This window comes from Homo sapiens, chromosome 14 (assembly GCF_000001405.40).
Source record: "Homo sapiens chromosome 14, GRCh38.p14 Primary Assembly".
In the NCBI taxonomy this organism is placed as follows: Eukaryota; Metazoa; Chordata; class Mammalia; order Primates; family Hominidae; genus Homo; species Homo sapiens.
In genome coordinates this window covers 62688015-63204043 of record NC_000014.9, presented here as the reverse complement: position 1 = coordinate 63204043, position 516029 = coordinate 62688015, and the positions used below count along the sequence as shown (strand labels likewise).

Below are 516029 nucleotides of genomic sequence, written 5' to 3'. Positions count from 1 at the left end.
TCTGCAAACTAAAAACGAGCAGTTCTTTACTTAAATGAGAAACTTTAAGCGATTCTTCCCAGAAATAAAGAAGAAAACCTTCCAGAGTCACATCATTTCAAAGAGAAAAAGTTTTGTAAGTTGTAGGTATAATATGTATGATCAGGTTTATAAACTGCCACATGTCTGGAATATGTATTCCAGACACAAACTTTTTTTATGATGGTAGCACATAAGAAATCAATCACATGTGGGATGTTTGCATTCTCTTATTAGTAGATAAACACACATGTGCTTGGCTCATACTTAACACCCTTGGACAGGAGAGGGTATAGGATGGCTTTTTGGTTTGTTTAAGGCCCTCGATGCTGTTTTTACTTGGATGTTTTGCTTTTTGATTTAGTCTTCTCCCCTTGGGTCAGACGGGTCCTCTTCAATTACAAAGGAGCCATGGGCAGCTAATTTATTTGTCTGTTTGGTCACTCAAAATGAAGTCCCTTTGAAGCTCTGTATTTGATTAATGTGCTTGGTCTTAGAAAAGAAGTGGAACTCTGCAAATGATTTTTGACAAATGGGTCAAAATGACGGAACTCTGTTTTTTTCACTTTCATTTTTTGAACATTGATTTTGAAGAGTTCAGATTATCCAAATGTTTGAGAATTTTTTTTTTTTGATGAGGGGTGAGATGGGAGAAAAGTCTGTAATAGATATACCCACATATCATCTATATGCTGCCATATAATAGGTATAGTCTCTAGTTTCTTCTGTTTTGGATTATAGTAACATTTATCACAGTGCTTAGTGTCCAAGCCTTTCTTTCCTATAAAGGGATGGTGTTTCAGTCAAGTTATGGTGTATCAGTCAGGTTCTGTTGCAGTAAGAAACAATCCCTGAAGCTAAATGAGTATATTTATTGCTCACATTGTATCTCTATTGTATATTGTTATCATCTTTATTCAGGGATCTAGGCCGATAGAGCAGTCATATTGAGAATATTGATGATCATCATGGTAGAGGAAGAAATGAATATGACGAAGAGGTACTACCCCCGTGCCAAATTGAATATTTATGGAGAAAAAATTTTGAGACATCCTATTGACTCTTAAGGCTTCCTCCTGGAAGTGACACTTGTGCTTATATTTGTTGGTCAAAGCAAATGACATGCTGGGTTCAACAGGGGGGTCAGAAGTATAATCCTACCATGTATCAGAAAGGAGAGGACCAAATATTGGTGAACAGCCTGTGTGGCAACCACAGATCATTTAGCTGAGGTTTTATTTGCAATATGGAAGTTGAATTGTTTATGTTTAGTGCCATTCTGAAGCATTTGAAGACACCTATGACTTCATGTGATTTATATAATTTTATTCTCATTTAGCCTACCTTGAACACCTAGAATATGTGATAACAAAATTACTATGTGAAAACTTATATTTTGCTTCTAGAAAAGAGGCTTGAGTATGAAGGTGGCAGCCAAACAAATCTGTGCAGATAAAAGAGTGATTGGCAGTGACAAGACTTCATCCTGAAGATGAGCACAATCACGCTGAGCCTAATGAGCACAGTGATGATATGTATTTGGCAGAATGTTGAGAAGGTTCTTCCTTTGACTTTGTCCCTGAGATTGGGCAGTGAATGTGGCATGGTACTCCATTCATGGAGTTATAAAACATGCCCGTCTACCCTGGTCAACTAAAAGCTTTTATCCCAACACTACAACATGCCCCAGCCCAGTGAGTACTTGGTCTAGGAAAAAATTGAGAAATTGGATTGAGGTGAAATTTTGCTATATCTACTTATAGCCTAAATCTTATGCCATCAGACACAGACATTTAAATCCATTCTGATTTCTATGTGAACTGTGAATTAAGACATCTGGGAGACTTGAAGTATCTAGTTATAGATCCTTTACCTCTAACTGAAAGGATTGGTACATCTGCCAGATTGGGTTATATGCAAAGATGGGTTATGACCATTGAGAATGTTGGCTATATTTCTCAAAACAAACATGGTTTATCACTATTTACTACACCCACACCAAAATGAATATTTATGGAGAAAAGATTTTGAGACATCCTATTAAAAGTGGCAAAAAAGTTAAAATTCTTAACATCTCAGCCTGGTGATTATGTGGATCATGTTGTCCATGTGAAACTAAATCTTTTTAAATATTAAAAATTGGATCTGAACCAGAATAACAGAATCTTGAAAAAAAATAAAGACAATTCATCATTGTTTTTATAGGTCCATGAGTCCACAGAATTCTGATTGCTTGCCCAGGTAGCATGGTCAATAATGTCCATCAATTCCAAAGGTTGACAGGTATGCATTTAGAAGTGGCATGAAGACCATTTGCTAAAATATTCTTTACCAGATGCCTGTGCTTTTGGATCTTGGGCCATGAAAATGATTGAGTGGTGGTTGTGTAGCCATTAATTATTTGGTTTACTTCAAGCACCAAGTTTACACAAACTTACCAGAATGTGGTGAAATCTTTTTGGGTGATATTTTCTGCTTTTTCCAAGAGACCTTAATTCCTTAGCTCTTTCTTGTCCTCTGAGATTTGGCTTCACACAAATTTCCCCAAATGCCAACAGGGCATTTTTGTGTAAAATTCTGACTGTTCTTATTTCTTTCAGTTTTATTATGACCTTAGTAAGAGAGCCAAGTCTTCACTCCCCTCTTTTTTTTTTTTTTTTTTTTTTGTGCTTGAAGCTAGAAGTTACATAGGGAAGTAATGCAATGAGATCAGATACTCTGATTCTGGATTAGCCTCTATGGAGGATATTGTTTTGACTTCAGTCTTAGGAACATGAGATGTGCTGTGATTCTGATAATTCCAGGATGCCCTGCCTCGTCATGAGTTTCCACTCCAGAGAAAGCCCTTTCTGGGACTAATGTGAGAGTCTGGCCTTTACTGGTGATGGTTATGAATCAGGAGGGGCTATGTAGTTCTAGGGGTTCTGACCTAAATCTCCCACTGACCTAAACCTCAAGATCAGTAGGGGCACTGCTAAAACTGGACAGGCCATCCTAGGACTAGTCTGGACTGGAACCACCCCTCCCCAAGGGGAGTGAGTCATTGCTGTCAGGGATGCTCATGTATCTGCATTTTTCTTCTGTGAGGCCACCTGCACCCAGCCTCTGGCTATTGTCCATGTCATATCATGCCATATATCACACATCATATCACATCACATCACATCATATCACATCAGTTACATTTTCTTGGACATGATCTTTTTATAATTCCAGAAATGGCTTTCTTTTTCTTACTTGGAAGACTTCTGTTTTTTTCCCCAAATCTCTTAATTCTGAGAGATGTAGGTGACTTGCAAGCCACAGGCAGATGGGACATCTTTTTCCTTCCTAGGAAAGAAGAGGCTGATTTGGCCACTAATAATAAAGGTGTGTGTGTGTTTTTTCTGCATTTCATTATTGCATCCCTTAACTCTGAATACAAAGCCCTGTCTCTGAGGAAGAGAGTCCTGTGGTTTATCTGACCTTTTTTGTCTCTTTCTATGGGAACCAGGAAATTAGAGACTTTTAAGTTCCGTTAATGCAGAAAATCTGAAGCGAGGTAACAGTTTAGAAAGAACTTTCCTATTGATTCCTGTTCTTCCGATTGGAGGGGTGTGCTTTAGAAGGGAGAAGAGTTTAGTGTTGAGGTAGTCTGGGTTGTTCCTCCACCAAGGCCACAGAGCAGGGAATAGCTTGCAGAAATAGCCATCTTATAGTCAGACAAAGATCTTTGGTGATGACTTCCTCTAGTTAGTGATATGGGTCCAAAAAGGCTAAAGTCATAGGGTTGGTCATCGTCTGGTTGGGCAAGCATCATGTCTGTGCTACAGGCTGAACTTCCGTGGATTGGGGCCAAGTCACAACCTCTTTTCCTTTTTTGTATGAAGGATCTCTTGGGAGAGTAAGACAGATTGGTGGAAATTTTCCACTTCTGCTAAGAAAACAACTAAAAATGTGCCTTCTACTTATGATGCTCTGGTAGCATCAATGTCATAAAAAATTAATATATAGATGGAGGACTTGAAGGCCCCTCAACAGTAGCTGGGGACATTGTGCTCTGTTGTATTCAAGGAGGCATTTTGGTTACTGGACTGGATTACACAAATACAAGTTTCCCTGAGAGCCTGCTGGTTGCTGACCAACCCCTTGTTGGTGAAGCACTAAATGTGGAAAGAAATGTAATTCTATTCTGTGGACTGAATATGTCTGCTCAGATTTCATTAACAGTTCATTTGCTAATTACTTTGTATCTAGAAATCATCTGTATCAGAAAAAAGAGAGTCATGAAAGCTACTAGGGCTTGAATGAGACCACAGCTCAAATCTCAGATTTGATAGAGGCTGGGAGGAAAGATTTAGGGACCAACCCTCAATGGGATAAGTGGAAGAAACAGTCTTTGGCTGGGGAGGAGGGGGGCGGTGAAAAACACCTTCAAACAAATCTATGAAAACCCCCAGGACAAAAGCAAAAAGGGAATTAAGTTCTTCCATGTTTATAACCCCAGTAGCCATGGACAGAAGGTGGATGGTGCCACACATGGCCTTCAGGTTAAGTGCCCCAGAAAAGACTCCTACCTTATTATTAACATGCAAAATTCTTGCAAAGTGTTTATTTTCCAGGCACACATTTTATGAAATCTCCTTTTATTGTTTTCCACTTCATGACTGTACTGATTTACAAAAAGCACTGTGGCACTTCAACAAGGTTAAATAGTGACTTTTAATTTGCTTCTATTGGTTTTGACCATATTATATATGGAGATTATTTTGTATCTTTCCTCACTTTTCAGAAAATTTGAAAAATTATAACTGATTTCATGAAATGTGTATCTCTTTTTTCTACTCTGGAAGTGGAAAGGTAACTTCTTTTCACTTTAATTTTATATGATAAAATATCATTTTTACTGACTTTAATGGGAAAATAGGCAATATGGTTAAAATGATTTGGCCTTTGTAAATTTCACATATGCCCTCTGATCCAGTCTTTAGGTCACCCTTCCATATCAAGGGGAAGATGATCCTTCCTTCAAAGCTATCCATATCCATAAAGCATTCATGGCTAATTCCAATGACAGCAAAGATCGAGTACTGCCGTTTGTTTGTTATCTTGAATGAGGAGCCGTCACAGTAATACCTGCCCACTCTGTACATACCCAAAGGCTTATTTCTGTTGTATTTTCTTTTTTTTTTTATTATGTCTCAAGATCTTTCTAAACCTTAATTTCATTGAATCTGGAGAGGACTTCTACAATTATCAAATCTAACTTCCCAAATAATAAAGAAAATTTTCTTAAAACATGGCTTACAGGCTGTGTCCTTCTCGTGAATACTATTGTTCACTGTGTAAAACAGCAACAACTATTATTTACCATTTTACTAATCAGGGTGTAGTTGGCTCTGTAGTGAACATAGTTGTTTGTGTCTATGATCTCTTTCCTTTTTTGGTGATAGCACTCCAATTTCCCTTTGAGGAACCCCTCTCTTCTACCTTTAGTCCAAATTGCTCAGCGGGGGCTGACCCCACTCTGTGATCCAGGGGTGGACATGTAATTCAGGTTTGGCAAATGCGAATTGTTGCCGGAGCTCTTCCTGAAGCTCTCTGGAAAGAGGTGCTCTTGCCCCCTGGAATTCCTCGCACTAAGGATCACATAAGCTGTTGTCGGGGCCATCTTTGCCACCAGGTAGAAAGAGATTGCCTGATGCTGATAATGATGATAATAAAAGAGTTTATATTTTTGAACTCATTTTATCCAAAACGTAGGTTGTAAACATTATTATTATTCTCATTTTTATAATTAAAAAAACTGAAAGCAAAGTGAAGTCAATTGATAAGGTTAGTGTAAAACAGCTAACAAGTTCTGGACCCAGGATTCGAAATCTGGCAGCCTACTGCTAGAGCTCATGCTTTTTACTGCTACACCACAGAAAAACAGCTGAAAGACAGAGAAAAAATATACCTGATCACACAATTTGAGCCCTGGGACTTGGATTTCCCTTTTGAATGAGGCAATTCATTCCTTTTTTGGTTTAAATTCATTTAGGTTAGATATTCATTACGTGCACTTGAAAGAGTCCTGACTGATATATGAAAGAAAAATGGAGAAGTCCTGGGAACTGTGTTTGGTCATGTGCTATTTGACACAATGCATATAGAGATGATTTGCTTAACAACTCGATGTTTGCTTATCAAAACTATGAAAGGCTGGAGGAATGTTCTGGGCACATGTGATTATAATTTGAATTGATTTTCTCTTCAAATCTACTATTTTATATTTACATGATTAAGACCTAGATCCAAGTCACTTAAGGCCTCACTTGTGTAGACTTTTGAGAGATCTGTATCAAATAATGACTTTTTGTCTTTTAAATTAAAAATATAATAATCCCACATCTCATAAAACATAGTTATGAATACATAATAGATTTAAGGAACAAAATGGGACCCCAACTAGCTTAAGCTAAAAGAGATTGATGTAGTACATTTGGGCTGCTATAACGAAATGCCTTAGATGGAGCGATTTACAAACAATAGAAATTTATTGCTCACCTGGATGCTGGGAAATCCAAGAACATGATGCCAGCAGATTCAGAGTGAGGTGAACTGGGAGACACTGGGAGGAAAGATCTGGGGACCAACCCTCAATGGGATAAGTGGAAGAAACAGTCGGGGCTGGGGGTGGGTATGAAAAACACCTTCAAACAAATCTATGAAAACCCCTAGGACAAAAGAAAGAAAGGAATTAAATTCTTCCGTGTTTATAACCCCAGTAGCCATGGACAGAAGTAGGTGAGGGCCTGTTTTTTTTTTTTTTTTTTTTTTTGAGATGGAGTCTTGCTCTGTCACCCAGGCTGGAGTGCAATGGCGCCACCTTGGCTCACTGCAACCTCTACCTCCTGGGTTCAAGTGATTCTTCGGCCTCAGCCTCCCTAGTAGCTGGGACTACAGGCATGTGCCACTACACCCAGCTAATTTTTGTATTTTTTTAGTAGAGATGGGGTTTCACCATCCTGACCAGGCTGGTCTCGAAATCCTGACCTCAGGTGATTCACCTGCCTTGGCCTCCCAAAGTGTTGGGATTACAGGTGTGAGCCACCATGCCTGGCTGAGTGCCTGTTTTTATTAGACAATGCCTTCACATGGCAGAAGGAATGAACAAGCTCCCTTAGACATCTTTATAAGGGCACTTAACCCATTCATAAGGATATGACTTCACGGGGATGCTCTCATGACTTAATCACCTTCAAATGTCCCCACCACTTAATACAGTTGCACTGGTGATAAGGTTACAACATATGAATTTTGTGGAGACATAACATTCAGACCATAGCAGTGATTTACAGTCCTGTAAATGAACATTCCAGGGAAGCTGGCTTTTGAGTTTGGCTTATCTAGGATTCAGTTTTGCCACTAGGATTTTTTCTTGGCTCTCACTTCTGGGTTGGCTCCATCCTCAAGCTCTACAAGTGGGCCTTTGGCATACCAGTCACTCCTCACACAATGGTGGTAAGCTTCCCATCTTCAGCAACCCAGCCCTGTAAGGAGGAGAATGAGCATCTCTGCATTTCCTGCACAAGTGCTAGGTTTCTCTCTGCCTTGTTTGGGTTAGGGGAGATGTGTTGATGGGTTTCAGTCAATCAGGCCCCACCTGTAGTGCCCACTGAACCACAGAAAGAGCACCCAAGGTGGGGCCTGATTGACTGAAACCCATCAGCATATCTCCCCTATGCTAAAAATGAGGGATGTGGGTGAGAGAGGAGACTCCAGATATTGACGTTAGGAGGAGAGTGAAAAATAATAATAGTAGTAGTAGTGATAATGATGATCATGATAATAATGGCCAACATTCTAGTACTACGTGTTAGCGTATATTAACATATTTAATCCTTACCAAAACTCTATGAGATAGGTATAATTAACGTGTCATTTTACAGATGAGGTAACCAAGACACAGAGATATTAAATTCATACAGCTAGGAAGTGGCAGAGCCAGGATTCACACAGGCCCTCTGGCTATAGAATCCATATTATTTACTTGGTGTATTGGTCCCTTCTCATGCTGTTAATAAATACATACCTGAAACTGGATCATTTATAGAGGAAAGAGATTTAATTGACTCACAGTTCAGCCTGGCTGGGGAGGCCTCAGGATACTTACAATCATGGTGGAAGGGGAAGCAAACACATCCTTCTTCACATGGCAGCAGAAAGGAAAATTGCTGACCAAAGGGGGAAAAGCCTCTTTAAAAACCATAAGTTCTTGTGAGAACTCACTATCATAAGAACAGCATGGGGGTAACCACCCCCATGATTTAATTACCTCCCACTGGGTCCTTCCCATGACACGTGGGGATTATGGGAACTACAATTCGAGATAAGATTTGGATGGGGACACAACCAAACCATATCATTCTGCCCCTGGCCCCTCCCAAATCTCATATCCTCACATTTCAAAACACAATCATGCCTTCCCAACAGTCCCCCAAAATCTTAACTCATTCCAGCATTAACCCAAAAGTCCAAGTCCAAAGTCTCATCTGAGACAAGGCAAGTCCCTTCCACCTATGAGCCTGTAAAATCAAAAGCAAGTCAGTTACTTCCTAGATACAATGGGGGTACAGGCATTGGGTAAATATACCCATTCCAAATGGGAGAAATTGGCCAAAACAGAGGGGCTACCAGCCCCATGCAAGTCTGAAATCCAGCAGGGCAGTCAAATCATAAAGCACGAAAATGATGTCCTTTGATTCCATGTCTCACATCCAGGTCACGCTGATGCAGGATGTGGGCTCCCACCAGCCTTGGGCAGCTCCATCCCTGTGACTTTGCAGGGTATAACCTCACTCCTGGCTGCTTTCATGGACTGGCATTGAGTGTCTGCGGCTTCTCTAAGCTCATGGTGCAAGCTGTCAGTGGGTCTACCATTCGGGGGTCTGAAGGACAGTGGGCCTCTTCTCAAAGCTCCACTAGGCAGTGCCCCAGTGGGGACTCTGTGTGGGCGCTCTGACCCCACATTTCCTGTCTGCACCGCCCTAGCAGAGGTTCTCCATAAGGGCTCTGCCCCTGCAGCAAACTTATGCCTGGACATCCAGGTATTACCATACATCTGCTGAAATCTAGGTGGAGGTTCCCAAACCTTAATTCTTGACTTCTGCACACATACAGGCCAACACCACATGGAAGCTGCCAAGGCTTGGGGCTTGCACCCTCTGAAGCAATGGCCTGAGCTGTACATTGGCCCCTTTTAGCCACAGCTAGAGTGGCTGTGATGCAGGGCACCAAGTCCTGAGGCTGCACACAGCAAGGGGTGCCCTGGGCCCAGGCCATGAAACCATTTTCCCTCCTAGGCCTTCAGGCCTGTATTGGGAAGGGCTGCCATGAAGGTCTCTGACATGCCCTGGAGATATTTTCCCTGTTGTCTTGGTGTCTTGGTGTCTTTGGCTCCTCGTTACTTATGCAAATTTCTGCAGCTGGCTTGAATTTCTCCCAGAAAATGGGTTTTTCTTTTCTACGGCATTGTCAGCCTGCAAATTTTCCAAACTTTTATGCTCTGTCACCTCTCGAATGCTTTGCTGCTTAGACATTTCTTTTACCAGATACCCTAAATCTTTCTCTCAAGTTTAAAGTTTCATGGATCTCTAGGGCAGGGGCAAAATGCTGACAGTTACTTTGCATAGCAAGAGTGACCTTTACTCCAGTTCCCAACAAGTTTCTCATCTCCATCCGAGACCACCTCAGCCTGGACTTCATTGTCCATATCACTATCAGCATTTTGGTCAAAGCCATTCAACAAATCTCTAGGAAGTTCCAAACTTTCCCACATTTTCCTGTCTTCTTCTGAGCCCTCCAAACTGTTCCAACCTCTGCCTGTTACCCAGTTCCAAAGTCACTTCCACATTTTCAGATATCTTTATAGCAGCACCCCACTACCTGGTACCAATTTACTGTATTAGTCCATTCTCATGCTGCTAATAAAGACATAGCCAAGACTGGGTAATTTATAAAGAGGTTTAATTGACTCACAGTTCAGCATGGCTGGGGAGGCTTCAGGAAACTTACAGTCATGGTGGAAAGGAAAGCAAATACATCTTTCTTCACATGGTGGCAGCAAGAAGTACCCTGAAAAAAGGGGGAAAGACCCTTATAAAACCATCAAATTTTGTGAGAGCTCACTTACTATCATGGGTATAGCATGACAGTAACCACCCCAATGATTCAACTACCTTCCACCTGGCCCCTCCCATGACATGTGGGGATTATGGGAACTATAATTCAGGATGAGACTTGGGTTGGGAGACAGCCAAACCATATCACTTGGCTATATTAAGAATAGATGGTGGGTCACAAGCAATGGGTGGTTCTGTGCTGAATTTTCACCCTCTGGTTTTAATCTTTGGCTGTTTATTTAGGAACCATAACATGTAGCGGTGTTTAGTGATATGTTCTACAATCCATGTCTCCTGCAGGTTTTTTGCTGTATCAGTTTCCACTTTGTACTTTAGGTTACTATTGACATGCCTTAGTTCTTACTGAAGGTGTTGACAACACAATGTACTTCTTACTGTGTCATCTCTGCAGCTGATTGCAACTATTTCTTAATCAAGGATGACTGCTTAATATCTTCTCCCCCATTTTCATGGCTACCTTTTGCGTAATCAAAACAGTATTGGGACTGTGAGTAAGTGTGAAACTTCATTGCTTGGATATAATGACTATATCTGTAGCTACAGATTTCTTGATTTAATATAGAACAGAAGCCAACTAATCTTTTGTTTTGTTTTTATTTATTGATTGATATATTTATTTTTTGGTAGGTAAATTTGGTGCAAATGGGAAATGTGTATTTCCTTCTACTTTGGGTACAAAAGCTTATTATTAGACAAGTTAACTGCCTTTGTTACAACTAAAAGAAAAGAACTAAGTATCATTTTCAGTCTCTTCCTTCCTCCGAAATATATTTTGGACATAATACATACTTAAAAAATTAAGCTATCACATTCTCTACACTATGAGGACATAAGAGATACAGTTACAGGCCCTAGTCCACTTGATGAATACTTAGGAGAGTAATTATAACCATTTCTAAAACTTTTTTCTTCAGTTAACATCTGTCTCATGCACTTATTCTTAGTATTTTTTACACCACTGGGATCAATACAATACTTAATCCTAAATTATTCTGGACTGAAGATCTTTTACAGAAATGTTGACATTTTCTTTATGTCACTGGGAGAAGCTTCCTTCTAGTAAATGTGGGTTTTCAAAATCCTGTTGAGGACATAGGATTTGTGAAGCCTGATTAGCTAAACCTCCATGGTCTTAAACCCAGGCCTGCATATACTGAAAGCAGCAGACTTCATAAAATGAAGTGACAGCTCAATTGGTTTGACAAGCCTTTGTAGAAATATAGATTTTCCACCGTCTTTCCTTAAACCTTCCTTAACCTGTGAAATAATTCTATAATTGATGCTTGTGTAACAGAGCTCCTCTCATGGTTATGCTTGAAAAATCAAATGAGTATTTTGAGGAGTAGAGGGTTCTTTTATGAGGCAGTTGGGTGAGTCTATAAATCCAGGATGGTAGATTCTGCTCGGGTGCTGTCATTCTCCCCTCCAATGCCAGGGTGGATATCATGGGGCTGATTTGCTGAATCTGGACATGGCTGCCAAATTCTTCTTCACCTAGTGTTCCAGGCAGTGAACACATACTGACTGACATGCAAAATAAAATCCTTTGCCAGCCCTGCTCAGCCTTTGTCAGACAGAGGAAGTAACTCTGACTGTAATCAAAAAGGAAAGAGAAAAGGGAAATGGAGCTTACTAACATTTAACGAATAACTAGTATGTGTTAGTCATTGTGCTGAGAAATTGTGCACACTTATCAAATTCAATTCTTTCAATAATTACAGAGGTAGGTGTCATGATTTCCATTGTTTTGAAATGGAAATGGAGGCTCAGGCTCAAAGTCACAAAGTGATTAAGTTAAGTGATGGAGCAGGAATTCAAGTCTAAGTCTGAATCTTTAAGACCATATCACACTTGATCTTCAATAAAAACCATTGTTACTAATCAATTTTTATACGATTTTAAAATCTATGGTACAGGTTTGGGAAAATGGCCAGAGTCATTTACCATAGATCTATTGATTTCTGTAACAGATATTCACTGAGCAGCTACTAGGTTCTGATGACATTGTGGTGAACAAGTCAGATAAAAAGCACAATGCCTTTGTGGAGCATACATTCCAGGGGAGGAGATAAGAAATAAACCATAAACATAATAAATACAAGTTTTTGCAATGAGGAAATAATTTAAACATATTTTCCTTTTTTTTTTTTTTTTTTGAGATGGAGTCTCACTCACTCTGTCACCCAGGCTGGAGTGCAGTGGCACAATCTTTGCTCACTGCAACCTCTGCCTCCTGGGTTCAAGTGATTCTCCTGCCTCAGCCTCCCGAATAGCTGGGATTACAGGTGCACACCACCATGCCTGGCTAATTTTTGTATTTTTAGTAGACATGGGGTTTTACCATGTTATCTAGGGTGGTCTTGAATTCCTGACTTCAAGTGATCCGCCTTTCTTGGCCTCCCAAAGTGCTGGGATTACAGGCATGAGCAACTGCGCCCTGCCAACATTTCTTCATGATGATCTGATAATGACAGTGTTATATCATTGAAATACATTTTTAAGTGGTTTGCTCAAGTGGTATATCTTAGTCATCTCAGAATCTCAAACAACCTGATTGATTGTTTGAAAGTTGGTGTATGGTGATTTTTAATGTTGAAGGTAAAATGACAGCATATCATTTTGCAAAGACTGCCCTACAATGAAAAGGGCTCTGTTGCTACGAGTTTTGTTTTCCTAGCACATGATGATGTGCTAGGTCCCAGACAAATTGATTGTCTATTATTGCGGGTTAGTCGAAAACCATATGTAAATGCTACCATAGAACCAGAAGAAATGCTGCCAGGATTGAATGTTATCAGACTGGATTGGGAATTGGTTCAAATCACTAACATTTCTGTTTTGTGTGATTTACTCCTTTCTTAGCATCTGACAGAGCTTTGAAAGTGATCTTCAGTGAGAAATCACCTATACTTTTTGGGTCCTCTGCTTAATTCAGTTATGAACTCTCTGACAGATTCACCCTAGATTGTCATTGCTGATGGCCCATAATTGTTATTTATGATTTTACAGTTTATTAGAAATAAATATAAGAAAATAAACCGTCTATGCATAGATGTAAACTAAACTAAGTTTATGTGGAGCTGGATGCCTTGGTGAAAATTATAAACAATATTCTTCTTACTTATATATAACCATTATCATTTTTACTTTTAAGTGACAGTTTATTACTTCATATTAGGATAAGCCTTTGGTTGTTTTTTTTTTTTTAACCTGAAATTAGTAGCACTGTGTCAACTGAATACCCATCATGTGGTCTTCAGCTGTCAAAAGTTGGAGAAACACTAGGCTAGGTCATGCAAGGACATATGGTATTTGAAAAAAAGTTTGGATTTTATTCAAGGATAAAGGGAAGCCACTGAAAGGCATTAAGCAGGGGAATTGCATGCTTCCAGCAGTGTTTTGTAAAGATCCTCTAGTTGTCATGTAGGTTAGAGAGGCACAAATGCAGAATTAGAGAGATCAATACAAGGCTGGTCTAGTTGAGAGATAATGGTTGGACTGGAGTGGTGGCAAAGGAGACAGTGATATTGAACACTTATTGAGTACTCACAATAAGAATCCTATAATATGGATACCATTAACGGGCCCAGTTTTACAGATGAAGACACTAATGCACAGCGAGGCATAGTAACTTGTTCAAGGTCACACAGTTAGGAGATTGCAGCTTGGATTTCAATTCAAGTAATCTGATTCCAGAATTCATATTTTTCACCACTAAGCTTACTTTCCTCTCTTAGATGGAAATGAGAAAAATAGATGGATTAAAGATATATTTATGGCTGGTCATGGTGGCTCGTGCCTGTAATCCCAGCAGCTTGGGAGGCCAAGGCAGGAGGATCATTTGCGGTCAGAGGTTTGAGACCAGCCTGGACAACAGAGTGAGACTCCATATCTACCACAAAAAAAAAAAAAAAAAAAAAAAAAGCCAAGTGTGGTGGTGCATGCCTGTAGTCCCAGCTACTCAGGAGGCTGAGAGGGGAGGATCACTTGAGCCCAGGAGGTTGAGGCTGCAATAAGCCATGATTTTGCCACTGCACTCCAGCCTGGGCGACAGAGCAAGACTCTGACTCAAAAACAAAAACAAAACAGAACAAAAAAAGGCCTGGTGTGGTGGCTCACGCCTGTAATCCCAGCACTTTGGGAAGCCAAGGTGGGCAGATCACCTGAGGTCAGGAGTTCTAGACCAGCCTGGCCAACATGGTGAAACCACGTCTCTACTAAAAATACAAAAATTAGCCGAGCGTGGTGGCAGACGCCTGTAATCCCAGCTACTTTGGAGGCTGAGGCAAGAGAATTGCTTGAACTCAGGAGGCAGAGGTTACAGTGTGCCGAGATTGTGCCACTGCACTCCAGCCTGGGCAACAGAGTGAGACTCCATCTCAAAAAAAAAAAAAATTGCTATATTTAGAGAGGATAGGATCAGTAGGACTTGAACTCATTGAATGTGAATAAGAGGAAGATGGAGGATGCAAAGGTGACCCCCATGTTTCTCCCTGCATCAACTAAAAAGATTCAATGTTTGTTGAAATAGAAGATGGAAGGATATGCAGATTTGAAGGGGAAGATGAGAGTTTAGTTTGGCAGGTACAGGTGAAGATGCCTGTGAGACATCTAAGTGAAGCTGCACAGTAGGCTGTGGCCCATGTGACTCTGCAGCTCTGGACAGAGGCCTGACCTAGAGACACCTGTCTGGGAACTGCTAGTTTACTGGAAATGATGGATGTGGTTTAAGACGGCCTGCAAATGACTTAGTTCCAGACACATAACAGGCGCCCAGTAATACAGAGGGAATGAATTTGTAGGGGAGCCATGGTTCTTTGGATTTAGAGTGCACCTTATAATAAACGTTTATGATATTCAAAGTTTAGCTTTCTGGATGTTAAGTGGTTGACAATGTCCACTGAAAACATTCTCACTCCTCAGATATTTCCAATGGAACTACTGTGAAAGAAAAGCACTCTGAAAAATGTCCATTTCAAACATGTGTAGGAATAGTTAAAACTAGCTGTTTAATGAATAGCTCTAATTATCTGTGTTATTAGGTTACCAAGAGATAAACATCATTTTTTTTAAGTTCTGGAACTCACCAACATTATTTACCAAGATAATGTGTGTTGAAAGCAATGATGACTTTTCTTATCTTTCAAGTTTTAATAACCTCATGTGTTTAGAGTTAAGTTTAAATGCTTTTAAATTTAACTTTAAATTTAAAGAAGACTGTAGTATTCCATAGTGTACATGTACCACATCTTCTTTATGCAATACACTATTGATGAGCACCTGTGTTGATTCTGTCTTTGCGATTGTGAATAATGCTGTGATGAACATATGTGTGCATGTGTCTTTTTGTCATGTCCGCTGCTGCAACACAGATGCAACTGGAGGCTGTTATCCTAAGCAAATTAATGCAAGAACAGAAAATGAAATACCACATGTTCCCACCTAGAAGTGGGAGGTAAACATTGGGTACTCATCACATAAAGACGGCAACAATAGACACTGGGGACTACTGTGGGGGAGGGTAGGAGGGGGCAAGAGTTGAAAAACTAACTATTGGGTACTATGCTTACTACCTAGATGATGGGTTCATTCTACCCAAACCTCCACACCCCACAATATACTCATGTAATAAACCTGCACATGTACCCCCTGAATCTAAAATAGAAGTTGAAATTATTAAACAGAAGAACAATTCTAATAAAATATTTACTGGAATTAAAATCTAAAAAAAAATTTAAAGAAGAGTTGGAAGAGTAGCATAAAGAACTCCTATAAATTCTTTATCCAGATTCACTAATTATTAATATTTTATCATATTTGCTGTATCATACTTTCCCTCTTTATATCTATGTAATATTTCCTGAACCTTTTGTGAATAGGTTGCAGTCATTGCGTTCCTTGGCTTAAGCCTGTATTTTACTTAAAGCATGTACTTCCTAAGTATGGAGACATTCTTTTATATAGTCATAGTGTAATTATCAAATTCAGGAAACATAACATTTTAATGATACCCTTTCATGAAATGCAATCCATATTTAAAGTTTTTCATAGCAATTTACTCCCTAGTAGAGTATCTAACCTGGGATCATGCATGGCGTTTAGTCCTAATGTCTCCTCAAACCTCCTTTAATTTGGATAGTTTCTCTACCCTTGTCTTTCAAGACATTGTCATTTTTGAGGAGTATAGACCAGTGTTTTGTAAAAAGTCCTTTATTTTATCTGATGTTCCCTCCTGATGCATAACACGATTAGATTCAGGCTATTAATTTTGGGTAGTCATACTAAAAAAAGTTAGGGTTCTATGTTTTCAGTATACAATGTCAAGAGGCAAATATGTCAGTTCGCCTATTGGTGATGTTAACTTTGGTCACTCATTTGAGGTAGTATTTGCCAGATTTCCTCACTGTAAAGTCATAATTAGTTCCTTTATAAATATTAAGTAATCTGAAAGAGTTAAAGTTGAAGATAAAACCTTTCCCTTAAAAGCAACATCTACAACTCAAAACCTGGTTTGCTAATTGCCAGACTTCTAGTAGAAATATGCATTAGGAATCTAGGTGCAAGCGAACTGAATTTGGTGGGGTGACTAGTGTTAATTTGTTTAACTTCTAGTATGTATTTGTTTACATATCTCAATCAAACCATAGGTCTAAATTGGAAGGGTGATGGTACCAGTTCATATTCCTGATGAGGTTCCAGCCCATTCTTGTAGACAGAAGAAAATATATTGTCTTTGTACCAGCCCTACTGTCCCTTGTAACCTCATTCTAAAGAGAGTTTGCCTGATTATTATTCAACGTATCTCCAAATTATTTTACATAAATTACCATTGACTTCTCCCCTCACAGGGATTCTAATATTCCTAATATCTTGGAATTGAGTATTGGCTTTTGTTCCTTGTCTTTTATTTCCCATACTGATTAATCTTAGACTGCTGAAACAGGCCTTAACACATCAAGAATCTACTCATATGTATAGATACATGAAGAAATGTACAACTAAGCTTGTTTTCATTTTATTCTTGAATTAAATGGTTATTCACTCAGGCACGTTAGCATCAATTTTAAAACAAATTCTGTAACAGCTATGAAAACATGAAAAAGCAATAAGGCTTTATGTATACTGTGTGTAAGGCTTTATGCATATTTTATCTATTTTTATTTTATAAACTTCTAATGAGTCATTCAATATGAATTTTGGCAGACTATTGTAAAATAGCACAGTTCTGTGAATTTTTCAGACTCTGGTAACATTGGGTCACATTTTGCTTTGTTTCACATCTGCTCAAAGCTTGCAACAAGTTTAGCAAAATTCCTGCTGTATAAGAACTACTCTAAATATGAGAGATTTCAGAGAGAATTCTTTTTTAAGCATGAATATTTAAATAAGGTATTTGTGCTTAATCCCTTCCCATAAAATTTGTCTACTTTTTCCTATGTTTCTAGTTGTCCAATACTCAAATGAGCACCATTGCTTTAAAAGCAGTAAGGAGAAATTTATTTCACTCAATCATGTTGTCTTCATGATTGACCATCAAGGTAAAGGAATAGACCACGAAATAGAAAGTAGGTCTTTATGCTCTTCAATAGTATATCAAATCTGGCAAAGAAAAAATCAATTTGCCTCATTTAATCTTAGGAAATTAGAAGTTGTGAAAAACCAAATTAAAACAAGGACTTCATCTCATTTGGTCAAGCATTGAGATTGGATACTTCAAAAATATACATTGCTAACATGAACAACTAATCTTAGCCCAATAGTGGGTTGAATACTTTGAGTACTGCTCTTAGAATACTTTTCTATTAAAGTCAAAATGAGAGAAACTTTTTAAAGCCTTGACTATATTGTGGTATATACTGAATTATAAGAAATTTTCTTGTACATTGGTAGACTATCTTATTGTATTCAATTATAAAAAGACATGTTTCCTGTATGGGAGTATTGACAGACTCTAATAACTTTATAATGCTCCTATTATTTCCACTTCATGAAGAGAACATCAACCAATTTCAAATTGACCTCAAGCATTATTTTAAAGTAAAGCATAGGGAGTATATTAGGATAAAAGGAAAGGTACTGTAACAAAGAAACAGAAAAATACTGTGGCTTAAAGAGTAGAGAAGCTTCTGGTAGTCTGGGGAGCCTACACTGTTGGGCAGCTCTACTCCATGTAGTCATAAAGAAACAATGTCTCTTACATCTTGTTTCTCCATCATTTTCTAGGACATTGTCTTTGTCTTTGCATGATTAAAAGTAGATTGTGAGCCTATCTATGTCTCAGTCTTTTAGAAAGGGAAGTGGGTATGAAGAAGCCCATGCCCAATATCTTAAAGTCCAGACTAAGAAATGGCACACATTGATTCAGCTCACATTCTTTAGTCATGTGGTTAATAAGTGTGAGAGAGGCTGGGAAATGTAATCTAGCTGGATAGTCACGTACCCAGTGAAAATCGTGGATGAGGAATAAGGGTTGGACATCTGACTCCGCAGAGAGGCTGAATACCTTGCCTATGGTCAAGTAGCTGGTAAGTGAAAGAGCTGACATTCAAAACCAGGCAATCTTGTTCCAGAGAACATGAGATTAAATACCTTTTTAGTTTTCATTGCTGCATAATAACCAATTCAAAATGCAGTAATTTGTTCTGATTCTGTGGATTGGGTAGGTGGTTCTCCTGTTGCCTAAGCATACTTGTGTGGCTACATTGAGCAGGCAGATTGGTTTAAAACAAATTCTACTCCTGGGTATTTACCCAAGAGAATGAAAATATATGTCACAAAAGACTTGTTTAAGAATGCTCATATCAGCTTTATTTGTAATAGCCCCAAAAGCCTGAGAATAAACCACATATACATCCACAGAAAAATAGAAAAATAATAGAAAAATATTTATACAAGGGAACACTACACAACAATGAGAATAAATAATTATGACTAAATGTAACAATATGGGTAAATCTTAGAAGTATAATGTTGAGGGAAAGTAGCCAGCCTCCCCGCCCGTAAAAGCATACCATTGTATTATTTCTTTTATATGAAGTTTAAGAGCAGGGAGAACTATTCTAGGTGCTAGAAATCAGAATAATTTTTGCCTCTGTGGAGAGGAATAGGAGGGGCAAAGTAAACTTTCTGGAGCAACTGAAATGCTCTGTATCTTGATTGGGATGTGGGTTAAGTGGGTTTGTAATTGTCAAAATTTATGAAACTATACATTTAAGATCTGTGCATTTAATGTAAGTCATAATTCAATTAAAAAAGAAAAAAGTACATGATAAGGAATTGAATGTTACAAAATATTTTTAAAAACCCTTTTATAATCAGTGTTCTATAATGCAACAGATAAAGTTTCTTCAGAGTTAACCTGTACTGATAATTATATAACAAAAATGTATTGAGTGCCTCCTGTATGTGAGACATGTTCTAGGAATTAAACAGGGCAAAAAATAGCCTTGCTTTCATGTGCTTTACATTTTAGGAGGGTAAAGGTGGTAGTGGTGATGGGTGGGTGGCGGGAGAAGCAAGGGATACATGAGCAAACAATGTAATAAATAGGATAATTTCAGATGTGCGTCATGAAGAAAACTGTGACTAGGAGAAGGGGTAGGAGAAACATTTTCGACCAGATGGTGAGGAAAGACTTCTTTGAGAAGATGACATTTGAGTTGAGTCTTATGTAATAAGAAGGAGCCAGCTCTGTGAAGATCTGTGGGAAGAGTTTTCCAGGCACAGGGAAGAGCCAATGTACCGGCCCTACATTGACAATAAGTGTGGCACATTGAAAAAGCTTCAGTCGGTCTCTGAGACAAGAGCATCGCAGGCAACGGGAGAAGGGTGATCTTGTTTCTGCTACTTAAGCTGTGTGGATTCTCACCGATTGTTTTGAGTATAAATATTCCTTGTTAGTGTCCAGATTACTTTATGGGGATGCAAAGTTTGCATGAGAATATGGTTTTCAAACTCCTAAGAACTAAATGCATTCTAGTTACTATTGCTATGATTAAAAAATTTTAAATATTCACGTGTTTTCATCAGTAAATCCTACTTTGCTTTTTTATGGCTTAGTAATGTAAATGACAGTGGGGTAATTAGAAAACCATAGCCAAAAGAAGAAGAAATAAAACTCCCTGTGGTTGTTTATAACTGGGTATAATCTTAGTAATATAACTGGGTGTAATATATATTAATCAACCATGTTGTATTGTTCTGAAAATTGAGGTCGCTACTCTATTTCATGTCACTTAATATGTACCATGATATCATTTTAAAGGCTATATAGTGGCCCTCTGCACAGGATATGTAATAATTCATGAATTGATTCTGTAATCTTGAACATTTAGGTTGTTCTCTACTCTTCATCATTAACATTTGTGCATCTTTGTGCCTATCCCTAATTACTTTTTTTAGGATAGATTTTGGAATTGAATGTGCTTTGGATATATACTTCCTAATTGACCTTCTCATTGTCTATATCAATATAATGAACTGTTTCAATGTAACTTTTTCCTTTATAAAAGTTACCTGGAAAAAATGATAGCCTCCTATTGTTTTGTAGGCACATTCTGAACCAGGAAACGTGATGTTTTGATTTTTAGAAAATCAGATCCAAGACAATAGCTTTGTTTGAAAAAACAAAACAAAAAGGAGTGGTTATGCTTCAGTGGAAAAGTCATGGCTCAGGGATTGACCCATTATGCTTCCTTCTTCCTGTTTGGCTGACGTGTTACTGGAACCATTATATGGTTTTATTATGAGGGGAAAGAATGAGAAGGACACAGTGGGTAATAGGATGAAGGGAATATATTGAGACAGAGCCTAGGAACAGGGCACGGGAGAAAGAAGGAACATACTGTGATAGGCAGAATAATGGCCCCAAAGATGGCCACATGCTAATCTTCTGGACCTGTGAATGTGTTACTATGCATGTCAAAAGTGACTTGGAAGCTGTGATTACATTAAGTATCTTGAGATAGAGAGTATTATTCTGGATTATCCAGGTGGAATCAATGTAATCAAAGGAGTCCTTATAAGCGAAAGAGAGAGGCTTGAGAATCAGAGTCACAGAAGGAGCTGTGATGACAGAAGTAGAGATCAAAGTAATGAAATTGCCAGTAGAAGGAGGCTACAAGCCAAAGAATGGGGGCAGCCTCTAGAAGCTGGAAAAGCCGAGGAAGCCTGTTCTCCCCTAGAGCCTCCAAAAGGAAACTAGCCCTGCTGATACCTTGATTTTAGCCCAGGAATGTCCGTTTGGACTTCTTATCTCCAGAATTGTGAGCTAATAAATTTGTTTTAAGCCACTAAACTTGTGGTAATTTGTTACAGCAGCAGTAGGAAACTAGTACAGATGCTGAATTTGATGGGAGGAGTTAGGGAATGATGTAATTTTGGAAGAATGTGAATATTTGCAAAATGAGTTTGAAATTTAGGTGAATAAACAATGACAGAAGAAGGTCAACTATGTGTGAAACTGCAGGGATGGGTAGAGAAGAGTGAGACTGACTTCAAGGCAAGGTTACCACCCCCTGCTGTCTTTTCTCAGCTATGTAGTTTTCCTTCACAGCACAGCTTGAAGTTAAATGTATATTTGTGCAATTATTTATTTAATCTTTGTATTTCCCTTTAGCAAATCGTATGAGGGTAGGGACTGTCTGCTTTGATCATCACAACCTCTTGAGCAGCCACATAATAACTAATAATGAACAAATAGGTATGATAAAGATTGAAATGAATGAATGAATTGGGAGAAGATACTCATAGGTAAACAAAAAATAGTAGTCCGATAGAGGGAAGCCTAACATATAGCCAATTTGTTGGAGATGTAAAACTCCTTACATTGTCCTATAGTGATTTTCAGCCATTAAGGATAACCCTAGCATACTGTTTTCTTTTGCAGTTTTGGTGTAGTGACTGTTTAAGAGCAGGTGAGGGCTTTGGAACTAGACTTCTTTGTTTCAAATTCATATAGCTATGCATACTGTCCCATACATACTTAAGTATATCCCTAACATACTTAAATGTATGCTTGTCAGTTTAGCTAGGCTAAAGTACAGCAAAGTGGCCCATTGTCCACCCACCCATTCATCCATCCATCCATCCATCCATCCATCCATCCATCCATCCATCATCCAGTTTACTTTGGTGGTTAGGAGTATAAACTGTGAAGACAGATACCCGGGGTTCAATCTCAGTTCTGCCAGTTAATATGGGACCTTGGGCAAGTTACTTGAAACTCAGTTTTTTGATCATAAAAAGGGATGCTAACATGGTTGTTGTAAGCATTAAATATAAAGCAATTAGAATCATTCCTGACACTTAGTTATTGATAAATATTATTTTGTATTATTATTACTAGAGGTTGAATAAAATAGATTTTGGTTTAATAGAACCAAAGACCAGATCTCCACTATTTAGCTGTGTGACTGCAGCCAGACTTTACATCTCTGGTTGGGGGAAGGGATTGTATTGAGCCAGTGATTCTTGATCTTTGTTGGGCATATCAACTATCTGAAGGCCCTTTTAAGATGCTGATGCTGATTCAGTAGGTCTGAGGTGGAGGATAAGATTCTGCACCTCTAACAAGCTCCCTGATGATGCTGATGTTGGTGGTTCATGGGCTACACTTTGAGTAGCCAGGAACTAGGCAACCTCTCAAGCTCTTTCTTGCTTCAATATTTCTGCTATTGATATCACCATCCTGCTAATCTCTGGGCTATATAAATAAACCTTGGAGTTTACTTTTTCTTTCTTCTTATTGCCTAAATCCAGGTTTTCTTCTTACTGATTTTGTTTGCTTCTTTAAAATGTCTCTTTAGTGTCTATTAAAACAGAATTATAATAGATCTAGAAAATTGCCATAACTGTTCAATTATGCCACCCTTAAAAGTTGTTACAAAGAACATTAATTACATGGCAAAACTTGTATAATTTAATATTGTACATATATAAACATATATCATGTATGATTAGGGGTAAGCTCAATTCCCCAGAATTCTATAAACAAGAATAAAAGGGAAAGAAGGCAATGCCCCAAATGGTCTGAGTTTGGGTGGAAGAAGTGTGATTCTCTCTAGGTACATATATTTTTCTTTCTCTTTCTATATTTTCTTTAATGAGGATGTATCACTTAGAAAATGAAAGCGTTGTTTTCAAAGAATTACCAGAACTGAAATCCTTCCAATTCACAGGTATTTCTGGATCCTTAGGGACGGTTGCTCTCCATTCTTTCATAAGTATCTTTATAGGCTCTTCTCTTCATTTTTAATCTTCAGGTCTCACTGACAGAAAAGGCCCCACTCTCCAAAAAGATTTTTCTTTTCATCTCCTTTGTGAATAGAAACTCATATTTTCCCCCAGGTCTTTCCTGACCAAAGAGTTTAATCTCTTCCTCAAACCATCAACATGGTGACAGAACACTGGTCCCTACAAGGTGTGGTTTTACTTCTAATGGCTACCAAGGGCCAGAGACCAGAGTGCTGACACCATCCCATGTTTTCCAGAGTTTTGCCTGGACTTCTTGGGGGTCTGCCTCAAGTAAAAGGGCAAGGGGTGCAGGGGGTTGTGGAAGGATGAAGTCAGATGTTGCACAGCTGCAGCTCATGCCAGAGGAACTTGGGACGTGGCCCCACAGCTGTGAAGCAAGCCAAGCAGCCTGCCACGTCCACAGCCGCTGAGTCTCCAAGGGGGAAAAAGCCATAGAGCCAGATGTTACTTCTAGAAAAAAAAACTGCTGTGTGGAACTTGGCCTCTGAATGGTGCATCTGTCCAACTTACCTTCAGCTTGGTCAGAGACAGCAAAAACTCTGCTAGGAAGGCCTGGAAAAAAACAAAGAAGGAACATAACTTGACTATGAAAAGAAAGTTGTGGAATACAAATGTTTTTGCCAAAGCATTTATTCTGGAGTTTCTCAGTTTTCTTAGCTTGAATTGATATTTAAATGCCCTTTCTAGGAGGGAAAAAAGTCTGTTGATTAGATACTGATGCAGGTTCCGCTTGATTCTCCTTTTTTATCACATAGGGTTTGAGTAGGAAGCTTGGTTATACATTAGAGGGGAGAAAGAAAACCCTTCCATTGCCCTCAATTCTAGGCCTTTCCAGTACAATCTTCTCTCTGTGAAGTCACTGTGCCTTCCAAGTCTGCTGGGTATTGTTTGACAGGTTGTTTACTGCCCAAGGGTACCTGCATTACTCAGTGTTCTCCAGAGATACAATCAGTAGGATAAACGGAAGGAGATTTATTAGGAGGAATTGGCTCACGGAGTCACAGAGACGAAGTCCCACAATAGGCCAAGTGCAGGCTGGAGAATCTTAGAAGCGATAGCATGGCTCCAAGCTGGTAGTGTGGCTCAGTTTCTGTCCAAAGCCTTAGAACCAGGGAAGCTGACAGTGCAGGCCTCAGGCCCAAGAGCCCCCTTGGGAGGCTGCTGGGGCAAGTCCCAGAGTCTGCAAGCTGAAGAACCTGGAGTCTGATGTCCAAAGGAAGGAGGAGAAAAAGGTCCTGCTCTGTAGGGGAGAGAGACAGTAGGGAAGGTAAATCCTCCTTTTCCTGCCAGTTTTGTCCCAAATGGGCCTGTAGCTTACTGGATGGTGCTGGCCGCGTTGAGGGCAGGTCTTCCTCTGTCAGCCCACTGACTCACATGGCAATCTCTTCCTGAAACACCCTTACAGACACACCCAGAAACAATGCTTCACCAGCCATCTAGGTGACTCAATCCAGTCAAGCTGACACCTAACATTACCATCGCAGTGCCTGACTGAGGAAGAAGGAGGAGGCCAGAATCTAGTCTGCTTCCCACACATCAGGCTGTGCCTGTGCAGGCCTAGGTCCAACTGGGAGAGGCATCTTACCAAATAACACAAAAATGTGGTGCACTTGCCAAGCACTGTGTCCACAGGTTTACCACAGTCTGCTTGGGATGCCTTTTCCTAGTTAGCATAAAGTGTTACATGGACCCTCCCTAACCCCATCTCGTACCTCCAACCTGGAGTCACTGCTCTTTCAGCTGCTGGGCCAGTTGTCTCCACATCTTAAGGATGGATCTACCCTGACTACAATCCAGTGAGTTTGCAGGACTCTGTCTAGGGGCCAGAGCACCAAGTCTAGCCTTGAACTTGTATCTCCATTATGATGAGGGAGGTTTTACCCTGGGATGTAGGCCTTGCACTTATACTCAGGAGATAGATTCTTGTCTTATTTCCTGAGTCAAATTAACATCTCTGCTACCTGCCTGGTATCTTGGTCCCTTTAGAGTCAGGGACCTGTGCTAGTCTGGCCCTCGGCATGCCAGAGATTCACGCAGTGCTCCTTCCCCCCAGCCTGGCTGCTGAGCCCTGTCTCCCCAGTGGTTCTTTTCTCTACGCATCTCTGAATGTGACTGCTTTAGGGTGAATCTCCTCCTTCTTGTTCCACCCACCTGCCAATTTGTGTTATGCTCCTGATGTTGACAGCTTGCCTGGACCACTTCCTTTCTCTATAGCCTTGAACCCTGCAGACACTGGATTCTGCCTCTTGGGCTGAACTTCTTCTTGAGGCCTCTCCATTGGGTGGCTCTGTCTTTCCTAGGCTTCCTCATCTTGATGCAAGGAAGAAGGTACACACTTGGCCATGCATGGTCTGAGATGTAACAATTAGTTTTAGGAAGTGCCTACTTCTGTGAGCAAATAATCAATTACCTGTCATAGCAGCCACTCTTTCCTGAAACTGCCTTCCAACCAGGTGTGCAGTTTCTGAAATTCTACCAATGGCTTTACTTCCTCCAGGTGTCTTCTGGAGGAGTAAGGAACCGTGACCAGACAGACACAAATACATATGGCCATTAGTAATATCATTACCAAGCTAACTACAGGAATCCAGGGCAGTATGCAGGCATAAGAGGTCCAGGAAGAGCAGAACAGAAGACAGTTGTGTGGAGAGCAAGTGAAGAGAGGCACTGAAGACAAACTCTCCCATCCTTCTGACTTTACCTGGTCCCAGTCCTGGGTGAGCAACTCACATAACCTTAGGCTTTGAGATGGTTTGGCCTATCATGGGCCCTGAGAGAATATTGGACAAAAATGTTGTTCTTTAGAGTTTATGGAGAAAGAAACAGAAACAGGATTTGGTTATTATTTTGAAGTGGGCAGAAAAACTGAGGAGCAACCTAACTGCACCATTCAATAGATTATAATGCAAACAAGGACCAGAAATGGCTACTGTCAGAAGTGAGTGAGAAACAAAGCCTGGGGAAAGGATGTAGGATCACAGGTAAGTCAAACAGCAGTTAGTCCTCATGCCACTGACATTCAGCTTTCAGTATAATGTAGACCCTCCCACAAATACCTCTCTAGGACAAGCTGTAGCATTTCATGTCCTCTATGTTATTAAGTTATGGGCAGTACCAGCTGAGGGGAAGAACTTAATATGTGATTGACAGGTCCTTAAGTGGGAGGTGAAGACCTCCTGATGATTTTCTTGAAGCATTAGGATTGCTTCGTAAAAATTTTAACCCACCTTGGGAGGTGATCCAGCATGGCTGGAATGTGGCTTTGGTGTCAGCCACTAGTGGGTTCTTTCTAGTCCTGGCTTAACTGCTTACTAATTGTATGTGCTTGAGCACTTAACCTAAGCCCCAGTTTCCTCATCTGTGAATTGGGTGTGATAATAGTTCCTAGGTCATAGGGTATTGTGAAGATTGCATAGAATCATGTATTATTTCATGGTATGGTATTACAAAGCTCCAAATAGAATGTCTAGCAGAGCAAAAGTATTTGTGAGTGGTGCCTCTGTTTTTATTAGATGAATTGCCTATTTTCCCACAAATGACCTGGTCGTACTTCTCTTAGCAGAGCTTCTCCAAAAAAGTCAGATCCCTTTCATTTCTAAGTCTTCTGGTATATGAAAAAGTGAAATACCAAAGCATCTATATAGTTTACGTAATTGCATTGAACAAATCAATGATGTTAACATAAGCGCTCACATGCGATGCATCATGTAACACAATTGTGTTATTCATAAGATCCTGGTGCCCTACAGGGTGGTCATCCAGGGTTGAAAGTTCCAGGGTTGAAAGTTGGGAGGGACCCAAGTTTCAAGTTATGTGGAGAATGTCCTTCAGTCCCATTTTTGTCTTTCTGTAACTAAATGTTTAATATCATTTGGAGTTTAAGGTGAAAAGTCTATGTTTGAAGCTTGAGCTAATGGCTCTGCTAGCCCCTCATGTAGGAAGACCAGACTGTCTGAGAAATCCAAGCTGTACAGACCACTAATCTGTTTATTTCTGGTGGTAGAAATCATAGAGCTTCTGCTGTTCTCCATCAGTGTAACAAGGACACTCAGTTGAGGCTGAACTCCTCTGTACATCAGGAAGATCTTAACTTGGGATCAGCACTGGATCAGGAATGAGGAGCACTGTTTCATGGGTGAAATTCATCACCCATCATTATGAGATATGGAGGAAGGTGCTTCTCAGTGCCAGGCTTTCATGTCCTGGCATTCAATGAGGGGACCGGGGTTAGATCCTGCCTGAGGTCTCCACTCTAAATTTTTGTGATTCTATATATGCATGGAGTTTGCACATGTGCATGGGGCATGGTTTCTTGAAGGTTGAAGTAATCTAGCTGAGTAAAAGGTTTGATCTCAAAATGTTTGTATCAACTAAGTTAATCATAGCAATTTCTCCATAAAATAATTAAAGTTAATGGTTACCTTTAGAACTACTGGCATCTTTACGAGATCCAAAACATCAGGGAAAGCAGCAGCTGGAGATGAAAGGAGAGTAAGGAATCAATTCTGAAAAGACCAATGGTTAGAAAGGAACGAGTCTGGGGTAAAAACCAATAAGGTCTTCAGATGCAGCCTTGAGACCTCATCAGATATTTTCCGTGTAGTCCTTACTTCATTCAATTCCACTGAGTTTCCTTTTTAGCTTTTATTATTCACCTCTCTGTGCATTCATTATTCCACTTTTTTCTTTTAATTTTTATAATGCAAGGTTTAAAAAGACAGATGCTGGAATATTCTTGGGCAAGAAGATAATGAAGTCTGTGAAACAATTATGTCTGTTCTTATTTTTCCTCTCTGCCGGCACTGATCAATTGGAAAGTAGGAAAATATTTTTCAGCAAATAACTCACATATTTAGACATGCCTAACTGTTTAAATAAGGGATGAGAAAATAATAAGTGTATAACTATTTGGAGAAATAGTTAAACGTCTATTTTTAAGGTCTTTTGTAAAAGTGATTAATGCATTAAAAATAGGAGAGATGTGTAATCAGAGGAAAAGATTAGAAAGAAAAAAAACAAGATTATGCTCTGATTTTAAAAGTTTGAGAAATAAAGCATGTAGAAAAAGTTTTATAAGCAATTAAATTCTTTAATTTGTTTGAACAAAAATGTCTTTTGGCTAGAGAGACAGACTTCTTTATAAAATATCATTCACATTAGTTATTCAAAGATAATGGGACATTTACTATAATTCTAGATCAAGGCAGGTCCTAGGATGGCTTATGAGTCTGCCAGTTGCGGTTCTAAAACTTAACCCTTAACAGTTTTATTCCTTTAGGTCCTGAAGACCTTTTGTCCTTCTGAAGTTTCCAGTAAAAATGTAATGATTTCTGGATGGTATGGTTTACGTGTTTTAAGGGCAAAGGTGGTATCTCAGGGTGGCACCATGGCTGGAGAGGGGATGGAGGAGAATAATTCTTTCTATTTCACACATGTAGCTAGTGCTGTGTTCCCTGGGGCTGTGCAGAGGCTCAAGGCTGAGAGACAGAACAATAAGACTCATTAATTCAAATTCTGAGGGTTATCTTGATCAGAAGGGCAGGGACTCATTCTTGGATAGTGAAAGCATAGATTCCAGGGAAAAGAGTAATGACCCCTAAGTGCCTGGAATACTTGCCATTACCATTCATAGAGATTTCTTTTGTTCGCAACTGAATTCAACCTACTGTCTAGAGAGTTACTAAGTGAATCCGGGGAGGTAAAAATCCAGTTCATGTCTTTGCCTAGGGGGTCACTGGGTATCTTTCTCCACCTAGTGGCCAATGCCTCCTCATAAAGCTAAAAGACAATTGGTTATTATGGCAATGAAACAAGTGAGGTTTCTTGTTTTCCAATACTAGGCTATCAAATCACAGAATGAAGACGACGTTTAAGCATATGTTTGGAAAAGCCAGTGGGTGTATTAATAATTAGGTTGGCTTGCATAGCTTCCTTTGTTGAGATGACATGCCTTGCATTCTAGTGGAGAAAAAGCAGTTAGGAATGCTTGCTGATCAAGTAATGCACACAAATAGAGTTAAAGCTTGCGGCCAATTCCATAATATGAAATTTTCATACCATAAAACCCACTTTTCAAGAAGAGAAACAGATGAGGAGGATTAAAGAATTTTCAATTATTAGTTTTGCATGATTTTTGGATAATCTGTGTCTACACTATAGGTGCTCAAAAAGCGTATCACATTGAATTGAATTTAATAGATTTTCCTGTGCTTCAGTTTCTATTCATTACTCTTATTGTTTCTACTTTTCCAAACTAAAATCATATTCCATTAAAAACAAATACATCCTAAAGAAAGCATGTAATTAAGTTTTTTAGTTGTTTTCATGTTAGTCTCTGCAGCATTTGACACTGCTTTACACACTCTCCTTCTGGAAACTTTCCTCTTTCTCTCTGCTCTGGTTTTCATGACACCACCCTCTCCTGCTTGCCTCCTACTTCCCTGGCAGGATTATTCTACCGAGTTTGCTTTCCAGCATCACTCTCCTTTCATGTTCCCTTAGATACCACTGTTGCCTGAGGCTCTGGTCTTAGCCCTCTTATTTTCTTCAATGAATTTTCCTTCTTCTAGGATCACACATCAATATTTGAACTTTAATGCAGATACTGATGGTTCCCAAGTCTCCACCTCCAGCTCTCACTCATTCTCCCTTGAGTTCCAGACAAAAATTCCCCTCTATTTGTTAGATCTCTCCACCACAATATCCTGTGGGCACCTAGAACCCTGTGGAATCCTAGTTGAGCTCATTATTTTATGCTCTTCTGTGACTTGCACTATTGCCTGAATCTTCTATCTGGGTATGTGTCAACATTATTTAGTCTTCAGGATCCAAAAGGTGAATGGTGTTTACCTTCCTTACATTTCAGCGTTGATTCTGATACTACTACTACTACTAATTAGAATTTTCAAGCAGATGCTATTTTTCATACCCTGTGCTTAGCATTTCATGCATCACACCAGATAATTTCTTTTTTTCTTTTCTTTTCTTTTTTTTTGTTTTTTTTTTTGAGACAGAGTCTCCCTCTTGTCGCCCAGGCTGGAGTGCAGTGGCATGATGTCAGCTCACTGCAACCTCCGCCTCCCGGGTTCAAGCGATTCTCCTGCCTCAGCCTCCTGAGTAGCTGGGATTACAGGTGGGCACCACCCTGCCCAGCTAATTTTTGTATTTTTAGTAGAGATGGGGTTTCACTATGTTGGTCAGGCTGGTCTCAAACTCCTCACCTTGTGATCCCCCCGCCTCGGCCTCCCAAAGTTCTGGGATTACAGGCTTGAGCCACCGCACCCATCCCCACACCAGATAATTTCTGAACCCCAAGCCGCAGTGCATAGATCAGCTTGGTTTTAGTGCGGCTGCAGTGGGAATCTCTGTGTTTGAGGCCATCATTCCCTCTCAAGTATATGCCTTAGCTTTCCTGCCTCACGGCTTCTTCTGAAGCTGGGGAAGGTTGCCCAGTCAGTGAACAAGCCAGCCAGTTTGTGCAGAGAAGTTAAAGCTCCCAGGAGTGAACCTCAACAAACGCAGATTGGAAGTTAGTGTATAAACGCATCAGCTTCTCATCCTTAAGAGAGACAGTTTTGAGGACCATTCTATAAGGTTCCTCAGAAATTCCCCTGGAGGATTGAGCTGCAAGTGCTCAGCATGATAACCAGCCCACCAGTTCATCCTTAGCTGGCATGGCATTTCTCCCTCCCTGACTCACTCTTCCAACTCCTCCCTCCACTCTTTCACCTCCCCAACAAGCTACCTGATCCTAAGACCCATCTCAGGGTCTTCTTTCAGGAGAACCCAAATTCAGACATACTATGTAATTCTTACAACTGACCTTCCTCTGAGATAATACTATCCTTTCCTGAGGGAACTGAGGCACAGAGGTTACTAAACTTGCCTAGGGTTATTAAACCTACTAGTTGAAGAGCTGGGATTTGAGCACAGGCAGTCTGACTCCAGAACCTGCTGTCTGCCAAAACAATGATCTGAAGAGTACATGAAAAATAGCTGTGCACTTCTAACTGATTGGCCTTGATACGTATGTATCATTGTCCCTTCTATATTGAGATATTTTATCTCAGCTTTTTCCAGTTTTGAGAATTCTCAGCAGATTTTTCATTTGATATCAAGTAGAATGGAAAGATTCACAGTGTAAAAAACCTGTACAACTGAAAAGAAAACAAAGTAGACATATTTAAAAATTTTAAATTATATGCTGTCAAATTATGGTTATATATGTTTATAGGGTACAAAGTGATGATTTATGAATACAATATGTAATGATTAAATCAAGCAAATTAATATATCCATCACCTCAAACATTTAATATTTTTTGTGATGAGAACATTTAAAATTTATTCTCTTAGTGATATTGAAATGTATGGTACTCAATTATTAGTTATATTCCTCGTGCTGTGCATTAGGTCCAAAAAAATCGAACGTATTCCTTTTATCTAACTCAGGCTTTGTACCCTTTGACTATTGTCTCCCCATTCCTCCTATGTCCTCCAGCCTCTCTGTTAACCACCATTCTACTCTCTGCTTCTATGAGCTCAGTTGTTTTAGGCTCCCCATATTAAGTGAGAACATGTCTATTTGTCTTTCTGGCTTATTTCTCGTATCATAATATTCTCCAATACCGTCCATGTTGTCGCAAATGATATAATTTCTTCTTTTTTCATTGTGTATATGTACCACATTTTCTTTCTTTGTCTGTTGATGGGTATTTAGGTTGATTGTTTAATTTGGCTATTGTGAATAGTGCTGCAGTGAACACGGAAGTTCAGACATTTCTTTGACACAATTAATTATTTCAAACCTTCAGCTAAATAATCTAGAAGTGGGATTGCTGGATCATATGGTGGATCTATTTTCAGTTCATTGAGAAAGCTCCATACCATTTTCCATAATGGTTGTATTAATTCACATTCCCACCAACAGTATAAAAGTGTTCTCTTTTCTCCACTTCTTTGCCAACACTTATTTTTTGTCTTTTTGATAATAGCCAATTCTAACAAGCATGAGATGCTATCTCATTGTGGTTTTAATTTGCATCTCCCTAATAATTAGTGATATTGAGCATTTTTTCATTAATTTGTTAGTCATTCATATGTTTTCTTTTGAGAAATGTTTATTCAGAACTCTTGCCCATTTCTTAATTGGATTACTATTATTTTCTTTCTATAGAGTTGTTTGAGTTCCTTATATATTTTTGAAATTAATCCTTTATCGGATGTATGGTTTGTAAATATTTTCTCTGAATCCACAGGTTGTCAAAATCATTGTTCAGACCAATGTCATGTAGTTTTCCCTGCTACGTTTTCTTCTAGTAATTTTAAAGTTTCTGGTCTTATGGTTAAGAGTTGAGTTGATTTTTGTATATATTGTGAAATAAGGGTCTCAGTTCATTCTTTTGCATATGGATATCCAGTTTTCTCAACACTATTGAAGAGGATGTCCTTTTCCCATTGTATATGTGTCCAAAATCAATTGATTGCAGATGTATGGGTTCATTTCTGGGCTCTCTCTTCTGTTCCATTGATCCATGTGTCTATTTTTATGCCAGCACCATGGTGTTTTAGTACTATTGCTGTGTAGTATAATTTGAAATAGGTAGCGTGATGCTTCTAGCTTTGTTCTTTTTGCTTGTTATTGACTTGACTATTCAATATTTTTGTGGTTCCATATAAATTTTAGGAGTATTTTTAATGTATTTATAAAAATTACATTGGAATTTTGATAGGGATTGCACTGACTGTATATTTCTTTGGGTAGTATGGACATTTTAACAATATTAAGTCTTCTTATCCAGAAACATGGGATATATTTCCATTTATTTGTGTCTTTTTCAATTTCCTTCATTAATGTTTTATAGTTTTCAGTGTACAGGTCTTTCACCTCCTTGGTTAAATTTATTTCTAAGTAATGTATTTTATTTTAATATCAATCATAAATGGGATTATTCTCTTGATTTCTTTTTTGGAAAGTTTGTTGTTAGTGTAGTGCAACACTACTGATTTTTGAATGTTGATTTTTTTAAAATCCTGCATCTTTACTGAATTTGTTTATCATTTTTAACAGTGTGTTGGTGGACTCTTTATGGTTTTCTATATATAAGATCATGTTGTCAGCATATAGTGACAGTTTCATTTCTTCCTCTCCTATTTGGATGTCTTTCGTTTCTTTTTCTTGCCTTATTGTTCTGGCAAGAACTTCCAATACTGTGTTGAATAGAAGTGTCAAGAATGGGCATCCTTGCCTTCTTTTGGATCTTGTAGGAAAGGGTTCCAATTTTTCACTGTTGAGTATAATGTTAGGTATGGGCTTATTATATATGGGCTTTATCATGTTGAAGTACATTTCTTTTATATCTAATGTATTGAATTTTTTTAATCATGAAAGGATGTTGAATTTGTCAATGCTTTTTCTGCATCTAATTAGGTGATCATATGACTTTTGTTCCTTACTCTGTTAACGTGATGTACATGTTTATTGATTTGCATATGTTGAAACCTCTTTGCATCCCAGGCATAAATTCAATTTCATCATGGTGGATGATCCTTTTAATGTGTTGTTGAGTTTGATTTGGTATTATTATGTTGAGGAGTTTTACATTTATGTTAATCAATGATATTGGCCTGTAGTTTCATTTTCTTGTGATGTCCTTGTCTGGCTTTGGTATAAGGGTAATGCTGGCCTTGCAGAATGCGTTTGAAAGGGTTCTCTCCTCTAATTTTTTGGAAGAGTTTGAGAAGGGTTGACATTAATTTGTCTTTAAATGTTTGGTAGAGTTAAGCAGTGAAACCATCAGATTTTGGGTTTTTCTTTGATGGGAAACTTTTTATTACTGATTCAATCTCCTTACTTGTTATTGGTCTGTTCAGATTTTCTATTTCTTTGTGATTCAGTCTTGGTAAGTTGTGTGTGTTTAGGAATTTATCCATTTCTTCTAGGTTATCCAATTTTTTGGCATATAGTTGTTCACATTAGTCTCTGATGATCCTTTGTTTTTCTATTTTGTTGGTTGTAATGTCTCTTCTTTCATTTCTGACTTTACTTGAGTGCTTTTTCTTGGTTATTCTACCTCATTTGTTGCTTTTGCTTATTTTTTCACAAACCAACTCTCAGTTTCATTGACCTTTTGTTTCATTGACCTTCATTGCTTTTCTAGTCTCTATTTTACTTATTTGTGCTCTAATTGTTAATATTTCTTTTCATATGCTGATGTTGGGCTTAGTTTTTTTAAATTTTCCTGAGGCATAACATTAAGTGGTTTATTTGTGGTCTTTCTGCTTTTTGATGTAGGAGTTTATTGCTATAAACTTCCCTCTTGGAACTGCTTTTGCTGCATCCTGTAAATTTTAGTGTGTTGTGTTTCCATTTTCATTTGTCTCAAGATATTTTTAAATTTCCCTTCAAATTTTTAAAATTGATTTATTGGTTGTTCAGGAGCATGTTGCTTAATATCCATATATTAATACAGTTTCCTAAATTCCTCCACTTATTGATTTCTAGTTTCATATCATTGTGCTTGGAAAGGTACTTGATATAATTTTAATCATCTTAAATTTGCCAAGACTTTTCTTGTGGGCTAATATATGATCTATCCTGGAGAATGTTCCATGTGCACTTGAGGAAAATGTGTATTTTATCCATGCTAGATGGAACTTTTGTGTATGCCTGTTAGGTCCATTTGGTCCAAAGTGTTCTTCAAGTCCAGTGGTTCCCTATTAATTTTCTGTTTGGGTGGTCTGCTCATTATTGAAAGTGGTGTATTAAAGTCTCCTACTATTATTGTATTGTAATCTATCTCTCCATTCAAATCTTTTAATATTTGCTTTAGATATGTAGGTGCTCCACTTTGGTTGCATATATATTTACCTCTGCTATATCCTCTTGATGAAGCAATTCTTTATAATGTCTTCCTTTTTCTCCTTTTACAGTTTTTGACTTAAGTCTGTTTTGTCTGATGTAAGTATTGTTATCCCTGCTTTCTTTTGGTTTCTATTTGGATGAAAAGTCTTTTTCCATCCCTTCACTTTTAGTTTATGTGTGTCCTTAAAAGCATACAAAAGGTGAGTTTATTGTAGGAAGCATATAGTTGGGTCTTGTTTTTTAAAATTCATTCATTCACTCTACAATTTTTTTTGGAGAATTTAATCTATTTACATTAAAGATAATTATTGCCAGGTAAAGACTTACTACTGCCATTTAAAAGATTGTTTTCTGGTTGTTTTTAGATCTTTGTTTCTTTTTTCCTCTGTTGTTGTCTTGCTTTGTGGTTCGATGGTTTTCTGTAGTAGTATTTTTTGTATCTTTGTGTGTGTGTGTGTGTGTGTGTGTGCGTGTGTGTGCTTTTTGGTTACCATGAGGCTTATGTAGAACATCTTACACTCATAACAGTCTATTTGAAGCTGATAACAATGAAACTTTGATTGCATACAACTCCATGCTTTGACTTTTTCCTATTTTATATTTTTGATGTCTGAATTTATATTTTTATGTAAATGTATATTATCATTTTGTAGTATGTATCCCTTTCCAATTCATTTTAGCTGTAGTTGTTATGAATAGTTTCATTCTTTAACCCTCCTACTAAGGATAAAATTACTTGACATACCACCATTACAGTCCTAGAGCATTCTGAATATTGCTCTGTATTATTTATATCATTGAGTTTTTTGCTTTTGTAAGTTTTATGTTATTAATTAGCAGTTTTTTGTTTAAAGTTTAAAGAACTTTTTTTTAATATCAATTCTTGTAATGCATGCCTAGTGGAGGATGAACCTCCTTAACTTTTGTTTATCTGGGAAAGTTTTTATTTATGCCTCATTTATGAAAAGCAGCTTTTCTGGATGAAGTATTCTTGGTTTGTGATTATTTTCCTTCAGCACATTCAGCACATTGACTCTATCATCCCACTCTTTCTTGGCCTGCAGGTTTTGTGCTGAGAAGTCCACAGATAGTCATATTGTGACTCCTTTGTACGTGATGTATTTCTTATCTCTTGAGGCTCTCAGAATTTTTTCTTTGTCTTTGATTTTTGGTAGTTTAATTATTATGTGTTTTGGTGAACTCCTCTTTGAGTTGAATTTGATCAGAGACCTTTTAACTTCTTGTACCTGGATGCTGGCTTCCTTCCTCAGATTAGGGAAGTTTTCATCCATTATTCCTTTTAATATATTTCCTGGCTCTTTTTCTCTTTCTTCTTCTTATATTACTATTACACATAAATAAGGTCTCTAAATGGTGTCCCACAATTCCTGCCGGCTTTCTTTATTTCTTTCTCTTTTTGCTCCTCTGATTGGGTAATTTCAAATGTTCTGTTTGGAAGCTCACTGATGTTTTCTTTAGCTTGATTGAGCTGGATGTTGAAGCTTTCTATTGAATTTTTAATTTCAGTTATTGTATTCTTCATCTCTAGGATTTCTCTTTGGTTTAAAAAAATGTTTATTTCTTTGTCGAACTCCTTGTTTTGTTTGTGTATTATTTTCCAAGTTTCATTTAATTTTTAATTTGTATATTCTTGAAATTCTTCTTCTTCTTCTTTTTCTTTTTTTAAAGAGGATCATTCTGAATTCTTTTTCTGACGTGTCATAGATCTCCTTTTCTTTAGGGTCTATTGTTGAAGATTTGTTAGTTTCTGTTGGAGGTATCATGATTTCCTGAGTCTTTGTAATTCTTGCATTCTTGCATTGGTGTCTGTGCATTTGCAGAGACAGCTACCTTTTCTGGCTTTTATAGGTGTCCCTTACCAGGAATAGACCTTCACTATTTTTTTTTGTTTATTTTTATTTTTTATTGATCATTCTTGGGTGTTTCTCACAGAGGGGGATTTGGCAGGGTCATAGGACAATAGTGGAGGGAAGGTCAGCAGATAAACAAGTGAACAAAGGTCTCTGGTTTTCCTAGGCAGAGGACCCTGCGGAAGGCCTTCCGCAGTGTTTGTGTCCCTGGGTACTTGAGATTAGGGAGTGGTGACAACTCTTAACGAGCATGCTGCCTTCAAGCATCTGTTTAACAAAGCACATCTTGCACCGCCCTTAATCCATTTAACCCTGAGTGGACACAGCACATGTTTCAGAGAGCACAGGGTTGGGGGTAAGGTCACAGATCAACAGGATCCCAAGGCAGAAGAATTTTTCTTAGTATAGAACAAAATGAAAAGTCTCCCATGTCTACTTCTTTCTACACAGACACGGCAACCATCCGATTTCTCAATCTTTTCCCCACCTTTCCCCCCTTTCTATTCCACAAAGCCGCGATTGTCATCCTGGCCCGTTCTCAATGAGCTGTTGGGCACACCTCCCAGACGGGGTGGTGGCCGGGCAGAGGGGCTCCTCACTTCCCAGTAGGGGCGGCCGGGCAGAGGCGCCCCTCACCTCCCGGAGACGGGGCGGCTGGCCGGGCGGGGGGCTGACCCCCCCACCTCCCTCCCGGACGGGGCGGCTGGCCGGGCGGGGGGCTGACCCCCCACCTCCCTCCCGGATGGGGCGGCTGGCCGGGTGGGGGCTGACCCCCCACCTCCCTCCCGGACGGGGCGGCTGGCTGGGCAGAGGGGCTCCTCACTTCCCAGTAGGGGCGGCTGGGCAGAGGCGCCCCTCACCTCCCGGATGGGGCGGCTGGCCGGGCGGGGGGCTGACCCCCCCCACCTCCCTCCCGGACGGGGCGGCTGGCCGGGCGGGGGGCTGACCCCCCACCTCCCTCCCGGACGGGGCAGCTGGCCGGGCAGAGGGGCTCCTCACTTCCCAGTAGGGGCCGCTGGGCAGAGGCGCCCCTCACCTCCCGGATGGGGCGGCTGGCCAGGCGGGGGGCTGACCCCCCCACCTCCCTCCCGGACGGGGTGGCTGGCCGGGCGGGGGGCTGACCCCCCACCTCCCTCCCGGATGGGGTGGCTGCCAGGCGGAGACGCTCCTCACTTCCCAGACGGGGTGGCCGCCGGGCGGAGAGGCTCCTCACTTCTCAGACGGGGCAGCTGCTGGGCGGAGGGGCTCCTCACTTCTCAGACGGGGCAGTTGCCAGGCAGAGGGTCTCCTCACTTCTCAGACGGGGTGGCCGGGCAGAGACGCTCCTCACCTCCCAGACGGGGTCGCGGCCGGGCAGAGATGCTCCTCACATCCCAGACGGGGCTGCGGGGCAGAGGCGCTCCCCACATCTCAGATGATGGGCGGCCGGGCAGAGACGCTCTTCACTTCCTAGATGGGATGGCGGCTGGAAAGAGGCGCTCCTCACTTCCTAGATGGGATGGTGGCCGGACGGAGACACTCCTCACTTCCCAGACTGGGCAGCCAGGCAGAGGGGCTCCTCACATCCCAGACGATGGGCGGCCAGGCAGAGACGCTCCTCACTTCCCAGACGGGGTGGCGGCCGGGCAGAGGATGCAATCTCGGCACTTTGGGAGGCCAAGGCAGGCGGCTGGGAGGTGGAGGTTGTAGCGAGCTGAGATCACGCCACTGCACTCCAGCCGGGGCACCATTGAGCACTGAGTGAACGAGACTCCGTCTGCAATCCCGGCACCTCGGGAGGCCGAGGCTGGCGGATCACTCGCGGTTAGGAGCTGGAGACCGGCCAGGCCAACACAACGAAACCCCGTCTCCACCAAAAAAAATACGAAAACCAGTCAGGCGTGGCAGCGCGCCCCTGCAATCGCAGGCACTCGGCAGGCTGAGGCAGGAGAATCAGGCAGGGAGGTTGCAGTGAGCCGAGATGGCAGCAGTACAGTCCAGCTTTGGCTCGGCATAAGAGGGAGACTGTGGAAACAGAGGGAGAGGGAGACCGTGGGGAGACGGGAGAGGGAGAGGGAGAGGGAGAGGGAGAGGGAGAGGGAGAGCTGGATTTCAAAGCTTCATCCATGCTGAGCTGCAAGGGGAATGGACAGAACTGGAAACTGGGGCAGACTGGAGTTGCCAGCCTAGGCTGGGCTGTGAGCTCCACGGAGCAGATGCCAGGCCATCCTGCCCCGGCTCTAAGCCCAGCCCCAGGCCAGGGCCGGCACCTGGTAGGCTCTTCATGAGTGCTTCCTGAATGAATGACTATTTAATCTAGCCCATGCTTCTAGGTGAGTCAGCTGGTAATGACCCTGGAAAGGCAGAGCTTGCTTTTAGGTTCTCTAGATGGCTGGGCTGCTGCTTTTGCTCTGAATTTGGGTGGGGCAGCTAGCTGGGCTCTGCTATCTGGCAAGACCACTGGCTGACCTCTGCAATCAGGCTGAGCTACTGGATAGGCATTTCAATTGCCTCTGATCAAGCTGGGCCACAGGGTGTATTCTGTGGCCAGAAGGTACTACTATTTCAGTTCAGCAGTTGGACAGGGTTGCAGGAGGGTTCCTGAGATTAAGTATATCAGGATGAATGGACCAACTGCTATACTCAGTAGAAAGGTACTGTTGAGATTTGTCTCCCTCCCTGGGAGGGATCTGGGGTTGTGTTCTGTGGCAGCAAGGAATGCTGATTAAACTCCTGGGTATGGCAGAACTAGTCCTTACTTTTTTTGTTGAAATTCACTGTCAGGGGGTCTTCTCCCTTCCTGGGTGAGGGGGGATACTCTGGCCAAGTCTGAGGCTGGGCCTGGCAGCTAGCTATCTACGGATTCAAAGCAGGTAGCATTTCCCACCTCTTCTGGGAGTGACCAGTCCAGCTTTGTGGGGGTGGGGGGTGGGGTGGGGAATCTGGTATCTCTGATCTAGCACCACTGCTGGGAGGTACACTGAACTTTCGCCAAAATTTGTGCACTGGTCTCTGTGGGCTTTGCAACTCTTGCTTTGTTTCTACCTGACCCCACGTAGTCTAGCTGTGCAGTTTTTCCCTACCGTTACTGTGAGGTGAGAAGAGAGTGGGCTTTCAGGGAAGCATCTCTGAATCCTAGGGAAGCTGGATGTCCACCACCCAGGTTGTCTTTTCCCACTGTAGGCCCTGGGGAATCCTCTCTGTATGGCACTGTGGTGACTTGGGGAAGGGAGATACACCATTTCTCCTACCCTTTCAATGTGGATTTTTACTCACTTCTATGGAACATGCAGGTGACTTAGGCTTATTTCTATGTTTCAGGATTTTCACCAAGGTGTTCTTATCTGTGCATAGTTGCTAGTTGATCTCTCAGTGGAGGCGTAGGGAAGTGGGGTGGTGGGTGAATCCTGAGAACTGCTATTCTGCTGATGCCACCCTTAGACTTGAATTTTTCTGAGAAACATTAAATCAGTATTTTACATAAAAATATTCATGATTTCAAAATCTTTTTGACACTTTGAACACTGAGGTTAATGCTTAGATGTTCTTGTGAATGTCTTTGCATTAGAAAACAGACATATCTAGAATGTTTCAATAAAATGAGTGCTTAGCTTCCTTGTTACAAGGCATTTTAAATGCAGATAGATGTGATCATGAATACTAATACGTGATAAGAATTTTATTTATTTATTTTTTTGAGACAGGATCTTGCTATGTCACCAAGGTTGGAGTGCAGTGGCATGATCTTGGCTCACTGCAACCTCCGCCCCCTCCCCAGCACACCTCACTTAAGCAATCCTCCTACTTCAGCCTCCCGAGTAGCTGAGACCACAGGTGTGCACCACCACAGCCGGCTATTTTTTTTGCATTTTTAGTAGAGATGGGGTCTCACCATGTTGCCCAGGCTGGTCTTGGATACACGAGCTAAAGCAATCTGCCCACCAGCCTCCCAAAGTGCTGGGATTACGGGTGTGAGCAAGAATTTTAGAATCATTACTGGTTCCTCATATGATTATATTGAATGCAGAAAAAAATAAGAAGTAAAAGATGGAAATTTGCCTTGCTTTAGAGTAACATGGGTTTTGAAACATATTTTTGAAATTGTAACTAGAATGAGGGAGAGGAACCATGTGTTGCCCTGAGCGCTTTACCTATGTGACCTCCTTTCACTTTCCAAAAACCATGCAAATATTCTTATTCTTTTTCTTATTTTACAAATGAGGAATTAAAGGATTTGACAAGCTCCCTTTAAATCAGAGTTTTTTTTTGTTTTTTTTTTTTGTGTGGTTTTTTTTTTTTGAGATGGAGTCTCGCTCTATCACCCAGGCTAGAGTGCAGTGGCATGATCTTGGCTTACTGCAACCTGTGTCTCCCAGGTTCAAGCAATTCCCTGCCTCAGCATTCTGAGTAGCTGGGATTACAGGCACCCACCACCATGACTGGCTAATTTTTTTTTTTTCTATTTTTAGTAGAGAGGGAGTTTCACCATCTTGGCGAGGGTGGTCTTGAACTCCTGACCTTGTGATCCACCCACCTCAGCCTCCCAAAGTGCTGGGAAATCACATAGTTATTGAGCAGGAAAGCTGAGATTTAACCCCTGTCTTAGTTTGTTTGGGCTGCTATAACAAAATACCAAAATCTGGGTAGCTTTTAAATAACAGAAATGTGTTTTCCAGTTCTAGAATCTGGGAAATTAAAGATCAAGGTGCAGGCAGATTTGGGGTCTGGCGATAAACTGCTTCCTGTTTCATAGATGGCACCTTCTTGCTGTGTCCTCACATTGGGGAAGGGGCAAGGCAGCTCTCTGGGCCCTTTTTTATAAGGGCACTAATCCCATTCATGAGGGCTCTGCCCTAAAGCTTAATCACCTCCCAAAGGCCCCACCTCGTAATACCATTACATTGGTGATTATGGTTCAACACATGAATTTTAGGGTGACACAAACATTCGGAGCATAGCAAACCTGGTTTGAGTGACTTTTCAAACTACACTCTTACTACATTGCCTGAGAAATAGAATACACGACCACGTGCAAGAATTCTTCAGATGCAAATTTGTAATAAACACTCAAAATGTATAAGCCATTCCAGGTTCCATGATAAGCCACTTGAAGGCAGATGATGTGGTATAGCATATGCACAAGTACCATTTTTGTGGATCTTGAATTGATGTAGATGATGATTTTCCTTAGAATAGCCACCTCCAAATATCTCCCAACAATGCTCCAAGAAGGAATCAAGAATTTTACTTGTAATATAATCTGAAATTTATTCTAATTTTGAAAAGCTACCAACCCTGGCTAATTTACTATAGTTAAATGAATTAACTTGAATTACTCTTCTACCAGAAAAACATCTAAATGTCCAATGTGGAGTGTTATCTTTATATGGGGGGCTGGCTCACAGGCCAAATCTGGCCTGCTGCCTGTTTTTACATAGCCCATGCACTAATGATTTCTACATGTTTAAATGGCAGAAACAAATCAAAAGAAGAATAATATTTTATGGCATGTTGCTGTGGTCTGAATATTTGTGTTCTTCTAAAATTCATATGTTAAATCTTCATCCCCAGTGTGATAATATTAAGAGGTGGAGTCGTTAGGAGGTGATTAGATCATAAGGGCACAGACCTCATGAATAGAATTTAGCACCATTATAAACGAAGCTTGAGAAAGCTTGCTTGACCCTTTTGCCATGCAAGGACATAGAAGGTGCCATCTGTGAGAATGGGCCCCCACCACACACTCAGTCTGCCAGCACCTTTATCTTGGACTTTCTAGCCTTCAGAACTGTGAGCAATACATTCCTGTTGTTTGTAAATTACCTTGTCTAAGGTATTTTGTTACAGCAGCCTGACCAGACTAAAACACATGTGAATACTATATAAAATCCAAAATTTAGTGTGTATACATAAAGTTTTATTGGAACTCAGCCATACTCATTCATTTGCATGTTGTTTATAGCTGTTTTTTGCACAACAGCTGAGTTGAGTAGTTGTGGCAGAGACCATATGGCTCACAGAACTGAAATATTCACTATTGGGCACTTTACAGAAAAAGTTTGCTGACCTTGTTCTATACTATTTGGTAGCTGAGGATGAGACTTAAAGCTTATGACTTTGTTTCCTAAAAATCTTTAAAATACCTAACACAAATGCAATGTACACTTAAATACTAATATAAATGTATATTTTATTTATGCACACTCTATTTTCTTCTCCACTTTCAAGATAATGTGACTTTTATCTTCCAGAGTCAGCTGTGGTGATAAAGAGATATGTGAGAACCAAATTCATTCAGGGACCGAATTATTCTTTGGAAAGTGGTTTATGTGATGGGAATCATATTAACAGAGATAATAGATAATACCCAGCACTTTTCAGTTTAGAAATCACTTTCACATACCATGTTACATTTAATATTGATATTTTACTCGGTAAGATCATATTATAATTGCTTTCTTTTTTGTTTACGTATGAGTAACTTGAGGCTTTGTAGGATTGACTTGTCCAAGGCCACAAGATCAGTAAGGGTCAGAGACCAGACTCAAACACAGTATTTTTTTTTTTCTTTTCTCGGGATGGGAGAATTTATTGTTAAACGGAAATATGTTTTTACATTTATAAGTAGTAAGAATGTTTTGTTATCAGAAGAATCATGGGAATTTACTTAAAATAACAGTTTTTAGAATTCTAATTTTAAGTTCGTAATTTTTGGAATTGCTTTACTACTTACAGTGTTCTCCAAGGCAATGTTCTTTTCATGCCATAATTGCCAGTATTAATTTTATACCAGCTAAATGTTCAGCATTGAAATAGATTTAGCGAGTAGTAACATATGTGAGTATATACTAAAATTATTTTTACTTATATGAGGAAATATGTTAATTTAGTTATTACAAAATTCACATTTCAGTATTTTTTCTGAATAAAAACCAGTATTATAAATAAATGAAATATATTAAAAAGAAAAAAACCAAGGTCTCAAGGCATATGAGTGAATTAGTGAAGTCCTAACAAATGGTTTATACAGATTTATAGTTTATTCTAAATCCTACGAATTATTTTGTTATATTTATTTATTACATATTTAAAGATGTTAAGTTCAAACAACATAGTTTCAAGCAGCGTGTTAGGTACTGGTGATAGGGAGGTGACCCTGTGCCTTTATTAAGTCCATGGCCTATGGAGAGATTAGCACATAAACAAAAATTATGATATAACTGAGGTGGAATGTGCTCTCATGGAAATAGATATAAAAATCCTATGGGTATTTACTAATTATGGCTGGAAGATAAGAAATTTGTCAAGGGGTTGGTTGAAAATATGATGAAGAGATGGTTCTGTATAAATAGAGAATATAAAAGAAAGGAAGTTTGGGTGATAAAGAGTGAATGAGTGGTCAAAGTTGGGGTGAAGAGAAGTTATGGAGTTTGGTTTGGACACGCTGAACCACCAAGAGTCTAGTAGGGGCTACATAAGAAAACATATGTTGCAACATTTTGTGAAAAGGGCTACTATTAACAGCATGAGGTGCCAAAGGTGGGCAGAAAACAGGTATAGCAGAAAACAGGCTTTGATTTGATCAAGAGGCCAGAAGAATGTCCTGAAGGAAGGGATCTCTAAGCAGAGACTTATAAGCAAAAGTTTTCTGGATAAGGCAGGGTGGTCCAGGACCATCGTGTATGACTGTGTACACACTACACAAGTTCAAGAAATTCTGGCCACATAGACTAAGATGTGAATAGAGTACGCTAAAGTTCTTCAGTGCATAGGCTGTACAACTATGTCCAAGTCGTTCTGCGTGAAAGTGATGATTAGGTGTTCCAGGTAGAGAGGAATGAAAGAGGCAGAAGCTTCCAGGCAGAGTAAGCCAGAAGAGAAGATAAGGGCTCTGAATCAAGAGCATGACATGGTTAAAGAGGCATGAACTGGATCTCAGTTTCTGTTGTGTAGTCAAAGGGTAGGGTTGATGGGTATGGGAAAAATGGCCAGAAATAAAGCTTGAGTGGTAAGTATGGCCTGACATTTGCAATACCAAATAGTTGGAATTGGTTAAGGTATGAGCACTAGAGGTGGAGAGAAAATGAGTATGTTAAATGAATATATTGAAGATAGATTTAGGAAATTAACTTGAGATGCTTACAGGAGATACTAAACAGCGATGCCGAACTTTAAAAAATTAGCAAATACATTGCGCTTATTATGTTTCAGGTCCTGTTCTAGGTACTTTATATACATTAACTCAATCTGAACAACAATTCTATGAAGTAGGTACTATTATTACTCTCCCCCTTCCATTTTACAGATGAGAAAACTGAGGCACAGAGAGAGCTTAGGTGACTTCCCTAAGGCCCCACGGCCCAGGCATTCTATCTCCAGAGTCCATGGTTTTAACTACCACATTCCTCTGTCTTTTAATAGGAGGTGGAACTGATGGGATTAATAAGAAACCAGGCATGAGAAGCCATGCAGATGTAAATTTGGAAATCAACATATTGATAGTTGGAGTCACTGGAGTAGGTAAGGGCCCAGGAAAATTGTGAGGTGAGAAGAAGCCAAAGATAAGTTCCTGGGGGATGCCACCATTCCAAGGGCAAGCAGATCAGGAGGAGCCAGCTTAAAAGGCTAAGAAGATGCTACTGGAGAGAAGGAGAACACTCAGAGAGAGTGGGCTTCACAAGCCGAGGGAGGAGTTTCACAAACAAGGACAGTGGACAGTGTCAAGGCTAGCAGAAGGTCTGCCGAAGAAGCCACAAGCCTTTACTGGCTTTAGTAATTAAAGGGTCATGAGTGAGCTCGGTAGAAGCAATTTAATTTAATTTAATTTAATTTTTTTTGAGATGAAGTCTCACTCTGTTGCCCAGGCTGGAGTGCAGTGGCACGATCTTGGCTCACTGTAACCTCTGCCTCCCAAGTTCAAGTGATTCTCCTGCCTCAGCCTCCCACGTAGGTGGGATTACAGGCACGTGCCACCACGTCCGGCTAATTTTTGTATTTTTAGTAGAGATGGGGTTTCACCAAGAAGCAATTTTGAAGAATGATGGTGCCAATGTCAGCATGATGGTGGTCTAGGACCTTTCTACTGTTGTCCCTCCACAGAAACATCTATTTTGACAGCTACCCACAGAGGGGAGTACCACTGGGGGAATCTGGGAGTCCAGTAGAGAAGTTCCAGCACATGACTGGAGCAAAAAATCTGAGAATAGATAGATGATTGAAGAGGATAAGAAGAACAGCTTCACTTTATCCACATCACTCCTTCCCCTTGGCCCTCGATTTCTCCAGTGGGAGAAAGTGAGAGTGCAGTGAGTGACCCCTGGCTCCCCCAGCTATGTGGGACCTTGCCCCCAAGAGACCTGCTTCCTTCTCACCCCACCCAGAATACTGGGGTGATTGGCATGGCTGAGTGGTTGGGAGAGGTTGGGAGGAGGAAGAGAGGCTGCAAACCTTGCTAACTGCCCTACAAACTCCCTCAGGAAGCCTGACTACAGCCACCCAGGAGGCCTTGCCTGTGTACCCCACCTCCAGCTGGCCCACAAGTCCCCCAAACACTCTGCATGCTTCTTCCCCCTACTCCAGTCCGGTTCTCTGAGCATACCCTCATGGAAAGCAAGTACATGTGTCCTGGCTGACAACTGGCTTGACCCTGCAGGACTGGAAGAAGGCACACAAACTCGAGCATTTCAGGGTATTGTCCTAGGGAAGAAAAATGGGAGGCTCTCAGGACCTGGCCTGGCTTTGTGGGTTTGAGGGAAGGCATATGATCTTTAAAATGCCCCTTGCTCCTCCTAAGAGGGAACAAGAGATGTGGAGTGGGGACATCCATACAGAAACAACCCATGTGTCTGTTGACCAAAGAATGGACAAAATGTTATATATACATTGTGTGTGTGTGTGTGTGTGTGTGTGTGTGTTTGTGTGTATGAATATTACTTAGTCTTAAAAAAGATGAAAATCTTGCCATTTGTGACAACATAGACGAACCTGAAGGATGTTCTGCTTAAGGTTGAAATAAACCAGGCATAGAAAGACAAATACTGCAAGATCTCACGTATACGTGGAATCTAAAGAAGTTGAGCTTGTAGAAACAGAGAGTAGAAGGGTAGTTACCTGTGTTCAGGGGGTGGGGAGAATAAGGAGATGTTGGTCAAGTGGTACAAACATGCAGTTATAAGATGAATGAGTTCTGGAGAACTATGGTATGGCAAGGTGACTATAGTTAATAATAATGTATTTTATACTTGAAATTTGCCAGACATCTAACACTTAGATTTTAATATACTCACCACACACACATATAAAAGGTAACTATGTGGGGTGATGGATATGTTAATTAGGTTGATTGTAGTAATCATCATTTCACAATGTATATGTACATCAAAACATCATGTTGTACACTCTAAGGTGCATACAAATATATGCGTTTTTAATTTGTCAATTATACCTCCATGTGGCTGGGGAAAAAAGAACGATGGGGGCAGAGGCTAGCACATACCAGGCTGAAAAATGAACAGAAATTAGAATCATGGAGACAGCTAAGATAGATGCTGGTGAAAGTGGAAAAGAGGGCATTAGTTAGAGGAAGAAGTTCAGTGCAGGGGGTGGAGAAACCTGTCTGTCTGTCTGTCTGTCTATCTATCTATCTATCTATCTATCTATCTATCTATCTATCTATCTATCTATCTGTCTATCCTATCTATCTATCTGTCTATCTATCTGTCATCTCTGGACCCTAAGGCAGCATGCCTCCAGAGACTCTGCATAAGTAGGTGGGTTACTTTTGACATCTGCCATATACTACTTCTCCAAAAGAATCAGAGTCCCTCTTCTGGAAGCACTGGATAGGAATGAAGGATCTTTCTGCTTTCACTGCTTTCAGCCCGCCCACCTCAGGCATGCTTGAGCACGAGGGTGGTGTCTAGAAAACCTCAGGAGTTGCTCAGTGTGTTCCTTCTTCCTTTCACTCCTGAAGATCCACCTAGAAGAGCAGCTCCTGTCTCAGTTCCTTCTGCAGGTGTCTCCTTTACCATTGAGTTCGATACAGACAGTTGATTCTGGAACCAACCTGGAAACCATGTAGGATACAGTGTTTCTGGGCCCTTGGCACTATCTGCCCTACACATGGTCCGCATGGTACTGCTGGTGAGGCTCACAGCCCTCCTCACACAGAAAGTGATGAGTCATTTTGAGTACATTTTTAGGGATGTTTAGAGACTGATGGGAAAAACCCAGTAGGAGGGAAATGTTTTGTCTTCATGATTATTGGGTTCATTTCCAGGGCTTCCTCAAATCCTTATATTTTTTCTCTTGCTCAAAAAATTTGTATAGCTGACTCACGATCTTTCAGACAATGGAAAAATAAAGCATGATTAGAAGAGTTATGACTTTTCTTAAACTCTATCCTTCTTATCTCTGTCTGCCTGCCTATCTTTCTCACATTAAATTATTGGGAACTATAAACTTATTTTTCCCACAAACAGTAGCTGATTTTCTGTTTTTAGACAAATGTTTATGTTCCACAGATTTTAACTGTTGACATGAGAAGAAAAGAGATTTATAAAATTAGAGCCTGTGATTTTGTCTAGGAAGTTTATATTTAAGTTTAAAGTTATCTCAGAAGTCTTTTATAGTGACAATCAAAAAGAGTTCCTTTCATGGCTGTGAAAGTGTTCAATTATATAGTATCAGTACATACTGATGTACTGTAGTATCAGTATCATAGATATTTGTAAAACATATCAAGTATGTAGTATCAGTATCATAGATATTTGTAAAACATATCAAGTATGTAGTATCAGTATCATAGATATTTGTAAAACATATCAAGTATGTAGTATCAGTATCATAGATATTTGTAAAACATATCAAGTATGTAGTATCAGTATCATAGATATTTGTAAAACATATCAAGTATGTAGTATCAGTATCATAGATATTTGTAAAACATATCAAGTATGTAGTACCAGTATCATAGATATTTGTAAAACATATCAAGTATGTAGTATCAGTATCATAGATATTTGTAAAACATATCAAGTATGTAGTATCAGTATCATAGATACTTGTAAAACATATCTATGAAGGGGAATTTAATTAGGAAAACTGTCTAAAGTAAGGAACTGTTTACCCTTTCATTTATTTATTTATGTATTAATTCTGTCTTGCATCTCTTTATTGCCAGGGCTTAGTACAGTGCTTGTATATAGTATCTCTTAATAAATATTATTATTGTTTTAGGTATTAGCTCTATTGATATTCTGTTCAAATTCATTCATTTCTGCCTTTGTCTTTCTTAATTCCTTTATTTACCTTATTTTTGACTTATTTTGTTATTCTTTTAAAAAATTTTGAGATGCATGTCTTAATTATTTTTATGTTTTAATGATATAAGTATTTTAAGAATTTTCTTCTGAGTATTGCTTTTGTTTTATTCTATAGGGTCTGATACTGTTTTCATTAATAGTGTTTTCTAGCAAATTTATAGGCTTTCTTTACATTTTCCATTTGACTTAAAAGATCAGGAGTTTTCATTTTTTGAATTTGTAATTAATTTCCAGTTTTAATTCATTATTATCAGAATAAGTTATCTGTATTACTTCTTTTTTTCTTTCTTTTTTTTTTTTTGAACTGGAGTCTTGCTCTTGTCACCCAGGCTGGAGTGCAATGGCACGATCTCGGCTCACTGCAACCTCCGCCTCCCAGGTTCAAGTGATTCTCCTGCCTCAGCCTCCTGAGTAGCTAGGATTACAGGCACCCACCATCTGGCTAATTTTTTATATTTTTAGTAGAGATGGGGTTTTGCCATGCTGGCCAGGCTGATCTTGAACTCCTGACCTCGTGATCCACCCGCTTCAGCCTCCCAAAGTGCTGAGATTACAGGCTTGAGCCACTGTGCCCGGCCTCTTTTAAGGAATTTATTAAGGTTTTCTTTGTGAACTAATATGTATTCAATTTTCATGAGTGTTCCATGTACACTTGAAGGTAAGTTGTATTCTCTATTTTCAGATAAAATCTTGGTATATGTCACTCAGCTCTGCATTGTAGATTATGTTCTTTAGGTAGTTTATGTCATTATTTTTAGTTCAAATTGATCTATCTTAGACCAAGAGAGGTAAGTCTATATCTCCTGTTATTAGTATCTCAACATATCCTTTTTCTGTAAGTTCTGGTTCATGAAAATTGCTACTCTGTTTTTTTTTTGTGTATAAATATTGAGAAAAAGGAGCAGCCCCCAATAGGTGTCAATTGGTACCTGGCATGACTCTTACAGCTAGCCCATGATGTTCTGCTGTTGAACTTACACAATTTTACAATATCAACATGAGACAGAGGTGCCCTGTGACAACAATGGAGTTGGACAAAACAAGACCACTCCATAATCATGTGTGAACAAAGACAAAAATAAGAACACTGTGCAAATCAGAAAAATGACCACGCATCCCCCTCTCCCAGCTAACATGAACAACTGTTGCTTTGTTACCAATGATAGCTTCAGCTGTTCTTGGTCTTCCTGATTTGTAGATAAATATCACTAAGATACCTGGTTATAGAATTGTTGCCACTTTCTGACATCACCTGATTAACAGCAAAACCACAGGTCCTTGAACCCTATAACAGACCCCAATCCTATAACAAGCCCTGCCTAACTTACTGAGACATTCTGTAGTTCCCTATGAAGTATGATCTCTCTTCTTACAAAAGTATCAATAAACTCTAAATATGGGCATCAAACATTTATAGCTGTTTTGTTTTCATTGTGAATCGTACCCTTAGCAATATAGTGCCATTTTTTGGTCTCTTGATGGTTGGCCTGAATTCTACCTTGTTTAATATTATGATCACAACTCCTATTATTTTACTTTGTGTTTTTCTTTTTTTAAAAATGTATTTAAGCTTTTAAAATTACGTAGTTTAGACATGTGTTTTGTATAAAGTATAGCATTGAATTCTGTTTTGTGACTTATCAGAAGATCTTTTCCTTTTAATAGATTACTTAAGCTTATATACATACATTGATAGAAATGTATGTTTGGTCTTAGTTCTGTCATTTTGTGTTATGTTTTCTGTGTTTCTATATACAAGTTTAAAAAATGTATACTATACAAAACTTTTTTTTTCTGACTTTTTCAATTGCAGTCATTTCCCTTTGATATTTAGGAAGTTTTAATTTTTAATCCAAAGATTACCTTTACCTTATACTCTCATTCCCCTCTTATTTAAAACAATAATTATTCTCACATGAGCAATGATAATATTACTTTCTGTTCTTTTCCCCAGCTCCTCAATTCACCGTCTAATTTTAATTGATCCAATTTATCTTTGGTTTGCTAGTTTGTACTCAAGAGGTTTCTTAATGAAACTTTCATGTGAACAGTATTTCCCAAACTCTTGAATTTTCAAAACTATAGTCAATCTCCATTGTTCGTGGATTCCAACATAAATGTTAGAATTTTCTGACTTGCTAAAATTCATTTGTTTTCCGTAAATCTGTACTTTTGGGATCACCTTAAGGATGTGCGCAGAGTGGTAAAAAATTTGAGTTTCCCAACCTGCTTAATGTGTACATTCTCAGCTGAGACCTGTCTTCTTTTTTCAGCTCTCATACTGTGGACAACTGTCCTCTGAATGGCCAATTTGTTGCTATGTTTTTTGCATTTTTGTGCTTTTGTTGGTGATTTCACTTTTAAGATGGCCCTCAAGATAGTGCTGAAGTGCTGTTGAGTATTCCTAGTGGCAAGAAGGCTATAATGTGCCTTCTGGAGAAAATAGATGTTTTAGATAAGCTTTGTTTAGGCATAAATTATAGTGCTGTTGATTGAGTTAAATGATAATGCATCAACAATATATATTAAATAAGGCATCTTTAAACAGAAGCCCACATAAAACAAGGCTATATTGATGAAAATGTTATGACCATTGGCTTGCAGGAACCTAACCCTAGATTTCCCCTAGGATCAATTATTCAGTATATGCTAATTCAGTATCTGCAAAGACTTTGTAGAATATAACTATCACAAATAATAACTGACTGTAGTTGTCTGTAGCCTTTAAACTTTAAGAGGAGTTGAGCTGGATATAAAATCCTTGTCTTATACCCTTTTCTCATGAGTATCTTGTAGGTGTTGCTGTCATGTTTTCTGTGGCCTTTGTTGAGTGTTGTTGTCAATAAACCTCAACTAACCTGATTTCTTTCTCCTATTAGTGACTTGTTATTTTTACCTGGTTGCCCAAAGAATTCTTTTTCTTATTTTGAAGTTCGAATAATTTTACTAGGATAGTCTCAGGGTTGGCCATTCTGGGTTGGTTTTCCCTGATATTCAATAAATCTATATTTTTTCTATATGCAGATTCAACTCAGTCTGCTTGCTTCATTCCCTCCTCTCTTCCCTCCATGCTCCTCTTTCTTTCCTTAGTTTCTTCTTTTCTGTCTTTATTTAATTTCAGGAAAGGTTTTTTTGTTGAAATAGCTTGAGTGCTTATTAAGTTCCATGAGTTGGTTTTTATCATCAGCAACTATTTATACTTGTGTATACAACCATATATGTGTGTGTGTGTACGTGTGTGTATGTATGTATATATATATATAAGGTTAAGAAAAAGTATAAGAATACATATACATATATAGAAGGAATATACATATATTCCTTTCAGTCCTTTTTTTCCTGTATAATTTTTAAATTATATATATGTATGGGCCTTTTCCTTCCTATTTCTATTTTATTTTGCATTTTGTTGGATTTTATTTCTGTTTTCTGTATCCTTACTGTGGTTTTCTATGGTATCTATTATTCTTAGTATTTCCTATAGTTTAGTCGTCATTTTGGACCTGGCTTTGTATTTTTCTTCTGTTTCTTTCATACGTTCCGTCAGTTCTTGTTTCATGCCCTCCTGTTATCTACTGTCATGTCTTCTTGTGTAGCCATCTCTTCTCTATGTTTTGATATTTATCCTTATAGTTTCAATTGATGCATAAAGGTTTAAAATTCTCAGTTGGAATATTAGGTTGCACTTTTTATCTGCCTTCTGTCAATGATTTTTCTGGTGTTTTCATTGTCTTTAAGAAGGCTATATTGTTCTTTTTCATTTTTAAAATTTTCTCTGTAGTATCTTTATGAGAATGTAGGGCACATTTCTTTTTTGTTACTCATATTTTAGTGATGTTTAACAAGAGATTACTATGGAGGGGTGAGGCCAGGATAGATTTGTAGGCTTCTTAGCTCAAGGGCTTCCTCTTCTGATGTTGTGGCAAAAGACTTGACATTTGGCCCTCCTGTGTGATCTCATTTTTATGTATTTCTCTTACTGGCCTTGGGTTCATTAAGACCATAACCAACAAGAGATAGAATCCTAACCTTCCAAAGCTACCCCAGCTTTTAAAAAATGTACTATATTTGCTGGCTGTTTCTGAGGTCATTTCCCATTAGGCCTTCTCTGTTCTCCCTGTTCCTCACTTCCCATTCCACTGCATCTTTGGTACCAATTATTTGCAATGTGAAGTTTTATGATTTCTTTCTCTTACTTTGTAGGTTTATTTTTTACTTTCTTTGCTGCTCTTTGTGATGAGAAGATTCAGAAATAAAATGCTGCTGTGTTTCTAGTTGAATCAGAACTCTTCAGAGTTGTTTATTCATCAAAATTAGAATCAATATAAATGTAGTACTTTTTAGTCACCAAACATGATTTCCGTTTCCCAGGTCTGCAAATTTATTCCAAGGTCACAAATGAGGTGGGGAATAACAATGTTAACATGTACAGGGAGTTAATGTGTACATGATTTTTGTTTGTTTGTTTGTTCTTTTCCTTTTATTGTGATCAAATTTAAGTTTATATCAGTTTTAAATAACTTGTTGTAACTACAGGATTTTTTTTGGTAAGCCTCAAGGTAAGTGCAAAGCAAAAACCTATGATAGATATAACAAGAATAAAAAGCAATGGATTCAAACATACTATGGGAGAAAAATCATGTAACCACAAAGGAAGACAGTAAGAAAAGAAGAAAGGAGTTACAAAACACATAGAAAACAAGTAACAAAATAGCAGTAATAAGTCCATACCTATCAATAATATTGAGTGTAAATAGATCACACCCTATAACTAAAAGATGTAGAATGGCTGAACAGATTAAAAAGCAAGACCCAACTATATTCTGCCTACAAGAAACAGATTTCACATGTAAGGACACACACAGACAGAAAATGAAGGGATGGAAAAAGATACTCCGTGCAAATGAAAATAAAAAAGAGCAGATAATTGCTATACTTATATCAGATAAAGTAGACTTTAAATCAAAAACTGTAAAAAGAGACATAGAGTTCATTATATAACAACAAATGGGTCAATTCAGCAAGAGAACATAACAATGGTGAATATATATACACACAACACCAGAACATCCAACTATATAAAGCAAATATTAATAGATCTAAAGGGAGGGATAGACTGCAAAACAATAATAGTAGGAGACTTCAACACTTCACTTTTGGCAATAGACAGATAATCCAGGCAGAAAATCAACAAATATTGGAGTTAAACTATACTCTAGTTCAAATGAACCTAATAGACATCTAAAAAGCATTTCATCCAACTGCTGCAGAATACACATTCTTCATATTAGAAAATGAAACATTCCACAGGCTAAACCATATCTTAGACCACAAAACAAGTTTCAACAAATTACAAAAGTAGAAATCATACTCAGTATCTTTTCTGATCACAGTGGAATAAAACTAGAAATCAATAACAAGAGGAACTTTGGAAACTGTACAGATACACAGAAATTAAACATGTTCCCAAATGACTAATGGGCCAACGAAGAAATTAAGAAGAAAATTAAAAAACTATCCTGAGACAAATGAAAATGGAAACACAACATATGAGAATCATGTGGAATACAACAAAAGCAGTACTAAGAGGGAAATTTATAGACATAAATTCCTCCATCAAAAAATAGAAAGACTTCAACCTTATGATGCACCTTAGGGAACTAGAAAAACAGAAATCAAACCCAAAATTAGTAGAAGGAAAAGAAATAAGATCAGAGCAGAAATAAATAGACAGTAAAAACAACATAAAAGATAAACAATGAAAAGTTGGTTTTTGAAAAAGATAATTGACAAACCTTTAGCTAGACTAAGAAAAAAGAGAAGATTCAAACAAATAAAATGAGAGATGAAAAAGGGAACATTACAATGGACACTGCAGAAGTAAAAAGGATCAGTAGAGACTCCTATGTACAACTGTACACCAATAAATTGGAAAACACAGAAGAAATGGATATGTTCCTTAGCACATACAACCTACTAAGATTGAGCCATGAAGAAATAGAAAACCCGAACAGACCAGTAAGGAGTAGTGATATCAAAGCAGTGATAAAAAAAGTCACTTATCAAAGAAAAACCCAGGATCTGATGTCTTCACTGTTGAATTCTACCGCTTACTAAAAGAACTGATATCAGTTCTACTCAAACTATTTCAAAAAATGGAAGAGGAGGGAAAACTTCTAAACTCGGCTTAGGAGGACACCCTTATACCAAAACTAGATAGGGAAACACACACACACACAAACAAACAAAAACCAAAAACAAACAAAAAAAGAAAACAACAGGCCAATATCCCTGACAAACATAGATACAAAAATCTTCAACAAAATACTAGCAGATCGGCTTCAGCAAACATTAAAATGTCAAGAAACAACAGATGCTGGCAAGTTTGCAGAGAAAAAGGAACACTTTTACACTGTTGGTGGAAAAGTAAATTAGTTCAACCATTGTGGAAGACAGTGTGGTGATTCCTCAAAGATCTAGAAACAGAAATATCATTTGACCCAGCAATACCATTACTGGGTATATACCCAAAGGAATATAAATCATTCTATTATGAAGATACATGCACATATATGTTCATTGTAACATTATTCACAATAGCAGAGACATGGAATCAACCCAAATGCCCATCAACAATACACTGGATAAAGTAAATGTACATATACACCATGGAATACTATGCAGCCATAAAAAGGAATGAGATCATGTCCTTTGCAGGAACATGTGTGGGAAGCCATTATCCTCAGCTAACTAACACAGGAACAGAAAACCAAATGCCATATGTTCTCACTTCTGTGGGAGCTGAATGATGAGAACACATGGACACAGTGGAAAGAACAATGCACACTGAGTCCTGTCAGGGTTGGGGAGGGAGAGCATCAGGAAGAGTAGCTAATGCATGCTGGGCTTAATACCTAGGTGATGGGTTGATATGTGTAGCAAACCACTGTGGCATACATTTACCTATGTAACAAAACTGCACATCCTTCACATGTACCTTGGAAATTAAAATAAAAGTTGAAGGAAAAAAAGATCATTCACCATAATCAGGTGGGATTCATCCCAGAGATGCAAGGATGGCTTAACATATGCAAATTAATAAATGTGATTCACCACATCAACATAATCAAGGACAAAAAACATATGATCATTTCAATAGATGCTTTAAAAGCATTTGATACAATTCAACATTTTTTTATGACAAAAACTCTCAACAAATTGGATAGAGAAGGAATATACCTCAGCACAATAAAGGCCATATATGACAGACCTACAGCTAACATCATACTGAATGGGGAAAAATGAAAAGCCTTTCCGCTAAGACCTGGAACAAGATAAGGATGCCCACTGGAAGTGCTAGCCAGCACAATTACGCAAGAGAAAGAAACAATGGGTTTCCAAATCAGGAAAGAGGAAGTCAAATAATCCTTGTTTGGACACAAAATGATCTTATATTTAGAAAAACCTAAAGAATCCATAAAAAAATCCTTAGAATGAATAAATAAATCCAGTAAATTTGTAGGATACAAAAATCAGTAGCATTTCAATATGCTAACAGTGATCAATTTGCAAAATAAATCAAGAAAACAATCTCATTTACAACAGCTGTAAAAATACTTAGAAATAAATTTAACCAAAGAAGTGAAAAATATCTGCAAGAAAAACTATGAGACACTAATAAAAGAAATTGAAGAGGACACATACAAAATAATGGAAAGATATTTCATGGTCATTGATTGGAAGAATTAATATTGTTGAAGTGTCTGAACTACCCACAGGGATCTACAAATTCTGTGCAATCACCACAGAAACACCAATGACATTCTTCACAGAAATAGAAAAACCAATCCTAAAATTTGTATGTAAACACAAAAGACCTCTAATAGCTAAAGCAATTTTGAACACAAAGAACAAAGCGGAGGCATCACGTTATCCTATTTCAAATTATATTATACTACAAAGCTATAGTAACAAAAATAGCATAGTACTGGCATAAAAACAGATACACAGGCCAATGGAACAGAATAGAGGACCCAGAAATAAATCCACACACTTCCAGCCAGCTCCTTTTCAATAAAGTTTCCAAGAACATACATTGAGGAAAGGTCAGTCTCTTTAATAAGCGGTGCTGGGAAAACTGGATATCTATATGCAAAAGAGTGAAACTAGATCCTTCTCTCACTATATAAAAAAACAACTCCCAATAGATTGAAGACTAAAATGTAAGACTTGAAACTATAAAACTACTAAAAGAAAACAATGGTAAAACACTACAGGACATTGGTCTGGGCAAAAATTTTTTTGTATAAGACCTCAAAAGCACAGGGAAAAAAAGTAAAAATAGACAAATGGGATTACATCAAGCTAAAAAGTTACTGCACAGCAAAAGAACCAATAAAGCAAAGAGACAACCCACAGAATGGGAGAAAATATTTGCAAACTCTCCATCCCATGGAAGATTAATAATCAGAAAATATAAGGAACTCAAACAACCCAACACCAAAAAACCAAATGTTTTGATTTTTAAAATGGGCTATAGACCCAAATAGACATTTCTCAAAAGAAGGCATACAAATGGCCAAAAGATATATAAAAAAACTGTTCAACACCACTAATCATCAGGGAAATCCCAATCAGAACCATACTGAGATATAATCTTACCCCAGGTAGAATGGCTATTATCAAATTACAAAAAATAAAAAATGCTTGTGAGGATGTGGAAAAAAGGAAACTCATACGCTATTGGTGGGAATGTAAATTAGTACAGCCATTATGGAGAACAATATGGAGGTTTCTCAAAAAACTGAAAATAGAACTGCCATATGAACCAGCAATCCCACTACTGGACATGTATACAAAGGAAAGAAAATCTGTATTTTGAGGAACTATCTGCACTCCCATGTTTATTGCTACACTATTTACAATAGCCAAGATGTGGAATAAGCCTAAAAGTCCATCAAGCGATGAATGAATAATGAAAATGTGGTATGTATACAGAATGGAATACTATTCAGCCATAAAAAAGAATGAAATCTGTCATTCACAGCAACATAGATCAGCTTGGAGGACATTATGTTAAGTGAAGTAAGCCAGACATAAAATGACAAATAGCACATGTTCTCACTCATGTGGTAGCTAAAAACATTGATCTCATAGAAGCAGAGAGTAGAATAGTGGTTACTAGATGCTGGGAAGGACATGAGGATTGAGGGATAGAAAGACCTTGGTTAATGGATACAAAATTCTAATTAGGAGGAATACATTCTAATGTTTTATAGCACTACAGGGTGACTATAGTTAATAATGATTTATTGTATATTTTCCAATTGCTAGAAGAAAAGAATTTGAATGTTCCCAACACAAAGAAATGATAAACGTTTGAGGTGTACTAATTACTCTAATTTGATCAGTATGCATTGTATATGTATATCAAAATATCACGGTCCATTAGAGGATGGCCAAATAGGAACAGCTCCAGTCTACAGCTCCCAGCATGAGTGACACAGAAGATGGGTGATTTCTGCATTTCCAAGTGAGGTACTGGGTTCATCTCACTGGGGCTCGTCAGACAGTGGAGGCAGGACAGTGGGTGCAGCCCACCAAGTGTGAGCCGAAGCAGGGCAAAGCATCGCTTCACCCAGGAAGTGCAAAGGGTCAGGGAATTCCCTTTCCTAGCCAAGAGAAGGGGTGACAGATGGCACCTGGAAAATCGTGTCACTCCCATCCTAATACTGCACTTTTCCAAAAGTCTTAGCAAATGGCACACCAGGAGATTATATCCCATGCCTGGCTTGGAGGGTCCCACGCCCACGGAGCCTCGTTTATTGCTAGCACAGCACTCTGAGATCGAACTGCAAGGCAGCAGCGAGGCTGGGGGAGGGGCGCCCGCCATTGCTGAGGCTTGAGTAGGTAAACAAAGTGGCCCAGAATCTCGACCTGGGTGGAGCCCACCGCAGCTCAAGGAAGCCTGCCTGCCTCTGTAGACTCCACCTCTGGGGGCAGGGCATAGCCAAACAAAGGGCAGCAGAAACCTCTGCAGACTTAAATGTCCCTGTCTGACAGCTTTGAAGAGAGTAGTGGTTCTCCCAGCATGGAGTTTGTGATCTGAGAATGGACAGACTGCCTCCTCAAGTGGGTCCCTGACCCCCGAGTAGCCTAACTGGGAGGCACCTCCCAGTAGGGGCAGACTGACACCTCACACGGCCGGGTACCCCTCTGAGATGAAGCTTCCAGAGGAATGATCAGGCAGCAACATTTGCTGTTCAGCAATATCTGCTATTCTGCAGCCTCCGCTGCTGATACCCAGGCAAACATGGTCTGGAGTGGACCTCCAGCAAACTCCAACAGACCTGCAGCTGAGGGTCCTGACTGTTAGAAGGAAAACTAACAAACAGAAAGGACATCCACACCAAAACCCCATCTGTACGTCACCATCATTAAAGGCCAAAGGTAGATAAAACCACAAAGATGGGGAAAAAACAGAGCAGAAAAGCTGAAAATTCTAAAAATCAGAGCTCCTTTCCCCCTCCAAAGGAACGCGGCTCCTCGCCAGCAATGGAACAAAGCTGGATGGAGAACGACTTTGACGAGTTGAGAGAAGAAGGCTTCAGACGATCAAACTTCTCCGAGCTAAAGGAGGAAGTTCGAACCCAATGCAAAGAAGCTAAAAACCTTGAAAAAAGATTAGATGAATGGTTAACTAGAATAACCAGTGTAGAGAAGTCCTTAAATGACCTGATGAGCTGAAAACCATGGCACGAGAACTATGTGATGAATGCACAAGCTTCAGTAGCTGATTCGATCAACTGGAAGAAAGGGTATCAGTGATTGAAGATCAAATGAGTGAAATGAAGCGAGAAGAGAAGTTTGGAGAAAAAAGAGTAAAAAGAAATGAACAAAGCCTCCAAGAAATATGGGACTGTGTGAAAAGACCAAATCTACGTCTGATTGGTGTACCTGAAAGTGATAGGGAGAATGGAACCAAGTTGGAAAACACTCGGCAGGATATTATCCAGGAGAACTTCCCCAATCTAGCAAGGCAGGCCAACATTCAAATTCAGGAAATACAGAGAACACCAAAAAGATACTCCTCGAGAAGAGCAACTCCAAGACACATAATTGTCAGATTCACCAAAGTTGAAATGAAGGAAAAAATATTAAGGGCAGCCAAAGAGAAAGGTCAGGTTACCCACAGAAGGAAGCCCATCAGACTAACAGCAGATCTCTGGGCAGAAACTCTACAAGCCAGAAGAGAGTGGGGGCCAACATTCAACATTCTTAAAGAAAAGAGTTTTCAACCCAGAATTTAATATTCAGCCAAACTAAGCTTCATAAGCGAAGGAGAAATAAAATCCTTTACAGACAAGCAAATGCTGAGAGATTTTGTCACCACTAAGCCTGCCCTACAAGAGCTCCTGAAGGAAGCACTAAACATGGAAAGAAACAACTGGTACCAGCCACTGCAAAAACATGCCAAATTGTAAAGACCGTCGATGGTAGAAAGAAACTGCATCAACTAATGAGCAAAGTAACCAGCTAACATCATAATGACAGGATCAAATTCACACATAACAATATTAACCTTAAATGTAAATGGGCTAAATGCTCCAATTAAAAGACACAGACTGGCAAATTGGATAAAGAGTCAAGACCCAACAGTGTGCTGTATTCAGGAGAGCCATCTCACGTGCAGACACACACATAGGATCAAACTAAAGGGATGGAGGAAGATCTGCCAAGCAAATGGAAAACAAAAAAAGGCAGGGGTTGCAATCCTAGTCTCTGATAAAACAGACTTTAAACCAACAAAGATCAAAAGATACAAAGAAGGCCACTACATAATGGTAAAGGAATCAATTCAACAAGAAGAGCTAACTATCTTAAATATATATGCACCCAATACAGGAGCACCCAGATTCATAAAGCAAGTCCTTAGAGATCTACAAAGAGACTTAGACTCCCACACAATAATAATGGGAGACTTTAACACCCCACTGTCAACATTAGACGGATCAACAAGACAGAAAGTTAACAAGGATATCCAGGAATTGAACTCAGCTCTGCACCAAGTGGACCTAATAGACATCCACAGAACTCTCCACCCCAAATCAACAGAATATACATTCTTCTCAGCACCACATCACACTTATTCCAAGATTGGCCACATAGTTGGAAGTAAAGCACTCCTCAGCAAATGTAAAAAAACAGAAATTATAACAAACTGTCTCTCAGACCACAGTGCAATCAAACTAGAACTTAGGATTAAGAAACTCACTCAAAACCGCTCAACTACGTGGAAACTGAACAACCTGCTCCTGAATGAATACTGTGTACATAACAAAATGAAGGCAGAAATAAAGATGTTCTTTGAAACCAATGAGAACAAAGACACAACATACTAGAATCTCTGGAACACATTTAAACGAGTGAGTAGACGGAAATTTATAGCACTAAATGCCCACAAGAGAAAGCAGGAAAGATCTAAAATTGACACCCTAATATCACAATTAAAAGAAGTAGAGAAGCAAGACAAACACATTCAAAAGCTAGCAGAAGTCAAGAAATAACTAAGATCAGAGAAGAACTGAACGAGATAGAGACACAAAAAACCCTTCAAAAAATCAATGAATCCAGGAGCTGGTTTTTTGAAAAGATCAACAAAATTGATAGACCACCAGCAAGACTAATAAAGAAGAAAAGAGAGAAGAATCAAATAGATGCAATAAAAAATGATAAAGGGGATATCACCATCAATCCCACAGAAATACAGACTACCATCAGAGAATACTGTAAACACCTCTACGCAAATAAACTAGAAAATCTCGAAGAAATGGATAAATTCCTGACACATACACCCTCCCAAGACTAAATCAGGGAGAAGTTGAATCCCTGAATAGACAAATAACAGGCTCTGAAATTGAGGCAATAATTAATAGCTTACCAACCAAAAAAAGTCCAGGACCAGATGGATTCACAGCCGAATTCTACCAGAGGTACAAGGAGGTGCTGGTACCATTCCTTCTGAACTATTGCAATCAATAGGAAAAGAGGGAATCCTCCCTAACTCATTTTATGAGGCCAGCATCATCCTGATACCAAAGCCTGGCAGAGACACAACAAAAAAAGAGAATTTTAGACCAATATCCCTGATGAACATTGATACAAAAATTCTGAATAAAATACTGGCAAACTGAATCCAGCAGCACATCAAAAAGCTTATCCACCATGATCAAGTGGGTTTCATCCCTGGGATGCAAGGTTGGTTCAACATATGCAAATCAATAAACGTAATCCAGCATATAAACAGAACCAAAGACAAAAACCACATGATTATCTCAATAGATGCAGAAAAGGCCTTTGACAAAATTCAACAACGCTTCATGCTAAAAACTCTCAATAAATTAGGTATTGATGGGACATTTCTCAAAATAATAAGAGCTATTTATGACAAACCCACAGCCAATATCATACTGAATGGGCAAAAACTGGAAGCATTCCCTTTGAAAACTGGCACAAGACAGGGATGCCCTCTCTCACCACTCCTATTCAACATAGTGTTAGAAGTTCTGGCCAGGGCAATCAGGCAGGAGAAAGAAATAAAGGGTATTCAATTAGGAAAAGAGGAAGTCAAATTGTCCCTGTTTGCAGATGACATGATTGTATATTTAGAAAACCCTATTGTCTCAGACCAAAATCTCCTTAAGCTGATAAGCAACTTCAGCAAAGTCTCAGGATACAAAATCAATGTGCAAAAATCACAAGCTTTCTTATACACCAATAACAGACAAATAGAGAGCCAAATCATGAGTGAACTCCCATTCACAATTTCTTCAAAGAGAATAAAATACCTAGGAATCCAACTTACAAGGGATGTGAAGGACCTCTTCAAGGAGAACTACAAACCACTGCTCAACGAAATAAAAGAGGATACAAACAAATGGAAGAACATTCCATGCTTATAGATAGGAAGAATCAATATCGTGAAAATGGCCATACTGCCCAAGGTAATTTATAGATTCAATGCCATCCCCATCAAGCTACGAATGATTTTTTTCACAGAATTGGAAAAAACTACTTTAAAGTTCATATGGAACCAAAAAAGAGCCCATACTTTAAAGACAATCCTAAGCCAAAAGAACAAAGCTGGAGGCATCCCACTACCTGACTTCAAACTATACTACAAGGCTACAGTAACCAAAACAGCATGGTACTGGTACCAAAACAGAGATATAGACCAACGGAACAGAACAGAGCCCTCAGAAATAATACCACACATCTACAACCATCAGATCTTTGACAGACCTGACAAAAACAAGCAATGGGGAAAGGATTCCCTATTTAATAAATGGTGCTGGGAAAACTGGCTAGCCATATGTAGAAAGCTGAAACTGGATCCCTTCCTTACACCTTATACAAAAATTAATTCAAGATGGATTACAGACTTAAATGTTAGACCTAAAACCATAAAAACCCTAGAAGAAAACCTAGGCAATACCATTCAGGACATAGGCATGGGCAAGGACTTCATGTCTAAAACACCAAAGGTAATGGCAACAAAAGCCAAAATTGACAAATGGGATCTAATTAAACTAAAGAGCTTCTGCACAGCAAAAGAAACTACCATCAGAGTGAACAGGCAACCTACTCATCTGACAAAGGGCTAATATCCAGAATCTACAAAGAACTCAAACAAATGTACAAGAAAGAAACAAACAACCCCATCAACAAGTGGGCGAAGGATATGAACAGACACTTCTCAAAAGAAGACATTTATGCAGCCAACAGACACATGAAAAAATGCTCATCATCACTGGCCATCAGAGAAATCCAAATCAAAACCACAGTGATATACCATCTACACCAGTTAGAATGGCAATCATTAAAAAGTCAGGAAACAACAGGTGCTGGAGAGGATGTGGAGAAATAGGAACACTTTTACACTGTTGGAGGGACTGTAAACTAGTTCTACCATTGTGGAAGACAGTGAGGCGATTCCTCAAGGATCTAGAACTAGAAATACCATTTGACCCAGCCATCCCATTACTGGGTATATACCCAAAGGATTATAAATCATGCTGCTATAAAGGCACATGCACACGTATGTTTACTGTGGCACTATTCACAATAGCAAAAACTTGGAACCAACCCAAATGTCCATAAATGATAGAGTGGATTAAGAAAGTGTGGCACATATACACCATGGAATACTATGCAGCCATAAAAAAGGATGAGTTCATGTCCTTTGTAGGGACATGGATGAAGCTGGAAACCATCATTCTCAGCAAACTATTGCAAGGATAAAAAACCAAACACCGCATGTTCTCACTCATAGGTGGGAATTGAACAATGAAAGCACTTGGACATGGGAAGCAGAACATCACACACCAGGGCCTGTTGTGGGGTGGGGGGAGGGGGGCAGGGGGAGGGAAAGCATGAGGAGATATACCTAATATAAATGATGAATTAATGGGTGCAGCACACCAACATGGCACATGAATACATATGTAACAAACCTGCACGTTGTGCACATGTACCCCAGAACTTAAAGTATAAAAAAAATCACATGGTACCTCATAAATGAATACAATTATGTCAATTAATAATAAAATGTACTACTTATAAAGAGGACTACACAATGAAAATGTATCATGCACTTCAGTTTTGATGGTATATAAATATTTTAGAAAGAAAATGAATAATGAATAATTTAAAAAATTGAAACCCTGAGATAAGGATGGACACTGAAACAGATATCTCAGGCTTTGGAAGTGCAGGGATGAATATTTTTTCTCTATAGAAACTAAAAGGTAGAGTCAATTCTATATCTGGTAGACATAGAATTGATTTTTTGGGGGATATACTTCACATAGGATTTTATTATAGTATATTTACAAAGTGTGCAATAATCACCACTGTCTTCTTTTTTCACACCCAGAAGAAACCCTGTACACATTAGCAGTCAGTCCTCATTCTCTCCTTCTTGAAGCTCCTGGCATCCACCAGTGTACTTTTTATCACTATGGATTTGCCTATTCTGCACAGTTTGTCTGGCTTCTGTCAATTAGCACAATGTTTTCAAGGTTCATCCATGTTGTAGCATGTTTATGGATGAAAAATATTCCATTGTGTGGATATATTACATTTTGTGTATCCATTCATCAGTTGATGAACATTGTGATTGTTTCTGCTCTTAGCTGTTAAGAATAATGCTGCTGTGAACATTCATGTACATGTAGTTGTGTGAATATATATTTTCAATTCTCTTGGGTATGTTACTAGTAGTGAAATTGCTGGGTCATATGGTAACTGTTTAATTTTTTGAATAACTGCCAAACTCTTACAAAGTGACTATGCAAAAGAGTTTTTTTTTTTCACTGTTTTTATGCCAGTACAGTGCTATTCAACATTCCCACCTTGACTATTGTTCTTTTTTAAAAAATTTGTTTTGTTTCCATATGTTTTTGGAGAACAGGTGGTGTTTGGTTACAGGAGTAAGTTCTTTAGTGGTGATTTGTGAGATTTTGGTATACTCATCACTGGAGCAGTATTTGCTCAAATACCGAACCTGATTTGTAGTTTTAAAAGTGGAACTACTGGCTGGGCATAGTGGCTCACGCCTGTAATCCCAGGATTTTGGGAGGCCGAGGTGGGTGGATTACTTGAGGTCAGGAGTTCAAGACCAGCCTGGCTAATATGGTGAAACCTCGTTTCTACTAAAAATACAAAAAATCAGCCTGGCTTGGTGGCGCACACCTGTAATCCCAGCTACTCGGGAGGCTGAGGCAGGAGAATTGCTTGAACCTGGGAGGCGGAGGCTGCAGTGAGCTGAGACCATGTCGTTTCACTCCAGCTTTGGCAAGAAGAGTGAAACTGCATCTCAAACAAACAAACAAAAAAATAGAACTACCATTTGATCCAGCAATTTCACTACTGGGTATCTATTCAGAGGAAAAGAAGTCATTATACGAAAAAGATGCTTGCACACACGTTCTTTTTTTGATTTGCATTTCTGTAGTAACTAATGATGTTGAACCCCTTTTCGTGTGTTTACTGGCCATTTGTGTTTCTTCTTCGAGGAAATGTTTTTTCAGATTTGGTATTTCTTAGTTGGGTTATATATTTTGGATACTGGTACATTAGCAGATACACTATTTCAAAATATTTTCTTCAGTTCTGTGAGTTGTGTTTCCACTTTCTTGATAATATCTTTTGAAGTACGAAAGTTTTTAATTCTGACGTAGTCCAGCTTACCTATTTTTTCTTTCATTGTTTTTGTTTTTGGTATTATATCTGAGATCACAAAGTCACAAAGATTTATGCTTATGTTTTCATGTATGAGTTTTATAGTTTTAACTCTAACATTTAGGTATTTGAGCCAGTTGAGTTAATTTTTGTATATGATGTGAAGTAGGGGTTTAAATTCACTCTTTTGCATGTGGATATTCAGTTGTTCCAGCACCATTTGTTGAAAACATTATTCTTTCCACTATTGAACTGTCTTGGACCCTTGTTGAAAATCAGTTGACCATAGGTACATGGCTTTATTGCTATACTCTAATTGCATTCTAGTGATCTGTGTCTATCCTTTGCCAGTACGACACTGTCTTGATTACTATTGCTTGTAGTATGTATTACAATTAGAAAGTGTGAGTCTAACTTTATTCAAGGTTATTTTGGTTATTTTGGATCTCTTGCATTTCCATGTGAATTTCAGCATCCGCTTGCCATTGTTTGCAAAAAACGACATTTGGGAATTCATAAGGGATTGTGTGAATCTATAGATTAGTTTGGGAATTATTGCCATTTAACAATATCTAGTTTTCCTATCCATAGACACATATGTTTTTCCATTTATTTAAATCATTTAAAACTTCTTTTAACGTGTTTTGTAGTTTTCAGAGTATACGTTTTGCACTTCTTTTGTTAAATGTAATTTATCCTTCTTGAAGCTATTGTAAATGAATTTTTTTTATTTTTTTTTTTTTTTTGAGTTGGAGTCTCACTCCATCACCCAGGCTGCAGTGCAGTGGCCTGATCTCAGCCCGCTGCAACCTCCCCCTCCTGGGTTCAAGCGATTCTCTTGCCTCAGCCTTCCAAGTAGCTGGAACTACAGGTATGTGCCACAATGCCCAGTTAACTTTTGTATTTTTTAGTAGAGATGGCGTTTTGCCATGTTGGCCAGGCTGGTCTCGAACTCCTGACCTCAGGTGATCCACCTGCCTTGGCCTTCGAAAGTGCTGGGATTACAGGCATGAGCCATTGTGCCCAGCCTGGAATTGTTTTTTAATTTTATTTTTGGATTGTTCATTTCAAGTATACAGAAACACTATCGAGTTTTGTATATTGATCTTGTGCCCTGCAACCTTGTGGAACTTATTTGTTCTAATAGTTTTTAAATTGAGTCCTTAGGATTTTCCTAAAAATGTATGTCATCTTTGAGTAAAGAAAGCTTACTTCTTCCTTTCCAATCTGGATGCCTTTTATTTAATTTTCTTGCCTATTGCCCTGACTAGAACCTCCAGTAGAATGTTGAATAGAAGTGGTGAGAACGGACATCTTTGTTTTCTTTATGATTATACTGGGAAAGCTTCCAGTCTTTCACCATTAAGTATGATGTACTTTATTCAGTTGAGGATAGAATTGATTTTTAATAAAGAGAAGTTATGACATTACTTCAACGTTCTCAGTTTATCTTGGTTTAAAAACTTTTAAAAAACCTTGGCAATCTCAATATTTTGAGATCCATTGTTAAAATCCAGACAATGGTGTGACATTCTGAAGTCTCTTCTCCTTCCCTTCTCCTTCCCCCCTCCTTTCCTTCTCTCCTTCCTTCCTCCCTCCCTCCCTCCCTCCTTTCCTTCCTTCCTTCTTTCCTTCTTTCCTTCCTTCCTTCCTTCCTTCTCTCCCTCCTTTATTTCCTACCTAATATAAGATTCATTTCAACAGCTGTTTCACTTTCCAGGAAATAAAAGATTTGCAGATTCTGTAAGCTTTCTAATAAGTTTCTATTCTAACAATTAACTTGAGTCTTTGACTCATAATTTAATCTTTAACATTCTGTGGTTAGGACAGTATTAACTTTTAAAACTTTTAAGTAGTTTAATAAAATGTAATAATAAAATAATCAATATGGCCCTTTTTAAAGAGAATTCAATATTAATAGTGGTGACATAAAAATTTGATCATCAGGAACTGGTTAACTGAATTGTCTATTTATCTCTTTATATTTTAAAGCGCTTTTACTTTATTTCATTTTTAAGAAATTTAATATGAAAATGTTCAAGCATGCATAAGTAGAGAGCATAAAATATTTTTACATACCAATCTCTTGGTTTGGCAATTATCATTTTCCAAAGAGTGTTTCATTTATCTCCTGTACTTTTTTGATTAAATATTTTAATGCTAATGCCAAACGTTGTATCATTTAACCTAAAATATGCAGTATGTGTTTTTAATAGATAAAGATTAGGAAAAAAACCAACCATGATACCACTAATATCTGAAATGAATATTTTCATTCTCCCTTGTCCTTCCCACTGCTCTGTTATCCCCAATTTAGTCACCAGGGGTACTCGTAGCTACTTGGTTTTCTTTATATCTAGACTTGGATTGGCCTTGAAAGTTCAGTACAGCAGTCTCTACCCACATGTGGCTACTGAACACTTGAAATGTGGCTAATCCAAATTAAAATGTTCTGTTAGTCTAAAAATATACATTTAATTTTGAAAACTTGGTATAAAAAGAATGTAAGATATCTCATTAACATTTAAAAATTGATTCCATGTTAGAATGATAAGATGTTGAATATTCTGGATTAAATAAAATATATTATTAAAATGAATTTTACCAGTTTCTTTTACCTTTTAAAAATGTAACTATTAGAACATCTATAATTATACCTGTTGCTTACATTACAATTTTATTGGATTTGATGTTTTAGACCTTTTTAGTGAATGGAACTAGGGAATATCTGTATTTTAGAAAGAACAAAATAAATAATGATTTCATGCTGATATCTCATTTACATTAAAGATGACAGGGTTTTAAAATTTAAAAGACAACTAATTTTGATTTTATATTTGTATCTGTTTTTCTCATGCTGAGAATATTACTTCCTACTGACATTTCTTATTTGCTCTATTTTCAAGGTAACAGTGTCAATATTTCTACTAGAAGTATTACAGCTGAATGCAGTTTTTAATTTCTTTTTTTTCTTATTGAGGCATAATTGACACATAAAGTCGTATGTATTTAGTGCTCAATGTGATGTTTTGATATATGTATACACTGTGAAATGAATACACAATCAAGCTAATTAATATATCCATCAATTTACATAGTTATCTTTTTTTTGGTGAAGTACATTTAAGATCTACACTCTCGGCAATTTCCAAATATACAATATGTAACTATTAACTATAATCACAATGTTGTACAATAAATTTCCAGAACTTAGTCATCCTGTCTAAACAAAACTTTGTACCCTTGACCAACATCTTCACATTTCCCAACTGCTCTCCCCAGCTCCTGGTAATTATCATTCTACTCTCTGCTTCTGTGAGTTTGATTTTTTAGATTTCACATGTAAGTGAGATCATGCACTATTTGTCTTTTTGCACCTGGTTTATTTCACTTAGCATCGTATCCTCCAGTTTCATCCATGTTTTCATAAATGACAAGATTTCCTTCTTTTTTAAGGCTGCATAATATTCCTGTGTGTGTGTGTGTGTGTGTGTGTGTGTGTGTGTATCACATATTCTTTATCTGTTCATCTGTTGATGGACAGAAGTTGATTCCACATCTTGGCTATTGTAAATAATGCTGCAGTGAACATGGGAGTGCATGGGAGTGCAGATATTTCTTCAACATACTGTGTTCATTTCCTTTGGATATATGCCCAGATGTGGAACTGATGGATCATATAGTCATTCAATTTTAATTTTTTGAGGAACTTCCATACTGTTTTCCAATTTACATTCCCAAAAACAGTATGAACGAATTCCTTTTCATCCATCTCCTTGCCAATGCTTGCTATCTTTTGTCTTTTTGATTATAGCCATTTTAACAGGCATGAGGTGATATCTCATTGTGGTTTTAATTGCATTTCTCTGATGATTAGTAATGTTAATCATTTTTTTCATATGTCTATTGGCCATTTCTATAGCTTCTTTTGGAGATATCTATTAAGGTCCCTTGCCCATTTTTAAAATTGGGTTATTTGTTTTCTTGCTATTGAGTCATTTGAGTTCTTTACGTATTTTGGATATTAACTGTTTAAATATTTATAAACCAGAGTGTGGTTTGAAAGTATTTTCTTCTATCCTGTAGGTTTTCTCTTCACTCTTTTGGTTGTTTCCTTTGCTATGTGTGAGATTTTTACCTTGACGCAATCACATTGGTCTATTTTTTCATGTTGCTTGTGCTTTTGGGGTCATATCCAAAAAATTATTGCCTAGCCTAATGACGAGAAGCTTTTTTTCCCTGTGTTTACTTCTAGTAGTTTTAAGTTTCTAGTATTACATTTAAATCTTTAATCCATTTGAGTTAATTTTTGTATATTATATGAGATAAGGCCCAGTTTCATTCTTTTGGCATGTAGATATCCACTTATCCCAGACCTATGTGTTAAAGAGACTGTCCTTTACTCATTGTATGTTCTTGACAGCTTTGTTAAAGAATAATTGACTGTAAATATGTGGCTTTATTTCTGGACTCTCTATTCTGTTTTATTGGTCTAAATGTTTTGATTATTATAGCTTTTTAGAATATTTTGAAATTAGGTAATGTGATGCCTTCAGCTTTGTTGGCTATTTGGGGTCTTTTGTGGTTCCACATAAATTTTAGAGTTTTTTTTTTCTATTTCTGGAAAAATGACATTAGATTTTGTTAGGGATTGCATTGACTCTGTAGATTGCTTTAGGTAGCACTTACATTGTAACAATATTAATTATTTCAATCTATGAGCATGGGATATCTTTCCATTTATTTGTGCCTTCTTCAATTTCATCAATTTTCAGTGTATAGATTTTTAATTTCTTATTTAAATGTATTCTTAAATATTTTATTCTTTTTGATGTTATTGGACATTGGATTTTCTTAATTTTTTATGTGTAGTTCATTGTCAGTATATAGAAATACTACTGGGGTTTTTGTATGTTGATTTTGTATCCTGCAACTTTACTGAATTTATTAGATTTAACAATTTTTTGGATGAAATCTTTAGGGTTTTCTCTATATAAGATCATGTCATCTGCAAATAGAGGCAATTTTACTTCTTCTTTTCCAACTTGGATGTCTTTCATTTATTTTTTTTACCCAATTACTCTGCCTAAAACCTCCAGTACTATGTTGAATAGAAGTCATGTGAATAGGCATCCTTGTCTTGTTCTTGATCTTACAGAAAAAGGTTTTTAGCTTTTCACTATTGACTATGACGTTAGCTGTGGGCTTGTCATATATGGACTTTATTAAGTTGAGGTACATTTATTCTTTCGATATCTGATTTGTTGAGAATTTTTATCATGAAATTTCATCAAGCACTATTTCTGCATTTATTGAGGTGATCATATGTTTTTTGTCCTTCATTCTCTTAATGTGATGTATCACATTTACTGATTTGTGTATATTATACCATCCTTATATCCCAGGAATACATTTTACTTGATTGCATATATGATTCTTTTAATGTCCTATTAAATTTCGCTTGCTAGTATTTTGTTTAGGACTTTTACATCTGTGCTCATTGGGGATATTGGCCTATAATTTTGTGTTCTTGTATTGTCTGGTTTGGTGTCAGGGTAATGTTGGTCTTGTAGAATGAGTTTGGAATGTTCCCTTATCTTCAATATTTTGGGAGAGTTTGAGAAGAATTGGTATTAATTCTTCTTAAAATATTTGGTAGGATTTACCAATGAAGCCATCAGATCCTGGGCTTTTCTTTGTTGAGAGGTTTTCTTTTATTACTGATTCAATCTGTCTACTTGTTATAGGTCTGTTCAATTTTCTTAAGATTCAATTGTGGTAGGTTGTATGTTTTTGGTAACTCACACAGCTCTACCTTTCTTCCTTTGTACATCAAAGCTCTTAACATCCTGCCTTCATTCATTCCCCTCCAAAGCTTACAAATAGTTATTTAAAATATTTTGTCCAGGTTTTATTATTTATTTATTTATTTATTTTTGAGACAGAGTCTCACTCTGTCGCCCAGGCTGGAGTGCAGTGATAACGATATCGGGTCTCTGCAACCTCTGCCTCCTGGGTTCAAGCAATTCTCTGCCTCAGCCTCCTGAATATCTGGGATTACAGGCGCACGCCACCATGCTGGGCTAATTTTTGAATTTTTAGTAGAGATGGGGTTTCACCATCTTGGCCAGGCTGGTCTTGAACTCCTGACCTCGTGATCCACCCGCCTCAACCTCCCAAAGTGCTGGGATTACAGGCATGAGCCACCGCACCCAGCCTTATAATTTATTTTTAAGTGGAATGATTCATTTAATACCAGCTTCTCCCTTATGGCTGCTGCCAAAAGCCTTTAAATGCACCTTTAAGTGAAATCAACAAGGTAAAATAAAAGAAGCTGAGATCAAGGATTTATTTATGTAAGTAACTTTCAGCCTTTTCCTTTCCTGTATGACTCAGGTTCAGGTATAACTATTTACAAGTATTTGGCAAAACCAACTAGGTGAGAAGTGGCTGCTCTGGGATTCATCACAGAAGATCTGTAGAATTGATATTACTCTTCCATAACGGTTAGAATTTCTGAAGTGGAACCCAAAGTATGAATATGAGCCCAAGATATCACAAGCAATTTAGGTTTTTCTGGAATCTCCTGAAAACATGAACGCTTAATGTCATTACCCTTATCTTTGCTCTAAGTGTCCAGTCTGGGTACTTTAAACTGACAACATCTTTCTCGTTCATTGCCACAGGCAATGATTAAAGAAGAATTAGTCAGAAGGATTTTACCAAAAAGTTGCTTATTCCTATCTCTATCTGAAATTCCTGTTGTCGTTTAAGATTTCTTCAGGCTTGAGATCCTTGCTATTTTCCCTACGCCGTACAATGGTTTTGTCAGTCTCATCTCCCTCCTAACCACGCTACTCTAAGTATGTAGCCATATGTGCTTAACGCTTTCTGGGTTGGTTCACACCTCTTTGGATAGAATCTCAGCATTTACATTCTATTTGCATTCTCAATTTGATTTCAGACTATTTCTTACCTTTTCTTACCAAATTACAGTGTTATCTGTCATGCGCTGGGCTCCATGTAGATGGAACATTTCTTCAAGAAAACGTCTGTCATCTATATATTTTGTACCTATCTCAGATTTTAACAGGGTCTGCTACATCACAGCTGTTCCATAAATGTGCTCACCAGCTAATTATAGCTTTATAAAACATCACCTGATGATACTGCTATTTTTATTAATGGTTGCTATATAAATAGTTTTCGAGGTTATTTTTTCCCCGAATGTTATTGGTGTTCAACATAAAATTAACTCCTTCAGTAAACAATTTGAAACACAAAAGCTGCTTCAAAAACACCATAAGCATTGTTGATACTAATTGCTATTCAGTGCTACAGAGCAGATTTTGCCAACATTTTCTCATGACCCTTATCTTCAGGGGTTTGTAATTGAAACAGTATGTATACATTTATAAATTGAATACAATTTATAAATTGAAACAGTATGCATGTTGAATTTTAGGATGCAAGAATTCACAACATTAAGCTTTTTGAAAACAGTATTAGTGGTCCAGTATGGGTGTTGCAATTTGTTGTAGAAGAGCTGGGTGCTAGGTCATGTTGTGTTATGCCAGGGTGGAGGGGGATGATCATTCTGCCATGCAGAGCAGCCGTCGTTTGTGATCCATTAATCTTTTGCCTTTGGCCTTCTTGTGAGTGGATGAATTGCAGTACAAAAATGTGAACATTTTATAATGAGACTCAGTTTGTTCTGAAAATGAAGACCATAAATGAGTGTTTTTCTTCTTTTGATGGGACTTCAAATTGAGACAAAAATAAATGCTAGGAATATCTAGAAATTGGTCCTAGAAATTGAATATGATCACTAGCTCTTTTAATTAACATTTCTGTTAACATTGGGACCTATTCCTTATTCTCTCCACACGGAGGCTTCTTCTTTTGTCAGAGATTAATGTTCCCTCCTTTTTCATGCAAAAGATTAAAGAGGTCATATAAATATAAAACATTTGCTTTTCATTAACCAGAGTTTTAATATATCTTCTTGATAGACATCAAAAGACATAAATTGCAGTGTCAGAATTAGAATTCTGTAATACAACTAAAATGAAGTGGGCAGCTTTATTTTAAAGATGTAACAGTATGTAACATATTTCTGTATTTTCATGTTAGATGAGGAGTTGTGTGATAGGTTATGATCCTTTCCCAACAGAATCATTCTGTTTCTTTTCAAAGGAACCTACCCTTTCCTTATTTTGGTGGGAACGACAAGAGTATTTGGTTGGAAGTCATAGCTATACAGAGGGGAAGAAGCTGTGTCCAGGCAAAGGAAAGTGTAGCTAACTTTCTGTGATGATACATTAGAATTGTAGTTCTGTAAAAGATATTAGAGGTGATCTGTACATAATCCTTCTGTTACAGGTAAAGAGAACAGATTTAGAGTGGGGTGGATTTGCACAAGGTCACGTCACCCAGTGGCTGAGCAGGAACATAAGAAAGGGACTCTTTATCACCCCATAGTGTTCACAACCCACACTCAGTACTCAGGCTGCTCTTCGGTAGTGGGGACTCCCACAGCCCCGCAGGGTATAAAGAAAGGACTCGTGGGAGGAATTCCTACTTATGATGTTCCATGACTGTATTAGGTCATTCTCACATTGTTACAAGAAATACCTGAAACTGAGTCATTTATTTAAAAACCTGGTTTAATTGGCTCATAGTTCTGCAGGCTGTTCAGGAAGCATAGCAGCTTCTGCTTCTGGGGAGCCTCAGGAAGCTTCCAGTCATGGCAGAAGGCAAGGGGGAAGCAGTCATCTTACATGGCAGGAGCTAGGATCAAGAGAAAGAGAGAGGGAGGAGGTGCCATACATTTTGAAACCACCAGATTTCCTGAGAACTCACTAACATGAGAACAGCACCAAAGGGATGGTGCCAAACCATCCATAAGAAACCATTCCTATGATCTAGTCACCTGCCATCAGGTCCTACCTTCAAACTGGGGATTACAATTTGACATGAGATTGGGTGGGGACACCAATCCAAACCATATCAATGACCAAGGGAAACGAGGGCATGTATCCTTAATTTTCAAAGATCTTTATGACTAGTTACAGTAAGGTCAAAAAAGCACTTATCAAGGAGCCTCGTTCTCTTGCAGGATGTCTGCCAGCTCCTCTCCAGCCACCCATTCTCATAGCGGGTGAGCCAGACCACATCTGCTAATCCAGGAGCACAGCTCAGGTGAGATTTCCCCAGAGGGAGAGGTGGAGCTACGTGCAATACTCATTCTAACATCACTGGATTTTGCTGACAAGTACCAAGTGGTCTTGGCATTGTATATAAAGGCAAAGTGGTTAAAAATTGAGATGTTTGCTATTTTAAAATCTGTGAAAATTACAAAAATAAGATGTGTTGGTTAAAAAATATTTAAATATCACTGAATAAATGTCTTCTTATTCCAATTTTATTTCCTTGCTCTCTGGTACCCACTGGCATCAGATTGGTGAGGTTCCAGGCTCTTTTGCTATGTGTATGCAACTGAAATAATTAGGATTTTATTTTGTTTTTACAAAAATGAGCTGTGTTCTGCATACTTGTCTTTTATCCCCCGATAATCTTTCCTGATTGCACTCCTTATATGTTCTCAGTTACACAATGTTCCATAGTAAGGATATTCCACTATGTATTGTTACATATCTGTGTTGAAGGACATATAAGTTGCCTCGGGTATTTTACAAGTAATACAGAAATGAATATCCTTCTACACATATCCATGTGAATATGTGTTAGCACTTTCTTTTGCTAAATCTATAGAGGTTGAATTTTTGGTCAATGCATTCAGGCATTTAAAATTTGTCTAGAGACAGTTGATTTGTTTTGAGGATTTGATGTAAAGGTGAAAACCAAGGCAGTGAGTTTAGATCTATACAAAAGTCTAAGTGTTCTAAGTACCAAAAATCTATGGTACAAAAATACTAAAATAATTGGATTCTTTACGCATTTCGACATTCATTCAAAGTGGCTTTCAGCCAGAGGTTCCCAGGGCCAACCTTCAGACTTGATGATTTTCTAGAAGGACTTTTGGGACACAGAAAAGCTGTTACGCTTACAGTTATTATTTATGACAGTGAAAAGATACAGATTAATCCCAGCAAAGGTAAAAGGTATTCACCTTTTACCAGTTTGACCAGATGGTTTATGTTAACAATGTGGCTTGTGGTGAATGCCTGTTTTCCTGTGCCTCAGGTTTTGGACCACGCTGGATCAGTTTAATCTCTTAGGGGTCAGACTCTAAGTAGTTAGTATCAGTCATATGGGTGCTGCATAACTATGAGCTGACCTCAAACATTATAAAGATAGAAATGGTGGGCACTGGCTGGGTGTGTTGCTCATGCCTGTAATCTCAGCACTTTGCGGGGTGGGGTGGGGTGGGGTGAGGTTGGCAGATCACCTGAGGTCAGGAGTTCGAGACCAGCCTGGCCAACATGACGAAGCCCTGTCTCAACTAAAGATAAAAAAAAAAAAAAAAAAAAAATTAGCCAGTTTTAGTGGTTTGTGCCTGTAGTCCCAGCTATTTGGAAGGCTGAGACAGGAAAATTGCTTGAACCCAGGAGGCAGAGGTTGCAGTGAGCCGAGATGGTGCCACTGCACTCCAGCCTGGGCAACAGAGAGAGACTGTCTCAAAAAACAAACAAACAAACAAACACCCAAGAAATGCTGGACACCAAGGCTCAGGTAAGCTCCCCTGGTTGACATCACTTCCATGTGTACTTCCCATAAAATCCGGAGATAAAGGAGAAATCAGGCACAAGATTCCAGGTGTCCTTTCCCAGTGGAGTCACAGGGATGCACTTAGTTCTCTCAGCAACAATGTGTGACAACACATGGAAAGCGATGTCAACCAGAGGAGCTTACCTGAGCCTTGGTGTCCAGCATTTTTAGCTTCACGGTGATTCAGGTGGGCTCACGGTTATGCAGCACCCATAGGACTGACATTAACTACTTAGCGTCCAGCTCCCAAGAGATCAAACAAATCCAGCATGGCCCAAGACCTCAGGCATAGGAAAATAGGCATTCACCACAAGTCACATTGTTAAAAACCATTTGGTCAAACTGATACAGCCTGGCCCAAGGTCTCAGAAGTATAAAAACACTCTTATTAGGCAGGATATTTCAGGGGTTCAGAGGTTGTCTCCTAGGAGCTTGTCAAGGAAGGGCCTCTATTTAGAATGTGTAGGACTTGATCAATCAGGCCTGAATTCAACCTTTACTGCACACTCTTCTTGTACTTTATTGGAGTGATTCTGTGATCTTAGAACATGATGTACTTGAAGAGGAATTATTAAGGTTACTTGGAGGATGTGTGATCATTTCTTTGTTTTAGAACTTAGCAATTTCTATTGCTTCATAAAATGGAACCATAATGAACATGAGGGACCAGTACCTAACCAGGACTGACAAGACTTGATATGAATCCCAGTCCTGAATTTGAGTCTGGAGAGACTTGTCATTCCAACAAAGGTCAGGGATTTGTACATGGGAGCAAAGTAAGACTTTCCAGAGAAAGATAGTCAATGATGTGAGTCTGAAGGAAGATGTCCTTTGGGTTATTGGTTCTTGGTCTGGTGAGGAAGAAGTGACATTAACAAATATTCAAGACCCAGTATCAATTACTGTCTATTCAAAAAACAACAACCATTTGTTGTATACCTTCTACGTGGAGGTGCCACAATATCCAAGTGGGGACAGGACCAACAATTGGTGGAATTTCAAGGGGACGGGTGTTTAATAGTATAAAGCTTTGGCAACTACATCAGTGAGCCAGTTCTAAGGAGAATGAAGTCCAAGGGCTAGAATACAATTTCTTGTCTAGATTGAGATAGCAGGCAGAGATTTAAAAAATTGTAATTTGCCACTGCACTCCATCCTGCGTGACAGAGAGAGACTCCGTCTCAAAAAAAAAAGAAAAAAAGCAAAAAAGAGAAGGAGTTACTTTTTTTCTTTTTTTTTTTTTTAGATGGAGTCTTGCACTGTTACCTTGGCTGGAGTGCAGTGGGCCATCTTGGCTCACTGCAACCTCTGCCTCCCAGGTTCAAGTGATTCTCCTGCTTCAGCCTCCCGAGTAGCTGGGATTACAAGTACCTGCCACCTCACTCAGCTAATTTTTGTATTTTTAGTAGAGATGGGGTTTCACAATGTTGGCCAGGCTTGTCTCATACTCCTGACCTCAGGTGATCCACCCCTGTCGGCCTCCCAGAGTGCTGGGATTACAGGTGTGAGCCACCATGCTCGGCCGTAACTCCTTCTCTTAAAGGGACAAACAAGAATCTAGTGATAAGGTGCTGGAACATCAATTAGGAACTTATTAAAGAATAAAAAGGATACAGGGTAGGGGTTCAGTCATAGGGAACCTGGGTCTCAAGGCAGGACGTTGATTGCTGACAAAATGAAGTTTTCTATCAGGGTGGCACCAGAAGTAATGGTTGAGGCTAGACCGATATTCCTTGTGTACGACAAAGATTGGTCTTAGAGTCTGGGAGGGACTTACTGGCTTCATTTATACAAATTGGGGCTATTGATGGGCTGGATGTGAAGGGGTTTATACCATTCTTGCACCCATGGGTGGTGACATTGCTTTGGTTTTGTTAGAAAGAAATGAATGTTTTGTGTATTAAGTGACTAGAAATTCAACAGAAGATAGAAAAATGTAGGTCTGGTTGAGTTATGTCAGGAGAGAGGTGGGTGGTGTGAGTAGAGGGGTGATAATTCAAAAAACATGCAGGAAAGAGTTTCCTCGAGTGTGGTGATTATAAGGGGCTGATTAAAGAGATAGAGACCTCACCCAGTGGGCAGCAGGCAATGCCAATTCTATTCTTGTCTATTCTCCAAAAGACCTATTCTTTCTGTTATGGGTCAGATTGTGTCTCCCTATAAATTCTGACCCAAGCCTCCCAAAAAGAGATGTTGGAATCCTAACATCTAGTACTGCAGAACATGACCTTATTTGGCGATAAGGTCTGTAATCAGTTTAAAATGAGGTCATGAGGGTGGGCCCTAATGCAATATGATTGGTGTCTTTATAAGATCTTAGGGGAAATTTGGACATGGAGAGAGAGACACATGCAGAAAGAAGGTGATATGAAGACACACGGGGCAAGACAGCCCTCCACAAGCCAAGGAGAGAGGCCGGGAACAGATCTTTCCTTATAGCTCAAGGAAAGAATGAACCCTGCCAACACCGTGGTTCTGGATTTTTGGCTTCCAGAACTGTGGGACAATAATATTTCTGTTGTTGAAGACACCTGTCTATGGTACTTTGTTATAGCAGTGCTCCAAATGAACACATGCCTCACACCTGCCTCCTTTGCTGTTTCTCATCCCTGCCCTCTCACTCCAGGGGCACAGGCCTTTCTTTTCTTTCTTTTTTTTTTTTTAATGGTATGAAATTAGTTTTTATTTTTAACTAAAAATGAATGCTTAACAACTTTCCAAAATCAAAACTAAAGATGAACACTTAGAAAAAAGGGTGGAAACATATTTTTCTTTCCCTGGGGAAACCAGTAAGGCAGACATTCTAATGGAGCTTGTTTTTTTTTTTTTTTTCCACAGGACTAGTCTATGCGGATGGAATCTCTCTCCAGCCTTTTCTCTATGTCAGTTTTATCTACCTGGCAAGAAAAAACAAAAACAACCCCAAAACAACCCCTCCCCACAAACACAACACAAAACAAGGGACTCGAAAAGTTGGAGAAAACCTTTTAATGTGTTTCTGTAAAATCCTTTCTTAGGAGGTTTAGTACAGGTACTACCCATCAGCAACTTAGCCGGCCAGGTGAGTTGGTGCAGAAGGGCTTCGGCTGAATTTATACCAGAGCCATCGGGAGTGACTTGGCCACCTCTCCCAATTACCACAAGGAAGTCTTAAAATTGAATTTCAGTTTCAGCAGATACTTCAGATTTACCTGAGCAATATCATAGACAATGTACTCATTATATAGTAGACAAGTGTCATTCACACCAGATGAAATCCCAGTCCCAAGAGGAACCTCTGCACCATCCAGAGTAATACTAGCTGAAGGGTCAGGGGTAGTTTTGCCCAAACCTTTGACACTGTGCTTGCCCTTGGGTAACTTGCTGATATGTGAAGCGTGCTTCAGTTCATACATTTTCCAAGGGCAACTTCTCCCAACAGGATTAAGCCTGTTGGGCCTCCCTGAGATGTATGGCAGTAGTTGGCACTCTTGGAGGCCATGTCAGCGAAATAGATCCCTTTACCAAACATGTAGCCCGTCATGGGCACTTCAGGCGGGGCTATCCAAAGACCCTGGGACAGGATCCCAGCAAAGCTGGTGGTTGTGGACCCGGGGCATGGGCCTTTCTATCTTTTGCTCTTGGTTTATATTTTCCTATCCACCAGTTCTTCTTTAAAATAAATGTATTTGAGTCAAAACAATAGATCAATAAAATATACTAAGTAAATAATTGTATAGATGTCAAGTAGAATGTAGCCTAGAGATCAGTGAAGGAAAAAATAAAGAATACAATAGGACAAAGACCTGATTGGGATAATAAAAAGAGGGAGAGAGAATTGATTTTAAAATCTTTCCTGGGAAAGTTTAAAATCTGTCCTTAGAGAGGAGGGAGCCAAGATGGCCGAATAGGAACAGCTCCGGTCTACAGCTCCCAGCGTGAGCGACGCAGAAGACGGGTGATTTCTGCATTTCCATCTGAGGTACCGGGTTCATCTCACTAGGGAGTGCCAGACAGTGGGCGCAGGCCAGTGTGTGTGCGCACCGTGCGCGAGCCGAAGCAGGGCGAGGCATTGCCTCACCTGGGAAGCGCAAGGGGTCAGGGAGTTCCCTTTCCGAGTCAAAGAAAGGGGTGACGGACGCACCTGGAAAATCGGGTCACTCCCACCCGAATATTGCGCTTTTCAGACCGGCTTAAGAAACGGCGCACCACGAGACTATATCCCACACCTGGCTCAGAGGGTCCTACGCCCACGGAATCTCGCTGATTGCTAGCACAGCAGTCTGAGATCAAACTGCAAGGCGGCAACGAGGCTGGGGGAGGGGCGCCCGCCATTGCCCAGGCTTGCTTAGGTAAACAAAGCAGCCGGGAAGCTCGAACTGGGTGGAGCCCACCACAGCTCAAGGAGGCCTGCCTGCCTCTGTAGGCTCCACCTCTGGGGGCAGGGCACAGACAAACAAAAAGACAGCAGTAACCTCTGCAGACTTAAGTGTCCCTGTCTGACAGCTTTGAAGAGAGCAGTGGTTCTCCCAGCACGCAGCTGGAGATCTGAGAACGGGCAGACTGCCTCAAGTGGGTCCCTGACCCCTGACCCCCGAGCAGCCTAACTGGGAGGCACCCCCCAGCAGGGGCACACTGACACCTCACACGGCAGGGTATTCCAACAGACCTGCAGCTGAGGTTCCTGTCTGTTAGAAGGAAAACTAACAACCAGAAAGGACATCTACACCGAAAACCCATCTGTACATCACCATCATCAAAGACCAAAAGTAGATAAAACCACAAAGATGGGGAAAAAACAGAACAGAAAAACTGGAAACTCTAAAACGCAGAGCGCCTCTCCTCCTCCAAAGGAACGCAGTTCCTCACCAGCAACAGAACAAAGCTGGATGGAGAATGATTTTGACGAGCTGAGAGAAGAAGGCTTCAGACGATCAAATTACTCTGAGCTACGGGAGGACATTCAAACCAAAGGCAAAGAAGTTGAAAACTTTGAAAAAAATTTAGAAGAATGTATAACTAGAATAACCAATACAGAGAAGTGCTTAAAGGAGCTGATGGAGCTGAAAACCAAGGCTCGAGAACTACGTGAAGAATGCAGAAGCCTCAGGAGCCGATGCGATCAACTGGAAGAAAGGGTATCAGCAATGGAAGATGAAATGAATGAAATGAAGCGAGAAGGGAAGTTTAGAGAAAAAAGAATAAAAAGAAATGAGCAAAGCCTCCAAGAAATATGGGACTATGTGAAAAGACCAAATCTACGTCTGATTGGTGTACCTGAAAGTGATGTGGAGAATGGAACCAAGTTGGAAAACACTCTGCAGGATATTATCCAGGAGAACTTCCCCAATCTAGCAAGGCAGGCCAACGTTCAGATTCAGGAAATACAGAGAACGCCACAAAGATACTCCTCGAGAAGAGCAACTCCAAGACACATAATTGTCAGATTCACCAAAGTTGAAATGAAGGAAAAAATGTTAAGGGCAGCCAGAGAGAAAGGTCGGGTTACCCTCAAAGGAAAGCCCATCAGACTAACAGCGGATCTCTCGGCAGAAACCCTACAAGCCAGAAGAGAGTGGGGGCCAATATTCAACATTCTTAAAGAAAAGAATTTTCAACCCAGAATTTCATATCCAGCCAAACTAAGCTTCATAAGTGAAGGAGAAATAAAATACTTTATAGACAAGCAAATGCTGAGAGATTTTGTCACCACCAGGCCTGCCCTAAAAGAGCTCCTGAAGGAAGCGCTAAACATGGAAAGGAACAACCGGTACCAGCCGCTGCAAAATCATGCCAAAATGTAAAGACCATCGAGACTAGGAAGAAACTGCATCAACTAATGAGCAAAATCACCAGCTAACATCATCATGACAGGATCAAATTCACACATAACAATATTAACTTTAAATATAAATGGACTAAATTCTGCAATTAAAAGACACAGACTGGCAAATTGGATAAAGAGTCAAGACCCATCAGTGTGCTGTATTCAGGAAACCCATCTCACGTGCAGAGACACACATAGGCTCAAAATAAAAGGATGGAGGAAGATCTACCAAGCCAATGGAAAACAAAAAAAGGCAGGGGTTGCAATCCTAGTCTCTGATAAAACAGACTTTAAACCAACAAAGATCAAAAGAGACAAAGAAGGCCATTACATAATGGTAAAGGGATCAATTCAACAAGAGGAGCTAACTATCCTAAATATTTATGCACCCAATACAGGAGCACCCAGATTCATAAAGCAAGTCCTCAGTGACCTACAAAGAGACTTAGACTCCCACACATTAATAATGGGAGACTTTAACACCCCACTGTCAACATTAGACAGATCAACGAGACAGAAAGTCAACAAGGATACCCAGGAATTGAACTCAGCTCTGCACCAAGCAGACCTAATAGACATCTACAGAACTCTCCACCCCAAATCAACAGAATATACATTTTTTTCAGCACCACACCACACCTATTCCAAAATTGACCACATAGTTGGAAGTAAAGCTCTCCTCAGCAAATGTAAAAGAACAGAAATTATAACAAACTATCTCTCAGACCACAGTGCAATCAAACTAGAACTCAGGATTAAAAATCTCACTCAAAGCCGCTCAACTACATGGAAACTGAACAACCTGCTCCTGAATGACTGCTGGGTACATAACGAAATGAAGGCAGAAATAAAGATGTTCTTTGAAACCAACGAGAACAAAGACACCACATACCAGAATCTCTGGGACGCATTCAAAGCAGTGTGTAGAGGGAAATTTATAGCACTAAATGCCTACAAGAGAAAGCAGGAAAGATCCAAAATTGACACCCTAACATCACAATTAAAAGAACTAGAAAAGCAAGAGCAAACACATTCAAAAGCTATCAGAAGGCAAGAAATAACTAAAATCAGAGCAGAACTGAAGGAAATAGAGACACAAAAAACCCTTCAAAAAATCAATGAATCCAGGAGCTGGTTTTTTGAAAGGATCAACAAAATTGATAGACCGCTAGCAAGACTAATAAAGAAAAAAAGAGAGAAGAATCAAATAGACACAATAAAAAATGATAAAGGGGATATCACCACTGATCCCTCAGAAATACAAACTACCATCAGAGAATACTACAAACACCTCTACGCAAATAAACTAGAAAATCTAGAAGAAATGGATACATTCCTCGACACATACACTCTCCCAAGACTAAACCAGGAAGAAGTTGAATCTCTGAATAGACCAATAACAGGCTCTGAAATTGTGGCAATAATCAATAGTTTACCAACCAAAAAGAGTCCAGGACCAGATGGATTCACAGCCGAATTCTACCAGAGGTACAAGGAGGAACTGGTACCATTCCTTCTGAAACTATTCCAATCAATAGAAAAAGAGGGAATCCTCCCTAACTCATTTTATGAGGCCAGCATCATTCTGATACCAAAGCCGGGCAGAGACACAACCAAAAAAGAGAATTTTAGACCAATATCCTTGATGAACATTGATGCAAAAATCCTCAATAAAATACTGGCAAACCGAATCCAGCAGCCCATCAAAAAGCTTATCCACCATGATCAAGTGGGCTTCATCCCTGGGATGCAAGGCTGGTTCAATATACGCAAATCAATAAATGTAATCCAGCATATAAACAGAGCCAAAGACAAAAACCACATGATTATCTCAATAGATGCAGAAAAAGCCTTTGACAAAATTCAACAACCCTTCATGCTAAAAACTCTCAATAAATTAGGTATTGATGGGACGTATTTCAAAATAATAAGAGCTATCTATGACAAACCCACAGCCAATATCATACTGAATGGGCAAAAACTGGAAGCATTCCCTTTGAAAACTGGCACAAGACAGGGATGCCCTCTCTCACCGCTCCTATTCAACATAGTGTTGGAAGTTCTGGCCAGGGCAATCAGGCAGGAGAAGGAAATAAAGGGTATTCAATTAGGAAAAGAGGAAGTCAAATTGTCCCTGTTTGCAGACGACATGATTGTTTATCTAGAAAACCCCATCGTCTCAGCCCAAAATCTCCTTAAGCTGATAAGCAACTTCCGCAAAGTCTCAGGATACAAAATCAATGTACAAAAATCACAAGCATTCTTATACACTAACAACAGACAAACAGAGAGCCAAATCATGGGTGAACTCCCATTCACAATTGCTTCAAAGAGAATAAAATACCTAGGAATCCAACTTACAAGGGATGTGAAGGACCTCTTCAAGGAGAACTACAAACCACTGCTGAAGGAAATAAAAGAGGACACAAACAAATGGAAGAACATTCCATGCTCATGGGTAGGAAGAATCAATATCATGAAAATGGCCATACTGCCCAAGGTAATTTACAGATTCAATGCCATCCCCATCAAGCTACCAATGACTTTCTTCACAGAATTGGAAAAAACTACTTTAAAGTTCATATGGAACCAAAAAAGAGCCCGCATTGCCAAGTCAATCCTAAGCCAAAAGAACAAAGCTGGAGGCATCACACTACCTGACTTCAAACTATACTACAAGGCTACAGTAACCAAAACAGCATGGTACTGGTACCAAAACAGAGATACAGATCAATGGAACAGAACAGAGCCCTCAGAAATAATGCCACATATCTACAACTATCTGATCTTTGACAAACCTGAGAAAAACAAGCAATGGGGAAAGGATTCCCTATTTAATAAATGGTGCTGGGAAAACTGGCTAGCCATATGTAGAAAGCTGAAACTGGATCCCTTCCTTACACCTTATACAAAAATCAATTCAAGATGGATTAAAGATTTAAACGTTAGACCTAAAACCATAAAAACCCTAGAAGAAAACCGAGGCATTACCATTCAGGACATAGGCGTGGGCAAGGACTTCATGTCCAAAACACCAAAAGCAATGGCAACAAAAGCCAAAATTGACAAATGGGATCTAATTAAACTAAAGAGCTTCTGCACAGCAAAAGAAACTACCATCAGAGTGAACAGGCAACCTACAACATGGGAGAAAATTTTCGCAACCTACTCATCTGACAAAGGGCTAATATCCAGAATCTACAATGAACTCAAACAAATTTACAAGAAAAAAACAAACAACCCCATCAAAAAGTGGGCGAAGGACATGAACAGACACTTCTCAAAAGAAGACATTTATGCAGCCAAAAAACACATGAAGAAATGCTCATCATCACTGGCCATCAGAGAAATGCAAATCAAAACCACTATGAGATATCATCTCACACCAGTTAGAATGGCAATCATTAAAAAGTCAGGAAACAACAGGTGCTGGAGAGGATGTGGAGAAATAGGAACACTTTTACACTGTTGGTGGGACTGTAAACTAGTTCAACCATTGTGGAAGTCAGTGTGGCGATTCCTCAGGGATCTAGAACTAGAAATACCATTTGACCCAGCCATCCCATTACTGGGTATATACCCAAAGGACTATAAATCATGCTGCTATAAAGACACATGCACACGTATGTTTATTGAGGCACTATTCACAATAGCAAAGACTTGGAACCAACCCAAATGTCCAACAATGATAGACTGGATTAAGAAAATGTGGCACATATACACCATGGAATACTATGCAGCCATAAAAAATGATGAGTTCATATCCTTTGTAGGGACATGGATGAAATTGGAAACCATCATTCTCAGTAAACTATCGCAAGAACAAAAAACCAAACACCGCATATTCTCACTCATAGGTGGGAATTGAACAATGAGATCACATGGACACAGGAAGGGGAATATCACACTCTGGGGACTGTGGTGGGGTCGGGGGAGGGGGGAGGGATAGCATTGGGAGATATACCTAATGCTAGATGACACATTAGTGGGTGCAGCGCACCAGCATGGCACATGTATACATATGTAACTAACCTGCACAATGTGCACATGTACCCTAAAACTTAGAGTATAATTAAAAAAAAAAAAAAAAAAATCTGTCCTTAATGGAGTAATTGACTAAAATAATACTCTATTATATGAATGTTATATTACTGATCAGTTTTGATGTGTAGTAATTTTATTTTTGTTTTTGTCAATCTAAAATAATCTAACTAGTTCTTCTTCTTGTTCATCATAGTTTTTGCTTTATATAGTTGGCTTATACAAATTTATGGTGCTTTGTTTTGTCAACACAGATTTCTGTCTTTTTGCTGCTTAAGTCTTTGCCTGTAATTGGTATGTGTCCCTGGCTTAATTTTTGTTTCTGTATACCTGACAAATATGTCACCATCCTCTTGTTTTTGGCATGAAGTACTCCCAATTTAATTCTACGGTCTGATGGGCATTCATGTGGTGTGGCACTGCCTTGTGGAGGTAGGATCGTATTGTACTTCTACTGCCTCTGACTCTGTAATTCATTGTGGTGCATGAAAAATTATAATCCACAGCATCTTCTTCATCCAGGACTCTTTCTTTTTTTACTTCCCTTCAAGGTTTTACACAAAGGATTGTGTATCTCAGGATGAAATACTGGCTCATGCTCCTTTTCCCGCCTTCCTATTTAGTTGTTTCTGTGAAGTGAAGTTGCAGTCACCTGGTATATGCAGAAAGTGATGTGGCACTACTTGAGCAGTGTGGGGAGTGATGTCTCAGAATGAATTACCATTATGGGAGAGGGACATGCTCAGTTTCCCATTAGTGCAAACTCAGAACTTCTGACCTGAGGGCAAATAGTAAGTATAATGGACATCATTTTGGCCATCCCATATGTATTCTCACTTTTTCTGGTAATAAATTCATTTTTTTTTCTTCAGAGAACTACCCCTTCTGTATTCTCCAGGGCTATATGGGGTGGGAACAGGGAAGCAACAATTTTATTAGAGCACATTTTCCCAAAGTGATGCCTTCTTAGAAAATCAGACCTATAAGAAGGTGGCCAAGGCGTAGTTTTTTACATCTTACTCTCCCTGATGGTAGAAATCTGGCAGTGAGTGATGCTGTTCCACACAGTTCCTATGGTTTCAAAGGGGCTTCTCTCTTGGCTCCAGAAAGAAGGCAGTGGCTCTGGCATGGCCAATCAGAGCATTGCATGTCCCTTCCCCGGATCACAGTGATTCATTCAAAGATGGGATGTGTCCCAGGCAGAGCCAATGAGACATAAAGGGCTACGGCATGGAGCCTGAGATCCATTCAGTTCAACCAACCCAAGAAAAGACAGTCAAAATATGAAGAGGAGCTATCTTAATAATACTGTTTAAACTCCTAGGTTAAGCTCTGCCTGAACTTTTATGCTCATTTTAATTAGATTTCTATCATCCAGCTACATTGTTGAATTGGAAACAAAGGAGCACTGGCTAAAAAAGAGGCAGAAGGATATATTATTTCTCTGCCTTCTTTTAGTCATCTTGTTACCTATGCTTCTGGTATCAAAGCATATATGGGCCGCCAGTTATTTTTCATTCCTACTTTAATAGCTTTACAGTTGAAATTCCTTGCACATTTTTATAATATAATAACAACCCACGTTTTCTCTTTCTGGTCCTTGTAAATGGTAGGAGGTTGAATGAGAGTTAATGAAGGATTCTTTATCAGATGCACTTTAAACTGGAATGGTGATACTGATGGTTGAGCTTTATTATATTCTCATTTGACAATCTTTCCCAGTCATTTCGTGTTGATTCCTTATTAATTATGCTTTTTAGTTCAGCTGCTTGTAGCAGCACATCCAGGTGAGAGTAGCTTAAACTAATTATGTGCTTTTGTTTTCTCATGTAGTGAGGAATTGAAAGTGGGCAGTGTAGCGTTGGCAGGATTGTTCTACGATGACACAGGGACCTGGCTTCATCTATCATACTGCTCAAATATCAAATATTCTTTCAAAGAACTTTCTTGGAAGCCCTATCCAGTGACTTCCACTTATTTCTCTTTGGCTCCAACTGTCACATGGCCGCCCCTAGCTGCAAAGGAGGCTGGAAAGTATAATTTCTTAGTTGTGTCTATGGTTGCTTCAAATAATAACAGTGTTCTTTCAGTAAGAAAGAAGGAGAGAATGAGTATTGGCTAGGTGGCTGACAGTCTCACCTATAAGGAGAATAGGTATTAGATAGAAAACTGCAAGTCTCATCCATGGACTTCCTTTTTTTTTTTCTTTTTTGAGATGGAGTCTCACTCTGTTGCCCAGGTTGGAGTACAGTGGTGTGATCTCGGCTCACTGCAACCTCTGCCTCCTGGATTCAAGCAATTCTTCTGCCTCAGCCTCCCCAGTAGCTGGTATTACAGGCTCCCGCCACCATGCCTGCCTAATTTTTATATTTTTAGTAGAGATGGGGTTTCACCATGTTAGCCGGGCTGGTCTCGAACTCCTGACCTCAAGTGATCCCCCGTCCTCCGCCTCCCAAAGTGCCGGGACTACCGGCGTGAGCCACTGCGTCCGGCCTCATCCATGAACTTCTTAATGCAAGCCCCTTTCTGACATGCTTAATGCTTTGTGTCTATTCCTGTATTTTGGGGGTTGTTATTAGTATTAGCCATAATTTTTTTAGGCATTGTGTCTCTTGCCTGCAGTGCTCTGTTCTCTAAGTTTAGTCTCTGAAGCTCACCCATACTGGTATATTAAAGGATACAAGTAGATTACATGTTACTTTTGTTCAGGATAATATTTTACATATTTAGGTTATGGCTGCAACAGTAGTATGCTGGAGCTAGCTCTGTTGGCCCCTGAGAGCTGGTTGTTAAATTCAGGAATTTTTTAAGCTGGCTGTTAAACATGCACATCATTAAAAAGTGAATTATGTAAACTTATAATGAAATAAATTATATTAAAAACAAAGGAAATAAACATTCAAAACTCATTACTTCTTAATTATTTTACTCTGTTATCTCTGCCTTTGAAGCTTTTTATGTTTATTTTGTCTATGTGATGAAAACTATATAATCGTGTGCTACTGCTCATCTCTTCCCAATTCTGCATTCAATGACAACATGTTGGTAGCTGGGAAGGGTCATAGTGGGAGTGTTTATACCATGGAATCAGCAAACGCTACAAATGAACACCTCATTTATTGTTGTGTTGATTGTCTATCTAGACCTAAGAAAGTGGTGGGGAAAATGTTAATAATGCAGATTAAACTTCAGTGTGTGGTGGTTTAGCTGTTTTGTTGTGAATTGCACAACAAATTGAGAAAATATTCTTTTAGTATTAGGAAACTCTTAAGTGGTTTGGCAAAGAAGCTGTTCACGTCCTTGATGAACTAGTGAAGCTTCAACATAGATTTTAATTATTTCACAGTTATCTTACTCATTAACATTAACCAAAACATCAATCAAAATTCAGGTCGGAACTACACCCAGAGAACCAACTGTTAAATATTTACCAGCATGCCATGGCTGAAACCCAAAGGGGAAGAAGTACTGTTCTTGACTTGTGGGCTAGAGTTGGGTCATATTGGAAAGCAACAGCAAAGGATTTGCTTTGCCTGGGATGCAAGGCCAGCATGGCACCTCTAGACCCTGCCTCTAGCTGCTATCTGCTTCTTAGGCTCAAGTTGGACCTGCCTTGCACCATGTTCACGGACTCGCTTTGATAATATTCCTTATGTTGTGTGTGGTTTTCCTAAATCAAATTATGCTTACTTAATACTTTAAACAATATATGGTTGGTAGGTTGTATTTGATCTCCCATGCCATGCGCTACAGGCTTTTTGGACAATCAGTAGTACCCACGCACTCAGTATCTCCTAACTTCTCCTTTTTCCCATTACTTACTGGGAGGCTGGCATTTACTGACATTTATAGCTAGCTACTTTGAAAATAAGAGAGGCAGCAGAATTCTTTAGAGCACTGAGTCCAGAAAATTGGACATGGTCTACCAGCTCAGTAAAAGAGTTTTGCAGAATCACTTTTTCTTGTCAGCTTGTGACATTGTTGGCTACTAAGCTGGTGGTGTTTTCAGATGAATAAAGTAAAATTTCATTAATTTAGACTCCATTAGTATAATTTTGAACAAAGTTTGGTTTGGAGTTTACAGGTATACCATTCATGAAGAACAAAGGTGTCAAATGAATAGTCAAACGAGAAGAAGGAAGCAAGTGCACAAAAACTTTCAGGTGCTTTAGCAGACTGCTTGCCAATGGTTTTGTTTGCCAGTGTTGCTAACTAGCTAACCATTAATGCAGATCTTGTGGGCCTCTACTTGGCAGAGGTCACTAGGTGTGTACAGCTTATTAAAAAGTAATGCAATTGCATATCTTTAAAAATCATCCATGATTCAGATTTTTCACAAATTCAGATTGGTATTTTTCTTCAAGTAGACTCAATTAGGTATTACTGTATATGGATTTACGGAGAATTCTCAAATATTAGATAATACATTGCATATAACCTCATTGGAATGTATTTCTCCTTGTTATGAAAATATTAGCATTTTTCATCCCTTAGTGTATTTAGGTAGTTGGAGTATGAGTGTGTGTATGTGTGTGTGCATGTGTGTGTTAGAGAAAGGAACAGCCTGGGGTCTCCTCCCCTTCTATTAATTTGACCATTCCTTTTCTGAGTCTTGTCTTGCTACTCACTACTCTTCACTCTGCCAATGGACATGAATTTATTTGCTAAGAGTTAAACCCAGTAACAAATGACCCACAGCTCCTTCAAGACAACATTGTCCATGTCTCAAGGGCCACTGTGGAGTGTTTGGTGGAGGAGGTAGTAGAGATAACAAACAATATAGCAGGGATCACTGTTTTTCTTCATGTTCTTCTTCACTTCCTTTCAAGAGTTTGCTGTGCTAAGTTGTACTAGAGGAAGACATTTAACACTTTCTTCAAAGCATTATCTTTCCCATGGCTCAACAGAAATGTACCCAAGAGGTTAAATCATTGTCAGATAGCCACTTTGTGGGCCATCATCATTCCCTGTAACATTTCCCAACCTTATTCCTGTATTCTGAGGCTTACCTTCTCTTCTAATTTCCTTTGGGTGAATCTCTGCCCATCTTTTGGAAATTCTCTCCACAGGGGCAAGTCTGGCCTCAACATCCATCTCTTTTACCCAATAGTAAATTTCTTTAAGTTTGAGTGATAGTTTGGAAATGTGCCTTAGGACATCTGGGTGGGGCAGTCTTAGATGGCCTTGGAAAGGAATCCAGCTCTGGGAGACAATCTAGGTGGGCTTGAGCTCTCAGACTTCTTCCCCTTCAAATCTCTCTATTAAATGAGCGGCAAATATGCCCTTTGTATTCTTTGTTAGTGATTAACTGTTTTTTTCTCTCTTTCTTTGTTGCTGTTGCCCTCTCTCTCTCAAACATACATGTGCGTGCGCACACACACACACACACACACACACACCCCACACTACCACACATACACTCTGAGGACAGTATAAATTCTCAGAGATAGTAAAGTATAAACCTACAAAATGGAAAAATATTCCCAATTGCATTACAAATTCTGAGGCTACTTCCCTCCAAATGAAATATTTCACATTATGATGCAGAGCATCATTCCCTCACCTTCATTCATTCCTCTACATTCCCTCCAAATTGTGCCTCTTTGGTAATACTGAGGATTGAAAAACAACCAAACAATATATATCTCTTGAAGAAAGCATTCAGTGACACCAAATCCGAGCTTGTAAGGGCTTCACTAATTTCCCAGATCAGTTGCCAACCACTTTTTCATACCCTATCAAAGCTGGAGGAAGCTTAGTTAGCACCATATTTCCCTATAATTTACTCATTCTTTGTGACCAAATATTTTAAGCTTTTCCCCAACTCCTAAAAACAATTGTTCACTCATTCCTCTGTGGCCCCATGTTACTTTATACATATCTTCTCTATGGTCCTGTTCACCTGACAGCTATTTCTTCATATATGGGTCTAGACTATCCTGTCTAATGAGGTAGTTACTAGCTACATGTGGCTATTTAGATTTAAATTAATTAGAATTAAATACAATTGAATATTCATTTCCTCAGCTTCACAACTCATATCTCAAATGCTTCATAGCCACAGCTGGTTAGTGGTTACCATATTGGTCAGAGTGATATGGTTTGGCTCTGTGTCCCCACCCAAACCTCACCTTGAGTTATAATAATCCCCACGTATCAAGGGTGGGGCCGGGTGGAGATAATTGAATCATATGAGTGGTTTCCGCTATACTGTTCTTGTGATAGTAAATAAGTCTCACGAGATCTGAGGGTTTCATGAATGTGAGTTCCCCTGCACAAGCTTTCTTGCCTGCCACAATGTAAGACATGACTTTGCTACTCATTCGCCATCAGCCATGATTGTGAGGCTTCCCCAGCCATGTGGAACTGTGAGTCAATTCAACCTCTTTCCTTTACAGATTACCCAGTCTCAGGTATTTCTTTATTAGCAGTGTGAGAAGAGACTAATACACAGAGCATTTGTATAATCACAGAAGGTTCTACTAGACAACACTAGTCTGGATTTTGATTTTGAATGCTTGTATTGATAATCTTTGTATTCTCTGCCCTTAGAGTAGTGCCTATAATAAGGTATTCAAAAATGCTTGTTAAATAAATAAATGAATAAATAAATAATGAAGAATTCCTTTATCATGTTAGATCTGCAATCTGAAAAATTTTTTTTCTATAAATTTTCAAGGTCTCTTTTTATTGAATGGAGAACACAGGCTTAAGAATTTGTTTTTCAAGTTTTAAGGGCCCAGTAGAAATGACTTTTGAACAGGGAGAAGGACTTTGTCTGGCAAACAAAATAAGGAAGGGGATCCAAGGAAGATGAACAGAGATAGGAACAAAACATCGGGTTTAGAGAAATTGGATGATTGTAAAGTTCATGGCAGTTAACTATTATTGAGCACTTACTATGTGCTAGGCACTCTTCCACATCCTTTACATATACTGCCTTACTTAACTTTCAGGGAATATTATTACATCCATGTTACCAGTGGGAAATCAGAGGCACAGAGAGGTCAAATGACTTTCTCAGGTAAGTCACTAAGTGACAGAGCCAAGATTCAAGCTCAGGCAGTCTGGCTTCAAAACCTGGAGTCTAAATCAATTTATTAGTAAGGCCACCTCTCCCCATGAGTGACAAAGGCTAAGAGATTAGGCTGGAGAAGAAGTGAGAGCAAATCATGATGGGGCTTGCAGGGTACCGGGAGGAGTTCAAACTTTATCCTGTAGCTCTGGAAAAAGAAAACTTTTAAGAAAGGAAAATAGCTTTGGATGTTTGTTTTAGAAATCGCACTGTGGCTGTAGGATGAAGGGTAGATCACAGGAGGCAGATGTACCACCACAGGGTTTACCAACTTCAAAAGCCAGCAGAAGACAAGAAATAACTAAGATCAGAGCAGAACTGAAGGAGATAGAGACACAAAAAACCCTTCAAAAAATCAATGAATCCAGGAGCTGTTATTTTGGAAAAGATCAACAAAAATAGATAGACCACTAGCCAGACTAATAAATAAGAAAAGAGAGAAGAATCAAATAGATGCAATAAAAATGATAAAGGTGATATCACTACTGATCCCACAGAAATAGAAACTACCATCAGAAAATACTATAAACACCTCTATGCAAATAAACTAGAAAATCTAGAAGAAATGGACAAATTCATAGACACATATGCCCTCCTAAGACTAAACCAAGAAGAAGTTGAATCCCTGATTAGACCAATAACAAGTTCTGAAACTGAGGCAGCAATTAATATCCTACCAACCAAAAAAAAAGCCCAGGACCAGAGAGATTCACAGCCAAATTCTACCAGAGGTACAAAGGTGAGCTGGTACCATTACTTCTGAAACTATTCCAAACAATAGAGAAAGAAGGAATCCTCCCTAACTCATTTTATGAGGCCAGCATCATCCTGATACCAAAACCTGGCAGAGACACAACAAAAAAAGAAAATTTCAGGCCAATATCCTTGATGAACTCGATGCAAAATCCTCAATAAAATACTGACAAACGGAATCCAGCAGCACATCAAAAAGCTTATCCACCATGATCAAGTTGGCTTCATCCCTGTGATACAAGGCGGTTCAACATACGCAAATCAATAAACGTAATCCATCACATAAACAGAACCAATGACAAAAACCGCATGATTGTCTCAATAGATGCAGAAAAGGCCTCTGACAAAATTCAACAGCCCTTCATGCTAAAAACTCTCAATAAACTTGGCATTGATGGAACGTATCTCAAAATTATAAGAGCTGTTTATGACAAACCCACAGCCAACATCATACTGAATGGGCGAAAACTGGAAGCATTCCTTTTGAAAACCAGCACAAGACAAGGATGCCCTCTCTCACCACTCCTATTCAACATACTACTGGAAGTTCTGGCCAGGGCAATCAGGCAAAAGAAAGAAATAAAGCGTATTCAAATAGGAAGAGAGGGAGTCAAATTGTCTCTGTTTGCAGATGACATGATTGTATATTCAGAAAACCCCATTGTCTCAGCCCAAAATCTGCTTAAGCTGATAAGCAACTTCAGCAAAGTCTCAGGATACAAAATCAATGTGCAAATATCACAAGCATTCCTATATACCAATAACAGACAGAGAGCCAAATCATGAGTGAAATCTCCCATTCACAATTGCTGCAAAAAGAATAAGATACCTAGGAGTACAACTTACAAGGGATGTGAAGGACCTCTTCAAGGAAAACTACAAACCACTGCTCAAGGAAATAAGAGAGGACACAAACAAATGGAAAAACATTCCATGCTCATGGATAGGAAAAATCAATATTGTGAAAATGACCATGCTGCCTAAAGTAATTTATAGATTCAATGCCATCCCCATCAAGCTACCAATGACTTTCTTCACAGAATTGGAAAAAACTACTATAAATTTCATATGGAACCAAAAAAGAGCCCACATAGGCAAGACAATCCTAAGTGAAAAGAACAAAGCTGGAGGCATCACGCTACCTGACTTCAAACTATACTACAAGGCTATAGTAACCAAAATAGCATGGTACTGGTACCAAAACAGATATATAGACCAATGGAACAGAACAGAGGCCTCAGAAATAATACCGCACATCTACAACCATCTAATCTTTGACAAACGTGACAAAAACAAGAAATGGGGAAAGGATTCCCTATTTAATAAACGGTGTTAGGAAAACTGGCTAGCCATATGCAGAAAGTTGAAACTGGATCCCTTCCTTAAACCTTATACAAAAATTAATTCAAGATGGAGTAAAGGCTTAAACTTAAGACCTAAAACCATAAAAACCCTAGAAGAAAACCTAGGCAATACCATTCAGGACATAGGCATGGGCAAGGACTTCATGTCTAAAACACCAAAGGTAATGGCAACAAAAGCCAAAATTGACGAATGGGATCTGATTAAACTAAAGAGCTTCTGCACAGCAAAAGAAACTATCACCAGAGTGAACAGGCAACCTACAGAATGGGAGAAAAATTTTGCAATCTATCCATTTGATAAAGGGCTAATATTCAGAATCTATAAAAAAATTAAAGAAATATACTAGAAAAAAAACAACCAACCTCATCAAAAAGTGGACAAAGGATATGAACAGTCAATTCTCAAAAGAAGACATTCATGCAGCCAACTGACATATTAAAAAAATCTCATCATCACTGGTCATTAGAGAAATGCAAATCAAAACCACAATGAGATACCATCTCACACCAGTTAGAATGGCGATCATTAAAAAGTCAGTAAACAACAGATGCTGGAGGTGATGTGGAGAAATAGGAACACTTATACACTGTTGGTGGGAGTGTAAATTAGTTCAACCATGGTGGAAGACAGTGTGGCAATTCCTGAATGATCTGGAACTAGAAATACCATTCGACCCAGCAATCCCATTACTGGATATATACCCAAAGATACATACCAAAAGACATGTACACATATGTTTATTACAGCACTGTTCACAATAGCAAAGACTTGGAACCAACCCAAATGCCCATCAATGATACCTTGGATAAAGAAAATGTGGCACATATACACCATGGAATACTATGCAGCCATGAAAAAGGATGAGTTCATGTTCTGCAGGGAAATGGATGATGCTGGAAACCATCATTCTCAGCAAACTAACACAAGAACAGAAAACCAAACACCGCATGTTCTCACTCATAAGTGGGAGTTGAACAATGAGAACACATGGACACAGGGAGGGGAACATCCACAATGGGGCCTGTCATGGGGTGGGGGGCTAGGGGAGAGATAGCATTAGGAGAAATACCTAATGTAGATGATGGGTTGATGGGTGCAGCAAGCCACCATGGCACGTGTATAACTATGTAACAAACCTGCACATTCTGCACACATACCCCAGAACTTAAAGTATAATAATTAAAAAAGTAGCTAATGCATGCGAGGCTTAATACCTAGGTGATGGGTTGATGGGTGCAGCAAACCACCATGGCACAAGTTTACCTATGTAGCAAACCTGTACATCCTGCACATGCATCCCAGAACATAAAATAAAATAAAATAATATTTTTTAAGAAGAAGAAAAAACTATACAAGAAATGATGAGAGTAGTGTGCAGGGGGTAGAGTGGAAAGGAGTTGGTGTGAGAGAAATTTGGATGTTAGAAGTGACAATATTGACAACTTTCTGATGTGTCAGTGAGGAAGAGAGAGGACTGGACAATGACTGGGCAGGTTTCTGCTCTGGGCGCGAAGTTGATGGGGAGACATTTTACTGATGTTGGGAACACCCAGGGAAGAACAAGTACAGATGGGGTGTGGGAAGGCAATAGGTGCTGGGTGTAATTTTTAGCTAGGTGAATTTGGGGGTGTTTGTGGGATGTTTAGTTGGAGATAACCATTGAATCTTTGCTAGTTCAAATCTGAGGCTCAGGAGAGGAGTGCTTAGAGGTTTGTATTTATTAGCAAAAAATTGGTAGTGGAAGCTGAAGAAAGAAAACACATGAGACAAAAAGTATGGAAAGAGTAGACTGTAGTACATCAGCATTGAAAGAACAGGTAGAAGAGGAGGCCGCAAACAGATGGAGAAGGGATGTTAAAGAGAGGAGGAGAACAGGGCGATTGCTGCCTTCTCTCAATGCTGGAGCATTTCTCTCTAATTAGCTGTTACCTTCACCTAGAATCCAGAACCCTTTTTTTCAAATGAAATATTTTTGTGAGTCTCAATATTTTAAACAGAAATAAGTATAGATGTTTTGGTTGAAGTGGGGTCAAGTGTAACCACATGTAACCACAATCTATGCCCTGAAATATTATGCTATCTCAACACATGTTTTTAGAATTAACTTTAGTTAATTTAAAGTCTTTATTTAAGTCTTTATTTAAATAATTTCAAGTCCTAATAATTCACTTAAATAGAGAAGTGTGTTTTGGCCAACACTATTTTTGAACTTTGATGATGATGATGATGATGATGATGACAATGATGTTCTTTTGTGGCTGACACTCTTGGTTGTCTAATAGTCTTTTTCTTGTCAATTGCATTTCTCATTTCTCCCTACTGTTCGACTTTTCATTGTTGGCAAAGTTCTGATTTGGTTTCCTTGTTTTCCTTTCACTGCTTAAGAAAAGCGAACTTCCCAGCTTCAAGGCATAACTGGTCTACATCAGTCGTGGTGGTTTCATTTCCTTTGTCAGTGATTTGCTTAGGAATGAATAGAACGTGTAACTCACTTTTGGTGTGTAGAACTGAGGGTAATTCTTCTGAGAAGTTTCTGGAAAGGCTTTTTTTTGTTTTCATTATTGAAAATAGCTGCATGGGGAAAACACACCTATTATTAGTTGGCTGTCATCATTGACTATGATATCTGAAATGTTCTAGCTTTCTTGTGACCATAAGGGGAGGCATTGCATACTGAGAATGGCACAGAAGAGAGAAGGGAAGAAGCTGGAGTCTTGAAGATGTTATTCAGTAGCTGAAATAACTGGCCCAAAGCTGCTCTATTCTTGGGCTTCTAGTTGTCTGATACAATAAAATTCTTTATTGTTCAGACCTCTGTTAGTTGAATCTTCCATTACTTGCAGCTGAAAGGATCATAATAGTTTCAACTCCTCTTCTGGCATAAAGGTTATGATCCTGAAAACCCATTCATTCTTTTATACATTTAATAAATATTAATTGAACATGTATATGCAAAGTGTTACCTAGGTGCTGAGAATACAGTAGAGAAGAGCACAGGTAAGGAGCTGTCATCAAGGAATGTAGTAAAAACAGAGAGAAACTTAGTGTGTCTGGAGCATAGTGAGTAAGGGGGAGAGAGTTATGAGGCTCAGTTAGAGAGAGGTGGAGGCAAAACTGTGCATGGTGTTGTAGGTAAGGTTGAGGATTTTGAACTTTATTCTAAAAACGGTGGAAAGAATTGAAGAATTCTAAATGAAGGAGATGTTACAGATTTGCATTTTTTAAATTGACTCTCTGGCTTCTGTGTAGAAAATGCACTGAAGAAAGTCTAGGATAGAGGCATAAAAGCAGTTATTTACGATTGTCCAGTGAGAGATGTCATTGGTTTGAACTAGGAGGTAGTCACAGAAATGGAGATAACTGTGTGACTTCAAGTTATAATTTGGTGGTAGAATTATTAGGATGTCACAACCAATTGGACCTGGGGAGTAAGGGAAGGATAATTGTTAAACTGATAATTGTTAAATTTCTGGCCCTGGGTAGAAGATGGTGCAATTTTTGAGATAAAGAACACTGGAGAAAAAGCAAACTGGGGTAGCATATGATACAAGAATTCCACATGCATGTTTATAGTGGCACAATTTGCAATTGCAAAAATGTAGAACCAGCCTAAATGCCTATCCATCAACAAGTGGATAAGCATGGAATACTACTCAGCCATAAAAAGGAACAAAATAAGGGCATTCGTAGCAACCTGGATGGAGTTAGAGACCATTATTCTAAGTGAAGTAACTCAGGAATGGAAAACCAAACATCCTGTGTTGTCACTTATAAGTGGGAGTTAAGCTATGAGGACACAAAGGCATAAGAATGATACAGTGGACTTTGGGAACTCGGGGTGGGGGGGGGAAGTGGGAGGGGGTGAGGGATGAAAGACTACACATTGGGTACAGTGTACACTGGTCAAGTGATGAGTGCACCAAAATGTCAGAAATCACCACTGAAGAACTTTTCTATGCAACCAAACACCACCTGTTCCCCTAAAACTATCCAAATAAAGATAAATAAATAGAAAAAAAGAGAAAAAAGATACAAGAATTTGGTTTTGAAAATGTTAAGTATGAGATAACTGTGAGACTTTCAAGTGAAAATTTTAAGAAGGAAAGTGGAGGTGCAAGCCTGGATCTTTTAAAAATAAGAAGCCTATCAGGAGATAAAGAATTTAAATTATCTAATACTGAATCAGTGTTAACAGATTTGTGATTTGTAGTCCAGCTTTCTGTGCCTGACAACTAAATACATGCGATTGCGAGATGTATGCTTATGAAGTCTTTCACCAGAGCTTTAGCCATAAAAAGGAGCAAAGTTAACAGAGAATTGAGCCTGTGCTCTAGGTCTCATGTTGGGCATTGAATAATGTGAACTAACCTGCATCTACATGTCACAGACACTCCTATTGACAAAACTCTCAAAGTACATCCCAAATTCTACTTATTTTGCTCATCTTCACAGCTACAGTCCTAATCCAGGCCACTATAATATTTTATCTGGACCAATGCCATAGACTTTTAGTGTCTCTTGGCAGAGATGCCAAATAAACAGTTGGATGTATGGTTTTGGGGTCAGGAGAGAATCTGGGGTTACAGTTCTAAATTTAGAGTCATTAGAATGAGAGGGGAGTTAGCAGGAATCAGGGCAGTATTCCAAGAAGGGGAGGAATGTACAAAAGCATAGAAGCATGAGATAGTGTTGGTCTGGAGAACTACAAGATGAAAAAAGAAACCAGTATTAGTTAAGTATAATTAGTCACTGAAATAAACACTTATAATAGAGAAGACAAGGAATCTGCCTAAGGTGACACGATTAGGTCTTTAAAAATAATACAGTAGATTGTTATTTAATCAACGTGGCTTAAAATATATATGGGTTGGGCTAGTAGTTGGGAGTGGATGAGAGAGATTAATACTTAGAAAAAAGGCTGATTCAGAGGCAACTATATGATCAGTCTTACATGCTACACAGAGTTTTTAGATTTTATGTTGTAACTTCATTTGCTTGCACAAATGTCAGAAGAAGCTTGAGTGATGATGAGAGAAACAAAATAATTCAAATCCAACAAATAACGATTAAGAACCTATTATGTACACTCTGGATGATACAAAGGGCTGTGGCCTTTGAGATGATTATCTGGTTGGGGAAATGAGACACTCCAACTAATAACTACAGTACAAGGTGGAATGTGAAGCCAGTGGAATTTAAAGTCAGGATACGTGGAAAGTTAAGATGTTCCAAAGAAGGGTGGGTGAAGAATGAAAGGCACAAAGAAAGCTTTTGTGAATATGTGAGTTTGTTTTCTGTGCAAAAGAAGGGGAAAGGACTGAAATTGTCAGGAGAGGGTGTGGTGGAATCAGAAAGAGATGAAGACTGAATTTTTTTTTTTTTTTGAGACGTAGTCTCGCTCTGTCCCCCAGGCTGGAGTGCAGTGGCGCGATCTCAGCTCACTGCAAGCTCCGCCTCCTGGGTTCACGCCATTCTCCTGCGTCAGCCTCCCGAGTGTCTGGGTCTACAGGCACCCACCACCACGTCACGCTATTTTTTTTTTTTTTTTTTTTTGTATTTTTAGTAGAGACGGAGTTTCACGTGTTAGCCAGGATGGTCTGGATCTTCTGACCTTGTGATCTGCCCGCCTCGGCCTCCCAAAGTGCTGGGATTACAGGCGTGAGCCACCGCGCCCGGCCGAAGACTGAATTTTTGAGCAAATGAAAGACACCAACAAAATCCAACACATAAAGATTCACACTTGAAACAGATTAATCAGGGTAAGGTTAACTATGTTACCAAATAATGGTTTCGTGAAAGAATTAACTATAGAGTAAGCAGTGTGCTCTTTCCAAGGACAAGAGAGAATTTTATCTAAGAGATTTTCTTTATACAACTCTAGCTCTCACAGGAAGCAAGGTAGGTCCTCGTTTCAACCCTCCGCCCCCACCCCACACACCATCGGCACTTTCTTTTCTTCTTTGGTGGACACGGCTTTACTGCTGCATCTCATTTCCTGCCCAAAAAACAAGGAGCACACACAAAGTAGATTAAAAATGTAGGTAATGAAAAGAGATTAATAGCCTGAGCAGGTAGTTGGGCGGCTGCTTTGGGGGAAGCTGATCACTTTCCGTTATAGGCTAAGGTCATTGTGATAATGTTGGTCAAAATCTGCCCAGAGGAAGCAAACTGCTTTTAACTGTACTGCTGTTGGTTAGCAAACCATCATACTGGTTTTGTGTTTGTTTATTAATTCTCCATTAAATCTGGATAATACTGTTAAGCATAAAGCAGTAAGCTTAAAAATCAGAAATATTTTGGAATTTTCTCTGAAACCATAACAACATATCTTAAAGGGCAACAGAAAGCAAAATTGGGTTTGTCAAAGCTAGACATTTCTGCTAGAAAAAATTGAGATTTATAAGATAAACCAAAAAAGTTATATCTTGCTAGTCTGAGATTCAGAACAAATGGGAAAAAGAGTCTAAAGATCTTAGTACTCATGTAATAACTTATTCGATGTATATTAAACAATTTTTGCAGTAGTAAGACTTGCATTCTGAAGTGGTGTGTTTTTGAGAATACAGGTTTCTGTCTCTCCCCTGGCCCACCCCTCCCTACCATGAGCTTCAGAGATTGGAGGTATACTGCATTGTATGTGTGCATGTCTGTGTGTAAAGCTTTTGCTAAATTGGATTTTTCATTGCAATCTTACCACAGGATTTGTGGAATCCTTTCCAGATATGATATTACATTATTGTAAAAGCTTTACTCCTCTTATCTTTGTGGGCAGAAGGGTCACAATGGACTGCATATGAGGATTAAAATGAGCCTGCCCTGGAGCAGAATAAACCAAATGGATTACACAAAACATTTTAACAAATGCTGGAGGTCCTGGCTTGCCTTGATCTTTTACCTCTGAGATTTCAGAAAATGTTCTGAGACTATCGTTTGGAGGAAAGCAGAAATCAGATATAAAAATTCCAGCAGCCACAAATGCTGAACTTATGTAAAACATTGATCTCAGTTTTAGGAACCACTTAAGTCCTTTCTTTAAAAAATGGTAGAAATGTTCTTAGCTTTTTCTGCGTTGCGGAAATAGTGCATTCCAAGGCTCTGCCCTATGCTCTTCTCTTCCCTCTCTCTGCTTCAAAGGAGCTCATTTTCCTTCCCTGGTTTTCTTTGTAACTTGCAAGTGAGGGTCTGGGCAGTTTCCAGCCACACCTCTGAGCTGGCCTCACAACCCAGGGCCCTCCTACTACCTGTGGTGGCTCTAGAATTGAAGTTCTGGAACTGCCACTCATCCAGTGTGGCTAAAACATAGACTAGCCTCTTCGTTACTAAATTGTTATTGCTAAAGCTTTTGTGGGAAAGTATTAACCTGAGAGTATATTAATAGCAGGGTCTAGGATGAATATGATACTTTTCCTCCAAAACATTATAACCTAAGCACTATACTGGCTTGCTAGCACCCCAGAGAATTAATTAGTAAGAGCATCTCTTGCTACCTCCATTCAAAGAGACTGATGTTTTCTGTGTAATTACCCTATTAGTAGGTTATCGGTGATTAAAGTATAAGTAATTAAGGTATTATTAGTAGTAAAAGTCTTTTTTTAAAAAAATAAAACAAACTATAATGAACAACATTAGACTTTTAAAGTACGTAGAACAATTTATATAGGTGAGAGAAATAAACCTCTAATGGGGGAGAAAAAAGGACAAAGAAGAAAGTGGGGCTCTCTCCTGCTCTTCTGGACAGCTACATCAGGGAACCTAGAGAAGCTGATCCATTGTTCAGCAAAGCACATTAATGAGCCCTAGAACAGCAGTGATACACTCAAGCCAAGCCATAGGTAGCATAGAGTTACAGTGTTCTGCAAATTAAATAGGGGAATTGAATTTCCAGAGGACAGCTTGAGAAGCAAAGCATGAAGTCTTTAGGGAATACCTACTGTTTATATTTTGTTTTTCACACAGTACACTACTCAACCTTCCTGCCTTGTGTTTTGTGTAGAAATCAAAGAAAAGGGGTCACGTTTATTCTGATACAGAATTGGAAGGGCAGAGTGAGTGTGACTAGAAAAGACAAAGGCAACCTCTTTTATGATCTGTCTTTCCCCATCCTACCTCAGATATGGAGAATCCCTGGGGAGTATGGGCAAGGTAACACTGAGTGGGAGATGGTGATCAAGAAGGTGACTTCCTAATCTCAAAGTGCATCTGAGTTACACTTGGCTGTCATACCTGCTTGTTAGCATTCCCAAAGGGAATTCTAGAAAAGGTAGTGAAGATCATATTTGGAGGATAATCTTTGGAGCCACCCTGACCTGGGTTTGAATATTGGATATGAAAATATAGAATCTGTGTGACTCTGAGCAGATTTTAAGACTTTAAAAAATGTTTGACTCCTCACCTGTGAATTAGGGACAATGATTCCTTAGGATTTTCTACACACATGATCATGTTTTCTGTAATTAAAAGACAGTTTTAAATTTTCCTTTCTAATCTGTATTTATTTTAAAACTTATTTCACTTGTTAGGTCCTCTAGTGCAATGTTGAGTAGAAGTGGTGAGAGCAGATATTCATTACTTACTTAAAATCTTAGAGGAAGAGATAAAAACATTCAGAATTTCACCATTAATTATGATTTTGCCTACATGCTTAACATATATGTTCTTTTTCAGGTTAAAGTTCTCTTCTCTATTAGTTTGCTGAGAGTTTTTATCACAAATTAATATTGAATTTTGTAAATTTGTTTTAGCACCTAATGAGTTGATCATATGGTTTTCCCTTTTTATTCTGTTAATACAAGTTAAGCATCCTTAATCCGAAAATCCCAAATCCCAAATGCTCCAAAATCTGCAACTTTTTTGAGTGCCAACAATGATGCCCTGCCCCAAGTGGAAAATTCCACACATAAGTACTTAACACAAACTTTATTTCTTGCCCAAACTATTAAAAATATTGTATAAATTTACCTTCAGCCTATGTGTATAAGGTGTTTTTGAAACGTAAATAAATTTTATGTTTAGACTTGGGTCCCATCCCCAAGATATCTCATTATGTACCTGTAAATATTTCAAAATTCAAAAAAAAAAAAAAGAAAAAAGTGAAATCCAAAACACTTCTGAACCCAAGCATTTTGGATAAGGGATACTCAGCCTGTACAGTGAATTGAAGTTATTGATTTTCAGACATTAAACCATCTTTGCATTTCTGTGAACAATGCTACATGGTCATGATGTCCTTTCCTTTTTCTATATTGTTGCAATCAACTAGTTAAAATTTTATGAGTTTTTTGCATTTATGCTAATGAGGAATATTAGTCTATAATTTCCATTTCTTGCATTGTTTGGTTTGATATCATGCTAATGTTGGCCTCATAGAATGACTTAGGAAGTGTTCCTTTTTCAGCTATTTTTCTGGAAGAATTTGTGATTATTTCTTCCATAAATATTTGGCACAGCCCACCAGTAAATTCCTTTGTGTCTGGAGTTTTCTTTACGGGGAAAATGTTGAAGTACAAATTCAGTAGATAATAAATATTAAGTTATTCAGATTATTCTTGGATGAACTTTGGAAGTGTGTGTCTTTCAAGTAATTCAACCATTTGATCTAAGTTTTCAGTTATTGGCATAAATTGTTTACAATATCCACATATTATCTTTTAAATGTGGGTAGGAACTGTGGTTATATTCCCTTTCTCAATCCTGATAGGGATAGTTTTCTCTCTTATGTTCTTGATCAGGCTGACTAGAAATACATTAATTTTATTGACTGACTTTTGGTTTCATTGATTTATCTTTATCTTTTTTTTTTTGAGATGGAGTCTTGCTCTGTCACCCAGGCTGGAGTGCAGTGGTGCGATCTTAGCTCACTGCAACCTCCGCCTCCTGGGTTCAAGCGATTCTCCTCCCTCAGCCTCCTGAGCTGGGATTACAGGCACCTGCCACCGTGCCCAGCTAATTTTTGTATTTTTAGTAGAGATGGGGTTTCACCATGTTGGTCAGGCTGGTATTGAACTCATGACCTCAAGTGATCTGCCCGTCTTCGCCTCCCAAAGTGCTGGGATTATAGGCATGAGCCACCACACCTGGCTCTTTTTTGTTTTTATTACGCTAATTTCTCCTCTTTATTATTTCTCTTCTGGTTACATTGAGAAGGGTATGCCTCAGGGTAGAGAAATTCTTCAGTACATTCTGATATTAACAATTCCGTTTGTTTTCCTCTGCCTGAAGCCATCCCAATTTATCCTGCCCCTCAGGGAACCTCCCTGTACCTTCGACTCAGGCGCTACTCTTTTCTAACAGATGCCTCCCACAGCTGTAATTAGGAGGCTATACAGTTTGGGGGAGTGGTGATGAGAGATTGGCCCATCCTGGAGTTATTGGCTTGCTAGTGCAGCTGGCTATTCCCAAGGTGGTCCTACTGATTGAACATCCAGAACATGTCTGGAGGGAAATAGGTTCTCACAGCCTTTTTCCTATCCATAGTGCCTGACTTTCTTGTGCTCTTGGCTGCCATTTCCTACCACTCCTGGGTCCCAGATTCTATCTTCCTAGAGATTTCTCCTGGTTTTTGCTTTTCTGTGTTTTGTTGGTTTCTTCCTGGCATGTGGGCATCTCTAAGGCTCAGTTCAAAGATGAGAAAACCAACACTTTGTGTCTTCCTTTCCCCCAGCTCCCTTTAGAAATGTTCTTTTCTTTGCATCTCCGCTTCTGCTCAGGTGTTACTCAGGCTGTATTAGAGAATTTAATTTTTCAAATGGGTCCTTTGAATCTGAAGAGTCTACTTAGTATTGCAGAATCTTGGTTACATTGTTTAGCAATGGAGGGTGACTTTAATTGTAGATAAGGAGAAATTCCACTAGGTGCATATTCTTTCTACTAGAGAGATGTTTTATCAGTTGTTAAATGAATAATTAGAAAAAAACCTTTCAGGTTGTTTTACAGTGTGATTTGAGAAAAGAACAAAGTGTCAAGTGTGCACTAAATTCTATAGGATGGTCATTATCAAAATAATAGAGCTAGAGATATTACATCTTTTTATTTTAAGATTTCAATGAAATAGTCTAGATTCAAGATAAGGCTCCGGAGAAAAAGAGCGAATAAGAGCCTTCACTGTAACATGCAAATAAGCTGTCTTGAGTGGTGGCAGAGGTGAAGAATGTTGGCAATTTGGCTGATTTTGTTTCTTTTCTGGAAGGGAGGATTTGGTCATGTGAAAACACCGTAAAAGAAAACAGTGTAACTACAAATCATGTCTTTATGAGAAACAATGAAAAACCTATTCAAATCCGCTTTCTTGCTACATCTTCTCTGTACTATGGAACTTCAAAGTGTAATTACTGGGCCAAACAAAAACAATGAATTAAAAAAAAATAAAAAGCCATATACCAAGACAAACATACTTCCCAGAGGTTCCTAGCTTATGTATAATCCGCACTGCTTCCACACAATAAACAATTCTTTGGGTTTTTTAAAGCTGTATTAATATTAGAATAAATTCAATATCCCCAGAGAATAATTATTTTCCCTTAACGAATAATAATAATTATTCTGTGGCCTTATATGGCCACTTTTCCCCCAAAGAACTGATGAGAGTGTTCTACTTCTATTACACTTTTGTGTGTATATTTGTGATTTTATTTCTATGCTATATTATTAAATGAAATTGTTTTATATATATATATATAAATAAAATCTATGTCATTCAGATATTTTTGTGAGGCTAGAAAACATCAAAGGTCTGCTGGGCTGTGTTGTCCTGGTCAAGTTTAATTCCTTGTGCTTCCATTTCCTCATCTGTAAAATGGGAATCATCATGCTTAACACATGGAGTTTTTGGAAAGCTTGAGGGAGATTATGAATGTTAAAGTAGGTTTTCAAATGGGGTGCAAAATACAGATATAAGTTGTTTTAATTATTCATATTAAATGATTATTAAAATAATAATTATTATTGGAGAAATATTTCTATCACTTTCTGAATACTCTGAATTTTTTTAGAACATCTCTACTTGGACTCAATGGAATCGTTGTATCAAAATTCACAATGTAAAAGCAATTTTTTTTTAAACATTTAGCTTCCACAGTTAGCTTCCTTTTTATTTCTCAGGGTTATATCTACCAATGAAGGGTGGAAAGAAAGAGAAACCTCGATGCTACATCACATACCCGGGACCAGTCTCTGGTGTGTCAGTCTTTTCAGTGTGTTCAGATCTTTGAAATGTCTTTCTTCATAATTGACTGTCATGCCAACAATTTGTTTACTTTTATGGAATTTATCTGATTTAAGTTGTTCTATCGTCAAGACTCCAGTTTAGACTTAAGATAGTGTTGCAGACTATCATCTTACCACTCCTTGGCTTCCATATTTGTAGTTTGTGTGATTCAGATGGTCCTCCAGGTAGCATATTTGTCCTTATCTGTGACCATTCTATAAAGCAGGGGTCCCTAATCCCCGGGCCATGGACCAGTACCAGTCTGTGGCCTGTTAGGAGCCAGGCTGCACGGCAGGAGGTGAGTGGCGAGCCAGCAGCATTACCACCTGAGCTCTGCCTCCATGCCATCAGTGGCAGTGTTTGATTCTCATAGGAGCACAACCCCATTGTGAACTGTGCCTGCGAGGAATCTAAGGTGTGTGCTCCTTATGAGACTCTAACTAATGCCTGATGATTGAAGTGGAACAGTTTCATTCCAAAACCAACCACCTCTCCTCCATAGGAAAATTGTCTTGCACGAAACGAAACCAGTCCCCGGTGCCAAAAAGGTCGGTGACCACTGCTATAAAGAAAGCACCCTGAAGACCAAAGCCAGTCATCTGTCTGGAAAGTTAAATGTGGTATAATCCTTGAATCTGTTTATAGGAAAAATGGCTTTTAAAATATGCCTATACCAGTACTGGCTTTATTTTGTTCAGTTGACTTCAACCTATTTCAGATGATTTTCAGGGAGCTTGTTCTGTGACTTTTGTTGCTATGAATTAAATTTGTGAACCTCTAGAAGTTGTAACAGCACTCTTTCAAAATGATAGAGGCCCCAGCTATTTGACATGGTTTCAGTCAGTTCAGGCCTGAGTGCAAAAAGATTCACAATAGCCTGGAGACACTGCCTGGCTTGATAATTACATGATCCCCTAAAGAATGTCATACTTAACTGGAAAATGAAACACTTAAAGGCACCATCATATTCTTTCTCAGTTTTCTTTTATTTTCAATATTGTGACTTTGTAGAATAGCTTCTTCCTTTGATCTATCTATAAGAATGTTTACAGATAAATTCCATGTGTTCCTGTTTGAATTTGAGAGGGGCTTATGCTGCATGTTTCAAGTTGATTAAATATAAACTCTTTAAATCCATGCCTTAAAGCAAATATTTCAGAGATAAATTCCTAAGAAAGATATATTTTCAACTGAAACTTATAATTCATCTTCATAGGAAGACAGCCAGAGGTTATTTCAATTTTGGATAATTTTATTCTGGGTTTCTAAATATTCTAGATGGTTTTCCAGGCACTTGCTGTATGTTTTTGTCTATATATTCTTCAGTACTTTTTCAAATACAAGTTGGTGGCCTACTTACCCTTGCAAAGCTCAACCTTTGTGAACTTAATAGTGCCTTCCATTCTCTTTAGATGAAGGGGCCTAACATTTATTGAGTAGCTGCTAGGTGCTGTGCTAGGTGTATTATCTAGATTATCTTGTTTAATCCATAGAGTAATATTATGAGGCAATACCATTACTGTCTTCATTTTACAAGTGAAAAAAAAATAACAAGGAGCAGAGAGGTTTATGAAGTTGTTCCAGCTCAAAAGTAAACAAAATAGTAGATGACAAAACTTAGATTTGAATTTAGAGGTGGGGCTAAAGGGATATATGATAAACCAAACCAAAATGTTTTTTCTTTCTTTAGTCTCTATTCTTACACAACCAACACAGAGCACGTCCGACACCAGCTGTCCCCATGCTAAGCAATTCTCTGGCAAATTCCCCAGGACACACTAGCAGGATGCCCTCAAATTCAGTTCAGTTCTGACACCATCTACCTGGATATAGTGTCACATCCCACAGATTGATGCCTCCATTTCACAGGACTGCCCCCCACTTCAGATGCCGACTGCAAGCACAGGTTATGACCTGTACTTCTGACTAGCTGGCTATATACATCAGTGTTCCCACAATTCCCTCCTTAGGTTTGATTAATTTGCTGGAGTGTCTCATAGAACTCAGGGGAACACATTTTCTTACTTATTATAGATGATATTACAAAAGATACAGATGAATAGCCAGACGGAAGAGATGCATACATAGGGTGAGGCATGTGGGCAGGGGTATGGAGCTTCCATGCCCTCCCTGGGTGTGATACCCTCCAAAACCCTCCATGTGTTCAGCTATCCAGAAGCTCTCAGAATGTAGTCCTTCTGGGTTTTAATGGGAGCTTCATTACATAGGTATGATTGATCAAATCATTGGCCATTGGTGATCAACTCAAACTTCAGCCGATCTCCTCTCTGTGGAGGGGGTGAAGGGGTGCAGCTGAAAGTCCCAAACCTCTAATCATGTCTTAGTCTTTCTGAAGTCATCCAGGGTCCCCCAGCCACCAGTTGGCTCATTAGTATACAAAAGACACCCTTATTACTTTGTAGATTCCAAAGATTTTAGGAGATGTATGTCAGGAAATGGGGACAAAGACCAAATATATATTTTACAGTATCATACTCTGAAGATTCTGAAATTTATGCTCTTTCTACTATGCCAGATGGCAGTAAGAATGTTTTAAAGAAATCATCAAGTTACAGTAAAGTGCCACAGTATGCGTAAATCTATTGTATGTGCACGTGTGTGTGTGTGTATTTAATTATAGCCTGCCAACTTGCAAGTGAAGGTTTGAGAAATCTCTGAATTCCAGTACATGTAGAGACTACAGTTGCTGAACCTAAACATGGACATGGTCTAGCATTTGACTGCACTGCTTAGTCAACATGAACATGATCCCTTTCATATGACTTGGGAAGCAGAGACGTCACATTTGGATGTTTCCCTCCACAGACATCTAGTGCAAAGGTATCATTGCTACAGAAAGCAAACTGGAATGTAGAAAACTCTGTTTAGGAAATTCAGTACCAAAGTTGTCCTGTTGGTTTGACTTTTAATCACTATGGGCCCTAAAGTACATGTAATCAGCATGAGATGAAGCCAATAGTGTAGCTACAGACAGTTTTAGAAATCAACAGTCAGGATAGAAGACTACAGGACCTGCACTTCTACCTCCCTTGACAGAAATAGAAATTGTAAGTGCAGAACAATGGCAGGATTAGGCCTTTTCATGGCTGACTCAGATGTTACAGTTTAACTCCCCAGATGAACTGAGACTTGGGAAATAAAGGCTTTTTTTTTAATTTTTTTTTTATTTTTTAATGGCTGTAAATCAGTAAGGTGGTAATAGATAAAATAACCTGGACAATATGTGGCTTTAGTGAACTCTACAAAATTCTTACAAGTCTGACTTTGCTTGAATGAGGAGGAAATTGATTACATAAAGTGTAGTAATTTCCTCTACAGTGGAAATTACATGCGTATAGATAGAGAGGTAGATTCATTGATCCTTCTATTCATCCATTCATGTATAACATAAGAAAAACTAACACTAGATAATGATTATTATCACTAGATAATAAGTTATTTTTCCACTGTGGTAAAATGGAATGTATGAATATTTAGAGGAGAAATCAAGGGTCTTGATATTTGCAGTGACTCCAATAAGACATGATCCTGGCTTTAGCCCTTAGCCTCTTTGTCCTCTCCTCTCCTCTCCTCCCCTCTCCTCTCCTCCCCTCTCCTCTCCTCTCCTCTCCTCCCCTCTCCTCTCCTCTCCCCTCCCCTCCCCTCCCCTCCGCTCCCCTCCGCTCCCCTCTCCTCTCTCTCTGCTGCTAGAAATCCTAGTGTGCTTATATTTTTTCACCAGCAGGGGAACAGTGTTACCTATATTACACTATAACTCCCAAAGAGTCGGAAATCATAGGTTCTGTTTTAACTCCTTTAAATTTCCCTGTATGTAAAACCAAAAGGTGATTTGGACAATCTCTGCGATCCCTGTAAATAGCACAGAATAAATGAAAATAGCACAAATTCAGAATCTGACCTACGTTTGAATCCTGGCTTCATCCCTTTATAGCTATATAACTCCTCTACAGCTTGGATTTTGTCTGTAAAGTGAGAATGTAATATTATTTAATGTGGTTGATAGGAATATTAAATTAGAATAACAATAATGGCTTAGCACATTGTAGCTAAGGGAGGTTTTTTTTTTTTGGTTCTCATTCTTTGTACAACTATAGGGACAAATTGAAACAGTAAAAGTTATCTTTTATTCCTACTTTTGATTTTAACAGTTCAGATAAAACTGTTATAATATCACGTAGGCCAATAGACAACTGCATTGCAATGAGCAATTTAAACTGTAAAAATCACGTTCAAGTGTTTTATTTCTTTCATTTCCACAGCAGCCCTGAGCTATTTCTCCAATATTTCTCAAATAGCTAACTGGGCTGCTGTGGAAATGAAAGAAATAAAACATGCTAAAGTGATTTGGTGATTCTTCTATTCAACATATATTTACGGAAGGGCCTATGTTCTGGCACCATGGGGGTTCTACACTGGTGTGTAAAACGAGATGAGTTGCCTGCCCTCAGGAATCTTATCATCTAGTGTGGGAAGATTATCATTATTCAAAGAAGCACACTGAAAAAGAAAAAAAAAAAACCCACATCCTTTAACCCCTTTTATTCGGAGTTATTTATTGGGGACCAATCTAAATTGGTCCCTAAGAGATACTGAATATGTAGCCTTCTGGTTACTGGGTGGTGAGTGAGGGGTCGTGCATGTGTCAATTTCTTTTGGTATAAGGAACTGAGGTTCTCTCAAGATTCTGCTCACGTCAGGTTTATATGAGGATGTCTGTGAACTGATAAAGGGAAGCGGTCAAGAACAGAGGTCACTTTAGAGACTTAAAGTGACTCTCTGCATCCTCATGGGCTGCCACGTGGTCTCTCAGCTCATGGTGTCTTGTTTCTCTCAGTGGGGTTTTTTTTTCAGTCTCATAATATTGGCTTTCCGTGACACAGCATGGCCCTGACAAGATTTCATGGCTTTGTTCCAGCCTCTGTTCACATTAGCATCCTCATTATATTAGGAATACCTAATTTAAATTTCCAAGAGAGACAACTTGGATCAACTCACCTTTTTGCTCCAGATCACACCAAAACATCTAACCAGCGTGTGGAATAATGCTCCTGAGGCTAGAGGTGCACATTCTTCATCCTATCAGATGTGGTCAGGACTGCTGGACTGGAGCAGCAAGAAGGGGGCTCTGGGGTGTCTAATGTGATTTTTCAGGCCTCAGTGTGAAGTGGATGAAATATTTCTCTGGATTATCTGCTCTGTATACTCACCAAATAGCCTTCTGTTGACTTACATGTCTTCTCAGGTACCTGACCTTGGGAACACAGGGCTATGAATAAGTAATGAATGGAATGGTTGCTGGCATGTATGGTCACTCCATTGAAAATTACTACACAAATATTTTGATCTATAAGTTCATCTCTTGTTGGTCAGTGACCACCAATCCGACGAGCTCTAGGTGTAATGACAAATTAAATGTGCAAAGTAGAAGACCACACACTGGGATAGTAACCTCTCCAAAAACACATTCTTTCTTAGAGTCTTACTCTTTAGCCTTGTATTATTTGAGTATGGTTGCATTATTTTAGTTCCAATTTGAGAATTAACTCATTAATGTATAATATTTGAAATCACTTCTTTATTACTCCAAAGCAGTACAGACAGGTGTGGTGATGCACACCTGTAATCCCAGCTACTTGAGAGTCTGAGGCAAGAAGATCACTTTGGGCCAAGAGTTTCAGACCAGCCTGAAGTGAGACCCTGTCTCAGAAAACACAAAAGACAAAATCCCAAAACACATACACACAAAACAAAAGCAATATTGAATAAATAGATAAAAAAATGTAGAAAATAAAAATAGCCATAATCCTGCCACTGAGCAGTAACTACTATTTAAATTTTCACATACATCTTTCCCAAGAGGGAAAGAATGTGTGCAAAACATATATACTGCTATATTTATCAAGATGAAACTTTTGTGTTCATACTTTTATAGTCTGTTCATCTCACAATATTTCTGAAATTTATTTCCATTTTTTCTAAATGGTCTTCTACCATGTCTTTAATGACTACTGACATCCTACTAGATGAATAAAACATGTACCTTACAAATTTTGATTCAATGAAATGTAGTTCTTGTTATTACAGACAATATTGTAATGAATTATATCTGCTAAATATTTTCCAGTCTTCATGAGTATTCCTTTGAGGTATCTTATAGGCTTGGGTGATGCCCTGCTCAGACCTCCTTTCTGAGACCAGTGCACTCATCCCCCAGCTGTTGTGTTTTGGCTGCAAGTGACTCACAGCTGCCCTTTTTCACCAGATAGATACCTGCTCTCAGATAATGGAACCTACTTGCCAAAAAAGGCTACAACTCCAGCTGCTACAGGCACCTGCAGCCAAAGACTGACTAACGTGGGTGTACATAAGACCAGCTGTCTTGATTCAAAGTGGAGACGATTCTGCAGGGGCAATTTAGGCTCCAGAGCTCTGATAAATCAAGCCAAAGCTAGATTTTGTCTTTGCTTGACCCTTTCCTCTTTCTTAACTATAGTCCTCACTCCCTTAAATGATTTCCTGAAGAGCACTCCCTCAATACATTATAATCTACTTGAATCCAAGACTATTTTTAGGGAACATGACTTAAGATAAAAACGACTACTTAGAAGGTCTATCTATCCATCTTCTCATATATATATAAGAGTATATATATATACTCTTATATCTATATGAGTGCATACATAAAGAGCCATTGATTTTCGAGATATTTTATAATACATATATACATATGTATATATGTGTGTATATATATATTTTACATATATACATATGTATATATGTGTATATATATATTTTACATATATACATATGTATATATGTGTATATATATTTTACATATATACATATGTATATATGTGTGTATATATGTGTGTGTATATATATATTTTACATATATATACATATGTATATATGTGTGTGTGTATATATATGTAATATATATATATGTTTTTTTTTTGAGATGGAGTCTCAGTCTGTCACCCAGGCTGGAGTGCAGTGGCACGTTCTCGGCTCACTGCAACCTCTGTCTCTGGGGCTCAATCAATTCTCCTGCCTCAGCCTCCCAAGTAGCTGGGATTACAGGCGTGTGCCACCACACCTGGCTAATTTTTGTATTTTTAGTAGAGACAGGGTTTCACCATGTTGGCCAGTCTGGTCTTGAACTCCTGACCTCAGGTTATCCGCCTGCCTCGGTCTCCCAAAGTGCTGGGATTACAGGCATGAGCCACCACGCCCATCCTATATATTTTGAAATTTTATATTTACTAAGATAAAATTCACATGCCATACTCTTCATCCATTTAGAGGGTGCAAATCAAGAATTTTAGACTATCTACAGATGTATGTGCAAGCATCACCACAGTCAATATTAGAACATTTTCATAATCACAAAAACAACCTTGTAGACTTTAGCTATCACCCTCTACCCATCTATCCTCTCTAGTCCTAAGTAAGCACTGATCTACTTTTGCTCTCTGTACATTTGCCTAATTTGGACATTTCATATAAATGGAATAATATAATATACGATCTTCTGTGACTGGCTTCTTCCACTTACTACAATGTTTTTAAGGTCCATCAGTGTTATAGCATGTATCAGTATATCATTCCTTTTTATGGCCAAATGTTTCATTGTATGAATAGATAACATGTTGTTTATCCATTGTCGAAATAACTTAATGGGATGCCATTAGGCTGAGATGATTCCAAGGCTATGGGTTCCTACATAAACAAAACTTAAGCTTGGCCAGTCATAAATGACCAACTGAGCATTAATTATACAATCAAGACTTTCCACCTGGATAATGCAAATAAGGCAATAGCTTAACTTTAATGAATCAAATAATTTTTTTGCTCTTCTGCATTCCCCCTATAAATGACTTCCCTTCAGATGCATCTAGTGGAGCCCCATACCACTTTCAGTTTTAAGTTTGGTGCTGATTCATGAATTGTTGTTTGCTCATATAAACTCCTAAAAATTATAATGTGCCTCCGTTTATTTTCTAACACTATTCACAATTTGATGATTATTTGGGTTGTTTCTTAATTTTTTGGCTATTATAAATAGTGATGCTATAAACATTTGTGTACAGGTTTTTGCGTGGACATATATTTTCATTTCCCTTGGGTATGTGTCAAAAAGTGGAATTGCTGGATCATATGATAACTCTATCTGTAATGTTTTGAGGGACTGCCGGACTGTTTTCCAAAGTGATTGCCCACTCTACATTGCTACCAACAGTGTATGAAGGTTCTGATTTCTCTATATCTTCATCAACACTTGTTATTATCTGATTTTTAAAATTATGCCACTCTGGTGGGTGCGAAGTGGTGTCTTGGGGTTTTAATTTGCATTTATGTAATCTAATGATGTTGAACATCTTTTTATGTGGTTATCAGTCATTTGTATACCTTCTTTGGAGAAATGCCTATTAAAACTCTTTGCCCATTTTAAAATAATATTATTATCTTTTTATAATTGTTTTAGAAGTTTTTATGTATTTTGGATACTAATCCCTTACTAGATACATCATTTGCAAATGTTTTCTCTAATTTTGTGTGATATATTTTTACTTTCTTGATACTATAGTCTTTTAAAGCAGAAATATTTTTTAATTTTGATGAAGTCCAGTTTGGCTATTTTTTCTTTTGTTGCCCGTGGTTTTGGTGTCATATCTAAGAATACATTGCTCATTCTGAAGTAATGAATATTACTGGTGAAGAAAACACCTGTTTTCTTCTGAGAGTTCTTTTTAACAGTCTTTTTCTCTGGCCACACCCAGCTGCTAAGTTTCCCTAATTACCTAGATGATTGCTCTATTGTTTTCAATAATTCTCCGTTGCATAAGTTGCTCCGCAAATGGATCCGGTCAAATTTGTGTTCTTTTGAACGGATAGCTCCTAAAGCCAGTGTTTTGAGATTTGTTCCTACCCCAAGATGTCTTCATCTGTCTCTTTCCTCATTTATCTCTGGAAAACTAGCCAGCCTGCGGTTTAGCTTATAGCTCTAGTGAATCTATCAGTTTCCTCTCAATTGGCTATCATCACAATCTCCGTTAATTTACAGTATGTCCTTAGGTTTGAACTTCTCCACATCTTGTTTCACATGAAGTCAGTTCTCTGGGGGAGAGGTTCAGACCTTTCTCTTCTAAGGCCTGATATTTCCCCTAGACAAAATCTTTGAGGCACTTGGCCGGGCGCGGTGGCTCATGCCTGTAATCCCAGCATTTTGGGAGGCCGAGGCGGGCAGATCACCAGGTCAGGAGATCGAGACCACCCTGGCTAACACGGTGAAACCCCATCTCTACTAAAAATACAAAAAAATTAGCTGGGCGTAGTGGCGGGCGCCTGTAGTCCAGCTATTAGGGAGGCTGAGGCAGAATGACATGAACCAGGGAGGCGGAGCTTGCAGTGAGCTGAGATCACGCCACTGCACTCCAGCCTGGGTGGACAGAGCGAGACTCCGTCTCAAAAAAAAAAAAAAACAAAAAAAAACTTTGAGTCACTTGTCTGGTACTGGGAGCAGGGACAATGGTGTGCTTCCCTTTGAGTGACACTCTCACTCTTAGGAGCTAAGTGCTTGGTATAGGGAAGTGCAGCACTCCTGGGTCTCCTGGTGTGGAATCCCCAAACTGTGAGCCACTTGGATCAGACTCCAGTACTGTCAGCAGTACCATGCTTAAGTTAGATCCTCTGTCTCCTAGTTTAGCGTTGGGTAGAAAAAGGGAGCACCCACTTCTTAGCTGCACCCAGCCAGTAGTTAGCCTCACCAACAGGTAGCTAGTGGCAGGATGAGAAATTTGATTTCTTGCTCACTGCAGAAAGACAGTCCCCTGACTGGGATCTGGAGTGAGAGGGAACCTCATATTCCTGGCTGTAGCAGCCAGGAGTGGAGATTTTGTCTTGCTAAGTTGGGGGCAAGAAGGGAGAAACTGAGTCTTGGCTCATATACCACACACTTTTATTCTTCTTACCAAATTTTAGTACATTTTCTTGAATAATTTTTTTTAATTTGCTGTATGCTCTTAGGGCCATTTCTAGAGACTTAAAATTTATTTGGCCAGGCGCAGTGGCTCACGCCTGTAATTCCAGCACTTTGGGAGGCCGAGGCGGGCGGATCACGAGGTCAGGAGATTGAGACCATCCTGGCTAACGCGGTGAAACCCCGTCTCTACTAAAAATACAAAAAGTTAGCCGGGCATGGTGGCGGGCACCTGTAGTCCCAGCTACTCGGGAGGCTGAGGCAGAAGAATGGCGTGAACCCGGGAGGTGGAGCTTGCAGTGAGCCGAGATCGTGCCACTGCACTCCAGCTTGGGTGGCAGAGCAAGACTCTGTCTGAAAAAAAAAATTATTTAAAAAATATTTTCGCCAGTTTTGCTAGAGAGCAGGTCAACAGAGAACCCCAAGCTGTCATGCCAGAAGTAGAACCTGGACCGTTGATTTTTTTTCCTTATTTTTTTGTGATAAAATATGTATAACATAAAATTTACCATCTGAACAATTTTTAAGTGTATACTTCAATGGTATTAAATATACTTATAATGTTGTACAACTATCACCATCATACTATTATGATTTATGTAGAATATCTTTTCCTATTCTTTTACTTGTAATGTATTTATGTCTTTGAATCTAAAGTGAGTCTCTTGTGGATAGCATGTAGTTGGATTATATTTTTAAAAATAGATTCACCAATCTCTGTCTTTTGATTGGAGAGTTTAATCCATTTATATTTAAAGTAATTATCAATAAAAAAGGACTTACTTTACTCATTTTGCTATTTTCTATATGCCTTATAGCTTTTTATCCCTCACTTCTGCATTAGTGTCTTTTGATTATTTCGTAAAAGAAATGCTTAAATTTCTTTCTCATTTCCTTTTTTATGTATTCTACAGTTTTTTTTTGTGGTTATCATGGGGGTTAAATTTAACATACTAGAGTCTTAACACTCTAATTTGAATTTATAGCAGTTTAACTTCAATAACATGCATGAACTCTGCTCCTCCCCTTTTGGCTATTAATTTCACAAGATTATGTCTTTATACATTGTGTATAAAGCTCTGTCTCCACACTTTTCGTTTGCTAATGTTAAAAGATTATGTGTATCTACATTGTGTGCCTAAAAGCATAAACTAACAATCCTTTAAAATGTGTTAGTGTCTTAAATTATGTAGAAAACAAAATGTGGAATTACAAACAGTTGTTATAATAATATTAGCTTTTATAATTGCCTATGCATTAACTTAATTGAAATTTTTAATTCTTCACATGGCTTCAAGTTACTGTCTAGCATCCTTTCATTTCACCCTGTGGGTTTCCCTTTTGTATTTCTTGTGGGGCAGATTTAGCAGTAACATACTGTCTCAGCTTTTATTTATCTGGGGATGTCTTACTTTCTTTTTCATGTGGGAAAGACAGTTTTGCTGAATATAGGATACTTGGTGATGGTTATTTTCTTTTGGCACTTTGAATATATCACCCCACTGCCTTCTGGCCTCCAGAGTTTCTGATGAGAAATCTGCGAATAATCTTCTTGAGAATAACTTGCATGTGATTAGTTGCTTTTCTCTCGGCGGTTTCAAGATTCTTTGTCTTTCAAAAGTTCAGTTATAATGTCTTGATGTGGATCTTTTTTGAATTTATCTTACTTGGAGTCCATCAATTATTTTAGATGTTTATATCCATGACTTTCATCAAATTTGGGAAGATTTCAGTCATAATTTCTTCAGATATTTTTTTTCTTTGACTATTTCTTCTCTCTTCTCCTGAGACTCCTACCATGCTTGTTTTGGTTCATTTAATGGCATCCCACAGGTCTCTTAGGCTCAGTTCATTTTTCTTCAATCTTTTCTCTTGTGCCCCAAATGATAATTTTTTTTATATTTCTTGTTTTTGTTTATTAATACATAATTTTTGTACATATTTATGGGGTACATGTGATATTTTGATACATGCATACAATGTGTAATAATCAAATCAGGGTATTTAGGATATCCATCACCTCACACATTTTATTTCTTTATGTTGGAATATTTCAAATCTCTTCCAATTATTTTGAAATATACAATATATTGTTTTTAACTATCATTCACTCTACTTTGCTATGAAGCACTAGAACTCACTCCTTCGATCTAACTGTATGTTTTTACCCATTAATCAACCTCTTTTTATTCCCCCTTGATTCTTTGCAGCCTCTGGTAACCTTCATTCTACTCTCTACCTCCATGAGATCAACTTTTTTAGCTGCCACATATGAGTGAGAATATGCAATGTTTGTCTTTTGTGCCGGGTTTATTTCACTTAACATGATTTCCAGTTCCATTCATGTTGCTGCCAACGACAGAATTTCATTCTTTTTTATAGTTGAACAGTATTCTATTATGCATATATACCAAATTTTCTTTATCTATTCATCCATTGATGGAGACTTAAATTGAGTCCATATATTGGCTATTGTGAAAAGTGCTGCAATAAACATGGGGTTGCAGGTATCACTTTGATATATTGACTTTTTTTTTCCTTTGGATAACTACTCAGTAATGAGATTGTTGGATTGTATGGTAGTTCTACTGTCAGTTTTTTTTTTTTAGAAACCTCCATACTATTGTTCATAATGGCTATACTAATTTATGTTCCCACCAACAGTGTATAAAGGTTCTGTTTTCTCCATATCCTCACCGACATTTCTTATTTTTTGTCTTTCTGGTAATAACCATTCTAACTAGGTTGAGGTGATATCCCATTGTCATTTTGATTTGCATTTCCCTGATGATTAGTGATTTTGAGAATTTCTTGTCATATAACTCCTAGCCATTTGTATGTCTTTTAAGAAATGTCTATTCAGATCCTTGGCCCTCTCTTAATGGGATTATTTATGTTTTTGCTGTTAAGATGTTTGAGTTCCTTGTATATTCTGGATATTAGTCCTTTGGTGGATGAATAGTTTGCTAATATGTCCTCCCATTCTACAGATTGTCTCTTCATTCTATTAATTGTTAAACTTGATAATTTCCATTGTCCTCTCTTCAAGTTAACTGATTTTTTCTTCTGTTTTCTCTAATCTGGATTTGAATCCCTCTAGTAAATTTTTCATTTAAGTTATTGACTTTTCAGCTCCAGAATTTCTTTTTGGTCTTTTACAAGATTTTCTATCTTTTTACTGATATTACCATTTTAAGTCACATATTATTTTCTTGATTCTTTCGACATCTCCTTTCAGTTCTTTCATTGTCTTTAAGATAGTTGTTTTAAAGTCTTTGTCTAGTATATCTGCCACAGGTCTTTTTCAAGAATAGTTTCTGTTGACTTATTTTTTTCCTTTAAGTGGATTATACGTTCTTGTTTTTTTGGTATGATTTGTGGTATTTTGTTGAAAACTGGACCTTTGAATCTAATAATGTGGTAATTGTGGAAATCAGATTCTTTCCCTTCCCCGGTGTTTGCTTCCCTCTTCCCCCACTCGTTTGATCCTGAATACTGTGTGAAGGTTGCTTCAGGAACACAAATACAGCTTCTTGACATGGAGCTATGGGTGGAGGATGAGTAGCTGCTACTGTACTAAGAGCTGAAATGGACCGAAATTAACCATAATTTATCATCCAAACCTGGAAGTGGGAATTTCAAGTCTTCAATAGACTCCTGAGTTCCAAAATAGTTACATTAGACAGAGTCTGCCAATGTAATTGGTGTCTAGATTGGTAGAGAGATATCTGGTGCTTCCTACTCTGCCATCTCCCCAGAGTCCTCTGGACCATTAATGTTTATGACATTTTAATTTGATATACAAGCTTACAATAAAGTTGCAATAGTATAAGGAACTCCCATATATACTTTATTCAGATTTGACAGCTTTTTATATTTAGATTTCATCCATTTGCGTTATCAGGCTCTCTCTCTATGTATATATATAGATGTGTGTGTGTGTGTGTGTGTGTGTGTGTGTTTGTGTATGTGTGTCTATGTATATTAGTTTTTTTCTGAATCACTTGAAAGTAAACTGGGGACAACCTGCCCTCACCCAAATATTTTGGAATGTATTTCCTAAGAAAAAGAACATTCTCTTACAAAATCCCAGTACAGATATCAAAATCAGAAACTTAATATTGATAAAATAGGATTCTTATCCACAGTTTGTATTACAATTTCAGTTGACTGATATTAGTCTTATAGCTATCTTCCCTTCATCCCTTCATTCTAGCATCCAGTCCAGAATCATCATCATGCAGTGTATTTATACATTTAAGGTTGCTATGATTTCTTGGAGAAGTGGCCGGCCTGCTTATCATTAGGTAACATCCTATATATGTATACACATTTATGTATGTTGTAACTTAATATATACATATAAAGATAATGAATTTAGAAGCTTATTATACATTCTGGATACAAATTCTTTGTCAGAAATATGTATTGTAAATATATTTTTCTGGTTTGTACTATGCCTATTCATTTTTTTCTTTCTTTTTTTCTTCTCCCCTTTCTCCATTTTTTTTTAAGAGACAAGATCTCACTCTTGCCCAGGCTGGAGTGTAGTGGCATGATAATAGCTCACTGCAGCTTTGAACTCCTGAGCTCAAGTGATCCTCCTGCCTCAGCCTCCCAAATAGCTGGGACTGCAAGCATCTACCACCATGCTCGGCTAATTAAAAAAAAAAAATTTAGAGATAGGGTCTCATTATGTTGCCCAGACTGGTCTCAAACTTCTGGCCTCAAGCAATCCTCCTACCTTGACCACCCAAAGCACTGGGATTGTACCCGGCCCCTATTTATTTTCTTGATAGTGTCATTTGATGAGAAGAAGTTTTAATTTTGATAAAGTCTAATTTAACATTATTTTTATTTCATGATTTGGCTTTCTATATCCTAAGAAACTTTTGCCTATCTTCATATCTCAAAGATATTCTCCCATTTTTTTTCTTTTAGCAGCTTTGTAGCTAAATCTTTTTAAGTGAAGTTTTTTAGCTTTTACCTTTAAGTCTACAATCCATCTCAAATTAATTTTGAGGCTTAATATTTTTATAAAGAAATATGTGTGTGGTGTGTGTGTGTATATATGTGTGTGTTATACATAAAGGTATACTCGAGACTTGGTGATTTATAAGGAAAAAGAAATTTAATGGACTCACAGTTCCACATGGCTGGGAAGGCCTCACAGTTATGACAGAAGGTGAAAGGCATGTGTTACATAGTGGCAGACGAGAGAATGAAAGCCAAGCTAAAGGGGAAACCCCTTATACAATCATCAGATCTCATGAGACGTATTCATTACCATGAGAACAGTATGGGGGGAACTGCCCCCATGATTCAATTATCTCCCACTGGGTCCCTTGCACAACATGGGGGAATTATGGGAGTACAATTCAAGATGAGATTTGGGTGGGGACACAGCCAAACCATAGCATAGATCTTAATTTCAGGTAGTTTGAGTCCTTCAACTTTTCTTCATTTCCAAAACAATTTAGGTATTCTAGGATCTTTGCTTTTTCATGTAGATTTTAGAGAGAGCTCACCAGTTTTTACAAAATGCCAGCTGAGAATATAATTGAATTTGTGTTGAATTGCTAGATTGGTTTGGAAATAACTGACACCTTAACAATATTATTTCTAAAATATGAACATGGTATATTGGTCCATTTATTTAGGTCTTCTTTAATAACAGCAGTACTTAATAGTTTTCTTTTTTTTGAGACGGAGTCTCACTCTGTCACCCAGGCTGGAGAGCAGTGCCGTGATCTCGGCTCACTGCAAGCTCCGCCTCCCGGGTTCACGCCATTCTCCTGCCTCAGCCTCCTGAGTAGCTGGGACTACAGGCGCCCGCCACTACGCCCGGCTAATTTTTTTGTATTTTTTTTTAGTAGAGACGGGGTTTCACCGTGTTAGCCAGGATGGTCTCGATCTCCTGACCTCATGATCTGTCCACCTCAGCCTCCCAAAGTGCTGGGATTACAGGCGTGAGCCACCGCGCCCAGCCTAGTTTTCGTTGTTTATATCTCATATGTCTTTGTTAATTCAGTACATTCCTAATTATTTACTATTTTTGATGTTATTGTAAATGACATCAAAAATCATTTTCCAATGGTTTACTACAGTATATTCACTTTATTTTTGTATATTGAGTTTCTATCCCCAGACCTTGCTAAATTCATTTAGAATCATTAGGATTTTCTACCAAAACTGTCATGTAATCTGTGAAGAGAAACTGTTTTACTTCTTTCTTCTTAATCTTTATCTTTTATATTTACTATTTATGCCAATTGCACTGGTTGAATAGAAATGGTGAGAGTGGACATGCTTGTTTTGTCCTTGATCTTAGAAAGAAAGCATTCACTATTTCACAATTATGCATGATGTTAACTGTAGGTCTTGCTTAGATGTAATTTATTAGGTTAAAAAAAGTCCCTTCTGTTTCTAATTTGCAGAGAGTTATTATACATGGCTGTTGAACTTTGTTAAATGCTTTTTCTGCATCTGTTAAATGATTGTGATTTTTCTCCTTCATTCTTTTGGCATGATGAATTGCATCAATTGATTTTTGCATGTTAAATCAAACTTGTATTTCTAGGGTAAATTTCACTTGGTTGTGCAATATTTTTCTTTTTATGTTTGCCTAGATTTTATTTGCTAGTATTTTTTGAGGAGTTTTGCAACTATGTTCGTGAGAGATATGTGTCTTGATAAAGCTATAAAAGAAAAATTTGAGGCCATACATAGTATAGGATTATAATGTTTGCAACTAATGAGTTGAAAAGCTATGAGGAAATATGTTGAAATTTTTGAGAAATTTGTGTTCATTTCTATATAAAGAAAGAAAAGGTTACAAATACTTTATTGCAAGTTGCTATATGGACTGCATAAACAAAAACTAACACTAGAATTTGGGGTTTTTGTTTTGCTTTCATTTATGTAGCAAAGTTATTGTGTCTAGACAACAGATATTTCTTTTATTAATAAATTGTTCTGTTAACTCTGTTCTTTTTGAATACTTTTAAATTACTTTGGAAAAGGATTACTTACTTTTTAAGGCTAAAAATATTAATAGTCATGGTTACTTATTTAAAATTATTGCATGTAACTATTTCTTTTCTTTGGATACTTGTGACTTATGTTCTTGTCTTCTCTGCCAAGTCTTTTTGATTTCCCAAATCAGGTCCAAAATTTATAATAATAAAACTGTTGGGATGACGTTTATGTTTAAAATTTCTTTGAGCTTCCTGGAAAGGCCACCATGAAACACAGAGATTTTCTTCTTTATCCTTGTAAGAGAAAGACTATAGGAATAATTATGCTTGCTTGGCATTCTCTACATTTTAGTTAATTCAAAGCTATAGTGAGAGTACTTTTGTTTACCAAACTTAGAATAAGGAAACAATACAGCATATCAATACATCAAAAGAGAATTTCAGCCTTCCTAGGGTATTTATGTATAAATAAAATGTTAGTATGAATATATTTCAATGACTGTGTATCCTTCATATTAAAATAAACTATCATAATATCTTCAGAAAGGTTTAGTTCTAGGTTTAAATGCTCTTGTCAATCAGAAACAATCACAATACAATTTATGAAATAAATTAAGGGCCTAGAGGTTTGTCAATTTTGTTACTTTTCATAAGATAATCTTTCTGCCAGCATAATCAGTGACTAAATCTTTATAAAATTGATTATATGTTACAGCTCAGTAGAGGGTTTTGTTCTCTTTCATTCTGCTGTTGTTATTGTTATAATAAATTAACCAGAGCCTTTAGTTTTATTATCCACAGGGATTTTTGCTTCTTTTTTACTTTGTTTTATTTTTATGTGACAAATTATAATTGTATATATTTACGGGGTACAATGTGATGTTTCAATACCTGTATACATTGTGGAATGATAAAATCAGGCTAATTAATATACGTATCACCTCAAGTATTTATTTCTTTGTGATGAAAACATTTAAAATCCTTTCTTTTAGCTATTTTGAAATATACAAGTATAGACAACATTTACATTCACCTAATGGCCTGTGATTTAAGATTAAGCTCTGGAATGTGTGTTCTGGAAGGAATATTAAAAGAATCTAAGTAAGGAACTGTAATAGTATCTCTCTCTTACTATGCTGTGAGGAAGCTGGGTCGTGTACAAGGTGTTCTGACCTGCATCTCCAGCTAAGGTCTCCACCTAAGGCCAGCATTAACCATCAGACACGTGAATGAGCAAACTTTCAGATGATTGCAAACCCCATCCTTCAGGCTGTCCCAGTCGATACCTAGTAAAGCAGAGATAAGCTGGCTTGACAATTCCTGCTTGGGTTGCAACTCTATGAGCAAATTAAATGTTGTTTTAAGCCACTAAATTTTGGAAAAATTGGTTATGCCGTGATAGTAGCCAAAATTGATTTTAGTTCTGGAACACAGCAAGTGAAACAGATAATATAGAAAATACACTTACAGGTATCACTGACATCATCACTACTGCCAGGTGACTGAGTCAGAATTTGTAACAGTTGGCTTCAGAAGCAAAAACAATATGAAGTAGGCAAGATCATTGGCACAAGATTCCCTGATTCTAAGAGCCACTGATTACCATGAGCTTCTTTGCATAATTTTGTTTGTTATACTCTTTGTTGCTGTCTTCCCTTTATGAAAAAGGATATTAGGAGGCAACCCTGTTCTTTAGTCACAATACTCCCAAACTCCTTATCCTTGCCAACTATCACATGTGACTAATTTTTCAAATACTATAAAATTGAACAACTCATACTCAAAGGGAATGCCATTGTTTATCTAAAGAAGGTCCAAATAGTTGATGAGATATGTGGGATATGCTCCAAACTTTAATAATAATCCTTGCAACTGGATATACAAGCTGACAAAAATGATTTTGATGTATTGGAAAATTATTACCCAGGGTAGATATCACCAGAAATATGGTGAGGACCATTTCTACATTCTGAAAAAACATGGGTTTTTATAAACTAAAGATATCTTTGCCAATATGATGAATTAAACCAGGTGGAAATATTGATAATTTGAATTTAGTTAATAACTAGTACAGTTGAATTTTTTCATATTTATTAGATAAAAAAACTTCTGTTGTGAATTGATCATGTTGATTATCCTTCTCATTAATAAGTGTTCATACCTTTCTACTGATTTGTAAGAACATTTTACATATATTAGAGATATGAATCACTGGTCTATTATATATTTGCACACAATATTTAGCTTGTAAATGAAAACATTTTAAATAGTGTTCCAAAATACAGACATTTGTAATTTTTTTGTAGCCAGATATACCAACTAGTTCCTTAATGAACTGTTTTTGTTTTCAGGCTCAGAAAGTTTTTTCAAATTCAAGATTACAAATAACCATCTATGTTTTATTGTATGCATTCATTATTTCAGTTTTGTAGAATTCACCAATGAAGCCATCGGGTCCAGTGAAGCTATTTGTGATCTCTTGAGATTCCATATGAATTTTAGGATGTAAATATATTTTTTCTATAACTAGGATATATGTGAATTATTTTAATATTATTATGAAGCACAATAATTAAGAAAACTTAGACTCCAAATATTTGTTTTATTTAGTTGTCATATAACCTTTAGACTAATTATTTTCCATTACATATTTTATTATTTTTGCTGACAATCATCCCATTTTGAGTCCCTACATTAAATTTCACATTCTTTCTTTCTTTCTTTTTTTTTTTTGAGATAGAGCTTTGCTCTTGTTGCCCAGGCTGGAGTGCAATGGCGCGGTCTCGGCTCACTGAAACCTCTGCCTCCCAGGTTCAAGCGATTCTCCTGCCTCAGCCTCCCAAGTAGCTGGTATTACAGGTGCCCGCCACCACGTCCAGCTAATTTTTGTATTTTTAGTAGAGACGGGGTTTCACCATGTTGGCCATCCTGGTCTCAAACTCCTGACCTCAGGTGATCCGCCTGCCTCAGCCTCCCAAAGTGCTGGGATTACAGGCGTGAACCACTGCGCCCAGCTGACATTCTTTCTTTCCAAAGTATATTTCTAATCATTTCCTTCTTTTCCTCCATTTTATATATATACTCATTCATTCAGTAAACATTTGACGAGTTCACTGAAAGCAAAACACCGTGCTAAAATTTTCTTTCACCATACCTGATCAAATTTCTGTTAGCAAGGCACTAGTATCATAAATACTAGGATAGTATCAAAAAGCAAGGATCATAAATGTTATATTCGAGGGCATACGTTAGTGCCCTCGAATATAACTTATTCATATTGAGTTAACTTATTGCTGAACTTATTCATATTGAGTTGCAATATAGATCTAATTTGGGGAAAAAGTATTTTAATACATGTTATAAAAATCTTTGTTGTGATCTGGGCTCACTGCTAGCTCCACCTCCCAGGTTCACTCCATTCTCCTGACTTGGCCTCCTAAGTAGCTGGGACTACAGGCACCCGCCACCACGCCCGGCTAATTTTTTTGTATTTTTTTAGTAGAGACGGGGTGTGACAGAACGAGACTCTGTCTCAAAAAAAAAAAAAATTTTGTTGCAAATCAGTTTTTTTGAATTTAGTGAATAAACATCTATCAATGTTTGAAAATAATTATTCTGGTGATTTAGCAAAAGGATTTAACCCTACATGTAACAGAAGAAATCACTAGCTTTAAAATGAGAATTATAGAAAAATACTTTATGATTTGTATTTAATAGTAAAAAGAAGGTCTGAGATCTAAGAAGCTGAATGAAAATATTATAGAATGATTCTTAAATAAATAAAAAATTGTGGAATATATCTGTTCCTGGTAGAAATTGATTTGTTGATTGCTGATTGGTAATACTACTTATAGATCTATATGTCTATATGTCTCAGATGCTTAAAAATCATTTCCAGTCTTGAGACTGCATTGACATAGAAATATTTAAAGCTTTTTTTGTGGTGCAACTCTCATGTCTCCAAAATTGCTTTTTGCCCCATATTTGAGATGCTGACATCCTACCCATCTTTTATGGTGCTGGTTATTGGACACCCTGTGTCAGGGGTCCTCAAGACCCCACTCGAGTTCCATAATTCACCAGAAGTACTCACAGAACTCAGAGAAGCTGTTATAGTCATGGTTGCAGTTTATTACAGTCAAATGATACAAATTGGAATAAAAAAAGAAAAACAGTGCATAGGGCAGAGTTCAGGAGAAACCAGGCACAAGCTTCCAGTTGTCTTCTTGCAGTGGAGTTGTATGGACAGTGCTTATTTTTCCCAGCATTGATATGTGACAATGTGATGGAGTATTGTCAACCAGGAAAGTTCACCTTAGCCTAGGTTTACAGAGTTTTGATTGTAGGTCTGTTACGTAGGTGTGGGGCACCCATGTGGCCAACCTTGGTTATTTAGTCTTCAGGTCATTCAGAGGAAAGTCTGATACAGCATGGCCCAGACCCCCACTGTAAATCACATTGCTAGCATAAACTCCATGGCATGGCCCATGGCCCAAGGCCCCAGACATACCAAGACAATCTGATCAAGTGGGACATTCCAATGGCTTAGAGCTTTTCTCCAAGGAACTAGCCAAGGGTCAGCCTTTTCTTTGTAATGTGTAGGGTTTGAATAACCCAGGCCTGTTGAGTTAACCCATTACTGCACATGCATTGTATTTAACATGCTAAAATCCTGCCAATCTTTGGCATCTGGATTATCTTGTATCTAGTTACGATCTCCCTTCACCTACTGGCAATAACTTCTAACTCTGTGTTTCAAACGCACTTTATATTGAACGTGTCTTATTATCATATATGCAATAAGGTGAGGAGTTATAAATTAAGATGATATACAGTGCTTTCCCTCAGCACCTGGGACAACAGCTTGTGTATATAACAAAGGTGATACATATTTATTGAAATGAATGATTGTTGTCTCTGCTCATGTTTTGGCATTCCTATTAACTGGTGAAGTCTTCATAATTAGAGACCATGTTGTGTTCATTTGTCTTCCACAGAGTTTAAGGCCTTTCATGGATCGAGGGAATATATGTATATGTATTGAATGATATATTCATGAAGCATTGCTTGTATGTAAAATCTCATTTAATCCTCACAAAACCCTATGTAGTAATTACTGTTATTATTTTAATTTTATAGATAAGGAATATACCTATAGCCACTTAGCCAGCAAGCAACAGAACTGGAATTCAGCTGCATAGTCTGGGCCCATGTTCCACACTCTTCACTGCTTCATAACCTCCACAGTCAAAAATCCATGTGTAACTTTTGACTCCCCTAAAACTTAACTACTAATAGCCTACTGTTGACTGGAAGCCTTATTAATAATATAAATGATTAACACATATTTTGTATAGGTATTATATACTGTATTCTTATAATAAAGTAAGCCAGAGAAAAGAAAATATTAAGAAAATCATAAGGAAGAGAAAACATATTTGTTATTCACTAAGTAGAAGTGATTATCATAAGGTCTTCATCTTTGTCACCTTCACATTGAGTAGGCTGAGAAGGAGGATGAGGAGGAGGGGTTGGTTTTGCTGTCTCAGGAGTGGCAGAGGTGGAAGAAAATCCAAGTATATGATAAACCTGTGCAGTTAAAACCCATGCTGGGAGAGTGCTGGGAAAATGGCAGATAGCAGGCAGGACTAACTTGCAGCTCCTACTCGGACAGACAGAGCAGTGAATGGAGACCCACGTTTCGAATTGTTGCTCCAAGAACTACCACAGGAACATACCAGGAAAGCAGAGAGAATTCACAGTCCCTTTGAGGGAGGTGGATGGCTGCTGCAGACTCGGTGGGACAGCCAAGGAACTGTGAGTCTAATTGCTTTCTCAGCTGGGAGGCTTGTAGCCTGGTGCAAGTTCTAAGCCCTGCTCACCAGCTGCCTGGAAATAAACTCAGTGCTGTTGGGGGAGCATGGTGGGTGTGAGACCAGTCTTTCCAGCTGTGGGCTCCATGGGAGCTGGGTGAGGCCTGTGGCTGCTGGCTTTCCCCCACTTCCCTGATGACCTGTGATACAGCAGAGACAACCATAATCCCCCTAGGAACATAACTCCATTGGCCTGGGAACCACCCCACCATCCCCTGCAGCAGCCGCAGCAAGCCCTGCTCAAAGAGAGCCTGAGCTCAGACATGCTTAACCCTGCCCCAACCTGATAGTCTTTCTCTATCTGCCCTAGTAGCTGAAGACAAAGGACAGAATCTCTTGGGAGTTCTATGGCTCGCCCACTGCCGGATCCTCCCTATACTACCACAACTGATGTGCTCTTGAAAGTGTCACCTCCAGGCTGGAGGCCAACCAACACAAAACCAGCGCACCTAAAAATACAACAAAGGACCCTCACAGAGTCCACTTCACTCCCTTGCTGCCTCCACTGGAGCAGGTGCTGGTATCCATGGCTGAGAGACCTGAAGATGGTTCACATCACAGGACTCTTTGCTGACACTCCCCAGTACCTGCCCAGAGCCTGGTAATTCCACTGGATAGCTAGATCCAGAAGAGAACTAACGATGTTCAGCTGTCAGGAAGCCCCATCCTTAGGGGAAAGGGGGAGCACTACATCAAGGGAGTACCCTATGGGACAAAAGAATCTGAACAGCAGCCCTTGAACCTCAGATCTTCCTTCTGACGTAGTCTACCCAAATGAGAAGGAACCAGAAAAACAACTTGGATAATATGACAAAACAAGGTTCTTTAACACCCCCAAAAGATCACACCAGCCCACCAGCAATATATCCAAACCACAGATAAAAATTTTTGAATTGCCAGAAAAAGAATTCAGAAGGTCAACTATTAAGCCAATCAAGGAGGCTCCAGAGAAAGGTGAAGTCCAACTTAATAGAAATAAAAAAAAATGATATAGGATATAAATGGAAAAATCTCCATATAGATAGCATAAATAAAAAACAATCAAAACTTCTGGAAATGAAGGACACACCTAGAGAATTGCAAAATGCACTGGAAGGTGTCAGGAATAGAATAAAACAAGTAAAAGAAAGAACTTCAGGCTTTCAGATTAATCCAATCCAACAAACACAAAGAAAAAAGAATTAAAAAAAAAAAAAATGAACAAAGCCTCCAAGAAGTTTGGGATTATGTTAAATGACCAAACCTAAGAATAATTGGTGTTCCTGAGGAGGAAGAGAAATCTAAAAGTTTGGAAAATATATTTGAGGGAATAATCAAGGAAAACTCCCCAAGTCTTGATAGAGATCTAGCAGCTCAAAGAACAACTGGGAAATTCATCACAAAAACATCATTGCCTAGGCATGTAGTCATCAGGTTATCTAAAGTCAAGATGAAGGAAAGAATCTTAAGAGTTGTGAGGCAAATGCATCAGGTAACCTATAAAGGAAAACCTGTCAGATTAACAGCAGTTTCTCAGCAGAAACTCTACAACTAGGACAACCTAGAAGGGTTGATGGTCCTAGCTTTAGCCTCCTTAAACAAAATAATTATCAGCCAAGAACTTTGTATCCAGCAAAACTAAGCCTCATAAATGAAGGTAGGATATAGTCTTTTTAGATAAACAAATGCTGAGAGAATTCACCACTACCAAGCCAGAACTACAAGAACTGCTAAAAGGAGCTCTAAATCTTGAAACAAACCCTTGAAATACACCAAAATAGAATCTCCTTAAAGCATAAATCTCACAGGACCTGAAAAACAACAACACAATGAAAAAAACCCAAGGTATTAAGGCAACAAATAGCACTATATGTAGAATGGTACTTCACATCCCAATACTGATGTTGAATGTAAATGGCCTAAATGCTCCACTTAAGTGATACAGAATGGCAGAATGAATAAGAATTCACCAACCAAGTATTGGCTGTCTTCAAGAGACTCACCTGACACATAAGGACTCACATAAACTTAAAGGGGTGAAAAAAGATATTCCATGTAATGGACATCAAAAGCAAGCAGGGGTAGCTATTCTTATATCAGACAAAACAAACTTTAAAGCAACAGCAGTTAAAAAAGACAGAGGAACATTATATAATGATGAAAGGACTTGTCGGCCAGGCACGGTGGCTCATGCCTGTAATCCCAGCACTTTGGGAAGCCGAGGCGGGAGGATCACGAGGTCAGGAGATCGAGACCATCCTGGCTAACATGGTGAAACCCCATCTCACTAAAAATACAAAAAATTAGCTGGGCATGGTGGCAGGTGCCTGTAGTCCCAGCTACTCGGGACGCTGAGGCAGGAGAATGGTGTGAACCCGGGAGGCGGAGCTTGCAGTGAGCCGAGATCGTGCGACTACACTCCAGCCTGGGCGACAGAGCAAGACTCTGTCTCAAAAAAAAAAAAAAAAAAAAAAAAAGAAAGGACTTGTCCATCAGAAAAATGTCACAATCCTAAATATATATACACCTAACACTGGAGCTCCCAAATTTATAAAACAATCACTACTAGACCTAAGGAATGACATAGACAGCAACACAGTAATAGTGGGGGACTTCAGTACTCCACTGACAGCACTAGACAAGTCATCAAGAGAAGGTCAACAAAGAAACAATGGACATAAACTGTACCCTAGAACAAATGTACTTAACAGATACTTACAGAACATTCTACCTGACAACCGCAGAATAAAAATTATATTAATCAGCACATGGAACATTCTCCGAGATAGACCATATGATAGGCCACAAAACAAGTCTCAACAAATTTAAGAAAATTGAAATTATAGCAAGTACTTTCTCAGATCACAGTGGAATAAAATGAGAAATCAACTCCAAAAGGAACCCTCAAAGCTATGCAAATACATGGAAATTAAATGACCTCCTCCTGAATGATCATTGGCTCAACAATGAAACCAAGAGGAAAATTAGAAAAGTATTTGAACTGAATGATAGTGACACAACATATCAAAACCTCTGGTATACAGCAAAGGTGGTGTTAAGAGAAAAGGTCATAGCATTAAATGCGTACATCAAAAAATCTGAAAGAGCACAAACAGACAATCTAAAGACTAGAGAAAAAAGAACAAACCCAAACTCAGCAGAAGAAAAGAAATAACCAAGATCAGAGGAGAACCAAATGAAATTGAAACAAACAAAAAATACCAAAAATAAATGAAACAAAAAGCGGGTTTCTTGAAAAGATAAATACAATTGATAGACCATTAGCAAGATAAACCAAGAAGCAAGAAGATCCAAATAAACTCAATTAGAAATGAAATGGGAGATATTACAACCGATACCACAGAAATATAAAAGATCATTCAAGGCTACTATGAATACTTTTACATGCATAAACTAAATTTATGGAAATATACAACCCTCCTAGATTAAACCAGGAAGAAATAGAAACTCTGAACAGACCCAATACAAGCAGTGAGATTGAAATGGCAATTAAAAAGTTACCAACACAAAAAAGTCCAGAACCAGATAGATTCACAGATGAATTATATCAGACATTCAAAGAAGAATTGGTACCAATCCTATTGACACTATTCCACAAGATAGAGAAAGAGAGAATCCTCCCTAAATCATTCTATGAAGCCAGTATCATACAAATACCAAAACCAGTAAAAGATATAATAAAAAAAGGAAAGTAAAGACCAATATCCCTGATGAACATAGGATGCAAAAATCCTCTACAAAATACTAGCTAACGAAATCCAACAGCATATCAAAAGGATAATCTACCATGATTAAGTGGGTTTCATACTAGGGATGCTGGGATGGCTTAACATACACAAATCAATAAATGTGATACACCACATAAACAGAATTAAAAAAAAATCACATAGTTATCTCAATAGATGCAGTAAAAGCATTTGACAAAATCCAGCATCACTTCATGATTAAAACCTTTAGCAAAATTGGCATAGAAGGGACATGGCTTAAGGTAATAAAAAGCATCTATGAGAAACCCACAGCCAACATTATACTGAAAAGTTGAACACATTCCCCCTGAGAACTGGAACATGACAAGAATGCCCACTTTCACCACTTTTATTCAACGTAGTACTGGAAGTCCTAGCCAGAGCAATCAGACAAGAGAAGGAAATAAAGGGCATACAAATTGGTAAAGAGGAAGTCAAACTGTCGCTGTTTGCTGATGACATGATTGTATATTTAGAAAGCCCAAAAGACTCATCAAAAAAGTTCCTAGAACTGGTAAATAATTCAGCAAAGTTTCAGGATACAAAATTAATGTACACAAATCAGTAGCTCTGCTATATACCAACAGCAACCAAGCTGAGAATCAAATCAAGAACTTAACCCCTTTTACAATAGCTTCAAAAATAAAATAAAATAAAATAAAATAAAAAATAAAATAAAATAAAATAAAATACTCAGGAATATACTTAACCAAGGAGGTGAAAGACCTCTACAAAGAAAACCACAAAACACTGCTAAAAGAAATCATAGATGATACAAGCAAATGGAAATACATCCTATGCTCATGGATAGGTAGAATTATTATTGTGAAAATGACCATACTGCCAAAAGCGATCTACAAATTCAGTGCAATTTCTATTAAAATACCACCATCATTCTTCACAGAACTAGGAAAAAAAACACTAAAATTCATATGGAATCAAAAAAGAGCCAAAGCAAGACTAAGCAAAAATAACAAATCTGGAGGCATTACATTACCCAACTTCAAACTATACTATAAGGCCATAGTCACCAAAATAGGATGCTACTGGTATAAAAACAGGTATATAGACCAATGGAACAGAATGGAGAACCCAGAAATAAACCTGAATACTTATAGTCAACTGATGTTTGACAAAGCAAACAAAAACAGGAAGTGAGGAAAGGACACCCTATTCAAAAAATGGTGCTGGTATAATTGGCAAGCCACATGTAGAAGAGTGAAACTGGATCCTCATCTTTCACTTTATACAAAAATCAACTGAAGATGAATCAAAGACTTAAATCTAAGACCTGAAACCATAAAAATTCTAGAAGGTAATATTGGAAAAACCCTTCTAGAAATTGGCTTAGGCAAAGACTTCATGACCAAGAACCCCAAAGCAAATGCAACAAAAAGATAAATAGATGGGACTAGATTAAACTAAAGAGCATTGGCACAGCAAAAGAAATAATCAGCAGAGTAAACAGACAACCCACAGAGTGTGGGAAAATCTTCACAATCTATACATCTGACAAATGACTAATATCCAGAATCTACCAGGAACTCAAACAAATCAGCAGGAAAAAAACAATTCCATCAAAAAATGGGCTAAGGACATGAATAGACAATTCTCAAAAGAAGATAGACAAATGGCCAATAAAAGTGAAAAAAAGCTCAACATCTCTAATGATCAGGGAAATGCAAATCAAAACCACAAGGTGATACCCCCTTACTCCTGCAAGAATGTCCATAATCAAAAAATCAAAAAATAATAGGTGTTGGCATGGATGTGGTGAAATGGAAACACTTTTACACTCTTGGTGGGAATGTAAACTAGTACAACCACTATGGAAAACAGTGTGGAGAGTCCTTAAGGAACTAAAAATAGATCTACCATTTGATCCAGGAATCCCACCCCTGGGCATCTACCCAGCAGAAAAGAAGTCATTTAATGCAAGTGTGTATATACACACACCATGGAATACTACTCAGCCATAAAAAGGAATGAAATAATGGCATTTGCAGCAACCTGGATGGAATTGGAGCCCATTATTCTAAGTGAAGTAACTGGGGAATGGAAAACCAAATATTGTAATTTTCACTTATTAGTGGGATCTAAGCTATGAGGACTCAAAGGCATAAAATGATACAATGGACTTTGGGGACTTGGGGGAAAGGGTGGGAGGGGGTGAGGGATAAAAGACTACACATTACAGTGTACACTGCTTGGGTGATGGGTGCACTAAAATCTCAGAAATCACCGCTTAAGAACTTATTCACATAAACAAACACCACCTGTTCCCCAAAACCTACTGAAAAAAAAAAAAAACACCCAAATCAGTAAAGCCAGGCATGGTGGTGCATGCCTGTATTCTCAGCTACTTGGGAAGATTGCTTGAGCCCAGGAGTTTGCGTCCGGGCAACATAGCAAGACTCTGTCTCTAAACACACACACACACACACACACACACACACACACACACACACACACACCCTAAACTAATAGGATAAGTTTTTAAAAATTCATTTGTCAAAATTGTTTTCCATTAACTTAAAGAGTATAATTGGATTGTTTGTAACTCAAAAGATAAATGCTTGAGGGGATGGACACCCCATGCTCCTTTTTTTCTGGCTGATGTGCTTATTTCCCATTGTGTACCAAAACATCTCATGTACCCCATAAATATATATATTTACTATGTACCCATAAAAATTAAAAACGAAAACAACAAATTGTATTCAAAATCTAAAAATAAATAAATAAATACTAAGCAAATGAAAGCTCAAAAGAAAAAACCCACCATGTTGTTAAAGGGTTAACTGGAGACTACTGCAGGAAATTCATATTCCAAAAATATTGAACATTAGTTTTGACTTATTTCTTGAGCTAAGGTTTTCTCATATAATTACTTTCCAAAACTACATTGTCTTAATTTTAAAATATGCACAAGTGACATTTATTAGTCACATAACTTACTTTCACTATGTCTGAAAATTTAAATCTCACCAAGATAAACACTGTTAAATATTGGTGGCTGAAATTACAATACTATCTTTCAACAGTGGAGGCAGCAAGCAGAGTGAATAATAATTTTATTTTCTGTAAATTCACTATTGTCACTGTATATATTAGGAAAGTGCATCATTGAGCTTAGCATACTAAAGAGAAGAGATTCACTATGTAAGCGGCGGCAAAACACAGGAAGCACTGTGCTAGTTCTTTCTACCCTGCAACTGTTATATATGTATATATTTAAAGCTGTGCCTGCATGGGTGGATTAACACCTGGCTATTTCTACTGCCATTAAATTAAATGAATCATTATTCTGCCACCTAATACATCAGAGGTAGACACTTTTATGGTTGGCAGAAACCCTTGTATTTGAAAATTTCCAGTAATTGCTGAATATTCCTGAAAACTTTCAGCTTCAACGGTGTTTTCCAAAACCATGCAGTTTGCTTTCCAAGTTTTAAATAAGGTATATACAGTATGATCGTTTGCTCTCTCTTCTCCTTTGCAAACAGCAGTACGTTCTCTTCTCCTTGGCAATATGCCACTGTAGCATAGATCGTAGAGCAGAAAGCCTGGTGTCTTCCGTAGCACTAAAGTTTCTAATGAGAACATGGTTATTTGTTTGGTTGCTATCTCATTGTCATGATTCCTCTTAAACAACTACAGCAAAAGTGATAATACAGCTTAAAAATGTCTCCAGTTTAGGCCCAAACCTACTTAAAAAGAGGCAAAATGTATATTAATATCAGTATTTCCTTTCCCACTCTATTATGTAGTGGGCCTCTCCAATTTAATTTTCGATTTCTCTCCTTCCTTGCCCACACCCTTATCCAAATCCTTGGTGTCCAGCGCCTTCCAGGCTAGTTTGTCCCTCCCTCCCTCCTTCCCTCCCTCCCTCCCTCCCTCCCTTCCTTCCTTCCTTCTGTCTGTCTTTTTTTTTTTTTTTTTTTTTCTGAGAGGGAGTCTTGCTCTGTCACCCAGGCTGGAGAGCAGTGGCACGAACTTGGCTCACTGCAAGCTCCGCCTCCCGGGTTCAAGCCATTCTCCTGTCTCAGCCTCCGAAGTAGATGGGACTACAGGCGCCCGCCACCACACCCGGCTAATTTTTTGTTTTTGTATTTTTTAGTAGAGATGGGGTTTCACCGTGTTAGCCAGGATGGTCTTGATCTCCTGACCTCGTGATCCACCCGCCTCGGCCTCCCAAAGTGTTGGGATTACAGGCGTGAGCCACCGCGGCCCGCCCTGTCTTTCTTGTCTTTCTTTCCTTTCTTTCTCCCCTCCCTTCCCCTCCCCTGCCCTCCCCCTCCTCTACTCTCCTCTCCTTCCAATCGCTTTCTGTCTCTTCTTCCTTCCCCACTCTTTCTTTTTCTCTCCTTCCTTTTTGCCTTCCTTCTTCCCCCTCACCCTCCCTTTCTCCTTCCCCTTCTCTTTCTTCTCACTCTCTCTTTCTCCTCAGTGTTGTGGCTTCTTCTTTGATATTTCTTTCATCTCTCCTTAATCATTTTTTGATTCTCAGTATCATTCCGCTTTATGAAGCCTTTCTTTTACTCCCGGGCTTTATCTTCTATGTTTCCATCCAACTTGGTTCATTGCTCTGTAAAAACATTTTTTGTGTATTGTGGTGATTCAACTGCACACACACACACACACACATATATAAACATGCACATATATATTATATATTATATGTATATTATATATTATACATATATACATATATTATACATACATACATATTTATTTATTTCTTCTCCCCAAGCCTATAAACTCTTTGTGGGGAGAACTTTTCAATAATTCTCTTTTGCATTTCCATCAGTTATCACAGTGGCATGCCAAAATTATTGAATAAATTAATGAATAACTCAAAAGCACAGCTCTAGTACTTAGACCTGGGCTGAAATCTCAACTCTACAATTTAATTTCTGTGTAACCTTACACAATCTACATAACCTTTCTGAAGCTCCTTTTATTTTGTCACTTATAAAGTGAAGACTTTATAATCTTCCCCACAGAGTTATTATGCAGCTTGATGAGATTACATATATAAAGTCCTTAATGCATAACTTATTTTTCTTCTAGATAAAGTAGTTCCATTCCCAAGATTTACAAAATATGTGCTCAATTTTATAAAAATAATCAAATACAGCAAATCAGATCATGGGATGAGAAAGGATAACAAAGTTTTCCTGGAATTGGATCTTTTCTACTGTGAATTTATAAAGCGAATCATCCACATGTTGCTTGAAAATTGACCATTCAAGAGAAGAGATAGGAATCAAAACTTCTGGACAGATTTTCCCTAATTTTATCTTTTGTAGGGAATGGGTAGTAATTTTTCCCTTTGTTGTTATGTGACACATTACAACTTTGCTCATAGTGTTTGCATATGGAATGTATCTATAGCAATGTTTCCTTATCCATGTGCTGTGGTTGGATGCCTGGTTTATCACTTTTTTCATTCAATTTTTTACTGCAACTAGTTATAATTTTTTTGGTTGCAAGTGACAGAAAACATAATTCCAATAGTTTAAGCAATCGAGAGAACAATAAGTCACTCTAACAATATCTAGATGCCAAGGATGTGAAGCTACATCTATTGATCCATTAGGTTCATCTTTTTAGACAACTAAATGGCTGCTTTAATTCTAGACTTCATAATCCATCAACCAGAAGAGAGAGAGAAAGCTTCTCCTTCCCAAGAATGTTCAATAAAATCTTTGCACTTTTCTTTAGTTTGAAGTGGTGTGCTCATCTTTAAACCAAACATGGTTGACAAAGTGGATAGGAAATGCTGATTGACTTTGGTCCAAATAGACACCCTCTCCTGGTGTAGCCAGGATAAGGCAATCTATGCCATTTGGCTGAAATTGGGAGATGGATGTTGCCAAAAGAACTTTGGGTACAGTTGAGAAAGGACAAGAGCTAACAGGGAAACACATTTCAAAGAAGGAGCAAACAATCATCCACTATACATCTGTTGACTGTCTACTCTATACCTGGCACTGTGATGATAAATGTTGCTTTTTTTGGTCGGTGGGGGGGAGGTGGACAGAGTCTCACTCTGTCACCCAGGCTGAAGTGCAGTAGCATGATCTCGGCTCACTGCAACCTCCGCCCCACAGGGTTCAAGCAATTCTCTGCCTCAGCCTCCCGAGTAGCTGGGATTACAGGCACACCTGCCACAATGCGTGGCTAATTTTTGTATTTTTAGTAGAGACAGGGTTTCACCATCTTGGCCAGGCTGGTCTTGAACTCCTGACCTTGTGATCCACCCACCTCGGCCTCCCAAAGTGCTGGGATTACAAGCCTGAGCCACCGCGCCTGGCCACTATTTTTTTTTTTTTTTGGATGCTCTGCTATTTTGTGTGTGTGTGTGTGTGTGTGTGTGTGTGTGTGTGTGTGTGTGTGTGACAGCTCTGCTAGCTCTCTTCTAGTTTTTCAAGTAGAATCTTAGACAAAAGAGAATGCAGAGGGTGTGTGAGGAGGTTTTTTTGTTTTTTCATGTCTGCTAAGGAGGATATGTTGCTAGCATTATCCTGAATATTGCTGAGAAGAAATGAGCTTGCTTTCAATTTAAAATAGTCTTTTTTTCCATTTAATTTTTGTGACCATGGGCAGCTACTTTGTGTTGGATTTTTGGTCAATGAAGTCCCTTGGAAAGCACCCTTTTCTCCAGTTAGGAGGTGCTTTCTGTTTCCTCACATACAGAATATAGTTTAAAACAGAATGGATTTTGAGCATTCCTGAACAAAGTGAGTGGATTTTACAAACATGAGATATAGAAAAATATTCTTTAAATCTTGTGGGTGGTTCAGCACTTTAACCCTGATTTTATTCAAGCCTAATTAACCTTTTTACATTTTATTTTATTATTTATTTTAGAGACAGGGTCTTGCTCTTTCAACCAGGCCAGAGTGCAGTGGTACCATCATAACTCACTGCAGCCTCCTGATTCACCTTGTTACACATACGACAAGGTTATGTGAAGAGTTACTGATAGATTACTAAGCTCTATTATGTTAATAAATATGAAATCATTCCCTAGAAATTTCATTCTAAGTGCTCCTTTTCTAAATTGCCTAGTTACCTGAATGAAAAAAATTCATTTCGTCACTGCACTTTGCTCAATTTTTTCCTATCTTGAATGTAAATCATAAAAATGAAATTGTCATATTGCACCTAATCATTTTACAAGATGACAGTAATTGTCTTTATTTATATGCTTTTTTAATTAATTGTAAGTTACTTTTGAATATCTCTGATTTTACAAAGAAAATTTAAGAGACATCAGTAGTAAATCACAAAATAAATAGGAATATTATCACTGAAGATCTAAGTATGTGGATATTTGTTATAATTTGAATTGTGTCCTCCACGAAATTTGCATGTTGAAACAGGGCCTTTAAGGAGGTAATTAACTTAAAATGACATTCTCAGTGTGTGCCCTGTATTAGTTTGTTTTCACACCGCTGACAAAGACATACCAAAGACTGGGCAATTTACAAAAGAAAGAGGTTTAATTGGACTTACAGTTCCATGTGGTTGGGGAAGCCTCACAATCATGGTGGAAGGCAAGGAGGAGCAAGTCACATTTTACATGGATGGCAGCAGGCGAAGAGAGAGCTTGTGCAGGGAGACTCCTGTTTTTCAAAACCATCAGATTTCGTGAGACTTATTCACTGTCATGAGAACAGCATGAGAAAGACCTGCCCCATGATTCAATTACCTCCCATCAGGTCCCTCCCAAAATACATGGGAATTCAAGATGAGATTTGGGTGGGGACACAGCCAAACCATATCAGGCTCTAATCCTGTCTGACTGATGCCCTCCTAAAAAGAGGAGATTAGGACATAGACATGTATAGAGTAAAGGCCATGAGAAGCCACAAGACAAAGTGGCCATCTGCAAGACAAGGACAGAGGGCTCGGAAGAAACAAACCCTGCTGAGACCTTGATCTTGGACTTCCAGCTTCCAGCTATGAGGGAATACATTTTTGTTGTTTAAGCCACCCAGTCTGTGGTATTTTGCTATGGCAGCTCAGCAAACGAATACAATCTTCTATAACTGTGTTTAAAGCCAGGTTATTTCCTTGTGAGTTTATAGAGGCCTAGGACTAAGATTGGATTCATCTATGCTTCCTCATCATCTAAGCAGAGCCTGGCCCAGAGTAGGTGTATGGGAAATGTTTGTTGAATTTAACTGAATAAACACAAACTGTGTTTTGATCACGGCAGTGGCAGAGCAGCTGGCTGCCAGCCTGGCTCTTTCCGGCTACCACCTAAAGTTTCTAGACTGTTGTTTGTCTAGTTCTTCCTAAGTGAAAATGGCTTTTTTCTTTTTTTTTTGGCTCATTCTGATTATAAAAGCAGAGGTAAAAGCATACATGCATAGAAATGTGTGCTCATTGTAAAAATTATCTGGTAACGCATTAAAGTGTGAACAAGAAAGTAAAACTCACCCAGAAGTTCCCCACCCAAAGCAACAATGATTCAAATTTTGGTGTATACATTTTGCTCAGGGAAAAATATACCTAAGGGAAGCATATTTGGGGACCATATCAATATGGTTATCAATTTCTCTCTAATGAAAAAAGGCATGATTTATACAGCATATGTTGTTTTTATAATATGATTTTTCCCCCTGCATAATATATTGTGGATATCTTTTCATAATAGAAAATAAAATAAATGTAGATATATAGTAGCAATTCCAAGGTGGCTGAACTAGATTTCATTTAAGGAATGTGCAATATTTAGCCTATGAGTAGAGGCTATTTAGCCTATGAGTAGAGACTATTTAGTCTAGTCTGTACTAATGGATAGTTGGGTTGCTCCTCATGTTTTCCTAATATAAATAGTGCTGTGAGCATTTGGACTCTTTGTTGTAGCTCTTGTCTCATTATTATCTCTTTCTACTTCTAATCTCTTTACTGAAGACAAGACAGCTATTAAACAGCACATTTTAACATATTTGGGAAATTGTAGAAAAGGTAATGTGGACATGGAGGTAATGCAGATGCCCAAAGACGAAATCCTTGCAGAGTTCTGTTGGTTGGGACATCTTCTGCTCCCGGGATCCACAACCTTTCCTGTGAGCTCCAGACTCAACCATCAAATTGCCTGCTTGATGCCTCTACTTGGCATATCAAATTCAAAATGTCCAAAACGCAGCTCTCTTTTGAAACACATCTTTTGCCAACTGGTCTTCCCCATCTCAGTCAACAGCACCACTGTTCTTCCAGTTGCTGCAGGCAAGAAGGGAAGAGCTATCCCTGCCTCCTCCCATATCCTCACTTTCTACACCCATTCCATCGGTGAGTCCATGCTGATTTTATCTTCAAAATGTATCTCTGACCTGCCATCTTCTATCTGTTTCCACTGTCTGTTTTGTTCCTTGCCTATAGGATGGTAACAGCCTTCTCACTTTCTCCCACTCTTTCCTCTGGACTTCTGCCACACAGCTGCAGAGGTGATCATGTCATACAAAGATGGACTGATACTGTTATAACAAAATTTCTTTCATTCATATCTTGTTATTTATGTGAACAAGGTTTCTTGGCACTTGAAGCTACAAAAATGAAAAGTTAATGCATTGCTAATAATAAAATTTACTCTTTATGTTTAATAATAATACCCATTTGTAATGTAATTGTTTGGATCAATTGCTTACTAATAAAGAAGACGATGAGGCCCCCCATTAATGATCATGCCTATAGGCTACCTTAAAATATCTCAGTGGTTCCCCTTTTACTTTGACTTCAAGGGAAAGTTTTAATTCCTTGCTTTGGTCTACAAACCCTGAATGCTATGGCATTTATTTGCCTCCCAGCATCTCTTTGCAGCTCTCTCTGTCTTACTCCCTCTGCTCCAGTGCCCCTTTCTTACAGTTTCTTGAACATCCCCAACTTTTTTCCACCTAAGGTCAGTTACACAGTCATGCTGCTTCCTCTGCCTGGCCTGCCATTCCTTCTATTTCTTTTGGGCTTAACTTCTTTCCTTCCCCTAGTTTGCAACGTAAATGTGCTGTATACAGAGAGATTTTCACTGAACATTTAAAGTATAGTTGACCCTTGAACAGCATGGGGGTTAGTGGTGCTGACACCTGTATAACTTTTGAACCCCCAATAATTTAATTACCAACAGTCTACTGTTGACTGGAAGCCATACAGATAACATAGGCAGTTGATTAACACATATTTTGTATGTTGTATGCATTATATACTGTATTCTTACACTAAAGAAAATGTGATAAAGAAAAATCATAAGGTAAGAAAAAAATACATTGACAGTACTGTACTGTATTTATCAATGACATAAGTTTAAGCCATCTGTTTACAAGAGGAATGGCTATCTGAAATGGTGGGTTATCGCAGCTGCAGACCTCAATCTACAGTATATATCAAGCAATTTGACTTTTTCTTGTAATATCATGACTTTTCTCTGCTTATTGGGAGCACTTCCAGCACCACTAGTGGCACTTTGTGTGGGTTTTCTTGTTATCAAGGTTTATGGTATTGAATCAAATATGATGAAAGATATGTGAGAACCATGAGATCACTTTTCACTGAGATCTGCAATTTACTGGAGAGAGGAACTGCTTACGTGGAGATGATTAGCGTCACATGGCATTTTAAATAGCAACAGGAGGTGGCTAAGAAATGATTACAGTCATCAGTATGTACTACAGTTAATTTTATGCAGTTATGATTTAATATTGCATCTTTACATTTGTTTACATTTCTCTTGACTGTGAATGGCACCATGTAAGGCCTGTAAGTGTTTGCGTGTGTAAATTTTGATAAATTTTAACTTCTTATGGTAGATTTATGTATATTTTATGGTGGTAAATGATAAAATAGGCTAGCATCTCCATATATTTTATGCATTTATGACATATGTAACTTTTCTTGGTTTTGATATTTCTAGGCTATGTGGTTCATTTGAAAGATTTTTTTTTGAAATGTGAATCTTCAAAACATTTTCCAAGACATCTATTGAAAAAAATCTGTGTACAAGTGGATCCCTACAGTTCAAATCCATGATGATTAAGGATCACCTGTATGTACCCATCTACCCACTTACTTTTTTCTTTTATTTCTGCCTCTTGTTTTTTCCTTTATTAGAACTTTTTTGACTTGCAAATATTTTACTTATTTGTTGGTTTCTTGTTCTTTGTCTGTCTCCTCTACTAGAAGGTAGGCTCCATGAGGGCAGGGCTGTGTCTGTCTTATTCACCAATGCATCCCTGGACTGCAGCACAGAACCAGGCACAGAGTAGGCTCTCAACAAATAATCTGATGATTTTGTTGTTTCTGTGGCTTTCTTGCACAGCCATGCTTGGATCCCAGTGCTGAAGACCTTTAAACCTGCAGGCTTAACCCACTCAGAGGCTGAGGCATCTTAGTACCTAAGTATGTATGTCCCTGCCAGGTGTGGTCTTGCGTTAAGCCTAAGGTCCAGTTACTCTGGGATGAGTTGCTAAGGGGCTTGCAACCTACTGAACTGTAACTTTCATCCCAAGACCCTGCCCCTTTCTCTCGCATCTCCCCCTTCTGTGACCTTCTGTTCCATATGATGGGGCCTCTGCCCCTAGTTTAGGTTTGAACTCAAGTTGGAGGCTAGGACTTGTGGTTTCGTGACTACAGCCATACCAGCCCCTCTTGCTGAAGCCTGATTTGTTCCTGATTCCATCCCTAGCCATTGGCTGAGATGTTGCCTTTAATCAGACAGATTGTTCTCCTCTATTTAGCTTTCCACCCTTCCCTACCTGTTCCACCCACCTGGCTGAAAATATTGCCACCTTCTAAGCTTTTTGCCATGCTCCACCTCCGGGTATGAGTGACAGCCGACATTATAGTCAAGTTCACCACTATCTCTTTGGATGTTGGGATTTGGATGCTTGCTGTCCAGTTTCACTGGGCTGGCCTATAGGAAGAGGGCTTTGGAGCTAAACAGGCCTGAATTTGAATTTTGGTTCTGCCACTTATCAGCTGTGTGACCTTGGGCAAGTTATGGACTTCTTTGAGTCTTGGCTTTCTCATCTGTAATGCGATGGCAAATAATACCTGTCTTGAAAAGTGAGTCTTGGTGATTGCCTTTGACCCATACCTAAAGCAGAGCCTAGCACAGAGCTGTCACTCAAGCCTCCCACCTGCCAGCTCCAGCCCTATTCCTAGTTTCTTTCTCCTATCTCATCCGCCAATGGTGCAGGTTCTGGCCTGTGTCTATAGAGTCCTCTGGACTATTTTAGACTGTTCTTTCTCTCTTGATGTGAGCTGAGCTGTCTCCTTTCACTTCTTAAGTTTTTGTTTTCTTTTTGGTCCATACATATCCTTTAAACCAAAACTCTTTTAACTGCTTCTGGTTTACACATCTGAGCCACTTTGATCTATTTCTTTCTGGCATAAGAGCCATTTGTTCACTTTTGGAAGTAAGTGAGATGCATGCCATGGTTTTTTTTTTTTTTTTTTTTTCTTTTTTTCCCCAAAGAACCCTATAGTCATAACCAGAGAAGATGCTGACCTGATTTCTCCAAAGATGGTATAGAGGGTGAACAGCATTCATTAAATTCACATGCAGAGGATGTTCTTACAATAGAGGACTTTTTTGACCAATTTTAAAGCTGTATGTAACAGTGCTTTATACTACAAATAGAATGCAACAGAATGGCCCTTTGTGATAAGAATCTTATTTGCAACGACTGTTTAAATGCCCTATTTATTTGTTTTCAAGGTTACAATTAGAACTACATGACCACACAACTTTTCTGGAAGGCATAAAACTGCTGTTGGAGCCCAGCCCCTCCAACACTTTGGCATGCACAATTTGAAGAATGCCTGGGATCCCATATGTTTCTTCATTCCTCCTAGACAGCGTTGACATTTGGGGATTTATTCTTAGAGTTTGCTTCTTTGAACATGTTTGGTTCAATTAGTCTACTGAAGCTGAGGTAGCATAAGCTGTTTTTTTAAGAAGTGGTAGCATATTCAGGACAGGATGTTTGTGACACAACAGATGGGCTTGTGATCAGGCTAGATTGCCACTTATCAAATATAGAGTAAACTGAAGCAGATCCACAGCACCTAGCCCAGTTCCTTGAACAGATTAGGGACTTAGGAAGTGCTAGTTAAGAGAAAGAAGCAATGCATGAACAGCTAATGGTCAGAACCCTATAGAGGCCTTGGAGAAAGGAGAACATTTAAATGAGTTGGGGATTTTTAAATCTTAAAATGTCACATGTACTACTAAATAAGTACATTGTTGCTAATTTTCTTTCTAGAGATTAAATAGTTAGAGATCCATCCTGGCCAACATGGTGAAACCCCGTCTCTACTGAAAATCCAAAAAAAAAAAAAAAAACCAATTAGCCGGGCGTGGTGATGCATGCCTGTAGTCCCAGCTACTCGGGAGGCTGAGGCAGGAGAATTGTTGGAACCCAGGAGGCAGAGGTTGCAGTGAGCCGAGATCGTGCCACTGCACTCCAGCCTGGGCGACAGAGCGAGACTCTGTCTCAAAAAAAAAAAGGTTAGAGATCATAGTGGCTACCACTTATTGAGGACCTACTATAATGAGTGTGTATTGTTTTTGTTTGCTCTGCAACATTATTCCTTCTAGAGAACTGTGTCTATCTCCATAGTTAGTGAGACTACCAAATGCTGCATTGCTCAGCAGCCAGGATAGAGCATATGCCAGGCTTGGTCAGTTACAGTAATACAGCCCCTCCGCACCCATTCTTGGTGCAGATACTAGCATGTAGACATGTGATCCTGGTAGGGCAAATCAAGGGCTTCCTCTGGACTGATATTTGGATGTTAGGGAGAGAGAAATTTATCTTTGCACTGGGATTGCTAAACTTTGAAGTGGCAAATTGCACAGTGACGTGAGGGTAAAGGTTTAACAGGTGGCTCTCAAGAGAAAAACATGCATGTATATATATATATGTACGCATATATATATACATACACACACATATATACATATTTAAATTTATTATAAATTCTACTGATAAAAGGATATGTAGCACATAATTTTCAAATACTATTAAAATAGTCATCTCTCTTTTTGCAAATTCCATGTGACCTACTCATTCTCACAGGATACTTTCACCGGTTTTTGCCTCACTCTTGCATCTGTAGCCAACCTATGGTTACAATTGATGATAAGGTAGTTCCAACAGGAACATTGGTTGGTATTTTCCTTTATCTTAATGATGAAAATGGAACAATGAAGATATATTCTAAAAATTTATACATTTGTCAATGTTGTGTGTGACTTCTTTGTTAAATTTGATAGTTAAAAAATCTTTTTTAAAATGACAGCTAACATTGTATATTTTTGTGGTGTACAACATGTTTTGAAGTACATATACATTGTGGGATGATTAAATCTGGCTAATTAACAAGTGCATTACCTCACATAGTTGTCATTTCTGTGGTAAGAACACTTAACATCCATTCACTTTACATTTTTCAAGACTACAATATATCACCATTAACTATAGTCACATTGCTGTACAATGAGATCCCTTGAAGTTTATTTCTCTTATCTAATTGTAATTATGTGTCATTTGATAGTAGTTTTTTAATATTAGAAGAATATTTCCTAAAATTTTTATTTTTCACAATGTTGCTATGGTTTAAATATTTGTGTCTCCAAATTTACATCTGAGGTTTGTGTTATTTTCCTTGGAGATCCACAGCTCTCCCTGCATTGTGGCAGGAGAAGGTCCTCCTTACTCTTCTTCTCCAACTTGTCTTCCTTCCCTTAGCACAGGGGAATTTTTTTCTCATTTAGGGTGGATGTGGAGCATATGAGACAGCTGGTTCTTAGATATTTTCAAAATCTTTTGGGTGACAGTGTAGTGCAATGGTGAAATAGATGGCTAAGCATTTGGGCTTTGAAGACAGAGTACCTGAGGACATAATCCTGACTCCATCACATACTACCTTTGTGACCTTGTGCCAGTTACTGAACTTCTCTGTTTCTCAGTTTCTTTTTGGTTCAATGAGGATAATGTAAATACCTACTATGGTGCCTGGTGTATAGATGCATAATAAATATTTGTTGAATTGAATTAAATTCAATTTTGCTCTATTAAAATTAAATGAGATTAAATGAGACCATTCGTGTAAAGTATTTAGAACAGTGACTAACACCGGGTAAGAATGTATAGAGCCTTTATTATAACACTTTTCTCATTGTATTTCTGTTCTAATGCTTAGACTTGAAATTCAAAAGCCAGGAAGAGGTGAGCTGTGGTGAGGAATGATGATACAATGAAAGCAAGAGGGTGACAGTAAATATGGGGCTTGGGAATAATTTAATATTTCAAAAATATCAGCTTCTTGTATATAGGGGTCTCTTAAGTAGTTTTTTCAATCCTGGACTTTTCTCTCCCTAAAGCATCTTCAATCAGAAACTGATTTTTTCTCCTCAAATACCATGTCACATATTTACTCAAAATATGTCTTTCATTGCCTACAGAATAAAGTCCAAACCCCTTAAGTTGGCCTGATGAGCCCCTAACTGCCTCCAATTCTATCTTCCATTTAAAGGTTCATTTTGTCTACTGTTAGTCACATATCACAAGCTTTCTTATCATTATGATTTTCCTTTTTTCTAGTTCTGTCAGCTAGAAAGCTCCCTCCTTCTTCCCACCAAGCACACCCATTAAGGGAAAAAATAGAGGCTGAAATCCAGCCCACAAATATCTCATCAATCGGTGTGCTGTGACTTGGCCCTATGACTGGCCAGAAGGGACTTCTTTTCCTAATTCTCACGAAGATGCCAAAAGCACTAGTGGCAGTTCTGGTGAAGAGATACATAAGATTTCAACTGTATTTGCAATCTTTTCTTTTTTATTATTATTATTTTTGTCTTAACAACATTGAGATGCAAAGAGTGAGGTACAATGTTGCAACAGAGGAAGCATAGAGTGGTATTAGAAGAACTTACAGGAAGGAAGGGCTGTTTACCAGGTCATGGAGAGTCAAAGAAGGCCTCTTGAAGGCAATGACATCTCATATAGTGTCTGAAGTAAGGTGGCTAGTGGCTAGTGATGCAGGACATTGGTGGAGGAAGAAAGAGACAGCATAGTAAGCACAAGGAATACAAAGGGACATAGGGAGGGAGGAAGTATGAAGGTGGAGGGTTGGAATGGGGAATGATGAGAGTTGATCCTGGATAGATAAGCAGGAGTCAGATAGGGAAGGATATAAAAAGGCCAGGTAAGGGCTTTGAGCTTTCACCTGGGGGCAAAGAGACTTAGAAGTGTTTACACAGGGAAATGACATAACAGATTTATGCATTAGAAAGATCACTTTAGCTATAGTGCAGGGGGAAAAATGAACTGTGGTGGAGCTTGGAGAAGAAAATAGAGAGGACTATGTATGGCCGGAAAACACAGGAAGAAGGGAGACCAGTTGGAAGGCTGATGTGGAAATCCAAGTAAAAAATGACGGGGCCTGACCTGGAGCAGAGCCAACAGAGAGAGTGAGAGGTGGATAGTTTAAAGAGATATCTGGGAGGTTGAATGAATAGGACTGGATGTGGAGTCGGGGGTAGAGAAGTGTTGATGTTACTAACTTGGATAACTGGGTGGATAGAGGTAGCTCCTGAGATAAGAAACACTGGAGGGGGAGAGAGTTTGGGCAGGCTGCAAGATGATTCATTTGTTTTGAATATGTTAGAGATTCCCGTGGAATTGCCAGTCAGTCCATGGGTATGGGTATCTACAGTTGCAGGAAAAAGATCTGTGTTTTGGAATTCAGATATTTGTGGATTTCTATGTATTTGTATCTGTCTCACTGGGGTTAGGGGCAGCAATCTCTGTTTTCAAACACATGAATATCTGTGCAGCAAGACATGGTCAATATCCACAGCAGATGGGATAAAAAAAAGAGTACAAATAGCCACCTAACAGTTCAGGTCAGGTTTTATTGGCAAATGAGTTTGTAAAAAATTTATGAAAAAAACCCGTAGGATATCAGAGTTTTCTATTTCAGAAAGCTGGATGCAAGATTCTCCACCTGTACTATCTCATTTAATTCTTACATCAACCATATGTGGTAGGCATTATTAATTTTTTTTACAGAAAAAAAACCCTGAGGCACAGATAGGTTAATGAAAATGCATGCTGAGATTACAGCATCAGTATTCAAAACAAGTCAGTCTAAGGTAGGAGAATGTTTCAAGAAGAAAGGATTAGTAATAGGCTCAAACGTCATAGGTGGGTAAAGTAGATTAGCAATGAAATTGCCTCACTGGATTTCGCAATTTAAAAATTACCTTTGGGGAGGCAACTTCAGGAAAACAGTTGAAAGGAGGCCAATTTGTTGGGGGTTAAGGAGTGAATAGGAGGCAAGAAAGTGGAGACACCTATCACAGACTTCTCAGAAGATTGACCATGAAGAGATAGGAGAGACAGAGCCAAATCTTGAGGGAAATAACAAGTTAAGAAAGCATTTTTAAAGCATGTTAAATGTCAAAGTGAGAAATGAGGGGACAGTCAGCAAAATGAGGTCTCCAGAGGCCCAAATGAATAGGATCCAGATCAGTGATGGAGGGATGGTGAGAGAAATTGCTTTCTATTTGTTTGGAAGAAAGAAGAAAAGGAAGAGAGAGCAATGGCAGGAAGTCTAAGAATTGACATCATGACCTGTTTTCTACGAGTGATCTTCTGAGACTGGGAGGTGAAAAAGTGATGACTGAGGTGTGAAAAGAGACAAGATGCTTTGAGAAAGCTACAGCAGATAATGGAAAATGCAGCTGATCAGGATGTACAGAAGGATTGGGCTGTATTGAGAAGGTCAAGTTGAGTTAGGAGGCCTTCAATTTATGGTGCATTAGTCTGGGAGGTTTTGTGGTTCTCTTCTGGGCTGCTCAGCAGATACAAGTACACAGAAACTCACAGCTGCATGTAATAGAGCCTTTGTGGGAGAGGTGAAACTGAAGGTATGATCCTTGGGAGCTGAGGATTTTCATACAGTATTGAAACCCCAGAGATTCCCATAGGATGCAGCCTTGTTCTAGGTCAGTGGTTCTAAACCTTGATACATATAGAAATCACGGCCGCGTGCAGTGGCTCATGCCTGTAATGCCAGCACTTTGGGAGGCCGAGGCGGGCTGATCATGAGGTCAAGAGATCAAGACCATCCTGGCCAACATGGTGAAACCCCAATTGTACTAAAAATACAAAAATTAGCTGGGTTTGGTGGTGGGCACCTATAGTCCCAGCTACTTGGGAGGCTGAGGCAGGAGAATTGCTTGAACCCAAGAGGCGGAAGTTGCAGTGAGCCGAGATTGCACCACTGCACTCCAGCCTGGTGACAGAACAAGACTCCATTTAAAAAAAAAAAAAGAAGAAGAAAAAAAGAAATCACCTGGGGAACTTTAAAAAAAAATAGTAATGCCTGTGTCTCATCCTTTGGAATTTTGATTTACTTGGTCTGGGCTGTGGCTTTGGGATTCTTACAAAGTCTCCAGGTGACTGTAATGTGCAGTCAGGATGGAGAATTATTGTTCCTCTGATCTCCTGTTCCCAAAGCAAGTTAATAACCTGTACCAGCCAGGATAGATAGACTAGGTTATGGCACAGTAACAAATAGTGCTGGATTGTCAGTATCTTGACACAACAAAGGTTTATTTCCTGCTTATATAATGTCTACTGAGGTCTAGGTAACACTTTTGGGCAGGTGTTCTCCTTGTATTTCTTGGCATTCCCTAGTCACTGAGGCAGGGGAAGAGGAAGATGAGAAAATAAGTCCTGGTTCTTAGATGCTCACTTGGAAGTAACACCCTTTCCCTCCATTCCTATTTCATTGACCAGCATTAGTTGCATAGCCACACTGATTTCAAGGAGCAGGAAAAGGCAACTGGATATTGGTGAACCTTAGTAGTGACCACTATCTAGAGCCTTCACTGTAAATGAAAGTTGAAGGGGAGGAAAAGGCTCATGTATTTACTTTCAAACACTTACATAGTGCTTATTACCTGTCAGATATTGTCTGCATTGCTTTCAAGTAGGAACTAACTTAATCTCCATATCAGCACTATTAAATAGGTAATTATTATCCCCATTTTATAGAAAGGGATGTTGTGCTTAAATAACCTGCCCTGGGTCATATAGCTAGTAAGTGGGAGAGGCAAGATTAAATTCTAGGTAGTCTGGGTCCACAGTCCAAGCACTAGGTCTCTCTAGTCTGCTTTCTCTCAACTTCGATCCTGAGTTGGGGGGAGCAGAAAGGAGGAAAGGTAGAAGATATGGGTGTAAATGTGAGATTTGGTGCATGCAAAGAAATTTAGTGATGTTTGTATGCTTCACTGCTAGAGCTGGGATAGGGCTTTGTGGAAAGGCACGCAGTGAAGTTTAGGGAGTTAAAAATGGAATGGAGTGATGCTGCTGCTAGTGAGGCCAACCTTGGAGGCCATGATAGGGAATCACTTTTGCCCCTTTCCTTTTTTCCTTCTTCCCATCCCTCCATCAGAGCCACCCATTTAGCATCTACATACAGGTTGTAACTTGGAGCTGTACTGAGGTTTGCTCAGAAACAGAAAGCAGGAAACAGGATAAAAATTTCCCGAGAAAGTAGTGCTTGGATCATTTGCACAAAAGGGATCAAAGAGTAAGTCCAACTGTACCTATTTGTAATGCATTTTTGAAAATTTACATATAATTACAGCTACTGTCAAGTAAACTATATTAGAAAATCTTCAGAGGAGGGGTATTTGATAAAAGAGTCCTTCAGTGAATCAGTAGTAATTCCAAATCATCACTTCCTACATCAGTTTTCTAAGCCTTCTCGTTTATATTGGTTTCGGTTAGACTAGAACACACCTGCAGTTCACTCAGCCAGCTTCCATTCTGCTGTGATTTAGGAGTCAGTGAACACTTCTGGGGATTGGAATTCTTGGTTATCACAGACAAGGTCTAATTACCATACCTGGAGGGACAGAAGAAAAGAACAAATGATTCTGTTTTAAAATGGACTTTTGACAATATAACAAAACGAAGCTTTGTCTTTGTGTGACATTGAAGCTTTCTAATTCCTATCTCTCTCATCTGTTAAATCTTGAGGTTTGTTCCCCACATACGGAGTCTGTAACACACTTTTAAAATGCTGTATTAGCACCTTGTTGCAACTGGCCAGCATATTCCTTAGGGCCAGTCAATCTATATGATGCTGCTACTCTATTTTCCTTGACTCTATTTTGATTGGGAACAGTTGCAAGTTGTTGCCAAGGGTTTCTCTTCTTTCATGGGCTGCAAAATCATCGATGGCAATAGAGATCCTTGATGTTGCTGGTTGTTACCACACTAGCCTAAGATTAGGTTATTTTCTATTATTTACAAGGAGCTCTGGCTACAGGGTCAGGAGACCTGATTTTAGTCTCAGTGCAGACTGTTCTAAAGCACTGTGTCATCTGGGACAGGATATTTCATCTCTCTGGGTCTTGGTTTCTTCCTTTATAAAATGAAAATTTAAACTAGAAGATTAAGAAAAGTGTGTAACCTTTTGACACTACACAGCTACATTTTTTATGATCATTAAAATAATCCAAACGTTATAATGCTATGGAGTTATTAGAAACAAAGAAGAAAGGATAAATGTCATTTAATTGAATCTGCAGATGGGAATAAGAAAGTTCTACCAGTAATTTTGTGATTGTGTCTTAATGGAGTCCAAAAGAATTTCCTCTTTGGGAAATGTGAGTTAATACACCCACAGAGGAATGATTAGGAACAAGAATATATATACTAGATGGGAAATGCTGAGAACCTGAGATTTTAAATCAATACCCATAGGCGAGATGTGGGCAGCTGACGATGTGCAAAAGAACATATAGATTTGAAATATTCTCTGTTAATGATGATGGAATTATTATAGCATGCTAGAAGTCTAGAATAGCAATCAATGAATTATACATGTTTAAAAAATAAGTCTGTCTATTCACCAACCCAGCCAATGAATGACTGATTAGTTTAGGATCATTTGAACACAGGTCACAAAAGAATCGCTAGAGTGGGAAATTCAATTATGTGTTTAAGGCTGCTGTGGTGATGGTGGTTTCAGTTCTTCCCACCAACTGCAGGGAGGGAGTTGTAACCTGGCCGTATCTCTTGAGTGCTGCTGTGGCAAGCTCACTACGGATCCAATCTGCACCTGAGTCTCTTGTTATTTAACTAAACACACCTGATGTATTTAAAAGACATTTTAACTGTAAGGGGATAAGCTCCATGGCCAGCAGCACTTCCTGTGGAAAGCTAGAATAGCCTAGTGTTATTCCACCGAGTCTCTTGATTTTTTTTTTTTTTTTTTTGCATAAAGATTTTTAGCGGAATAAAATTGCCTCGTGTCAACCTTCTGGGTTTGCTCAGCTGCCTGGTCTCTGAAAATTTCAGAGAGGGAAAAAATGACCCCAAGGTAAAGGCTGGATCCTGGTTTTGCATTTAGCTGCTTCAAGCAGTAGGCTTACCCAGTTGGGGAGAGGAGAGAAAGGGAGAGAGAGGTGGGGGGAGAGAGAGAGGTGGGAAGAGAGAGAAAGGGGAGAGAGAAGGGGAGAGAGAGAGGGAGGGGAGGGGAGGGGAGGGGAGGGGAGGGGAGGCAAGGAGGGAGAGAGAGAGAGACAGAGACAGACAGAGAGAGAGAGATCCTGTCTTGAGGTCAGTGATTAGTAATCTAGGGGGTTCCAAAAGGGGACAGGTGCTGAGATGTGTACTTCCACCCCTGCCTGGGGATTCTCCCTGCTTCTGGTAATCTGACCTTGATAATTTCTAACGCAATTACCTCTCCTCTAGCACATTCTGACCCCAGCAAAAGGGGACGCACCCATCCAACTATCTTTTCGCCTTCAACACTGAAGACTTCGCTCTACCACCAACCGCTGACGCCGCGGCAGTGCACTTTTGGTCCCCCACTCTTTGACCCTGTTTGCACAATCGTCCTTTCTCGACAGGCCCAGGTGCAGCCCCCAGAGAAAAGAGGAAGCCTTACATGTATCATATTTACCTGGAGGGCTTGTTTAAACAGATGAGTCAACCCAATCCTCAGAGTTCCTGGTTCCCTAACTCTGGGGTAGAATCCACTAATTTGCATTATAAACAAGTTCTTAGGTGGTGCAGATGCGGATGCTGCCCGTCCAGGCCACTTTGAGAACCACTGCCTTAGATCAAGGAAGGTGCCTCAGTGCGGGCTCCTCTTTCCTTTCCATCTCTCTCCACCCCTTTCGCATTTATGCCATTTTCCTTTCTCTGTGACACATTCAGGCTTTTGGACTGTTTGTAACGGTGCCGCTGCTGTCCGTTCTCAACGCCTGGAAATTGGGGGGTTTGTTAGAGGTGATTCGTGCCCTGCTCCACCCTGGCGCATCTTCGCCCCCACAGCCTTTACCGTTTTTCCATCGCTAACACTGCCCTCCTCACTCCCCCTCTCTCGGGTGTGAATTATTCACCCTCTTCCCCTACTCTTCACATCAAGTGCAACCTTTCCCGCAACTTTGCAGCGGTGGCGGGCTCGCGGATCGCCTCCTGCGCTCAGCGGTCCTGGGGGAAACTCCCCTGGGCGGCCGCACGCTCCCCCAGACGCCAAGCCCGGCCCGGGTCGCAGGGGCCATTCCGGGCGCCGGCTGTGCGCTCGGACTTCAGGGCTCGCGCTCCCGCTCCGGGGTGGGGTAAGGGCGGTGCGGAAAGCGCCAGTGTTCAGGAAGGTTTCAGGCGCCGGAGCCCGGAGGGGGGCGGTAGCAGCGTCAGGTGGCTGCTCTGCGTCCCCGCGCGCCGCCCAGCCAGTCCCTGCCCTGCTCTCAGCCTCGGCTGGGGCTGGAGCTGGAGCCTGCCCGCACCTCCGCCCCGGGAGCCGCGTCCGCGCCAGCAGCCCGGATTCGGGACCCGAGCGGGAGACGCCGAGATGTGAGCCTCCGACTGGCCACTGCTCTCTCTGGCACCCTCTTCTCCCATTCCACCGGCCCGATTGGACAGCGATCGCTTGCCTCGATCTCCGGGGAGAGGAGCAACCACCAGGCGCACAGCCCAGAAGTTGGGCTACGCTGTTCAGCCCGGAGCTCGCTGCGCGAGGGGGTGGACGAGGAGACCGGGAGACGAAGGCGCGGGGAAGGGGTCTCGGTCTGAGCTGAGGGGGATTGGGAGGGTGGGGGCTTGAGTTCCCGCTTGCGCTCCCCAGCAGGGGGAGAGATGCAGAGCCCGCGCCCAGGCGCCGGCCGCCGCGGTAGCAGCCTCAGCAGCAGCCTCAGCATCAGCACCGGCGGGACAGCGACAGCGGGGGCGGCGCAGGCGCACTGTGCCCCGCGGAGCCTGCAGTTCCCGAGCCCCGTGTGCGGCACCGCCACAGTCTGGGCAGCGGCGGCCGGGGGAGCGCTACTACCATGAACTGCCTGGTCCTCCTCCCCAGAGCTGCTCATCCGGGTCGGGCTGGAGACACAGTCAGGGGACCCCGTCGCCGCCGCCGCGCCCCCTCTTCTTTCGGCTCAATCTTCTCTTCCACCTTTTCCTCCTCTTCCTCCACCTTCTTTGCCTGCATCCCCCCCTCCCCCGCCGCGGATCCTGGCCGCTGCTCTCCAGACCCAGGATGCCGGGGGGCAAGAGAGGGCTGGTGGCACCGCAGAACACATTTTTGGAGAACATCGTCAGGCGCTCCAGTGGTAAGGAGAGTTGTAGTTCAGAACACCCCCACCTCCATCCCGCCCACACGCGCCCCCCATCCTCCCCATCCCATCCCTCTCCCAAGGGGGGAGGAGGATGCAGGCAGCCTTACCTGGTGGTTTCATTTACCAGTTGGGCTGGATTTGGGGTGGGGTGGGGTGGCAATGAGATGGTGGGGGAAAGTTAGTTGCATCCCCTTCCTACCAGACAGACTCACCCCCTCCCACCTGTCCAGAGCCCAGAACTGGAGGAAAGAAAGGGGTTGGATAGGGTGTAGGTACATCTGGAACATAGAGTTGAGTTTTGCTTTTATCTTTCTTGTTCTTCCTTCTCCCACATTTTTCCCCAAAGTGAGCAGCAGGGACTGACCAAATTCTGAGTTAATCTCAGTGGAAAGGTTTCCCTCAAGTTGGGAATGGCTGCGAAAGTGGCTACTTAACAAGATTTAAATCTCTGGAAAGGCTTTTGGCCCTCGTGGTCACGGGGAAAGGTGCTTTGTGCCGGGGAGAGTAGTTGAGGTTGAACCTAAGAAAGAGTTCAGTGCTTGCAAAATGGGAAGCCAATTACTGTGGACAAATTGGTGCTTCAAGTTTCTTCTTGCTATGTTTTTCACTGTACATTCATCTATATATTTCGTTTGACTTAAACATGAGAAACGTAGAAGTGAAGCAGTAACTATTGTGCTTTTAATGCAACTAGAAAAAAATCAAAAAGATGCCATCCTACCTTGCTACTGGCGTTAAAGTTTTCTTGCCTTAGTGTGTCTTTAAAATACCATCCATTTATACATTCATTTCCTACAAGATATTTTGGATGGGAATGGTTATATATTTCCACATTTTAAGACCTTATAAACTTTGCATCTTACTGAAATCTGCGTTTTCTACTTGTTTTTAATTCTTTTGTATAATTTTAAACTTCATAAGTAAGATATGTTGAATATCTTTTTAAGTTTTTCCTTCAGAGGCTGTTATTTTGACATCTCTTGCTTGGAGAATAATGAGAAAGACATTTCTGTATATGGAGTACAGTAGAGCTTGGAACAAAGCAATGGAAATACTCTATGCAGTTCCATAGTGCCTTGTTTATTCATTCATTGAAACAATATTTATTTGGGTGCCTTATACCACAGATACTCTGTGGTTTCTTGGGATTAAAAAAAAGTAATTAATACACATCCCCTCTTCTTAAGAGGCTCCTTGCCTAGTTGGAGGCACAGGGAAAGACAGAGGTACACTGAAATATCAAATAATTAAATAAATAATGCTTTCCCTAAATGGTAGATTAGATTATACTAATTCTTAGATTAGAATCTCTTTTAAGACTAGGCTTGTAAATATTTCCTCTGATTTTGAGACTAACTGTATTTAAGTGTTTCAAAGTATTTTCCCCAAATATCTGACTTGTTATTTGTTTTTAATTTGAGGTTTTAAACTTTATTTCTTCGTTTTGGCCAATGCCTGAAACAATAAAAGTCTAAAGCAGTAGTGTTGTATTTGGGTCGGAAAAAATAGCGAATAGGGTCTGGCCTAATATTCTTTTAAATACCTGTATATTTTTTAGTTATATAAATTCATAATGGTAGGCAATTTTTATTCTTATAGATTACCTTCTTGTATTAAGATTATACTAAACCTATAATACAAGGGGATATTACTCTTAAAACAGTTTGGGGAAAATGTGTGGATTATTGGAATTAGTTAAGTATACAAGTCTTCTTTCAGCTTTCTCATCCTCTTGGGTTATTTCAACTTCACGCAATTTGGTCTATGAGAGAACTTTTCAGAGAAGGCCTTAAAACATAAAATCTGCAGGGTTACGATTGCTCTGCTTTATAAAGAGAAAGAACATGAGAATCCCTTGACTAAACTTTATTAATATAGCAACTGTGGTTGAAGCTTCTTATGCAGACTATGAAACTATGAGATAGTTTTTTGAATTTTTAAAAATTGTAGATATACTATGAAATAAAGATTTACCTTAGGTGGCTTAGAAATGTCTGTTTCTGTTGCCTCCATTTTGTATCTACCACTCAAATTAATGAGTATTTTATCTTTTTTACACTTCATGTTCATAATCGTTTCATTGGTTAAATGTTTCTTTCCTGGACAATACCAAGTGAAAATGAAAATTTATCTGTTTTGGCACTTAAATGCCACCTCTAATCGCCTATGGCTAACTTTGAATACCACTACTCAAAGACCCTGAACTGTTTGAAGTGTGTTAGATAGTTGTAGTGAGTATATATGCAGGTGTGTGTGATAAATACTGAAAAGTCTCAGTACCTCTTTTATAGGCAGAACCTCAGAAATTGAGAATTATGGTATTAAATTGGTCTACACATTCACGGGGGAATATCCCGCAGTTGTCATTTCTATATGATTTGGCAGAGAAATAGAAAAATTTATCCTGAGAAATTGTTTAATTGAGACTAATAGAAAATTCCCTTCAGGATTCTCACAGATGGATCAGGTTTGTCACTTTGAAGGTTTCATTATTCACTAACTTAACAACATTGAAAGTGAAGTGTTGGCAGAGGTTTAGCAGGAAGAGAAAGAATAGCACCCAGCACTCCCAATCTATTTAACAATTGAAGAAACAGAGGCTGGCCTTGTCTTTTTACCTGAACCCCAAGAAAAGCTCTTTCTGATACAATACCATTTTCTTCTTATGAAAAGGTCAGATCTTACAGTGAGAGTCAGCCAAACATAGACATAGATATAGAGAGATACCCAGATAATACACAGTCACATAGGTAAACACTCAGCTGGTCAGGCATCCACCCAGAAAACTGAAAAGAGGAATATCCTACTTCTTCTTTTTTAGGATTTGTCTGTAAAGTGTGTCCACCACCCTACAGACAGAGAGGAAGCAATCTAACTCTTTTTCTCTGTCTTGCACACAAGGAGCAAAACAGAGATGTAGGAAACAAAACAAAACAAAACACACAGAGCAGAGAGAAAGGGGTGGGGTGGGAGAGAGAGAGAGAGAGATTATGGGACATGCAAGGGAAATGGACACAAAGAGAAAATGTCAGACATTTATTTGTCCATGGGTATCACCAATGAACTGAAATCTCAGCCAGTTACAAATTTACCAGAACATTTTTTTGATGATGTGAAACAAAAAAGCAAGAAGTGTGGCATATTTGAATATCAATTTTATACCTGAGGATTTCTTAATAAAGTTCCAAACTCCTCAGATGCAGTTTCCCAGAATACCAGCACTGTATTCTGTACTCCAGAGTGGCAACTATAACCTATGCTATTATTTCACACCTCTTGAGACTGGATTTTTATTTTCCTTATTTAGTTGACTCAGTCTGTTATAAGCGAGCATTGCAAGTTGTTACTGGTGATTCAAAGTCTATAAAATAAAATAATGAGGGCCATTGAGTAGGATGGATACACACACCCTTTATAGCCAAATCTCAAAAGAAGCAAGGAATTCTTTTTAGTTTAAAGATAAAAGATAAGATCATTTCTAGACAAAAGGAATTATAATAATTCTTAGCATGTGATTCTAGTAAATATAGAGAACATTATTACTCTAAGAAGTTGTAAAGTTTAAAGTATAAATGCTATAGGACGGCTTAGACAAACTTTTGGCTAGTACGATCAAAATAAGCCATTAGTAAGGGAAGGTTTAGAGGACTATGTGGTGAGTTCATTACAGCTGAGCAATGTCTCCCAGAAGGCCCCTGCCTCAAGGGCTTACAGACTAGATTTGTGTCTAGAACATTATTAGGATACCTTCCTTTATTTAAATTTCAATTATTTATGCAAACTATTAATCTAAATTGGGCTCTAGGGAGCAATAAACTTGTGGGTAGAGGTTAAGTATCTGGAAGAAAGTAACTGTTTTTAGGACTTTTAGGTTAAAATTTAGATTCAAAAGACAAAAAATATTTCAAAGACCTTCAACCTGATTTTGTCTTTGGGCAGCACATTTTACTCATATGTTGTCTTCAATTCCTTAGCAAATAGGCAGACATGATTAGTTTGAGTGACAGTAAGCTAGGTTGCTATTTTGAAAATTTTAACTACAAATTAATACCTTTTAACTAGAAATTATTATTATTTAATATTTTAAGCTTTATGACAAATTGGAAGTTTATTTTAGTTTTGTGGAAAACTAGAAGTGTTTTTCTTTTTGGGGAAAAAAGGGGTTCAGGAAAGAAGAAAACAGAGAAGGTAGTATTTTATGAACCACTTACCTTTCAAGAGAAGAAACTCAGTATCCTCAATTTTTCATTCTGCTTGAGATAGCTGGTTGCACAAGCACTTTTTTTACTCAGCTATCTCTTACTTGTAGAAAAGTCCAAAATTATTTTCATGCTGAATTGACATTTGTACAAACTGAGGTCTTAAAAGAAACCTATAAGAGAGGAAGCAGAACTAGTGATCTGTAAACAAAACAAAAAAGGAATAATAACTTTTACAATTAGCCAATTTAAAAGAAATAATGGAAAACAAATGGACATTATTTTGGTTGTTGTTGTTATAAAGTTATTGACATTTTTTCTTGAAAGGTTTTCTTTAATATCTAAGACACTATTCAGGAAATACTGATAAAACCACACAGTGTTTTTGAAGCACTGGTTTACTCAGGTCTTATAATGTACCACTTTAACATTTAAAATATCAAAGAGGTTGAAATTATACTGACCACTTCCTAAATTATATTTATACATAAGCCACAAGATTGTCCCTTGCATTAGATTCCCACACTGTGTTATATAATGAATGCAGCACATTGCTGATAGAGGGATGCTTATTCTAAGATACTGTTATCTTCACTAGAAATTGCCCTCTTTGTTTATCTTTTGCTTGATTCCAGAAGTAGGATGTGTAAGACATCCATCTACCTAGGCACCTTGTAACTGACTTACTAAAAGGATCATATAAACATTATTTTTAATAGAAGGGCGTAGTTATGATTATTTTAATTGATAGCGACTGAGTAGATTTCCTAAAGAAGCCCTTTAGTTTAGTCAGTGTTTATCTTTTTCTTTCCTTGTGAGTCACAGCCGAGTTTCTTAGCTTGGAGGAACAATGCTTCTGCATTCTCCAGAGTGTAGCCTAGGAAAAGGTTGTGCTGTTCACCAAAGTACTGTAGTTAGTATTTACCACAAGAGGTCACTCTGGGTTCTGTCACAGGTGAACCAAGTAGTTAATATTTTTCTCTTTTTCTGTTCTCCCACCTCCCCCTTCCCCCACCTTGCTTGCCACCCCCCAAATTTGACTGGGAGGGAGTCAATGTAGTTAGTTGGTGCTCTTGGAAGAAAATATCTAAAATGTAAGACATGCAGGAAAGTTAAATGAAAAAAGGTATGTATTATATTAATTATTAGAATTTATTTTAGTTGACAGTGATCAACATTTTATAACTACACGAAAGTGATACTGATAAAAATTGTTTCTGTAAAGAGATGGATTTAAATACATTTTAGACTAATAGAGCATTTTCTTTAGCAGATAAAATTTTATGGTAATACGCAATTTCAGCATTTCATATACATACAGTATATGAAATATAAAGTCTTGCAGAAAAATGACCTGTACATAATGCTTCATATTGAGCCACTTCAACAGATTTTTTCTCTATGAGACATCTTTATATAATTTATATTGAATTGGTGAAGTAGAATCAGTTCATAACAGTGCTTTAATTTTATCAAAAGATAGTTTACAGATTTATAGTTACTTCCTCAGGATGTTATGTAATCCTAGTATTTTATTTTTACCCAAATTTTAAAAATTAAATACAGAGCTAAATTGTTTAAAATTATTAAATAATATTTTCAAAGTTTTTTAAATTATTAAACTCCAAAAGACAGGATTGGGAGTAGACTGTTTTAAGAGGTTTTGTTTCCTCTTAGTCAGTAAATCTGAATTTTGGTTTAAGGCAATTCTTTTTTCTTTTTGGTGGGTTAGAAACCATATAGCAAGAGATACTTTGAAATGTTCCACACAATTTTGGTTTTAATGGGAAAAATTGAAACATGTCTTAAAGTACTTTTATAAATACAAGAGACGTGTTGTGAATCAGATAAACATGGATAACAAATCACAATCCAAAACCAGTGGCAATTATTGTTGTGGAAATTGAGGTCAAAGAAAGTAGTGTTCTAGAAAGTATTCTAGAAAATGGACATTTATGAAACAAATTCCTTTACCAATAGCAAAGCAGAATGTAAAAAAATCCTCAGCATTTTCCACTAAATAGTCTAGCTTTATAATACATGACATGAGTCCTTTTCATCATTTAAAGATAATTAAAAAGAATCATTTAAATATTCCTATTTTATATAATATAGAAACTAATATATTAGAAAGGCTGAGTCTTGAAATATATTTGATCAAATGGAGGCAGTAATAACTATTGTCACATAGATCAGTGTGTATTTTAGACATCATTTTAGTGTTTGGTTATATGTGGATACTATTACCTAGTAAAGAGACATATTTATATACATTCTAGATAGTAGTTTTGTGATATATTAGGTTGACAAAAGAAAAAAGAGGAAAATTAATGAGCACAGTAATTTAGAAAGAAAGTGTGGTTAGAAAGCTATTGGAAATTTTATTGAAAATAGATTTCCCTCTCTCTTTGGGTCTGGTCCCATTACAGAAATATAACTATTAAGTACAAAGTCATATGGATCTCAAAAGATACGCAATTTGAGATCTGAGCTTATGTGCATAATCATAACAGCTTGTAGATATAAGGACATATAATTGGGAAGTCATGAAAATTTTGGTATATGAACTAAGCTCCCTGAGGATATGGGTCATATCTTAAAAAGACTTTTATGTCCTCCACTGTGCAGAGCACATAGCAGTAAGTATTCGTTGAATAAATGCTTTTTTGATTTTTGTCTCCTAAAGTAACCAAGACCATAATTAATTCTTTCCCCAAGCCAATGCTGATTAAATCTATTAAGTGAGCTTGAATAAGTAATTACATAGTTTAAACTATTTAGTTAATCAATGCATATATCTGAAAACAGAAACCACACTGCATAGGGCAAATCAGATGGTACTTCTGAGAGGATGAGAAAGGAATATGAAATGGATCCCATGTTCACTTCCTATTCCAAATTGAGGTGCGGCTGAAATATTTTCTACCATTTTTGTTTCAGTTGTCAAGAGCTTGAAAGCTGGACTATTTAATACCAGAAAGAACTGCTTAAAAATTTGTAGATTCTAACTAAATTATTTTAACAACTTTGCAGTTAGCAGTTATTGATGGTGAGTTTTATCCCTGGGAATCAATCCTTACCTGCTTAAGTACCTTCTGAGTGAGTTTTGCCTTGGGGAGCAGCTTACAGCCCTGTGCAGTATGCAGCAGAAGAGGAAAATGAGTTTTAGATTTTTAGAGACTGCAGGGCCAGCCTCAGGTTGCCATATCTAACTAAAAATCGAACAACTCACTTGGATTGAGGGGAAAAGTTAACCTTTGTCCTGATCTTTTCTGTAAGCCCTTTTTGGTCTGCTGGCATTTATTTTTATTTTTTAAATTTGGGGGAAAATTAAAGCACAATGATTTTATTTTTATACATTTACAAGCATTGAAAAAATAGAGGAGTTCCTCAATGGGGGTTAAAGAGTCTCAGAATAAAGACTCCGAAATACAACGCTGATCCTTTTGCTTGGCTCTCATGCCCTTTCTAGTTAATTATCCATTAATGCAACACCATTTTATTGAGTACCTACTATGTGCTAGGCAGGGATCTAGCACTAGGGATTCATAATGAACACAGTGACAAAAACAATGTTTCTCCTGTTTTTCTGTGGAGGGCATGTGCATATTTATAAGTTTCTAGAGGCCTGTATTAGAGTCCTGGCTCTGACACTTACTAGCTCGGTGACTTAACTTACTTGTACCTAGTTTCCTTATCTATAAAATACAAGTAATAATAGTACCTAGTTTATGGGGTTAGAGTGAGGATTAAGTTAGGCAGTACATGTAAGTACGGAGAACGGTGCCTGGCACATAAATAAGCATTATATCATGCCAGTAGTTATTATTATCATTTAGTTGTTTAAATATTTGAATGCACTTTCTATAGTTGATGTTTTTAATTCTTAGTCACCATTTCCTTCTGCACCTCTTTTCAACTAATTTCCGCCTCCTCCATAATGCTGAAAATTCCTAGAAAATTATGAGTGCGCATTCTTCTCGTAAATCTTAAGATCTTTTCTTGGTCCATATTTTTTCTGACTTTGCAAGGTTTGAAACTATATTCCCCTACCCTCTCCACCATTCATCTTATAGCTATCATGAGCTTACAAGCCCTGCTGCCCTTTCTACTGGCTTCCCTTTTTGTTCCTCTCCTCCTCCCTCCTCTCCTTTTCCTTCCTAAAGAATGAGTTGAGTAGTCCCACAAGTTCTCCCTTCAACTTTCTTTCTTGCATCTCCATCCTACTTTTCAGGGAAAGTTTGTCTTCTGCCATAATTTAAACTTTATCTTCTCTGTGCCCCAGGTCTGTATTTCCAAAGGTATACAGGATTTCTCTTCTTGTACTACTCAAAAGTCATCTAAAACTCAGTGTAGGCAGAATAGAATTTATTTGCTTTTGGCCTCAGATTGACTTTTTTTTTTTTGTATCTCCCGTTTCTATTCAAAGTGTCTTTAGTATTTTTGTTTTTTACTCTAGAAGTGTTAGGGTCATCTTTGACTTTCCATTCAGTATAATGTTAGTCTTACTTTCCAACTAGATTATCAGTCCTTAGCTTTCTTTTGTGTCTCCTGTAAGTGCTGTGTGCAGAGTAAGTTAATTCATGCCCATTTACTATACTGACTCATCTTAAGACATGAAGCATGTTCATAACTGACATCATATACAGCCAGTGTCTCTAACTGTGATGGACCAAAGAAAGAACTACAGGTCAGAAGGAAAGAGCTGCCTCATTAACTGACCTCAGAAACTAAAGGTCTCCAAGAGGGAGGAATGACATGTGTGACATATTCCCCTTGCTCGTTCCTAAAACAGCTTCTGTCTGTACTAGAGCAAACATCATCAAGGTAACTGGTAATCTTTCTGGAACTCTATGAGGGCATTTCCAAGGCTCACAGAGCAGTGCTCTCAACTGTGCTATCAGGCACAGTGCTGGGATGGAAAGAGCAAAGGTGTTGAGTTCTTGACAACACAGACTCCTGTCTAGCCCTTACTCCTGGTGACACACTGAGGCTCTCCAGAATTAGGACACCTACCTTACAGGGTTGCTCAGAAGATTTGGTGAAGCCCCAGATGTAGTGGATCATCTCAGTAAGGACTTACTCTAGATAAGGTAAGGTAGGGGAGATTTTTTTTAACCTGAAGAAAGCAAGAAATTAAGTAGTTGAGAATTTCCCAGCAGAAACTGGTGGATCTGAGCTTAAAAGCATTTGAGTTCAATTTACTAAGGGCTTACCTTGGAGAGAATACTAAACCCAAACAAACAACACACCTCTGTCCATCCTCGCCCCAAACAAAAACCTACTGCCTAGAGCAAAAGAAGTATCAGTTCTGCTTACTTCAATACCTGATAATTCTTGGACAAACTGAGGAATAAAGCAGAAACATCAGCCTCTTCTTATAACCATCCTAGTGAAATCCTGCCAAAGGAGAAATGAATTGAATTTGTAGCTCTGTAACTCTTTCTTGAACAATTAGCTCCTGTTACATAGAGTGTAGAAATTTAAAAACATACAGGAGAAAGCCTTAGAAAATTAACTGGATTGTGAATGCATTCAGAAAAGCCTCTTTGTGTTTTTCTATCATGTGTGCAGGTTGGACCAGCTTTTTAATTGAAGTTTTTCATCATTTATCTTGCCATTAGTGTTTAATTGCCATTAAAGGGTAACTTCAAAGAAAATATATAATCTCCTCAGAAAAGATGCAGTCCATTTGCAAAAATCTTTATTTGTAGGATTTAAAATGATGCTTAAACATTAAATATATACTTTTTTCCTCTTATAAATACATCTTGACTGATTTAGCTTTTATTCCCCAAGATTATGTAACTAGCATAAGTCTTATAGCTTCAGGTATTTTAAGAAATTTCATTGCAATATAATTTAGTAAAATGTTATCATTATATCAGGGTGAAAGTTTTCTGTTGTATTATGATGTTATGCATCAAATAGGCCATTATTGCAATTATATTTTGCTTCTAATGATTCTGACCAGTTTACATTTTAGAAACTCATTTTTTCATGAACAAAACACCAACTATTAAAAGTAGAAACATTGAATTGTTAAACATTTTGTGGAGAAATCTTTTTTAATAGCAAAGTTGCTATTATTCCTACCACTAGAATTTCAGAAATATATGTTAAAGTATCTCATGCATTTTGAACCACTGTAGCTGGATGAAAAAATGAAGTTAATGCCATCAAAGAAACACAGACACTTAAAAAATGTACCTTTGATCGTGAAGGAGATAGAAAGTGGAAGCATATTTTTATCTTTCATGACACCTGAACAAGTTTGAATAAATTAACAGATATTTTTGCATATTTCAAACTCCTACAGTGATGGTCTGCTTAATGTTGCCAATATTATTGGGTAATAATTAGTGTCATTGTGGAAGGTACGAAGTATGTCTGCACATTTGCTATATTGCTAGAGGATTGTTGTAGGATACAGGTGTATTTTGTAAGAACATGAAGGAGACCAGCCTTACATTCTGTCATTGACATAGAAATGGGCAGTGCACATACAACAAATCAACATTGTGGATGTGGGCATGATTGTGCTTTTGTTTAGCCATCTGTACCAAGATTTTATTTAACCCAAATACAATTGCTATATATGCTTCAGATTTTTCCACTATTACTGTTCTATGAAACTTAAATAGATCTATAGGTATCATTCATCCAGAAGACACATTTAAAAAATAATACAGGCTGGGTGCCGTGGCTCATACCTGTAATCCCAGCACTTTGGAAGGCCGAGGCAGGCGGATCACGAGGTCAGGAGATCGAGACCAGCCTGACCAACATGGTAAAACCCCGCCTCTACTAAAATACAAAAAATTAGCCGGGTTTGGTGGTGCATGCCTGTAGTCCCAGCTACTCCGGAGGCTGAGGCAGGGGAATCACTTGAACCCAGAAGGTGGAGATTGCAGTGAACTGAGATTGCGCCACTGCACTCCAACCTGGTGACAGAGCAAGATTCTGTCTCAAAGCAAAAAACAAACAAACAAAAATAATACAGACTGCATGATTTAAATTCACAAGTTTCTAGAGGCCATTCAAAGCGGGGGAATATCTGCTTAGCAACACCCACCCCCTCCTTTTTTTTCTTTAACTTATTGCCAATTCCTTGAAAAAAAAAAATACCTGCCATGGTCCTTATCTACCTTCTTAACAATGTCTAAGAATTGCTTTATAACTATTTATTGACTGACTGTATGACTTTAAATAGGAAGCAGAATTTTTTATTTGATATATTCATAAAACATTTGTGAGTGTACAGTAATGAACAAATAGACACGGCCCCTGACCTCATGGAACTCAGAGTCTGGTAGGGGAGGCAGGCGTTCACCAAGCCTACATCAAATATATAATTACAAATTGTGGTAAGCATTTTGGATGAAAAGGGGAGGGTTTGATGATCGTGTGCATTGGGATCTAATTCCAATTGGGAGGCCTTTCTAAAGAAGTAGTGTTAAATTGATACCTACAGTGAGAGGTAACAAGAGGATAAGTGGGAAGAAGAATATTTCAGGCAAAGAGAAAGCATGTGAACATTCCTAAGGAGAAAAAGAAAATGAATGGCTAAGTTTGTGAAGCTTAAACACTAGCGCAGCTAGATTGCCTTGGGTGAAACCAGAAGAAAGACAGGAGATAAGGGCGAGTGACAGTTAGGGGCCTGGCTGTTCAGGGGAAAGATTTTGTGTTTTATTCCTAGTGCAGTGGAAAAACCTCATAGTCCCAAAAGCTACTTCCGTAAAGGTTGAGGGGAGGAGGAGAAAGAGTGGGAGACCAGTTAGGTCTGGTCTTGCGGTAGTCGACGCAAGATATGATGGTGGTCTGGCCTGGGATGGTAGTAGTGGAAATGGGGAGAAATGGATGTATCAGATATGTTTTGTTGGTAGCATTATTAGGATCTAGTAATGGATTGGATGACATGGATGAGGTGTGAAGGATGACTCCCAAGGTTTTGGCCCAAGCATTTGCGTGCAGATGGAGGTAGGGAAGATATCCTTGAGATGGGAAAAACTGGAAGAAGGCCACGCTTGGAATGAAACTCTAAAGACCATCTGCATCATCGCTGTCATCTAGCTCCCTTTTCATTCCCTTGAAGAAAAGAATAATGCAGCCAAAGACAGCTTAGCTCAATATAAGTGTGTACAGATGTGATTTCTGCATTCCATTTGCAGAGTTCAGAAAAGATCCGGGTAATTAGCTTGGACAGTCTGGTCATTCTTGTGGATTAGAAACATGTAGTTTCAGATTTTGATAAGAAACTGATTTGGATAAGAAACTAAGTAAACTTTTGAATAAAACCCAAACCCCAAACTAAACCTAACTTTATAATAAATATTTGACAATAAGCATTGTTGAAAAGGCCTCTGCAGCCAACTCCTTTTAGAAAAAGTTAGTGATTGCTACATGGTTTTAATGGGTCACTTTTGCTTCAGATTTTCCTTCATAGGCATCGATTTTTGGAATGTGTGTTCTTTGAATGGGAGCACTGTGAAGGGTGGGTCGATACTTGAAGCTGCGACTGCCTGCACTGATTCTTCCTCACTGAAGCCCCAGTGATCTGGAAGAGCAGCTTGAAATAGCCCTTATCTGGGTTTGTAGTCTTGCCTGCACTTCGTTTCTGTTGGAAGAGCTGTGTGTTCCGGGGTTTGAGGGCTTTGAGAGCGAGAGCTGTGGTTTCTGGGTGGTGTCCTTCTCCAAAGTTAGAACTACATGAATACAGTCAGAGGGAAAACGCAGCTGACTTTCTTCACATGCCGTCCTGGATCTTGGCAAATCTATAAATTAGTGAAAGTTTTTTTTTTTTTTTTGTGAAGTCCTTTTTCTTCTCAACTCCTCTCCATTTTCTTTGTTCCTCAGTACTCTAAAATTTGTGTGTCTTATTATTATTACTTAAAATACTTAAAAACTGCTAGTCCTCTGAAATATTTCTCTCTGGGGGTAATTTGCATAAAAAAGGTAAAAAGGAGAGGGAGCCAGAGGCTTAACCCCCTAAAAAGCTGTTCCACCCTTTTTTTCTACACGTCTTAAAAATTGTATATATATAAGGCCTGTAACATTGTTTTTATATACATATAAATAGTGAAATGATTATACAGTCCAGCAAATTAACCTATTCATCATCTTCCATATTTACCCTTTTGTATGTGTGTGGTAAGAGCTAAAATCTCTCTTAGCAAATTTTCAACATACAATACAATATTAGTAAGTACAATATTAGTAACTGTAGTCCTCATGTTGTGCATTAGATCCCTAGACTTATTTATCCTACATAACTGCCAGCTTGTATCCTTTGATTTCTCCCATTTCCTTCCCCTCCCCACCACCCTTGTTAATGTACATGAGATTTCTGGATCCGAGAAGGATATGATTTTCATAAAAACAAAACAAAAACCAGTCCGATCATGTTGGAGCAGCTCGAGGAAATCATTTTTTTTCTCCTGGAATTGCTATAGAAAGGGAGGAAACATCCCACATGCTCTTATATTGCCTTTATTGACTGAATATAACCTTCCTTTGTCCAGAATTTTTTATCAGCCAGGATTATTGATCCCATGATTTGTGTATGAACTCCTTTAGGAATTAATATGTAGTAGTATTAACCTAAGTGTAGTTATTTTCCTGTTGTCTGAATAAATTGCTCTATAAAGAGGAAGTGCCTCCTTATATTAAAACAAAATAAAACAAAAACTTAGCAGTTCAGAAATATAGTCTGACAGAATAGAAAGTCTTAGACAGGGAGGCCTGGTCCTGTCTTTTTCCCCTACTAGATACTCTTTTCCCCCTACTAGATACTCTTTTCCTATATTGGATGAGTCTTTAATTTTCCTGGTCTGTTTTCCCATCCCTAAAAGAAAGGAAAAGCAGAAGATGGGTGCATTTTGGGGTCACCTGAGGATCTTGTTAAAATGCAGGTTCTAACTCAGAAGGTCTGGGGTGCGTCCCAGGTTCTGCATTGCCAATAAACTCCCAGGTGATGCTGGCCCATACTTTGAGTAGCAAGGCACTGGATCAAAGTGTGCCAGACTTGGCTGAGCATGAGACTTACCTCTATGTCTGTATTTTTACATTCACCTCTGAGGGAGTCAGTTCAGAGCATCTGCATTAGAATTTAACAATCTCTATTTTTGACACTGGTGACAAGATTCTATTGCAGCTGCCAGCATTTAGGAATTATTGCTCTAGATTAGTGCTTCTCCACCCTGGCTGCACATTAAAACTACCTGAAAGACTTAACAATAAGTATTGATGCCTGGGTTCTACTCAAGACCAATTAAAACAGAATCTTTGGCATTTGGGGACGGGGATGAATAACTCCTAGGTGGCCCCCTCCAATCTCCCTCAACTTTCACTCCACTCAACTGTGCAGTCAAGATTGAGAAACACTGGTAATAATCTCTAGGGGACCATTTGGAATTAAGGGTCTTTGATTCGTTTTTAACCTTCTAACCCTTGAAGAAAAAGTGCTTGTTTTATTTTATGTTCTCCTCTGATAGGATACTGCATAGTCTTGAATGAATATAATGAGTTGTTTTCAAGTCTTAGCCCCTTGTGGATGCATTCCAGAATCTGCTGACTTGTGAAATTACAGCTTCTGAAATCCTTGCCTCCTGGTGGGGATAATGCCCTGGTTCTTAGGCACCTCATTCAGGACCATATTGTGTGTCTGATCCCTTTGGAGATGGAATGTTTGTAAACATCTTTAAGGAATGAAACAATCTGGATCTCAAGGAAAGTTCAATTTTCCAGAATTCATGGCTCAAGGTCCTTTAAGAGCTGTGAGGACAAACCAGAACTGGTTTCCCTGTCAAGATTGGTTGATAAGAATGGGTGATGGTCACTGAAATTCTGGGCAATTTCTTTAAAGGCATCACTTTTCCAAAACTTCTAAACCCTCTTACTTTCTAGATTTGTAACTCATTTGTTTTCAAGGAAGTTATTCCTCTGTAATCAGATTTCTTTTCCTCAACATGTTTTAAAGCTAAAAGAAATTAAAATTTTCTGGGAAGCAATTTTAATTAATTTGCTATTCTGTTCTTAATATTTATTAATAATATATTTTTCATTTGTTGTAATAAGAATTTTCATGACTACAGGGAAATGCAACAGTTATATGAATATTTCATATACATAGAGAGTGTTTCAATGAATAGAGAAATTTCAAAAAGAAACCTCTGGATTGTTAATATTCAGCAATTTCTATCTAATTTAGCCTTAATTAAAAAATCTGTCTCCCTCTCTTCTTCTCATTTTTCTCAAGTATTTTATTCTGTAGTTTAGTTCTTAGTGATAAATACAATTTTATAGGTTTTGGTTTGCAGGTCAACATTTAACAGTTTATTTTTTCTAGGTTCTTCTCTTACATACATACATACATACATCCCCCCCGCCACAAACACACCAAGATACCTCTGCATATACAACTCAGTAACTTAATCTTGTACATAATAGTAATAGCTTATAAATGCTTTTTGCTTTAATAGTTTATAAAGACTGCTTACTTTATTTAGTCTCCGTAACTATCCAGAATGGTGGGTATTACTGTCACCAGTTTGTATATCAGGCAACCAGTAGCCTAATTGGAACTCACCAGCTTTTTTGCAGAAACTTACTTGGTGGTACGGAGAAGGGATCCAAGTTCTGGGAGAATATTTGAGTCAGGGCTCCTTGTGGTATATTGATTGTTAGAAATGTTTACCACTTGATAACATCTCATATAAAGTAGACTTAGCACCATGTCTGCTTTACTCAACTACGGTTTTATAAAACGTTCAGAAATGGTAAAAGCAGTTTTCATGTTTGTCCTCCATAAACTCAGAGTGCATATAGTTAAAATGCAATTATTAAGGCCTCGAGGTAAGGTCTGGTGAGCACAGTCCAATTACTTAACTCTTTGATGGTCTCAATTACTGGACTTAAACTTCAAGTATAAAGATGAATGGAGAGCATATTTCCTAGACTACATTTTTAAAAACTTTAAGTTGGTTTGAAAAACGCTCTTTGAGTTGTTAGGTCTGAGGTCTAATTGACTATGTGAGCAAATACTTTAGGGTATACCTGGCAAATATGTGAATTGTCCATATTCTATATTATTGGTTAAAATGTAGATATTTTGAAAAATGGGATTGAAGAGAAAAGCAAAGTCTTAATTACCTACTTTTGATTCTAACTTCTGTGTTCTTCTCCCTAAACAACTCTGCTTCCAGTCTAACAGGAAGAGTTAGTTCTCCCTGCAGTGAGTTGCTTTAGGACTTTTCCTTCCTTCCTAGTCTTCCTACTTTTCCATCTAAAGCAAAAAAAAGAGACAGAATTTCCTAGACTACTTAGGAAGAGTTTAAATTTGCAATTATTTCAGCCAAGAATTAGAATTTAAGGAACATGTGTTCTAGTTGCCACTTCTGACCTTGGGAATCGCGGCTTTGTGAGTCTGTGACTTATTGCCTGATGAGTGATCAGTGAAGGAAGAAATGAAGTTTTCCTGATTAGGGATAACATGTACAACATCAGGCCCAATACCTAGCATAGAGTAGGAGTCCACTAATGGTTGCTTTTGTTATTAATTTTGTTACTACACAGAGTTACTCAAGTGTAAGTGAAATAACATATTAACAGATGGGTAGTGATAGCTGGACCCTGCTGAGCTGGAGTCTGAACGTTCCCATTGTAGAGCTGTTGAAAATGGTATGATGGGGGCAGGGTAATGTTTTTAATGGCAGAGTTCATATGAAATAGTTAGAATGATCCAAATCCTAACAAATGTCTTGAAAACTAGTCTGTTTATAAGAGAGAGAGAGAGAGAGAGGTTTGTAAAGCCTTTGCAGAGTTGTTTAAAGCATGCTTTTAAAATTGTAAGGTACACCCCTTCATTGGGCTATGAAATTGATTTAACAGGTCTTGATTAATGCAGCCAAAATTGAAATAGGTTAGAAATTGTAGAGTACCTCTCATGTAGTGAGTAAATGTAGTCTGAGAAATTTTTTCAATTGTGTATTGTGTATATACATGTCTGCACATATGTATATACACTTGAGTCACTATGTAAATATTATTTCTTACTATGAGCTTTAATAAAAAAAGTTTGAAAAACACTATTTGTTAGATCAGCCGGCCCTTAATGTTTACAGTCTTTCTTTTTTAAGCCTGTGGGGTCCTTTTTCCTAGAATACTAGCAATTCATTCAACCAATAAATAATTACTATATTGCAATACTTTTCTTAAAAATTTTTTAAAAAATCAACAAGTAAAAATTGAATATGTTTATAGTATACAATAAGACTTTGCCTTCTCTTCAATACCATTTTTCAAAATATCTACATTTTAATCAATAATATAGAATATGGACAATTCAAGTATTTGCCAGGTATAGTATACCCTAAAGTATTTGCTCACATAGTCAATCAGACATAACAACTCAGAGTTTTTTTTTTTTTTTCAAACCAACTTGAAGTTTTTAAAAAGATAGTCTAGGAAACATAATGCTTTGATATATGTCTACATTGTGGAATGGCTAAGTCAAGCTATTTCATATATTCATTACCTCACTTGTCACTTTTATTTTTTGCAGTGAGAACACTTAAAATCTCCCTTGGAGATTTTCAAATATACAATATATTGCTATCAACTGTCATTAACCTGATATATAGTAGATCACTCAAACTTATTCCTTCTGTCTAACTGAAATTTTTGTCCCTTGACCAACATCTCCCCAATGTCCCCACCCTTCAGCCTTTGGTAGCCACCATTTTTCTCTGTTTCTATGAGTTTGACTTTTTTTACATTGCACATGTAAGTAAGATCATATGGTGTTTTTCTATGTCTGACTTATTTCGCTTAAAATAATGTCCTCCAGGTTCATCCATGTTGTCACAAATGACAATGCTCCTTTCTTTTTAAAGGCTGTATAATATTTCATTAGGCATATATACCACATTTTCGTTATTCATCTGTTGATTGGCACTTAGGTTGATTCCATATCTTAGCTACTGTAAATAGTGGAGCAATAACCATGAGCATGCAGATAGCTCTTTGACATGCTGATTTAATTTCCTTTGGATATTTACTGAGTCGTGGAATCGCTGAATCATATGGTGGTTCTATTTTTAATTTTTTGAGGAACCTCCATACTGTTTTCTATAATGGTTGTACTAATTTATATTCCTACCAGCAGTGTAGAAGAGTTCCCATTTCTTGGCATCTTGGTCAGCTGTTATCTTTTGTCTTTTTGATAATAGCCATTCCAGTAGGTATGAGGTAACATCTTATTGTGGTTTTAATCTGCATTTCCCTGATGATTAGTGATGTTAAGCTTTCTTTCATGTAACTGTTAGCTCTTTGCATTTCATCTTTTGAGGAATGTCTATTCATATCCTTTGCCCATGTTTTAATCTGGTTATTTGTTTTCTTACTATCAAGTTGAGTTTCTTATATATTTTGCATATTAACCCCTTATATGTTTGGTTTGTAGATATATTTTATTACTCCATGGGTTGTCTCTTCACTCTGTTGATTGTTTCCTTTGCTGTACAGCTTTTTAGTTTGATGTAATTTCATTTGGTAATTTCTGCTTTAGTTACCTGTGCTATTGAAGTCAGACCCAAAAAATCTTTGCTCAGACCAATGTCTTGTAGCTTTCCTTCTATGTTTTCTTCCAGCAGTTTTATAGTTTCAGGTTTGATGTTGAAGTCTTCAATCCATTTTGAGTTAATTTGTATATATGGTGTGAGATGAGCGTCTAATTTTATTCTTCTGATGTGGGATATCCAGTTTTCCCAACATCCTTGATTGAAGAGATTGCCCTTTCCTCATTGTATGTTTTTGGTATCTTTGCTGAAAATCAATGGTTTATAAATGTGTGGCTTGATTTCTGGGCTCTCTATTATGTTTTATTTGTCTTTGTGTCTATTTTTATGCCAGTACCGTGCTGCTTTTGTACTATAACTTTGTAGTAGATTTTGATATCTGGTAGTATAATGACTCTGGCTTTGTTCTTTTCGTTCAAAATTACTTTGGCTATTGGGGTCTTTTGTGGTTCCAGATGAACTTTAGGATTTTTTTTTTCTGTTTCTGTGAAACATGTCTTTGGGGTTTTGGTTGGAATTACATTGAATCTGTGGATTGCTTTGGGTAGTATGGACGTTTTAACAATATTAATTCTTCCAGTCCATGAACACAGGATATATTTCCTTTTATTTGTGTCTTCCTCAGTTTCTTTTATCAATGTTTTGCAATTTCCAGTGTATAGATCTTTCACCTTCTTGGTTAAATTTATTCCTAAGTACTGTTTTTTTTTTTGTTACTATTGTAAATGGTATTGTTTTCTTGATTGCTTATTTGGATAGCTTGTTGTTATAGAACTGTTTTTCATATGTTGATTTCATATCCTACAACTTTACTGAACTTGTTTATTAGTTCTAACAGTTTTTTGGTTGAGTCTTTAGTTTTTTTCTACATATAAGATCATATTGTCTGCAAACAGAGTCAATTTAACCTCTTTATTTCCTATTTGGAAGGCTTTATTTCCTTTCTCTTTCCAGTTGCTCTGGCTAGGATTTCAGCTAGAAATTGAACAGAAGTGGTAAGAACAGGATCCTTGTCTTGTTCCTGATTTTAGAGGAAAAACTTTCAACTTTTTGTCATTGAGTATGATGTTAGAGCTTGTTATGGCCTTTATTGTGTTGAGGTACATTACTTCTAAACCTAATATGTTGAGAGTTTTTAATCATGAAACAATGTTGAATTTTTCAAATGCCTTTTCTAAATCTATTGAATCAATATTATAGTTTTTGTCCTTCATTCTGCTAATGTGGTCTATCATATTTATTGATTTGCATATATTGAACAATCCTTGCATCTCAGGAATAAATACCACTTGATCATGGTGAATTATCCTTCTATGTGTTGTTGAATTTGGTTTGAAAATATTTTATTGAGGATTTTTGCATCTATGTTCTTCAGGGATATTGGCAGATAATTTTCTATTTTCGTAGCTTCCTTGTCTGGTATCAGGGTAATGCTGGCCTCCTAAAATGAGTTTGAAAGTTTTCTCTCCTTTTTAATTTTTTGGAAGAGTTTGAGAAAGATTGAATTAGTAAGCAGTGAAAGTATCAGGTTCTGGGCTTTTCTTTGATGGGAGAATTTTTGTTAGTGATTAATCTCCTTATTTGTTATTGGTCTATTCAGATTTTCTTTTTCTTCATGATTTAGTCTTGGTAGGCTCTATGTGTCTAGAAATTTATTTCTTCAAGATTAGACAGTTTGTTGGATTTTAATTGTTCATAATAGTTATGATCCTTTGTATTTCTGTGGTATCAGTTGTATTGTCTCCTCTTTGATTTCTGATTTTTTTGAGTCTTCTCTCTCTTTCCTTAGTATAGCTAAAGGTTTGTCAATTTTGCTTATCTTTTCAAAAAACCAACTTGTAGTTTCACTGACCTTTTAAAGTTGTTTTTCTAGTCTCTGTTTCATTTATTTCTGCTCAAATCTTTATTATTTCTTTCCTTCTACTAACTTTGGGCTTAGTTTGTTCTTCTTTTTCTAGTTCACTGAGCTATAATATTAGTTGATTATTTAGGGTCTTCTTTTCTCATGTAGGCACTTGTTGCTATAAACTTCCCTCTAAAAACGATTTTTATTGCTTCCCTTAAGTTTTGGTATGTTGTGGTTCTGTTTTCATTTGTCTCAAGATATATATATATATATTTTTTGAGATGGAGTCTCACTCTATTGCCCAGGCTGGAGTGCAGTGGCATGATCTCGGTTCACTGCAACTTCTACCTCCCGGGTTCAAGTGATTCTCCTGCCGCAGCCTCCTGAGTAGCTGCAACTACAGGCGTGTGCCACCATGCCCAGCTAATTTTTGTATTTTTTAGTAGAGACAGGGTTTTACCATATTGGGCAGGCTGGTCTTGAATGCCTGACCTCATGATTTGCCTGGCTCAGCCTCCCAAAGTGCTGGGATCACAGGCATGAGCAACCACGCCCAGCCTGTCTCAAGATATTTTTAAATTTCCCTTTCAAATTTCTTCCTTGACCCATTGGTTCCTTAGGAGTATATTGTTCAATTTCCACATATTTGTAAATTTTCTAAAATTCTTCATATTATTAATTTGTAGCTTTATAACTTTGTGGTCAGAAAAGATACTTTATATGATTTTAATTTTCTTAAATTTGTTAAGACCTACTTTGTGGCCTAAGAGTTGATCTATCCTGCAGAATATTCTGTGTTGAGAACTTCAACTTTCTGTACTTGAGAAGAATATGTATTTTACTGTCTTTGGGTGGAATGTTTATATATCTATATCTGTCAGGTCCATTTGGTTTAAAGTGTAGTTCAAGTCCAATGTCTCATTATTGATTTTCTGTCTGGATGATTATATTGAAATTCCTGTATGCAGACTAGGCATATAATTTATAATCCTGAGGAATATGTGATTTATATGAAAAGACAAAGTTAGCATATATGGAATATTTAGAAAGACATTATTTAATAAATTTTATAATACCAATTATATAAAAAGAGAACCCTGCAAAAATGTATTAGTTCATTGGCTTATTCATATAATCAACCATTAAATTAGCATTTACTATGTGTCAGGCACTGTGCTAGGCAATGAGAAATCAAATGTGAGCAAAAACTTACATGGGCTCTATCCCTGTAGAGCTTATAATCCAATAGGCAGATAAACATTAATTTTTTCTTTTTTTTTTTTTGAGATGTAGTCTTGCTCTGTTGCCCAGGCTGTAGTTCAGTGGCATGATCTTGGCTCACTGTAACCTCCACCTCCCATGTTCCAGCTATTCTCCTGCCTCAGTCTCCCGGGTAGCTGGGACTACAGGTGTGCATCATTATGCCCGGCTAATTTTATATTTTTAGGAGAGATGGGGTGTCACCATGTTGGCTAGGCTGGCCTCGATCTCCTGACCTCATGATCCACCTGCCTCTGCCTCCCAAAGTGCTGGGATTACAAGTGTGAGTCACCGTGCCTGGCCAGATATACATTAATTAAGTCATGACACAAATAGGTGTAAAACTGCACTTGTGAATGGCTGTGAAGGAGAGGTACATCATGTCAAAAAATTATATAACAGGGATATAACCTCATCAGCAGTCAGGGAAAGATTCCCTGAGGTCATGTCAATTGAGTTAAGATCTAAATAAATGAAGGTGACAAGGTGAGGAGGGAAAGGAATGGTATTTAGGCAGAGATGATGGCAAATAAAAAGTCCTTATGCTGGGAGAGAACTTGGCTTTTACAAGAATATAAGAAAAGTCAATGAGGCTATTGTAGGCGAGTATCGTGGGCAAGGGTCAGAGTGATGAGAACTAAGGCTAGGCAGACTTTGAAGTCATTGTGGGCCATGGAAAGGATTTGGGTCTTATGAGAGCCAAAAGAAGGATGTTAAAGGAGGGAGGAAACATGATACAATTTTAGTTTTTTGAAAAACAAACAAACAAACAAACAAACAAAAAACTCGTTTGGCTTCAGTATAAAAAATCCATTGAAGGACTCCCACAGAGGTTCTGAGTAAATCAGACAGTTACCTGAGTAGTCTAGGGGAGAGATGATAGAGGGCTGGAGTTGGGTGATGATCATGGAGATGAAGAGAACTAGAGAGATTTGAAAGAGTTTTAGGAGATAAAAGTAATGCGATTGGTAATTAATTAGATACGAGGGTAATGGGATAAATGTTGATTGATGGCTCCCAGATTACTGGCTGATAAAATTGTATGGATGGTGGCCCCATTCTCTAAGACAGGAAACAGTGGGAAAGTACCTAATTTGAAGGAGTAAAAAGTCATGATCATGTTATACTGAAGCACATTTAAGATAGCTAAGAAAAGAGGTCAAGTTTGGATATCAAGATCGAGAGTTTACAGAAGAGGTTTGGTTTGGAGATATACAATCATGAGTTACTGAATCTATGGACATAGATAAGCATATAAGAGTAAAGAAAGGAGAGGACTTAGGCACTCTAATGTCTACTTATTGGTAAAGAAGGCACTCTAATGTATACTTATTGGTAAAGAATGGTGAGCCTGCAAAAAAACTAGAGGAATGTTCAGAGAAACAAGTGAATGGTGTTCTGTGAAAGCCAAGCATTGAGAGACTTTTAAGAGGGGAGTGGTTACCAACGCTTCTGAATTGTTATGAAATGAGTGAAAAGCATCCTGTGGGCTTGGCGATAGGGAGAGGTTATTGGTGACTTGGCTGTCTTGGTGGAGTGGTAGGGAAGAAGCTAAATAGGAGTGAGTTGAGTGAACAGGAGCTGAGGAGATGGAGTCAGTGAGAATAGACAACTTCTGTGGAAAGTTTGTCCTGTGAATGGTTGGAGACAGATACGGTGGCAGCCAGAGGAGATGTAGGCTGAGTGGTATTCAGTGAATGTGGCATAGAAAATGTAGAGTTGAGATGATTCTTAAGTGTTTTGATGGGCAAAGAGATGTCAGAAAAGTATTTCAAGTGAATAGTGGGCAGCATGAATGAGCAGATTTTCGGAACATAATGAAGAGACTGACCTAACTGTAATAGTATAGACTTTAGGAACAATGGGAAACATGTTTGTATAGGTAGGGAAGGTGAGACTGGATTTCAGAGGGCTTTGTTAGCCTCGGAAAGGATTTGAGATTTGATTATATAAACAGTTGGGATTGTTGATCTGGATGAAGAATGATAGGATACAGGAAGGGTTTCAGGGAGACAATTTAGCATTCACCTAATCACAAGACTGAACATTGGAATGAGTTAAGGCAGGGATACCATGTAGCTGTATGGCCTGCCACAGTTATCTAGTCATGAAGTGGACAGCTTATGGATTAGAGAGGGTAAACTGGCTTGGGCTAAGGCGAGAAAGAAAACAATTTTTGATGGTCATATTAAAAAATTTATAGTTGATACTATAAATAAAAGAAAACATCATTTATTTATAGAGGAATTTATACTTTCTGAAGTACTTTTGCAGAAATTAGCTCATTTTGATTTCTAACTGCCCTAGGTACCACAGAAATGTAGTAATACCATCCTCATAACTAAGGTTAAGCTCAAGTACCATTGTTTTACTAAAACTTCTGATTCTCTGGTCAGACGGAGTTATCCATTGTCCTCTTTGTGTGTTTTAAAAAATTTTTATGCAGCAAAATGCCCAGATCTTAACTGCACAGTTCAATGAATTTTGACAATTGTATACACCTGTGTAACGTATACCTCTATCAAGATAGAGAACAATTACATTTGCCAGAAAGTTCTTTTTATCTTTTCGGTCACTTCCTCCACCATTCCCTTTAGAAATCATTGTTCTGGTCCCTATCATCATATAATATTAGTTTTCCCTATATTTAAGCTTCATATTAATGAAATCAAACAGTATACCTACTTTAGTGGCTGTTTTATAATGTTTTTGAGTCATATTGTTGCATGTGTCAGAAGTTTTTTGTTCCATTTTAGAGCTGAGTAGTACTCCTTGTGTAAATATGGCACAATTTCTAATCCATTCTCTTCTTAATAGACATTTGCATTGTTTCCAATTTTTGGCTACTGTGAATAAATCTGATGTGAACATTTTCCTCCAAGTCTTTTTGTAAACATATGTTTTCATTTCACTTGCATAAATACCTAGAAGTGAAATTTCTGGGTCATAGATACATATTTAACTTTACAAGAAGCTGTTTTCCAAAGTGATCATACCATTTTACATTCTTGCTAGCATTTTATAAGGAGCACTAGTTCTTGATTCTCATCAACAATGTTGTATTGCTAATCTTTAAAACTACTCTAGTAATTGAGCAGCAGTATATCGTTGTGCTTTCAGTTCATGTTTCCTGATGCATGATGATTGTAAGCATCTTGTTCTTGTGCTCATTGGCTGTTGTTTCTCTTTTCTGTGTGTGAAATGTCTGTTTAAGTTACTTGCTTATTTTGATACTTGGGTTGTTTGTTCTTTTGTAGGAATATTTTGTATTTTCTGGATAAGAGTTCTTTCTCAGATACCTGTATCAAAAGTATTTTCTCCCAGGCTGTAGGTTTCCATTTCATTTTCTTGAGAATGTCCTTGAATGAGTAGTTGACAGTAATTTTGATGATGCCTAATTTATCAACATTTTCTTTTATGGTGATTGCTATATGAGGCTTATATAAGAAATTTTTGTCTTCCTCATGATTGCAAAGATTTCCTTCTATGTTTTCTTCTAGAAGGTTTATAATTTTCCCTTTTATATTTACATCTATGACCCACTTCAAATTATTTTTGTGTATGAGGTAGGGGTCATGTTTCAATTTTTGCTCATATGGATATCTAGTTGTTTCAATAAAATTCATTGAAAAAGACTTTACCTATTCAGTTGGCGTGGCATCTTTGCAAAAAAGCTGTTGACGTTGTATGTGAGGGCCTGTTTCTGAACTCATTTTGTTTTATTGGTCTACTTGTCTGTCCTTACTCCATTTCCACACCATCTTAATTACTATAGTTTACTTAATTACTATAGTTTACTTAATTACTATAGTAGAACTTTGTTCTACTTTTTCATATTTTATTTTTAACTACTTTAATTTGCATTTTCACAAACTTTTATAATTTTTCAATTTCCTCAAAAAAGCCTGTTGTCATTTTCATTGTGATTGTATTGAATCTGTAGATCAATTTGCAGAAAATAGAACACTTTTTGATGTGGAACAAAAGACCAAGAAAGGTATTCCTACTGTAGCTTGTTTATGTTTATCTCTCTTGTGGTTTACTGAGTTGCTAGTTTTCATTCTATCTGGAAAAATTTTAGCTATCATATCGTCCAATAACATGTGTGCTCTCTTTTGTTTTTTTTTCAGACTCAACTACATATATTTTAGATTGCTTGATATTGTCCCACAGAACATGTCTTCAATCTTTTTCTCTTTTACTTCAGTTTGCAATAGCTTGTATTGATGTGTTTTCAAATTGTTCTTTCTTTTTTAGTGTCCAATCTGCTGTTAAACCAATCCAATAAATTTTTAATTTCAGAGATTGCATTATTTCTGTGTTTACCTATTGACTTCTTTTTCTACTGCCTACTTTTTTCCATAGTAATTGTAGGGTTTTCCATTTCTTGCCTGTCTAATAATTTTTGATTGTTTCTGGGACATTATATCAATACATTGTAGAGATTTGGGATTTCATTGTTTTCCTCTGAGGAGAATTACATTTTTTTAAAAATCAGGCAGTTAAATTACTGATGGATGACCTTGATCATGAAGAGACTTGATTTTAAGATTATTTTTCGTGTTGGTCTAATTTCTACATTTTTTATTTTAGTCCCAGGGCATATCCGTTCATCCTATGACTTGTTTCTTACTCCTAATGCATGGCCTTCTCTGTTTAGATGGAAGGCTTGAGGTGTTTTTCAAGCTTCTCTAGCTTGATGGGACTTGAACTCTGAAATTCATCTTCTACCTTCGGGGAGCTGGTGAAATTTCTATCCATCTCTTTAGCCCTTTACCATTGCTGTCTGCTGGATTCCTTATTGTCTCACCCTATGCCTGCCCAGTTTTGGCCACAAGAAGGATTTGAGGTATATTATGCGGAAGTTTATCACTCCATCAATTAAAGGATTTCCCCAACTCCAAGTTGCTCTGCCACCCCCAAATTGTGACCTTTGACTCCTTAGACTTGTAAGACACTTCTGCTTGAGCTCTTTCACACCATGAACTTCCCAAACTGGCAAGTGCTCTCAGCGGAATAGACAGTTAAATGACTATCTCAGCTAATAAAGCCTCTCTTTTTCAAGGGTTTATCTTTTCCAGTTTGTGCCTACTTTCCGTTGCTTCCTAGTGGCTTCAAACAGATTTTGCTTTTCATATTTTGTCCCATGCTTCTTTAGTATCTATTCTGGCAGTTGTATTTTGTTGTTACATATTTGTTTTCAACATACACACTTATTGAGAGCAAAGGGTGTGTTTTACTAATCTTTATTTTATCCCACTGTTTGACCCAGAGCAGTTTTTTATACAGCAACTACTTAATAAATGTTAAATTGCATTATTATTTTTATGAAGACCAATTATGAATGAGGATTTAAAGTCTTCTAAAAAATTTGTTATATTTTTAGTATACTACCCTGAGTATGAGTTCAAAGGAAATTTTCTTAGGTGAAATTTTGAAGCATATTATTGCTTTAAAAATTTTTACTTTTAAATTATTTATATTAAAAATGTGTTCACTTATATATTTTAATATTATTTTAATTTTAATTCATTTTAATGTTGACATATAACATGTGGTTTACAAAACTGCTAAAGTTACTGCCTAATATGATTGGATTTTCAATCATTTTATATTAATTTATACAAAAGCAAACCTACTTTTCTGTGTAAAATAGAACAAAAATATCTCTTTTATTTGGAATACTGATAGTTTCTAAATTATCTGTATTATGTGGTTGAAAATATCTTTGAATAATTTTAATTTAAAGGAAGACTTTTAAATTCTATTTTAAATTAGACTTTTCAAGATTAGTCTAATGGACAAAAAAATTGTTCCATCATGTCAGCAATATATTAATATAATTTTTGCAGGGGGTCATCCAATTTTCTTTTATTATCAACTTCAATATTCTCAATTTGTAGGGAAGTGACCATAGCCCTAATCTTAATAAATTAACCAATTTTTAGGTGTAATTTATAGTCATTAACATTATTTATTACTAACTACACTTTGATTTCATAGCTTAGGGTATACTTGAATGGAAAGAATTATTATAAACTGGTTTCGTTTAAATGGAATTTTTAGTTTGTATATAAATTCGATATTTATTGCAGGTCTCATGATCATGCAAACCTGGTTATGTCAGTTTCAAGAACAGGTTATATTATTTGTACAATTACAAACCATAGTTGTATGTGTCCATCTTTATAAGTTTGCCTTTTTGATTACTTGAAATAAGTGCATTGTTGAATTAAGCTAAATAACCTCCTTTTTTCTCCTTTCTTCTTCAGAATCAAGTTTCTTACTGGGAAATGCCCAGATTGTGGATTGGCCTGTAGTTTATAGTAATGACGGTTTTTGTAAACTCTCTGGATATCATCGAGCTGACGTCATGCAGAAAAGCAGCACTTGCAGGTAGGTAACAGAATAGCTAAGTAATCTTTTCTGAAATTTAACAAAAATCTGAATGTAATTAAAAGGCTTAAGCTTACTTGGACTCCCATATACAAACCATAGAGTTAAAAATTATGTTAGAATATTAGGGAGACTAAATTATCAATGGAAACACATAGCTTAAGAGCCACTGGTGAGAACTTTTGCCAAAAGAAAGATTTGTATATATCTGTGAGTTAATCAATTCATTCAATAAATATTTTTTGATGACCTACCATGAGCCAGGAATAGTCTAGATGCTGAGTAATCAGAGGAACGTCTTGTATCAGGGAACAACTTGTGGCATGTGATCTACAGCACCTCTGGAACAACTAAATTGTCTTGAATAAAACAGAGTAAACACCACCTGGCCAAGTTAAACATGGTCCATGAGAATGTAAAGAACATAAAATAAAGCTCTTATATCCTGTGTAAGCCACATGTACTTGGTAATGGTACATTGTTTGACTCATGTACAACAGAATCTGACATTTATATTATTATAATGGTTCTTTAAACAAATATGCCATTTCTGTGAGCTTAAAGAGAATATTAAGAAAAAAGGGGATCAGAAAAAAGAAAAGGAAACTATATATAAGGAACTAATTTAGAACCTAAAACTTTTCACAATATTTCAGTAAGGCCAGATGGGATGTTTTTTCCGTGAGTTAATTTTTCTTTAAAGCTCTCATTTAACTAAGCACTGAACCAAGTTATTTTAGAACTACAAGGAATCTGATTTTTTTTTTTTCTAGGCCAAATCCTCTGTTTTTCAGATGAGAAAACTGAGGTAGAGCTATGTTAAGGGACTTGCCCAGAGAAATAGTGATTTGTTTTTTCTACCCATTGATGCTGAGAAGCATTATATATATACATATATATATGTATATATAAAATGGTTAAATGCATATACAGTTGACCCTGGAACAACACTGGTTTGAACAGTGTGGGTCACTTATAGGTTAATTTTTTCAACCAAATGTGATCAGAAATATAGTATTAGAGAAATACAGATCAAAAATATGATATTCAAGGGGATATGAAACCCTTGGGTACAGAGGGCTGACTTTTTATATATGTGGGTTCCACAGGGCGTTATAACTGCAGGACTTGAGTGTGCACGGATTTTGATATACGCAGGGATCCTGGAACCAATCCCCTGTGTATGACTCTCTCCCTCTCTATGTATATAACTGTTTATATATCTGTGAATTAATCAATTCATTCAATAAATATTTTTTGATCACCTACCATCTACCATGAGCCAAGAATAATCTAGGTACTGAGTAATCAGAGGAACATGTATATCTGTATATATACGTACATACAGAGAGAGAAAGGCAGAGAGAGAGAGTCATCCATGTTATACAGAAGGGATTGGTTGATAACTCTCTCTTTCCCTCTCTAGATATCCTTCATCATCATGAAATGTAGATATTTTATATTATACCATTGAGTTTAAACCTGACTGCACATAGCAATCACTTAAATAGGTTTTGCAAAACAGATTCCTACCCCGCTTAAACCTACTGAATTAGAATCAGTAGGTGATTCTGAAGTGGGTGGGTCAAGCAGGGAGTCAGTATTTTTAACCAACAGCTTAGATGATTCTGGTGCCTATCCAGGCTTGAGAAATAATCTGCTCAAACATTCTCTTCCTTAATCTATGCTCCTCTAGCCATCCTCATTTTTGCCTCTACTGAAGGCATTCTCATATTCATTCTTCATTCCTAGGTATGGAAATTGGTAAATGGGAGTGATGAAAATCTGTGGCTTCTGGTTGAGAGGGTCCCTTTGCTAGCACTGATATCGTTGGGCCATATTAAGCATTGCTCCTCTCCTATCCCCCAGAAGGCAGTTTAAGTTAGAAAAAGCTGAGTTTCATGGTAGACGTTATCCTGTGGAACAGGTCCATAGAGAGTTCCAGGCAACACAGATATACTCACACTCGCATTTCTTATTCTTGGACTGCTGACATCCCGTCTTCATGCCAGGTTTATCTCAGATCTCATCTACCTGAAGGTATTTATGCTTCCCTAAGCAAGACAGGTTTTTCCCTTCTCTGACTCCTCATAGTTTCTTGTGTATATTTCTGTTGGCATCATCATTTGGCCTTAAACTAACTTGCCTTATCCCTTGGGTTTTTATTCTTATTGCTTTATTGCTTTTGTTGCCATTTTTGAGAAGTATTACTCTTCATATCTGGATCTATTTTCAGTCCTGCTCTCATCCCTTCTTGTGTCCCATGTATTTGCCCTATCCCTGGCCTATTTTCTTTGGCAAGTACAATTTTTCCTATAAAGGATTCACTAAGAAAATAAGTGCTGGTGTGTTATATTAGCTCTTTGCTCCTATGAAAGAGCTGCTTTTCTTCTAACACAAGTACCAGATTGTAAGTGCCTTAAAAGTAGGGTCTCCATCTTGCTCACTTTTGTATGCACAACAGGACACAAGACAGTGTCTTATGTCAGTATTTATTGAATTGGATTGGCTTGTTTTGCAATAAACCGTAACCTAGGTCTCACATGCTCTGGATAGCATACTGTTATTTCTTGTATTTCATCCTGTGTTATGACATTTGAGGTGGGAGAGTTTTGGATTATACCATGCTTTTTAACTGTATAAAAAAGTGTTTGAGTCTTTCCCCAAATTGTCTTTACTTATCAGAGACAGTGTTTTCAAATGATCATGTTCTTAATGTAAACAATTATTACTTACTTGCATAAAATGCCAGATGTGTTTTGTTAACCTAAAAATTGCAACCAGTTTAATGCCCTCACAGAACAATGAAGACTAGCATCTGATATATGAACAAATATCTGACCTTTATCAGTTTTTCTTGGAAGCATGATTTATTTTAATGTGTTCTTCTTTTAAACTTCCTTATTCTCTTTTAAAATTAAACTATATCCATTTTATGTTTGCTGTAGCATTATTTAGAAGACTGAAGACCTGGAAGGAATCAAAATATCCAGTAGTAGAAGTTTAGCTACATCATATGTTGTATATACTGGAAGGATAATGACACTGGAAAAAACTAACAACATATTATCAAGTAAAAAAAAGCCTAAAATGAAATAAAACAACAAACCCAAAAGCACCCCCCAAGCAGTTTATAAAACAGTGTTTGCATCATGACTCAAATTCTTTTACATATCGCTTTTTTCCCATTTCTTGAATAAATCCAGAAAAGCCTTTAAGTGTGAGACACAAAATAACAGAGAGAGAAAAAAAGAAAATGAGGTGCACATTTAGAAACACGGGGTTGATGGCTAAAAGTTATTATAGTGTGTGGAATTACTGACTTATAAGTGAATATGGAGATAAGTATTTGACACTGAGAATATCCTTGTAAATAATTTAAAAATTTTGCTTATCATTATAAGTTTTTAGACAGACATAAGAGAATAAGAAGCTACAAAGCAGTGAGCTTCATTTTATATGGGAAAATACAAGCTTTGACACTATATATCTCAGAAAAAAGAATCATTTTTGTATCCAACTTGCATTAGATGAATTAAAGTCTATAGGGTTAAAGTGGCAACTAGGTAAATGATTACATGCCACAGTTTTGAATGTTCAAAAGTGAATTGTTTTATGGTAAAATAAAAACACATTAATTTGTGTTTTTATAATATCAAGAGGCTAATATTTCTTTCTTCTGTTTTCTTATCTTTTTTCTTCTTTGTCCTTCTCAACCCCTCCCACATTGGACCAGACACACAGAATCAAATTAAACATACTCCTCAGTTTGTCACAATATTGTCATTTTGCTCTCTCTAAGCAAGGTCTCTCTTTATTTTATTTTATTTTTTTCCTTTTATTTCTTTTCCCTTTCATCCCATCCCCCTTGTTCCTCTTATGGTTATTAATTCTAAAGTGTGTTTATTGTATGTCTTTCTAATCTGTCTTCTGCTTGTTAATTAAATATGTGTATTCTTGAAATGATATTGCTTTGCATATGTTGGTTGTTAAGATCTATTTAATTCCTACCACACTGTAATATTTATGGTTTCTTACTCTTTTCATTCACCATTATGTTTTTAGACTTCTTTGTGTCACCGTATGATGATCTATTCATCATGTCTGATTGTTGTCTAATGTTGTAGTGTCTTCACAGCCTTCGTTCTATTTATACATTCTAGTAGTCCTGGAATCTAACTTTGACACTTTGCTACCTCAAACAACTTGGAAATAAGAATCGTCCTACACATCTTCTTGTGGCCCTGTGTGAGACGTTTTCTGTCTCTATCCCCAGAAATGGGATTGCTGGATAATAGAATATATGCAGAGTTTGTAAATTAACTGCTATAAGACTGTTACAGAGTAGCCTTCTGTTTCCATTCTCAGCAGCCATTAGTGAGGATTCTGGTTTTCCTACATTTTTGCTATGTCATAATGGTACTGAAATTCCTATCTGAAAATATCTGATGTGTGCTAGGTATTGTCTCATTTTTGTTTTAGGTAAAATTATGACACTATGACACTTTCGGATCCCTAGGAATTTCAAATGTTGTCCATTTTACTGTGGACACTGCATTTTCCACGCCTTTGCACTGTTTTGCTGTTTATTGGAGGACATGAAAAGTATCGCATGTTTAAAAGAGGTTATAGACTTTGGGAGAATGACATTTAAAAGCATATGATCTTATCTCATGACCTGTAGAAGCTCTGACATTTGGGATATACTGTCATAGATTAGGTAGGAACCACTTTAGCATTTTACTTCTAATTAACCTGAAACTTTTAAGAGCCTATTCTGCTGTCATTTTTTGTTTTTGTTTTGGATAGAGGGGTGAGAAGAACAATCAGGTAGTTTAGGTAGGGTGGATTGAGGGGTAGATAGATGCTCTCAGATACATTTTTTTGAAAGACCATTTACAATCCCTTATCCAACCCCATCAAGTTAGACAATGAGTCAGAGCTATTAAGAAACAGTTTATTGGGCAGATTTCACAGCAGTTTTATGAACACAGGATTATCTCAGCAGCTACCAAGAGCATGTGACACATGATGGATGCCAGTCAGTCCGGCTCCATTTGGCTGAGGGCTGTGCTTCTCATGGTGAGACTGATGAAAAGTGTTGAAGGGCAGAGGTGTCTTGGTGATGTCAGACTCCGAAGATTACAGGTATACAGTGCTATCCCTGTTTTTCCTTAATTACATGTCATGGATCAACCATTTATTTACTCCAGTGAAATCCTTTGAAGACCATGTAAATCAATGGGTTGTGAAACCTTTTGGTTATGATCCTCTGTATAAAGGAATGTCTTTGATTTATTCCAAAATTACCTCTTTCAGATTTTGAAAACTGTATTTCTTTTTTTTTTTTTTGAGACAGACTTTCTCTCTTTTTGCCCAGGCTGGACTACAAAGGCATGATCTTGGCTCACTGCAACCTCTGCCTCCTGGGTTCAAGTGATTCTTTTGCCTCAGCCTCCCAAGTCGATGGGGTTACATGCACCCGCCACCATGCCTAGCTAATTTTGTATTTTTAGTGTAGATGGGGTTTCAGCTGGCCAGGCTGGTCTCGAACTCCTGACTTAAGGTGATCTGCCCGCCTCAGCCTCTCAAAGTGCTGGGATTACAGGCGTGAGCCACTGTGCCGGGCCGAAAACTGTATTCTTGTTTTTAATTTTTCCTCCTTAACTTCCCCTCTCTCAGGCTTTATCTTTTTTGATCCTTCGACTGTAGATCTCAGTCCACCTCCCATTAACCTTTATGATTCTATGGTTGTGGCCACTTCTGAGCTGGAGACCACATTTACCAACTGCGTTAAGTCTATCTGTGTTGCTTTGTTTTGACGAAGGATTTGCTAATCTATGAACTACAGCCTGCAGATAATATTACCCTGTATTATGGTGACTGAATGTTTGTTGCATTTTAGTCTAGACACACCGTTGCACATTTAGCAGAGTAAGAGAGGTTGGTGGAACTCATGAATAGGTTATGTTTTCTTCAGAGTTGTAAGATTCTTTTCTCCTTTGGAAGTCTGTCAATCGTTATAGCCATTCTTACGCTAGGTACTATAATGAGGCTTGTTCGTGAGATTTTGAGAGCAGAGCAAGGGATCCAAGAATAAATAAATCCTGCTACAAGCCCAAACCACCTGTTCCTCAAAGTTTTCTAGGTCAGACACACATGAACGATAACTGCCAGATGCCTAGGCGAGCTGGGTATGGCCTAGACCAGGCCTGAAGACAACTTATCCCTTATTCCCAAGATGAAACCAGTCAGTTGTGTGACAAGAAAAGTGGCCAGATTATACAGGAGCAGGTTCTGAGTGAGCGTTTGCTTCAACCTCATGGGCTTGTGAAGAAAGAAGATTCACAGAACCATGCACATCTCCCTTTAAGACACAGTGACACACTGCCTTTTGGAAAGCATGGTTCCTGGAGAATCCTGGAGAAGCTAGGGAGTGAGGCTGGGGTGGGGAAGGGGCATTCTAGTCCCATCCGTACATTCCAGTCATATTTCAGCCATTGTGTAACACGTTATAATTTGTAACTTTATTTGCATTATCCTTTTGTCACCCTTTGAGTTATATTATTATTGTCCTTATTTTACTGATGAAACTATGGGTCAGAGAGGATATACGACTTGTCCATAAATTATCCACTTTGTAAGTGGTCCTCCAAATGCAAAAGTCCTCTGTTATACCATGACTGCCCAATATTATAACAGAGATAGATTGCTTCTGTGAATCCAATTCTATTTTCCTTTCAATAAAGTAACAGTGCAGTAGTTCATTTATAATTACCAAGGAGGAGCTTGGCATCCTATGTAAGAGAGCAAGTGGAAGTTTTGTGATTTTAAAAATATTTCCGTTACATATTCCTTGAGGATATTTGGTAGAAGATATGAAAACTATGGAAAATTATTATATATGGTTTCTAAAGCCCGTTGATTACTATTTCTATAATTTGTGACCCCTCAAATTGATTAACCATTCAAAGACTGCATTGAGCTTCAGTCATCCTGAGTCAGGCTTCAGGAACCTGTGATAAAACATTTCAGCATTCATATGTGACAAAGCCAAGCAAATAAACAAATGTGCCATACCCACAGAGAATGCGGGAATCATTGATTTATCAGTATGGCTTGGACAACTTTGGCTGAAAATACTTTCAGAGATTGAATTAACCTCCAGAACACTTGCCTTGGGAGGATAGATAGATAGTACATTTCTGACATTCTTTATAGTCTGTTTTGAAATACCTCTTATTATTTAACTGCTACATGTCACCCCTTCAAATACATGTTCTATCACTGGAAATATGCGGTATAATAAATGAAAAATCTGAGTGGAACAATGTAAGAAATGAAAGACTATTTTAAAAACCGCATTCGGATTTTAATAATATAGGATTATTTTTCTTAAGTGCCTTTATTTTCCTAGGATAAGTGATTTTAGCATTGGAAGGACTAACTAATGGAGGTGTATTATGAAATTTTTATGGTTTATTTAAAAATTGCTTGTTTGTTTTTATCTTCTCTTCAGAAGTTGAGCTGCATCAGACCTGTGTTGCATTTTTTCTTCGTTGGTGTTATTAAACCAATCCCTCAAAGAGCTTCTTTTTTAAATTTGAGTTGTAACTTACTTTTAAATCTTATTGGAGTTAATTTTTGATAATTTTTATCCTAGTTGCTTGTTATATCATAAATTCTTTCTTATTTTGTTTTTCTGTTGACCAATTGCGAATATTATGTTTCAGTTTATTGAACCACAGACACCTGTCATTTAGTAGCAGTGTGAAATGGTTTTTCTTTCTTTCTTTTAAGACTACAAATATTTACTTAGTTTAATTGCCCTTATCTTGAATTTTAAAATGTTTCTGCTTTATTAAGATTCTTTAATTAAAAATAAAAGTTAGTAAAAAAAGATTTAAAAATTTCACTTGTCTATAAAAATATTATGTACAATATTAAGCTAATATTTTTTTGGGAGAGAAGTGGCTTTATGTTCTTTAGCTGAATAATTCTAATTTAATTGTAATGCCTTCAAGCAATTTTTATGAAACTCTCATGAGCTGAAATTTCAGCTTTGACAGTAACAGTGGCTTTTCAGTGCCAGCTTGCAGGTGTGCTTTGAGGTTTCCTGTGTTAGTCTAGATATAAGATTATGGAATTAAGAGTCTGTCATTTTATTCTGAGATCCTTTTACTTATTTTATTATTTTAATGACAATTAAAATTTTCCTTTTTAAATTAAATATATTAAAAATGAAGGATTCAGGTTTCTCGGTGCTTGGACAATCTTTGATCTGCCTTACCCACTTTCATTTCTGACTTTCTAGAATTCTAGTTGCTTAGGTTGGTGTTATAGAAGGTGGGCTTGAGTTACCCTGTAATTTCTGGTTGTAATGTGGTGCTGCTATTGGATCCTGTGTGTCATTACTGGATCTTGCTGAAAAACTATGCCTTTTAGGTTGTAAATTTTATTGATTGGTATTTTCAGGTGCAGATTTTCTGTGAGCCTATAATGAAGCTGAACCTTCAGGGGCCCTCATTTGAGTGGATGTCTTTCGAGGCTCTGTTTGTAATCTTGTTTTATAATTTTGTATTCTTTTTCTTAAGGAGGGCTTCACAAATTGTATAAGCTTCAGCCTCCACCACACTTTGGATCTGCCTCTAGTAAATATGTGAACTCTTTGAAAACTGAAAGAAAAGCAATAACAAAGACAGACTTTTGATCTTTCAAAATCTTAGTTAAGGTGTTTAGTAATGCCACATTTTCTTTCCTGGTGGAAGAAATGGTCTGGACAATCATACCGATCAGCAGAACTGTGTATCTAAAACCAGATGTACAACTGATGATTTGAAAGCATTGAGAATGGAGTTTTAGAGACATGTAGTTCTTGGGCAAGTTTTGTTATTTAGATGATCAGACTTTTGCCAAGGTTCTCTTAGAAAAATAGAGAATGTCAAACATTAGAAAGTTTTTGTGGAATATGGACATTCACTCCTTAATCTATGTTTTGTATGTTCCTCTAACCACTGTAATAATGTATGATTCCTTCAAGATGCCATCTTTACTTCCCTTCCATTAGCCACACTTGTACCTATCTTAAGAAAATTCCCTGAAATGATGAGAATGTCAATGCATTATATGTATCATATGCAATCCTCACTTTTTTAATGATAGTATGGGAACATAAGGTCCATGCAAGCTGAAACCACATAATACTATCTTAATACTCAATAAAAATTATGATGGTTTTAGCATCTTTAAAAATGTTTGTCAAAACAATAAAAACTCTCTTACTGTTGGTTATCAATGCAGGGAGATGATATCATAGTAAAACTCATATTTATTTAGTGTACTGTGATTTTGAACATTAGAAACGTTGAGAATGGAGGAAGTGTTTTATTTCTTCTTAAAAAACTTATGAGTCATTTAAACAATTCTTTGGCTTTTCAGAATGTAACTTTCTGTATAAAGAGAGCATCTTTTCTATCTTCTCGAAAATTGTCATCCTCCTTTCTAAGTTAGAATTAATTTCAAATATTTTATTCTTCCACTTTCACTATTGTGATCAATGTACTAGAGCTCCTTTAATAAGGAGGGTTTTTTTGGTTTGTTTTTAAACTGGTGTCACCTCCTCTGGGAAACCTTCATCCTTTTTGTCACAACCACTTTCTTCATTTATATGGATGAGCTCACCTTCACTAAGTCCTTTTGGATGCATATTTAGAGTCTCCCAAATGGCAGTAGTATTGACATTTCCATGGTCACCTATTTCTCTTATAACTTCATTTATGTTCAATTTGAATTCCACTTCCAACATTATTATTTTTCATTTCTTTGGTGGACTTTAGTTTTTGTTGGCTACTTACTGCTTTTGATTATCCATTTTTGTAAAATGTCATATGGGTTTATCACTGAGAGAAAAGGAGGCAATATGACTACATGCTTTTCTGTCTGTGCGTGAACTGAGTAACAGCCGTGCTGTTTCCAATACTGACAGGCTTTGAAAGAAGTGATGTGATCAGTGACTGGTTGTGAAGGTGCATCTGTTATTTTCCAGTGATTTGTAGACTGAAGATCAAGTGGCAAAGCTTGCACTTTGTGCAATTACTCACAGTTAACATACTGTGGAAACTGAAATTTGAACTGTGCTGTGGAACTGGTGTTATTTAACTAAACCACAGTGACTGAAATCTGTGCATACAGGAACTGTGTAAAGCAAGAACTGCCTCTCATGATTTGACTATTCTGTGTAGGAGCAATATTATATTTTCTAGCCACATTTGACTAGTCAAAGACAATTATATGATTTTTGTAGCATTTGAAAGGCAACACAAAAGTGAAATCGATTGTTTGTTTTTTTTCCCCCCCAGTTTTATGTATGGGGAATTGACTGACAAGAAGACCATTGAGAAAGTCAGGCAAACTTTTGACAACTACGAATCAAACTGCTTTGAAGTTCTTCTGTACAAGAAAAACAGTAGGTATCTCAATTATTAATAAGATGTGCCAACTCTTTATTAATATTATGTTTGGTAAGTCGTAGTGGAGCTAAAATGTAGAGAGCATGTAAACCTTCTGTTGCTTCTTTTCTTGGCAGGGGCAGAGGTTGCTGGTGAAATTAGATAATAAAATTAATAAATAATTCTACCTATGGAAAGTAACCTTTTGAGGAATGGAAGAAAAATGTGATGCATCTTAATATGACTTTTGTATCAGGCAGCAAAATATTTTGTAATTAATACTTATAATAAAGATCCTATAATTATGTGACAACGATTAAAATTGACAGATACATGTATTAATTTCTTCTTATGGTTAAAGAAAACGGTAATTGTTAACACTGGATATATGCAATTACCTTTCGACACGAACATAGGCAATGTGAATATGTGGTAGCTACTTGAGGGGAATCTCTACCAATATGGCCTTTTGCCAGCCTCAGACTCTTTTGTGAGAAAGCCTAGTAGAAGTAGTCGTTGTTCTCAGAACAAGTCATTCACGTTTGGTAAATTTGTGTTGATTGTTGTGACCTTTCTCTGGGATGAGATTTGTATGTGGTAAGGTATGCATTATATAATGACATAATATCTGGTGATATAGACTTTCCATCAGAGTTTGGAGGGAAAAAAACCAACATGACAAAAACCAACAGTATACTCAACAACTCCCCTTTCTAATTCACTTTATTTGCATGGTTACTTACATTTATCTTTTTGCTGTTTCCTCAAATTGTTCTTGCTTTCTTTTTTGAAATGAACAGTCACTTCATAAGATGAGTCAATTTATTTATTGTTAATAGCAAATGATAGCAAAGTCTACTATTATCTTTGATGGAAATTGATGGTTACTAAATTCTTCCCAAGTTTGGAAAACATTCTCGCTTCAACAGGAAACGCCTGTTCCATGTTCAGTGCCTGTTGGATCTTGTGGAGCATAATTTATCCTCTCCATTTACTTGAAACATTTTTTATCTGTGGAATATTTGGAATTAAAATTCGATTTCTCTTTTTATTAGTAGACTAACAAAGGAATAACAGCGTGAGACATTGCCTCAAAGTAGTGCACTTGATAATGGAAACATTTGTTTTTAGTAATTTTACTTAAGGAATGGCTTATCTTATTTTTCATTTTACATCAAGCCCAAAGAGAATTTCAGTTTGAAGTCATAGCTAAATGTCAGCTAGCTTGTCACCTAGAAAACAATCCCTTCTGAATGGTCAGCTCTGTCCTCTGCAAGAGAAAAGGCAGACTGTAGGTGCTTTCTGGGTCTTTTTTTGCCAAGTCTAAGTACATATTGATAATTTGTAGGAGACCTGTATACCAAAAAATCCTTCATTTTCCTATGGTTTGTTAAGCCTTCAATAATTTAGATATGTGCTCCAAGTTTAGCAAATAATTTAAGAATATTCTATATAACTAAGGTCATTCACTCTCTGACATTTAAGCAAAATAAACAAACATTTGCCTGACTTTAAAGCCCCAAAGACAAGTCCATAGTTCCTGAGTTTCTCAAAAAATATGTAGGTGAAGCCTAGGTGACATAGCAAGACCCTGCCTCTATGAAAAAAAAAATAGCTGGGCATGGAGGCACATGCCTATAGTCCCAGCTACTCAGGAGGCTGAGGCAGGTGGATGGCTTGAGCCCAGGAGTTCGAGGCTGCAGTGAGCTATGATCATGCTACTGTATTCCAGCCTGGGTGACAGAGCAAGACCCTGTAATGACAACCACCACAACAAAATATCTTAGTGGAATTTCTGTTTATTTACTTTAAATCATCTTAGTAATTACTTGAATTTTACATTTCCAGAAGTCTTTCCAAGGTAGTTTAGTTATTTTGCCTTATGTTAATGGATTGAAATTATTATCTGATCATTGTTCAGGCCTATCTGGTTCTTTCCAGATAACTCTCTATGCAGATAAGTGCCTGCTTATAGCCAATGGGATATATACCCCATAGCATTGTAAGTTAAAACTTGTGCCTCCTTTCTGTGCACTATCTACATTGAGTTTTGCTTTTGTTTTCCTCTTTAGTGAAGGATAGGTGTTATCCATGTATTATAATGGAGTTTTGCTATTTAAATGCAGCTTTTAAAAAGTCTTGTAAATAGCTGAAAGGTTTTGAACATCAGCTGAGAAAAGCATATTTTTGTGATTTAAAAAAAGTGTTAGGTAGAAAAATTCACATCTGCAGAAAACTGTTTTGGGAATGCCTATGTGCCAAGTTCTCCCAATACGTCCTTTAAGCAATTAAGTTAAACACCATTTTGCAAATGGGGGAATTGCGGCATCTGATTGAATATGCATCACCATTGAAATTTTAGTTTGCAGCCTCTGTTCTGTAGGTCCAGTGCTCTGATTAGCAGGGGGCTGTTTCTACTGTGGGGAAAGAAATGGTAGCTCTGAGCTTAAGATAGCTCTTTCTGGCCGGGCGCGGTGGCTGACACCTGTAATCTCAGCACTTTGGAAGGCCGAGGCGGGCGGATCACGAGGTCAGGAAATCGAGACCATCCTGGTTAACACGGTGAAACCCCGTCTCTACTAAAAATACAAAAAATTAGCCGGGCGTGGTGGCAGGCGCCTTGTAGTCCCAGCTACTCAGGAGTCTGAGGCAGGAGAATGGCATGAACCCAGGAGGTGGAGCTCGCAGTGAGCCGAGATAGTGCCACTGCAGTTGGGCCTGGACGAAAGAGTGAGACTCCGTCTCAAAAAAAAAAAAATATATATATATATATAAATATAAATATATAAATATATATATTATGTATATAAATATAAATATATATAATATATACTATATATAATATATAATATATATAAAATATATAAAATATATATAAAATATATATATAATATATATAAAATATATATAATATATATAAAATATATATATAATATATATATATGGCTCTTTCTGTGTACTCAAATGCAGAACTGATAGCCGAGGCTCCTCCAAGTCATCAATGCTGGAGCACTGCACCGAGATTCAGCCACAGCAGGTTCCTCTACTTAACCCTCCCAGACTCCCCAGCCCCCTGAACCCCAAATCCAGAATATGAAGGATCTATCACCACATACTTGGCAGATACTCAGCCTACTTGGGGAAATATGACCCTGTGGCTTGGAAAGTTGAAAAACAATTACCTTCATATCTAAAGCAGTTTTAAAGAGAGCCCAGACTCTGTGCCAGAATTTGAAAAGTTGCGGTTTTCACAGCAAGGCATGAAATCTAACATCATCTCTTTCTGTTCAGATTTCTAACAGACCTTGGAAAATTACTTATTTTTTTAGTGCCCTTTTCTCTTTGTTTATGACCCTTCTGCCTCAAGCTTACTGTGTTGGAATAGCTACAGGCCATGTATCCACTAACGTCTGGGTCTGGTGATTTGTAAAACCGTGCACATCACTCACAGTTCCTGGTCACGCTGTGTAAAATACGAAAACAGAAAAAAATGAACAAGCCTCTCGGGGAGATGATGTGATTATTTTTGAGGTCCCTGTCTCATTCTACCATCATTTTGGAAAGGGCCACGTCCTTCCATAGGCCCCCTGGGGTTGCAGAAAACCTGATTGTCACAGCTGAATAGTCCCATAGAAATCTCCTTTCTCTAATTCTCTGACTTCTTGAGCCTGGTAGTTATCTCATCCTGTCTAAATGAAAAATTCCCCTTTGTGGTGACATTAGGTGACTTTTTTATTTTTTATTTTTTTAGGCCATGGGAATAGAAGTGCTTCTTATTCGGTTCTTAATGGAAGCTAGTAAAAGGCTAGGGTCTTACCTACAGACTATTAATACCTGCACGTTTCACTCCCCAAATCCTAAACCTTACAAAAACCTTTATGTCTTAAAATAGAATATTTGGAGGGGCTTTACTGCACTGTGGCATGAAGAGAATATAATGAGAAAAGTGTCTCTTTGATTGTAATGTAAATGTGTCTCTTTGATTGTAATGGAATCTTCCCTTCAGTGTTTTATCACCTAACAGATAATTACACCTTTGAAGGCATTTCTTGTGCCTTCACATATTTCTATTTGTTATATACCAGTTCCTGACTTATCCAAATGATAAGCCTTGAATACTTTGATACCCTCTGTCCTAGAGGGCAGAGTCTGCAGTAGCCATCCTTCGAAGAACGAGGTGATAGAGTCCAGCTTCATGCTGTTTAAGTGAGGGAGGTAGGCAGCAGTGGCTCAAAAAGATGCCTGGGGATCTCAAAAGCTGGGGACACGTCTATTTTTCTTCAGGCTGCCTTAACAGTTTCAGGTAGAGCTCTGTGTACATCGGACATCAAGTTTTGCTGACATCCTCTCTCTCTGATGTGGGGATGCTGTCAAAGCCATAGAGCTATCATATAAGTCTATCTGACTGATGAGAGAGCCTTGGGATAGAAACAGTATTTTAGATGTTCCTCCAAGAGGAATGCTTATTAGAAGATCAGGTATGGCTGTTGCAGTTAATTGGAAACACTTGTCAAAGTGACATGACGAGAGAAGCAGGTAGGAGTGATCACAATTGGTAAGACTCTCAGAAGAAAGTTGGTGAGAGCAGCAGTGGTTGAGGGACCCAGACCTACAGGTGTTGCTGGGATTGCTTAAGTAGCAAGACTGCCTTTGTGTTCCTGCATTGTGAAATGACAGCCTGTGCTTTACTTTAGAATTTTGATATTTTGGCGTGTATACTGTGTTTATTAAATTTGAACAACTGGTAGTTGATACAAAATTAAAGGTTTACGGATTGTTTGTAGTAATTAATATACTGTTGTTTTGGTGTTGATTCCTGGCACAGCTGTTGGCAGCTGAAGGAAGAAGGAAGCCAGGAGACCAAACCACTGCTGTGGCCGTGCCACACTCTAATGTCCTTTCCCCAACTTCTTTCTGTTACAGGAACCCCTGTTTGGTTTTATATGCAAATTGCACCAATAAGAAATGAACATGAAAAGGTGGTCTTGTTCCTGTGTACTTTCAAGGATATTACGTTGTTCAAACAGCCAATAGAGGATGATTCAACAAAAGGTAATTTTCAAAAGAATTACTACACTGAAAAATTAGGCTGTTGCTAAAAGATCTTCTTACTGTTTTACCTCTGCTGATTGAACTGGAAAACAAAATTCTACTATGTGGCCTTTCTTTTGCTTCATTGCTTGGAATCTGTTTTATTCAATCATACTGTTGGAATAGAAATGGCATGTCTATCCAAAGTTGAAATATAGATTGGTTAACTTATAGCATGAGTAAGAAATTTTATAGAGCATTTTTTTTGTTTGTCTTTTAGTCAAGGTCTCACTCTGTTGCTTGGGCTGGAGTGTAGTGGTGTCATTTCAGCTCACTGAAATTTCCATCTCCCAGTCTCAAGTGGTCCCCCCACCTCAGCCTCCTGAGTAGCTGGGACTATAGGTGTGCGCCACCATACCTGGCTAATTTTTCTATTTTTTATAGAGTCAGGGTTTCGCCATGTTGCCCAGGCTGGTTTCAAACACTTGGGCTCAAGTTATCTGACCCCCCTTGGCCTCCCAAAGTGCTGGGATTACAGACGTGGGCCATACACCTGGCTGAGCATTGTTAATTTTGAATCAATATGATTGGAATTTCAACACCTCATACCATGGTGAGCTTTAGAGCCAAAACGTAACAATTGGTGGAATGGTTTGGGTGAAATCTAACTAGAGCTCAGTTGGTTAGTTGATTGAATTTTGTTGAATTACAATTGTAATAGTTGACTTTTTCAAGTTACTTTTCAGTTTTTATTTATTCTGTTGTGTAGTCCCTAGAGTAGATGTTGCTAGATTATGGAAAGAATAATTTTGTCTTCAGGAGAGTGACTGGCAAAATGCAAACCTTCTGACTGTAGTCTTATTGACTATAATAGTCAAAGAGACTGCTATAGAAACCACTAGTCAGTGGCATGTGCTTTTACCTCCTTTTCTATGTAATTTATTCCCAATTTATTCTCTCCAATTATGTTTAAATTAGAAACTGGTGTCATATAAATGAAGTATTTCAAATAACCTTAGAAGTAGTTTTTATGAAATGTTATTTTTAATAATCTCTTAGGAAACTAAAAATAAAATGTCTTCCTCTTTGCATTTGACAAACATCGCCTTTCCTTACTTCTTTTTAAAAAACTGGCATAGAAACTTTAATCTTTCCAACTGTAATCATAATTATAGAAAAAATCACAGTAAGTTTATTCCTTGCATAGGAACTCACATATATAATATTGTATCTGCTCAGTTTCTGGTTAACATCAAATAGCGAGAGGATAATTTTTACAGTGTGCAAACCATTCAAAGTATGACAGCAATTTATTTGTGCTTTGAAGATCGAATAAAGTATTCAATTTGGACCCATATTCCCTGTTCCTTTACACATAGACTCAGTGCCTGGGAAATTTAAGATAACTATAAATACTACTTTTAAATTGAACAGTCTTCTAATAATATTTAGGGTTTTTTTTTTCTTTTCCCTTTTTTTTTTATTATTATTATACTTTAAGTTTTAGGGTACATGTGCACAATGTGCAGGTTAGTTACATATGTATACATGTGCCATTCTGGTGTGCTGCACCCATTAACTCGTCATTTAGCATTAGGTATATCTCCTAATGCTATCCCTCCCCCCTCCCCCCACCCCACAACAGTCCCCAGAGTGTGATGTTCCCCTTCCTGTGTCCATGTGTTCTCATTGTTCAATTCCCATCTATGAGTGAGAACATGCGGTGTTTGGTTTTTTGTCCTTGCGATAGTTTACTGAGAATGATGATTTCCAATTTCACCTATGTCCCTACAAAGGACATAAACTCATCATTTTTTATGGCTGCATAGTATTCCATGGTGTGTATGTGCCACATTCTCTTAATCCAGTCTATCATTGTTGGGCATTTGGGTTGGTTCCAAGTCTTTGCTATTGTGAATAGTCCAGAATCTACAATGAACTCAAACAAATTTACAAGAAAAAAACAAACAACCCCATCAAAAAGTGGGCGAAGGATATGAACAGACACTTCTCAAAAGAAGACATTTATGCAGCCAAAAGACACATGAAAACATGCTCATCATCATTGGCCATCAGAGAAATGCAAATCAAAACCACAATGAGATACCATCTCGCACCAGTTAGAATGGCAATCATTAAAAAGTCAGGAAACAACAGGTGCTGGAGAGGATGTGGAGAAATAGGAACACTTTTACACTGTTGGTGGGACTGTAAACTAGTTCAACCATTGTGGAAGTCAGTGTGGCGATTCCTCCGGGATCTAGAACTAGAAATACCATTTGACCCAGCCATCCCATTACAGGGTATATACCCAAAGGACTATAAATCATGCTGCTGTAAAGACACATGCACACGTATGTTTATTGCAGCAATATTTAGGTTTAATGCTCATTTGCTTGTTTTAAAATTCATGGTGCTCCATCCAACAGCCAGAGAATACATATTCTTCACCTCACAAGGAGTGGAGCATTCACCAGAGAGATAACATTCTGGGCCATAAAACTACCTTAATAAATTTAAAAAAATATAAATCTTAAAAAGTATGTTATCAGACCAAAGTGGAATTAAACTAGAAATGAGTAATAGAAAGATATCTGGAAGATCCTGAAATATTTGGAAATGAAACATGTTTCTAAACAAATCAAAGAAGCAGCCTTAAGATAAGTTAGAAAAATATTTTTAACTAAAGAAAAATGAAAATACAATTTATCAAATTTGTGAGATGCAGCAAAAGCAGTGCTTAGAGGGAAATATGTAACATTAAATGCATATATTAGAAAAGAAGAAAGACATAAAATCAATAATCTAAGATTCTACCTTAGAAAACTAGATAAAGAAAAACAATTTAAACCAAAGCAAACTGAAGACAAGGAATAATAAACCTTACAACAGAAATCAATGAACTGGGCAACAGGACAACATTAGAGAAAATCACAAAAACCCAAAGCTGGTTCTTTGAACAGGTCATTAAAGTTAGTAAACCTCTAGCCAGGCTAACTGAGAAAAAAGGGTAAAGACACAAATTACCAATATCAGAAATTAAAGACATGGACATTCAAGCAGAGTAAAGGGCTACTGCGAACAACTCTATAGCTGCCATTGATAAATTGGATGAAACAGACCAGTTCCTTGAAACACACAAACTACCAAAACTTACAGAAGGAAAAATGAACTTCATTTGTGCTTTATTTATTTAAAAAATTAACAATAATTAATAATCTTCCAAAACCAAGAAAAGACCAGATGCAGATGGTTTCATTGGTAAGCGCTACCATACGTTTAGGGAAGAAATAATACCAGTTCAAGTCTTTTCCAGATAATAGAAGCAGAGAGAGCTCTCTTAACCTATTCTGAGGCAAGCACTACCCATATAGCAAAACCAGAAAAAGACATTACAAGAAAGGAAAACTACAGACATATTTTTTTTTTAATTTTTTTTTTTTTTTTTTTTTGAGATGGAGTCTGGCTCTGTCCCCCAGGTTGGAGTGCAGTGGTGCCATCTCGGTTCACTGCAAGCTCCGTCTCCCAGGTTCATGCCATTCTCCTGCCTCAGCCTTCCAAGTAGCTGGGACTACAGGCGCCCACCACCATGCCCGGTTAATTTTTTTTTGTATTTTTAGTAGAGACGGGGTTTCACTGTGTTAGCCAGGATGGTCTCGATCTCCTGACCTCGTGATCTGCCTGCCTCGGCCTTCCAAACCAATATTTTTCATGAATATAGATTCAAAATCCTCTACAAAAATTGGATCCAACAATATCTAAAAAGAATTATGACAACCAAGTGGGGTTTATCCCACTTATGCAAGGCTGGTTTAACATGCAAAAACCAGTTGCTGTAATCTACCATATAAAAATGTAATTCACAAAATAATGAGAAAAGTCATGATTATGCCAGTCAGCAGAGAGAAAGCACTTGCTGAAATCCAGCACTTGTTCATGATAAAAACTCTCAGTAAAGTTTGAATAGAGGGGAGCTTCTCTAGTTTGATAAGGAACATCTATATAAAGCCTATAATATTCTAACTATTTTTTTCTTATACCCATTAACCATCTCCCCATCTTACTCCCCAACTACCCTTCCCAGCCTCTTGTAACCATCCTTCTACTCTCTATGTCCCTGTTGTCAATTGTTTTCATTTTTACATAACTAAAAGAGTTTAATTGGATTGTTTTTAACGCAAAGGATAAATGCTTGAGAGGATGGATATCTCATTCTCCATGATGTGACTATTAACGCATTGCGTGCCTGTATCAAAACATCTCATATACCTATAAATATATACAGCTACTATGTACCCACAAAAATTAAAAATGAAAAAATTCTACAGCTAACAATGGTCTATATCTTAAAGTTATATATTTTTAAACAAAAGAGAAATAATTGGCATCTGATTTGTGACCTAACATTTTCATACACGAATGATAATCAGACTGAGTAAAAAGCTTTGATCATAGTCTTTTCCTCTCAAAAAAGTATGTATTTGTATTTGCACTACATGATTATTGTTTTCTCTTACTTACTTTAAGTGATTTCATGGCACAGATGAAGTTGGCCAAAGAAAGTACAGTACTTTCGCAGCAGTTTTGACCGGCTGAACCTAAGTGGTGGTGTCAGTAACTACATATCTATTTATGGAAACTCAAAGTCGGCAACATTTTGCAGTGAAGTTGGGGAAAGGGTGCTGATGTTGAAGTGTTGACTTTTCTTTCTGAAATTAATGCTTCTCCATTTATCTGCATCTCCACATCAGAATCACAGAATTCTTTGTAAGGCTCAGTCTCTTTGAAATGAATAATTCATTTTTATACAAAATGATATTTGAAAAAGCTCGAGACAACTCAGACCACTTGATTTTTTAACTATGAGTTTGATAGACATGTAAATTAGAATTTATAGGGAAAATCAGACCCCATTGTGAAAAGCATTAGAGAAAAAGGTCTCTTTCCAGTGCCAGAATCTGTAGATGAGCTTATTTTAAATAGACTTTTGAGACTTCTCTGTATCTTCCAAACACATAGCAGATTATTGAAAAAGTATTGTAAAATGTAACTATGAATGGTGTGTAGGAGCTACTTTCTATTATTCATGTGAACTGTACATTTAACATGAAAAATTCAATAGAAATAAAATATTTATGCCATTAAGTCAGCATCCTATATCTTGAAGCTAGCAGTGTAGGAAAGTACATTTTAAAATATTGGCATAAGCACCTATCTTTCTACTTTTTAAATCAAGTAAAGGAACCATGGAACTTTTGGGAAATAATGGGTGCGATGACATGATAACACCATAATATCAAAATAATTTGGGTGTAGATCATTGAACTTGGGTAGAGTAGACTTGCTGTTGATTCAGTTTTGGGCACCAGAGTTACTTAACCTGAGCCTGTTCAGGACTCTTACAGGAATATTTTATCCTCCTTGTCTTACATTTATCTATTTTTTTTTTCCCAACCAAAAATTGGGAATATGGTACAGGCATGATTCTAAGTCCTGGAGATACAAAGTCTCTTCTGTCACATTCTAGTGGGGGAGGCAAACTAGTAAATATATAGTGGAAGCTTTCTTTTGATTGCTCCCGTTGTCTCAGTAAAAACAGGAATCACAGTTATCAACTGAGAGTAAAGATGGTGAAGGGTGTGAGAAGAGTGGAGTGCGTCTGAACTAGTTATCTAAGAGAGTGGAATAGTGAGTGGACAAGAGAAACACAGCAGGATTTCTGAGCTGCACAAAGGTCCATTTCAGGCTAGTGGTCATAAATTTCACTAGTTATCTATGAGCATAATATTGTGTTTTAATCCACTCATATTTAGTCAAAGAGGTATAGATGCAGAAGTAAGTGAAAAGTTGTGTTTATCCAATGTTGAAATTTGGTCAAGTGAATAAGAGAAGACTCAGGGACTTCAAAGATCTGGGAGTTGAGGATGTTTACAAGGGTGTTTGCAAAATTTTGAAGAAATACTTCATTGATAAAAATTCTGCCAGCATACAAGAAATAGTGTTTTAGCATTCAGGACAGACAAGTGAATCTATACACCGGCAAAATCAGAATGTAATCCCAGAGCAAGGACTTTTTACCTTCTTAACATGAAAAGGGGCCTGATGATTGGAACAAGGGTCCAAGTCCTTTGAGGATTTGCCAAAATTGACTGGAATTAACATTAATCTCCTACTTGTATCGATATTTTTACCAAGAAACTTAGACATATGATTGAAAGACTTAAATAAATGGACTCACTCTGAATTTTATTTCTGATTCATATCTGGGAAAATAACTACAACATGTGATGGCAGCCAACTAATTTGAACGTACCTCTTCCTTGTAATCAATCTATGATTACCAAACTTTTATTCTGAATTGATATTTGATCTTACTGGCACTGGGTAATGTCAACACTATCTTTGAATTATACCATGATGGATGGTTGCAAAACCCATCGAAAGGGAAGGAAGCCAGTGTTGATGGAGTAGTTAATGTATGCCAAGAATTTTATATTCATTATTGGTCATTTCTATAATTCTGAAAATTAGTATTGTTGTCTCCATTTTACTGTTGAAGATTCTGACGCTCAACGTCTGACTGATTTCAAATCCCATGTTCTCTCTATTGCACCCATGCTGCCCCGTCCTTCTCAGTGGAGACTTATTGTTGAGGTTTAACTACCTCAATCCCTTGCTTTCTTTTTTCCCCACAAAAATGAAGCACAGGTTGAGAATACTTTCATTTGGAGAGAATTATGCTGCTTTGAACCAAATAAACTAACTGATAATAATTTAAGGGGGCAAAGTGTTCCCGTTATTTTTTGTTCCTGGTATTGAGGTCTTGATAGTGTTGTTCAGGTAATCAGTCAGTGGTACCTGATACATTATAATAATACAAAGAGGAAAATTACAGCCAAGAAATCCATTCTGTCAGTTATCCATATGTGTTCTAAAAGAGATGGCCTAAATCTCTGCCCATTTATACTGTACAGTATTTTCAAACAGACTCCAAAACTGCCAAGATAATTACAGTGTGAAATATCTTGTGCCAAATAGTTATGGCATTTTCTTGCCAATAATTGTGACAAAAAAATTCCCATAGAATAAAAAATAACAGCCAAAATAGCAAGCTTCTCCTTGTGGAAGCCAATGGTTTTCTTTAGAGAGGAAACAACAGATGAAATATGAGTAATTATACTATGTAATGTAGTCTCTTTGGCCAAGAGCATAATTGTTTACCTAAGCTTTTTACTTATAGATTAGAATCTTGTGTTGCAGTCTAGTAGATTGATTTAACTGCCTCTGTGACTTCTTTTTATTTTTAAGATTAGGCAGTCCATGACAAAGAGGTTAATTGCAACCCAATAGAGCTAAACTAATATTTTATTAAGAAGGAGCTGGCATCCTGAGCTTTTAGGAGAACAAATATTCTCATAATGCCATGAACAACTTACAGAGCAAGTATTAGGCTCTTCATATTCAGCTCTCTGTTTGCATTACCCTGTATCGACCACATCTAAGTAACATTAGCAAACTTTGCTGAATAATCAGTCACACCAGTTAGATCTCTGTAAAGGTGAGATCAGTAAATGTATCACTTGGAAAAGTTAGAACTGCTGATACGTCTTTTTTCTCTGACCTAGACAGTATGGCAGCTCAACTTTTTCAAAGTTTATACAGTACAAGTTGGTGGGAGATCAAATGAACTAATATAGGTAATAATAGGTAATTCCAGATGTGTTCAGGAACACAAAGGGATTGGTATAAGACATTGTTAGTGATAGCAAAAATTTAGAATCTACTTCAAAGTACATGATTGAAACGTATGTGTGATCAGGAAGGAGCAAATGATCAATTCTCTGAGATGATAGGGGTGCAGGTAAGAACCAGGTGCCATAGTGGTTTAGTCTGGAGGTGGATGGGAGAGAAGGGGAACTGAAGGCTGTCACATTTCTATGACCATTTTGTCCAAAGCAATCTACAGATTCAATGCCATTCTTATCAAAATACCAATGTCATTTTTTACAGAATTAGAAAAATAATTCTAAAATTCATATGGAACTAAAAAAACCCCAAATAGCCAAAGTAGTCTTAAGCAAAAAGAATAAAGCTGAAGACATCACATTACCTGACTTCAAGTTATATTACAAAGCTATGTTAACCCAAACAGCACAGTACTGGTATAAGAAATAGACACATTGATTAATAGAACAGAATAGATAGTCCAGAAATAAAGCCACATATTTACAGACAACTGATCTTTGACAAAGCCAATAAGAACATATATTGGGGAAAGGAGACCTTTTTCAATAACTGGTGCTGGGATAATTGGATTGCCATATGCAGAAGAATGAAACAGGACCCCCCTATCTCTTGTCATATACAAAAATCAACTCAAGATGGATTAGCTTAAACATAAGACTTGAAGTTATAAAAATACTAGGAGAAAATCTAGGAAAAACTCTTCTGGACATTGGTGTAGGCAAAGAATTCATGACAAAGACCTCAAAAGCTGAGGCAACAAAAATGAAAACAGACATATGGAACTTAATTAAACTAAAAGCTTCTATACAGCAAAAGAAAGAACCAACAGAGTGAACAGATGACCTGAAGAAGGGAAGAAAGTATCTGCAAACTATTTATTCAACAGAGGACTAATATCTAGAATTTATAAGGCACCCAATTCAACAACAACAAAATAACTCCATTAAAAAGTGGGCAAAGGACATGAATAGATATTTTTCAAAAGAATACATACAAATGGCCAACAGTATATGAAAAAATACTTGACATCACTAATCATCAGAGAAATGCAAATTAAAACTACAATGAGATACCATCTCACAACAATCAGAATGGCCATTAAAAAGACAAAAAATAGCAGATGTTGGTAAGGATGTGGAGAAAAGGGAACTCTTGTACACTGTTGGTGGGAATGTAGGTTAGTACAACCTCAATGGAAAACAATATGGAGATTTCTCAAACAACTAAAAATAGAACTACCATTTGATCTGGCAGTCCTGCTACTGGATATGTACCAAAAGAAAATAAATCTTTACACAAAAAAGATACCTGCACTCATATGTTTATTGCAGCACTATTCACAATTGCAAAGATAGAATCAATCTAATTATCCATCAGTGGATGACTGGATAAAGAACATGTGGCATATATACACAATGGGATGCTACTCAGCCATAAAAAAGAATGAAATCATGTCTTCTGCAGCAACATGGATGGAATTGGAATCCGTTATCTTAAGTGAACCAACCCAGACACAGAAAGACAAATATCAAATAATCTCACTCATAAGTGGGTGTTAAAAAAATGTGTACACATGGATGTAGAGAGTGGAATGATAGACATTGGAGACTTGGGAGGGTGAAGGCGTGGGAGAGGGTGGATGATGAGAAATTCTTAATGAGTACAATATATGTTATTCAGGTCACAGTTACCCTAAAAGCCCTGACCATTATACAATTGATACATGTAAAGAAATTGCACTTGTACCTCATAACTTTATATAAATTAAAAAGAAGACTATCATGTTTCTTATGGCTTCTGCTTTTTTCAATAACATTTTTGGCAGGGGTTTGTGCTGACAGTAAGGAGAGAAGGACAGCATAGGTGTTGTGAGAAAAATGCTAACTCTTTGGAACTGGAACTGCAAGAAGGCCCTAATCAGAGTCAAATAAAAAGATTACTGAGTAGCTCAGAAAGCTCATCTCTGAATGCTCCCATTGATTTTAATGTGTACCAAAACATTCATTTGCTTTGCATTGATTCTCCATGTTCTAGGGCATTTTGATAGCAAAACTCATAAACGATTACTCAATTTTACAACCGCCTTTGGCTTTGATTTATCTAGGAAGAAAGAATCCTTTCCAAGTCTTTTCTCCTAAATTTCTCTCTTCTGGTCCGTCTGAGTCAGTTCAACATTTGCCACCACTTTTTTTTCTTTTTTCTGCCAGCAGTTCCCCAGTTCTCTTTCTGAAAGCAGATTATAATCCTTAACACTTCCAGAATTCCTTCTCTAACCTTCCCTACCATGCCTTTCCTACCTTCTTCAACCAAAAGACTTCCTTCATATAAGCTATGCTAATACCTAAGAACTGAATGTATTTTCTTCTTTAAATTTTAAATATTTACATATAATGCAGATGCTGTACTCCTATTTATTTCCTCATTAATCATCATTAATTCATTCACTAAACAAAACCATTCAGTAAAACATTCCACAAAAACAGATCTAGTGCCCACTATGTGTTAGTCAACCAAGGTAATATGGTCTGGCTCTGTGTCCCCACCCAAATCTCATCTTGAATTTTAATTTGAATTGTAATCCCCACATTGGGGGAGGGACCTCATGGGAGGTGATTAGATCATGGGGGTGATCCCCCCATGCTGTTCTCATTATAGTGAGTAAATTCTCTGAGATCTGATGGTTTTATAAGGGGATTTTCCCCTCTTGGCTCGGCACTTCTCCTTCCTGCCACCATGTGAAGAAGGATGTGTTTGCTTTCCCTTCTGCCATGATTGTATCTTTCCCAAGGCCTCTCCAGCCATGTGTAACTGTGAGTCAATTAAACCTCTTTCCTTCATATGTTACCCAGTCTCAGGCAGTTCTTTATAGCAGCATGAGAACGGACTAATACACAAGGATAGAAAATATAAGATCTGGCAACTAAAAGTCGCACGATGCAGTCACTTCCCTTTTCATCTATGTTCAAGGGTAGTCTTACTCAGAATATGCTGATTTAAAACATTTTTAGAATGATGGGTTAATATTACCTTTCTCTTTCATTTTCTTTCTGTTTTTCAAATCAATGATAGTCCTATTTTTATTCATGGAGAAAAATGCATGTGTTTTATTTTTACTGTTTAAAAATGATTTTTTTTCTTCAAGAAAGTAAAATAAGGTAAAGAAAAGAGATGAAATATTCCTTGATCACACTGACTTCATGTGTAAATTAAGGTACACACATACACAGACATTTGAACAAGCTTTTTTTGTATTAGGAACAACTGCTTCCTCCTTAAGAAACACAGTTGTAGTCTGTGCTCATGATGCTTCAAATGGAAAGCCAGAGGATGACAATAAGCTTTCATTGTCATATTTCTCCTTTCTCACACTTATTTTCATGTATGATACTGTGAAATCAGAGAAAACATGCCATTTGATGATTTGTATTTGTTTATGGATCATTTAATTTATTCCTAAATGTCTCCTTTTTTTTTCAAAATGTTTTCTGGATAAACCTTTTTTTCACACAGGGAACGAAAGTGGGCTTTTCTTTTAATCCAATGAGTTATACCAAGGGCTGTAATTTTACCTGTTTTAGAAATCTGAGCCTTCAGTAAGTAAAAGATTGACTTGGAATTTTCTAGAAATAGTCAAGGCAATTATAACATTCTATTGATGTAAGGTGCACAGATTATCACCAGGTAAAATTATAATATACCTATGACTAATATAGTTACTGTCATCCAAAGACGCCCTCACCACTTTTACCAAACAAAGCAAAACCAAACCAAAAACCAATGATAATAAAACAAAATGAGATTTATTTTATATCTGATTTTTAAAGTTACAAATACAATTGATTTATTTTATGGTGTATTTTATGCCAGGCCTTGTTTCAAGTGCTAAGAATGGAGGGATAAACAAGAGTTTAGCAAGAGTGGCTATTATATCAATCAACAATTACATCAGTGTTGTTAGTGCCAGGTGAGGTATGCATCCCATGATGTGCGTGTACAGAGGAGGGCACCTCTCACTTGTGGGTGGATCAAAGAAGCATCCAGGTAATGCTTTTACTGAGTCTGCAGTTACCAGTAAGTGTTAGCCAGAAAGATGGGGGAGGGAAAAGACATTCCAGGAAGGCAGAATGATTGTAACATGTGAAAATACGGAAACACAAAACAGCGTAGGGTGTGCAAAGAATTCCTAGTAGATTTAATTTTAGTTTTGAATTTATTCTTTATTTGATTTGCTATTGATTTTAATAAGGCTGGGATGCAGAGCATGTGTGAGAAAGTGGCAAGAGACAGAGGCAGAGCAAATCACTTGGATCAGAAAATAAATGACCTGTATACCAAGGATATACAGTGTTATCCTGGAGGCCTTCAGGTTTCTGTTAAAGGGTAATAGGGTAAAAGGCATGTGTTTTAGAAAGAACTTTGCAAGCAATGAGGATGTGGTTTTGGAATGCTGCCTAACTCGGGTGAAAGACGTTGTGTTGTCTGACATAGTAGGGGTGCAGAGAGGAGATTCAATTTGAGAGATATTTATTGATGTTATAATCTATAAGGCTAGGAAATAAGTGTGTGTGTGTGTATGTGTGTGTGTGTAGGTAATAGTGAAAAGAGGATGGCGAATTTCATGTTTCTCATTTGGGCATTAGAAATATCTTGGGGCCATTTGACAAGATCAGGGATGCATGAGTGAGGCAGAGTGGGTGATAAAGGGGGAAGATGGTGTCAGTTTTGGACATGTTGAGTGTTGTCAGATGCCTGTAGAATACTGTAGTAAGAAAAGTCCAGTGGCTAGCTAGACACATAGGTCTGGCATTCAAAAGAAAAGTCTCAATTTGTCATAGAGATTGCATGTTGGTTTTTCATTAATGTTGAGTTTTTAGAGAGTTGGTGTCATATCTAATACCCTTTTTTTTTGTTTCCACAGCACATTGTACAGGGTAAGCCTTAGGGTTGCATACAATTCCCAAAACCTAACTTTTTTTTTGTTCTAATTACTAGGATGGGGTCCAATAATGTAGAAGAAATAAAGACTCTCCATCAATTGATGCCAGTTTATTTCTTTTCCAATCCAGTTATTGATACATAGACCTGAATTGGTGGGGCAATACAAAGCTTAAATTAAATTAGAATCAGCCTGAAGAATAGTAGTAAAGAATGATGTCACCTGCATTTTATGGTTTGACAGATATTAGGCAGGTGTATTTCCAGAATTTCTTCCTTAATTTTTTTTTTGTCATATCATCTGAAATTTCATCATTGTCATCATTCCTTTGGAACATCAGGAGTTTTTCAGTTTTAAGGAGTTGCCTGATAAATGACCTCATGAAGGGTAATTGTGTAGAAGTTATCAGATAGTGTTAATAAAATTTTTTAATGAATTGGAGCTTTTGAGATATCTAGGGAAAGGATAATTGAGACAGGATGAGAGTATGGCTGGTTTTGTTCTATTTGTTCACTTCTTATTGACATTTCCTTGAGATTAATGATTTTATTACTGGCAATTTGAGGCCCCAGAAGAAAATTCTTTCCCATTAAATTGCATTTCTTTCCCCCAAAAGTCACTGCTCTTTCAGAAGACATTATTAACAATTCTAGATATTCCAAAAATAAATTTAGGTATCACTGCAGTTGTTAATAACAGATAAATAACATTTTGCTATGTTACAAGGAAGATGGAAGTGTGTGAAATGAACCATAAAAAGTAAGATTTGTTGAAATTCAGTTTTATTCTCTTATATCTGCACACAAACACATTGAAGGACTATTATAATTAGGGTAAGACTAGCTGCTGTAACAAATAAATCCCCAACTTTTAGTGGCTTAATACAATAGAAGCACATTTCTTGCTCATGTAACAGTCCAAGGCAAACGATCCTGGCTGGCATATGGCATTTTCCCACACAGTTATTCAGCAGCTTTGCTATCCCCTTGGGCCTTGTCCAGCTGGTAGAAAGAAAGAGAAATTGTGGAGAAGTCACAGTTGTTTCTTAAATCACGGCATGGAAGTGACACACATTACTTCTGTCTGCATTCCATTGGTGAGAACCAGGGACATAGGCCATACTGAGATGCAAGAAATTCTGGGAAGTATGTTCCTAATTGGACAGCTATTTCCCAGTAAGAAAGCTGTACAATGCAAGGAGGAGCACAGAATTTTGTGGATAGCTAGTTGCATTGGCTACAGGGACTATACACAGATATGGGCAAAATACAAAGGTCACACATAAAAATTGCTCATTATTTTATGGCCACACTTCAAATATATGAGCATGTCTATACAGAAGGAAAGAAAATACTTTTGTTTGATACTTTGCATTCATTTTGGATGTTATGTGGTTGCTGAGATCTTTTTAATGCTAGCAAGAATGTTGGATTCCTTATTCATTTGTATGAAAAACTGAGACTTTCTTTCCTTATTTTTAAGGTTGGACGAAATTTGCCCGATTGACACGGGCTTTGACAAATAGCCGAAGTGTTTTGCAGCAGCTCACGCCAATGAATAAAACAGAGGTGGTCCATAAACATTCAAGACTAGCTGAAGTAAGTATGAGATGAATTTTGCTTCCCAAGATGGTGGTGTTGGTACATTTTTCTTCCCTAAAATGATTTAATATAGATATTTCTGGCTATGATCTTATAAATACTTAGCTGATAATTTATGTTTCCCTTGTAGAAATATAGAAATCCCAAATATTTCTATTCATTCTCTCCAACTTTTGAAATGGGAGTGTAGCTCATGACATCCCAGGTCATGTCTGTAGAGTGTAAGGTTTTCTTTGAGCATATCAGATAGGGAGTTCTTTCATTGCTTCATGCATATATGCAGCAAACACATATTCAGGGTATGCTCTGTGCTTGGCACTCTGCAAAGGATGTAAAGTTAAATAAGAAATGGGCCCTGTCATCAAGGAGTTAAATATCCAGCAGAGGAAACTGATCATAAGATGTGAAAAGATGCAATGACAGGGTGCTGTGGGAGCCTGTGCAGGAGAATTTGCCCAAATGTGGGGCCCTAGGGAAGGCTGTGTGAGTGAGATGATACCTGGGCTGAGTGAATTCTGAAGGGAAAATGTGAGAGCTAGTCAGGTAAAGAAGGGATATAGTTTATTCCTACCAGGGAGGCCAGCATGTACAAAGGGTCAGAGATGAGGTAGTATGGTGACGTTGAGTATGACTTTACTGTAGTTGAACTCATATGGGGAAGGAGAAGGTAGGGTGGCATATAGTGAAATGGTGGTGGTTGGTGTCTCATGTGCCAGGAAAATGACCTTTGTGCCTCAGAAAAACCTCTCAAAGGGAGGTGGGTCCTAATTGGTTTCTTTTGCAATTTCATGTTTTTATTGTGTTAATTCAAAAACTTTATTCTAAGAAGAGGTCCATAGTTTTTACCAGATTGCCATAGGGATCCAAGGCACAAAATGATTAAAAACTCCTGCTTGGCCTAGTGGCTCTGTGGAGAATGGGGAGGTAGGGAAACCAGTGAGGAAGTCCTAGCAGTAAGTAAGTTAGCATGACCACGGTTGTCAGCAGGATAGTGGTAGCAGAAGTGGGTGGATTGCAGACACATTAAGATTAGAGTGAACACATTTGTTAATACATTAGAATAGTGTGTGAAACAAGGGGTTGAGTCCAGGACAATTCTATGTTTTTGATTTAGATGACAGGGTAGATAGTTCTGTTGGTTAATAAAATGACGAATGTAAGATGAAGGAAAGAAGATTTGAGGACAATGATCATGAGTTCAGTTTGGGGCATACAAAGTTTGAAGAGCCCCATAGGAAGCCCTAGTGGAGATGCCTGAACAGCAGGGAGATTTATGGGTCTGGCACTCTGGAAGGATATTTGAGTTTGAATTGTAGGCTTCAGTGTCATCTTCACAGTTATGGCTGTTCAAGTCATGTGACTAGACGATGTTACCCTGAGACTAAGGAGAAAAAAAATGAGGACAGAACTCTGAGGCAGCTAATAGCTTTATTGTTCACATGTCTTCTATAACCATAATTTGTATTACTGGTATGAAAGATGCCAAAAAGCTCATTAAGCTACCAAAACTATGCTGAGCACTACGTTTGCACTCACAAAATATTCTCAGGTAACTTTTACCAAAAAAGAGAAAGATAAAATCCATACGCTTATCAGTTTTCTCTGCTGCAGAAAAGTGAGTCGAAGCACTTCAGAGTAATTTTCTTAACTTGTCGTAAATATTGAATCTGGTTTGGAGGGGATTAGGAAGTAAAGTATGTTCCCTGAATTTAGAAGACTATGGAGTTTTTCTTAGACCATGGCTAACAAAAAGACTTTTGGTTTTCTGCTCTAAATAGCACTGTTAGCTTGGGGAAAGATGAATCCTTTGATGTGCAGACATGTTTCTGAAGACCAAAATAAGACATTAATATAACTAAATATTAACTAGTAATAATAATCACAATATTTAAAAGATAATATGCAATTAGTACAAGATTTAAAGCAGACAATGAGATACAACTTTCTTTTGCAAAAATGCTTAGATTTTGGAGCTAGTTCCTCTTCTGCCTAAAGTTGCCTGTTTCTTTCTGCAAATCAAGCTGAAATGTAGGAGGTTGTTTCTGTGATTGTGAATTTTTATAGTCATGATTCCTTTGGGGTCTTAACCACACCTGATTCAGGATTTTTCTTTTGTCTGTTACACAACAGAGCGACAACAAGTGAAAGGGGGCCATAGAGAAGACAATCTTCTCCCTTAGCACCCAGAATCACTCAGAATTGTTTTTTCACTGTATCAACGGAAAAGAAAGAAACTTTCCCCTTGACATTTTCTCATTTTTATTTTTGAGAAACGTATTCCTATTTCATCCCATCTGTTTTTTTTTTCTTTGCTCTGTGATTAGTGTTAGTTTCTTTACCAGTCATCCCTTATTCATAAACCTGGTTCTGATATAAAACTGCTTTCTGTCAGATCTTAGGGTCGATTTCAGAGAGCATACAGAAATAACAAGATTGTCGATAGACATTTAGTCTGAATACCTGCAGCGCATGCTCTTAGATCTCCAAAGATAGACATAAAAGAAATACCAAATAAGTATAACAATGTTGTTTTTCCAGTGGTACTCAAAACTCTTGTAATTTGCTCAATGCAAGTATTTGGTTTAGCTATGGAATTTGAGGTGCTTTTACTTTTTCAAAGACAGATAAATTTGATCTCAATTCTACCTGATCCCCCAAATTTGGAGCTGATCCCCAGTTTCAAAGATTCCAGTCTCCATAAAGGTAGTTAATTAATTTTCTGCGTGCATTGACACCCTGCTGATTGCCTTTAGCTTGTTCACTTTTATGTTGGGTAGAGATAAATATATACGCCCTGCCACATCAGTCAGTGGGCCTGACTTTGTTAGAGTCAATGCTCTCAGATCTTCAGAGAGGAAGAATGTGTCTGTATTGGTACAAAAATACATCAAAAAATGTGATTTCATCCTCCTTCCACCAAAGGCTTATTGCTTATAGAAGCACAAATGACATAACAATGAAAATGAAGAGTCTGTTACTGTTTTATGAAAGAGCCCAGGAACAGAGTGAAGATTAGTAGTGCTTTGCATATGAAAAAGATGAAGCTTATTTTTTGTGCACTGTTTTTTGTTGTTGCCATTTTCCTCTTCTTCCTCCTCCTTGTCCTCCTCTACCCTTTCCTCCTCCTTTTTGTCCCCATCTTGCATTTTTTTGGAGGGCTTTACATATGCAAATCACTGTCTAGAGAATTGGGTCCTGAATGTCTAAAGAAATGTAAGACAGATATCTTACCTTGGGCTGTACATTGTAATCACCTGGGAAGGTTTTGAAAATATAGATTCTCTGAGAACCCAAACAAGACCAATTTAATCATTCTCCAGGGTGGAGTCTAGGTATAAGTATACTGTATTCTTTTAAAACTTCCCCAGATGATTCTAATATATAGCCAGGTTTAAGACTTTCTGAACTCAGGGTGATGCCATTCCATCTTTAGAGGAGACCTGCATTAATCCAGGCTACTGAGCAGGGCTTACATCTGTCAGCACAGTAGGCACAGTGTCCAGGGCCCCACAACACTTTTACGGGTCTATAGGATGTTTCAATTTCTATTAACAGCAGAAGAAAACAGGGTAATTTTAGGTAAAAACAAAAACTGAATGTGTGATATTAATATATTTATCTGTTATAATATACACACACACACACATATGTATATATATGTATATATACATACACACTTTTTTTTTTTTTTGAGACTGAGTCTCGCTCTGTCACCCAGGCTGGAGTGCAGTGAGTGGTGTGATCTCAGCTCACTGGAACCTCTGCCTCCCAGGTTCAAGTGATTCTCCTGCCTCAGCCTCCAGAGAAGCTGGGACTGCAGGCACGTGCCAACAAGCCCGGCTAATTTTTGTATTTTTAGTAGGACGGGGTTTCACCATGAAGGAGTCTAGGAAGGCACAAAGGCTTAGGGTCCACGAAGGTGGTAATGCACCCTGGTACTGAGTTTGTTCTTATTTCCCAAGTTTGATTTATTTGTGGTTAAACATAGACTGTGTATATATAGATGGTAAACTACTAACATTGAATATGAAGGCAATTTTCATGTTTAACACAATGAAATTGGAATTGACAGGCCAGTAGTTGAAAAGCAAAAGAAAAGACATGATTATGTACAATTGTATAATACTTCACCCCAACATGAATCTTACCTCCTGGTAGGATGATTTGCTGTTAAGTAATTTAAGACATCATGGGAAAAACATAACTGAGGTACTGATAATGGCAAATACATAAAATATCTTTATAAGTATTCTTACAAACACCAAAATAAAAATAACAATTCTAACATACAATTAAAGGGACCACCAGTGATGTTTTCCATATCAAAAATAGTAAAAATGGATATTATATTCTTAGTTTTCAGATATGTAAGTTCTGTATATGAGAGGAACTTTAGGATACTCTCCCAAGCTGCCAAAGATGCTAGTATATTTGTTTTGTTTTGTGGCATATATTATAACTCAGAGTTACATGCTAACAAGTATTTTTATTTTTATCCATTCTTACATCTAAATATTTAATGCATTTATGATTTTATGATTTGGCCTTTTTGACTCCTACCTTCTGGGTCCCATTAGTCCTAGAGACACTGAATAACTGAATACATACAATGGGCAAATCTGTTGAAAATATTTAAAAATTTCCATTTACCAAACTCTTTAACACATACATTGTCTTTGGCTTCATTGATGGCACAGGGCAGAAGTTTTTGATTTATCCCTTCAACTGTCTTTTTTTTTTTGAGACGGAGTCTCGCTCTGTCGCCAGGCTGGAGTGCAGTGGCACAATCTCAGTTTACTGCAACCTCTGCCTCCTGCATTCAAGTGGTTCTCCTGCCTCTGCTTCCTGAGTAGTTGGGATTATAGGCACGCACCACCACGCCCATCTAATATTTGTATTTTTAGTAGAGACAGCGTTTCACCATGTTGGCCAGGATGGTCTCGATCTCCTGACCTCGTGATCTCGCCTCAACTGTTTTTTATAATTCCCAGGTTCCAGGTTCCAGAAGGCAATGCTATGTCCTGTGTTGGTTACCTTTGCCCAGGGATACACAAACCTCTACTCTTGCTCTGTCATCTGCTTTCTATCTTTGTTTTCTGCTGTAATTAGACTTAATTAGTGTAACTCAAGGTTCATATAAACTTACACTAAAATTTTTCCATTTGAATTGGTATACAGAAACAAACTTGAGTATTTAATATTTTTTTCCCTAAAGGAAATTTGCAGTTGGGCAAGAAACACAATATTCTTTAAGTCCAGATCTAAGGGAGGAAGGGAAAAAGCAGGCGATACCCTTTACAACCCTTTACACTGCTGTGCCACCCATCAGGGCCCTTGCTGAGTATCACTCAACAACAGCATCACCAACAGTGGGATGCCGGGGTCCAGCGAGGCCATCAGAATCAAAGTTATGCTTCCTGAGGTGCTAAATGTGTATGAAGAATAGATAATGGTGTCTCACCCAAATAACTGCTGGACAGTCCATGAGAGCCATGTGATTCTAGGCAGGCTTGCAGAGTGAGTGTGCAGGAGGCACTTGCAGAAGTGGACATCCAGCAGTGTTGTGGATCAGTGTTGGCTACTGCATCAGAGCATGCCAGATAGAACAGCAGAAAGATCAGCTTTGGTAGAGTGATTGGACTTGGAGTGACTTCCTCTGAACAAATTTTAGGACAACTCAGGAGAAGAGGGAGGCAAGACTGTGGAGCATGACTGGCTGTGGTTTGACTGCCAGTAGATTTGAATTCATCACTGACTGTGCAGAGATAACCTAGTCATGTATAAATACATTTTCTCTCTTTTAGGTTCTTCAGCTGGGATCAGATATCCTTCCTCAGTATAAACAAGAAGCGCCAAAGACGCCACCACACATTATTTTACATTATTGTGCTTTTAAAACTACTTGGGATTGGGTGATTTTAATTCTTACCTTCTACACCGCCATTATGGTTCCTTATAATGTTTCCTTCAAAACAAAGCAGAACAACATAGCCTGGCTGGTACTGGATAGTGTGGTGGACGTTATTTTTCTGGTTGACATCGTTTTAAATTTTCACACGACTTTCGTGGGGCCCGGTGGAGAGGTCATTTCTGACCCTAAGCTCATAAGGATGAACTATCTGAAAACTTGGTTTGTGATCGATCTGCTGTCTTGTTTACCTTATGACATCATCAATGCCTTTGAAAATGTGGATGAGGTAAGTTTTTCGTTTTGGTTTTCTGAGTACTGTGGGTCATATATTTTGAAAACATCAGGATAAATGGATTCCACAGATAATCCAAACCTCTTTTTAGCCACCACTTTCAACTTTCTTGAAACCCTTGCCAAAAGTTATTATATTTGATTACCTTAAATTAGTTTTCATCTGTTTCTTCTCCTTGATATCTGGTTGAAAGTACTAATTACTGGGAATTGGAGTTTGTGGATGGAAGAAGTGGAGGAGAAGAAAAGCGGCGGCATTTGAAGTCAACTACAGTTCACAAACTACATAATTGATTGAAAGAAGATATTAGATTGGTGCAAAAGTAATTGTGGTTTTCACAATTACTTTTAATGGCAAAAACCACATTTACTTTTATAACAACCTAATAAATAGATGTATTTTCTTTGAAAAGCTGCAGCATTTGAAAACTACTCATTCACAGATCTTTTGACTCCTCCTCTCAAGACACATATGATAACAATGGTAGAGTTAACATAAAGATAAAGAAACTTTTATGAAACAGCAATTCTTGAATTTTTGCCACTTTGGTTTCTTCCTCATAGCTTTTGCTTTACATTTTGTCTGAATATATTTGTGGATATTGGATGACGTATTAGTCCATTTTCACACTGCTATAAAGATACAACCTGAGACTGGGTAATTTATAAACAGAAGAGATTTAATTGACTCACAGTTCCACATGGCTGGAGAGGCCTCAGGAAACTTACAATCCTGGTGGAAACAAGCAAGGACCTTCTTCACATGGCGGCAGGAGAGAAAAAGGAGCACAGGGGAAACTGCCACTTTTAAAACCCCCAGATCGCATGAGATCTCCCTCACTGTCACGGGAACAGCATGGGGAAAACTGCCCCCATAATCTAATCACCTCTCACCAGGTCCCTCTCTTGACATGTGGGGATTACCATTTGAGATGAGATTTGGGTGGGGACACAGAGCCAAACCATATCAGATGACTTCTGATGTCTTGTCTCATGTAAGGCTCTGCTTCTTCAGTGTTATCAGTGCACCTAGAAGTACTTAAAATATGTAGAAGCTTAAAAGACCACTTCATCCACAGCTTCTCAGGCTCTAACTTAATAGTGGATGATATTTAAGTTGTTACACCAAGCTAATAGGATACAACCAGTAATTTCAATTCATAATATATAGAAGAGTCAATATAGAATATGTCTATTATTAAAATATGTTCATTATGATAATATTACTAACTTAATTATCCTAAGATGTTCCTATAGATTCTAGTCTGTAGACTGCTCAGATGGAAAATTCTTTACTCTGTTGTTATTATTATTATAATACATTGTAATATATTATTTCTCTATGTGTGTTGGGAGATAGATTGAAACTTTTCTTCAGTGACTTTTTCTATAAAATATTTACGTTCAACCAACTATAATAATATAAATATTATTTCCCCCAAATTTAAGTGTAGACATTGTATTTTGATATTGTGTATGTAATTATTACTTTATAAATTATGAGAAAAAAATCATAATAATTCATTTTCCAAGTTTTGAGTCCACCTACATCAAGCTTTTAAAGATTTTTTTTTTCAAATTTATCTTCTGAAGTGAGTTAAAGGAGTTAATTTTGAAAATACAAATCACATGATAGGGGACAATAAGCAGTATTTATGTTTTGCACACTACACAGATTATTACATTAATACATTGAGATTTTAGTTATTTAGAGTATAGGCCTAAAGATTTTAATAAAGGCAATCACTCATGTGGAATCTAGAAAAGTTCATCTCATATAGAGTAGAATAATGGTTACCAAGGGGTGGGGTGAATGGAGAGATGGTGGAAGAATACAAAACTTCAGTTAGATGGAACTAAATTCAAGAAATCTATTATACAATATGGTGACTATAGTTAACAATGTACTACATTCTGGAAAAATGCTGAGAAAGTGGGTGTAAAGTGTTCTCACCACAAAAATGATAACTGTGAAGAAACACATACGTTAACTAGCTAGATTTAGTCATTCCACAATGCATACATACTTTAAAACGTCATGTTGTACATAGTAAATACATGCAATTATTTCTGTCAATTAAAAATAATCAAAAGATTGGCTTGATTAGTATTACAGTAAATATATTGTTTAATAATACATTTATAACTATGTAATACTTTTATTTATACATTTATAATTATGTAATATATATTAAAAGATTCTCTCAACTTAGCTCATATTCAAGAAATGCAAAGTAAATCCACACTAAATACAATTTTCTTTCTTTTTTTTTTTTTTTTGAGACGGAGTCTCACTCTGTCGCTCAAGCAGGAGTGCAGGGGCTCTGTCTCGGCTCACTGCAAGCTCCGCCTCCCGGGTTCACGCCATTCTCCGGCCTCAGCTTCCCAAGTAGCTGGGACTACTGGTGCCCGCCACACTAAATACAATTTTCATTTATCACGCTGCAAAGACCGAAACTACGTTAGAACACTAGGCTGTTGAGTGTAGTAGCTAAGTAGGCACACCGCTCAAATCTCCTTTCATCAACACGTGCTGTGTGGAGTACGGTCAGCGGCACCCTGGGTCCAGCTCCTGGCTTTAGAAAGCCTATTGTTACCATCTCTTCTCGACTCAGCATTTGGTGATCTCACAGTGGTAGCTTGAAATTAGCCACAGTGGGCGTATTTACACTACAGAAAGTAGCAAAAGCTACAAATCAAGGCCTTTTTAAAAAACTTTCTGTAGAGCTAGTTGTTAATCATTTTCCAACACATCACTGAACACAGTTAACTGAAGGCTGCTGCCTTTTCTGATCTCCTGCAGCTCACATGTTGAAGCTGGGCTCACACATTTCCCCAGGGCTCTTCCCCGTCAGTGTCTGAGTATGGTGGGAATACTATAACTTGTCCATAACTGCAACTTTTGCTCTGGGACTATCCATTTACTGTGTAAAAGTGTAAGCTTTTTCTTCCTACCTGAGTCTTCCTTCCCTCTTTCACAGGTGTTAGAACTGCATTGTAGTCCAAAGGCTCTTCGTGTTCCCCTCCTCCCCATTTTGTCCTTCCCAGGCATTTACCTCAGTAAAATTCTTGCGTAAATAACCCTGGCTTGGCATCTACTCCTTACAGGACCTCAATTGATCAAGTGGGATGTGGCATATCACTCTCATACACTGCTCAGGGGAGAATGAATTGGTAAAATCTCTATAAAGAACAGTTGGCAATGTTTCATTTTAAAAAAGAGAAGACCCTAGAGGCAACCATTTTCAAATTTTTTCAGGGGATTCTTTTATTATTTGCTTCCATGTCACCAAACAACACGATTACATATCTACCTCTTGGTTTGTCAATTTTAGGTTTTGTCTTTGACTTCTCAACATGAAAGGTGAGATTTTAGCTCCCCTTTCTACTTTCGCTCACTATTTAAATGCACCATTTTCATCACCTCATTCTCACAATATATCATCCTTTTGATTCAATAAATATTAAGTGTTGATATTATTATTATTGTTATTATTATTATTTTTGGTGACAGAGTCTTGCTCTGTCACCCAGGCGAGAGTGCAGTGGTGTGATCACTGCAACCTCTGCCTCCCAGGTTCAAGCGATTCTCCTGCCTCAACTTCCCCAGCAGCTGGGACTAGAGGCGCGCACCACCACACTCGGCTAATTTTTTTTAAATTTTTTTAGTATTTCACCATGATGGCCAGTCTGGTCTTGAACTCCTGACCTCAAGTGATCCGCCCATCTCAGCCTCCCAAAGTGTTGGGATTACAGGCGTGAGCAACTGGGCCTGGCCAAGTGTTGATATTGTTATGACTGCAAATATGCATTTTATAGCTGATCCTTGCAGCATGCTGTAATTACTTTTCTTTTTCTGCACTTTCCATTTTTCTGGGAGCTGATAACTGTCTGATTTTATGTTTTCTATGTTCTTATCACTAATTCAACCACAAAGTTCTCTGACAATTATCTAAATCTCCCTTCATTACATTGATGCAAGAAGTATTCTATCGATATCATTTTCTTAAACAAACCTCTCTTTACTCTTTCACCTGATTGATAGTTAAGCTAGCTATAATATTCTTGGCTAGAGATAATTTTCCTTCAGAATTTTGAAAGATACAATGCCATTGTACTCCTCCAGTAATTCTGATAAGAAACTTGAAGTCATTACGATTTCTGTTCCTTTACATGTGACCTATTTTCTCTTTCTGGAAGTTTCATACACCTTCTCTGTCCTAAGGTTCTGTAACTTTCTGAAGATATGCTTTTGTGCAGATCTATTTTCATCAGTTTTGATGGGTGTTAACTAGGTGGTCCTTTTCAGCCTGGAAAAGCATGACTACTGTCTTGATATTTTTTCCTATTATGATTTTCTCCAGCCCTCTGACCTTTTCTAAATTTTCTTTCTTTCTGGAACTCCTTTTATTCAGATACTGTACCTATGAGACCAGTCCTGTAATTTTTTTTTTTTTTTTTTTTGACATGGAGTCTCGCTCTGTCACCCAGGCTGGAGTGCAGTGGCGTGATCTCGGCTCACTGCAAGCTCTGCTTCCTGGGTTCACGCCATTCTCCTGCCACAGCCTCCTGAGTAGCTGGGACTACAGGCGCTGCCACCATGCCTGGCTAATTTTATTTTTGTATTTTTAGTAGAGACAGGGTTTCACCATGTTAGCCAGGATGGTCTCGATCTCTTGACCTCATGATCCACCCGTCTTGGCCTCCCAAAGTGCTGGGATTACAGGCGTGAGCCACTGCACCTGGCCAATTTCCTTTTTTTTTTTTTTAAATCTCCTATTTTCTAATCCTTTATCTTTTTGCTACACTTTCTGGGAGATTTCTTCCACGTTATTTTCTAACTCTCTTTGTCCCTAATAATGCTTTTCTTGCTTAAGGTCTAGTTTGCTTAATACTATTATAGCTAAATTTGCTTTTGTATGGTTGGTGTGTATTTGATCCGTATATTTCTGGATATATATTTTATGAGTAGTGTATAGATTCTGAAAGTCTCTTTAACAGGCAAGTTTAATCTGTTTACATTGATTGTGATTAATTACGTTTTGATTTACTTAGTACATCTTATTTTCTATTTTTAAATGCCTTTTCTTACCTTTGTGTTTTGGTGTTTTCTTTTTCCTTTTGTTTTTCCAGGTTTTGGATTGATTGAACTTTCCTTTAATCTCTTGGATTCCTCCTACTGGTTTGGAATTTTTTCTGTTAATCGATTACTCTTACATTTTTAACATCAGTGTTTGACTTAACAGATTCCAGAAGCTTCTAAGTATCTTTACCTTTCTTCATTTGATTCAAGGACTTCTGTTCCCCTTCATCTTTCAAATTATTATTGTCTTTTATTTTGGATCTACATTATTTTTAATTTTTTCCTTTTAATATGTGATTGTTTTATTAATATTTAATTGTCAATTCTTATTTAGATTTATCCACACGTTTATCGGCTTCTTCATTCATACTATTTTATGCATTCTTTGCCTTTTTTCTGGGTCAGTTCCTATAGATTGGCTCTTTATTACCCCTTATTATAACATTCACCTTTCTGGAACATATTTCTTTCAGGAAGCCTGCCTGCATCATTCCCAAGCAGCTTTAATTAATATCTTCACCATATTTCATGTTCACTTATGTATATGTATGCGCCTTAATATAGTTAAAAATATTTTTTTCTTTTGTTGATTTGTGTGTGTTCATAAGCACTATATCAGCTGTTGGATGTTCTGGAGTCTTGTGCCTTGTCTAGGACATGTTTGTTTTGAGACTTTGAGAGGGTTACTCTGGTTCTCAGTTTCCATGATGTAAAACAAGGAAAGGAGTGTATAGCTAAATTACTTATATCACAAGGTGATTATAAGGAATAAATGGGAAAAGGGATACTAATATATTTTGCTTGTAGAATTCTGCAAATCTGGTGGGGTATTATTATTTCATTTGTATGTGTTTGTTTCCTCAGCTGGATTATAAATCCTGTGATGGTGAAGAATGTGTCTTCCATCTCCTTGGTATTTCTTCATTGCTCTTAAGGCATACTGGTGACTTATTGACCTGAAGCAGTAAAATGTTAGCAAGGTTTTAGTAAATTGCACAATGACATAAAAATAAAATAGAACTTAGACCTGAAGAGGAAGTACATTAATGGTGACTTGGGAATAAGAAAGAATATGAGTCTGAAAATTACGATATAATCCTTTTACATGATGTAAGTGCAGAATGACTTAGAAGACTTAATAACGTTCTTTATTTTCAAGATTGTCGACACGCTCTCTGAAGGTAGTTTGGTTTACTAGGAATTCATGAACTGAATATGTGATTCTTTAAGAAAATTGTGAGGCAGAAAAGACAGATTCCATTAAAGAAGGCATTCTGTTTGAAAAGAAGGAACATAAATTTTCTAAAAGCTGTAAACAGAGGGTAAAAGAATGTTGTCACTAAGAATCCAAAGAATAGGATTGAGCTTCTTTGTAGTATGCATTTGAATACAGCTTTGGGAGGTTCAGGGAGCTTGATTTTGGGGAGATTAGAGGGAGTTGAGCCATAGAACATCATCAAAGATGGAGCAGCTGCAGATAACACGCTGTTTGGTAGCATAGGAGGATTCAGGAAATATGAAACATGGGGAATTTTGATGATAATGAGTAGTCTTAATAAGTGATAAACATAAAAACTAGGTCAAAAATGAAATTGGGAAAAGATAACTCATGCATTGCTTTAGGAGAAAGAATGAATAGAACAATGACTGCTAAGTGGAAGTATATAAATACTTTTAATTTTCAGAAAAGTTTATGGAAGATAATTTTCTAAATTATTGTTTTGTCATGAATTATGCTTGTCAAGCTGCCACATGCATCATTTCACTTTATCCTGTATAATTACGTTAATAATTTTTATTTCTGATCTAGTCATTAAAACAAGAACAGGAAATCAGGAAGGCTAATTATGCTTCTAGACTTCAGTAACTTCTGTCAGCTTAGAATCCTCTTTTTCCCTTTTGCTTGCCATCTCAGACCTTCTACAAAGAATAACATGTTAGAAATTGTTATTTAATATAGTTGGCTTGCCATTACCTTTTCATTAAAGTGTATAGATAATTTAAAATAATACTTCAGTGGTATAACTAGGATATACCTAATTTTTCTGTTTGTTTTCCTAGTTTTAATCTTATTAAATCCATATAAATACTGCCTGTCTAAGTTTGTTATGTGCTGCCATAGCAAAATACCACAGGTTGGGTCATTTATGAAGAACAGGAACTTATTTCTCACAGCTCTGGAGACTAGGAAGTCCAAGGCACTGGCATGTGGTGTCCTGTGGGGGCTGTCCTCACATGGTGGAAGGCAGAAGAGCAAACAAGACAAATGTGTCTTCATGTAGCAGAAGACAGCACACCGCTTCTGCAAGCCCTTTTTATAGCAGCATTAATCCATGCATGAGGGCAGATCCCTCATGACCTAAATACATTCTATTTGTCTTCATCTCCCAACATTATTGCATTGAGGATTAAGTTTTAACATATATATTTGAGGGGACAAACCAATCAAACCATAGCGCTACCCAATCCTTCTTGGAATTAGTTGATTTTTCTTTTCACTGTGATTCACAGCTGATGATAGCATGCCAACATTAAGTCCTAAGCAATCTGCTTTTAAATCTAACTTTGTAAAGAGTGTGAGCCTTTTTAAAAATAGACTTTAATTTTTAAGACCGCTTTTAGGTTTGTAGCAAAATTGAGGAGGTGCAGAGATTTCCCATGTACTGTACCCTTTGCTCCCAAACATGCATAGATTCTCCCACTATGGAAATCCCACACCAGAGTGGTACATCTGTTACAATTGATGAACCTACTTGAATACATCATTATCACCCAAAGTTGATCGTTTCTAGTGGCTTTCACTCTTGATTTTGTACATTTAATGGGTTTGGACAGAAGTATGATGACAAGTATCCTCCATTACAGCATCACACAGATTAGTTTTACTGTCTTAAAATTTTTTTCATGCTCTGCTTATTCTTTTCTCCTTCTCTGCTTATCCGTGGCAACCACTGATCCTTTGTGTCTCCATAGTTTTGCCTTCTCTAAGTGTCATATAGTTAGAATCAGATAGTTTGTAGCTTTTTCATATTGGCTTCTTTCTCTTAGTAATAGGCATTTAAGGTTCCTCTGTGTTTTTTCAAGGCTTGATAGCTCATTTTTTTTTTCTGTGCTGAATAACATATCATTGTCTGGATGTATCACAGTTTATTTATTCATTCACCTACTGAAGAACATCTTGGATGCTTCCAAGTTTTGCAAAATTATGAATAAAGCTGCTATAAACATTCATGTGCAGGTTTATATGTGGACATAAGTTTTAAACATATTTGGGTAAATACCAAGAAACATGATTGCTGAATCATATGGTAAGACTATGTTTACTTTTGTAAGAAACTTTCAAACTGTCTGTTTTCCAAAGTGGCAGCACCATTATGTATTCCCATCAGCGATGAATGAGAATTTCTGTTGTTCCACATCCTTGCCAACACTTGGCGGTGTTAGTATTTTGGAGTTTGACTATTCTAACAGGTGTGTAGTGGTATCTGTTTAAATGTATCTCTTTTGATGTTTTAAAATTTTCAATTGACAAATGGCATATATTGCTGAACACCTTTTCATATGCTTAATTCTCATAGGAATATCTTCTTTGGTAAGATGTGTGTTCAGATCTTTTGTGCATTTTTTTAATTGTTGTTTTAAGAGTTCTTTTTAGTTTTTAGATGATAGTACTTTATTAGATGTCTTTTGCAAATATTTTCTCTCAGTTTGTGGCTTGTCTTCTCATTCTTTTGACTGTGACTTTTGCAGAGCAGAATTTTACATTTTAATGAAGTCCAGCTTATCAATTATTACTTTCATGGATTGTGCCTTTGGTGTTGTATCTATAAAGTCATTGTCATACTCAAGGTCATCTAGATTTTCTCCTGTGTTGTCTTCCATAAGTTTTATAGTTTTGCATTTTTTATTTTATATGATTCATTCTGAGTTAAATTTTGTGAAGGGTGTAGGGTCTGTGACTAGATTCACTTTTTTTTTTAATTTGGCTATCCAGTTGTTTCATCACTATTTTTTGAAAAGACTATGTTTGTTCCATTGCATTGCCTTTTTGCCTTTGTCTAAGATTTATGCCTATATTTATGTGGGTCTATTCCTGGATTCACTATTCTGATCAGTTAATCTATTGTCTATTTTTTCTCCAATACCATACTCTCTTTATTGCTATACTTTTATAGTTAGTCTTAAAGTCATATAGCATCAGTCTTCTGACTTGGTTCTTCAACTTCCATATTGTAGTGGCTATTTTGAATTTTTTGCCTGTCTATATAAGCTTTAGAATCAGTCTACTTGTATCAACAAAATAACCTGCTAGGTTCTTAATTGGATTTTTGTTGTCTCTAGTTCATTTTGAGAAGAACTGACATCTTGACAATATTGAGTCTTACTATCCATGAACATGAAATATCTCTTCATTTATTTAGTTCTTCTTTGATATATTTCATCAGTTTTGTAGTTTTCCTCATAGATCATGTGCACATTTTATTAGATTTATATTTAAGTATTTTGGGGAGGGCTAAAGTAAATGGCATTATGGTTTTTTATTTCAAATTCCACTTGTGCCTTGCTGGTATACAGAAAAGCAATTGCCTTTTGTGTATTAACCTTGTAACCTGGAACCTTGCTATAATTACTTATGAGTTTCATGGTTTTTGGTCAATTTATTCATATTTTCTACATAGATAATCATCTCATCTCATGGATAATCATCTGTGAACAATGACATTTTTATTTCTTCCTTCCCAGTAAGTATACCTTTTCTTGTTTTATTGCATTAGCTAGAATTTCCATGATGAGTTTGAAAAGAAGTGATGAGAGGGAACATCTTTGCCTCGTTCCTGATCTTAATAGGAAAGCTTCTAGTTTTTCATTCTTGAGTATGATGTTAGTTGTAGGGTTTTTTTTTTCTTTTTTTTGGTAGATGTTCTTTATCATGTTGAAGAATTTCCTCTCTACTTGTAGTTTGTTGAGAGTATTTTATCATGAATCGATGTTGGAGTTGTTAAATGATTTATCTACATCCATTGATATGATCATGCCATTTTCCTTTAGCTTGTTGATGTTATGGATTACATTAACTGACTCTCAAATGTTGCACCAGCTTTGCATACCTAGAACCAAATCCAGTTGGTCACAGTGTATACTTTTTAAAATACATTGTTAGATTAAATTTTTTTAAATCAAATATTAACAAAACATTTTGTTGAGAATTTTTACATCTATGTTCATGAGAGATATTAGTTTGTACTTTTCTTGTAATGTCTTTGTCTGGTTTTGGTATTGGGGTAATGCTGGTCTCATAAAATGCACAAGAAAGTATTCTTTCTGCCTCTACCTTCTGGAAAACATTGGAGGAAATTGGTATAATTTATTCCTTAAATGTTTGATAAATTTCACTTGTGAACCTATCTGGGCCTAATGCTTTGTGTTTTAGAAGGTTATTAATTATTGATGCAATTTCTTTAATAGATGTAGTTCTATTCAGATTATTTTTTTTCTTGTGTGGGTCTTAGCAGATGTGTCTTTCAAGGATTTGATTTATTTCATTATCAGATTTATCAAATCTGTGGGCAGAGTTGTTCATAGCATTTCTTAATTATCCCTTTAGTATTCATGGAATTTGTAGTAGTGTCCCCTCTTTTATTTCTAATATTAGTAATTTGTATCTTCTCTCTCTCTTGTTTCGTTAGCCTGACTAGAGGCTTATTGATTTAATTTTTTTTTTTTTTTTTTTTTTTTTTTAGACGGAGTCTCACTCTGTCACCCAGTCACCCAAGCTGGAGTGCAGTGGCGCAGTCTCAGCTCACTGCAACCTCTGCCTCCCAGCCTCAAGTGATTCTCATGCTACAGGCGCATGCCACCACGCCTGGCTAATTTTTTGTATCTTGATAGAGACAGGGTTTCACCGCGTTGCCCAGGGTGGTCTCGAGTTCCTGAGATCAGGTGATCTGCCTGCCTCAGCCTCCCAAAGTGCTGGGATTCCAGGCATGAGCCACTGCGCCCAGCCAAAAAAAAAAAAAAAAAAAAAATTAATTTTATTTTAAGTTCTGGGATACACGTGCAGGACAGGCAGGTCTGTTACAGAGGTAAACCTGTGTCATGGTGGTTTGCTGCACCAATCAATCCATCACCTAGGTATTAAGCCCTGCATGCGTTAACTGTTCTTCTTGATGCTCTCCCTCCCCGTCCCTGGCAGCCCCCCATCAGGCCCCAGTGTGTGTTATTCCCCTCCCTGTGTCCACATGCTCTCATTATTCAGCTCCGACTTATGAGTAAGAACATGTGGTGTTTGGTTTTCTGATTTTTAAAATCTTTTCAAAGAATTAGCTTTTGGCTTTGTTGATTTTTAAAAATTTATGTCCTATTTTCAATTTCATTTATTTCTGCTTTAATTTTTATGATGGCTTTTCTTTGACTTACTTTGGATTTCTGGTTTGCAAAGGTGAAAGTATAGATTATTGATTTTAGATTTTTCTTCTTTTCCAGCATATGTATTCAAAGCTGTAAATTTCCCTGTAAGCACTGATTTTGTGATCTCCTATCCTACGCATTGTTAAATTGTATTTTCATTTTCGTATAGTTCAAATTATTTTAAATTTCTTTTGAGATTTCTTCTTTGACTCGTGTTATTTAAAAGTGTGTTATTTAATCTCCAAGTGTTTGGGTATTTTTCAGATATTGTTCTGTTATTGATTTCTAATTTAATTCCATTGTGACCTGAAAGCAGACATTGTATGATTTCTATTCTTTTAATACATATAGTGATTCTAATAACAATTTGAAAATCATTTATATTTATATTGGATTTATATTTATATTGAGTATTGGATTACTCGTCTTTCATCTATAGGCTCAGAGAAGGTGTGTTGGTGACCCTATTTGGCATCCTTTAATTGTACTTCAGGTAAATAATTCAAATCCAGCAAAGATCTTTAGAGAGCTAATGGTTAGGTATTATGCTTGTTTCTGGAAGAATCTCCAAAGCAGACACTCTGTCTCTCTAACTCATCTTGGATTTGTATACCTACCAAGATGCCTGACATCTAATTGCCAGCCTACAAATATTTCTATTGAAGTGAATGAGGCATACCACATTTCCTAACTATACATGCTTTTTGTTAATAATGGGAAAGATAAGGCCAGAGGGAAACCTTTGTGACATAATCTTAGCTGTGCTCTAAACTCTTTCTTCTCACAGACTATAGGGCATATCCTTTGACCACTATGTTCACATTTCCTCTCATGAGTTGCTTTCCATGAGTATTCTTTTGCTGTCATGTAAATAATCCTCCAGTCAGATGACCTACCCTACCAGCTTTCCATACATGTTTAAGGATTACCCTAGGGTTAAGCCTCCAAGCTGTGATCTCCCACTGGGAGTGCAAAGTATTGTGGACAAATAAATACAAATAAATACAAAGATGAACAAGACACAGTCTCTGAACAGATATCTACTTTCTACTTTGAGGGAAAGACTTTCTCACAAACTATTTGCAGGTGTAAATAAAAGAGGGGTCAGGGTGAAGGAAGAGATAGGGAAAAAATTTGGAGAAAGGGTAAGAGTCAGCCTCAAGTTCCAAATTGGAGCATGATGGCTGTCATCTAAGCTTTTAAATTCTATTCCTGGTGGGCATTGGTAGAGAATGTTATCATGGTTGGGTAATACACAGCTTTAAAGATAGACTTCCTTAGATTTGAAAAGTTTGGTGATGTTGCAGGAACATTCTTTTGCATGAATTTCCAATGAGACAAAGCAGTCTGTCTAACTGAGGGAATTAGCTTTGAGAGGAAAGGAAATAACAAGCAATGAGGATAGCATTGAGCTTCCTTTATTTGATTTTCTTGTTTACATAAAAATTTTTTTATCTGTACTGATCTTCATTCATGATAAATTGTTCCTATTGTTAAGCATCAGGGGATGATTCTAACATAGAGGCAAAGAAGGTTGAAATATATTGGAATTTGTATGTTACAGCTAACTCTTAAACAGTTTTTACCTTAACTACTTATGAATACTTGCATAGAGGTTACTGTTTATTGTCTTTCTGTGCAATAATTATCCCCATGCTTGAGAAATCATAGTTTTGTTACTCTGCTTTTGGGGAAGCTCCAGTGGAGTTCATCCCTACTTCATTTAGCCTTTTTAATACTTCATTTTATTCCCTAATGTCCCTGCTTTCACACAACACACACTAACTTATAAAGAATATGTTTGTCTTTGTATTGAATTTCTTCATCTTTAAGAAGTGTTGTTTATATTTAGGTAAAGGGTTAACAAAATTATTTTTTCTTCTGCTTGAGAATTTGACCTTTGGCTAGCAGTCTTCCTTTGCTTCCCTGGGAACTGATGAAGGGAACATGTCATTTATGTTTCTAGGCAATATTACTTATGTTTAGAAAAAAAGGGCTGGGCATGGTGGCTAATGCCTGTAATCTCAGCACTCAGGGAGGCAGAGGAAGGAGGATTGCTTGAGCCCAGGAGTTTGAGGATAGCCTGGGCAACATACTAGGACCCCATCTCCACAAAAAGGAAAAAAAAATTCCCTCATCAGTAAATTGCATCTAGACTGTGAGGAACTTTTAATAAACTATAAATAACTTGATAAGGACACCATAGCTTATGGGTTCCTTGAATGATGGAGCTTTCAGAGTTCCATCAGATATGAGCATATCTCTTGTGGGACTCTGAAACTGCCTGTGGCATTGTTATTAGAAGTATTAGATTAGGTAGAGCATGAGGCTGTCAAAAGCTACATCCCCAAACATTACCAACACAACCTGTTAAAAAGACAAAGCTGAGTTGAATTTATTGCTTACCACGGTAAAAGGGAACACTGCCATGCAAAGCTCTAGTAGTGTACTCAGAGCAGGAAAGAAAAGGACAGAATGGATTAAGAATCGAAAGTTTGATATAAGGTAGGTTTTTAAAAACAGGGAGTGGCTAGGGGAGTGGGCTTTATTAGAACTGGGTAAAGTTCAAGAATATGATACAATAGCACAGGATTGGAGGAAACAGCAAGGCAAGGATTTTGAAGGAAAGAATTCAAAGAATCTTAGGACATAAACTGTCTGCAGATACTTTTCACTAAAGAGTTAATAGGTCTTTGCAAAGTTCGTGTAATAAAAAAATCAAACCATTTATCTGAGCAGGAGAGTCCTGGAGAAAGAAGGTCCTGCTAAGGGAGACAGAACAATAGTCCAAAGTCGTGTTAATGTAGACAGTAAGATAGAGTTTTAGTTTTCAGTGTCCAGAATGAGTGAGAGTAGTGGTGATGGTGAGATTAGACTATTTCTCAAGGCTTTTAAGTCAAGATGGCTCCAGTACTTGCTGACTGAGTCTTATTTTCTCACTTTTAAGTTGTCTTCTTGGGGAGACTGGGGACAGGGAGCATAGCTCTTTGGACTGCTACACAAACTACTATGAGGTCTATGCCCATGGAAGAGGATGCTAATACTGCCCTTTTGATGAGCAGTGATTTCTATTCTGTGCCCTTCTGAGTCTACTGATAAATAAGCATGATCGATGATAGTAGTGTTTGAATGTTTAGTTGATCAGTATTGCAGATACAAATACAGAGTTTATGATCAAATGCCCAGTGTGCACTTTCAGAAGATGCTAGTTTCCATTGTCATTTGTTTGTTTTTGGGTAATTGTGTCAGGAAAAATCAGTCATCTTCAGTTACATTCACATTTATACACAGGATTACACTGAGTTGTGAATGGCCTTACTCAAAAACTTTTACAGATGTTGCAATTGTCCTGGTCACAGTAAATTAAGAGGTCTATATCATGGAAACCAGTGCAAAAATTATTTTACCATAGATTACAGATTTTTAGATTTGCTCAATTTTATGTTCAATATGATGCTACTGGAATTTTAGAATCACTTCTTCTTGTCTTCAATATTGAAATCTAACAAGTTTTAAAAAAGAACATCTATTTAATGACATCTTACCTATGATGGCAAAGAAAGTAATTATTTTTAGGAAATACACAGTATCCATGTACAGAAGCCTGCCAGTACATATGGTAAACATATCACTAGGACTGATCACTAGATCAATTGTTAAATTTCTGCTCTTTAGTGTTATGAATGACTGTGTATTTGGTTTGACTTCTGAGGTGTGGTGGTACATTGAGAAATATACAGGGATGGCTCTCTTAGTCCATTATGTGTAGCTATAACAGAATGCCTGAGGCTGGGTAATTTATAAAGAAAAGAAGCCTATTTAGCTCACAGCTCTGCAGGTTAGGAAGTTCAAGAGCATGGCCCTGGATTCTGATGAGGGTTTTCATGCTGCATCATAACCTTGTGGAGAAAGTCAAAGGACAAGCAGACATATGAGGAGAGACAAAACCCAAACAGTGTCCTGGCTCTAGAAAAATCTACCATTGCAGGAACTTATCCATTCCTTTAAGAATGAATCCAGTCTTGCCAGAGTGAGAACTCACCCACTACCATGAGAATGGTATGAAGACGTTCATAAGAGATTCACTCCCATGACTCAAACACCTCCCACTAGGCCCCATGTTCCAACACTACCACATTGGGGATCAAATCTCAACTTGAGTTTTGGTGGGACAAACCACATGCAAACTACAGCAACGACATAAGAAGGATTTATTCTTCTCTGAATGTCATCCTTTAAATGAAAAAAACAAATCCCTTACTTGATTTTATGCATCTATTCACCTCTCTCTCTCTATATATATATTGAGGTACTCCTTTATTATAAGTATTGGGGAATCTGGCAGTGAACAAGCACACAAATCCTTCCCTATCTTCATAAAACTGTTAAAGAGAAATTGCACCAGACATTTGTTGAAAACAAAGACTTTATTCAAGACCGTTGCAATAGTAGAGAGAGATTTTTGCACTAGGGGAGAGGGATTGGACTCAACTTTGTTGAAACAAGTGTAGAGATGTTGGTCAATATGATTAGGTCATCTAATCATTTGATAATTGGTGCTTATCAAAGTTTGACATCTACCCTCCTACAGACATTAGGAAATAGAGGCACTATCTTTCTTGATGATTATATTCCAAAGGAATAGCCCACAAGTCTTTGAGAAAGACATTCCTGGGTTATAAAATTGGCAAGAGGCTGGGAGATTTTCCTCTGAAAGAGGCAGAGAAAGAATTTACGATAGAAAGTTTCTTAAATAAATGTTCTAAGAAAAGGGAAGTCAGGATCCTAGACTTAGGAAGAAGCCAAGTTAAGGTCATCTTGGTCAGAGTTAATATTCTGGTGGGGGAAAAACAGACAGTAAGTATATGTGGACAGTTTAAATTGTGTGTGTGTGTGTGTCTGTGAGTATAATTTCAGCTAGTGATATGCTCTACAAATAAAAATAATACAGGGGCAATAGGATATAGATAATGACTGGGGTGATGAGGAGGTGAACATGTTGGAAAGCATGTAATGGGCTAAATGCCGCTGTTAGGTTAGGATTTCTTTTTAGTTGCAAAGGAAAGAGATTCAAGTGACCTCAAGTGATGGAAGATTTAGTATAAGGATGGATATTTTTCAGCACATAGCACAAATAACAGTGGTACCTTAGAACCTAATGTATGGCCCTAGACCAAGATTGCTCTGGGGAACTTGGCCCAAGGCAGAGCCAATTTCTAATATTAGGGAAGTGAGCCTGAAAAAAGGAAGGAGCTGAGCCAAAGTATAGGGAAGTGAGGAAAAAGAAAATGGAGCTACTCTTTGAACTCCTTCTTCATGTATCTCACAGTCTTTCATTGACATTGTTTTCTCCAGTATCATTTTCTTATAGCCTTAACATTCCATATGATCACATATGGTCATTAAAATTGTTGAAAAAAGGGATATTTTAGAAAATTATTTTGGAGGACATGACTGCTTACTGTTCTAGCTATTTTCTTAGGGTTTGTAGATCTTTAGTTGAGTTTCCCACCACTAATGTGACTCACTGACTCTGTCTGTATGCTTTTCTCTCTTGACTGAATTTCTTAGCATGCTTGTTAATTTCATCTCAACTTAACTGGACCTTGGGGTATTCAGATTACACATTGTTACTGGGTGTATCTGTTTCTTGCTGAGAATAGCACTTGGATCAGTACATTCAGTAAAGCAGATTGTTCTCCCCAATGTGGATGGGCATTATCCAATCTGTTGAGGGCCTGAATAGAAAAAGAGATGGAAGAAGGAGGAATTCTCTCCTTTTTTCTGCCTTACTACTTGATCTGGAACATCTCATCTCGTCTTGCTTTTGGACTGGAATTTACACCATTGGCCTGGTTCTTAGGTCTTTGGACTTGAATTGCAATATCGGCTTTCTTGGGTCTCCTGGTTGCAGATGGCAGACTGTGGAACTTCTCTGCCTCCATAATCATTTGAGCCCATTCCTCACAATACATCTCTCTCTCTTCCTAAATATCAACATCTATATACAGTTATTCCCTTTTACCCATGGGTATGCATTCCAAGACCCCCAGTGGAGGCCTGAAACCACAGATGGTACTGAACCCTATATATACTATGCTTTCTCCTATACAGACGTACCTATGATAAAGTTTAATTTATAAATTAGGCACAGTAAGAAATAAACAATATAACAACATAGAAGAATTACTATAATGTACTGTAATAAAAGTTATGTGAATGTGTTTGCTCTCTTCCAAAACATCTCATTGTTACTATACTCACCCTTTTTCTTACGATGATGTGAGATGAAAAAATGCCTACATGATGAGATGAAGTAGGGTGAATGATGTAGGCATTGTGACCTAGCTTTAGGCTACTATTGACCTTCTGATAATATATCAGAAAATGATTACATTCTTCAGGTGATCCTGGATCATCAAGCCATGAACATTAATGGTTGAATGTCAGGAGCAGGAGCAGATAATGTCAATATTAGGGATCCTTGATAGTTGAAGGTTATTTTTTGCTGAAACCTTTGGGAAGAACACTGTAGTTGGAAATTATTGTCTCTTTTAAACTCATTAAAATGTTGCTATAGAAATTGTATTCCTTCATTGATCATATAGGAGACTTTAGTGCTTTGTTTCATCTGTGGATCATATTCCATAATTCTGTCCATTATTGTCTGTACAATTTGAAACACTTCAGCAACTTTCCATAGTATCCACATTGCTAGTTCTGCTTCACTTCTTCTTCCTCTGTAGGTGACTCAACAAGTTCTTCTAGTTTCTCATTTGTTAGCACTTCTGATGACCTTCAATATGTTCTTCCACTTCATCAAGTATGTTGGCATATTCTTCTTCACTAACTTGTCTTGCTGTGTGAATTATTTTCTTAGCTTCTCCATTGATCCCCAGGAAGCCTTTAAAATCATTCATGACTTCAATCCATAAGTTCTTCCAGCAGGTATTTGCAATTTCTGGTTTTAATTAATCCATTGCAGTTTTGATGAACGCTATTGCATCAGAGATAGTGAATGATTTCCAGCATTTTTTTATATCTGGATTAGGGTCTGCATTAATTGCTGATCAAATGCAATCAAATATCAGGCAGGCGCGTGTGGCACTGATAAACCAAATGATGTCCTGGTCAAAGGGCTGAAACAAGGAGGTTGTATTTGAAGGTAAAAATACAACCTCAACATTTTCATTTTCATAGAAGATTCAGGATGGCTGGGTGCCTTCTCATCTCCATCTCCATCTTCATCTCCATCCCTGTCCCTGTATCCATCTCCATCTGCACATCCATCTCCATCTCCATTTCCATCTCTATCTTCTCTCCATCTCCGTCTCCATCTGCATCTGCATCTGCATCTCCATCTCCATCTGCATCTCCATCTGCATCTGCATCTCTATCTGCATCTCCGTCTCCATCTGTAACTCCATCTGCATCTCCATCTGCATCTCCATCTCCATCTCCATCTCCATCTGCATCATCTCCATCTCCATCTCCTTCTGCATTTGCATCTGCATCTGCATCTCCATCTGCATCTCCATCTCCATCTCTATCTGCATCTCCATCTCCATCTCCATCTGCATCTGCATCTCCATCTCCATCAGCATCCCCATCTCCATTTCCATCCCCATCCCTGTATCCATCTCCATCTGCACCTCCATTTCCATATCTCCATCTCCATATCTCCATCTCCATTTCCATTTTCATGTCCATCATGTCCTGTTAGTCCTGTTTCTCTGGAGAGCCCTGACAAATTCACTTAGTCTTTCTTCTCTTTTGCTTTGTCTCTTTGCTTACATAGCCCATCATGGCCACTTCAGTCTTACTCTGCTTCAACTCTCATTGCCTGTTACCTCATTCCCTCAGCATTTCTTGGACTAATTATTTATGCTATAAAACAAGAGTCTTAACTTTCAGGGTTGGGGATAGTTAGGAGAAGTGTCTCTGAGGGGGTTACATTTTTAAGCCCAGTCCTGAGAGATGCATAGGAATTCACCAGACAAAAGAAACGGTTGGTGGGTAGGGAGATTGTTTTAAACAGCATGTTTGGAGATCTCCTAGGTGAGAAAGAATATATTTTTAAGGTAGGAAAGAAGTCCTATATGACAGAGTGTAGAGAGCAGAAGACAGATGCTCAAGGTGAGTCTGAAGAGGTAGGCAGGGGTAGGTTGTGTTAAGGAGTTTGGGTTTTATTCTAAAGGCAGCAAGAAATTATTGAAGAAGGATTTAAAGCATCCCCAATTTGGTTTGCTTGTACACATATCATAATGTTTGGAAAAAAATCAGGGCTTTAGGCAATACACCTCTTCATAGGGTACATATTTTGATCAAGCTTTATATTCACTGTGGACCCAGTGGATATGAAAATGAAAGTCTTTTCTACAAAAAGAAGCATATTAAAAGTTACTACATTATGGATATTGCTGAAAATAAGTGCCTATTCTTTGTCTGTCTGTCTGGCCATTTATGCCACTGTGTTTCAATTAGAATATGAATTGGCTAATACAGGTTTTATGCACAAGTTATTTAAATTCAGATCTTCTACAGAAGGATGCTAGCTAATCCATGGAGTAATTAGGATTATTTCCCCGTAGAGCTCTTGGTAGCTTGAGTTGGAGCAGTGAATTCTGAATAGGAAAAAGCAATGTAACTTGTTATCTGGGTTAGAGGTTCAGATAACAAATGTAGTTTGCAATTTTTTTTCTGTCTTTAAATTGCACTCTACAAAAGGAAATGGAAATGGACTATGTAATCATTCATGTATAAAATCTATTTAGAATAAGGGCCCAATGCTTATGAAACAGAGCTTATTACTGTTTTGTGGTTTCTATCCAGTTGCCTGATATGGTACTACCTGTGAAAATTAAGCAGCTATTAATTATTGATTATGGTATCAGTGCTGGAGGAATCAGAAATTATTATGAGAGATTTATATATTGGTTAGGTTATTCTTTAATTAATGTTTTCATTCTTTAAATCACTAGGTTCCCAAGAGTGCTAGAGTGTGCTAGGGATAAAAGAATGAGCAAAACATGATACACATGCACAATCACAAAGAGACAAGTGTCATGAAGGGAATGTACATGGTCCTTTGAGATTATATAATGAAATGACCTGATCTAGATCAGAAAGTGAAAGTTCCCTAAGGAAGCAATAACTGAGCTATAATTTAAAGTATGGATAGAGCCAACTAGGCTGAGGAATGGGCAAGAAAGAATTATAGAACATTCCATTTACAAAGAACAGCAAGTGCATAATCCCTGTGTTCGAGGGAGAATGACATATTCAAAGAATTGAAAATTGGATGGAGAGTGAGCAGAAGAGAACGGAGCTAGAGTGGTAAGCCTGGACCCGACTGTGCAAGGCTGTATAAACAAAACAGATTTTAGAACAGTGGGAAGCTATGAGATAATTTTAAACTAGCAGTGATTTTGAAGAGGTAACTCTTATGCAGTGTTCAGAACAGATTGAATAGGTTTAAACAAATGCCTTGACAGTTAGGAAACTCCCGTAGATAGAGGAGAGAGATGCTGTTAGTGTGATCTAAGGTGATGACAGTGGAGGTGGTGAGAGGTAGATAAATTTGAGAGATAGGAGTTAAAATTATGTATTGATAAAAACATTATTACTACAAATATTTAAAAATAATGGAAACTGATTCAGAACAAGTTTCAAAATCTAACTACCAGTTTGCAGGAAAGTGGGAGGACAGAGGATTATACTAGTGACACCATAATGATGCAAACATCAGAATTCAGAATTTAGGAAACTCTATAAGACAAACAATCTGTTTTTTTATATAAATAAATTTGACTTCAACAGATTAAAAAAAGGAGAGGGAAATGTGTAGATTAAGAGACACATTAACAAAGCACAAAGTGTGGACCTTCTTTGGTCCTAATTCTAAGAAACCAGCTGGAGAGAGGGTGGGCATTGAGTGGACTGGATATTTGCTGATTTTGAGAAATCATGTTAGGTTTTATCAGGTGTGATAATGGGTGATAGTTTTGTTGAATTAAAAAATATGTTGTCTTTTAGAGACATACCCTGAAATATTTATGGACAAAATTATACATTTTGGATTTGCTTCAAAATAATCCAGTGGGGCCAGGAGTTTGCTGTTAAAAGAGAGATGTAGAAGAAACAAGGGTGGTGATAAGTTAATAATTACTCTAGCCGAGTTGTGGGTAAATGGGGGAATTATTATGCTATTTACCTGTTTTTTTGTATGTTTGAGTTTTTCCATGATAAAATATTGTTCTAAAATGAATAGGATTTTAAGGTAGGTTGGGTGAGGTGATGTTAGAGAAAGGGATGGCAAGGATGCTTCTTGGTTTCTGATTTGCTTAGTCACATAGCTGATTTAGGAGGGTGAGGGGGTATGTTAATTTTTTTTGCTTAATGAGAGGGACATGAGATGTTTAAATATCTATGGGAAAGGTGTAGTTGAAGAGGGTATGGATGGAGTTTTGAGTAGAGTAGAGAAGGCTTGAAATATAGTGAGCAGGTAAATTTACAAGAAAAACAGGAAACTTGCTAGGTAGTTGACAGATGCATTGAAAGTGATGGTAATGAATTTATAGTGGAACCCACTGTATAACTGTCTTGAGCAGTTCATAATACAGTTGTGAAGAAAGCTGGTAATTGAGCCAGGACTTGAATTTTGATAGTGGGCATAATGAAGAGACAGTGATGCTAAGCAATTTAGGGTGTTGATGTTATTGAAATTATGGGATTATATAAGAAAAAAGGTAGAGAATGAAGAGGGTTAATACATTGGGGAAAGGACTACAGGTTCAGTAAGGATAAACTACTTTTGCAGTTGGTGTAATTGGGCCATTGATCTTGACAGAGAAGCAGCCATGATCAGATAGCAGGATGATTCAATTCAAAATTTCAGAGCTGGAGAAAGTTTTGGAATATAACAAATTTTAGATTTTGATCATGAAAGTGGGTGTCTGAGGAGAAGTAGAAAGGTTGTTGGAGATGGATTGGTGAAGAAACTCCAAGGCCAGGCTATTGGAAGGCTCACCTCCATGGATATCACCCAAGGTGATGTTAAGTTTTAGGTGAGATTGGCTTTTAGAAATATTTATAAGATTTATGAAGTAATAACTTGGAGTTCTTTATTCTCATGAAGTATTTGTTGGCGTCAATCCATGCAAAGCATAATAGCAACATATTTCTGAATATAACAGATAAATAACACCCAACAATTGTATATTAAATCTTACTTTACACACCCATATCTTTCCTATTTGGGATAATGTTGTATTAAGATGGGACCTCTCTATTAACGCGATATCTATATTGCCCCAGTGTTCTGTCCTAGAAATATGAAATTCTGTGCTCATAAGCATGTAACATATGCACTTTTCTTACATTTTTATCAGTTATCTTTTTTCCTGCATGTCAAATAACTCTAAAGCTTTATAGATAATATCCACCATAATTTATTCAACTCATGAGTCTGCAGTTCAATTGGGTGGTTCTGCTGATTTAGGCTAGGTTTGGCTTATCTCAACTAAGTTTACTCATGCATCTGTGGTCAGCCGCTGAGTTGGCTAGGGCCTGAGTAGTCTAGGATGGCTGAAATGCATGACTCAAAGGGATGCTTCTGTGGTCTCTCATCCCCCAAAGCCTAGTGAGTCTTGTTCACATGGCAGCTGGGCTGGCTTCCAAGACCACAGGTGGAGGTGGTGTGCAAGGCCTTTTGAGGCCTAGGCTTGGATCTGCTGCAGTCATTTATATCACATTCTGTTGGCCAAAGCAAGTCCTAAAGTCAGTCTAGATTTAAGAGATAGGAAACAGACCCTCTGTCTTGATGGGAGGAATTATAAGTAACATTGCAGAGGGGTATGGATACAGGGGGAAAAATAAACACAGCTATGTTTTTGAAACAATCTACCAGAACATTGTATTGTGAGAATGCAAAGTGTAGGTGCAAAATCATGCAACTGGGTATGACAAGTCTGTATTCCTGCTCTTTCATCTCCACTTAATTGCAACGTGTCCTTGGACAAGAAAGTTGAAGAAAATAGGAAGGAATATTGGCTGAATTATCTACCTGCTATTATTAGCGACGGTCAGATAAGAGAATTGATTTGTATTTTGGATGGCTTTATCATTGCAAGATATTATTTTATGCTGATAACATCTCACATCTCTTTAATGTGGAATCCACAAAAGTGACTTGAAGGGTTAATGGCACAGAGGTGTCTCCTGGATACTGTTCCTTGTGCTACTATGGCCTGAGGGGCTTGTCAAGTAAGGAAATTGGCTAGAAAGGTGGAAGGCTGATGGCTGAAAGTCCTCCATTCACCCTGTTGTGTTCTGTTATGCACTTGATGTATTTGATATTCTGTTCCACAGTGGAACCTCAGGGATTTGTGTACTAATAGCTCAGAGGCTGGGATAGAGGCAGAAAGCCACTGAAGTGCAGAGGAGGGCACAGAAAGATTGGAAAGTTTGGAGTGAAATGAAGCAGAAAATCAATGAATATCTAAGACTGGTGGAAAGTACAGCATCAAAACATTGTTATAAAAAAGGCAGAAGTACATAAGAAGGGCATTTTTGGAGGATCAACCTCTAAAACTGTCTAGTAGTATCATATAAGTGAAATTAAACTTGCCAACAGGAATTAAATGCAATTCGTGGCCCAATCTAAAGGTTATGAGAGTGAATCATAAAATAAGGAAAATCTCTTATTTTAGATACATTGATAGCTATGACTCCCTGCCCCCCCCCGCCCCCACCAAATATCATGGGATGAGTAAGAAATTATTAATCTGAATCATGTACTGTGGTGAAATGTTAGCTTAATAACACATCAGTGACTATTAGGTTTTCCATAACATTTTTTTGATGTTTAAATATGACATATTTAAAGAAAATTATCCCAATCTTAAGTGTACAGCAGAAAGAATTTTCACAAAGTGAACCACCTAGTGATTAGTAGCTGTGTTAGGAAACAAAATACTGCCAGAACCCGAAGGTCTCCTCATGCCTTTTGTAATCACTGCCCCTCTCCCAACAAAGGGAGACACTATGCTCATTTAACCCCATGGAGTAGTTCCATCTGTTTCTGAACTCTTCAGAAATGGAATCATACAGTATATACTCTTTTGTATCTAGCTCCTTTTGCTCAACATGATGTTTGGGGGCAAAAAGGAGTTTGGTTTGATTGGAGCACTAGGGCTATGCAGAGGCATAGAGGGAAATGACCTGGCAGCATAGACAGAGATGGGATTGCGGGCATTGGAGGCCTGTTCAAGAGATTATGCTTAATGTCTGTGATAAGCCCTTGGACGATATGCTCAGTGCTGCCTTTCAGGAAGATTAATATTGCAGCAATGATGTAGGAGAGATTGGGGGTAAGGACAGGAAGGCTGCAGCGTGGTTGGTTGTTGTGGGAAATGCACTCAGAATCTGAAGGACTGGGTCTGAGTGATACTTCTGTTCCTTGCTAACTGTGTCTTTGGACGATTCGTTCAACCTGTCTGATCTTCAGTGTCCTCATGTGAACAATGAAGGTAGGAATCCTGCTATTATAAAAACAAAATGAATTGATCCATGTTAGAGAACTGCAGACTATATAGATATAAGAGTTCCAGGGCCTCCACGGACCCCTACTGCGTGGCCATTGCTGTGACTGAGTGGAGGGAAAGAGGAGGCTAGGTATTTAATCTACTTTATTCAGTCATGTAGAGAATGCTCATGTTTAAGCCAATATTGCAGGTATTCATGTGGTTGGATAAGTTACACATTATACTCTAGGTATAGAGACTTTCAGAATGAACGAAGGAAAATTCTGGAGACAGACTGCCTGAATGTGAATCTGGCTTCCTCCTCTTACTATGTATGTGAACTTAGTCCAATTATTTTTAACTTTTCTGGGCCATGCTTTAATGATAGGTACCACATAGGATTGTTCTGAATTTTAATTTAATTAATACAAAGAAAACACTTAGAATAGTACCTGGCATGTAGTAAATACTCAATGTTATTATTGCCTTGTCTGTCTTTTCCAAGTAGCAATAAATGACCTAACTTTCTGTTGGTTAACTGCATAGAAGTGTGTGGCACAGGCCCATTGAAATCCTGTTTGCATCCTTCTATCCCTGTAGCTCCAGCCTTTTTCCAGGTTACCCACATTAGGATTATACAGAGTGAGCTCAGCCCTCATCCATGCACTGTGTATTTGAATATAAATAGTGCCCTGCTCCAATCTCCCTTTTTCCAGTTCCTTTCACATTTCCTAATAGAGTTGAGTTTTGAGGGGTTTTTTTTTTTTTGGCAGTTCTCTGATGAATATATTCAACTGATCTCCTACATGTGTGACCTAGTGATATGGTTTGGCTGTTTCCCCACCCAAATCTCATCTTAAATTGTAGCTTCCATAATTCCGAGGTGTTGTGAGAGGGACCAGTTGGAGATAATTGAATCGTGGGGGTGTTTCCTCCATACTATTTTTGTGGTAGTGAATAAGTCTCATGAGATCTGCTGGTTTAATAAGGAGTTTCTCCATTTGTTTGGCTCTTATTCTCTTTTGTGTGCTGCCATGTAAGATGTGCCTTTTGCCTTCCTCCATGATTGTGAGGCCTCCCCAGCCGTGTGGAACTGTGAGTCCATTAAACCTCTTTTCCTTTACGAATTACCGAGTCTTGGGTATGTCTTTATCGGCAGCATGAAAATGGAGTAATACACCTAGTCAGTGTAGAGATTAAGGAGAATTTCTCTTTTGTACTCAATGACATACTCTATTAATGCAACCCTAAGTTACATTGACTGTTTTGTTCTCTACATTATACTGTTAAATCATTCTGAGTTTGTAATTAATCAAAGCCCTCCAAATTGATCCCCAACATTTGCTTGTTTCATAAAAGTTTATTCTTTCATTTATTGAATTATTGGCTGCTTAACATATTACCATATGCCAGCTTTGTAATTGACAGTAGATCTGCTCCTTAAGGAGTTTCCTGGAATGTCATACATGCAAACAGACTTGTAGTAAGTGTGACAGTGAAAATTGTTATAATAGAGATGTGCAGAAACTGTATGATAACATAAAGGAAGGATATCGAATTCTCCCAGTGGGGGACGGGGGAGAGTATGACAATAAAGATGGCAGAGGCAGGGAGATGATGTCAGGGAAGTGCACATGGAAGAGAGAGTATTTGTCATAAACTGTATGTAAGATCCTAACCACTAAGAGTGGGGGAAGGAAGCCTTTAAACAGAGAGAATAACTTGTAACGTAGCATGAAACAGCATGGACATTCTGGGAACTACTCCTATCTGAGAATGGCAGCAGCCTAGAGAACAGGTGGAGGAATTGGCAGGAGAGATGCTGAGCAGGTAGGTAGGTACAAGGTCCTGATGGGCTTCGCGTGTCACACTTGGAAATTAATATTTATTCCTATAGGTAATGAGCCAACATGAAAAGAGTTTATATTAGAGAGGGACATGGTTAGACAGTTGTGCTTTAAAGAAATACGAGACTGATAGCCCTTGTAGTGTGATCTGTGAATTAGAGGAAGCAAGAATGGAGGTGGGATGGCTGATGGAGAGGCAGTTCCTGTCACACAAGTGAGAAAAAACCAGGAAATCATGACCAAACATGTCTATGGGAATGGAAGAGAAGGAAATTTTTTGAGAGATTTATTAAATAGATATATTTTGAGCATTTAGGCACTTTGAGTGGTGAGACCCTCAGGACTTGATAACCAGCTACATGTGGCAGGAAATGGGAAAAGTTGAGGCTTCGCCCCAGGTCTGAGTGACTGGGTGGATAATGATGTCATTCACATGATAGAAGATAACTGATTTGGGAGAAGCAAACGGTTCCCTTTAGGACCTATTTTTGGATACCTGTGGGACATCCAAGAGGAAACGCACGGCAGACATTTGGCTTAGTATCAATAACTCAGGAGAGAGGTTTCTTTTTGTGCTAAGTGGACCTGAGAATGATTCATATATGGAAGATGGTTGAAACCTAGATATGCAGTAGATCAACCAGAAGAGGACTGAGGGCAATCATGAGAATCCTAACATGAAATAGAAGCATGGAGAAGGATAGCCCTGGAAAGTGATTTTGAGAGGGCGTCAGTTGGAGGGTTGGCTAAAAACCAAGAGGAAGTAGTGCCATAGAACCTATGGCAGAGAGAGTCTATAATGCTTGATATATATGTGTATATATTACTAATATTTTATATATACTTTATGTATATATATCAAGTATGTATATTTACTAATATTTTGTTACTTTTTAAGCTTGTAAAACATTTTATAATGTTTAAGTGGTGTCAAACTACTTCTAAACCTGTGGCAGAGAGAGTCTATAATGCTCTCTCTCTATATAAAACTGATATTTTATATATACTTTATATATCAAGTATGTCTATTTACTAATGTTTTATTGCTTTTTAAGCTCATAAAACATTTTATAATATTTAAGTAGTGTCAAACTACTTCTAAATATTAGAAAATGTGCTTTTGAGTAAGCAGAATCCAGAGCAGGCCTGTCAGGATGGTCACCTCCTTTTGGAGCAATCTGCTTGCTAGAGATGAGGGATGTGTGTCTTCCCACCATTTGGACCTCATTCTAGTAGGTCCTAACTCATGACATTCTAGTTGGGGTTTGTGTTGGCTTTCTTAGTTTGAATGGGGTGAAGATTTTCTCTCTGTTTTTCCTTCTCTTTGCTTTAAGCTATTTTCAGAGAAAAGAATTCAGGTAGAAATGACTTTTCTATGCAGTATTTAAACAGAAGTCCCAAAGTTCCTTTAAAAGTTTGAGCTAACCAGAAAATATTATCTATAACATCATTGTTTTTATTTTTAAACTGAACTCTGTTTGAGTTTTTCATGTATTTCGATTATGCGTTTCTTTAGAGCAGAAGTGAGGCATATTTATCTTAATATCCCCAGGGCTTAAAACAGAACTTGGCATATAGGAGTGCTCCATAAATGTTTATTTTTGTATTACTTGTTGATGACTGCACTGTTCCATTTTTGAAAGCTTTCAAGCCTTCCAACATCTCATGTCACTGAATTACACAAATTTGTCTTCTTTATTTCATTAATTCTACTCTTTTTAACTGACTAAAGTTTAGCATCTTTTTCCCCCAAGTGTTAAAGTGAAATGGGAATTTGTTTTTAGGCTGTATATATGCTACAATATTTGAGAGTTTCAACTTAAATAGAGGTAGGCCTAAGGAAATTGAAGTTGAGGCAGAAACCCAGCAGGATGACCCTGCTACTCCTTTGTTTCTATAGGGACTCTTGTTTCTACTTCTCTTTGTTATCTTTCTCTTTTAAATTTTCATTATGAAAAATTTCAAACACATGCTGTCTTATAGAATATAGTATAACAAACCAGATGCATTCTTAACTGTTTACTTTTTTTTTTTTTTTTTTTTGAGACGGAGTCTCGCTCTGTTACCCAGGCTGGGGTGCAGTGGCATGATCTCGGCTCACTGCACCCTCCGTCTCCCAGGTTCAAGCAATTCCCCCTGCCTCAGCCTCCAAGTAGCTGGGATTATAGGCACCCACCACCATGCCCGGCTAATTTTTGAGTTTTTTTAGTAGAGACAGGGTTTTGCCATGTTGGCCAGGCTGGTCTTGAACTCCTGACCTCAGGTGATCCACCTGCCTCGGCTTCCCAAAGTTCTGGGATTACAGGCATGAGCCACTGTGCCCTGCCAACTGTTTCCTTCTTAACTGTCAGGAACTTTAACATGCATAATTAGAGTCTTATTAATATACATCTATTCTACTGCAACAACAAATTCCTCCTTGCTGGTCAGAATTCATGTCAGAGTAAGTTATATTAGATTCCTTGTCTACATTCTGGGAGACAGGGTTAGCAGTAAGGAAGTCATGGATACGAATGGATTTGCAGGTAATGACTGCATGAGAGGCTTCCTGGATCACTGCTCCATTTTCCCTCCCTGCCTATTTTGTGAACTGCATCAGGAATGAACTTATCCTACCTCTGCAGGTGGTCTATTACATGCTTCCAAAAAAGTAACTATGGGACTTTCATTGATTTAAGAAAGCCTATGCTGTGCTTTGATTTGGATAATCCCTTATTTGTTATTTTAAGCTTCTCAACAAAATATGAATTTTCCGGCTGCTGTTCTTTTTTTGGTGTTATTTTTGGTGACTTTTGCTAGAGAATGGATAGGATAGTAGGCCACACACCCATTTCAGGTTCAGCTCTGTTCACGTTTTCAGAGCTCTAGAAATGCAGTGATTCTCATGATTGTGGCAGGAGGTAGTGGGGCCAACAATGGTATTTGTTCATTTTCCCCATATATACCAAAGTATTTCCTGTGTGATTGCCTGTAAGACTGTGCTTCCTTTTTCAGAGTTCTGCTATTTGTAGCTATCATAAAATAAGAAATGAAAAGAAACCTTTTAGAGTAGAGGGAAAGTTTTATAGGAAAAGGAAATAAAAGGTCTGAATTCAACACTCCTATTTGTATACTCTGTATATAACGCATTTGAGCAATTTTCATCTTCGGTTTCTCTCTGTACCATTTATATTCTACTTATGAAAATAAATTGGGAATTTCTTAGCTAATGAAATCTGTTTTATCTAATAATTTGAAAATATGAATTTTTGGGTAGGAAGATATCTATTTTTTTAAAGTTTATCATTTTGACTTTTTTGTTTTCTTAAAATCAGACCTATAATATACATATGTTCTTAATATATAATTGGATGGTTAAATTTATGAAGGTGAGCCATTGTATTGTTTCCCCAGCCTTTTTTTTTCCTGAAAATGTGGTGTAATTTTTTTTTTTTTTTTAAATCCAGGGAATCAGCAGTCTCTTCAGTTCTTTAAAAGTGGTGCGTCTCTTACGACTGGGCCGTGTGGCTAGGAAACTGGACCATTACCTAGAATATGGAGCAGCAGTCCTCGTGCTCCTGGTGTGTGTGTTTGGACTGGTGGCCCACTGGCTGGCCTGCATATGGTATAGCATCGGAGACTACGAGGTCATTGATGAAGTCACTAACACCATCCAAATAGACAGTTGGCTCTACCAGCTGGCTTTGAGCATTGGGACTCCATATCGCTACAATACCAGTGCTGGGATATGGGAAGGAGGACCCAGCAAGGATTCATTGTACGTGTCCTCTCTCTACTTTACCATGACAAGCCTTACAACCATAGGATTTGGAAACATAGCTCCTACCACAGATGTGGAGAAGATGTTTTCGGTGGCTATGATGATGGTTGGCTGTAAGTATTTTAATTTTTTCATTGAAAATTATTGTTATTGGCAATTTTCCTGGCTACAATCTCAGATAGGATGAAAACGAACTACTTTGTTTACAGAAAGGTATTTAATCCATCTTATTTGCAATTGTTTTTTTTAATCTACCTTAGAAAATAGAAATGCAAAATAATATATTTTACTCTTCAGGACATAATAATGTGTGAAAAACATATTAATGTGTGTACCCAGCAGTGCTCTCTTGAAGGAACCAGGACCAGCATCCAGAGAGGTGGCGTTTCGCACATTCCATAGATTTTGTTGGTAATGTGTTAAATTCCAAAAAAAAAAAAAAAAAGAGATAGGATCTGATGTGAAATATATTGTTTATAAATATTCTAGTTAATACTGAATTCCTAAATTAAAGTTGACCTTAGGATACACTTTTGTATAGGTTTTTACAATTAAGACTAGGAGAAAGGGTTTATAAAGCTAGTCTTCATTATAGCCACTCTAGGTTGAATATATGCCTGTTTGAGAGAATGAAAGGATTACTGAATATAAGCCCATTCAGCAATGAGAAGTGTCTAGGATTTAACAGGTATACCTGGGTACCAAGTTCTTGGAAGTAGAATACCCCCTAAAGGAACAAAGACCATGTGCTCTGCACTCAGACTGTGACTGGATGGCATCAGAAGACCAGAACATAAAGGAAATACATACAAAGAAGCTGCTTTTGAAGATCTTGAGGGAGACTTCACCATCATTCACGCCTTCAAGTTGACTTAGATGACTTATCCACACCTAAACTAACCTTAAGATTGTACTTTGATTTTGTATCCTGAGACTTTGCTGAAGTTGCTTATCAGCTTAAGGAGATTTTGGGCTGAGACAATGGGGTTTTCTAGATATACAATCATGTCATCTGCAAACAGAGACAATTTGACTTCCTCTTTTCCTAATTGAATATCCTTTATTTCCTTCTCCTGCCTAATTGCCCTGGCCAGAACTTCCAACACTATGTTGAATAGGAGTGGTGAGAGAGGGCATCCTTGTCTTGTGCCAGTTTTCAAAGGGAATGCTTCCAGTTTTTGCCCATTCAGTATGATATTGGCTGTGGGTTTGTCATAGATAGCTCTTATTATTTTGAAATATGTCCCATCAATACCTAATTTATTGAGAGTTTTTAGCATGAAAGGTTGTTGAATTTTGTCAAAGGCCTTTTCTGCATCTATTGAGATAATCATGTGGTTTTTGTCTTTGGCTCTGTTTATATGCTGGATTACATTTATTGATTTGCGTATATTGAACCAGCCTTGCATCCCAGGGATGAAGCCCACTTGATCATGGTGGATAAGCTTTTTGATGTGCTGCTGGATTCGGTTTGCCAGTATTTTATTGAGGATTTTTGCATCAATGTTCATCAAGGATATTGGTCTAAAATTCTCTTTTTTTGTTATGTCTCTGCCCGGCTTTGGTATCAGAATGATGCTGGCCTCATAAAATTAGTTAGGGAGGATTCCCTCTTTTTCTATTGATTGGAATAGTTTCAGAAGGAATGGTACCAGTTCCTCCTTATACCTCTGGTAGAATTCGGCTGTGAATCCATCTGGTCCTGGACTCTTTTTGGTTGGTAAGCTATTGATTATTGCCAAAATTTCAGCTCCTGTTATTGGTCTATTCAGAGATTCAACTTCTTCCTGGTTTAGTCTTGGGAGAGTGTATGTGTCAAGGAATTTATCCATTTCTTCTAGATTTTCTAGTTTATTTGCGTAGAGGTGTTTGTAGTATTCTCTGATGGTAGTTTGTATTTCTGTGGGATCGGTGGTGATATCCCCTTTATATGCTGCTATAAAGACACATGCACACATATGTTTATTGCAGCATTATTCAAAATAGCAAAGACTTGGAACCAACCCAAATGTCCAACAATGATAGACTGGATTAAGAAAATGTGGCACATATACACCATGGAATACTATGCAGCCATAAAAAATGATGCGTTCATGTCCTTTGTAGGGACATGGATGAAATTGGAAACCATCATTCTCAGTAAACTATCGCAAGAACAAAAAACCAAACACCGCATATTCTCACTCATAGGTGGGAATTGAACAATGAGATTACATGGACACAGGAAGGGGAACATCACACTCTGGGGACTGTTGTGGGGTGGGGGGAGAGGGGAGGGATAGCATTGGGAGATATACCTAATGCTAGATGACGAGTTAGTGGGTGCAACACACCAGCATGGCACATGTATACGTATGTAACTAACCTGCACAATGTGCATATGTACCCTAAAACTTAAAGTATAATAATAATAAAAATAAATAAATAAATAAATAAAAAAGATTGTACTGAAGGTGTGATTAGCATTATTAGCGCCTCTTGAGCCTTTGGATCATGGTCATCGGTTTTTGTGTGTGTGTGTGTGTGTGTGTCTAAGCTGTCCTTTCTGAGATTCCATGTTGCAGAGGCTTAGATTTTGACATTGATGGCAAAAGTTCTGGGACTCCAAGGGCGTTTGCTGGAACATGAAAGGTTAATATCTTGAGTCTAAGCAGGTAGTTTTCATCATTTAGAATGTCTGAAAGCTATTGAAGCATCAGTGTTGGCAGTTGTTCAGCTTCTGTTTGTCTAATGAACCCTTGTACAGGTATAGGAACAAGAACAGGCAGGCTCTATTTGCTGGTTAGAGCTTGCAGTTAGAGGGAGAGTGAGAATTCCAAGTGCTGTTTGCTCCAGAGGCTTTCAGCAGGAAAATGTCCTTATACACAGAGAGAGATGCTGATGATTAATTAAATGGATACCTACGTATACAAAGTGGTAAGATGTATGGGCAAAAATGTACTTTATAAATTCAGAAGACAACATTTTGTCAGAGGCTGTATTTAGCACCATACTACTTTTAATATTTATACATTTTGCCTTATACTTGAGCATAGTTAGATTAAAAAAGAAAACCTTTTTGTTTTGAAGTAATTATAGATTCATTGGAAGTTGCAAAAATAGTGTGGAGAGGGCCTTTGTTACCTTCACCTAGTTTCCTCCAATAATTACATCTTATATAACTATAGCTCAGTATCAAAATTGACAATGATATAATGTGTGTGTATAGCTCTGTATTGTTTTATCACATGTGCAGGTTTCTTTAATTACAACTGCAATCAAGATACAGAACTGTTCCTTTACCACAAAGCTGTCTTTTATATGTAACCTACCCATTTCCCCCAACTATCCCTATTCCCTGAAAACTACTCATCTGCTCTCCATCTTTATAATTTTGTGATTTTGAGTATGTTATATAAATTAAATTATGTAAAATGTAACCTTTTGAAATGGACTTTCTCCGCTCAGCATAATGCCCCTGAGATCCATCTAAGTTGAATGTATCAGTAATTAATTTGTTCTTTTTTATTGCTGAGTAGTAGTTCATGGTTAGGATGTACTACTGTTTAACTCACCATCTATTGAAGGACATTGTATTTGTTTCCAGATTTTGGCTATTACAAATAAAGCTGCTATGTTAATACCTAGGTGATGGGTTGATATTGCAGCAAACCACCATGGCACACATTTACCCATGTAACAAACCTGCACATCCTGCACATGTACCCTGGAACTGAAAATAAAAAAAAAAACCACACAAAAAACACAAAGCTGCTGTGAACATTTGTGTATAGGTTTTTAATATGGACATTAGTTCTTAGTTCTCTGGGATAAGTGCCCAGGAATGTGATTACTGGGACATGTGATAAGTGTATGTTCAATTTTTAAAGAAATTGCCAAACTATTTTACAGAGTGGATGTACTAGCACAGTTATATTTTTCATAAGAGAATTGTAGGAAAATAAAATCTATGTAGAGTCAAAGGACACAATTATTTACTTTGTTTCTGAGGCCCCGAAGTTGGGAATCATCCTAGATTTCTGTTTTTCTATGTTACATCTATTAATAACATGGCCTGTAGGGTTTACCTTCAAAATACATTTGATTATTTCTCTCTCCTTCCATAGATTACCACCCAAGACCAAGTCACCATCATCTCTGGCCTGAACTTTTGAAGTAACCTCCTATATCTTCCTAATTTTCTTATGCTTGCCCTACAATCTCTATCCCAAAGCTTAAGCAGCCCCTTTAAAAGCAAATCAGATCACACCATTCCTCTGCTCAAATCCCTCCAATGTGTGTGAAATAAAGTCCAGATTCCCTAGCTCATCTTTCAAGGCCTTCCTGATATGGCCCTGCCTACCTCACTCACTTCACTTTCAACCATTCTTCCTTGGCTTATCCTCCTAAGTCCATGCTCACCATCTCATTTTCCCTGAAAACATCAGTCTTAGGCCTGTCTCAGAGTCTTTGTACTTGCTTTCCCATTGCTTATAACACTCCTCTCCTGACCTATGACCCGAATTCATGTGGCTCTCCACGGTATCGCCTCTACAGAAATTCCTTCCAGTGCTACCCTACTATAAAAAAACACCTCAATGCCAACCTGTAGTCTCTACTCTTTAACCTTTCCCTTCATTGTCCCTACCACGATCCGAACCCACGTGTACTTGGTTTTTCTTTTCCTTCAGAATGTAAGCTCCATGAGAGGTAGGCCTCTGTCCGTTTCTTGTATCCCCAGTATCTAAACAATTCTTAAGAGTTTTGTGCTCAATCTTAATTTTTCATATGAATGAATGAAATTGAAGATGTCCCTGATGGTCGTGATGAAGATCTTCTGTCCTTGAATCCATCCCAGTTAGATCTACGATCAAGTACGTGCCAGCAAAATGCAGGGTGTTAGAGCTTTGACCCCGATTCCTTTGTGAAAGGCCTGGTAAGCTCACCTGCATTGTCTTCCTTTGGGGGTGTAGTCATTCCTTTAGCTGAGTTGGTAACCCCGTGTCTTATCGGCCTATCGATATAAGTTCTAAGAAGCAAGTCACTGGAAGCTCCAACAAAATGTTCTCTCACTGCTTCTTACCATCTACCTTCTGAATCTACCTACAGTGGAAATTTTCACGTATATTCAGTTGGGTTTCCGAAACTGTATTTGGTTCAGAGTTGGTTCTATTCCTTCTCTCCTTCATGAATAGCCAATTATACTTGCTAGATCTAAATTTCCATTTCTCCTCATCTCTTCCATTTTCTGAAGTTCCTGTTTTGATTTAGAGATAAAAACCTAGTTTTAAAGTTGGTTGTTTTCTTCTCTGAGTTTCTATTATATTCTTTGAATACCTGAGTAGCAGTTTTCTGTTTGTATACCAATTTTTGACATCTTCTTGCCTTTTGACTTAGGTTTTCCTTTTATGCTTCTGATTAAGTCCAGTTTCTATAGCCAGAGTATTCCAGGGAGATACCTTTAAATTTCCCTTTTAGTCCTTGGGTCCTTGGTAATTTCATGGGATATTTCCTTTGAAAAACCTGAGAATATTATAAAAAGCTGTCTAGATTCATGAAGTGTTATAGTACCTTTGCACAGTTCCAAAATTTGTTAGACCCGAAATGTCAACCAAATTTGGATATTGTAGCTCTTTGTAAATATAGTATCATTTTTTTCCTACAAGAACACCAAGGAAAACAAACAAATGAAAACAAACCACCTGCATTCTTAGAAACCAATATGTGCTAGCAGCCATAGCCAGGGATTTAGCGGTGTGTGTGTGTGTATGTGTGGTGGGGAAGATAGGATAGGGAAGAGGCAGGTAGAAAACAGAAAGGTTCATTTTTTCACTTGTGCCAGGGTTCTAGTCAATCTGTGTGGCTGTCTAAGAAGCACCACTTGTAACCTTATAACTCAAAAACAGAAAAATGTTTTATCAAAAGGTTGATGGAGACACCAACTGCCTATATTCTGTTGAGAAAAATAATCACTACTTGCAAATGATAGACTCTTTTTCTCGAGAAAGTCATCCAAAATTTATATGTCTTTCAGAAAAATTTAGAAGTATGAATGTGGCAACAATCCCGATTCCTAGGTCCTTATGAGCCCTCTTTTCAATGGCCTTTCCTTTCCTAGGCTCTTGCTACCATAATGCTAAGTTGGATGTGGGCTCTGTCTAAGACTACAGTCTCAAAAGTTTTCCTTGTTCATATATCAGACAGATCTTCAAAAAATAGTATAGGCCTTCCCCTAATTCCACTCAACTGAGATTCCTTCCAGATCCCTCCTATGTCAGCAGGGTCCCAGGATACTTTTCTTACCTGCTACCTGGGAATTTCTTAGACTTAAATCCTTTGTTCCTATATTTGCCCAACATGGGAAATCTTCCTGTTCAGATTTCTGAATTGGAAGGGTTGCCTGATGCTTCTCTATATACATCTACCGTCATGCATTCTTTACCTTAAATTTGTCTTCTCTTGGTTTTTTCATACTCTGTCTGCCTTGAGTGACCTCCACTGCTCTGGTGGCAGCCATTACTCCCCAGGGTAGCCACATCCTCCCCATTCCTCTGTATCTGTCCATTCATGAATGAATCCAGCTACTCTGCTGACATTCACAAAATTCACTACCAAAGGGCTTTTGTGAGAGAATATTTTTGCAGCACTTGTAGAAAATAGTATGTATGTACATACGTATGTGTGTGTGTATGTGTATTTAGATCAAGATGTAAGTAATCTCCTTGCTAATTTGCTTGGTAAATACTTAATGATGCCTTCATGAAGTGTTTTCTAATCCATTTTATTTACATAATCTTATTATTGAGCCCCTAATAATATTAGATTTTCTAAGGATTAGGCACACTGACTAATTTTGCTGCTATTCAGAAGGCACCATAGTACGTGGATGATTTATTTTGATGACTATAAAACAAAGGAATGCAATGATGGAATTTTTCTAATAGGATTATACTCTTGTCTTCATATGTTTTTAAAAATCCTCTTCCAAAGATTTATCAAGAAAGCAGTTACTTAGTCCCTTCTTTATTGCTAAATTATCATATAAACTGTATTTTAGTTTAATCCAGCCGTTATAAGGGACTCTACATCTGCATATTTCATTATAATTTTCTAAAAGAAAGAAACATATAAAATAAAAATATGTTTTGAATAACTCTTTGCCATAAGTTCAACCATAATTTTTTTCTCTCTCCATATATATGTTTTAGTACACTGTTAAGTACATTATTAAATATGTATTCAGCATATGTCAAAGGGCTATGAGATTGGAATTTGGGTATTCATTTTCTCTAAAAGCATTTTTCTACTTTTTCTATTGTCTGCTTTGGTAAATTGAGACAGGCTGACCCATGCAGTATATGTCAATGAGAATTTGTCCTGCTGTGATGCAATGCAAACTGAGTCTTATAAAGCAAAACAAACCAAACTAAAAATTATAAATATAAAAATTGCTGGGGTTTAATTGGTAGACAGGAAGCCCTGTCATAATGATGCTAATCTGCAATTTTCAAATAGGATGTAATTGGTAATCACGTAAACATCTAAAAACTTTCTGTAATTGACTAGTATGATCTGTAATGCAGTAGACAAATGGTTTAGCACATCTAAAAGTATAGCAAGACCATCTGCCAGTGGGATGTGTATGACAAGAAATCTGAATCTTCATGTAGGCGGTTAAGTGCAACTGGGAAGCATTTAGTTGCACACTGGTCAATCAGCACCATACAGAGGAGACCAATGCCACACACTGTATTCTCATGTTGATGAGTTTATTCAGCATCCTCTGTGGAATTCAGATAAAAGTCAAGCTGAGGTTATGGGCATTGCCCTGACTTCTCCCCACCGGAAAAGGAAATAAATAGAAGATGGTAAGATCCAGAAATTGGGAGAATATAGAGTAAGTTGGGAGCAAAGGCCCGTGTGACCCTGGAGAGTCTTTACATCTCTCTGAGCTTTATTTATTTTTTTCAATTGTGAAATGCCAAAGTTGAAATCAGTGACTTTTAAGGTCCCTTTCAGGACTAACATTCTATACTTCTAAGGTTCTATTGGTGCATTTATGCCCCTGTCCATGGCATGGAGCTGGTTATTGGAGATGAGGTTAAGATGGAAAGAAAGTGGTGTCACAAAGATGTTAGGGCTTTTTACATATAGTGCATACATTGCTTTATGGAGAATAAGATGTGTTTTCTATAGAAAATGTTCTGTAAAGGTTAAGAGGAAAAGTTGTCAGAGAATAAATATTATGGAGAAAAGAAAATATGCTTTTGGAAAGAGAAGTGTTTTTCCATATAGAAATTAGGCAGCTAGGAAGACTGAAAGGCATGTGTCTCAGGGTAAAGGATCAGGGCCCAGGAAGAGACTGCACACCATGCCCAGTGGGACTTGGACTTGGAGAGGTACTCGACCTAGGTGGATATCCAGACAGGCTTAAAAGTGGGTTGTTGCCCTTTCCTAATATTAGAAAAAAATTATTCTACAAATCTTAATATGCGACTTCAGGTATTTCAGGTATAATATTAAGTTACATGTTAAAATTTGTCTTGGCCTTGTTATTGCGGTGTAGGTAGAAAATGCAGTGTGTACATGCTGATTTTCATTTCTGGCTTTAGTTTTAGCCAGATGGGGAGAGCTTTAAGCCTAATGTTTATTTTGGAAACTGGGTCAATTCTTTGTGTCTGCTTTACCATAGCTTGTAAAGAAAACTTTGTCTTTTTTCTTTTCTTTAATGAGCTGAGTTTCGCATGAGAAAAAACATTTTATGGAGCCCCAAGTTCAGGGTTATAGGCACCTTTTATCATGGTTTAGCAGTCTCAGATGTGTAGTCCAGGGCAGTCTCAGATGTGTAGTCCAGTAGTTAGAAAAAGACTGTGTGATGTACACTTTACTCCCTGATTCTTATTCCAACTAGGGCTTGTGTCTTTTGCAGGAATGTTCTTTTATACCCATCTTTCTTTTCATTCCTAGTCACATTTTCACAAAGCCTCTCAAATTCTGTAAAGGTTGACTTTCCCCAGAAAACAGCATGACATTTTCTTGATAGCCTATTAACTAGCCTGAACGTTTTACAAGGATCTTCATCTCTTGTGTCCTTGTATCACTCAAAATTATTTAATTCATTCAGCCTTGTGCCAGGTGTTCTGGTATACATTGGTATTTAAGAAACACTAGATACTTTTGAGCCCTCAATAACCTTTTAATGTGGTAAGAGGGTCAAACAAGAAAATCACTGATCCATCTGTCTCTCCCTTACTCTCTCCATCCCCATCTCAATGTCCACCTCTGCCTTCATCCTCGTCTCATCTGTTCTTATACTATGAATTAAGAGGGAATAAAGAAGCTGGACTTGTGAGAAGAGGATCTGTCTTTGTCCTGTTCATCATTGTGTATTTAGCACAAAGCATTATCTCCTACTTGATGGTTGTGCCCATTGAACACATGTTGAATGAATTAATGAATGAATAAAAATGTTTGCCTAGTTCAGCCTGAGGGAGCCCAGGAGGATTTCTAGGAGAAAGTGACTCTTGAGCTCAGAATACAAAATAAGTAGGTAAATGAGGCAGGACTTAGCTATTTTCCAGGTATAGAGAACATAGTATATGCAAAAATGTAGGCATCAAATAGCTTGGCCCTTTCGGGGAACTCCATGCATTTCACTTTGGCTTGAGTGGAAAGTAGATGTGAATGGAAAGAAATGAAAGAACCAAGATGTCAAAAAGCTTTCCATAGCTTCACAAGGAGTTTGCCTTTTATCCTAAAGGTTGTGGGATAAATAAGAAAAATTTGATTCTTTATTGTGGACAATGAATTGGAGGAGATAAAGGCTACTGGCAGAGAAACCAGTTAGGAGACTGTTGCAGCAATCCAGGAAGACATAAATTGAGGTGGTAAATATATGGAGGACAGTATAGATTTAGAGTTGGCAAACTTTTTTTTTTTCTGTAAATGGGCAGATAGTGACTATCTTAGGCTTTGTGAGCCATATGGTCTCTGTTGCAAACTACTCACCTCTGCTTTTGTAGTGCTAAAACAGCCATAAACAATACGTAAACAGATGAGTGTGGCTATGTTCCAATACAACTTTAAGCAGGTGGCAGATCAGATTTGGCACGTGGTCTGTGGTTTCATGGTTTGTGAAAAGACTGTGGACTTTGGAGTCAGACAAATGAATCTAGGTTCAATTTTTTGCATCATAATTTATAAGAATTTATATCAGTTATGTAAACCATCATTTGTAAAATGGAGATAATAGTCTCTACTTTGCAGAGTTATTTTTGATACTCCAGAATAGATTGTACGTAAGCTTCCTGAAAAAATTTTTTTTTTGAGGCAGATTTTTGCTCTTGCCACCCAGACTGTAGTGCAATGGTGTGATCTCAGCTCACTGCAGCCTCCGCCTCCTGGGTTCAAATGATTGTCCTGCCTCAGCCTCCCAAGTAACTGGGGTTACGGGCATGCACCACCACGTCTGGCTAATTTTGTAATTTTAGTAGAGTTGGGGGTTTCACCACGTTGGTCAGGCTGGTCTCGAACTCCTGGCCTCAGGTGATCCACCCGCCTTGGCCTCCCAAAGTGCTGAGATTACAGGCATGAGCCACCATGCCCAGCCAAGCTTCCTGAAACTTTAAAAAATGTTTTTATGGGTGAATTAATGAATATGTGGGGTATTTTAGAAGGACGAGTTCAAAAGCACTTGTAGATTTCTAGCAAATTCAGCTGAATGTATGATGAAGCTTTTTTCTAAAATAGGAAAAAGGTGCAGTTATTACTGGAGGAAAGTGGTTCTTTTTCCTGCAGGTTATTCTGATGGAAATGTTCATTAGGTGGTTAGAAATGTGGTTCTGGTTTCCAGAGCTATGAGGCACAGAGAGATCTCTTTGGGAATAACAATGTATAGAAAGTAATCATGTCAAGGAAGTGTACGGTGCAGTCAGCATAAAGCTGGCCAAGAGTAGACTCTGAAGAAGGAGAGCCACAGAGGGGCTGAGAAGAGAACCCAGTGAGGTAGAATGGAAGCATGACTCTGGAAGGAGAGTCTGTTGCTAACAAAGGATGAGAGAGCTTTAAGAAGGAAGGGAGAACAACAGGACCACTGAGAGAGGAAGTCAGAAGAGATCTGGGAGGCCTTAGGAGGTCATCAGTGACTTTATCTGACTTGTTTGATTGGCTAGTTGAGGGGAGAGAGCCACATGGGGAACTCATGGGGTCCAAACCGTTTTTTCTCCTATATGAAGGAAAATAATGTATTATTAGCCATTAACTTCATGGAGGTAGATTATGCTGATGCAGTAATTTTCACAGCCAATATGTTTTTCTAAATCAAATTTCAAATTCAACAAAATATACTTGTTCGATTATTAGATGCATAACATAGACATAGAATTTCTCTTTTGTGTTATAAAACGAAAGGTAGCATTGGCTTAGAAGTTTGTATGAAATTGAACTTTCTTAGAACAGACGTTTTAGTCAGAGGAGAATTTTATTTACTTATTTGGTGACTTTCCAATGAATTTAATATTAATTCCTATGAGAAAATATTTTTCAGGACACACTGTCACCTGGTAGGTGAAGTGATACTCTGGTGTAGAACAGACAGTGGGGATGTAGATGATTCTCACATATGTGATATCCATCAATTGACATCTGATTTTAATTTTGCTTAATATGTAATACTTAAATGTTTTTTCACAGGCCGAAAGACTCACAAATTCATAGATGAATATATTTAGAACTTATTAAAATAAATGTCATACCAAAGGCCTTTAGGCATGGATTTAAGGATTTCTTTGATATGGCCAGAGAGGGGATTTTATTTGGAGTAATTTCTAAGCCAGCTCCTAAGTGACTTCTTCTTACCTACTTGTTTAATATTTTCATATGTTGTGACAACTGAGTTAGCCCTCCCTGGAAGGTTAGGTACCAGGCACATGGTGGTAGCTTTAGGCTGAGTGTGTAGGTAAGGAGATCTTTATGGGGTGAGAACTATATTTAAGTGGACTCTCAGGAAATACTGGAGGCTTTAAAAATTCCCTTTGAAGCTGGCTCTGTAGCTACCCTTTTTAGACTCTATCTCCTTTAAAGTTGAGCTTATTTTTAACAACACCCCCCCACCAGATCTTAAGCTGTGAAGGTCTAATTTGGGACCATTACTCATTTAAAGTGTCCTGTAAGGGAAAGACATTTAAATTCATGCCCCTATTTAGGCATCAGCAAAGGAGGCAGGTCTGGTATTGACTCTTCTGATGAGACTTCGGTATGGGAATAGTAGACCTCGGGAACTTTTCTTAGACTGGGCTGTTGAGTTTTCCTGTTGGTTTCCTTAGAAAGGGTCCAAACGGTCCCTTCATAGGTCTGTTTCCCCAACTTCTTTCCCTTATGAGGACCCAGCTAGAGAATAGCAGACCCTCCTCCCCAGGCACACACTGACACTCCAAATTCCTTCATCCTGTGCCCTTTTGCTGCCTTAACAACTCCATCTGGATCTATTTGTCTCTTTTTCTGTTCCAGGGTTGCTGAGCACTGGCTGGAGTCAACTAGACAGCCTTGTGAACAGCTGCCCCTAAAATGAATGTTTAGCAATCTTACGAATCTTCTTCCTGTAACATTTTGCTGAGCAACAATTCCTGTACAATTTGCACACGTTCTCCTCCTTTCCGAAACCTATGACCACTCATCTTCATTGCAGCAGATGGCCTTCCTTTTACTTCTGTGAAAAAGAAATGTGTTGCAGATGTGCATTCCTTTACACTCCTGACTCTCCCCTTAGGAAGGTGGGCTAGGGGTGGCCAAGGGTGCAAACCATTCAGGGCCTTATAGGACAGGATAGTAGCCCTTACTTTGAGCCAGATGGGAAGACTTTTGAGGGTTTCAGACCAGATTGACTTGATTTGTCTTATGTCTTACAAATACCAATCCAGCTGCTGTGTGGAAAATAGACTGTACAGGGTCAAAAATGAAAGAAGACAGACAGGTCAAGGAGAGAGATGATGATGGTGGTGGTTAGGATTGGTTAGATTCCAGACATACGGTAAGACCAGCAAAACATGAGGGTTTGAGAGAAAGAGAGTCAGGATTTAAGGCTTTCAGGGCAAGCAACTGCTCTTAAGTTAGCGATGGATGGTCATTTGTTGTGTCCAGTGGGCAGTCACATATACGATTCTAGCATTCTGTGAAGTGGCCCCGGATTTGTACATAGATTTGTGCTGTAGCTTGATTATTTTTCCCTTCTAATTGTTTGTCCTTCCTTCTCCTCCTCTTTCTTCATCTTTTTTTTTTTTTTTTTTTTTGAGATGGAGTCTCACTCTGTTGCCCAGGCTGGAGTGCAATGGTGTGATCTCCACTCACCCCAACCTCTGCCTCCTGGGTTCAAGTGATTGTCCTGCCTCAGCCTCCTGAGTAGCTGGGATTACAGGCATGTGCCACCACGCCTGGCTAATGTTGTTTTTGGATTTTTAGTAAAGACGGGGTTTCACCCTGTTGGTCAGGCAGGTCTTGAACTCCTGACCTCGTGATCTGCCTGCCTTGGCCGCCCAAAGTGCTAGGATTACAGGTGTGAGCCACCGTGCCTGGCCTTTTTTTTTTTTTTTTTTTTTGAGGCAGGGTCTCGCTCTATCACCAAGGCTGAAGTGCAGTGGCGTGAGCTCAGCTCACTGCAACCTCCTCCTCCCAGGTTGAAGCAATTCTCATGTCTCAGCCTCCCAAGTAGCTGGGACTACAGGCATGCACCACCATGCCCGGCTGATTTTTGTATTTTTTGGTAAAGACAGGGTTCACCATGTTGCCTAGGCTGGTCTTGAAATCCTGACCTCAAGTGATCCGCCTGCCTTGGCCTTCCAAAGTGCTGGGATTACAGGTGTGAGCCACTGCACCTGAGCTTGTTTTTCTTTCTTCTGCATTGTCCATCTCTCTCTCTCTCTACTGGCTCTTTCTCTTCAGCTGATAAACATGCTCATGTCTTTTTAATCCTAAGCTAATATACATATGTGAATAAAACACTTGACCTGGACCTTGCATTCTCTTTGCCTTATTACCCAGCAATTCTTCCCTTTTAAAGCTTTCTAAAGCATGTGTCTTCACTTCCTTTTCTTCATTTACTCCCTATTGAAAATGGGCCTCTTCTCCTATACTGCCTCTCAGAGTACATTTGCTAGATTTCATAGACACTTTTTCATGCATACGGAAGTACTTCTTCTTTGGCTTCTTTAATATTTCTCTCTTTCTGGCTCTCCCCTGACCTCTCTTGCTATTTCTTCTCTGTTTGTTTTGCTGGATCATGTTACTGCATTGCTGTCGTAAATATTGAAAACTGTGATATTGGGAACAAATTATTGAAAGATCAAGGGCAGCTCTCCTGATAGGCTGAGCAGTTTCTCCCACAAAAAGTGACTTCATGGGAGCCAGCCGACTCTCAGATATTTTGCTCAATGGTCCACCATTAGAAATCCTGCTGCATGTGTTCTTGACTCCAGAAGGCCCCTTGAAGCTGCCATTTTGTCCTCTAAAGGATGTAAGTTCCTCATCTCTGTACCAGATTGGACTGAGTTTTAAACTGGCACAGTGTCTCAATGAAGAGAAAATAATTGTTGAGATTTCAGAGGAGGGTGGAGAAGACGTCTGGAGCATGGGCTGCCGCTTGGCAGGCAGGGGTGGGAAGGAGCTAAGGTAATGATGCCAAGAGGAAGAAGAGAAGCCTTTTATTTTTTCCTAGCTCTGTGGGAAAAATAACCAGGGATTATTAATTCACACCACCTTTTCCCTCGTTTACTGCCATGAGACCTTTTTCCTCCAGTCTGTCTGAAGTGTCCCTATTACTTTATACTTCATTATTTCTTCATCATGGTCTCTAATTATATTCTTTAATTCTTTCTTTATGTAATTATTGCTTGTCTTTCTAACTAAAATGGAGCCACAAAGGCAGGGAACTTGTCTTTCTAGTTCCACTCTGTATCCCTAGCATAACAGGAGTGTAGCAGGTGCTCAGTAAATCCTCCTTGAAGAGATAAATGTATTTTGATCTCCATATTTGTAAAGTTGTAAATTCAAAACCATACTAGTTCTCCAGACCTAAATTCTTCAGTCTTGGGTTTAAATTTTCATACAGTGAAACATAGGTGAATGAACATGTGACTGATTTCATTTTTCTGTACAGAGCTAATAACTTAGTTTAGGACCTCTTCCCTCATCCCCCCACTTTTCCACCTTTCATAGTACGCTTGACTGCCACATCTGTGCTATGGCTGTACTGGCCACTCTGTGTCTATCATGTTGTAGAGTTCTGGATGGGAAGCTGGATATACTTCTTTGCTGCCTTTGATTTTCCCTTCAACCTATTTTGGGTTTCTCTTGTTACCTCCTATAGTTCCTTTTATTCTGCCCTCTTATGTTTCACTGCCACCCACCCCCATGTTTTCTGGGAAAAGAACTAAGATTTTAAAGTGAAAACAAAACACAACAAGAAAGACGACAAAAAAACCATTTGCTATCTCGAGGGCCTGGCACTTGCAAAGGAAATCTATGCTTTTAAGATTATTGTTTTGGCTATGGGCTTTAAAAAAGTCTAATTTGAAACTCAAAGCTAAGCTGCTTTCTTTGTTCTCAGCTGTTACCACACTCCTCTTGAAAAGTGACTGCCACTGTTTCAGTGAGAGGATAGCAAAAGGGTCATTAGGAAGAGCTAGGAATTAGAGGGACTGAAAACACTCTGCACCTGTGTGTCCCTCATCCTCGATCATGCTGAGGCCTGGCATAAATGCACTTGCCATACTTCCAATCTTTCTTTGTTCATTGGATACAGAAGAGAACAACCTGGGAATTTTAATGGTTTGGAAACAACTGTCTGTACTATGGGCAGCATTTGATTATGAAATTTGGATAGTCTCTTCTATAGAGGGCAACACAAGGTCAGGACTGCTTCAAGTTAGATGAGAAGCACAAATATCATTTTTGGTGTTTGCTAAAGAAACAAAACTATATAAGTGTGTTTTAAAGAAATTTGCGCCTGTAGTCTCAGCTACTAGGGAGGCTGACGCAGAAGAATTGCTTGAACCCGGGAGGCGGAGGTTGCAGTGAGATCATGCCACTGCACTCCAGCCTGGGTGACAGAGTGAGACTCTATCTCAAAAAAAAAAAAAGAAAGAAAGAAAGAAAGAAATCTGCATTTGAAAAAAGTGTGTCCATTTACTCACAGGGAGATTTCAGTAGCTTCTGATGTTTGATCAGAGCCTTTCTGTGCTGCGTAATTTGAACTGCTAATTTATTCAGTCATTAGAGAGAAGTTTCCAGAGAAAAAGTGGTGATTCTACTGGGATTTGGGTAATGGCTAATACCAGGGAAGACAGAGCTGAGATAAACCGGAAGGAACACAGGGCCCACAGATGAAGGGAAGGAAATCTCAAATATTTTCCACGTCTCTGGTTCTCCTGCCTTCTTTTTCATTTAATCTGTGTGCTAATTCAGATTATCTGACTGTAGTTTTTTAAATTTAATTTTTAGATCGAGGTAATACATACATGTAGTTTAAAGAACCAAATAGCGCTATAAGGTTTATTTTGAAAAATGGAAATTCCTTGATCTTCATGCCTTTAGACATTTCCCAGAGATGACTTTCAAATCATTTTCATTTTTTTGGTGGCATTTATCTTTTTGTTTTTACATGATTATTGGAGAGAATTTTCAGTTTTAGTCATTGTCTGTTGACTTCCATCTTTGGAAGATGAAAATAAAATTATATAATTCTCTTTCCTGTCCTATGTCTCTTAACTACCACTACACACACACACATAAACACACACACATACACACACACACACACATAATATATATGTGCATATATATGCATTTTCCAATTTTCTAAATCTTCTCTATATTTAGATCATAATTTTGATATAATCAATAGCTGTTTTCATTATTATGACTAGGTATATGCTATTTACAACTGAGTCATATGTTATACTGTGATTATTTTCCTGTACAACATTTGATTTCCCCTAGTGTAGTCATTATCACAATTTTTTTTCTTAGTTTCTTATGTTGCTTCTTTTAAATTTATTACCAAATTCTCTTCCATTCTGTAACTCTAACCTCATCATGCTCACATTAGGCGGTTATAACTTTTTATCTCTGGAGGGCTCTTTCTTTGAGCCTTCTGACTTTCTCTAGTTGCACTATCCCAGGCTTGACTTAAAGCCCTCAGCCTGTTGTCTCCCATTAGCCCTGATCTCCAGGAGTCCCTTTGCCTTTCTCTTTTGTGGACCCATTGTTTCCTATATCTGTTTTGAATGAACACCTCTTATAGTAGCCTCTAGAGAAAGTATAGATAAAAGAATTTTTTGAGATTATGCGTGTTTTAAAATGTCTTTCATTTATCCTTACACTTAACTGATAGCTTGTCTGGGTAGAGATTTAAAGGTTAGAAATAATTTTATGAAAATTTTGGTGCACTGTTCTTTTGTCTTTGAACTTCTAATGGAACTGTTCAGAGGACTCCATTTGAGCCTTGATTCTTATAAATGTTATGTTTTTCTTTCTGTTTCCACTCTGGAAACATTTAGAATCTTTTTTTAGTTCCCAGTATTGTGAGGTTACTATGACAAGGTATCTTTCTATGGATTCGTTTTCATCCCAATGGGTATGTGTAATCATTTGGAAATGCCTATTTTTCACTACTGGGATATTTTCTTGAGTTATTTCATTCACAAGTTACTCCTGGTTTTATCTTTTTCCCTTTCTTGAAATTCTTATTATTTGGCTATTGGATCTCCTGGATTGGTTTTTTAGTTTTTTTTTTTTTTTTAATCTCATTTCTACAGTTTTCTATGATTTTATCTTTTTTACTCTATGGTCTAGAAGTTTTCGTGTATTCCAATTTCTAATCCTTCTTTTGAGTTTTTGTTTCTGCTTGCCTACGTTAATTTCCAAGAGCTCTTGCCTTTTCTCTGTGTTCCTTCTCATAGCATTGTGTTTTCACTTCATGAGTGCAAAATCTCCTCTTCTCTTTCTGAGGGTATAAGAAAGTTTATGTGTAGTTTTCTTATCCCCACATAGTCTGTTTCTATCAAGATGATGTTTTGTTTGTTGGTTTTGGTCTCTGCTTCTCATGGTGGAGGCTTTATGCAGATGCCTCGGAATCCTGGCTGTCTGTTTTTGGCTGATTTGTGGCTGTGGACTTTATGTAGGGAGATCTAATTGGGTTATTTTGTGGAAAATCCTCAACACCAGTATTTTGGGGTCATTTCTGTTAGGCTGCCAATTCCCTCAGGGAGGAATTTTCTAGTTTCCAGCCTGGAGAACATAGCCCTTGCACTGATCTCTCTGGAAGCTGAATGGAGAATAGAGCTGAGGGTTTGACACTCAGTGTGTAAGCTTTCACATAACCCCTGATTTCAGTGTGAAACCCCTACTTTCTGCTCTTCCTTCATTGCAGGGATCCTCTCTAGTCTGCTGAAGTGTGAAAAGGGAAATTGACTGGCTCTGTGGAATTAGGGAAGGCATCTGGAGGGGTAGGTGTCCATCTGTTTCTTAAACAGACTTTCAATAAATCCTCTAGTTTTAGCCCCACCTTTGCTCCTTCACTTCCCAAAGTACTTGGTGGTGACAATTCCTGGGATATTTAGTGGCTCTGTACTGCATATCAGATTGTTAATTATCATTCCTTTCTGCTGGTTTAAGATCCAGCTTTCTTGGATCTGATGAGTTAGTTACTACTTGTCCTATGCTTTCCAGCTTCCAAACTTTTGTTGCTTTTGTCTGTTCTACTGTTCTGTTTGTTCTTGTGGCTTTATGGCTTTACGCAATCCATTTACTGTTATTTTGTGGAGTTTTGAGAGGAAACAGAGGTATATACATGTCGTCAACCCTCTATCTCTGGCTGAGTCTCTCTGCTTCTTTGCATAGGTCTGTTAGTTCTGCTGGTTCATGCTCCTCTGTCATGTGTTTATCATCCGGATTTATGTAGCTCTTGATCAAAACTTTCCCATTGCTATTTACCATTTGTCTCAAGCTACTTGTCACTAGAGAATATCCCAACCTTGCTAAATCCATCAGAGGTTCATTGCTATAATATCTGTCTATTTAACCTGTAGGTCTACTTACTGTCTGCTTGGCTTCCCAGCTGTTCTGCATGGTCTCTGTTTTTTGGAAGTCCTCTGCTGTTATATACAACCTCTGCTCGATCATTTTCTCTGTACTCATTAGATCCAGGCCATCCCTGATACTACATCATTCCTGAAGCCCATCTCCGGCAGGTATCTCTCTCCAATCCCTTAAATATATGGATTAGCACTGTAAAAATGATCAAGCACTGTGTCATTATGTAGGTTGAGTCAAGGGTCTAAACTTTTCACATAGGGTTAATACTTTAGAGTTAAAGGAAGGCATGAAATGTACCAGCATCATGGATAAAGTTGGACCTAAATATCTTGCATTTCTTAAAGTCAGGTTTCTATTATACTCATTGGACTAGAAGTGGACAGCAATAGAGAAGTGAGATGAAAAATCACTCTCATTCAGTACTGTGAACTAAATTTAAAAAAATGAGGGCTGAATTCCTGTTCTATTAGATTTTAGTAAACAGCATTCTGTAGTGCACAGGGAATTCTTCACAATGCTGTGTGAATTTTGTTGGTAAACCTGTTACAGGTGTTTTTCAGTTTGTGTTTGGGCTAAAATATTGTCAAGTGGCATACTTGCCTGAGGCAGTCAGTGTAGGATCAGAACATATGTGCCTTTGATGAAAGCTGCTTTTCAGTTTAAATCACTGGGATGCTTGTGAAGCTGTATCTTATGAACATTGTTATATAAACATTGCCTTTAAAATCTTTGGCTTGAGTCTCAAGTAAATAGGTTTATACAGTATGATCTGCTGGCTGAGCAGCAATGAAAATAAAATGTCTCCCTGTTGTGGTACGTGGAATTTTTCTGTTGTCAGGTAGAACTTTGCCTACAGAAATTTAAAGTGAGGCAAAGCTGACTAATGAAAATCATCATGGTTAGTGGTGTTAAAAACAAAGCTTCTACACTGTGGTGGGAATGTAAATTAGTTCAGCAACTGTGGAGAGCATTTTGGGGATTTCTGAAAGAACTTAAAACAGAGTTAATATTCAACCCAGAAATCCCATTATTTGGTATATAGCCAAAGGAAAAGAGATCATTATAACAAAAAGACACATGTGCCTGTATGTTCATAGCTGTGCTATTTACAATAACAAAGACATGGAATCAACCTAGGTGTCCATCGATGGTGGACTGGATTAAAAAGTGTGCTACATATACACCACGGAATACTATGCAGCCACAAAAAAGAATGAAATCATGTCTTTTGCAGCAACTTGGATGGAGCTGGAGGCTGTGATCCTAAGTGAATTACTGCAGAAACAGAAAACTAAATTCTGCATGGGAGCTAAACATTGAGCACCCATGGACATAAACATGGGAATAATAGACACTGTGGATTACTAGAGGGGGAGGGAGTGGGGCATGGGTTGTAAAACTAGATATTGGATACTATGCTCACTACCTGGGTACAATATACCCATGTAACAAATCTACACGTATCTTCCCTGTATGTAAGATAAAAGTTGAAAAAGAAAGAATAAGAAAAATAAGAGTTTTTATTTTACCTTCAGAAAAAAAGAGAGGTTCAAAAATATCATAATTAAAGTCTATGTCCTCATTATAAATTGAACAACCAGAGTGTCTGAGATAAGAGTGAGGAAGGGAGAAAATAGTGCAGGACGAAGTCAGAAAGGTAATGAGACCAGACCATGAAGGGCCCTGGTGACCATTGTTCTGTGGATGGAGACTTCTAGAGCATTCTGAGTAGAAAAATGACATGATATGACATATTTTAACAGTATCACTCTGACTGTTGTGTTGAACATAAACCCTAGGGTTACAAGGTGGGATGGAGAAAGATAATTCAGGGAGGCTATTGCAATCATTTTAGTGAAAGACGATGTTGGTTTGGGCCAAGATAGTAACAATGGAGGTGGCAGGAAGTGGCGAGACTCTGGTTATGTTTTGAAAATAGAGCCAACAAGATTTGCTGACAGACTAGATGCGGGGGGTGGTTGTTAAAATCAGAGAGAAATCAGAGATGACTCCAAGAGTTTTTTTGGTTTATATATCTCTTAAGGATGGGAAATAATTTGGGGAAAACAGAGGAGAGAGATGTGCTAGAATTAAGAGCTAAGTTTTGATAAGTCATGTTAAGTTTGAGACGCTGCATAGACACGTAAGTACATATGTCTCGTAGGCAGTCCCATAGACAAATCTGGAGTTCAGGGGAGAGGTCCTGGCTGGACACATACATTCTGGAATTGTTGATACGGAGCTGATATTTAAAGTCATGAGACTGGTTGAACCCTCCTTGATATTGAATGTGAATAGAGAAGAGGTCTAAGCACTAAACTCTGGCGCATTGCAATATGTAGTGGTCAGTGAGATGAGGTGAAACCAGCAAAAAGACTGAGAATGAAGTGAGTTAGGAAGAAATCTAGGAGTGAGGTATGCTGTAGGTCAGCTGAGGAAAGTGTTTCAAGGAGGGATGAGTGAGCAGCCATGGGAAGTTCCTCTTACAGGTCAATCAAGACAAAATCTGGGAATTGATCATTGGATTTTGCAATCTTAGGGTCACTGGTGACCTTTAGCAGATTTGATGTAATCTTGGGGGCAAACGCTCTTACAAACCCCTAAACCTCAGTTACCGCATCGGTAAAATGGGGTAGTAATATTATTACGTATCTTATAGGATTGTTGTGAAAACCCGATAAATTAATTCATATAAAATGCTCCAAATAATGCCTGGCTCATTGTAAATGCTAAATAAATATTTGCTGTTGTTTCTAGAAACCTCTATTCAGGTGCTCATTAATTGTCAGTCATAATCTTTTGGTAAGGTCCTGCAACTAATTAAGAATCTACCTAACTGAATGAGCATCCAGTCTTCCCTGCTAGGCTATTATTGAAGATCTTTTTCAGCACCTCACCAAAGTATAGATAAATCTGAAAAACATGTTAACTCTATTAAGCAAGAAATGAGGTTATCACCGCATGACTTCTGCAGGATCATGTGCTGACTCCTCTTATTTCTGGATGCTTATCCATTCTAAATCTTGTCCAGGAATGCTTAGTTCACTGGTCTCCTATTGGAATTCACCATATTTTCATATTCTTATTTGAAAACTACAGTTGGGTTTGCCTTATTTCTAGTCTTTTACCAACTCTTTTTCAAACATAGCTGGCAGTGGCATAGTTATCTCTCTGGCACGTTCTTCACAGTGTCGGGATGAAATCTGATGGGGCTAGAACACATGAACTCATTTAGAGCTATTAATGTTTTGTTTTCTTCACAACCCATCATTTTTAAATTGCAGTAAAATATATGTAACATAAATTTTACTATCTTAACAATTTTTAAGGATACAGTTCAGTGGCATTAAATACATTCATAATGTTGTACATCCTTAACCCCTATATAGCCTCATAACTCTTGCAAAACAAAAACTCTTTACCCATGAAACAATAGCTTCCATTCCCCTTTTCTTCAGCCCCTGGAGACCACCATCCGACTTTCTGTCTCTATGAATTTGAGTATTTTAGGTGCTTCATAGAAGTAGAATAAAAGTATTTGTATTTTTGTGACTGAATTATTTCACTTAGCATAGTGTCCTCAAGATTTCTCCATTTTGTAGCATATGTCAAATTTTTCCTTTTGTAAGGGTGAACAATATTCCTTTGTATGTATATACCACATTTTGTTCATGCATGCATCTGTTGATGGACACTTGGTTGCTTCCACATTAGCTACTGTAAATAATGCTCCTATAGACATGGGTGTCTAAATATCTCCTTGAGACCTTGCTTTCAATTCTTTTGGATATCTATCCAGAAGTGAAATTGCTGGATCATATGGTAGTTTTATTTGTAATATTTTGAGGAACCACCACAGTGTGTTCCACAGTGCTTGTACCATTTCACATTCCCACCAACAGTGCACAAGGGTTTCAGTTTCTCCACATCCCTGTCAACACTTGTTATTTTCTGCAAGTAGCCATCTTAATGGTGTGAGGTAGTATCTCATTGTAGTTTTGATTTGCATTTCCCTAATGATTATTGATGTTGGACATCTGTTCATGTGACTATTGGCTTTTTGTATATGTTCTTTGAAGAAGGGTCTATTCAAGTTCTTTGCCCTTTATTGAATCTGATTGTTTTCTTCTTGTTGAGCTTTTGTTTTCTTTTTAAATGTTTGCCTTTTATTGGGTTTATATCATCTCTCAGCAGTGCTTATAATCCACATTCTGCTCGTTATAATCTGTCATTCTGTGTGAAATGGGGACAGGCAGAGCAGGAGTCAAGGACTTGTGAGTCCTCTGCATCATTCATCAACACTGACCCATAACCAAAGAAGCAGATGCAGTGGACTGAATTGTGTCTCCCTCAATTTCATGTGTTAAATCCCAACCCTTCATGTGACTGTATGAGATACAGGGCCTTTAAGAAGGTAATTAAGATTAAATGGGTTAAATGAGAGTGGAGCCCTGATCCAGTGGAGCTGGTCTCCTCATAAGAAGAGGGAGAGACAACAGGACTCTCTTCCACCATATGAAGACACAGTGAGAAGCTGGCTGTCTGCAAGCTAGGAAGAGGGCCCTCACCAGAGCCTGACCATGCTGGCACCCTGATCTCAGACTTCATGCCTCCAAAACTGTGAAAAATAAATTTCTGTTGTTCAAGCCACTCAGTCTTTTTGTTATGGTAGCTCAAATGGACTAAGACACCAAGGCTCTTCTTTCTTTCTCCTTTTTGTTGTCCTTAGCATTTTATGTATGCGTGTGCATGTGTGTGTGTGCGTGTGTGTGCATGTGCACAAGCATTACTTCTTTGGGGACTTTAGATTTCCTAAGTTGCATGGAAAAAATTCTCATTTATGCTTTGAGATACCGGCAGCTTTTTAAACTAAATCCAACATAGTGGTTTGAGCTGATGACCACCTAAAAGTTTCAAGAACTTATCAGAGCAACTACGAAGGTATACTTCTAGCTTATCAAATATCTTAGCACTAATTTCTTTAATTCTCTAGAGCTGATGCAAGCCTATCCTTCTTGTCTTCCTTGCATCATTTATTTTTCTATCTCCCCTTATTTTCCTTCTATACCATCCACTTGCAATATTTTCTGCTGAAACATTTTGAAATGCTTATTGTATGTTACTTTAGCATATATGAAGCATTCGTACAATATTTATCAATATATGGCCTTTGTCATTCTTAAAGCTTGTGCAAGTCTATAATGGTGAGAAGAATACCTTGTCTATGCCTCTAATTTATACATTGACAAAAAATGCCAGCACTGTAAGGACTTTTATCTGATTTTTCCAAGTCGTGTTTTTCTTAATGTGGGAATTTCTTTCTTCTTTAATTTTATGTCAGAGAGCACTCAACCATTTAACTATTATTTATAGTCTGTGGAAATCCATAATTGGGAATCTAACTTCAGAGTACACAATTATGTCTACAAGGCTTGATTACAAGCTTTATTGTGGTCTTATGATCCAGACTGTGGATCATACACATGTGGGCACAAAGGACAATGGCTGCTTATTGGGAATGTAAAAACTAAAAGAAATCAGGTATATGTGCCAGGGGTGCTGAGATGGGGTTGGTTAATATTTTATTTTTCTGTCTTTACCTGTGAAATGCAGAACGAGTATGTATCAAAATCTGTATACCTATATAACATATGTAAGTATATTTTAGGCTGACAAAAATTTGATGCTGAAGAATATTCATTATAACACTCAAGAGGAAAGGATAAATATAATAGTATACTTTGGGAGAATTTTGAAAGAGGAGAAGGAAACATTTAGATGAAGAGTTAAATATGCAAGCTACAGTTACACAAAAGAAAGACCATATGGTTTAATGCCATACATTAGTTTGTTTTAAACCTTTTGTAGTTTATTTTCATTTTAAAATGAATGTGTGCTTTAATTAGTGTTGAAGTGGGCTAGCAAAACATATGTCTTTTAGTTAAACAGTAATTTATATTGTATTCTCTCCCTTAGTCTTAGTGATAGATCTAAATTCTGGTTAACCAACAAAATGTGGTCTACAGGCACCAGGGCAAACAATCAATTTCTTGTTTGTTTATTTTTATGTTTTCACAGAACTATGACAAATAAAAATTTTATATATATATAAAATGTGCAGATTGATGTCTTGAAATATGTATATTCTTAAGTGATTATCCCAATGAAGCTAATTAACATATCCACCACCTCACAGTTACCTTTTATGTTTATGTGTGTGGTAAGAATACTTAAGATCTACTTTCTTAGCAAATTTCAAGTATACACTATTATTGACTATAGTCGCCATGCTATACATTAGGTCTTCAGAACTTATTCATCTTATCACTGAAAGTTCATACCCTTTGATCAAATCTCCCCATTTCCCCCACTTCTAAGTACCTGGTAACTACCTTTCTACTCTGATTCTATGAGTTCAACTTTTTCAGATTCCACTTGTAAGTGAGATCATGCATTGTCTTTCTGTGCCTGGCTTGTTTCACTTAACATAATGTCCTCCAGGTTCATCCATGTTATTGCAAATGGCAGCAGGATTTTCTTTTTTTCAAGGCTTAATAATACTTAAAAATATATAGACATTTTCTTTATTCATTCATCTGTTGATGGTCACTAGGTTGATTCCATATCTTGGCTATTGTAAATAATGCTGCAATGAACAAAGGAGTGCAACTACCTCTTCAAAATACTGATTTCATGTCTTTTCGATAAGTACCCAGAAGTGGGATTGCTGGATTATATGGTGGTTCTATTTTTAATTTTTTGAGGAACCTCCATACGGTTTTCCATAATGGCTGTACTAATTTACATTCCCACCAACAGTGTATAAGTGGTCCCTTTTCTTCATATCATTGTGAACAATTGCTATCTTTTGACTTTTTGATAATAGGCATCCTATCATGTGTGAGGTGACATCTCATTGTGGTTTTGACTTGCATTTCCTAATGACTAATGATGTTGAGTACCTTCTCATATGCTTCTTGGCCATTCGTATGTCTTCTTTTTAGAAATGACTATTCAGGTCCTTTGCCCATTTTAAAGTCGGGTTATTTGTTTCTTTGCTTTTGAGTTGTATGGGTTCCTTATATATTTTGGATATTAACCTCTTATCAGATTAGTGGTTTGCAAATATTTCCTCCCATTCTGTAGGTCGCCTTTTCATTTTGATAATTGTTTCTTTTGCTGTGCAGAAACTATTTTGTTTGATGTGGTCCCACGTGTTTGTTTTTACTTTTGTTGCTTGTACTTTTGGTGTCATATCAAAAAAATCATTGCCAAGACCAATTTTAAGGAAATTTCCCTCCATGTTTTCTTCTAGGACTTTTATGATTTCAATTCTTATGTTCAAGTATTTAATCCATTTTGAGTGGATTTTTGGATATGATGTGAGATGAAGTCCCAATTTTATTCTTTTGTATGCAGATAACTAGTTTTCCCAAAACAATTTATTGAAGATACTGTTCTTTCCCCATTGTGTACTCTTGGCATCTTTGCTGAAGATTAGTTGACTTTACAGGTGTGGGTTTATTTTTGGATTCTCTGTCCTGTTCCATTGGTCTACATGTTTGTTTTAATGCCAGTACCATACTATTCTGATTATTGAAGCTTTGTAATATAATTTGAAATCAGAGAGAATAATGCCTCTAGCTTTGTATTTTTTGCACAAGATTGCTTTAGCTATTCAGGGTCTTTTATGGGTTACATGAATTTTATAATTGTTTTTCTATTTTTCTGAAAAATGTCATTGGAATCTTGATAGGAATTGCATTGAATCTGATGTGTAGATTCCTTTGGTGGGTATTTTGACAATATTAATTCTTTCAATCTGTGAACATGGGATGTCTTTCCATTTATTTGTGTCTTCTTCAATTTCTTTCACCACTGTTTTATAGTTTACAGTGTACAGATTTTTCACTTCCATAGTTAAATTTATTACTAAGTATTTTATTCTCCTTGATGCTATTGTGAATGGGATTGCTTTCTTAATCTCTGTTTTGGATAATTCATTGTTAGTGTATAGAAACACAACTGATTTTTGTTTGTTGATAACATATACTGCAACTGTACTGAATTTGTTTTAGCTTTAACAGCTTTGTCATGAAGTCTTTATGATTATTCTATATATAAGATATATGTTTTTCTGTATATAAGATTTATGGTTTTCTATATATAAGGTCTGCAAACAGAGACACTTTTACTGTTTCCTTTCTAAATTGGATGTTATTTACTTATTTTGCCTAATTGCTCTAAGACTTCAGGTACTATATTGAATAGAAGTGGTGAGAATGGGCATTCTTGTTTTTCTGATCTTACGGAAAAGGCTTTAAGCTTTTCACCGTTGAATATAATGTTAGCTGTGGGCTTGCCATATATAGCCTTTATTGAGTTGAGGTATATTCTTCCTATACCTAATGTGTTGAGAGTTTTTATCAATAAATATGTCAAATGTTTTTTCTGCATCTACTGAGATGGTCATGAAAATTTTATTCTTCATTCTGTTAATGTGGTGTAACATATTTTTTGGTTTGTGCATGTTGAACCATCCTGGCATCCTAGAAATAGATTCAGCTTGATCATGGCGTATAGTGTATGATCCTTTTAATATGCTGTTGAATTCAGTTTGCTAGTATTTTGTTGATGGTTTTTGCATCTATGTTCATCAGGGATATTAGATACAACCAACACTTAACATGTTGAAAATGTGCTTTGGTTTTATTCTATTACACTTTGCTTAACTGAGAACAAAGAATTTATAGGTGTTAATTTAACTATTAATAATTAAGTCACATGCTTATTTGGAATATTTCATATATATGCATGTCTACTATATAATGTAAATTTATGTTTGCATACATATTTGTGTCTTCAGTTCCTTGACATATCTTTGTGCATGTAGATGGATACACATACAGATAAAGATGTAGATGTAGCTATAGATAGAGCTATAGATATAGATATAAATGCAGTTATCTACGTCTAAGGATTAAAAAAATCAAGTAAAATTATTTTCCTTTCCTCAAAACCTCAGGGATTACAAAGGAAGACCCCTATATGCAACTGAATCTAAAAATGCACTGTATAAGGTGGAACCCAGAATGTATATCATTTGCATTATTATATCATAGGATAATAAGCCAGAAAAAGAGCTCTGGTTCTAGACATAATTATATAGTCCTACCTATGTTACACAGTTGTTATGAGATCTAGTCAAATAACATTGCAAGCATGTTTTAAGCTTTTAAGTACAAAATTATTGTTACTATTCTCAGAATACTCAAAATCCAGCCCCTATGTGTCTGTTCCTGTCAAAAGAGGTCAACTTAAGATGTATTTTATTCATCAAATCTTGCTCCACAAGGCTGTTAGATAAAAAGATCTGTCCTTCTTTGTCCATTGTGAAATCAGGTCATAACTAGGCTGGTGAACCCCAAGAGCCAGGTCAGTCGTGACTCATTCAAGTCTTTCAGAACAGCCAGTGAAATGGTTGGGAAGTTGTTTCAGGGTGTTTTTTGCTCTGATTTCTGCAGGATGGTTGTCTGTTCTTCCTATGTCCAGAGGTGTAGAGCTTTCCTGGGTCATTTATGGCTATGAGAAATCATATGGCTTAGTCCAGATTTCCCAGAATGCTGGTGATTCATAATTTGATAAAACCAGGCTGAAGTCATCTCCAAATCCTTCTCCATCACATTCAATTTCTAGGTGATAGTGAAAACATTTTCTTCCCTTTACTTGGCATTTTCTTCCCATTACTTAATGGTCTGTTAGACATTATGCATTCAGTTAAGGTTTTGAGACTGTACCTTCAAAATCATGAAAACATAAATCATACTTTCCTGTATTTTAAAGAACAGATTTTAATTTATCTTCTTTCTATTTAGAAAAGTTACAGGTTTTTAGCTCTTATTTTTACTTTGGATCAGTGGGTAAGTTTTTGATAGCAAGAGAGTGAAAAACGAAGCCTCCCATTCCTGCAACTGTGTTTAATTACGGAACATGCTGAACCACATTTGACTTTTTTTTTGTTTCTGAACTTATGTCAGCTTCCCCAGTCTGTGATGAAACACGTTTTGCAGCTCTACAACAAAGGATAAAAATAAAATAAATGTTTAGGAAAGTACTTTGGGATAGCTAAAGAGAGAGAGCCATACAAAAACACATAGGCATTGGTAGGAATGACAAATTAATTGTGCTGCCTTTAAGTAATAACACAGAGCAATTAATGCATTTAATAGCTTTATTGAAACAAAAAGCTCTTTTGCAGTTTGCATAATTTCTTTGTGTAATAAGAATGTTTCATAAGTTTATAGATGAATGCATGACCTCTGACTTAGGGAGTTTTGGTAATATGTATATCTCTGTGTTTCTATTTTCATTTTCAGACAGTATTTTTTCCTTATTGTGTAAATTCAGATCTTTATTGCATAAAGCCAGATCTAATGGCTTTGAATAATTGATTGGTCTTTCAGATTTCATGATTTATGACTCTCATTTTCAAGATTGTAATTTTTATTTCTTGATACAAACATACCCTAAATCAGTTTGTTTCAAGCATTTTTTTTGAACCCAGAACAACACTGAATCTAGTGATTTTTAAGTTGCACAGGCGGGTCGAAGATTCTTGAGGGATTATCTTGGAACTCAGGGAGGTGTAAGGCAGGTGAGTAGGCAGGGCATCACACTGGAGGTTATGTGAGGGTTTTGTACCCCATTATAAGCCTAGCACTTAGCACAGTTGACACATTGGAATAAATGAATGAAAAAGTTTACCCCACCCTGCATCCCTGCTTTAACCTGAAAGGTTCATTTTTCCCATTTTTTTATTGTTCTCAGAGTAAGTTTTCCAGAGTTTAGTAGAGAATTTCAGAAACGATGTAAACTCTTCTCTGGGGGCTGCTAATCTGTTGCTGCTACTGACATACATTAGTATCCTGGCTATTTTCTCTCCATGACCTGCCTTCTTTTCCCTATCCCTCCACATCATTCTTCCTAAGCCTCTAGCTTCCCTGTACCATTTGCCCCCATAGGAGTTGGTATCCTAAAGTGCTGGTTGAGCACAGTCTCCATTCCCACATTCAACTGGCAGCATGATCAGAAAGACTGCCAACTCATCATGGAGATGGGCAAGTTCCCCCAAAACTCTCATGCACTGTATAAATGCAAGGTAGTAGTAATAGTTTAATATAGAAGTTTATTGATTTGTCAAAGTAATTGATATCACCTTGCCAGAATTGGACAACCTCAGATATCCTGGACTTTGGCTCTCTGGTACGCCTTCGCTGACCTCTCTCTCTCTCCCCGCTTGGTTTGATGATGCTATATTTAAATGTAATCACACTCAGTAGACTATTTGACTGTCAATACTCTGGGACAGCAAAAATTATTAGTCCTCTCACAGTGTCCTTAGGTGACACATGATAATAAGAGTAATCAGTACTTTCATGATGGGCCACGTAGATATTGTGTATGATTTCATTTTACAATGAACGGCAGACTTCTTTTCTAGGATGTCAGCTATAAATCTAAGAGCTTTAAAGACATTGATTCATTTCATCCTAATAGTAATCTTACTAGATAAGTGTTATTATTACCCATATTTTACAGAAGAGAGAAAATTGAGCGCACAGAGATTAAGTAACTTGCAGAAAGCCACCCAGCTAGTAAGATGTGGAACTTGGTAAGGCAGCCTTTTTCAAGTTTGGAATGTGAGATGCTCTCAATTTAATCATCTCTGCAATGTTCCAATTTCGTTTTATCCCTGTGAGTCCCAGAAATGCATTTCTAACTTTATAAAACATATAGAAAAAGACCTAGAGCAGTTATATCATTATTAAAATATTATCTCTAGGGAAGTAGTATATTTGTTTTCTAATAAAATGAAAATAGCTTCATTTTCTCTGATTGTAAAAATAATACATACTCGTGAAGAAAAATGAAGCAATACAGAAAATACAAATGAGAAATCAGAATAATTGGAAGCTTCATTACCTAGTGGCATTTGAGTGAATATACTTTCTGATATTTCTCTAGGCACATGTATATATATAAATATAGCATTTTTATGTATGAAACTATACTACACTTTTTGTAATCAATTTCTATGCCTACAGTGTGTCATGGATATTTTTCTGTGGCAGCAAATACAAGTATATACCACGTTTTTGGATTGGTTGTATAGTGCTACTTTGTATGGCTGTAACATTCTTTATTTAAGCAATTCTATATTGAAGAACATTTAAATTACTTCCAATATTAATATTAAAAATAATATGATAAAAATGATTTTCATAAGTATTTTGGTACATGGACAATTACCTATTTGGGAGCAAATTTCTAGAAGATTTTTGGCACAAAGGTTACGCATTTTTTTTATTGGATATATAGTGTCAAACCTGAAAGACTGTAATGACTTAACAGTCTACTGACATATTTTGAGTGTGTCCATTTCTCTTATTCCTTGCAAATGGTGATTTTGCCCATTTAAAAATACCTCTGCTTGTCTGAATTTGAATTTATTGTATGGTTTTTATTTTGGATATTCAGTGATTAGTGAGGTTGAATGTATTTATTATGTTTATTGACCATTTGTATGTTTTGCAAATTGCCTACTATGTCCTCTATCCATTGTTTTTATTAGTATGCTGTTTCTTTTAAATTAACTTTTATGATCTTTTTAAAAAACATATTAGCGATATAAGCCTTTCGTTTATCTTACGTGTTGCAAATAGTTTTTCCAGCTAACAATTGATTCTTCGGTCCTATTTTAGTAACTATTTATTTATTTATTATTTGCCACGTAGAAATTTTAAATTTTTATATGGTCAAACAGACCTTTTCTTTTATGGTTTCTTGCTTTTGGGGCCTTCTGTACTTGTAGAGTTGTATGTTGTACATTACATTGTAGAAATGGCTTCTTTTTAATGGGACCCAGAGCCAGGATATGTAACCAACACTTATATGTCAGTTACTTTAAAGTTTACTAAGAGCTCCCACAAACACTTTCTTATTTAATTCAATTAATACTTTAACATTATTATTAACATTCTTCAGATGAGGAAAATGAGGCAAAGAGAATACCTTAAACTTCCCATGGCTCATCCCAAATCACACATCTAGTAAGGATTAGAATATAGGCCAGTCTGATGCCAAAGCCATGGTTTTAGTCATGACTCTATACCAGGATCCTTTAGACAGATGGAACAGCAGAGAAAGAGGAAGGTTAAATGGCCCCTGCCTCATGCTGAACAGCATTTCCCTCTTTTGATAGAAAGATTAGGAACTGAATTCTTGACTGTTAATATGATCCTTCTTGGAGTAATCGGATTCCAGTTCAGTCTTTTGAAAGAAATTTCAGTGGAAAATCAATTAGATGTTAAAAGAAAAGAGCCATAGGAATGTTAAGGTATTAAGAATAATGTGGGGTATGCTTTGGGTTTTAAGAATTAAGAGGATGATGTCCAAGTAGTTAAATGAATTTGTGAACATGGGTCAGTGAAAGAGTACCACGTCAGAGTGCTTGGTCCATTTGCAGCCAGGCATATTGAATGAACTCTTCTCTCATCTCATTTCTAATAAATAGTCAGAGCAAGTATTAATCAGGATTTTACATGTACAATTAGAAAGGGTTTTATTCTTGGTATTATGCTGGATTTTGGTGCAGATAAATTTCTCATTCACAGGACACTTTCAGTCTTCAGGTCAGATTTTGCTTTTCTAATAAAGAGGTATATGGATTTCAGTTGATTCACATCATTAATTATCAGCATTTGTGTGGATGCAGGATATCTTGGGCAAAGCTCTGTATCTGAGATAAAGCAAAAAAAAAAAAAAAACCTAACAAACCATTTCTGCCTTTTATGTCCCTCTTTAAAGATAAATTGAGTAGGGAGCAGTAAACACATGATTTCAGGTCTTGCAATGAAATAAGCAGAGCTCAGTCTCGTAAAAATAAATTAGGTAATTCAACACAGAACAAAAGAAGGAATATAACAATGTAAAGCTATGTATTAGGTACAGCAGATCTTACACTGACTATGGCAAATCAAAGTGTCATCATTTTCTAATATATCTCCTCTCAGGGCAGTTAAATATATTTTAAACTATAGAGTAAGTTGCAGTTTTTATGTTAGTTTGTATTCCAATATCATTGGTGTGAAATCATCAAACTCTAATTTCTAGCATTTCTAGAAAATGAACCTCTTTAGCTCCCACATGAATTCTAGAATTTTCAGGATTCTTCTCAGTCAGTGATCAAGTTGTTAAAAAATTGCCTTGGTATACAATGTGGGCTCTGCTATTTTTAACTTTGTCTGGACCTCTTTCCTTAACAGTTGAGATAAATCAATCATTTGTTGGGACTGAGAGCCGTAAACGATGAGAAGACTGTTTTCAGAGCCTCAGCATTTATTTGCACCTGTGCCACACTGCAGGAATATTGGCATGACCCTCCGTTGGAGCTGTGCTCTCTCCTTTCAAATCAAACATGCAGTCTCAGAGCCCCTCTGTGTTCTCAAATCTCATTAGTAGTGTTTTCTGGCTTGGAGGTTTTCAGAATCCACTGTTTGTATGGCAGTGGAAAAAGACATTTTTTCTCATCAGAAATCAGAGAAGGCACGTCAATGGCACAACAAACTTAATTGTTTTACTGTTCTAATAAAAAGGCTTCATTGAACCAGGGGCTTTCCCTCGAAGTTAATTATTTCTCACATCAGGTTTGTTCTGTCTAATAAAATTAAGCAGTGACCCTAAGAAGATGCCAATTGTTTGACATTGTTATAAAGAACACATTAAGGAATTTGGATGCCTGAGAAATTTATTGTCCTTCTCTTTAATTGTGTCTTCCTTTTGGTAGTGTTCCTCCAATTAACCAATTATTTGGGGTATGGTTGTGGTTAAGAACGTGAACATCAGCCACACTTGGATTGAAACCCTGGCTGGCTGGGCGTGGTGGCTCACGCCTGTAATCCCAGCACTTTGGGAGGCTGAGGCAGGCAGATCACGAGGTCAGGAGATCGAGCCCATCCTGGCTAACACGGTAAAACCCCGTCTCTACTAAAAATACAAAAAATTAGCCGGGCGTAGTGGCGGGCGCCTGTAGTCCCAGCTACTCGGGAGCCTGAGGCAGGAGAATGGTGTGAACCCGGGAGGCAGAGCTTGCAGTGAGCCAAGATCTCCACTGCACTCCAGCCTGGGAGACAAAGCGAGACTCCATCTCAAAAAAAAAAAAGAAAAAAAAGAAAAAAAAAGAAAAAAAGAAACCCTGGCTAAGCCACTTACTATGCAGGTGACTTTGGCAAGTCACTCATTTCTAAAACACAGTTTTTCATTTATCACGTGGGGGTTATGACACCTATCTCATATTAAAGTTGTAGTTAAGATTAAATGAAGTAATGTACGTGCAATACTTTGATAGTACTGCCTAATATCAAGTAGATGTTCGATAAAAAGATTTTATTACTGTTTTTAAGCACTGATTGTTACCAAACTATTGGTGCTTTCATAAATAGCTTTTATAAATGCTTATTGGAATAGCATTTTTTTCCATTTATGTATACTTTCACTTCAATGTAAATTGGGGTCCTGCTATGTATTCAGTATCAGGATTCAAAGAATAATAGTATGTAGCCCTTGTTCTAAAGGAGTGCAGAAGATAAATAATTCTACCTTTACTTTTACTGCATTCACTTGTTTAAATATTATATGTGCATTTTTAATGGCATTTGTAACCTTTAACTCTACTGGGAAAGAATATAAGCATGCTACCCATAAGAATTATATTTCTTACTATAGTATTCTGTAGTATGTTTTCATCACGTTTCTTCCAAAAATGACAGTAGTTTTGGAACCTTATAGACCTGAAATATTCTATTCAATGTGTCATGCCAAAACATATAGTCCCCGCTCTCAAGAAACAGGAAGGGAAGAACTTAGAAGAATATGCAAATTTAAATAGTGAGTTTATGACATGAATTCAACAAACAGGAAAAAAGCACAATTAGTTCTACACAAATAATTAGTAAGAATCTCACATGAGTTTGGCCAGTTACAAAGTGGCAAAGCCAGTTAGGCATATGTGACTTTTCACATATTGCTTAACTGGAGCAGGGAGATCTCTGGTTCACACCTGTGGTGCATTGGTCTGATTCCGTAAGACACTTATTGTCTGTTCTGTGCCAGGCACTGGCTCAGCTCTGGAAATACAAGGTGACTAAAACAAAGCCTCCATTCTTCAAGGAACGTAAAATCCCAAATCCATTGGGAATGTGCCTGATAATTTATGTTTGAGAAATCGCTTCCAGCCTGTCCTCACTGCCCACATGGCGAGGTATGCACGTTCGGCATGTGGGTATCTCATGAGTGTTGTCTAGTCTATTTGGGCTGCTGTAAGAAATTACCATAGTCTGAGGAGCTTATAAACAACAGAAATTTATTTCTCATAGTTCTGGGAAGTCCAAGATCATGGTACCAGTGATGTCTGGTAAGAGTCTGCTTCCTCATAGATGGTGTCTTCTAGTTTTGTCCTCACATGGTGGAAGGGGCAAAGGACCTCCAAAGAAACACATACATGTAATATGCTTTGTATACATGTAAAATATATGTAAATGTGAGAAGAGAGAGATCAATAAGATTTTTGTCTCTTCCAGTGGAAAATTCCTAGGAAATTAACAGTGCTGATCATTTATAAAAAATGATTATAAAACCACAGTATACTCCACCCTCCTTTTTAATGAAGTTTTATATAAGATCATTATTTTAAGTATCTGTTTCCAACTGTCTCTCTGAGTACAGTTTTATTTAATTTATTCTGTGATTGGAGTTCTATGATGATACAGAATCTTTGTTGCATTCTCTATCTCTATTACTGTGTCTCTTTCAATTTATAAGGGTGGCTTTGGGGCTTCCAGAAAATATAAACATGAGTGAGACTATCTCAGACTACATTAGGCCAACATAAATGATGACTCACCACGAGTAACTCAGTTGAGATGGTTATTAACGATTTCTATTTTTGTGGAAGGCATATGGTTAGCATGCAAGAGCTCTTTATACATCATTAGCAAATTTAATTTTTGTAATAATCTTTGATGTATTTTTCAATTTTAAGAAAGCACATGAGAGTGGTGTTCATTTACTCCTGAAAATTCAGCCCTTTTCACTCTGATTACATTCATTACTGGGATTTTTGTGAATGTGTTTATTGATACTTTCTCAAGCTTGAGGCTGAAGTGAGAATTAATTTTTGATTTTTATATAAATGATGAGGGATTTTAGCTGGGATGTTTGAGGCTAACATTGTTGCTTCTCTGTTCAAGATTATACTGTGGGATGAAAGCCAAGAGTAATTTTTTAAAAAAGCTTCAGGGGTGTATTACTGCCCTACAGATGCTTTAAAGATGAATACATTTTTTTGATAAACTCTGTGATTTTAGCTAATGATTATTAATCATTAAGAAACAATGCTTCTTCTAGTATAGAGTAAAAGCCATCTAAGCTTGGGTTTTATATTGTTCTTATTTTGTAGTTTCTCCCAAGTACTATAATTATTCTAGGTGGCTATACTAATTGAATTTAGAAGGGGTCCCTACTAATTAAACAAACCATTGCTACATTACCTAAAATTCTAAATCAGTTGTTCACTGACCTCTAAATATAAAAAGTTTTGGCCGGGCGCAGTGGCTCATGCCTGTAATCCCAACACTTTGGGAGGCCAAGGCAGGTGGATCATGAAGTCAGGAGTTTGAGACCAGCCTGGACAATATGGTAAAACCCCGTCTCTACTAAAAATACAAAAATTAGCCGGGCATGCTGGCACGTGCCTGTAGTCCCAGCTACTCAGAAGGCTAAGGCAGGAGAATTGCTTGAACCTGGGAGGCGGACGTTGCAGTGAGCCGAGATCGCACCACTGCACTCCAGCCTGGGAGACAAGAGCAAAACTCCGTCTCAAAAAAAAAAAGTTTCACATTTAACACATGATCTGTTCTTGATTTATATCAGTATTGATTATTCCTGGCTAATTTTATATTCGAGGCCAACAAGATGCATCAGATTTATTCTGCAGCTTCATTAATCTTGACAAATCACTAACTTACCCCATACATTTTGACTCCTTAGACAAAAATTTTAACTAAGTTCAGATTTAGAAGTCATTTTATGTAGATATTATTGGAAAATATAGATACATTTGTTAGATAATTCTCAATTTAAGATAAGAAAAACTTAAAACATTTTGCTCTCTGTAGCAATTTATATTCCCAGCAGGGGTTTAGCCTTAAGTAGACAGACATACCAATCTGTGAAACTAGAAGGGACTATACCTTACTGCCTGTAAATTTCTTCAGTGTTAAAAAAGATAGTTGAAGCTTTCTATCTTCATTTTCCACACTTAAAGTGGCTTATGAAAACTATTAATTTTATATTTAACTATGTCATATTTGTGTGTGGAACATTGCTTTTAGAGACAATTATTAAAAGAAATCTAGATGGCCAGGTACGGTGGCTCACGCCTGTAGTCCCAGCACTTTGGGAGGCCGAGGCTGGCGGATTGCTTGAGGTCAGGAGTTTGAGACAGCCTGGCCAACATGGTGAAACCCCGTCTCTACTAAAAATACAAAAAATAGCTGGGTGTGGTGGCGGGCACCTATAATCCCAGCTACTCAGGAGGCTGAGGCAGGAGAATCGCTTGAACCTGGGAGGCAGAGGCTGCAGTGAGCCAAGATTGTGCCATTGCACTCCATCCAGGGCGAAAAAAGCGAAACTCCGTCTAAAAAAAAAAAAAATCAAGATATAGAAGGAAGTAAATGATGATAAAGCAAGATAAGAGAAAGTAGCAGACTGGATTCTGATTTAACTCAGCAAACAGTATAAGTACTAAAAGACAAAGAATAAGATTTGATGGTTGTCATCAACCAAATTTCTATTTATTATAATAAAAATTTGAAAAAATTATTAACACTGAATTTGCTGAGATTTATTATGTGAGGGACATATTAATGCATTTCATTGTTCTTTTACATGCACTACCTCATGTAATCCTCATAACAACCCTAATAGGTAGGCAGGCTTAGGTAAAAATAATCTTGAGTCATATTTTGTAAGTAGTATAACAGAGGTATGTCTAAAACACTTTACTTTTTTTTTTTTTTTTTTTTTGATTAGGAGTCTCGCTCTGTCACCCAGGCTGGAATGCAGTGGCATGATCTCGGCTCACTGCAACATCCGCCTCCCGGTTTCAAGCAATTCTCCTGCCTCAGCCTCTCGAGTAGCTGCAATTACAGGTGCCTGCCACCACGCCCAGCTAATTTTTAAAATATTTTTAGTAGAGACGGGGTGTTACTATGTTGGCCAGGCTTGTCTGGAACTCCTGGCCTCAAGTGATCCACCTGCCTCCCTCCTAAAGTGCTGGGATTACAGGTGTGAGCCACCGTGCCCAGCTACTTGACAGTTTTTGAGTTAAAAAAAAAAAAAGCTAGTTAAAAGCCTTCCTCCAGTAATCTGACATGCTGATGTTTTTTTCTTATATACAAAATGTTCACAAATATTGACCCACTTCTCTAATTTGTATTCTGTTTTATTGATCAAGTTGTCTATTTCTGAATCAATGTTGTGTTTTCTTAATTCTTATATCTTTGTAATATATTTTGGATCTGGTAGGGTACAATTCCAGGCTTTGTCTATTCCTGATCATTTACTCTTCTGTATGAATTTCAGAATTATCTCATCAAGTTCCATGGAAACATTCTACTTGGCTTTTGATTAAGATTATGTTGAATTTTCCCAGCTACTCGGGAGGCTGAGGCAGGAGAATGATGTGAACCTGGGAGGTGGAGCTTGCAGTGAGCCGAGATTGCGCCACTGCACTCCAGCTTGGGTAAAAGAGCAAGACTCCGTCTCAAAAAAAAAAAAAAGAAAAAAAAAAGAAAGAAAGATTGTGTTGAATTTATAGGTTAAATCAAGATCATTATGTTGTTTATACCATCAACATTTCCTCTCCATGCACATGGTATACCTTCATTTATTCATATATTCTTGTGTGTCCTTCACTCAACAAATATTTTTAAGTATATACTATTTTAGAGTACTGTTCTAGGTGTTAGGGATACATCATTGTTTAAATGCCCCTACTCTTAAGTAGTAGTTTGTATTTCAGTGAGGGAAGAGAGAAAATAGAGAAATAAGAAACAAATGTATAATATGTTCCATTATGATACAATAAAGTAGGGTATAGGATGACAGAACAACAGAGGGGTGTGTGTGTGTGTGTGTGTGTGTGTGTGTGTGTGTGTGTGTGGTGTATGCACACACATACCCTGTTTGATTAGCAGAGTCTTCTCTGATAAAGTAACATTTGAATCAGGGAAAAAAGTGAGCCATGTGAACATCTTGAGAAAAAGCTGCTTTCCAGAGGGAACACCGGTGCAAAACTGTGAGCTGGGAAGCTGCCTGATGTGCTCAAAGAACCGTACAGAGCCCAGCATGGTTAGAGTCGTGAGAGAGAGGGAGAAACATTTTGTAGTTTTCTCCATAAAGATCTTGAATATTCCTTGTTAGATTTATTCCCAGGTATTTTACAGCCTGTGCTCTGAATGTCTATTTTATGTTCTTTCCAAAACTACCTTTTCAATTTGTTATTGCTGCTGTGTAGGAGAATTACTGATTCTTGTATGTTGATTTTATGTCCTGTTACATAACTTAGTGCTAGTATTTTAGCAGTTGATTCTATTTGTTTTTTTAAATTAAGTGAAAATCTTGTGTAATGACTATTTGTCTCCATCCTAGACTGTTTTATTAATATTTTTTTCCTTGTCTTGTTACATTTCTAGGACACCCCGTAAAATATGTACTAGTATCTGTGAAAATGAGCATCTGTTTTCCTTTCTCTAATTTTAATGAAATGCTTCCAATTTCATAATAAGCATGATGTTTGCTATTTCTTTAATAAAACAGGCAATATTTCTTCTATTTATAATTTGTAAGGTTTTTAAAAATGAAACTTTTTAGCATCTATTAAGCTTGTGTGTGTGTGTGTGTGTGTGTGTGTGTGTAACATGTTAGTGTAGTGAATTGCCTTGATATCTTTCTTATCTGGAACTATTTTTCAATTCTTGGTCACATACTGATTCAAAAAATATCAAGTGCCTACAGGAACTGGTACCATTCTAGGCACTTGAGTTACGTTAGTGAACAAAACACTCAAAAATTCCTGGCATAATGAAGCTGATATTCTAATGATGGAAAGCAAAAAAAGAAAAAAACCAATACATATAATAAATGAAATATTGTATTTTTCGTTAGAAGAGATAAGTACAATGGCAAGCGGAAGGAGCAAAGCATATAAGGAGCAGAGTGTGTTTGGGGGGTTTGTACTCTCAGTTAGATGGGCTGACATTGTGTGGTTCTAAGCAGAGGTATGGCATCACCTGCCTGTGCCTCTGCGGGCTCACTCTGGACAAATAGACTGTGTGGGGGTGTGGGTGGCGGGTGAGCAAAGGAAGCAAATGGAGACATATAAAGAGCTTATTATAGGAATACAGGAGGGAGGTGATTGAGACTGACTTGGTGGATGGCAGTGGGGGTGAAGAACATCCACTTCTATTTTGAAATAGAGGTAACTGGATGTTTTCTGACCAATTGCATACAAGGTGTGAGAGGAAGAGAGAGAGAGGTTGAGGTTTTTGGCCTGAGCAACCTGATCATGATGTTTCTTTTAATAAAAAGCTAGATTTGATTTGCTAATAATTTATTTAGGACTTTTACAATGTTGCTCATAATTAAAATTGTGTGAGAACTTTCTGTTCTTCCATATCCCTTGTCTGGTTCTATTAGCCTTTAAAATACGTAGCATAGGCCGGGCGCGGTGGCTCACGCCTGTAATCCCAGCACTTTGGGAGGCCGAGGCGGGCGGATCACGAGGTCAGGAGATCGAGACCATCCCGGCTAAAACGGTGAAACCCCGTCTCTACTAAAAATACAAAAAATTAGCCGGGCGTAGTGGCGGGCGCCTGTAGTCCCAGCTACTTGGGAGGCTGAGGCAGGAGAATGGCGTGAACCCGGGAGGCGGAGCTTGCAGTGAGCCGAGATCCCGCCACTGCACTCCAGCCTGGGCGACAGAGCGAGATTCCGTCTCAAAAAAAAAAAAAAAAAAAAAAAAAAAAAAATACGTAGCATAGTGTTTTCTATGTTTGAGAGCAGCTTGGCTACAGTTAGTTTTCTTTTACTTAAAACTTTGGTTGAGTTTGCTCAAAGAGTCATTTGGACCTGGTCAGGTAGTAGGTCAATGAGTCAGCATCCCCCAGACCACCCCCAAGTTTGGTGATTTGCTAGAAGGAGTCACAGGACTCCATATTGTGATACTCATGACTAAGATTTATTACAGCAAAAAAAAAAAAAAAAAAAAAAAAAAAAAAATACAAAGCAAAATCAACAAAGGGCAAAGGCACATGGGGCAAAGTCTGGAGGACACTGGGCACAATCTTCCAAAAATTCTTTCACAGCGAAGTCACACAGGACAAGCCTGATTCCTCCAGCTATAGCTGGACACATGTGAAGTGTTATTTGCCAGGAGGGCTCCAGTCTGTGCCTCTGGGTGTTTGCAGCTTTATGTCCCTTCTTTGTTTAGGTGCTGTCTCCTATCTTTGAAGGATTCCTAATAGTTTCCCTGAATTTGAGGTTTACTGAGGATTCTTCCTCTAAGTTTCAACAAGCTATTTTGTAATTTCTAGGAATTTGGGGTGGGAAGGAGAGATCATAGCATGTTCTAAGGCTACCATCTTGGCCAGGGAGGCTCTTTTTGTGTTACTGAGTAGGCGGGTGAACAGGAAGCAGGAAGGTGATTGAAAGTCAGACGTATCCGTCTGTCATGTCTGTGCTCATCTCTGCTCCCCTGACAACTAACAAACCCGTTGACTTCATTGCATTTCAGATTCCTAACCTGTAAAATGGAGATCACTGTAGTCCTGTGAAGATGAAATGTGTTCAAGAATGGTAGCCTCCTATTTACTACATATTGATGCTTAACAAACTGTTTTTTTCCCCTTTTTTGGTCAAATAAAATGAAATATACTGTTATACAAACTGAGCTGAAAACATGTAGAATCCATTACCCACAAAAGTTTGTGTAGTATGTATACATAATTATGTTTGAAAATCATTTAAATAAGGTCTTTGTGGATAGATTCATAATGGAGAGTCAAGGAGACCCTTGGGATGCTTGGGAAAGTATCTTTAATATTTTGAAGACGTCATTGTGGTAGAAGATGACCTTCATCTTGCACAATGCCCTCATGTGACTAACAGCAGGAGAACATCGACTATTGGTTGATCCACTAAGTTCTTTATTATGCTGTTACACAGGGCAGGGGCCAGAGCAAGTTGCACATGCTGCTCTGCTTTGTGCTTGTCACTTGCCGCTCCAGCCAGGCCACATGAGCTTGAGAACGGCTTCCTGTTTTATAGAAAGGCCATGAGTGCACAGGGAATGACAAAACGGAATGACTAGGTATGGCAATCCTACTTGCTTTTAGTTTTCTATACCTGTTACTCAGACTCCTTGTCTAGGCAATTGACCCTCAATTTCCAGACCCTGCAGTCATTTGTGGATTGCAGTGCTTGGTTTCCTGTCCTGGAAACCTGATCTCCCTGGATTTCAGGACTCTTATTATATACTAACCTTGGCAGTTGCCCTTTCCTTCCAGACTTGCATGAAGTTGTCAATGAGACCATCATGTGGGAGAGAATAAAAATGCACGATAAACTAGGAAATAGTCAGTGTGGCACTGTGAAGACAAATCATGGCAGACTTATTTCATTTCTTCTCTGATAGAGTGACAGGCATCATAAACAAGGGAGAGTAATGGGCTAGATCTATCTTGCTTCCCTGTAATCACTCCTGAAACACTCAAGGTATGACTGGGTCATATTTTATATTTCCATATAGATGAGAAACAGGATCTTTGTCATAGGGTCTGATTGATCTGTCTAGTTTCTCTGAGATTCCACATCCAAGCCAACATCCTGGATAAGTTGCACTAACAAAAAATCAGAGCAGCAGAATTTAATAAAGAATTAAGGAGAGAAGACTGTCTAGAAAGACAGTGAGACACATCCTACATGTGGAAAGTATAGTCAGAATTCAGGAAGGGATTGGGATTGTAAAGTTAAGAAAATGGATTAGGGTTGAAAATGCAAGCTGAATCTTTACAAAGAATTCAGGAAGAATTGAGACAGTGCTATACGTTGTTCATTGCAGGATACATTTTTTATTTTGCTTTTGAGACACCCTAGGTAAGGTACTTGAGAACACTTTGGGGTCGGTTGGATTCTGATTCCTTCTCAAGTACAGTAAACTCTCTTTACAGATATATACATTTCTTGCTGATGAGGAAAGTGGAATGAGAAAGAATATGGATGTCACCATAAAATGAGACAAGAAAAAAAAAGTTTTGTTATGTTTAAAAAACTCTCCTAATTTGTATTCTATTGATGGTGAGTAAACAATATAACCCTTACATGTGAAGAGTAGTCTATTCATTTCTCTTTATGAATTTAACAATATCAATTAGAAAGCCAAAGGGGAAAAGCCCATCTATATTCTATTTGTTGTTCAACAGAGAGAGAAATGAGTTGTACATTTTTAGTATCTGACCTTTTTTTTAAAGGAAGATAGATTATTCTCATTCTTAATGGAAACCTGTGAATAGTGTTGATCCAAGTGAAATATAGATTTTTGTAAAAGAGAGGAAAGGGATTTTGTTACAGAATGAGCTTCTATGTTTCCTTTACATCTTGGCTCAATCACTATTTCATTAGAGAAGCCTTCTCTGACTTCCCAGACAAGGTCAGCTCAACCTTTTCTATATTCTCACAGCACCAAGTATGTGCGTGTCTGTCTGTGTGTGGTTACACACACAGACATACTATATTTGTGACTCTTTTACGTGATATTCCCCTTTAGATAGACTGTAAGCTCCACTGAACACAGGAAATGCACATGTTTTGGCTCATCTTTCCTAACCAAAGCCTAGCATGGTGTCTAACACCTAATACACTCTCAATAAATGAATGAGCCAATAAACAGTGATTGTGGTCTAGATATTAAAATGCTGAGAAAACCCTATGCAGTTGAATAGAACTATATTCATTGCTCATGAAAGGAGATTTTACTTAAAAGTTTTACCTTAGATGTGCTACCTTTTTGAGTAAGGGAGGCAAATTTTCAAACCTATGGGAGAGTTAGGGTGGGGAGTAGGAGACAGCACTGCCACATTCTGGGTGGGTGAGAGCTGGATGTGAAGTGGGCCTGGTGCCAGTCTCAGTCTTGACCTAATTTTGATAACTGTTACTGAACACGTTGCTCTTTTATCATGGCGTTGAAAGCCTATCTAAAAGCACTCTGTGGGACCTTTAGATATAGCAAGTGAAAGGGATCAAAGCCCTGAGAACTAGACATTGTTGGCTCACCCTGGAAGGCTGGCTTCAGTAACACTGCTTCCCTCTTCTCCACTGACAACTGGTTCACTGAGCAGGAAGTTGGGATTAATTTACTGGAGAGCAGGGAAGGTGACAGGATTTCCACAGCAATTGAACACATTTAGCAGAGAAATGTTCTAACCATTGGTGACTTCATGATTTCCTCTTTCTTGGGAAAGTCCAAGACTCTTACCTAACATTTGTCATCCTTCTCCCCTGCCCCCCTCAATGAAGGAGAATGATAGAAAGGAGATCTTAGCAAAAAAAGGAAAAAATAAGAACAAATCCAAACTTTTATCTTATAGTTACTATGGAATTAAGTCCAAAAATGATGCTGGCTTTCATGGCAAACATGCATACTTCTCTCCTTCCATAGCCTCAGTTTCTGTGCCTTATTATTGTTTATATTCATTAATAATTTTAGCTAATAGGGTTATTATGCAAATGTTACCAGGTGTTTTTATTTGAAGCTAAAACAAAACAAAAGAGGTTTAATTGTATTCTGAAGGATCTAATGAACTGGGGAGGCTTTGAGTTCTGAAGATAGGACAAAAAAAGAAGATGGGGCTACTTGTTTGGTGAGGTAGATTTTCTTTTCTTAGCCTACTAAGGGTATAATGCCATCAGAACCTGAAGCGTGGCTTGGTGACTTTTCAAAGTCTCTACCAGCTCTTTGATTCTGTGGGCAATACTGAAGAAATACACTGATACTCAAAAATGCAACTAGAACCATGGTAGCGTATATTTTGAATTTTATAAATGAGTGTCCTTTATTTTGTAATCTCCGAGGTTAGTTCCATTTGCTTCTAAACTTCCTTTGATCTAAAAAGCAAAGCTTGAACATTTGACCCAGCTATTAACATTGGTGGTAGGGTTTAGAGAAGTCAGACATAATTTCAGATGCAGGATATGCATTTGGCTTGTCATGGGGGAAAATGAAATGAGAAGTACACCCCAAGTCACAATTCAGGCCTTTTTATTTGATCAAAGTCCAGCCTTGTAGTCATCTTTAACAGCCACTGAAGCCTCAGTGTAGCATTTGTGAAAAATATAAAACATGATAAATATGTCTAAAAGAAAATGTTTTTTCTAACTTTGATGAAGGCTTACTTTCTGTGACATGTATGTGCGTGTGTGTGTGTGTTGAGTATTGGTGGTGGGTGACCCAAGACATCTCCACATCATCAGGAAGGGTGTGGTTTACAAGGAAACCATTGAGGACCATAGGGGAAGAGGTAGGGGCATGTGTATGTGGGATTTTGCTGAAGATGTGAGGAACTTTTTGGTTGAATAGGAAAAATCAAATGTAACACCCACTCTAGTTAATAAGTCTGACTCTAACTAGGTTCATCTGCTTTTTCTTCTGTCATAGTAGCATACAAGTGAGGTAGTATGGCTGAATTTAGCGTGGAGACCCTTCACTTGTGTAACATAATAAGTTTATGCCAGCGAAGGAAAAATAGGTACAGTGACTAAGAGAAAATAGACTGGTAATTTCATTTTCAATTCGTAAATAATTCACTTAAACTAAAATTATTTATAGGCCATTGTGGAAACAATTACTTTTTGACTTATTTGCATTCTTAATGAAGACGATGTGAGTTTTTGAGTGGCTTGCATTTGTGACAAATGCATCAGGTATGGTCTTGGAATATTTTTGTAGAAATGCCATAATTTCTGACATATTGGAAAATCACACTCTTAATTGAACCAAAGATGTTTTAGTTTCTTAAGAAATATGTAAAAATGATATTTTTCATTTAAGAAAATAGCGTGTGACCTCCTCACTAAAATATTTTCTGAAAAATAAAAAAATATGATTTATAATATAATAAAATTATAATATTAGATCTACTTTTTAGTATTAAAACTGTAATAGCATCAGTAATCATACATTCTGTGTAACTTTGATAGCCCCACAAATGGAGAGAATTATTCTTTCATCTATATCTATTCATTATTTTTCTCTTTAGATATCTCCTTGGGCCATATGAATGATGCAGTCTAGCTTCATCTTTGTCAGTATGGAATAGGTTTTTTTTAACGTTTGTTTACTATTGTGCTTTGACACATTCCCTGCTACTTCTAGATTCTATTTTCTGAGCACCCAATGACTGTCAGCATCCTACACGGGCTAAGAGAATGCGACAACTGAAGAGGACCTTACATATTATCTGACCAAACGCTTATGAAACCAAAGCTTAGATATACAAAGTCATACAACTTCTTCTATATTTACTTTAACTGTCCTCCTAGTTCTCATATTTTTTTCCAATTTGAGAATAGTATGTGTTCCTTGCTTCAAAATGGACAGTCGCTGTATTGGGTCTTGTGCCTACCCTTTCTTGGAGAAACCTAATTTCCATAATGAACATTTGACATATTTTCACCCTGAGATTTTTAGCATAATACAGATGAGGAATGAACTGAGATTTGGTAGTACAAGGGTGTGTGTGTGGGTAGTGGTGAAGGTTGTGGTTTGAGAAGTCCATCTTTTATGGAGTGAAGAGAAGGAAGACAGGCCTATTTTTTCATTTGGCAAACATTTGCTGAAGGGCTACTGTATTGTACTCCTACACACAACCATTTATTATTCCGAAATAATAGGCTTGGTGGTGTTTCAGTTTTCAGATTTTTAAATAATTTGTGAAAAATCACATAGTTGTCATACATTTATTCATAACTGTCTTATGAAATAGATATTATCGCAGACGTGGTGGCTCATGCCTGTAATCCCAGCACTTGGGGAGGCCGAGGTGGGTGGATCACGAGTCTAGGAGTTTGAGACCAGCCTGGCCAACATGGTGAAACCCCATCTCTACTAAAAATACAAAAAATTAGCCAGGGGTGGTGGCACCGCCTGTAATCCCAGCTACTCGGGAGGCTGAGGTGGGAGAATCGCTTGAACCCTGGAGGTAGAGGTTGCAGTGAGCCGAGATCGTGCCATTGCACTCCAGCCCGCATGACAGAGTGAGGCTCTTGTCTCGAGAAAAAAAAAAAAAAGACATAGATATTATTATCCACACTTTTTTCAGATAAAACTGATACAAAGAAAAATTAAGTGATTTGCCTAAATTCCTATTGCTAACTGGAGGTAGAGCTAGGATTTAAATCAGCTTTTTCTGACTAAAAAATTGGGCTCTTACAAAATATACTATATTGCCTGTATTAGACTCAACCTATGCTGGTGTTAGAGAGATGAATTAAGTCATAGTGTCTAAGCATTATTTTATATAAAAGAAAGAAAAACTACTATTATAATCACTTCCCATAATGTCTACTTTTTAATTTGTATTTATTGTACAATTTAAATCCCTACCTTTCACCACATAGAAAAATTAATTCAAGATGGATTAAAGATTTCAATGTAAGACCTCAAACTATAAGAATCCTAGAAAAAAAAAAACTAGGAAACACCATTCTAGTCATCAGCCTTGGAAAAGCATTTATGAGTAAGTCCTCAAAAGAAACTGAAGAAAAATCAAAAATTGACACATGGGAACTAATGAAACTAAACAGGTTATGCATAGCAAAAGAAACCATCAACTGAGTAAAGTGGCAGCCTACATAATGGGAGAAAATATTTGCAAACTACAATGACAAAAGTCTAACATCCAGAATCTGTAAGAAACTTAAAAAGTTGAACAAGGAAAAAAAAACCCATTAAAATGGGCTAAGGACATGAACAGATACTTCTTAAATGAAGACATAACAGCAGACAACAAACATGAAAACATGTGCCACACCTCTGATCATCAGAGAAATGCAAATCAAAACCACAGTGATACACCATCTCACACCAGTCAGAATTACTGTTACTAAAAAGTAAAAATAGATGCTGGTGAGGTTGCAGAGAAAAGAGAATGCATATACATTGTTGATTGGAATGTAAATTAGTTTGGCCATTGTTGAAAGCAGTATAACAATTTCTCAAAGAGCTTAAAACAGAAGTGCCATTTGACCCAGCAATCCCATTACTGGGTATATTTTCAAAAGAAATCCAATCATTCTACCAAAAAGACACATGCACTCACATGTTCTTCACAGCACTATTCACAATAGCAAAGACATTTGATCAGCCTAGGTGCCCATCAGTGGTAGACTGGATAAAGAAAATGTGGTACATATCTACCATGGAATACTACACAGCCATAAAAAAGAATGAAATTATATTCTTTCCAGCAACATGGATGCAGCTGGAACCCATTATCCTAAGTGAATTAACCCAGGAACAGAAAACTAAATACTGCAGGTTTCCACTTTTAAGTGGGAGCTAAACATTGGGTACTCATGGACATAAATATGGCAGTAATAGAAACTGGGTTCTACTAGCTTGGGGAGAGAGGGAGGGGGCAAGGGTTGGAAAACTATTGTGTACTATCCTCGGTATCTGGGTGATGGAATCAGTCACACCCTACACCTCAGTATCACACAATATACCTAGGTAAGAAATCTGAACATGAACCCTCTGAATCTAAAGTTGAAAAAAACCCAAAAATAAATAAATGAAAATAAATAAAAAACATTTTAAAATCGAATAAAACTTTTGGGAATGAAAAAAGTGATGGAGGCTGGACACAGTGGCTCATGCTTGTAATCCCAGCTATTTAGGAGGCTGAGGCAGGAGTAGTGCTTGAACCGGGGAGGCGGAGGTTGTATTGAGCCGAGATCATGCCACTGCACTCCAGCCTGGGCGACAGAGCAAGACTCTGTCTCAAAAACAAAACAAAACAAAACAAAAAGATAGGAAGCATTTCATGTATACTATCCTGTAAAGCAACTTTTTAAGTCTTTTGTTCATTTTTATTGGGTTGTCTCTTTAATTGATTCGTAAGCGTTCTTTCTATATTCTGGACATATTCTTTGTTGGGTATATATGTTACAAATATCTTCTCCCTGTGTGTCACATGTGTTTTCATTATCTTATGGGATTTTTTTTCAAAAACTTTTAGTTTTGTTGACCCTCCTCATCATATCTTTGTTTTCTTCTTCATTAAAATTTGCTCTTATCTTACTGATTTCCTTCATTAAATTTCTTTTCATTTTTTAGAAAACTTTTTCATTTGGATGCAGAGCTCATTTATTTTCAAGCTTTGATTTCTTTACTGTAAATATCCACTACTTACTGTAACTTAGCTTTACCACCAAATTTAACATGTGGTACCATAATCATCTTCTATAAGATACAGCATTATTTTATGTAAAAGAAAGAAAAGCTGCTATTATAATCACTTCCCATAATGTCTACTTTTTTATTTCTATTTATTGGAAGATTTAAAAATTTTGTTGAAAGACATAATTTTGCCATATATTCTTCTTGTGCATACACATAAAAGTATATATAAAAATAAATTGCTTAAGCTATTCATTGGTTAAGCTATTTATTAAACTTCCCCACATACAAATTCCAACTCTTCTGAATTTCTTCACATTATGTAATTCTTATAGTATCCGTTACATAATCAAGAGCATTTCCTATAGAGTGCTTTACTATTTTCCCTGGGATTTGCTTCCTAATTGTTGACAATTATTCTGTGAGTTTTGTTGCTGGTAGTTTATTGATCTTACTAGAAATATGCTACTGGATTTTTTTGGTCAACAAACAGGATTTCTATTTCTTCCTCAGATGGTCCTACAAGTTTGCAGACTGAAACATGGAGAATGCTATTTCCTTGTCACTCCACTGGGAATAACAATTGCTTATATGCAGATCATGGCAATTATGTCATCTGGCCAACGATAATTAGAAGTCGTTGTTGATTACAAGATACAGTTTGATTTCAGAGATATTAAAATATGAAAAAATATGTGCCTTAGGTTAGACATTTAGACACAAGGTCCTGTTCCAAGAATTAAAAATTTTTTTAATTCAATTTTTTTTTTTTTTTTGAGACGGAGTCTCGCTCTGTCGCCCAGGCTGGAGTGCAGTGGCGGGATCTCGGCTCACTGCAAGCTCCGCCTCCCGGGTTCACGCCATTCTCCTGCCTCAGCCTCCCAAGTAGCTGGGACTACAGGCGCCCGCCACTACGCCCGGCTAATTTTTTTTGTATTTTTAGTAGAGACGGGGTTTCACCGTTTTTAGCCGGGATGGTCTCGATCTCCTGACCTCGTGATCCGCCCGCCTCGGCCTCCCAAAGTGCTGGGATTACAGGCGTGAGCCACCGCGCCCGGCCTCAATTTTTTTTACTGTATAGATTTATGGGGTAAAAAGTCATGTTTTGATAGAAGTGTATACATTATGGAATGAATAAATCAAGCCATTTAACATATCTGTCACCTTATTTATTTATTTATTTTTTGGCGAGATCATTTAAAATCTACTCTCCTAGCAATTTTCAAGTATACAGTACATGATTTGTTTTCCTATTTTGATGTCTTCTTTCTTCCTTGACCCATACATAGGTTATTGGAAAGCTTATTTTAACATTACTGTACACATGAGTTTTTGGATTGTTTTATTTTTGCTATTAATTTTTAATATTTTTTTAAATCAGAAAGTAAGTTATTATACAAATGTTTTTGAAATTTTCAAGACTTGCTTTATGACCATGATGTGGTGATGTGCTTTTTGTTAACATTCCTGAATGCTTTAGAATAATGAAATTTTTGTGGGTTGTGAATTGTGTTGTCCAAATCTGTAATTATTTAGAAAAACTGTATGGTAAATCACTTTTTAAAATAAATGTGTTAAAATCTCCAATTACTTTTGTGAATTTTTCAAAATCTCCCTTTACAGTGGCAATTTATATTTTATATATTTGAGGCTACGTTACAAGGTGCATACCAATTTAAAATTATGTCTCCCTGGGGAATTGAAATTTTGATGGATTTCTAATTATCATCCACCAACTATTAACCATTAATAATTATGAGTAATTACATATAACTATTCTGCATATAATTTCTATTATGTAGCAATAATTTATGATACCTCTATCCATTATTTTTACATTATTGTATCTCTAGCAATATTTGCATTTATGTCTAGCAATGACTTGTAGATTAAGGAACATTTTGTCTGCTATTAATACCAGATTTATTTTGCTGAGTATTTCTCTGTATGTCATTTTTAGACATTAACTTCCAATGTTCTTATACTCTTTTGAATCTCTTGTAAACAGTACATAGTTATATTTTTTTAAAAAATCACTTTGACAATTTTTGTTTTAACCTGTTGTTAGTCTATTTACATTAGTTTGAATTGCCAATACATTTAAATTCATGTCTGTAATCTTACTTTGTGCTTTCTGTTTTCCTTTAGAATGACTTTTTTCTCGTTTACTATTTTGGGAGTTAAAATCTCCAAGTCTATTATTTCAGCGATTTCTTTAGATATCTTAATGTGTATGCTTAACATAGTCTAATGTTAATGAGTGTCTTTACCTTCTTCCAGTGTAATGCAAAGGCTTTAAAACAAAATCTATTCATTCTCTTCTGAACTTTTATGCCATTGTTCACTTCTGTTCTTTTAGCCCTTTCTATTTAGTTTTAACTCCAGAAATTAGACATCATAGTTATTATTTTTTCTCTTACTTTCTAAAATGTCTTAGAATTTAACAGTTTATTACATTATATTTTTCAACCTGTGTTCCTAACATATTCTAAGATACTTAAGACCAAGTATCTGGTCTTATTTATTTTTCATTGGTCCCCAGTGCCCGGGCAATGCCATATACTTAGCAGGTGCTTAATAAATACTTGCTGGCTCATTGACTCAGCATCCAATTATACTCATGAGTTTCATTAAATGAGAAATTTTCACATCCAAATTAAAACATTTAAGTTTTTTTTCCTCTGTGGTTAGTATTGGTTTGCCATGCTCCATTTCCATGGGACTGATTTAACGGAAGTTTCAATTACCACCCCTCCCCCTCAATTTGTTGTGGGAAGTGGTGGGTGGAAAGAGAGATAACAAGAAACAAAGAGGGAACACAAAAATACCACTGTATTTTGTAACTACGTGAAAAATGGTAAAACTAAAATAGTTTCATTTTTCATTTGATTTTTTTTAACCTAACTGTGTTCTTCCTTTTTCACTTATTGACATCTATCAGTTCTCATAATATTCCTGTGCTGTAGAAGAGGCAGTAATACATTTTATTCTTGGGCCTTGTTCTGGGTCAAACAGGGCCATGGTAGAGCTAAGACAAAGTTCAATTCTCCTTTCTCTTTATCCGTGCAGTTTTTTTTCCCCCCATATTCCAGCATATTCCAGGTAAAAAGCTTCTTTCTTCTGTGTGGGTTGAGCACTCTTGTTAAGTTTTCATTCTTCTCTTTGTTACTTGGTTCATCTAGAAAAACATTTCTTTCCCACTAATAAAAATACTTTTCTTGCCTTACAATACCTGACCTAAGAATAGCTTGAAAATAAACCTGAATTTCCCTTAAGATAATGTAATAAAGGGACACCAGATCAGACATCTGTTACTCATTACTTATAATCCATGGCTAAAAGTCATGCTAATAAGGAGTTATTGCTATTTGTTTCTCAGATGCTTGCTCAAGGGACTCATGCATTGTCTTTAGTCATTTTCACTTTGCTTGTGATGTCAGTAAAGCATTAGCAAAATTGGAAACACTGGCTATTAATGGGGAGGAGGGGACTCCCACCATAACACAATTTAGTGATCAAAATGTGTCAGTTCTAGCCACTGCTCACAGTGACCATGAGTTACATTTCTCAGTTGCTGAAGAGCGATTTGGAATTCTTAGCTTTCTATAATTGTTTTGTTTTAAAGAGAGGCAGGCTGCTTGTTATGTATATTCCTCATATGTGGCTGTGGTGATATTACTTATTTATGTGCCCCTCAACTAACAATGCCATTGTTAAGTTGAAAATATTGGAAGTTGAAAATGCATTTAATGCTAGCAATGCAGTATTGTACATACACAATCTTTGACAATGTCTAAATATTCCGTTGAGATTATTTATTGTATTAAGTTGTATATAGTTACTGGGACTGAAAAGACTCAACAAAGGGCTACCTGTGACCTCACGAAGGTCTTTGTTTCTGAAAAATCTTTAAATTCTGATCAGGATACCTATAAAGAAAAAAAAGCAATTCACTTCATACTCCATATGTCAGATAGCAATTTATTGTGTGAATTCTGTTGCTGGATGGACAACATGTGCTACGTTGATTGTAAAACTGAACCGTGAATCTACCTTAGGAAGAATTTTGAAAACATACAGATTAATCTATTTTTCCTTTTCCTTTAAGGATACTCCTCATGGTAAGAGGAAGGTGAAAGGGAGGCTCCTTCACAATTTCAAATATTTGTTGGCAATGTGAAATGAAGAATTGAAGTAGCTATACCAATAGTAGGCCTCCATCTTGTACTCACTCCCCAATCCTAAAGCATTTTCATCTCAGTTATCTGCAATTTGCTGAAAAAAGTGAATTGAACTGTTTCACTGTGTTAACATATATAGGTCCTTATGCAGCCAAACAGAATGGAAGTCTGGTTGATTCATAGGCTTAGCTGTAGGTGGCCTATTGACATTTCAAATAGAAAGAAGGATTTGCTTGGAGCTACTGATGACTATTGCTGCTGCTCTTTTCCTTTTAGACTGTGAATGTTACCATCAGGGAAAGTAATTTTTCTTGGGACTGTTGCTGTAGGTTCCCTGCTTCTGGACATATATATGGACTATTGGGTTGAAAACACAGTAGAAATTTTCATCATTTTTGCCTACTGGGAAAGCTTATGATGTGAAAACAATTTCTTTCTTATAGTCCCCCACCCTTAATTATTATTTTTCCCTACTGTCAGGGTAACTTAAATTTTTACCTAAATGAAATTAGGGGTATATCTGCTTCAGGAGTTCATAGAAGGCAGAGTTCAAAGTAGACTAGGCTATCCATGTGTGCTACATAGAGGTGTTCCTAAGTAATGCTGATGAACCTTTACAAAATATGTCTTTGGAGTCTAAGTTCTACCACTAGATTTTTTAATGAGAAAAAGACATCAGTCTTTGGCTTTTGTTAACTTTCAATGTCTCCTTGTCATCTCTCTGAACTGAGAAGGCTATAACTATAGGTATGGCATATGGTGCATATTTATTTGTTTTTTACTCCCATACTGACTCAGGAAATGTTTTGCTTCATTAAACTCATGATGCTGACATTGGGAAGCCAAGGTGGGTGGATCACCTGAGGTCAGGAGTTTGAGACCAGCCTGGACAACATAGTGAAACCCTGTCTCTACTAAAGAAAATACAAAATTAGCTGGGTGTGGTGGCGCATACCTGTAATCCCAGCTACTCGGGAGGCTGAGGCAGGAGAATCGCTTGAACTCGTGAGGCAGAGGTTGCAGTGAACTGAGATTATGCCATTGCACTCCAGCCTGGGCAACAAGAGCAGAACTTTGTCTCAAAAAAAAAAAAAGTCATGATGCTGAATGAATTATTATTGACTAATAGAGTTCTTAATCTGTACTGATACCAGAAGGGTTAAATTTGTGGGGTACTAAGTCATCAGAATCTTTCTATAATTTCCTAGGTGCATAAAAAAATTAACAAAGAACACTTAATTGTAATATGCTAAAATATCTCAAAAATAGATGTAGGAAAGAACCTTGCCATCTCACATATGCAAAGCTTAAAGGCTTACTAAGAGTTAATTGAGCACATGGGAATTATATATTATTTGTAATTTTATTAGCTGAGTCTAAAACCAAAGAAAGGCTGAATGTCAACTCTCCTTTCATTATTAAGTTCAGTGTTATGAATTTAAGGTCTTTGGCTCTGTTTCTGAGTTATCATTAGAGTAGATTATAGGATTCGTTATCTATAGATTCCCAGCTGTAGAACAGAGGGGAATGTATTCATTTAGAGTTTTAGAAATGAAATTAAGAAGAGTTGTCTTTTGAAATATCTGAAAAGTTTATTGAGCTTTGGTGAGTTTAATTTCAGTGCATTTAATGAAAGTCAAAGGTGGATTCATTTAGTTAAGGCCATCAGATGGAGCCAACTGTTCTGTGCAAAGAGAAAGTAAGACTGGAAAAATGACATACAATTAACCTTTTGCTTGTAATTCAGCAAATGGTCAGGCAAAAGCTATATAGAATTGGTTGGATGTTAATATAGTAGAAATTATTGACAACTGACCTCAGCTTCCAGGTTGTTCTAGGGGGTGTTGTTTGAATATGGTGATATAAGTAAAGATATAGTAATTTTCTGGAATAAGAAACCTGGATTAATTCATTGGTTCTGCCACTTGAGATGGAGGGAATCTACATGAGGTAGATGAACACATACACACTTACAAACGTGCAGGAGCAAAATAAAAGAAAACACTTAAATTGCTTGATTGATGACAGTGTTTATTATTTACTAGTCTGAATTCTTCCCTTTGCACTCCTACAGTTTCCGGTCCATAGGAGTATAGATCTCTCCTCTTTAATACTTAGATTCAGTGTGCCTGTGTGCGTGTTTTGTGATGTGATGTCTTAAAATATCCAGCACAAACGTATCTCAGAGATATTATAGGTTCAATTCTAGGCCACCTCAGTGAAGTGAATATTGTAATACAATGAGTCTCTCATAATTTTTTGTTTTCCCAGTACATATAAAAGTTATGTTTACATGATACTGCAGTCTATTAAATATGGAATACTATTATGTCTAAAAAACAATGTTCATACCTTAATTTAAAATGCTTTCTTGCTAAAAAATGCAAAAAATCATCTGAGTCTTCAATGAGGCATAATCTTTTTGCGGGTGGAAGATCTTGCCTCAACATACGTAGATAGCTGCTGACTGATGAGTAGTCATTGCTGAAGGTTAAGGTGGCTGTGGCAATTTCTTAAAATAAAATAAAACGTTTGCATGCAGTCTTCACAAAAGATTTCTCTATAGCATGCAATGTTGTTTGATTTTACCCACAATAGAACTTCTTTCAAAACTAGAGTCATTTCTTTCAAATCCTGCTGCTGCTTGATCAACTAAGTTTATGTACTATTCTTTTTTTTGAGTTGGAGTCTCGCTCTGTCGCCCAGGCTGAAGTGCAGTGGCATGATCTCAGCTCACTGCAGCCTCCCAAGTTCAAGCAATTCTCTTGCCTTAGCCTCCCAAGTAGCTGGGATTACAGGCACACACCACCATGCCCAGCTAATTTTTGTATTTTTAGTGGAGGCAGGATTTCACCATGTTGGCCAGACTGGTCACAAACTCCTGACCTCAAGTGATCCACCTACTTCGGCCTCCCAAAGTGCTGGGATTACAGGCTTGAGCCATCATGCCCGGCCATTTATGTACTATTCTAAATCTTATGTTATCATTTGAAAAATGTTCATAGTATCTTCACCAGGAGTAGATTCCATCTCAAGGAACCACTTTCTTCACTTATCCGTAAGAAGCAACTCCTTGTTAGTTAGTTTTATAGTGAATTCACTGCAGAATTAAAATGCTCCAGTTCTAATTCTAGTTCTCTTGGTATCCCCACCACATCTGCAGTTACTCCCTCCACTGAAATCTTGAACCCCTCAAAGTCATCCATGAGGGTCACAATCAACTTCTTCCAGACTCATGTTAATGTAGATATTTTGGCCTCCTCACATGAATCATGATGTTCCAAATGGCCTCTAGAATGGTGAATTCTTTCTAGAAGGTTTTCAATTTTCTTTGCCCAGATCTATCAGGGGAATCACTGTCTACACTAGCTATAGCCTTATGAAATATATTATCTTAAATAATAAGACTTGAAAGTCAAATTTACTCCTTGATCCATGGGCTGCAGAATGGATGTTGTGTTAGCAGGTATGAAAACAATATTCATCTTCTTGTACATCTCTGTTTCAGCTCTTAGGTGACCAGGTGCATTGTCAGAGAGAAGCACCCTTTTGAAAAAAAAATTTTTGGGGGGGTACACCAGGTCTCAACAATAGGCTTAAAATATCCAGTGAATCATGCTTTAAACATATGTGTTGTCATTCAAGCTTTGTTGTCCCATTTATAGGGCACAGGTAGAGTAGATTTCGCATAATTTTTAAGACCTTTGGGTTTTTGCAATTGTCAGTGAGCTCTGGCTTCAAGATGAAGTCACTGGCTGCATTAACTACTGACAAGAGAGGGTTTGAGGTTTTGAAGCCAGACATGACTTCTCTGTAGCTATGAAAGTCCTAGATAGTATCTCCTTCCAAAAGAGGGCCATTTCATTTACATTGAAAATTTGTTGTTTAGTGTAGCCATTTTTACCAGGCATCTTGGCCAGATGATCTGAATAACTTGCTGAAGCTTCTTCATCAGCACTTGCTTCACCTTGCACTTTCATGTTATGGAAATGGCTTCTTTATTTAAACCTCTGGACCAATCTCTGGTAGCTTGCAACTTCTGCAGCTTCCTTACCTCTTTCAGCCTTCATACAATTGGGGAGAGTTAGAGCCTTGCTCTGGCTTAGTCTTTGGCTTAAGTCAATGTTGTGGCTGTTTGATTTTCTATCCAGATCATTTAAATTTTCTTTATAGCAGCGATAAAGCTGTTTCTCTTTCGCATTATTTATGTGTTTAGAGGAGGAACACTTTTAACTAGTTCTTCAAGAACTTTTCCTTTGCATTCACAACTTGGCTTATTTTTTGTTGCAAGAAGCCTAGCTTTTGGACTCTTTCAGCTTTTGGCATACCTTCCTCACTAAGCTTAATTATTTCTAGCTTTTGATTTAAAATGAGAGATGTGGGACTCTTCCTTTCACTGCAACACTTAAAGACCATTGTAGAGTGATTAACTGGCCTAATTTCAATATTGTTGTGTCTCAGGGAACAGGGAGACCCAAGTAGGGGAAGAAAGACAGGGGAATGGCTGGCTGATGGAGCATTCAAAACACAAAACATTTATTGATTAAGTTCACTGCCTTACATTGGCCAAGTTTGTGACATCCCTAAACAATCACAATAATATCCAAGATTACCAATCATAGATCACCATAAAAATATGATAATAATGAAAACATTTGAAATATTGTGAGAATTACCAAAATGTGACACAGAGACACAAAATGAGCACATACTGTTCGAAAAATGACATCAATAGACTTGCTTGATGCAGAGCTGCCACAACCTTTAATTTGCAAAACGACAGTATTTGTGAAGCACAATAAAATGAGGTATGCCTATATAGGGTTATAGGATTAGGGGCATGATGTTTAGTTTCAAGTCTTTTTTTTTTAACTTTTAGGTTTGGGGGTCCATATGAAGGTTTGTTACATAGGTAAACTCATGTCACGGGGGTTTGTTGTACCGATTATTTTATCACCCAGGAATGAAGCCCAGTACCAATAGTTATCTTTTATGCTCCTCTCCCTCCTCCCACTTCCACCCTCAAGTAGACCCCAGTGTCTGCTGTTTCCTTCTTTGTGTTCATAAGTTGTCATCATTTAGCTCCTACTTAGAAGTGAGAACATGCGGTATTTGGTTATCTGTTCCTATGTTAGTTTGCTGAGGATAATAGCCTCTAGCTCCATCCATATTCCTGCAAAAGACATGATCTCATTGTTTTTTATGGCTGAATAATATTCCATGGTGTAGATGTACTACATTTTCTTTATTCAGTCTGTCATTGATGGGCATTTAGGTTGATTCCATGTCTTTGCTATTGTGAACAGTGCTGCAGTGAACAGTTGTGTGCATGTGTCTTTATGGTAGAATGATTTATAATCCTCTGGGTATATACCCAGTAGTAGGATTGCTGGTTTGAATGGCAGTTCTACTTTTAGCTCTTTGAGGAATCGCCATACTGCTTTCCACAATAGTTGAACTAATTCACACTCCCTCCAACAGTGTGTTAGTGTTCCCTTTTCTCTGCAACCTCGCCAGCATTTGTTATTTTTTGACTTTTTAATAATAGCTATTCTGACTTTTTAATAATAGCTATTCAGAGATGGTATCTCACTGTGATTTTGATTTGCATCTCTCTAATGATCAGTGATACTGAGTTTTTTTGCATGTGCTTGTTGGCTGCATGTATCTCTTCTTTTGAAAAGTGTCTGTTTATGTCCTTTGCCCACTTTTTTTTTTTTTTTTTTTTTTGAGACGGAGTCTCGCTCTGTCCCCCAGGCTGGAGTGCAGTGGCGCGATCTCGGCTCACTGCAAGCTCCGCCTCCCGGGTTCACGCCATTCTCCTGACTCAGCCTCCCAAGTAGCTGGGACTACAGGCGCCTGCCACCACGCCCGGCTAATTTTTTTTTTGTATTTTTAGTAGAGACGGGGTTTCACCGTGTTAGCCGGGATGGTCTCGATCTCCTGACCTCGTGATCCGCCCGCCTCGGCCTCCCAAAGTGCTGGGATTACAGGCGTGAGCCACCGCGCCCGGCCCTTTGCCCACTTTTTAATGGGGTTGTTTTTCTCTTGTAAATTTAAGTTCCTTATAGATGATGGATATTAGACCTTTCCCAGATACATAGTTTGCAAATATTTTCTCCCATTCTGTAGGCTGTCTGTTTACTCTATTGATGGTTTCTTTTGCTGTGCAGAAGCTCTTTAGTTTAATTAGATCCCATTTGTCAATTTTTGCTATTGGTGCGATTGCTTTTGGTGTCTTTGTCATGAAATCTTTGCCCATTCCTACGTCCAGGATGGTATTGCCTAGGTTGTCTTCCAGGGTTTTTATAGTTTTGGGTTTTACATTTACATCTTTAATCCATCTTGCATTGATTTTTGTATATGGTGTAAGAAAGGGTCCAGTTTCAGTCTTCTGCGTATGGCTAGCCAGTTCTCCCAGCACCATTTATTGAATAGTGAGTCTTTTCCCCATTGCTTGTTTTTGTCAACTTTGCCGAAGATGGGTTATATTAATTTGATGGCTGGTTGAATCAGAACATGTTTATGAACTTCGTCTTCTAATTTTTCTACTTAGTTTTCTAATGCCTTTTTAAACAACCATCTTTAATACCCATGGATAATTAGCTTCTCTCCTATGTAGTTATACATTCAATTGAAATGCAATAGTACTATGCAGGATAATTTATTACCATACAGAATTGTTATTGTGTAGAATATGGCACTTAATGAGCCAAGTTTTTTCTCACATCCAAACATTATAGGTACTGAAGTAGTCTGAATGTCAGAGTCTGGAATCTGTCCTGGCTGCTTGTCTTATGGAGATTCTACTCTCTTAGGAATCGGAGAGGCAGAGGAATGGGAACAGGGCCAGCATCTAAAACTCCAGGCCGGCTCTGTCAGTTAATGTGCTCATCGGCTGCTCTCTCGACTACTGCATCATCATCCCCCAATATCTCTGCTCTTAGTTGTTGACTTTTCCCTTGCTTCCTGCCATGTGGCTTTGTCATGCATGATATTCTTCTCCTCTGCAATTGAGCTTTTTTTGGTGCAGTCTCTGCTTTTCCTGGCTTGGCCCCCATGTGATGCTCTGCTGGGATGTAAGCTCTGTGAGGGGGAGGTTTTCATTCCTTTTGTTCAATTCTGTGCCCTCAGTGCCTAGAACAGTGTGTCTGGCAGGTAGCTGACTCTCAATCAATAAGTATTTGTTGAGTAAAATCCTTGGACTTTTGTCTATATCTTTTTATTTTAACTCTCACTTTTGCATTTCCATGAGTAGCCTTTGTCATCAGGTACATAACTTATATCACCTAGGGTGTGGTATAGGAACTTTAGACAAAATCTCCTCCTTCTCAGAGCTCATGCACATCCAGCCACTTCCAGCCCATGAATGTCCACTGCAAGGACGTTACTGTTGTAGGGTGTTATCACCCATTAGAATATGTTGCAGCTGGCACTTAAGGATAAATTTGACTCCAAGTGACTTTTGCCTGTCCCAGATTAGATATTCTTGTGGCTAAGAAATTCTTAGGTTTTATCGGAGAGCAACTTCAGTAAATGCTTAGATAAGTGAACTTATTTGTCTAAATTCTCTAATTGGGTTGGGGTCAGTGACCTTTTCTGTGATATTAACAATTATTTTTAGGAAGAGGGATACAGGTCCAGATGAATTATGCAGATGTGTGACAGGCTTTCTGCAATCCTAGGAAGTCTACAAATAATAATGATATTATTATGGTTTGGGTCAACATATGCACAGAAACTTGCTTTTTAATATCTGGTGACACTATTCCTGCTCCTGAGAATTAATCTAATACAGTTATCTGAGTGGAACCTTAAAATCCCATAAGACAGAGTCTTATAGGAATATATGTAAAATTAGTTTCCAACTTAAAACCAAAAAATATAAAAATATAGATCTTATTGCTGAATGGAACCTTGAGATCATCTGTTTCAGATGCCTGCCCACTGCCAGGTTAGGTGTAATTCAAATTTCTCACAAATCATCTATCTGAGACTCAGAGGTTGAATGATTTTCCTGCCAAGGGTGATAAAACAAAGTTAAATTTCATCTATTGAATTACAGTACAAAAGAGAATATACACTCTCATAATTTCTGTTTAAATTCTCCTTTCATAGTAACCTTTTACAACAATCTGCAACTTCATTAGCACATCTTATAGTATGTGCAGGACTTTCAGTCTGTATAGTTTCAGTTTGAATGGAATTAAAAGATAAAATTAAACTTCATTCCCTTTCTTCAAAGCAGGAAGTTTATATTCTTGGTAAGACAAAGCACAACAAATCTAATAAAATAGGTTTTATTAGTAGGCTGTAAAAGTTACCTGCAGAGCCTCAGTCTTGATTGGGAATTAGCATGCCAACATTTTTAAATCCCTCTTAGGAAAGTTTCGAATGCTCTTAGAAACACATGTGTTAGAATTAGTAAAAAGATTTATAAAGGGAGACAGCTGAAACTAAAACTAATTTCATTTATCCTTCTTGTTTTAAGGAGTAAGAACTGGACCCTAGCAGGTGATGAGGCTACATAGTTCAACACAGTTGAGAAAAAAAGTGATGAGGCCCCAAAAGTTTCATGTGAGACTACTCAATAGCAATGCTAACACTAGAACACCTTTTTTTTTTCTTATGCAGTAAGAAGCTTTAATAATAATTTCAGGGTATGGGCAAACAAGAGGTATGAGCAAAGCAGACAGTCTGGCACATCAAGGGCAGCTCCATGGGTCTTTTCTCCCCACCTCATACATGTATTCTCTGACCCAGAAGCTGGAACGCTATATTCTGACCCCAGCTTCAAGGCTTTTTCCATTTTGATGAAGTGAGTCCCTCCCTTTAAGTCTTAAATCTTGTATAATACTCAATGTTACCTCATCTAGTGTGTTCAGTACTGTGGTTTAACTTCAGATCTATTTAGACACTTCTTTTGTTAAATATACACAAATGATTTTTGAAGCATCAGTAAGAGGCAAATTTGTTCTTACTTTTTTCTTATACTTCTGGAAATATTCATCATATAGCCTTCAAATACTGACATTGAATTGCATGAGCTACATAACTTTACATCTTAAGTCTTGGGCTGTCTTCATTTATCATTATAGTTTGCAGCACTACCAGAATATCTAACTAATGCAATTCTGCTCCTCCCTTAATCAAGAACTGATTTCGCTTGTATCATTTCCTGCTATTGCCAAAAAGACCATACAAACTGGTATTGCTCTGAAGTCTACTTGAAGTCTAGGCTAGCAGGTGAAATTGAATAGACCTGTATTTTCTCGGATTTCTGCAGTGATAATAATAAAATAAACATCTCATTTCAGTAAGTAGCATAATAAGAGTTTAAGCAAAATTAGGAGCAAGGGGCTAATTATGTATTTTCCCTTTACATGCTCTTTATGCCATTGTCAAAGATAGAGGATTAAGTCAACCAAATATGGCATTTTGTTTGGCATTTTTTGATGTATAGAAATATTTTAACACTCCTGGGAAGTATGACTTCCCTTGTCATCACGTTCACTACCGGTTCTATTCATATCTAAATATTCTATTATTAAATGATATCATCTAATAAAGTCTTAACTATTCTGGTATTAGTTCCTCCCTTTTTTAAATCAAGATACAGTAATTTGTATATTTTCAAAGTGCTTTATAAACCTCAAACTATACTGTACCATAGCCAAGTCTTTGAAAGGAAAGGCACATCCAGCTATGTGTGTATGTTAGAATAATGCCCGTGTTGACAGGAACCATATTCTCCCTGAAAAGTATGATTGATGAAGTCAGTTTTCAGACAAAGAGCTCATGACCAATTTCTTTCAAGCTTCAAAACAAGCTTGACAACATGAAGAATTTCACATAGCATATGAGAAATATTCACTTTACCTTTTCAACTGGTATCACAATCATTGTGGGCTTCCAGACACATGCACACCCCACTCCTGGTTCAAGCCATAAGAAACCCTGTCATGCCAGAGTGTTAGTTCAGTACAGCCATTAAAGAGAACATGTGGCTGGGTGTGCTCTTGAAAACATGAACCCTGCAGGATTCTGTTTATTGCTAGTTTTATGTGCAGACCACTAGTCCAATATAAAAATCAAAGCACAAATTTTCACGTGCTACACAGTATTGCAGTTTTTGGCCGAATTGCTTCGTGCTTATCTGTTATCTTTTGGGTTGATGGGTTCCAGAGGAAGCCAGCTGTGCAATTAGAGATGTTTGGGCACATCTGTTCCAAAGTTGCAGCCTGAAGATGCTCAGAGAGTGATATTCTTGTGTGTGTGTGTGTGTGTGTGTGTGTGTGTGTGTGTGTCCTCTGCAGGTGCTGTGTTTTCAAGGAGAGAAGTGTTCAGCATGAACAAACATGACTAATGATTGTGAGAGGTTTATTTGCAAACAGACAGGTGTTGGCAACACAGAATGTAAAGCAGAAATTATTACATTAGGGAAGTGCTATGGGATTTGGGGCTATAAATATTTTCCTCACAGACCCAGGTCTTTCTTCTAACCTTTGTTTTTGAATTTCAACACTGTATTTATTTGTAAAACAATTAACACTGTATATTAAACTATCTCTCATTAATGTTATATTTTAATTGTGCTTCTCCCTTCTACTACATTATGATAAATAATGACTCTGAAACACAAAAGGATGTTTAGGTAGTGAAATCACCATCCTTTCATCACATTTTTCTTCTTACACTCATAATTGTTTAAAGAACTCATTTAATTAACTGCCTCTGCTGAACTCGAACTCCCTGAAGGCACTGGCCATGCCATTTCATCTTGTATTCCCACTGTCTGACACAGTGCGTGACACATAGGAGGTGTTTAGAAAACATATAATGAATAAACTATGATGTTATTTTCACTGTTTGTTCAATATGTGTTTGTCCTTTAAATATTTAAAAGTTTTGTCATCAAGTATGGTATGTAGGAGAATTCTCCATTAGCAAATACCTTGTCCAATCATGTAAATAAAGAACATGTTTTCCTGTAAGAATATTTTCAACTATTATTCTTCGATGATTATTTATGAGCCTGGTCAATAGTGAAAACTGATCATCTTAGTTATTATATGCTTACTATGTTCTCAGGATAAGTGATATCATAATAATTTTAGCTAACATAATTGTCTTAGAGCTAAGAAGAACTTTAGATGTCACATCACCCCAAGAGGAATAATTAAGGTACAGAAAGGTAAAAAGCTTGTCTAGTAACATTAGTAGGTTTTGGTTTTCAGTTGTGGGTTTCTTAATTATGTTTTTTAAAAAAATTGGTGGGATTTCAAGAATCTTTTTTGAGCATTAAGATCAAGCATAGAAATATCATAATTACTATCATTATCCAACTTACTCTTCAAGAATTTGTCTTTACTTTCATTAATTAAAGTGAAATACTTCTTTTATAGAGTACTGGGATTTGAGATCGTTGTTGTTTTTTGTACACTGGCATCCTATAAAGTTATACAACTAGTTCATAAATTGATTATGTGCTTTTGTTTGCTATGTTGTATTTAAAGCATTTAGTTTGTGTCTAATTCACTTTCATGTTGGAAGTGACATAATTATATGTTACAGAATTCAAATGAAAATTTTCTCAACTTTGAATATGCACTAATTCAAACTGAAATGTTTTCATCTTTAATATTTTCCACATTCTGATTTTATCATCTAACCTTTTACTCCTTTGTGGTTTGCATTTGCCTTCTTTTTTTAACAGCTGGCACATTTAAAAATATCACCTACATACACATATCTCAAAGCTGTATACATGGAAAGACTAGTTTTTTTCTTTCTTTCTTTTTTTGAGACAGAGTCTTATTCTCTCGCCCAGGCTGGAGTGCAGTGGCGCGATCTCAGCTCACTGCAACCTCCGCCTCCCGGGTTCAAGCAATTCTCCTGCCTCAGCCTCTCAAGTTGCTGAGATGACAGGCGCATACTGCCACACCTGGCTAATTTTTTGTATTTTAGTAGAGACAGCGTTTCACCGTGTTGCCCAGGGCTGGTCGTGAACTCCTGAAGCCAGGCAATCTGCCCACCTTGGCCTCCCAGAGTGCTGGGATTACAGGTGTGAACCACCGTGCCCGGCCATTATTTCCATTTTTAAAAATTAATTGTTGTAGTAATTTTCATTTCTAAGTCAATTGTTTGGAATGCAATTCACAGACTCAGAGAAATCCAATTTCAAATATGGGCTATATCCATACTGAGCGCTGTTAGTGCCGTATTATAGATACATTGTGGGTTAAATAGAATTTTTTGAGTTATTTTCAAGTTTTATTATAATTTCACTAAGAAAAATATTTTAAATTCTAACACAGAGCTTGAAGAAAACTTCCCATTTCTGCAGTACTGGTGGTTCTCTAAGAGGCAAGAAGGGCTGTGGCTAACAGATTAAATACTTCTGGGACTATTTAATCCCAGAAGTTTATAAACTTGTTATATCTCTGTGTCTGAATAAGAGAAACAACTGGCTATGATTATATACCTAGATGTTGGGATATAGACTGGAGCAAATTGAGATCAAATATGTAAATTGGGGCAAAGGACCTTTGCCTCTGTGGCTTAAAGATTCTTAACTCACACTCCTCCAACTTTCCTCTTTGTATCTATTGTGAGCCACTTCTTATTATTCATTATTATTATATTATTGTAATAGTATTATTATTATTATTGTACTACATATCTGTGGTGGAAAAAAGGACAACAGTGTGTAACGTGAAAAGTAAAAGTCTCCCTCCACCCTCATTATCCCATCATTCTACTCCACAGAGGTAATTAGTACTATTGATAGATTCTTGTGTATTCTAACATAAATTTTCTGTATCTGCAAATATATATTTCATTTAGGTGATATGAATTTCAATTTTTCTTTCTGTATATGCCATTTATAAGTCTAGTATTAATGAACACTAGATTGCCAGCATCCTGATTTTAAAGTGTCCTGGAATTTTGATCTTCTTAATTTGAATTCCATGAGCAGCAGCAGAGTTACCCTTGTCCTGAGCCTAGAAGTCGTCCCTAGTTAATCATAATCACCCTCCACAGAGAAAAGACTCTTTTTTTATTTCAAGTAAAATCATTGCATTTCCTAAGGGTAAGGGACTAATTCATTTACTAGCTTTCCAAACAGGACTGCTAAATTTTTTAGATACATCCTAGGTAATTGAATTCTCCTGAACTTGGGAATATATCCAATTCTTACTCAAAAAGTTGTCCCGATTGGATCAAATAGTTAAATGGACAGTAAGGATGTGGGAAAAGAAAGATAACTCAGAAAGCAGGCATCTGCTATTTATCTCCCAGATTGATGAGTGCAACTCTATTAGAAGAGTAAGTACTAATTAACTCATTAAACAGTTCCCACTGTGATTCCTCAATGTAATTTTAGGTGAATCTGATGTTTAGAGATTTAAAATCTAACTGTAGAAGCGTATCATTGCAAGCTATTGATAAAACTTTCAGAGATATTAGAAACATTTCTTAGGCCATAAAGTAGAAAGGAAGTAATATAAAGCTAAAGGCTCTTGTTGTATAGAAAGTACTTAAAAACTTTTTTAGCTTAGTTTTCTGAATGCTAAGTCAGATGACCAATATGAGCTTAAAATCCCATGTTAATAAGAGCTCTGATGGCTTGGGAATTTGCATCTGTGTCCAATTCTGAAGAGTTATGTTCCTCAATTAAAATCTACCCAAGAAGCATGTTCAGCATGTAATCTAATGGTAAAGCAAATTTAGTAAACTACATTAAAAAAGAAAGACAGTAAAACGAATGTTCCATACCCTGTTGTAAAGCGATTATTGTATGGATCAGCATGGTGGCCCTATTTCTCCAGGGCACATATAGCATGGATTAGAACCACAAAAGCATGTGGTCCTACTCCACAGTCTGCTATGCAAACCTCAGCGTTGTGAAGACTGTCCAGTTATGAGTGTCATACAATAAGCATAAGTCTGGTTACTGAGTGTATAGCACATTGCTTGTGAGACTTGGCTAAAGTCCCATGGTTGTGCATGTCTTGGAGCATAGAAATTACAGCATGCAGCTCAATACTAGTTCTTTCAGTAGAGAGAATTCTTAGTTTCCTGAAAAAGATCTGTGGTCTTCTCAGATGATCAGGAGAAGAGCAATATTGAAGGGTTTTCAGTTTTTTCTTTCTTTTTTATTTTTGAGACAGGTATCACTCTGTCACCCGGGCTAGAGTACAGTGGCCTGATCTAGCTCACTGCAGCCTTGAACATGTGGGCCCAAGCCTCAGCTTCCCAAGTAGCTGAGACTACTGGCTCATACCACCATGCCCCAGCTTTTTTTTTTTTTTTTTTTTTTTTTTTAAGAAATGGGGTTTCTCTATGTTAGCCCAGGCTGGTCTCAAACTCTGGGCCTCAATGGATCCTTCCACCTCAGCCTCCCAAAGTGCTGGGATTACAGGCATTGAGCCACTGTGCCTGGCCTCAGTTTTTTCTTGAAGGCCCCACAAATATTGTTAAATGTTTAAAATAAGTTTTCTAAGAGTGATAGACATATAGTGGACCATCAAAGTTATTTTAGGAGACAGTCTATTAATCTTTTCAGGAACTAGGGCTTTGAAGGTAGAGAGTCTGATAGTATAAGACTTTATCACTCACTAGCAGTGTGACTTTGAGAAATGATTTAATCTGAATATTCTTTTTCGTCTGGGTCTGTAAAATATGGATACTTATATCAACCATGCAGAGTACTGTTGTGGTACAAAATGCTTGTTAAATGGTACCCATGACTAGTAATGTGCATAGTGATAATGAATTGTTTTCCCTTTCTCATAGCATGAGGGATTTCTACTAGAAATGAGACATTCTTATATAGGTAAACTCGTGTCCTGGGGGTTTGCTGTATAGATTATTTCATCACCCACGTATTAAGCCAGGCACCTATTGGTTATTTCTCCTGATCCTCTCCCTTCTCCCACCCTCCGCCTTCTGGCAGGCCCCAGTGTGTGTTGTTCTGTTCTCATCATTTAGTTCCCACTTATCAGTTATGTATCAGGAAAAAGAATTTTAAACAAAAACAGAAAAAATATAATGGCTTGAATAGGATAAAAGTTTCTTACTAAAAAAAAAAAGAAGTGAGACATTCTTATAATGAGGGTTTATAAATGGTGAGGTTTTCCATGAAAATCTTTAAACAAGTGATGTGCATATAGTTTCTGTTTATGTACTTCAATATTGCTTATTTTAGAATCTAAGCTCTTGGGGGCTAAGCACTGTGTCAGGGTATCATTGACTACCTGTAATGCCAAATATGAGTAGAAAAATGTGGTCTGTTATGTGGCCTAAATGGCGCTTAATGCATAAGCATTTTATTGAAGGCTTAAAGATGTTTCCATGGAATGTTGACACAACAGATTGAAAAGTGACCGATTTAGGTAAATCTGGCTCTTATAAAATGGCTGTAGTTTTGTAGCATTCTTTTCTCCCTCTGTGTCAATGTAGAGAAGGACTGATCCATTTATCAGCGGCTGGCTGGCACTCTATGCGGGACCTTTGTTAGTTCCAAATTCTGTTTGGCAACAAACATCCAGGACTTATTTATTTTCATCTTCTAAAAATAAGTCTATGTTTCTGAGATCTTTTCAAATGAATAAATACTATACTAAATTTACAGTGATTGCTCATTATTCAACCAAAGAGAAAACAGTAAATATTGAGCATGGTGATTAATTTGCCACTAATCATGATAAAATTATTCACAGTCCTCTCTTCTCTGCTCACCTACAGTCTACTTTTTCTTATTTCTTTCTCTTGTCCCCAAGAACATCTATTCTTATTTTAATATCGTTCTAAACATGTATGACTATATGTAGTTTCCAGTTCCAGAAAACAGCTGATGCTCAATAATTGTTTTTTTGGCGAGGACTCTCCTGGCTGCTGAGTGCCACAATATCCAGTGTGCTCAATGACATCAAAGAATTTCTCATTCCACCAGCATTTGAAAATCAATTCCTGGTTTTTACTCTTTTGCCTTGTGAAAGAAGTTTTAAAACTTAATGTTGGCTTTTCTTCTTTGAAAAACTAATACTTTTGAAATCTTTTTCCTTTAAGTTTGAGAATTCACAGTGGTATATGGAATTGAGCACATGAGTGTGCACGTGTATGTGTTTTTAAAAAGAATAGGATTTATAGCTCTAATATATAACTGCACCACTAATGAACTGTCTTTTCTAGTGCCACTGTCTATTCCATAGAAAATATAATTACCTATGTAATGGTTGCTAATAAAGAAACTGTTGCAATGCCCTTGACTATGAACGCATAAGTAGGAATTGAAATGAAATGTTTAGTTTAGTGTCTCCCACATATAGTCACCATCCAAAACTTCACTGAATGTAATAATACATTTCTAATACAAAAAATTAAAAGTATATTTTTTGAAGCATATATGTATTAAACACATTGCTTGGTGTGCTTAATGAAATGTTTTTTAATAAAAATGTTCTTATGTAGCAGAAAGTAGATACAAAGTCCTGCTTTAATTCTGTAAATTTAAAAATTATGTAGACTGTGTTATGATTAGAAGACATGGATGACATTTGCTTTTGTATAATGAGCAAATCATAATGCACAACTATAAAAATAGACTCTGAAATTTACAAAGAAGAAACAAATTCTATGGAAAAAGATCAATACCTCTTATAATTAGGGAAGTACAAGTTAACATTAAATTACAAATCAAATTGGCAATGGTACAGTGAATTTTAATGCCTGATACTGGGTAAAGAGCAGAGTAAGATAACTGTATCACGCTACAGATAGTAATATAAAAATTGGCACAAGTTTTTTGGAGAGTATTCGGGAAGGTCCTTCAGGAGGCTTGAAATATGCCTAAATTACAAGATACGTGACTGTAGATTTACCTTTACACTGGAAATAACCTAAATGTTCAATAATAATAATTTGCGGGTTAAAGAAATCCCATTCATTTATTCATTCATTCGATAAATATTTTGTCTGTACTTAACATGTGGCAGATAATGTTGGAGTCTCTGGGGTTATTGCTGGGAACAAATTATTTGTACATGATTACATAATTAGAGTATAATCACGGAGATTACGTGGGACTGTTGGTCATATGGTTTAACTTTATAGGAGACTGCCTAACTAGTTTTGCAAAGTGATTGTACCAATTTGCATTCCTACCAGCAATGCATGAGAGTTCCAGTTGCTCTGTATTCTCTCCAACATATTCTATTCTTAGTCTTTATCATTTTTACCATTCTGATTGGCATGTAGTAGTATCTAAATGTGATTTTAGTTTCTATTAAACTGATTACTAATGATTTTGATAATTGTTTTTGTTTTTATTAGTCATTAGTATACTGTTTTAATAAAGTATGTTTTGGGCTGACTAGTATTGTAAAATTGAAGTTCCCAGTACCTCAAATTCCTACATCGAAGTTCCCAGTACCTCAAAATGCAACCGTGTTTGGAGACAGCATCTTCAAAGAGATAATTAATTTAAAATGAAGTTATTAGGGTGGGTCCTAATCTAGTACGACTAGTATCCTTACAATAAGAGGAAATTCGGACACAGATATACACAGAGGGAAGACCATGTGAAGATATAAGGAGAAGACAGCCATCTATAGGCAAGGACAGAGGCCCCAGAAGAAACCAACCCTGCTGACATCTTAAGCTTGAACTTTTAGCATCCAGCACAGTAAGTAAATGAATTATTGTTTAAGTTCCCCAGTCTTGGTACTTTGTTACAGCAGCTCTAGAAAATGAATGTAAAGGACCTTCAAACTTTTTGCTCATTTTAAATTAGATTGCTGGTTTATTTATTGAGTTATAAGTATTCTTTATATATTTTGTATATTTTCTCATACACCACATGTATTGTGAATATTTGCCCTCCTCGCCTCAGACTGTGGTGTGAATTTTTTGTCTAATGATATTTGGAAGTGGAGAAAGTTTAAATTGTCAAGAAGTCCAATTATCAATTTAAAAAAATATTTTGTGATTATGATGTTCTTTAGAGATAATTTTTACTCCAAAGTGAACAAGACTTTCTCCTATGGTTTCTTTTTTTTCTTTTTTTATTTTATTATTAATATACTTTAAGTTTTAGGGTACATGTGCACCATGTGCAGGTTAGTTACATATGTATACATGTGCCATGCTGGTGTGCTGGACCCATTAACTAGTCATTTAGCATTAGGTATATCTCCTAATGCTATCCCTCCGCCCCCCCCCCCATCCCCACAACAGTCCCCAGAGTGTGATGTTCCCCTTCCTGTGTCCATGTGTTCTCATTGTTCAATTCCCACCTATGAGTGAGAACATGTGGTGTTTGGTTTTTTGTCCTTGCGATAGTTTACTGAGAATGATGATTTCCAATTTCATCCATGTCCCTAGAAAGGACATGAACTCATCATTTTTTATGGCTGCATAGTATTCCATGGTGTATATGTGCCACATTTTCTTAATCCAGTCTATCATTGTTGGACATTTGGGTTGGTTCCAAGTCTTTGCTATTGTGAATAGTGCCGCAATAAACATACGTGTGCATGTGTCTTTATAGCAGCATGATTTATAGTCCTTTGGGTATATAGCTAGTAATGGGATGGCTGGATCAAATGGTATTTCAAGTTCTAGATCCCTGAGGAATCACCACACTGACTTCCACAATGGTTGAACTAGTTTACAGTCCCACCAACAGTGTAAAAGTGTTCCTATTTCTCCACATCCTCTCCAGCACCTGTTGTTTCCTGACTTTTTAATGATCGCCATTCTAACTGGTGTGAGATGGTATCTCATTGTGGTTTTGATTTGCATTTCTCTGATGGCCAGTGATTGTGAGCATTTTTTCATGTGTTTTTTGGCTGCATAAATGTCTTGTTTTGAGAAATGTCTGTTCATGTCCTTCGCCCACTTGTTGATGGGGTTGTTTGTTTTTTTCTTGTAAATTTGTTTGAGTTCATTGTAGATTCTGGATATTAGCCCTTTGTCACATGAGTAGGTTGCGAAAACTTTCTCCCATTTTGTAGGTTGCCTGTTCACTCTGATGGTAGTTTCTTTTGCTGTGCAGAAGCTCTTTAGTTTAATTAGATCCCATTTGTCAATTTTGTCTTTTGTTGCCATTGCTTTTGGTGTTTTAGACATGAAGTCCTTGCCCATGCCTATGTCCTGAATGGTAATGCCTAGGTTTTCTTCTAGGGTTTTTATGGTTTTAGGTCTAACGTTTAAGTCTTTAATCCATCTTGAATTAATTTTTGTATAAGGTGTAAGGAAGGGATCCAGTTTCAGCTTTCTACATATGGCTAGCCAGTTTTCCCAGCACCATTTATTAAATAGGGAATCCAGAGATATAGATCAATGGAACAGAACGGAGCCCTCAGAAATAATGCCACATATCTACAACTATCTGATCTTTGACAAACTTGAGAAAAACAAGCAATGGGGAAAGGATTCTATCCTATGTTTTCTTTTAGAAATTTCTAGCTTTAGTTTTACCTTCAGGTCTTTGATCTATTTTCAAAATTTTTACATATAATGTGAAGTAAGAATCAGTATTCTTTTTGTTTTATGTGGAGATCCTGTTGTTCTACCTCCATTTATTGTGGACTACTGTCTTTTCTCTATTTAATTATTCATACTTCAGCAAAATCAATTGACCAAACAGGTGTGCTTCTATTTCTGGACTCTATTCTGTTTCACTGATTACATATTTACCCTTATGGCAATACCCTGTTGTCTTGATAAAGGTCGCTATATAGTATGTGAGGTTTTGTGGATTTTATTGTCCAGGATTTATACATATTCAGTTAAATTTATCCTTACATTTTTCTGCTACTTGATTTTTTAAAAATGTCAGTTTTTCTAACTTTTCAACTATTTGTTGGTAGTGTATAGAAATAAAACTGGATTTTTGTTTGTTCTTTTTGTGTCTTTCTATATGACTATATTCACTTGTATTGTTCATATTGCTTTTGATAGATTTATTAAACATTTTCTATTTGTGCAATCATATCCTTTCCATGTAAACTATACGTCACCTTTCTAATTGGTGTGTCTTATTTCTTTTTCCTGCATTATTGCACTGGATAAAATTTCAACAAAATATATAATAGAAGTGGTGAGAGTGAGTATGCATTATTTACTTTGAATCTTAGGGTAACATCTTAAGTCTTTCACTATTAAATATGTTATCAACTATTAGTTTCTCAGAGATTCCCTTTATGACTCTGAAGATACTTCCATCAACATCTAGTTTTCAACACTTTGTTTTTTTAGACAGAGTCTCACTCTGTTACCCAGTCTGGAGTGCAGTGGCACCATCTCGACTCACTGCAACCTCCGCCTCCCAGGTTCAAGCAATTCTCCTGCCTCAGCCTCCTAGGTAGCTGGGATTACAGGCACATGCCACCATGCCTGGCTAATTTTTGTATTTTCAGTAGAGATGGGGTTTCACTATCTTGGCCAGGCTGTTCTCAAACTCCTGACCTCATGATTTGCCTGCCTCGGCCTCCCAAAGTGCTGGGATACAGGCATGAGCCATAGCACCAGGCCAACATTTCTTAAAGGAAGGCAATAAAACCTAATCAACAACGTAACATTGACAATTTCTAACACCAGGCTGGTCTTAATCTCCTGACCTCGTGATCCACTTGCCTCGGCCTCCCAAAGTGCTAGGATTACAGGCATGAGCCACTGCGCCTGGCCACATGCATGTATCTTTATAATAGAATGATTTATATTTCTTTGGGTATATACCCAGGAATGGGATTGATGGGTCACATGGTATTTCTAGATCTTTGAGGAATCGCCACTGTCTTCCACAATGGTTGAACTAATTTATATTCCCACCAAGAGTGTAAAAGCATTCCTGTTTCTCCTCGCCAGCATCTGTTGTTTCTTGACTTTTTAATTTCTGAGGGCTCTGTTCTGTTCCATTGATCTATATCTCTGTTTTGGTACCAGTACCATGCTGTTTTGGTTACTGTAGCCTAGTAGTATAGTTTGAAGTGGGGTAGAGTGATGCCTCCAGCTTTGTTCTTTTGGCTTAGGATTGACTTGGCGATGCGGGCTCTTTTTTGGTTCCATATGAACTTTAAAGTAGGTTTTTCCAATTCTGTGAAGAAAGTCATTGGTAGCTTGATGGGGATGGCATTGAATCTATAAATTACCTTGGGCAGTATGGCCATTTTCACGATATTGATTCTTCCTACCCATGAGCATGGAATGTTCTTCCATTTGTTTGTATCCTCTTTTATTTCCTTGAGCAGTGGATTGTAGTTCTCCTTGAAGAGGTCCTTCACATCCCTTGTAAGTTGGATTCCTAGGTATTTTATTCTCTTTGAAGCAATTGTGAATGGGAGTTCACTCATGATTTGGCTCTCTGTTTGTCTGTTGTTGGTGTATAAGAATGCTTGTGATTTTTGTACATTGATTTTGTATCCTGAGACTTTGCTGAAGTTGCTTATCAGCTTAAGGAGATTTTGGGCTGAGACGATGGGGTTTTCTAGATATACAATGATGTCGTCTGCAAACAGGGACAATTTGACTTCCTCTTTTCCTAATTGAATACCCTTTATTTCCTTCTCCTGCCTAATTGCCCTGGCCAGAACTTCCAACACTATGTTGAATAGGAGCGGTGAGAGAGGGCATCCCTGTCTTGTGCCAGTTTTCAAAGGGAATGCTTCCAGTTTTTGCCCATTCAGTATGATATTGGCTGTGGGTTTGTCATAGATAGCTCTTATTATTTTGAAATACGTCCCATCAATACCTAATTTATTGAGAGTTTTTAGCATGAAGGTTGTTGAATTTTGTCAAAGGCCTTTTCTGCATCTATTGAGATAATCATGTGGTTTTTGTCTTTGGCTCTGTTTATATGCTGGATTACATTTATTGATTTGCGTATATTGAACCAGCCTTGCATCCCAGGGATGAAGCCCACTTGATCGTGGTGGATAAGCTTTCTGATGTGCTGCTGGTTTCTTGACTTTTTAATAATCGCCATTCTGACTGGTGTGAGATGGTATCTCATTGTGGTTTTGATTTGCATTTCTCTAATGATCAGTGATGTTGAGCTTTTTTACATATGTTCGTTTGCTGCATAAATGTCTTCTTTTGAGAAGTGTCTTTTTGTTTGCCTACTTTTTGATGAGGTTTTTTTTTCTTGTAAATTTGTTTAAGTTCTTGTCAATATTATGAGCCATTTTTAAGAAACACACGTTTATACACAAGATGCTACATTCCTTTTATTATGAGTTTCCTTGTGAAGTTAAAATCTTCTGTAGTAGTAAACAGATATACAAAGTGTCCCGCAAAAACCTCACTTCTTTGGGAATGAAAGTCCAGGAGGTAAACTTTAGTCCACGTTCAGTTCTTTCTTCTGTGGGAGGATATGTTTACTTGTTTTAAATATAAATTATTTTTATCATTAGCCTCAGGAGTTTCAGGTCTCCTGCATGCTTAAGAGTTAGTGCATATTGAGACCCCGAAAATATGATGTCATGTTGCAAGCCTGGGATCATAATTAAAAATAGCAAAACTAGACCCAGATCAGTCCTTGGAGCATGGACCATCAATTGAGCCATGCATTCACAGACATCACTTTGTGTCTGTCAGCAGCAGACTGGTGACAGTCACCCCTTGAGGCTTGTAGATTCTAAGGGCTGTTATCATTTCTTGTTATTTCTAGACCACTTTGTTCCTTTCATTGCGGGGAAAAATATTGAGGAGGATTTTTGGGCATGTATAATAAACAGATAGGGAATTGTATTATTTTCTTCTATAAATCTTTTCAGGTAAGTAAAAAAAATAATTGTTTGATTTCTTAAATGCCTTCAAACGCTATATAATTCAAAGCATTAGATAATTTACAATTATACTTCCCATATGTAATGTCTGTGATCTAGCCAGTAGGACAACTCATTTTTATTCAGTGCTCAAGTGGGTATAATATATTGACACATGCTTGAATCTGATTTATATATTGTTCTTATTTTCAGATAAATCATATGAATTTGTCTGCCTAATACCTGAAACAATTACAAAAATCACTTCTTTCACTCAAGAGCCACATTCTAGACCTATGCATTGGTAACAATATAAAGAGCTGTCCTTCATGTATCCTCTATTTTTAAATTATCATTATTTTGAAACTGTCATTCCTTTTTTAATAGCTTAAAACAAATTAATTTTTACACTTGAGGGTATATAACATGCCAAATTAGAAATTTACATTTGCATTTTACCATTTTCTTTCTCTTCCTTCTCTTCTTCTTCTTCTTTTTTTTTTTTTTGAGTCAGAGTCTCGTTCTGTCGCCCAGGCTGGAGTGCAGTGGCGCGATCTTGGCTCACTGCAAGCTCTGCCTCCTGGGTTCACACCATTCTCCTGCCTCAGCCTCCTGAGTAGCTGGGACTACAGGCGCCCGCCACCACACCTGGCTAATATTTTTTATTTCCAGTAGAAACGGAGTTTCACTGTGTTAGCTAGGATGGTCTCGATCTCCTGACCTCGTGATCCACCAGCCTTGGCCTCCCAAAGTGCTGGGATTACAGGCGGGAGCCTTCTCTTCTTTTTTCTGTCATTTCCACTGCCATCTCACCATACTCCAAGGTCCTCATCTATTTGTCACTACCTCTGTCAGTTAGTAGAAGGCAAGTTCTTAGAACTTTTCTATATGTCAACATCACAAATTTCTATTCATTCAGTGCCCTTATACAGTGTGCACTGAGCTAAGAGTAGATTTTTTCTTTAAGATGGAGTCTTGCTCTGTTGCCCAGGCTGGAGTGCAGTGGCATGGTATCTGCTCACTGCAACCTCCGCCTCCCAGATTCAAGCGGTTCTCCTGCCTCAACCTCCCAAGTAGCTGGGAGTACAGGCACATGCCACCACGCCCAGCTAATTTTTTTTGGTCTTTTTAGTAGAGATGAGGTTTCATTGTGTTAGCTAGAATGGTCTTGATCTCCTGACCTTGTGATCTGCACGCCTCAGCCTCCCAAAGTCCTGGAATTACAGGCAAGAGTAGGAATTTAAAGATAAGTTGTATCTTCCTTCATTTCTTTTATTATTTGGCATAGATATTTCAATGTAATACTTTAATTCTTGCTCCTTAACATTTGCCAGAACCATCTTTAGGGAAAATGTTGAATTAGGTATCATAGAGATTCTCTTTTTTAAAATAATACCATAGAGTGATTAAAACCACCAGCATTGGGCATGGACTGAGACTATTTTTTCATCTCTGTGTTATCTGTGCATCTGACACGTAGTAGAAACCAAATGAATATTTGTAGAATCAATGAATGAATGACCAGGAAATGAAATTGTGAAAGAATCAAAGAGGATTTTTTTTCTTTTCAATAAGCTGGAAGAAGCTTGTATATGCTTAACTGCTGATTAGAAAATTCCCATTGAAGGGAGAAATTTACTATTCAAAAGGGAGAAGGGTGAGAGAGATGATAACAGGATTTCTTAGAAAAAGGAATTTAATGGGATCAGAGCATTGGATTCACTGACCTTAGGGATGCCACTGAACACAAACAATGACTCAGTCTGAGATTTTCATACAAATTACCTATTCTTCCTGATTCTGATTAGTCTTCTTCTGAGATATGTAGGCAGAGCCACCCTAAACCAATCCTTGCCTACCACACTGCTTGTACAGCCCATCTCTTACACACTGATGCACATGGAAGCATATATGTCCTTCCACATCCTTTGCTTATGTCCTTGTCCCCCTCTTCTCACATATCATAACAAGCTATAATGCACATTTTCTTGCCTAATGCTTAGGGCTTTCTATTCATTTCAATTCCTCATTCCCCAGAATCAACACAGCTAATGTGTGGTGGTGTCAGAACTACATCCTAAATTTCCAACCCAACTCTATTGTTTTAGACATATCTCTAAATGAAACTGTAAATGAGACATTTCCTTGTTTTCCACAAGGAGAGTTTTATTATCTCATATTAATGGAGAAGTAATTGAACTGTCTTTCAATCGATATAGCTTAATACAAATTTTAGCTGTTATGATGTTGGAGCCCCACCAAACAACTTTAGCAAGTACTTGGAAATTGCTCCTCTGGGAAGCTTTTCTTAAACCCCCAGTATTGGGTTTGGTGCCCCTCCAGTGAGTTCGTCTTATAGCACCCTATGTAGCATTTGTGACACTGAACAGAAATTGTTTAACTGGCTACTATTAACTACGGTTTCCCTGGGGATAGATGTGATCTTTTATACCATTGTATTTTAGCATCTCACAAAGAGTCTGGTACACAGATGATAATCAATATTGAATAATACCCAATAAGCCAATCAAAAAATCTGAAGACAAGAGCTTGACATGTTTGACTTTTCATTTTCTTCACAAGTGGATGTTCAATTGCAGTGAAAACAGTTTTCACTGATATGTTATATAAACAGAGAGAGCCTATTTTAAGATCTTATGGCTAATGGGAACAATTTTAAAGTGTTTATTGAGAGGCAGTTTTAGACAATGATTCAAAACACAGGATTTGGGGTCAGAATACCTGTGTTGGAATCTTGACTTCATAACTTACTAGCGGTTTGACCTTGAACAAGCAACCTATCCTCTCCACCTTTAATTTCATCATCTCTAAAGTAGAAATGATAATAGACCTATGCCAGAGAGTTTTTTTTAAGGTTAAGTGAGTTTATAAAAGTTATATATAATAATGACTGTACATGTATTATTATTAAATTGTGAGCATAATATTTTCCAAAATACTTTGTATTAAAACTATGCCTTATATTTTCCAGTGGTTAAAGGTTTCCATGCATTATCCTATAAAAGATACTCACTGCCTTGCTTTTATTTTACATCTGAAGGCTAGAAAAATAACTAGATTTATAAATAGAATAAAACTTAGACTTTTTTAAGTTAAAAAAATTATTACCTATTTTTATGTGTGTGATCTGCCACTACTCAGAGGACTTGACTTTCCTTCTGTGCCATGCCATTAGGACATGACTACTTTGGACACATAAGCTTCTAATCAAATGATTCATTACTACTCACATTTAAATATAAGAACTTGATTCTTCAGATGAAGAAGTCATGACATTTGTATATATAGCAGGTAAAATATCCATTTTTAGGAGAAATTCTTTACATGTGATTGCTCCAAGCAGTCAAAAAAAATTACCATCACTTTATGAAATGCATGAGAATATTTACAGAAGTGTTTCCATGTATGTGTGTCAAAGAAACCAGTGGAGGCTAATTTGTATGTAACTTGTCCTAAGCAGATGTGACACTGAGTATTTGATTAATTGGCCAAAATGGTAAGCTTGTTGGGAGACTTATAAAGAAAAGAAATTTACTTACTTCCTAAAAGGTCTCTTTTGCAGTGGCTGTAGCATACACTCGAAGTAGCCATGGACATAGAAACTATAGATGTATTCAGTTGGTGCAAAAGTAATCATGGTTTTGCCATTAAAAGTAATGACATTACGTTTAAATCTTCAATTAATCTTGAGTTAATTTTTGTATAAGATGTAAGGAAGGGGCCCAGTTTCAGTTTTCTGCATATGGCTAGCCAGTTTTCCCAACACCATTGATTAAATAGGGAATCCTTTCCCCATTGCTTGTTTTTGTCAGGTTTGTCAAAGATCAGATGGTTGTAGATGTGTGGCGTTATTTCTGAGGCCTCTGTTCTGTTCTGCTGGTCTATGTATCTGTTTTGGTACCAGTACCATGCTGTTTCAGTTACTGCAGCCTTGTAGTATAGTTTGAAGTCAGGTAGTGTGATGCCTCCAAGACCTAAAATAATAAAAACCCTAGAAGAAAACCTAGGCAATACCATTCAGGACATAGGCATGGATAAAAACTTCATGACTGAAACACCAAAAGCAATGGCAACAAAAGCCAAAATTGACAAATGAGATCTATTTAAAAGAGCTTCTGCACGGCAAAAGAAACTATCATCAGAGTGAACAAGCAACGTACTGAATGGGAGAAAATTTTTGCAATCTATCCATCTGACAAAGGGTTAATATCCAGAATCTACAAAGAACTTAAACAGATTTACAAGAAAAAAAAAAACCCCATCAAAAAGTAGGCAAAGGATATGAACAGACACTTCTCAAAAGAAGACATTTATATGGCCAAAAAACATGAAAAAAAGCTAGTCATCACTGGTCATTAGAGAAATGCAAATCAAAACCACAATGAGATACCATCTCATGCCAGTTAGAATGGCGATCATTAAAAAGTAAGGAAATAACAGATGCTGGAGGGGATGTGGAGAAATAGGAATGCTTTTACACTGTTGGTGGGAGTGTAAATTAGTTCAACCATTGTGGAAGACAGTGTGGTGATTCCTCAAGGATCTGGAACCAGAAATACCATTTGACCAAGCAATCCCATTACTGGGTACATACCAAAAGGATTATAAATCATTCTACTATAAAGACACATGCACACGTATGTTTATTGCAGCACTGTTAACAATAACAAAGACTTCGAACCAACCCAAATGCCCATCAGTGATAGACTGGATAAAGAAAATGTGGCACATATACATCATGGAATACTATGCAGCCATAAAAAAGGATGAGTTCATGTCCTTTGCAGGGACATGGATGAAGCTGGAAACCATCATTCTCAGCAAAATAACACAGGAACAGAAAACCAAACACTGCATGTTCTCGCTCTTAAGTAGGAGTTGAACAATGAGAACACATGGACACAGGGAGGGGAACATCACACACCAGGGCCTGTCAGCGGGTAGGGGGATAGGGGAGGGATAACATGTAGATAACAGGTTGATGGGTGCAGCAAATCACTATGGCACGTGTATACCTGTGTAACAAACCTGCACGTTCAGCACATATGTCCCAGAACTTAAAGTATAATAAAAATAAAATTAAATTAAAAAATTTTAAAAGCACAATGTGATAATTGCTCAGAAACAGAATGATCATGAGACCATAAAGAAAATCCAAAAATAGACCAAAGATAAATATGAATTAAATGAAGGTAATGGCAAAAACAGCAATTACTTTTGCACCAACCTAATAGGTTTGCATCTCTTGTTACCTAACTTATTACCTACTTGCCATTTGGCCTGTTGCCTTGGAGAATTTATGAATTGAGTAAAATTGTTGAATGTCTGCAGCATGTCAGACACTGTAGTAAGAGACCTGAGGGCACAGGAGAGGAATCACACTGGGACTGGGCAAGTTCCTGGTGGGAAGAATGTGGAAGGCTTGAGTAAATCCTCAGGGAAGCTGCAGGATAGACTAGCTACCACATGACATCAGATAAAGTGCCTTCCAGGCATAGAGGGTCAGGATTTACCCCCTCACTCAATGATTGATTTGTTCATTCTGCATTGATTGCACCAAGTCCTGGGAATATTATATTCAATTTGACAGAGAACAGCCGGATCTCAAGGAGTTTACATTTTGGAGAGAGCGTCAGGTTATACAGACAACAAGCATATTCACAATCCAATGTCAGGTAGGGGTAAGTGTTGTGAAGAACAATAAAGCAGGTTATGTGCATGGCATAAGGGGGTTTCTGTTTTAGACGGTGACATTTAGGAGACCTGAATGAAGTTAAGGTGGGAACCATGTAAGCATGTTCTATGTGTCAGGAGCAGAAAATGCATAGCTCCTGCAGCAGGAGGGTGCCAAGTGGGCACAGGAATCCATGGGGCCAGTGCCTGGTGAGGAGGAAGAGAGGGTTAGAGATGAATTTGGAGATGAAGATTGTGCAGCCTTTGGTTTTATTCTACTTGTGATAAGAGCCCCTGGAAACTTTTCAGCAGGTCAGTGACATGATCTGATGTTATTTTAAAGTAATGTACTAGCTGCTGTGTTGAGAATATATTGTAAAGATCAAAATAAAGAACTAGTTAGGAGGCTATTGTAGAGGTATAGGGAAGAGATGGGTTGAGCATGGATGGTAGCTGTGGATGTAGTTAAGAATTGGTCATAATTATGATTTTTTGGAAAAACATTAGCAAATGTTAAAAACTGCATAGTGTATAAGAAGCCAGTGGTTGAATGTTTGTGGAGCTTGAGTTTTGGGGTGTGAAGTATCAGAAGATGAAGGTAGAGATTAAACCTGTGGGTGTTAGGAAGCCATTGTAGGAGATTCAGAAGGGGAGTGACATGAGCAGATTTGTGTTTTAGCCAATCCGCCTGACTGCACTGAACCTTGGTGCGGCAGAGGCTATTTTTACTTATCACGTATCTATGTGCTTCTCTACCTTTTGCAGCCTCCCATGCTGTGGGTTGGGGCCACATGACGGGGCTCTGCCAGTGAGAGGTGGGAGGAAGTGTTCTGTGTGGCCCTCTGATCCTCTCCTCTTTGCTGATAACCATGGGGAGATGAATAAGTTGCGGGTGGAAGCAAGCTGTATCCCATTTGGGGCATCACTCCTGGGTAAATGGTAGATCCACATTTACCCTACAGAACTATAAGTAAAAGTTGGTTACTGTTAAAATACTGAGTTGCAGGAGGCTTTGTTTCCCTAGGAAACCTTAATATTACTCAGTTCTTACTATCAGGACATGATTGTTTGCAAGAGTATCAATTAGGAGGCTGTTCCAGTAATTTAGCTGAGAGAGGAGTACCTAGACCAGGGCAGTGGTAATGTGGATGAGGAGAAGTGACCAATTTCTGATCTGTAAATGGAAAGGAATGCCCCTCCCATATTTGTCAGAAGGATTAAATGGGAACTTGAAAGCACCTGTAAAGTGAAAGCTGGGACACTTAGCTGGCATATTTCTTCTTCTTCATATTGTTAATGACAGCTGTCAGCCTCAGTCATGCAACCTCTTCATGTAAATGTTCAGTTTTAACCTACTGTCAGGTTATGTAGTACCTGACAGGAGCCCTGAAGATCTTTTTCATCACATGCTTATTATAGTTGACATTTCTGCCACAATGATGTGCCCGGTAGAATGAACTTGATATGGCTTTATTCCATACATGTCAAGCCTTGGCAGTAATGATTTATTGAAAAGGTGAACATTTGGTACCAAGTGTTGCTAGAAAAGAATAAAACTTAGTAATGTGGTAGACAGTAAGAGAAGAAATTCAGTAATGTGTCTTACAGTCTTTCATAGGATACAGTGTTTCATGGGGTACACAGTCTTGAAAATTAGAAAGGTGGGGATAATTTTATCAAGTCAAAACTTACACTCTTTGAAACCTATTAAACCAGTGCCATTTTTGTGAACCTTGCAGGTTTTTATTGATTCCATTCATCATAAGCAATTAACTAAGGTTACTTTTCGGCCAGCTTCTAATGAATAGGCTGAAGATAGAAACATTCTATAGGCACAACACTCAACGTTTCTCCAAATCCCAGTTCCTAGGAAGTATAATAAGTAGAGTAATATATTCTGCTTCTTAAGTTTCCAGATGATGGAGTTTTCCTGTCTTCATATGTCATCACATGGATTTGTTCTAGTTAGATGACGATGATGATTGTCAAGTATATGATAATCAATTGATGATTGCTCTTTAAAAGATCCAATCTTGTTTTACATAGGATGGAATATTGTCTTTAAAATAAGTCAGTGAAGTACCCCATCATATATAAAATAACTTGCAGTGCTTGCTTACCAACAATTAACTTTACATCAGTTAATCTATTGCTCTAAGCAATGCACAAGGTAGCTCTAGGAAATACACAATTCCTCGAAAATATGTTTTCTTGTCTTCAATACATTTGCACTTTATGTAGGGCAGTCAAAAGTACACAACTGAAGGGATTTGAAAAAAAGAATTAGAAAGGAACCAGTCAACATAAAGGAAGAGAGTACAGACTGAATATGCAGAGTGCCAAGACAGCGCAGATAGCCCCCGGGCCCTCCAGGTCTGCAAGAATGTAGCTGTGTTAGAGTCCTCTGACTTAAGTTTAGCCACTCTGTCCTGTGATTCTTCCTCATTTCTATTGGTTTACTTATTTCTCTCTTCATCTGCTATACCTGTGCGATTCCAGATTATCTTCATTTCTTTCCTCATGGAGATGGCGACCAATCTGGTAGCTTGTTTACCTGTCTTCAGTCTCTTTCCCACTCCAGTCCAACTTGTCTAAAACTGCAAGAATAAGCTTTTTTTTTTTTTTTTTTAAATAGCATTTTACCCTTATTCACCAGACACTGACTTAAGACTCAATTAAAAAAATTCTGCTTTAAGACCCACGGAACACAGTGGCAGGGAATACAGAGAGTCTGTGTCTAAACCCAACAAGCCTTGTAAAGAAAACATCAAGCCCTGCCAACTCACGTAGACTGTCCTTCACCTTGCTCTCTGTCACTACCTAGGTTATTTTTTTGGTGAAATTGAAGTTGGGCCTTACCACCTAGCACTCCTACTCTTGCTTTTCTTGTAAGTAGGCATGGCCTTTCATGACTAGTTCCATCTCGTTTTCAGTCTGTGACACTGGTTGGTGTAGTAAACACCTGTTTTTAGATTTGCTAAAATAGGCTCCTCTGTTGCTGCCTGTATTAGCCTCCTGGGATTGTGGCAACAGCCTCTCATGTGCCCCAATGCCAGGACCTGCTCCTTCCTGCCTACTGCAGGGATTGTAAAACAGTTTTCCATGGTGATCTGCAAAATATTCATAGATTTTTAATGAACAAAAAAGGTTCTAAAAACAAACAAGCATGAAAAATGGTGTCTTACTGCAAAGCCTCTCAGAGCTTTTGATATGCTAATATGCATTGTGACATGCTAATGTGAATTGGGACTCTCCAAGAGGAAGAATTAATATGCAACATTAATGAAACTTATTTGATCCAGAAACTACTTTTTTAGATAAACATCTGTTACCATCACAGAGAATTACAGTGTTCCAAGAGAGTACAGTTTGCAAATTTTGGACTGCTCCATCAAATAAAATTCCTTCCACCTTGACCAACTCATCTTTTCTTCTTTGGGCATACTTGGTTCAGCTCAGTCATATAATTTGCAAAATTCACTATCCATTTTAAAGCCTCAGGTCAGCTTAGTCTGTGTACAGTCCCAGCAAGAAAAGAAAACAGTGGTTTCAGGTTCTAGAGCTGTGTTTTTATACTTTATGTTCATTCAGATGAATGTGAAAACCAGTTTGGAGAAGAGTGATATTCTCCAAATTGGAAATTGACCTAATTGCTCTTTACAGAGAATTATAGTTTCTACTTTTCTGAAAAATATAAGTACCTATTCTTTATCTAAAAATTATTCAGGGTTATTGTAAAATAATCAATTAATACAGAAAAGTCTTTATACACTTTTTAAAAAATTTGCTTCTTTAAAGCAAAAGAACCCCACAAATCCTATTGCTCAAAAGTAACAACGTTAACATTTTGTAAGCATCCCCTTAGTCATGTTTCTAGGAATTTTGCCTCTTGGTCATGTACAGATGGTATTATAACAGAGAATAGAAGTAAGGAGAACAATTAGGAAAGCATTATGGTAACCTATGGAATGATAAGACCATACTTTGGGATGTAAATAGAAAGGAGGCCATGAGTATAAGAGGTAATTGTATACTCAAGAGGTGCCCATAAATCATTCACCCTCACATTCAGATACATATAAAAAAGTATACATACAAATTAAGTAAATTTTTAGACAAAAATATGCCATTAATCTTTTCAGATCTGTGCCTAGAGATCCCCATCATTACCTTAATGGCTGCCTGGTTTACAACTGTATTAAGGTGCCAATGTTTGTATCACCTAATCTTCATTTTGAAACATTTTACTGTTTTTCTTATATAGCATATAAAATTTCAGTGAATATTTTTATGTATTATTTTTATAATACCATAGTATAGTCTCTAAGAAATGAAATAATTGCACTAAATGGTAAACCCATTTGAACTTTTAATCTATACTTGGTAGAGGCATCTCTTCTTGATTAATTTCTGAGGAAGTCTTTATATACTATGGCTTATAATATATTTTTCATAAACTGCCAGGTTTCAACAATTGATGTTCCCAGGTTTTAATATTCTTGGAAGAGATTAGGAGATAATTTTCACCTTGTGATTAGCCATAGCCTTGTGATTTCATCCCTCTTAATGGTTTGTTTTTTGTCTTCCATCTCTTCAGACTGGCATGTCAGAGTACTTTAAAAGTATTCTCAGTCATATTTAAACTGGGATGGTGGTTCTTGTGCACTTGCTGTTTACTTTGCTACACAAGGAGAATATTTAAGTTTAATTCCATTTGTATCTTTGATGTAAATATAGCATAGTTATGTGTCCAGAACTATGCTGTCAATTATAGAGAGATGTAAGGACCTCATTAGATTTATAGAAGATATGTCAACACACGTTAAAGACTATAAAGCAAGATGAATGATTAATATTTTAAACAGTGGTATGTTGCTAGGTTCTGTAGAAGAATAGAAAGAAAAATTTCTTGACCCGGGATAACCAGAAGAGGTTTCATGAAGAAAATAATAGGCCCTGAAGAGTGTCTGGGACTTAGGAAGGATGGAGCAAAACGGAGGGCTTTCATGGGAGAAAGATGCATCGGTTGTTTATTGCTGTCTAAGAAATGACTCCAAAGTGACCTAAATCCACACCCATTCATCATTTCTCATGATCCTCTGGGTTGACTGAGCAATTGGTTCTTCTGCTCATTTAGCTTGGGTTTCCTCAGGCAGCTACATTTAGCTGATGCATTAGTTGGGAGCTAGGTTCAGTGGGGACTACAAGAATAACTAGACTTCGCTATTCTTGCTCTCTTGTTGTCCCTCAGTACAACCCAGACTTCTTCAGGGTGATGATTTCAAGGCAGCATCCTAAGAGAGTAAAGGCAAAAACTTCAAGTCTTCTGAAGGTCTAGCTCTGGAAGTTGCATAATCTCATCTCTGCCACATCCTATTGGTCAAAGGAATTTACAAAGCTAGGGAAGACTCAAGGAAATAGATTCCATCTTTTAGTGGGAGAAGCAGTAAAGTCTTACCACGAAGGGATTTGCATACCGAGAGAGGAAAAATTTGTGGTAATGTTTTTAAACCCACCACAAGGGAACTGTATGAACAAAGATTTAGAAGCAAAAATGAATTTTTTTGAGAATCAGCCAGAAGACATATTAAGACATGATTTCTCAGAAGTTATGAGAAGCTCCTGGCTATTCCATAGGGATCATTCTCAGGACCCCAAACTATTTAGGTTATTGGCAGTGCCGGCCACTTCAGTCTTTGTATCTCGGATCAATCTTACTGGTATTTTAATAAAATTTCAGTATTATTTTAAGTATTATCCTAATGCTTCCATATTTAAGTAAGCATAATAGTAACACTAACTTTATAGATAAATAGAAAAAGTGATGTAAGTTATATTCTGTATTTGTTGCTTCTTTTACATGCTGGTGCTTATGATTGGAGAAATGGCTTGCAGGTATCACCACGGAAAAGCAAAGATTCCTGGGTCATTTAAATGTGTTTCTAGTACAAAATAAACAGAGAAGAGCCATAAACAAAAGAAATTCAGTTTTTCATCATAGTAAGAGAGGACTTGTTGTATTTTCTTATTCCTTTTTTTTCTTCTGTAGCTGATAAAGCTAGACTTATAAATAGGTAAGGTAATCTTTGCATTTTATAAATTCAAGGTCATAGGAAAATCTCTGTATCGAAATAATGGATTGCTACATAGCTGAAGTCTTATCATTGTAGTTTTCTTATTTTGTGCTTTAAAGTTGTTTTTTAAAGATGCAATCAAAGAATTTACAAATATCCTGAAAGATACATCTCATGCTATTATCAATCATCAGATCAGATCATAATTATACCGTGTGTGTGTGTGTGTGTGTGTGTGTGTGTGTGTGTGTAAATGGAGATGGTGGGGGGAAATGTGCCTTTTCCTAACTTAACATAGGAAAAAAATAGAAACAAAATAGAAGCGACAAAGACATGTGTCATCAGCTACATAATTTGTGAAATATGTTATACTTTCAGTTGTTCCTTGAATCTATAAAAATAGCAGTTTTCCAGCCTGGGAACCATAGCAAGACCCTGTCTGTACAAAAAAATGAGCCAGGTGTGTTGGCACATATCTGTGATCCCAGCTACTCTGGAAGCTAAGGTGGGAGGATTGCTTGAGCCTGAGAGGTCAAGGCTGCAGTGAGCTGTGATTACGTCACTGCACTCCAGCCTGGGTGACAGAGTGAGAGACTCTGTCTCAAAAAAAAAAAAATCAATTTTTAGAGATAGAAAATAAAAGCAAACCAAAATTTCAGCGGCAAAATAAGTCAGTCCTACTATCTTTTCCAAGTTGGTGTTCTGCTCCTTGAGAACATAAAGTTGTGTGTTGGTGTTGACCCTTGTCCAGCTTTGCATCTTTTAACACAGACCTATCTGATTTCTCCTTAGTCATTTGTATTCAGCTGAAGTTTTAGTCTTTGTAACTATAGATTTTGAAAAATCATGTCACAAAAAAGGCTTCATTTTCCTTCTGGGAACCTCTGAGTGACTGTGCATCATCAGCAGTCTCTGGCTGTGTTTCTTGTAGAACCTCCCTCACTTTCTTTCTTCCTCTGCTTCTTTCCAAGCTGGGTTTAAAATTTCTGAGAAACATGGAGAAGTGACGAGTGTTCCAAGGTTGGCATAGATAGCATTGCACTCACTTGAGATTGTGGCTTAGTGCCTAAGACAGCTCCCCTCCAGAGAATCTTTTAGTGACTAAGTTAGCCTTTGTATTAGATGGGCAACTGCACCAACTAGGAGGGTGTGATGCCTTAAGCAATGGGGTAGGTCCTGTGAGAAGGGGGCTTAGAGTGATGGTAGCAAGTAAGAAGTTGGGAAAAGATGGGCACTAAGAGGTAGCTGGGGGCTTCTAAAGATAGCATAGAGTTTTACTCTCTGGTTGTCTATGGTGGCCTGACAGTTGTTACATTTAGGAACTATTGTTTGATCCATAATAAATGAGTCTGAAATGGTGAGTTCAGTATTCCCTGAACATCTACTATTATTCCTATTTCAGAGGGATTTTTCTATATTGCCCAGATAGTTTTTAATCAAAGTTACAAAAAAATCTGTAGCTGTGTAAGCAAGGCAAGTGTACTAATTTTATTAGAAGCTAAATGAGTTTTGCTGGATTAGAGAGAATAAAGAAAATGAATTTACTTAGTGACTGAGCAGATCCAATGGTGCTTGAGGTGTCAATGGTAGATAGGGATGCTGTTTGGAGCCTTTGGCAGGCCCCCATAGATGAATCACAGTGGAGGCCTCTAGGATTTTGGAGCAAGGCCCTGCCGTCTTCTGCAGATAACTACTCTCCTTTTGAGAGACAGCTCTTAGCCTGTTACTGGGCTTTGGTGGAAACTGAACATTTGACTATGGGTAATCAAGTCACTGTGCAACCTAAACTGTCTATCATGAACTGGGTGCTTTCTGACCTATCCAGTCATAAAGTGAGTCATGCACAGCAGCATTCTATCATCAAATGGAAGTGATATATATGTGATCCGACTCAAGCAAGTCTTGAAGGCATAAGTAAGTTACATGAAGAAGTGTCTCAAATGCCCATGGTCTCCATTCCTGCCACCCTGCCTTCTCTTCCCCAGCCTGCACCGGTGGCCTCATGGGGAGTTCCCTATGATCAGTTTACAGAGGAAGAGAAGACTAGGGCCTGATTCACAGATGGTTCTGCATGGTATGCAGGTATCACCCGAAAGTGGACAGCTGCAGCACTACAGCCCCTTTCTAGGACCTCCCTGAAGGACAGCAGTGAAGGGAAGTCTTCCCAGTGGGCAGAACTTCAAGCAGGCCACCTGGTTATGCACTTTGCATGGAAGGAGAAATGGCCAGATGCGCGATTATGTACTGATTCATGGGCTGTAGCCAGTGGTTTGGCTGGATGGTCAGGGACTTGAAAGAAGCATGTTTGGAAAATTGGTGACAAAGAAATTTGGGGAAGAGGTATGTGGATGGACTTTTTTGAGTGGTCAAAAACTGTGAAGATATTTGTAGCTCATGTGAGTGCTCACCAACAGGTGACCTCAGCAGGAGAAGACTTTAATAATCAAGTGGATAGGATGACTTGTTGTGTGGACACCCCTTGGCCTCTTTCCCCAGCCACCCCGTCATCGCCCATGAACAAAGTGGCCATGGTGGCAGGGATGGAGGTTATGCATGGGCTCAGCAACATGGACTTCCACTCACCAAGGCTGATCTGGCTATGGCCACTGCTGAGCGTCCAATTTGCCAGCAACAGAGACCAACACCGAGCCCTCGATATGGCACCATTACTCTGGGTAATCAGCCCGCTACCTGGTGGCAGGTTGATTATATTGGAACTCTTCCATCATGGAAAGGGCAGAGGTTTGTCCTCACTGGAATAGACACTTACTCCAGATATAGGTTTGCCTATCCTGCATGCAGTGCTTCTGCCAAAACTACCATCCATGGACTCATGGAATGCCTTATCCTCCATCATGGTATTCCATACAGCATTGCCTCTGACCAAGGCACTCACTTTACAGCTAAAGAAGTGTGGCAGTGGGCTCATGTTCATGGAATTCACTGGTCTTACCATGTTCCCCATCGTCCTGAGGCAGCTGGATGAATAGAATGGTGGAATGGTCTTTTGAAGTCAGAATTACAATGCCAATTAGGTGATAATACTTTGCAGGTCTTGGCCAGAGTTCTCCAGAAGGCCATGTATGCTCTGAATCAGCATCCGATATATGGTATTGTTTCTCCCATAGCCAAGATTCATGGGTCTAGTAATTAAGGGGTGGAAGTGGAAGTGGCACCATTCACCATCACCCCTAGGGATCCACTAGCAAAATTTTCACTTCCTGTTCCTGCGATATTACATTCTGCTGACCTAGAGGTCTTGGTTCCAGAGGGAGGAGCCAGGAGACACAACAAAGATTCCATTAAACTGGAAGTTAAGATTGCCACCTGGACACTTTGGGCTCTTCCTACCTTTAAGTCAACAGGCTAAGAAGGGAGATACAGTGTTGGCTTGGGTGATTGTCCCACACTTTCAAGATGAAATTAGTTTACTACTCCCTAGTGGAGGTAAGGAACAGTATGCATGGAATACAGGAGATCCATTAGGGCATCTCTTAGTATTACCATGCCCTGTGATTAAGGTCAATGGGAAACTACAACAACCCAATCCAGGCAGGACTACAAATGACTCAGACTCTTCAGGAATGAAGGTTTGGGTCACTCCACCAGGAAAAAACACGACCTGCTGAAGTGCTTGCTGAAGGCAAAAGGACTACAGAATGGGTAGTAGAAGGTAGTCATCAATACCAGCTACTGCCATCTGACCAGCTGCAGAAATGAGGGCTGTAATTGTCATCAGTATTTCCTCCTTTTGTGAAAAACGTGTTTGTGCATGTATATACTTGTACTAAGAAAATATCTTCATTTTATTTCCTTTTTTTTTTCTTTATCATGTTGACTTCATATCAGCATTTAAGTATTGTTAACTTTAATAGTATTTGGGTTGGGGATTGGTGTGTTTCTGGTTGTACAAAGGATAGTTGTATTATATTAGGTGTAATTATGACTTTATTATTGTCTTTATTTGAAGATTATGATCTCAGGAGATGTATATGGGTTCAAGTTGACAAGGAGTGGACTTGTGATGGGTAATAATGAGTGTCACCTTGATTAGATTGAAGGATGCAAAGTATTGATCCTGGGTATGTCTGTGAGGGTGTTGCCAAAGGAGTTTAACATTTGAGTCAGTGGACTGGGAAGGGTAGACCCACCCATAATCTGGGTGGGCACCATCTAATCAGCTGCCAGTGCAGCTAGAATATAAAACAGGCAGAAAAACATAAAAAGATTAGACTGGCCTAGCCTCCCAGCCTGCATCTTTCTCCCATGATGGATGCTTCCTGCCATTGAACATCAGACTCCAAGTTCTTCAGTTTTGGGACTCGGGTTGGCTCTTCTTGCTCCTCAGTTTGCAGATGGCCTATTGTGGGACCTTACGATCATGTGAGTTAACACTTAATAAACTTCCCTTTATATATTAAGATTAATATTAAGTGAAGATATATCCTATTAGTTCTGTCCCTCTAAAGAACACTGACTAATACACTTAGCTTAAAAGAGAATAACTATCATAGAAGGATAAAGTGGAGATCAAGCCATCTGAATACTTTGATTCTTTGTTTTTACTGTTATGTTAATTTCTTATAATTTTTTCAAGTAAACAATCTTCCCACATCTTTCCCTTCATTCCTCTTCCTCTCTCCATTTCTTCCGTCTTTGTTACATTAGTAATTGATTAATGCAGGTTTGTGATTAACTTTCTAAAGTTAAGTGGTTCTTTAGGGCATATAGGAAATAATATCAATAGTCATTGCCATGTAATTATTGGGGCTATTTTGACAAAGTCAGTTATGGTAATCACAGGATCAGCTCTAAGATAGGTGACATCTATCCAATATTATACTAAAATTTGGTAAGTTCCAAAAGTGATCCTGCTGTGTCCTAACTAATTCTACTAGTTGACAGTTCATTCAAATAGTGATTCAGTCAACTCACTGTATCACTTGGAATTTCCCTTTCCAAATTCCAGCATCTCTTAGAGGGAAAATGCGTCAAATAGTTTTCAGTATTTAACACTTAAAGTTATTGATGAGACCAGTTTCTAACAAAACAGTTGGCACAGCCCAGATACTAGATGGAATGGGGTGTAGATTAAGTGAAGATTGGAAAATAGAAATTGCCTGGCTCGTAGCAGATGCATAGAGGGTGCCTACATATATGGGTCACTGCAAAAGAGCATCCAGCGAAGCCAGGAGCCATTATGAGAGAGATGGAAGGAGAGCAACTTGGAAACTGGAAGTTTCTGAAGATGAGCTTCTCCACTTTGTGCTAAGGCCAACCGGAGCCATTTCAAATGTTTTAACAAGCTGTGTGCTACACAGATGATCACAGATTGCTGGAACATTTTCCTTCCACATCATAAATGTCATTATTAAAGGTGAACTTTAATGAATAGAAATAAAAGTAGAAAATGATGGTTGGATCACCTATGAGGCCTTAAGCGTTACTGCCAATGCATTATCATATCAATAGTTTAAACTGCTTAGCCTAAGGCCAATATCACTTGGCAAGATTTATAAAAGGAAGATAATTAGGAAAAGTTAGTACTGGTTATCATTATGGAGGGGCACAAAATATAATATCTAAGAAGGAAAAATTACTAATAAGGAGATGGAGAGATGCAGCTTGACCTAATGAGCAAACGAAATAACTGGACCACATTTTTTTAGAGACCTGAATATCACTATTTGATCTCTTATCATGAGCAATTTATAAGAGTGAAGGCCAGGTTACAGTTAATTAGCTTAACATGATTTTTCTTTGACTCTACAAATTGTTTAACCCCGAGAAATAAACTATATTGTTTATATGCTTAGATTGGCTATATGAATTTTTATAAACTATAAAAAGAGAAAGATTCATCTTCTTTCAAAGAATATAATTTGGGAGAATTAAGGATGAATAGTTTTCTATAGGGAGGAGTGGATACTACTGGAGGGTGGGGATTATGTCTGTCTTTTTTATCATTGTGTTCCCAGAGGTTGGTATAGTGGCTGGCATATAATAGGTGTCAAATAAATATCTACTAAATTCAGCAATGCTTGAATGAATAGTGATGTCTGTGATGAGTTATAACATTGTTCAATCTTCTGACCTGTCTCTTTTTGATAACATTGTGTATTCTTTCATGTCTTTAATGTTCATATTATAAAAAGGCATTTTTCCATTTTAAAATATAAAACTATATTACATATTAAAAATTGTTCTTCAGAGTATTCTCTTGGGCTGTGATGTGTGTCATAAAGGACTCACTACCCTCTTCCTCCAGGACCTCTGCCCAATTGAGAACCACTCTGTGTTATTAACGTTAAATTGATCATAGTTACATAACTAATCACATTTAGTGGCTTAAGAAAAGAATAATTATTTATTTTATTCATGAATCTACAATTTGCACAGGGCTATGAGGGTATGACTTATTTCAAGTTCATGTGGTATCAGCTAGGATGGCTTCAGTGGTCCTGAAAACTACTTAGTTGACTCAGCCACATGGCTGGTAGGCTGATGTTCTCAAGCTGTATCCTGCACATACAATCACAGACTGATGGAACATTTTGTTTTATTTCTTAAGTATCATTATTAAATATCATGAATATGAAAAGAAAAAACGGAATGGTCGAACCACCTACATAGTCGTAAGTGTTAACCAGAAATGTATACTCACATCAATATTGTAAATTGCTCAGCTATGGCCAGTGCTTAGCTGGGAGTTCAGCCAAAGCTATTGGCCAGGGGCCTTTATTCTTCTCTATGTGGGCCTCTCCAGAAAAATGCTCGGGCTTCCTCACAGCATGAAAACTAGATTCCAAGAGCAGGTGTTTCAATAGTGAGGAATTAGAAGTTTCTAGTTTTGTAAGGCCTCTGGGCCTAGACATTGGCACAAAATCATGGTCACAATATTCTAGTGGTCAAAGAGTCATAGGGTATGCCTACATTCAAGGGATCAGAATATAGACCTTGCCTCTCAATGGAAGAGTTCTCAAAGAATTTCTGACCCCTTCCATTGAGAGGCAAGGTCTATATTCCATCTTTTGTGTGTCATAATTATCTTCAAAATAATCCTTTTGTGGTGAATAAGAAAAATATAAGACTTTCTATGTAAGGCATTTGCTGGTATGTATGCCAGATTTACTAAGACCTTAAGTATGATTAGCTTGCACAATTAGCAGTTATCTGAAGTCTGTAAGTCTGCAGGAGAGCATATAAAAAGACCCTTATGAAATTGTCACAAATTAACCTAATTATTACTATTAACAGTAAAGTACATGGATTGACTATATGATACCTTCATTTAAAAGGTAAAATAATGTAAGGGGTCTCTATAAAACTGACAAAACTGGCCAGACCATGGGAATTCATGTTCAATGAATGACAATGGAACTTCCAATTTATTTTTACCTTAATATGGTTAGGACATGAATAACCTTAGCCTTTAAATGTTTCACTCCCCTACCTGCCTTAACAGTGTATATTCCTTCTGTATATTTATAACACTGGTAGTAAGATTTTGATATGAAAATAAAATGTTTCTGAAAAACTGTTTTTTAGTTTTTGGTGTGTGAATTTACAGGAAAAAAATATTTGAACACTTGCCATGTTCTAGGAACTGGTCTATATTGGGAAAATACAGCAGTGAGCCAAAAGGACCAGGCCCACACCTGCCCTCTTGGAATTTGCATTCCTAGGGGAAAAGATGGATAATAAATGAATAAATAAATAAATAAATAAGTAATGTAAGTTAAAGTAGTGATAAATTATGATAAAGCATAGTAAGGAGGTGGATAGTGATAGTGAGGGAAGAGGATGTTTAGACAGCATGGTCAGGGAAGGCCTCAGTGATGAATGAGGGTTGTTTTTTTTGTTTTTTTTGTTTTTTTTTTTTTTGACAGAGTCTCGCTCTGTCGCCCAGGCTGGAGTGCAGTGGTGCTATCTCGGCTCACTGCAACCTCCGCCTCCCGGGTTCAAGCGATTCTCCTGCCTCAGCCCCATAAGTAGCTGGGATATCAGGTGTGCACCACCATGCCCAGCTAATTTTTGTATTTTTAGTAGAGATGGGGTTTCACCATGTTGGTGAGGCTGGTATTGAACTCCTGACCTTGTGATCGCCTGCCTTGGCCTCCCAAAATGCTGAGATTACAGGCATGAGCCACTGCACCCAGCCGATGAGTCAGGTTTTGAGCAGAGACCTGAATGAGGAGCGGAAACAGACCAAGTGAGGATCATGGAGAAGAGTGTTCAAGGAACAGCTAGTAAAGGGGCTCTGAAGAATGAGTTAGTTTAGGTTGTTTGATCAGCATCAAGAAGATGTATACTGAAGCAGAGGGAATGAAGAGAAGACTGATAGGAGTGATGGCTAGTGGAAGAGGCAGTGCTATGATTATATGTGGCCAAGATTATATATATATATGATATATATATATATATATATATATGATTATTCTTTTTGTTTGGGAAATGATTTTGTGGTGATAATGATGCATAGCATTTCTGGATACCTAGTCGCTACTAGACTCTTTTTTTATACTTTTTTATATGCGTTATCTCATTTAGCGCAACCCTTTTGTGAAGATTCCAGTGTAATTTTAAAGTTCTAAGTGAGGACATAGAGGCCAACGGAGGTTTAGTAATTGGTCCAAAGACACGCACTCTTAGAGACTGCAAGGATGCTGGTAGAGGTAGTGAGAAGTGATTGAATTGAAGCTATACGTTGAAGGTAAAGCCAACAGGAATTGTTGATGGATCAGATATAGGAGATGAATCAAAGAATGGATTTAAGAATAACTTTGAGGTTTTTGATCTGAGCAACTAGGTATGGCTTTGCTGTTTGCAGAGGTGAAAAGTGCATTTGGCTGTTGGAGAGAGGGTGCTATAGACTGAGTTTCTTTTCGGATGTGTTAGATCCAAATAATGATTAGACATCCAAGAAGATAGGTATGTCTGTAATATGGGAGGGAGGTATTATTTTGAGAGTTAGCAGTTTAGAGGGAGCTTCTACTGAGATCAGTTTCCCTCATTATTGTGTGTCATGCTCCAAGGCCTCTCTCATTAAAGATGTGCCCATTTGTTCAGGCAGTGCTGTTGTTGCTTGCTGGAGTATCATACATGCTGTCACATTATCTCTTTTGAAATGTATTCCAGACTCAAGATTGAAGATATTCATAAGGAAGAAGTGATTTCTCTTTTTAAAAATATATGTAAATGACATGAATCTATATATGTGATAAAATTTTATAAAACTATACACCGAAGAAACAAGTGCATACGAAAAAAAGAAAAACTGGCCAAAAAAAAAAAGCTCTCTAGTTTGGTTAATTGTACTGTGCCATTATCAGTTTCCTGGTTTTGATATATTACTATAATTGTGTAGGATGTCATCCTTGCGAGAAGCTGCATGTGGGCAATGCAAGCTTTCTGCAGTATTTCTGCAACTTCTTTTGAGTCTAAAATTATTTCAAAATAAAATTACAAAAATGTAAACATACAATTGAATCTCTGACTTTAAATTATTATCTTGTTTAGTCTTATCTGATGTAGGGACCCTACATTCACATGAAAATGAGAAGCAGTGAGGGATAAAGAGCAGTTGGTTAATGGGTACAAAAATACAAGTAAGATCCAGGTTCAGTAGCACAATAGGGCAACTATGGGTAATAATAATTGATTGTAAATTGCATGAGAACTGGAAGAGTGGAACTGGAATGTTCCTAACACAAAGAAATGATAACCAATTACCCTGATTTGATCATTATACATTATATGCTTATATCAAGATATCATTGTACCTCATAAATATGTATAAGTATTATGTGTTCATAAAATAATGAAAGTGAAAAATGAACAAAATGGATATTTTTATAATAGGCCAAACTTAATGGGATGTTGATAATTCTTCACTTATTAGTGCTGCAGACTTTTAATACATTAGCAGGTTCTTCATATTTTATCTTAAACTTTTATATGAGCAGAATATATTTTGTGTGTACATTTAATGTACCCTAAAAGATGAAATGTGTCGTAATTTGTTAAACTAGAAGGCAGTAATAAGACATTTGGCAAATGTAGCATATCGCAAGCATCTTAGAGAGCCAAACAAGTTAAACATGTCAAAATAATAGATAGTTCTGTGACATTTATTGACAATTTATGATAGCTGAGCACTACTAAAAATCGTAATTGCAGCATTATTTCATTAACCCCTAAATACTCATTATTTTAAAAATTTAAAATTTTCTTATTTCTCTTTTCTGAAAATGTAAAATTCCATATTTGTTAGATGATTCTGCTATCATTAATTTGTTAACCTTATTTCTGTTTGTTTTTCTTAATAGCAACAATGGTGGAATAGAGATGTTAAGTCTGTGATTACCTTTAGGTTTTTTTTTTTTTTTTTAGGAAAGACCTCTATATCTTTTAATAAACTTCATAATTCTTTATAGAATCAAGATCTCAGGATACTATAACCAGAATCCTAGTAACCTCTTCATTTCAACATGGAAAACTGATACATTAAAGATAAACACATTTATTTTGAACTATTAAAATAAATATATGCACACAGGACGTTGAAAGACTGACAAAATGATAATTTTTTTGTTTTTAAATATGAATATTGAAAGGTATAAAGACTCACTTGGGAAATGTCAACACTGTATTCCTCCTACACAGGTCTAACAAAATCTGTCTTAAAAATCTGTCTTAAAAAATTGTCCTGCACTGGCATCAAATAATAGCAGAAAAACTGACTCCATTTTTTTAAAATAATAGCTTTCTGTTGTGAAATTGTAATTTGTTATACTCAGAGGAGAACAGCTCTTCTTGAAGAAAACAAATAATTTTCTAAAAGCAGTATATTAAAGATCTTAAGTTGCTTCACTAGCTTGATTTTATACCACTTCCATCAAATGGGATTTGGCTGATGAAACTGCAAAGTGAAACAGTCTATATTTTGTTTACAGTCATTTTTCAAATGCTTGGAGGATGTAGGATGGAAATTATCGTTGCCTGTGAGTCTACTTACTTGTGAAATGCTTATGAAATGCCTGTGTACTGAACATTAAGGTGAATAAAGTACTGCCCCCTTTTCAAAAAAGATTCCAGTTAACAAGAGAGTGAAACCAGAGGGGCAGGGAAGTTGCGGGTAGTGTGCTATTGAAGATTGGAAGTTTGTTCAGTTTAGGCTGAACTGTACCCTAAATAAGCTTTTGTAGGATCCTGTCAGCATTAATAGCCTGACTAGGTCTGGAGAAAGAAGAGTTGGTGAATTATGGATTGAGGAGGAGGGAGCAGTTGGGGCTTTGAAATACCCTATACCACCTGTAGTCCCCTGTAGATGAATGACAATTGTCAGTGGGCTAACTTTACATTTAATTAAAATGATGGAATAAAAAAAATCACTGGAATAATTACATGAATTTAATAACTGGAATTTCTCGGCATTGCCAAAGTTTTATTTTGGCTAAAAACTCCAAACCTCTTTATCTTCAGAACCTTCTAAACATGAAGCACATTAATTTGTCTCCACTCCCTAAATTTCTGATGTTCTGTCAAAAATATTTATAACCAGGGAGGTATTCCAAAAATTGGAAGGAGCAGGCAGTGAGAAAGAGCATATGTTTCTAAACTGGATCATCAATCCCTGAAGAATTTAAATTGATTAGGCTTCATTCAGGAGGACAAAGTGGAGGATAACTTTAATCTACTAACAAATAGAATTTCTTAGGCTAAATTATAACTTTGGATCATCTGATTCTTCAGAAAATTATAACTTTGGATCATCTGATTCTTCAGAAAAGATGACTCTTACATTTTGTCATGTTGACTAGAGCTCTGCATGCTCATAAAGTCATGTTTCTCCTACTGCAGGTAATGTTTTCTGAGTGAATACCAGGTGTCAGGCAGTCTTCTCAGAGTTCAACATGTATTTACCCCTGCAAGTTTATAAGGATGTCTCTGTCAAATTATTCATTGATTTAGCAAATATTTGTATTTTTTTCACATGAGATATTTGTTTTATTTTTATCATTTCTTCTCTTTCAGCTCTTCTTTATGCAACTATTTTTGGAAATGTTACAACAATTTTCCAGCAAATGTATGCCAACACCAACCGATACCATGAGATGCTGAATAATGTACGGGACTTCCTAAAACTCTATCAGGTCCCAAAAGGCCTTAGTGAGCGAGTCATGGATTATATTGTCTCAACATGGTCCATGTCAAAAGGCATTGATACAGAAAAGGTATGGGTTATTATTGTTATTATTTAGTTTCTATTTTAGTAGGATCTTCAGATGCATTAAGCTTTTCCAGTCACGTATTGCTTGTATAATTGCTTCGTAACTGTTATTCTGTATTTGTAAGTGACATATCAGTCAATCAGTCATATTTATTAAGTGCTTAGAAGGTGCAAAGCACTGAACCATTAATCATCAATTATTACCAGTCATCACATTCAATTTAGAAAATTCAGTTCGTGAAAATAACTCATTATTCTATTTCCCCAAAACAGTCTTATTACCTCTCACAGTAATTTGTTGCATTCCTCTAAAACTCAGAGTGCTGCCATTTTTCCTGCTAGAATTTATTCTTGATTTTCCCTTTGCCTTTTTTGCTCATTTAAAAATTAGAAAGAGACTTCCTGCCTATAAATTTAAAATGTATGTGTCTTCTATGCTGTCCTCCACCTAAATTTCTCCTGTCTCATATGTTTTATAAAGAACTTATAAGTCTTTATTTTCCACTTTACCTTACACACATCTATAAAATAGATATCTCCCTCTCCAATCATCTGGTATCTCTAATCTCTTCCTTGCCTTTTCATGGAGCTGATTTTAATTTTTCTCATGTATCTCATATTTGGGGCAAAGAAGAACTCAAGATCCTCCTTAAAATAAATAAAACCAAATTTTAAAAAATCCTCACTTCCTACACCCAGCTGATTCACATCAAATACAGAAGATGAAAAATAAAGCTTGTACACAGAGTTTTAGAGGAAACCAGTCTTGAGCTATTTTACTTTATAAACATCATTGGAGACTATTCTTTTTAGGTACTGATTTTTGACACGTGATAATTAGATGGCATAATACTTTCCTGGCCATTTCCCACAATTTTTTTTTTTGTTCTTTTAACCTTGTGAGGTTGACTTACGGTTTTTCTTTAAGACCTGCTCAAAAAGCATCTTTCAATGTCAAAGGGAAAAAGCAAATGAGCAAAGTAGATGTTTAGTTAGGAGAATTTCATGAAGCAACATGTAAGTAAGTTGTTTTAAGCCAGGGCAGGTGTTGTTAGGAATAGGTTGAGTGGAGGCATAGGGAATGGACGAGGAACTTAGGAGTTGAGGGAGAGAAGCCTTCAGAGGGAGTGCAGGTGAGATACTTGGGGGCAGCTATGTGGAGGAATTGTGAAAGGGGGTGAGATTTACTCCCTTTTCAATATTTTACAAGATACAGTATAAATTTTCCAGTTAAATGGCCCCTTGAAGTAGTACGCATGAAAACAGAAGGGAGAAAGCAAGCTACATTTCTATGGAATTTCATTAATGTATATCTGAGCCAATATATGGTTAGTAGAGAGAGTATCCAAAGAAGAAACAGAATCTTCCTTGGAGTGAAGGTGAGAGTAACAGAATTTAAGTCATCAAAAGCAGGGTGTCTGTTGAAGTCCACATTAAATGAAACAGATCAAGAGGCAACCACCGGCCTCGTCAATCACTATCTCAGCAAGAAGCTTTCCTTTCCAGAAAATGCAATAGAGCCACATGGTAACTAATAAAAATCAGTAAATGATGGAATAATGGCCTTTTACGTATTTGAAAAGAGTCTGAGCCAGGGCCTCTGGCACAAATCTAGTACAGGGCAGAGTTTTGAGTCCTTGCTCTCTATATTCTTGAATACTGAGTTATTCATGAATGGAGCCGAGTAGATTGTCTTCAAGCCTCCCCTTGAGGACATGCTTAACTGTCTGATTCAAGATGGAGTTAGGGTCTGATGCACTGGCATGCAGTGTGTCTCAAAGTGTGCATGCCATGTGGCAGGGAAAAATTTCTGGGTACCTACCATGGACTGCCTTAAATAATATTTTGTTTCCTTGTTCATTTGCAGTTAAAGAAAGGTACTTCTGATTAGCAAAGTAGCCAAGGAAAATGGAGTAATAGAACGAATATGGGGAGACTAATATTAAAAGTGAAATAAAAATTTAATTTCAATGAAAAGATTTTTTAAGGGGATATTTTAAGATATCAAAATTGATTAGCATTTGGATAAGAAAAAATCATGGATGTAGCTTTTAATTGAGTGAGGAATCCTTAAAGTTGTTTTTGACTAATAGGAGAAGCATATTTAAATAACTGTGACAAATATAAAAGTTTCCTTGTTCATATATGAAACATACTCTATGCCTGTATTGATTTATCCCAGTCTATTAAGAAAATCCCTACCCAGATGCATAAGTTCTAGGTTAACAGCACTGAAGGAAAGAGAAGGAAGGAAAGACATCTGCCAAATTCTGGGCTTAGAAAGGGGGTGTAGGGATTTCTAGTATTGCATCATCAAAGAGACTGAATTTAAAAATGATTCTTAGATTACACACCATATGCTATACTAAACAAGAGGAAAACAAAAACTGTCATTCAGCTCTCTGGTTTTGTAAAGAACCTGACAACTAGAGCAGAAGACTCCTATGCCTGTTAGGCATTCAGCTATTTAACAAATAAATTATATATATAATATATATATATAAAAAATATATAAAAATATTTAATTTTAAAATACAATAATAAAGATACAATACAGGGCCGGGCGCGGTGGCTCACGCCTGTAATCCCAGCACTTTGGGAGGCCGAGGTGGGCGGATCACGAGGTCAGGAGATTGAGACCATCCTGGCTAACACTGTGAAACTCTGTCTCTACTAAAAATAAAAAAAATTAGCCGGGCGTGCTGGCGGGCGCCTGTAGTCCCAGCTACTCGAGAGGCTGAGGCAGGAGAATGGTGTGAACCCGGGAGGCGGAGCTTGCAGTGAGCTGAGATGGCACCACTGCACTCCAGCCTGGGCCGCAGAGCCAGACTCTGTCTCCAAAAAAAAAAAAAAAAAAAAAAAAAAAAGATACAATACAATAATACAATACAATAATAAATAAAGACTTGAAGCATAGACAAAAGAATTAGTAATTAAAGAAAAGAGAGGGAATAGATATCTCAGAACTAGATTCCACTATAAATAAGGACTGAATATAAGTTAAAGAATGAATTGTAAAGATGGAATTGACATACTACTTAATATCATTATAAAATGAACTAAAAATCTAAGAAAATATTTATAAGGGTCTTCACTCATGACCTAACATAAATATCAGAAAAACTGAGAATTAAATGCAAAAAAACAAGAAACTGTAAACTATTAGAAGAAAATATGTGAATATATTTAATTTATCTTTGTACATATTAAAGTAATGGAATATATAACAAGGTAACTGACAAATAGATTTTGCTAAAAAGTGTAAAATCTTTCACACTAGAAAACTATGAAAATGAAAATGACATAAAGCATTTGCAACAAATTTTGCAAGTGAAAGGTTAATTACCTTAATATGTAAAGTGATTTATTAATTAATAAGAAGAGTTAGAATACTTGGGGAGAAAAACGATCTGAGGACATAAGTAATTTATGGAAGACAGAATGCAAATTACTAATAAGCATAAAAAAGGCTTATTTTCCCTTGGAACAAAGAGTTAAAACTTAAAAAAACAAACAAACAAAAAGACATAGAAACATTTTTAATATGGTAAATGGTCAAAGATGATGCCCAATCTTAGCAAAGGTTGGTGACTGGCATTATTGTATGATTCTGGGAGGTGTGTAAATTGGTAGCACATTTCTTGAAAGCAATTTGAATAAGATAATATTTTAAATTTGGTGGTATTTTAGAGTTCAGTCCTTGTGCCTCGTCCCTTTTCTGTCTGTATTCCATTCTTTCATGATATCCTGCAGTCTCATTACTTTAAACCAACACCACCCAGTGTTCATACTTCTCTTGAACTTGATTCCCTGAACTATAGACTCTCCCCTCCAACTGCCTACTCATGTCCAGTGAAGTTGTCCAAAACCAAACTTCCAATCATCTCCTAAAAACCTGTTTTACACACATTTTTTTCCCATTGAAATTAACGGAAACACTACCTTTCAGTTGCTTAAGACAAAATCTCCCACATTTAAACCTCTGCTGAATCCTTTTGGCTCTACCTCCGATTCTCACCACCTTCATTCACCTTCTATCACCTGGTCCACATCACCATCATGTCTTCCCTGGATTTTTCTAATACCAACTAACTGGCCGGTGCTTCCACCTTTGTCCCCTGTATAGTCTGTTCTCAAAAGAGCAGCGAGTGAGCACATATGGCTTTTGTAACAAAACTTTCTATGTATGTGTGTGTGTATCTACCTATCTATTTATGTTTATATCAATCATCAATTATCTATCTATGCCATAGACTTTTGATTATGAGTTAAATTGATTAAACCTGTTAAAATACAAGTGTAGGAAAAATAAAATGAAAGGTTGATGACAGTAATAATATAAATTCCTTAATTGCAGTCACCATCTTAGAATTATGTATGTACTTTTGGATGTAGCTTTAATAAACGGTATCTGAATTTTAACAATCACCCAGTATTTAATGTTCGAGACCTCTGTTAGACTTCCTGTTCCTCCATAAGCCAAATACATTTTATTACTTTATGTTTCTTATTTTATATTTTATTGATAATTTTTTTCAAATATTTTAAATAGAGGTTATCAAATTTAACTATGAATATATACTTTAAAAGGAAATATAATATATGAAGCCAAATGTCTTTGTTTTAATGCTTCTCTTCTCTGGTTAGTTTTAAAATAGCTGTATATTTTTTCAATTGCTTGTACAAAGAAATTTAATGATTCATTGAAGCTAATTAGAGAAAAAACCTTCGCCCCAATGACTGAGATTTCCTTCTATCATTTCCACATATTTAGTTTTATAGATTTTTGAATTCAGCTTTAACCCACAAGCAAATTAATCACTGTGATTTAATTCTGTCTTAATGTGACTTATGTGAATAATGCTTTCTCTAATATAATTGTGGCATTAAAATCTGTACTGATGTGGAGATTGCAGCATTTCTATCATGAAAGTTTGCTTTAGGCAATATTTTTTAATATAGAACAGTGCCTAGTTCAATTTTATTTAGTTGAAAATATGTTATTGACTGCTCATTAGTACGGTTGCTTTAGATTTTTTTTAAATTTAATAGCCAAATCCATCATCTGGGCTTTGCTGCTTGCTAATATTCTGTGTACATGAAGGAAGAAGAAATGGGTGGAATAAGTGAGGATTTAAAAGGGGAAGAGGAGATTATGGGAAAAAATAGAAAGGATGATGGTTGAAGCTCAACAAATTCGACCCCACAGTTTGAAATGACTTTGCTGGGAAATAATTCAAATGAAGTAAATGGCTGGGGACTTTATTTTCAGCTTTTTGGAACATGTGAAAAAATGTAAGACCTGTAAAACAATGTGTAGACCACATATTTCCCATCATACTGGATTTTTTTCAGCTTGTTGCATACAATGAAAGGTCTAAAACCTTACCTTTTGTATTTTCCAATATCTTACTTTTTTCTCTAACATGTAGCTTGAAAAAAATCAGAAAAAGCTCTTTAGTCTTCATTTTTGTTTCATATGTTTTATAATAAACATAAGGTATCAGTAGGAAGATGCTATTATATGAAATGTCCCAGCAGAATTACACAAAAAAATCAGGTAGGAGTATGCCTTTAGAATTTAAACAAATTGAAATTTTGAACGTTTTAAAATTTTTTATTATCTTTTAACCGAATCTATCAGAGAAGCACTCTGCTTTCAAATACAGTAGGCAATATATATATTTTTTACAAGTTAATTTCCTTTTGACAGTTTAATTTTGTATATTTTTTTAATTTGGGAAATGATGTTTAAATATTTCATCGTATTACTAGATATGAAAAATGGATTATATTTTCATACATGTCATCATTTTCTTGGTTCGATATTAAAATACTTCAAGAGGTTCCCGTGATGGTATATATCATAGTTGAAGCCAAGACCAAAGGCACTAGTCTTGTAAGAAAACTCCACCGACAAATGTGCTGTATTTAAAAGCCATGTAGGGGCCGGGCTCAGTGGCTCACGCCTGTAATCCCAGCACTTTGGGAGGCTGAGGCAGGCGGATCACGAGGTGAGGAGATCGAGACCATCCTGGCCAACATGGTGAAATCCCGTCTCTACTAAAAATACAAAAATTAGCTGGGCGTGGTGGTGCACGCCTGTAGTCCCAGCTACTCAGGAGGCTGAGGCAGGAGAATTGCTTGAACCCGGGAGGAGGAGGCTGCAGTGAGCTGAGATCACCCCACTGTACTCCAGCCTGGGCAACAGAGTGAGATACTGTCAAAAAAAAAAAAAAAAAAAAAGCCATGTAAATATATCCATGTGAATATAATAAAATAAAGCTGAATTGGTCTTAAGATGCACTAAAAGTAATCTAGCCTTTGAATCAAGAAAGATAATGATCATGCCAGTACAGCCCATTTTAATCAGATCATAGATTGTGTTTGGATATTGTGTTCAACTTCTGCTGGATATTTTAAAAGAAATGTCATCCTATAAAGCAGCACACTTACCAGGAGATAAGCATGATGGCACAAAGTTCTTGGAATTTTGTTATATGATGGGTAGTTAAAATAAATATGAATATTTAGTTTAGCTGAGAGAAGACTTGGGAGAGATATGACAGGTAAGTTGAAGTATTTGGCATTTTTAAAAATGGAATGATCTGTTTCAGGAGGAAATTCACAGTCTGCCAGTAAAAGATTTAGGCACATATGTAGAACATAGTACTAAATGAACTTGCAGGTCCTGACAGTAAGATTATATGATTGTGTCTGAATGATTTGGAGTACTATTATATATTACATCTCATTTACAATTTACATATATGTATTTAAGGGATTTTATATAAAAAGAATTATAGTATAAAAATCTGTAATAATTCACTAATTATTTTCCAACAACTTTTTATTAGGACAGCTAAGTACTGTAGTTTTACATATGACATGAAAGGGCTTTTCCAAGGTGATAGAACATATACTACCTTAAAAAATTAGGATTCAGAATGTCTAATAGAGGGGCTATGCCAGGCCAGTATGGGACAACTGTAGTAGTTTTCCCTGTGGTCTTTGAGTTACCTGCTTGTTGAGCAAGAGACGCTATTAAGAAACTATTATAAGAAACCAGCATATCATTGCAAGAAACTATTCTTCAGCTTATTATTTGAAAGCATTATGCAACAAATATATGAAAACTATAATTTTTCCATCAGTACCTAAACGTAATCAGAGAACTTAACTATTGTTACATCTACATGTGTTTCTCAGTTGTTACCTACTGAAATATTACAAAGTAAGCATTCAGAATTATTATTGACATTTTTCTTTTCTGACTGACCTACACATTTTATGTGAGAAAGTAGACTTTATTTGAAACCTCAGTTTTTTCGTTTCACGTATCACAAGTTAAGTAAAATAACAGCCAGTGGCTTATTGAAAACATTACAAGCAGATGAAAACTTTAAGCAATACTTTTTATAATAGTAATTTCGAACACTCAAACATATATATTAGTTTTCATGGCTTTTAGCGTAGTTTAAGAGGGTTCCATTGCAAGCTTTACATTATTGTCAGCTAATATAATTATTAGTAAACTTTTCATGTGTCAAATCTTAGGCTGTGTTATTTGATTCAAACCTATCTTTGGGGATAATATTAAGCACATTCTTTTCTTGTATCACGTTGAAATTTAGCGTAATAGTGTGGGCTAATTTATATTTCATTTTCTCATCACTCTGATACTAGCTTCTGAGGAAGGACCAAAGGAATCGTTTGATAGCCACAGTCCAGAAATGAGAAGGTAGGATTGTTTACAGAGGTCCATGGATAACTTGCTCAGTACCCTACTTCATCTAGACCATAAGCATCAGGTTCCACGCTTTTGTGTTCACATCTGTATTGGAGTTACCACCAGCCACATTTACTTAGTTGGCTGGGAGGTGAAAAATGCCCACATGGTGCTTGCGCAAGGTAGGCAATAATAAGAGGTAGCAGATAATTTAGTCTATTGCGGTTATAATACATTTCATCCTTTACAGGTTATAAACTACAGGCACTGTGTTATGCCTGGCACCATTTTAAATCTTAGTTTTTGCTTGGTATTCAGTGGGCACTGTTTTATTTAAGCATAGATGAAAATAGAACATCAATTGTGGAGTAATTTGGATGAATGACATATTTCTATATATATACACATTGTACAGAAATATACGTTAGACTTTGGGGAAAAATTAAACCATGAATACTTCCACATGCTGCAGACAGTGTTATAGTATGAGTAGGTGTTTGTATCCAACCTATTATTGTATTCTGAGCTGCCTTGATTGATCTGTTTTCAAACTTCCACTGCCGTAAATCTGCAGTAATGGCTATTGATACACTTATTTTTAAATGAGACCATAATGCTTCCGAGACTTTTTCAGTTTTTAAGGTAAAAGTAGAATTATGCAGATTTGAATTTTATAAACTAAACTTTTAAGAAACAGTGTTTCAATTTCTTTGATTTCTGTTGTTATTATTATTTGACTGCGTTTGTTATTTTTCATTTCTCATCCAGTGCTTTTTGTAGCTTTCTCCTCTCCACTCACTCTCCCATCTCTTTCTTGATTTTTTTTTAATGGTAATGACTAAAAGATGCCTGTCTTTTGGCTCAGGCTGATTGCTTTTGATTTTGTATTCATTTATATAATTTATATTCAGTACTGAAAATCCACTTTTAGTTCCTTTACTAGTAGTGCCAAATAACCATGGGCATCATTGTCTGGCACAGCAGAAGGCAGCAACAGGTTGTAGAAAAATATAGTGAATAGATTGAAATAAAAGGAAAAATTGTTATGTAAGAAAGAGATTCTGCAGGGTGTGGCAGCTCATGCCTGTAATCCTAGCACCTGGGGAGGTCAACGTGAGTGGATCATGAGGTCAGGAGCGAGACCATCCTGGACAACATGGTGAAACCCTGTCTCTACTAAAAATACAAAAATTAGCTGGATGTGGTGGCGCGTACTTGTAATCCAGCTACTTCGGAGGCTGAGACAGGAGAATCACTTGAACCCAGGAGGCAGAGTTTGCAGTGAGCCAAAATTGTGCCACTGCACTCCAGCCTGGCTACAGAGCAAGACTCCGTCTCAAAAAAAAAAAAAAAAAAAAAAAGAAAAAAAAGAAAAAAGAAAAACAAAACAAAACAAAACAAAAAACAGAAAAGAAAAAGAAAAAAGAAAGAGATGCATCTGGTTCATTGCCAGCTGCCTGGGGTGCTGCTCCATGTCCCCTCCTGGGCATGGGTCTGGAGTCAAGGAGAGGGCTGCATGGCTATGCAACCTGTTGGCTTCCTCTCAGCTTTGCTTTTTATGGTTCTTGACTTCTTTCTTAAGACCTTCAGGAGGCATTTTCTTCTTTTCTCATAATAGCAACCTTCCTTATTTCTCTATACCTTATACTTCCTTGAGGAAGTCTTTATGTCCCTAGTTTATACTGGGACATCTCTGAGAGATGGCATATATAAATTTAAGAAAGATCTATATAATGGGAGAATTTAAAAATATGGACATAGCCATTTTTAAAATTTGCATTCATATGGAAGGAAACTATGGTATTAGAGGGTTTTGTGGTCCTTGCTATAGAGTGATAAATAGAAATAAACATAATCCCTGCTCTTATGTTGTTCAGAGTCTGATGGGGGAGAAAAATCTTCAATAGTTACCCTGATAAACATATGATTTTATATTGTGATGATGCTTGAAATACAATACAGGAAGCCATGTCAGATTTTAAAAAAGGAGAGACTGCATTTAAGTTGTGAAGATGAGAGTCAAGGAAAGTAATAGAAAAAAACAATAGAATTTGGACGTGAAAGATTGTTAGAAGCTGAAACTTTTCACCTATTTTATAATAAAATTCAAATTACCTGTGTGCTAACAGTCAAATAACTGGTCTGAAGGTGGAAAACAAATGTAAGGAGGGAATTCAAATACCTAGTTAATCTATTAACTACTAATAACTCATTAAATAAATTAATAATATTAAATGGTCTGTGTGTTCCATGTAAATAATAGAATGATTTCCACTGAATAGTCATGATGGTTTAAAATATTACTCTAATACCAATAACAACACGTAAATTGATCCAGGAACATATTGGTACCCAAATATGATTGAACTAATCATCACATATTTGTTTAGAATAATGCTAAATAAATATGTGGGTCTGCTGCCTTTGAGGGCATTATCCACAGACTTAACCCATATGTATTGTGACAGCACAGATGGCACAGGGGAGTCTGCAGGGCAAATATCAGAATATATTCAGATCAGGGTATAGCTTTACTCCCACTACTACTTCTCTCAAGGATAAATAAATGTTAGAATATATTATTTATTATGAATAAGTGTTAATATTTATATAACCATTTTGTTTTCAAAAGTGCTTGTTTAGTTGAATACATGACTGTTACATAAAATTAGAAAAAAGAGCTAGAAAAAGAAAATATGATGTCACTCATAATGCTACGACTTACAGAAGTATATTGTGCCACATTTATCTGTATGATTTTGTAAACATCAATTTATGTTATAAGTATACAATATAATAACATTTGTAGTCTATTCTATGTCTGTATTACATCATCCACATATTATTGAATATTTAAGATGTCTAATGAGTACATTAAGATAAACACTGAGAATAAGGGGTGCCAAGTCCAAGGTTATGTACATTTTTTTGTTTTTATTATTTTTGTAGCTTATTTCTTCTAAAGTATCAAATGAGCTACAACCAACATTAATTTACATATGTCTTTTTTCAGAATAACATTGTCAGTACTAGGTATTAATTTTCTTTTAATCTTTGTGAATTCAGAAGGCCAATAATCTTAGCATGTTTAATGTTTACTCTTTCCAACACATGTATACTATAATTATTCCCATTTACTGATACAGACACTGGGCTGTAAGAGGTTAAATGACGTGGCTTAGATCACACACAGGGAAACTTGGATTTTGTACTATGTCTGCACTGTAAAGGCAATGTTCTTAGTCACTCTGCTGCTTGTTGAATATCAGTATCTGGTAGACAAGTGTCTCCTTATCACACCTTAATTATGGCTCTTTTCAATGTGTTTATTCTTCTAAATAAACTTTCCTTATCCTTCCCACTCATCTTCATACTACGCACCCCAGATAAATCCCATTAGCTTTTGACTGAAATTGTATTGTCCTAATCTCAGAGTTCAACCATTCAGCAGAGACCATCTGAAAACAAGTTCAGGTTGCTTAGATGGGGCATGATGGGCTTATGAGAAACAATTAGAGACCTTGGACCTAGATTATCTAATGCAGGGTTAGAGATTCCACTCCTAGAAACCAGCATGAAAACCAAAGGATTCCACAGTGTGAGTATGAATCAGAGGTAGTGCAGTTGGAATATGATGAATAAAATACTGCACCAGCAGTAGGGAGTCTCCTGTTCTAGTTAACATGTCTTCTAGGCTAGTTCCTGTATTCCGGCTGGATGACCAATCAGACTTAGTCTCAGAATATATATGCTTGATGATCTTTTCCAAGATTTTTAAGGTTGAAAATTAAATGCATGTTTCGAAAGAGTTAGTGAGAAATATTAGTGATTTTTGGTGCCAAGGAAGAAGTCAGAAGACATAATTTAAATCAGTAGTTTAATATTGTAACCCTTGTATCAAACTTCATCTTGATAATAAATGAGAAGTTAATGGGAAGCAGCCTGCCTAGGGAAAACCAGTCACTGTTAAATGAGAAACAACCCAGCCCAACTCCCAGTGTTACATCCACCTGTTTCAATTAAGATCCCTCTTGTCTAATAACACAATTTGAAATGTCAGTACATCCGTAGAGACTTCACTTGTTTAATCTGGTAGTTATTATTTGGTTTCAGAGTGCCTGGTAAAGTAGTAAAATCAACTGTCACATAATTTTACAATGTTTTTACTGATTCATATAATTTGATAAATCATAGAAGACAGTATGATCAGAAGTAGTTCATTTATTCAGCCATTCTCAATACACTTGAGTGCTGTCCTTCCATATAACAGGGAAGCAAACAAAACTCCAAACCTCAAACTTCAAATCATTTTTACTATTAAGGATTAATGCTTCATCATCATTTAAGTTTTCTGTTAGAGAAATTTTGATTTAATGATGGCTTATTTACTATGTAATAAAATATTTTATGCTTAGAGGAAAACATGGAAAATTGTAAAAGGAGGTAAAATTCTTTTATGCTGAAAGCTGAGGCCTGACCGGAAGTTTAACCAAGAATTCACAAATATTTAGGTAGATATTGATGTATGTGTTGATATTTACTTGAAAGATATACTTCCCCATTTCAGTATTTAATAGTAAATGTCCATTAAGCCCCTGCTTACATTCAAGACATTGTTCCAGTCTCTGGAATGACAGTGGTGGATATGAGGCAGTTCCTGCCACGCAGGACTCACAGTCTAGTAGGACTGAACAAGTACATTTTTACTTTCTTTGACCTCCTGGCACTATTTTGTGGTTACACAAAGAGACACTTGGCCTTCAGGTGTGGGCCACCTGGAAGAGTGCAGACCAAGAGTCAGAGGGTAAGGGAACACACATTTAGGGACTGTGCCCATCTCTAAGCACTTCTTAGTGTTATATATTCCTGAGTTCCTGTAATGATCACAAACATCCTATGTGGCAGGCGTTATAGTCTCCATTTAAACAATAAGGAGATTCTGAAAAATAAATAAATTATCCAAGATTATACACCTAATAAACGGTAGAGTCAAAGTTTGATTCTGATTTTTAGGATTCTGACTTCAAACTTTATGCCCTCTGCCCTAAATCACTCACCTACTCCATGCCCCGTATGTTCCAGGCAGTACATCAGGCACTGGAGATGCACCTGTGACCAAGATAGGCATGGTCCTTGCCCTCATGAAACTTACAATCTAGTAGAGGAGACAGATAAAAATAATTGCATAAATAATTAATATTTTTTCAATTCCCTAATAAAAATTAAAATGCTTATGCAGTTGTTAGTATTTTAGGTGAAAGAGGAGATTCTTTTATCCTTTTAACTTTGGTTTTCTTTCTTAACATAGAGAAGGATGGCTCTTGCCTGCATTGAGAATAGTGAGTAAATACACTATCCCTAAACATACTGTGCTTTGGGATATATTGAAATCTCTGAATCCTTACGAATATGTTATAATTAGAGTGATCTTTACTACTTTGCAAGTACTCTGAAGCCAAATAATAGCTATGATTGTAATTTTTGTTTTTGTTTTTATTAATTGGTAAGGGATATGTAATTTTACTGAACTGAATTGGTATAGTGACAACCAGGAACAATGAAACTTGGAATTTTAGTGAGCTTATGTTGCCTGACTTGGGATGAATATCAGATTAATACTAGGCTTTTCTAATATTTAAAAAATGTTATTGTACTTTTCTGGTATTGGTCTTAGGAAAACCTGCTTTCATTTGTACAGGTACATTTCAAAAATATATACAAATTTTATTTTCTGAAATTCCTTAAGCATATAAGTTCCCTTAAAAACTTATCACTTTAATGAATAGATTGCAGAGAATCATGGGATCTTAGTCAAGCCAAGAACCACACAGTACTCCTGTAAGAAAGCACCAAGTGAATATATTAATAATAGGCCTGGTGTCAAGCTTGTTATTTACATAGAACACATATATACAATAAAAAGACCTGTTCTGTAATCTAAATTCGGCAGAATTCTAGAATATTCCTGATATTAAATTTATCTTTTTAAAAAAATTCTTGTAATGAAATCATCCTACAAATGTACAGAGGAAGAATTTCATTTATTTCGTTTTTTTTGAGGGCAATCATAAAAAATTGAAACGTAGCAAAAGTAAAACAAAAAAAACCAAAACAAGCAAGCAAGCAAACAAAAACCCCTTCAGTCTAATTTTTGTTTCTTGTAACTTTATTTTTTAAGGTATTTTATAGGAGATCAGAAGAGCTGGCAGAGAAACCCACATCTTAATGTTATGACCTTTACTTACTAAATAAAAAAAATGTGAATGTTAGTGTCAAGGCATCAGTTATGCCGTCAATATTTGAAGTAAAGTTTCAAATTGACTAAAGCTTACACTTCCATCTACAACTTTTAAAGAATCTTTTTAAAAGGCTATGATATTACATATTTTTTCTTAAAGTATTCCTAAGAATATTATGTATTACATTAATTGGGTAATATTTTCATCATGGAGGAGCAATGAATTTCCTCATGAACTTAGATGTGTACTTGTTTAATCTCATAATTTTTTATCCTATAAGAGACAAAAGCAGTTGGGTCATTACAATTTTAAGAATGACCTCTTAAAATAATACACCAAATATAACTCTTCCTTATGTTTGTATTTGTAATGACTTTCACACAAAATTATAGGCTTCTCATAAAATGAAAATCAATGTAAAAAGAAGACAGTAAAACCCATGTACATCAACATTTACACATACACATGTTGGTAAATGGTTAAACACAATAGAGGTGTCCAGCCACCTGGAATGTCGTTGTTACTGAGCTTGGTTGTATTGAGCTTTCGAGTCTTTTGGAAGCTGAATTAAAAAGTGAAATTCTTTAGTCTACTGAAAGAAATAAACACATTTGTCTAAAGATTTGTTTATTTTCTTATTATATTGAATTCAAAAAGACCTTTATCATGTGAAGCTTTTTGTTTGCAAGCAGTAGAGTATATTCGTTAAGATGAGGGATCAGAAAATTTTTTCTCTAAAGGGCCGGATAGTAAACAGTTTAGCTTTTATGGGTTATATGGTCTTTGCCTCCACTACTCAACTTTGCCATAGAAGCATGAAAGGAGCCATAGACAGTATGTAAATAATTGAACATTGTTGTGTCCCAGTAAAACATTATTTGTGGACGTATTAATTTGAATTCCATTTTTTCTCACATACCATTAAATGTTATTTTTTCTTTTGATTTTTGATAACTATTTAAAAACATAGAAACCATTATATACTCAGTGGCTGTACAAATACCGATGATGAGTCCAATTTGGCCTTCAGAGTTTGCTGACCTCCACTTAAGACTTTTTAGATCTCTAGTCCAATTGTCAGATTTCTATCCTATTTAAAAATTACAGTATCATCATCTCAAAACTCTTATGTACCTTGCCTGCCTTGGTTTTCTTCATGAGGCTCATCAAAATCTGAAGTATGATACAGAAGTTCACTTATATATTCTTTGTTAATTGTCCCTCTAGTACAATAAATAGTCCATGGGGGCAGGGAGTTTTGTATCTTTTGTTCACTGCTGAATAATTATTGCCTAGATTAGTGTTTGGTAAGTGGGATGTGTTCAATAAATATTTATTATATCCGTGAATGTAATTCTGGAGTTCAGAAAGACACATAAATTTGGAGCCATTAATAAGGCCATGAATAGGTAGTTATGATCACTCAAAATGACATTCTAGCTAGGAAAAGGAAAAGAGCTTAAGATCGAGCTTTGAGGTACTTGTACACTTAGATGTTAAGTAGATGAGAAAAGGCCAGAAAGGATACTCAGGAGTGGCTGGTGATATTAGATGAAAAGCTGAATTGTTTGATTTTATAAAAGCCACGAGAGAAAATGAAAAACTGCCTTGCAGTCTTCTAAAAGATAAATAAAGTAAAACGTAAAAAAGTTCCATTTGGATTTTACAACATGGAGATTACTGGTGGATTTGATACAGGCAGATTTGTTAGAGTAGTAGAGACAGATGCAACACTGGAGTGAGGTAAGGAGTAATGTAAGGTAATTAAGACAGTGGGACTTGGTCAAAGGGACCATCAAACTGACATATGATAATGGCACAAGATAATGATTCTAAAAATAACCTCATACATACGTGGAGATTTTATATATGATAAAGACAGGCAAATTTAGATCTGTGGGGAAAGAAGGAAACATTTAATGAATGTTATTAGGATTAATATTTACCTGTATGGGCAAAAATTAGTTTGATCTCTCCTTTACACCACATCAATCAATTCTGAACTTTAAGAATTAACTATTTAAAAAGTGGCATTTTAAAATAAGAGTAGAAAAAACGATGGAACCCCAAAGGACTCCAAATAACCAAAGCAATCTTGAGAAAGAAAAACAAAGCTAAAGGCATTACACTTACTGATTTCAAAATATTTTACAAACTAGAATAATTAAAACAGTATGGTCCTGGCATACAGACAGATGTATGGAACAGAATAGAAAGACCATAAATAAACCCATGCACATACGGTCAACTAATCGTTGACAAAAGCTTCAGTAGTACATAGTGGGGAAAGGATAGCCTCTTAAATAAATGGTATTGGGAAAGCTGGATATCCATATTCAAAATAATGAACTTAAACCCCTATATTATACATAAAAATCAACACAAAATGGATTAAAGACTTAAACATAAGACCTGAAACTAAAACTACTAGAAGAAAACATATGAGAAAATCTTCTTTACATTGGTTTTGACAATGATTCTTGAATGTGACACTAAAAGCAAAATCAACAAAACCAAAACTAGATAGTGAGGGGACCAAAAAAAACAGAGAATAGTGGGACTACATCAAACTAAAAAACTTCTGTAGGACCAACGAAACAATTAACAGAATGAAAAAGCAACCTATATAATAAGAAAAAATATGTATAAACTATAAATCAGATATGGGGTTAATACCCAAAATTGATAAGAAACTCTATCAATTCAATAGCAAAAACCCACAAATAACCAAATTTAAAAATGGGCAAAGGACTTAAATAAACATTTCTCCTAAGAAAACATACAAATGGCTGACAGGTACATCAAGTATATGCAAAGGTGCCCAACATCACTAATCATCAGGGAAATTTAAACCAAAACCACAGTGAGATATTACCTGTCAACTGCCAGGATGGCTATTACCAAAAAATGAAAATATAACAAGTGTTGGCAAGGATATAGAGAAACTGGAATGCTTATATATTGTTGGTGGGAATGTAAAAATGATATAGCTGCTATGGAAAACAGGACGGAGTTTCTTCAAAAAATTAAAATATAGAACCACTATATGATCTAACAATCCCACTCCTGGGTATTTATCCAAAAGAATCGAACTCAAAATATCAGATGTTTATATTTCCATGATCATTTTAGTATTATTCACCGTAGCCAAGATGTGGAAACAACTTAAATGCCCATGAATGGATAAGTGGAAAAAGAAAATCTGCTAAATACGAACAACGATATATAATTCATCTATAGAAAGAAGGAAATCTTGCCATAGATGATCAAAAAGATAAACCTTGAGGACATTATGCTAAGTGAAATAAACCAATCATTAAAGGACAAATACCGCATGATACCACTTATTTGAGGTATCTAAAGTAGTCAAACACATAGAAACAGAGGAGGAAAATGGGGAGTTGCTATTCAATGCATACAAGTTTCAGTTACACAAGATGATTAAGTTCTAGAGAACTGCTGTACAACATTATGCTTATAATTATTACTACTGTATTATATAGCTAAAAAGTTTAATAGTAGGGTAAATTTCATGTTAAACATTCTTACTGTAATTTAAAAAAATAATATATAGACGATTTTTATGATTATGTGTTTTAAATTGCTTTAATATGACACAAGTGGGCTAAATGGTAAAGAAATATCGATAAATGTAACTATTGAAGTTAGTAATTTAGGCCAAGTGTGGTGGCTCATGCCTGTAATCCCAACACTTTGGGAGGCCAAGGTGGGAGGATTGTTTGAGCCAAGGAGTTTAAGACCACCCTGGGTAACATAGTGAGACTTTGTCTCTACAAAAAATAAGAAAAAAAACTAGCCAGACATGGTGGCACATGCCTGTAGCCTCAGCTACTCAGGAGGCTCAGGTGGGAGGATTTCTTGAGCCAGGGAGGTTGAGGCTGCAGGAAGCCATGATTATGCCACTGTACTTCACCCTGGATGACAGAGTGAGATTGTATCTCAAAAAATAAATAAATAATTTATGTTCATCAAAACACATTACAAGAAAAGTGAAAAAATAATCTACAAACTGGGAGAACATATTGAAATATACAAAATCAGTAAAGCATTAGCAACACAATACATAAAGGATTCTTGAAAATCAGTAAGAAATATATGGATAACATAATAGAAACATAGACAAGAGATACAGACAGTTCTCAAATGCAGAAATATAAATGGTCGATGAACATGTAAACAAGCTTAACTTCAGCAGTAGTAAGGGAAATACAACTAAAAAACCCAGTGCTTACCTCTGGATTTCCATAGGTTAATTATGGTGGCCTAAATGTGCTCAGAAATCTTTTCTCTAAATTTACAGATTAAGAGGGGGAACAAATAAAGTCACTTTCATAGTGTAGCTACAGTTCAGATGAAAACAGAAAATACTGCAAATTTGATACATTAAACTGACCCTTGGGAAATACCTATCCAAACCAATAAAGTAGGCTTCCAGGCTCACACCAGAGCTGAGAGTCATGAGGAAATTACACAAAAGAGAGGAAGAGAGATGTTTTGTTACTTATGGAGGAGAACAAATAGCCACCAGGGTTCACTAGCAGAAAAAAGAATCCTGTCCTAAATGGAAAATACTAAGAACAGGACTGAGGCCGGTGGATCAAGGGACGTGCTACTGTGCAGTCAGATGGCTTAGAAAATGCATGGGTAAGAGGAAACAGTTTTGGGAAGGCCACACTTCTGGGGATAAGGAAAGCCTTGGAAAAGCAATGCTTTCCTTGGAAGCTTAGCGAGGAAGGGAAGGAAGTAAGGAAATGTTTTAGATAAGGAACCTAATGAACAGGATATCAGAAGTCAGATCCAAATAGCATTGTTTAGTGACGTAAGAGGATGCTCTTGAAAAAAAATCTGGTAATATACAGAAAAAATATCTTCCCTTGCATCCTCCCTTGACCTAACTCTTCCTTTTCTGCCACACAGAGGATCACCAATTGATATGGTTTGGCTCCATGTCCCCACCCAAATCTCATCTCGAATTTTAATACTCACATCTTAGGGAGGGATCTGCTGGGAGGTGACTGGATCCTGGATCGGGGGGTGGTTTCCTCCATGCTGTTCTCTCATGATAGTGAGTGAGTTCTCACAAGATCCGATGGTTTAAAAGTGTGTGGCAGTTCCCCTCTTGCTCGCTTACTCTCCTGCCACCATGTGAATAAGGTCGTTGCTTCACCTTCCCCTTTGCCATGACTGTATGTTTCCTGAGGCCTCCTCAGCATGCAGAACTGTGAGTAAATTAAACCTTTTTCTTCATAAATTATCCAGTCTTAGGTAGCTCTCTATAACAGTGTGAAAACTAATACAGGAAACTGATACCAGAAGAGTGAGGTACTACTATAAAGATAACTTGCAACTATAGAAGTGGCTTTGGAAGTGGGTAATGGGCAGAGGTTGGAATAGTTGGAGGGCTCAGAAGAAGACAGGAAGATATGGGAAAGTTTAGAACTTCCTAGAGACTTGTTAAATGGTTTTGACCAAAATGCTAACAGTGATATCGACAATGAAATCCAGGCTGAGGTGGTCTTAGATGAAGATGAGGAAATTATTGGGAACTGGAGTAAAGGTCACTTTTGCTATGATTTAGCAAAGAGACTGGTGGCATTTTGCCCCTGCCCTAGAGATGTATGGAACTTTGAACTTGAGAGAGATGATTTAGGGTACCTGGCAGAAGAAATTTCTAAGCAGCAAAGCATTCAAGACGTGACCTGACTTTTTCTGAAAGTATACAGTAATATCCGTTCATGAAGAGATAATCTGACATTGAAACTTATGTTTAAAAGTGAAGCAGAGCATAAAAGTTTAGAAAATTTGCAGCCTGACCATGTGGTAGAAAAGAAAAACCCATTTTCTGGAGGAAATTCAAGCCTTCAGGTGCATACATTTGCATAAGTAAAGAGAAACCGAATGTTAATAGCCAAGACAATGGGGAAAATGTCTTCAGGGAATTTCGGAGATCTTCAGGGCAGATCCCCCCATGACAGACCCGAAGGCCTAGGAGGGAAAACTGGTTTAGTGGTCCAGGCCCAGAGCTCTGCTGCTCTGTGCAGCCTCAGGACATGGTGCCCTGCATCCCAGATACTCCAACTCCAGCCATGGCTAAAAGGGGCCAAAGTGCAGCCTGAGCCATTGCTTCAGAGGGTGCAAGCCCCAAGCGTTGGTGACTTCTGTGTGGTATAGGGCCTGTGGGTGCACATAAGACAAGACTCAAACTTTGGGAGCCTTCCCCTAGATTTCAGAGGATGTATGGAAATGCCTGGATGTCTAGGCAGAAGCCTGCTGCAGGGGTGGAGCCCTTAGGGAGAACCTCTGCTAGGGCAGTGCAGAGGTGAAATATGGGGTTGGAGCCCCCAGAGGGACTTCACTGGGGTACTTCCTAGTGAAGCTGTGAGAAGAGGGCCACTGTCCTCCCGACCCCAGAATGGTAGATCCATGGAGAGCTTGCACTGTGCCCCTGGAAAGGCCACAGGCACTCAACACCAGCCCATGAAAGCAGCTATGGGGGCTGTATCCTGCAAAACGTCAGGTGCACAGCTACCCAAGGCCTTGGGAGCCCACACTTTTCATCAGTATGCCTTGGATGTTAGACATGGGATCAAAGGAGATTATTTTTGAGCTTTAAGGTTTAATGGCTGCCCTACTGAACTTCAGACTTCAAAACAAAGTCCTGGAACTCCTTTGTTTTGACCCATTTCTCCCTTTTTGGAGTGGGAGCATTTACCCAATGCCTGTATCCTTATTGTATCTTGGCAGTAACTTGTTTTTGATTTTACAGGCTCATAGGCAGAAGGAACTTGCCTTGTCTAAGATGAGACTTTGGACTTGGGTTTTTGGGTTAATGCTGGAATGACTTAAGACTTTGGGGGACTGTTGGGAAGGTGTGATTGTGTTTTGAAATGTGAGAAGGACATGAGGTTTGGGAGGGGCCAGGGATGGAATGATATGCTTTGGGTCTGTGTCCCCACCCAAATCTCATCTTAAATTGTAATCCCCACATGTTATAGAGGGACCTGTAGGAGGTGATTTGATCATGGGGGAAGTTTCCTCCATGCTGTTCTCTCATGACAGTGAGTGAGTTCTCACAAGATCTGATGGTTTAAAAGTGTTTGGCAGTTCCCTCCTTGCTTGCTTACTTGCCTGCCACCATGTGAAGAAGGTCCTTCCTTCCCCTTCCCTTTCTGCCATGATTGCAAGTTTCCTTAAGCCTTCCCAGTCATGTGCAACTGTGAATCAATTAAACCTCATCTCTACATAAATTACCCAGTCTCAGGTAGTTCTTTATAGCAGTGTGAAAATGGATTAATACAGCAACTATTGCTAGTTAAGAAAAATGTAAGCATAAATAGAAATAATTCACATAATGATTCTAGAAAAGAAATCAGGTAATAAAAATCAGACTTTTCAACCTGAAAGCCTATCTCCCACAAAGAGCTATAATGCAAAACACTAATATAATACACAGATTAAATTAAATATAGAAAAACAAGGAATTTAAAATATTAAAATACTTCATGAGTCAGAAATCCAAAAAAATCAGTATAGAAATAGAAATATAGGGGCTGATCAAGGTCAGAAGATAAATGAACAAAAGAAGAAAAATAATCTTATAAATGAAGACTGACTTCATTTATAAGGTGCCCACATTTTGTCTCATATTATGTAAGGGACATAAGAACAAATATAGAGGAGTAAATGAAGCAATTCAAAAAAATTAATGGAACTAAAACATAAAAAGAGGTATGAAGGGTGCAAACATGTAATAGAGAAGACATGTGTAAAGATCCAATATGTGTATAGTTGGTGCCCATCAAAACATGAAATAAAACAGAACTAACTTCTAAACTATAATTCAGGAAAGCATCACTGAAACAAACAAACAAAAACCCAAAGCTACATATCTGGCCCATTGTATACCTGGGAAAATTGACCTGTTGTAATCAACTTCAAAGTATATTCTACAAGAACAATTTGATTTTAAAGTATCATAAAATCAGACAAAAAACCTGGTCACTTACAGAGTAAAATGACAAAGTTGACAACAGACTTCTTGATAGTAATATATACAACAAAACAACAATAGAGCAACATTTTTTAGATCCTCAAGAAAAATGTGTGAGTTAAGAATTTTATATTTCAGCAAGCTGTCCTTTATGAATAAAGTTTACAGAAAATAGAAAAATATTAATGATCTCAGGGAATATTGTATTCAGAGACTTACTTCGATGATTCTGTTATGACAGTGCTTTCAAATGTTAATACACATGGGAATTGCAAGCAGACTTTGTTAAAAATGGAGATTATTAGTCTAGAGATGTGAGTGAAGAATCTGTGTTTCTAACAAGCACCAAGGCAAGGTGATGCCAATGCTCCTGGCTCACAAACCGTACTTTGGGTAGCAAAGTAAAAGAATGAAACAGCCAAGATATTATTGGGGAAACATTGCTAGAGACTGTTGGTAAGCACTGAATATATTTGTTTGCAAATATAAACACCTGTCTTTAAATGCCTTTACACCTGTCTTCTTTATTACATTTTTGTTCCTTTTATACAACTTTTTATGTTTTAGTTGCATTAAGTTTTTTGAATCTTTTCATTTACTCTTCTATATTTATTCTTGTGCTCCTTACATAATAGAAGATATAGTGTGGGCACCTTGTAAGTTAGTCTTCATTTATAAGATTATTTTTCTTTTCTCCTTTCATGTATCTTTTGATCTTGATCACCCCCTATATTTCTATTTCTACACTGATTTTTTAAAACTTCTGATTCATGAAGTCGTTTCATGTTTAAATTCCTTAAACATGAAAAATTTTTATAAAATACAGAAAAAATAGTAAAGTAAAATACATATGATGAAAGTAACTATAAATGCTCTGATAAAATAGATGCAACAAAATTACCAAAATAGGGAGAGAAAAGAGATAACCACATGAATACTAGAAGGAAAATCAACTTGATCTTACAGATATCATTAGTAAGGAAAAAAGATTAAGGGTTATATGTAGGTAAGTTTTAATACAAAAGTTTTAAATATCAAAAGAAATACATTACAATATACATCTTTTAAAGTAAAAAACAGAACAAAAAACTATATTATAAAGATACATATTTATATGCTAACATAGTAAATATAAGATAGAGCTTAGCCCTAACCTACCAGTTATGCTTAACTCACCTATTAGAAGAAAAATATTTTTAGATTGGCTTACAAAGGAAAATCCTTGAAAATGCTGACACACACACACACACACACACACACACACACACATGCACGCACGCACACACACACACACAAAATCTCAACAATAATAAAAGCCAAACATAAAGAGATGGGTAAAGGTATACCAGGCAAATGAAATAAATAAGGAAATTTGGCAAAATGCATTTGGCTGCATAAAGAACATGATTCACAATGAAGCTATAGGAGTTAATATATATGTGACAAATAACATAGCTGTAATTTCATAAAATAGAAAATATAGATGAAAGAAGAGTTTAAATAGCACAAAAATAATACGACACTTTAACACAGCATTTTCAGTCCACTTTAAGTCCATATAATATAATACTTTAAGACATCACTTTCAGTCAGGTACACAAAAATAAGAATGGATGTAGGTAACTTAAACATTAAAGTCAGTAAGCTACAGCTTATTGATAGATACCTAAATTTGCACTCTGATAATATAGAATATAAAGTTCCTTTCAAATAAATATGGAAATTTTAAACTGTATATTTGATCACAACGAGAACCTCAAAAATTTCAATTAGGCAGAACAAATGAAAGCATGTTCTCTCATTATAGTAGAAAAAAGGGAAACAGGAAGGCAGGAGGGAGGAAGTAAGGGAAGGAGCAAGAGAACGAAGGATAAAAGCAAGAGAGACAAAGTAAGAGAGAAAGAAAGAAAGGAACAAAGAGACAGAAAGAAAAAAGAAAGGAAGAATGAATGAATGAAGAAAGAAAGAGAAACCTTTCCATCTGGAAATATATAGACTATATTTTAAAAAGCAATAATCTGACAAGTTCAATATGTTAATCACCTATGGATGTGTTTGTATTGCCTATTTTTTCTCTTGGTCCTGTCTTAGTTTGCCTGTTAAATTTTTATTAGATGCTGAATATGAAAAAGTGATGTGACTCTTGATGAAGTCACCTTTCTCCAGAGAGATTTTTCTTTGTCTTCTGGAAGGAAATTAGACTAGGTGTCGGTTAGTTTAATGTAGTAAGAGATTTCTCAAAAGAAGGCATACAAGTGGTCAAAAAAAAATATGAAAAAAATACTCCACATCCCTTATCATCAGAGAAATGCAAATCAAAACCACAATGATATACCATTTCACATCAGTCAGAATGGCTATAATTAAAAAGTCAAAAACAACAGATGCTGGCAAGGCTTCGTAGAACAGGAAACACATATATACATATATGCACAGTAAGATTTCCATACTGTTGGTGGGAACGTAAATTAGTTCAACCACTGTAGAAAGGAGTTTGGAGATTTCTCAAAGGACTTAAAACAGAACTACCATTCCATCCAGCAATTTCAATTACTAGGTATATATGCAAAAGAAAACAAATCGTTCTACTGAAAAGACACGTACACCCATATGTTCATTGCAGTGCTGTTCACAATAGCAAAGACATGGGATCAACCTAAGTGCCCATCAATGGTGGATTAAAGAAAATGTGATACATATACACCATGGGAAACTATACAGCCATAAAAAAAACAATGAAATCGTGTCCTTTGCAGTAACATGGATGCAGCTGGAGGCCATTATCCTAGGTGAATTAACACAGAAAACCAGAGGTGTTTCCACTTATAAGTGGAAACAAAAGATTGGGTACTCATGGACGTAAAGATGGCAACAATAGACTGGGGACTACTAGAGGAGACAGGGAGGGAGAAGGACAATGGTTGAAAAACTAACTATTGGATAGTGTGCTCAGTACCTGGGTGACAAGATCATTCGTTTACTGAACTTCAGCATCACACAATATACCCAAGTAATAAAACAGCATGTGTACCCCTGAATGTAAAATAAAAGTAGAAAAGAATAAAGTAATAATCATAAAAAATAAATCTTCACAATTGTGGACTTTTAAATTAAGCATGTTCTTTTTAAGGTGAAAAATGTTTCAATATATAAAACTTTTATTGCTAAAGTAAAAAAAAAGCGTTTTTTGAAGTACTGAAGTATTCTATTTTGCATGTAATATTTCAGGAATCCCAGCTAAAACTTTGTTTACTAATGCTCCTCTTACCTTGTAGGCCCTGAACTCCAAACTTTGTATTTTCAGCACAGTAAGATTTCCATAAACTGCTTAGTTTTACCACGTTTTGACCTGTGGTGCTTAAGAATGAGTGAACGCCTTTAGGGGAAAAGTATTCAGACTCTTGCTCATGTCTCTGTGGTTTCTTTTTCTTGAAAATCTTGGAATCTCAAGCATTGGTTGTCTTGGTAGCCCTGAACTGCTGAAATTTTTGCTCAGCATCTGAAACTATGTCTGCATCACTTATAAATTAGTAAATATAGTCTATAGGGAAACAATGAAACAGAATTTGGGGCTCATCTTGGTGAATTTTTTTTTCTCTCTGGGATTGGTTAAATCCTGGATGTTTTTCTGTATGTTTGATGTTTTCAGATTTTTTTTAAGTTTTTTTCTTTGCTTTTTGTGTTTTATCAAGGTTTATAGTTGCTCTGCATAGAAAGATTCGTTTGCTGCAAGGCAGATCATTAAGCTGAAAGAAAGCCAGCTTCTATTGTTTTTAAATAACAAATAAGAGGAAATAATGAGTAGATTTAGGGGACGATTGAAGAAAGGGGAAAACGTATGAAATAGTCATATTGACAAGCAGGGATGCATAAATGTCAGAGAAATATAATAGTAATTCTAGATAATGATGAATGCCAATTTTAAGATTATACTCATCATTTTAAAGCAAAACCATTCAGCAGAATTATGTGATGTTATCTAGCCAGAAAGGAGTAAATCAGAGATGACATGATGGAGAAAGAATAATCTGAAGTGTTTATAATAATGACCAATAGGAATTTCTGCTGGCCTTTCAAAAAGTGAAGACAGGAGGGGTTAAATGGATAGTGTGGAAGTGTTGAGGATGGCCAGTGGTTTGGGGATCATAATTAAGTTAATGAACTGCTGCTAACAGAGACTGTGCATGAATTTGACTGCTGGGTGTTTAGAGGTATTAATTTCACCATGACTCCATTACTCATACCCCCAATCTCTCAGTGTTCTAATAAGGTGTAGCATGACAATCTGTACCTCATATCAGGGCAACGTATGAGCTTTCTGATTCAATTACTCTGAAACAGAAAAATTTTGACTTTTGAAAAGGGATAATCTAAGTGCAGAAAATGATTATACTTATTATGGAAGTGAGTAGGATAAGATCAATGGTCAATTCAAGGAACAGAAATAATATCAAAAGGTTAGAAAAGTTGGAACAAGGGACAGGTGGACATGTTGCTATAAATTGATAGAAGTGTTGTAGGATAGGGTGGACTCCACAGAGGAGTCCAGGGTCACAATTTGAGGGTGTTTCAGGAAATGTTTCCAAAAGAGCCAGGTGGAGTTGTGAGAACCATACTGGAGAGCATGCTGAATTAGACCAGGATTCTACAGTCAGGTACACCTCCAACCATTACAACTGGACCTAGAATAAATTTCTGTTTATTATTTCGGTATCCAGAAGGAATGCTGTTATAGAAAGAGAAAGAGGACTTTAAATTCACCCAGACCATGGATGTGTTATTAACCTTTGTGAAATAGAGATAATAGTATTTGCACTGTATGGTTTTTTAAAGGATTAAATTTTTGGTGTTCTTTTTTATTTCTTTTAATGTGTGTACCTACTCTATCTATGAAAATGATCGATAAAATTCATTTTATGGATTGTACATTTGGTGTCAAGGTTTAGGACTCTAACTGGCCCTGGTCCTAAATATTTTCTTCTCTTTTTCTAAAAAGCTTTTTTTTTTTTCATTTTACGTAGTACACTTAAGTCCTGATACATTTTTGAAAATGTGTATGTAAGGTTTGAGGGTTAGGTTGAGGTTAAGCTTTTTTGATTGTTTGCTTTTTGCTAGATGATGTCTAATTTCTCCAGCACAGTTGGTTGAAATACTATCTTTCCTCTGTTAAAATGCTTTTGCTCCTTGGTAAAAACTTAGTTGAGCATATCTGTGTTCGTATATTTCTGGGTTTTCTATCCTGTTCCATCGATCTATGTGTCTGTCCCTCTGCCAACATCACGCTGTCTTAATTACTATAGCTATAAGGTATGCCTAACATTGGATAGAGTGATTTCTCCTCCTTAATCGTTTTTCAGTGGTCTTAGGTCTTCTAGGTGTAGTGCCTTAATGTATGAATTTTAGAATAAGCTTATCAATATCTACAAAGAAAATTTTCTGGGATTTTTATAAGAGTTGCATAAATGTAAAGGTTAATTTAGGGACAATTCACATATTTACTGTTTTAGGCCTTCCAATTTATTAACATGGTATATCTCTCCACAAATTCCTTGATTTCTTTCATCAATTTCATCAAATGTAATTTTTAGGATACAGCTCTTGTCCATATTTTATTACATTTATACCTAAGTATTTCATTTTCTGTGGACACATTGAAAATGTTATTGTGTTTTTAACTTTGGTTTCCACATGTTCATTATTATGCTTTAGCTTTTTGAATATTTCTTTGGCATTAGGCTGTGGTCTATGGTTTTTCCTTACCATCAGTACATTCACCTCCAGGAACATTTTTATCAATTTGCTGTCTTCGATCTGCCATGGGCACAAAGTAGATCATGTTTGCAGGATTTGAGACGGATAGAATTATTCGAGGCTTTAAGAGATGCTTGAGGGTCTCTTTTACATATGAAATCTGTATACTCTGTGACAGCTTTTTTGCTACTCATGGATATTTTTACTTATTCTGATATTCATGGCTATTTTTATGGATAATGAAAATTATGTCTGAATAAATAATATTACTGACATGTCAAGGTTTTCAGCTCTGAAGACATTGGTGACAGACAGCAATGTAAATAATACATAAACTAAAATTCAAGTTAGGGCTTATTGCCCTAAAGCCCCTTTAAATAATGTGAGCATAATATGCTCTTTCAAAAAGATGATAGTTTGATGTCTAACATGTAGAATACTGATGAGCTTTAAAGGCATTTCTTAAAGTTAAAAAAATATATTTCCCCTGTGTTTACAAAATGGGCTCATGCAAATAAGAAAAGTTTGCTAATTTTTGGTTCCTAGCATTTTAATTACTATGATAGCACATATATTACTAAGTAAACAACTAGCAGTGTTTACTGTTCTGTTTTCAAGTCTTATCAATAGCATTGATACAAAGTTAGTTAAGATAATGTACCCTATATTTAATTATAGAAATCATTATCATGTACCTGTTATTTAAGAAAAGCTTTTTTTTTTCCCATATGATTGTTGGCTGCACATATGTCATCTTTTGAAAAGTGTCTTTTCATGTCCTTTGCCCGCTTTTTTAAGGGTTTTTTTTTTCTTGCAAATTTAACAAGATACCATCTCACAGCAGTCAGAATGGCTATTATTAAAAAGTCAAAAAGTAATAGATGCTGGTGAGGTTGTGGAGAGAAAGGAACTCTTATACACTGTTGGTGGGAGTGTAAATTAGTTCAACCATCATGGAAGACAGTGTGGTGATTCCTCAAAGACCTAAAAACAGAAATACCATTTGACCCAGTAATCCCATTACTGCATATATGCCCCAAAGAATATAAATTTGACCCAGTAATCCTATTACTGGGTATACACCCCAAAGAATATAAATCATTCTATTAGGAAGACACATGCATGTATATGTTCATTGTCACTATTCACAATAGCAAAGACATGGAATCAATGTAAATAGCCATCAATGATAGATTGAATAAAGAAAATGTGGTACATATGCACCATGAAATACTATGCAACCATAAAAAAGAATGAGATCATGTCGTTTTCAAGGACATAGATGGAGCTCAAGGCCATTATCCTGAGCAAACTAAGGCAGAAACAGAAAACCAAATACTGCATGTTCTCACTTATAAGGGAGAGCTAAATGATGAGCACACATGGACACATAGAGGTGAACACCACACACTGAGGCCTAGTGGAAGATGGAGGGTGGGTGAAGGGAGAGGATCAGGAAAAATAACTAATGGGTATTAGGCTTAATACCTGGCTGATGAAATAATCTGTACAACAAACCCCCACTGCACTCCAGCCTGGGTGACAGAGTGAGACTCCATCTCAAAAAAAAAAAAAGTATATAACAAAATAAATTACTTAATGGAATGACAAAAAAATAAAGAAAAGCTGAATTAACCACATGAAGATAGAGGTTTCACAATTCATAAAGTTAATTAAATAATTGCATAATTGATTAGTTTCACTTTGCTTTGGCCTATGTAAACCAACTCATTGTTCCCCAAGCATTCCTTTTATATACCCCCCTCAGAGCTGCTGCCTATATTTTCCCCTGAAGCTGGCTTCCTGTTGCAAAATGCCAATGATTTGTCTTGTCTTCCTAGTGAGATAAGCAAGTAACCTGCATGTGGAAACTTTTTGGAGCCATTTTTAAATGCAACCTCCTATACATGTCCCCCATATAGTAGACACTCTATACCAGGCCCATGTAGTTGTTAAATGAAACGAAGTACTTATGGCTCATGAGATGTTCTTCTCTACAGATAGTGCAAATTAATTTTGATCAAATTTGCCTAAAGTCAATATTTTTAGTGGTTGGAGAAAGTAACAGTAATAATTTTTCATGTATTTTATCATAGAAAGGTATATACACGTGCACACATGTAAAGTGTTCAAGTCATAAGTATGCAGATTAATAAATTTTTGCATATGTATATACCATGTAACTGCTACTAGGATCAAGATTTTAAAAAGTATTTTTATGTCCTCTGAAGCCTCCTCCATGCCTTGTTCAGGCAATTACTTCTCTTTTCCCTGAAGTAGCCAGTATTTTAAAAATTGAGATATAATTCACATATTATAAAATTCATTATTTAAAAATGTACAATTTAGTAGTTTTTAGTATTTCCACAAGGTTATGCAACAATCACCACTATCTAATTCCAGAACATTTTCATCATCCCCCAAAGAATTCCCATTCCCATAAGCAGTTACTTTCTATTTCAACCTCCCCTGCACCCCTGACAACCACTGTTCTATTTTCTGTGTCTATGGATTTGTTTATTCTTCTCATTTCATATAAGTGGAATCATATAATATGTGGTCTTTTGTTACTGGATTCCTTCACTTGACCTGTTTCCAAAGTTCATCCATATTGTGGCATGAATCAGTACTTTATATTTTTATATCTAAAGAATATTCTTGGCCAGGCACGGTGGCTCATGCCTGTAATCCCAGCACTTTGGGAGGCTGAGGTGGGCGGATCACGAGATCAGGAGATCGAGACCATCCTGGCTAAACAAGGTGAAACCCTGTCTCTACGAAAAATACAAAAAATTAGCTGGGCGTGGTGGCGGGCACCTGTAGTCCCAGCTACTCGGGAGGCTGAGGCAGGAGAATGGCGTGAACCCGGAAGGCGGAGCTTTCAGTGAGCTGAGATTGTGCCACTGCACTCCAGCCTGGGTGACAGAGCGAGACTCCGTCTCAAAAAAAATAAATAGATAAAATAAATAAATAAAGAATATTCTTTTGTATGGATTTCCTGTATCTTATTTACCGATTCATTATTTGGTAAGCATTTAGGTTGTTTCCTGTAACCATTATTTTGACATGGATCTTCATATAAGTGGAATCATACGGTGTGTATAGCATTTAATTTGTAAATATAATGGGGTTATATGTTCATTATATGACTGATAGACATTAGGGTTGCTTCTAATTTTTGGCTGTTATTAACAAAAATGTTGTGAAATTCTTGTATATATCTTTTTAATAACATATCTACACACTTCTTTAGTGTATATACCTAAGACGTGGTTTGATGGGTTATAGTGTTGGTTGATGTTTAGTTTTATTGAAAATTACCAAAGAGTTTTGAGTAGTGGTATGCTATTTGACATTTCTACTGGGATACCCGAGGGTTTTGGATGTTCTACATGTTCTTCAAGACTTGATACATTGTCATCCTTTTACATATTAGCCACTGTGATGTGTGTATTGGTATTTTATTATGATTTTAATTTATCTTTTTCATACTTAATGGTTTTAGAACCTTTCGAAATTTTTATGTTAGAAAATTATTTTTTATTTTTCTGCTTTATTGAGGTATAATTGACAAAAATTATATGTATTCAAAGTGTGCAATGTGAGAATTTGATATATATGTGAATGACTACCAAAAGCAAGCTAATTAACATATCTATCATCTCACACAGTTACCTTTGTTCTCTGTGTGTGTCGTGACAGTTATTATTAATTACAGTCAACAAGGTGCACATTAGGTCTCTAGAACTTATTCATTTTATAACTGCAAGTGTGTATCTTTTGACAAACATCTCCCCATTTCTTCCACCCCCCCCCCGCCCCCAGCTCCTGGTAGCCACCCTTTACCCTGTTTCTATGGGTTTGAGTTTTATAGATTCCACATATAGGTGAGATCAAGCAGTATTAGTCTTTATTCATCTGGCTTATTTCACTTAGCTCAATGTCCTCAAGGTTCATTCTACGTTTTCACAAATGGCAAGATTCCATGCTTTTCCAGTTTGAGTAATAGCCATATATATATATTTATATTTATATTTATATTTATGGCTATTATATGTATATGTATGTATGTGTATATATATGTCCATTATATATATATAATATATATAATATATTCCTAGAATATATATAGAATATATATATATATTCCTAGAATATATAGGAATATAATATATTCCTAGAATATATTATTATATAGAATATATTCCTAGAATATATATTATTATATAGAATATATTCCTAGAATTTTCCATGGCAGTAATGCATGCATAAATAATGTGTAAGAAACAACATATGCACCATAATAAATATAATCGACATATAGTAGATATAGCAAATACATATTTGACATGTAGCTGATAGCCTGCTGGCTATTCCCATCAAGTGAACCATTTCCATAAGCTCTCTTCACTCTTTTTCATTCTTTTTTCTCCTCAAACCGAATATTTTCAAATGACCCATCTTCAAGTTCACAGATTCTCTCTTCTTCCTGAGCAAATATGCAGTTGAATTCTCTATTGCATTTTTCACTGTGTTCATTGTATTCTTAAGCTCCAGAATTCCTGTTTGGTTCTTTTTTGTGACTTTATTTATTGAACTTCTTATTTTGTTCACGTATTACTTTTCTGATGTCTCCGAGTTGTGTGTGTGTGTATATATATATATTATATATATATGATATACTATAATATATGTATTATATTATATATAATATATAATATATGATATATGATATATAATATATAGTATATTATATATTATATATTATGTATATGTGTGTATATATATATTATATATTATAATAAATATATTATGTCATATATAATTATATATAATATATAATATATATATAGATACACACACACAGAACTCAGAGACATCAGAAAAGTAATACGTGAACAAAATAAGAAGTTCAATAAATAAAGTCACAAAAAAGAACCAAACAGGAATTCTGGAGCTTAAGAATACAATGAACACAGTGAAAAATGCAATAGAGAATTCAACTGCATATTTGGTCAGGAAGAAGAGAGAATCTGTGAACTTGAAGATGGGTCATTTGAAAATATTCGGTTTGAGAAGAAAAAAGAATGAAAAAGAGTGAAGAGAGCTTATGGAAATGGTTCACTTGATGGGAATAGCCAGCATCCTATCAGCTACATGTCAAATATGTATTTGCTATATCTACTATATGTCAATTATATTTATTATGGTGCATATGTTGTTTCTTATATATTATTTATGCATGCATTACTGCCATGGAAAATTCTAGGAAGCATACTTGTGCATATAAATATTTAAATAACTATACTTTTTTGTCTATTTCAGTGGTTCCAGAGGACTAAATTCCTGAGGCAAACTTTACTTATAATGAAGAGTTTAATTTACCAGAAAGCTCAGTCAAATATTGCTATCCTATTTCAACTATAACTAATAATGTAACAGGCTTTACTAAATGAAAACATATCGATCAGGGTCTGCTTTGTTAAGTGTCAGCATAGTGGGAGAGTGAAAGGAAGAGCTTGTACTCTTTGAAAGATTTCTGATTTTATTTTACATAGTCAGTTTACACATACATACACTGATATATATATATTTTTTCACACATACACGCTGATATATGTACATGTATACATATACACACTGATATACTTATATAAATCTATAACCTATGTAAGTGTTAGTGTTGTGAAAAAATGTTTGAATATGATTTCAATTGCTGAACTATATTTTGTTTTATCTTGTTTAGCTTTTCTTACACTTAATAATTTCCCAATCTTTTCAAGATAACTTTGTAGCTGTTATTTTATATATACTTGATTTAAAAAATCTATATGCACACAGACACATGAATATACACACATATGGCATATGAGAATATGTATGTATGTATCTGAATATATATATATTCTTTTATATCATCAACTCTCAAATTCTTTTTGGATTTAGAAGTAATATAAAAAATATAATCAATCAATATATTCTTTACTTCATTTACTACTCTGTGACCTATTTTGACTACCTTTACTTTCTACAGTTGGTGTTTTGTGTGTGTGTGTATATGTCTTAAATTGTATAAATAATTTGGAAAGACAGCTTACTTTACTTTGCTCTCTCTATTGGAAGACTGGTAGATTTAAACATCAACTTTCAAAATCACAGTCATTCCAAGAAATAATTTATTTGGCATCTCTAATTTCTGTTTCATGTATTTATTTTTTCTCTTTAAATACTACCTGTTTGTTTAATAGGTAACTTTGTTTATAATGTAAACTTTTTTTCACCATTGAGGTATAATTTACAAACAAAAATTGCATATATTTAAGGTATACAGTGTGATGTTTTGTGTATATATATGTAAAATGAAATAATCACTACAGTCAAACTAACCTGTATTACTTCATACAGTTATCCATTTTTTGTGTGTGTGGTGAGAATATTTAAATATTCCTTTTTAAACTAAACTTTTAAAAGTAAATTTAAAAAATTGAGATATTACACAATACTGATAAGTGAACAAATTATATTATAAATAAATAGTTTGATAAAATTTCACAAAGTGGACACATGTGTAGCCAGGATATTAAAACCTTATTATCAGAACCCCAGAAGTCTATATCCCATGTCTTCTTCAGGAATTAACCAACTCTGGCCCTCAAGAGTAATGTAAACCTTGACCTTCAGCACCAGAAATGAGTTTTGCATTTATGAACTTTATATAAATGGATATAGAGTATACTCTTTTGTATCAAGCTCTTTTTCAGTCAACATTATGTTGTTGAGATCCATGGATTTATCCTATATATAGTTGTTACTTCTTTCATTCTCATTGCTGAATAGCGGTTCATTATGTGACTGTGCCACAATGTATTAATATTTATCTATTTCAACATTAATGAATCTTTGAGTAATTTTCAGTTTGGAGCTATACCCACTGTATATATGCTATACCCACTGTAGTTCACAAGATTCGCTGCATATATACAGACATTTCTCTTGCATATATATCTGCAAGTGAAATTCTTGGGTCTTTGAATATATGCATGTTCAACTGTTACAATATAGCCAGATGATTTTCCAAAGCACCTCACTCCCACTTCGTATGAAGTGACTCATTCTTTTTTTTTTTTTTTTTTTTTTTTTTTTTGAGATGGAGTCTCGCTTTGTCGCCCAGGCTGGAGTGCAGTGGTGTGAACTTGGTTCACTGCAACCTCCACCTCCCAGGTTCAAATGATTATCCTGCTTCAGCCTCCCGGGTAGCTAGGACTACAGGTGCCTGCCACCACACCCGGCTAATTTTTGTATTTTTAGTAGAGATAGCGTTTTGCCATGTTGGCCAGGCTGGTCTCAAGCTCCTGACTGGCTCATTCTTTTAAGGATGGGAACATCACTTGTCATGGGGACTAAAAAGATCATGGCCAGTAGAAAACAATATTGTTTGTATTTTTCTGGGCAGTAAATACACTTAAAAGTATATTTCTAATTTTAGAAAATACTTTCACAGGTATGTAAAAGCACTGTTATTTAGTCAAATATCTGCCTGTAAGACAGTAAAGACACGAGATTAAGAGCAAAGCACAGTAGAAGCTCTAAATTTCATCAAAGCCCTGCCTTTGGAAAGCCAGTGGCCCAAGACATTTGCTGCCTAACAAGTTAAAAAATGGTAACAATTGCTGTTTGTTGTTACTGCAAAACTAATATTGTGAAAAACCTGGTAGAATTGGTTCACGATGATTCTGAAGCAAAAACTTTAGGTCTCATTTTTATATATGAAGTCTAGTCACAGGAACTTTATCTCTAAAGTGAAACCAATGAGGTTTAACCTATAATACTTCACTGGTTGCGGCAGCCTTTTATTGCTAAATATGACCTTTTATTTTTAAATAATGGAAGTTAATTTGGTTTGGTTTTATTCACTACATTGTTCCTGGGTTATTTCCTTGGAGGTTTTGACACCCCTAGAGATTGTCAGAGTGACATCCAGAGAGCAACTTCCTTTTGCTTGGCATGACTGCATGACTGCCTGGTTATACTTTTTATTTCCTTTAAATATAAAGGTGAGCTTTCTTTTCTTCCCAAGAAATGAATGAGAATTAAATTCCTGTAAAGAGCTACTTAAGCTCCTCATTCCCAGGAAGGATTGTAAAAATATTTTATGTGCAAATGTCACTTGCCTGACTCTCTCCACTGGCTTTCACTGACTTAATAATACCAGCTCCATTAGATTCATGAAGAGAGATTAATTAACAGTGCATAACTTAATTGTGTCAAAAGAAGGAGAGATTTGGTGGTAGCTCCAATGTCTATCAAAATGTCATTAATGCATTTATTCCTTTGTCCTAAAAATAGAGGGATCATTTAACTTATTCATTATTATTAGAAATAGCTGATACTGAATTATTCCTGAAGAAGGATTTTATAGATAATCAATACAATAACTTAGAGCAGTAAAAGACCTCAAGAAGAAGCCTTGTTTAGTTTACTACCTTCAGGCACTTAAAGTGAAATTATCCTCATTATCCCCATTTGCACATTAGAAATTTGTTATAGCTTCATTAATAGTGTTCAGTCTGTGAACACTGAGCTAGAGGGTAGTGGTAGTAGAATAACTTCACTAAGACTAAAGATCTCCCAGATTCTGCCTCATTACACTATACAATTCTACTTTTGTTTCAGGTGAAATTGCCATCCCTCTTTCAAATGCATTTGGAAGATTAAAGAGAGATATTATTAAGAACATGCAACATACTCTCATACACAGTTGGTTAGAGTGTAATTTGGTTTACCTTTTCTAGGATGCAGTTTGGCAACAGCCTTAAAGATGTTTTGGCATTTTACCTACTAATTTTTCTTCTAAAAATTTGTGCTTAGACAATCTGATATAGGTACAAGGTTATTTGTTGTAACTTGATTTATGAAAGGGAATACTGGAAATCTTGATATCCAATTATAATGTAATGGTTAAATTAATTGTGCCATAAATATTTGATGGGATATTGTACAAGGATTGAAATTTGGTTTTAAAATATGTATTTCATAGCATAGGAATTGATTATAATGTGATAATGAGTCATTATAGCAAGAAATAAAATAGTAGAGTTTGAAGTTTTGTAACGATGGTATCTACACATAGATAAGTGTAAATAATGGAAGAGTTTTTTCCTCTATGATTTTTATTTTCCATATTTTATATAATAAATATTAAAAAGCATTTTAAGTATATTCAAAGAACGAGTGAGAAGATAAAGCCTTCTTTCTTTGACTCTCTCTAGTCAACCATTTCTTTAGAGGATTTTGGTTTAATTTATTGCCTTCTCTGTTAATTATCATATTTAGACTCCCTTATCTTCTAAGGTTTTGTGACATTATTGATACCATAGTGCATGAAAGTGATAGAGGGAAGGGACCCAAGGAAAGTAACATTTATCAAATGCTAACCTCTGGCTCAGGTCCTTTTCATGTATACAATAAAACTTGTGTTTCAAATAAGATGTCTTCCTCTGGGTGAGTAGTAATGTGATATAACAACTTAACAGTGAATCCTATGTCTTTATCAACATATTGAAGTATGTGATACATTTGTTGGAGCTGAAATTAAAAAGTGCTTAAAGATGGAAATAAATTGGCAATGAAATTTAGGCTGTTCTATGGCAGTGGCGGGGCATTTATGGTTTCCTAATAAATAAACTATAGATTTGATCAATTGGACCTTAAATAATTTTCAAAAATCAGCATTTTAATTTTTTTAGTACAGAGAACCAGAAAACATGAGAAGGTACCAGATATTATATTTTTTTCCTGGTTGAGCTTCACGAAGGAGCGTAGCTTAATAGCTGGAACTCAAGAGTTTGGGGTTTTGCTAGTAATTTGTTGAGAGGACTTGAGCAAGTCACATAACCTTTATGAGACACATTCACTTTATCTGTAAAATGGCAGTGAACTAGGAACAGTGACTTTTCAAACCATGCCTAATTGGATGCTTCAGGGGAGCAGGCTCAATAAGAGTTTTTGCTGATGGATCTGGAGGGCCTGTATAGTACCAGGCACATAACTAACACGTAACCAGTGCTTAATAATCATCAGCTAAATGAATGACTGAATGTGCTCTAAGCAATCCTGCCTGGGAGTCTGCCTTTCCAGCGAAGCTTCTGTCAGCATAATTCTGCTTATTTCTAATTTATATGTTGAGCATAAAGGAAGGTGTTCATTAAAAAAAGTAAAGAATGATTTTATGGTTGAAACCAAGTCTGAAATATCTATTGATAATTCTGTGTTACTATTTCTGGTTATTATTTAAAAACAACAACAACAAATTACAACACCTCTTACTCTCATTTTCTTCTATGTATTACTAAATTCTATGAGAAAGCTGTGTCTATACTGTATTCATGGTAGAAAGAAGGATAATCTGTGCTTTGACAGATAAATCAGTGATGACTAGACAGAGAAAGGGAAGATGGGACATGCCAGTAAAAAGGAAAAGCATGTGTGAAGGCAAAGAGTAATGGGAGAACATGGCAAGCTTAGGTGGTGAGAAAGGTGATGTTATTGGAAGGCATGGTTGGAGGACGGTAGTAAGATTGGAGCAGGATTCCACCATAAAGAGCCCTGTATGCTTGGTTAGGACTTTGGCTGTAGTTGGTGGGGAAGCAAGCCATCAGATATTTTAAGAAAACAGAGATGACATGATAATATATGTGTTTCACTAAGAGTTCTGTAGTCAAAATGTGGAGGTTACATCTTTGGAGCTTGAGAATATTTGCTAAGATACCTCTTGACTTTGGGTTTAGTGAATATCATAAAGAATTTGAAAAAGGTTTTCTTTTTCAGACCATGACATTCATTTTTTTTTCCCCAGGGTTGTTTTGCAGAATTCTGAAAAATGGTTTCTTACATACTGTCATTGTTACAGGACCCCAACACTTACCCAAAGATAGCCGTTGGGTCAGGGTTTCTGCACTACAGTCCCTTCTGTGGTCACCAGAAATATGTTACAGGAAAGCGGTCCTGATTCAGACCCCAAGAGAGGGTTCTTGGATCTCATGCAAGAAAGAATTCAGGGCGAGTCCACATTACAAACTGTGACTTATTAAGCAAGTTTATTAAGAAAGTAAAGGAGTGAAAGAATGGCTACTCCATACACAAAGCAGCCCTGAGGGCTGCTGATTGCCCATTTTTATGGTTATTTCTTGATGATATTCTAAACAAGGGGTGGATTATTCATGCTTCCCCTTTTTAGACCATATAGAGTAACTTCCTGACATTGACATCGCATTTGTAAACTGTCATGGCACTGATGGGAGTGTAGTAGTGAGGATGATCAGAGGTCACTCTTGTGGCCATCATGGTTTTGGTAGGATTTAGCCAGTTTCTTTACTGCAAGCTATTTTATCAGAAAGGTCTTTATGACCTGTATCTTGTGCCAACCTCTTATCTTATCCTGTGGCTTAGAATGGCTTAACTCTCTGGAAGTGTAGCCCAGTACGTCTCAGCCTCATTTTACCCAGCTCCTATTCAAGATGGACTTGTTCTAGTTCGCATCCCTCTGACATTTCCCCCTCCCCTTTATAAGAGAACCCTTAATCATAAGGGTTGCAGAGGGATGAAGATCCACCTTCTGTAATGTCTTCAGGCTTAATAGGGGTGATGATATTCCTGCCTAACTATTAGGGTCTCTTGTGTTCAGGTAAAGAGGAGCTTAGTCAGAAAACATCAGTATGGCGAGGGCCATTTATAACTCTTGAGTTTCGACAAGAGGTGATATCTGGAAGATTGATAAGTGTTTAGTTTAAGGAATCATTCAGTAAGCTTGTTCTGTATTCCTACACAAAGAGTATAACAGTAATATATTCCACAAGGGCAAAGCAAAATGAATAAAGTTATTCCAGGTAAACTAAATTAGAAGACTTTTCATGAACTAGGCAACTGTTGGAACTAAGCTGATATGGGCTTGTTAGCTGATTGTAATATGCCCAGAATTAGAATACTGATCCAGGTTTTTATATTACCCATCCCTCTTGTTTCTTCTAAACAGCAGTCAGAGATCATTGGTTGGTTCACAGGAATGAGCAGGGTTAGCCTAAATTGCAGAAACAAACTTAAAAACAACTACTGAGACTAGAATTTAGTAATACGTGTACCATAGTTCTTGAAAAATAATATTTCTCTCTCCAGTTTCTCATTTTTACTAAAGACAAATTCCGGTAAGACTGATTTGCTTTATTAGACTTGGCGTGATAATTTGTATAAAGTTCAGCAAGAATAATTATATTTCACATAAGCTTCTTAATTGGCTTTGATAGAACTCTGTTTCATAAGGAATCTCATATAAGACTTTTTTAAAGCCAAGCCCTGCCATGGGTTTGTACCCTCAAATACCTATGAGTTGAGTAAATTCCTCTCCTTTTGAGGTTCCACGATAACCTGTGGCTCCTGGACCTGTGAGAAAGTGACATTCTTTACTTACCATAGGTCAGAAACCCTGTAAAGGGACTGTGTAGGCAAGGTATGAGGCTAGTTCCCCAAAGGGCTTTTATTGGCTCTACAAGTCAAGTTTGATTCCTTAAAGGAAAGCAAACCATTCCAGTCAAAGTCTTGGTAAAATAACCAATTTCTCCAGTTGTGTCCTGTTACAAAATAAAACAGATTCTTATTGCACTTAAGCAAATAACTATATTGCCATAAGTTAAGAATACTCATAACTAGTTTCCAAATTCTGGAGAAATCAGTTAGAGAGAAACAAATATGTTCTAAATTTTGTTCACAGCAGTATACTTTGCTCAATTGCTACAAGCTGTAAATAGCTCAAAAGAAAAGATTCTTTGACTCTGAAAAACAAAACAAAGGCTCAGCAACGTTTTAAGCAAAGTTAAAAAGTTTTCTATTGGTTAAGTTAATTCAATTAACTCCTGTTCTGTTTGATATTCATGAACGTTCCAGCTCTTCATGAGAGTTCTGAAAGTTATTTTCTCTATTCTAATGTTACAATTTCCAAAGGTATTAGAAACCTGTGTTTAAGAACACCTGCTAGAGTTCTATAGTTTATTACAAACCACCTTCTAAAGAGGATTAAAACAAGGCAACAGTTGACTGTGGTTGATAAAAAGTTTTAGGACAGCCACAATTAAAGCCACAATTGATAAGGAACTTTGGTTACTTCTGTGGCATACACAGTTTTACATAACAATTATAATTATTAATAACATACACTAAGTCATATTAGAATTACAGGAGTTTCCCATAACTTTGGAACATATACCAGTAACATATTTATGCAAATACAGTCCAAAGAAAGCAAAACACCATTTCACATTTGATAATGCTTCCTGTATGATTTTTATACCAAATAAGCCAAACTTCACCTTTATAATAATGTACTATTAATGTTAAACTGAATTTTTCATAAAACTTTATAGACATATTAACTCAATTTTAATGTTTAACCATAAGGTTAGATTCTTATAAACCTTTTATAACCCTTTACATTTTTTTGTGAAAGAGCAGATCAGTGCTCTAAGAAAAACCTGTTGTGCTTCTATTCCAATGTTTAATTTACAGAAAAACTGAATAATACCTCTTTAACTTTAGCCAATATGTTTACACACAGAATCTTTTACAGTTAATTTTTATAAACCTTCCACAACCTGTTTAAATCTTTAGCTTTATTCTATCTAACTTAAAACACCCTTTACACACAAAAAAATCCACATTCCCAGGCCTTCTTAGAATCTTTTACCAAAAGTCCATTCCACTTTCCTTACACACCTTACATGTAAAACTGTATCTTCAGTAGTCTCAATTACATGTTATGTTATTAACTTTTAGTGACTTTTACTTTTGGTGAAAACCCTGGTTGGTAAGCAATTTTAATCATGTACTAGGTGTGGAGCCTAGCCTAAGATATACCAGGCAGAAGTGCAGATAAGAACCAACTCTCCAGCATAGCTAGGGGGCATGACTAACTCCACACGTCCCTAGGCCTTACCTTACTTAAGAAGGCAAGTTGTACAGTAAGAGTTATAGTGTCATTTTATGAAGCATTTAGGAGGCCTAACAACCTTTAAATTGTACAACATTTTTTGCATAAATTCCCTTTAACAAATCCTTTCGCAGCTTACACAGACCATCTGAGACATTCTTGGACTTTCTGACTTGCTCTAAACATCCCTCCTTTTAAACAACCAGTCATTTTACTTTAGGACAAGAATTTACGGTACAAGATCCTTTTTTATATAAAATCTCTTTCTTTATAATCTTTGTATAGCTAGGGGGCATGGCGAATTCCACATGTCCCCAGGTCTTATCTATAATCTAATGGCTTTAAGGTAGGTAAATTTAACAATTTTTAAAAGTTCAAGAAGCAGTTTATGACCTTAAAGCATTTAGCAAACTTAATATCTGACCTGCATAATTTAGACTAAATGTTTTTATTTTATTAATAATTTTTAAAGCTGTTTTTATTTTGCAAATATTACTAAAGTTACATGAACTAAAAGGCATTATAGTTTTTTATTTTGCTTTCAGAATATTGAAGTGCTTATTTTTGTTTCAGCCAATTAATTAGAGCTCTTTTATATAAACATTACATACAACATATATATAGCTACACAGAAAGACAGAAGGTTACTAGAGTAGTTGTCAGATTTTTCATATGCAAGTTTCTGAGTTATTATTTGGGTTACTGTGTTTAGGTTCATGTTTTTTATTTTTTGTTTTCTTTGACAGAGTCTAATCCAACCTCTGACTTGGAGTTTCAACAAGTGGTCTCTGGGCAAGATGGTCACCCTGAGTAATAGAAATGATAAGAAAGGGAAAGGAGAGAGAGAAAAGCATTGCCTGTGCAGTGTGGGGAAGGCAAAATGATCAGGGAGGCCAGAGAAAGACCTTCCCATTGCAGTGACACTGAAAAGTTCAGGCAGCTGCTTCTTGGTAGCAAAGGGATCTTTTCCAGCAATCCTGTCAGCTCTCAAGTTTCCCCTTTCAGGGAGGAAAAACCTCCCCATATCCCACAATCCTGTACATGCCTAACCCTGTCACCCACAGCCATCAGCAAAGAGAGCAAGGCAGATTAATCCAAAGAGAATAGCAGTTAACATCCCATAGTGCCAAACCTGTTCTTAGCTGAGAGGGACTTTACCAAGAGGGGCCTCTAACCCCCTAAATCTTAGAAGGGACTCTAACCCTCCTAAGTTGGGCCTCGAACCCAATGTCAGTCAGGCATCCTTGCCTTTTATTAAGAGGTGCCTCTAACCCACTCTGTCTTGGGAGAGACTCTAACTCCCCTAAGTTGAGCCTCTAACCCAATCCCATTCTTTATCTGGGTTGCCCACCACTTACCCAAAGTTATCCAGTCAGTGCTGCGGTCTGCTTCCTTTGTAGGGAGGGTGGTTTCTTCAGTATCGTCCCTTCTGTAGTTCACCAGAAATATGTTACAGGACCCCAACACTTACCCAAAGGTAGCTGTTGGGTCAGGGTTTCTGCACTATAGTCTCTTCTGTGGTTGCCAGAAATATGTTACAGGAAAGAGGTCCCGATCCAGACCCCAAGAGAGGGTTCTTGGATCTCACACAGGAGAGAATTCAGGTCAAGTCCACAGTACAAAGTGAAAGCAAGTTTATTAAGAAAGTAAAGGAATAAATGAATGGCTACTCCATAGAGCAGCCCCAAGGGCTGCTAGTTGCCCATTTTTATGGTTATTTCTTGATGATATGCTAAACAGGGGGTGGGTTATTCATGCCTCCCCTTTTTAGACCATATTGGATAACTTTCTGACGTTGCCATGACATTCGTAAACTGTCATGGCGCTGATGGGAGTGTAGTAGTGAGGACAATCAGAGGTCACTCCGTGGCCATCTTGGTTTTGGTAGACCAGCTTCTTTACTGCAACCTGTTTTATCAGCAAGGTCTTTACGAGGTGTATCTTGTGCCAACCTCCTATCTCATCCTGTGACTTAGAATGCCTTAACTGTCTGGAAATGCAGCCCAGTAGCTTTCAGCCTCATTTTACCCAGCACCTATTCAAGATGGAGTTGTTCTGGTTCACATGCCTCTGACACCATAGCTCTTACAAGAAAATTTATTGCTCATCTTAACGAGTCTAATTTATTAATATTCTGTTGCAAAGAGGGGACAAACAACTCTGAAAACAAACAAAAGTCACTTTTAACCTAAGTATTTTCTTCTGAAATATAATTTTATTTGTTTGTAACTATGAAATCCTCATTAGGAAACCTACCTACAATAAATTGGATCTGATATTCAAGGCAGAATACATGGAAAGTGAGACCAGTGGGCCAGGTCTTGAATGATAATTTTACTCCATCCCTTAAAACCAAGTTTTGCCTTGGCTAAGACTGTGATTAACATTTCATTTCCAGAGTAAATAACAAGATACTTATATTTTGATGACAAAAACATCATGTAACACACATGCTCTGTCTAAGGTTGGAGAAGGAAGGTGCTTGCCAGTGGGTGTGACTTTGGTTGATCTTTTTAGCATTTAGTTTTACCTTGTCACTTTTTGATATCTGGATATAAGTAGATACCATCAATCAAAATAATAAATCAATTAGTGTCATATGTTAAGTGAAACAAAAAAGGAAAGGTGTACTCATAATGTAATAAAATCCTCTTTTGACATGCCAATAAACAGAGAATATTGCAAATACTGGACTATTTCATTTGCAACATGAATCCTGAAAAACATTATTAAAAGGAAATAACATGACTATTACCAAAATGAATAGAAAACAATGAAAGTCCTATGTGGTAAATGGATCAAAATAGAGCAGTCTATTTTTCCATTAAGGTATTCAGTGTAATGTTTGTGTATGTGTGTATGTATTTAAATTTTTTCGTTCTTCTAGAGCTAATTTCATTTTCAACTGGGAAAAAAATATTAACCTTAATCAGTGCTTAAAATATCTTCAGGTTTGTGCTGAAATATTTTCTTAATTCTGTCTGGAAACCAGTCAAACTGTCCAGATGAAGACTGCAGACAGAGTGGAAAGTGAAAAAAGAAAATTGCTTTTGTAGAGAGTTTAAGCAACAATAAACTCTGTAGGAAGACAGATGTTCCGTAGTGATGATAAGAGCTAGTATTTCCTCTGCCCTTGCTATGTGCCAGGCTAAACTAGGCTCAACTCATGCCCTTTCATTTAATTTCTGCAATAAGCCTAAGATATAAGCACTATCATTATCCCCATTTCACAGATGAGGTTTAGAGGAATTAAATAAGGTGCTCCAGGTTACAAAGGTTGTGATAGTTTTGAACCCAGACTTACGTCCTCTTGAGCCTGACCTTTTTTGCTGCCTCTAAGTAAAGACTCACAGGCAGCACATGCTTTTATGTCACTCTGGCCATGCTCCCATCATACCACTTTTTTCATTGTATTGCAATTGTCCCTTTACACGCCCACCTCCCACACTTTCTGGTTAGCTAACCTGAGGCAAACACAGTGTCTTATCCTTCTAGTTCTGAGGATTTAGCACAGTGATGTGACCCATTGTGGAAGCTCAGTAAGTGCCTATAGAATGACTAATATATTGTCCAAAGTCAGTAAAGGTTTATATATTAAATAAAACATTGCCTTATAGAAAATAACTGATGTGAAAACAGCGTCAATTACTTTTAAAGCTGTGTTAGGCATTCCTTTCCTCAAAGATCAGATTTTTCAGAAAGGTGGGTGAGCAGATTGCTGCTGCCTATAGAAATTTGAGGGAGTATGAAAAAAACCCAGAGATGATTAAATAATGTGAAATGTATGTAGAGCATTAAGAAAGGATAAGAGAAGGGATACTGAAAGCATAATTTAATTAATGGTTTTTGCATTTATGATGGGCTTGTCTTCTCTACAGGGAAGCAACCCAGTTTTCATTGATAGTGACCCCCAAATAAAAGGAATAGTCAGGGGACATTTTCAAGCCTTAGGAAATTTTTTAAAGCTTAAAATGCAATTAGTAGAGGAAAGAAAACTATTTTATATTTATTAAAATATTATGCAGTATAACTTAATGGGGTAAATCAATTTAGCTTCAGCTTTGAGGGATTGAAATCCGATCAAAGAAAATCATTTCTGGCTATAAAGAATAGTTTACAAAGGGGGTTTGAGGAGGATTCTAAATGAGTTTGCACTTGCATCTTTAAAATGGGTGGTATTAACTTCCGCAATCACATCTTGCTCCACGATGTTCTGATTAAATATGATGATAATGTCCATTTTAATGTGGGTCTTTAATCACCCTGTCAGAAAGCTGTAGCCAATAAAAGCTCTCTACCCCTTGCTGTATAAGCATACTTCTGCCATTTGCTTCCTCTTTTAAAGGATGCCTACAGCGTGAATTCTGCTACTGCCTGCAGTAGTCTTCAGAAGTCAGAGACCAGAATGAACAAGGACTGCCATACAAAATAACATACCCACCCTGCCAGCACTGACATTTCCAACCACCCAAGCCTTACAGAAGGCTGGTCAATACCCTTGTCCCTTCCTGGACATGAATTTATTTGTAAAAGGAAAATCTTCAGAGTGAAAAAAATATATCAAGAGTGGAGTTAGTCTGCCAGTGCCAGTATGTCAAGTTGCCAGGGTGCTTTTGTTGATTTTGTTTTCTGAATCCACCTCCAATGTGGAATTTTGATTTAGTTATAAAAAAAATTCTGAAACATCTGCTAGATTAAAATGAATGTTCATGCCCTATTTTACTTGACTCTTTGATGAAATGACATTAACTTTTTTATGAGACTCTTCTTGACCACCTCAAAACTGTTTTGTTTTTGTTTTGAGATAAGGTCTTGCTCTGTCACTCAGGCTGGAGTGCAGTGGCACGACCTTGGCTCACTGCAATCTCTGTCTCCTGGGATAAGGTGATTCTCCCACTTCAGCCTCCCAAGTAGCTAGAACTACAGGCATGCACCACCACGGCCAGCTAATTTTTGTTTTTTTTGTCTTTTTAGTAGAGACAGGGTTTCACCATGTTGCCCAGGCTGGTCTCGAGCTACTGAGCTCAAGTGATCTACCCGCCTTGGCCTCCCAAAGTGCTGGAATTACAGAAGCCACCATGCCCAGCCAAGGCTGTGTTCTTTCTGAGGGGAGATCCATACTCTTCTCAAAGCATTTACTACATAGTTCTGCATTGTCATGGTCCATATGCTCATCAGCCCATCTCAGTGGATTATTACCTCCTTGAGAGCGGAGCTGTGTCTTGTTCCCTTTGCCTTCCCAGTACCCAGCAAGGTGTGTAGCAGTGTAGCAGACATAGTCATAGTCAATAAATATTTGTTGGATGATTGTTTTTCTGAAGTGGCCCCTTCCTCTTTCCTTTTCACTTATTCATCTCTCACCTTCTTTAGGTCCTCTCCATCTGTCCCAAGGACATGAGAGCTGATATCTGTGTTCATCTAAACCGGAAGGTTTTTAATGAACATCCTGCTTTTCGATTGGCCAGCGATGGGTGTCTGCGCGCCTTGGCGGTAGAGTTCCAAACCATTCACTGTGCTCCCGGGGACCTCATTTACCATGCTGGAGAAAGTGTGGATGCCCTCTGCTTTGTGGTGTCAGGATCCTTGGAAGTCATCCAGGATGATGAGGTGGTGGCTATTTTAGGTACTGTGAACTTTCCTAATGTAGTAGCAAATGCGTAGTAACAGTTTTAGATATTTTGCTTTTCGCATTTTTAAAGAGAAATTTCCTTTGTTTGGTAACTTTGGAAATTGGGTCACTAATGAGACGTGAATCTTAATGAAAACTAATAATGCTATTTCAGCAGAGAACATTAGTATCAGTCACAACCTAATGGGCTGAGTTTGATTAAACTTTCTTTGGCAACAGTAGGACAGTACCTTTTAGACTAAAGGTGGTCGCAGCCTAACGTGCCTTGTAGCTCCATGTTAGTAAGTGTGAAAATGGCTTGTGGAATGATTGACGTGGTAGTGATGAAGGGTGTTAGTCTCAGAAGGGCAACAGAACCTGTCTAGTTCAACCCTTTTCTTTAGAGAGGAGCCAAGTGAGGTCCAGAGAAGCTTAGTGACTTTCCCAATTAGTAAATGAATGGAGGCTTGAAAATAGATCATTTTACCCCAGAACTTTCTCCCTCATCACGGTCAACCTAAGTAGTGAGCTGAAAGTGTGGAGGAGGTTAATGAGTCTGACTCTTTATAGCAGAGTGATCGCAGTATAAGTAAATTAAATTTAGGTTTATAAAGCTGGTTCTGTCCTCTATATTAATAGGCCATAAAAATTATTTGGCTAATAATAAATTCATTTTAAAATTTAGAGCATTTTAGAATTTAGAATTCAGTAGATAGTTGTACTAACCACAACCACAACAATAAAAGGGCAGTAACAGTATATATAAGTGATAAAATAAAAAATGTTGCATGTTTGGGGACAGTGTAGGATATACGCTTGGCAAAAAAAAAAAAAAAAAAAAAAATTGCCAAATGACCTTTTAGATCATTTTCTGCTCAAATATCTGCAGCAGTTTCCTGAAATCCACAGATATAAAAGGAAGTAATAATGAGGTCAGAGGAGAATCATTTCTTTTTTTTTTTTTTTTACCAGGTAAAATAAGTTAGAATTGCAGGATGTCGACTTCATTTTGATCACATTGTTCATGGCTTGTGTCTCATGAAAAATGAGCTCAATTTTTAAACTATTGGATTTTCAGCTACTGAGGTCAACCTACCATAGCTTGAATGCCACTTATTCTCAAAAGTAAAAGATTAACTGATAGATTTTAAAAACTACAAAAGCAAAATCCACCACAATATAATGAAAAATTGACTTCAAAAAGCACCATTACTTGAAAAATATAGAATTGAGAATGGAAAAGAAATGACCCTTCATAGGGAAACAGGTTCTGTAAAAATTGTGAGTTCTAGAAAATGGTTCAGGGTTGCAAATGACTGAATACCAAGGTTTGTAAGCCTTTCCTTAACTGCATATAAATAATATTAGAATTACAGTTAGATTTCTTCTAGGAACTGTTTTTTTTTTTCAAGAAGAAAATACGACATTTTAGAGTCAACATTCTGGGTATGTTTAATGCTCGTTAGTGCTTGTTCTGCTTTGTTTACTGGAGTATAAAGGAGATAAATATAACCCTTCATAAAAAGTTGTACATTTCACCAGAGCAATCCTTTGTGGTAAAATGAAGCATATTTACACTCTGTAAACCATTCTTGTTTGCTTAAAGAAGAGGATACATACACACTAAGCAAACTATTCTTGTTTGCTTAAAGAAGAGGATAAAATACAAGGCCAAAACAAATGTATTTTATTTTCCTGAATGTCCACATCAAACGTGGGTAGGAAAAAAATATCAAATGTATTACATGAAAATGTAATATCATGATAACCCTCATGATAAATTACCTCAGCTGTAGACTCATTATTATTTGCTTTGTCCCGTTTTCTTCATTACAACTTCATTTGGGTAACTCCTTTTCTAAAAGAAGGTTGGAGAAAGTCCTGGGTACAGTGCCTCTAGCCTGGGTCTGCTCAAATGAGACAATTTGCTCAGTGAGACAGACAAAATGCATTTTCCTTTCATTTTAAAATAAAATGGTAACTTGTTTTGCCCAATGACACAGTAAAAATGAACACAGGACCCCTGGGTATTGCACCCATCTCATCATATATCTGTCACATTTTATTATTTTGAGTTTGTGCTTTTTGTTTTCTCTCCTCAAAAGTCTTGGGATTCAGAGACTTTTCACATCTTGTGCTTAATGAGTCAAATTATACGGACAACTCTCTGGTGACCTTTCTTTTTTTTCTATAGGCTCTGAAAAAGACTAGTTCATTCAAAAGCCCATCAGATCAGGATTTTTTGTTTGTTTGTTTAACATACAAAATGCTTTAATGATGTTTTAAGAAAGGAGGAGGAAAATAGTAACTTACCAGCACCTGTTTTCCTGATTCTCCTCTTCTTCCTCTTCTTCTCCTCCTCCTCCTCCTTTTCTTTCTCCTCCTCTTCTTCTTCTCATTTTTGATAGTTTAATTTTGAAATAATTGCATGCTTAATGAAAAGTTACAAAAATTATCAGGGTGTGAAGGGATTATATATATATTAAATATTAAATATATATAATATATTATTTAATATTTAATTATATATTAAATATTAAATATATAATATATTAAATATATAAAATATTAAATATATAATCCCTTCACACCCTGATATGTGTGTGTGTGTGTGTGTATATATATATATATATATATATATATATATATATAAAGGTATATACATAGAAAAGATATATATGTATATTTTTAAGTTCTGCTTTATTAAGTTGACTCAGTCTTTATAACTTTATGTATTTTTTTCTTTTTGGCTTTTTTTTTTTTTTTTTTTGAGACGGAGTTTCACTCTTGTTGCCCAGGCTGGAGTGCAATGGTGTGATCTCAGCTCACCGCAACCTCCGCCTCCCAGGTTCAAGCAATTCTCCTGCCTCAGACTCCCAAGTAGCTGGGATTACAGGCATGCACCACCACGCCCGGCTAATTTTGTATTTTTAGCAGAGACAGGGTTTCTCCATGTTGAGGCTGGTCTCGAACTCCTGACCTCAGGTGATCCACCCGCCTCGGCCTCCCAAAGTGCTGGGATTACAGGTGTCAGCCACCGCGCCCAACTTTATGTATTTTTTAAATCCTTTTGATTTGCCCTGGTACTGAGAGTGGTGGGTTAACATATCTTATCATTCATGCGTTTTATCTATGTCTCCTTGCATCTCTTGTGGTTTATGCTCTATAACATTTACTGCTGTGTTATTTGGTGTACAGATTATTTATGATTGTTATGTCTTAGTTGTCAACTGTGGCCTTTGGCATTTAAATATGCCAAAAGCCATCATGTTTAATGCTCTTTGCTTTTAATCTTGCAAGGGTCAGAGAGGAACAAAATCCCTACATCCCTCACATCTGAGGACACCTCACAAAAATGGGAACTTGCCTAAATTAGTCTGATAGGAGAAACAAGAAGGCCTTGCTATCTCTTACACTGATACATTTGCCAGTTAAAAGGTAGAGAAGGGAGGTTATTTTAAAATTAATTAGAATCTCTGAATCCAAAAACAGGTGCAGTTTCATGTTTTTGGATTCTTGCCACTAAACAGTCTCTCGATAGGCACGTAATTCTTTAGTGTGTCAAAAGTGCTAAGGAGTTTAATGAATAAGTTCTGAAGCATAACTAATTAATGGAAAGATAAAAAATTTAGTCAACAAATAACCTCCTTTAACACTGGAGGATGGCTTCAAGATGTTTTTCTAAATAGGGCATATGAAATATAATTGCAGTTCATGTCTTTTTTCAATTTGAAGTTCTTTCAAAGTTCTTTCAGTTCCTACACCTCCACCTTTTTCTGACCTTCCCACTTTTTATAAAACACAAAGAATTCCAAATTAAGTTCGTGATGCATACATAATATTTTATATTCTTTAATGTCTTATTCCTTTTTAGTTCCTATCCTATAATTACTTAATGTGAACAGATTTGTTGGTATGGCTGAAATAGCCAGGTTACTTCTCAATGTCTTGACAAGTATATTGTGCCTTTCTGAGGTTATAAAAATGACATTTCCCTGCTAACAATAGACCGTGCTCCTAAGACATTTGTTTTGTTGTATTTTCATTTTGTCTTTGTGTTCATTGATTATTAGAATCATAGGGTTAGAATTATTAAACTAAGACAATCTCTATCTAAGTCTTTTAGTTGTAACTTCAAATTCTCAAGAGAGCTATGTTTGTTTATGTATGGTTTGGATGGAGGGGTTGAAAATTGTTATGGAATTGGGAAAAAGCATAAACGAGGCCAGGAATAACATAATTAAATCAACTTAATACGAAAGAGAGTCTTTAGCACTCGAATTAAGATTCTATTTTAAGTAGAATCAGTTATTTAAAATCCATTGTAGGCTGGGCATGGTGGCTCATGCCTGTAATCCTAGCACTTTGGGAGGCTGAGGTGGGCTAATCACTTGAGGTCAGGACTTGGAGACCAGTCTGGCCAACATGGTGAAACCCCATCTCTACTAAAAATACAAAAATTACCTGGGTTTGCTGGCATATATCTGTATTTGGGAGGTATTTGGGAGGCTGAGGCATGAGAATTGCTTGAACCCAGGAGGCTGAGGTTGCAGTGAGCTGAGATCACGCCACTGTACTCCAGCCTGGGCGACAGAGTGAGACTTTGTCTCAAAAAAAAAAAAAATTATAAACGTGTGCATTATCAAAGAAAATTTATAACTTATACTGCTCAAAATTAAAAATCTCCTTATTTTTATTACAAAAAGAAAAAATGAGATGTGAATGAATAATATTTTGTTATTTTGAGAATCTGTGAGAATGTGATTTTTATGCTGTAGTTATATTTCTTCCTGTGCACTTGCTGTTAGAAGTCAAATGCTTCACAGTTTAAATCCTTAAAAGGGTTTTTCCCAAGTTCCAGAAAATCATTTTCTTTTGCACCCATACTTCTGTGTTGTAGATGCGGAACTGTGAAACATGTAGATTTGTTCTATAGATCATGATGATGAAATTACTTAATTCAGATATTTTTATAAAGGGCAAATCAGTTGTTTGCTTTTAAAAACATGCATACTTGTCTTGTTTTAAACATTTTAAGCAGCAATTATAACATTGTTTATCTATGGTTCAAAATATACACTTTTAGAGTTCCTCAGCCTGCAGGTTTTGGAATAAAATAGGAGTTTTAACAATCTTGGTAGTTTAGATTAAACTTCAAACCCTCCCTCCATCATCCTTCAAAACTAATTTATCCTATCCCCTTGATATCTTTTAATCCTATTCTTAATATCCCTTACCACAGTCAGTGTTCTTAAAATTTTGGTCCTGGGTGTGAAAGGAAAACATCTTGGGCCCCCAAGATCACTAAGGAAAATTCATGTTGGAAACTGCTTAGGGCAAATCTGCCTCCCATTCTATTCAAAGTTACTAAGATAGATGCATATCTGATTTGCCTCCTTTGGAAAGGCTAATCAGAAACTCAAAAGAATGCAACCATTTGTGTATCACCTATCTGTGACCTGAAAGCTCCCTCTCTGCTTCCAGTCTTCCTGCCTTTGCTTCAAGTTGTCCCACCTTTCCAGACTGGAACCAATGTACTTCTTACATATATTGATTGATGTCTCATATCACCTTAAAATGTATAAAACCAAGCTGTGTCCCGATCATGTTGGGCACATGTCGTCAGGACTTCCTGAGGATGTGTCACGGGTGCATCCTCAACCTTGGCAAAATAAACTTTCTAAATTAACCAAGACCTGTCTCAGATTTTCCAGGTTCACATGGGCCATGACTACCATCTTAGTCATTAGACTTACCTGCTCATAAATCTATCATAGAATCATAGGGTTAGAGTTATTAAACTAAGACAATCTCTATCTAAGTCTTTCAATTGTAACTTCAAATTCTCAAGAGAGCTATGCTTGTTTATGTATGGTTTGGAAGGAGGGATTGAAATTGTTATGGGGTTGGGAAAAAGAGCATAAATGAGGACAGGAATAACATAATTAAATCAACTTAATACGAAAGAGAGTCTTTAGCACTTGAATTAAGATTCTATTTTAAGTAGAATCAGTTATTTAAAATCCACTGTAGGCCCAGCATGGTGGCTCATGCCTGTAATCCTAGCACTTTGGGAGGCCGAGGTGGGCAAATCACTTGAGGTCAGGAGTTAATAAATCTATCATCAGCTTCAACCTCCATTTCAATGTTTCGCTGCCACCACAATAATCTTCCTAAGGTATAATTGTGTCAATCTCCTCATTAGTATTTCCAGTATCTTGAGGATAAAATGTAACTACGAGCATGGCTTATGGGGCCATTTGGGTCTGGCTTTTGCTCTTCTTTCTGGCCTGATTTGTGTCATTGTCTATCCCTACCCTATTCTCACCGTACTGAATTGCAGGAAGTTTCCTGAGTTTAACAAAGTTCCCTCTTCCTGGCAGGTTGTTGCATATACTGCTCCTTTATTTAGAATACTTTTTCTCTCCTTTTTAGTGATTTGTCTCTTGCTTCCTTGTTCTATTTTATTTTTCCCTTATTGCCCTAGTCTGGATTAGATGCCTCTGTTCTGTGCTTCCACTTGGATGCCTATACAGGGTTCTTAGTACCTCCTATTTTTATCCTTCCCCTGTTTATCCTCCCACTGCACAGTGACCACTTGAAATTTCTTGTTCCTTTTTGTCTCTCTGTCATCTATGATAGGATCTCTTCAATAGGTTCTCAGTAAAGGCTATTGTGAGTGAGACAGATTAGCTAGTACAGCTGTTACTTGGTATCCACAAGGGATTGGTTTCAGAACACCCTCACAGAGACCCTACTCTGAGGATGCTGAAGTCCCTTACGTAAAATGGTGTAGTATTTGCATACAACCTATGCACATCATCCTGTGTATTTAAAATCATCTCTAGGTTACTTATAATTCCCAACACAATGTGAATGCTATGTACATAGTTGTTTTATTGGTTAGGGAATAATGACAAGAAAAAATATCTGTACACATTTAGTACAGACGCAGCCATCCATTTTTTACCCCAAATATTTTCTATTTGTGGTTCATTGAATCCATTGATGAGAAACCCACAGGTATGGAGGGCCAACTCTGCTATATTTTGCCAACAAACTGTTTTCATAATTGTTTCAGTTCTGGGTACCCAGAAAAATATGTTGTGTTCTGTTGACTCACTTGCCAATTTCCTCTATGCCCTCTGTTCCTCCTTTGTTGATAGAGGTTTATAGTAAAATGCATTTCTCAAAAGCCCATAACTTTAGTTTAGATCTGTTATAGGCAGAAGAAACATTTTCCTACTGTTAACTAGGCAATTTGAACAAAGATAATTGAGGGGGAAACTGTGTTAAGTATCTCAGACCACACACGGCTCTCTGATAAGTTGCTCCTTTCTTGTTCTCCATCACGGATCCCCAGTGCCAGGAAAGGAACTAACTTATACCTGCTTGTTGACCATAATAAGAAAACTTTAAATTACATTCATTGAAGGAAATTTAGCTTTAATTCCTAAAGTGACATTGCTTTTGTCATCAACTAGAATGAATGATTCAATAAATCTGAATTAATTTCATTAATACATAAACATTTAAGAATTAAAAGGGATTTAAAGAAAGGAAAATCATATTTTCCATTAGCAAATGAGCCCCCACCCACTTAAGTAAAATGTAAAGCCAACAGATACCTTTTGATTTTAATATTCCTTAACAAACTTTTAAAGTGTATTTTTGAAAAATACACTTGGGCGTCTTTGGAAGTCTGATTAAAATACCAATAATTATTAATGGAGTGCTCATTATTTTGTATACATTATTATACCAAGTCGTTTAATAACCCTGTGAAGAAAGTAATTATTGTAGTCATCTTACAGAGGAAGAAACTGAAACTCTGTAATATCAAGTGGTTCTCCCTGGGTCACAGCTAGTAAGTAATTGGTGGGTACAGGATTTTAATTCAGACCTGTCTGACATTATGTGCATGCTTTTACCCATCAAATTACAAAAAAAAAAAATGATGCTCTGGTTAACAGGAATTTTGAAATAGAATTTTGAAATTATAGTACAACTGTTTGGTTTAATCTTAATGGAAAATAAGAGTACCTATATTACCTTTACCAATTTATTTATTTTTATTTTTTAAAAAAGATTTCTCTAACACCACTGCCAAGAATTAGGCACCATAACAGTATACGTTACAAAAACCCTTCACCAAATATTACCTAAGGTACTTAGTTAAGTATGAATTGGCTAAATCAGCTACTAAGTATCTATAAATACTGTCCTTCTCCAAGTGACTGGTTTACCATGAGGAAGGTGTTTAGGACTGAGGAGAACTGAGCCCAGAGTGTGAATGTCATGAGTTCTTAGAACACAAGATAGGGATGTTACATTCCACTCTCCTCTTTCATCTGGGTTATGGAAGAGTTCAGAGTCTACTTAGTTGGTAAATGTTAAAGTGGAAATGAAGCTTTCTTTCTTTGTGAGGTCTTTCCTAATTTCTTTAAATTAAAAACAATATTTTTCTTCTGTGCTCTGCTTATCCTGATCTGTATACACTTACTTCATTTTCTTCTATTTTGTAATTTTTTTGGTCTGTCTCTCTTACTCACAAAATTAAAGACTTCTTGAGAGCCAGATTTCTATTTCCTGAATCTGCCTATCCCCTCACAGCATAAAGCAAATGTTTCAACTTTTGAACAAAAGTTCAAAAAACTTAAAAAAATTTTTTAAGTGGTAGCATTTTATTTTATAAATAAATAATATAGCATAAGGTAAAGGAAAAACAGAAGACAAGTAACAATAATACAAGAAAGAAAAAAAGAAAACCTGTGCTTTGAATCTCACTCCTTTATCCTTGTGATTGCTTTTTGTTTCTCTATACGCTTCTGTGATCACTGCCCATACTCATACACATTTCTATCACAGCAACACACCTTTATTGAGGTATAATTGATACACAAATATCTACACATATTGAATGCACACAATGTGATGAGTCTGTGTATATGCAAACACTCTTAATACCATTACCATAATCAAGGTAATAGACACATCCTAAAACTCCCATAGCTTTCTTCTGTCCTTTTTTCATGGTAAGAACACTTAATATGAGATCTACCCTCTTAACAAATTTTGAAGTTCACAGTACTGTGTTGTGAAGTATAGGCTCTATGTGTACAGCAGATATCTAAAACTTAATTCATCTAGCATAACTGAAACTGTATACCCATTGAACAAAAACTATCCTTTCCCCCATCTTCCAAGCCCTGACAGCCACTATTATATTCTCTGCTTCTATGAATGTAACTATTATAGACACTTCATATGAGTGGAATCATGAAATATTTGTACTTCTGCAACTGACTTATTTTGTTTGGCATAGTGCTCTCCAGGTTCACCTATATTATTGCAAATGACAGAATTTTCTTCTTTTCAAAGGCTGAATAATATTCCATTGTATGCATACGCCACGTTTTCTTTATCAATTCATCTGCTGATAAATACTGGGGTTGTTTCCATGTCTACCTATTTTGAATAAAGCTACAATGGGCATGAGAGTACAGATATCTCTTTGAGATTTTGATTTCAATACTTTTGGATACATACTCAGAAGTCAGATTATTGCATCATAGGTTAGAGTTAGGGTTGAGTCAGGATGTCAGATTCGTTAATTGAATGAGGTAGAAAAGACAGCCATTATTTCTCACACTTCACAGTTGCAAAAGTTCTAAGACTTAGTTATAATATGAACGATATCGTAGGCTTCAACTCTAAATGTTTTCTTAGAAAAAGAAAACAGGAGAGTTTCAAGATGTAATTGATTTCCAAATTAGTCTTTTGCATGGATTTCTTTTTTATAATATGCCATTCTCTTTCTTGATTTAGGCATATATTTGGATTTTTATATGCAATCAATTTGTTCTTAACACTAATAGTGCCAAACTCAGGATAATCAGCATGTTTATTATCATTTCTTCTACCTCCTTAAAGGTAGCTTCTTACTGATGTCAGGATACCTTCTCTTTACTTCTGCTTAATAAGAGCTATTTGGCTCATTCTTTATGTGTGTAAAAAAAATCTACGAGCTAAATCACTTATTTTTTTAATAGATAAGAATTATTATTTGCTTCTCTGAAAATGTCTTCAAGCTAGTATTTATGATAATTTTTAACATAATGACTTTGGACATCAATCATTGAAGACTGGCAGACATCATTTCTAAATGTTTTAAAAGATTTTATTCTAATAAAACTATGTAATTTCTTAATTTTAATACTCATTTTGTTCTTTCTGTTCTTCCTTTTTAAAATATTACTTTATGACCCTTGCAGTTTGTACATAGTTGAAGTCCATTTAAAATAATGTAATTAAAAATCATATAGTCTTATTCATCTATAAATGAATATTTTTGGGCCTATGTAATTATAATGAAGTTTATGAGCCAATTGCAATGATAACTTATAGTGAAGGGCCAACTAATAAATAAAAATGAATACAGTTCAAGTCGAGTATTTCTTTATTAATTTCTTGTCTGGTTGATCTATCCATTGTTGAAAGTGGGTTATTGAAGTCCTGTGCTGTTATTGCATCTCTATGCATTTTTTCCATCAAGTCCATTAACACTTGCTTTATATATTTTGATGCTCCAATGTTGGGTACATATATATTTACAGTTGTTATATACTTGATAAATTGATGCCTTTAACATTAAATAATGAGCTTATTTGTCTCTTGTGACAGTTTTTGACTTGAAATCTATTTTATCTGATGTAAATATAGCCACTCCTGCTCTCTTTTGGCTACTGTTTGCATGGAATATCTTCCATTCTTTAACTTTCAGCCCATGTGTGTCCTTAAATCTAAAATAGTTCTTATAGGTAGAATATAGTTAGATCTTGTTTCTTTTTTAATATCCATTCAGCCACCCTGTCTTTTGATTGGATAATTTAATCCATTTACATTTAAGGGTATTGATAGGTAAAGACTTATTCTTGCCCTTTTGTCATTGTTGCTTGGTTATTTTGTAGGTCCTTTTTTTTCCTTCTTGTGACTTACTTACTGTAAGTTACTTACTGTAGCTATGGTTATTTTTGACCATTTTGACTTTTAACCTTCATACTAGAGATTTGGAAGATTTACATACTGCTACTATAGTAATGGAATATTCTGCTTTTGACTGTGTATTTACTTCCACCAGTGAGTTTTATACTTTCATATATTTTCATTTTGGTAGTTATTATCCTTTCATTTCCAGTTGAAGAACTCCATTAAGCATTTCCTATATGATGGTCTAGTAATGATGACACCATGATCAATGGGGAACAACTAAAGACTTCTCCACTAAGATCCAGCACAAGGCAGGGATGCCTGCTGTTACCACTTCTATTCAATATAGCGCTGGAATTACTAGCAAAGGCAATCAGACAAGAAAAATAAATGAAAGGCATTTAAAACAGAAAGAAAAAAGTAAAATTATCTCTGTTTGTAGATGACATGATTCTATATGTAGAAAAAGCCAAAGATTCTACAAAAACCTCATTAGAACTAATAAATAAATTTAATAAAGTTGCAGGTTGCAAAATCAACATACAAAAATTAGCAGCATTTCTATATGCAAATAATGACTTAGCTGAAAAAGAAATCAAGAAAAAAATCTCACTTACAATTGTTACAAAAAATACATAGTAATGAATTTAACCAAAAAGGTAAAATATCTGTACACAGAAAACTATAAAGCACTGATGAAAGAAATTGGCTGACTCTGGGTATACCACCAATAAGTTAGCCCTGCTCCACAAGGAACAGTGAAAAAAAAAAAAAGAAGGAAAGAATTGAAGAAGACACAAATAAATGGAAATATGTCCTATGTTCATGGGTTATAAGAATTAATATTGTTAAAATGTACATACTAGCCAAAGCAATATACATAGTCAAAGCAATTGCTATCAAAATTCCAGTGACATTTTTAAAGAAATAGAGAACACAATCCTCAAATTTTTATGAAGCTGTAGAAAAAACCCAAATAGACAAAAAGCAATACTGAGAAAGAACAAAGTTGGAGGCATCACACTTCCTGATTTAAAATTATATTACAAATGTCTAGTAATTAAAACGGTATGGTACTGGCATAAAAAAGAAACACGGAGCAGTAGAACAGAACAGAGAGCCCAGAAATAAATCCAAACATATACGGTCAACTAATTTTCAACAAGGGTGCCAAAGGCCACAATGGGAAATTAATAGTTTTTCAATATATGGTGCTGAGAAAACTGGATTTCCACATGCAAAAGGATAAAATTAGGACCTTATTTTCCACCCATACAAAAAAAAAAGTCAACTCAAAATGGATAAAATGCCTGTGAGACCTGAAACCATAAAACACGTTGATGAGAACATACAGGAAAAAACACCTTGATATTGGCCTTGGCAATGACTTTTTGGATATAACACCAAAAGCTTGAGCCATAAAAGCAAAAATAAATAAATAGGGTTACATCACACTAAAACGTTTCTGTACAGCAAGGGAAACAATCAACAAAATGAAAAGGCAGCCTGTAGACTGGGAAATATATTTGCAAACCACATATATGTAAGAACTCTTACAACTCAATAGCAGAAAATAAATAACCCTATTAAAAAGTGAGCAAGAAACCTGAGCAGAAATTTCTCCAAATAAAACATAAAAATAACCATCAGGTATATGAAAAGGTGCTCAAATCACTAATCATCAGGGGAGTGCAAATTAAAGTCATTATGAGATATCACCTCACACCTGTTAGGAAGACTATTATCAAAAAGACTAGATATAATAAATGTTGATGAGGGTGTGGAGAAAAGAGAATCCTGGAATACCGTTGGTGGGAGTGTAGTTTGGAGCAGCCATTATGGAAAACAATATGGAGGTTTATTAAAAAATTAACAATAGTACTACTGTGTGACTCAATATCCCTCTACTGGGTAAATACCCAAAGGTGATGAATTTATCACCTCCTAGAGATATCTGCACCCCCATGTTTATTGCAGTATTGTTCACAATAGGCAAGATATGGAAACGACCTAAGTATCCATTGATGGATGAATTGATAAAGAAAATGTAGTATGTATATGCAATGGAATATTATTCAACCTTAAAAAAGAAAGACAGCCTGCCATTTGCCACAGCATGGATGAACCTTAAAGACATTATGCTAAGTGAAATAAACCAGACACATAAATAATATATTGCATGATCTCACTTATATGTAGAATCTTTTTAAAAAGTCAAATATACAAAGATAGAGAATAAAACAGTGGTGGGGATGTGGAGTAGGGTGGGAGGAAATGAGTACATGTAGGTCAAAGGATAGAAAATAGCACACATGTAGGATGAATATTTTTAGAGATCTAATGTATAGATGAAGACTATAGCTAATAATATTGTACTGACATATCTCAGAGATTTTGTTGGTTTGGTACCAGACCACCATAATAGAGCCAATGTTGTAATAGAGTCACCAATTTTTTGGTTTCCCAGGGAACATAAAAGTTATGTTCACATTATACTTAGTCTATTATGTGTGCAATAACATTATGTCTAGAAAAACAATGCATATACCTTAATTTAAAAATATTTTATTGTTAAAATATGCTAATGATCATCTGAGCCTTCAGCAAGTTGTAATCTTTTTGCTGGTGGACAGTCCTGCCTTGATGTTGACAGATACAGACTGATCAGATTGGTGGTTGCTGAAGGGTGGAATAGAGGGGGCAATTTCTTAAACTAAGATGACAATGAAATTTACTGCATCAATTGACTCTTCCTTTCATAAAATATTTCTCCTATAGCATGTGATGCTGACTGATAGCATTTTAGTCACAGTAGAACTTCTTTCAAAATTGGAGTCAGTCCTCTGAAACCCTTGCCACTCTGTCTGATCAACTGAGTTTATGAACTAGTATAAGTACTTTGTTGTCATTTCAACAATGTTCATGGCATCTTCACTAAGAGTAGATTCTGTCTCAAGAAACCACTTTCTTTGCTCATCCGTAAGTAGCAACTTCTCACCTGTTGGTTTTATAGTGCGATTGCAGCAAGTCATCCACATTTTCAGGCTCCACTTCTAATTCTAATTGTCTTGCCGTTTCTACATCTGCAGTTACTTCCTCCACTGAAGTCTGTAGCTCTCAAAGTCATCCATGAGGGTTGGAATCAACTTCTTCCAAACTCCTGTTAATAGTAATATTTTGGCTTTCTCACATCTCACATGAATCACAAGTGTTCTGAATGGCATCTAGAATTCTGAATGTTCTCCAGAAGATTTCCCATTTACTTTCTCTAGATCCTTTAGATGGATCAGTATCTATGACAGCTATAGCCTTACCAGTATATTTCTTGAATAATAAGACTTGAAAGTCAAAATTGCTCCTTGATCCATGGGCTGCAGAATGGATGTTGTGTTAGCCGGCATGAAAACAGCATTCGTCTTGTAGATCTTCATTAGAGCTCTTGGGTGACCAGATGCATTGTCAATGAGCAGTCATATTTTCAAATGAATCTTTTTTTCTGAGCAGTTGGTCTCAACAGTAGGCTTAAAATATTCAGTAAAGCATGCTATAAACAGATGCACTGTCATCCAGGCTTTGTCCTTCCATTTATAGAGCAAAGGCAGAGTAGATTTAGCATAATTCTTAAGATTCTAGGACTTTGGGAATAATCAAGGAGTACTGGCTTCAACTTAAAGTCACCAGCTGCATTAGGCCCTAACAAGTTAGCCTATCCTTTAAAGTTTTGAAGCCAGTTTTTGACTTCTCTCTATCTATGAAAGTCCCAGATGGCATCTTCTTTTAATAGAAGGCTGTTTCATCTGCATTAAAAATCTGTTGTCTAGTCTAGTCACCTTCATCAGTTATTTTAGCAGATCTTCTGGATAACTTGCTGCAGCTTCTACATCAGTACTTGTGTTTCAGCTTGCATTTTTATGTTGTGGAGATGGTTCCTTTTCCTAAACTTTATAAACCAATCTCTGCTAGCTTCAAACTTTTCTTCTGCAGCTTCCTCCCCTCTCTTAGCCTTTACAGAATTGGAGATAGTTAGGGCCTTGCTCTGGATTTGGCTTTGGCGTAAGGGAATGTTGTGTCTGGTTTGATCTTCTATCCAGGCCACTAAAACTTTCTCCTTATCAGCAGTAGGTCTGTTTCATTTTCTTGTCATTCATGTGTTCGCTGGAGTAGCACTTGTAACTTCCTTTAAGAACTTTTACTGTGCATTCACAACTTGGCTAGCTGTTTGGTGCAAGAGGCCTAGCTTTTAGCCTATTTTAGCTTTTGACATGGCTTCCTCACTAAGCTTAATTATGTCTACCTTTTGACTTGAAATGAGAGATTTGTGACTCTTCCTTTTGCTTGAACACTTGGAAGCCATTTTAAGGTTGCTGGTTGGCCTAATTTCGATATTATTGTGTCTCAGAAAACAGGAAGGCCCCAGGAGAGGAAGAGGGAGTTGGGGAATGATAGATCAGTGGAGTAGTTAAAACACACACAATATTTATTGATTAAGTTTGCCATCTTATATGGGTGTGGTTTGTAGTGGCCCCAAACAATTACAACAATAACATGAAAGATTACTGATCACAGATTTCCATAACAGATATAATAATAATGAAAAAATTAGAAATACTGTGAGAATTACCAAAATGAGACATCAAATGATCACATGCTGTTAGAAATATGACACCGATAGACTTGTTCGACACTGAGTTGCCACAAACCTTCAATTTGTAAAAAACATAATACCTGCCAAGCACAGTAAGGTAAAGCACAATAAAATGAGGATTATGCCTGTATTGTAATACAAATTTTTGTTAAATAGGTAGATTTTAGCTGCTTTCATCTCACACACAATCAAAAATATGTGAGATGATAGACATGTTAATTTGCTTCACTATAGTGATTCACTATAGTGATTTTACTATCTTTATGTGTTCCATAATGTTACATGTTAAATCTCAAGTATATACAATAAAACTTACTAAAAAAAGAAGTGAAGGCATGGATTAAGTTCATTATATAGAAAAATCTTCAAATAGAGCCACTATCACACCCCTAAACTCACACAAAACTACCTAAGTAAAATTCAAAAGATATTTTGTTTGGAACCTGTTGGATATTAGTTAGCAGTTCTCACTGATGAATACCTGTGGTAATTTTTATTTATTTATTTATTTATTTTTCTGAGACTGAGTCTTGCTCTGTCACCCAGGCTGGAGAGCAGTGGCGTGATCTCGGCTCACTGCAACCTCCGCCTCCTGGGTTCAAGCCATTCTCCTTCCTCAGCCTCCTGAGTAGCAGGGATTACAGGCGCCCGCCACTGTGCCCAGCTAATTTTTGTATTTTTAGTAGAAATGGGATTTCACCATGTTGGCCAGGCTGGTCTCAAACTCCTGACCTTGTGATCTGCCCACCTTGGCCTCTCAAAGTGCTGGGATTACAGGCATGAGCCACCGTGCCCTGCCTAACTGTGGAAATTTTTATGCATTTATTTTATTCATGTCATTAACTCACCAAATAATGTGTCTCACATTTGAAAAAATAAATCTGGCTATAAAATCAGCCCCTTTGGGGACCATAATCCCTAAGCATACCATAGTCTGTATTACTCCTTTAATTATGTTGTAACTCTGTCTCTGTTTTGTCTTAAATGTTCCAGTTTCCTACTATATGAGTCTTTAACAATTATTTCTGTTTTACAATCCTTTTTCCTGTAGTTTAACAGTGAAATACTTCATAAGACTTGATGAAAAGAACTGAGAAAATATAAATAGACCAAACAACAACTTTCATGTTTAGCACAAGCTTTCTACTAATTTTAGTACTTTGAGGGGAGGTTAGTTATCTCTAGCTCTAAAATGTTTATAGCAGAGACTACTTGTACCCAGCGGGAGCTGACCTAAAAACCAGCATCAAATGTTCTGTAGTCAAGTAGATGAACCGGAGTTCCCAGCCCTGAAAGTGTGCAAAATCTTTTGTACAGTAAAGAAAAGTGTTTCTTCATTAGCTATTCCATGCATATTGGATGCATGCACGTTAGATATTCTATGCCTAACACCACATTTTCACAGCCTATGATTTCTGGGATGACTTACTGTAAATGTGCATAATATGCTTGAAGAAAGACATTAACCAACTTTACTTTGGCTGGTAAATTAATTAATTTTTTTAAAAGATGACCATAGTCCCAGAAACACGGTAAAAGTTTGTTGTGAATTGATTGCCTCATAGGTGACATAGAAAGCCAACAAAGTAAACACACTTTGAAATGGTTGATTAGCTTAATATCCAGTTTACATATTGCATATCCCAATGAAAATTCTATATAATGAAACAATTAGTATTGCTTATTACACAAAGTGAATTCTGATGTTGGGGGCAGAATTATCTACTTTTGTTAATTTTGCTATGCTTTTCTAAACTTTTTTGGGAGAGGAGCAGGAAATAAAGTTTATCATGAGTTCATACTCTAGTTTATTGCTATTCTTACTATATCATAGACTTTTTATTTCCCCATGATACGAAAAACATAGTAATTTAATGTAATAATTTAAATTTCAAAATTTTAGGTAGAAATAGTGTAAGAATTTTTAATTTCATCAGTTAAGTTAAATAAAATATGTAACAGATATTTGAATGCTTCTGTAATTAAAAATGGCCCATATTGGTAAGAAGAAATTACCTTTATATTTTGAGTACCTTTTACCTGTTGACAATGCACTTAATAATCAATGAATATTTATTCACAATCTACAAGTCTATGTATGTATTTTATGAATTCAGTTTTATTAAGAAGTATAATGAAAGACATCGGTGAAAATGGTTTGCTGTTTTTTAATGTAGAAAAATTTGGAAAACATACAGTAGGAAGAAAAAGACCCATAAACACACCACTTAAATCCAGTTGCTATTATTATTTAAATGCATTTTCTTTTAGTCTTGTATTCCTTTAGACTTTTAGCTCAATTTATATCAATTGATAAATTTATATAACATAGTATAATGATATGGTTTGGCTGTCTCTCCACCCAAATCTCACCTTGAATTGTAATAATCCCTACATGTCAAGGGCAGAGCCAGGTGGAAATAATTGAATAATGGGAGCAGTTTCCCCCATACTGTTCTCATGGTAGTGTATAAATCTCATGAGATCTGATGGCTTTATAAATGGGAGTTCCCCTGTACAAGCGCTCTTGCCTGCCACCGTGTAAGACGTGACTTTGCTCCTCATGTGCCTTCGGCCATGATTGTGAGGCCTCCCCAGCCATGTAGAACTGTGAGTCAATTAAACCTCTTTTCTTTATAAATTACCCAGTCTTGGGTATGTCTTCATTCTTTATTAGCAGTGTGAGAATAGACTAATAAATTATATATAATAACATATAATTATAAAATACATTATACTTTGGTTCTATCAAGAGAATTTTCTTAAGAAAAGAAGATAAAGTAGATTTCTTAATTGACAATTCTTTTAGTCTTGGCACCTCAGTTTCATTTTTATATATTTTGTTATAGTTGTAACCATATTCATATTATTCTTCATTTATTTCTTAATTAACATTATAAGTTAGGAATTTTTTGCATGTTACCTCAAAAGCTGTTTTAATTCTTTGGACATTAATATTTTACACATATTTTTACAATTGCCATAGCTATTGGACATATAGGGTTTTAAAAAAATCTAGGGTTATCATTAATAACACTATAGTGAATATTACATGCAGTAGTTCTAATCTTTTGATTCTCAGAAGTGAAAATACTGAGTCAAAAGCATTGATTATTCTTAAGTGTACCATATATGAAAACAAAATAGCTGAAAAGTAATGAGCACTCATAAATGGGTAAAGGATTATAATTGACAATTTGAGAAAATGATACAGAAATGAATCATAGAGAAATGTAACCTTTTTTCTATCTCTTGAAGGAAAAATCCAGTATGGAAAGAGGATAAAAAGGAAAAGAAATAAGAGGTAGATCAAAGCAGCCCTTTAAAAGCTTGGCTTTTTTTGGTACCATCAAGAACTGTGGTAATATAACAGTTGTTGATCTCTTCTGTTTACAAAGTATTACACAAATTATAAGACAAAATAAAAACCATACATTGTTCCATAACGCAGAGAGGACCTACCATTTTGATGCATTTACTTCTGTGCTTTGTGTGCATGTATGTGTGTATGTTTGGGGGTGGGGAGATGGGGTACATAAAATGAGATTATGCTGTATGTATAGTTTGATATCCTGCTTTTACTATTTTATATAACCTTATATAACCTCCATGTCACTTTGTAAAATTTATGATACCTTGTGGCTGCATAATATTTCATTATTTATTGACATTTATTTCTAATTTTTGGCAATTATAAATTTCACTTCAGTGAGCATTTTTATAAATAAATTTGGCACTTAGGCAATTAGAATAAATGCCTATAATTGGGATTACTAGTTTGAAGAGAATACCGTGTACAGATTTCTGAAATTCATCTGTATAAAAGGAGGTAGAGTTTCTATAGCTAAAGTGTTCCTTTGGTTATTTTTTTTATTTCATTTTATTTTATTTTATTTTTTGAGATGGAGTCTCACTCTGTCATCCAGGCTGGAGTGCAGTGGCACAATCTCAGCTCACTGCAAGCTCTGCCTCCCGGGTTCACGCCATTCTCCTGCCTCAGCCTCCCGAGTAGCTAGGACTACAGGCACCCACCACCACGCCCGGCTAATTTTTTTGTATTTTTAGTAGAGACGGTGTTTCACCGTGTTAGCCAGGATGGTCTCGATCTTCTGACCTCGTGATCCGCCTGCCTTGGCCTCCCTTTGGTTATTATGATGCTGTATAACCCTAGAGGCTTTCTTTGGCTACCAAGTCTCTGATCTCCCTTCCTTGGCCAAATAAATGGTTATTAGGTTGTTAATTTGCTCATCAGTGTCATGAACTAAAAGGAATTTTTGGAGGGTCCAGAAACAAATGAATTGCTTAAGATTAATTAACTATTCATGATTGTTGTTTCATGCTGATCACATGATCATGTGGTGGTTTTAATCACCTCTTCAGTCATGTGCATGTTTTCTCTTTGTACCCTGAAGTGCCTCTTAAGCTTGAAATCAAGCCCTATGTTTCTCTCAGAGCTTCCCAACTACCTAAGTGAGCAAAGAATGTGTAATCTCACTCACTCAACCTCTCTATTTCTGTCTTGTCACTGTCTTTGTCTCTCTCTCATTTCTGTGGTTACACATTTTCTTTTCTCTCTGGTTGTCTGCCTGGCCTGAAGGGTGAGACAAGGTCTGTTGCGGGAAGTCAGGGACCCCAAACGGAGGGACCGGCTGAAGCCATGGCAGAAGAACGTGGATTGTGAAGATTTCATGGACATTTATTAGTTCCCCAAATTAATACTTTTATAATTTCTTATTCCTGTCTTTACTGCAATCTCTAAGCATAAGTTGTAAAGATTTCATGGACACTTATCACTTCCCCATTCAATACCCTTGTGATTTCCTATGCCTGTCTTTAATCTCTTAATCCTGTCAGCTGAGGAGGATGTATATTGCCTTAGGACCCTGAAATAATTGCATTAACTGCACAAATTGTACAGCATATGTGTTTGAGCAATATGAAATGTGGGCACCTTGAAAAAAGAACAGGATAACAGCAATTGTTCAGGGAATAAGAAAGATAACCTTAAACTCTGACCTCCGGTGAGCCCGGCGGAACAGAGCCATAGTTCTCTTCTTTCAAAAGCAAATGGGAGAAATATCACTGAATTCTTTTTCTCAGCATGGAACATCCCTGAGAAAGAGAATGCGCACCTGGCGGTAGGTCTCTAAACTGCCCCCCACCCCCCGCCGGGCGTGGCCGTCTCTTACGGTCGAGACTGCAGAGGTGAAATAGACTCCAGTCTCCCATAGCGCTCCCAGGCTTATTAGGAAGAGGAAATTCCCGCCTAGTAAATTTTGGTCAGACCGGTTGATCTCAAAACGCTGTCTCCTGATAAGATGTTATCAATGACAATGGTGTCTGAAACTTCATTAGCAATTTTAATTTCACCTCAGTCCTGTGGTCCTGTGATCTCGCCCTGCCTCCACTTGCCTTGTGATATTCTATTACCTTGTAAAGTACTTGATGTCTGTGACCCACACCTATTCGCACACTCCCTCCCCTTTTGAAAATCCCTAATAAAAACTTGCTGGTTTTTGTGGCTTGTGGGCATCATGGAACCTACCAACATGTGATGTCTCCCCTGGACGCCCAGCTTTAAAATTTCTTTTGTACTCTGTCCCTTTATTTCTCAAGCCAGCTGATGCTTGGGGAAAATAGAAAAGAACCTATGTGAATATCGGGGCAGATTCCCCGATAAAGGTCTTCTTCTTTTTTTTTTCCTGTTAGTTCTGATTTTAATCTGCATGATGACAGCAGATAGTTGCTCACCTCTGTGGTTTGAGTGCAGAAAGAATAAATCATTAACAGAGTGCCTCTAGGAAGATGTTTCCCTCCTGGATATATTCCCCCTGTCTTTTTCACTTTAAAACTTTTCCTTTCACGTGGAAGTTGAACAAAGAATGCAGTTGACTACACTTCAGAAACCAGGGGCTTTTATGGAACTGCCTCGGCAGAATGGCCTTTTGGGACCTTTAACCTTAGACTCTTTCTCGTTCTTTTTATTTGGGCAACTAAGTACTTGATTTCAAATGATAAATGGTTGAGTTCAGGCCACCAGTGGGTAGTGCTCTGAAGTGAATAGGTGATTTTTGTGTGATTTCTAGAATTTTTAAAAGACGTCTACATTTGATGATAGTATAGCACTTTTTATAGAACTGTTCATGGGATAATACATTTGAGTCTCCATGTTTTACTCAACCTGGGTCCTTCAGCTTTGTAATTGTGGATGGGGAGCTCTTGGGCTGGACTCCGAGAACCTGTATAAGGTTGACTAGGTAGAGAGGGAAGGGCATTCTTGGGGAACTAAGTTGTGGCAAGTTTTAATTGGCTTGGGGCACAATACATAGTTACTGAATAATGTGTATTTAATATATGTTGGATCAGCCCTAGATTTATAAAGGCTGTTACAGCAGATCCTTCTGTATTGCATTTTGTTATCTTTACCAGAAGGACCAGAGGCAAGGATGAAACTAAGAAGTCACCTTTGCTCCTTCTGGTCAAAATAGGAAAAGTTAAGGTGGCAGAAGATAATGAAATTATTTGTTAAAATGAGGTGTTTGGCTTCTCTGTTGGATCCATTTATTCATGCCACTCCAGATTTTCATCAATAACTGAATTCAGGGTGATGTTACTTTACATATTATATGAAAGCATTGTGTATTGTTATGTGTTTATAGATGTGGTTATACCCTCAGCTCTAAATTATGCTAGAAGGTCAATACTGTATATGAAACTGAATAACAAGAGTGATTAAATAAGAACAGTGTTAGATACTTGAATATGTATCTTATACTGTTTTCTAGGGAAGGGTGATGTATTTGGAGACATCTTCTGGAAGGAAACCACCCTTGCCCATGCATGTGCGAACGTCCGGGCACTGACGTACTGTGACCTACACATCATCAAGCGGGAAGCCTTGCTCAAAGTCCTGGACTTTTATACAGCTTTTGCAAACTCCTTCTCAAGGAATCTCACTCTTACTTGCAATCTGAGGAAACGGGTATGTTCTCTGGGTCTGCTTTTTCTTATTAGTGTCCAGAGTATTAATTAATTCAGCTCTATTAGCTGAAGAGTAGAGAAGATATTTTGTTTTGCAGCACTAAATTCCCATCAATGTAAAGTGGCATAATTTTCCTTCTCTTTATTTATATTTTGTTTACTTTTTAAGGAAAAAAACCCTATTTCTATGAGTAAAGATTTGAATCTTTACCATTTAAGATACAAAATGAAAAACAGACTTGAAGAGAAACAAGCTGTGAACTCTATTATGATGTAGTTAGTTCTTGGAGTTTATAATACTGCCATAAAATCAACTCCAGTGTCTTTTACCTTTTTATATGGATTTTTTTAAAGCTGGTAAAGTTAATCAACCTGGGTGCCTGTTTTACATTCTCAGCTCTCTTTAGGCACTTCTCATTTCGTAATCAATTCACAAAGTTTACTCTTTCAAAGAACGCTATCTCAAAAATTAATTAGCCACATTGACACATCCTACAAATATGGATAAGAATCCTTTATTTTACACTGCTGCTGCACATTTAACCTTCACTGCCATTTTGTAGCCAATGAGTGTGACACAAATTTAATTTGCATGAAGAAATCTCCTAGTTCTGGTTTCTAGGTCATTGGGCATTGGGTAAGGCTTTTTTATTGCCAAGAATGAAATACATGTTTGGATAACTGCACTTAAGTGATTTTATCTAAAATGATCGCCTGTCTGTGGTGAAGTATTTTGAAATAACAGTCATTCCTTTCTATAACCTGCTTAAATGAAACCTTCTCTGTAGTTAACAGGGAGGGAAGAAATTGAGCAAAGAGATAAATTAATGTCTATACTGTAGCAACATAGAAATGAACATAATTAAATCAATGTAATTCCTACTTAGGGTTCCAAGAAAGGATGAGACTAGCAGGAGTAGTGTTTGTACTGGCTGTATCACATTTATTTGATCTATACTTGAACATCATTTTCAGTTCATACGTTTGTTATCAAATAGATGGAGCATCCAGAATCTGTGAGAAAGAATGAATAGCTGTAGAGAACACACAGACTTAAGCACAGAGTACGTATGCTCAATAGACCTATAGTTAGATGTGAATATTATGTCAAACACAAATAGTGGAAAGTGAAGGCAATGATGAATGTGGGAAAGGGAAGCTAAATATTAACTAAATGTGGAAGTTTCTCACTTATGTGTTAGGGAGCTCAGAGTCCCTTTCAGTATTAAGCAGGAATGTCTCCTTTGGTCTGTGCTCTGCCTTCTGCAATGACAAATTTCCCTTCAACAAGGCAACCTGTTTGGTAGTTGACTCTTGTAGTGTGGTTGGCCCTTGAATAACACAGGTTTGAACCACGAGGGTCCACTTACATGCCAATTTTTTTTGCCCAAATGCAGATGAAAAATACAGTATTTGTGTTATTTGAAACTTGTGTATACCAAGAGCCCACTTTTCCTGTATGTGGGTTCCACAGGGCAGACAGCAGGACTTCGGTATGTAAGGATCTGGGTGTGTGAGGGGATCCTGGAACCAGTCCCCCTCGTATACCGAGGGAAGACTGTAGTTTTAAGTTCCCTTCAATCTAAAATGTGCATTTTAAAATCTTCCCCCATACTGCAAGATTACTGAAAACTCCTATCCAACATCCGTACATTCCTCAGGACTTGATGTTTATAATATTCCTGTGAAAGAAAATGGGCAGTTATTTTTCCTTCAAATCACATGAGAATACTCAGGCCCAGAGGGATTAATATCAAACAACCAAGTGACACATTTGCAATGCAAGGGGCCAAGGAGGGACAATGGAAACAGATCACCAGTAGAACATCTGTCACCACTTTTTCTCTTACACACACACACACACACACAAATACACATACACACATGCATTCATTGGTTGTGACAGCTGAGTGCACACTGGTGTGGACTCAGTCTTCTGATAAGAAGACAAGCTAGAGACAGAAAACTGTTGTTGGTTTTTCAACAGGACCCAGAAACGCTGTGCCTGTCTCCATGGGTGCCAATTTGCTGAGTAACACCAAGCGGCTTTCTTCCCTCACAACCTGTTTCCTGTTATAACTGGTGTCAATTTTTATAATTCTAGCCTCTCTGCTCTTGATGCATTGTCTCAGTAACTTGGCAAATAGTAGGAAAAGGGTGTCATTCAGTTTCACTTTATTTTCAGAGAAACAATATACTCATGAAAAAGATAAGTGGTGAGAAAATATTATCTAATGGGTAGTAATACTAGCTACCATCTGAGAACATGTTGTATATAGCCAGGCACTTCAACATAGTTTACATATAATATCTTATTAAATGTCAACGACCCACAAACAGAGCAGTATAGTCTCCATTTCACCCATGAAGACGTTAAGTTTCTAAGACTGGAACAGCTAGTTCCCTAATAACCTAGGAGTCAGGGCCTGCATTTGAATTCATCTCTATGATTCTAAAACCTGTATTTTTTAGACTACCATGTTGTTTTAGCTTGTCAAAGCCACTGACATTTTCTTTTCCATAATATTCCACAGAAACACTGTCAACAATTTATAGTTTCTCATTCACTTATTCACTTTATTCCAATTGATCTATTAATGAAAACATTTTGTTCTTATTGCTATTATTGTAAAAATTATTGCAATGAACATTCATTGTGAATTCTATAACCAAAACTATGTCTTTAGTATGCTATTGATATCTCATAGCTATCATAGCCATTGGTTAAGGGTGTGTTCCTACTAAGTAAGGGAGCAGGTTTTGAATCCAAGTTGTCAGCCATGGCATGGTACAGTTCTGGCCACACATGTGTATCCAGTGGCTCAGTGGAGAGGTTTGAATAGTGTGTGGCTTTCCATGGCTGCAATAAGGAGGAAAGTGAGCCTTCTTTAGCTGCTTGCCTTCATCTCCATTAAGGAAAAATAAGATGCTTACTGTGCGAATATAGCTCTTCCTACCCATCCTTAAGCCCCTCTATGTAAAAATTCTAGAGCTATAACTAGAATTCCATCAAATTCTACGAATTGACGAATAACTAGAATTCCATGAAACAACTACGGCATGGAATGGAAAATTTTTCTGTCAAGGACCAGATAGTAAACAATTTTGGATTTGTGGGCCAATCTCAACTACTCAACTTTTCCACTGTAGTATGAAAGCAGCTGTCTTAGTCAGCTTGGACTGCCATAACAAAATATGATACATTGGGTGTCTTAAGCAGCAGGAATTTATTTCTCACAGTTCTGGAGGCTGGGAAGTGTATGATCAAATTACTGGCCAGTTTGGTTCCCTGGTGAGGGTTCTTTTCCTGGCTTGCAAATATCCAGCTTCTCACTGTGTTCCCACATAAGAGAGACAAGAAGGGGAGGTAGAGAGATGGGAGGTGGGAAGGAAGCCAGCTAGCTCATTGGTGTCTTATAAGGGCACCAAGTCACTCATGAGGGCCCCAACTTTTTTTTTTTTGAGATGGAACCTTGCTCTGTCACCCAGGCTGGAGTGCAGTGGTGCGATCTCGACTCACTGCAACCTCCGCCTCCTGGGTTCAAGTGATTCTCCTGCCTTAGCCTACAGAGTAGCAGGAATTACAGGTGCATGCCACCACGCCCAGCTAATTTTTGTATTTTCAGTAGAGACAGGGTTTCACCATGTTGGTCAGGCTGGTCTTGAACTCGTGACCTCGTGATCTACCCACCTCAGCCTCCCAAAGTGCTGGGATTACAGGTGTGAGCCACCGCGCTGGCCCCAACTTTATTACCTCTTCTAAACCTAATTACCTCCAAAGGCTCCATCTCCAAATACCATCACATTGGGGATAAGAGCTTCAACAGATGGATTTTGAGGGGGTAAAACTTAGTCAATAGCAAAGCTGTAGATAATACATAAAGAAATGAGGAAGATTGTATTTCAATTACTTTACTTACAATCAGGTGACTGCCCAGGGGCCTTAAGTGTGTTAATTGTTGAAAAAAGAGGACTGGAAGAAGTTAAATGGGGACAACAGTGGGCATATGAATAGAATCGCCCCACCTTTATTAGAAAGCAAATCTATTCTACTTGCTGCCTATTCAGAGGGTTATGAGATGGAAAATGCCATAAATATTAATAAGAAGTAGCTACACAAAGCAGGCAGATAGCATGAAAGAGTAAGGCAGGATTTATAGTTACTGTGGAAATGGAGAGTTCATTTCATCTGTGAACGAGACAGCTGTTACTCACTCTGGTAGGACATTGCCTTGTGGGGATGCTGGGCTAGTGTTGCTTAGTCCTCATATTTTTTTTTCTCCAAGAGGCCAGAAGCACATTTTTATGGGAAAACACATTTGTTTGGTAATTGATTTGATTTGTTTTTAAAATTCTGTGGTCAAACAAAATAAGTTTGCTTGCTATTGGTTCAACAGCTCATGATCTAAATGGAATCAGTTAATGAACTCCTGGTCTCATGGTGCTAGAAACCTGAGATTTTTACCTGGGGCCTGGACATTTTGATGAAAACAAATTTTATTTTATCTATTTTCTAACTGACATTTAGCTTTTCCTTTAATTGGAAAGGTTGCTAGACAACTACAGTGTTATTAGAAGTACCAAAAGCAATTATATTAATGGATATTTTCATATATCATATGTGCCAAAGATATCTTGAAATGCCATTTATGCTCATTACTATTTAACAATTATGATAGTTATTAGACTTGCTGCTAGACAGAAGTACATAGATTACTGTAAATTATTTGAAAATATTTTGATAGGATTTCAATATATGTTTCCTTTGCAATCCTACATATTTTATTTTGTGCATTTAGAGCAATTCTTTTAAGGAGAGGTCCACAGGCTCTGCCAGACTACTGGAGATTAAGATCCCATGTGTGAGAGTCAGAAGCTAAACTGAATTGAGCAGAAGGACCTGCTGGGGTTTTTTTTTCAATAATAAGAACACAATTCCGTAGTTTCCAATAAGTTTAAACATATTCAGAAAAGGGATGAGAGAGAAGCAGAGGAAAGTTGACTCATTTGCTTACTTTATGTATGTATTTATTTAACCAATTCAAGATGCTATTTCCTGGAATGACAAAATGGTATTCATTAAATTGATGACCAGCTCTTAGGTATACATCAAAGAAAGTAAGCAACACACCTTCTTTGACACACACATAAAAAGGTAACACAGGTGACACCTACATTTTAAAAACTTCTTATTAGACTTTTAAAGTTAATATTACAGTTCCTCCCATTTTACCTATTTGTTGCACAATGATTTTTACCATTTGTGTAAAAAAGAGTTAACCTGGCAGGTATGACTATTGTCCTTTGAAAGACTTGCTTATAAAGCTGGCTCTTGTGAACTTGATTTCGGGGGACTCTCACCACTAACTGATGAGTAGCTCTCTGTGCCTTAATTGTCTGTTCTAACAAGGTGGGTTGATGCTGAATATCAACTTTCCTTCCCGAAGTGTGGAATTTTGGCATATGTCAGGAAAAGATGCCTTTGTGACCATCTCCAGTACAAAACCAGAAGCACCAAGTCCTTCATGAACTTCCCTGGTTGACAGCATTTCTCGTGTGTTGTCATACTCTTGTTTGTGCCTGGCTTCCCCCAGACTTTGCCCATGCCCCTTTTCCCTTTGCTAAATTTTCTTTGTATCTTATGCTGCAATAGTCATAACCATGAATATGATGATATGCAGAATTCTGTGAATCTGCCTAGTGGATTGTCTGACCTTGGTATGGACTTGAGGGTAACCAGTGCTCCATATATAAAGGTTGGTAGGAAATCTGTATCCTCAAAGGTCCTCAAATCAGCAGATATATTGGTAATTTCATTGTAACCTTTTTTTCCATAAAAGATACTGAAACCTACAGACAGTATGTTTTATGAGTAAAAGAGAATGAACCATTTAAAAATAAGTGTTATATTTGTCCATAAGGCAGTCAAGCGAATTTCATTTCCTTGAAACTTAAAATATATGTTACATGAATACTGCTGGCTACAATAAGCATGCCTGAGATTTTAAATTATTTCTGAATATTTTCTTCACTTTCAAGATAGCAAGAACATATTTTTCTCCAGATTGACTATTTAAATAGGATAAGAGAGGAATTTTATTTGCTGTTTCTATACGTCTTCTCATGAGACACTTTGTTGAAGTGTGGCACAGAAAGTATTGGCTGGCTCACCATATAGCCATGCATCCATCCAGCCCATAACACATAACATGGGGTTGTGGACATAAAAGACCAGGTGCCTGCTTTCCAGGAGGCTCCAGTCTAGTGAGAGATCATGAGTCAGATAAGTGCTACGAGAGGGTTATTCTCAGTACACAGGCGGCATAAAGGAGATGAATTCAGTTTGTCCAAGGGGAGGAAACAGGGAAGGATTCCAGGAGGTGACAAGGACACAGGAGTTAGGATTTCATTTCAAATAGAGAAATAATCTAGAACAAGGATGCGTCTTGTATATCACCAATTTCATTTTATTTTCTTTAGAGATGAGAAAAATTCAGACCTAAGAAATTAAGTGATTGCCTAAGTTCACTTAGCTAGTTAGTGGTAGAGCTGAGACTGGAATCTAGTCCTTGGAAGCTCATGCTGGCAGTGTTTCTACTATTTAACCTAGAATAAAAGCATTTCGAAGAAGATTGTCAGTAAAATCCAATACTTGATTGTGTTCATTTTTAATAGGGAAGGATAATATGTGGCATCAATTTGCATGTGATTCATAGATTGATTTTAGTTTTTCATACTGTGGTTCAGGATAAAACTAATAGTGAAGCCAAAACAAAACAAGCAATAAGCAGTGTTCAGAGTCAGTGGACAGGACTCTCAATCTGGGCATGAACCAATACGTCTAGTGTGGCCACAGCATATCTGTCACCTGCATTGTAAAATATCTCATTTTAGTGAAAGCATTTAACTTTCATATGAGTATTGTTTAAGAAGTGTTACTGAATTTAGTAATATTGTCTTGCTGATAATACTGCATTCTGATATACTCTCTGTTAACATGTCAATACTGCTGTACTGGTTAGTATAAATACATAGAAAGATAAAAATTCTCACATTAAAAAAACTGCTACTTTTTTTTTTTTTTTTTTTTTTCAGACAAAGTCTCACTCTGTGTCCCAGGCTGGAGTGCAGTGGCACGATCTTGGCTCACTGCAACCTCCACCTCCCAGGTTCAAGCAATTCTCCTGCCTCAGCCTCCTGAGTAGCTGGGATTACAGGTGCACGACACCACGCCTGGCTAATTTTTGTATTTTTAGTAGAGACAGGGTTTCACCATGTTGGCCAGGCTGGTCCCAAACTCGACCTCAGGTGATCTGCCCATCTCAGCTTCTTGAAGTACTGGGATTACAGGCATGAGCCACAGGGCCCGCCTGCTACTTTTTCACTTTTGTATCTTAAGTTATTTTTAAAAAGATATTAATACTTTTATATTAGAAGTTACAAAAAATATTGACAAGCTTACCACCAAATGTGTACTAAATTATGTATACTAAAAATATTAGTTAATCAAAAAAAAAGGAAGGGAAGGAGAAAAAGAAAATACAAAATTGAATATTTTCATATAGAACTGGAAAAATCTGAGACTTGTTTGGTAGCAGGTAGAGAATGTGTTTTTTTTGTTGTTGTTGTTAGGGCTGAAAACTAACAGAAGATTACTATGCAGCCAATTCCAAAAATGCAAAAGAAGAATGTAAACTGAATTTTGAAAAAGAAAAAAATAACTAAGATTGAACCATGTTAATACAGGCTAAAATTATATAATCAAGCGGGTTTCCCTTTTAAATACCATGTCTATGTTATATCGGTGGGTATAAACCCTCTTGTGGTTCCAGATTGAGTGATCATGGCCAGAGAAGTGTTGTCTTTTCACTCCATGACTCTGCTTATTTTGTCACTGGTGTAATTAAAGTTTCTAAGCAAATGGCTCTAGAGTTCTAATACCTTTACTATTGTCATGGAGTGGGGCCCATTGGATGTTGATAAAAATGATGTCAAACTGACATCCTTTAGTAGTGGTCTCAAAGAATTGCTTCCATTGTGGCTTCAGAGGCTTATCTTCCTTTAGCTCCATAGTTTCTAGTTTAGAGTCTTTTTGTTTGTTTTTGAGGCAGAGTCTCGCTCTGTCACCCAGGCTGGAGTGCAGTGGCACGATCTCGGCTCACTGCAAGCTCTGCCTCCCGGGTTCACGCCATTCTCCTGCCTCAGCCTCCCGAGTAGCTGGGACTACAGGCGCCTGCCACCATGCCCGGCTAATTTTTTGTTTTGTAATAGAGACGGGGTTTCACCATGTTAGCCAGGATAGTCTTGATCTCCTGACCTTGTGATCTGCCCACCTCGGCCTCCCAAAGTGCTGGGATTACAGGTGTGAGCCACCGCGCCTGGCCTAGACTCATTTTTATTAAACATCTCTATACCACTTAGTTCAATGCACAGGTTAGTCTGGTACCCCTTGCCAATATTTCTTTAACCCTTGTATTAGTCTGCTTGGCTTACTATCACAAAATACCATAGACTGAGTAGTTTCAACAACGGAAATTTATTTTCTCACAGTTCTGGAGGTTAGAAGTCCAAAATCAAGGTGCAGTAGGGATGTTGTCTGGGGACGTTTCTCTCCTTGGGTTGCCACTGGCCACCTTCTCACTGTGTGCTCACATGGCATCCCTGCAGTGCCTGTGTGTGAGAGAGTGAGAGAGCTCTCGAGTCTCTTGTTATAAAGACACAAGTCCTATTGGATCAGAGCCTCATCATTATGACCTCACGTAACCTTGATTACTTTCTCAGAAGCCTTGTCTCCAAATACAGCCATACTAGAGGTTAAGGCTTCCCCATATGAATTTGCGGGTGGGAGACATAAACATTCAGTCTGTAACAACCAAGTTTTATATTTTAAGTTAAATATGAAGAAATGACTTTGAAAATATGTTAAAATCAAAACTTACAGCTGGAGTGTAACATTACTGGGGATGGATGTGCAGCAGCAGCAGCAGCAACAACATTCAGTGCTGATTTTTATAACTTCTGGGCAATGTATAATTATCAATACCAGCAAGGTTTTCTTGCTGCCCTACAGTGATTTAAGAAGGATTGCTATTTAAACTTAGAAAAAAGTCCCCAGGCATGATCAATCCGAATTGTAAAATGGAAAAACAGAACATAGAGGTACATGTAGATTCCATTTAACCCTAAAAAGCCACTGTCCTTTTCTACAGATGGCACTGTTCTTGAGTAGAGATCAACTGAAGCCAGCTGGCAATGTTATGGAGAAGCGTAGTAGCAATCCTGTATTTTGATGTTCCAGTGGTAAGAAATAGTGGTTTGGGTTCACTCTGGCATTAGCACAGGCTCAGAACTCAATAATGCTTTTCTTTCCAGAAAACGTTCATATTATGGTGAATCCAGCAGCACAAAATGTCATTTTTTTCTGTGATCAATGAAGCTTCTCAGTAGCAATGATCTTTTGTAAATGAAAAACATACTGGAATTGGATATCAAACAGGCATAAAGTATTTGCTTGGTGTACATGTGTCGCAGATTGCATCTATTTCAGTAGCAATACGAGCATCTTCGAAGAAATGGTCTAGGAGTGACAATGGGTGTTCCAACTACTTTTTTTTCTTTTCTTCACCCACCCTCCCCACAATGGTATATTAGCTAAACAAAATAGTAGAGCCCGTTTGTTCCACGAATCCATCAATTCTTGATGCTGTGGAAAAGACATTACTAAAACATTGTCCACACTTGCAACAAAAGATAATATAGTTTCCACAAAACCCTCAAATAGTACGTAGTATCTATGTTTACTTCTCTCATAACACTGATTATGGTACTTTGGTTTCTTATTTACATTTCTATTTTTCAACTAAACAATGAGCTCCATACAGTAGGTATTTTCTGTAATACTTTATTGTCAATGGCCAGAATAGAGTCTGCTATATAATTAAATGAATGAATGAAACGTGAATCTGTCACGCTGCCCAGCAGTTTTTATCATCACTGACCAGAATAATCACTGTTATCTAAAAACACACAATATCTTTGATAACTTTGGCAATAAGCCCTATGTAATAGGATTATGAAAATTACCATTATTAATTGGTGTTAAATCACGATTAGAGTTAACTCCCAGCTGCTGTTTCTAACCATTTGTGCCTGCAAATTCTGCACAGTCCTGCAGCACCAGCTTGTCTAGTGCATTCAGAGTAGTACAGCAATTTTGATATCACTGTGGAGTGAATTGAGATCACCCGATGCCAGTGGCTGTGATTGTCAGAGTAGTGCCTTATTCCCATTGTGAAGGACTTTGAAGAGAAAACGATTGCTCTGAAAACCCTGCATGCCACATTTGAATCTGAGCAGAGTGTAGATATAACTCTCATTACCTCAATTGATCATCAGGACTGCAAATTCACTCCAACCTACTGGCCCTGCTGGCAGTAGCTCTGCTTACATGTTATGGTTTGTAGAAATTTCACTTCCAAAGTGATGCTACTCATCACTTCACAGTTTACACGCCACAGGCGTGATGGCGTTTGAGCTTGAAATCAACACTGTAAGACAAGTGAGTTAAGGGAGGTAAGGTGCTTCGCTCATGGCCATACAGGTGATAATTGTTCTGAGCCTGCAGCCTCAGTTTTTCAACTCCAAGCTGGCTCCAATTCCACTGATGGGGGTAGAAAGAGGCAGACCTTCAACAATTCCTGAAGTTTGTCATGTGCATTTAGATGAAGCAGAGGCCTAATTATGGAGTCTTTTAAGCCCTTAAGCTGCTTCTATTTAGGGCTCTCTGTTGGTCTGCTTCCAGACGGAATAAAAACTTTTCCACATTTAGTCACCAGGACAGAGGTTCACAGATACCTTGCTCCTGAATATGCCTCCAAAGCAGTTATTCAAGGACAGTTTCACAAGTTTCAAAGTTGGGGCTGGATTCAGTAATTTACCAACATTTTGAACCATAGGTAATACTGTCTGTTCTTTGCCAGCTCTTCTTTTTAAAACCAGAGTTTATTTTTATTGCAAGAAAATACATGTTTTAATAGTAAACAAGAAGAAAATAAATAAGCCTTTAATAGATAGAAAAGTATTTAACCAACATAATGTAAAAAGATAGACATTTTACAAATTATTTTTCTTGCAAATGTCTATTCAACAATCTATTTGAGACATTTGTTTTTATTTTAGGTCTGAGTCCTGCCTCACCATAATGCATCTCTAGAGGCATCTTAGCTGGACGCTAGACTGTTTGTTTCTAAAATGTCTACTACTTATGAATTCTCAGCCATTAATATTTGATATGATTAATAAATGATGTGCTCTATCACATCATTTTCATTTAAAGGAAAATACTCCTTTTGAATTAGAAAACAAGGGTTTGTATTAATGTTAAGACTTAAATGTGTGTATTATTTTCTTCCTTAATGCCTTTTGGCATTGATTTAAACTTAGGATACATGCAAATTTTCTTATCCTAACTACTTAGGCCTTGTTTTACTTTTTCTTTGTTTTTAATTTTTTTTATAATTTGTATAAATTTAAGGGGTTCGAGTGCAGTTTTGTTATATGAGTATATGGCTTAGTGGTAAAGTCTGGGTTTTTAGTGTAACCATGACCTGAGTAATATACATTGTGATCGTTAAGTAATTTCTCATCCCTCACCCCTCTCCCACCCTGGCACCCTCCCAAGTCTCTAATGTCTATCATGCCACACTCTAGGTTCATGTACACACATTACTTAGCTACGAGTTATAAGTGAGAACTTGTGGTATTTGACTTTCTGTTTCTGCGTTGTTTCACTTAAGATAATGGCCTCCAGTTCCATCTATGTTGCAGCAAAAGACATTATTTTATTGTTTATAATGGCTGAATGGTATTCCATTGTGTGTATACATATCACATTTTGTTTATCTTATTGACTTTTATTTTAGGTTCGGGGGTACATGTACAGGTTTGCTACATGGGAAAATTGCATGCAATGGGGCTTTGGTATACAGGTTATTTTGTCACCCAGGTAATAAGCATAGTAAATGACAGCTAGTTTTACAAACCTCATCCTCCACCCTCCAGTAGGTTCTGGTGTCTATTGTTCCCTTCTTATTGTCCGCGTGTACTCAGTGTTTAGTTCCTACTTATAAGTGAAAACATACAGTATTTGATTTTCTGTTTCTGCGTTAATTCACTTAGGGCAATAGCCTCCTGCTGTATCTGCATTACTGCAAAGAACATGATTTTGTTCTTTTTATGGCTGTGTAGTATTCCAGTGTGTATATATACCCCATTTTCCTTATCTAGTCTACCATTGATAAGCATTTAGGTTGATTTCATGTCTTTACTATTGTGAGTAGTGTTGCAGTGAAAATATGCATGTGTGTGTCTTTATGGTAGAATGATTTCTATTCCTTTGGATATATAGTTAGTAATGGGATTGCTGGGTCAAATGGTAGTTCTGTTTTAAGTTTTTTGACAGATCTCCAAGCTGCTTTCCACAGTAGGTGAACTAATTTAAATTCCCACCAGCAACATCTATGTGCTCCCTTTTCTCTGCATCCTCAACAGAATCTGTTGTTTTTTGACTTTTTAAGAATAGCCATTCCAACTGGTGTGAGATGGTATCTCATTGTAGTTTTGATGTGCATTTCTCTAATGACTATTGATGTTGAGAATTTTTCCATATGCTTGTTGGCTGCATGTATGTCTTCTTTTGAAAAGTATCTGTTCATGTCCTTTGCTCATTTAAAAAATATTTTTATGTTTTTAATTTTTTGTGGGTACATAGTAGATGTATGTATTTATGGGGTACATGAGATGTTTTGATATAGGCATGCAATGTGAAATAATCATATCATGGAGAATGGGGTATCCATCCCCTCAAGTATTCATCCTTTGTGTTGCAAACAATCCAGTTACACTCTTTTAGTTATTTTAAAGTGGACAATTAAGTTATTATTGACTATAGTCACCTTGTGCTATCAAATACTAGGTCTTATTTCTTTCTACTTTTTTGTACCCATTAACCATCCCCAAGTACCCCGACCCAGGCCCCACCACCCATCCCAGTTTCTGTTCACCATCCTTCTACTCCCTATAATTATGAGTTCAATTATTTTGATTTTTTTAGACCCCACAAATAAGTGAGAATATGTGAAGTTTGTCTTTCTGTGCCTGGCTTGCTTCATTTAACATAATGATCTCCAATTCCAACCATGGTTTTGCAAATGACAGGATCTCATTCTTTATCATGGATGAATAGTTCTCAGGTGTGCATACATACCACGTTTTCTTTATGCATTCATCTACTGATGAACGCTTAGGGTGCTTCCAATTCTTAGCTATTGTAAACAGTGCTGCAAAAAACATAGGAGTGCAAACATCTCTTTGATATACTGATTTCCTTCCTTTTGGGTATATACCCAGCAGTGGGATTGCTGGATGATATGGTAGCTCTGTTTTTAGTTTTTTGAGGAACCTACAAATTTGTTATACATAGTGGTTGTACTAATTTACATTCTCACCCACAGTGCACAAGATGTCCCGTTTTTCCACATCCTTGTCAGCATTTGCTATTGCTTGTCTTTTGGATATAAGCCATTTTAACTGAGGTGATAACTCATTATAGTTTTTATTTGCTCAAAGTGATGTTGAGCACATTTTCATATGCCTGATTTCCATTCGTCTGTCTTATTTTGAAAAATGTCTTTTCAAATCTTTTGCCCATTTTTGATTGGATTATTAGATATTTCCTATAGAGTTGTTTGAGCTCCTTATATATTCTGGTTATTAATTCCATGACAGATGGGTAGTTTGCAAATATTTTCTCCCATTCTGTGAGTTATCTCTTCACTTTGTCGATTGTATCCTTTGCTGTGCAGAAGCTTTTTGACTTGATGTGATCCCGTTTGTTCATTTTTGCTTTTGTTGTCTGTGCTTGTGGGGTATTGCTCAAGAAATTTTTGCCCAGACCAATGCCCTGGAGATTTTACTCAGTATTTTCTTGTAGTATTTTCATAGTTTGAGGTCTTAAATTTTCTTTGCCCACTTTTTAATGGGGTTGTTTGTTTTTTGCTTGTTAATTTGTGTAAGTTCCTTTTAGATTCTGGATATTAGTCTTTCATCAGGTTCACAGGTTTTAAAACTTTTCTCTCATTATGTACGTTGTCTGTTTACTCTGTTGATAGTTTCTTGTTGTGCTGAGACTCTTTAGTTTAATTAGGTCCCATTTGTCAATTTTTGTTTTTATTGCAATTGCTTTCAGAGTCTTCATCATGAAATCTTTGCCAGGACCTATGTCCAGAATGGTGTTTCCTAAGTTTTCATCTAGGGATTTATAGTTTTAGGGTTTACATTTCATTCTTTAATCTGCCTGAGTTGATTTTTGCACATGATAAAAGGCGAGGGTCAAGTTTTAGTCTTCTGCATATGGCTAGCGAGTTATCTTAGCACTATTTATGGAATAGGGAGTCCTTTTCCTATTGCTTGTTTTTGTCAGCTTTCTCAAAGTTCAGATGGTTGTAGGTGTGTGGATTTATAACTGGGTTATCTAACTTGTTCCATTGGTCTATGTGTCCATTTTTGTACCAGTACAATGCTGCTTTGATTACTGTAGCCTTGTAGTATAGTTTGAAGTCAGGTAGTGCGATTCCTCCAGCCTTGTTCTTTTTGCTTAGAATTATTTTGGCTATTTAGCCTCTTTTTTTGGTTCCATATAAATTTTAGAATAGTTTTTTCTAATTCTGTGAAAAATATCATTGGAAGTTTGATGGAAATAGCGTTGAATCTATAAATACCATTGGACATTATAGTTATTTTAACAATATTGATTTTTCCTATCCGTGAGTGTAGAATGTTTTTCCATTTGTTTGTATCATTTCTGATTTCTTTCAACAGTGTTTTGTAATACTTGCTGTTGAGGTCTTTCACCTCCCTGGTTAGCTGTGTTTTTGGGTACTTTATTTTTGTGTGTGTGCCTATTGTCAGTGGGATTGCATTCTTGATTTGGCTGTCAGGTTGGACATTGTTGGTATATAGAAATGCTACTGATTTTTTTATATCGATTCTGTATCCCAAAACTTTGCTGAAGTGGTTGATCAGTTTTAGGAGACTTTGGGCAGATACTGTACGGTTTCTAAGTATAAAATCATATAATCTAGGAAGAGATAGTTTGACTTCCTCTCCCTGTTTGGATGCCTTTTACTTCTTTCTCTTGCCTGATTGCCCTGGCTAGCACTTCCAGTGCTGTGGTGAATAGGAGTGGTGAGAGTAGGCATCCTTGTCTTGTTCTGGTTCTCAAGCCAAATGCTTCCCCATTTTGCCTAGTCAGTATGACTTTGGCTGTGGGTTTGTCATAAGTGGCTCTTATTATTTTGGGGTATTTTCCTTTAATGTCTAGTTTGTTGAGGGTTTTTAACATGAAAATATGTTTAATTTTACCAAAAGCCTTTTCTGTATCTATTGAGATGGTCATGTAGTTTTTATTTTTAGTTCTGCTTATGTAATGAATCACATTTATTGATTTGCATGTGTTTAACCAGTCTTGCATCCCAGGAATGAAGGCTTGATTGTGATGGATTAGCTTTTTGATGTGCTGCTGGTTTTGGTTTGCTAGTATTTTGTTGAGGATTATTGCATCTCTGTTCATCAGGAATGTTGGCCTGCAGTTTTCATTATTTGTACTGTTTCTGCCAGGTTTTGGTATCAGAATGATGCTAGCCTCATAGAATGAGTTAGGGAGGAGTTCCTCCCCCTCATTTTTTTGGAATAGTATTGGTACCAGCTTTTCTTTATATGTCTGGTAGAATTTGGGTATGAATCTGTCTTGTCCAGTGCTGGTTCTGGTTGGTGGGCTTTTTATTACTTATTCAATTTTGAAACTTGTTATTGGTCTGTTCAGTGTTTCAATTTATTCCTGGTTTAATTTTGGGAGGTTGCATGTTTCTAGGAATTTATCAATTTCTTCTAAATTTTCTAGTTTGTATGCATGAAAGTGTTTGTAATAGCCTATGAGGGTTTTTTATATTACTGTGGGGTCAATGGTAATGTCTCCTTTGTTATTTCTGATGTGTTTATTTGGAGCTTCCCCTCACTTTTTTTTGTTAGGATAGCTAGAGATCTGTTAGTTTTATTTATTCTTTCAAAGGAAAAACTTTTGGTTTGTTGATCTTTCATGCTTTTTCACGTTTCAATTTTGTTCAGTTCAGCTCTGATTTTGGTTATTTCTTTTCTTCTGCTAGATTTGCAGTTGGTTTGTTCTTGTTTTTCTAGTTCCTCTAGGTGTGATATTACATTGTTAATTTGAGATCTTTCTACCTTCTGATGTGGGCATCTAGCACTATGGTCTTTTCTTTTAACACTGCCTTAGGCGTGAGATTCGGGTATATTGTCTCTTTTTTTTTGTTACTTTCAAAGAATTTCTTGATTTTTGCCTTAATTTCATTGTTTACCCAGAAGTTATTCAGGAGCAGGTTGTTTAATTTCCATGTAATTGTATGATTTTTAGAAAGCATCTTAGTATTAATTTCTATTTTTATTGTGCTGTGGTCTGGAAGTGTGGTTGATATGTTTTCAGTTTTTTTGAATTTGTTGAGAATTGTTTCATGGCCAAGTGTGTGGTCAGTTTTAGAGTATGTGTTATGTGCAGATGAGGAGAATTGTATATTCTATTGTTGTTGGGTAGAGTGTTCTGCAGATGCCTTTTAGGTCCATTGGATCAAGTGTTGAATTTAGGTCCTAAATATCTGTGTTAGTTTTCCACCTCAATTATCTGTCTAATACCATCAGTGGGGTGTTGAAGTCTCCCATTATTATAGGGTGGTTATCTAAGTCTCTTTGCACTGCTGTAAGAACTTGTTCTATGAATTTGAGTGCTTTAGTGTTGGGTATGTGTATATTTAGGATAGTTATGTCTTCTTGTTGATTTGAAGCTTTTATAATTATGTAATGCCCTTCTTTTTCTTTTTCATTATTTTTGATTTAAAGTCTGTTTTTTTTTTTGAAATTAGAATAGCCACCTCTGTGTTTGTTTGTTTGTTTGTTTTCCATTTGCTTGTTAGATTTTTCTCCATCCCTTTACTTTGAGCCTGTGGATGTCATTGCATGTGAAATGGGTCTCTTGAAGACAGCATACTGTGGGTGGGGTGACGATGGGAAGGTTTGTGCATATGCATGCCATTGATAGCATGGTGGTGAGGTTTGCACATGCATGCACCAACAAAGTGGTGGGGTGACGTTGTGGTGGAGTGTACATTGGCAAAGCTGTGTGGAGAGGCTGCTGCTGGGTGCCTGTTGGTGAGGGCTTGTCTGCTGAAACTCTCCATTGGTTAAGCAGGGTCTACTGGTGAAGGAGCTCTGGCAGCAGTTGCTGGGAAATGGCCCATCTGGGCATTCAAGGCTGTGCTGCAAGTGGGCATGGGCTTGCAGGGACCACACGGGAGGCTAGAAGACAGGGTTCACTCAGATCAGACTGCCCTTGTTCCATGGGCAAGACAGACTTGCTCTGTCCAGGTGTGACAGTCAGCAAAGACCAAAGCCACCAAGAAGAGTATGGAGAGCCTTGGGGAACGGGTGTCCCCAGCCATTCTCTGACTTTCCCAAGCCAAACTCTCTGGGCTCTGCTCAGGCTAGTGTTCTGTCCCTGCCACCTCTCCAAGCAGCAATCTCTGTCAGCTGAATATCCATGGGTTGTGCAGTCTTCTGAAGCTAGGATTCTGGAGGTCCATGGCAAGAATGGTCCACTCCACACCTGTTTAACTCACCTCTTCCCCAGGAGCTGCTGGGGGCCAAGAATGAGTACTGGTGCTTGGCAGTCCCATGCAAGATTTCCAGCTTGCTCTCCCTTCACCCCAGGGTCTGCATCCTCCCTCCATCCATTCTCAATGCCATCCTTCGAAAGGTCCCCTCACAGTGTGCCAGTCTTCTTGATGCTCTAGTATGTTGGTGAGAGATGCTTTTCTTGGCTGCATCTAGTCTACCATTTTGGCTCTTCCTATACCACATTTTATGGCTCGTTTTTTCTTCTGTCTTCTAGAATAAAAGTAAATAATTTTTCTCTGCAGTTGAATATATAATATAATGATGTGCGATATTAAGTTTGAATTTTTTATAGACTTGTATTACAATGTATTTTTAGCCAGAGTTCTTTTGAGAGTTCTTCCCTCCCCAACCCCCAAGGCAACATCTAAATTTGATCATACAGTTTGTCATTTTAGGGATTTCTTCCCTTCACTTTTTGAATTGAATCTATTGTCTCAGCTTTTTCTGTTTTCTGAGGTGACTGAAAAAATATAGAAGCTCAACAGACATGTATTTGAAAAGCTTCCATGCTGATTCTGATCTGTAGCTTTGTAGCACATTACAATGGACCATAATCCTTTTTTTTTTTTTTTTGAGAGAGTGAGTCTCATTCTGTCACCCAGGTTGAAGTGCAGTGGCGTGATCTTGGCTCATTGCAACCTCCGCCTCCCAGGTTCAAGTGATTCTCCTGCCTCAGCCTCCAGAGTAGCTGGGATTACAAGCGCCCGCCACCACACCCAGCTAATTTTTGTATTTTTAGTAGAGACGGGGTTTCTCCACATTGGCCAGGCTGGTCTTGAACTCCTGACCTCAGGTGATCTGCCGGCCTTGGCCTCCCAAAGGGCTGGGATTACAGGGGTGAGCCACCCTGCCTGGCCGACCGTAATCTTTTGAGGAGCATTTGGTTATTCAAAGGAGGGATTTCAAGGTGTTTATGGTGAATTCAGGCTGTGAAAAAAATAAAATAAATGTTGTAATAATACATATGACTGTCTATATGATAGAAAGGACTTTAAAGCATTATATACATTTTGCAAATGAGAAAATAGCTACTCTGTGGTTAGACTGAATTCTTAATACTTAACTGTTCTCACCAAAATAACATCTGCCTTGCTGCAATGTCTTTTTTATTCCCCAGCTGGGAGGTGCATTTCACAGATTTTGCCTTCCAGTCAGGTGATCTTTTTCTAAAGGAATCAAATGAAGCAATTCTACTGAGTAGCCAGAGACACTCAGATGACCCAGCAAGGCTATAGTAATTTCTCTTGGAAAAAGTCATTCATTTTCTGTCTCTTCTCTCTGAATCAGGTTGTACTTGATTCATCCAACACTTTTAGAAGTTGACATTTGATTTCACTCGGGTATGTTCTGTGTTCACACTTTTGTCCTCTAGAGAGTAATGTCATCTGTAGAAGTTCAGAGACACAGTCCTTTAGGAAACTCGCAATCTGGAACGGAAGCTGCAAGTAAAAGCTAAAATTGCTAATTCTGCACATAAGAAGAGGCCGATTTCCCCTAATGATAGCACACAGAGGTAATACAGAGAACTGGACCCTGATCAGGAATTTGCTTCCTTTTTTAACTGGTACCTCGGTGACCGTGTTAGGTATGATTATGGACTGTATTATAACTTAGAGCATTACATGGGTAATATGTAACACGGGTCCTTTGAAAGTTAGTTTCCCATGATAGGAAGTTATGTACTCATTCTCGTGTGAAAAAAGAGTGTTTCCTAGTGCTCAGAATTCAGAAACTAGGATGTCAAATGACCTAGTTGGCCATTGTAGAGTGTGATAGTACACAGCAGAGAGTCTCCTGTGCCAGCAAAGGTGAGCAGGAGAAATCAGATCCAGCCTCCTGGATTTGCAACTCCACAAAATGAGACTGACTGGCAGCTTTTAAATAGCAACATGTTTGTACCTGAGAGTCACCAAGTGGCTTGTTATTGAAATCACACTCTGGGAAGACTCCCTGTAGGCTGTTGGGAGTGGGGATGCAGGTGGGGAGAAAAGAAAAGTGCCTGACATGGGCCTATCCCCGCCGTTCAGGTGAAGCTGGCTTCTTCAAAGTGTTTGTAAAAAAAGTCACAAAATGGATGTTTGCTCTGGTGAAAAAACTATGAAAGTAGATTTGGATTTGGTAATTTTGCAAAGCTGAAAAATCTCTGTTGTTGGGTTCCTGAGTCATTCTACTCAGCTTGCTCCCTTAAAGGGCTCTTTTAAATTTTGAACCAGCAATTTTATGGAGGTTGGTAACAGTGGTGATGATCAGATAATATTGAAAGAGAGAGAGAAAGAAAGGACTGTAAAAATTCAAAAATTCAATCAGGACAAGTTTGTCAGCAGAAAAGACTTAAACAAATGTAATTATTAAAAAATATACCCTACGCCTGGAGGGTAAACCAGCTTTATGATATCAAATGGAATATAAAGGATTTGAATTTTCAGCTTTTGAGCAAATGTTATAAAACAAATGTGCCAATATCCTTCTGTAAGCACAGGCACCTCAGTATTTTCCATAATCAAATAGCCATGCCCCAGAAATAAATTCATAATTGATGCCACAGGATTTCAAATTATCTAAGCATTCTCTCATTTTCTTAAAGGCTCTTCAGAAAAAATATGCCTAATTTAGAAAACTGCTACTTTAGTCTGGATTTCAGACAGTGGGACTATTCAATCCTCAGGTGTGCTTCAGCTTGTCAAAAACAGCTGACTAATTTTGATGAAAGAAGACCAGAGATAGATTTAATATCTTACCAAAATAAGTCAAACTAATACAAGTGACCAGGACTATAATAAAGACAAAACATAGCCATCCATATAGTAACAAAAGTCATTGTTTTAAATGAGGATCAAGAGCAAAGGTATTCCTCTATTGAGTTATAAAGACTTTTGTTCTCAGAACTAAAAATTTGAGATCATGTCTTTGAAATACAGGACAATAAAATCAAGATTTAAACAAATGGAAGAGAACTTGGGAAAAGCATTTATTATAAAGAAAAACATCTGTGTCCCTTGGATTGCTAGCATATAAAATAAACTGAACATCTTATCCTATGTCTAGCTCCCTCCTCAAGCAGTGTCTTCCACCCTACACCCTCTGTTATCCTCCTCATGTGTTCCAGCTCCACATGACTCTCCTTTTTCCATACTAACCTACAACCAATTGCTGTAACATTTGGTTGGTATTTACTGTATGTTGCTTTGTAGGGTCATGTTGTGCTGAACAGATGACATATCCCCATGCACTGACAGTTACCTTCTTAAAGAGACATCTATTACCCCATATATCCAGCTGCTCTTTCTACGCCAGCACTTCAGTGACTTTTTCTGATTAAATGCATAATGATATTACAGAGTTCTTAATTTAAAGCAATGTGTGCTGCTTCCCTTTCTGGTGGTAGAAATTGATACCCATGGGAAGTAAGTACTGAGAGAAGAGTAGCAGAAAAGAGGGAAAAGAGGAATTTGATTTATTTTTTAAAATTCTACAAATCACCGGGGTAATTTTGGATGGTTCTTTTTTTAAAAGAATTTTATTTTTAACTTCAGTGGGTATATAGTAGGTATATGTATTATGGGGTTTCTGGGATATTTTGGTACAGGCATACAATGTATAATAATCACATCAGGGTAAGTGGGGTATCTATCTCCTCAAGCATTTATCCTTTATATTATAAGCAATCCAATCATACTTTTAGATATTTTAAAATGTACAATTAAATTACTACTGACTATAGTCACCCTGTTGTGCCATCAAATACTAGGTCATATTAACTATTTGTAACTTTTTTTTTTTTTTTTTGAGATGGAGTCTCGCTCTGTCACCAAGCTGGAGTGCAGTGGCCCAATCTTGGCTTACTGCAACCTCTGTCTCCCAGGTTCAAGCAATTCTACTGCCTCAGCCTCCTGAGTAGCTGGGATTACAGGTGCATGCCACCACACCCAGCTAATTTTGTATTTTTAGTAGAAAGGGGGTTTTGCCATGTTGGCCAGGCTGGTCTCGAACTCCTGACCTCAGGTGATCCACCCACCGTAGCCTCCCGAAGTGCTGGGATTACAGATGTGAGCCACCACCCTCGGCTGTAACTATTTTTTTGTAACCATTAACCATCTTCACTTTTCCTCCCATCCACCCACTACCCATTCCAGCCTCTGGTAACATCATTCTACTCTCTATCTCCATGAGTTCAGTTGTTTTAACTTTCAGCTCCCACAAATAAGTGAGAACATCTTGTCTTTCTATGACTGGCTTATTTCACGTAACATAATGAGTTCCTCTTCTATCCATGTTGTTGCAAATGTCTGGATCTCATTCTTTTGGTTTTTTTTTTTTTGGCTGAATAGTACTACATTGTGTGTATATGCCACATTTTCTTTATCTATATTCAGCTGTTGATGGACACTTAGGTTGCTTCCAAAACTTGGCTATTGTGAACAGTGCTGCAACAAACATGGGAGTGCAGATATCTCTTCGATATACTGATTTCTTTTCTTTTGGGTATATACCCAGCAGTGGGGGTGCTAGATCATATGGTAGTTCTATTTTTAGTTTTTTGAGGAGCCTCCAAACTGTTCTCCATAGTGCTGTACTAATTTACATTCCGACCAACAGTATACAAGGGTTCCCTTCTCTCCACACCCTCACCAGTGTTTGTTATTGCCTGTGTTTTGGATAAAAGCCATTTTAAATGGGGTGATAGGATATTGCATTGTAGCTTTGCATTGTAGCATTGCATTTCTCTGGTTGATCAGCTTTTAATACACCTATTTGCCATTTGTGTGTCTTCTTTTGAGAAATGTCTACTCAGATCTTTTGCCCATTTTTTTAAATCAAATTATTAGACTTTTTCCTATGGGGTTATTTGAGCTCCTTATATATTCTGGTTATTAATCCCTTGTTAGATGTGTAATTTGCAAATATTTTCTCCAATTCTGTGGGTTTTCTCTTCACTTTGTTTATTGTTTCCTTTGCTGTGAAGAAGCTTTTTAACGTGATCTATTTGTCCAGTTTTGCTTTGGTTGCCTGTGCTTATGGAGTATTACTGAAGAAATCTGCCCAGTCCAAGGTTCTGGAGAATTTCCACAATGTTTTCTTTCAGTACATTCATAAGTTAAGGACATAGATTTAAGTCTTTAATCCATTTTGTTTTAATTTTTAGATATGGTGAAAGATAGGGGTCTAGTTTCATTCTTTTGGATATGGATATCCAGTTTTCCCAGCACAATTTATTGAAGAGACTGTCTTTTCCTCATTGTATGTTCTTGGCATCTTTGTAACAAATGAGCTCACTGTAGATGTATGGATGTGTTACTGAATTCTCTATTCTGTTCCATTGGTTTCTGTGTTTGCTTTTATCCCAGTACCATGCTGTTTTAGTTATAGTAGCTCTGTTGTATAATTTGAAGTCAGTTAATATGATTTCTACAGTTTTCTTCCTTTTGCTTAGGACAGCTGTGGCTTTTCTGGGTCTTTTGTGGTTCCATATGAATTTTAGGATTTTTTTTTCTATTTCTTTGAAGAATGTTATTGGTATTTTGTTAGGCATTGTGTTGAATCCATAGATGGCTTTCAGTAGTATGGACATTTTAACAATATTGATTCTTCCAATCTATGAACATGGAATATCTTTCCACTTTTCTCTGTCCTCTGTAGTTTCTTTCACTGATGTATTATAGTCTTCATCATAGTGATCTTATTATTCTCTACTTAATTCTTAGGTATTTTATTTTATTTGTAGTTATCATAAATAGGATTACTTTCTTAATTTCTTTTTCAGATTGTTTGCCGTTGGCATATAAAAATGCTACTGATTTTTACATGTTGATTTTGTATCTTAGAACTTTACTGAATGTGTTTTTCAGTTCTAATAGTTTTTTGGTGGAGTCTAGGTTTTGTTTTTTTTTTCCTTAGAGGAAAGGCTTTCAGTTTTTCCCCATTTGGTATAGTACTAGCTGTGGATCTATAATATATGGTTTTTATTATGTTGACATGTATTCCTTCTATGCCCAATTTTTTGAGGGTTGTTGTCATGAAGGGATGTTGAATTTTATCCAATGCATTTTCAGCATCAATTGAAATGATCATGTAATTTTTTTTCCTTCATTGTGTTGGTATGATTTATCACACTGATTGATTTGCAAATGTTGAACCATCCTCAGATCCCTGGGATAAATCCCACTTGGTCATGATGAATGGACTTTTAAATGTGTTGTTGAATTATTCTTGCTAGTATTTTGTTGAAGGTTTTTACATCAGTGTTCATCAGAGATACTGTCCTGTAGTTTGCTCGCTTGCTTCCTTCCTTCCTTTTTCTTTTTTCGATGCATCTTTGTTTGGTTTTGGTATCAGAGTAATAATATTGTGCTCATAGAATGAGTTTGGAAGGATTCCTTCTGCCTCTATTTTTAAGAATAGTTTAAATAGGATTGGTATTAGTTCTTTAAATGTTTAATAAAATTCAACTGTGAAGCCATTGTGTCCCAGCTGTTTTTTGCTGGGAGACTTTTTAGTTACTGCTTCTAATTACTTCTTGTTGGTCTATCAAGTTTTGGATTTCTTTATGGTTTAATGTATTTGCAGGTCGTATGTGTCTAGACATTTATCTATTTCTTCTAGGTTTTCCAATCTATTGGTATGTAGTTGTTCTCAGTAGCCTCTAATGATTCTTTGAATTTCTGCTGTATTGGTTATACTTTATCCTTTTTCATCTCTGATTTTATTTATTTGGGTGTTCTCTCTTTTTTATATTTGTCAATTTTGTTTATCATCATAAATAGCCAACTTTTTATTTCATTGATTTGTTGAATTGTTTTGTTTCAATTTTATTTATTTCTGCTGTGATGTTTATTATTCTTTTCATCCACTAAATTTTGGTTTTGTTTTCTCTTGCTTTTCTAGTTCTTCAGTATGCATCATTAGGTTGTTTATGGGAAGCTTGCCTTCTTTTTTGATGTAGGCACTTATAAACCTTCTTTGTCTCTTTATATAGTTTTTGTCTTGAAGTCTATTTTGTGTAAGTATAGCTATTTCTATTTTATTTTATTTTATTTTATTTTACTTTATTTTATTTTTAGACAGAGACTTGCTTTGTCACCCAGGCTGGAGCGCAGTGGAGCAATTTCAGCTCACTGCAACCTCTGTCTCCTGGGTTCAAGCAATTTTCCCACCTTGGCCTCCCAAGCAGCTGGTACTAAAGCCACACACCCCCATGCTTGACTATTTTTTTTTGTATTTTTAGTAGAGATGGGATTTTGCATGTTGACTGGGCTGGTCGTGAACTCCTGACCATAAGTGATCTGCCCACCTCAGCCTCCCAAAGTGCTAGGATTATAGGCATGAGCCAGCATTCCTGGCTCTATTTTTTTTATTTTCCATTTGTATGAAATACCATTTTCTATCCCTTATTTTTAGTCTGTGTGTGCTTTATAGGTGAAATATGTTTCTTATAGGCAACAGATCATTGGATCTTGTTTTTTTTTTTAATCATCCCTTCAGCCACTCTACGTCTTCTGACTGATGAGTTTATTCCATGTACATTTAATGTTGTATTGATAAGTAAGGACTTACTTCTGCCTTTTTGTTATGTGTTTTCTGGTTTGTCTTCCTTCTTTACTTCCTTCCTGTCTTTCTTTTAGTATAGGTGATTTTTTTCTGATGTTATGTTTTAATTTCTTGCTTTTTATTTGTTTTGTATCTGCTGAATGTTTTTAGATTTGAGGTTACCATGAAGCTTGCGAATAATATATTATAACCAATTATTTTAAGCTGATGACAAATTAATACTGATTGCAAACAAACAGATAAGCCAAAGAGAACTAATAAAAACTCTATATTTTAACTGCATCTCTGTGCTTTTTAACTTTTTGTTGTTTCTATTTTATATATTATTGTACTGTCTATGTCTTGAAAAGTTGTTGTAGCTTTTTAGAATGTTTCATGCTTTCATCTTTCTATTTAAGATATGAGTAGTTTACACAGCACAATTGCAATGTTATTATATTCTATATTTTTCTGTGTACTTACTATTACTAGTAAGTTTTGTACCTTCAGATGATTTCTTATTGCTCATTAATGTCCTATTCTTTCAGATTGAAGAACTACCTTTAGCATTTCTTGTAGGACAGATATGGTATTTATGAAAACCCTCAGCTTCCCTTGTCTAGGAAAGTCTTTATCTTTCCTGTATGTTTGAAGGATATCTTTGCCAGATAACTATTCTAGGGTAAAAGGGTTTTTTTCTTTAGTACTTTGAATATATTATGCCACTCTCTCCTGGCCTGTAAGATTTACACTGAAAAGTCTGCTGCCATATGTATTGGAGCTCCACTGTATGTTATTTGTTTCTTTTCTCCTCCTGCTTTTAGGAACCTTTCTTTACCCTTGGCCTGTGGGAGTTTGATTATTAAATGCATTGAGGTAGTTTTCTTTGGGTTAAATCTGCTTTGTGTTCTATAACCTTCTTGTACTTGAATATTGGTATCTTTGTCTATGTTTGGAAGTTCTCTGTTATTATCCCTTTAAATTTTCTATTCCTCTGTCTCTCTACCTTCTCTTTAAGACCAGTAACTCTTAGATTTGCCGTTTTGAGGCTATTTTCCAGAACTTTAGTCATGTTTTCTTCTTTTTTCTTCTTTTTTCTCTTCTGTCTATTTTCAAATAGCCTGTCTTTAAGCTCACTAGTTGTTTCTCATGCTTGATCAATTCTGCTATTAAGAGACTGTGATGCATTCATCAGTATGTCATTTGCATTTTTCAACACCAGAATTTCTGTTTGATTCTTTTTAATTTTTTAAATTTCTCTGTTAAATTTATCTGATAGAATTCTGAATTCTTTCTATGTGTTATCTTGAATTTCTTTGAGTTTCCTCAAAGCAGCTATTTTGAATTCTGCTTCTGAACGGTGACATATCTCTGTCTCTCTGGGATTGGTGCCTGGTTTCTTGTTCAGTTTGTTTGGTGAAGTCATTGTATTAGTCTGTTTTCACACTGCTATAAAGATACTATCTGAGACTGGGTAATTTATAAACAAAAGAGGTTTATTTGACTCATAGTTCTGCATGACTGGGAAGGCCTCAGGAAACTTACAATCATGGTGGAAGGCAAAGGGAAAACAAGCACCTTCTTCACAAGGTGGCAGGAGAGAGAGGGAGGGGGAACTGCCAGACACTTTTAAACCATCAGATCTTGTGGGAAGTCACTCACCATCATGAGAACAGCATGGGGGAAACTGCCCCCATAATCCAATCACCTCCCACCAGGTCCCTCCATTGACACTTGGGGTTTACAATTTGAGATAAGATTTGGGTGGGGACACAGAGCCAAACCATATTAGTCTTGTTTTCTTGGATGGTCTTAATGCTTATGGAAGTACTACCAGGGTACCTCCAATGTTTTCTTAAGGCCCAAGGTTTCTTCATTCAGCTTGTGGTGAATGCTGCTAGGCCCAGAACTCATCCTTCAGGACAGGACAGTAGGATTCCCTCTGGGTCAGGATAGGTTCAGAAATGTCATCCAATAACCAAAGCCTGCAATCTGGGACCCCAAGAGCCCACTTGATGCTCTTCCCCACTGCGTTCAAGCTGGTACATAAGCTGCAAAATAAAGTCTCACTCATTCTTTTCTCTCCTCTTCTCAAGCAGAAGGGGTCTTTCCTTGGCAGGATCTGCATGTTTTGTTGTCTCTGTGTTGTACAGTGGAAGAGAAACAACACATTTTGGGGACAGCTAGGACCCATGCAGATGAGGTATTGGCTCACAACCCAAACCATAATATACACTATCAGGCAAGAGGTATTGCAGTTCCAGATCAAGACCCAAAGTGGAACTATCAAAGGGGCAATCAGGACTTGGGGAGGAGAGATTATGTGGTCACTTGTTGGTTGGAAGGGATGAAGGAATGTATGCAAAAGCCTGTTAACTATGAGAAGGTTAAGAAAGTTTCTCAGGGCAAAGATGTGAATCCAGCTTTATTTCAAGGGCGTTTAGTTGAGGCCATCAGGAAATATACTAACACTGATCCTACCTCAAGAGAAGGACAGACCCTTTTGGGAGTACATTTTATAACCCAGTCTTCCCCTGATATCCATAGGAAGCTATAAAAAGCAGCTATGGGTCCCCATACTTCTATGGAACAGCTCTTGTATATGGCATTTTAGTTTTTAATAACAGGGACAAAGCAGAGGAGGCAGAAAGAACAAGAAGGACTTCCCACAAGGTGCAGCTCTTGGCTCTATCCTTAAGCTCATCCCCCACATGGGGCTGCCCTCCTGGCTCTTGGCCTGAACAAGGGAAGCTGAAAGGTGGGAAAGCCAAATCTGGGTGTCTGAGTCACCATGCCTTGGGCATGAATTATAAGAAATTCATGCCTTGGGCACACTGTTAGAAAACTGGCCATGGAAGAGGGATTGCCCAGTGCTTAGAAGGGAGCTACTGGCATCTGAACCAATGATGGCCGAAATAGCCAGGCAAGTCCAAGAGTGATGGGGCCTGAGATCTTCCACCACAGCTCCCATTGGACAACTAGGCATATCTCTAGAGGAGCCTTGGGTAACCAATGACATGGCAGGTAAGAATATTAACCTCCTTCTGGAGTGCTTATTCTGTTTTGACCCATTATAATGGGCCTCTCTTACCCCAAAACTGTATGGTCAGGGGAATAGATGGAAAAGCCCATAGATGTCATTTTACCTATCCTTTAAGCTGCTCTTCAAGGACTTTGGTTTTCTCTTGAATGGCCCACCCCTTGTTAGGAAGGGATTTGTTAGCTGCAGACAGTAGTATCTTTTGGAAATCTCAACAGACAGAAATTGCTCCTTCTCTTTTTCTGTGAATAAATATCAGGCTTTGTTGCTAGATGCTCCTTATATAACACTTAAAGTATGCCAAACTTTGAATCCAGCTACCTATTTGCCTAAACCCACAGGCACCCTAGATCATTCTTATATACAAGTTATGGAGCAAGTTTACTCCAGCCGTCTGGATTTAAAGGATGAGCCTCTAGATAATCCTGAGGTAGAATGGTTTACAGATAGAAGTAGCTTTGTGCACCAGGGAAACAGGAAAGCTGGGTATGCTGTTGTCAGTTAACATGAGGTAATTGAATCTCAGGCCTTACCAGCTTCTACCTCAGCTCAAAAGGCAGAATTAATAGCTCTTATTAGAGCCCTGCAATTAAGAAAAGATTTAAGAGTTAACATTTACACTGATTCTAAGTATGCCTTTCTGGTACTTCATGCTCTTGCTGCTATCTAGAAGGAACAGGGACTCTGAGCTGCTAAGGGTTCTCCTGTAAAACATCACTTAGAAATTCTAAATCTATTAGATGCTGTTTTGCTGCCCAAGGAAGTAGCTGTAATCCATTGCAGAGGACGTCAAAAAGGAGACTCTAATGTGGCTAAGGGAGACTCCTTTGCAGATACAGCTGCTAAGGCAGCAGCATTAAAGGAGCCAGTTGGACTTGTCGGCAGGTTTGTACCCTCAGCCACGGCAATGACAGACCCTAGATATACTGAAGAGGAACAAGAATGGGCTAAAGGTCAGGGCTTAATTCAAGAGCTTTCTGGCTGGCTTGTCAATGACAGCAAACTGTTAATATCAGGTGCTAATCAGTGGAAAACAGTTAAGTAGTTGCATGACTCTACTCATTTGGGAAGAGCTTCCCTGTTTCACTTAATGTCTTTTTATAGGAAAAAAGCTTTTTATACGTAAAGGCTTACTTAAAACAGTAAAGCCGGTAACTAGGGCCTGTGAACTATGTGCCTGGAATAACCCAAATAACCAGTCTTCACCTCCTCCTCTAGTAAGGCCTGTTCAGCACAGGGGAGCATACCCTGGTGAAGATTGGCAAACAGACTATACCCAGATGCCCCCATGTAAAATATTTACATATTTATTAGTGTTCATTGACACCTTTACCAGTTGGGGTTGGATCAAGGCTTTTCCTACCTGGTCTGAAAAGGCAATTGAGGTTTCTAAGCTACTAAAGGAAATAATTCCTAAATTTGGGCTGCCTAAGCGCTTACAGAACAATAATGGCCCATCTTTCACAGCGACAATTACCCAAAACATATCTTCAGCCTTAGGAATTCAGGACCGCCTTCCCTTGGCATGGAGGTCACAGTCTTGGGGAAAGTGGAAAGAGCCAATCAAACTCTAAAGAGGACTCTTGCTAAACGGTGCCAAGAGACATCAGAAACCTGGCTGTCTTTATTACCTGTAGCCTTATTAAGGGTTCGAGTGGCCCCTAAGGGAAATCTGCAGCTCAGCCCTTTTGAAATAATGGATGAAAGTCCTTTCTTAACTACAGACCTCCTAATAGACATAGATACTTTCAAGCTACAGAGTTATGTGATCAACTTGGGACAAGTGCAAAACACACTTCTTGAATATGGAAATCAAAGACTCCCTTCCCCTCCTAAGGAAGAGAATCTTGTTACAACACAGCTGGGAGACTGGGTCCTATTAAAAACTTGGAAGGAAGGATCCCCAGCAGGTCAACTTTCCTCAAAATGGAGGTGACCCTATCAAGTTCTCCTTAGTACCCCAATTGCCATTAAACTTCTGGGAATAAACAGGTGGGTCTGCTTATCTGGAATTAAACTCATTTCTTATGAAGTCCCACAGGCCAATGGAACACAAGAGACTGATCTTGTTTATTCCTGTGAGCCAATCAGTGACCTTCGACTCCTGTTCAGAAGAAATGAAAGGGATGGGTAACCTAAAGATATGGATTGGCATTCTACTTTGGAATATAAGTTGGAATCAGGCAGAGAGTAACTTATTTACTGAGTGGGCACAGACTTTAGCCTCTCTACATAACCAAACTGTTGGGTATGTGGACATTTTAACAGCAGCTTGAGGGAGAACTTGTGCTTTGATCAAAGCCGAGTGCTGTGTGTATGTTCCAGACTATTCAAATAATATCACCCAAGCTATGAAAGCTTTAGACACTCATATTTCTGCCATTGATACGCTATCGGCTTGGTTGACCCTATATCGGCTTGGTTCCAACAGCTGCCCAGTTCTTGGAAAGCCTTTCTGTTTAGTTTACTTGGGAATGATTTTACTTATTTTACTTTGCTTTTGTGGGATATATTGCAGTTGTACTCTTTGTGCAGGAATACAAGACAAGTTCATTCAACACTTTCTTAAATTGGACACTTATTAATCTTCCAGATATTGGAAGATTTTTTTTGTCGGAACTCGCAGTTATGAACGACCTTCGCCATACCAACGCTCTCTGACTGAGCTCCTCTCTACCCTAAATGCAAGACACCATAGTTAGGCAGGAATATCATCACCCCTATTCAGCCTGAAGAAGTTACAGAAGACGGATCTTCATCCCTCTGCAACCCTTAGGATTAAGGTCCTCTTGTAAAGGAAGCAGGGAGATATGTCAGGGGCATTCGAACCAGAGCGACTCCATCTTGAATAAGGGCTGGGAAAATGGGGCCATGACTTGCTGGGCTGCATCTTCAGAAAGGTAGGCATTCCGAGCCTCTAGATGTTCACAGTTAAGGGAACAAATTAATAATGTTTACTAAACAGACCCCGACTTGGGAGTGTCCAGATATCCCGATATCTGAAGAAGAAAGACATTCCTAATTTTGCTTTGAAGATAATAATATCGATTCTTGCAAAATATAGTAATTAGGAAAATTAATCCTCTATCACAAACCCTTGTAGCAGACTATATCTCCCCATATATACCAGCATTGTACCTAGGGTGGATGCGTGCCTCCTTTTACTTTCAGGAACGTCCTACTCTGTCTATGGAGTAGCTGTCCTTTCACCACTTTACTTCTTAATAAACTTGCTTTTGCTTAGCACTGTGGACTCACCCTGAATTCTTTCTGGTGCAAGATCAAAGAACCCTCTCTTGGGGTCTGGATCGGGACCCCTTTCCTGTAACCAGAATCACCCTCTTATAAGCTAAGTATAACGTTTAGTGGCAAGGAATTTCATATACAGCAATGCAGTGTGCTTGAAATTGCAGAAATAAACACTTCTACACTTGCCTAAGATAATACTGAGTCTTCCCAAAGGAAATGCCTTTTTTTCTCCTATTAACACAAAACAGTATCTAATTCCAATTTTCTAAAAACTCCACACAGTCAGCATAACCTCTGTTATGAGTAGTATCTTAACTGTGTTCCCTAACATTTGTTAAATTATTTGGCTAATGATACATCTTAAGTGAACAGGTAGGGGTTGTGATGTTAAGTCAGGGTCTTGGCACTTTTAGTTCATGAATTGCGTTTCTCTAATTTAGGTTAACGAACAGACTTCTGTACTGTTTTGCTGCATGTGCTGAGATTAGCATTAGTTGATTTAACTTGACCTAAAGCTTGCACTTTAACTACAGGTTCTAAGCTCATCCTGAATTATATCTATCATTTGGCTGAGAACCCTGCTATCTGCTGAGATACTGTCCTTATAACCATGCCTTTGTGGCTATAGAAATAGAGTTATTATACAAATATGTTCCAGTTAATGGGAGACACTCAGGGGAAGCATTGGGAAAAATGGCAAAGAGCTTTGCCAATCTGTGCTTAGTATTAACCCAGTAATTTTGTAAATTAAGAGCTGAGTTTGCTTTTTTTTTTTTCTTTTGAGACAAAGTTTCACTCTTGTTGCCCAGGCTGGAGTGCAATGGCACAATCTCAGCTCACTGCAATCTCTACCTACCGAATTCAAGCGATTCTTCTGCCTTGGCCTCCTGAGTAGCTGGGATTACAGGTGGGCACCACCACGCCCAGCTGATTTTTTGTATTTTTAGTAGAGATGGGTCTTCACCATGTTGGCCAGGCTGGTCTTGAACTCCTGACCTCAGGTGATCCACCCGCCTCGGGTTCCCGAAGTGCTGGGATTACAGGCATGAGCCGCCGCGTCCGGCCTGAGTTTGCTTTTTTATTTACAGCCTCAAACTAAATTTGAATTGCACTTTTAGAAGTAGAAGGCAACTACATTTTGATTTCATAAAATTTTGATCTTAACATGATAGCGTGTTTGAAGTTTAATTTTTCTAAAAACACTATTTGCTTCAATTTATCTGTTTGTGAAAGAACATAATAAAGAGAGGCCACTGATAGGGGAAGAAAGAGAAATATTGCTTGAACAAGCTCATTCCACTAGTCAGACTTGTCAAGGAAAAGGTGAACTGATACCTTTTTAAAATAATATTCCGTTCAAGAAAAGTTGCTCATTTTATTCATGTTTGACATTTCATAGTAAAGGTAAAATTCATTTTTAATGAAAAATACTCCACAGGGTTATTAATTAAAAGAAACACAGGAAGAGAGAACTGTCATTTTAAAAGAGCAGCTCATGAATTAGAGAAAGTCACCAGCCGAAAACAGAGCTCAGTGATATTCTTTCCAGGATAGATGGCTGGCCTGCTAATGGAAACAGCCCTAAAGTGCCCCCTGATTGGCACCTGTGCCATCTGGGCACGAGGTATTTTTGCCTCAAAGCTTCAGCAAACTTAGAGAAGTAGTTTCTTGAGCTTGTTAATTAAATGTTTTATTATAATTCTTTTTTGTGCATTGTTCTTTTTATTTTTGGTGTGCAACTTGAGGGCAAAGCATGTGAATAATGTAATCATAGCATCTAGAGTAGTATTTTGTACTGTAATGTTTTGAATATATTTGGCAGGTTGGTGAATCAACATTTGCATGCCTTGTATTTGCAAGAGGACCAAATACAGATATTACATGGATTTATATTCCTCTAACATAAATAATATTTCTAGGAAAAGGTGAAAGAGGCTAGAATTGTTTAATTTGTTGAAGAGAAGTGAATGCCATGAAAGTGTGTGGCAGAGCCAGGTCGTGAGAAAATTGTAAAATTTCCATTTGATGAATTCACACTTCTTTTCTCCCACTTCCTAGAAACTTCTAGTCTTGCCTCTGTCGCCACTTCCCCCATTTTGTTCTCCACACAGCTTTGTGGTGCTCAGAAACCCGCTCTTCTGTTGACTCTGCCTGACATCCTTTAGGAAGCTGTAGGGCTTGAAGGGTCCAAGATACAGAATCCTTATGTCCATGTCACAGGAACCAATCGAAATATCAAAATGTGACTGTTATTACTGAGAAAGCTGATTAGTGGAGATGGTTTCAGGGCTGTATCAAGTGGTCCTCCTGATATTTTAGCCCTGAATTAGGCAAACTTACCATGCAGGCACAGGTATGGCTGAATAACTCCTCATTAGACAGTTGCAATGGAATGCATCATCCCTCCAGGCAGGATGGCTTCAAAAGGGGAGAGGAAGTGGCTAGGCTGTTTATTCTTCCAACCTCACCAACCAGAGAGGTCACTCCTTTCCCAACCCCTTACAGACATGATGTTTGGAGTCTCTCTGGCCCTGGCTTCTGACCAAAGTCCTTATTCCAGGGATTGTTTAAAGAAAATTGAATAAAATATATGTGATTGGCTCTGTGAAAGTTTCTGTCTATATTATACTTGTTGACAGAGTTGATAAATTTAGTGTTTTTGAACATTTCATACCATGTTATTCTGACAAATTCCAGTTTTTGTTGAAAGTTAGACTCCACTTAATACTGATTTAGTTTAAGGTTTTCTTTTCTAGGATGATAACCTCTCATTGTTAGAGGACAGTGTGCTAGTGTATGGAATTGACATGGCTGCCACTATGTTTAGGATAACACAGGCCTGACCATAGGGGTCTAATGACTTTCAGAGATTTTCTGCTTCATGAGCTTCTGATCTACACAAGCAAACTGAGTAACCAGCCATGAATTTATTTGCTGCACAAGATAACTTTTGTGCGTTAAAAGCCTGGAGAGTTGACCTTCACTCTTGCTGGCAATTTGTGCAGTGTCAGGATCCTGCAGGAAATGAGGTGGTCAAGAGCATCCTCTGCTAGACTCCAGGTCAAAGCAAAATGTAGAGGGCACCGTCTGAATTGCAGTCTGGATGTACCCTTTATAATCTCCCTGGTTATTTCTCCCAACTTCCTTCTTTCTCCCTTCACTCCTCCTCATGCCAGACAGTCCTTCAGATTGGAAGGTATTCTGAAAACTATGATATTTAACTTGATTTTTTCCCAAGGATTCTGATTTTTCAAACCCTTAGAAAGAGGCATGTGGTGTGTAAAAAAATTCCTGCTGTTTTAGCTATTTCAAGTCAGAAGAGGTTTTCCCAGAACCCTCTGAATGATCGGTTTGGTGAATGAACAATCATGGTTTCTGACCGTAGTGTGAAATGTGGTGTCAGGTGCTGAGACACTCCATTTTCATTTAGTTTATCTACTTACGAATCTATAATATGCAAACTTATGTGGTTATACTTCTCTTCGTAATTCATGCTCAAGATATGAACAGTTCTTTTTGTCTTTATTTAGTATCCCAAATCATAATAGGTGCTCAATGTTTTTACATTTGATTTGTTGTCAGAAAGTCCATTGAGCAGTATTTTGAGACTATGATGGTATGGAAATAACTGATATGATGGAAGTAACTCTTAATTTGAGTGCCCACCTTAATCTCTTGTGCTTCAATTTGGTCGTTTTTAAATGAGAATAATTATAATATCTGACACTTCTGAAGCTCTTACAGTTTAGAAATCTGTTTAAAATGCAGTATCTTACATGTCCTTCAGAGAATATAACATTGTCTCCATTTTATAAATGAAAAATCCAAGAACCTGAGGAGTTAGATAATGTGCTATAATCCCTCAATATTAAGTGACAAAGTAGTAGTCCTGGAACTAAAGTCTTTGAAAAGTTTATTAATTTTTCTCTTATATATAATACATCCCGTAGAGCTCAAGGAATTATTGGGTGAAGTAGGTGAGGTGATAGCAAAGGTATTTTTAAAATATCAGTAGTCATACAAATCTGAAGTTAATAAGCAGGATTGTCTTTACTAATAAAGCCTTTCAATACTCTTACTTTTCTCTTTAGTTCCCTGAAGTTGTAAGAGTTCAAAGCTGATAGATGATAAAGCAATTAAAATAGAGGTAAATCTTTGAATGGTAGTTTCAAAAACTTGGCTGTTTATTTCTTGTTCCTTTATTTAAGGAACCAGCTTTCTCTTCCTTGCTAAGAGAGCTTTCTTTTTCATTTCCTTGCTAAGAGAGCTTTCTTGTCATTCAGCAAATTTCTGGGACTTCCACAGTCCCTAGAGAATGAAACTGCCCAGATTGGGGGTGGAGTCGGGTAGAACAGATCCAGAGATATGACACTTTGTGGATATAGGCAACACAGTGAATATGGTGGTAAAGGACCTTGCTGGCCTCAGCTGTGAGGCCCAGCAGGGGGTTTGTATATAAAAGAGAGTTTATGTTTTGATGCAGATTTCTGACCTTTACCTACACAAATGAGGCAGGAAATGCTTTCCCGTATTAGATTTTTTAAAGATCTTAATTTCTTTTCAGTTCTGTTGTTAGACTTCTTTAATAAAAACAAGTTAACATAATTAAATTTTAATAGGTAAAAATCCTAAATAAGGCAAGAATAAAAATAATTCAGTTAAACTTTCATAACAACCAAAAGCAAAACAAAACCAAAAGATTTCATAGATTTATTCTACGTCGATACCCCCAGGTGATTCTTGTGCACAGCTTTGGAATCACTGACCTAGAACAGTGGTTTTCAACCCTGGCTGCACATTAGAATTACCCAGGGAACTTAGAAAAAGAGATATCTATATACCCTGTCCCAAACTAATTTAAATTAGAATCTCTAGGGGTGAGGCCCATTATACTTTTATTCACAGCTCCCCAGGTGAGTCTAAACTAGAGTCTTAGCGGAAAACCATCGCTTTATACATGTATCTTTAATATCACACACATTTATTTGCACTTCTAAATATTACACAATCTCCAGGGGTAAAATGCCAGGCAAAATGACGGGAAAACTCACTTGTAGTTGAGCCATTTTCTCTGTCTCTTCTCCATGGGGAATAGAGAGGGACCAAAACTGGTCATCATCTTCTGTACTATTTTAAGGGAAGGCAGTTGCTTTTGGGGCAGTGGCTTTCCAACTGCTGTGTACATGAATCATGCAGAGTGAATCCTAAGCCCCGGTACCAGGTCACTACGATTCAGTATCTCTGAAGTGAGGCCCAGAAACCTGCAACTTGAATAAGCTTTCCAAGGGATTCTGATGTAGGTAGTCCATGATCCTAACTTTTCTCTATAGTTTGATCTAAGGGCCTTCTGCCAAATTAATGGCGCCATGGCATCTCCTCCATGTTGCCTGCAGTCCTTCATGTCATAATCACTTTGCCTGGAATTTTATCACTGGAGATTGTATAATCTTTAGAAGTGTAAATAAATGTATATGATGTTAAAGACGTGTTTAAAGCGATGGTTTTCCACTAAGGCTGTAGTTTAGACTCACCTGGGGAACTTTGAATAAAATACAATGGGCCTCAGCCCTAGAGATTCTAATTTAAATTAGTTTGGGACAGGGTATATAGATATCTCTTTTTCTAAGTTCTCTGGGTAATTCTAATGTGCGCCAGGATTGAAAACCTCTGTTCTAGGTCAGTGATTCCAAAGCTGTACACAAGAATCACCTGGGGGTATCGACATAGAATCAATCTATGAAATCTTTTGGTTTTGTTTTGCTTTTGGTTGTTATGAAAGTTTAACTGAATTATTTTTATTCATGCCTTATTTAGGATTTTTACCTATTAAAATTTAATTATGTTAATTTGTTTTTATTAAAGAAGTCTAATAATAAAACCTAAGAGAAACTAAGATCTGTAAAAAATCTAAAATAAGTGGAACCATATGCTGCATAGAGCACTCTATTCTTTTTTGCTACTTAGGACGTTAGTTATCCGAAGCTTCTAAAATATGTTGTACTCTCCTCATGCCACCAGTTTCCAGATGATATTTCATTTCCTCCTTCCAGGCCTTTGAGGAAGATATTACTGTTCAATTTTATAGCCAAAAACCTGAGATTCACAGAGGCTAAGTGGATCATCAAGATTGTAACCCTGATAAGCAGCAGAAACAGAATTTAAACCACAGGGTTTTACTTTGATACCAGTAATCTTTTCTTATATTACATTGTCTTTAGATACAGAAAACTCATGGGCAATTTTGGCAGAACTAACAATTTATAATGCTTTTCATTTAAAACACTAATGCTATTCTTTCTTTGCAGAGATTTATTTTAAAACACAAATGTAGAGGCTACCGTAAAATAAAAGCAGGAAACAAAACCATTACTGTGTATTTTCAGGAAAGAATGATTACATAGGTAGGAAATTTATAGAAAATAATATCAACTTTTACTAGCCAAAATTTCTTCCTCACTCTTTCTCTCTCTGTGGCAATAAACTTTAAAAAGTTCATCCTAAGTAAGCTGCAAATATCACTCATAAGGGTTGATTCTCCTTTCCATGCTTTATGTTATCATTGGGTTGGGGGAGGGGACCAAACGTCAGCCACTGCAAGATCCCAGTAAAGATGCAACACCTTTTACAATCTAAAATCTGGATAATTTATTGATTTTGATTCACAGTTGGTTTGGTATATTCGGTTTATTAAAAGTGTGCTACTAGGTGTGCAGGTAGGTTGCAACCACAGGCAGTCTGTATCACAGAGTTAGAAGTTACTCTACCTGCAATATCACGAGATTTCCCTTAACATGACTTCTTCCAGTCTAAACCAGCCTATTGATTAAGTAGACCCTTGTATTGCCAATTATCCCCTTATCTGAAAATATAGTATCGTCTTTTTAATCTCCTTCATTAGAAACATCAAACACCTTGCAAAGTTCTTAAGGAATACGTGCAAGCCGCTTAATTTATCAGTATGCTTGTTTGTTTTTCTGGGAAAACTCCATTATGAGTCTTCTTTACATAGCAGTCATTATAGTTTGAAATTGTAATGCTGCCCTTAGAAATGTGAGAGGGATATCTTTTACATTAATAAGCATTTTTGCTTTTGTTTCATACTCAGAATAAATCAAGGCACATGTTTGTGACTTCTACTTAAAAATAAGACATTTCTGAAAATTAGCAAAGTAAGTTTAGTTAACTAAATAATGGAAGCTGGAAATGAAACTGTTAGAAGCTTCCAATGAGTTCTTTATTTTAAATTGCTGCTCGAAGCTAATCAGTTTGTATTGCTCTAAAGAGACAGGGAGAAGACTTTGCATGTTAGTGGTTATTAATTCTGTTCTTACTAAGTACTATCCAAAAGTGATTTCTTGACACTGAATAATCAGCTGTGCAATGCAGAGTTCACTAACCTGCATTTCTACCTCCATGTTAAATATCTTTTATGTGTAGCTCATCAAAATATATGAATGGAAAGATAAGCTTAATAAAAATAAAGGAAAAAATCAGAATGAGGTTGAAATATAGGGATGTTATCCTTTTGGGCTTATGTCTCTTAAATATCATGTTTTTCTCTGAACTAGCTTCATGGCTCAGGAAGTTTTTCGGAGTGCCGTGAAAAGAAAGGGCAAGCTTAGGTGTAATGTTAGAAAATCAGCAGGAGAGCAAAATGGGGCAGGGGCTGGACAGCAGGAGGAGGGCAATAGTGGCTAAATTATAGCTAGAATGAGGCCACCTCTGTCTGACAACCTAGGCCAGAGAAGTGATTGTCACTTGTTTAGCTCCTGAGATTAGACAAGTGTGCGTGTGCACACACACTCAACAAAGATGGACACCGAAAAGATGACATATAATGACAAGAAGAGTATCTTTCTATAATCAAATATACCCTCACAAATACCCACATACACATCATCCGTATATTGTGTTCACATGATTGTTTAACAAACATTCATTGATATCTTATTCCTTCCTATAATGAGTCTATCACAGAGGGACTCCTACTTGACCTTTGTTTTTCTTCTGTTGGTTTAACCAGACCTGACCTGTTTAAATGTGTGAATTCTGGGAAGGAAAAGCAGCTTAACTATTTATATGGTCTATGTTTGTCTGTCGAGAGGAAAGATTCTTAACAGTGCTGCTTCAGATGTTAAAACATTTCCCTACCCTCCAAAATCATCATCTTACTTTGCTGAAAGGTTTACATTTCATTGTGTTTTATGTTGATTGCCTAGCTATAAAATACCATTAAAAGGCGACTGTAAATCAAAGATAATGTTCTACTGGCATCCTTGAGATATGCAGCAAACTTTCCCTTCAGTTCTTCAAGCACCCTGCAGGTTTATATGACAAAGAGTAACACTCCAAATCCCTGCCATAGCTCTGGGAACATAAATTTTTGCCCGCATGTAATGTTTGTGTAGGGCTTTCTTGTACAAGTGTTTTGGTCTGTACAACAGTACCATGATTGAAGCTGGGAGGCCTTTGAGATTTATAGTTTCGATGGGTCACTGAACTCCATATCAAAAGTATTTGTTGATGTTCTGTAGACAACTTAGATATTCTCCAGTATGTTGACCAATAATCTCTTGTTTTTCAAATGACTCAAATGTTACTGTAGCATTGCCCTCAAAATTTCTTCTCTAAAAATGCCTACATACTCTAACACACAAAAAAAGAAAAAAAAATTTCTCGCATAAATAGCGTAGTCATTTTGACTGTAGGTTGTTAGCCTACAGAGCCTTAGCCAACTGTAGGCTTCAAATAAATCTACTGAACTTTTTAAATAAGATCTAAATATTTTCACATATTGGACAATGGGTCCTTTTAAGAGAGGCTTTGAAAGTTTTATCAGATTCCAAAAAAGTGTGTGACTCTAGAAGTGATTTAACACTGATTTTGATTTAATTCATAAGAAGTGCCAAATACCACTGTCTTTGAATATGGCATGGCAGCATGATTTGTATTGGAGTGAATGTTAACTGTTGACATTTTTAATGTTCACATATTTGGGATGATCCTTAAATATTCATATTGTACCTTAAAATCTAATTATAGGTAAAGTTACCACAAATCTAAGTTCTTCTTGAACCCTTTACTTCTCCTGTCCAATTTATTCCCTCTGTCTGGAATGCCCTTACATCCTCCCCCTTTCTCTGCCTGTTGAAGTCCTTTAAGACCCAGCTAAAGTAACACCATCTCTAAAGACTTCCAGATTTCCTCATTCAGAATTCATCTTTTGCTTCTCCATAATGCTCTTTCTATGTGCATTCCTTTTATTAAGGGCCCTTTTAAAGTCTAATTTGTATTGAGGCATATGACTGTATATTTCTAACTGGATTGCGAACTGCTATAAACAAGAGACATGTTTTATTAATCACTGCACCCTCCATTAGGCACAGTGCCTGATGGTACTTAAGGAAATGCTTCTTGTTTAACTGTTTGATGAATATCGAGTTGATATCAGATGCCCTAAGTATGATTGTAGGATCTGATAGCGATATAAACACAAACTACATATTATCCATGGAATCCTTACTTGGCAGTTTATTAGCATATGTAAATCATAATGGTCAAGGTAAATTAAAGAAATCATTGTATGACATTTTAAAATGTTTTGTTATTATTTATATGAGATGATACACTTTCAGCCAGTAATATTGAGTCTCATTCACTCATAATGAGCTCTTTGAGGCACCCAGAAAGCTTAACTGCACTGAGTTCTTTCGAATTCGGTTGTCCTCCCTTATCTGCAGTTTCCCTTTCTGTGGTTTCAGCTACCCACAGTCAACTGCAATCTGAAAATGTTAAATGTAAAATTCTAGAAAAAAAACATTTTGTATGTTTTAAATTGTGGGTTGTTCTGAGAAGTGATGAAATCTGAAGCAGTCCAGCTCCATCCCACTGAGGATAGGAATCATCTCTTCATCTGGCATATACCTACTGTGTACACTGTCTGCACATTAGCCATTTAGTAGCCGTCTCAGTCATCAGATTGACTGTCATGGTATCACAGTGCTTGTGTTCAAATGATCTTTATTTTATTTAATAATGGCCCCAAAGTGCAAGAGTGGTGATGCCGGAGTGTTATTATAATTGTTTTATGTTATGATTAATTGTTTTTAATCTCTTACTGTGTCCAATTTATGAATTAAACTTTATCATAGGTAGGCGGGTATAGGAAAAATGTATATGGTTCAGACTGTCTGCAGTTTTGGGCATCCACTGGGGGCCTTGGAATTGTCCCCAGTGGATAAGGAGAGACTACTCTATTTTGTTATATATAAAAGTATTTTTAGTAAGTCTTAGCAAGTAATAGCTGTTAATAATGAATGTTGCATTTCATAGCTTCTGTTTTTAGACATTTTAAAGTGGTACTCGACTGGGATTTCTTTTACTTTTTCTTTTTTAGAGCCTATTTTCAGGAAGCCTGACTTCTCAATAATTAAGAATATCATGTTTTATTACTTACCTCTTAATATACAGAATCACTTTCATTCTATAAAACTCTGAGTAGATTTATTTTTAAAATAGCTCATATTTATATAACACTGTAGAGATTCAGATGCACTTTTATATGCATCATCCAAGGTGATCCTCAGGAGAATGCTGTGAGGTAGGCTGGATTTCTTCTCATTTTAACAGACGAATAAACAGACTGAGACTCTACTTACCTAAGGCCACTTATGCCAGGTAAGTGAGGCAATGGGTATAGAACCCAGGAATTATGACTCCAGTGGTAGTCAGTATTCATTCTGCTACTATTTTGTGCTCCCTCTAAGGTGCAAGATATAACCTATTCATGCAATAGATATGCCTTGTGCACTTTCATGTGCCAAATGCTATATGTTCTAGGTATTTAGGGTGCATCAGTAAACAAAGCCAACAAAAAATGAAGTCCTTGTTGAGATTAAATTTGTGTTTGGGAGAAAAACAAATAAGTAAAATGTATAATCTATTTGAAGATAATGAGAGCAATGGAGGAAAATGAATCAGGAAAGAAGGTTCAAGCATTTGTGGAGGGTTGCAATTGTATGTAGGATAATTAGACCTCATTAAAAAACTGTTGCTTGAACAAAGACTTAAAGAAGATAAGGAGCAAGGCTTATGGATATCCAAGGGATATGAGCAGAGGAAATAATGACTATAAAGGACCTGAGAGAAAAAAGTTTTCTTGGCATGTTTGAAGGACAGAATGGAAGCCAGTTAGCCTGTACTGTGGTGAGAAAGGAGTAAACAGTGGGATATAAGGTCAAAAGGTGTAGTCTTGGAATTCACTGTAAGCGTAAGAGTTAAAGAAAGAGAAAAGAAACATGAACTGTGGCTCGGCAGTAAAGACAGGTTTACTTTAGATAAAACCTGAGACGGACTTCTGGCCAATTTTGGTCAGGAGTGCTTTCTCTTACAGACTAAGAGTATATATTGGTTTTAGGGTGAGGGGGCTTAACAGAAGCTTGGAATGTTTCTGTGTGAGGAAGAAGTTTTACGGTGGGGTTGGAATGTCTCTGGGAGGAGGCAAGTTTATCTTTGGGCAGACATCTTTCCGGCCTGCGGGGCATTATCTCAAGGCTGGCATCTTCCTGGCTGGAGGGAGGTTATCTTGGGGCCGGCATGTCTTTTGTCTGGGTGGAGTTTGGAATGTTTCTGTCTGGAGATGTTATTTGTGGTTTATGGTCATGCTGACCTTAGCCATCAGGCTGATGCCCTTTGGATTTAGACAGCTTTTTTTTTTTATTAAGGTGAACTTTAGAATGAGGGGCTTGTCTAAGATAGCAATGCTCCTCCTCTGTCAGTAAGGACTTTCATTTCTGCTCTGAATGTGATAGGAAGCCAGTGGAGGATTTTGAATAGAAGAGTAATATGATCTAACTTACAGTTTAAGAGGTTTGCTCTTGTTTTCATCTTACATGTCAAGAATAGATTACAGAGGTGGGGGTGGAGATGATGCAGAAGTGTAGAATAGGAGAAGAGACCAGTGAAAAGTCTTGCAACAACCCAAGCATTGGGAATTGCATGAGTTAGCTAGGGCTGCCATAACAAAGCACCAAAACAAACAGCAATTTATCGACTCACAAATCTAGAGCCTTAAAGCCTGAAATCAAGACTTCAGCAGGGCCATAGTCTCTCTGACAGCTCTAGAGAAGAATCCTTCCTTGTCTCTTTTAGCTTCTGTTGTTTGTTGGCAATCTTTTGAGTTCCTGGGCTGGTAGAGGGATCACTCCAGCCACCTGGCTATTTCCCCACTATGTGTCTTCATGTCATCTTCCCACTGTTCCTATCTGTCTCTTTTTATAAAGGACATCAGTCATATTGGATTAGGGTCCATCCTAATAACCATTTTTTTGTAAACTCAATTAACCCTGTAAAGACCTTACCTCCAAATGAAGTGACATTGAAGATGCTGGGTATCAGGACTTCAACGTATCTTTGTTGGAGGACACAATTTGGAGGACACTGTTATGGAGGATTCATAACAGTGGCATTGGCCAGAGTGGTATCGGTGAGAAGTGGATGGATTGTGGATGTATTTTGAAGGTGGAGTACCGCCTATTATAAATTCCAATAAGTACTAGATATGATTATTTTTGTTGTTAAAATTATTATCCTGATCCCAGTAGTAGCAGTACTTATCTGAATGATAACAAGCCCATGTTTGCTTAGGTATTGTGTGAAGAAGACAGTAACAGTGAAATTGAAGAATCTCAGGCATCTAATCCATATGTTCAGTTCAAGGGGTTTCTAGGGTATCTCACATGTTCCTGAATAGCCTTGCCTTGCTGTTCCCCACTGCCTGCTTTGCCCTATAACCAGGGCTACTATCACTCTTGAGCCCAAGTGAGTCCCTTCCTGATGACAGCTACAGCTTCAGCATTCTTGTCACCCCCTTATATCATCAACATTGGTTTGATTATATCTACTCTTCCTTTTGACTCTTGTGCTACAAAATCCTCCTCCCACTTTCAAACTGAATATCATTAAGCTTTATTTCCTGCAAGAGCTCTGATAGGGTGTCAGGTATAAGGATTGTACATCAGCTCTAACACATGGAGACAGATATGACATCTTCCTCCATTTTAAGGCATATATATCTAGGCTTGCCTGCTCCAAGGACTTGTCTGCACTTGTCTTGACTTCAAATGAGTACATAGTGCAAGACTTTACTGGCACTGTCCTATAATATATCAGAATACGAATTTTTTCATGGATTTTTGAAATGTTTCAACGTATATATTTCTAAATGATGACATTGAGGTTAAAGCATAACAAGGGTTTATTATTAATAATAATTACTTTTAATTATAAAAATTGATGTTAAGTTTTGGCTATGATTCAAGTTACTGTGCTATGCAGTTGTGAAAAAAGGACCAAGTCACGTTCCCTGCCTTAGAGCACTTAAAGTTTGGTGAGGAGGAGAGAGATGCTAATAGGTAATTTCAATATAAAATTTTAAATTCTTTGAGAGATTATATGGTGTTCTAGGAGCCCATTTGTGGACACTTATGAGCAGGAGGCTAGTGGAGAAGGCATAATGCTAGTGTATGTGGGGATTGGGTAAATAGGGGCAAGAGGAGGGGCTTCCTGGAAAGAAATGATGGTGCTTTCCCTGAAACACTTGGCCAAAGTCAAACAGCATGGTCAAAGGTATCTTAGGGAGAGATGCAGACCTCAAAAGGCATGGAGGCATAAAATATTATGACTTTAACTAGAAACTGTAAGTGGTTTGTTATCAATAGCACAGAAACCATAGGCATGAGAGTTCCAGCTGCTAAAACTGAGGATAGAGGTAAGGGTCAGAGCAGCAGTAGAGCATCCCGTGTGCCTTGAAACAGCTCAAACTAGAGCCATTGAAGGGGTTTAAGCAGTGGATAGAATAGGCAGATTTTCATTTTGGAAATTTCTCTCTGGTGGAATGATGACGGGTGATTTTCGATGAATCATCACTGGAAGCAGATATGTTGGGGGGTGGGGAAGAGAGAGGCGTATAGGATAGCTTAGACTTCAGATTGAATATATTGAGCCATTGGCCAAGAGGGAAATGGAAGTCAGAGCACACAGTATGAGGATAATCATTAGTTAGGATAATGATTTTGGCACATAATTATCTTGGATATGCTGACTTTGAAGTGCCAGTAGAATATATAGATGGTTGTGTCTAACAGATTTGGATAGTGAGATCTGCACCATGTTGGGTATGTTAAATGTCCTGAGAGTGGAGAACCTCACTTGGGAAAAGAACGTAATGTTAAAAGAGCATTGGGTCAAGGACTGAACTATGGGGAGCACCAGTGTTTGAAGGGATGATAGAGAGCCCATGAATGCCAATAAAGGAAGCACAAGAAGATATCATGGTTGCCAAGAGATTTACTGGAAGAGTAAAGTGGCCAATAGTGTCAAATGCAGCGGGGTGATCTCCACTAAGTTATGGACTGTGGGCCACAGAGTGTCCACTGGATTTGTCTATGTGGGAATGAATTATAGTGACCAGAGAGAAAGAAAACAGTTATATGTGGGAATAGTGGCACAAAAGCTAAGTTATGTGGGTTGCTGCCCAAACAGCATGAGTAAAAGTAGTACCTATATGTCTTCGTTTGGGCTGCTGTACTAAATTGCCATATACTGGGGGTTGCTTAAACAACAAATACATATTTCTCACAGTTCTAGAGGCTGAGAAGTCTAAGATCAAGGTACCAGCAGAACAGGTGTCTAGTGAGAGCCTGTTTCCTGGTTTGTGATGACTGTCATCTCATTGTATCCTTATATGGTAGAGGGCAGAGAGAGAAAGCAATCTCTCTCGTGTCTCTTCATGATGGGACACTAATCCATCATAAGGGTTCTACCCTCATGGACTAATTCGTCTTCAAATACCATCACAGTGAGGATTAGGGTTTCAACATGTGAATTTGGGGGGAAGAGGACATATTCAGTTCATATCACTATATTATATAAACTATTATTTCAAGATAATTGTATCAGACTGGGACCCAGCAGGAAAGAAGCAGCAGATTCTGCTTGGGTAATCTGGGCTTGGCTAAAAAACAGGCTTACTTACAAAGTATGGACAGTCCTTATGGTTTTCCTATGTAAGTAATAGTAAACTATGCATGGGCTAATTATAGCACACCACTATCATTTATTATCCTAAAGAGATGAGAAGAGAGAGAGAAGGAGGGGGACAAGAAGAAGGAGAGAGAGAGATGAGAGAGAATAGAAGAGAGGAGGGGAGGCAACGAGAAAGAGAGAGAGACAGAAAGAGAGAAACTGTATCAAGACCGTATCAAGAGGGTTGCCTGACAGGAGCTGTGATCCTTAACAAGGAAATTGTTAGCCCATGGAGACATCTCTAGGAGGAGCTGGGATAATAAAGACCCTGGTCTTCACTTTCCTTTCTACCTTATATTTTCTTCTAGTGCTTCCCATTGGTCACACGCAACTGAAAACAAAGCAATAAGTAAGCCCATCAAAATAGTCATACAGGCTAAGATTGCAGGGCACAGGGCTAGGTAGGGAAGGGTGGGGAGTAGCTCTGGATAGGGTAAATATATTCAGCACAAAATCATTTCGGATAGAGAAGAGGATATTAGTTAAAGTGGCTGCAAATTTAAAGGAAACAATTGAGTTTTGACTTTTGTGAGTTTTTTTTTTTTCCTTTATCAGGATGGGAGAGAGGAGCTAAAAGCCGAGGTAAGTGATACCAATAAAAAGGAAGTTAAAGCTACTTTATGATATAAGGATATAACTGATGCAGAAAAGTCTTGACAGATTCAGACAATCAGATAAGGAGCCACAGTAAAATGATTGGCTTTAAACAGAAGGAAGAAAATTTTATTTCCTCCAAGGGAAAGGAAAGAGAAAAAGAAGCACGGTTGTGTTCATTCTATAGGTGGAGAGGGGAACAGATGGGAGAGGCAAGAAATTGAGAGAGCTGATTGCTTTGCCCCAGTTTTCCTGATACAGAAGGCATAAACGTGATATGCCTTCTGCTGATAGTAAGAGGTGGGGATCTGTGTGGATTTTGAAGAGAGTTTTGACTAATTGATACAGTCACTGAAGGATGCAAAAGAAGGAGTTGGCCAAGAACAAGAAAATTTTATGGGAAGCCCTATGGCCAAGAACAAGAAAATTTTATGGGAAGCCCTATTGATGGCTAGAGTTTCTACACGATCACATGTGCCCTTGTGTGTGGCTGAGGAATTTTCTCATTCAGTGGTGTGTGCTCAACAGCCTGAATGTGTAACTCAAGAAGGCCAGTTGAAGGGATAATTTAGCATCAGAGTTTTGTTAGATTAGTTCAGTGGTAGGGCAGAACCAAAGGGAAGGAGGCCATTGGTGATCATTCCTCAAAATCCATTTTAAACAGCTGAGATCATTTTATTTTCCTCTTATTCTTTTGGGGGCTATTTTTAAAAAATATATTTGCAACGCATCTAAACCTGTGGCAATGGTGGCATTCTTAGAACTATTTCATAAAGTTCAGGTAACAAAATTCCTACAAGTATTATAATTAGCATTTTCATTCTTAGTACAACAAATATCTTCTGAAGATTAAAGCAAATATTGCAAAAGGCAGATGAATTCAGGTGAGGTTCAAATTTTAGTAGAAAATTGTAGTATGTTTATATACCTATATTCCAGGTGTAAACCATCAACAGTTTGCTATATCCATGCAGCATAGAGTTAACTAATTAATGTTGTATTTCAAAAGGAAGAGAACTACACTGAACTTCAGTGACATTTTCCCTTCATTTCTTCCCCATCAATGTGATTAGTATTTTTTTAATTTTTAATTTAATTTTATTTATTTATTTTTTAATTTATTATTATTATTATTTTTTAGACGGAGTCTCCCTCTGTTGCCCAGGCTGGAGTGCAGTGGCGCGATCTTGGCTCACTGCAACCTCTGCCTCCCAGGTTCAAGAGATTCTCCAGCTTCAGCCTCCCAAGTAGCTGGGATTATAGGCACCCACCACCATGCCCAGCTAATTTTTGCATTTTTAGTAGAGATGGGGTTTCACCATATTGGCCAGGCTGGTCTTGAACTCCTGACCTCAAGTGATCCTCCTGCCTCAGCCTCCCAAAGTGCAGGGATTACAGGTGTAAGCCACTGCACCTGGTCTGTGATTAGTATTTTTTAAAGTAGCCAATTATAATTTTCAATATCCTACAAATGCTATTTTTTACAAATAAAATAAATTCAGTGGAAAATAGTCTTGTTAGAAAGGAGTTCTACATGCTATAGCTACCACCTTCCATCTATACTAAGTGTTTGGAATGTAGTTAAATACAACCCAGTTGTAAATTATTCCTTTGTGGTTTTACTCTACCAGCTTTTGATATATGTGTCTTTGCATGGGAGATAAACTTTGCCCACCAGTAAGATAGATTTTAATTCTACATAATATCATCCCATTAGAAATGAAGATTTCTGTCAGTCTATTATGTTATCAGATACATTTAACAAATAAACACTCCCCTGTTGTTGTTCTTGATAGATGAGGAAAGAGGTTTCTTGCTTCTGCTAATATCAAACAAGATAAAAGAATCTGGAGAGATATCTCTTTTCATATAGTGAAGAGTAACAGAAGGAAACTAAAGAAGAGGAATGTGAGTCATGCAAATTGATTAGTATGTTATTGATTGTAGTAATTGATCCATGGTGGGCCTTACTGCTGTAAAATTATTGATTTTGTTCTCTTTCAACCATTTCCTTCATAGCTATCCAAGGAGGTAGGATAATAATATCTACAGAAATCTCTACTTTCTAAGGCAATGCTTGAAATTAAATAAATATGCTGTAGCAGCTACTTTATTTTGGCTTTAGTAAAATAAGGATTAGAAGATAATACTTTATCCACGTTTCTTGTCCTTACATATAATCCATTAAATCCTAAAACTGTATTTTCATTTTTAAATATAAAAGGAAGTGCCTAGAGTAACTATGTATTCTTGCACAATCTGGAAGCAAAGACCTGGTTTGTATGCCAAGAAGTGTAGATTATTTTAATTTTATTTTTCACTTCAATTTTATAAAAAAGTTTATATGACAATAAGACTAAGTCAAACTGAAAATTCACAGAAAATTCATCAGGTTTGTTTTTAAAAAGAAATGACCACTACTAAAATCAACCTATCCCCAAATTTAAGTATTGTAACACGGTAACATTATAATTCTTATTTATATAACAATTCAAAGCAAGTGTTTGGTGGACAGCCTTTCATTGTGTGATTCAGGGACCCAGGGCCTCTCTTCTGCTGACTTCTTTGTCCCCTAGATGTACTGGTGCTTCACTTCTAGCTGACAGCAAAAGAGTGGGTTTTGCAGAAAATTTGTAGTAGGCTAGACCTGGACATGTCACATTATTTCTGCTCATGTTCCCTTAGCTAGAGCTCAGCCATGTGGCAATTCCTGTCTCTAAGGGAGGCAAGGAAATGTCATCTAGCATTGTGCAAAGGAAGAAGAGGAAATAGTTTGGGGATCTTAGTCATCTCTGCCATAGAGATTGACTCTATGGCTTATCCTTCTTACACCTAGAACTCAGAGTAGACAATAGCAAGTCTCATCCAGGCACAGTATCTCATTCAAAGTCCAGGATCTCCAGACAACATGCAGTTCTGTTGCTCAGGTCTGGAAACTCAATAGTTGTTTTGAGACATGTTAAAATTGAGATCCCTACTGGCTATTTAAGTGGAGATGTTGAGTAAGTCGCTAAATATATGTAGTGTTCATATGTCCTCCTTTGCCCAGGACAGTGCTGATTTATGTCTGTAGTCCTGGAATAATTATGAATAGCACCTTCATCTCTAAAATGTATTAAGTTTAGATGATACATTATATGGATATAAGAATCTGGAGTTTAGAGAAGAGACTGTAACTATATTAAAAAGTGTTATTAATCAAGCTATAGCTGTTATTTAAAGTGATGAAACCTCAGGTACTCTGACAGTTAGAATCAGGAAGAGGAAGAAGATCCAGATAAGGTGACTGAGGCTGGTCACTGACCAAGGACTAGCATATGAGCTAGGAGAGTGTGGGGGTTACATAGCCTTGGGAAAAAGAAAACATAGTGAATGCACTCATGGAACTCACTGTTTTTTGGGAAAAATTGAAATTTTAAAAAGTAAATTAAAAATCATCTTTCTAGATTAACTTTTCATCTCTTAGTCTCGAGAACACTTGACTTCAAGTACATATTATAGAACAGCTCAAGGTTCTTTAAATGCCCCATGCTCTTAGTCTTCTACACCTGTCTACTAACTGTGTCTCTCTGCCCCGTTCCTTCTAGGCTTTATCCTTTTGATGAATTCCTACTATATTAATAACTAATACTGACAAAGAGAATGCATTTCATGTATCAGTTACACTTCAAAGTTCTTCAGATCCAGCAACCATCATATAAGGCCCAGTTAGTATCCCCTTTTAAAAATGAAGAAAATGAGGCACAAAAAGGTTAAATAACTTCTCCAGAATCACATATCTAATGAATATATGAATGACGATTTGAATGTCAATCAGCATGACAGCAGAGCTTATGCTCTTACCAAAGCATTTCACGTGGCTTAGTAATTATAAACTAATAAAAATATTGGTTAGATATTATATTTTAGCTTTAAACCTTGAAATGTACATTTAGTTACCAATGTTTTGAGCCATTAATAATCTTTCTTATAAAAACAATACCAGAACATAGCCTCTGAGGTTTCCAATTTTGGTTTCTTTTCTTTTTCTCATTTTTTTTTTTTTTTTCTTTGAGACAGAATCTTGCTCTGTCTCCCAGGCTGGAGTGCAGTGGTGTGATCTTGGCTCACTGCAACCTCTGCCTCCCGAGTTCAAGCGATTCTCCTGCCTCAGCCTCACAAGTAGCTGGGATTACAGACACCTGCCACCACGCCCAGCTATTTTTTTTTTTTTGTAGTTTAATAGAGATAGGGTTTCGCCGTGATGGCCAGGCTGGTCTTGAACTCCTGACCTCAGATGATCTGCCCGCCTCAGCCTCCTAAGGTGTGGGATTAACAGGAGTGAGCCACCACACCCCACCAGCTTTGGTTTCTTTAAAGTGGAGCAAGAAACTCTGCTGATAGACATACATATAACTGACTATTGATAAGCATACAATTCAGCTGCTGGAAGTAGAGGTTCACAGGCTGACTGCTCTGGAGTATCTCGTGTGCTATGCATATCAGTCAGTGCATTTTGCAAGGAGAATGGAAAATCATGGTCAAGCTAGTCATGTTGATTAAGTGGAAGTCAGCTAAAGAGCGTTTAGTCTGTTTAGTACTTTTTGCATTCACCTACTTCTGGATTTACACAGTATGTTAAAATTACCTGCTTATAAGTCTCCTGCTTTTTTTTTTTTTTTTTACCAGACTGTAAGCAGTGTCGTTATTTTATTCATCTTGGTATTCTCAGCACCCACAGCCCTGCATGTGATTAGGGGCTCCTATAAATGTTTGATGAATTATAATACACTGAATTAATATAGTTACATGCTTATGAGAGGGCCTGCTTCCACTAAACTGAGAATATTTGGGGATGGGACAAACACTTATTATTTAAGTAAACTTCTTATGAAAATATACCTCATATATAGAAATGTCTACAAATCATAAGTGTACTATTTGATGCATTTTCACAAACTGAACACATACATGTACTCAGCATCTAGCTCAAGAAACAGAACAGGAAACATGTCAGAAGCTTATTCCCTGCTCTGTTGCATTCACTACACACTCCTATGCAAGCTTTACCTACTCAATTTTTTCTTTTTTTTTTGAGACAGAGTCTCACTCTGTTGCCCATGCTGGAGTGCAGTGGCGTGATCTCGGCTCACTGTCACCCCCACGTCCCAGGTTCAAGTGATTCTCCTGCCTCAGCTTCCCAAGTAGCTGGGATGGCAGGCATGTGCCACCATGTCCAGCTAATTTTTGTATTTTTAGTAGAGACGGGGTTTTACCACGCTGGCCAGACTGGTCTCAAACTCCTGACCTCAAGTGATCCACCCACCTCAGCCTCCCAAAGCACTGGGATTATAGGCACAAGCCACTCTGCCTGCCCCTACTCACTTTTAACACTTTAGATCCATTTTGCCTCTTTTTTATATTTTTAGAATTATCTGAATAGAATCATATAATAGGTATTCATTTGTATCTGGCACCTTTCACTCAATGTTATTTTGCAGCCATTATTCACTGTTGTCTATAGTTGTGGTTCAACAATTTTCATTGTAGAGTTTTGTACCAACTGAATACACTTCAATGTATGTATTTATTCTACCCTTGATAAACACTTTTATTTCCAATTCAGGGCTATTATAAACAGTGTTGCTGCCTACCTCCTTGTACATGCCTTTTTATCTACATGTGTACAACCTTTTCTGGAAGGAGTACCTAAGAGTAAAATTGCTGAATCTATAGTGTGTATATCTTCAGCTTTAGTAGATACTCATCAAGCAGTTTTCCAAATGGTTCTATGAATTTGCATTCCCCCATAAGATTACAAGAGTTCCGTTTTTCTATTTTTTTTTTTCATTTTAGCCATCCTGATGAGTGTGTAGGGGTAATACATTGTGGTTTTAAATTGTACTCTTTTGATGCCTAATTAAGATGAACACTGTCCCATATATTTAATGGCTATTTGCATGACTTCTTGTGGTAAAATGCTCATTTTCTATTGGAATTATCTTTGTTCTTAATAATTTGTAACAATTTTTTATAGATTCTGGATATGAGTTTTTATCGGGTATATGCATTGCATTTATCTCCTTTCACTCTTCCTTGCCTTTTGATTATCCTCTTGGTGTCTGTCAAAGAAAAAAATCTGAATTTTAATGTAATCTGATTTATTCTTTTTTTCCCTTTATGGTTACCACTTTTGTGTGATGTTTAAGAAATCTTATCGTATCCCAACATTATGAAGATTTTCTCCTGTTTTTTCTTTGAAAAGCTTTATGTTTTTTTACGTATCACATTACAATCTGCAGTCTATTTAGAGTTGATTTAGTTATACGGTGTGAGGTAAAGGTCAAGATACATCTATTTTGACATGGATGTTCCATTTATCCGGTACTTATATTTAAATGATCATTGTTTCCCCTGTGTACTGCAGTATTATCTTCATCATAATTCAGTGTCCAAATATGTGTGAGTCAATTTCTAGACACTGTATTCTGTTCATTTACTTATTGTCTATTCTTGTGCTAATATCACACTATCTCAATTACTGTCATTCTTAGTAGTAAAATATGGGGCAGTATAAATCTTCCAGTTTTTTCTTCTTAATGAATATTGCTTTGGCTATTGTAGGCCTTTTGCATTTTCATATAAACTGTATAACTAGGTTGTTAATTTCTGCAAAAAGATCCTGCAGGATTTTGATTTGGATTATAACAAATACATGAACAAATTAGAGAAGAGCTTTTATCTTAACAATGATCAGTCTTCCAAACCATAGACATGACCTATCCCTGCATTTGTTATTTTTGTGTTCCCTGTGCATAGTATGTGTCTGGAGTTCAGCTGACTCTCAAAATTGTGAACTCTTCTACTGTCCCTCCTTCCACTCTGATATCATCAATTGACTGTGAACTCTCATACTTTCCCATTCTTACACCATGCTGTCCTCAACTAGAAATACTCAATTGTCTCTTCAGAGATTATCTTTCCTTCAGGGTCACAACTCCCTGGAGTTTCAACTGGGCCAAAGGAAACTGTGCTTTAGAAAATGGCAAAAACTCTTCTCACACTGCCCAAAGATAATAGGAGACTACCTCTAATTACAGAAATATATGGAATTTGAGGTTCTTCCACCCAAAAGTAACACAACTAAAGATAAGTAGAATATGACAGTGGGAGATCTATTTTGACTGTATAAAGACATGTTCTTTCTTTCTTTTTAAATTTCAATCGCTTTGGGAGTACAAGTGGCTTTGAGTTACGTGGATAAATTGTATAGTGGTGAAATTTGGGCTTTTAAGACATTTTTGAATAGAATAAATCACAGATACATATGTGTTTTTTAAACGTTGGATTTGGTAACAATTATATAAAGATCTTTAGGAAGATTTCAGTGAAATTATATATTCTAATGTGTTAGAATATTATTTTTCATGCCTCAATAATGCACAGAGCTCAAATCTCTTTAACCAGACTTTCCAATGATGACAGCTCAAGGTGTACTTCGTAGGGCCTCTGCCGGCTTTGCTGTGTGTTTGCATGCTGGTGGGCAAATGCACTGGCAGATGTCAGTCACTTAAACAGGCTCTTTTTTGTTTCAAATTCTAAGTTTCAATTCTTGGCAATTGCAACACTACAGAAACAGGCAGTGTGGCTTCTAATACTTGTCCTTTGACTTAAATAATTAAAGTTCAACACTACAGCAACAAAGTTATTAGCTAGTACTTGACTCTAGACACTACAGGTCAATTACTGGCCAGCAATGTTTAGAAGCACAAACCTTGGTAATTAGCAGCAAATTTCATCTTCTCTCAGCACAGTATGTGAGCATGCCACCAGAATAAGCAGAATTAAAACACAAACAAAAGCAGCTCATGTATCCTAGATTTATAATTGCTACTAAGGACCATAGAAATTTCAGCAGAGTTGGGTGCAAGGAAATTTTGACACCTGGAAAATGGGGCAAGTATGTTATCTTTTAGCAAGAAGTTACCTTAGGAATAATTTAAGGAGTATAAAATAGATTATATATATCTTTTTCTTTTGAAGCTTCAGGTACTGACCTCTTGTGTTGTTGTATATTCAAAGATAGATAGAGCTGAAAAGAAGCAAGTTCAGCCCCATCTTTTAATCACTATTTAAATAAAGAATAGTGATCACATAGCTAGTTAGAATCCTGGCTAGTACTGGAACGCCAATCATCAAATAACCTATCATTGATCTTTACATTAGATACTCTAAACATCAAATCTCCGGCAAAGGAAGTTATCAAATTGGGGGTGGTACTAATAACCAGTGCTATTTCTAATAGACTTTTACTAAATAAAACATAAATTAGTATACATGGCACATTACTTTCTGATCTGTGAAAGGCGAGGAAATACTGTCTCCTCTGGATTATCTAAATGTATTGAACAATCAAATTCTTGAGTTGGAATGGGGTGGAAATGATCCAAATAGGCAGGGCAAAGCCACTTGCATGTCTGATTTTCTTCTATGGAAAGTTAGAAAATCTAGATGGCAAATAAAAGGCTACCGTACCAGAATTTGATTATTTTGCAACCAACAAATACTTAGAGACCCCATTCTCAATTTTGGACCTGGGTGAACACATGCTCATTCAATTCAAAATAAGCAGTTGATATCTGTTTTACATGGAATAGCTACACTATTCTGATAAAATAAAGAATGATTTACCTTAAGTAGATTTTTCTGTACACCTGATGCTTAGAAGGTCAAAGTGGCTTGGCCAAATTTATTCAGGTACCCAAACACTTGCCTCTTGGATCTCAGGGAATTCTTTATTTTTAAAAACTTTCACCCCACACTTTTCATCCAGAAATAACATACCCCATGAGGGATGTGAAGAGTGGGGTCAGAAACCAGAAAAAGTGAGTTCTAGGTCAAACTGTGAATGAATGTCTATACATCCAAGTGGCTAATCACTTTGACTCTCTGAGTTTCTGCTATCAAATACCACAATATTACAAACACTAAACCCCCAAAATATGTTATTTTATGTAAATTTGATTTAGCTGTGAAAAATTGAAATTGTAATGTATCATCTATTCTACATATACATTTCTAAGTCTTTCCAGAAGATAATACTTAATAGAAGATAATTCTTAATAATAGAGAAAGATTATTTACCTACTCAGCCTGTTTTTTGTAACAGTGAAGAATTTATGCATGTGTGTGATATTAAGTGAAAATTACATTATTCTTTTAGAAAGCAAATGTAAAAATTGACAACTATTTAAATACACATGCTGGACTTGTCTTTATAAATACAAGCTGTAGAAAATTTCTTTTATGGTAAAAAAAAAAATCTTTAAAGATATTGTATCTACCCTAGGTTGGTAATTGTTCCCCCTGAGTCACAGCCATTATCTTCCAAGGCGAGAGCTAAAGCCACCTGTGAGATGTGTTTCTGGGGACAATGGAATAGTCTCAAATGAGATCAGTAGGGTAGTGTATTTGAAAGTGCATTACAAGCTACAAAACAAAATTGTACATAGCATTAGCAGTGTCGATATAAAATAGTGGAAGGAACACTGGAGTTGGCAGTAGGAAACGGGTTTCAGTCAGAGCTCGGCTGTTTACTAGCTGGTGAGCTTAGGCAAGTCATATAACTTCTCTGAGCCTCAACTGTCAAATGGAAATAATAATAATTGCCCTGACTGATGTACAGAGTTGCAAGGGGAAAATGAGGTAACATGGAAGAGCTTTATAAAGTGTATTACGTTTGCCAATGTCAAATGATGTTATTTTTCACATACATACCGAAGAGTCCCAGTATATATTAATATGTATGTATTTACTTTCTGCATGTTAAACTTCCAGCATATGGAGTCATAACTTTAGTGATTCATGAGTAAGTGATTCAACCTCTTTAATCATTTAATTTCCTTTACTCCAGGCCAGTTACAAAAATTTAGTTCAAGTATTCTTAAATCAGAGTAGCCTAGTCCTTAAGTCCAATGAACCTTGGTTAGAAACCCTGCTTTGTCACTCTTCACTGTGTAGACTTGGGGAAGATTTTTAAATCTCCCTAAGCCTCAGGTTTTTTTTCATCTTTATAATGGATTATTATGAAAATTAACTGAGACAGTGATCCATTTGTAGTATTTAGTATAACTCCCCTAATCCTGGGAATTTTATTTTAATGTTCCCAAGATGAAAACATGTGAGAACAATCTGTATTGTAACTGGAATAATTATGTTTCAAAGACAATGTGGTCTAATGGTTCATTTAATGGCCTCAGGCAAGTACTGGGTGCTGTATTCTTACATTCCCAGCAGAACATGAGGGTGAGGGTTTTTCTTTATCATTTTGTTCAAATGAGCTTAGATGTGCTACAAATTCAACGCTAAGAACTTAGAATTAAAATGATGATATTCTTCTGAATATTTTTCCAAATTTTCAAATGCTAATGATTAGGTGGCAATTCCAGTGCTACTGGGCATTGACTTAAATTGGTTCCAGTAGTGGGCTTTCTCGCCATTTATTCTAAAATATGTGATATTGACTTAGCAGGAGTAGAAACAGGTAAGGAAATTAATATTTGAGACTTGGAAAGATGAAGACAAGTATTATTTAATAACAAAACATTTGGTATATTTTCTACCTGTGATTGCCTTCCAGTGCTATAGCTCTATTGGAAAAGGGTGGAAAACAATATTAGTAATGTTTGGGTTGTGGCTAGTTATGTTTAACATGGCACTAAATGAAAGAGGTGATGCCAGATTAGTGTTGGGTGGCTTGTATGTAGATATGGAAATGAAATTAGACTAGGTAGGAGGGAAATAAAAATAAAATTAAAATCCATTGTATTAAAAAAAATATGTTAAGAATCAGTTTGGGGGCAAAGATGAGATTAGGAATCTGACCTTTCCACCAAGCCTGAACCCTTCAATACAGTTGCCAATCTATTTGCCATAGAAAGAGAGAGAGAGAGAGAGAGAGCGAGTGAGTGAGAGAGAGAGAGAAAGAAACATGATGTCAAGAAAGCAAAAGATTAAATCAGACCAGAGAATTATATCTAGGAAAGTACTTCTTGTGAAGTTCCCAGAACATGGAATTGACTGTAAATAGATCAGAAGCTTACTAAAGTTTTTGAGAAAATTACATTGCCAAAGAAACCACAAGTTTGATCTTTAAAAATCTTTTTTCTATTAGCCCAAAAGCAAACTTTGGGTCCTCAAATTTGCACAGGCAGGAAGTAGCTGAGGAAGCCCTACAGTCCTAAAATAGGACAAATTCTCCAATACCCATATCAGATCTCACTATAGAGAAATACGGACAAAGAAGGACCTCCAAGAACATAGAATCAGGAGACACAGAGAACAATGGATGAAAGAGCTTATCCCTGATAGCTGACTAAGAGAATAATAAAGGAATTTATTCCACTGCCAGGGCAGAGGGAACCTCAGAATGCCTGCCTGGTAGATTTCATCACTGCTATAGACCAGTCCGCAGTCATCACTCTTCGCCATTTTTATGGGAGTGTTTAGTCAGTTATCCTATCGCTTCTTCACTTTTGCATACTGTGCATGTGTGTATATAGGTATACAGTGTGTGTGTGTGCATGCACGCGCATCTGTAATGGTGTGGATAACTTGTCTTTCTAGTTTATAGGCCACCATTCCAGGTACCATCTTGGAAAATGGCACTACCATTTGTCCTTCGGCTTAGACTAAAAAGAGTGTTGTTGTTGTTGTTTTTCCTCTGGGATTATTCATCCAGCACATCCACAAACCTGTCAGTTTTACTGACCAAATAAATCTGAAGCTGCTTCTCACTCCCTCCATTTCTATCTCCCTAATCTAAGTTAACATAATATCTCACCTGAACTACTCAAAAAGTCTCTTTTTTTCTTTTTTGAGACAGAGTCTCGCTGTGTCACCCAGGATGGAGTGCAGTGGCGCGATCTCAGCTCAGTGCAGGCTCCGCCTCCCGGGTTCACGCCATTCTCCTGCCTCAGCCTCCCGAGTAGCTGGGACTTACAGGTGTCCGCCACCATGCCTGGCTAATTTTTTTGTTGTTGTTTAGTAGAGACGGGGTCAAAAAGTCTCTTAATTAGTATCTCTTCTTCTATCCTTCCAACCTTTCAATGTGTGAGTGGAAGTGAGATTATGTGAGTCCTCTGCTCCAAATTTCCCATGACTTCCCCTCCCCTCACAGGTAAAATCTGAAGTCCCTGGCCACCTCTTCCACGTCCTCTCCAGCATTCTCCTCCTGTTTACTAAAGGCTACCCACTATATCTTCCTTAATGTGCTTGAAACATACAAAGCATTTTCCCACCTTAAGATTTCCCCTCTCTGAGCCCTCTCCAGGGCCCACTTCTTCATTCATGAATATCTCGCTCAAATATCACCTCCCCATAGATACTCAACCACTCTGCCATTCCCTATGTCCTTATACTTTATTTTTCTTTGTAGCCCCCTTCACCGTCAGACATCATATAAAATATCTCAGGATTTTTGCTTTGTTTACAGATATATTCCTAACTCCAAAACAGAGCTTGGAACATGGTAGATGTTTAACACATATCCGTAATGTAAATATCTTGTATGTGCTGCATCTCAGCACTTAATAAGAGGCACGTTAAAGTGAACTAAATATGGCCTGAGAAGGATTCTGTACTTCTGTATTTGAGTCCTTGTGGATGAACTGTAACGTAGCTTAATAGGTAGACAAGATTGAAAACCTGATTTAGGAGTATGTGCCTGTAACAATAGCTAAGTCTTGGCCAATCCCAGCGCCGTACTTCAACCGTTCATATGCTGCTGAGTCTTCAAACTGTTCAAGTAAGGGAAACACTGAGCTGTAACCAATCTAGCCATTCTGTACCTCACTTCCAAATTCTGTACATCTTTTCCTTTTTTTGTCTACAAATCTTCTTTCGCCGTGTGGCTGCGCTGGAGTGGTTGTGAATCCGCTGTGATTCTGGGGGCTGCCCAATTCACGAATCGTTCATTGCTCAATTAAACTCCTTTCAATTTAATTCGGCTGAAGTTTTTCTTTTATCAGGCATAAAGTAAGTGCTATTGGGGTATAGCATAGGATGGACCAACTCTGACTGACAGGCTAGTGAAAGCTTCCTAGCTGGCTTCATGGGTGTGCAACCTGTGCAGATATGCAGGGCCATGCACTTGGAAAGATCCTGCTTTTGGTGTAATGTTCTGTTTTTGCCATCTTGAAATTCTTCATAATTTTGAACAAGGAGACCTGTATTTTTTATTGAAGTATAGTTCCCATTCCATACAATTCACAATATTTTAAGTATACAATTTAGCATTTTTTAGTGTATTCACAAAGTTGGGCAACCATCCCCATTATCTAATTCTAGAACATTTTCATCATCCCCAGAAGAAACCCACAAACATTTGTGGTCATTCCACTTTCTCACTTTCCCTTATGCCTAGCAGCCATTTATATACTCTCTGATTCTAAGTTTGCCATTTCAAGACATTGCATGTAAGTGAAATCATTTAAGATGTGGCCCCTTTAGTCAGGTTCCTCTCACTTAGCATGATGTTTTCCAGGTTTCTCTACATTGCATTATGTGTCTATACTGTATTTCTTTTTGCGGCTGAATAGTATTTCATTGTATGGATACACTACATTTTTGTCAATTCATCAATTAATGAATATGTGGGTTGTTTCTACTTTTTGGCTATCATAAATGATGCTGCTGTGAACATTCATGTACAAGTTTTTGTGTGACTATATGTTTTCAATTCTCTTGGCTATATAGGAGTAGAATTGCTGGGTCATATGGCTACTCTATGATTTACTTTTTGAGACACTGCCAAGCTGTTTTCCACAGAAGCTATGCCATTTTACATTCCTTCCAGCAATGTGTGAGGGTTCCAGTTTCTCCACATCCTTCCGACACTTGTTATTTTCTGTGTTTTTTACTACAGCCATCCTAGAGGATGTGAAATGATAGCTTATTGTAGTTTTAATTTGCATTTCTCCAATGACTAATGATGAGTATCTTTTCATATGCCTATTGGCCATTTATAGATCTTCTTTCAATAAATGTCTATTCAAATTTTTTGATGATTTTAAAATTATTTTTCTTTTGTGTTTTTATTTCTGAGTTATAATAGCTCTTTATATATTCTGGATACTAAACCTATATCAGATATATTATTATTATTATATTTTAAATTCGGGGGTAGATATGCAGGTTTGTTGCATGGATATGTCGTGTGATGCTGAGGTTGGGGCTTCTATTGAACCCATCACCCAAATAGTGAACAGAGTACCCAATATTGGGTAGTGAAAAACCACACAATAATTAATTTTTTAACCCTTGCCCCCTTGCCTCCCTTCTCTCTTTTAGAGTCCCCAGTGTCTGTTGTTCCTGTCTTTACATCTGTGTGTACCCAATGTTTAGCTCCTACTTGTAAGTGAGACCATGCAGTATTTGATTTTCTGTTTCTGTGTTAATTTAGGATAATGGCTTCTAGCTGCCTCCATATTGCTGCACAGGACATGACTGCATTCATTTTTGTGGCTGCATAGTATTCCGTGGTGTATACCACCTTTACTTTATGCAACCAGATATATTATTTGCAAACATTTTCTCTAATTCTGTGAGTTGCCTTTTCACTTTGATAGTGTCCTTTGAAGTACAAGCATTTTTAATTTCGATGAAGTCCAATGAATTTATTTGTTCTTTGCTGCCTTGAGATTTACGTACCTATCTACGAAACCATTGTCTAATTCAGGGTCACTAAAATTTACACCTTTGCTTTCTTCTAAGAACTTTAAAGTTTTAGCTCTTGCAGTTAGGTCTTTTATCCATTATAAGTTTAATTTTGTATATAGTGTTAGGCAGATATCCACATTCATTTCTTGTTTGTGTATATGCAGTTGTTTCAGTATCATTTTTTCAAAAGATTATTCTTCTTTAAGACATCATTGAATTGCTTTGACAACCTTGTCAAAAACCGGTTGACCATAGATGCATAGGTTTATTTCAGGACTCTCAGTTGTATTCCACTGATATTTATGTCTATTCTTATGCCAGTACCAAATCCTTTAATTACTGTAGTTTTGTTATAAATTTTAAAAGTGTTAAGTGTAAGTCCTCCAACTTTGTTCTCTTTTTCCAATATTGTTTCAACTATTCTGGGTCCCTTGCATTTTCATCTAAAATTTAGAGTCAGTTTATCAATTTCTGAAAAATGGGCTGTTGAAATTTTGATGAAAATTGTATCAAAACTATAGATTAACTTGGGTAGTATTGCCATGTTAGCAATATTGTTTTCTAATATGTAAACATGAGATCTTTCCATTTATTTAGGTTTTCTTTAATATATGTCTATGTTTTGTAGTTTTTCTATGTGCAACTCCTACACTTCTTCTTTTGATAAATTTATTCCTTTTATTCTCCTTGAAGCTATTGTCAATAACATTATTTTCTTAATTTCATTTTCAGATGGTTCATGGCTAGTGCATAGAAATACAACAGATTTTTATATTGAATGTGTATACTGCATCCTTGCTGAACTCCTTTATCCATTCTAGCAGGTTTTTCATGTATTTCTTAAGATTTTCTATATGCATGATCATGTCATCTCTAAATAGAGGAGTTTTAATTCTTCCTTTCTATTCTGGATATCTTTTATTTTATTTTCTTGACAATTTCCTTGGCTAGAACCCCCCAATACAATGTTAAGTAGAAGTGATGGGATCATACCTGCGCCTCTCTTTGCTGATATTAGGGGGAAAGCTTCTAGTATTTTACTATAAAGTATGATGTTAGAGGCCCTGACTTTTTAATCTTGCATCGGGCTCTGAAAATTATGTAGCTAGAACTACCTTATAAAGAAGGACACAGTTGAGCTGAGTATCACAGGACAAGTAGGAGTTCTCCAGTGGGTGAGGAGGAAGAAGGGGAACAGTATATGCAAATATCATGAATACATGCTCGAACTCAAAGTGACTCAGTGTGGCAGGTGTGTGGAGGCCAAGTGAGGAGTGAAGGAAGCAGAGGTTAGAGAAGTAGGTAGGGCTGGACCACTGCTGGATTGCTGACTTCTTACTAAGGAGTTTGGATTTTATTCTGTAATTTTTAGACTAGTATACTATTATATTTTATATTCAACATCAAAGAGTAGAATGAAGAAAAACGAGACTAAAAATTGAGGCAAGGAGAGCAATTCATGGGCTACTGCAATGTTTGATACAGTGAATCAAAACCTTGTCAGATTAACCTTGGAATAGCTGTATTCTTGCTCTTGAAGACTTTGCTTTCCTTCTATATTTTTTTAAATGAAAAATTTGTACAAATAAAAACATAGGTATTGAGCACCATATTTCAAAGTTAGGCTAGCATTGATAAAGTTTACAATGTTTTGTTCATTGTGAAAAACATATTTTCATGTTTATGATAGCCTGAAGAATTGAGATAAATGATCTTTTACATGGTAAAGAAAATGACGCTTAGAACATTTCATTAGTTATTTCAGTAACTGTATTAGTAATCCTAGAATCTTTTGCATTTGCATCATACTAATCCTTCTTACATTAGGCATCACCTGCCACATTAGCAAAACCAAAAGATATTCCTTCCCTATCCCTCCTTTCCTCCCTCCCTCAGTCCCTCCCTCCCTTCCTCCCTTTCTGCCTTCCTCTCTTTTTCCTCTCTACCCATTTTCCTTCCTTCCTTTTTCTTTACATTTACTTAATTAATTAATTCTTCAAAAATTTTAGGACCTAAGAGACTGGACTAGATCTATAACACATTTTGTGCCCTCGGAGAGCTTACAGATTGATGAGTGGCTGAAGTAAACAAGGCTGCCACATCTCAAAACAGAGTATCATGCATCATTGTTACCCTAAGCACATCTAAATTTGTAGAATGGTCATTTGCGACAGCCCCATCACTGTGGCCTTCACTGAGAGTGTACAGCCTCTGATATATACATGGTAGCATTGAATAAATAATGCTTTGTTGTATTAGTTCACGTTGTCATGGATTGGAGGGCTAGAGTTAGAATTCGTGACTAAGATGATGGAAGCAGTAAGAAGAACCAAAGAATCAAACCAACTAAATCCCAGGAGAGTCAGATGAACCAGAGCTACTCACTGCTTGATCACATATAGCTATAAATTCCTAGTCGATTCACAGATCTAGAAAGTGATGAGCCATTTGAGAGAAAACACCTCTCTCTTTTCCTCAAATTATGTAACACTGAATCCATGACATTAAACAAATGATTCTAACCTTTTTTTTCTTGCCTTTATTGGATTTCAAAGTTCAGTACACATTCAAATTATTCAATTTTGATATCACTTTTATGATCAAATGTCCTACTTTTGAAATGGAAAGCTCAGTTGGCCATGTTCCCTGTTAAGTTTAAGAAGCTTTTATCACTTAAATAAATTAAACCTTCCAGCATGGATTCTGCAGAACATAATGAAGCACAGAGGAAAAAAAGCTTAAATGAAATAAACCTCTTTGCTGATAGAAACAGTACAGGTTATTGTGCATTCTACCAATAAATGTGTAGCTGGAACCGTAGCCTGATTTCTGGTTTTTAAATTTTGTCCTTAATTTTTATAGTGTTCAGCAGCAATCTGATTTGCCATTGGACAAAAGATGGACACAATGTACATGAAGTAAAAAGGGTCTAGGTTTTTAATACTGAGAATAAAACCAAATATTAGGTTTTTAAAAGCTGATTTCTTTTAATACTACATTGATAAGTAAGGATATATATTTTTCACACCATTTAATTCATACAAGTTGAACTCTTATGAACTCAAATCCTTTAACACTTTCTATAATAATTTCTTCATGGTTTAAAAAAATGCTTGTTTTCTAGAGAAAAATGATCATCTATATAATAATTGGGTAAAATTAAGCTATATAAATTACATATTGAATTAGCAGGAGACATTTTACTTTTTGAGTTACAATTTGCCAGTTGCCCATGAAAGATTCAATTGGATTATGAAAAATCTTACTGTTTATAGATTCTTTCAATGGCCAAAGTGTTGGGTGCAATTTTTAAAATGTAAATAAAAACACACCATTTTAAAGAGTTTAACTAAATCAAATTCATCAATGTTTCCACTATGTTAAGTTGAACCATTTTACTATATGCATGTTAAAAATAAAGCTAAAGGTAAAAAGCCCTTCTTTTTAAAATTTTTATTTATTATTATTTTTGAGACCCAGGCTGACATGCAATGGCATGATCTTAGCTTACTGGAACCTCAGATTCCTGAGCTCAGGTGATCCTCCTGCCTCAGCCTCCCAAGTAGCTAGGACCACGGGCATGCACCACCATGCATATCTATTTTTTTTTTTAAATTTTATTGTAGAGATAGGGTCTCCCTGTGTTACCCAGGGTGGTCTCAAACTTCTGGGCTCAAGTGATCCTCCCACTTTGGCCTCCCAAAGGGCTGGGATTACAGGCATGAACCACCATGCCCAGCCAAAAGGCCCTTCTTAAAAGGAAACATTCAGTAGAATTAATTTGAGAATACTCATAATGGTAATGTATAATAATTACCATGGAAATATAGCTTTCTTGGTAATAAATATTCAGTGTCACTCAAAATTGGAGCTTAGGTCATAAAGCTGTCTCTAAAACTGTAAGGACTTGTAGAGAGGGCCTAATTACATTTAGTGTTTTTGAAATACAGTGAGTTACTTATATTAGGCATCCCTGATGTTTTATCTTTTTATTTGTTATATTTGTACATTCTTTTAAACTTAAAATAAAACAAAGAACTATCATACTTTGCGTACAAGATATGGATCAGCTGGTGGTAGCACCTTGTGAATTAGTGTTTAAAGTCCATAAGCATGATTAAATCACCTTTTCATTTTCATTTGTTTTTAATGAAGCTTTCCATTTCAAAATCAGTGCCTATACTCTCTTACCTTGCAGTAGGAAAGAAAATTTTGTTTTCTCATAAGCTAGAAAATGAGCTTCTAGTGGATATTACTGCATCCTTGCAATGAAATCAAAGCAGGTTCTGATTCAAGACCTTTCAATGACTGATTTGTGGGTCAAAGATTTGAACCTGAGTCTACCCAGTATGCATTTGCTCAGTAGTTGGGTAGGTTCTAGGAATGCCAGAAGGCAAATGATATAGCTCCTGCTTCCAAATGAGGAGTAGACATTAATGATCAATAATAATAATAATAATATACAGATAGCACTGATTCTTTGTTTAGACAGTGGAACATAGTGAAGGAACTATAAAGTGCCCTGCTTATTTGTAACATTTTCCATTCCTAGACGCACCACGTCATACATTTGCTGAATGTATGAAAAGGTTATTGAACTAATGCATAACATTTGTTTATTACAAATGTTACAAATGTTACAGACACTAGAGATATAGCAGTTAGCAAAGCAGACAGAAATCCCTATTCTCGTAAACAAATGATTTAGGTGTAAGTGGAATCAAGGTTGATGTCAGAGTCCAGGGAAAGTCACATTCTTTGACCCTCCCTGCTCCCTGCCTTCCATAAAGGTAGTGTATTTAATATATGTAGAAGAAAGTTAAAAACAAAACAAAACAAAAACACAAGGTGTCCTTGAAGGGGACCAGAAGCTGCAAAATGGTAGCATGTGTTTAAGCCTACTGGCTCTGCTTTGGAGAGTAAGGAGAGTCTAGAGACTGCCTCGCACAAAGCTCTTTCAAGGTCTAGGCTACCGCTTTCCCAGCAAGTATACAGCTTCAATTGTGTTCAATTCACTGCTTTCAGGGATGGTTCTCCATGGCAAACGCTCTGTGAAGGGTGACCTGCTGGGTGTGAAACTGCTGCACGACTTCCTACTTCACCCATTCATCTATCCGAGTTTTCACGGAGTCCAGGAGAAAGTATAAAAGTTACCTTGAGGAGCAGGAGAGTGGAATGGTTAAGACTGTTTGGAATCTGACCCCTTGGATTTGCATCCTGGACACACAGTTGTGTGACCTAAGGGAAACCACTTAAACTCTTTATGCCTCAATTTGCTTCTCTGTGATAAAAGAATAATATGACCTGTGTCCTACAGTAGAGAATAATAGGTCCTAGCTCGTAAAATGTTCTCATTCCATGACACTTAAATGAGAAAATACGTGTGTGGAAGTGACCACTTTGCTATATACAGATATTTTATTATCATTTTACAATGCCATTATTTTGTTCCATAGTCAAAAGTAAAATAAAACAAATGTCAATTTGTCTTATTCTAATCCTATAAAGTCAATTCAAACTAGTATTTTTTTTAAAAAAAACTACCTCTTAAAAACCTGGATATAATAAGTAGTTGACCAAATCCAAGTGTTACTGTTTGCGGTTAGGTGTCAGTTCCAATTGTATAGATTGGGTGATAAATCGCCTCATGACCCCCTCTTTCTAACCTTCCTCCTGCACCTGCTTCTCCTCTCACTGGGCTGCAGATTGTCAGCAGGCCCTGCTGCTAAGGAGAAAGGGGGATCTACTTCAGGACCTAGGGCTTGTGTCTGAGATCTGGAGGGCCTGTAGCCACTCCTCAGAGTGTTGGCTTTTGAGCTAGTCACGTCCAACTGCTGGCTCTCTTTATGTGTGGCATAATTGATGGCCTGAAAGTCCCTGGTGGCAGATCACCTACAGGGTGCAATAACCTTTCCCACCTCACACAGTGCTTTTGCCTTGCCTGGCTTCTAGCAGACTGAATTCACAAATGAGTACGTTCAGTGGCTTCCTGAGCTCTAGGGGATCCTAGCCAGTACCCCTCTGAGCTATAAAGGAAGTGAAGGGCAAGGAGCAAAGAGGGGAACTTTGGCTCTCTAAAGAGCATGTTTTTCCGCTGTGCATTGCTGGCTCCTGAGATTGGATGTGTAGGTCCTGCTGTTCTGCAAACTTGATGACAATTCAGGACCAGTCTTGTTGGTCATAAGTACCCTCAAACCTCAAGGGAGCTATGTTTAAAATTACTTAACTTCCTATCTCCCGGGCGTAAAAAGGGGGAAAGGAACAATGTGCAATACTCAGAATTCTGTCATCTAATGTACCAGAGCTCGATTCTTTCTCTTTCCCAGTTACTTTTACATTTCTCGACAGCAAAATACAGATCCAGCTCTGTCTCATTTGTCCCCTAGTATAGGTGAGAAATCAAGCCCTGTGCCAAGACCCCCTTTGCTCTATGTATTTTGGTATTTGGAGTCTTTGTTTCTAGCTAAATAGTAGCAATTCAAACACTTTTGTTTGTTCTTGGTTGGGGGTGGGTGGGGGGCAGCTGGTGGTCAAGGAAGCTGGGAAAGATTTATTTTATTGATATTTTACATGGACATGTTACAGTCTTACAACACAAAACACCCTGAACTTGGTAAGCACACAATAATTGCAAGCAATTATTAGCCATTATATTCAAAGATCTAAACAAATAAGGCTCTTGCCTAAGGTGCCCACAAATTCTCAGATGTCAGTAATACCAAATCTTTCATTATAGTCTCTGCATGGCAGGACATGTAGACATTACAAAATAGGAATGTCCTTGTCTATTATATACCAATAGGGTTGCCAAATTTAGCAAACAAAAATACAGGACTCCCAGGTAAAATTAAAATTTGAATAAACAAAGAATATTTGTTAAAGGATACATATGTCCAATTCAGATTTATAATGTCTGATGTTTTTAGTATGTCCCAAATATTGCACAGGGGACCTGCATTTTACCTGACCTTCCTGTGTGCCTACCACTTGTCACACTCCACTGACTTTGAAACGGTTCCATTTTCCCAAATGTGAAGGCTGCTCTCAGTTACCACATCGAGCCAACACTATGTCTATCCTAGGCTAAACAACCACCTTAAAAAAATAAAAAGGGTAAGTGGTGAGTGGGAAGGGGGATGTGGAAAATCATTCATATTAGGCCTCTCATGTCCACCCATAGAATCAAAGTGAGTACTTTTTCAAAAAGGGGCTGAAATAGGAAAATAGTATCTGCGTTCCTGTGTCTGGGTCTGTCTGGTTCTAAAGAATGTTCATATCTTGAAGACTTAGTACAACCTATGTTTACTTGGGAAGCATAAGAATTGTGTCAACCCTTTGAAAGACTTCTAATTAAACTGCTGGAGCTTTGATGTCAGAATTTGAGATTATTATTACATATTTTAAAAAGACCCAATTTCATGTGCCACTAACAAGAAAAAATATGTTGGCCTTTACAGACAGTTACTGAATTTATTTCAAAATACAAATTAGTACCACTCGATAAACTGAATTTAGTGCATCAATCTCATTTTAGAAAATGTACTCTTACCTGGAAGGGGAATTCCTATCTTTCTGGCTTTTCTGTTAACGGTGACCATCAGTAGTATTGGTTTTTGGTGTAAAATCAATGATTATATGTTACTCCAGGCAGCTGCTGAATATTCAAAAGATAGTAAATGGTTTCAGATAGGAGTATTTTATGAGAGTTCAAGGAGAGAGAACCAACGTATGCTGAGTGTCTGTTATGGGTTAGAGAACACGTGCTTCACATGTGTTTCTACTCTAACCAACAACCTACAGAGGGTGATCAAGGTAAGTTATTTTCCTTGAGTGATAAAATTGTCTGATTCTGAAAGTGCCTTATCTAATATAACTCTTTTTTGATTTTCCTTACAGCCTTCACCTGCAGTTACTTTGCTTTTCAGGACTCTGAGCAAAAATCTCACACTTATTAACTTTACTTCCAACTCTGATAATATATGTGGCAATTTCTTATATAGCCAACATTTTTTATTTCTTCTGATGGGGTTATCATAAGTTCTTCCCATTATTATCTTCAAAATACATTTTAAATAAAATGATGCTCATTTATTTGTGGATATCTAACCCCTCACCTGTACTATGTATTTAATTTTATGTTTAAAATGTAAAGAATCTGGGAAATTGAAGAGTTCAACCTCCAACCCAGTGAACATGTCATATGGAAAACATACTTCTATCTTAACCTTTTAGTGGTAGAACGATCATGAGTTTTCGAGGCAGTTTATTCAATAGAGAGCAGTTTGCAATGAAGTCTGTGTACTAAGCTGGTGTTACCTCCCGGAAACTTTTCCTCACAAATTCTAGTTCTGCCTTCTAGGGTCGCATAAATCAATTTAAATTCTCCCCTCACCCAACCCAGATGCCATTTGCTAAACTGTGTAAGTTTTCAGTACACTTATAGCCTGGAATTCTTACTATCTGATACCCAAACAGAGGATAATTTTTTTTTTTTTTTTTTTTTTTTTTTGAGAAGGAGTCTCGTTCTGTCGCCCAGGCGGGAGTGCTGTGGCGCGATCTCCGCTCACTGCAAGCTCCGCCTTCCGGGTTCACGCCATTCTCCTGCCTCAGCCTCCCGAGTAGCTGGGACTACAGGCGCCCGCCACTGCGCCCGGCTAATTTTTTGTATTTTTAGTAGAGACGGGGTTTCACCGTGGTCTCGATCTCCTGACCTCGTGGTCCGCCCGCCTCGGCCTCCCAAAGTGCTGGGATTACAGGCGTGAGCCGCCGCGCCCGGCCAACAGAGGATAATATTAAAAATGGTTTTGAAACTTATTTCTACACAATAAGGAAAATCATACAAAAGTGGCAATTCATTACAGAGAAATTTAAGGGATAAATATGTATTTCCTTATATATGTATACACATATATACATATACAAATATGTATGTGTGTATGTATGTGTGTATTTCCTACTAACGGCAATATAAGGGGAACATAAACTAGAAGCAAAGTACCTCTCTATTCAGTTGTCTCTTGAGTAATTCTCCCTCTGATATGTAGGGGACTAGAACTAAGTAAGTAAGTAGCCAACATTTCTATGTTGGGTTTAAGCCATATTGCATCCATAAATTTCATAAATGCAATTCCATAAATGGTATTTAAATTTTTTTTTCTTGAGAAATAATCTTATCAAATATTCAAGGGTTTTCTTTGTAACACAAAGCACATACAGCATAGTATTATACAACTGTTAATCCATCTGCTTTTATAATCAGGCTGTGACTATCTCTCCCGTTCCACAGATCATCTTTCGTAAGATCAGTGATGTGAAGAAAGAGGAGGAGGAGCGCCTCCGGCAGAAGAATGAGGTGACCCTCAGCATTCCCGTGGACCACCCAGTCAGAAAGCTCTTCCAGAAGTTCAAGCAGCAGAAGGAGCTGCGGAATCAGGGCTCAACACAGGGTGACCCTGAGAGGAACCAACTCCAGGTAGAGAGCCGCTCCTTACAGAATGGAGCCTCCATCACCGGAACCAGCGTGGTGACTGTGTCACAGATTACTCCCATTCAGACGTCTCTGGCCTATGTGAAAACCAGTGAATCCCTTAAGCAGAACAACCGTGATGCCATGGAACTCAAGCCCAACGGCGGTGCTGACCAAAAATGTCTCAAAGTCAACAGCCCAATAAGAATGAAGAATGGAAATGGAAAAGGGTGGCTGCGACTCAAGAATAATATGGGAGCCCATGAGGAGAAAAAGGAAGACTGGAATAATGTCACTAAAGCTGAGTCAATGGGGCTATTGTCTGAGGACCCCAAGAGCAGTGATTCAGAGAACAGTGTGACCAAAAACCCACTAAGAAAAACAGATTCTTGTGACAGTGGAATTACAAAAAGTGACCTTCGTTTGGATAAGGCTGGGGAGGCCCGAAGTCCGCTAGAGCACAGTCCCATCCAGGCTGATGCCAAGCACCCCTTTTATCCCATCCCCGAGCAGGCCTTACAGACCACACTGCAGGAAGTCAAACACGAACTCAAAGAGGACATCCAGCTGCTCAGCTGCAGAATGACTGCCCTAGAAAAGCAGGTGGCAGAAATTTTAAAAATACTGTCGGAAAAAAGCGTACCCCAGGCCTCATCTCCCAAATCCCAAATGCCACTCCAAGTACCCCCCCAGATACCATGTCAGGATATTTTTAGTGTCTCAAGGCCTGAATCACCTGAATCTGACAAAGATGAAATCCACTTTTAATATATATACATATATATTTGTTAATATATTAAAACAGTATATACATATGTGTGTATATACAGTATATACATATATATATTTTCACTTGCTTTCAAGATGATGACCACACATGGATTTTGATATGTAAATATTGCATGTCCAGCTGGATTCTGGCCTGCCAAAGAAGATGATGATTAAAAACATAGATATTGCTTGTATATTATGCAGTTGACTGCATGCACACTTTACATTTATTTATAATCTCTATTCTATAATAAAAGAGTATGATTTTTGTTACCCAAGGCAATGTAATATTTGAAGAATCAGGGTCCAACCTGCCAATGTTGCCATGACAAATTTGATCTCAGGCTGAGTATGTATATCGAGCTATCATTTTCTCACTGTTCTGTTAAGTTAAAAGTATAGATTAATGCCAAGGAAGAGTTCAGTCTTTTAAACTATTAGTACCATGTTATGATCTCTTTCCATAGGATATTTTTCTGTAACTTAGTGTTAGGTTCTTTTCCCCTACAGGCAGTGTTTGCTCCATTTAAATGACTGTTTAGTTGCCTAAGTCAGATAAGAGTGTGGGATATTGAAAACTTATTGCTATGGGTTTTGTGCATGAATTACATTTTTGATCAACTATACCTCTCGTTTTTTAACATTATACTTAGATAGTAATCATTAGCTCTTATGTAAGGAAATCCCTACTCCCTCCTTCTTGGAGAACAGCTGCCATCTTGTAAGCTGACATTATCAACATCATAAATACTAAACTATTAATATAGAGTATGTTATTATAGAAACACTGCACCACAGGGTATAAGGGCCTTTTGACAATTCATGTAAGAGATGCTGAATTTCCAAAGCTGATAAATGCTCTAAATTTGTATTTCCAAAACATGTTCAAGAGTGACATTGAAAGGCTTGTTAGCAAAGAAACATACAAAAAATAAAGCATTTAAGTAATCATATCAAAATGCTAACTATTATGGTATAAAATAAAAAAGAATGTAAACAGATAGATAAATTTTTGTGGCATGTATATAACTTAGAAAGAATGAAACACTGGTACGGATTGTTGACACATGAATCCTAGTGTTTGTAGTGATAACACATGAAATGTGGTAAAACAAACAAACCAACCAACCAAGAAGTAGACATTAAGTTGCTCGACTCAGATAACTGCTTTTCTATCATTTTATTGTGGTTATAGTTTTTTAAAGCTTTTTGCACACAGTTCTACTGCTGGACTTCTGCTGAGTTGATTCAATAAGCTATTGTGGCTCAGGCAGGTCCATTTGTGAAAGGGGGATACTAAAGACTGAATTTTAGTCTTTTGAATTCAAATCCTCTTTGTAGAAAGTGCCTATTATCAAGTTTTTAAAAAAAGTCACAAAGAGTTGTCCTGTATATAGCTAGTCCCTTAAATGATAAGGATTGAGAATAAAATACACATTCACTTGTAAGAACCCAGGAGAACTTATTTCTTTTGACTAAACTGTATTTTAGGAAGTCGTTCAGGGAAGCATACTTTTCAGTCAGTGCATGCACAGCATTTAATATGGGGAGCAGGGGAGTTAGTGTTTGCATGAAGTTGAAAAAAATGTGTGAGTAATTTATATATTACGGGACCATCTGTACATATATGTTAACAATATGCAAAAGATGATGGCAAAATCGAAGGAGATATCTTGATCTATTATACCCATTTGTATGAGCTTTTCTATCTCCCAGTATTCCCAACCAAAGCCACTAGAACTGAAAGACATGTTATCACATTCAGACTTGAGAAGTGCAAAACAGTGATTTATAAAAACAGTTGCTATTTTAGAATTTCTATTGAACTTCACATGCCCACAAGATGTGCCTCTTTAATCTAGGAGTCTCAAAACATATGAGCCATGGGCTCCATTTTCCTTTCTTTATGCGTATAACTTCCATTAACCATAATGGAAGTTTTCAGGGGAACACGTCTCCATGTAATGCTACAATATCTACCTACCACAAACACAAGAAAATGAAATAATTATGGAGTAAAGAATCAGCCTTGAAATTGGAATTTTGTTGCTTTCATGGTGAGGATGATATCTTTTTCGTGACCTCTGACATTTATTGAATTTCAGGGTATTTTTCTATTTGTTTAAGTCAAGTTTGGCTTAAGCTTTTAAAGGTGAATGTGTGGTTAAAATAAGAATCTGATTATAGAAGTTGTTAGTTTAACTTTAGCCAGTGCTTCAAAACTAACTATTGGTGTAAAGCTATAAAAGAATGACTGTGAACAACATGATGATTTGAAGTTCTAATTCATGGCTTTGCATATTAGTGGTGCAAATATTTACTGTGTTCTGACATTGACGTAGAGTTTCACCTAATCGACCTACAATGTTATTGTTCATATATGTGAGAAACATAATGGTTTTGAATTACTCCAGATTGTTAGGAAGGAGGGAAAGTATCAATTGTTTAATTATGGTGCAGTTATCATAGTGTCTTTTCAGCCATCTCTGTTCTCTGTGTGCATGATATGAAGAGGTGCTGAATGCACCCTGCTGTTTTCAGCAGGAATGCATGTTTTCAGCAAACATTGTATATAGAGTAGTCTTTTAGGTTCCCAGATTCCACAAATCTTAGCAGTTGAATTTACTCAGATTTGAATGAAGGGAGAATATTTGCTTTAATACATGCAATAATGATAAAATCATGTTCTATGTTGCCTCAACTAGCACATAGACAGTAGATGCTCTTTTGAGGACCAGATAACTGCATGTTTTATTCCTACACTGTATAGATGCTCTTGGTGCATCCAGAATAAAAATTTTAATATTATATTTCTAAATAATATATTAATAGGAGTAAATGGATATGTATTAGAAATCCAAACATTTTCCAAAGCAATTTACACACCTTCAATATTTTTCTATGATGTTATTAATAGGTAAGATCAGATGCTGTATCCTCGACAGGTGGTTGTAACAAAATAGCAAAAGTCAAATTAGAATGGAAATGTGAGTGATGTATCATAATGGCAGGTTTTATCAGTCTGTATCAGGATATTGTTGCACTAAATGTGATCTAGCAGATGGAAGAGATTATGATAAAAAGCAAATAGGCACACAAAAGCCAGATGACAATACCAAAGCTATATGAATGGTACTGAAAATGGTTCAGGCACAGTGGTTGAATTGAATGACGTGGTTGAATACAGGCCCATGCTTCATTGTTAAAATGGAAAATTTTTATGACACTAGTTGCATCTTGCATTAAGTATAGGACTAAAAATGTCCTAAGTATTTTTTACAAACAACTTTATGTATATCAGAGAAAAAAATGGAAAATCTGGGGTTTGAAATTGCTCTAGAAAAAATGTGTACTTCTGTTGTACTCAACACTTTAATAGGAAAATTAGTTGTGACCGCTAACTAAAGTACCATTATCAAAATTAACCTTATTGGAGCCCAAATGAAAATCACATTTTCCCTTCTGTTTAAGGAGATTTTGTTCACCCTGTGATATCTGGTCCATTTGATATCTTATTTTAAATAGCTAAAGTCATTTGGAATTTTTTTTAATATTAGCCTTCAGAGCAGTGACTGTTTTGAAGTGTGCAGTGGCAGATATTTGTGAAATTATTCATCATATTTCTAATGAATTCCACTATCTTGTATAATTTTTATCTTTTAAGCAATTTTCTATGAGTTTGTTTTCCAAAATTCCATGTAGGTAATGAGAACATTTATCTAGAATGTGCATATCATACATGGATAACTTTCAAATATGAATATTTTATAATCATGTGAATGTTGTGCTATAATTTTTTCTATTAGGTGTAAAAGTATTTCTCTTCTCATCTTAATGGAAAGGGGGAAAAGACAAAAACAGTCTTTTGGAAAACACCTTAAGTCTTAGTATCTGAGCTTTGTCTTGTGTTCTGAATTTAGCTTTACCACAAACTAGAAGTGTAATTATGGGCAAGTTAACCTTTCCTAGTGTACCAAATGGTACCATTTCCCCGCCAATAAATAAGAAAACAAAGATAACAGCTGTTGCTTCCTTATATCAACATGCTATTGGTCAATGAAAAAATTATCTTTCTTGCAGGTGAAAATCACATTATGACAAGTGATCACTTTTTCATTCTTTCATAGAAGAGTATCCACGATGTACTCTCTATCAAAATATTCTTCTAGATTTTAGAAGAGATTTCAGGGATTGACGGTGATGTGATTTTTATCTAAATATTCTTTTAGGTTTTAGAAGAGATTTATCTGGTCAGAGGTTAATGGAGAGAGGCATAGTTTGCTAGTGGCAGGTAAGCATAAAACTTCATACTTATGTGGGAATTTAGAACTACAAATCAAATAAACGTGGAAAGAATGAAGCTCCTTTGACAGAAGAGAGAGAGAAGAGAAAGATAGGTAAATTTTGTGATTTTTCTTATTTCTACTTAATCATACTGCTTGGCAGAAATTCTCAATTTTGTGAAAAAATTGGTAAGTGGCCAAGGTATAGAGTAGTTCACCAATGTATCTATGTAACAAAACTGAATGTGTACCCCTTAAATTTATACAAATAAAAACTAGAGTAGTTCATCCTTCAACTTTTTATATTAAAATAATCATGACCTGTTCAAGATATATGATTCCACATGGGCAGACACTCTTATAACAAAATTCTTAACTATGTGCTATGTGTTGTAAGTTTTGGCCTATATTCTGACTTGAGATTTTCTATCACTTCATTTGTAGGATAAGACCCCTGTGTTTGCATTCTTTATGAGGGTCAGGACCACTGAGGATTTGGACTGGGAACTAGAAAGATGATGAAGGCAAGGGTTGAGAAAAGACTGATTAGAATCTATCTGCTTCTTTACTCTTAGGCTTAGAAGTTAAATAAGTTAACTAAGCTTATATTTACCAAGGTCTCACTATGATAAGCATTTTATTTAGGTTATCAAATTTAATTCTTGCAGCAACCCCATGAAGGTATAGGTTAAGGAACTTGTCCAGGATGGCATACTTGTTACATGGTAAAGTTGAGTTTCTAACACAGGCAGTCAGACCTTAGGGAGAAACCTTTATTTTGTAGAATACTGACATTACAAGAACTATCTAGTTCAACCATCTAGTCTAGGTTTTTCCAGACACATACTTTTAAAGATTTCTTAAAATAATTCTTAAAAATTGCACTCGATAATGTGAATGTAAATGTTTGGTTTTTCTTGATAGGTCAGAGTCAATGACAGAGTTTGAAATCATACTGTCTTAAGCAAAAGGTGCCCTGTCCCAACAGTGGAATTTTCCTTTACTTCTCCTAACAGTTGAAAGACATCGGCCAAAGTAAACTGTCAAATGTGGTATGTTTGATATATGGTCACTGGTATCAACATTTTCTTTTCCAGTTGAATTTTAACCTAAAGAGGTAATGCCTAATGGTTAAGGAAAGCAAGAGTCATTCAGGATTTTTTTTCTATAATTTCTTTTTCTTTTTAATAGTGGGATTTGGATGAGACTCCAGAATTTATTTTTAAAATTTATTTTTTGACTCATTGGGTTTTAAGTAGATTATTCAGATATTTTTATTGATTGCACTGATGTTGGCTTCTTGGCCAAACCACTATTAAATACATTATCCAAATGAACTATTTCTGTTTAGAATGGCAACTTGTATCCTTATTTCCAAAATTAATGAGCTCACAGTATGTATATTTACTTCAGAGAGTTTCAATAATTTTCTCTAATGAAAAAATGTTAATTTTCTGAATGTGATTTATTTGTTCTACCCTTTGAGATTTCTAAAGCAAGTGTCTTGAGATAAGGAGAAAAAAACAAGATATTACAACACTACATGCTGGAATCTTCAGCCCAAACCATCTTGTTTTCACTTGGCTAATAACTGAGCCAGAGGTAATCATAGAAAGGAAGAATCCTACTTTTAAAATAATGACTGTGAAGGACCCCACTGACACCATCCAAAGCTTTTTATAGTCAGCTCACTTCCATCCTGGCTTTTACATTACCACTGCATGATTATTTAAATGAGGTCATGTCTTGTACTACTTGTAAAGGCACTTGGTCAAAGAAGAGTAAACCAAAAAGTGCAGCTTATGACCAGAGTTATAACTGAGGAAAAAGGAGTGTGGAGAAGGGACAGCAGTTGCTTCCTTTTAATGAGTTTTCTGTATGTGGTGCCTTTTAAATAGCTTTTGTTTATTTGTTTTTAAGATGACACATTGTCATTAAGGTTTTAACAAAAACCTTTGGAAGCAGTTTGAAAGCTTGTCAAATGCTGGGGCCTTCTTTAGAAATAAGTGTTCTCCCACCAACCAATGAGTTTAGAACCTCTGGTTCTGACCTACAAACCCAATCCCCTAAGCACTTGGCTGGTTGGGCTGCATTTTGATGGGAGGAAACAAAAAGATCTGATCACTCTCTCTCATTCATGCGGAATCACTGACTGTTGAATGACCAAAGCAGTCAAAGCCAAAATATTCACCTTGAAGCTTCAATAAACCAGATTGAGTATCCATAATAACTAATTTAAGTAATTTTATCCCCATTCTCTGCTAAATCATATTTCATAATATAAAATGTAACCACTTCCCTCTATCCAAAGCTTTTGGTCAGACTCTCCATTGAGTTAGAGAAATTGGACTTTGGCAAAAAGCAACATAAAGATTATTGTTGTTCCTAGAACCATTGTTGCCATGGACCCCTCATTTGCTCCTCAACTTTTTCAACCAAATTATAGCGGGAAAGATTCCTGATGAAGCCAAGACTGCAAACAGGAAGAATACCTAGCTAGTAAACTATGCAAAATCACAACAAAGATTCATTTATAATTCCATGTTACAGTGTTTGATAGTCCTAAGTATTTAATATTGGTATATTATGTCACAGCCATGAACTGTCAACTTACACAAAATCCAAACGCACTTTCATTTAAAATCAAGATTAGCCTATTTCATTTTCAGGAAAAAACAGTTGTCAGAATTGCTTTTTTGACCTCTGCAGGGATGTTTTCACATTGCTATTCTTATGACCCTTTATCAGAGAGGGAATAAGTGTAGTGTTCACTTTCATCTCCTTAGGGTTGACTGCACCAGCATCTTCCATCAAGCAGTCGCCTTCCACCTTAGAACCTGTTCACAGTTAATAAAGCAAGGGGGAATATGCATTTCATATTAGGAACAGATTTCTTAAGTGATTGTTATGAAAAGTGGAAACCAGTTTAGAACCATTTTTTTACCCTAAAACATCCATTGTAGTTTGTTGAAAGAGCAATGACTTTTAGAAGTGCTTGGTACTCAAACAACACAAAATGTGCAGATTCACGATATATTGAAAATTATAGAGTTCTTTTTAGTCTATGTTCTAGTGACTTTGTTTACACTAGTTGTGGCATTTTGTATACTACAATGTAAATTCTACTATAACACTAATGTTACTATGGGAATTAATTTTGCAACTTCTTAAATGTTTTTGTCACTGCAACCATATTGGTGAGATATTGGGGGTATTAAAAATGCCTCTGCCTTTAAGGGTTAATTCACCAGAAATAATTGATTCATGCATTGACAAAGGAAACAATGCAAAAATTTCATGTGGGATGTTTTTAATACCATTATGCTAAGCAGTACTTGTTGGCTTTTTTCAAAATCTGATTCATGCTAAGCAGATCCTTTTTTCTACTTAAACAAAGATACTGCAATGTATAATATAGAAATTTTGTATGTACTGTTGACCTATCACCTGACTGCTGACAGGATGTGTGAAAATATTTTAACTTTGTGACTTTAGGGTCAATTATGAAACAATTGTGATCAAAATTCAGTTGCTTCTGGGAAGTTTGTGGTGATTATCACTTTATTTAACGTTTGTTCTCAAAAAATGGTCATTTTGAAAAGTGAATTGGCAGGTGGAAGCTTTTAGCCCAAAAGAAATCTGGGTTTCAGCACAATAAACTGTATTTCATCAGGGAGGACTAACTTTGCTTTTTTTCACACTTTATTTAAATGTGGATATTTTTTCATGATACAGAATAAAATGTGCATTTTATGGAATTAATTTGAATTGGGTCTTTGTTGGAAATTGCTATTTTGAATTTAGTTAAATAAGTGAAAAGCTCCCCAATATTAAAACACAACGCAATAGGTTTAGAGGAAACAGTCTTTTGATATATTAGAATTCCAATGTTTTCTTAAACTTTCATAATATTTTTCCTCTGATAAATTGTATCATTATGGTATAAATGATAAAGTAGTATTATATCAGAAATTAAAAGTTTAAGCTCCAGGAGTAAATTTGGTTGAATTAGAATATTTCTCTGTACCTTGAAAGATAGAGATAATGAGCATATCTGAATAGGAATTTGGAGAAATCCTTATTTTAAAATGGGATTAAAAAATATTTCTCTATCAATATTTCTAAAATTCTATTAATATCATAACATTATTAATTTATTCCAAGCAGTGAAATTTAGAGGCTTAAAGGGCAGAATGTACATGGAATAAAAGTATACTTTTTCTCATGTTTTGAAAAAAATTATAAATGGCTTTGCCAAATTCCTATTGAAAAACAAGAGCTGAATATGTAACATAGGATGTCTGCCACACGAGAACTGCAGATTTTTCTTCTAACTAAAAAACAAGTTTGAGGAACACTTTTTTGGCACATCACTGAAAAATTATTCATACCTATGGCTACGTAAAATTACATGTTGATTACAGAACCACCAAATAAAGCTTCGTCTTTGCTATGGCTGTATTAGAATATAAGTTAGAGCATTCTAGAGTTAGCTTTCAATTATATAGGAATCAAGGACATGATGATCACAGATAACAAAATGAATTGTCAAAATGAAGTGAAACTTTCTACACAAATGAACAGTAATTAATGCTTTCTCCATTTTTTGTTGATTTTCCTCCTCTTTTTTTTCTTCTTTCCTTACTCACACATGCACATGCACACACAGTCAACAATAAATTGCAACCTTTCCTTCTAAGTTCCATGGTAATAATTAAGAAAGATACCAATTTTTGGCTGGGTGAGGTGGCTCACGCCCGTAATCCCAACACTTTGGAAGGCCAAGGCGGGTGGATCACCCAAGGTCAGGAGTTTGAGACCAGCCTGGCCAACATGGTGAAACCCTCCCTCTACTAAAAATACAAAAATTAGTTGGGGGTGGTGGTGGGTGCCTGTAATCCCAGCTACTAGGGAGGCTGAGGCAGGAGAATCGCTTGAACCCAGGAGTTAGAAGGTGCAGTGAGCCAAGATCATGTCATTGCACTCTAGCCTGGGCAACAAAGAGAAAACTCCATCTCAAAAAAAAAAAAAAATTCAAAACATGATAATACATATTGTAGATGTGTGAGGAAATACTCAAGTGCCAAATACCATTACAAGCAGAATGAGAAGTTTTTGTCCCATAGGATGTTTTCTTCAGGGAATGTGATGAAAAATAGAACATGCTTTAACCTTCCAACCTTCAAACTTGTGGTTAGCTCCTTCTATTCCCACCCAGTTAGGAGGCTTTTGCTTCCTGTAAGATTGTTGAAAACACTAAGTTTTCCTATATCAAGTTGGGTACATTCTGTTTAATCTAGGAAAATCAGTGTAACATGCTCTTAATTTGATTAAATAAAGATGTGCCCAAGGCGAGCGATGCAGGGCTGACCTTATATAGCCAGAAGGGGCATTGGGGATGAATTAGCACCATGCCTACTTTGAGAAATGAAGAAACCAAGAATTGGAAAGGGTAGGCAATTCTCCAAAGTTGTATGTATAGTGACAACTTTGGAAATTAAAGTTGGGAGTTGGGAGGAGTTGGGATTAAAATTCAGTTGTCTTGACTCCAAGTCCAATGTTTCTTACGCTATATCACATGCCATCTGGTTTTTCACAGTGCAAAACACACACACACACACAAACACACACACTCTTTAGCTAATGCTACTGAAAGTGTTGCTAGTCTCCTCTCTGAATATTGCAGAAAGGATAGTTATGTGTTCAACTCTGTCATTTACATAAAGGTGTGTGTCCTTTATTCCAGTTTTCTTAAAAAACAACTGACATCTCATAAAAGGTGTACTCTCTCCCTTTGATATTGAAGATTGTAATTTCACATTCTACACTCATGATATTCTCTGTCCACCTGGTTTTAGAATCAGAACTAGACAGGTTATTTGTTGTATCTGGCTAAGGACACACAGTTGGGTCAGAGTTCAAGAAGACTGAATAAAGACTGGCTGGATGCTGACCACCCCAGATCACTCGTGTGGAGCAGAAACTGGAACTTCTGGGTTCCTGCTTCCTGTGGGTGCATATGGGTGCATCAAACACAGCTTTCCATCTCATCTGATTCTACTGTCCTCTGGCACCCAAGCTTAGCTTAAGTCTTGAAGTGTGCGTGTGTGGGCGTGGGTGTGGGTGTAGGTGTGTGTGTTTGGGGATGACATCTTCCTTGGTTCTTAAAATTCTCTAGGACTATTCCCATGAAAAGAAAAAATATGTATCTGTGTTCACAGTTTATAAATAACAGCGTTCAATACCACCAGTGGCTGATGGACAAGTGCTAGCAACTTGTCACCTGTAGTCCTTCGACCTATCAACAAACGTTCCTCCAATGTATAATACTGCTCTAGGCACTCCACACTGACCAAATTCAGCTGCATAGTGGATCTTAGAGTTTTCTTCCACAACTGTGAATATCCTGTTCAAAGACAAACAGCAAGATTCTGTTGAAATTCTTCATGTTAATGACCTTTGAACTATGGAATCCACTCACTGGCAGGAGTGTCAGGAAGAATAATACCTGCTTTTAGAGACGGGAGAATTTCAGCCCTCTCACGCTTTCTTTAAATTTCCATATTCTCCATTCTTAACACCCTTCCCCTAAATTTTTACAACTCAGGTAAGGAGAGCAGGTTGCAGATTTTCAGAGGTCTGGCGCTTTCACTGCTGCATTCACACACTGTTTTTCCTTCCCTGTAGTTTTCCATTCTGCTATAAGCAGGGAGAGGAGAAGGAACACTCTGCAGGCAACCTTAAGCTGATGGCTCTGTGGCCCCCTGCCTGCCCGAGGAGAAAAGGAAGGATGAAAGCAAGATTTCCAACAATTGCCATTGAATGCCCTGAAAGGAAGAGGCTGAGTGGAAGGAGGGCAGGGAGGGGTTTTGCCTTTCAGGACATCAGCAGCAAATAAGAAATTTCTGTGCTAGTGCAGTTACCAGGAGCCTCTCTTCTCTTCCTTTCCTCTGCTAGCGTTGTTCCTTGTATAGCCTATAATAGGTTGGGACCAGATTAAATGAGATAATAGCAGTGAAAATGCTTTGAAAAATATAATGGGCTATACAAAGCTTGAGGTTCTCTCTATTTGCCTGTGATTTTCCCAGTAGTCAAGGGTGGATTCCAGAACTTATTGAGAAAGAGCCATAAATATTAATAACATATATTCACACACAGCTCCTAGTGAAGTTCCAAGATTTTCTCAATTATACATAGAGAAAATTGGACAAGTTCAAAGTTTGTTGATCCACAACAGCTGGAGTCCTTTTACCTTCCTGTCAACTATAAGGGCAAACACAAACACTATAATAGCCTCTCCTCTACTTCCACACTTCAGGAAGTATGTGAAGAACCTATTAACATATAGGCTATATGAAAATATAGTCCCAGTTTTACTAATCTGAAATTCTCTAAAATAGCAGTACTATTCGTCATTTTCACTTTCACACTTAGTTGTCAATATCATGTAAGATCTCTGTTACACATAGTAGGTATTTGATGCTGTTTCAGAGTTCTTCCTGATTTAAGATTCAGCGCTATAAGATCAATTCCAAAAGTTCATGCTAAAGATGTAGAGGGGCCACTAGATGTTTCGCTAATTTAGGACTCTGACCCATTTAGATACAGTGAGGGCATACATAATGCTGGAGTGGACAAATTAAAATGTTTTTACCTAACATGACACCGGAACCATGTTTAACACCAATACCTTCATTCAACTTCCCTCCCTTCTATTCTCTGGCAAGATGTCTGTACCTTTTACAGGGCTGCATCTTGTGTGTTTTTCTTGTTGTTTTATTGAATTGACTTTGATATAAAACCAAGATTCTTATAATTTTGCGTGTTGTATACGGATGTTTGGATAAGTAGAAATATCTACTATTTTTCAGTCTCAGACACCCTCACATATAATGCTTCTAACAACCTCGTTAGAGAAATAAGCCCATAGGCTCTGGGTGATAACCCCTTGTAACCTCACATAGCTAGAAAGTATCAGAAAATGTTTTCAAACTCAGGTCTCTGACTTTCAGCTCTTATTTGCCTCAAAGTGACTCTCAGACCTGCATTAGGCCCTTGGTTTTTACATCAGGACCTATAGAAATAAATGTTAAAATTATTTTTTGGAGGATTTGTAATCTGATTACAGAATTCCAGGGTTTAGCCTTGTGCTGAAGTTCCTAACATAGGAAAAATGCTAGGGTTCCCCTTCGTGTATGTTCTATTTACAGATATGGAGTATTACAATTCATGGCATCCACTTAGTTTCTCCTTTGCATGATGACCTATGTGGAAAAGTCCCACAGGAGCATTGATATCTGTGCAGGACACTATGGTCATGTATACATGAGCTACTTAAGGAAAAGGGCTGTGGCCAGGAGCGGTGGCTCACGCCTGTAATCCCAGCACTTTGGGAGGCTGAGGTGGGCGGATCACCTGAGGTCGGGAGTTCGAGACCAGCCTGGCCAACATGGCGAAACCCCATCTCTACTAAAAATACAAAAATTAGCCAGGCGTTGTGGTGGGTGCCTGTAATCCCAGCTACTCAGGAGGCTGAGGCAGGAGAATCCCCTGAACCCGGGAGGCGGAGGTTGCAGTGAGCCGAGATTGCGCCATTGCACTCCAGCCTGGGAACAAGAACGAAACTCTGTCTCAAAAAAAAAAAAAAAAAAAGGAAAAGGGCTGTGTCCCTTCTTGTTTAATAGCTCCCTACAGTGTTTAGAAGTGTGCACTATACCCAGTATAGCTACTACTATTAAAAGTCTTGAAAGAATGCTTAGAGTAGTTCAAGTCTATTTCTTTAAGACTCACTCCTGTTTTGAAAAGCTTCAGTACAGCTAAGTCATGCAGGAGGATATATCTATCACTTGGTATTCTCTTTGCATTCAAAATGAGTGAGACATCATAAAACACTTCCAACTCCCTGACAATGTGTATTATGTGGCCTAGAACACCATGTGATGCCTTGATATGTTTGTGCGTCACCGGGCCCCAAAGACCTAACCATAAGTTCCCTTGTTCTTGCTAGATGTGTCCCCTTGACCCCCAGTGAAAAAGGCTTCCACCTGGCTAGTTTCCCTATTAGTCAGACCAGCTGCACTCCACCAGTCTGCAACCTAACAGGCTTTCATTTTCTTGCCATCCAACAAATTTCTTCAAACAATCCAATCACATCCTCCTGTGGGAACCAGGGGTTATCTCACCCCCTTGTTACTACAAAGTGTGCCTCACCATGGCCTCTGATTGTTCTGAGTCCAACCCCAGTGTGGCCCTACATGGTATGGGATGTTCTTCTCCTCTGGGCTGTGAGTATATGTGACCAACAAATTGCTATTTCATCTGCCCAGGGTTTGGTGTTTGGCCATCTTGTATTATTTAGGGTGGGGGACTCCTCCCTCACCGACGGGGTGAACAGGAGGCCACTAGAACAGAATGATAATTCACTTTATTCAGGAGAATTTTAGTGTCCATCAACTAATACTGCTCAACAAAAATTAGCACATTATGGCTGTTCTCACTTTGATGGTTTAATTAAGTGAGGGTCTCTGTATATCATAAGGCTTTGTAGTCAAACGTGGTGATACTCTGTGTATAAATTTTGGATTTTGTCTTTTGCTGTGATTTCATAATAAAGGTGATTGGTTTAGCTTGGACCTGCATCAGCCAGGTAGTAAAAATGAATCTCTTTTTAAATCCAGTTTGAATGCTTAGATCAAATGTGTTTTCCTCTTTCACCGTTCTTAATGGTGGAGTTCGTTGATGCAATAAAAGTGAAATAATGACACTTTGCTTTTTGCAAATGTCTTCACTTTTCAAGATACTTTGCATTTTCAAGGTATCAATAGCTTTACAGTTATCTGGACAGTTCAACAGTGAAGGAAATGATACTTTTTCAAAGTTTCTATACAATCTTTTCACTACTCCAAAGAGTTTGAAATGATCGTGTAGATCAGTAGTTCTCAACTGGGGCCAGTGTTGCTCTTAGGGGATAGTTGGCAATTTGTGGGAGTGTTTTGGGTTGTCTAATTAGGGCGACAGTGCTTCTGGCATCTAGTTGATAGGGACAAGTGATGCTGCTAAACATCCTACAATGAATAGAATAACTCTCATAATGAAGGTATTATCCCATCCCAAATGCCCAAAGTGCTGAGGTTGAGATTCCCTGATTTAGACCACACGGCATGCTGCTTGCTCTTTTCAAATTACACAAACCATTATGTGAATGATTTGACCCACAATTCAGCCACAGTCAGAAGTTGGCTTATTCAGAAAGTAACTCATGAGAACATTCCTAGAAATAGTGCAAAGCACCACAGTAGAGGCTGGGGGTTAGGGCACGGCAGATCCATGCTCATCCTTTCAGTCTGTATATAATCTCTACATCCCACAGTCCCTTTGTGCCTGTCTGAATAGAGCAGAACCATATTCTGCCATGACAAAGCAAAAATTCCCAGTCCAATGCTATAACTTTCAGTTCAGAATAGACTTTACAGAACATTTGTGTCTTTTTCATTTGATATTTAAGTATTCATACACAGATACTAGCTTCTTTCATGTGAAATTTGTAATTTAAAAAATGGATTAGTTTTTATTTTGGAAGAAGAATCTGCTCAACAATCAAATAACTCTTTTAACTGTCTGTCAAGTTATAAATGAGCCTAGTTTTGATACTATCCAGTTTATTATAGCTTAAATTGTAGGGGATCTAACAAATGTTGGTAAAAATGTCTTCTGTGGGCTCATTAGTATCATTTTTAAATGGAGGCTCCGCGGCTTCATTGAGCTGAATTCCTGCCCTGCCTTGCCCTCTTTCCTTTCTTATGTGTACACAGCTCTGACTCACTCATTACACAACCTTTGGAAAGAGAGTATGTGCTTAGAGGCAGAGATATGGGCTTGCCTGTGCACGTCAGTGCAAAAACTCATTGAGAATCCTGCTTAGGTTTATGTTTCCATTACCACTATTATTGCAGATCTGACTGAATGTGATGGCTTCTACATAATTACACACACATACACCTCATTCATGTAAATGAAATAAGCTTATGAGGCAAGTAATCATCTTAACTTGATAGCCACCACTCTTATTTCTTTGAGAATTAGGTGATATTTCTAGACTCTAGGAATCTTGCTTCCCTTAGTCCTGACAGTGAGCCACACTTTGTTTACAAATGAATTATGTCTGGTATTTGTACATTGGCACCAGTGAGATCTATTGGAGAAGTTTCATTGTGAAACTTTATTGCTTCTTAATTAATAACTTTATTATAGTTTAACTAGCATACATTTATTCACTATAAATCTATAATACTATGGGTTTAGTAAATTCATATAGGTGTGCAACCATCACCATGATCCAGTTCTAGAATGTTTCTGTTACCCCAAGCTGGTCCCTCATGCCCATTGTCAGTCCTCGCTACCCTCCCAAGCCTCAGGCAGTCCTCTTGTGCTTTCTCTTTCCTTAGATTTGCCATTAACAGACCTTTCACTTAAATAGAATCATACAATACACAGGCTTTGGTGCCAAACTTCTTTCTCTTAAACCATGCTTTGGAAGTAAATCCATGTTGTTGAATGTGTCAGCAGTTCATTTTTATTGCTGAGTATTTCAATACACAGTTATACCCCACTTTGTCTAGTTACCAATTGATAGACATTTAGATTATTTCTAATTTTTTTTTTTTGCTTTATAAATAATGCCTGTGTAGGTATATGTTTTCATTTGCCATGGGCGGATATGTAGGAGTAAAATTACTGGGACCTTTGGTAGATGTGTGTTTAAGTTTTAAAGAAAATACCAAACTATTTTCTCAAGTGACTGTACTATTTCACATTCCTTCTAACAACACATACGATGGTTCCAGTTTCTCCGCATCCTTGCTAACACGTAGTATTATCAGCCTTTCTGATTAGTTACATTTTAGTGGGTCTATAGTGGTATCTCCTGTGGTTTAAATGTGTATTTTCCTGATGATTAATGATCTTAAGCATCTTTATTTGTGCCCTTTCTATATCATCTTCTTTGGTGAAAGGTGTATTGGAATATATTGTATTGAGACAATGTTTACATCTCTCACCTTCTTTTTGCCTCTCGTTGCCACTATTTTTCAGTCCCAATAGGTTGACAATTAATTGATTTCTGAGCTATAAGACTAGGCACTTCTCAGATATTTTAGTGAATTATTGGGAAGGGGGATCAGAGGCATTAGCACTTTTGGGAGGTATTGCTTGAAATTACAAAGCTTCCTTCACTGCTTAATATGTCTGACTATTTCAAGGAACCCATTTACACTATTTCTTAATAGGTGCTGCAAAGCAGTTTGGTGCCAAAGATTTTAATCTCAAAAGATTTTATTTATCCCAATGAGAGATTTGAGATTTTATTAATCTCAAAAGCTGATTTTGAAAAGAATTCAGGAGGAATTTTGCATTCCTATTCTGAACTGTTCTTATAGTTGTCTAGTATTCATCCATTCATGCAGGTAATAAATGCTAGATTAAACTATAAAAATCTTTAAAAGTAAAGCACCTTAAAAATTATAGTTGCACATCTAGGCAAGATCTATTCCTTGCAATTCAGGCAACTCAGTATCTTGGGCTGGTTTACTTTTCAAGCTCTCAGTCAGACCCTTTATTTCATGGAAAAGTTATTTAGTCAGGGTTCTATCCATTAGTTTCTCCAGCAGGCTTTGCTTTTCTTTGGTGCATTGTTTTTTAAGTTAAACTAAAATAAGAAGATTTTTCTGGTGAAAAATCCTGTAAAGCAGGTGATATGGCTATACAATAATATTCTGTTTTAAAAAATTATAGTTTGTTTCACAAGCTTAAGAATTATAATAACATGGAATTTAAAAGTCTTTGTTGCTTTGTGTTGTAAACTCATTCTGGAAAAGTTGAGGAAAGTATACTATTATTTTTCTTTTGACTTGTTGGCTAATGGTCATTTTTCCAGAATGACTTGATGTGAAAGAGCATGAACTATTCCAAGCAAAGCAGAATTGTTCACAGTTGGAGAGATTCAATATCTCTCCAAACCAAGTCTTTTGGCTTACATTTCCCTGCAACACCTCAAGCCACGGTGAAGCTTTGAAAGAAGATGCCCATTGAAAAGTGTTTCACAATTCTAGGACCTCAGACTATACTGCTTCTAAATACACTGGTTCTGTGCCTGTAAAGTGCAGATTGGGCTCCCACTAATTTACAAAATTAAATCCCATTCTCACTCTACTGATCCCGTAAGCTGATTCTGTGAAGGCCAAGGCCACATTTCCTGGATACCCTTGTTTCTCCAGGATCTAACAAAGAGCCACATGTGTAGAATGTAATCAGTCATTGTTGACTAAACAAATGTTGAATGTTATCTTAACATTGTTAAATGTCAACATCATAAAATGGTGAATGAATATCTTAATACCTCACTGTCTGACTCTTAGAGAGACTACCTTCTACTCAGTATTTTCAGGTTTCTTCAGATTTGTTCCTTTTGGTTCAAAGGTTAAAATGAAGAGATCACTACTGTATATTCTGGTATGATGCTAATAACATTTTAGAATATGTGGAATTACCAATATACAACTATATCATTTTAGTTTTCCTGTAATTTTTCAAATGTATGTTATTTTACAGACATGCATTAGATTCATACTACATAAAACTACTACGCCTTAAAAGGGAGCGTTACAGAGGCATACGGGAGAGAGTTCGTGCCTTCAGAGGAGCTTAGAATACAAGGTAGGATGCTGAGAGGTATACAAATAATATAAAGGACTAGGTACAAGTGGAAGGAATGTGGTAAGGATGCAGAGAAAATAATGATTGTGGAAAGAATCATCCTCAGACTTCCAGATGGGAGCATGGGTGTTGTGGTCTACCTGCATTTGTATTCCCTCCTGTTGCTAGCAGGACTGTAAAATGCTCCATTCACTCTAGAAAACAGTTTGTTTCTTAAAACACTAAATATACACTTACCGTAAGACTCAGGAATTTGTGCTCCTGAATATTTATCCAAAATGAAACTAATGTTCCCCCCAAAAAAGCTGTACACAATTGTCCATAGAAGCCTTTTTTGTAATAGACTAAAACTGGAAACAACCAAAATGCCCCTCAATGGTGAAACAAACTATGGTATGCCGATATTGTGGAACATTATGCAACAATAAAAAAGAATAAGCTATTAATATACACAACAACTTGGGTGGATCTTAAGGTGAGCTGGGAGCAGGAGAGCAGGTGGACAGAAAGCACAGCTCCTGAGTCTCAATGATGTGACTAATGGTCAAGAGTGTGCCTTGCCTTAGTTCAATGTTGAAGGATGTTCCAGTGATGTATACAATTTTCCAGATCTGACCTATTAATTTTTCTGAACATGGGTGTAATAAGGTACCGTATTACCTATGCTTCTTCAGAGCCTATTATTAGCTGGTTTATGAGTTAAGGTTTATAGAAACTATATTATTTTACTGGATATAAATTAGATTGAAAAATGTGGCCTACAGAAATACACGTGTACCATTTTATTTTCTAGCTTTTGTGAGTGTTGTGCTATTCCAAAAGTTCACAAGTATTGCAGATGACAACTCCCCCCACCCACTTTTATTGTCTGTTAGTGAATAAAATTTGCCAAGATTTAGTATTACCCTTCTGAAATAGGGCTGCAAAGGCGTTTTTAACATCTTTTCCACTCAAACCCACATGTAAATTCTTAACAATCTAGCACCAATTTTTTAAGTTACCCTTTTTGATTGAAATAATTATCAATTAACAGGCAGTTATAAGGTAAAACAGGGAGGTCCAATGTATCCTTCACCCATTTTCCCCCAATAGTTACATTTTACATTTTGTCTAGTTATAGTACAAAATCAAAACCAGGACTTTGATATTGGTCCAATATGCATTTATAGTACTGAGTCATTTTATCACAGGGGTTGATTTGTGTAACCACCATTGTAATCAAAATACAGAACTATTCCTTCACCACAAAGAGCTCCTTTATGCTAATACCTTCTAGTCTACCCAAATCCCAGTCCTTTCCCACCATCCCCAACCGCTGATAACTACAAGTTTATTTTCCACACCTGTAATTTTGTCATCTCCAAGTTTTATATAAACAAAAATATGCAGTATGGGAACTTATGAGATTGGCATTTTTCATTCAGCATAATGCCCTTAAGATCCACCCAAGTGGTTGTGTATATTAATAGCTTATTCTTTTTTATTGTTGCATAATGT

At 37.2% G+C, this 516029-nt stretch overlaps 1 protein-coding gene, 2 long non-coding RNA genes and 1 pseudogene across 5 annotated transcripts, besides 10 other annotated features; 2 read left to right on the top strand and 2 right to left on the bottom strand.

The window, feature by feature from the left end:
- Positions 1–24052: 24052 nt before the first annotated feature.
- LOC105370530 (uncharacterized) lies at positions 24053–25674 on the bottom strand. Its single transcript, XR_943933.3, has 2 exons — positions 25590–25674; positions 24053–24678 (listed from the first exon to the last, which is right to left on the bottom strand). It is a non-coding gene; the product is annotated as an uncharacterized LOC105370530 (long non-coding RNA).
- A 660-nt stretch (positions 25675–26334) lies between these two features.
- Positions 26335–84444, top strand: LOC105370531 (LINE-1 retrotransposable element ORF1 protein-like). The gene is made up of 4 exons (XR_943934.4): positions 26335–26419; positions 45572–45670; positions 75833–75915; positions 80284–84444. It is a non-coding gene; the product is annotated as an LINE-1 retrotransposable element ORF1 protein-like (long non-coding RNA).
- Positions 30576–30751: a silencer, noted in NCBI's record as "fragment chr14:63640011-63640186 (GRCh37/hg19 assembly coordinates)". NCBI's record gives its function as "represses an EF-1alpha promoter that drives an FKBP-Casp9 reporter gene in an ReSE screen in K562 erythroleukemia cells {active_cell/tissue: K562}" and the evidence as "EXISTENCE:reporter gene assay evidence [ECO:0000049][PMID:32094911]".
- Positions 37211–37872: an enhancer, noted in NCBI's record as "NANOG-H3K27ac hESC enhancer chr14:63632890-63633551 (GRCh37/hg19 assembly coordinates)". NCBI's record gives its function as "activates a minimal SCP1, AML or CMV promoter by ChIP-STARR-seq in primed H9 embryonic stem cells {active_cell/tissue: H9 hESC(primed)}" and the evidence as "EXISTENCE:reporter gene assay evidence [ECO:0000049][PMID:30033119]".
- On the bottom strand, positions 80109–81043 carry PARP1P2 (poly(ADP-ribose) polymerase 1 pseudogene 2; annotated as a pseudogene).
- Positions 142476–143034: an enhancer, noted in NCBI's record as "OCT4-NANOG hESC enhancer chr14:63527728-63528286 (GRCh37/hg19 assembly coordinates)". NCBI's record gives its function as "activates a minimal SCP1, AML or CMV promoter by ChIP-STARR-seq in primed H9 embryonic stem cells {active_cell/tissue: H9 hESC(primed)}" and the evidence as "EXISTENCE:reporter gene assay evidence [ECO:0000049][PMID:30033119]".
- Positions 158318–158821: an enhancer, noted in NCBI's record as "H3K4me1 hESC enhancer chr14:63511941-63512444 (GRCh37/hg19 assembly coordinates)". NCBI's record gives its function as "activates a minimal SCP1, AML or CMV promoter by ChIP-STARR-seq in naive H9 embryonic stem cells {active_cell/tissue: H9 hESC(naive)}" and the evidence as "EXISTENCE:reporter gene assay evidence [ECO:0000049][PMID:30033119]".
- Positions 158586–504580, top strand: KCNH5 (potassium voltage-gated channel subfamily H member 5). Of its 3 annotated transcripts, NM_139318.5 has the most exons (11): positions 158586–158930; positions 187090–187213; positions 197572–197678; positions 202585–202713; positions 216857–216972; positions 222780–223172; positions 253485–253911; positions 354192–354391; positions 401463–401715; positions 424120–424316; positions 495589–504580. In NM_139318.5, the coding sequence occupies exons 1-11, from the start codon at positions 158858–158860 to the stop codon at positions 496534–496536; spliced, it is 2967 nt and encodes a 988-aa protein (NP_647479.2). In that variant the 5' UTR covers positions 158586–158857; the 3' UTR covers positions 496537–504580. The 3 variants fall into 3 exon arrangements, with proteins under 3 accessions (NP_647479.2, NP_758963.1, XP_047287231.1); NM_172375.3 differs by lacking the exon at positions 424120–424316; XM_047431275.1 differs by lacking the exon at positions 495589–504580 and having other exon boundaries at positions 401463–401699; positions 424120–424296.
- Positions 158822–159325: an enhancer, noted in NCBI's record as "H3K4me1 hESC enhancer chr14:63511437-63511940 (GRCh37/hg19 assembly coordinates)". NCBI's record gives its function as "activates a minimal SCP1, AML or CMV promoter by ChIP-STARR-seq in naive H9 embryonic stem cells {active_cell/tissue: H9 hESC(naive)}" and the evidence as "EXISTENCE:reporter gene assay evidence [ECO:0000049][PMID:30033119]".
- Positions 278422–278591: an enhancer, noted in NCBI's record as "experimental_34948 CRE fragment used in MPRA reporter constructs". NCBI's record gives its function as "activates a minimal promoter by MPRAs in K562 erythroleukemia cells, with activity observed for the introgressed 14:63392256 variant allele {active_cell/tissue: K562}" and the evidence as "EXISTENCE:reporter gene assay evidence [ECO:0000049][PMID:34662402]".
- Positions 422183–422754: an enhancer, noted in NCBI's record as "OCT4-NANOG hESC enhancer chr14:63248008-63248579 (GRCh37/hg19 assembly coordinates)". NCBI's record gives its function as "activates a minimal SCP1, AML or CMV promoter by ChIP-STARR-seq in naive H9 embryonic stem cells {active_cell/tissue: H9 hESC(naive)}" and the evidence as "EXISTENCE:reporter gene assay evidence [ECO:0000049][PMID:30033119]".
- Positions 492579–492748: an enhancer, noted in NCBI's record as "experimental_34896 CRE fragment used in MPRA reporter constructs". NCBI's record gives its function as "activates a minimal promoter by MPRAs in K562 erythroleukemia cells, with activity observed for both the introgressed and non-introgressed 14:63178099 variant alleles {active_cell/tissue: K562}" and the evidence as "EXISTENCE:reporter gene assay evidence [ECO:0000049][PMID:34662402]".
- Positions 511579–511873: an enhancer, noted in NCBI's record as "tiled region #7830; HepG2 Activating DNase unmatched - State 5:Enh". NCBI's record gives its function as "activates a minimal TATA promoter and a strong SV40 promoter by Sharpr-MPRA in HepG2 cells {active_cell/tissue: HepG2}" and the evidence as "EXISTENCE:reporter gene assay evidence [ECO:0000049][PMID:27701403]".
- Positions 511579–511873: a silencer, noted in NCBI's record as "tiled region #7830; K562 Repressive non-DNase unmatched - State 24:Quies". NCBI's record gives its function as "weakly represses a minimal TATA promoter and a strong SV40 promoter by Sharpr-MPRA in K562 cells {active_cell/tissue: K562}" and the evidence as "EXISTENCE:reporter gene assay evidence [ECO:0000049][PMID:27701403]".

Excerpts from the sequence above, each read along its gene's own strand:
- KCNH5 (NM_139318.5), top strand. The coding sequence starts at position 158,858 with ATGCCGGGGGGCAAGAGAGGGCTGGTGGCACCGCAGAACACATTTTTG. Across the intron at positions 158,931-187,089 it reads CATCGTCAGGCGCTCCAGTG|AATCAAGTTTCTTACTGGGA; the intron begins GTAAGGAGAGTT and ends TTTCTTCTTCAG. Across the intron at positions 253,912-354,191 it reads GGCTATGATGATGGTTGGCT|CTCTTCTTTATGCAACTATT; the intron begins GTAAGTATTTTA and ends CTTCTCTTTCAG.